Genomic DNA, 485146 nt, shown 5'->3' with positions numbered 1-485146 from the left:
CCAGGAGATTCTCAGCGCAGGGATCCCAAATCCAAAGGACATGCTGGCTCCCAGCTGTTCTTCGTTGGTGATGGTGGTTTCCTCTCTTTCCCACCTCTGGGATAGCTTGCCTCAAGCCCAACGAGATGGCAAAACTGACCAATCTCTTTGGTGGGCCACAATTACCATATCTGCACAGTCCCGCCCAATCACATGGGTGGGAGTTACAAGACCATGACAAAAGTGATCCATCACACCGTAGTACTTTCATTTCCTTTTCTAATACTGTATCATCTCGCTTTCCTTTTTTTCTTCACCATTTTGCCAGCAGTTTATTAGTTTTTTCGAAGAACCAACTTTTGGCTTTGTTAGTCCTCTCTGTCCTTCTCTTTTATGTTCTGCTTTTTGAGTTTATTCTGTCATTTTTCTCTTCGTAAATTGAATATTTAACTTATTAATGCAGTAGGTTTTTTTTGTTTGTTTTTCCTATTCTTACGTAAGCATCTAAGGCTCTAAATAGTTTAACTGTCTCTTTTGCTGCATCTCACAGTTGTTGACGTGTGTATGCACACATGTATATACACTTTTCAGTGCTAATATTTTTACATTTATGATTTCTTTGATCTATGTATTAATTTGAAATGTGTTTTTCAACGTACATTTTTATAAATGTATTTCTTTAAAAATAACTTCCATTAATATCACCACTGATATGGCAATTTTACATTATATGCACCCTGATAAGCTGCACTGAAGATACAACGTCACTTATGTGGTACTTCTGCCCAAAATGCATAACCTGAATATAACGAAGTCTTAGAAAAACCTAATCAAGAGGTTTTCTACAAAATAACCTGCCCATACGTGTCAAAACTTTCAGATTAAAGGAGACTAAAGATCTGTATTAACTAACTGCAACACAGATTCTGGATGAGATCCTGGTTGAGGGGGGAAAAAGTTAAACTTTTGCTATAAAGGCTATATTTTGAGACAATAGCTGATGTTTGAATAAAGTCTGTAGATTCCAAAAAAAAAAAAAACCAAACCCAGTGCCGTCGAGTTGATTCCGACTCATAGTGGTCTGTAGATTAGGTAATAGTATTATAACCATGTTCATTTCCTGATTCTGATCTTTGTGCTGTGGTTACTTAAGAGAAAGTCTTTTGTTTTCTTAGGAACTCTACACTGGGATATTTGGGCGTAATGAGGCATTACATATGCAACTTAATCTCAAAAGGTGCAGAAAAAAATTTTTTGTATAGAGAAAATGATAAAGCAACTGTGGTAAAATCTTAATATTTGGAGAATGCAGATGTGCGGTATATGGGAATTCTTTGTACTGTTCATGCAAATTTTCTCTGAATAGGAAATTTCAGATTGTTGTTGTTGTTAGGGCCCATCAAGTCTGTTCCAACTCATAGCGACGCTATGCACAACAGAATGAAACACTGCCCAGTCCTGCGCCACTCTCACAATTGTTACTATGCTTGAGCCCATTGTTGTAGCCACTGTGTCAAGCCATCTCGTTGAGGGTCTTCGTCTTTTTCGCTGACCCTCTACCAAGCATGTTGTCCTTCTCCTGACAACATGGCCAAAGTATGTGAGACGCAGTCTCGCCATCTTTGCTTCCAAGCAGCATTCTGGGTGTACTTCTTCTAACACAGATTTGTTTGTTCTCTTGGCAGTCCATGGTATATTCAATATTCTTCACCAACACCACAATTCAAAGGCGTCAATTCTTTGGTCTTCTTTATTCATTGTCCAGCTTTTGTATGCGTATGAGGCAATTGAAAACACCATGGCTTGGGTCAGGCGCACCTTAGTCCTCAAGGTGATGTCTCTACTTTTTAAAAAAAAACTAAAGAGATCTTTTGTAGCTGATTTGCCCAATGCAATGTGTCTTTTGATTTCCTGACTGCTGCTTCCAGGGGTGTTGATTGTAGATCCAAGCAAAAATGAAATCCTTGTCAACCTCAATCTTTTCTCCGTTTATCATGGTGTTGCTTGTTGGTCCAGTTGTGCGGATTTTTATTTTCTTTGTGTTGAGCTGTAATCCATACCGAAGGCTATGGTCTTTGGTCTTCATCAGTAAGTGCTTCAAGTCCTCTACACTTTCAGCAAGGAAGGCTGTGCATCTGCATAACGCAGGCTGTTAATGAGTCTTCCTCCAATCCTGATGCCCCGTTCTTCATATAGTTTAGCTTCTTGGATTATTTGCTCAGCATACAGATTCAGTAATTATCGTGAAAGGATACAACCCTGACACATGCCTTTTCTGACTTTAAACCATGCAGTATCCCCTTGTTCTGTTCGGATGACTGCCTATTGATCCATGTACATATTCCTCATGAGCACTATTAAGTGTTCCAGAATGATCCACGCTGTTGAATGCATTAGCATACTCAATAAAAGACCGGTAAACATCTTTCTTTTATTGTCTGCTTTCAGCCAGGATCCATCTGACATCAGCAATGATATCCCTGGCTCCAGATCTCTTTTAAATTCAGCTTGAATTGCTGGCAGTTCCCTCCTGATATACTGCTGCAGCTGCTTTTGAATGATCTTCAGCAAAATTTTGCTTGCATTTGATATTAACGATATTGTTCGATAATTTCTGCATTCGGTTGGATCGCCTTTCTTGGAAATAAGTGTAAATATGGATCTCTTCCAGTCGGTTGGTGAGGTAGCTGTCTTCCAAATTTCTTGGCATAGATGAGCGAGCACTTCCAGCGCTGCGTCCCTTTGTTGAAACACCTCAAATAGTATTGCATCAGTTCTCAGAACTTTGTTTTTCGCCAGTGATTTCAGTGCAACTTGGACTTTTTCTTTCAGTCTCATCGGTTCCTGATCACATGTTACCTCCTGAAATGGTTGAACATCTACCAGTTCTTTTTGGTATAGTGACTGTGTGTTCCTTCTATCGTCTTTTGATGCTTCCTGCATCATTTAATATTGTCCTATAGAATCCTTCAGTATTGCAACTCGAGGCTTGAATTTTTTCTTCAGTTCTTTCAGCTTGAGAAATGCTGAGCGTGTTCTTCTCATTTGGTTTTCTAGCTCCAGGTCTTTGCACATGTCATCATAATACTTTGTCTTTTTGAGCTGCCCCTTGAAATCTTCTGTTCAGCTCTTTTACTTCATCATTTGTTCCACTCGCTTTAGCTACTGTACATTTAAGAGCAGGTTTCAGAGTCTCTTCTGACGTCAATTTAGGTCTTTTCTTTCTCTCCTGTCTTTTTAATGACCTCTTGCTTTCTTCATGTGTGGTGTCCTTGATGTCATTCCACAATTTGTTTCTTCTCATTTTCAGTTATACCACATCGGCAAATAAAGGTCCTCAAAGCTTGACTCCATCCTCATCATTAAGGTAGACTATGAGGAGGCAGCTCTTCCCCAGTCATATTTTGAGTGGTTTCCAACCTGAGGGGCTCATCTTCTGGCACTATACCAGATAGCGTTCCACTGCTATTCATAAGGTGTTCATCGGCTAATTCTTTTCAGAAGTAGACTGCTGGGTCCTTCTTCCTAGTCTGTCTTAGTCTAGAAGCTCAGCTGGAATCTGTCCACCATGTGTGACCCTGCTGGTATTTGAATACTGGCAGCATAACTTCCAGCATCACAGCAACACACAAGCCCCCATAGTATGACAGACTGACAGATGCGTGGGGAAAATTTTCAGAATAAAAAGTTAAAAATATCTTTTGATATTGATTTCTAATTAATTGCTCTGTGGTAAACAAACAGTATGATACAGGTTGGGCAAATTATAACCTTTCTCTGCCTCAGTTTTGTCATTTGAAATAGGGGAATAATAATTGCACCTATCAAATAGATTGTTATGAGCATAAATTAATATATATTTAAAGTGCTCAGAACCCAGCCTGGCACAAAGTAAAATATATATATATGTACACACATTATACTTATATATATGCACATATGTACACAACTGGGAATTCCAGAATGCTTAATTGTGCTCATGAGGAACCTGTACGTAGATCAAGAGGCAGTTGTTCAGATAGAACAAGGAGATACTGCATGGTTTAAAATCAGGAAAGGTGTGTGTCAGGGTTGTATCCTTTCACCATACTTATTCAATCTGTATGCTGAGCAAATAATCTGAGAAGCTGGACTGTATGAAGAAGAACGGGGCATCAGGATTGGAGGAAGACTCATTAACAACCTGCGTTATACAGATGACACAGCTTTGCTTGCTGAAAGTGAAGAGAACTTGAAGCACTTACTGATGAAAATCAAAGACCATAGCCTTCAGTATGGATTACACCTCGACATAAAACAAAAATCTTCACAACTGGACCAATAAGCAACACCATGATAAATGGGGAAAAGATTGAAGTTGTGAAGGATTTCATTTTATTTCGATTCACAATCAACACTCATGGAAGCAACAGTCAGGAAATCAAAAGACACATTGCATTGGGCAAATCTGTGAAAGGCCTCTTTAAAGTGTTGAAAAGCAAAGATGTCACCTCAAAGGCTAAGGTGCACCTGACCCAAGCCATGGTGTTTTCAATCGCCTCATATGCATGCAAAAGCTGGACAATGATTTAGGAAGACAGAAGAATTGTGGTGTTGGCGAAGAATGTTGAAAATACCATGGATTGCCAAAAGGATGAACAAATCTGTGTTGGAAGAAGTACAACCAGAATGCTTGTTAGAAGCAAGGATGGTGAGACTGCTTCGTATATACTTTGGACGTGTTGTCAGGAAGGATCAGTCTCTGGAGAAGGACATCATGCTTCGTAAAGTACAGGGTCATCGGAAAAAAGGAACACTCTCAACGAGATGGATTGACACAGTAGCTGCAACAATGGGCTCAAGCCTAACAACGATTGTGAGCATGGCACAGGACCGGTCAGTGTTTTGTTCTGGGGTACACAGGGTCGCTATGAGTTGGAACCAACTCAATGACACCTAACAACAACATACCTGGAGCGCTGTTGGAGCAGTGTTTAAGAGCTCAAGCTGCTGACCCAAAGGTCAGCAGTTCAGATCCACCAGCCACTCCTTGAAAGCCCTATGGGGCAGTTCTACTGTGTCCGATAGGGTCACTATGAGTCAGAATCGACTCGACAGCAATGGGTTGGGTTTATATATGTATGTTATAATAGGCTGAATAATAGCTTTGAAAGATACCAGCCCCTAATCCCTGGAACGTATAAATGTTACTTTATATGGAAAAAAGTGTCTTCGTGTGGTGATTAAACTAAGGATCTTGAGATGGATAGATTATGCTGAATTATTGTGTTCTTGTTAGGTGCTGTCAAGTCACTTCCGATTCATAGCGACCCTGTGTACAACAGAACAAAACACTGCCCAGTCCTGTGCCATCCTCACAATCCTTGCTGTGTTTGAGCCCATTGTTGCAGCTGTGTCAAACATTGTCCCCATCTGAAAAAAGAAACATGGTTGGAAGTTTTTTCTCAGCACCTACTCCAAAAAAGTTGGCTGATAGCCACCTGCTTTCTGTTTTTGGCGTGAGGACTCAGTAGCTGTAAAATGGAATCTGCTAAGCCATCTAGATAAAGCATAAGAACAATTTATAACCAGGGTCTGCTGGATCACACTGTTCCCAACCCTGTGATTTCAACTTACATGAAATTCTCTTTTGAAGACATTGAGAGAAACCATCTACCAGGTCAGGCAATGGCTCCATCTATCACTTTAGAAAGTCCTGTCTTTCCTAATTGGGCTTTCATCCTGCCATGTATTTGCAGAGAAATAGCATGGTGGAATGTGGCATTATGCTTCAGTTTTCTCCTTTGTAAGATGGGTCTAATAGTAATAGTACCTACTTCATAAGGTTGTTCTAAAAATTAGATAACTGTGTACATGTTACACTGGTGATAACTGGTGGCACAGTGGCTAAAAGCTCAGTTGCTAACCAAAAGGTCGGAAGTTCGAATCCGCCATCAGCTCATTGGAAACCCTGTAGAGCAGTTATACTCTGTCCTATAAGGTTGCTATGAATCAGAATCAAATGGGTTTTTTGGTGCATATCAAGTGATTAAAGCAGCACTTGGCACACAAGAAGCTCTCAAGAAATGTTAACCAATATTATTTGCTATTATGTAAATGTTGCTTACTGTTTTTAAGGGGGTAATGTGACTATCAGAATACCTTTGAGCCATCTGAATGCTCCATACTTTAAAACCTTGACATAAATCCCTACTCTACATAAATCCTTGGCTGATGACCATACCCTCTAGTGATCTCTCCTGTCCCTGGATTTTTGTCTGCTCTCCTCAATTTAATGTGTGGTTAGACTGTTCTTTAACTGTACCTCACATAGTTTATATGGTCCACCTGAAGGAGATTTAGGTTCAGTCTCCCTGGCCTGTACTACTTTTTATTTCCTGCAGCACCGACAGTCATGGTGGGCATTGAACAGGAGCTCCTCTCTGGAGTCTGGCAGACCCTCCTCTCCTCATCACCACGTTTAAGGTTGGTTGAGACATAAAAGCATTCATGCAAACAGGCTGCAGAGTTGGCAGGCTCCCTTCCCACCCTCCTTCCCTCAAGCTGGGAATTGCTAAGGCTTTGGCAGTGAGACACGGGTTGGGAATGTCTCTATGCCATACCTTCACTGAGAGCGATTAGCACGATGTGCCATTATTTTCCTTGGATTGGACGTTCTCGGGGATACAGCAGCAGGTACTCTACAAGCTACACATGATTGAAACAGGGAAGGTTTGGCAAAAGTCTCCTGTGAAAACCGGCCACTGGAAATAGGCTGCAGTGTGTGGCTCACTCAGAATCACTTCTAAGAGGCTCCAGCACTTCATCAGTTTTGCGGGTCTCCGGGATGAGATAACTGTTGGCTGTAAAACTGATCACCTGCAGGATGCAGGCAGCTGGAAACGCTAGAGAGAACTCTTGCTGGTTTTTGCAAAACGAAAACAAGGCTTTGTTAAAAATGCAACTTACATTTGCAGAGAAGTGGCATGTAGCTACTTCAGACCTACTAACCCAGAAACTTGATGGGGTGGGGCCTGGAATCTGCATCGTTTACAAGCACCCCTAGTGATTCTGACACAGCTGGTTTCCAAACACACGCTGACAAATACTGTTTTCAGAGTAGAGGCAAGACAACCAAACCAGCAAAACCTACTGGGACTCTTGGAGGATTGTCTCAGGTGAGGGGAAACAAGAGGGAGTAGCACCAGTGAGCAGGGTCAGGAATAGTAAGGACCCAAATCAGAGGCAAACCGATTACTTCCAGTTTAAGGCCAACCCTGGGGCCAGCCACTCATTTAGCCATTGCTCCCAATCCCTGATATTATCACCATCACACTGTCACAGTTAAGATTCAGACAGAAGATAGAAACTACATAGTAATTTGGGCAGGAAAAAATAATGGATTATTAATGATAATAAAGGGCTGCCTACAAGGGGAAAAGCTACTGCCACCACCTACCTGTCAGTTCATCTTACTGTGGTGGCTTGGGTTTGCTATGATACTGGAAGCTATGCCACTGACATTTCAAATACCAGCAGGATCACCCAGGGTAGACAGGTTACAGTGGAGCTTCCAGATAAGACGGACTAGGAAAAAAGGCCTGGTGATCTACTTCAGAAAACTAGCCAATGAAAACCCAATAGATTACAACAGAATATTGTCCAATACAGCAAGCTACCTAGGTTGGAAGGCGCTCAAAATACACAGTGGCCACAACAATGGACTCGAGCATACCAACAATCATGAAGATGGCACAGGCCCGAGCAATGTTTCGTTCTGTTGTACATGGGGTCTCCATGAGTTGGAGCCTGTAGATGGCAACTAACAACAAGGAGGAGGAAAGGAGAACTTAATGTGGAAGAATTCCCACCTGCCAGGGTTGAGATCCAGACCTCGCTGGAGACGATGTGGCCAGGCTCACAGGATGGTAGAGAAGTTTGCTGAGGTGCTGTGGCAAGAGAGCTCACTGGGACGTCTGGAAAGTTGCCCATAGGAGGGGCCAAATGCTTCTGGCCACCGAGCACTGCAGAGCCAGCTGAGAGGAGCACACTGAAACCAGAAAGAAGAGGGGCTCTTCTTCCTCCAGTGTCCCTTCAGCAGCCTCAACTGATGAAGCTTAACCTTATGCCAGCTGTCTTGGAGAAATATTCCAGTATCACAAGCAGAGCATTGAAGGGAAGATTTGGAGCTGAGAGGCAATGAATGGATTGATAGCTGGTACAGCCCACTCCTTTAACTGCTGAGTTTCCATATGCACTCTTCCACATATATTTGGAACTTCTGCAGAACACCACAATAAGCAACAAGATATAGCTATCCTTCATGTAAGTGGAGTTGTCATCCTTTCCCCGAAATGAAGTTCCAACTCATGACCGTTAATTATGCCTCAAATTCAATCACAATCCCACTGAATAGTCTGTTACCTAAAAACTAAATTGTAAGGGTTATCTCCAACAATGTATATACAAAGTGATACCGGAAAGAAGGGGAGAGAAGAAAATGGTTAGCATACATAAATAAACATATACATTTAACAAGAGACCACACAAAGCTCATACAGTCTTTGTTTCTGTTATTAGTTATGAGATCATAATTGATATCTATGGCTTCTTCCTCCACTTGTTAGGTGCAGTCCAGTCGGTTCCGACTCATAGTGACCCCATGTACAACTGAACGTAACACTGCCTGGTCCTGCACCATCCTCCTAATTGTTAAGCTTAAGCCCATTGTTGTATCCACAGTGTCAATCCATCTTGTTGAGGGTCTTCCTCTTTTTCGCTGACCCTCTGCTTTACCAAGCATGAAGTCCTTCTCCAGGGACTGGTCCCTCCTGATAACACAACCAAAGTAAGTGAGATGCAGTCTCACCATCTTTGCTTCTAAGGAGCATTCTTGTTATACTTCTTCCAAGACAGATTTGTTCATTCTTTTGGCAGTCCACCGTTTATTCAATATTCTTCCCCAACACTACAGTTCAAAGGTATCAGTCCTACTTCAGTCTTCCTTATGCATCCTCCAGCTCTCCCATGCATAGGAGGCAATTGAAAACACCATGGCTTAGGTTAGGGCGTCTTAGTCTTCAAGGTGACATCTTTGCTTTTTAACACTTTAAAGAGGTCTCTTCTAGCAGATTTGCACAATGCAACGCGTCGTTTGATTTCTTGACTGCTGCTTCCATGGGTGTTGATTGTGAATTCAAGTAAAATGAAATCACTGACAACTTCGAACTTTTCTCCATTTATCATAATGTTGCTTATTGGTCCAGTTGTGAGGATTTTGTTTTCTTTATGTTGAGGTGTAATCCATACTGAAAGACTGTGGTCTTTGATCTTCATCAGTAAGTGCTTTAAGTCCACTTTCAGCAAGCAAGGTTCTGCCATCTGCATATCACAGGTTGTTAATGAGTCTCCAAACCGGATGCCCCTTTCTTCTTCATATAGTCCAGTTTCTTGGATTATTTGCTGAGCATACTGATTGAATAAGTATGGTGAAAGGATACAACCCTGACATTTTTCTGACTTTAAACCATGCAGTATCCCCTTGTTTTGTTCGAACGACTGCCTCTTGATCTATGTACAGGTTCCTCATGAGCACAATGAGTGTTCTGGAATTCCCATTCTTCACAGTGTTATCCATAATTTGTTAGGATCCACACAGTCGAATGCCTTTGCACAGTCAGTAAAACACAGATAAACATCTTTTTGGTATTCTGTGCTTTCAGCCAGGATCCATCTGACATCAGCAATGATATCCCTGGTTCCACTTCCTCTTCTGTATCTGACTTGAATTTCTGGCAGCTCTCTCTCAATGTACTGCTGCAGCCATTTTAAAATAATCTTCAGCAAAATATTACTTGTGTACCATATTAATGATATTGTTTGATAATTTCCACATTCTGTTGGATCACCTTTCTTTGGAATAGGCATAAATATGAATCTCTTCCAGTCGGTTGGCCAGGTAGCTGTCTTCCAAATTTCTTGGCATAGATGAGTGAGCACGTCCTGCGCTGTACCCATTTTTTGAAACATCTTAGCTGGTATTCCGTCAATTCCTGCAGCCTTGTATTTTAACAATGCAGTGCAGCCTGGATATCTTCCTTCACTACTATCAGTTCCTGATCATATGCTATCTCCTAAAATGGTTGAATGTTGACTGATTCTTTTTGGTACAGTGACTCTGTGTATTCCTTCCATCTTCTTTTGATGCTTCCTGTGTTGTTTAATAAGTTCCCTGTAAAATCCTTCAATATTACAACTCGAAGCTTGAATTTTGTCTTCAGTTCTTTCAGCTTGAGAAATGCCAAGTGTGTTCTTCCCTTTTGGTTTTCTAATTCCAGGTCTTTGCACATTTCATTATAATACTTTGTCTTCTCAAGCCACCCTTTGAAATCTTCTGTTCAGCTCTTTACTTCATCATTTCTTCTATTTGCTTGAGCTACTCGACTTTCAAGAGCAAGTTTCAGAGTCTCTTCTGACATCCATTTTGGTCTTTTCTTTCTTTCTTGTCTTTTTAATGACCTTTTGCTTTCTTCATGTATGATGTCCTTGATGTCACTCCACAACTTGTCTGGTCTTCGGTCATTACTGTTCAACGCATCAAATCTATTCTTGAGATGGTCTCTAAATTCAGGTGGGCTGTACTCAAAGTTATGCTTTGGCTCTCGTGGACTTGTTCCAGTTTTCTTCAGCTTCAACTTGAACTTGCATATGAGCACTTGATGGTTTGTTCTGTATTTGGCCCCTGGCCTTGTTCTGACTGATGATATTGAGCTTTTCCATCTGGTGAAGTCCACGTGTATAGTCGCTGTTTGTTGTTGAAAAAAGGTCTTTGTGATGAAGGAGTCGTTGGTCTTACAAAATTCTATGATGCAATGTCTGGCATCGTTTTTATCACCAAGGCCATATTTTCCAAGCACTGATCCTTCTTCATTTCCAACTTTCACATTCCAATCACCAGTAATAATCAATGCATCCTGATTTCATGTTCAATCAATTTCAGACTGCGGAAGGTGGTAAAAATCTTCAATTTCTTCATCTCTGGCTTTAGTGGTTGGTGCATAAATTTGAATAATAGTTGTATTACCTGGTCTTCCTTGTAGGCGTATGGATATTATTCTATCACTGACAGTGTTGTACTTCAGGATAGATCTTGAAATGTTCTTTTTGACAATGAATGCAAGCAATGCTGTTCCTCTTCAAGTTGTCATTCCCAGCACAGTAGATCATATGATTGTTCGATTCAAAATGGCCAATACCAGTCCATTTCACCTCACTAATGCCTAGGATATCTATCTTCAAGAGCTCCATTTCAAGAGTGGCGTCTGGGGTCTTAAATGCTAGTAAGCGGCCATCTACGATGCATCAATTGGTCTCAACCCACCTGGATCAAAGGAGAATGAAGAACACCAAGGACACAAGGTAATCACAAGCCCAAGAGACAGAAAGGGCCACATAAACCAGAGACTACATCAGCCTGAGACCAGAAGAGCTAGATGGTGCCTGGCTACAACTGATGACTGCCCTGACAGGGAACACAACAGAGAATGCCTGAGGGAGCAGGGCAGCAGTGGGATGCAGACCCCAAATTCTCCTAAAAACACCAGACTTAATGGTCTGACTGAGACTAGAAGGGCCCTGGTGGTCATGGCCCCCAGAACTTCTGTTGGCCCAGGACCGGAACCATTCCCAAAGCCAACTCTTCAGACAGGGATTGGACTGGACAATGGATTGGAGAGGGATGCTGGTGAGGAGTGAGCTTCTTGGATCAGGTGGACACTTGAGACTATGTTGGCATCTCCTCCCTGGAGGTGAGATGAGAGGGTAGAGGGGGTTAGAAGCTGACAAAATGGACACGAAAAGAGAGTGGAGGGAGGGAGCGGGCTGTCTCATTAGGGGGAGAGTAATTGGGAGTATGTAGCAAGGTGTACATAAGTTTTTGTGTGAGAGACTGACTTGATTTGTAGACTTTCACTTAAAGCACAATAAAAAATTTTTTAAAAAGCTCCATTTAATTTTTGACGATTTCCAATTTTCCTAGATTTATACTTCATACATTCCATGTTTCAGTTATTAATGGGTGTTTGCAGCTGTTTTTTTCTTATTTTGAGTTGTGCCACATCAGCAGATGAAGGCCCCAAAAGCTTGACTCCATCTACGTCATTAAGGTTGACTCCACTTTGAGGAGGCAGCTCTTTTTCACTCATATTTTGAGTGTCTTCCAACCTGAAGGGTTCATTTTCTGGCACTATACCAGACAATGTTCCACTGCTATTCATAAGTTTTTCACCGGCTAATTCTTTTCAGAAGTAGACTACTATGTCCTTCCTAGTCTGTCTTAGTCTGGAAGCTCAGCTGAAACCTGTCTGCCATGGGTGACCCGACTGGTATTTGAATAATACCAGTGGCATAGGTTCTAGCGTCACAGCAACGTGAAAGCCCCCACAATACAACAAACTGACAGACATATGGTGTCTTCTTCCACGTAATATTTCCCTTGCCCTTAGCCTGAACCTCAGCTGGTTTGTGTCCTTTCCTGGTGGAGTGACCCAAATCTTCATTTCTGAAGGCTCCAGTCATTAATTGTTCTGCCCCCCCGCCTTTTTTTTTCAGTTGCTGTAGTTTTCCGTTAATCTTTGTGAATGGGCATGAATACTAAGAGGCACTCCAGAAAAATGCCCTGAGTTCTAGACATAATCCTTCTTGCCCATGTATGTAGCAACAACCCAATATCCCCTTACTAATCAGGATTAGTTACAGTAACCAATAGAGTAACACTTTTTTTTCCTCTGCCTTTTGCTTCAGTGACATAAGGACCCCAAAAATGGCCAGGTGGCAGTCTCATATTCCAATTCAATGGAACCATTTTTTTGTCCCCTGGTGGAAAGATTCCGAAATTGAGGATTAAGGCCTGCAAACCAGCAGAGTTCAAAGTTGCTGGGATGGGAAGCAAGTGGGTTATTAATTATACTCATGGCAGGAGTCACTCTCATTTCCAGCCCTTGATTCCCAGACTCATGTAGTCTAGCTAAGGGGGAGAGATCACCATATAAAGGTCTCTGGTTCAAGGTATATATTGTATTCCAGTAATACGGAACCTCTATTTTTTCAGGGTATTGTCTCCCAGTGGGGGCCATAACTAAGTCTTCAGTAAGCATTCCAACCTTTCAATTAGCCTGTTTCCAGTTGATGGAGAGTTAATTCCATGAGCATGAGTCCACTAATGCACTTTCACTGTGAAATGAGTTTCTTGGTAAGAAGCAACCCTACGGGGAAATACCATGGTAGGGGATAATACATTTGTAAGTCCATAGACGGTGGTACTGACTGAAGCAGTATGGGCAAGAAAGGTAGATAAATCCATATGCAGAATATTTTCCAGTGAGGACGAATCTCTGATCTCTTCATGATGGAAGATGTTCCATGTAATCAGTCTGCCATCAAGTGGTTCGATGGTCCCCTGGGGAATGCTGATCTTGGGTGTTTGCGGATTAGGCATTCAGCAGTAGCGTTAGCCATATCAGCTTTGGTAAGGGAAATTCCATGTTGTTGATCCCAGGCATAGCCTTCTTCTCTGGCACCATGGCTACTTTGTCATGCTGTGGAAAGATGACTGGCATTGACAAAGGGCATCATTTTGTTTACTTGATTATTAAAAGCCTATCTTCACAATCTGTGTCTATCCACTTCACTCTTCCCCAAACTTCCTTGTTACAAGTCTTCCAATCCTGTTCCTCTCCAGTGCTTGACTGTACAGCCAGCCAATTAGTTACTCCTTCTAAATCAGTATACATCTGTACTTCTGGCCATCTCACATTGAAGACAAAGTGGACAATTAAATGTACTCCTAGAGAATCTATCCACTGGGAATATTCTCCTTCACAACTGTCCATCAAGGTCACCCCTGAAGGGGGCTGTAGTGCTGCAGTTATCCACTTTGGGGTGGTATTTGCATATTATGCAGACTCACGTGTAAAAAAGGCCATCCGTAAACCAGTTACTTGGTCAACTGGAATACCTCAAGAGGCTATGGGCAGGTTGAGGTAGAACATATGATACAATAGAGTTATGTTGAAGGAGTCTGATCCACCTGCTCATGGACTGGCCTGAGATCAATTTATTATATACCATTTCCATTTGATGATAGATTGCTGCTGCATATACCCAATGTTATGGTTAGGTGGGACAGAGAACACCTAGTTCATGATGAGCAGCTTAAGCCACTTGGTCACCTAATGTCCCATCATTAGTTCTTCAGTCCTAACCAAGGCTCCGTAGCAAGCCAGAACCTACTATCAAAAGGAGAATAGTTATCTGGCATACATACCTATCCTTCATTCCCTCTCCTCTGGTCTCCATAACTACTCCCCTGACAAAAACACAAGTACTACAAATAGAAATGAGGAAACTCATATACCAAGACCCATCAAAAGCATCTTTCTTCAAAAGCAAATTTAAGAAGGCAGGAAGGGGCAGGAAAACTAGGTGAAGGGAAACGGGGAGTCCCAGATGGAAATGGGGAGAGTGCTGACACATTGCGGCGACAGCAACCAATGTCACAGAACAATCTGTACAACGGGAAACTAATTTACTCTGTAAATTTCCACCTAAACCACAATAAAAAAAAATTTTTTTTTAAAGAAACATCTTTCTAATACTATCATTCACTTGTATCTAGGGGACAAACCAACCCAATTTGCTCAAGACTGTCCTGGTTTTGGCACTTAGAAGTCCCATATCCTGGGAAATCCCTCAGTCCCAGACAAACTGGGACAATTCATTACCCTATCCGTGCCCCCAGAGGTTTTTAAACTTCCTGCTTTTCATAATAACCTTAGGCACTTAGTTAAAATGCAGGTGATTCTGTTTAAAAAAGAAAAAAAGTCAGGAACTTTGGAGGCAAGTGGACCATGGATTGATTTTTGAGAAACATTCTACTTGAGGCTGAAGAGGTGTTAATCACTACTTTTAGGGATTCCTTAACCCAGGCTTCTTTGTTCTGTTCCAAAACCGTAATCATTGCAAAGAAAGAAATGACATCTTTTGGAAAATGCAGCCAAGGTTCCTGAACCAGAAGCGGACACTGACAAATTCCTAGTTGATGAAAAAAAGATACAAATTATAGTCTGGACTTAGACCACTTTCCTTTCTGTTCTAGGTTAAGTCATTTTTCTTTCAGTGTCACAGAGTATAACAAAGAAAAATAGATGCTGTGAAAATTGTATTTGATACTAGCAACAATATAGGTACATTGATGTGGTACACTGAGCTTCCTGCAGGTAAGCACTACACAATACAAGACTTATTTTAAAGATTTTCACAGTGACGATGCTTTGGTGGATCTCAGAAAAGTTAACTTGCAAAAAAATAGCTACTTCAGTGCTATGTTCACTGATCAACAAAATATTTTTCACACAGTAAGGTACATACATGTTTCACATGGTCACTTTAAAGATGTTTCTCAAGAACTCACAGAAGGGGTGAAGAGAAGATACTCAACATTTATTGTGTGCTGAATTCTTTACATATATTATCTCATTTAATCCTCCCAATGGGTAGGAGTTATGCCCATTTTATGAAAAAGACTTGCCTAGATTAAGTACCTTGTAAATGGTGGTGTCTGGACTGAAACTCAGGTCTGTTCATTCAAACAAGTATTTTAGTGCTTACTATACACACCCTGAGCTTAGGCACTAGGGAGCCAAGACGAAAAAGACTTGGTCCCACGATGTTTTAAGTGTTTTGGTTGAGGTATGTATAGGCTGCGGTGGGAACACAAAGGAGGCGCATTTTTTTTTTTAAATAGCTTTCATAATAAATTTCTCCCCAACCCACTCGCCCTCACCCCAGCCCCGCTGGGACCCAGTCGCTCTTTGTGCGTAGACCAGAAATGCCGGGGCTTGGACGTCTCCAGGGACCTCGGCCTAGGAAACACGTCTTCTTTGCCACATCCAGACCACTCACCCCGTTCCACCACACCCTCAGCCCTGTCCTCCCCTCCAGCCCAGGCCCTCCGGCAGCTCGGCCCTCCGGGCGCGGGAATGCGAGGCTGCCCGGACGCCAGGCGTAGACACCGGAAGCGGCGGCGGGGCCCGTGACGTCGGGAGGAAATGCCGGATACCGGGGCCTGTGGTTGGTAGTTGCGGCCTCGGTGCCTCACGTCTAAGGTCCCCCAGGCCGCAGGCGGAGGATTGGGCGCGGAGCAGCGGGAGCCGCTCCAGGACTGAGTGGGTTTAGGCCTGCGTCCCTGGTTCCACCAGCAGGTGCGGTCTCCCTGCTTCCCGCTGGGCGCCCAGGGGTGGGCTATAGGGACCGCCCCTGAGGTCCCTTTTCAGGCGGTCCCTGGGCCCTCATCCTGGGCCTTTTAGGAGGGCAAAAAGATCTAAATTAGAGAAAGGCGCTACACCTTACTGAGGACGAGGCTTTTTAACCTGCATTGCTTGCTTAATCTGTACTTAACCCGGGGGCAGGGGGCATCTCCCATGTTTACAGAGGAAGAAACCAAGGCTCGGGAAGTTGAAACCATTTGCTTCGGGTTCTGCAGCTGAGAAGTGACATCTGGATTCAGGCAAGTCCTGGCTGGAGCCGGAGTCCTTGTTCTTCTCCGACTTTATCTGGTTAAAGAACATTAGGGTGGAGGGTGGGGTTAATTACAAATTCAGGGTGAGGTGGTGCTCTGGAATCTGTATTTTCAAATACCCTGGCAGATAATTATTTGGGGGCCACATACCACTTCCCTGTGAATGGAGCAAGGAGATGAGCAGGTCATGGCCCTTTTAGGGGATTATAACAAATGGTAGTGATAAGCTTTTAAGGTCTTGAGAGAAAATGTCAAACGGGGCTTCCTCCAAAAATCTTGTGTGAGTAGAGAGTTGGTATTTAATTCTGCAATTTATTCTTGGGCTGATGACAGCACCCCCTCATGTCCACATTTATTAAATGAGAAGAATTACATACTTACAGCCCGGGGGGGGCGGAATTTGTTAAACATACCGATTCTTGGGTCCAGCTCAGCTTTACAGAGTCTGAAGGTTTGGATATGAGACTTGGGGATCTGTAGGCTAAATAAGCTATAAAGTGAGCTTGTTATGCTTGAGAACTTGAGGTGTAAAGCTTTCTGAGATAGACCCATAAAGAAATGGATCATAGATTTAGGATGTGTGGTTAAGCCGCCTTGGTTTTTTTCTTTCTTTTTTTTTTTTTTTTGCTGTGCATGCTCCTGTACTTGCTGTGGGCTGAGTTTTCATTAGCAAAAGTGTCAGATTATTATTACTGTCCTTATGAGGTGGACTTTTCAATAGCTGAAGACTGGAATCTAATAAAATTTGAATGTTAATTACCTGCTATTGATTTCCTGAGTGACTGGGTAAGTCATTTAACCCGGTAGTCCCCATACATGTGTGCATATCACCATTTTCTTGTAAGGACAGATGCCTATATCCTATCATAAATCACTTTTTCTGGATATGGGATGTTGGTGTGTTTAACAAGCTGCCAGGGAAGTTTGATGCAGCCAGCTGATAAAATATGGGATATGAATATGGAAATGCACTTGAAAAGTGGGCCTTAGCATATTTTTCAGTGTCCTTGTAGGTGAAAATGGGAGTGTTTCAGTGTCCTTAGTTCTGCTCTTGGGAACTAATAAAAGTAATGTGGTTTATGATATGTCTTGGCTTTAGAATTTCTTAACATGTGCATTGGAAATCCTGGTGGCGTAGTGGTTAAGAGTTCAGTTGCTAACCAAAAGGTTGGAGTTCGAATCCACCAGGTGCTTCTTGAAAACCCTATGGGGTAGTTCTGCTCGGTCCGATAGGGTTACTATGAGTCGGAATTGACTTGACAGCAATGAATTTTAAAATGTACATTCTTGTGAAAGAAGGGGAGATTGTATGATAAGATTGCAAAAAATAAACATTAAAGCCAACAGACCCAAGTGACTTTGTAAGCACCTTGATTGAGATATTGTGATGACAGAAGTTGATTTTAGATAGAAGCCCTTATTAGTATTGAGCCATCTCTTCTCTCTGAAAGGGTTACAATTACCTGTTGGTGGTCCAAGCTCAAGGACTTGGTGACACAGTAGTTAAGCGCTCGGCTGCTAACTGAAAAACTGGCAGTTCAAACCTCTCAGCCACTCTGTGGGAGAGACGGCCTGACAATCTGTTCCCATAAAGAATTAAAGAAACCAAAGTCATCGAGTTGATTCTGACTCATAGCAACCTTACAAAACCCTATGAGACAGTTCTACTCTGTCATATAGGGTTGCTGTGAGTTGAAATGATTGATGGCAGAACAGTCCAAATTCACAACTCTAACTAAAAACACCTTTTTTTCTTTTTTAACAGCATTGTGTGGTTTTGAGAATCAGGAATGAAACCTTGTGAAAGCTAAAAGCAGGAGCATTTTTTGGTCAACATGGAGGACAAAAGACGGCGAGCCAGAGTGCAGGGAGCCTGGGCTGGCCCTTCTAAGATTCAGACCAGTGCTCAGCCTGGTAAGAACCTATGGGTATCTCTTGTGTGTATGTGTTTGTGCAGATGGACAACCACCATCCTCTTCTTATTTATATCCTTTTGCTTTATAATTGACTCCCATTTCAGTCGATGTTAAGGAATTTTTTATAACATGGCTGGTATTTTGGTTTTGTTGATGATAAGCTAAGGGTGGATCTTTGGTGTTTCTCATTTTTAACTACTACCTCAAATCTTTCAGTGTGCGTGTTAAGGTCTTCTGTTGACATTATCAGATAATGTCTTGATATCATAGGGGTTATTCCAGGTGAATTGTATTGGCCCTTGCTCAATAGAAGGTGATACAAGCAGACTTTGCCCTGGTTTAAAGCTGTTCTCTTTCTTCTTTCAGCTACCACTGCTAAGAGCCATCTCCACCAGAAGCCTAGTCAGACCTGGAAGAACTCGGAGCATCATCTGTCTGACAGAGAGTTCGTGTTCAGAGAACCCCAGCAGGTAAATTCTTGTTTCTCCTTCAGCAGTAACAAAGCTTTATTTGTAAAGCTATATTTACACAGTAGACACTCAAATAGTGACTGAATAAACTCACTAATAAATAGGAGAGTGAAAGGACTTTTATAATAGCGAAATGTGAAGTATCAGTTCCTTAGTATCCCTGAGGATTCTTCATAGTCTGCCCCCAATCTGTAGTCATCATATTATTCCTGTTTTCTCGAGCTTGCATTGGCTATCCAGGTTCTAACAGCCTTTATTTAGTCATGCTGTGTTCAGTGCTGGGGCGGCAGACATCTCTGGAATTGGGTTGAAATTTCAGTTACTATAGCAAAATACCTGATATTTATCTTGTTTTTTTCCTACAGGGTAAGATGTAAGAAACAATGAAGACTTACCTTTTTTTCTTTTTAAATATTTCTATTGTGGTAAAATATATGTAACAGCATTTATCATTTTAACCATTTTTAAGTGTACATTTTAGTGACGTTAATTTCATTCACTGTATTGTACAGTCATCACCACTATTTCCGAAAGTTTTTCATCACCTCAAACAGGAACTCAATACTCCTTAAACAGTAATTCCCCATACCCACCTCCTTCCAGGCCCCGGTAACCATAAATAATGCATCTATGCATTTGTCTATTCTAGGTATTTCTTATAAGTAGCATCATATAATATTTGTCCTTTTGTGTCTGACTGACTTCACTCAGCATAATGTTTTCAAGATTCATCCATGTCATAGCATATATCAGAATTAAAATTTTATTTTTATGGCTGAATAGTAATCCATTGTATGGATATACCACATTTTGTTGATCCATTCATCTGTTGATAGGTACTTGGATTGTTTTCCACCGTTTGGCTATTACAAGTAATGCTGCCAGGAACATTGGTGTACAAGTATCTGTTTGAGTCTCTGCTTTCAAGTCTTTTGGGTATATACCTAAGAGTGGAATTGCTGGGCCACAATGGTAGTTCAGTGTTCAACTTTGTGAGAAATTGCCAAACCGTTTTCCAAAGTGGCTGCACCATTCTACATTCCCATCAGCAATGGATGAGGGCTCCAGTTTTTCCACATCGCCAATTCTTGTTATTTTCTGATAATAGACACCCTAGTGGGTATGAAGTGGTATCTCATTGTGGTTTTCATTTGCATTTCCCTAATGACTATTGACATTAAGCATCTTTTCATGTGCTTATTGGCTATTTATGTATCTTTGGAGAAATATCTATTTAAGCCCATTGTCCAGTTTTTAATTGAGTTGTTTATCTTTTTGTTATTGAGTTATAGGAGTCCTTTATATATCCCGGTTATTAAAACCTTATCAGATATATGGTTATCAAATATTTTCATCTATCCTGTAGGTTGTCTCTTCACTTTCTTGATAAAGTCCTTTGAAACACAAAAGTTTTTAATTTTGATGAAGTTCCGTTTATCTATATTTTCTTTTGTTGCTTATGCTTTTGATGTCGAATCTGAGCATCCATTGTTAAAAAGATCTTGAAGCTTTACCCCTATGTTTTGTTTTAAGGGCTTTATGGTTTTAGCTTTATACTTAGGTCATTGATCCATTTTGAGTTAATTTTTGTATATGGTGTGAGATATGGGCCAAGCTTCACATTTTTGTTTGTGGAGATTTAGTTGTCCTGGCACTTTATGTTGAAGAGACTATTCTTTCCCCGTTGAATGGACTTGGCGTCTTTGTCAAAAGTCAGTGGCTGTAAATGTATGTGTTTATTTTTAGATTTTTAATTCTATTCCATTGGTCTCCATGTAGACCTTATTCCACCACCGTACTGTTTTTATTACTGTAACTTTATGGTACATTTTGACTCTTCAGGTCACCTTGCAATTCCACATAAATTTGAGGATTGGATTTTTCATTTTGGCGAAAAAGGCTGTTGGAGCTTTGGGTAGAGGTTGCACTGAGAAACTGTAGGTGATTCTGGAGACCACTAACGTCTTAACCACATTAAGTTTCCTAATTCATAAGCACAGGCTGTATTTCTACTTACCTAGGTCTTCTTTAATTTCCTTCAGCCTTGTTTTATAATTTTCAGTGTTTAAGTCTTTCACCTCTCTGGTTAAATGTATTCCTAGATGTTTTATTCTTTTAGATACTATTGCAAGTGGAATTGTTTCATAATTTCCTTTTCAGCTTCTTCACTGCTGGTATGTAGAAACAACTGATTTTTGTGTGTTGATCTGTTACCCCGAAACTTTGCTGAATTCATTTATTAGCTCTAGTAGCTTTCTTGTGGTTTCTTTGGGATTTTCTAAGTATAAGATCATGTCATCTGTGACTAGAAATAATTTTACTTCTTCTTTTCCAACTTAGATGTCTTTTATTTGTTTTTCTTGCCTAATTGCTCTGGCTAGGCCTTCCAGAATGATGTTGAATAGCAGTGCTAAAAGCGGGCATCCTTGTCTTGTTCCTGATCGTTAGGGGAAAGTTTTCAGTTTTTCTCCATTGAGTATGATGTCAGCTCTGAGTTTTTTTCATAAATGCCCTTTATCATGTAGCAGCTTCCCTTTGATTCCTAGTTTGCTGAGTGTTCTTGTCATGAAATTGTGTTGGATTTTGTCAAATGCCTTTCTGTATCAGTCAAGATGATCATGTGGTTCTTTTCCTTCATTCCATTAATGTGGCATATTACGTTGATTGATTTTCTTATTTTGAACCACACTTGCATTCTTGTGATAAGTTGCACTTGGTCAAGGCGTATAATCCTTTTAATATGCTGTGAGTTCAGTTTGCAAGTATTTTCTTGAGGATTTTTGGCTCTATGTTCATAAGGGATATTGGCCTGTAGTTTTCTTGGGGTATTTTTATCCACCTTTGGTATCAGGGTAATGCTGACCTCACAGAATGGGTTAGGAAGTGTTCCCTCCTCTTCTATTTTTTGGAAGAATTTGAGAAGAATTTGTGCTAATTCTTCTTTAAATATTTGGTAGAATTTACCAGTGAAGCCATCTGGTCCTGGATTTTTCTGTGTTGGAAGGTTTTTGATTACTGATTCAGTCTTTTCACTTGTTATAGGTATGTTGAGATTTTATATTTTTTTTCCTAAGTCACTTTGAGTAGTTTGTGTTTTTAATAATGTGGGGAAAAAAGCTAAAAACCTGACATCTTGCTGTGGTAATGATTGTATAAATAATCATTGAAACCACTTGTTTCCTAGTGTATCTTTTTTTGTTTTTTAATCTCCTATAAAGCTGCTGGCTGTTAGGAAAGTGGGTTAATTCTAATTATATCATCTTTTACTACCCACTAGCAAGTATAAAGTAGTTACAAGAAGAGCAGAAATAGGGGTTTCTGGTAGGGTAGTGAGAGCTTGAAATAAAAAAGCTAGTTTGAAGCCTGATTTACTTAGACTGGAAATGGGAGGACATGGTAATCCTGTCCTGCAAGTAAGTCTCCCTGGACATTAGCTATCATTCCAGAAGTAAGACCTGTCTGTTTCCTTACAGGTAGTGCGCAGAGCCCCAGAGCCACGAGTGATCGAGTAAGTAATATGCTGCCTTCCTGTGACTATTGCCCATGGTGAAATGGAGATCTCAGAATCTTTCCCTGATCCTGGTTTTTCCATCTGGAAGCGATTACAGCTCAATAAATGTCTTAGTTTTAGGCTGGGATGTTCCTATCTCAGATGCCTTTAAACTTGGTTTCTTGTGGAGCCTTTCTGAATTTGCTGATGATGTGGAAAATCCAAGAAGATCTCTGGACATTAAACTTCATCTCTGGTGTAGGTTTCCTGGCCCTGTTTCACTTGTATCTGCACACGGTAAGCTAAAACATCTCCTAGGTAAAGACGGGAGGATTTTTCCCGAGACATTACATTGAAGTATGGCTCTTTGAGAAGCCTTTAAGTACCATTTTACTAGCAACGCTTATGAAAGCTGCTAGAAATCTAGATGACTGATAGTCCGTTTATTAAAACCACATAATAGTTGCAGAGCAACTTAAATGATAGTAAACATTTCTCTTATATTGATCTGAATCTAAGATGTTCTTATCCAAAAATAGTGAGAGACACTTTGACTCCTCTTTTCCTACTTTTCAGTTTCCATCTATGTAGAAAAATTGTCAGTAGAAAGCATTCTTTTATCAGATTGGCATTATGTATACATTATTGTCTGTGAGCAATATGTTACGATGTTTGGCTGTTTGCGGATAGGCTTGTATGTCTTTGAAAAATTCTGAATCTAACACAACGTTCTTTCAGAGAGGATTTCTAATGTTGGCCCTGCCACTAGTTAGCTATGTAGCTTGTCCTTAAGTAGGTTGTTGCCACCTGTTTGGACTTGAGTTTCCTTGCCTATAAAATCAGGGATTGGAACTATGTAAGGATGGAACGCCCAGTCTAGCTCTAATAGTCTTTAATTGTTTTACAAATACCAGTGTGGTGTTGCCTCCATGGGTGATTAAGAGAATAAATGAAATGTAAAACCTTTTAGAAGGTACGGATGGGATACTCAGACTGGAAAAATGGGCAGTTGCGAGTTTGTAAGTCAGAGAAAAATGACCCATTTTTACTTGACCCTAGTGTTTTTTAATTCTAATTATCTAAAATTTTAAAGTTAACTATGCTAGTTTTTTTTTTTTTTTTTTTCTAATAGCTGGGAATGTACTCCACATTTGAAATGAGCCAGTTTCTAAATGTGGCCCAGGATATATCGAAACTTTGTATTCATACTCTGGAAAATTTTATAAGCAACTCATTTAGAAATGTGGTAAATATACATGACAATAATTACCCGTTCATTTTGGCTCAAAGGGACTCACACATCTACCTGAGAGCCTGGCTCAGCATCATGAACTACAAGCTCACACAACAGAGGGCAACATGAAATCTATCCCTTTACACTGTTCTCTATAACATATCCCTCAGAAGGATTTGCCACACTTGTCTTGTTAGACAAACATGTCCCATCCACTTCATTCTTCTCACCATGGACCTCACCACACTGCACCTCTACAACCGTAGATGTGATTCAGGTTCAGTAAGCTTCTATTGCTCATCTGTTACGTGCCGTTGAGTCGGTTCTGGCTCATGGTGACCCTGCATACAACAGAACAAAACACAGCGTGGTCCAGCACCGTTCTCACAATCATTGCTGGGCTTGAGCCCATTGTTGCAGCCAGTGTGTCAATACATCTCATTGAAGGGTCTTCTTTTTTGCTGACCCTCTACTCTATCAAGCATAATGTCCTTCACCAAGGACTAGTCCCTCCTGATCACATGTCCAGAGTATGAGACAAAGTCTCACCATGCTTACTTCTAAGGAGCATTCTGGCTGTACTTCTTCAAAGACAGATTTGTTTGGTCTTCTGGCAGTCCATGGTGTATTCAATATTGTTTGACAAGATCACAATTGAAAGGTGTCAGTTCTTCTTCGGTCTTCCACATTCATTGTGTAGCTTTCACATGCACATGAGGCAATTGAAAATACCGTTGCTTGCGTCAGGCGCATCTTAGTCCTTAAAGTTACATCTTTGCTTTTTAATGCTTTAAGGAGGTCTTTTGCAGCACATTTGCCCAGTGCAATGCGTCATTTGATTTCTTGACTGCTGCTTCCATTGGTGTTGATTGTGGATCCAAGTAAAATGAAATCCTTGACAATTTCAGGCTTTTCTCTCTTTATCATGATGTTGCTTATTGGTCCAGTTGTGAGGATTTTTGTTTTCTTTATGTTAAGGTGTAATCCATACTGAAGGCTGTAGTCTTTGTTTTTCATCAGTAAGTGCTTCAAGTCCTCTTCACTTTCAGCAAGCAAGGTTGGGTCGTGTGAGTAAGGCTGGTCGTTAATGAGCCTTCCTCCAATCTTGATGCCTCGTTCTTCTTCACATAGTCCAGCTTCTCGGATTATTTGCTCAGCATACAGATTGAATAAGTATGCGAAAGGATATGACCCTGACATGTTTCATGATTTTAAACCACACAGTATCCCCTTATTCTGTTGGAACAACTGCCCTTTGGTGTATGTACAGGTTCCACATGAGCACATTTAGTGTTTTGGAATTCCCATTCTTTGAAGCGTTATCTGTAATTTGTTATGATCCGCACAATGGAATGCCTTTGCATAGCCAATAAAACGCAGGTAAACATTGTTTTGGTATTCTCTGCTTTCTGCCAAGATCTGTCTGATATCAGCAATGATATCCCTTGTCCCATATCCCCTTCTGAATACAGGTTGAATTTCTGGCAGTTCCCTGTTGATGTACTGCTGCAGCTGTTTTCGAATGACCTTCAGCAAAATTTTACTTGCGTTTGATATTAATGATATTGTTCAATAATTTCCACATTTGATTGGATCACCTTTCTTTGGAATTGGCGTAAATGTGGATCTCTTCCAGTCGGTTGGCCGGGTAGCTGTCTTCCAAATGTCTTGGCATAGGTGAGTGAGCACCTCCAGTGCTGCATCCTTTGTTGAAACATCTCAGGTGGTATTCCATCAGTTCCTGGAGGCTTGTTTTTTGCTAATACCTTCAGTGCAGCTTAGACTTCTTCCTTTGCTACCACTGGTTCTTGATCATATGCTGTCTCCTGAAATGGCTGAACGTCGACCAATTCTTTTTGGTACCGGGACTCTGTGCTAGGTACTGGGAAACAGAACAACAGTCCTGTCCTTGTCTCTAAGGTACCCACAGCCTAGTAAATTAAGTAGACATGTGAACAGATAAATTTCAATCCTGTACCTTATAAAACAGTAGACTCATATTAAGGTCTAGTGGTAGCACAGAGGACAAGTTGAGCAACATCATTTAAGTACACTAAAGGTCAAGGAAGATTTAGAGAATGTGATGCTAAGCTGAGATTTTGAAGGATGAATGAATTTTCCATTGGACCAGAGGTGGCAGTGGGTTGGAATGGGAGCACTGGGTAGCAGGGAGGCATTCCAGTGTGTAGGCAAGCTTGGGGTTAGAAACGTGGTACATGCAGGAGACTGTAAGCGGTTTATAGTTGCTGGAGGACAGTGAGTTGGTGGAAACTGACAGGAGATAGAGCTCAATCACAAGGGCCTTGAAGGCTGTGCTAAAAGGTTGATGTGGAGCCATGGAAGGATTTTAGTCAGAGGAGGAACCTCATTAGACATTATCTTTGACAGCAGCAGAAGCTCAGGGCCCTGGTATTTATTGCTATTTGTTAGCTTTATCCCTTATTCTGAAGTCTCCGCCTGGGTGCTCTATTTGGCACTCCTTTGTGTGATAGGTTCCTGAATCATATCAGCCTAAATCTTGGATGACATATAAAGGGAGAGAATCAGAATTTATTTTATGTCACTGTTCATCTCCATGGCCTGATGCTGTCAGGGTTCTGTTTCCAGTGCCATTAATGAGGTACCATCGTTGTACCCTTTATCTCAGTGACAGAAATGCTCATTCTGCTCCCTCATAGTTAAGTAATTTTGTTGAGCCAGAATTTCGGAAGCTCAAAAGGACAGCCCTTCTACTGGGTGGAGCGTATTGTTTTGCCTGATACACATCTCTTTCCTTTGTTTCCGTAGCAGAGCGGGTGTGTATGAGATCAGCCTGTCACCCACAGGTGTGTCTAGGTAAGTGAATCCTCAGTAGAAAATGGCTGGACTTTTTCCATTAACTTAAGGTCTCTTAAAGTATTTTACTCCCTCACTTGAAATAGGTAACTTCTGCCCCTTAAATTCTTGGGGAGCAGGAATTTGGTAATGACTCCTTTTTATATAGCACTTCTAGCTTCAGAACATTTTCATGGTCTCTCTGTCAAGTATAGTAACTCTTACGTCCCTGGTTTTTCAGATGAATAATTGAGGACTAAGGAGATTAAGTATTTTTTTCCAAGGCCAAATAGTAGCTTAATATTAGAGTTGAGTCTAACCTCAATTTCTACACTGTGGGACTTTCTGCTCCATTAGGGTGGATTTCAAGAAAATGAAGGAATAGACTCTTTGAGGTGTATTAGGTGTTAGTCATTGTTTTAAAAACATTTTGAAAGCATTTCCTTAATGTTTGCATATGCTAATTGTCACTATAAAATACTGAGACATTTAAAATTAATGTATCAGAACTTACATATCTAAATGAATTAGCCTACTTCTAATTCTGCTAGACTTGGAAGGCTGTGTCATCAGTCCAGTGGTGCTTCCATTGTTCATAATCCTTCTTGGAACCTCCCCTTTAAAGCAAGTTTAACAGTCACACAAGAAAATCACTTCCATTATTTTGTTCACATCTCATTGTTCATCAGCTATGAGCTTCAGATGGCTTTTTCAGAAAATCGGATGCACCTTCAAAGAGCGAAGATTAGCTACCATCAAGGCTATTCAAGAGAATGTTCCATGGGCTTTCAGAACACTTCTTTTTTTTTTAGTCGTTAAGCATTTTTTAATTTTTTAGTAGCTTTATTGAGGTATAATTGACATAGAATAAACTGCACATATTTGAAGTGTACAATATAAGCTTGAGCATAGGTATACACCCATGAATCTATTACCACAACTAAGATATCAAATGTATCCCAAAAAGCCTATTGTCATCAAGTTGATTTCAACCCATAGTGACCCCACGTGACTACTCCATAGTCAGCTAAGATACCAGTATTGGTCTCTTCCCATCCCAGCAACGGAGAGTGCAGAAAACCAAAGACCCAAGGGAGCAGTTAGTCCAAAGGACTAACAGACCACATGAACCACAGCCTACATGACCCCAAGAGCAGAAGAACTGGATGGTGCCCAGTTACTACCACTGGCTTGCTCTGACTGGGATCACAGCAGAGGGTCCCAGACAGAGCAGGAGAAAAATATAGAACAAAAAATCAAATTCGTAAAGAAGACCAGACTCACTGGTCTGACAGAGACTGGAGGAACCCCCGAGACCATGGCTCTAAGACATGCTTCTGACCTGGAAGTGAAGCCATTCCCAGAGACAGACCTGTAAAATAAATAATGATAAATAATAACACCCAAGAGGAATGTGTTCCTTGGAACAATCGATTATATGAGATCAAAAGGCCAACATTTGCCCAAAAGCAGACATGAGAAGGCAGGAAGGAGTAGAACATTCAGACAAAAGGAAATGGGGAACCCAGGGTGGAAATGGGGAGAGTGCTGACACACTGAGGGGAACGCCTCCAATGTCGTGGAATACGGAACATTTCTTAAGGAGATCCAAAAATATTTTTAGCTGATTTGGCGTTGTTGCAATAAGCATATTTTAAGTGACAGAAAGATTCCTCATTTAGATACGTTTATTTTGATATAGTTGTATAATGATCTCCAGCTTTCCCTAGAATTGGCCTAGTCTTAGAAGACTGCCAGTTGTTAAAATAAGACGGGGTCAGGTATTTTACTAGTTATTTCATTTGCTTCTCACAGTGACCTGATGGGGTGGATACTATCTTCATGTTACTGATGAGAAAACTGAGGCTCAGAGAGGTTAAGTAACTTGCTCAAGGCTCCACAGCTAAGCAGTGCCGGAGCAGTATTTAAACCATGATCTGTTTGATTAGCTTAAAAAAAAAAAAAGAAAGAAAGCCTTCATGCATCCTTTCATCCTCTACTGCTCTCGTATTTGTCTTAACTGAGGAATTTATTTTATGTAAGGAACATCATGACTTGGGCAGTAGATACTAGGCTCTGCTTTGCTTGCCATGGGAAATGTGGCAAAATGATTTCATCTCTCCATTAAAGGAAGCATCCAGATGAATTTATTCCTCTAACAATTAGAGTCTAACCTATCTTTTCCGTGTTCTTTAGTTAATGATGGTTCTTTCTGCATCAAGGGTGTGTTTGTATCCTGGCTTTGTTGACTTCAAGGAAGCAGACTGGATATTGGAACAGCTTTGTCAGGATGTTCCCTGGAAACAGAGGACTGGCATCAGAGAGGGTAAGTGCGTTTCTGAGATTGTAGTTGTTGCTGCCTGGCCTCTGTCACCAAAGTGTTTTCTAATGCTGTTGCCTCTTCTCACCACCACCGGTCTTAAACAGAGGTCTAAAACTTAACTGAGACCCTAAGGATGAGTAGGAATTAGCCAAAGGGAAGAAGGAAGAAACAGCAAGTGGAGGCCCAGAGATCAGAGAGAACATGGAAGGGGGAGGGGGGTGGAAGTTGGTTTGGCAGAACTGTGATTGACATTTATCTCCCTTTGTCTTTGTTCACTGCCTTTATTAGTTCAAGTGGTGCCAGTGTTCCTCTTTCTTCGTACAAACTTCTGCAGCTTTCTTGTTTCTCGTCCTGTTTGGCACACTTCCTTTTGCTATCCTTCTTACCTACGTTTTATTCTCATTTCTCTTTCATCAGAACAGTCTAGTCTCCTTTGGTTTCAGCATCTGCACTCTCCTGAGCTTGTGAGGAAGACACCCCTTACCTATTGCCGTCGAGTTTATTCCAACTCATGGCAACCCTATGGGACAGAGTAGAACCGCCCCATAGGGCTTCTGTGGAGCGGCTGGTGGATTCAAACTGCTGACCTTTTGGTTAGCAGTTGAACTCCTAACCACTATGCCACCAGCTCTCCAAGGTTGACACACCATAGCTTATTAACTGACTTGGCACCTATTCTGTGGGTATCCACAAGCATCAGTACCTGTTATACCAAAGATGGTCACTGGGGGGCATCTGTACCCTAACATAGAATTTTCTTTCTGGCCCAACGAGGGAATTTAAATTTTCTATAAAAAGAGGCAAAGTATACACAGGCTTCATTTTTGTGACTCAGATATGAGAATACGAGACAGCTTTTTCAGGGCGGCCTTCTTCCAAGTGTTTCCACAGGAGGACTTTCGGTGACAGACTTGGCTTCGATTATTGGCTCTGTCATTCAAAATAATTACTAATTTTAAGCAAATTCCAGTTAAGTAACTCTCTGGTCCTTGGTTTTCTTCTCTGTGTAATGGAACTAATAATAAGATCAACATAAGATTGTTGTGATAATTAAATGAATAATGCATGGTAAGTTCTTAATAGAATACCTGTTGTATGGCAAGCCTTCAGTGCATGTTAGCTGCTGCTTTATAATTCTTATTGCTGTTGTGGTTGATGTCAGTTGTGGGAAAAATAACAGACCTGTGGATAGCTCCCTCTCTACATATATTTGGATATCAACTTCTGACTAAAATCAACCACATGCTATAGTTGGACAGAGTACCTTTTTCTTCATTTGAAATCATAAGGGCTTGTATAACAATGGACACATGGATGAGCAGTTTGTCTTGTTTCTAGATACGGACGTTGGTGACACAAATTCCTGCCTATAAGGGTTAGATGCCCAAATATCCTGCATTTTGAAACCTTCCTTAGTCTGAGCCCTGCTGTGCCTCAGTGTGACTCCTTCACTCTTGTTTATGTCATCACTGACGTAAACAAACCACACACATTCTCATCTCAGTCTTAGGCAGTGTGCTTCCTGCCAAAGTGCCTTCTCTTCCTTTTGGCTCTTCCTTGTTTTACTCCTCAAACCCCAAGTTTTCTTTCAAGTTGGAACCTTGGGTCCGAGTCCACCCTTACTCTTCCTTTGTGTTTCCGAGAGCTTCTTGCATGTTGCAAGGCACAAAGTTGGGAGTCAGTAGGTACACCTTAAATAGCACTAAATCGTTTCAAAGGCCCTGTATTTTCTTTCTTAGATATAACTTATCAGCAACCAAGACTTACAGCATGGTATGGAGAACTTCCTTACACTTATTCAAGAGTCACTATGGAACCAAATCCTCACGTATGTTGGAATATTCTTGTTGGTATGGTTTTATAGACTATATACTATAAACGTAGAGTATTATAAGGAAGCTACCTTGCAGAGATGCATGACGGCTCCTAGTTCAAACAGTCCTCTGGAGTTACACATTGAGCCTTTGTAGTTTTTACCCTTTATGTGCTTTTGCTGTATAGATGAACTCGGAGGATGTAAAAAAACAGTATCTAGAGTTAACTGGAACCAGAGTCCAGGATTTTGGGAGAAAGCAACATTTCTTTTCCTAATCTTCCCCTTCCCCAAGCTTATCTGGCCGTAACCCTCCTGTGTGCTCCCTGGTATACATTTGCTGTGGGGCCAAGGTGCTGTGTCGTCTGGTGAGGTCAGACTGTCTCTTTCCCTTTCCTCCTCAAGCCCTTTTGCTGTTTGTGAAAAGACCTGTTTTTTTGTTTGTTTGTTTGTTTTTTACTTTGTGTTCATTCTTTGGCTGCAGCTCTCAGACTTTCAACTTACTGTTGCTTTGGCCTGTTTCTACTGCTTCTTTTGTTTTTAAAATGTTCCATGACACTAGATGGATATTCTAGTATGTAAATTGACAAGATATTCTAGTATATAAATTAAGCTTGTCCAGAGGATGGAGTCAGGGGCCAAGAAATAGCTCACTGTTTAGCCCCTGGAATCTTGCCTTTAGCAAAGAATGTTAAGCTTTATTGAAAGAGACATTGAAGAAAATGGTTTTGCTTATGGCATTGGGATAAACAGAAATGTAACATATTTTAGAGCTTCCAGTGACTTGTAATCACAAACTACCACTTTACTAAGATGTCCACAGATAAAACGTTGGCTAGGGCTACAATGGCTTTCTTATGTAAGGAGACATCTGGCGGCTGTGGTTTCTAGGCTGCATTTCGAATGTGACCCAGGGAAGTATTGTGACCCTTTATATCTGAGGTTGATTTGGAAATAGACAGAACTGAATTAGGCCAGTCCGATGTAGACTGCTACCCATGTTTTTGTCAAAATTAATTTACCTTCATGTCAACAGTCATAGTAGAGAAGTTGAGGATTAAATGGCCTCTGGAGAGGTTCTTTCTCATTCATCCTTGTTAATCTTTTCGAACAGGGTTTTCCAACCTTGGGACAATTGACATTTTAGGCCGAATAATTCTTTGTTATGGATTGCTGTCCTGTGCATTGTGGGGTATTGAGCAGTATCCCTGACCTTTACCCACTAGATGCCAGTAGTGCCCCCCACTCAAACGTGACAACAAAAAATGTCTCCAGATATTGGCAAACATCCACTGGGGGGCAAAATCATGCCTAGTTGAGAACCACTATTTTAGAATAAACACAAGGCACACAGGATCTGCTGAGTGAAACAGCCTCTTAATGGGGGCATTTTGACATCTCGTCAAAAGAATTTAGTGACAATCTTTTTTATGATGTAAGTAATAAGTGTTTATTTTTGAAAGTTTAGAAACTGCAGATAAGCACAAAGTTGTTGTTATGTGCCTTCTCGAGTCGATTCTGACTCGTAGCAACCCTATATGACAGTGTAGAACTGCCCCATTGGGTTTCCTAGGCTGTAATCTTTATGGGGGCAGATTGCTGGGTCTTCGCTCCCGTGGAGCCCTTGGTGGGTTCAAATGCCAGCCTTTCAGGTAGCAGCCAATACTTTACCGTTGCACCACCAGGGCTTCATAAGAAGAATATTAAAATATGTGATAATTGCGCCACTTGATGTTTTTGTTCCAAAACTTTATTTTAGGCAAATATACATAGAGAATTTTTTTCCATAAAATAAAATAATTATGTATAATGTGTTTCACATATGAGACTTCGTCTTATGTACTGTGGACATATTATCAGGAGGGACTAGTCCCTAGAGAAGGATTATCATGCTTGGTAAAGTAGAGGGTCAGTGAAAAAGAGGAAGACTCTTAATGAGATGGATTGACACAGTGGCTGCAATAGTGGGCTCAAAAATAGCAATAATTATGAGGATGGTGCAGGACGGACAGTATTGTGTTCTGTTGTACACAGGGTCACTATGAGTCGGGGTCAACTCCACAGCACATAACAGCAACAGCATGTTTCATTTACCGTATTTTTACGTAAATAATGCATGCTTTCTACGTTTGTTTGCCAGCTGCACCTTCCCCCCCACGAGGTATTTTTGTAAGCATGTTATGCTAATTTTTTTTTTTTTTTAACAGCAGCATGTAGAAAAAAATTGGCACGAGTGCTTTTGAAAATATCGTGCGAGGAGGAGGGCATGGTTGGCAAACAAAATGTAGAAGGCACACGTTATTTGCATAAAAATACAGTAACAGTATATCATTAACATGTTTTAGTATCATTAAATATTCTCCTACAATATAATATTTAATGGTTGTATAATCCAAACCAAAACCAAACCCAGTGCCGTCGAGTCAATTCTGACTCATAGTGACCGTATAGTATCCCATAATCTACGTATACCATAATTTATTCAAACAAGTCCCTTTTGTTGGCTATTAAGGGTCTCAAATTAGAATTCTTTAATTTGGATTTGGTTGGTTCATAACTTTGTATGTATTGCTTATAGATGTAAAGTATTTGTATACCACCTTGAGAAAAATCAAAAGTGATGCCCCTCTCGGCATTTTTTAAAGGGAGATTTACTAATGTATGTATATGTGTGTTGAGGGCACTTGTTTAATTTTAAAATTGAAGTATTACCTCAAAGTTAATCATAGGTTTTTAAACTCCCTTAGTCTTTGTTCAGATTAAGTCTTTCCTGAACCCTATGTATAAAAAATATAGGCTGGGAGCCCCACCAACTTGACCCCTTTCCCCTACTGTAGTCGCAGAGACACCTCTGTGATAACCCAGGACTCTACCAAACACTGTTTGAAATCCACTGAATAGGTCCTTTGACTTCTGTGATTCATATTTTCTCATACTTTTTTTCCTTAAGTGTCTTTTAAGGATAGAATGTCTTCACTGAACAGCGAGATGACACTGAATTTTAATTTAGGCATTCAGTTCTGAGGGATCTGCATAGAGTATTGGGTTGGAGAGTCTAAATTTAGTTCCACAGTTCATTATTCCCTTTTTTCTCCTTTTCTGCTTCACCACCAGAAATAACCAAGGAAAAAAATACATACCCACTTAGAAACATAATGCAAATGTCATGTTATCACAGTGCTCGGTACCTAAGCAAGTCAGGGGATTGCTAATTAGTTTCTCAGCACATTGCAGAAAAGCTGTTTTCTTCCTTTACATTCTTGTTTTCCTTATTGACTGTGTAATTCTAGTGTCTGATCTTTGTCTCCATGGAGTTAAGTTTAAAGCCATAAAATAAATAGGAATGCAGCTGCCTAACATTATTATTAGAATTTCTCTTTGGAATTTATTCTCTTAAACATAGGAAAAGTACCTGTATGATTTTTGAGTTTTGAGCTGAACTGGCTGCCATTTTCATGGCCCAGTTTTGCTTGAAAGAATAGACAAGCTGTGGTTATTTAGACTTGAGCATTCAGCATTTTCTGATAAATGAAGTGAGTTTCAAGCAAAACAGTGGACAGAATTTGCTACTAATGATAAAATTTTGAGTTTTCAAGCAAAAATGAGAGCATTGGAAAGCCTGTATCCTCTGTTTTGGGTCTTACTTAGACTTTTCTGGTGAGATTAGTGATAATATTAATGAATGTGATTTTTTTGTTATTTTACGTTGAAATGTGTCAACATTTAGAAGATCTATGTAACTAGTGAACCAGTGTTTTCCAGATGACCAGTGCTCAGTGTTACAAAATCATGCAAGGTGAAAAGATCATTCAAAATGCAAGCTAGGCCAGTGGATTTAAACATCACAGAATATGAAGAGCTTATTGATAGGATTTCAGATTCCACATTGCAGCTAACCATTAAGAAACTAGCATTTTGAGTTTTGGTATAGTATCAAAGTAGAATATCTACAATTATTTGAAAATGCTGTAAAATACTCTTTGTTTTTCCAACTACATATGTATATGAAGCCAATTGATATTCTTCACCTAGAACAATATATTGTAACAGATTGAGTGCAGAAAGAGATAAGAAAATCAGTTCTCTTCTGTTAAGGCAGACATTAAGAGATGTGTAAACCAGGGCCACTCTTCTTACCAAATGTTTGTATTGGGAAATATAGTTATTTCTCATTAAAAGAATATGTTAACATGCAGTGAGTTTATTATTGTTTTTTAAATGAGTTAATTCAATAGTTTAATTTTTTTTTCTGTTTTAATATTAAATATGCCAAGTATCAATAGCTATAGCACCTATATAAACAAAAGTTCTTTGGGGTCCTCTATAACTTTTAATAGTATAAAGGTTAAGAACCATTGTCCTAAAGGAGGCTCTTTACTGTAAAGCACTTGAGATTTCTGGGAGGAAAGACACAATTCTAGCAAGAACCTATTCAAGCTGTACACCCTAAGGTCAAGAGTCATAGCTTCCTGTAGTATACGTGACAAGACAGTAATTTTCTGCAGGTTGCAAATATAAACTCCATTAAGTGAACTCATTGCCCAATAGGAAAGGTAGTGAAATCAGTTTAGATATTCTATAGCTCACAGCTTATATGCTTATTAATAAGGGCATGTCATGATTACCGTTCTGTAGAAAAAGAATTTTTTTCACTTAAAGTTCTGTTTTTTGGAAGTTAACCATTCTGGAAATATTAAATATCTTTTTTACAAAGCAATTCTGCCATTCGTGATAAACTAGGAATAGAATGCACAGGGGACCACCCAGAAGGAAAGTTGTTGCGCTCTTCACGCTTAAGTCTGTATCTGCTATCCATCTGGTGGCATGTCACCTGTGGTAGCACACCAGATTTGGTGCTCCACTTACTGCCTTAAGGACTTACCAAGGTGCCTGTCCTGAATATGCTGACATTTGCTTCTCTGCCAGGGTCATGTATTTCACAAGGACAGGATGAGATGGGTGGATAGGCTCTGCTCCTCATGGCATTTCTGTACCAAATTTAGTACCTTTATAAAATTGCAGAGGTCACCTTGCTTCAAAAAAGAAATAATGGGAGGGGATTAAACTACTGTTCTTGCCTTCTGTTTATTGCATTCCAAGTGTTTTGCTTACTCCATGTCCCCTTTATAACTCAACTGATTTTGCTCTTTATTTCTCTTTTTCCATGTGGTTGTCACTTTGTGTGACTCTCTGCCCCATTTCTTGGCCCGTTGGTTGCAGTGGCATCCTGTGCTGAGCGTACTGAAGAACCGCATCGAAGAAAACACTGGCCACACCTTCAACTCCTTACTCTGCAATCTTTATCGAAATGAGAAGGACAGTGTGGACTGGCACAGCGATGATGAACCCTCATTAGGGAGGTGCCCCATCATTGCTTCGCTCAGCTTTGGTGCCACACGCACTTTTGAGATGAGGAAGAAGCCCCCACCAGTGAGTATTCTCCTGTTTTATGCTCTTCCTGCCTCCTGTGATTCTGCATAAAAGGTAGAGTTCCTAAAAGTTCCTATTTTAAGATTTAGAAGACAGTAGTGTGTGTTTTGTTGATGAAACATTTTCAGTTAGTTGCTTACGCCATGGCTGACTTTTGACACCCAAGGTGTCCATTCATTCATTTATTCATCCAACAGGAATTGCCACCTTTGCGTCAGGTGCTGGGGGCTCATTGCCAAGTAGTGCAGGTGCATTGATGGAAAGGATAGACAGTCCCTGTCTTCATGGAGATGTAGTCTAGCAGGGCAGATAGGTATTACTAACCACTCAAACAATTGCAGTTGTGAAAAAAATGCTGTAAGGAGGGCTTCTAAAGGAATGACCCAAGCTGGTGGAAGCAAGAAGGGAAAGGAAGGAGGCTTAAGGAACATGCCCCCGCAGAAGCCTTTATTTTAAGTAAGTGTTCTTCATGGTAATGTTGCTATTTTTCTATCAGGGAGCATCACATGCGTCCTCATTGCCTTCTCGGCAATGAAATATTAAGCTTTAACACTTTTGTAGAGAGGAACTCAAGCCAGGTTGTCAGAGGGAATGGTCTGTCCACATGTAGGTGGAAAATCAGTGACTAAACTGACTATATAATAACTTCAGTTTTTCACCCCAGTTCTTACTAGATTATGATATAGGAAGAATATTAGGGCTATTAATTTTTTTTAATCAAAAAGGGACTAAGATGTGTAATCAGCGTCAGTGGATTGTGTATGTAGAAAATGTTGAATTGGCGAATGTTTTGTCTTTCGTTTTTAGTGTTTATTCTTTTTGTAATTTTTTTTTGTTGTTGCTGTATTCTAGGTGAAAGTTTACTGAGCAGATTAGTTTCTCATTAAACGACACAGATTGTTTTGTGACATTGGTTGCCAACCCTGCAATGTATCAACGCTCTCCCTTCTCTAACCCGGGTTCCTTGTTTCCATTCATCCAGTTTTACTGTCCCTTCCTGCCTTCTTGTCTTTGCTTTTGGGCTGGTGTGCCCATTCGTCTCATATACATGATTGAACTATGAATCACATCCCTCACATCCCTATAGACCTGTCTGATCTTTGGCTGAAGGGTGAACCTCGGGAGTAACTTCAGTACTGAATTAAAAGGGTGTCTGGGGGCCGTAGTCTTGGTGTTTCTCCAGTCTCTGTCAGACCTGCAAATCTGGTCTTTATGAATTGGTGGCTATTTTGTTGTGTATTTTTATGCCACAATTTTTTTTTTTTTTTTTTAATGCGGGGAAAAAAGGACTAAGGTAGAAAGGTAGTAGGAACTCCAAGAAAAAAACAGATCTCCCCCAGATTATCTTGTTTCCAGGGTTTGTGTCTTTTCCTAACAAGATTCCCCGTCTTTCAGCTTGTAATGTTAAACCAGACCCAGTTGCTGTGGAAGGTCTACAGGCTGTTTATTGACTATGACCTAATCCAGACCACGTACTTATTAGTCAGTCAGTGCTCTTGTCTGTTCTTCATCAGATAACCTCTCTGAGAACAAAATTAATGCTGGGCTGATTTCTTGACATGCTTCCTGGGTTTCCAAACACGGTATTTTGAAGCATATTGAGTTATTTTGCAAATATGCCATTAAGTACCTTTTGTTGGTACAGTTTCTCTTGATTGGATTTTCTTTGCCTTTGTTTAGATAGAAACTTGGGGCATGTTAGGGGATTGTTAGTTGCCAGTAACTTGTTGAGTGAACTTACTCACTGAACCCTTTAAATAGCCATTGCAGTTTTCATTGGCTGTCAGCTCTCTCTGTATCAAGGAGTACTACTTGAGACTCAAACTATCCAACCTTTATCGTATTCGTTTTAGGTATGATTTATGTTTCTGTACACAGGCTTCCACTCAGTTAAATCCGGAGGTCACACCATGCGAAGAATTCATCCAGCCTTCAGGAAAACTCCTGTTATATGAAAACCAGAGAAGCATCATATATTTCTCCTTTAAGTTCAGACCTTCTCCTCAAGCCAGACATATAAAATATTGACTCTGTTCCAGGCATAGCCCTAGAAGCTGGGGCTGTAGCCATGAATGAGTAAGTTGAAGTCATCTTTCTCCACCTGGAGTTTATGACCCAGCACATGTAGTGCTGTGCCTTCCCCATGGAGCTATTCATCCCTTCTTCCAGTTGCAAACAAGCCATAGTATATCCAGTATCATCTCTGGTGTAATCTTGGTCCTCAGGTCTTTGTAGTTATTTTCTTTGTTGCTGAGTATTCAAGTATTCAGTAGCAATTTCTTTATACACAGGCATTCACCACTACCTCCCTGTTTTAAAATTTTTGGCTTATTTATGGATTTGGAGCTTAAGAACTCCAGAAGCGTGCTTCTCTGGATAATTAGTTTTACTGTATAGTTGCCAACCATTAAGCGTTAGCGATATTCTGGTGCCCAGAAATGCCCCATTTCTTGTCCTCTCCAGGCAGCCGAAGCTCTTCATTTTCTATATAAAAACATTATTCAGTTGATTCTTGTTATAGTAGTTATATTATGTAAAGTTCCTGTGAATGTTGAATTAGTGAATACCAAACCAGCCCTGTGCATCAGATGAGTCAAATTTTTCACCACTCGGCACATGCCCCTGAATGCTTGTGAAAGCATTGCAAGTATTGATTTTGGGGTTACAAATAAATTTTAGGGGGTAGGCAAGTTTGCAAATACAGAGTCCACAGATAATGAGGATTGACTCTACATGGTAATCAAGAGCTATTTCTTGGTAATGTACTTCATCTCTGTGATAGGTTGATGTGTGGACTGAGAGCATAACCAGCACATACACATTGTTTCTGAGGGAAATTGTATGGAACAAAATCTGTGTTTAAGAGGGAGACTGCCTCTTCTGAAGTTTTATCTTTTCCTTGGGGCTTCTTGGAGTCTGTTTTGATGAACACAAGTGAAAGCACAGGCCGTGAAATGCTAATTTCAAAATGTGGTAAAATCCCTTTAATTATCTGGCAGTTGCAAGAGAATCTTCACTGTAACTATGGTAGCTGATTTGATGAAAATACACAGCTAATGAGTAAGAAAATTTGAGCTCTTAAAACAAAGTCGGCTGTGGAAACGGACTTTGGAAGAAATATATGTCAGTACCTCAAGCTATTGACTCTAGTACTTTAGGGTTGCCTGCTCAGTCTTAACTGTGATTGAGTTTGATGCAATTTTTTGCGTGTCTCTCCAATTCTGGCTTTTGTTTAAGATGAAGCAATTGACTATTAATATATTTGAAATTAAAATCATGCATTAGTGACTATAGCTTTAAAATGACCTTTTTAAAAGATCCTATGTATTTTATTCTTTAGTAAATAGCACCCAAGTTTAAACTTTTGGCAAGACTCCTCCAGGTGTCGCTAACAGATTCCAGAAATCTAGGGCTTCACAAATTGAGCCAAACTAGAAGTGTGAAAGCCTTTCTTTGAGTTGACAGCCTTGGAAATAGTATTAGCATACATCATCTTTGTCTCGTTAAAAGGATCCCTTTCTGAAGGATTGAAAAGAAATGGTTATTGCAAATTTGTGTCTGCTCTTCTTTCTAACTAAGGTGATAGCTCTGAGAACATGACTCACAATTTGTACAACCCAAGGTAAAAGCATAAATTAGAAAGTCTAAAATTAGGTTACTATTCTATGTAAGGTTTGTAGGAGCCTTGACTTGCTAAAACTCTTGTGGACCTATTTCAGTAGACCACTACACATTATAGAATGTCAACAAGACATTTGGGGAGCCCTAGAGTTTGAAAAAGAAGAGGTTACAGGAGGGAATCTTTTTCAAACTCCAATTCGTGATAACCTGTCAGATGAGAACCTAACACCTGTTTAACCTGAGTCGTCGTTTCTCATCTGGAACTGACATAGAGGAGTCATGAGATTTCCCACACTTCATTCAAGTGTGCAGCTTTGAGACAGAAACACTTCTGTTTTGGGCCACTTTCAAAGAGAAATAGTCTTGATTTTTTAAAAATTCAAACTCCTCCTCCACCCCTGCAAGCAGCTGTTGGTTTTGCAGTCTGGCACCTTGAGCAGATCTCCGTAGCAGCTGATCTTCTGAAAGCTGCCCCGGTTCCACACTTTGTGTTCCTAACAATTTCTCACTGTGCAGTGATGGAAAGGAGATCTTTGTCTCTGAGCACCGGTGCCCCCTCTGATTCACACAGTTGGCTCACTCAGCTTCATGCATGCATCATCCCTGGAATTAAATAATCCACTCCTCCAAGGGCCGATTCTTTTGTCACTATCCTCTAGTCCAACTTTGCCAATTCTTGCTCACTCGTTTTGATTTTGGAGCGAATTACTATTTCCTTTAATCATCATTGCAGAGCTCTTGGTGGCACAGTGGTTTAAGAGCTCGGCTGACAACTAAAAGGCCAGCAGTTTGAATCTACCGGCCAGTCCTTGGAAACCCTATGGGGCAGTTCTGCTGTGTCCTCTAGGGTGGCTACAAGTCAGAATCGACTTGACAGCACTGGGTTTTTAATCAAAGTATTTGGGGCACAGTATACTTGCCTGATCTTACTCTTCCATTCAGCCTGATCCCTTCTTTTGTTTCACTCAAATTAAAGACTGACTGAACAGCACCATGTATGTCTTCTGGACCTTGTCAGGGTAAACTCTCTTAAGACCAAAGTAAAGCTTACCAAGTGTACTTCGTTAGATGTTTTTTTAGAGACTAAGAACCTTTTTTATCCTATCAGGTTGGGTTCATTAAAGCTTTTTACACTCGTTGTCCCAAACCCAGTTGTACTTTTCAAGCTGCATCGTGTCCCCGTTGTAAAGATTAGTCTGGTTCTTTTCCTAGCTAGCTTTAATTCTATACTGAAGAGCAAGCTGGAAAAGGAACTACAAAAGCCTTTTGGCAGGCTGCTATTTCTCTGTCGGTTACCATGGAAACAATGATGGCTGAGTGGGGAGGGGGGTTATTAGATAATAGCAGGAAGTTTGTGATGCACTGGAAATTTAGATGCCAAAAGCCTTGTTTTTCTAGCCAAAAAACACTCCTGGATACACTGTGTCCTTTATCAACAGAATGCTGCAAATGTGAGGGGCTTCTCTTCACCTCAGCGTGACTGAGCTGAGACAAGCTGGGCATTTGTCTACCCACTCCCCTCTCTAGCATCCTCTCAAAGATACAAATCTTGTTCATATCACTGGAAGAGACGGTTATAAAACCAAGTCAAATTGTAGAGACTGTGAGAGCTGCTTTTGAACTGGACTTCACCGTGCGTCCCTTGCTAATTGTTTTTCACTCACTACTGGGCAGGATAGAACATAAAAATCAGTCTGATCTCAGACTGATAAATACTGCTGTTTTTTCCAGGACTTTCAGAAAAATTGGGATATTGGAAGCCAGAATAATGTGGCACTGAAGAGCTTAAATGAGGAGACTGGGTAAAACTAGAACGGTGTGGCATTTCACGGCCTAGTGACTGAGCCTCGCCCTGAGCCAGTGGCCCCATTGCTGCTCTTCCTAGCGTCCGGGCCCCTGAATAATCCACCTTCTAATTACAGCATCTGTTCTGAGAAATTCTAAGAAATATTGAAAAGAAATTGTTTATAACTGTGGTCTGTTTTAAAAACACCCTTATGAAATTTAGAAAATCAGGTTTTATTTCCCATTTCTGTCCCTGGTGTTGGTAAAAAGGCACTCATCTGCCTCATGTATATGTCCTCCTTTTTTGTAAATGGGGATCATAATTGGTGGCTGTTTCAGGGGAATAATAGAAATTTTCTCATGAAACACACCATGAAAGTTGTTGCCGGGATCAGTGAATTTTTAAGCTGTTACAGATGGTAGGTGCCATGGTGACTTTCAGATATAGAAACTGGAAGAGGAAATGAATAGCAGTGAAGCTAAACTCCAAGGTTTCCACGGCCTGTGAAATAGCATTCATTGAGGGAGTGCAGGGGAGCCTTGGAAACCCTGGTGGCGTAGTGGTTAAGTGCTATGGCTGCTAATCAAAGGGTCAGCAGTTCGAATCCACCAGGCGCTCCTTGGAAACTCTACGGGCAGTTCTTCTCTGTCCTATAGGGTCGCTATGAGTGGGAATCAACTTGATGGCACTGGGTTTTGGTTTTTAGGGGAGCCTTGGGGAGGGTAAGATGACCTATGGATCAGAAGTGGTGATTGAGTTTTGGAGCTTCTAGCTCTAGGTTCATTTAATGGTTTGGAGAGTACGAGTGAGTGAATAAATGAGAGAGAGAGAGAGAGAGAGAGTGTGTGTGTGTGTGTGTGTGTGTGTATTTAAGTTGATAAAGATAGGTAGTCCTGATAGGACTTGAATTATCTTTAGACTCTGATCTTTTGGAAGTTGCAATCATCATTTGCTTCCTTCAGGCACTGACTAGGCTAGAATCCATGCCCTGACTGAATAATTTTTGCAAAGAGCTTCCCTCCCAATCTTGTGTTGTCAGTAACAGTACTTATAAACTTAGGGGAGTGACCTTTTCCAACGTAATTTGTTTTTCTGCATGTGCCATGATTAGGTAAGGGGTCTGCTTGCAGACCAGAATTTTTTTAAACCTCGTCCCTATGGTAGAGTTTTTTTCTCTTCTTTGCCATACCCTTAAGAACTGCTCCTGAGCCTTCTGGCAATTGTCTCATCTCCCTCAAGTCACCTTTTCATGGAGGATGACTGCCCAGCTGAAGTGGAAAATTGCTTAGTGTGCTCTAGGGAGGAGAAGGAGGCCCCTCACTGGAGCAGAGTGAGTGAGTGTGTGAGGGGAGTAGCAAGTGATGGGGTGGAAGAGTGGGCAAGGGCCAGGTCGCGCGGAGACACATGAGCCTCAGGAAGGAGTGGATTTTATTTAAGCACATTAAGAAGTCTTTGAAGTGAGTTAAGCAGAAGAGTGACATAATCTGATTGAAAATTTAAAAAGGTCACAATTGCTACTGTGTGGAGCATGGACCAGAGAGGTGCAAGCGTAGAAGCTAGAGGACCAATTAGGAGATTGTTATACCTTATGTATACTGTGGACCAAAGTGGGAAAGGAGAGGAGCAGGCAGATTCAAATGACATGGGTTCAAAGCAGTAGGGACTTTTAAAGGAGGCATGGGTCTGAAAGTGTTAACGAAGAGCAAGGATATCTACTGCATCACCTGGCTCAAGCTCCACCAGATGTTGGAGACATAATTACCTTCCACATGAGAGGGTTTGGGGGAACTTGGAATCTTGTAGGGATAGTCCAGTCTCGGCTAGGAGAAGAAAGCAGAGTGAACCTTCAGAACACATTGAGGTTGAAGACATAGGGGAGTTTGCTTACCACTGAATGGCAGTTGCAGACAGCACAGTGGAAGGGTACAGGATGCACAGAGTGTTGGGGATTGTGCCTGATAAGGTTATGTGCAGGAACACTTAGGGAGTGAGTACTCTGGTATTAACACATGACTGGAGATGCTCACGCTTCTGGTGGCCACTCGGGTCGGCTGTGATGTTAGGCATGGTGGAATTTGTTCTGTGTGCTCGTAGAAGAAGAAGGACATTTGTTTCTGGTGCTACAGTCTTGGGTGAAAGCTCTTTCAGGAGAGCAGTTACTTTAAGCCATATTTTTTGGTAATATCATATTACCAAGAATTGAATCTTCATGTATTTAACTCCTCTGATTTCAAATGTGCATTTAGAGTAGCTGGGATGGCTGCTATGGTAAATGTGAAGTACAGTTTGCCCCTGCTTATATTCAGTAACTTCTCACCCCCATTCTACCTCTCGTATACATACCTCTTAGTATATTGACAACAAATTGTCAGCAGGTACTTCATTCTGAATTTCGTATGCCTTTCAGTGTGTCCAGTCCAGACGGAAAAGCAGGAGCCCACTTACAGGCTTGGGCTGCGGTACTATATTTTAGATTCCTGCAGAGAGAGAACCTCCCAAGCCCTATTCTCTAAGTTAGCATGGCCTTGGTGAGATCCTGCATTATAGAGCTATTAAGAAGGTCACTGGACATGCCTGCGTAGGATGATTGATTGCCCATATCAGTCCTTTGTGCTTAGTTTTCTCATTCCCCTCACCAGAAGCTTCCGTGTCAAGTGAATGCGAAAAATCAGGAAAGAGTTTTATAAAAACTCAAAGATTACATGTGGCAAGTGAGGTTAAAACTGTTCTGAACAGATAACCTCAGTGATATCAAATCTATGCTTTTCCAGCTAGCCTCTTACTTTAGCAGATTGTATTTCAGAAACAGCAGCTTTTGTTTTTAAAGTAATGTATTTCAAATCAATGTTGAGGATGCCATCATTTAAAGTGTGGTTTGAGTCTGCAGAATAACTATAGAGACGATTCTGTGGTCCCAGCTTTATTCTCTCTAATTTCCATAACATATTTTGTTTTTGTCAGATTTTTAAAAAATATATTGCCACTATGAACAAAAAGTCCACTGTGTCCTTGCATCAGGGCTATAGGAACAACACTGCAGTCCAAATATAGCTACAGGCTTGGCTGACCCATGAAGCCATTTAGAATGCAGCCAGTTCTCAAGGGCAAGGCAATACCCCAATTTGATTGGGAAAAAAGGCTGAGAAGAAATGACAAAAAAGAAATGTGATTGGCCTAGTCATAAGTTGGGGGCTGCAGGGAATCAAAGGGACAGTTGGCCTTAGGAGGTAAAAGGCTAATAGGACTAGGTAGTGTTTAGTGTTCAGTCTGGAAATAAGAGGCCTTGACCATATTTGTCAAGAAGTTCCACCATGAATCCAATTCTCGGACCAGAGAGCTAGGGAAATGTCTATTATACTAATTATCATCTTGAAAAACCTCTTTGCCTGACCCTGCAGATCTTCTAACTAAATCTTGTTTGTTTCATTACTTTCGAAGCACAGATTCTTTGCTCACAACTTATCATTCTTGAAACACCTGCTCTGTAGCTTCCATCCCTACCACTCTGCTAAAATTACACTGATGCCTTCATTGACTTAAAGAGCAAATCCACGGGCCTTTTCTCAGTCATCATTCTCCTCTATCTTTCTGGTTTGTTGATCACCAGTATCCATCGCCTCTGTTTTGAAAACCCACCCATCTATTAGCTGCCTTTTCTTTCTCCTGTTGGCTTCTCATGCTTCTCTTATTGCTACTTCCCTGTCTCCTTTGAAGTTTTTCTTTATATTCAGCACTTTAAAGAGGAGTGGTCAAGATTGCCATTGATGCTGTTATTTTTGTCTACATTATTCCCTAAGAGATTATAAGATGGCAGTAGATTTTAAGTGCCACGTAGGCAAGGTCCATTTTGGTCTTCTTTATCATTCCACCCACTGGGGCTGTTGATCATTACGGCCCCAGTATTTAGCATAGCATGTGTATGTGTATTTTTTTGATTGAATAAATAAATGAGTAGAATCTCGTTAGTTCTTATGGATTCAGCCATTACTTCTTTGGTGTGGTGACTTCTGAGTTTTATCTCCAGCTTTGACTTTTATCTGAAGTTACAGTCATCTCTTCCTACATCCTCGTGAGGCTTTTCCACTTAAAATAGCTCATGTGACCTTCAAACTGAATATGTAAAATCAGATTTACTATTGTTCTCTCGTTGTAATTCTACCTGCTTACAAATCCATTAATGGTTAATGACATCACCATTCTCTTGGTCAGGTTAACAGCATAAGTTATTTTTGGTTCTTTACCGTTCTGTCATTTCTTACATGTAACCAGTTCCCAAACCTTAATTCTTTCTGAAAATGTCTAAAGAACCCATCCCTCGTATAATATTGTTTTCATCCCAGTCTCTTCACCACGTATCTAAAATACTAGAATAATGTTTTTCCAGACTGACAACCTTGATGCCAGTCTTTACCCCTTCCATTCTAATCTATACCAGGTTCCAGATTTTTTTTCTTAAAGAACAGTTTCTCTCTCTGTCTGTCTTTCTCTTTCCCCTTCTCCCTCCCACCCCCCACAAGTATTAATTGATCACCTCTGTGTGTCAGATATTATGCTTAGCTCTGGGGATAAGCAGTGAACATGGCACATATGTTCTCTGCCCTCATAGAGGTCACAGGAGCTAGACAATAGTCACATAAGCAAAGAGAAATAATTATAGCTCATGGTTAGAGCTCTGTGAGTTTGTATTTTATTCTGAGTACAGTGAGGATAAATGGGAAGTAGAGGGTTTGGGCATGACCTGGTTTACATTTTTTAAAAGATCACTTTGGCTGCTGTGTAGAGAATTGTTTGGGGAGAGGCAGGAGTAGAAGGAGATTCAGTGAAAGGTGGTAGCAATAGTCTTGGTGGGAGACTGGTGACTTGGATTCAGACGGTGACAGTGGGGATGAAGAGAAGTGAATGGATTTGAGGCATGCTTTAGAGGTTCAACCAGTGGAATTTGCCAGTATTTAAATGTGGTTAAGAATAAAGACTGTCTTCCAGGTTTCTTGAACTGTTGATAGGTGGAGGTGTTATTTACCCAGAGGGAGGAGGAGCAGGGATTTTTATATTTGATTTTGTTGTCGTTTAAAGAGGGTTTGTAGGAGGAATCAAGAGTTCTATCTTCTGCATACTAAGGTTGGGATGTCTGAGACTTCCAAATGTAAAATAAACCATTGGCTTTTTAAGTCTAGGACTCAGACGACAGGCTTGGGCTGGAGATGCCATCTGGAAATTGTCAGAATAACAACAGTAAAACTAAGTGCTTTACATTTAATCCTCCAGTAATCTGTGAGGTTGGTACCATAATTATCCCTGTTGTACAGATAAGGTGGCTGAGGCACAGAGTTATATCAGTTGTCCAAGGTGGCTCAGATAACTGTTTGTTGAATTGAAACGAATAGTACACAAAATATGTAAAGCTATGGACCTGCGCATTATCCCTCAGGGTGAGAGAATAGAGAAAGGGGAGCAGAGGGCTAGGATTGAGCTCACTGCTTTCATCACTTTGTTTTCTAACTCTAAAGTCTTTATTTGCTCCTGTTGGAACAAAGGATAAAATGTAAACGCCTCAGCCCAGATTGTCAGATCTTTACGTAACCTGTGCTCAACCTCTTTTGGCCTCTCACTGTTCCCTGTGTGATTGCTCCTTTCCAGTTAAATTGTCTCTTGGCTCTCCCCTAGGCATGCTGGCCACTTCTGTGGTAACTGTAAATCCTCTCCAGGCTTCTAGGCTCTCCTCTAGCAGCAAAGCTGAGGATGTTTCTAATGCAGAGACCGATAATCATAATAGTTACTGTGTGTCAAGTGCCTCCTGTGAGTTTGGGAATGAGAAATAGGCAGCAGGCCTCTACTTTATTTTGTTTGTCCTTTGGCTCATTTTGTTTTGTTTTTATAAACACCATCTTAGTAAAGAGATGGGAGTTTTCCAAGGTAACTTCTGAAGGATCAGAGCTGACTCGGAAAGTCAGTCTAGGTGGACTGGAAAACGGTTGAATCTTGCCACATATTCTTCCCAGCAAAAAATGCCTCATTGTTACTTGAGGTCATCCATTTGGAAGCACGTTTTGCTTCGCATAGCGTTTTTTGGCTGAGTTTGGGCTGAGATGAAAAACATGATCCTTGAAGATGAAGGAATACAGGGTTTAGAGCCAGCCAGATCTGAACCCTGCTCCCTGCTAGCCTTTTGGCCTTAGACAAATACTTTCCCTTCAGCTCCCTTTGCTTATGATAAAATAGATATTATCACTTTCCTTAAGGAGACCCTGGGTGGTACAGACAGTTAAGCACTGGACTACTAGCTGAAAGGTTGGTAGTTCAAACCCACCCAGAGGCACCTGGGAAGATAGGCCTAGCGATCTGTTTCTGAAAGGTCACAGCCTTGAAAATTCTATGGAGCAGCTCCACTCTGTACACATGGGGTCTCCATGAATTGGAATCACCTAGATGGCAACTAGTAGCAACTTCACTGCCCTTACAGAGTTGTAGTGAAGATTAGCAATAATGTGTATATAGCACCTAGCAAGGTGTCTGGCAGCTGAATGCACACCATAGTTGATCCTGTCCAAAAACTGTATCAGGAATGCCTTGGTGTAAGCACCTGGAAATTGTTATTTGAAAAAAAGCATGGGAGAAAAAAACAACAACAGCAGCTCAAGGTATATTGAAGAGTTAAATCTACAAGAATGTAAACTTTTTTTTTTTTTTTTAATTATAAGGAAAGAAATGCAGTTGTATATATTTAGCTTTTTTCAGAGTGGGAAAAGACTTTCAAAGCATGAAAACCGTGAAAGAGAGCCAAAGAAAGTTCAGTAGAGTTGACTCTAAAAGGTTTTCGAGGGACTTCCGGCCAACATGGTATCACAGACAGAAGGACCATCCATCCCCCCACAGCAAAAACCTGAAAAACTAAGTAAAACAGAGACAAACGTTATTCCTGGAACCCAGAGTGTCAAATGAAAAGATAAAGAACCCAGTCAAACATCGAATGGAATAAGAAACTGACACAGGACAGAGAGTGAGGAGAGATACGTGTGGAGGGACCTTATCAGCTAATGCAGCGTGGATTCACCATCTTGGACTCCTGTTGGGGATCGGCGGACAGGGAGCATGGGCAAGCAGCTTCATGGAGCTCCCAGCAGGAGACAGAGCACCCCGTAACCACTGATACATGCTTTCCTACCCCCCACCTTCTCCCTACTGCTCTACCTCCAAGTTTCCTGGCTGGCTACAGTGGCTTGGCTGGCCAGAAAGTGCAGTGTCTGTGCCGCTTGGATTCACCTCACCCGCATTGCGAATCAGCGGACAGGGAGTGCGGGAAAGCAGTTTCATGAAGTTCCCAGCAGGAGACAGAGCACCTGCTGGACCTACCCTGCTGCACCATAGCTGAGTGACCGGGCCCACCCATTGGACAAGGAGATGAAAAGTAGTGCAACTACAGATGAGCAAACAATAAAGAATGCATAGCCCGCCTGTCAGACATAACCAAATAAAACAAAAAACCAGAATGAAACAAATCTACAATCAAGAAATGAAGAAAATAACTACTGAATGTCCTGAAGACAGCAGACCGTATCAAAACATATTAAAAAAGGACAGAATGGTTCCAGTAGGTCTCCAAAATAAAACACCAGATGCCATTCCAGTGGAAGAACAGGCACTAGAACTACCTGACAGGGAAGTCACATCTCTAATATTCAGAGCTATCCAAGAGTTGAAGCAAAAAGCAGACAAAAATGAGGAAAAAATAGATGAATTTATGGAAAAGGCAGGCAAATTCATGGAAAATACAAAAAAATTGAAGAATTCAGGAAAATAATACAGGAACAAAATGCCAAAATCACAATTAGAAATCATACAAAAACAACAATTGGAAATCCAAAAGATAAACAGCAATATTTCAGAAATGGATACTGTCATAGAAGGGCTGAGGAGCAGGTTTGAAATGATGAAAGACAGGATCAGCGAAGTTGAAGGTAAACACTTGGATACAATTCTCTTTGAGGAAAAATCGGAAAAAAGAATGAAGAAAAATGAAGAAACCCTAAGAATTATGTGGGATACAATCAAAAGCAAAAATTTGTGAGTGATTGGCGCTCCAGAACAGGGAGAAAAAACAGAAGACACAGGATTATTGAATAATTGCTGACAGAAGACTTCCCTAATATCATGAACGATGAAAAACTGTCCACCCAAGAAGCTCAATGAACGCCATAGAGGATAGACCCCAAAAGAAAAACACCAAGGCATATCATAACCATGCTCGCTAAAACCAAAGACAAAGAAGAAACCCTGCGAGCAGCTCGAGAAAAACAAAAAGTCACATACAGAGCAGAAACAATAAGTCTAAGCTCTGATTTTTTGGCACAAACCATGCAGGCAAGAAGGCACTAGGATGACATATAAAACCTTGAAAGAAAAAAATTGCTAACCACGAATAATATATGCTGCCAAAACTTTCATTCAAGTATAATGGTGAAGTTAGGACATTTACAGATAAACAGAAAGTAAGGGAATGTGTAAAAACCAAACCAAATTTACAACAATTATTGAAGGGAGCCCGTCGGCCTGAGAACAAACAACATCAGACCACAGCCTGAATCTAGGACGTGAGATCGTACCAGCCAGATACCAACATAGGAAATCAGCTCTCAAGGACTATCCAAAACCAAGAGAATTACAACAGGGAACCAAAGAGGTTAATCTGTAAATGACAACAATGTCAGAACAATAAAAGAGGGAATAAACGGTGTAGGTATCAAACTTCCTAATGGAGAGGAAGGCAAGGAGATACCCAATAATAATAGACTGGTTCAAATCTAGGAAGACAAGGGTAAATATCAAGGTAATGGCAAAGAAAGCTAACAAACCTACTTATCAAATTTAGAAGAAAAAGCATAAAGTCTCAATAAAAACAAAATCTACAAAAAACAAAAGGAAAATAAATCCACAAACAAAAGGAAGTCAGTACAGGAGAGTAAGAGGAACAAAAAAAATGTTAGCACCACAAAAAAAGAAAAAAAAAGCACTGCAAAATGACAGCAATAAACTCACATCTATCAATAATTGCACTGAATGTAAATGGCCTAAACACACCCAAAAAGAGATGCAGAGTGACAGAATGGATTAAAAAAACAGGATCCATCAATATGCTGTCTACAAGAGAGACACCTTAGAAACAAAGATGTAAATTTATTAAAAATCGAAGGATGGAAAAAAATATATCAAGCAAACAACTACCAAAAAAAAAAAAGGCAGGAGCAGCAATACTAATCTCAGATAAAATAGATTTTAAAACAAAATCCACCATAAAAGACAAAGAGACATATATAGAAACACTCCACCCAACAGCTGCAAAGTACACATTCTTTTGCAACGCACATGGAGCATTCTCCAGAATAGACCACATCTTAGGCCACAGAGCAAGCCTCAACAAAATCTAAAACATTGAGATAACACAAAGTATCTTCTCTGACCACAATGCCCTCAAAGAAATTAACAACAGGATGAGTAAGGAAAAAAACCAATTACATGGAAACTGAATAACACCCTGCTTAAAAAACACTGGATAATAGAAGAAATCAAAGATGGAATCAAAAAAATTTCCTAGAATCAAACGAGAATGAAAACACATCATACTAAAACCTTGGGACACAGCAAAGGCAGTCTTTAGAGGTCAATTCATAGCAACAGATGCACACATCAAAAAAGAAGAAAGGGATAAAATCAAAACATTAGCTACACAACTTGAACACATAGAAAGAGAACAGCAAAAGAAGCCCACAGCCACCAGAAGAATGGAAATAATAAAGATCAGAGCTGAAATAAATGAAATAGAGAATAGAAAAACAATAGAAAGAATCAACAAAACCAAAAGTTGGTTCTTTGAAAGGATCAACAAAATTGACGAACCATTGGCCAAATTGACAAAAGAAAAACAGGAGAGGATGCAAATGACCCAAATAAGGAATGAAATGGGGGATGTTACAACAGATCCAACTGAAATAAAAAGGATCATAACAGTATTATGAAAAACTACAACAAATTTGAAAACCTAGAGGAAATGGATAAATTTCTAGAGACACACTGCCTACCCAAACTAACACAAAATGGTGTTGAAAATCTGAACAGACCCATAACAAGAGAAGAGATTGAAAAAGTAATTAAAAAAAAAAAAAACCTCCCAACAAAAAAAGCCCTGGCCCAGATGGCTTTACTGGAGAATTCTACCAACCATTCAGAGAAGATCTTACACCAGTACTACTCAAACTATTTCAGAACATAGAAAAGGAAGTGATACTTCCAAATTCATTCTATGAAGCCAGCATAACCCCGATACCAAAACCAGGCAAAGACACCACAAAAAAAGAAAATTACAGATCAATAGCTCTAATGAATATAGATGCAAAAATTCTCTACAAAATTCTAGCCAATAGACTTCAGCATCGTATCAAAAAAATAATATACCACGACCAAGTAGAATTCATACTAGGTATACAAGGATGGTTCAACATTAGAAAATCAATCAACATAATCCACCACATAGAAAAAATGAAAGAAATGAATCACATGATCATCTCAGTTGATGCAGAAAAGGCATTTGAAAAGTCCAACACCCATTCCTGGTACAGAAGGAAAATTTCTCAACATAATAAAGGGGATCTGTGCAAAACCAATGGCTAACATCATTCTTAATGGAGAGAGGCTGAAAACATTCCCCTTGAGAACAGGAACAAGACAAGGATGCGCTTTATCACCACTCCTATTTGACATTGTGTTGGGAAGTCCTAGCTAGAGCAATAAGGCAAGAAACAGAAATAACAGGCATCCAAATTGGTAATGAAGAAATTAAACTGTCCCTATTTGCAGATGATATGATACTATACATAGAAAATCCAAAAGACTATGAGAAAACTATTGGCACTAATAGAAAGATTCAGCAGTGTACCCAGATACAAGATAAACATACAAAAATCGGTTGAATTCCTATACACCAGTAAAGAGAGCGATGAAAAGGAAATCAGGAAAACAATTCCATTTATAAGAGCCCCTAAAAAAATAAAATACTTGGGAATAAATGTAACCAGGAATGTAAAAGACCTATACAAAGAAAACTACAAAACATTACTGCAGGAAATCAAAAGAGACCGAAATAAATGGAAAAACATACCATGCTCATAGATAGGTAGACTCAACATTGTGAAAATGATAATTCTACCCAAAGCGATTTACAAATACAGTGCAATACCCATCCAAATATCAACAGCATTCTTTAAAGAGATGGAAAAGTTTATCATTAACGTTATGGAAAGGAGGGATGCCCGGGATAAGTACAGCACTATTAAAAAAGAAAAAGAAAGTAGGAGGACTTGCACTACCTGATCTCAGAACCTCCTATACAGCTACGGTAGTCAAAACAGCCTGGTACTGGTACAACGATAGATACATTGACCGGTGGAACAGAATTGAGAATCCAGATGTAAATCCATCCACCTTTGGTCACCTGATCTTCGACAAGGGCCCAAAGTCCATCAAATGGGGGAAAAGACAGTCTTTTCAATAAATGTTGCTGGCAAAACTGGATGTCTATCTGCAAAAAAATGAAACGGGACCCATACCTCACACTATATACAAAAACTAACTCAAAATGGATGAAAGACCCAAATATAAAGCCAAAAACCATGAAGTTCATAGAATTAAAAATAGAATCAATGCTAGAGGTCCTAATACATGGCATTAACAGGATACAGACCTCAACCAACAACACAGAAGCTTCGGAGGATAAACTAGATAACTGGGATCTTCTCAAAATTAAACACTTATGCTCATCAAAAGACTTCACCAAAAGAGTAAAAAAAGAATCTATAGACTGGGAGGCAGCTCTTCTCCAGTCACATTTTGAGTGCCTTGCAACCTGGGGGGCTCATATTCCAGTACTATATCAGACAGTGTTCCAGTGCTATTCATAAGGGTTTCACTGGCTAATGCTTTTCAGAAGTAGACTGCCGGATCCTTCTTCCTAGTCTGTCTTAGTCTGGAAGCTCAGCTGAAACCTGTCCACCATTGGTGACCCTGCTGATATCTGAATACCAGTGGCATAGCTTCCAACATCACAGCAACACGCAAGCCCCCATGGTACGACAAACTGACAGATACATGGGGGCTTGCGTTGCAAACAATGCATTATGTTGGGTAAATCTTCTGCAAAGGACCTCTTTAAAGTGTTGAAAAGCAAAGATGTCAACTTGAAGACTAAGGTGCGCCTAACCCAAGACACGGTATTTTCAGTTGCATCATATGCATGTGAAAGCTGGACAACAAATAAGGACGACTGAAGAATTGACGCCTTTGAATTGTGGTATTGGCGGAGAATCTTAAATATACATGGACTGCCAAAACAAACAAATCTGTCTTGGAAGAAGTATAACCAGAATGCTCCTTAGAAGCAAGCGTGGCGAGACTCTGTCTTACATAATTTGGACATGTTGTGAGGAGGGACCAGTCCCTGGAGAAGGACATCATGCTTGGCAAAGTACAGAGTCAGCAGAAAAGAGGAAGACTTTCAATGAGGTAGATTGACACAGTGGCTGCAACAATGAGCTCAAGCATAACAACAATTGTAGGGATGACATAGGACCAGGCTGTGCTTCATTCTGTTGTGCATAGGGTCTCTATGAGTCAGAACCGACTCGATGGCACCTAACAACAACATAGACTGGGAAAAAAATTTTGGCTATTACAAATCCGATAAAGGTTTAATCTCTGAAATCTACAAGAAAATCTAACACCTTTACAACAAAAAGACAATCCAATTAAAAAATGGGCAAAGGAAATGAACAGACACGTCACCAAAGAAGATATTCAAGTAGCCAACAGACACATGAGGAAATGCACACGATCTCTAGCCATTAGAGAAATGCAAAGCAAAACCACAATGAGATACCATTTCACTTCAGCATTACTGGCATGAATCAAAAAAATGGGAAGTAACAAATGTTGGAGAGGCTGTGGGGAGATCGGAACTCTTATGCACTGCTGGTGGAAATGCAAAATGATACAACCATCTAGGAAAACGATAGGACCCTTCCTTAGAAAGCTAGAAGTAGAAATACAGTATGATCGAGCAATCCCACCTCCTGAATAGAGCCGTCACATGAATAGACATACACACCTCCACGTTCATTGCACCATTGTTCGCAATGGCCAAAAGATGGAAACAACCTAGATGCCCATCAACAGATGAATGGATAAACGAACTGTGGCATATACACGTAACGAGTATTACCCAACAATAAAGAACAACAGTGAATCTGTGGAGCATCTCATAACATGGATGAATCTGGAGGGCGTTATACTGAGTGAAATAAGTCAATTACAAAAGGACAAATATTATATGAGACCACTACTGTAAAAACTTATGAAAAGGTTTACATATAAAAAGAAATAATCGTTGATGGTTATGAGGGAGGGGAGGGGTAGGGATGGAAAAACACTTAGTAGACAATAGGTAAGTGGTAAATTTGGTGAAGGGTAAGACCTTACATGTTACTGGGGAAGCCAGCACAACCTGTACCAGGCAAGGTCATGGTAGCTCCATAGACACATCCAAACTCCCTGTAGGGACCAAATTGCTGGGCTGAGGGCTGTGGGGGCCATGGTCTCAGGGAACATCTAGATCAATTGGTATATCATGGTTTATAAGAATATGTTCTACATTCTACTTTGGTGAGTAGCGTCTGGGGTCTTAAAAGCCTGTGAGTGGCCATCTAGGGTACTCCACTGTTTCCACTGCTTTGGGAGCAAGGAAGAATGAAGAAAACTGAAGATTCAAGGGAAAGATTAGTTAAAGGAGCAATGAACCACATCTACCATGGCCTCCACCAGAATGAGTCTAGTACAATTAGATGGTACCCAGCTGCTACCACTGACTGCTCTGACACGGATCACAATGGAGGGTCCCGGACAGAGCTGGAGAAAAATGTAGAACAAAATTCTAACTCAAAAAGAAAGACCAGACTTGCTGGCCTGACAGAGACCAGAGAAACCCTGAGAGTATGGCCCCAGGACACCCTTTCAGCTCAGCAATGAGGTCACCCCTGAGGTTTACCCTTCAGCCAAAGATTGAACAGGCCCATGGAACAAAACAAGACTAAAGGGGCACACCAGCCCTGGGGCAGGGACTGGAAGGCAGGAGGGAACAGGAAAGCTGGTAATAGAGAACCCAGAGTTGAAAAGGGAAAGTGTTCACATTTTGTGGGGTTGTTAACCAGTGTCAGAGAACAATGTGTGTACTGTTTGATGAGGAACTAGTTTGTTCTGTAAACCTTCATCTTAAGTACAATAAAAAAAATAATAATAAAATAAATTTTTTAGCTACTCTGTTAAATATAAAAACAATAAAAAGCAAATGAGAAAAATATTTGCAACAAGTATGATAGGCAAAATGTAAAACCTTATTATATATGATTACAGATCAGTAAGAAAAGCATTAACACACCGTAGAATAGTGGATGAAGGACGTGAACAGAGAATTCACAACAGAAGAAATGCAAACAGCAAATGGGCATGTGAAAAAATGCCTAACTGGGATGGTCATCGAAGAACTCTAAGTTAAAATAATGAGTTGCCATTCCATCCCTCAGTTTTTCTTCATTGTGTCAGTTGATACTATTCAGGACTAATGATGTGACCAGGAGATTGGTACTGTCATATTTTCCTGATAGAAATATAAATTGCTGTAGCCTTCTTATCTTAGAAATATATTCTGAAATGTTACCCAAGATCTACTTGCAGTAGTTTTTTTTTTTTTTTTAAATAATAGTGGTAAATTGGTAAAATCTCAGTCTCCAACAATGTGTTCCTGGCTGCTGTATCTTTGGCACTAGCACAATGCCTGACACATAGGGGTGGTAGGAAAATATTTGTGAGTTTAAAGAAGAGTATGTTCATACAAAGGAGTATTATATAAACATATTTTTGAACTATTGTATCCTTAAAGATGTAGAAAAATGCTCACAATATAATGTTAAAAATTCAAAATACATGATTGTATATATAGATGTTCCCTGCGTGTGTGTATGTGTGTGTGTTTTGTATGAACTTTGGATGGAACGATTAAAGGTGACTGTTTAAAATATTTTCTTGGTCCTTTTCCACAGTCATTCAGCACGCTGTGTGTCATGGCGCTGAGTATATTTCTAAAGAGCAAGATAACATAGTCCTTGCCCAGTGGAGTTTATAAGAATAAGAGGGCAGACACTGAGCAAGTAATTACAAATACATCATTTACTTTATTAACCTTATATTGCTTTTATACCGTAGAAAGAAAAACTATGGCGATGATGATTTTAAAGTTTGTAATTTCTCAGGTACTTTTTTAGAAAGAGGTAGTTACGTGAAAAAATCCAAACAGAGCTCATACAATGTGTGTTCTCTTTCCAAAGAAAAGAAAAGTGCTTAGGTTTTCTGTTTGTTGGATGGTTAGTAAAGATATAACAATAAATAAACAGACTCCCCCTCCCCCCACCACCCAATAGCATTTTTCTAAAGGAAACTGGATAGGGCAGCATCTTGGTAAGCTGGAAATGAAAATTGTGGAACTCTGGGAAGACCCAGCATTCCTTGCAAAAGCATAGTTAAGCCTTCAAGTGAACTGGCTGTAGTTGGGGAGAAAATGAGACTGCTGATCAGCATTAATATAAAAATAAATACTTTTTGCTTCCTCTGTCTACTGGTTAAGTTTCAGGTGTATAGAAAACCAAGACCATCAACAGTAAAACCCACCTCCTGGATTGAATGTGACCCTAACAGGTTCTTTTAGCTGGAATCAGAGATGTAAAATTTTATCCTGAACCTTTTTTTTTTTAATGTGTTTTGTTTTGAAGGAAGTCCTGAGTAAATCGAAGGGAGTACAGAGACGTGTTTTGGTAACTTAACCATGCTTAATGGAATGCTGTCCTCTAAACAGCTGGACCCAGGCTTCCACTATTGCTTATCCATTTATCAACTTGAGACTCTATGCACAGTCCTGTGAGATCCTCTGGCCTTTTATCTGCTTCCTATGTGGAAAAAGTCCCCTTGCATCTTGGTCGAGTTAAAGGGTGGCACTGTGGTCTGTTGACTCTCTGGCCTCGTAAGAAGAAGGAAGCATTTGTGAGTTCTGCTGCCGTGGTAGGGGATCCTTTGCCCTCTTTGTAACCCATCCCCATCTGCAAATTAGGAATGCAGTCTCTCAGCCAAGGGTGTTGGAAGGAATAAAAAGGAGTGACATCACCTCTCACAGTGGTAAACTGTGTATCTCCGTCTCCTCCGGGGACTCATTAGAGTGACTTTCCTCCAGTGAAGACTCACGCTCTTCCGCTTCTTGGTATGGCTAATGGTTGACATTGGGTGTAGTGTATCCAAAATCAACGTGAGGCTTTCTCTCATTTGAGAAATTCAGATCTTAGGAACATTAAGTGAAATGTGGTTCTGTTGAACATCACTTTCTATCAGTGCTGATACTTCCCTCTTGTATTTGAAATTCTCTGTGATTTGCTAGGCTATTCCTGCTTCGTTCTTCCAGGAGTTACAGTGCCCAGCTCTTCTCTTCAGTTGGCTTTAGCACCCCTTCCAACGATGTACTTAGTGTTCTGAAAGCTGTTCCTGTCAGAATCGTCCTCGTGACTTGGTGAAGTGTCTCCCTTCTCTATTTTACTCTCCTGTCCTAGTGGATGTGAGTTGTAGATAAAGGCCCCACTGCCCCCGATTATGTATACAGAGGGCAGCAGAAGTTCTGCTTCTAGCTCTGTGGAACTTTGATCTGACAACTGACTTTCCAGTCTAAATCAAGTAGCCTTGGGCCCCTCTAATCTCATGGGTAACACACTTCCTTCTGATACCTTTTCTCTGATAGGGGCACATATCTCCTCTGTCTGACATGTTTCTTTCAGGGAGCAACCTTCAGCTTTCCTGAGATGGAGCTGGGCCACCGGAGGGCAGGATCCCCTTCCCTCCGTTCTCTGGTCGGCTGAAGCGTCAGAGGCAGATGTTAGGGTTACTAATGACCACTGAAGAGAAAAGGTGACAGATACAATTAACATCCATCACTGAAACCAAAAGTTATTTCAAACATTACTCCTATCTTCTGCCTGTAAATGTTATAACTATGCTTAATAAAGTCTCTGTCAAGGATTGGGGCCTGGAACTTAGACTGTTTATATAAGCTCATTATTGTTTTGGTTTTGATCTTCCCCGTGGGAAATCATTTGTAAACAGTTCAGTTTTCAGAAGCATTTCTACAGTAATAAACATAAACACAACATTACACTGGAAATCACTCCTGCGGTAACCCACAGTAACCCCTTGCATCAGAAGTGGAGCAGATGAACGGACGGGCTCGTGAGTTCGGCCCAGAATGGAGGTGAAGAAATCAGGAAAGCCTGGGTCTGTCCTGGTCTCAACCCTTGACGTGCTGTGTATTGCTGGGAGCAAGGAAGTTGCTTAATGCACCCCCTTGTCAGCTGTGAAAGAGGAGTAACACCACCTGTTGGTTGCTTCACAGGCCACTATGTAGCTTCAGGACAGTATTGGACATAAACTGACTTTGAGCTCTCTGGAAAAAAATCCTAAATTTTCAGGAGTTGTACTCCATCCTTAAAGGCTTCAACAGCCCGGCTCAGTTTGGCAACACTGATCTAATCAAACCAGAACTCCCTCCTTTTGGAAAAATCTCACTGTTGTGTGTTCTAGAAAGAGACAGGAATGTATCTCCAAAACACCAGAGTAACCACGGCAAGAGCTGTGACGAGTTTTACCTTAGTTACTGATCAGTAAATTTTAGCACAAGTTGTGGAAAGGTGAAGCAGAACTCATTCAAGCCATGTGATGTTTAAAAGCCCATTTTCCCACACTGAAGATGTCAAAAGGCACAGCCCAGAATAAGGACGATGGAAAGAGTTCTTGTATAAATGACATTTAATTTCTTCATAGGCCAGGATGAGCTTTTCTGCATTTTGGATGCTGGTAATAATAACGCCTATATCATACTTAATGTATGCCAGTCTCTGAGTAATTTACATGTATCACTTATACATATTGTATCAGTATATGTCATAGCAACATATAACCTCAATTGGTTGCCTCACAGTAATGCTATGTGGCAGGTACTTTCATCATCCTCGTTTAACAGATGCATAAATTGAGGTACAGAGAGGTGAAATAACTTGCCCAAGATCAGATGGCTGCAAAGTGACAGGGCCAGCATGTATGAACTCCCACAGTCTGGCTGAGGAGTAGAGGTTTCCATTCCTTTGACCACTGTCAGGTTCTGTTGCATCTGGATCACACAAGCAAAAAATTCAATGTGATAAATGCTGTTTTCTAGGAAGAGAATGGAGACTACACGTATGTGGAAAGAGTGAAGATACCCTTGGATCATGGGACCTTGTTACTCATGGAAGGAGCTACCCAAGCTGACTGGCAGGTCAGAATGTGCAAGTAATGGGGACTCTGTCATGCAGAGGCCATTTCCCAACTGACTTAGGATTATAGTAAAAATGCGAAAAGCAAGGCATTTTTATCATGAGCAAGAGGCAATAAGGTCACTTCATTTCCAGGAGTTTCGATACTACTGACAACCAAAATAGACCTCTACAACAGTGCTGTCTACTAGAACTTTGTGCAAGGATGCAGATGTTCTGTGTGTGCTGTCTAGTACGGTAAGTCCCGTGCAGTAGCCACTAGCCACCTGTGATTATTGACCTCTTGAAATGTGGCTAGTGTGCTGAGGAGCTGAATTTTAAATTTTACTTAATTTTCATTAGTTTAAACATTTAAATAGCCTCAAGTGGTTAGTGGCTGTCATGCTGGACTTAAACCTGTTGCCGTCGAGTCGATTCCAACTTATAGCTACCCTATAGGGCAGGATAGAACTGCCCCAGAGAGTTTCCAAGGAGCGCCTGGTGGATTGGAACCGCTGACCTTTTGGCCGGCAGCCATAGCTCTTAACCACTGTGCCACCAGGGTTTCCATATTGGACTTAGGCCAGGCCATTTTTAAGGTGCGCGTGTTAAAGTAAGAACAGTTAGCATGAGAGTGGAATCTCATGACTCCACTTTGGTCTCAGTCATTTATGTGTTTTTCATTTTTTTAATGAGATATGGGAAAATGGCAGGAGCCTGAGATGAAGAGCAGCGATTAGGAAAGATGAACCTATCTGGCGTATTGCAGCGGAGGTGGGGATGCCAGTCGGTTTCAGAGGAGGAGACCTTGCTCCACAAGACAGAAGAGAGTATCATCGGTCATTTTAGGAGAGATAAAACCAAAATATATCTGTCCCCATAAATGACATTTTAAATTGCTTTGAACTAAAATGGTGTGTGTATTTGTGTCAGAGTTATTTCTATGTTTCCATTTAGCATCGAGTTCCCAAAGAGTACCACTGTAGAGAACCGAGAGTAAACCTGACATTTCGGACGGTTTATCCGGACCCTAGAGGGGCGTGCTGGTAATGTGAGATCCTTGAGAAAGAAGCTACCCTGAGAGCAGACAAACCGTGAAGGAACTTCAAGGGAGAGGCTGAGCCAGCTGGTCTCGTGATCTGCTTGGAAGATGGCTGTTTGGAAGATGAGGGCGGGATTTGTTTCCCAGCTCGGAGCCCTGTTAAGTGAGAGCCAGCAGTTCACGTTGGTAATATGTTTACTGTGGGAATGGTATCCCTAATCACATCTCGGAAATGGCCTAGTATCTTCCAGCAAATTAAAACCAGCTGTGCTGGTGCTCACGGTGGTTTTGTCCATACGCAGTTTCTCTCCTGCCCTCCCCCCTTCGTTTGGTGGACTGTGTCTCTGGGGAAACCTGCACGTGTTTGTTCCTTGTGACTCCAGTGAAGCAGAGATGTAAATACACGTCAGCGACTGGAGCCTTCCGTAGTCACACAGCTGCCGAAAGCCAAACAGAGGTGTTTTCATGGAGCTTTGTTGAAGTCTGCCTTGACTCTTTAGCACCTGGACTTGTGTGCTATTGTAATGGAAAGCTGCATATTCAGGGAACACTCTGTGTTTAACCAGGACCCCTTGCCTGTCAGTCTTCCCGAGACACATTCAAACAGGTCACAGGCCTCCCAATAAAGAATGAAGGCAGTATCCTCCAGTCCAGCATCTTCAAGCAGTCATCTGGATGACTTGTAATACAAGAGAACACTGTTCCCATAAAGGGAGGAATAATTGAGTGATGTCATGGGAAGAAACAGGCTGAAATTGAGGCTGAAGAGCAGTAAATGGCCTGCTAGTGACAGCTGTTCCACATAGATTAGTTTCCCCTAGATAATTACTTGAGTCATTTGAACCCCAGCCAGATAGGAGCGGGAGCAGTCCTGCAGGGAATAGACTCGGTTACCTAATAGTTCTCTTCCACCTTAGATTTCAGTAGCCCTGTGACTAAGGCTCTCTTCTGACTCAGTGTTCTGTATACAAGTTCCTGAGATACAAGGGTTAGTCCATGATGTCACCGAGGCTCCCAAAACAGAACAAGAGTGGGTGCCCCTTATTGCATCATAAAAGCACGTGTCTTCTTGACCTCTTGACTTAGGAGCAGTGTGTCAGATTAATTCCCAAACAAGATACGGAAAACCTAAGAGAAAGAAAATGAGTTTAGGTGAATGAAAATAGGGCAAGAGACTTAGAGTTCACCTAGCTTCTTTGGAGAAAATTTACAGAGCCATCTTGCTTTTTGTCCTGTTTCCTTTCCCCACTGTAAAATTGATGATCCCCATGACCATGGTAAAGTGCCAAAGGTGGGGAAAGCTCTTACTCAGAACTGAGATGTAGCGCTGTGCCTGGCCGGCCTCTCTTTTCTGCCAGGCTTTCTGGCTTCTTGCATTGTAGTCATTGTTAACATAGTAGTACGTGCATAGCTGCTTTCTGGAAGTACTGAATGCTTTATAAAATCTAGGCATCCTCCTAAGCCTTCCTATGAAGGAAGTACAAATCACCATAAAAATAAACTAAAACCTATATTTAATTCCTAGCTGTTCTCCCATTAAAACAAACAAAACCTGTCCAGGATGGTGCAGCCAGGGTTGGCTATGAGTTTGATGCATGACGCAGGAAATTTGTCTTCTATTCCTGTAAGTGAAAGAGCTGGCAAGCGGCTCCAAGCCTTACAGCATCTCTGCTGATGCCTCAGCTGCAGATTTGAGCGCTATGCCCATCACTGCTGCGTCCGTCAGGGAGACTGGGTCTTACTCTAACGCAGACAGGTCGGGCCAGCACCAGAGAGCCTCAGTCTGAGAGCAGCAAATCTGAGGTTTTGTTTCTTGCTGTCACCACAGACACCATATGCCAGAACTGCCATTTTTCCCACCACTAAGCTAATGTTTCTTCTGAAATGTCAAGTAAGTACTTGGCATAGAGTGAAAGCAACAGGCAGGGTTTTAGGAATGGACAGGAATCCCAGACCATGGCAAAGCAGGAGCCATGTGCAGCGACCCTGTTGCTATGTTTTACTGGTAGCAGACCTTACTAGGAATTGGAGGTGAAGGCACTGCTAACATTACTTGAAAAACAGAGGAAGCAATATAATAGTGGTAATGTGAGGAAGAAGAATAGGTTTGGTTTTTTTAGCTGCCCTCTTTTAGAGCTTCAACAACTTGCCAGGTACTGTCCAAGGTGCTTTTTTAATACATAATCCCTAATAGGGTCGCTATGAGTCCGAATCGACTTGATGGCAGTGGGTTTGGTGGTTTTTTTTTTTTTTTTTAATCGTCACCACGGCCCTGCAAGAGAGAGCTACTCTTCCCATTCTAGGAAACTGAGTCTCGGAGAGGTTCAGTAATGTAGCAGGACTTGTAAGCAGCAGAGACAGAATTCAGACAGCTCTACTCCTTACATCTGTGTGCTTCTCCCTCTACCATGTGGAGTTTAGGCTGGGTAGTCAGCAGGCATCCCTGGGGTCCTGAGGTTCAGGGTGTGCTCCTGCAGGGCTGGCACCCAGTTTACCCTGACACCCTGCTGCCACAAATGACTACCAGGATGCCTCATTTGCTGCCTGGCTTTCCTGTAGTCGGGGCAGGTGTCTGCTCTTTCCTTCACCATTAGCAGCTCCAAGTTGGAACTGTGCTACTGGCTAGGCTAGTAATTGACCATGTACCCAGGGAAGCTCATTTTTTGGGACAGAATCAAATTTCTGGTGAGTTAAGACAAATTCTCAGCCAACCTTCCTGAGGCAAATGACTGAGAACAGTGTGTCCTGACCACATCCAAGCAGACACACCTGGAAACGTTCAGAGGTACATGCATGGGTTTTTCCCTCATGGGCTCTTCCTCTCCTGTTTTTATCTATAAGTACATTTGGGGACTCTGGATGACACCCAGATTCAGCGCCAGGCTTCTTCATGGTATTTACCAACGCCAGGACTCCACCCGCAGGCTCTGATCAGCAGAGCCCAAAGCAACAGACAAGGCCACATATTAACAGTGTCTTGACAGCATGCAGCTTGCCTCAAAGCATGGGTCCAGAACAGTATGACACTTAGCATCAGTGTAATTTCTGTGTAGATTGTATCCCCAGCATTGAAATCAGGGTCCACATTGATACATCCTTGACTAAACCGCTTATTCACGTGACATTGACGATTCTTCCTGAGCTTGGGTCACAGCTAAGAAACCTGCTGTTTCACTGGGGCACTTGCTGGGTGCCGCCCTAGCGTGCCAGCAGGTCTGTCTGGACCTGGCTCAGTCGCCGGCACCATCTCCTGGATTGTACCGTGGCGACCCCGAAAGAGTTAACCAGGCACTGCACCAAACAGGACGCTCCAATTGGTGGTTTTCGGAGACTGCCCTGAGGAATGAGGGTCCCTGCCCCGCTGGAAATATTTCTTCCTTGAGTTCTGGCAGCTTTTACTTGGCTGCAGAATATCTAGGACCACTTTGCCTTTTCTGGTCATAAACACTTGTAGTGCTGAATCTGAAGCCTTGATTATTTTTCTTAACAGTGCCTTTGAAAAAGCCGAATGTTTCCATGGTGACGCATTCTGTTTGTTTAAATCTTCATTTATACGTGGTTCCACCCACATGCTTCTCTTCAAAGGGGCCTAGCCTACAACCGCCCCTTCTCTTCCTTCCCATTCTTCTCTTTGGAAGGAACCCCCGTATGAGACCCCTGTCAAAGTTGTGCTGCTGGAATTCGTTTGTAGATAGAGTTCTGTGTCTGGGGGAAAGGACTTTGATGCTTGTTTGTTAGTTTGTGGAACACAGACTAACGATAGCTTTAAAAGCTAGTTTGGTGCTGTGCCACGGTATAAAAGCCTCCCCCAGCGTTGAACAGAACCCATGCATGGGCTGGGCTGTGTCTTAGTGTGAAAGCTGAAGGGGCCTGCCAGAGCAGTGTAGGAAAACAGGATAAAGGAGCTGCTGCCTTTGTCGCCAGAAAGGTGCTTTTCTCCAGTGAGCCTACAGAGAGGTATGTGGCACCGATGCCACGTTGCAGTTATCTCTGTGCTATTACGGCCCTCATTGTAAGGGTGATGCCATGCACCCCTCTGCTCTAGGAACAGTCCCTGTTGTCATGTGACCTGTAGAAGTGTGGACATGTCTTCATTGCTCAGGCAGGGCCCTGGCCTCTGACTCTACTGACTAACTCTGGACACAGATTCTCCGTTTCTTGAAAGGGAAGAAAAGGTGAAAAGTTGAGAAGCAGCTTAGAGAGTATTTACTCTGCTGGGGCTGTCACAGCTATAATCTCATATATATTCCTAAAAACAACCCTGAAACTTTTTTTTTTTGTTTTAAAAATGAGGAAATGAGGTACCCAGGGGATTTAACAGACACAGGTCTTGTCTCCCAGGGTGGGCTGGAAGAGCCCTGAGTGGTTAACCTTGCTGGTGGGCATTTAGTGTAGTCTCTAGAACCTCTTCCCCTTCCCCTGCAGCCAGTGTCCCCCGGGGGCTGGAGCAAGGCTACGCTTTCCTGGCCCCTTCACAAGGTAGCATCACGCAGACTCCTGTCCTTGCTTGGGAGCCTGGGCAGAAGCTCTCCAGTGGCCAGGAAGCAGGAAGAAGTGGTGGGCCGAGTGAGGGGCTCCCAAGGGCCGCATGATCAAGTTGCAATTAGCCGCCCACTGCAGGAAGGGCGTGGGCGAGTGCTGTGACAAGCGCCTGTAAGGCGGCAGTGCCTGTGATTATCCAGATGCCCCCAAAGAACAGCTCACGGGATCCACACAGCCGCCAGGGCTAGATCTGGCCAAAACGTCCTGCAGCAGTTAATAGCTGAGACCCAAGGGCTGCCTTGTCCTCCAAGAGCCTGCGGCAGACAGGCGTCCCCTAGCTTTGCATGCTGCTGACTGACTGTGAGCTGCTGGCTGACTGTGAGCCGGCTTCTCTGGGCCTGTAAGGACACCAGCCTCTGCTACCCGCTCTTGTTACCTTTACTTGGAGAGTGGGGATGGGACCAGCTAGGTAGGAAGTGATTCTACACCCTTGAAGTGTGATTCAAACAATGTGGGGTAGGTGGATGAAGGATGCTATGGGAGGCTCCACAAACCTAGGACCAGGGGTATTCAGCTGCTGGGACCACCGAGGCAGGACTCAGGAGTCAGGGCAAGTAGAAGAGGCCAACAGAAGTCCCTTACTTCATGCCCTTGTTGGTTAGAGAAAACTTTCCTAGAATGTTTCCTTTGAAAATGTATAAAGGTTAGCCGCTGATTTCTGCCCAGCAACCTCTCTCTCCGACCATTAGCCTCACTCCTCTATTCACCTGGCCTTAGAGGGGAGGGGGACAGCTAGCCTAGAGGTGAGAAACAAGGACTCTGCCCCCTCCATCTGCTGTAGATGTGTGGCTGCCATTGTCTCTTGGGCTTGTGTTGCCCTTTGTGTCCCCAAAGCCCTGTGAGGGTGTCAGAGACTATTGAACAGATGAGGAAACAGGCCAAGAGGGGGTTATGTACTCATTCAAGGGCCACCCAGGGAATGAGAGGCAAAGGGAGCATCAAGACCCTCATTAAGGGCCTAGACCAGTGTTCTTCCTGCCACGAGGTTCTAGAACCTGCTGACAAGGCCACATTGCCTGCTAGAACAGCCCTCAAGGAGCAGTATTGATGGTGTGTGCTGGCCACGGTTGGGTGGCTCAATATGTGGCAAGGATCCCAGCCACAGCTTGTGGCACACTGTCCTGCTGAAAAGAGCTCTGCACCAACCGATAAGGGGGGTTAGCTGGATAATTTCAGCCCAGAGTGGCCCGGGTTCACCTTTCCAGAGGGGGGATGTGCCCCCTCTTGTCGTCACAGTCCTGTCTGCCGGAGGGAATTTGTTGTTTTTGTTGTTAGCTTTTGTCGAATCTGTTCTAACTCATAGCGGCTCTATGTACAACAGAATGAAATACTGCCCAGTCCTGCGCCATCCTCACAATTGTCGTTATGCTTGAGCCCATGGTTGCAGCCACGGTGTTAATCCATCTCCATGAGGGTCTTCCTCCTTTTTGCTGACCCTCTACTTTACCAAGCTTGATGTCCTTCTCCAGGGACATCATGACAATGTGTCCAAAGTATGTGAGACAAAGTCTCGCCATCCTTACTTCTAATGAGCATTCTGGCTGTGCTCCTTCCAAGACAGATTTCTTTGTTCTTCTCTCAGTCCATGGTATATTCAAGGAAGCAGCTATGAGCTCCTCCCTCCTAGCCTCACATCTGCTAGGATTACTGCCGCAGCCCTTGTGAGGAGAAAGAGCCTCAGCTTGGGATCACAGCTCTGACCTTCCTAGCTGAGTCATCTCGGACCAGTCAGTCTCTGAGCCTCAGTTTCCTCAGCCGTGAAAAGGACACAGAACCAGCCACCTCTCAAGGGTCTTGTGAGGGTTGAGATCATACACGTGATGTGCCTAACAGTAATGTGCTTAGTCCTGTAATCTTCTTAAGTGGGACATTTCACATGCTCAGTTGCTGGGTGGACGATCCCCCTCAGCTGACTGGTGGTCTTGGGCCCTGCCCTCCCTTTGGCAGGCTCTCCAGGTGCCTGAGTCTCTGTTGCAGTCAGCAGGGGGAGGTCCAGAGGCTTTCGGGAGGATGGTGAAAATGAAAATGGCGCATGAGTGAGGCTGATCCCATTAAGATCCCGCTGCACTTAAGCCTCTCCTGGGAAGTTCTTTAGACCAAGCTGAAGAGAGCTCCCAGATGCCGAAGTGGCCTCACACTGATGCTTAGCTCGCTCTCGGCTGCCCTGCCACATGCTCCCCAGGTAATTGATTCCCTAATGCCTGGTCCCTGGCCTGATTCCATGGCCTTGTCCCCCTCAGGCCAGTTCTTGACGTGTCCCAGATGAGCGAGCAGGTCACCAACCAGGCCACACCACGCCCGGCCGGTCTTCATTGTTTTCTTGTCCTCGCAGGCCATTTTTCAACTCTGTGCAGAACTCCTTGGCCTGGAAGATTAAACAAGATTACCAGGCTGGAATTCTGTTCAAGACCGACCAGGGCTTTTATGTTCAAAAATTGTGTGCCACAGGCAATGGGGCCACGCAAAAGGAAGGCACAGTCCTTTCCATTACCGAGAGAAGTAAACCGGGGTGGCTTTTATTTTCTTTTTGAAAATTAGGCTTGTTTTTTCTTTTTTTCTTGCCACAAAAGGAGTATGTGTTCTTTGCAAGAAATTAAAAAGAAAGACAAACAAAAAGAAAAAAAAAATCGTTTGTAGTTTCACAACCCTGAGATGACAACTGTTTACACTTTTCTGTGTATTTGTATGCTTTTTCAAAAAACAAATAAGATCGTACTGAGCTTACGGTATTACAGCCCTTTTTCACTTACTGTGTACATTGGTGCCTGGCATTAATTATTGTTCCTTAACATTATTTTGAGTGGCTACATAGTATTCCACTATCTAAGTGTATCTTTATTTAACCAGTTGCTTAAACCCCTATGCCTTCGAATTGATTCTAAGTCAGCAACCCTGTAGGACAGACTAGAACTGCCCCCGTAGGGTTTCCTAGGCTGTAATCTTTACAGAAAGGAGCCCTGCTGGTGAAGTGGTTAAAGCACTTGGCTGCTAACTAAAAAACTAGGCAGTTTGAACCCACCAGTGGCTCCATGAGAGAAAGATGTGGCAGTCTGCTTCTGTAAAGATTACAGCCTTGGAAACCCTATGGGGCCGTTCTGTCCTGTCCTACAGGGCCACTATGAGTCAGATTTGACTCCTTGGCAACATGTTTGGTTTCTGGAATCGTTACAGGAGAAGACTGCCAGGTCTTTTTCTGCGAAGCCACTAGTGGGTTCTAACCTTTGGGTGAGCAGCCGAACGCTTAACCACTGTGCCACCAGGGCACCTTATCAGTCCCCTGGCATTGGGTATTTAGATTGTGGTTGAGATCGATGATGTTTTTGCTATTAGTGTGCTTGATTTGGGGAATTATAAGACTAGATGGTGGGAGGCAGGGTGCTGTTGGAGTGAAGAACCCAGGCTTGGGCCTCATTCAGACCTCCAAACAATCAAAAGAGCAGCTGACACTTTCAGAGAGCCTGAATTATGTGCCAGGCACTGTGTTTAGTGCTTTACATATATTAACTCATGATTCGTCAACCCTCACAACAGCCCATGAAACAGGTACTATTTTTATCCCCCTTTTTACAATTGAAGAAATGGAGGCTCAGTGTCTCCTCTTATTGGCAGCATAGCTGTGTGCAGCCTTCAGTGTTAAGTCCTAGTGCACATCTATGATTGCCCCTTAGAGTGGGGTCACTGGCCCTGAGGAAGGCTACACGTATTTTTAAGGCTTTGAGTACATAATGTAAATGGCTTTCCAGAAAGATCACACCAATTTACCCTCCTCCCAATGGTGCTGGAGCATATCTGAGAATCTCATGCCGTGCTTTACTTGCCAACTGTGTGCCAGGTCCTACCTCCGTGCTTTATAGAGGTTCTCTCCTGAAGGGCACAGGGTACGCAAGCACTTAAGACATCTTAGCATTGTTGTTGTTGTTATATCTTTTATCATCTAGTGAGAAAACCAGACACCCACTTGAAGTACGTCAATGATGAGGTGAAAGTGACAAATGATACTGAAGAATGACAGTGACATAGGGGTCCTGACAACAAGTGCTGCAGTAGTGAGAGGAACGTGCAACGTGGTGTGGGCGTGGTGGTCAGGGAAGGTGATGGTGGAGGAGGCACTCGGAGAATGGATAGGAAGACCCTGTGAATGATAGCCTGTGAGCGGTGAGGAACCTGGGTGGCCTGACTCAAGGGCTTGTGGTGGGGAGTGACAAGTAGGAGTGATGATGAGAGGAAGACAGGCCCACATCAGCCCCAGGAGCCTCGTTAGGCAGAGGGCCTGGCAGTGGGAGCCACTGAGGGCTAGGAGAGCGACTACCAGGCTGAGCAGGATGGAGTGAGGGGACAGGACTGGAGGTGGGAAGACCTGTTGGGAGACCCTTAAAAGAGGCCTCGTGTAAGTGGCCTAGTAGGTGCCTGTGGGAGTGGCAGGGAGAGAAGATATTGGGCTTTCAGGTACCAGTAATGCCGCTTTGTCCCATGAGTACTGAAGCAAGAAAAAAGCAGACACAGAACTCAGAGATCTAAGGTCAAAATATAAACATTATTACTGATAGAGCTAGATTGGAATGTCCATGACCACAGTCAGACTTCTTGATACTCCTCCGTCAAGTCTAGACCTTGGGGCATCCTGTTCAAGGAACAGTCTACACAGTAGGGCTGGCTTGTCCCTGACCCCCTGCCAGGAGAACATTGGCTCCCCCACTGAGCCTGCAAGTGAGGAGGGGAAGTGGGCCTCCGAACTTCACAGAAGTTGAAGTTGAAAGGTGGCCCTCCCATGTGGGGGCCTTGGGAGGTAAGCAGCAGGCACACTGTCTAGGTGCAGGCAGATCTGAAAGTGGGCAGGAAAGGGCCTGATTCCACTTGCCCCCATTTCAGCTTCATCTCCCAAGCTCCCTTCTCAGGTTAAGTTACTCCTCCTTTCTTGGGAAATAGAGAGTAAGGGGCATCAGGAGAAGCGTGGATGTTGCCTTCCCAATAGTCTTCCTGGGAGTGGAATTCTTTCCTCATCACAACATAAGGATAGAATCCTTCCCCCTCCCAGCCCTGCCATCCACCACCACCTTCCCCCAGCCCAATCCAAGATGTTTTGTAGGAAAGGCCATCGGCAATCATGGTGGCAGGGGAGTGCAGTGGCATAAATTTGGTCTCAACCCTACCTGGTTCTAGTCCCAGCTCCTCCACTTACTGTGGCAAGGCCTTTGGCAGATTTCTCATCCTGAGTTTCTCCATCTGTAAACCAGGGATAAGAAAACCCATCCCACAGGGTTGTTGCTGGGATTGAGTGAGACCATGTTTATCTGTCTCGGTACTGGCAGCTAGCAGCTGCCCACCGACCTGGAGTGTTGGGTGACAGTGGCCGCAGGGGGGCCTGGGCTAACAGGGCTTTGGATGGGTCTCGCTGCAAAGGAAGGACTGCTGTGTAGATTAGAAGGAAAACAGGCCTTGGGGGAGGGAGGCACCAGTTAGGTAGAGAGAGACTGGGGAGGCATCTGCACAGGGGCAGTTGTGGAGGGGGATGAAAGGGAGTGTGGAAAGGAACCTGCACCTGGGATATTCCCTTAGGGAAGGATGGAGGAGGAAAAGGAGACAGAAGGAACAACCCGAGAGGAAGGGGCATCTGAGAACATTCTGTCACAAGAGCCAAAAGCAATGACTGACTCCCACCTCCATCCCCAAGATGAAGCCGGGGTTTTTCTCTCTCTAGCCTGTGAACAACAAAGGACAAGAGCCCAGAAGGTTGTTAGCGTCCAAGGTTAAGAAGGTCATTAAGACTGCATCGGCCTGTGACCAGAAGAGCTATATGGTGCACAGCTACAACCGCTGACTTCACTGACAGGGAGTGCAACGGAGAGTCCCTGAGGGAGCAGGAGAGCAGTGGGATGCAAACCCCAAATTCTTGTAAAGAGATCAGACTTAATGATCTGACTGAGACTAGAAGGACCCCAGATGTCATGGTCCCCAGACCTTCTGATAGCCCAAGACAGGAACCATTCATTCTCAGAGCCAACTCTTCAGACAGGGATTGGACTGGACCATGGGATAGAAAGTGATACTGGTGAGGAATGAACGTCTTGGATCACATAGACACATGAGACTATGTTGACATCTCCTGTCTGGAGAGGAGATGAGAGGGCAGAGGGGGTCAGAAGCTGGCCGAATGGACAGGAAAATAGAGAGTGGAGGGAAGGAATGTGCTGTATCATTAGGGGGAGAGCAACTAGGAGTATATAGCAAGGTGTATATAAATTTTTATATGAGAGACTGACTTGATTTGTAAACTTTCACTTAAAGCACAATAAAATCTGAAAAAAAAAAAAAAAGATTAAGAAACCAGTCATCTGAAAAGTACTGGGTGAGCAGTGTCCAGTCATCAGGAGACTGGGCCCTCGTCCCGTTTCTGGCTGCTGTGTAGCCCTGGGTAAAGCCTTTTCCTTCCCTTAGCCTCAGTTTCCCTGTCTGTAAAATGCAGAATTGAACTACCTTAATGTTGTTTTAGCTTTTTGACATACACATTTAATGAAAACTAAAGCTTCATGAAACAAAACTTAATTGCATGTGTTTACTCTGATGTTTTCTGTTCCATTTATGTATCATTTAAAAATGCTGGTGACAGCCCCTAAACCGATGATATGCTGACTAATGGGTCCTGAGCCACGGTCTCAAAACACTGAACCCGCTTATCTGGAAGGTTCCTCCCTGCCCTGGCGGGCTGCGGTTCTGTCCCATTTCCTCCAGCCTCACCATCCCATCAGCTGAGCCTTTGTGGCTTTCTTCTTTGTATTCTTCAAGCAGATACTGGAGACTCTTGATTGACAGTGTGGCCATGATCCATCTCAGTCTTCTGGCCGCCTGGCTGGATGCTTCCTCCTCAGTCTCATGAGCTATGGCATTCTCTTGCCATGGCACAGGAAGGAGTGGGCTTGGATGTAATTCATACTCCCCTCCCTACCCCACTCCTGATTCTACTGCTCAGGCCAGAGGACACCAGTCCTCTCTCTGGAAAAGGTATGGGGAAATAGAGCCTGGCTGCCAGTAATTCCAGGCCCTTCCCCAGGCTCAGCAGCTTCATCTTCACTTTTGTCCCTAAATCCAAGCGCCACCATCCTGGTAGATGCCGGTGAGTGAGAAGAGCTGACAGACTTGGATTCAAATCTCACCTCCACCTCTGCCTGGCTGTGTGGCCTTGGGAAAGTTCCCTAACATCTCTGAGCCTGTTTCCTCAACTAAAACTTGGAAATAATAATAGCCATATTGGAGGGTAAACTTAAGGATGAGATGATGCATACAAGGTGCTTTGCTTTGGGGCCTGGCATGAGGGGGGTGCTCAGGAAAAACTCATAACTGCCCTCTCCATTCCCATGTTTCTCTTTGAGAGAACACTCCAGCAGGAGAAATGACAGCTGTTGCCACCTTGAAAAAGGAAGGGGGAAATGCCTTCAACAGCCAGGGGCAGGCCAGGCAACATCAGAGAGAGGCTGCCTTAAGTCGAGTGCCCTGGAAGTCACCCTTACTCACCCCCACCCCAACATACCAAAAATGCAGAGACTGGGACACAGCTGGAACCTCTGTCCATGGTGCAGCCTGAGGCAGCGTCCGAGGAGGAACATAGGGTTCTAGGGAGAACAACCTTGCTGGGTCCCAAAAAGTGGGCCAGTAACTACTCACATGAGGGCACTGATGGTTCAGTGGTAGAATTCTCATCTCCCATGCAGGAGACGCAGGTTCGATTCCCGGCCAATGCATCTCATACACAGCCACCACCCATCTGTCACTGGAGGCTTGCGTGTTGCTATGATGCCAAACAGGTTTCAGCAGAGCGTCCAGAATAAGGTGGACTAGGAAGAAAGGCCTGACAATCTACTTCCAAAAATCAGCCAGTGAAAACCCTGTGGATCACAACTGTTCGATCTGAAACTGGTCATGGGGATGGTGCAGGACCAGGCAGCCTTTTGTTCCCCTGTGCATGGCACCACCACGAGTCGGGCGGACCCCGCAGCAGCCAACAACAGCAACAGCTGTTTACAAGGCTGGTGCCGTGTCCTGTCCCAGGGCTGGACTCAGCATGTTACATGAAAGGGTTTTCAAGCCTAACGCCTTGGAATCCATTGAAAGCCTCTCTCCTATGGGACCTCAACTTATGTTCTTGTGAGTCACATGGTTGGATCCTCATAACCACCACCTGTGAGAAGGATGGGGCAGATGTGAGGCCTTCACAATCACAGGGAAGTGAGAAGAACTGCGTAGCAAACACCAGAGCCAGGATGTCCAAGCAGGCGCTCTTGAGACTCTATTTACTGCTTCTCTTGCTGCTACCCATTGCCAAGGCTGCGTGAAGATTGGCTTTGCAGATGGTCTGCAGAGCTCACAGCACTTGGTTTTTGCCCCCCACCTCCCATGATGGTACATTCTTGAAAAGTGGATTTGAGCCAAACTGGAGACGCAGGATGAGGGTGCCTCCACTGACTAGAGGCTGCTGGTTCAGGGCAGCGGCTCTGCCAGAACTTGGAAGACAGTTCCTCCGTGGGCTCCTGACTTGATAGCCACACCCTTGTGCGCATCCACTCTTGACAGCTGCAGAAACTGGGGCTCAGAGCTGGAGTGACTTACCCAAAGTCACACAGCTCTGACAGCGAAGCTGGGAGGTCTTTAGCAAGGCTTTCGCGTGCTGGGAGATGGTACCACCCAGTTAGACCTCTGACCCTCTTGCCTCTGTGCTCCTGGCCAGCTTCCATTGTGCTCCACTCTGTTGTGTCAATAACCAGAAGACTGTCTTTCCAAAGCAAAAGCTTGTAGGTTCACCTTGGAAAATAAAGTCATTGAGGCGAGCTTTATGGAGCACGTGGTATTGTCTCATGGTTGAACAGAGGCAGTGAAACTTCTCAGGACATAAGGGGCAAGCCCTGGATCTATGCTTGACAGCTGGAGGATGTCTCTTGGCCTCCATTTCCCTGTCCATAAATGAGGGGCTAGAGGCAGATGGGAGCCCTGGTGGTACAGTGGTTAAGAGCTTGGCTGCTAACCAAAAGGTCAGCAGTTTGAATCCACCAGCCACTCCTTGGAAATCCTGTGGGGCAGTTCTACTCTGTCCCGTAGGGTCACTATGAGTCAGAATCGACTCAATGGCAACAGGTTTGGTTTGGTTTTGGTAGGGCCAGATGGACCCATTCCAGAGCACCTGTACTCCCAGGAGGCAGCGAGGCTCAGTGTAAAGTCCTGGACTAAGTTTCATCCCGACTGTGGCCCTACCTGGCTGCTTGCTGTGTCACCTTGATCTGGTTCCCACCCCTCCAGAACCTCTCTGTCTTCATCGGCAAAGATACAGCTGCTTTGCTGAGGTCACAGAACGGAAACTGCTTTGCAAAAGTTGCAGGGCCATGGACTGTGAAGGGTTTTCTATTCAGTCATGTAGTGATTCTTAGACTTGTGGTCCCAGGGGAGGGATATGTGGCCTCCGAGCAAGGATGCGGGAAGGACCAAGCCAGGGACCCTGGGCGGCGGCCCCATGCTGGGAAGCAGGTCCTTGGAGGGAAACAAGTTCTGGTTACTCCCATCAGCACGGCCAGGCCCCCGGGGAGGTTCTCCTGGGCTCCAGTTCCCCGAGTCCCCAAGAATCTCCCTGCCCCCCACTCTAGCCTGGCATTCCCTGGGACTTATCCTGGGAGCCAGGGTGCCAGGGTGCCGCCCCCACGAGACCAGCCCTGCCGTCCAGCTCCTGCCTGCCTGCCAGCAGCTGGTGTCCCATTGCACTGTGTACAGTAAGCCCTAGATTAGACGGTGAGGTCATCGCGGCGAAAATGGGGCCGTGGGGGTGGGGCACCAGGGGCTGAAGGTCTGACTTGGGGTCCCACTGGGGGTCTCCCTGGGTCCTCTCCCTTCCTCCCTCTCTGTGTCTCTCAGACTCTCCTCCTCTCAGTCTCCCTTCCTCCGGGTGCACACACTGACACCCCCTCTCAGAGCGTGCTGGGGATTGTCATGGCAACCCTCCAGCAAAATTATCAAAACACTTTTATCCTCGCAATCGTACCAGACAAAGTGCTAATTCTGAGTGAGGCAGAGCAGTTGGTAGGCTGCTGAAGTCACAGGCTTTGTGCAAACGGCCCAGTGGGGGGCGGGGTGGGATGGGGGTGAGGGGCAGCTGCAGGAGGTGAGGGCGGGGCTGGGAGGCAGGACCCTCCAGAAGAGGCCCTGTAGTGAGCCTGCCAGAGATGCTGTGTTTGTTGTTGTCTCCCCCACCCCCCCATTTATGCCCCATTCCATTTGCATTCCACCCACATAACCTATGTGCACAACACACACACACACACACACACACACACACCACACACGTACACACACCTTAAGCGGCTCAGCTGGGGACACCCAAAGTGCAGATTGACCCAAACAGCATCCTCTGGAGTAATCATCACCTCAATCAGTGCTTGGAGCCCTGAGGCCCACCTGGTGAGACTTCAGGGTGAAGGTGGAAGACAGTCAGCTGACCCAGGCATCGAACTGGCAACAGGTCTATGCCAGGCCTACAAAACAGCCTGACAGGAAGGGGCCTGACCCTTTTGCTTCCCCCACCCCTACCACCCCAGGGAGAAGCAGAGAGAACTGTGAGCAAAACTGCCTCCAACCTGCTTCTTCAGTCTTGCTGTGTGACCTCAGTGCCTCCTTGCCCTCTCTGTGTCCCAGGGTTCTCTCTGCATCCCTGCTCCCTTCTGACCCAGTCCCAGGGTACCACAGGCTCCCTTGGAAACAAAGCCCTAGTGATAGCTGAAGAACTGGTAGTTGCTTTTTTTAAAACCCCAGCTCTCCCAAAAAGCCAAAGTGTGGGAGGGGATGGTGGAGGAGGTGGTGGCACAAGCCCCTCCCTGGTCTGCTGCCATCTTCTTGCCCCATCTGCTCCCCCAGTGGCCCCCTACCTGGAGGCGAGCCTCCCCCACAGCCCCAGCTGGGCTGCTTGCTGCTTTCTGGCCCAAGAGGAAAGATCCACTTCCTGTGAATGGGTTCCCTGGCCCTGGCATCCTCCTGAGGATTCTAGAATGTTAGAGCCAGAGGTACCCCCAGGGAATCAGTCTAGCTTCCTCACTTCACAGATGGTGAAATCAGGGCTCGGAGATGAGCACCAACTGGCTCAAGGCTGTGGAGTGCATGGGTGATGAGGCCGATACTGCAGCCGGGCATGCTGACTTCTAGCCTGGGCCTCTTCTCATCTCTCCAGAGAGGCAGCAAGATATGGAGTTGCAAGCAAGGAAGGAGCACTGATTTTGGAGTTGGGCAGACCTGGCTTTGAGTCTCAGCTTTAGTACTTAGGACTTAGAGCAATCTGGTAAGCTACAAAACACCCTGCATCCTCATCCAGCAAATGGGGGTGATACTGGGATTCCCCTCAAAGGGTGACATGAGGATGATTTTGATGAGATGATATGTGCCAAGCATACTTGGCACAGCGTTGAGCAGATAATAGTTCTGATGTCTCTCCGCCTTTGTTTCCTAGTGCTGCCATAACAAAATACCACAAAGTGGGTGGCTTTAAAGAACAGAAACTTAATGTATCACAGTTCTGGAGGCTGGAAGCCCAAATTTAGGGTGTTGGCAGGACCATGCTCTCTGCTTATCCTAGGGGAAGATCCTTGTCTACTCCAGCCGCCAGTAGCCCTGGGCATTTCTTGGTGTTCCTTGGCTTAGGGTGTATCTTCACATGGCTTCTGTTTTTCCCGTTACGTGACTCTTTTTGTGTTCTTTTTTATAAGACACCACTCAGAGGGATTAGGACTAGGGCCCACCCTGCTCTAGAATGACTTACCTGATAATATCTTCAAAGAAAGACTCTGTTTCCCCACACAAGGTCACATTAACAGGAACAGGACCAGGACTTCAACATACCTCTTTTGGGTATGGTTTGGGTATGTCAGTCCACAATACCCTTCTCTCCAATCTCAGGGCTACAACCCTGATGAGCAGAGAGGGGCTGCTCTGCACTTCCTTTACAGGCCAACCCCTGCTCCAGGCGAGTCAACTTTGTGCTTCCTGGAAAATCCAGAATTGACCCTTCCACTCTAGCCTCTGCAAACTCAGCAAGACTCAGAGCGCTTGCCCCTGGGCAACAGGGACCAGGATCCAAGGCCAGGTAGCCCCCAGTGCCCAGTCCTTCCCCGGTCTGCCCACCACTCCTAGGTACAGGCAGTTCTCACTGGATAGCTTTCCCTACCCTCCTTTCAGCCTTTGGAGGAGAGATGGATGTGGGAGGGGTGGTCTGTTGAAAGAGGAATTGCTATCTTTGAGACCCCCTAGAACCGCTGTGGGCACCAGGAGTAGCACCTCGACGTGGTCCACCTCTGTTGCCTGGAATCCCACCGCCGGAGACATTCCTTAGAGCTCCACATTGCTGTGTCTGCTTCCTCTTATAAATTGTGACTTAGACAGGGAGGCTAAGCCACCAAAACCCCAAAGTGCCCTCTGCAGGAGAGGGTTTTTGGCACGTTTTGCTGACATCTTATCAGCCAAGTTGGAGAGCTGAGTAGGTTCGGGCGTGAGATAATGAAGCCGAAAGGAACTTTTATTTCATGCTTAAGGCCTGCTAGGCACTATGCTAGGTGCTTTCCATACATTAATCATTGGCCCCAGGGACATCACCCATGTTTTCTAGGTGCACGACCTGAATTTCAGAGAGTGTGGCCTCTCCAGGGTCACAGAATAAGTGTGAGTCCTTGGTGGAGCTGGGTCTCCAGGATTTCATAATCTAGGTCTGTGTTCTTCTGACCCGACAGTAGCCCTTGGCTGGGCTCCTGGGGAAGTTGGGGAGGGAGTCCTGGCTGGGAAGGGTCATTGGCAAGACCAGGGAATCTAGACAGCACATGTTGGAGCTCATATCTCGTCCTTGAGAGATTTCAATCTGTCCACCCTTCCTTCTCAGACGCAGCGTTGTGAGCAGGGCCCGTGGCCAGACTTCCAGGTGGAAGCGTGAAGGGGATGATCTCACGGCTAATTGGGGACCCTGGTTGTGAAGGGCTCACCTCCTTTCCTACTTTCATCTCCCCTGGCCAGGGTGGCAGGAGCATCCAATCCAGGGAAGTTGAGAGGGGTGACTTAGGGTGCCTCAGCCCGTGGCCTGGGAATCTGAAGCTGGAGAAGCTGTGTATGTTGGAAAGGAAGCCCTGATAGAGGTAGGCTGCTTCTGGTGCAGCCCCTTCCTTGGCCTGCCAGGAGCCATGGGAGCAGAGAAGTAGGATGTCTGTTCATTCAGTGGGAACCCATGAGCCCCCACCATGTGCCAGCTCTGTCCTAAGTCCTGGGGTAAGGCAGTAGACATGCCTGACAGTCCAGTGAGGAAGGCAGACAATACAGAAGTACAGACAAACAAGAAAACCTTTCAGATAGTTATATTGCAAAGTAAAAGGGATAGAGTGACTGGGGGGTAACTTTAAATAGAGAGAAGACCTCTCTGAAGAGGTAACATTTGAGCTCAGACCTCTACAGTTCAGAAACACAAATAGCTTGTCCTAGGCCACGCAGCAAGTCCATGGTAGAGCCAGGCTGGGATCTATCTCTAGACACCCATTCCAGCAGTCTCCCTCCTTCTAGAAACATTCTTCTCTTGGATTCTGACACGTTTCCCTGGTTTCTCTCCTACTCTGTCGTCCACTGCTTCTCAGACTCCTTGACTGGCTCATCCTCTTCCCAGTGTGGCTGTTCCCAGCGCTTCTCTGTCTGGAGGGTGGGCTTTTCCCAGTCTCCTGGCATTGAGCACCACCTGTATACACCCTAATGACTCCAGAACTTTCACCCCGTTCCCTTGCCTCTCCCCTGAGTAGCAGTGGCCTGCTTGGCATTGCCTCTTGGATGTCCAATAGCTCTATTAGTTAGGATAATGTTAGGTTGATATAATAAGGAGATCCCAAATTAGAGTGGTTAAAAAATACCCAGTTGATCGCTTTCTCGTATAATAGTTCCAAGGAAGGTATTTCGGGCTGGCAGATAGTTCAGTTCTATATGATCATTTAAGGACTCAAACTACACCTACTTCTCACTTATCAACTGTCTTGTTATCCAACATTTTGCATTTATGAGAATAGCAATAAATCTGACTATTTTGCACATTAAGAATGTACATATGGCAGTAACAAACACTGAGGCACGAGGCGAGAGTAACGCTGGCTGTGATGGTTAAGGTTGCATGTCAGCTTAACTGGGCCATGATTCTCAGTGGGTTGGCAGTTATGTAATGATGTAATTTGGCAGTTATGTAATGATGTCATTCTCCATTTTGTGATCTGATATGGTCATCCTCCATTTTTGCATAACACCTATTTTTGCACAATGACCTGGTTTTTGGAACCTAACCATGAAGATGAAGAGTGGGTGTAATAATGGCTCTGCCATCTTTAATAGGGAGCATCTTAGGTCTCAGGTTATCATTCTTCCAGCCAGTGTGAGGAGAAAACATAAAAGTCTTAACTAAGTGAGGCAGAAACCACACATATCCCTTCTGCTCACATTCCACTAATGAGAGTTTAGACACATGGCTGTACCTAGCTGCAAGAGAAGCTGGAAAATGTGACCCAGCTGGGTAGACAGCAGTTTCCACCACAGTCCACTGTCTAAAACAGTGAAGGCTTCCCTGCCCTGGAAGTGAATGTAGTCTGCTTAGACCCTGTACCTGCTGTTTGGGGGTGACCCTTTTGTCCTGTGTGCTCTCTGGTCCTTGGCTTTGCCCTTCCTTTTTCATCATTGTCCACTCAAGAGGCTGTTTGAGAGTTTGTTTGGAGGCCAAGGTGGGAGTGGACAACCATGAGACTTTAACCTTGCAATTTCTTTGATAATTAGATTTTCTTCAGAAATTTAGGTTTTAGATCAATCTGCTTCAAGTCAGTTCCATGTGCCAAAAACCATATCCAAAGTTACTTTCTTCATAAAATTCTGAAGTCTGTCTTCTTGCCCAACCCATCCTTTTCTCCCTTATTTCAAATGAAAGTTGCCTTAAGGACCATCTGAAATAATAGGCTTGCATGGAAAGGCAACACTCTTAATTAATACTTGTTGCATGTGTGAACCCTTTGTTTGGCTTAATGTTTGGCCTAATAGGCTTTGAGAAAGGCTCTGAGTCACAACAATCTGATCTTCTGCTGTTTTGACAAAACCAGTTGGCTTTTCCAACTCCGAAGACACCAGTTTTCTGGACACTCTATTTCTGTCTATCTCTGCTTGTAAACTGGTTGGCCAATCTCTTTCCTGTAATACCTTGCTAAAAGCAGCATCAAGCAGCCAACTCATGAAAACATTTTTGGCTCTTCCCAACCACTTTTTCTACAATGATAGATTTAGTAGGCATGCGGTTCGTCTTCCAAGTTATCACAGGTGATGTTTTTAACAAATGTTTTGTTACAGCAGAACAAGGATCACCAGCTTTCCATCCTCTAATATCTGTTTCCATTTGGCTTATCTCGTATTGGCTAAGTCAATGCCACATTATTTCTAGCCTTGAGACATTGGTGGTTCAGTGGTAGAATTCTTGCTTTCTACACAGGGGAGCTGGGTTCAATTCCTGGCCAGTGCACCTCATGTAGAGCCACCACCCATCTGTCATTGGAGGTTTGTGTGTTACTGTGATGCTGAACAGGTTTCAGCATAGCTTTCAGACTAAGATGGACTAGGAAGAAAGGTCTGGCAATCTACTTCTGAAAATTAGCCAATGAAAACTCTGTATATCAGAGCGGTCTGATCCACAACCGATCATGGGGATGGGGCAGGACCGGCCGGTGGTTTGTTCCATTGTGCGTGGGGTCGCCGTGAGTCGAGTTGGCTCCATGGCAGCTAACAACAACAGGACAATCAAGGCCTTATGTGACTCTCCCTACTGCTCATCCCCTTCATCCCCTCCGCTTTAGTCAGTCACACAGGCTTTCTTGCTACTCCAAGCTTGTTCCTGCCTTAGAGCCTTTGCCCTCTGCCTGCAATACTCTTCTCTCACTTTGTCATGTGGTTGCCTCCTTCTCTGTCCAACACAAAGCAAGCACTAGCTACTTCATTCCAGTGGGTAAGAGTGAGGGCTCTGGAGCCAAGCTGTCCGGGTTTGAATCTCAGCTCAGCCACTTACTAGCTGCGTAACCTTGGGGCAAGTTGCGGCACTTCTCTGTGCCTTGGTTTTCCGATAATAATCAAAGTGCTTTTTTCCCAAGGTTCTTGAAAGCAGTAAATAAAATGGCTAACACTTATGCTAAATGAGTTAATACATTAAAAAGTACTCAGAGCATGACACACAATAAGCATTTAATAGTGTTATTATGGAGGCCGTCCCTGAGCGGTACAAACAGTTATGTGCTCACCTGTTAACCGAAAGGTTGGAGGTTTGAGTCCACCCAGAGGCACCTCAGAAGAAAGGCCTGGCAATCTACTAAAAAAGCTTTTGAAACACAGTTCTCCTCTGACACACATGGGGTCGCAATGAGTCAGAATTTACTCGATGGCAGCTGATTAGTGTTATTATTATGCATCAGGTGTCAGTGTAAATAGCAGCCGCTCTGATCGCCACTCTGAATATCTCTCCTCCTTTGTTTTCATCACAGCACACGCTCTTGTTTAGCTGTTTGTTGCCTCTTTTCCCCCCACCAGAACATAACTCTTATGAGGGAGGGACTGTCTTTTTTGTTCACTTCCATGCCTTCCTCCATACTGTATACAGTAGGTTCTTAATAAATCTTTGTTGGATGAATATGGAAGGAATGAATGCCAAATCCTAATTCCCTCCTTTGCCAGCATCCTGTGAGCCTTGTCGGGTGCCTGCCAGGTGCACTGCTCTGGCTGTGCCCGCAGCTCAGGCCCCAAGGTCGGGGACTAGCTCATAGTTTCCCCAAACAGGCCAGCAGTCCTGGGTGGGCACTAGTGGGTTTTGGCTCATTTGTCTCAGCCCAGAGCAGGGATTATGAGACATGGAAACCCTGGTAGCATAGTGGCTAAGAGTTCAGCTGCTAACAAAAGGCCAGCAGTTCAAATCCACGAGGTGATCCTTGGAAACCCTATGGGGTAGTTCTGCTCTGTCCTATATGGTCACTATGAGTTGGAATCAACTTGATGGCAATGGGTTTGGTTTTGGTTTACCAGATATAGACTCCAGCGTCTGCCCCACCTGGTTTCCTCAGTTACTAGTGGGAAAGTGACTTATCCTCTCTCTCTTCTTCCTCAGTTTTCTCAGTGTAAAACTGGGAAGTGTCAGTTATCACACAGGGGTGTTATGAGGGTGAAGTAGGATGATACATGTAAAACAGAGTTCACTGGCCGGCTTGGAGTAAAGCTCTGCAGGTGTTTACCGGAGATGCTGCAGGTACGCAGCTATTATTATTGTTGTCGTTCGTGTCATATCCAAGGGTCATTCTTTTCTGAGCATGTACCTGTACCCGAGGGACTTGGAGGTGGGTGAGGAGACCAACACAGAGAAGAACCGGAATGGAATAATCCACAGTGTGTGTGTGCGTGTGTGTGTCTGTGTCTGTGTCTGTGTGTGTGTGTCTGTGTTGGAGGAGGGCAGTGGCAAGGATCCAGAAAAATTCGCCCCTTCCCGCGAGCTTAGCTCTGGGATCCCAGCGCGCTAGCTCTCTCTGCTGCAGGGAGAGCTGGGAGCTGCATCGCGCCATGTGCCCCAGCGCGGAGCTAGCGGTGGAATAACTAGCGCCTTGACTGTGTGCATCTGAGGTTAGGGCCGGCGGGGAAGAAGACCCGAGTCCCCGCGGCGACCCGTGTTGCTACCGACTGGACTGGTCCCAGAGAGTAAGTGACAGCCCGAGGACCCTGGTCCAGGGCCGCACCTCTCCCCACCGCGCGCTCCCGGGGTCTGGGATTCTCCCGGAACCCCCCGCGGGCGGGGCCTGCTTTCGGGAGCCGGGTTGGGGGCGGGGGAAGGGTGAGCGGGCGGTGCCTGGGAAGGGGCCGTTACTTTCCCTGAGTGGCGGGGCGACGTCCGGCGGAAGGGCGCGGGGCGCGCACGCTTTAAATGGCATTCGCTGTCATCCGAGCTTGCAGCCGTGTGGGCAGGAGCGGGCTATATAAGCGGCTGGCCGGGCCGCCGCGGGGCAGACGGCGACAGCAGCGGCGGCGTGCGCATCGGAGCGCGGCGGAGCAGTGCCCCGGAGCCCTTTGCCCCCCGACGGGCCCACCGCCCGCCCGCCCTCCCAAGGAGCGCCGGCCCGGGCCCGCGAGGGCCGCCGCCACCCCGCAGCAGATTTGGATCCCCCGCCCGGCGAGCCCCAGGCTGCTGCCTCCCGGGGGGCCCCGGCGCAGCGGCCGCCCCCGGAGAGCCTCGGTGCCCCACCGCCACCCGGCCCTGCAGACGCCGGCAGCACCATGGCGGCCGCCAAGTCCAGCGAGCTGATGGGCATCTGCTCCAGCTACCAGGCTGTGATGCCGCACTTTGTGTGCCTGGCCGACGAGTTCCCGCAGCCCGTGCGGCCCGCTAAGCTGTCCAAGGGCAAGGGCAGACTGCGGCGGCCGCGCCAGTCCCGCTTCAAGACGCAGCCGGTGACCTTCGACGAGATCCAGGAGGTGGAGGAGGAGGGAGTGTCCCCCATGGAGGAGGAGAAGGCCAAGAAGTCGTTCCTGCAGAGCCTGGAGTGCCTGCGCCGCAGTACGCAGAGCCTTTCGCTGCAGAGGGACCAGCTCAGCAGCTGCAAACTGAGAAACAGCCTGGACTCCAGCGACTCCGACTCGGCCCTGTGAGGGGAGCCGTCCAGAGCGAGCGGGGACCAGGCGCCTCCGCGGCCGGCCAGGGACCAGCGTGCGACTCGGAAAGGGGTCCGCTTCCCGCTCCCCGGGGACCCCAGGACTGCCGCCCCCGGCGCGCTGGGACGCCCGCCCGGCTGCGAACTGGTTGATGCGTCCAAAGTCGGCTCGCCCTGGCCGGGAGCGCGCGCTGGGGCACAGGGGAGGGGGCCGCTTTTTTTGCCCTTGTAAATGTTTATTTTTTAACTCTTCCGAGTACGAACTGTGCTGTGAGTGTGTGCGCGGAGGCGCCCGCGTCCAGTCGGCCCCTTGTCCGATGGTTTGCAACTCCGACTCTGCACACCTCTCCACCGTGCTCCCAGCGCACACCGGTCCACACTCACGCAAACACACTCTCTCTCGCTGAACACTTTTATAATTGTTAGGCGCGGCCAGTGGGACTTGGGACGCAGCCCAGCTGCTGCTGCGGCTGGAGGATTGATATTTATTTTTGCATTGCGATGGCTGACGGCGTTTATTTAACGATCTTTTTACCTGGATATGTCTGTGAGGCTCCTGAACGGAGACAAATAAAGCCAATATATTTGCACAGTGCATTTCTCCAGGCTCTTGACTTCTTGAACCTTTAGGGCCCAGGCTCGCAAGGCTGAGGGAGGTGGGAGAAGACCTGGCGGGGATGGGAGGCAGGAGACCTGGAGTGGAGGCAACTTCACAAGCTTCAGTCACCGGGTTGAGGTCACGCCCCAGTGCGCGGGTTCAGTACTCCCATCCCTCCCCACATGAATCCACACCCGGTCCAGAGCGCTGCCGCTTCCCTGGTCTATTTCTTATCTCAGGCATATCCGGGATGGAGCCGAGCCGCTGGGGCGCTGTGCGGGTGGAGAGCGCCCTCCACAGGACAGCTTATCTCTCAGAGAGGCTGGCATCAGGGCCATCGCCCCCGCACGCACCACAGAAAACCCCACCGACTCCGCGCCCGGTCCGGACAGCTGGTGGGTGGAGAGATGTGCGAGCCAGCAGTGGGAGCCCTGGGGGGGGGGAGGGGTTATTTGGGCGGCCGGTCCTGAGGGAGGGACAGGAGTGAGGTGCCGATGGTGCGCGCCCCGCGCTCTCGGAGCTGACTCAGCGCAATGCCCAGTGAATCTGAGCTGCGGAAGAAGAGTGGTTATAGATTCTCTGGGCCTTTGGTCCCTGCCTCCAGCCCTTGTGTGCCCTTCCTCAAGGCTCTATAAGGAGGGTGGTGCATATCTTTGGTCAGAGCCAAAGGACGATTGGGTACCACCAAACCCTCACTCCCCTGCCTTGTTAATGGATGGGAAAACCGGCCCAGCAAAAGAAGGATCACGTGAAGAGTACTGGCTGCTCAGCCAGTTCTTTGGACTCCCGGTCTAGTGCTCCTCGCACGGCACCAAATCTTTTCTAATGCTCTCCAGCAGCTACGCCGCAGTCCTGTTTACGCCCCAAATCCTCCGGGGTAACACTGAAGCAGTGTCATCTGGCAGCAGGTGGCGGTCAGGGTAATAAGCAACATTTAGTTGGGCAGAGTGGGTTTGGGACCCTCCCAGCCCACACGTCCAGGATTATTTCAGCTGACAGACCATGGCCAGACTTTCGATTGAGAGTAGCTGAGGGAGACATGGAGGAGAGCGCAGGATTTGCCGACTCCTTTTTTCCCTCTCTAGGTTGCCCTGTCTCTGTGGTTGGGTGCTCTCTGGTGGTGGGGCCTGGTGTGTGGAGGAGTGAGGTTCTCTGCAGTAAATACCACCCTCTGGGTTCAGCCTTGCTGGGGATTTGAACTGCGTCTTTCTCTCCTGACGCCCACCTCTTGCAACCCTGGGAGCTGCAAAAAGAGAGAGCAACACAGAGAGAGAGGGAGAGACAGAGAGAGAGAGAGAGAGACAGGGAATGAAACAAAGAAACAAAAATAGAACCACCCAGCCTGATAGGATGCCCTTCCCCCTCTCCAGGCAAGGCTGCCAGCCCCACAGCCTTGGGGGCTGGGGGACTTTGGCCCATTCTCAGGCCTTGGGAATGCCCTGGAGATTGCAGTCCCCAGGGTCAGCTGGGTCCCACTGGGTGGGGGTGGGGCTCATGACAAGAGGCCCTTAACTGCAAAGACCTCAACTTGTGAGGCAACCACAAGTTGACACTTCGATTTGAGCCTGTCTAGCTGCCATCATGAAGCTGGCAGCTCTTTGGGGTGGGAGTAGGGTGGCTGAAGCTCAGAACTCCCGCACCCCAACTCCATCCTTTTCCCTCTCCAAAGAGGTCCTGGAGGACCCTACATCCTGAGCCCTCTGACATCTTGTCTTAACCATTTCAGTAGCAGCTCCTGTTTATGCTCTTCAAAACCCTGATGCCCTCAGCCTTCCTGGAGGTCGTCCAGACCCTTCAGACCTGAGATCCTGACTCAGGCTATCTCACCTCCGTTACCTTCTTCCCCTTGGAGGGCCACCTGCTCCTGCCCTACCTGAGAGCTTTCTTGGGTTACCCTGGCCAACGGGCTAGACAATAAGACAGAGCACATCTGGCCACTCCCAGTCCCTGCTCAGCTGCTGCCTTGGAAATGTTCGCTGGGCTAAACTGAATAAAGGGCCATGAAGGAGATCGATGCCTGCCTTGCCCACTTCCTGCTTTGCTTTTAAATTGTTATTATAATTTTTTTCTACCCAAGATACGTTTGTTCAGTATAATAAAAAACAAATCACTTCTGTTCCCAGCACCCAGACATAAATTTGTAACGATTTGAGGTTATCCATGTTGTTGCTTTTAGCTGCTGTCCAGTCAGCCTGGACTCACGGCAGCCCGGGAACAGGGGACCGAAACACTGTCCAGTCCTGTGCCATCCGCGTGATCAGTTGCAGATGGGACCGTTGTGATCCATACGGCTTTCAGTGGCTAATTTTCAGCAGTAGGTCACTAGACCTTTCCTCCTAGTCCTAGCAGCTCTGCCGAAACCTGTTCAGCAGCATAACGACTTGCAAACCTCCACTGACAGATGGGTGGTGGCTGTGCACGAGGTGCTAGGCATAGAACTCAGGTCTTCCTCATGGAAGGCAAGAATTCTACCACTGAGCCACCACTGCTCCCAAAACCAGGTGTCATCGAGTCAATTCCACCTCCTCTACAAGATGGGTTTATGCTCTATTTACTATTTTTCAGCCTACTTTTTTACTTAATTGGATTTTTCTGTAATATCAGTATGCTGAGTCTATATCACAGTTGTTATAAAACTCTATTGAATGAGTATTCCATGTTTAAGTAAGTAATTCCCACTCTTGGGTATAAAGGTGTCTTCTATCCGTCCCAGTTTCTCAGTTTTGCCTGTAGCTGGCAGGTCTAGGGCTGGATGAAGAAAGAAGTTTGGAAGAGGCAGTGACACAGAGAGGGGCCTGGGCGAGGGAGGGGAAGCTGGGATGCTATAGTGTTAGAGGGGGTCCAGTGGGCCTGGGGTGCTGTGGCCCCTGGGCTACAATGAGGGTGCCCTTTGGTTCTGAACATTTCTGCCGTGGGCAGAAGAAGAGAGGGGAGACTTGAAAGGAGACTCCACCAAGGTCCCAAGAGAACTGCTGGGGCCCAGCTCCTGCCTGTGGCTCAGAAGGCAGCAGCATACAAGGGGATGTGCTGGGCAGGGCTGGGAGGCCAAGCCGTGGACAAAGAGGGAAGAGAGCTGAGGGGAGAGGGGCGTGCAGTGAGGGAGCAAGAGTGGTGGGAGAAATGAGACAAAGGAGGTAATGGAAAGAGACGGAGAGATACAGACAGCTAAGTCAGGAGCCAGGGTCAGAGAAGTCAAGAGACCAAGAAAAGTAAGACCCACCATGGGAGGACAGAGGGAGATACTGAAAGACCAAGGAGATGAAAGAACTAGAGAGGTAGGAGGGAAGGAAATAGAGACAAAGGAGCCCACAGGGGTATGAGGGGAGGAAGGAGAGACAGAAAGAAGTGCAAGTGCTCTGGGGGATGGGGAGGGGAGGTTGAGAGAGAGAAAATAGCATTGAGATCTGTGCCTCAAGGAACTGAGCACGGGCATGTGCCTGGGATGGGTGGAAGCCTGCCCAGCCGTCTGGACTTACAGTCCTGCCAAGGAGACACCTCCTTCCTTCCCTTCCCTGCTGGGGCCTCAGTCTGGAAGACGAGTTTTCAAACAACTGGAGCCCAGACGGGGCAGAGGTAACAAGGGGCCATCCCAGCCCTGGCCAGCAGCCTCTCCTAAATATTTCTCTCTCGCTCTGGGGGAGATATTTATCAGAGTGTTTTTTGGATGGATTTAAAAGTCAGCGCAGCCTTTCCAGCCCACTGTGGGCCAAATCTGAACTCGCTTGGGGTGGGGTTGGGAAGGAAGGGCTGTCTGTGATCCCTGGGGAGCTGGGTCAGCTGTGGACTTGAAATGCTCCCTCAGGGTAGCCTCCATGCCCCTCTGGCCTCTGGCAAAATGGGGAAGGGACAAAGACCACCATTTAGTACTATCTCCTGCGGGCACTCTAATTGTATCCTGAAAGCTTTTCGCAGGCATTTAACATAAGCGGAGGCTGAGCATGAGAGGGGTGACTTTTTTTGCTCAATGCCACAGGACTGGTCAGTGGTGAGTTCAGTTGCATTTTGCTTTTTTATGCCAAAGCCTGAGCTTTTTCTGCAATATGAAGCCCAAGTTCCTGCTGTCACACCCCCCCCCCCCCCATAGTGGCCATGAGAATGGACCTTGTAGACTGAGAGTCGTGGATTTGCTCTGGCTTTGAAATCCACAGCTGCCTTTGGCTGAGGCTGTACCACCCTCTGGCAGTGCCCCACCAATGTCTGCACGTGGCCGGTTGGGATACTAAGGCAGAACTGACCCTGGGAGAAGAGGGGCTTCTTTGCTGGCAGACTTTGGCTCAAGGACTTCCCAGTGACGCTGCATGACAGTCTAAGGACAACCTTCTGTCTGTCTCCCCTTCACTCATGGTCAGACTTGCCTCCCAGCCTTCCCTGGCTCCCTCCATATTTCATTTCACACAGGCATTTCTCCTGATGAAATCCTTGCACATTTAATTCCATCTTGACATCTGCTTCTTGGAGAAACCCTTCCACCTCCCAGCAGGTTCTTGGTGCTGCCTTCTGTCTCCCTTGGGCTCCCGCTTGGCACAGGGGAGGATGGTGGGCATCATTTCAGAGGGTCTGTAAAGAAATGGCATTGTTTGCCAAGCGTATATGTGTCATCATGACTTACTGGCCATTGTTTCTGGATGGGAATGTGCCGTGGCCCCTGTGTATGGGGCAGGTGGGAGGGAATCCCACATGGAGCCCTTCTCAGCCTATGCACAAAGCCAGTTGTAACACATAATGATCCCGTGCCCATTCAGGTCCCAGGCGTATAGTTGTGTGCCATCAAGTCAATCCCAACTCCTAGCGACCCTATAGGACAGAACAGAACTGCCCCATAGAGTTTCTATGGCTGCATTCTTTACCGAAGCAGTCTGCCACATCTTTCTCCTGCGGAGCAGCTGATGAGTTCCAACTATCGTTAGCAGTCAAGCACTTAACCACTATGCCACCAGGCCTATGGCAGAGACTGCTAATTGCCCACCATCATTGATTTCCCTCCTTCCTCCCATGACACACAGCCAAACTTTATGTCCCAGACTCTATTGAAGTTAAGTATATCCATGTGGTTAAGTTTTTTTGCCAATGGAATGTGTGGGGAAGAAAAAGTGAGCTGCTCCCAGGCCTTGACCTTAAGATTGAGGGCGTGACTCCCTACCCCACACTCTTTCCCCTCCCACAAGCGGGAGTATGGAAGTGCCTACTTCCCAGCTGTGATCAAGCCAAGAAAGCCAATGGCAGAGAAACAAGATCAAGGCCCTGAAAGACCTCATGGAACAGAACAGCCTGCCAATCTAAAACATTCATCATGAAGTGTTCCATGTGATAGAAACATGCTTCTATCTTCTTTGAGCCACTGAATTACTACTGGGTCTCTTAATTATAGCAGCCTTCCCTTACTCGAAATACTACAGAGATTGGTATTGTTGTATCAGTGGGCTGTTGTCCGTACAAAACCCTAAAATACGTGGCATTGGCTTAGTTGTTTTGCCGCATGCACGGAGGGTACAGATATTGCAGGCTGGAAATCTGGAGACCCTTGTTATGCTTTGACAAAGCGTTTGGAAAAACCGTTTTCATGACAGTTTGGGAGGCTGATCATGTGCTAACCTAGTCCACAACTCTAAGAGAAGTGGTTGGAAAGAGCTAGAATGTTAGTGTACTTTGGTTGCTCTTTGCGGCTTTTGGCAAATTGTTCTAAGAAAGATGAGACAGAAGGAAATAGAGTATCCTGAAATGCGGGACTGCACAGAGGTGAAAGCCACCTGCTTTGTAACCTACATGGAGATCAGACTGTTGCTCAAAGGCCACCCACACAGCCCAGCGAAGGATCCATCCCTGGAGCAAGGTTAAATTAAGGGTGTTGTCTTCCCACTCAAGCCCATTGTTTGAGAATCACCCCAAGGTAGCCAGAATTAAAATGAGAGTGAGGGCTGGACCAGGGCAGGAAGCAAAGTAATAAAACATGCTTCATAACTCTGTGCAGAAAACATCTTTGGGCGTGGTTATTGGCACTGAAACAGGCTGGGTGGAAGCACATAGACCGGAAGTCTTTTAAGCATTTGAGGGAATTTTACTGCCAAAGAAACTAGGAACTGACCGGGAATTTTGATTGTTTGAGCCCCAAAGCAATCCCCAAGGAGGCCAGACCTTTCAGTGACCACTTTAGATAGGGCTATGGAGGATGATAGAAGAACTTTCCAGAACTGAGCTGGCCAGATTAGCCAACCAAGGAACATTATTCTTTGCTAGGATAGGGGCCCCCCACCATTCATGCCAGCAGGATTTGCCTGTTGCTGTGGACTCGTGATTTCCAAGTGTATCCATTCTTTCCTTTTCCAAATGGGAGTCTTTATTGTGGCATTCCTCTCCCTGTCTACCACTGTATTTGGGGGTGGGGGGGGGGAGTAGTGGTGGAAACAGATGTCTTGTAGTTTACATGTCACTGGACCATGAGGAACCACATCTGTTCTGGAGGGGACTTCCTTTCTCCCAGAGATCCTGCACTTTAATCTGGATGTAATAACTAAATGGAATTTGGATTGACTTCCTTGCCAAGGGAGCTAGTGTGTTCTGTTGTGGGAAGAAGGGTACATGGTTATCTGGTACCCAGTCAGGCAGACCATAGTGGAAACTGCTAATGGTCCACCAGGATCCACTTTCTACATTTTCCTTGGGGCACTCTAGACTGAAATTCTCAGCCTCCTTTGCAGTGAGTGTGGTCATGGACCTCAGTTCTCCTCAATGGAATGGGCAGGCAGATGATGCATGCCTCGCTGGATCTAGGCCTTGACACTGTGGGCTTGCCTCCCTTGTTCTCTGTTCTTCCCGAAAGACAGAACATGGATGTACTTGTGGCCTGCCTTTGATCAAGCAGAGGAGGACACTGCCTAGGGGACCTCGTGAAATTGAGCAGCCTGTGGATGTCATATATGGACTGTCTTAGTTTCCTAGGGCTACTGTCGTGGATTGAATTGTGTTGCCCCAAAATATGTGTCAACTTGGCTAGGCCATGGTTCCCAGTAACCACTAAATACCACAAATTGGTGGTTTTAAAGAATAAAAATTTACTTTCTCACAGTTCTGGAAACTTAAAGTTCCAGTCAGGCTCTTGGGCATGTCAGTTCCTTCTGTGAACCACTGTCCTATTTTCTGGTGTCTGCTGACAGTCCTTGGTGTTCCTTTGCTTGTTCCTTTTTGTCATCTGATGTGATTTTGGTAGGTGTTGTAAATCCTACCTCTATGATGTTAATGAGGCAGACTCAATCTACCAGATTGATTTGTATCTTAAATCAATCTCTTTTGAGATATAAAATAAGAGAAGTAAGCAGAGAGACAAGGGGGCTTCCTACCACCAAAAATGAAGAGCCAGGAGGGGCCTGGGGTCCCTGTGCTGAGAAGCTGAGAAGCTCCTAGACCAGGGGAAGATTGCTGACAAGGACATTCCCCCAGAGCCAACACAGAGAGAGAGCCTTCCCCTGGAGCTGGCAACTTGAATTCAGACTGCTAGCCTCCTAAAGAGAATAAATTTCTCTTTCTTAAAGCCATCCACTTGTATTTCTGTTGTAGCAGCACATGATGATAACTAAGACAGCTACCATAACAGAAATACCACAAATAGGTGGTTTTAAAGAATAAAAGTTTATTTTCTCACAGTTCTGGAAGCTTGAAGTCCAAATCAGGCTCTTGACCATGTGGATTCCTTCTGTGGGCCACTCTCCTATTTTCTGGTGTCTGCTCGCAGTCCTTGGTGTTCCTTTGCTTGTAGACAACTCTCATATTTTGTCAGACTTCCCCTGTGTGTATGTCTCTGTGTCTGTTTTGGTGTTTTTATAACTCAAAAGTGATTAGGTTTAGGATCCACCCTACACTGGTATGACCTTGACTGATTGATTGATTGTATTACATTAGATTAATTACGGAAAGTGATTATATTACATTGCATTCTATGTCAGGTAATTACATTACGTCACAGATGGTAATCTGTTCTACCCAAAGCCAAGTGATCTAATCATGTGTAACTACTCCATGACAGCAACTGGAATAGTGTTTGGCCAAATAATTGGGAGCCAAGATGGCACATAAAATTAACCACCACATGGACTCCAAATGAACCTTTAACTGAGAGAGGAATAAACTTGTCTTCCTTAAACCACTACATTCTTTTTTTTTTTCTTTTTATTGTACTTTAGGTTAAGATTTATAGAGCAAGCTAGTTTCTCATTAAACAATACACATATTGTTTTGTGACATTGGTTGCCAACCCCACAACAAGTCAACACTTTCCTCTTCTCTACCATGGGTTCCCTGTTACCAGCTTTCCTGTCCCCTCCCTGCCTTCTCATCCTTGCCCCTGGGCTGGTGTGCCCATTTAGTTTCGTTTTGTTATATGGGCGTGTCTAATCTTTGGCTGAAGAGTGAACCTTGGGAGTGACTTATTACTGAGTTACAAGGGTGTCTGGGGGCCATAGTCTTGGGGTTCCTCCAGTCTCTATCAGAAGAGTAAGCCTGGTCTTTTTTGTGTGAATTTAAATTTTGTTCTACATTTTTCTCCTGCTCTGTCTGGGGCCCTCTATTGTGATCCCTGCCAGAGCAGTCGGCGTTGGTAGCTGGGCACCATCTAGTTGTACTGAACTCAGTCTGGTGGAGGCTGTGGTAGTTGTGGTCCATTAGCTCTTTGGACTAATCTTTCCCTAGTGTCTTTGGTTGTCTTCATTCTCCCTTGCTACAGACAGGGTGAAACCAGTTGTGATAGTTAAGATTGTATGTCAACTTGGCTGGGCCATGATTCTCAGTGTTTATATGTGATCACTCCCATGATGGAATCTGCTGAGTAGCCAGTCAGTTGAAGGGGAATTTCCTTGGGGATGTGGCCTGCATCCAAAAATAAGCAGATGTTCTGGCTTTCTGCTTGCTCTGGATCCTGCGGCTGCCTCTTGTTCATCTGACATCCGGTTCTTGGAACTTGATCTATCAGCTTATCTGCTGATCTTGGGATTTGTCAATCTTCACAGCCTGTGAGTGGGAGCTATACCCTCCAATCTGCTGATCTTGGGTTCACCAGCCCCTGCAGCTATGTGAATTGAGAGAAGCCTCTATCCTGATTCACAGACCTGGGACATTCCAGCCTCTGCAATCACATGAACCGTTTCCTTGATAAATCTCTCTCTCTGTATATATGCTTTACTGGTTTTGCTTTTCTAGAGAACCCAGCCTAAGACACCAGTGGAGTATCTTAGATGGCCACTCACAAGCTTTGAAGACTCAGACACCATTCGCCAAAGGATAATGTGGAACATTTTCTTTATAAACTATGTTATGCCAGTTGAGCTAGATGTTCCCAGAGACCATGGTCCCCACAGCCCTCAGCCCAGTAATTTGGTCCCTCAGGGAGTTTGGATGTGTCCATGGAGCTTCCATGACTTTGCCTTGGACAGGTTGTGCTGGCTTCTCCAGTGTTGTGTACTATCTTACCCTTCACCAAAGTTACCACTTATGTATTGTCTATTTAGTGTTTTTTCCCTCCCACCTCTCCCCTCCCTTGTAACCATCAAAGATTGCTTCTTTTTGTGTGTAAACCTTTTCATGAGTTTTTAACGGTAGTGGTCTCAAACAATATTTGCCCTTTTATGATTGGCTTATTTCGCTGAGCATAATGCCCTCCAGATTCATCCATGTCATAAGATGCTTCGCAGATTTATCATTGTTCTTCATCGTTGCGTAGTACTCCATTGTGTGTATGTACCATAGTTTGTTTATCCGTTCATCCATTGATGGGCATCTAGGTTGTTTCCATCTTTTTGCTATTGTGAACAATGCTGCAATGAACATGGGTGTGCATATGTCTATTTGCACACTCTCATTTCTCTATGGTATATTCCTAGGGGTGGGATTGCTGGATCATATGTAAACCACTACATTTTTGCTGGGTCTCTTTGTTACAACACTTAGTATCTTAACTAATGCAAAGCCCTTCCCACAATCTGTATCAAATCAGGAGGCTGTTCTCTAGAAATCTGGCCCAGAGCAGGTTTTCCCCAGACAGGAATATGACCTATTCTCCTGACTGGGATGGGGATATCAGACTTCCATTCCAGATGTGCTCCAGTGGTTGGGGTTAAGAGAAAGTGAAAGTGACATAGTAGGAGTCCTTGACTAGAATTGGGGCAACCCAGACCCAGACCAGACTCTGCTGTTCCTTGCTTTGCAGCCTTGGGCAGATTATTTTTCCTAAGAACCTATCCAGCCTTAAGTTCCCAGGGTTATAAAAGATGTGAGGTATTTTAGGGCCTTAAAATTTTGGCTGAGGGGATGTACAGGCAGGCAGGTGCTTAGAGACCATGGATTCAACCCCTCATGTACAGATAGGGAGATGGAAGTATAGAGAGACAAGGCAGCCTCTCCAACCCACTCCTCTTCCCCAGCCTTGGGGAGAGTCCCAGAAAGTCTGGGCTGGGCTGTTCTGTGTTGAATAATTCATGCCAAACCCAAAATAACAGTCTGAGTGCCATCCCCTGGCAGGCTTGGGACCCTGGCCAATGTGCCACTGCCCCACAGCCCTGCTCCTGCCCCTGCCAGTTCGGGGCCATCTGGCTGGCCTTGAGGTAACCTCTGACCTTGCCTCTGATGTTCTGGGGAGAATTCTGATAGAATTGGTCCTCTGCCCCATTATCCAGAATGTGTGAAACATTCCAGGAGAGGCCAGACCCCATGAGCTTGCTACTCATAGCTCCGTGCTTCATAAAATGCATCTTATTGATTAGCTTCAGCAGCCATGGAGCACAAACCCTATAGAGGGTAGCTGGACCCACTGAACCTTCTTGGGACAATTGCATGAGTAGCCTGTGTGAGCCCATGACCTGGAGAGCCCTGCTCTAAGTACTATGGCAGTGGGCATGGTCTCTGTCAATGAAGAAGTGTGGTGAGGCACACACACACACACACACACACACACTGAGGGCCACATTTGTAAAACAGTTCAGGATGAGAACAAGCTCTCAACTCAAGAGTTAGGAGGGTTTAAGTCCTGGCTCTGAGTCTAGGTCACATAAGCTGCATTTGGCTGCAAAAACTCAGCAGAGGATGGCAGTGGCTCAAATAACAAAGACACATAATCACTGCACATAAAAAAGACTTCTGAAGGCAGGGAGGGATGACTGGCTGAGGAATGCTATCAAAAACCCAGATTCTTACCATCTTCCTTTCTGTCATTCTTGGCAATGTCTTTCTTCCCTTGTGGTCACAAGATGACTGCCACAGCACCAGCATCATCAGCTTCCCAGAGTGAAGGGAGGGTCTGGGGAACATGGAGCCTTCACCTTGGGGCTCATATTAATCAGGGAGGAAAATTCTTCATAGAAGTCCTCCACCAAATCTCCCTTATAGCTAACTGGTCAGAACTGAATCCATGCCTGCCCTTAGGCCGATCACTGTGAAAATCCCAATGTTACAGAAATGGAAAAGTTGATCCTAAAATCGATAGGGAATTGCAAGGGACCCTGGATAGCCAAAACAGTCTTGAAAAAGGACAAAGTCAGAGAACTCATACTTCCTGATTTCAAAACTTACTACAAAGCTACAGTAGTCACAACTGTGTGGTACCAGCATAAGAGTAAGCATACAGATCAATGACATAGAATAGAGAATCCAGAAATAAGCCCGTACATCTATGGTCAATTGATTTGCAACAAGGGTGCCAAGGCCATTCAATGGGGGAAAGAATAGCCTCTTCAACAACAAATGATACTAGAACAAATGGATATCCACATGCAAAAGAATGAAGCTGAACCCTTGCCTCACACTGTATACAAAAATTAATTACAAAAATTAACTCAAAATGGCTCAAAGACCTAAATATGAGAGCTAAAACCATAAAACTCTTAGAGGAAAACATAGGAGTAAATCTTCATGACCCTAGATTTGATAATGGTTTCTTAGCTATGACACCAAACGAACAACCAACAAAGGAAAAAATAAACTGAACTCCATAAAAATGAAAAACATTTGTTCATCAAAGAATGCTATCAAGAATGTGGAAAGATAACCCAAAGAATGGGAAAAAATATTTGCAAATCATATATCTGATAAAGATAGAAAGGCATTTAGAATATATAAAAAACTTGCACAGTGCAACAACAAGAAGACAAACAACCCAGCTACAAAATGGACAAAGAACTTGAATAGACATTTCTCTAAAGAATATAATAGATGACCAACAAGCCCATAAAAAAATGCTCAACATCACTAGTCATTGAAAACAGTTTAGGTAAGTGTAAATCAAAACCATAATGAGATACCACTTCACACCCACGAAGATGGCTATGATAAAAAAATGGGGCCATGAAAATGTTCTGGAACTCTATAGTGGTGATAGTTGCACAGCATTATAATAAATACACTAAATATCCCGAACGGGAAATTTTATGTTATGTGTATTTTACCACAATAAAAGAAAACACATTAATTAAGCTATTTTCAATGTTAATATGATAATTATATTTGGTCTGAGATCTGTGGTTATTTTTCCTGTCTGTAATTATATAGCCTACTTTTGTGTGTATCTGTGTGTGTGTGTGTGTGCATGTGTGCGTGCATGTGAAATTCTTATATTTAGGAAAGGATTCTATTTTTTCTTGTGTTTACTTTCATAGTATAATATTATATAAAACACTTAGTTCCCTATTTGTTTAGAAACTATCAGCGTCCTAGAATGAGCAATGAAAAAATTGGAACATTTGCCCAGGCCCCATCCCTTTCCTCAACCCAACATTATTTAATAAAATTATCAATTATCTCTATACATGTTTGTTGTTGTTGTTGTTGTTGTTGTTAGACACCTTCAAGTCAATTCTGACCCCTGTGTGCAGAGTAGAACTGCTCCATAGGATTTATATTATTAAGTAAATATATTTTTATATTTGATTTCTCAGCTGTTGTTTTTAATATCTAGATATTAAGCAGAGCAATCAGGGAATATACTCTATTCCTACCTTCTCCTCCCATCTTTTCTTAGGTATGTCAGTTTGTCATACCGTGGGGGCTTGCGTGTTGCTGTGAAGCTGGACGCTATGCCACTGGTACTCAGACAGCAGCAGGGTCACCCATGGAGGACAGGTTTCAGCTGAGCTTCCTGACTAAGACAGACTAGGAAGAAGGACCCGGCACTCTACTTCTGAAAAGCATTAGCCAGTGAAACCTTATGAATAGCAGTGGAACATTGTCTGATGTAGTGCTGGAAGATCACCCCCTCAGGTTGGAAGGCACTCAAAAGATGACTGGGGAAGAGCTGCCTCCTCAAAGTAGAGTCGACCTTAATGACGTGGATGGAGTAAAGCTTTTGGGACCTTCATTTGCTGATGTGGCACGACTCAAAATGAGAAGAAACAGCTGCAAACATCCATTAAGAATTGGAACCTGGAATGTATGAAGTATGAATCTAGGAAAATTGGAAATCGTCAAAAATGAAATGGAACGCATAAACATCAATATCCCAGGCATTAGTGAGTTGAAATGTACTGGTATTGGCCATTTTGAATCGGACAATCATATAGTCTACTATGCTGGGAATGACAACTCAAAGAGGAATGGCGTTGCATTCATCATCAAAAAGAATGTTTCAAGATCTATCCTGAAGTATAACACTGTCAGTGATAGGATAATATCCATACGCCTGCAAGGAAGACCAGTTAATACAACTATTATTCAAATTTACACACCAACCACTAGGGCCAAAGATAAAAGAAATAGAAGATTTTTATCAGCTGCTGCAGTCTGAAATTGATCGAACATGCAATCAAGATGTATTGATAATTACTGGCGATTGGAATGCAAAAGTTAGAAAAAAAGAAGAATCAGTAGTTGGAAAATATGGCCTTAGTGATAGAAATAATGCCAGAGATCGAATGATAGAATTTTGCAAGATCAACGACTTCTTCATTGCAAATACCTTCTTTCACCAACATAAACAGCAACTATACACATGGACCTTGCCAGATGGAATGCACAAAAATCAAATTGACTACATCTGTGGAAAGAGACGATGGAAAAGCTCAATATCATCAGCCAGAACAAGGCCAGGGGCTGACTGTGGAACAGACCATTAATTGCTCATATGCAAGTTCAAGCTGAAACTGAAGAAAATCAGAGCAAGTCCACGAGAACCAAAATATGATCCTGAGTATCTGAAGAACGGATTTGACACATAGAACACTAGTGACCGAAGACCAGACGAGTGGTGGAATGACATCAAAGACATCATCCGTGAAGAAAGCAAGAGGTCCCTGAAAAGACAGGAAAGAAAGAAAAGACCAAGATGGATGTCAGAGGAGACTCTGAATCTTGCTCTGGAACACCGAGCAGCTAAAGCAAAAGGAAGAATTGATGAAGTAAAAGAACTGAACAGAAGGTTTCGAAGGGCCTCTCAAGAAGACAAAGTAAAGTATTATACTGACATGTGCAAAGAGTTGGAGATGGAAAACCAAAAGGGAAGAACATGCTCGGCATTTCTCAAGCTGAAAGAACTGAAGAAAAATTCAAGCCCTGAGTTGCAATAGTGAAGGATTCCATGGGGAGAATATTAAATGATGCAGGAAGCATCAAAAGAAGATAGAAGGAATACACAGGGTCATTATACCAAAAAGAATTAGTCGATGTTCAACCATTTCAAGAGGTGGCATATGATCAGGAACCAATGGTACTGAAGGAAGAAGTCCAAGCTGCTCTGAAGGCATTGGCGAAAAACAAGGCTCCAGGAATTGATGGAATATCGATTGAGATGTTTCAACAAACAGATGTAGCGCTGGAGGCGCTCACTCATCTATGCCAAGAAATATGGGAGACAGCTTCCTGGCTGACTGACTGGAAGAGATCCATATTTATGCCTATTCCCAAGAAAGATGATCCAACTGAATGTGGAAATTATAGAACAATATCATTAATATCACACGCAAGCAAAATTTTGCTGAAGATCATTCAAAAACGGCTGCAGCAGTATATCGACAGGGAACTGCCAGAAATTCAGGCCGGTTTCAGAAGAGGACATGGAACCAGGGATATCATTGCTGATGTCAGATGGATCCTGGCTGAAAGCAGAGAATACCAGAAGGATGTTTACCTGTGTTTTATTGACAACGCAAAGGCATTTGACTGTGTGGATCATAACAAATTATGGATAACGTTGCGAAGAATGGGAATTCCAGAACACTTAATTGTGCTCATGAGGAACCTTTACATAGATCAAAGGCAGTTGTTCGGACAGAACAAGAGGATACTGATTGGTTTAAAGTCAGGAAAGGTGTGCGTCAGGGTTGTATCCTTTCACCATACCTATTCAATCTGTATGCTGAGCACATAATCCGAGAAGCTGGACTATATGAAGAAGAACGGGGCATCAGGATTGGAGGAAGACTCATTAATAACCTGCGTTATGAAGACGACACAACCTTGCTTGCTGAAAGTGAAGAGGACTTGAAGCACTTACTGATGAAGACCAAAGACCACAGCCTTCAGTTTGGATTGCACCTCAACATAAAGAAAACAAAAATCCTCACAACTGGACCAATGAGCAGCATCATGATAAACGGAGAAAAGATTGAAGTTGTCAAGGATTTTATTTTACTTGGATCCACAATCAACACCCATGGAAACAGCAGTCAGGAAATCAAAAGATGCATTGCATTGGGTAAATCTGCTGCAAAGGACCTCTTTAAAGTTTTGAAGAGCTAAGATGTCACCTTGAAGACTAAGGTGCGCCTGACCCAAGCCATGATATTTTCAATCACATCATATGCATGTGAAAGCTGGACAATGAATAAGGAAGACCGAAGAAGAGTTGACGCCTTCGAATTGTGGTGTTGGCGAAGAATATTGAATATACCATGGACTGCCAAAAGAACGAACAAATATGCCACAGAAGAAGTACAACCAGAATGCTCCTTAGAAGCAAGAAAGGCGAGACTGTGTCTTACATACGCTGGACATGTTGTGAGGAGGGATCAGTCCCTGGAGAAGGACATCATGCTTGGCAGAGTACAGGGTCAGCGGAAAAGAGGAAGACCCTCAACGAGGTGGATTGACACAGTGCCTGCAACAATGAGCTCAAGCATAACAACGATTGTAAGGATGGCTTAGGATGGGGCAGTGTTTAGTTCTGTTGTGCATAGGGTCGCTATGAGTTGGAACTGACTCGACGGCACCTAACAACAACAACAGCACGTCATTTCTGCATTGTCAAGGCATATAAAAATTTACATTCAGATGTCCACATTTCTTTTTTTTCTTGTGATTTGCATGAGCTGGTGTTATGGATTAAATTGTGTCCCCTCAAAATATGTGTTGTAAATCCTAATCTCTATGCCTGTGTTTATAATCAAATTTGGGAGTGAGTTATCACTGTTATGTTAATGAGACAGGATTACTGTAGGGTGTATTGTGAGTCAGTCTCTTTTGAGATATAAAAGGGATTAAACAAGCAAGCAGAGCATAGATGGGGGAAGACTGATGCCAAGCCACACAGAGATCTCCAAGGAACTAGGAAACAAGCTGAAGAGACAAGGACCTTCCCCCAGAACCAACAGAGAGAGAAAGGCTTCCACTAGAGCTGGCACCCTGAATTCGGACTTCTAGCCTCCTAAACTATGAGAGAATAAATTTCGGTTTGTTAAAGCCACCCACTTGTGGTATTTCTGTTATAGCAGCACTAGACAACTTAGACAAAACAACAACAATGGCCATGATTCCATCCCTTTGAGCTGTAGCAGACATAACTGATTTGAGGGCTCGAAGGAACTGCCCCCACCGCCCCCTATGATCCCATCTGCTGCACATGCTGGACATGGCTGCTGGGAAAATCGATGTGGAGATTCTCAGAGATCCACCATAAAATGGTTCAAACGAGAGAATGGAGTTGACTGTATTTATATACCCAATTGGGGGTGGAGTTTGGTGCAAATGACCTTTAAGGTTCATACCAATCTTACCATTCCATGATTCTATGGTTATTGTAGTCAAGTCCATCATACCTGCTGAAGAAAACACCTTGGGGGGTGTGTTAAGAGCAGACAGGATTTCACATCAGACAAACCTGGGCTCAAAGGCCTTATCCAGCCATTTCCAACTGTGTGATTGCAACTTCAGTGAATTGTGAGAAATAGATGAGATTGCGTGGGTAAAGCTCATAGCACGATCCCTACCTCACACTGGATGAACAAGAGATGTTAACCCTCTTTGCCCTGCCGTGGCCAGATTCTCTCTGAGATAATGGTGGGAGAATTTTGTAGGAGGGAACGAACTGTATGCACAAATTAAAGAAAAAGTGGCCTAAACAATGAGTAATAAATACTTTTATCATTCAACTCCAAAGTAAGGTGGTTGGTTGCTTTGGATGCGAAATCATCAAGAACCTAGGTTCTTCTCATCTTTCTGTTGTGCCATCCTTAGCTTTCTTCATGGTCACAACATGGCAGCCTCAGCTCCAGTATTCCATGAGGAGGGCCATGTCCTACAAAATAAGAAAGACTGCTCTCTTCCTTATGTATCTTTTTCATAGCCGAGAACATTCCCCTTAAGCACTGTCCCCAGCAAATGTCCCCTAAAGCCATCATTTGTCCATGCTTAATCACTGGCATGGGGAATGGGACCATCATATTTTATCCGTCAGAATCCTGGGCAGTCCTGGGTCTGGGATAAGTCCCACCTCACTTCTGGAACACATGACTCCTCCAAGATGGTGGTGAGAGAGGTTTGTAAGAATGCAGAAAGGTATATTCTACAAGGAAAAAGACCCCATGAAAGAATTGCTCTGTGGTGTTTTATGTTGGCTATTTTCTGTGGTGTTTTGCTTAAAACAACGCTGGCAAGCATCATGGTAGACTGGAAAACACCTATAGATGCCAGATCAGATATAACCAACACTCGCTTAAATGGACAGCTGAGCTCACAAAGAAGTAAGAAAAATAGTCAGGAGCCAAAAAGGAAGCTAACACGAGAAACTGAGTGCTGGAGCTACAACTATCTTGGCCTTAGAAGGTGGGTAGTGGATACAGAGAAAGCCACATAAAGCTAGGATCCTGAAGGATTATGCTCAAAAGGGAGGACTGGAAAAATGTGCCCAACATCTATAACAACAACCAGAAACACCTGCCTGTATTGTCCAAAGAGAAGAAAAAGAGTCTCTGCTGGAATCTTTAACATCCTGCACCTCAAGGATTTGGGATTTGAGTTTATACTGCCAGCATGATCCAGGAGAGGCCCTAGTCGTGCAGTGGTTAAAGAGCTCGGCTACTAACCAGAAGGTCGGCAGCTGGAATCCAACAGCCTCCTTGGAAACTCTATGGGGCAGTTCTAGTCTGTCCTGTAGGGTTTCTATGAGTGGGAATTGACTGGATGGCCACAGGTTTGGTTTGTTTGGTTTATGATTCAGGAAGCTCCAGCCAGGAAAATATATAGGGTGGTCCCAGGTAAAGTCCTGTGTAAGCTCCCCAGCAGGAAGCCCTGTACAGGCAGAGACTTTGTTCACTTTGTCACTGCTATAGTCCCAGCACCTCAAAGAGTACCTGACACACGACAGAGGCTCAACAAATATTTGTTGAATAAAAGAGTGAATAAATGAATGGATAAAACAAAAAGAAAAGGAGGCACCAGAAAAACTTATTCTTTTTTCTGCCTCCAGAAGTGGTTGGTCAGGAGGTGATGTCTGGAGATTCTGCAGCCATTTGAGACCTGAGGAAAAAAGGTCAACATACTAGGGAGGGCAAAGTAGAAAGATGAGTAGGACTTGGGTTCCAAGTACCTCATTTCCCTAGATGGCACAGTGATTGAAGTAAACACAATTAGCCTTCTGTGGGAAAAGGGAAATGGATGCTGGGGAAGAAAGGGCATCTATCCTTCTAATACCCCATAAGCGTCTGCTACCAGCACCATGTAGCCTGGAGCTGTCTGGGAGCCAGTTTACCACCACCTGAATGGAACATGTCTGAGAGATAAAGACAGCTAGCTGCTGTCGAGTCAACTCCAACTCATGGTGACCTATGTACAATAGAATGGAACATTGCCTGGACCTGTGTCATCCTTATGATCACTGGCATGTTCAGTTCGTCGTTCTGGCTACCGTGCCAGTCCATGTCACTGAGCATCTCCCTTGCCCTCATCTGCCCTCTGCTTCACCAAAAACACTGGCCTTTTCCAGCAGTTGATCCCCCTGATGACAAGAGAGCCAGACAGTGTCCTGTAGTGATCCATAAACTTTTCATTGGCTAATTTTTGGATGTAGCTCACCAGGCCTTTCTTCCTAGTCTGTCTTAGTCTGGAAGCGCCACTGAATCATGTCCACCATGGGCGACCCTGCTCATATTTGAAATACTGCTGGCATAGCTTCTAGCAGCACAGCAACGTGAAAGCCACACAGTACAACAAACTGACAGATGGGTGGTAGTATCTGAAAATACAGCTGCATGAAGGAAACCAGAAAGGGAGAGCACACAATCTGATGACATCACTGAAACTTCTGGATACAGCCATGCCTGAAAACACCTCTCCTTGCCCTTTACAGGTATATTAATCTAATAAATCACCCTTCCTCACTTTTTTTTTTTTAACTTGAGCTATTTCTACTTGTTTTTGTCGTTTGTAACCAAAAGACTCCCAGTTAATATACTAGCTTAGGAATTCTCATTGGTTGAAAAAAAGGAACATATTATTACCCCAGGAAACACATTTTTCCTTGTAATTTTTTTGTTGACAATGGAGAAATCTTGCAAGGATTCACAGAGTTCTGGTGCTCGATCACTTTAAATGCACGTGTAACGTGTACAGACACTTTAGGGTATAGACCTAGAAGGTCAGGAAGAGTCATACAAACCTAGCCTTGCACCTCAGGCTGATTGGGGGAAGGATTTGTTCACCCATCATTTATACTCTGTCTTAGCTTAGGTTCCCTGAGGGAAGGGCTTAGTGCAGGTAGGTATTTTTTAATTTTATTGTCCTTTAGGTGAAAGTTTACAGCACAAATTAGTTTCTCGTTCAAAAACTTATACACATATTGTTTTGTGACATAGGTTGCCATCCCTGCAATGTGTTAGCACTGTCTCTCCCTTTCCTTTTACACCCCAGGCTCCCCATGTCCATTTGTCCAGTTTTCCTGTCCCTTCCTGCATTCTCATCTTTGCTCTTGGGCAGGTGTTGCCCATTTGGTCTCACATACTTGATTGAACTGAGAAGCACGTTCCTCATATGTGCTATTGTGTTTTCTTAAATAGGCCTGTATAATCTTTGGTTGAAAAGTGGGCTTCAGGAGTGGCTCCATTTCTGAGTTAGCAGGGTGTCCAACAGCCATAGTCTCGGGGTTTCCTCCAGTCTCTGTCAGATCAGTAAGTCTGGTCTTTTTTTGTGAATTTAAATTTTGTTTTACATTTTTCTCCCCCTCTATTTGGGACCCCCTATTGTGATCCCTTTTAGAACGATTGGTAGTGGTAGCTGGGCACCATCTAGTTCTTCTGGGCTTGGGCTAGTGAAGGCTGTGGTTCATGTGGCCTCTTAGTCCTTTGGACTAATATTTCCCTTGTCTCTTTGGTTTTCTTCATTCTCCTTTTCTCCAGACGAGATAGGACCAATAGATGTATTTTAGATGACTGCTTGCAAGCTTTTAAGACCCCAGACACTACTCACCAAAGTAGGATGTAGAACATTTCCTTTAGGAACCATGTTATGGCAATTGACCTAGATGTCCCCCAAGACCACGGTCCCCAGCCCACAGCCCCTCAAGGTGTTTGGAAGTGTCTAGGAAACTTCTATGATTTTACTACCCTGTGTTCTGTTCACCTTGTCCTGGACCTAGGCTGCCCAGGTTGCTGTGTGCTCTGGGCTCCTAAGTCCTAGATCTGGGGAGGACAGCCTGAACACACAGAATTAAATCCATTCTACTTGGAGTTTGGAAATTATAACTCCTTCTGTTTTTTAGATGTATTCTGTCTTGTATGTGCTGTTCCTTTGGCTGGTTTCCTTGGCAATAAAGAATGAGGTATGAAGGAGCTATCAAAAAGCAGGTACAAGTTGTTTATTTCCTTTTCACACTCCTAGGGGGCTGAGAGCTGTGGTTATGAGCAGTCACGACTCCTTCATTCTGCAAATTACTGACAACAGAGGCTTCTGGTTTCTCCCAAAACAAAAAACCAAACCCGTCGCATGGATTCCGACTCAAAGTGACCCTATAGGACAGAGTAGAACTGCCCCACAGAGTTTCTGAGGAGCATCTGGTGGATTTGAACTGCTGACCTTTTGGTTAGCAGCCGTAGCTCTTAACCACTATGCCACCACGGTTTCCCTACTTCTCCCAGTTGTGCTAATGGGAGAGAGGGAGAGATTGCCAAGTCAAACACAGCAATGGGGAAAAATAGATGTCAAACCACACGAAGATTGCCCAGGAACAAAAGCTCAAAAGAGACAAGGACCTTCCTCCAGAGCTGACAGAGAGAGAAAGCCTTCCCCTAGAGCTGGCATCCTGAAATCTAACTTCAAGCTTCCTGAACTGTGAGAAACTATATTTCTGTTTGTTAAAGCCACCCACTTGTGGTATTTATGTCATGGAAGCACCAGATAACTCAGACAGCTGGGTATTTTTTATTTTTTTGCATTTATTTATTTATATATACACACACACATTTTTTCAGTTTTGCCGTTGAGAATATACACAGCAAAACATACACCAATTCAACTGTTTCTACATGTACAATTCAGTGACATTGATTACATTCTTTGAGTTGTGTATCCATTCTTACCCTCCTTTTCAGAGTTGTTCCTCCTCTATTGACATAAACTCACTGCCCTCTGAGGTTCCTGTGTGTAAGCAGTCTTTTGAGTTGTTGTCACCTTGTTCCTGTATATATAGTTCTTAAGAGTGTAATGCTCAAGGCAGACTTTTTTTTCTAGTTAAACTAGATTATTGTTTAGTTTTAAGAAGGCTTCAGGGAATGTTTTTGGTTTAAGGTTTAAAGACTGTCTCAGGGAAATAGTTTCAAGGGTTCATCCAGCCTCCATGGCTCCAAAAAGTCCATGAGAATTTTAAATTCTGTTCTTCATATTTCCCCTTTTATTCACATTTCTTTCCTTTTTTTTATCCCCCCTTTGTTCTTCTGTAGACTCTTTGATCAAGATGTTCAGTAACGGAAGCCGGGCACCATCCAGTTCTTCTGGTCTCACGGCTAAGGAGGCAGTTGTTCACAGAGGCCATTGCAATTATCCACACATTCCATATCCTCCTCCTATTGCTGACTGTCCTTCTTTCTGTTGCTCCAGGTGAATACAGACTAACTGCCATGCCTTGGGTGACGCTTGCAAGCTTTTAAGACCTCAGGCACTATGCAACGTACCAGAAGGTAGAACAGAAATACTAAACACATTATTAGGCCAGTTAACTGGGGTGTCCCATGAAACCATGACCTTAAACCTTTAGCCAAAGAACAAAATACCATGAGCTTTTTGGCTGTACATAAGCAGCCTTAGCTGCTACTTTTTTTTTTCTCTTTGTTGTAAATATATCTATCACGTAACTTTTTCAATTAAACTTTTTACAGGTGTACAACTTATTGACGGCTATTACAATAATGGGCTGTGCAACCCTACTCTTGTTCAATGCATTTTCTCCATCACCATCAACCCCCCGCTTTTTTCCCTCCATTCCTGGTAATCACTAATAAACTTCGGTCTCTATATATTTGCCTTTTCTTGTCTTTTTATATAAGTAAATTCATACAATATTTATCCTTTTGTGATTGACTTACTTCAATCAGCATAGTATCTTTAAGCTCCACCCATATTGTAGTATGTATCAAGACTTCATTTCTCCTACTGGCTCAGTAGTATTCCATTGTATGTATGTACCACATTTTGTTGATGGGCATTTAGATTATTTCTACCTTTTGGCTATTGTGAATAGTGCTGCAGTCAACATTGTTGTACAAGTCTCTGTTTAAGTCTCCGATTTCAAGTCTTTTGGGTATATACCCAGGAGTGGAATTGCAAATCATATGGCAGTTCTATTTTTAGTTTTTTGAGGAACTGCCACACTGTTTTCCACAACAGCTATACATACCATTTTGCATTCCCACCAGCAATGGATAAGGGTTCAGTTTCTTCATATCCTTGCCAACATTTGTATTATTATTATTATTTTTTTTAATCTTAGATATTCTAAACCAAACCCATTGCTGTTGAGGAGATTCCAGCTCATAGCAACCCTACAGGAGAGAGTAGAACTGCCCCATAGAGTTTCCAAGGCTGTAAATCTTTACAGAAGCAGATTGCCACATCTTTGTTCCATGTAGGGGCTGGTGCGTTCAAACTGCTGACCTAGTGGGAATGAAATAGTATCTCATTGTGGTTTTGATTTACATCTCTTTGATGACTAATGATGTTGAGCATCTTTTCATGTGTGTGGTGGCCATTTGAATGTCCTCTGGTGAAATGTCTATTCAAGTCCTTTGTCCATTTTATAATTGGGTTATTTATATTTTTGTTCACATTTCTTTCTTTTTTTTTTTTTTTTTATACATTTAATGCTTACTGCCAGTCCTCATAGTAACTTTGTTTCTCTGAAATTTGTTCTGTGGTATTTTTCTCAAGGAGGGTTTGTGGGAGCAATGTTCATGGTCATATTCTTTCACCATACTTATTCAATCTGTGTGCTGAGCAAATGGTCTGAGAAGCAGGACTATATGAAGAAGAAAGGGGCATCAGGATTGGAAGAAAGCTCATGAACAACCTGCGATACGCAGATGACACGATTTTGCTTGCTGAAAGTGAAGAGGACCTGAAGCCCTTACTGATGATGATCAAAGACTACAGCCTTCAGTATGGGTTACACCTCAATATACAGAAAACAAAAATTCTCACAACTGGACCAATAAGCAACATCATGATAAATGGAGAAAAGATTGAAGTTGTCAAGGATTTCATTTTACTTGGATCCACAATCAATGTCCATGGAAGCAGCAGTCAAGAAATCAAACAATGTACTGCATTGGGCAAATCCGCTGCAAAAGACCTCTTTAAAGTGTTTAAAAGCAAAGATATCACCTTGAGGACTAAGGTGCGCCTGACCCAAGCCATGGTATTTTCAGTTGCCTCATATGCATGTGAAAGCTGGACAATGAATAAGGAAAACTGAAGAATTGAATCCTTTGAATTATGGTGTTGGTGAAGAATAGTGAATATACTGTGGACTGCCAGAAGAATGAACAGATCTATCTTAGAAGTATAACCAGAATGCTCCTTAGCCATCAACAGATGAATAGATAAACAAATTATGGTGCATAAACACAATGGAATCTATGTGACGATAAAGAACAGTGATGAATTTGTGAAACATCTCACAACATGGATGAATCTGGAGGGCATTACACTGAGTGAAATAAATCACTCACAAAAGGACAAATACTGTATGAGACCACTATTATAAAAACCCAAGAAAAGGTTTATACCAGGAAAAAAAAAAAACTTTGATGGTTATGAGGGAGGGGAGAGGTGGGGAGAGGAAATCACTAACTAGATAGTAGACAGGTGTTAAATTTGATGAAGGAAAAGACAACACAAATTATAGGGGAAGTTAGCACAGCTTGACTAAGGCAAAGCCATCATAGCTTCCTAGACACATCCGGATACCTTGACGGGCTGAGTTACTGGGGCTGAGGGCTGGGAACCATGGTCTTGGGGGACATCTAGGTCAATTGGCATAACATAGTTCATAAAGAAAATATTCTACATCCTATTTTGGAGAGCAGTATCTAGGGTGTTTAAAGCTTGTGAGTGGCCATCCAAAATATATCTATTGGTCCTATCATGTTCAGAGCAAAGGAGAATGAAGAAAACCAAAGACACAGGGAAATATTAGTCCAAAGGACTAATGGATCACATGAACCACAGCCTCCACTAGCCTGAGCCCAGAAGAACTAGATGCTGCCTGGGTACCACCACCAATCGCTCTGACAGGGGTCACAATAGACAGTTCTGGACAGACTGGGAGAAAAATGTAGAACAAAATTTAAATTCACAAAAAAAGACTAGACTTACTGGTCTGACAGAGACTGGAGGAAGCCCTGAGACTATGGCCCTAGACACTCTGCTAACTCAGAACTAAAGCAACTCTCAAAGTCCACCTTTTAGCTGAAAATTAGGCAGGCCTATAAAACAAACAAGAACACGTGTGAGGAACGTGCTTCTTAGTTCAATTTAGTATATGAGATGAAATGGTCAACACCCGCCCAAAAGCAAAGACAATAACACAGGAAGGGACAGGAAAACTGGAAGAATGGACATGGGCAGCTGGGGTATAAATGGAAAGCAAGAGAATGCTGATATATTGCAGGGATTGCAACCAATGTTACAAGACAATATATGTATAGATTTTTGAATGAGGAGCTAATTTGTGCTGTGAACCTTCACCTTTAGCACAATAAAATTAGTAACGAAACAAAAGAGAATCCTCCTTAGAAGTGAGAATGGTGAGACTTCATCTCACGTACGTTGGACATGTTATCAGGAGGGACTAGTCCCTGGAGAAGGACATTGTGTTTGGTAGAGTAGAGAGTCAGCAAAAAATAGGAAGACCCTCAACAAGATGAATTGACCCAGTGGCTGTAACAATGAGCTCTAACACAGCAATGAGTGTGAGGATGGCACAGGACCGGACAGTGTTTCCTTCTGTTATAAATTGGAACCAACTGGACGGCACATGGCAACAACAACAATAAAGGAATATTTAGCAACATCTGGAGATGTTTTTGGTTGCCACAATTTGGGGTGGGGGTGCCTGGTGCCACTAGCATCTAGTGGGTAGAGGCCAGGTATGCTCCTAAACACCCTACAATGCATGGGCAGCCCCTACAGCAAAGAATTATCTGGCCCAAATGTCAGTTGTACCAACGCTGAGAAACCCTGCCTTAGAATGAGCACTCAGCTGCAGGTAAAGTAGCTGGTGTTTTTTTGAGACTGGCCACTCCTGGACTGGCTTAGTACTCAGCACTCCTTGAGCCACCCCAAAAACAATTTCTGTTGCACTTCGCCTTCATGGCTTTTGTGCGAAAGCTTAGTTGTTTTCATCAACCTTTGTGTGTTTTTGAGTCTGTGGTTTATGTAATGGTTTGTGTTATTTTTTCTGTTTTCCTTTTCGCTTTTTTAACATCCAGGAAAAGAAGAGAAAATTTGCTGCCTCCTGCTTCCGCATTTATACCAAAATCTCTGGAGGAACACTTTAATCTAAAACTTCAGCTTGAGAAGTTTTAACTTAACCAGGGAATGTGAATTCAGGCTTCAAAACCACTGACAGCCCATTTGGGGTTATGAATTTTCAGGGAAATTGCTTTCACCCTCAACTCAGTGCTAAGACTTCTTTGCAATGTTTAGTGGGGGTGGTGCGTGGTAGGCTTTTTCTCATAGGTTATCCCTAACCTAATGGCAGAGCCCACTGGGGATTCAGCTTTGTGCTGGGGTGGAGAGTCTCCATGTGGTCTCCCACCATGGGTGGGCTCCGGGAATTGACTCCTGGTTCCACATTTCTGTCAGCTCATGAGAACCAAAGCTCAGGTTCACCTGTTTGGCAAATGCCCTCAAGGTGAAATGGCCCACAGATTCCGCTTAGTTTTTGGCTTTTGAGTGTGCCATGCTTTCTTGCTAGATGGTTGATTTTTTTTTAAGCTCTTATTTTAATCAACTTTTTTAGTGGCTTTCATCATGAGGGTTAATTAGCATATCTGTTCCACTATACTGCCTGAAACAGAACCTCGGTTCTTACCTCTAAACCTCTGTTTCCTCATTGTCTTAGTCATCTAGTGCGCTATAACAGAAATAGCACAAGTGGCTGGCTTTGACATGGAGAAGTTTATTCTCTCACAGTCCAGTAGGCTAAAAAAACCCCATCGCAAGAATCAAGTCGATTCTGACTCATAGCAACCCTATAAGACAGAGTAGAACTGCCCCATAGAGTTTCCAAGGAGTGCCTGGTGGATTCGAACTGCCAACCTCTTGGTTAGCAGCCATAGCATTTAACCACTATGCCACCAGGGTTTCCTCCAGTAGGCTAGAAGTCCGAATTCAGGGCGCCAGCTCCAGGGGAAGGCTTTCTTCCTCTGTCAGCTCTGGAGGAAGGTCCTTGTCATCGGTCTTCCCTTGGTCTGGGAGCATTTCGGCAGAGGAACCTCAGGTCCAAAGATCGCAGTCTGCTCCGGGCGCTGCTGTCTTAGTGTTATGAGGTTCTCAACTCTCTGCTTATTTCCCTCTCCTTTTATCTCTTGAGAGATAAAAGGTAGTACAGGCCATACCCCAGGGAAACTCCCTTATATTGCATCAGGGATGTGACCTGGTAAGGGTGTTACAATTCCACCCTAATCCTCTTTAACATAAAATTACAATCCCAAAACGGAGGACAACCACAGAACACTGGGAATCATGGCATCACCAAGTTAATACACACATTTTTGGGGGGACATAATTCAATCCGTGACACTCATCTCTAGCATGGAAATAGGGGGCAGTGATGATTCGGTGGCAGAATTCTTGCTTTTCATGTGGGAGACCTGAGTTCAGTTCCCAGACAATGCACCTCAGGTACAGCCGCCCCCTGTCCCTCGGTGGAGGCGTATGTGTTGCTATGATGGTGAGCAGGTTTCAGTGGCGCTTTCAGACTAAGACACACTAGGAAGAAAGGCCTGGTCTACTTTTTTAAAAATCAGCCCACGAAAACCCTATGGATCACAACGGCCTGATCTGCAACCATCATGTGGATGGATGGTACAGGACACGGCAGCGTTTCTTTTCATTATACATGGGGTGGCCATGCATCAGGGGCTGACTCAAAGGCAGTTAACAACAGCGACAACATGGGAATAATAACAGGTGTTATCTCAAAATTTTTCTTGAGGATTAATGAGAATATGTCAGTCACCCAGAACAGAGCTGGGCACACAGTAGGTGCCTAGTGCGTGTGAGTTTCTCCCTTTCCCTTCTGTCCAGTCTCTTCCCTCCCTCCTTCCTCCTTCCCTGTGCCCTGTGCCCTACATGCCTGGTCCCCATGACTCAGCCCAGCAAGCCCTGCTGACTCGACACATCCTGCCAGGACCCCACCTCCTGCCCACGCCTCCGCTTCCCTGGCGCCAGTCCTCAGGGCTCAGGCCCTCAGCTTTACAGAGCTTTCCCTGCTTCCCCTGTTGTTTCCTCCCTCACTGGAAAATGGCCAGAAATAATGTTTCTCACTGTCAGCACCCGTCCCCAGTCAGCCGGAAACAACTCTGGCTACAGAGAGGCATGGCCACCTGGGTGGCTTTGCCTATTCTCCCATCCAGCGTCAACAATTGGACCTCTGTTTCTTTCTCTCTCTCTCCACCCTGCCTCCCCACAACAGGCATGGGGGAAGGAGTGAAGTTTTTTCTAATTTTTGGTAACTTTTCATTTTAAAATAATCTCAGACCTTAAAAGAAGGTGAAAAAAAAAATTAGTACAAAGAACTTCTGTGTATTCTTAGCTCAAAACCAGAAAGCAAAAGCCATTGCTGTCAAGTGGATTCCAGCTCATATCAACCCTATAGGACAGCGTAGAACTGCCCCAGAGGGTTTCCAAGGAGCACCTGGTGGAATTTGAACTGCCAACCTTAGCCCAGATTTCCAAAATGTTCACATTTTACCTCATTTGCTTTATCTTCTCTCTCCCTCTCAATATCTATCTATCATCTATCTATCTATCTGTCTGTCTGTGTATCTATCTATCATCTATCTATGTCTACACATACACATACATATGCATGTATATACACACATACACATATATGTATTTATACACACATATTTTACACACGCACACACAATCGTTATTATTTTCTGGACCATTCGAGAGAGAGTTGTAAAGCTCATTTACTCCTTAGTATCCCTCGGTGTGTTTTACTGAAAACAAGAACATTCTCTTCATGTCCACAGTACAGTTATCAAATTTGGGAAATTAATAAGAATACAATACTATGGCCTAACCTATAGACTTCATATTTTGTTAGTTATCCCGATAACGCCCTATATAAATAAAGCAAGGAAAAAAAAATTTTTTTTTTTTTCTGGCCCAGGGTCAGATGCTGCGTTTACTTTTCAGAGCTCTTTAATCTGGAACAGGTCCTCACTCAGCCTTCATCTTTCATGGTCTTAGGATCTTTGAAGAGTTCAAACCAGCTGCTTTGTAGGAATTCCTTAAATTTGAGTTTGTCTCCTCTGTCTTCATAATTAGATTCTGGTTATGCATATTCACAGGAATACCACAGAAGTGACTTTGTGTCCTCCTCATTGCATCTGATCCGGAGGCATGAGAAGTGAGTTGGTCCCGTCCCTAGTGATATTAACTATGTCACTTGGTCAAGGTGGTGCCTGCCAGGTTTTTTTCATATAAACTCATGACTTCCCATTGTAACTACTAAGCATTTTGTGGGGAGACACTCTGAGAGTAGGTAAATATCCCATTCCTCTTCAGCTTTTACCCTGGGCTTTGGAAATCCATTGATGAGTCTTGTCCAAATCTAGTATTTGGCAAATGATGATTAAAAAAGAAAAAAAAAAAAAAACTCTGTCATTTCCTCTGCATTTATTGGTTGGCATTCTAACATAGTGGAAAGATTTTCCTCCCTCCTTGTTTATTTGTGATTCATTTATTTATATCGGTATGGATTCATGAATTTCTGTTTTATTCAACATGTTATAATTGTTACTATATTTATACTTAGACTCAAATTGTCCCAGACTTGGCCAATGGGTGCCCAGTAGCATTTTAAATGTTTTTCCTGAATCTAAGAGCAGGGCCTATGTTTGTTTTATTCACTTCCAACCCTAAGTCTTACCACAGTTCCTAGCATATTTTTTAATGAGTAAATGAATGAATGAAGTGACAGTAATACTAATAACTATCATGGGTTTTTGCAGGAAGTAAATGATTTGTTCGAACAGAACAAAGGGATACTGCACAGATTAAAATCAGAAAAGATGTGTGTCAGGTTTGTATCCTTTCACCATGCTTATCAACCTGTAATATGAGCAAATAATCCAAGACGCTGGACTATATGAAGAAGAATGTGGCATCAGGATTGGAGGAAGACTCATTAACAACCAGCAATATGCAGAAGACACAACTTTGCTTGCTGAAAGTGAAGAGGACTTGAGGCATTTACTAATGAAGACCAAAGATTACAGCCTTCAGTGTGGATTACACCTCTACATAAAGAAAACAAACATCCTCAGACTGGACCAATAAGCAACATTGCAATCAGTGAAGAAAAGATTGAGGTTGTCAAGGATTTCATTTTACTTGGATCCACAATCAAAGACCATGGAAGCACCAGTGAGGCAATCAAATGATCTATTATTGCATTGGGCAAATGTACTGCAAAAGACTTCTTTAAAGTGTTAAAAAGTGAAGATGTCACTTTAAGGACTAAGGTGCACCTGACTCCAGCCATGGTGTTTTCAGTGGCCTCATGTGCATGCGAAAGCTGGACAATGAATAAGGAAGACCGAGGAAGAATTGATGCCTTTGAATTATGGTATTGGCAAAGAATATTGAATATACTACGGACTGCCAAAAGAATGAACAAATTTGTCTTGGAAGAAATACAGCCAGAATGAATGCTCCTTGGAAGTGAGGGTGGTGAGACTTTGTTTGAGATACTTTGGACATGCTATCAGGAGGGACCAGTCCCTGGAGAAGGACATCATGCTTGGTAAAGTAGAGGGTCAGTGAAAAAGAGGAAGACCCTCAAGGGATGGAATGACACAGTGGCTACAACAATGGGCTTGAGCACAGCAAGGATTGTGAGGATGGCACAGGACCGGGCAGCGTTTCGTTCTGTTGTACTTAGGATTGTACTTAGGGATCGGAACTGACTCAACAGCACCTAACAACACTAACAACATCATAGGGTTTTTGCAGGAAATAAATAATCTATCGCATATAAAGTACTTAGAGCACCAGTAATATTGATAGCTAATATTTATTGCTCACTGTTATGGGTTGAATTGTGTCCCTCAAAAAGATATGTTGAAGTCCCTAAACCCCTGGTACCTGTGACCTTATTTGGAAATAAGGTCTTTGCAGATGTACTTAGTTAACATGAGGCCATATTGGAGTAGAGTGGCCCCTAATGTAGTACAACTAAAGTCTTATGAGAAGAGACACGGAGTTAGATGGTTAGGTTCACATGCCAACTTGACTAGGTTATGATTCCCAATGGTTTAGTGAAACACTAGTCTAATTGCCGTCATGGAGTAGTCAACAACAAACCAAACCCAGGAGTTGAGGGAAGACCAATGTGATTTTTAATTAAACTATTAAGAATGGGGGGATGAGATTATGATTGGAAAAAAAAAAAAAAAACTCAAACTCATTGCCGTTGAGTCAATTCTGACTCATAGCGACCCCATAGGACAGAGTAGAACTGCCCCATAGGGCTTCCCAGGAGCAGTTGGTGGATTAGAACTACCAGCGTTTAGATTAGCAGCTGAATGCTTAACCACTGCGTCACCAGGGCCTCGATACTATGATGAAGCATTGTGAACGTTGAAAGTATTGTTACATATAGGAAGTTTCTTTTCCAGCATATACATCAAAACAAGCAAACAAGAGAACATCTGCATTAACGACAACAGCAAAAGCTCCACGATGTATATGCATATGGGATTCATAAATGGAAGACTCACACATTTAAGGACCACTCGGAATCTTTTGTACACAGAGCATATTATACAACAACCACTTAGCTGCTTGGGATAAATAGTGTTGGGCTGTCTCACAAAACCTGTGCCCCACTTGTATATTTGGGACTGGATGTGTCTCATTCTAGGTGATAATTATGCAGTCTTTTCTCTACAACGCTGGGTCTCAAAGTCGAGCGTACATCAGCATCACTTAGCTTAGATGGGCTTATAAAAAACGAGGAACATTCCTGAGTCCTATCTTGTTAGGTGCCTTCGAGTCAGTTCCGACTCATAGTGACCTTATACATAGCAGCACGAAAAGTGGCCTGGTCCTACACCATCTTCAAAATCGTTGCTATATTTGAGCAGCCACTATTTCAATCCATCTCGTTGTGGGTCGTCCTCTTTTTTGCTGACTGCCTAATTTACCAAGCATAATGTCCTTTTCCAAGGACTGGTCCCTCCTGCTAACATGTCCAAAGTAGTGAGAACATGTTATCATCCTCCTTTCTGAGGAGCATTCTGGCTGCACTTCTTCTAAGACAGACTTGTTCATTCTTCTGGCAGTCCATGGTATATTCAGTTATCCTTCACCAACACCATAGTTCAAATGCATCAGTTCTTCTCTACTATTAGAGGTTGTGATTTAGCAGTATTGGAAGGGACCCAATAATCTGCATTTAAAAGCTCCATCTGTGGTTCTAATGCAGGTGGTCCTTGGATCACACTCAGAGAAACCCTGCTGCTGCTGTTCTCCTCTTTGCCCTGAGTTGCTGCTTGGTTTATAATTGACCTTTTGCTTTTAATTGACTTTCACCTTCTACTTGGCTCTACTGGTGAACCTGACACAGAAACTCCTTTCCTGGGCCTCTTGGTGACAGCAAATCACCTCTGCCTCAGACTGCTGGTTTAAGTGCTGACTCTATTATTACAGGTGGGGCCAGACTTTCTTGGGAAGTGTGAGAGTATCTTCCCAGAAGGGTCTCCTCTGGTCACCTGAGGACTGGGCAGCCAAGTAGCTGTCAGTCCTGATATCAGCATGAATCACCAGCAACACTTCAATCACATACATTTCAAAACCAATTGTTAGGAATACAAATAACTCCATTTTCCTGAAAACTCATTACTACTCAGAGTCTCTCTGCATGGGTTTCTAGAAGGGCGCAGGCACTTCCATGGGCCTGGGAATCTGAACACTGGGGTGAAGGGCCGTGAGGCACACAGGTGCATTAAGGTGGGATGAGCACTTGCTCAGGTCCTAGCTCTAGCTCTAGCTCTGCTCCTTCCTTGATTGGTGAGGGATTTTGGGAACAAGTCCCTTTCCTTCTCTGAACCATTAGCTGTCCCCTCATTCTTTATTGCTGAGGACTCTGTCTTACAGGACTCTTGGGAAAGGCTGATGAAAGAATGGAAGAGAAGGTAAAGGGGCTGTAATCATTCACATTCACACATTCAGCAAATATTTTTTGAGTGCCAACTATGTGTCAGGAAGACCCAGGAGATACAATGACAACAAAATCAGACATAGTGTCTGTTTTCTTTTTGTTTGTTTTATTTATTTTTTCAACAGTTTATTGCTGTTTAGGTGAAAGTTTACAGAGCAAATTAGTTTCCTATTCAACAATTTATATATAGCTTTTTTTATGACATTGGTTACAAACCCCCGAATGTGTCAGCACTCTCCTCCTTCCTCCCTGGGTTCCCGTGTCCATTTGCCCAACTTTTCTTCTCCTACTCCTTCTGAACTTTGCTTTTGGGCAAATGCTACTCTTTAGGTCTTGTATAGTTGATTGGTCTGAGGTGTACATTCCACTGGTATTATTGTTCATTTTATTGGCCTGTCCACTGTATGGCTATAATGGGATCTCTGGGAGTGATTTCAGCTTCAACTTTGAAGGGTGTCTAAAGGTCATACTCTCAGGGGTTCCACTAGTCTCTATCAGACCAGTAAGTCTGGTCTTATTTATGAGTTTGAATTTTGTTCTACATTTCTCTCCCACTTTGTCCTTGACCTACTATTGTTGTCCCACTCAAAGCAGTCGGTAGTGATAGCCAGGCACCATCTAGTTCTTCTTATCCCAAGGTGGTAGAGGCGGTGGTCCGTTAGCCCTTTGAACTAATTGTTTCCTCGAGTCTTTGATTTTCTTCACTCTTCATTACTTCGGACAGGACGAGACCAATTGCTGTATCTTAGATGGTGGCTAGCAAGCTTTTAAAACCCTATTCACTACTCACCAAGAACATTGTCTATATGGATCATGATATGCCAGTTGACCTAGATGTCTCCTGAGACTATGATCCCTAGACTTCAAGCCTAGTATCTCAGTCCTGGGAGGTGTATGGTTATGGCTGAGAAGTTTTCATGACTGTGTCCCCTATGTGCACTATTGCATACATGAGTATATTTGCAACATGTACACATATATATGTATGTGGGTGTACTTCCCTACACTCTCCCAAGTCTGTTCAGCTTACATGTCTACCTATGTATCCACTCATACTTCATTGTTTGTTATTACTGTTGTTGCAAGATTGTATATGTAATAGTATTTACCGTTGTTGCCTTTTACTCTTGCATACCTTTCAGTATCTTCCTTTACCTTGATTATGTTGTGCTGACTTACCCCATATTGTGTATTATCTCTACCTTCACCACAGTTAGTACATGTCTACTGTGTAGTTAGTTTTCCCTCCCCCCACTCCCATCCCTGGAAACCACCAAAGAATGTTTCTGTGTGAAGGCCTTTTCTTGACTTTTTGTAATAGTGGTCTCATACAATATTTATCCTTTTGTGATTGACCTATTTCACTCAACATAATGTTCTTCAGGTTCAACCATGTTGTGAGATGTTTTGGAGATTTGTCATTATTCTTTAACCATCTGTAGTATTTCATTGTGCATATGTACCACAGTTTGTTTATCCATTCATCTGTTTATGGGCACTTAGGCACTTGTCCATCTTTTTGCTATTGTGAATAATGCTGCAAAGAATATGGGTGTGCATATGTTTATTCTTGTTATGGCTTTATTTCTCTAGGATATATACCTAGGAGTGGGATTGCTGGATCATATGGCATTTCTATTCCGAGCTTTTTGAGGAAGTGCTATATCAGTTTCCATAGTGGTTATACCATCTTACATTCCCACCAGCAGTGTATGAGAGTTTTAATCTCCCCACAGCCTCTCCAGCATTTGTTGTTTTCTGGCTTTTTTGATCAGTGCCATTATTACCAGTATGAGATGGTATCTCATTGTAGTTTTGATTTGCATCTCTCTAATGGCTAATGACTTTTGAGCATCTCTTCATGAATTTGTTGGCTGCCTAGATATCTTCTTTGGTGAAGTGTCTGTTTGTGTCCTTCGCCCGGTTTTATGCTATCTGTTTTCATGGAGTTCATAGTCTATCAGGGTAGACAGACATGAATTGCCAGATTATATAAATAACTGTGAAATTAAAGCAGTGATACGTGCTAAGAAGAAGAGGGCCATCAAAATCATGGCCCACAGGTTTGGTGTAAGGATTAAATAGTATAAAAGGGAACACTGGTGAGGGCTGTGACCCCCGGGCTACTGACAGAGTGAAGTGCTGCCTGGGTGGGGGAGGATGAATGATAGCAGGATTGGTAGAAGGCAGTGTAAAAGTTGGAAGGGTGAGGTCAGAAGAGGGCAACTCAGGTCAGTGGGATGACGTCCAGGGAGCCGGGAGGAAGGCTGGGCCTAATCAGGGCTCTGAACCCTCACACCTTGCACACTGCCATCTGTGTGACCGTCCTCATGGTATTCTCACTGTCTTCATGCCATTCCATCTCAATATATCAAAACCCTTACCATGCTATACTTATCTCTTTATCTGTCTCACTGTCATGATGGAAATAAGGAAGCAATATGATAGGCTCTTGACAGACCTGGTTTCAAATACTGGATCCACTGCTTATTGCCTGTATGACCTTGGGCAAGATACTTCATCTCTCTCAGCCTCTTGTGTGAAATAAGGAAATAATAGAACTTACCTTACAGGATTGGTGTGAGGGTGAAATGATATCATGCATGTAAAGGTTTTAGAACAGTACCTGGCACATAGAAAGTGGGCGTTAGTTTCTTAGGGCTGCTAGTGACATACAGACTAACATATCCCACTGAGATGAATGCTACCCATGTGGAAAAACATAACAATAAATTGTTACCTCATACCACACATAGTTATAAATTCCAGACACATAGAAAAAGCAAAACTTGAAAATTTCTGAAAGAAGAAAACATAGGAAGAATATCTATATGACTATATTGAAATAAATAAAAAAAAAAAAACCCTCTATATGGCAAAAGACTACAAGTCAGAATCAACTTGATGGCAATGGGTTGTTTTTTTTTTTAATAATTTTTATTGTGCTTTAAGTGAAAGTTTACAAATCAAGGCAGTCTCTCACACATAAACTTATATACACCTTACTAGATACTCTCATTTACTCTCTCCCTAATAAGTCAGCCTGCTCCCTCCTTCCAGTCTCTCCTTTCGTGACCTTTTTGCCAGTTTCTAACCCTCTCTACACTCCCATCTCCCCTCTAGACAGGAGATGCCAACACAGACTCAAGTGTCCACCTGATACAAGTAGCTCACTCCTCATCAGCATCTCTCTCCAACCCATTGTCCAGTCCAATCCATGTCTGATGAGTTGTCTATGGGAATGGTTCCTGTCCTGGGCCAACAGAAGGTTTGGGGACCATGACTGCTGGGATTCTTCTAGTCTCAGTCAGGCCATTAAGTCTGGTCTTTTTATGAGAGTTTGGGGTCTGCATCCCACTGTTCTCCTGCTCCCTCAGGGGTTCTCTGTTGTGCTTCCTGTCAGGGCAGTCATCGATTGTGGCCGGGCACCAACTAATTCTTCTGGTCTCAGGATGATGTAAGTCTCTGGTTCATGTGGCCCTTTCTGTCTCTTGGGCTCATAATTATCTTGTGACCTTGGTGTTCTTCATTCTCCTTTGATCCAGGTGGGTTGAGACCAATTGATGCATCTTAGATGGCAGCTTGTTAGCATTTGAGACCCCAGACACCACACTTCAAAGTGGGATGCAGAATGTTTTCTTAATAGAATTTATTTTGCCAATTGACTTAGATGTCCCCTGAAGCCATAGTCCCCAAACCCCTGCCCCTTGCTCTGCTGACCTTCGGAAAAAAAAAAAAATTTTTTTTTTGAAGCATTCAGTTTATTCAGGAAACTTCTTTGCTTTTGGTCCAGTCCAGTTGAGCTGACCTTCCCTGTATTGAGTATTGTCCTTCCCTTCACTTAAAGTAGTTCTTATCTACAATCTAATCAGTAAATAACCCTCTCCTACCCTCCCTCCCTCCCCCCCCCATAACCACAAAAGAATGTGTTCTTCTCAGTTTAAACTATTTCTCAAGATCTTATAATAGTGGTCTTATACAATATTTGTCCTTTTGCATCTGACTAATTTCACTCAGCATACTGCCTTCCAGGTTCCTCCATGTTATGAAATGTTTCACAGATTCATCACTGCTCTTTATCCATGTGTATGTAGTATTCTATTGTGTGAATATACCATAATTTATCCATTCATCCGTTGATGGACACCTTGGTTGCTTCCAGCTTTTTGCTATTGTAAACAATGCTGCAATAAACATGGGTGTGCATATATCTGTTTGTGTAAAGGCTCTTATTTCTCTAGGATATATTCTGAGGAGTGGGATTTCTGGTTTGTATGGTAGTTCTATTTCTAACTTCTTAAGGAAATGCCAGATAGATTTCCAAAGTGATTGTACCATTTTACACTCCCACCAGCAGTGAATAAGAGTTCCAATCTCTCCACAGCCTCTCCAACATTTATTATTTTGTGTTTTTTGGATTAATACCAGCCTTGTTGGAGTGAGATGGAACCTCATCGTAGTTTTAATTTGCATTTCTCTAATGGCTAATGATCGAGAGCATTTTCTCATGTATCTGTTAGCTGCCTGAATATCTTCTTTAGTGAAGTGCGCGTTCATATCCTTTGCCCAATTTTTAATTGGGTTGTTTGTCTTTTTGTGGTTGCACTTTAACAGAATCATATAGATTTTAGAGATCAGGCGCTGGTCGGAGATGTCATAGCTGAAAATTTTTTCCCAATCTGTAGGCGGTCTTTTTACTCTTTTGGTGAAGTCTTTAGATGAGCATAGGTGTTTGATTTTTAGGAGCTCCCAGTTATCTGGTTTCTCTTCATCATTTTTAGTAATTTTTTTTGTATTCTGTTTTTGCCTTGTATTAGGGCTCCTAACGTTGTCCCTATTTTTCTTCCATGATCTTTGTCGTTTTAGTCTTTATGTTTAGGTCTTTGATCCAGTTGGAGTTAGTTTTTGTGCATGGTGTGAGGTATGGGTCCTGTTTCATTTTTTTGCAGGTGGATATCCAGTTATGCCAGCACCATTTGTTAAAAAGACTATCTTTTCCCCAATTAACTGACACTGGGCCTTTGTCAAATATCAGCTGCTCATAATTGGATGGATTTATATCTGGGTTCTCAATTCTGTTCCATTGGTCTATGTGCCTGTTGTTGTACCAGTACCAGGCTGTTTTGACTACTGTGGCTGTAAAATATGTTCTAACATCAGGTAGAATGAGGCCTCCCAATTTCTTCTACTTTTTCAGTAGTGCTTTACTTCTCCGGGGCTTCTTTCCCTTCCATACGAAGTTGGTGATTTGTTTCTCCATCACATTAAAAAATGTCGTTGGAATTTGGATCGGAAGTGCATTGTGTGTATAGATGGCTTTTGGTAGAATAGACATTTTTACTATGTTCAGTCTTCCTATCCATGAGCAAGGTATGTTTTTGCACTTATGTAGGTCCCTTTTAGTTTCTTGCACTAGCGCTTTGTAGTTTTCTTTGTATAGGCCTTTTACATCTTTGGCAAGATTTATTCCTAAGTATTTTATCTTCTTGGGGGCTACTGTGAATGGTATTGATTTGGTGATTTCCTCTTTGATGTTCTTTTTGTTGATGTAGAGGAATCCAAGTGATTTTTGTATGTTTATCTTGTAACCTGAAACTCTGCCAAACTCGTCTATTACTTTCAGTAGTTTTCCGGAGGATTCTTTAGGATTTTCTGTGTATAAGATCATGTCATCTGCAAATAGAGATAATCTGACTTCTTCCTTGCCAATCCAGATGCCGTGTTTTTCTTTGTCTAGCCTAATTGCTCTGGCTAGGACCTCTAGCACAATGTTGAATAAGAGCGGTAATAAAGGGCACCCTTGTCTGGTTCCCGTTCTCAAGGGAAATGCTTTCAGGCTCTCTCCATTTAGAATGATGTTGGCTGTTGGCTTTGTACAGATGCCCTTTATTATGCTGAGCAATTTTCCTTCTATTCCTATTTTGCTGAGAGTTTTTTATCATGAATGGGTGTTGGACTTTGTCAAATGCCTTTTCTGCATCAATTGATAAGATCATGTGGTTTTTGTCTTTTATTTATATGGTGGATTACATTAATGGTTGTTCTAATATTGAACCAGCCTTGCATACCTGGTATAAATCCCACTTGGTCGTGGTGGATTATTTTTTTGATATGTTGTTGAATTCTATTGGCTAGAATTTTGTTGAGGATTTTTGCATCTATGTTCATGAGGGATATAGGTCTGTAATTTCCTTTTTTTGTGGTGTCTTTACCTGGTTTTGGTATCAGGGATACGCTGGCTTCATAGAATGAGTTAGGTAGTATTCCATCATTTTCTATGCTTTGAAATACCTTTAGTAGTAGTGGTGTTAACTCCTCTCTGAAAGTTTGGTAGAACTCTGCAGTGAAGCTGTCCGGGCCAGGGCTTTTTTTGTTGGGAATTTTTTGATTACCTTTTCAATCTCTTTTTTTGTTATGGGTCTATTTATTTGTTCTACTTCTGATTGTGTTAGTTTAGGTAGGTAGCGTTTTTCTAGGAATTCATCCATTTCTTCTAGGTTTGCAAATTTGTTAGAGTACAATTTTTCGTAATAATCTGGTATGATTCTTTTGATTTCAGTTGCGTCTGTTGTGATATGGCCCATCTCATTTCTTATTCGGGTTATTTGTTTTGGTTTGGTTTTGATGACAAAAGGCACCACATATCCAGTAAAAAGATGCAACACAGATGGGGAGGAAAAATTTGGAGCTCATAAAAATGACCTGTTACACCCAGAGTATATAAAGGCTATCTACCAATTGAGAAAGATGTGGCAGTCTGCTTCTGAAAAGATTTACAGACTTGGAAATGCTATGGGGCAGTTCTACTCTGTTCTGTGGGGTTACTATGAGTCAGAATTAACTCAACGACAATGGGTTTGGTTTGAGTTTTTTTAACCTACCAAGTGATAAGAAAAAAAACAATTCAATAGAAAAATGGCCAAAGTACTTGAACTGACAATTCACAGAAGTTAGCAAATAAAAATATAGGACAAAAAAATGCTAACTTTTTGTATAAGTATGTTCTGTGTTTCTGGTTTATGTATGTCCTGAGCTTCCTGCATTTTATCTGGCAACCTTACTGAAAAGATGCTCAAGTTCACTAGTCATCAGGACGTGCAAATTTCAGCAACAATGAAATCTCACTTCCATCAATTTAACAAAAACTGATAAAGTTTGATAATATTTGCTTGTGAATATGTAAATGGGTACAACCACATTAGAGAGAATTTGGCAATACCTACCAAAGTTGGGAATATTAATTACACTATGGCTCAGCAATTTTATTTCTGGGTGTCTATCAGGGAATGGAGCACTGATGACATGGTGGTTAAGAGCCTGGCTGCTACTCAAAAGGTCAGCTGCTCAAATCCACCAGCCACTATTTGGAAACTCTATGGTGTAGTTCTGCCCTGTCTTATAGGGTCATTATGAGTCAGAATTGACTCAGTGGAAACGGGTTTTATCAGAGAAACTCTCATCAGTGTGTAACAAATACATAAATGGGTTTTAATTGCACACTGTGAAAGAAAAAAGAGTGAAGATAATCCTATTGTCCCTGAGTGGATCAAGCCTTTGTAGCTTAATCATATAAGATAATCATATAATTCTAAGCATTTACAAAAAGCTAAATAGTAGTTAAAAATGAATGAACCAGAGTTGTATATTTCAGCATGGATAAATTGCAAATACATTATATTGAGTGATTAAAGCAAATTGCTAATGGATGCATACAGTAAACTCAGATACTCAAAATTTAGAATATACTGTTCATTAACATGTATCCTGGACATAAAAGACCAACACATACATGAGTGGATGTCTTGCTGGTTACCTTGGATGAAGGTGGGAAAAGTGAAAAGATAGATGAGTTTTCAGTTGTATTTGCAAGGTTTTCTTCCATAAAAGACAGAATAAAGAAAAAAAGCAGCAAATAAAACGAAATGTTAAATCTATTTAATTCAGGTGATAGGAATAGAAGTGGCTGTTTTAGCATTTTCTATATATTTGGAATGATTCAACATTAACAGTAGGAAATAATTTTTTTAAAGGAAGTAAGTGATTGAGCAGGACCCAACAATGCCCAGGTGCCCTTCAGGTTGCAGGTGCTACTCGATGTCATCTTTGACTCAGGCTAGCAATCTGTGGTTTCTCTTGGGTCACCCCAAAGTGACTTGTCCCCTCCTAGGTGCCTAGGAACCTCCTGAGAGCCCTTTCAGGGGGGACAGGTGTCATAGCTCCAGTGAGCCGTTCTCCAACCAGTGGCGGCTGTCAGGTAGGCCAAGTGCATATCTGGATGGGAAGGTGACATGAATTTTAAGGGAAGCTTTGAGATGCCTTTGGAGATGTATCAATCGTGCTTGAGCTAAAGATGATGGATAGTGTTGGGAAGTCCCTTGCTGACTCCTAACTTGTCTCAGCAGACTTTGGCAAAGGCCAGAGGCTGTCACCCCAAAAGGCTGTTCTGACCTGTCCTAACCTAAGCCAGGCCTCAGTGTGTTAAGCCTGAGCTGGATCCTTCACCTTCCCTCTCCTTTTAGCATCACTTTTTGGTTCTAGAGCTACTGTGGCCAAGCCTCCACCCTGGCCCATGCCCTGATGTTCCATCTGGGCATGCTTTGCTTGCAGGAGGAAAAAGGAGTCCCAGGAGACGGCACAAGAGTGGGGCTGGAGAAAGAGGTAGGCCTTACTGCAGAAAAAACTCAAAGCAGCTGTAGCCAAGCCCCTCAAGGTATCTCTCTCTGCTACCAGTTGCCGTCAAGTCTTTTCCAGCTCATCGGTGGCAGCCCCACGTGTGTTACAGAACGATGCTCCATAGGCTTTTCAGTGGCTGATTTTTTGGAAGTACGTCTCCAGCCTTTCTTCCAAGGTAACTCTGGGTGGACTCGAACTGCCAGTCTTTCAGTTAGCAGCTGAATATGTTAACCATTTGAACCACCCAGGGACTCATTATGTATTAAAAAAAAAAAAAATTTTTTTTTTTTTTTTACATGTGCATTATTTGTTATAACACACACACATTCATAATCCCTTATCTGAAAACCTTGGGGCACCTGTGTTTTGTAATTCAGAATTTTTTTTAATTTTAGAAGGTAATTTGTGCATATACCACATATTGCATAATACTCCCTGTAAGCAGCACTCCATAATAAGACACATAAACATTTATGCAGCAAAACATGTGACTATTCATAGTAAGATTTAAAAACAAAACAAAAGACAACCCATGTTCTCATATCAGCTCAGGTTGAGATTTGCTGCCAAATGAGTTTGGTACAAATTTACATAAAATACTGTCACTTTTTTATTCTATTTAACTATCACTTTTTGAATTTTTTGAAAAAGGGATTGTGAATCTGTTACTATTCAATATTGTACACACCAAACTGTGGCTATTTTACTTTATGGGTTATTTAACATATTTTCCAGGACAATTTTGCTTGTACTCAATTTCTGCCTTACAAGCTGTCTTCAGAATCTCCTACAAAAGGTGGTCACCACTGCATACTCAGTATGAATATGGTGCCACTCTCTCCACTCTTGATCCTTCAGTCCACCCTCCCAGCAATGTGTTACAGCAGCAGTAGAAACAAATTCACTGGGCATCCTGCCTAAGGAACCCACCTGGATTGTTTGGAGACATCTCTCTCTGAATGGGAGCCTCTGGGTGATGCAAACAGTTAACGTGCTTGGCTGCTAACTGCAGCTGGAGATTCAAGTCTATTCAGAGGTACCTTGGGAGATAAACCTGGTGATCTACTCCTGGAAAATCGACCGTTGAACACCTGTAAAGCACAGTTGTACTCTTTGACACTTGTGGGGTGGCCATGACTTGGAACTGACTCGACAGCAACTGGATTTTTTTCTCTCTGAATGTAACACTAGTTTCTGGTTGTGGAGCCAGACTGACCTGAGTGTGATCCTGATCTCATCACTCACCACCTGTGTGACCTTGGACAAGTCACTTCATCTCTCTGAGCCTGTAAAATAGGGATAATAGTGGTCCCTACTTCTTAGGGCCATTGTGGATGTCAAATGACATCACGTTTGCACAACACGTAGGTTATGCTCCATAAGTAATTGGCAAACAATACAGGGCATGCGTGTTCTCGGGTGGGAAGATGCTTTCTTTTATCTTGCTTCTAGGGAGGTCCTTCTGACCAGCAGAAGCTGATCAGAAGCCTGTCCTGGCCTGCCATTGTGCTGCATGGTTTTGTGAGGCACTCCTAAAACGTGGTTAGAAAACATAATAAATCTTAACATATAAGTTCATGCAGATCACGGTGTGAGTAATAGAGGCTCTTCTGGGATCCTGGCAGGTGGAGGCAGCAAAGGGCCCATCAGCTCCCTTTTGAAGCCTCCCAACTGCCAAGGTCCCATTCTGCCCATGCCTAGAGGTGGATTCTGTTTCCACCTAGGCAGGGAGGCACCATGCCTCCCCATCACCCCATCATTTTGGAGTGGGGAGACTTGTTTTTCTCTCCCTGCTTGAGAGACAGTGCTCATTGGATTGATGAAACACCCCAGCCACTTGATGCCTCAAAAGCCCCACATGAACAGAATGAAATTTCCTGATAGAGAAGGTGGGATTTTTACCAATTAAAGGAAGACCTGCTTCTCTCCTGGCTCTGTATCCCTCAAGTTCACCAGCATAAACTGATCTGGTAAGGGGGTTTCATCCCTCTAACTACTCCACCTCAACCTCAACCCTGAGTGGGAAAGACTTTGATCTGGGGTGTAATTGGGGAAGCCTTCTTCCTTTTATTGTTTCTTAATTGTTATTCTTCCTATTACTTCTGGGTACTGCATGTTTCCAGTCGTTTCCCATTAAACCTGGGTAAAGGTCCGGGGGGAGCCCGCAGGGACAGGTTTTGACTGGTTTACGTATGTCTGGTCAAAGTAAAATTACTCATAGCTTCTGTTTCAAAGAAAACCTAATCAAGACCTAAGCTTGATGTGACGTAGTGCCATAGGCATGGGAGTTGGGGGCAAGGTCTGGTTGTCTGTGTGGTCCTGGCCTTTTACTACAAGAAAAAAAGCTGCAGAAACTCAGGGAGGCTTTAGACCCAGCTAATGTGTCCTCAGCTGGATCTACGTATTGGTCAAAAGTGGTAAATTTCAGAACATTTTCACTTTGTCGCCTGACAGGTAAGTCTCCGCCATGGCAAGTTGACATCCCAACTTGATGTCATCTCTTTTAAAACACATGTGCTTTTTTTCTAATTATGAAAGAAATATTTGCTCGTTGTAGAATATGAGAAATACGAAAACATAGAAAGAACAACAACAAAAAAACCAACAACATATCACTCCTGTTAATATTTTGTTGTTTTTCTCCTTCTGGTATTTTTTCTTGATGTAAATATTTGTACATACCTCAGTTCTTGGGGCGTGTACTATTTTGTGAGCTTTCTTCACTTAAAATTATACCGTTATTGGGGCACTCATTGGTGTCTGTGGCCCACAGATGCCTCAAGTGATAAAGAAATGCATAGCCTGTCCCATGTGGTCCTGGGAGTTGGTGGTGTTGCTTGCCTGGAATCTACCCTTGGTGGTGCCCTGCTGGCTCAAGAGAAATGTGTTGGGACGTGGGGGTTGGTGTGCATTTTTCTGGTTGTATTCCTGTTTTAAAAAATTCAAGCATTACAGAAATGTGTAACATAGATGTAAAAATTCCCTCTAATCCTAAGCCTCAGAAATAAATCACCACCACTACTTGCTATATGCCATTTCCAGATTTATCTATGCAAAATATTTTACATGTATTATTTAATGTAAAAGTATTATTTCATCAGAAATAGAATCTTGCTGTTTATGTGGTTAGACAACTTCCTTTTTTCCACTTAATAATAAATCTCTGTCATCTTTCCTCAGCACTATATATATATTTGGAGCCCTGGTGGTGCAGTGGTTAAGAGATATTGCTGCTAACCAAAAGGTCAGCAGTTCGAATCCACCAACCAGTCCTTGGAAACCCTATGGTGCAGTTCTACTTTGTCTTACAGGATCACTGTGAGTCAGAACCAACTTGATGGTATGGGTAAATATATATATTTATCACCTTTTTTTTTTTTTAATTCTGCTTTAAGTGAAAGTTTACAAATCAGGTCAGTCTCTGATACAAAAACTTGCACACACATTGCTGTGTAACCCTACTTGCTCTCCACCTAATGAGACAGCACACTCCTCCTCTCCGCCCTCTATGCCTCTTGTCCATTCAACAGCTCCTGTACCCCTCTGGCTTCTCATCTCACCTCCAGACAGGAGCTGCCCACATAGTCTCATGTGTCTACCTGAGCCAAGAAGCTCACTCCTTGTCACTATCATTTTCTGTCTACTAGTCCAATCCAACCCCTGTCTGAAGAGCTGGCATTGGGAATGATTCCAGTCTTGGGCTAACAGAGGGTCTGGGGACCATGACCTCCAGGGTCCCTCCAGTCTCATTCGGACCGTCAAGTCTGGTCTTTTTAGTAAAATTTGAGATGTGCATACCACTCTTCTCCTGCTCCATCAGGGATTCACTGTTGTGTTCCCCTTCAGGGCAGTCATCAGTGATATAGCTGGGCACCATCTAGTATTTCTGGTCTCAGTCTGATCTAGTCTCTGGTGTATGTGGCCCTTTCTGTCTCTTGGGGTCATCTTTACCTTATGTCTTTGGTGTTCTTCATTCTTCTTTGCTCCAGGTGAGTTGAGACCAATTGATGCATCTTAGAAGACCGCTTGCTAGTGTTTAAGACCCCAGACACCACCCACCAAAGTGGGATGCAGAATGTTTTCTTAGTACATTTTGTTATGCCACTTGACCTAGATGTCCCCTGAAACCATGGTCCCCAGACCCCCATCCCTGCTACTCTGGCCTTTGAAGCATTTGGTTGTATTCATGAAACTTCTTTACTTTTGGTTTAGTCCAGTTGTGCTGACTTCTCCTGTATTGTGTGTTCTCTTTCCCTTCACCTAAAATAGTTCTTGTCTACTATCTAGTTTTACTATCTAGTTAGTGAATGCCTCTCTCCCTCCCTCCCCACCCTTGTAGCCATCAAAGAATATTTTCTTCTGTGTTTAAACTTTTTCTTGAGTTCTTATAATAGTGGTCTCATACAATATTTGTCGTTTTGGTACTGACTAATTTCATTCAGCATAATGCCTCTCAGATTCCTCCTTGTTATAAGTTGTTTCACGGATTCATCGTTGCTCTTAATCATTGCATAGTATTCCCTTGTGTGAATATACCCAAAATTTATTTATCCATTCATCCATTGATGGGCACCTTGGTTGCTTTCATCTTTTTGCTACTGTAAACAATGATGCAGTGAACATGGGTGTGCATATATCTGTTTGTGTGAAGGCCCTTATTTCTCTAGGATATATTCCAAGGACTGGGATTGCTGGATTGTAGTTCTATTTCTAGCTTTTTAAGGAAGTGCCAAATCAATTTCCAGAGTGCTTGTCCCATTTTACATTCCCACCAGCAGTGTATAAGTGTTACAGTCTCTCCACAACCTCTCCAGCATTTATTATTTTGTGTTTTCTGGATTAATGCCAGCCTTGTTGGGATGAGATGGTATCTCATTGTAGTTTCAATTGCATTTCTCTAATGGCTAATGATCTGAGTATTTCCTCCTGTATCTGTTAGCCGCCTGAATGTCTTCTTTGGTGAAATGCCTATTCCTTTCCTTTGCCCATTTTTTAATTTGGTTATTTTTCTTTTGTTGTTGAGTTTTTGCAGCATCAGGTAGATTTTAGAGATCAGAGGCTGATCAGAATGGTCGTAGCCAAAAAATTTTTCCCAGTCTGTAGGTAATCTTTTTACTTTTTTGGTGAAGTCTTTGGATGAGCATAAGTTTTTGATTTTTAGGAGCTCCCAGTTATCTACTTTCTCTTCTGGTGTTTGCGCATTGTTAATGATGTTTAGTATACTGTTTATGCCATGTATTAGGGCTCCTAGCATTGTCCTTATTTTTTCTTCCATGATCTTTATCGTTTTAGATTTTATACTTAGGTCTTTGATCCATTTTGAGTTAGTGCGTGAGGTATAGGTCTTGTTTCATTTTTTTGCAGATGGATATCCAGTTATGCCAGCACCATTTGTTAAAAAGACTGTCTTTTCCCCATTTAACTGACTTTGGGTCTTTGTCAAATATCAGCTGCTCATAGGTGGATGGATTTATGTCTGTATTCTCAATTCTGTTCCATTGGTCTATGTATCTGTTGTAGGACCAGTACGAAGCTGTTTTGACTACTATGGCAGTATAATACGTTCTAAAATTAGGTAATGTGAGGCCTCCCACTTTGTTCTTCTTTTTCAGTAATGCCTTATTTGTCCGGGGCCTCTTTCCCTTCCATATGAAGTTGGTGATTTGTTCCTCCATCTCGTTAAAAAATGTCATTGGTATTTCGATCAGGATTGCATTGTATCTATAGATTGGTTTGGCTAGAATAGACATTTTTACAATGTTAAGTCTTCCTATCCATGAGCAAGGTATGTTTTTCCACTTAATGAAGGTTTCTTTTGGTTTCTTGCAGTATGTCTTATGGTTTTTGTATAGGTCTTTTACATCTCTGGCTAGATTTATTCCTAAGTATTTTATCTTCTTGGGGGCTACTGTGAATGGTATTGATTTGGTGATTTCCTCTTTGTTGGTGTAGAGGAATCCAACTGATTTTTGTATGTTTATCTTGTATCCTGACACTCTACTGAACTATTAGTTTCAGCAGTTTTCTTGATGATTCTTTAGGATTTTCTGTGTATAAGATCATGTCATCTGGAAATAGAGATACTTTTACTTCTTCTTTGTCAATTTGAATGCCACTTATTTCTTTATCTAGCCTAATTGCTCTGTCTAGGACCTCCAGCACAATGTTGAATAAAGTGGTGATAATGGTCGCCCTTGTGTGGTTCCCATTCTCAAGGGGAATGCTTTCAGACTCTCTTCATTTAGGATGATGTTGGCTGTTGGCTTTGTATAAATGCCCTTTATTATGTTGAGGAATTTTCCTTCTATTCCTATTTTGCTGAGAGTTTTTACCATGAATGGGTGTTGACTTGGTCAAATGCCTTTTCTGCATCAATTGGTAAGATCATGTGGCTCTTGCCTTTTGTTTTATTTATATGATGGATTATATTGATTGTTTTTCTTAATGTTGAACCATCCCTGCATAAACTGGTATGAATCCCACTTGGTCATGGTGAATTATTTTTTTGATATGTTTTGAATTCTATTGGCTAGAATTTTGTTGAGGATTTTTGCATCTAAGTTCATGAGGGATATAGGTCTGTAATTTTCTTTTTTTTGTGGTGTCTTTACCTGGTTTTGGTACCTGGTTTTGGTATAAGGGAAATGCTGGCTTTATAGAATGAGTTTTGGAGTATTCCATCTTTTCCTATGCTCTGAAATACCTTTAATAGTAGTGGGGTTAACTCTTCTCTGAAGGTTTGGTAGAATTCTCCAGTGAAGCCATCAGAGCCAGAGGTTTTTTTTATTGGGAGTTTTTTAAATTACCTTTTCAATCTCTTCTTTTGTTATGGGTTTATTTAGTTGTTCTACCTCTGCTTGTGTTAGTTTAGGTAGGTAGTGTGTTTCCAGAAATTCATCCATTTCTTCTAGGTTTTCAAATTTGTTAGAGTACAATTTTTCATAGTAATCTGATATGACCCTTTTAATTTCCATTGGGTCTGTGGTGAAATCGCTCATCTCATTTCTTATTTGGGTTATTTGCTTCGTCTCCTGTTTTTCTTTTGTCAGTCTGGCCAGTGGTTTATCAATTTTGCTAATGTTTTCAAAGAATCAGCTTTTAGTCTTCTTAACTCTTTCAATTGTTTTTCCGTTCTCTATTTCATTTAATTCTGCCCTAATTTTTATTATTTGCTTTCTTCTGGTGCCTGAGGGTTTCTTTTGTTTGCTCTCTTTCTATTTGTTTAAGTTCTAGGGATAATTCTTTGATTTCGGCACTTTCTTCTTTTTGGATGTGTGCATTTATTGCTATAAATTGACCTCTGAGGACTGCTTTAGCTGTTTCCCAAAGGTTCCGATAGGAAGGGTTTTCATTCTCATTTGATTCTATGAATTTCTTTATTCTGTCTTTAATTTCTTCTATAACCCAGTCATCTTTGAGCAAGGTGTTGTTCAGTTTCCATGTGTTTGCTTTCTTTTCCCTGCTTTTTCTGTTATTGATTTCTACTTTTATGGCTTTATGGTCAGAGAAGAAGCTTTGTAATATTTCAATGTTTTGGATTCTGTTAAGCCTTGCTTTATGACCTAATATGTGGTCTATTCTAGAGAATGTTCCATGAGCATTGGAAAAGAAAGCATACTTGTCTGCTGTTGGGTGGAGTGTTCTGTATATGTCTATGAGGTCAATTTGGTTCATTGTGGCACTTAGCTCTTCTGGTTCTTTATTGAACTTCTTTCTGGATGTTTTGTCCTTCACCGAAAGTGGTGTGTTGAAGTCTCCTACTATTTATTGTGGAGCTGTCTATCTCGTTTTTCAATGCTGTTAGAATTTGTTTTATGTACCTTGAAGCCCTGTTGTTGGGTGCATAAATATTTAATATGGTTATATCCTCCTGGTATGTCCCTTTAATCATTATATAGTGTCCTTCCTTATCCTTTGCGGTGGATTTAACTCAAAGTCTATTTTGTCAGAAATTAATATTGCCACTCCTGCTGTTTTTGATTGTTGTTTGCTTGATTTATTTTTTCCCATCCTTTGAGTTTTAGTTTGTTTGTGTCTTTAAGTCTAAGGTGTATCTCTCGTAGGCAGCATATAGAAGGATCATGTGTTTTTATCCATTATGCCACTGTTTGTCTCTTTATTGGTGCATTTATATTCAGCATAATTATGGATAGGTATGAGTTTAGTGCTGTCATTTTGATGTATTTTTGTGTGTGTGTTGTTGACAGTTTCTTTTTTCCATTTAATTTTTTGTGCTGAGTAGTTTTTCTTTATATACTGCCTTTTCCTGTTTTTCTTTGTTGTTGATTTTGTTTTTGCTGAATCTATGTTTTTCTTGTATTTTATTTTGATGTGTAGAGTTGTTAGTTTCCTCTGTGGTTATCTCATTATTTACCCCTGTTTTTCTAAGTTTAAACCAAACTTTTATCTCTCTATATTGCCTTGACTTCCTTTGCATATGAAAGATCTATGACTACCTTTTTTAGTCCTTCTTTATTGATTTAATTTTTTCATCTTTTACATAATGATATTGCCGTTTCCCTGTTTTGAGTGTTTTTTTTAATCCTGACTTATTTTTGTGATTTCCCTGTCTGGGTTGATATCTGGTCGCTCTGTCCTGTGTTCTAGTCTTAGGTTATCTGATATTATTGATTTTCTAACCAGAGAACTCCCTTTAGTATTTCTTGTAGTTTTGGTTTGGTTTTTGCAAATTCCCTAAACTTCTATTTATCTGGAAATATCCTAATTTCGCCTTCATATTTGAGAGACAGCTTAGCTGGATATATGATTCTTGGCTGGCAATTTTTTTCATTCAAGGCTTTATATATGTCATCCCATTGCCTTCTTGCCTGCATGGTTTCTGCTGAGTAGTCTGAGCTTATTCTTATTGACTCTCCTTTGTAGGTGACTTTTCATTTATCCCTAGCCACTCTTAAAATTCTCTCTTTATCTTTGTTTTTGGCAAGTTCGATTATTATATGTCTTAGTGACTTTCTTTTGGGATCTATCTTGTGTGGGGTTCCATGAACATCTTGGATAGATATCTTCTCATCTTTCACAATATCAGGGAAGTTTTCTGCCAACAAATCTTGAACAATTCTCTCTGTGTTTTCTGTTTTCCCTCCCTGTTCTGGTACTCAAATCACTCATAGGTTATTTATCTTGACAGAGTCCCACATGATTCTTAGGGTTTCTTCATTTTTTTTAATTCTTTTATCTGAATTTTCTTCAAATATATTGGTGCCAAGTGTTTTATCTTCTGTCTTCCTAATTTTGACTTACATTTCCTCAATCCTGCTCCTCTGACTTTCTGTCGAGTTGTCTAATTCTGAAATTTTATTGTTAATTTTCTGAATTTCTGATTGCTGTCTCTCTGTGGATTTTTGCAGCCTATTAAAATTTTCATTATGCTCTTGAATAACCTTCTTAACTTCCTCAGCTGCTTCATCTGTGTATTCCTTGGCTTGTTCTATGTTTTGCCTGATCTCCTTTCTGATCTCTTTAAAATTCTGTACATTAATCTTTTGTATTCTATGTCTGGTAATTCCAGGAATATCTCTTTGTCCAGAAGACTCCTTGATTCTTTGTTTTGGGAGCTTGGTCTGCTTCTTTATGTGATTTGATATTGACTGTTGTCTCCAAGCCGTCTATAAGTTATTGTATTAATTTATTCTATGTCTGCTTACTGTGTCCTACCTTCTTGCTTTGTTTTGTTTTGATATACCCCAATAGGCTGCTTGAGTGGGCTAGCTTGATTATTAGTGCCTTTGAAGCTCTAATGTCCTATCACCAGGTGGCTAGAGCTGTTACCAGGTATATGAGCCTAGGAGTCCATTCACTTTTCTTGTATGGATTCAGTTCTGGTGTCCAGGTAGTTGGTCACCAAGTGTGTGGTACAGGCTCTCACCTATGGTCTTAGATGAGCAATGGCAATTGGTGTATGCACAGGTGTCTGATTGTGCCAAGGGGTCACACTCTGAGCAAGGCAGGGGGCTGACAACCATCCCCCGAGTGTCTGTGAGGAACACGTGTCCCTGTTCCCTAGAGTGCACAGGTAGGTGAGCTCTACAGCCGGACCATGGGCATCCAGTGCTTTTAGCTGTAAGGACTGGGAGGCATCATTTATCCTTGGACCCCTGTTGCAGGTGGCTAGGTGGCACGGGTAGAGCCACCGGTCCTTAGGCACCTGATGTGGGTAGGCGAGGACCCTGCTTAATAGGCAGAGCAATGTCAAAGGTCAAAAACCCACCTCTCCACCACACAGCTAAAACAGTTATAGTCAGAATTCAGGCATATACACCCTTGCACTGTGCCAACTAGCGCCTAGCTGCTGAAATGGGCCCACACAGGTCCATGCAGGGGTGACAGGCATTCAAAGTCCATGGACTGCTTGCGCCTGGACAGGAACTGCTTGTGCCCTGAGTTCTCAGCTTAAGGGAGCCAGCAGATTATTTTTTCCCCATTTGTTCCTTCTCCAAGGCTGGGAGAATGGCTCAGGGTGCACAGTAGGACTTATCTCAGGCCTAGGGAAATCGACTGCCACTGAAGCTAACTCAGGGACTGGGGCAGAGGGAGGAGGGATCAGATAAATGGGAGAGAGTTCTTTCAAAAGGAGTGCTTTTAGATCTGTGTGGTAAATTAGACACGAGCACTTAACTTTTGATGATTCCAGAGAGTGAGTGGCAGTCTGCTCACTGTTCTTCTCTGATTCTGGAGGCATGAGTAGACTCTGCTACTTGCTGTCTGTGGCCGAGAAAATCACATCCAGAATGCTACCGCCAGCCCCACCAAAGTCACGCCAAGGGATCGGGGCTTAAGGGCACTGGTTCCTGCTGAGTCAGGTCCAGCAACTCCTCACTGCTTCTGAACTGTCTCTCCCTCCCCTCACTGCTCAGTCCAATTTCTTAACTTTGCCTTTGTTGTTGAAGGCTTCTAGCTCGTCATATGTATAATTGATTACTTGGTTTTTTTTCGGCCTTTATTGTAAGAGGGACCACTGGGATCATCTGACTTCTCCGCCATCTTGGCCTCGCCCTCTTATTTTTTAAATGACTGCCTAGAATTCTACTGCTTATATCTACTTAATTTATTTATTTAATCCACTGTTGTTGTTGTTAGGTGCCACTGAGTCAGTTCCGACTCATAGCGACCCTGTGTAGAACTGAATAAAATAGTACCAGGTCCTGCGCCATTCTTATGATTGTTATTATGCTTGAACCCATTGTTGCAGCCACTGCATCAGTCTATCTCATTGAGGGTCTTACTCTTTTTCACTGACCCTCTACTTTACCAAGCAGGGTGTCTTTCTCCAGGGACTGATCCCTCCTGATAACATGTCCAAAGTATATGAGATGTCATCTAGCCATCCTTGCTTCTAAGGAGCATTCTGGTTGCACTTCTTCCTAGATAGATTTGTTCATTCTTTTGGCAGTCCACAGTACAGTCAATATTCTTCCCCAACACCATAATTGAAAGGTGTCAATTCTTCTTTGGCCTTCCTTATTCATTGTCCAGCTTTTGCATACATATGAGGTGGTTGAAAACACCATGGCTTGGGTCAGGCTCACCTTGGTCTTCAATTTGACATCTTTGCTTTTAACACTTTAAAAAGGTCTTTTACAGCAGATTTGTCCAATGCAATGTGTCTTTTGATTTCTTGACTGCTGCTTCCATGGGTGTTGATTGTGGATCTAAGTAAAATGAAATCCTTGACAACTTCAATCTTTTCTCCATTTATCATGATGTTGCTTATTGGTCCAGTTGTGAGGATTTTTGTTTTCTTTATGTAGAGGTGTAATCCATACTGAAGGCTGTAGTCTTTGATCTTCACTAGTAAGTGCTTCAAGTCCTCTTCACTTTCAGCAAGCAAGGTTGTATCGGCTGCATAACCCAGGTTGTTAATGGGCTTCCTCCAATCCTGATGCCCCGTTCTTCATACAGTCCAGCTTCCTGGATTATTTGCTCAACATACAGACTGAATAAGTATGTTGAAAGGATATGACCCTGACACACACTTTTCTTGACTTTAAACCACACAGTATCCCCTTGTTCTGTTCAAACAACTGCTTCGTGATCTATGTACAGGTTCCTCATGAACACAATTAAGTATTCTGGAATTCCCATTCTTCATAATGTTATTCATAATTTGTTATGATCTACACAGTCGATTGCCTTTGCATAGTCAATAAAACACAGGTAAACATCTTTCTGGTATTTCCTGCTTTCAGCCAGGATTCATCTGACATCAGCAATGATATCCCCGGTTCCATGTCCTCTTCTGAATCTGGCTTGAATTTCTGGTAGTTCCCTGTCGATATACCCCTGCAGCCGCTTTTGAATGATCTTCAGCAAAATTTTATTTGCATGCCATATTAATGATATTTCTATAATTTCCACATTCTGTTGGATCACCTTTCTCTTAAATAGGCATGAATATGGATCTCTTCCAGTCCGTTGGGCAGATAGCTGTCTTCCAGATTTGTTGCCATAGACGAGTGAGCACTTCAAGTGCTACATCTGTTTGCTGAAATGAATTCCCTGTTAATTGTCATTTGGGTTGTTTTACATTTTTCTCTATACAGCATTGTATAATAATGAATATACTTGCCCCTGAATCGTTTTTGCATGAGTGTGGGATTTCTGTAGGATAAATTCTTACAAGTGGGTTGTGAATGTTAGATTTGAGTACGAACTTTCAAATTGCTCTGCAGAAAGATTGGAGCAACTTACATTTTCATCAGCTGCCTATCTTGCTGCCCTTTATCATCACAGAATATTCTCAGTACTATAGAAATGATCAAATTATTATAGTTTACTGAGCATCTCTTTAATTATTAATAAGGTTAGGTTGAACATCTTTTATATGGTTATTGGGCACTTCCATTTATTCTTCTGTGAGTTACCTATTTATGTCCTTTGCTGCTATTCTGGAAAATAGTTTTTATTTTTCTTAATGAGTTTTAAGAGTTTTTTGTATATTAAGGATAATAGTTTTTTGCTTGTTGTAAATATTGTCTCCCAAGTTGTTGTTTGTCATTTGACTCTCCAGTTTATATTCATATATTAATCAAAGCTAGTAGTTTTTAAGTGTTAATAGAGTACCAAATACTGTGAAAATTGCTTTACATTAATTATCTCATTCAATCCTTACAACAAGCCATTGAAGTAGATACTTTTATCCCCACTTAGCAGCTGAAGAAATTGAGGCTCAGAGGTGTAAGTCACTTATTCAAGGTCACCTCAGTGGTAGAGAGTGAAGGTAGGATTTGAGCTTAGGCGCTGCTATATGGCTTTCCTTACAAAGCATTATAGATGTGTTGTTTAAGCGCCCCCAGAAGTAAACCTTGAGACAAGGATTTGAGTGCAGTTGATTTAGGACGTAATCCCAGGAAGCAGTAAGGATGGAGAAATGAGATAGGGCAGGAAGGAAATCAACACAGGTTGCATTAATGAGCAGGTAGGCAGCCAGGCTCAATCTGGCTGGGGACTGCCGGGAGACTGGGTAGCAAACTCCTCCAAGTAGTCCCACGTGAGGGTCAACGAGCAAGGGTATTTATCCATCAATCCCGTGTATCATCGGTGTATGCTCCTAGAGGGCATTAACTCCCTGGCACTTCTGACTTGCCCCAAGAACTAGACAAGCTCTCTGCTTGAGGCTGGAGGAGCCCCCCAGGCAGAGTACTGAAGATCCTTACAGAACGAAGCTGCAAGTCGGGGTATATGGGCTATGGGTGGGCTGTGACCACGCTCTGCTACAGTAGCCAAGCTTGTCTTTTTTAATTTTTCTCTAAGTAGGGACAGTTTTGATCAATGCTTATCATTAAATAAAAACTTGTCCTAACCCCTAGGAACCTGTTTCTTCATTTGTCCAATTGATAAGAAAATTTGCATTGTAGAGGTGCTATGAGAAGGCAAGATAACTTATGACCTTCCCAGCCCTGTTTCTGGCACACGATAGAGGTCCAATACATGTAGTAGAGATTATAATGTATTTATTCCAACAACAACTCAATTATTTCATTATCTTCCTATGTTAAAAGAAAACACCACCTTATGTTAATTCTCTGTATAGCTATGCCATTAAAATCTCTCCCCCATCTCTCTGCCCCTACCAGTCCCATATGACATTATCCACCTTATTTATTGTTGTCAGCAGCTCTCGAGTCGGTGACCCATGCACAATGGACCAAAATGCTACCCAGTCCTGCACCATCTCCATGATCGGTTGTGGATTGGCCCATTGTGATCCATATGGTTTTCACTGGCTGATTTTTGGAAGTAGATTGCCAGGCCTTTCTTCCTAGCCTGTCCTAGTCTGAAAGCTATTCAGCATCATAGCAACACTCAAGCTTCCACCGGCAGACAGTTGGTAGCTGCCCATGAGGTGAATGGTCCAGGAACTGAATCTGGGTCTTCCTCAGTGAAGGCAAGAATTCTACCAAGGAAACGCCAATACCTCACTTAATTTATTAGACTTGACTCAGATTGCCTTTTACTTGTTACTTAAAATGTTACTTGCTTGCCTTGGGAGAGGAAGCCCAGATGTGTGGGTTGCAGGCTCAGACCACAAACCAGAGGTTTTGGTGTCCAGAAGCAAGGAGGGCAGGCTATCCACTGCCACCTCCACCTATACTTGACAATGACCTAGCAAGGCTCTTTATTCAGGATGGAGGGACAGGACACTGTAGCCAGGAAGCAGCAAGTCAAGTTACTTGCATCCAAAGGACATTTCTCCATGGATTTTGCCAAGATACTCATTTCAAAGAAGGTGCTGGCTCCTTCAGGCGGCCCTTCCCGTCTGTTACATGCCTCTCCTCGCAGAGCGGGGTTGCACAATTAGTTTTCCAAGCAGAGGTCATGTTCTGTTCCTTTCCTGTCACAGCCTGGGCCAACAGAGGGAAGCTGCTCCAGGCCTGGGGCCGTGGGATCTGGATGCCAAGAGCAGGTGGCGTTTGTCTACTGGACAGGGCAGAGACTGCTGCGAAATGACCGGGTGCTCCCGTGGGGCCTCCTGGCTCAGTGCGCCTGGCTTGAGGCCACCAGAGAGGTGGCCTTGGGCAGGGGTGGAGGAGGGGCCCTTGAATCAAAAGGAGACTCAGAGAACAGCTGGACTGGAGGAACCTGTCAGATTTCTTCCAACTCCCAATTTGTCAGATGGTGAAACTGAGGCCCAGAGAGAAGAGAGTTGGTCAAAACTGCACAGTGAGTTTTTTCCAGCTTCCTCCACATAGAGTTCTCTGGGAGTTGTTGTCAGATATAGGGTAAGCCTGGAACACGGAACAGTCTGGAACGTGGAGCGGTGCCGAGGAGGCTGGCTTTCCTATGGGGTCCTGTTCACGGGTGGGGAAGGGCCATGTGCAGAGAGGGTATTCATCTCACCTGGCCCCTGTGCACCCAGTCTGGGGTTTTCCCCAGCCCTGCATTCGACTATGGGGAGATATCTCCATGCCTGCCATGCCACCATTAACACGCCTTCTTGTTTGGGTGTCTCTCTCTTGTTTTATTTTAAATGCAATGTCCCTGGGGAGCAGAACACTCCCAGCCTCTCAGCAAGTTCTTGTGAAAGCAGGGTGACAGGTGACAGGAGACTTGGGTTCTGGTCCAGCTGGGCCAACAGCACCCTAAGCCACCTCTCCCCATCTTGGAGCCTCCTTTCCTATTGGTAGCAGTGCTCTGCAGCTCTGCTCACCTCCCAGGGTGGTTTCAAGGATCGTTCGAGATAATGGAAGGCAAAGTGGTTTGAGAACTGAAGTGCAGCTCCAGTGTAAGAGGTGGTTGTAGTTAATGATTTATGCCTGGGGGCTGTGCTTCCTGGCAGGAAGTGGGCAGGCAGGCAGGCAGGCAAGGAGGGAAGGAGGCCGAAGTGAGAGATGGGAAGCCAGAGGCAAAGGGCTGAGTTTCCCAGGGGGCCAGCCTGGACCGTATTCTTAGGCAGGGACTGTTGCTGGACCCTTATTTCCAGCTCGGTCTGTACATCCAATGGCCTCTGCCCCTTCAGGCATTCATTTAATATTTATTGCTAGGTACTGAGAACTGGGTTATGAGCAAAAATAGCCTCAGTCCCTGCCCTCGGGCGCAGTCTGGTGGAGGAGGCACAAGGAAAACAGGAAAATAGAATACACGACCATTGACATTGCTATTAATAGCCAGCTACGTCCTTAACCTTTCCCCTTGACTATCTAAAAGCATCTTAAACTTAACTTGTTCAAAGCTGAACGTCTGATTTCACCCTCCCCAGTCTTATTAAATGGCACCCATTGAGTTACTAAAGCGAGAGACTTGGGGGCCATCCTTGTCCTTCTACGTCTCTCACTGTCACCCTGTGCAAACCCTGTCATTTCTACCACTTAAAGCTCTCTTAGAATTGCACACTTCTTTCATCATCTCCGCCATCACCGTCATCACTCAAGCTATCATTGTCTCTATCTTGACCATTGCCACAGCCTCCCCGTTGCTCTCTCCCATCCCACCCTCATCCACACTTTGTGGTTGTTAATTGCCATCAAGTTGGCTCCAACTCACAGTGATCTTATGTAGAACAGAACCAAACGTTGCCCGCTCCTGCACCATCTTCATGATTGTTGGTATGTTTGAGTCCATTGTTGCAGCCATTGTGGAAATCCATCTCGTCGAGGGTTTCCCTTGTTTTCATTGGCTGTCTGCTTTACCAAAAATGATGTCCTTTTCTAGTGATCAGCCTTTCGTGATGACAGCATTCTGTTGTGAGCCACAAGGTGGTCATTGGCGAATTTTCAAAAAGCAGGTCACCAGGTCTTTCTTCTTAGTCCATCTTAGGATGGAAACTCCACCAAAATCTTTCCACCATGGGTGACCCTGCAGGTAGCATAGCTTCCAGCATCACACTAGCAACATGCTAGCCACCACAGTATGACAAACTGACAGATGGGCGGTGGATCAACCCTTTACCCAGAGCAAAATGTGATCTTAAAACATTAACTGGATCTCCTCAGCCTTCTTGCTTATAACCTTTTCTTGCTCCTCAAGGCTCCACACCTTGGCCACCAAACTCTGTGACCTGGCCTTGACAAGCCTCGCTGACTTCTCCTGGTGGCCTCCTTCTGCTCCCTCACAGTGCTCCAGCCACCCACCATGGCCTTTCTTTGGTGACAATGCTGAGCCCCTGCTTACCCCAGGGCCTTTGCACGTGCTATTTCTTCTGCTTGGAAAACCCTTTCCCTAGATGCCACCTCCTCAGAGAGGCAGTGTGGATCCCCCACCCAGCCCCTCACTCCACTAAGTACATCTCAACCCTGGTTCCATCACATGGTTGCTGCAATTGGTAATCACACAGCCCTTTGTCTGCCTGTTGATTTTTGTCTCCACCACAAGGGCAGCAGCCTTGTCTATCTAGTTCACAGGGTGAAGTCTGCTCAGCACATTTTATGCCCCCAGGAAACTGTAGAACTAAATGAAGGAATGCATTCCCTTCCCAGCCCCTGCTTGCCATCCTGAAGAGGTGAAGGCACCAGTTCCTTAGAAAGAACCAGCGACGGCATGATTCTGGGGCTCTGGAAAGTAGTTCTAGCAATGCCCCCGCCCCAAAGACTGCACGGTGTAGGCGCAGCAGGACTGAGACCCTGACCCCTCTCCCTCGTGCCCTGGCTCTGCCCTCTAGACTCTTCTTGAACAGGAGCTGGCTAACCCTATGACTCCTGCTGTCTGTGCTGTAAGGGCATGTGCAGCAGGACTTTGTTTCATTCAACAGATACTACTTAGTGAACTTTCTGAGAACCTGGAGCCAGAAGACCTGTTGTAGATGTGACCTTTGCCTCTAACCCATGGTGTAGCTTTGATCAGGTCTTTTGGCATTCTGGGCCTCGGTTTGTTCCTGTGTAAATGGGCAGTAGGAGCTGGACTAGATGGAGAAAGTGCTTTGGTACGTGGCCTAGGTGGGGCCATGCTGTCGTGGGAAGGAGCTGCAAGAAACTCGACACAGGTGAAGTGAAACCTGAGTCACGGCCTCTACTGTGCAGGTTGTGGTATGTTGCCCACTGGGCTGTGGTCTGTGCCCAGCCCTGTTGGTGTCTGGGAACGGAGGGAACCAGGACAGGAAGTGAAACCTGGGTAAGCAGCCCACTGTACCGCCTCTCCCCGACCCACTCCCAGGCTCTCTCTACCTCCCTCTGAGCTGAGCTTCCTCACAGGCCTCGAAGGTCATCCAGGTCGGGCGCAGTAACCGGGCCAGTCTTTGGGAGGAGGCTAGTACAGAGCCCAGCTGACTTCCCAAAATAGGCCCCCATCTCTTCCCCAGTCAACAGACTCAAGATCTCCCAGCATTCTGGAGTTTAAGGCCAAGGCAGGGCAGAGGTCCTAGCAGAGGAGGTCTGAGGCTGGGATAATGGTGGGAACAATAATGTGAATTTGGCAAGCAGAGGAGACTTTTCCTTTCAGACGCTTCAAGCGGATGCTTCTTCCCCCACCTCCTACAGGGAATTTCCTTGGGCCAAGGACCCGCAGACCCTGACAGAATCTGTGTGGAAACTGGTTTCTGTCCCAGGGGTCAGATCTGGATTCCCACCCTTTTCCAACCAAACAAAACAGGATAGATGAATCCTCCTGATGCCCTAGCCTCAGACAAGAGTTTCCTATAGTGTGGAAGCAAGTCCTATGGTCTCCCTCTTCTCAATAGAAAGTTGTGGCTCTCCCTCATCTTTTATAAGGAGAGTAGTTTATGAAACTCAATTATACTAAGGTGTGAACAACTTTCTGTAACTCCCTTTTCATGGGCCTTTGTCTGCTCTAGCACTGGGACTGTGAACTCCTAAAACACAAGGACTCTGTTTTATTCCTCTTTGTAACACCAGTGCCCAGCCCAGGGCCTGGTATAAGTTTAGTGTTGTGTGAATAATAATTTAAATATAGCAATAACAATAATAAATAATAACAGCTAACATTACTGACTGTTTTCTAAATGCCACACACTTTGGTAAATACATATATTACCTCATCTACCCGAGGTGGTAAATATTATGCTTATTCCCATTTTTCAGATTAGAAAACTGAGGCTTAGGTATGTTAAATAACAACTAAAACCTAGTAGCGGCAGCTGGACTCCAAAGTGCACGCACTTACCCAATAGGCTAGATAAACTCAAACTAAGATCAATGAGAAGCTCCCTAAAGCTTCTCTTTTATAACACTTAACCCCAAAGAACGGCTCTCTAATGATGGAATTTGAGGCATGTTCATGGGTGTCCGTGATTGGCTGGGGGTGGTAGCTCCTTCCAGGAAGTTCCCAAAACATAACTCATGGTAACTATGGAGAGGACGAGAAAGAGGTTGATCATTGCTCTTCTCCTTACCTTCTCTCCTGCTCCCACCTGGCTGCTGAAAAGTACAGAAGCCCTGGGGTGTCCAGCTTCATGGTGGACCCCCAAAAAAGGCTGAGGGGAGCCAGGCCTGCGCTGGAAGATGGGGAGCCACACTTTGGGCTTGCCCTAACCCCTTTCTTGAGGAGTACCCTGTTTCCCTTCTCATGGCCTGGGATTTTCCTTCCAAGCACTCAGCATGGGGCATTCAGTCATGTCTTTGCTTGTTTCCTGTCTGTCTCCCCCACCAGACTGTGCATACACTCCATGAGTGAACACAGGGCCTGGTACAGGGTAGGTACTCAGGAAATGGTAGCTGTTATTTTGGAAGCTAGGCCTGGACCCAGCGGCTCCTTCCATTTCCAGCCCTCAATGGGGCCCTGGAGGCTGGAGATGGCCTTTGCCCAGACCCCTCATGAAAGGGAAGTCAGTTTGGCAAACCTCTGAGCTGCCCTGTCTATAGAGGCTGGCCACTGGGCCCTAAGGCACAAACTCCTCACCCCATTTCCATTAGCCTGGGTTCAGGCATCCACTGTGTCCAGCTTTTGGGCCACCTCTTCCAGGAAGCCCTCCTAGGTTAGCCCACCCTGCCTGGTTGTTCCTGGGGCTCCATTTCTGTAGGCCCTGCAGTCCACCCATGCCCCTTGGCTCTCTTGCTCTGGCTGCTGGAAAGGGAGAGGCTGGAGACAGGCTCGGGCCTCCATGTGGAGGCCAGTTTGAGATCACAAACCCTTCCTTTCCTCTTCCTCTCTCTCCTCTTTTTCTCCCACAGATGCCCTGAGCTTTATCTTCCATTCTCCCTGTCTTTTGCTTCCTTTTTCCCTGTTCTTACCTCTTTCCTCCTCTTTTTCCCTTCATCTTTCCTGCTCCCCCTTTATTTCCTTCCCCTACTCCCTCCTTGTTCCATGAAGGATTTGAGGCCACGGACCCCTCGCAGCAGCCCTACGGATCACTGGATTTCTATACTGCCCAAGCTCTGCTAACAAGGATGCAAGGGGCAACACCCGCCTTAAGGCGCTTCTCCTGGGGTGAGTGCCCTGTTGGGGGCAGTCTTGGGAGTAGAGCCCAGCCCTCAGCCCCAGCACCCCACCCACCTCCCCTGGTGGACCCCACGCTGGAACGAAGGTTCTCTGGTGGAGATGAAGCCATCCACCCTAGGTATGAAGGCAGCATGGAGACAGGAAGAACGCTGGGTTAGGAGTCATGAGACTGAATTTCCATGCATGCCAGGTCCCTTCTTTGTGCCCAGACCCAACAGGCCCCAACACGGATTTGTCAAGTGACTGAATGAGAGACACAGACAGGAGTCTTGGCTGACTGACTCACCCCGAGTGCCCCCTTCACCTCACTGAGCCCCAAGACACTCTTGGGTAAAATGGGGAGGAATATCCCCACCCTGCCCACCTTTCAGGTCAGCGGAAAAGAGGAAGACCCTCAACGAGATGGATTGACACAGTGGCTGCAACAACGGGCTCAAGCATAACAACCATCGTGGGAACAGCACAGGGCAGAGCAGTGTTCTGTTCTATTGCACGTAGGACTGCTATAAGTAGGAACTGACTCGATGGCACCTAACAACAATAACAATGACAGCCCACCTCTCAAGGCTGCTGTGAGGCGCAGTTGTGAAACACTCTCAGGTTGTAAAGCTCTGTGCCAGCCAGCACCTGGGTGACAGTGGGAGCAAGGCAGGAGCAGTCTGAACAGCTGGCCCTGCTTTGGGGGTGGAAGATGGCCCTGTGGAGTCTGTAGTTTGTGTTGGGGTCTCCTCCTGCCTCCTGGGCAGTGCCTTAATGGGGCCTGCCTGGAGTGCCCAAACTGTATTCCCGTACCCCTTCTCATTCCCCAAACTTCCTAGATGGTGGCCCTCATAGGCAGCCACAGTGTAGGTGTGATGATCCCAAAGGACTGGTCCTCCCTGGGCGATAAATGCTGAATCCCGACTTTGCTTTCTTAAGGGGGAGCTGGTCTAAGGTTAGATTTAGCCCACAGGCAGGAGATGGATGGCAGTTCCAGAGGTGTGCAGGCTGTGAGCCGTGCTCTCAGGCCTCAGGGAGCAAGACTGGACTCAGGCGGACTCTCCTTGCCCTTACCAGCTGTGTGGCCTTGGACAAGCCTCAGTTTCCTCACCTGTCAAAGGAGCAATGCTTGCCTTGCAAGGTTGTCCTATGGGTCTAAAGGTGTGGACAGCAGGTGCCCCACGGTGGGAGGTGCTTCGTACATGGTGGGCGGCCTGCCCCGGCTGAGGGCTCCACAGCTGATGGTGGGAGACCATCCACACTCGGCTCGCCCCTCCCGCACCCTCTTCCTGCCCAGGCTCAGCCAGATGGTGGGAGCTGGGAAATGCAGCTGAGCTGCACACTCCCAGTCTATTTTGAGACGCCTCCTGTTTCCTTTCCTGCCTGGGGCCATGTGGTGGCTGCGGGTCTCTGCTCACAGGATGGGCTCAGAGAGCTGGACCTCATCTTTCCTCTGCCCCTCACTCGCTCCCAGCCCTTCCCTTCCTCATGGCCTGGGCCCTGTGAGCCCTCGTTTCCTGGCTCCCAGCCCAAGAAGCACAGCTCGCACCCTGCGGGGATGGGGATCAGGCCCCCAAAGGGCCTTTGGGGTGAGGGACTGGTCACTCATGTGCAATATGGAGAAAGTGGGGAGCCGGAGCTGGCCCCTCGTTGCCCTGGCCCAGCCCCCTGTTAGCCCCTCTGTCCACTGTAGGCCCCACTGCTGCAGAAGTCGCTGTTTGCATCCTCACCACCCAGCTGCTGCTGCGACTGCTTTCCACACACAGCTTCCTTCAGAAACACCTTGGGCTCTGCAGAGAGATGGGCCACCCAGGACGCTGGCTGGGCCAGGAGGTCAGGCAGTCCCCTGGCTTGGGGCCTGGCTTGTCTGAATTCCAGGCGGGCAGAGGAGTCCAAAGAGGAGCTCCTGGGTGGTGCAAATGGTTAGGCACTCGACTACTAGCAGAAAGGTTGGTGGTTCGAACTCCCCAAGAGGTGCCTCGGAACAGGCTTAGCGACCTGCTTCTGAAAAGCCACAGCCTTGAGAACCCTATGGAGCAGTTCTACTCTGCATGTGTGGGGTTGCTGTGACTCAGAATCGACTCAACAGCGGCTGACAACAACAGGGGAAGCAGAGGCCTTCATTCTAGAAACCTGGGGCCACCTTGCCCCCCTCCCTCCCATACTCCCACTGGGCAGAGCTCTGACCCCAGTGTGCTTGGGTTTGAGTCCCACGTCTATCACTTACTATCTCTGTGACCTTTCAGCTCTCTGTGCCTCAATTTACTCATCTCTAAAATGGATATAATGAGAGTAACCACCTTGTGGGGTTGTGAGAGAAAAATACCGAGTTAATACCGATAGAGCGCTTAGGGCAGTGTTTGGAACATAGTATTTGTTCAATAAATGTTAGCTATTATTATCTAAGGAAGACCAAAGAAGAATCGATGGCTTTGAATTATGGTGTTGGCAAAGAATATTGAATATACCACGGACTTACAGAAGAAGTACAGCCAGAATTGTCCTCAGAAGCAAAGATGGCAAGATCGTCTCATGTACTTTGGACACCCTATCAGGAGCGACCAGTCCCTGGAGAGGGACGTCATGCTTGGTAAAGTGGAGGGTCAGCAAAAAAGAGGAAGAACCTCAATGAGATGGACTGACATGGTGGCTGCAACGATGGGCTCAAACATAGCAACGACTGTGAGGATGGCACAGGACCGAGCAGTGTTTCATTGCTTCTGTTGCCTCTATTGATGTCCTCGTCCACCATCTCCTGGAGTGCGGCCAAACCTCCATTGGCCTCACCACCTCTGTTCTACACCCCAATGAAGCCAGAGGCATCTTTCTAAATAAAAAGTCTGATCAATGTAGCAGGGTCTTGGAATCAGATAGATTCATTGATTCACTCAACAAATATTTATTGAGGGCCCACTATATGCCGGGCACTGCACTCAGAGCTAGGATACAGCAGTGAACAAAACAAAGCCTGATGCTTACATTCTAGCAGGCCCAACCCCCAGCCCTACTATTGGCTGGCCTTGGGCAAGTGTCTAACACCTCAGAGCCTCAATGTTGTCCTCTGCAAAATGGGTGATAGAGAATCTGCCCATGGGCTTGCTTCGAGGATTAAGTGAGATACTACATGTAGAATATGAAATATTTTCCAAATGATAGCTCTAGAATGAGGATGGTGCCATTCCATTCCCCATTAGCCTCTGTGGTTCATGCTGTATGTACGCAGGCATGGCATTTAAGGCTCTCCACAATCTGGTCCCTATATGCTTCCCACTTCGTGATGCAAGGGTCATCCCAGGTATCTCAGTACGCCCCAGACAATTCAGTTGGTTGTCTCTGATTAGAACTTCCTGCCCACTCCCCTCCTTTTCCTGAGAACTCCCTTTTCATCTTTTCAAGGCAGCCCAGCTTCCATGTCACTGCTGGAAGGAGGACAGTGTCTTCGGTACCTAGTGCTGCTGTAACAGAAATACCACAAGTGGGTGGCTTTAAAAAATAGAATTTATTTTCTCACAGCTGGGGATGCTGGCTGTAGGGGGGGTCCTTCCTTGTCGGTAGCCCCTTGAGGTCCTTACAGCTGTCTTTCCTCTGTGTGTGTCTCTGTGTCTATTCTGGTCTTTATATAACAAAGAAGTGATTAGGTTTAGGATCCACTCTGCACCGATATTACCTCACTAACATAACAAAAGAAAAATCCTATTTCCAAACAGAGTCATATTTACAGGTACCCAAACCAAAAAACCAAATCTGTTGCCATCCAGTCGATTCTGAGTCATAGCGACCCTATAGGACAGAGTAGAACTGCCCCATATGGTTTCCAAGGAGTTCCTAGTGGATTCGAACTGCTGATCTTTTGGTTAGCAGCTGTAGCTCTTAATCACTGCACCACCAGGGTTTCCTTTACAGGTACAGGGATTAGGATTTCAACACATTTTGGGGGATGGGCACAATTCAATCCATAACAGGGAAAATATGAATGAATTTTGGTGAACACTGACCATCTCTGCCAATACCTGATGTCATAATCTGATGATTTAAATTTTCTAGTTCCTATGGTGTGTGTGGATAAGGACAGTCAGTAGTGGTTCAGTGGTAAAACTCTCACCTTCCTGTGGGAGACCCAGCTTCAATTCCCAGCCAATGTACCTCATGCATGGCCACCACCTATCCGTCAGTAGAGACTTGTGTGTTGCTGTGACGCTGAGCAGATTTCAGTGGAGCCTCCAGACTAAGACAGACTAGGAAGAAAGGCCTGGAGACCTACTTCCAAAACATCAGCTGTTGAAAACCCTATGGATCCTATCCCGTTGTGCGTGGCGCTGCTACGAGTCAGAGCATACATTGGCAGCTAACAACAACATGTGTGTGAAGACCATCCCCCACCCGCCCACACCCACCTCCCCCACCGCCCCACCCCCGCCACAATGAAGGAAGCTGGGCTGCTAGCTCAGTTGGCCCCAGTCGCCAGACCACACTGGGCTGAAACAACCTGACCAAGTCATAGGTTACAGATCTCCTGGTGTGCTGGGCAGACGGAGGTGAGAGGCTGACCACTGGTGGGGCTGGGGGGCGCGGAGTAGCTTAGTGCAGCCCGAGGAGAAGGGGCTGGGGCCAGCACTCCTCTCGAGGGTCTGAGGGCTTGCTCAGGGTTCTGGGAGAGGATTTTGCAGCCGCAGGAGCCCAGACCCAGGCAGGCTGCAGCTCCTCTCTCTTTGCTAGGAGTGAACGGCCCCTCAGATACTCATTGCCGCTTAGAGGAGAAGCCACTGTGACCCGACACCAACCAAATGAGCTGCAAGCAGGACTGTTGGGTAAGTATTTCTTGCATTTTGAAGTTGACTTAATTTTTCAGGAACACCTCTACTGTATAGATCAGTTTCCCTTGTTCTGTGCAGAACTTTACCAGGAGTAGTTCACTGCTACAGAAAACACTCCTATCATTGCCACTACCAACAGCTCTGATTGGGATTACAATAGAGGGTCCAGGACAGAACGGGAGAAAAGTACAGAATGAAAGATCAAATTCACAAAAAAAAACAGAGTTACTGACTCATAGTGACTCTATAGGAGTAAAACTGCCCTATAGGTCACCTAGGGAGCAGCTGGTGGGTTAAACCACCTTTGATTAGCAGCCAAACTGTTAACCACTGTGCCACCAGAGACTGAAGGAACCCCGAAGACTATGGCCCCAGACCCCCTTCTAACTCAGAACTGAAGCCACTCCTGAAGTTCACCTTTTAGCCAAAGATTAGGCAGGCCTATAAGACAAACAACACCACACAGGGAACATGCTTCTTAGTTCAGTCAAGTATACAAGATTGAACGGGCAACCAAAACCCAAACCAAATCCACTGCCATCGAGCCGATTCCGACTCTTAGTGACCCTATAGGACAGAGTAGAACTGCCCCACAGGGTTTCCAAGGAGTGCCTGGTGGGTGTGAGCTGCCAGCCTTTTTGTTAGTGGCTGAACTCTTAACCACTGTGCTAGCAGGGCTCCAGATGCAGCATGGAGAATGAGCGCATCAATCCCGCTACCTCTCACATGCTAAGCAAGCCTTCTACCATTTGAGCTAATTCCCCACCTCGGTACATAGTTGCCATTATTATTATTCAAACATTTATTAAGCACTTGTTTTGTGCCAAGCCTTGTCCTGGGCACGGGTTTCCCAAAGATGTAGAAGACACGGTTCTCAAGGAGCTCAGTGTCTTGTCAGGGACCCAGGAACATAGAGAGACACTTACAGTACCCAGCGCTGTGGAAACCAGGAACAATTCTACCAGCAGAAAATTTGGCAAATAAGACCCATTATTTGTATGCAAAATGAAATTACAACCAAGAGTTCTGCTTGCATTCAGGAGCCCACAGGCTGCCCAGCTCTGGGTAGTGGCTTGTTTCCAAGTTTTCCCACAGCCATTTGCCGCCTGTTTCTGTTCAGTCTTTTCACTAGCTGCAACAGCAACAGGCGTCCAAGGTTAAAAAAAAAAAAGTGGAGGGTGAAAAAGATTAGAATGACTAAAATTGGGAGATGTTATAAGATTCTGGGGTAAAGCCATGTGTGGAAAAGAGTGGGATTCAGGAACGTCCTCTGACACTGGCAGAGTCTCTCTGTAGACCTCTCTAGGCCTCAGTTTCTTCATCTGTTAAATGGAGACTCATTCATACATTCGTGGATTCATTCAAGCAAAACATGAGCTCCTGCCCATCTGCCTTCTGAGCTGAATTATAAATATAAACTGTAATTAGGCAGGAAGAGTTACAGAAGAGAAGATTTGGCCTCTGCTTTTTAAATTTTATTTTTTTTGGAATCATGGCTGGGGTAGGAGGGGTGGGAGTGGAGGTGAAGGCGTGTGAATGTGTGTGTGTGAGAGTGTGTGTGAGTGTGTGTGTGAGTGTGAGAGTATGTGTGTGTGAGTGTGTGTGTAAGAAGGAGGGAAAGCCCTGCTCTCTCACAGGCTCCTTCCTACCCCAAAGGGTTGAGAAGAGCTGGGAGGCCCTGCGCCCCTTTCTCCCAGCTCCTCCTCACCCTCCTGCACCCTGGTGACAGGCCCCATCAGAGCCAGAACAGCTCATTCCCATGTTAATGGCTCAGGGAGGGGGCCTTGGTGACAGCTGATCAGGGAGATGGAAAGGGGTTTTCAATTATAGCCTTTGTTTTGTCATATTCTTTCCTATCCAGGCAAGCAGGTGGGGGAAGCATTTGTCCCTGCTCCTTTGTCTCTGCTCCTGGGCCAAGGTGACCTGGGCCCTGCTCCCTCCTGTGTCCTGTGGCCCTGGACCACCTAAGGAGGGCGGGGGCAGAAAGGGGCAGGGTTTGGGACTGAGTCCCCCCTACTGCTCTGGGCTTTGAGCCTTGCCTTGAAGGATTCACCCCCATCAGATGGCTCTCCACTCCCACCCCAAGTTGACTTGCTTGGTTGGTCTGGGTAGAATGAATCAGGACACCCAGATACGACCCACTCTTTGGAAGAGGTTGCAGCCCCTAGACAGCTTCCAGGCAAAGGTCACACACATGAGGATCTCTCTGTGGGGTCAGCAAACATCTTTCCTCTGGCTTCTGTTTCCAACGAGCCACGGCAGGGGAGGGCCAACACTGTCCCTGGGGGCCACCTCCTGGTTTTCCTACTTTCCCAAGAGACTAGGTGTTGGGAACTGCCAGTTTTCCAGGAGACTTAGTCAGCTGGTCACTCCTCAAAGGCCACCACTCCCTTACCCAGGGTGGGAGGGGCACACCCAGGCCCAAGTTGGCACCTGGAAAAGGACAGTTTAGGAATTTGCATTCCATAGGTCTGAATGCTGCGTGACCTCAGGCAACTTATTTAACCTCTCTGTGCTTCAGAGTCCTCATCTATAAAATGGGGATAGTCTACCTAGTTGAGATTTTTGTGGTAGAGATTAGATGAGATAATATGCTAAAGCACTTGGCAAGATGCCTGGTGGAGAAGCTGCTGCATAAAAGGGAGTGGCTGTTTGAACCCACCTACAGGCACCTCAGAAGACAGGCCTGGCAATCTGCTTCCAAATGGTCACAGTCTTGAAAACCCTATGGAGCAGTTCTACTCAGCACACATGGGGTTGTTATGAGTCCAAAGGCAAATAACAACAACAACGGCTACTGCCTGGCTCAGGGATGGAGGGGTTTGGGTGGGGCACCATGGTAGGAGACAGGAAGGAGGGACTGTGACCCAGCAGGGATGTAGCGAGGCATCCTATGCATTGGAGATGTTTTATTGCTTAAGGTAGGTGGGGATACACGGGTGAGACATTTTGGCTCATCTGAAATATTTCATAAGAAACATTTTTAAAATGTGCAGATGTTATTCTTTTTTGCAGAAAGTAATTAAATCACTAGAAACCTGTTTTTTGTTTTTTGGTTTTGTGGGTGGGGGGAGGGCGGGGGGGTGGGTGTGTGCTTTAGGTGAAAGTTTACAGAGCGAGTTAGTTTCTAATTCAACAATTTATACACATATTCTTTTGTGACATTGGTTGCAATCCCCACAATGTGTCAACCTTCTCCACCCTGGGTTCTCTGTTCCATTCATCCAGTTTTCCCGTCCCTTTCCGCCTTCTCGCCTTTGCTTTTGGGCAGGTGTTGCCCGTTTGGTCTCGTATGCTTGAATGAACTAAGAAGCACGTTACTCACGTGTATTATAGTTTGTTTTATAGGCCTGTCTAATCTTTGGCTGCAACAATGGACTGAAGGATAACAATGATCATGAGGACGGCACAGGACCGGGCAGCGTTTTGCTCTGTTGTGTGTGTCAGAACCGACTGGACAGCACCTAACAACAGCAATCTTTGGCTGAAGGGTAAACTTCAGGAGTGACTTCAGTTCTGAGTTAGCAGGATATCCAGGGGCCATAGTTTTAGGGGCTCCTCCAGTCTCTGTCAGAACAGTAAGCCTGGTCTTTGTGTGTGTGTGTGTGTGTGTGTGTGTGAATTTGAATTTTGTTCTACGTTTTTGTCCTGCTCTGTCTGGGACCTTCTATTGTGATCCCTGTCAGAGCTATTGGTGGTGGTAGCCAGGCACCATCTAGTTGTTCTGGGCTCAGGCTAGTGGAGGCTGTGGTACTTGTGGTCCATTAGTCCTTTGGATTAATATTTCCCTTGTGTCTTTGGTTTTCTTCATTCTCTTTTGAGCCAGACGAAATGGAACCAGTAGATGTATCTTAGATGGCCGCTCACAAGCTTTTAAGACTCCAGCACTTTTCACCAAGGTCAGATGTAGAACATTTTCTTTATGAGCTTTGTTATGCCAGTTGATCTAGATATCCCTGAGACCATGGTCCCCAGCCCTCAGCCCCAGTAACTTGGCCCCTCAAGGTGTTCGGATGTTTCTATGAAGCTTCTATGACTTTGCCTTGGTCAGGTTGTACTGGCTTCCCCTCTATTGTGTACTGTCTTTCCCTTCACCACAGTTGACACTTATTTACTACCTAGTTAGTGATTTCTCCTTCCCACCCATCCCCCACTAGACGTCTGTTTTAAAAGAGAGTGAGAGAGAAAGAGAAAAATTAAAACCAAGCCCTATGATCCACGTTTAAGCGGAGAAGGGGCCTGGAGTGCACCTCCCTCTGTGACAGTGTGGCTTTTCCAGCAATTGCCAGGTTCTCTCTGCTGACTTTTCACCTGCCTTTCCTGTTCTCGGTGGAGGGGCAGCCCAGGGTATTTCCTGGAGCTCTGCTTTCAGGGTCAGGGTAACCTGACAGCCGCCTTCCCAGTCAGGGCACCCCGACTGGGGCCCAGGGGCTGTGGGTCTGCGTTCTGCCAGGGGCCACCTGCTCCCAGGAGATGGGGGTGCCTCGCCCTGGAGGAACCCCAGCCCAGGCACTAGTCCTCTGGAGCTCTGAACTGCAAACAGGCAGCTGTGTTTTGGTGGCAGGAGGGAGGGAAGGTGGGGACTCCTAGGAGGGGCTGCTGCCCAGAGAGCAGAGATGGAGCCTTCCCTGGGAGGGTCTGGAGTCCTAGAACCAGACATCCCAGATGCCTGAGCAGCAGCTGCCTGGTTATCTGCAGACGCCAGTTCTGATTGGTCCTGAGGACCAGGTGGGGCTGAGCCTACAGGTGGGCAGAGGAAACTGAGGCCAAAGTGCTCCCAGGAATGAGCCAGCAGAGGAGGAAAGGGAAGGCATCCCAGGCAGAAAGAGTCAGTACACAGAGGCTCAGAGATGAGAGAAATCTAGTTCAGAACTTCAGTCAGGAGTAGAGTCGGGGGAGCTAAAGGGGTGTAAGAGCGCCAGTTTTCCCTCTCTCACCCCACCCCTACCTCTCGCGTTTGATTGTCCCATTAAGTACCCCCTCGCTCTATTGGCTGATGGGCTTTCAAAACCCTTTAGCTTCCTAATCATCCAGCTAAATCACACACCCCCTTGGAGTCCCCCAAACCACCCTTGGACCCCAGGATCACAGGTGGGAAAAGTAGTTTCAGTGACCTCAGCCTGGGGTCCACTCCTACTTCCCGTGTTCCTCAATTTGAACTCACATGGAGCCCCCACCCCCACCCAGGGCTGCTCCGGGGCCAAGCTGAGCCAAACTAAGGTCCTACCCTCTCCATCAAAGCTCTCCTGCAGCTCACAAGGACGTGTTCAGGGCTGTTTTCTCATTTCATTCTCAGCCTGTGACGTAGGCATGATCTCCCATTTTATGTGTCAGGAAAATGAGGCTGGGAGTTGAGGGGGCCTGCCCAGCGTCACAGAGCAGGGAGATGACCCCAGGGCTTTCCCCTCCCCTCTGCCCACCTCAAGGAGCTCTGACCAGACCAGACCCAGTGCCGTCGAGTCGATTGGTATAATAATTAAGCACTCTGAAAGATTGGCTGTTCAAATCCACCCAGTGGCTCTGCGGGAGAAAGACCTGGTGATCTGCTGCCATAAAGATGACAGCCGAGAAAACCCTATGGGGCGGTTCTACCGTGTCCTGTGGGGCGGCTCTGAATGAAAATCGGCTGGACAACAGCAACTGACACCCCAACCTCAGAGATGCATTAACACCTCGCTGCTCAAGCACGGACCCAGACCAGCAGCAGCCGCTGGGAGCTTATTAAAAACGAAGAATTCAGGTCCCTCCCTCCATCCGTTGTTCTCCCTTCAGCAGCACAAATACTAAAATTGGAACCATACAGAGAAGATTGGCATGGCCCCTGCGCAAGAATGACACGCAAATTCGTGACGCGTTCCACATTTTGGAGCCCTGGTGGCGCAGTGGTTAAGAGCTCGGCTGCGAACCAAAAGGTCAGCGGTTTGAATTCACCATCCGCTCCCTGGAAATCCTATGGGGCAGTTGTACTGTGTCCTATAGGGTCGCTTTGAGTCTGAATTGACTCGATGGCAATAGGTTTTTGGTTTTTTTCTCTGTCTCCAAGGAACTAGAGTACATTTTAGCAAGAACCGGGGATAATTTTACAAGCCCTTTACAGTGGAAAAGGAGCCCTGGTGGCACAGTGGTTAAAGCGCTTAGCTGCTAACGGAAAGGTCGGTGATTTCAGCCCACCAGCCGCTCCGAGGGAGGAAGATGCGGCAGTCTGCTTCCGTGAAGATCTCACCGGTGGAAGCTCTGTGGAGCAGTTCTACTCTGTCCTATAGGGTCTCTATGAGTCGGAATGGACGGCAGTGGGTTTTTTGGTTTCAGTTACAGTGGGAGAAGCCCTGCTTTAGAGAAATCCTTTTCTGTTAGGCCATGCGACTCCTGGCAGGGAGAGAGAGACATCTGCCTCCAAAGGGAGGCTCCTTAATAGAGGACGGTGAGGCATTTGTAGGAGGTCTGCTTTATGGAGGCATACTATGGTGATGAGGCTGGCCTGGTCTTCAAAGACGCTTCCCTGCCCACCCGCCGCTTCCCCAGGTGCCAGTCGGCCCTTGCTTTTGGGTTCCCAGCAAGCCCACCCCACCCCTTCATTGTACGTGACAGCTGTAGAGGGGGTGGGGGGAGCTGTCTCAGTGACTGCCTCCCCAAGAGCCCCAATCTTCCCTTGCCCCCAGGCCCCCCTCCTCACCACCCCGAGCGTTTGATTGTCCCATTCAGCACCCCCTCCCCCGATTGGCTGATGGGCTTTCAAACCCCTTTAGCTGCCTAATTGCTACTGATGGTGGGCTGCACGTGCATGCGGGCTTCAGTGAATAAGTGATTCCGTAATTACTGCTGGCACGCAGCCTGCTTAGGGCGGGGGAGGGGAGGACTCAGAGGACAAAGGAGTACCATTGTGGGGAGGCGGGGCACTGAGGGCACTGCTGAGTTTTGTTCTGCTCCTGGACCTGGGGGCTCTGGGTGGCAGTTCCCCTGCAGCAAGGCAGGGCTCACGGAGGGGCCGCAGCTGAGAGCGGGCTGGTAATGCAGTCACAGTTTGTGTGTGCTGACTGTTCTAAGGGCCAGCGCTGTGCTCTGCTGTGCTTGGCAAACTCGATTCATAGGGTGACCAACTCGCCCTGCCTTCCCCTGAACATTCCTGGTTTTAGCATTGAAAGTCCTACATCCCCAGAAATCACCTTTGTCCCAGGCAAACTGGGATCGCTGGTCACACTATATCTAATTTGCTCCAAAGAGACAGTGGACTCCTTAGTGTCATTTCACAGATGGAGAAATTGAGGTTCAGAGGAGCTGAGTATTTTGCCCAGGGTCAAACAGCTGCTAAGTGGCAGAAGCTGAATTTAGACCCAGGTCTATCCGACCCAGGAGTCCCTGGGTGGTGCAAATGGTTAGCTCTCGGCTTCTACGGTTATCGTCTTCAGTGTAGGAAAGAATTCAAACACTGAGATAAATAGTGTCAAGCGAGCAGAGGTTTATTAGCAAGCAGAGGATTAGTAGTAAAAGCACATTTGGCTAGGAAGTGTCAAGAGGGCTACTCAAATTTAGAGAGAATCTGAGAGCCTCGATAGTCTAGTCTCTAGTCGTTTTCTTAAGGTTTTATGCCCTTTTTGTCTCTTTATCTGTCTGTATTAACATTTGAAAGCCAGGACAAGACCCCGCTATGAAGACTATTTCCTTGGCTTAAGGTTTAATTACCAAGTTAGGGCCTTTATCAAGTTAAGGACTTTATCAAATCAAAGACCCCTATAAAGATCATTTCCTTGGCTTAAAGTTTAACTATGTAGGGACCATCTTATTGAGGAACGCCACCACCCCCTGCCTCTTCCTCTTCCAGAGTGCAAGCTCTTCCCCTTCCCCTTACAGTTGCAGATTCAAGTTCACCCAGAGGTGCCTTGGAAGGAAGGCCTGTTGCTCTTCGGAAAAATCGCCATTGAAAACCCTATGGAACACAGTTCTTTTCTGACACCAGTGGGGTCATCATGAGTCAGAATCAACCTGAGGGCAACTGGTTGGGTTCTATCCGACTCCAAAGATCCAAAGACCTGCCCAAATCCCTAAAGGCAGGGGGAGGCCTGGTCTGATGGTCCGAGATCTCTGAGCTCTATCTTTCCTCTAAACTCCGGCCTAGGCCCAAGGCTCCCACCCTGCCCCATCCCCACTGCCCACCCAATTTCCAGCCTTTTTCTGTACAGACTTCTCTCCTGGACCCCAGAACTGAGCTATCTTTACAAGAAGAGGACGGTACAGGCCTTCCTCTACCACCCAGGGCCTGGCTAGACCCTTAGGGGCAGGCTGCTCAGTGGAGGGGGCAGAGCTCTAACCTTGGAGTCTGGATGGTTTAGGCCTAGACCTGCCACCAAAATGCGGTACCTGAGGCCCAGGCTCCCTTGTAGGGTGCAGAGCTTGGCCTGGCTGCAGGCTGAGGCCCCTTCCAGCTCTGGGTGCCAGCTGGATAAGCTCGGCCTAGTGGGAAAGCCAGCATGTCTGGCTGTGCGACCCTGCATGATGGTGTGACCGGAGCGTTCAGAATTACCTAATTTCCAGAAGCCACACGGCAGAGGGGGCTAATGATGTTCCCACCTCCTTAAGGTCTTGAAGAGACAAACTGTGTCAAGCTCTTAGTATGATGCCTAGTAGGAAGTAATGGCTAGTTGTTTCCAGTGTAGTTTTTGCTGCTGTTGAGCCTGTTCTGACCCGTGGCGACCCCACGTGTGCAGAGTGGAATGGCTCCATAGCGTTGTCAAGGCTCTGACTTTCCAGAAGCAGATTATCAGGTCTGTCTCCTGAGGCTCCTCTTGGTGGGTTCAGATCACCAAGCTTTTGGCCAGTAGTCAAACACTTAACTGTGTGTGCCCCCAGTGAACCCACTGTGGTTGCTATCACTGTTATTATTTTGGGGGATCTCCTCGTCTCTGCACTGGGGACTCTGAGCTTAACTCCCCAGGCTGCAGTGAGGGTCCTGGCAGGCCTGGCTGAAGTCTGAACCAGTGAGAGCTGAGGGGAGAGACAAACACTCCCCCTGGGGCTGAAAATAGAGAGAAGCTGACTCAAAAGCCAGGCTTGGCAGGAACATTTTGCCCATACAAGGTCAGAGTCTATGCCACCTGGCAAGTCCCTCAGGCAGGGAGCCACAGGGCACACTCAGCCTCAGGCGTGCTCTGGCTTTTGCCAGATCTTTCTGGGGCCATCCCTGGAATGTCGCAGCCTCCTTCTCTGGATTGATGACTCTCTGGGGGCTGAGTTTTATTTGAAATCTGTTTGCTAGAGTAGCAGCCCCTGGCTCCAGGCCTGCTAGAGCTTGGGCAGGAAAGAGGCCCCAAGAGGCGAGATTTCCCAGATGCCCCTCGTGGACATGGAATCTGGAGCTGCTGCTAGTGGGGAGTGTCTGGGCAAAGGCTGGGGGCTTCCAGGTCCCCTCTAGAAATAAGACTGCCAGATAGCTGTGTAGTGATGGGCCATCCAGGTCCCCTTTTCTGTCTCAGAACAATGCTGGCCCCTTAAACCAAGTCCCTATTGCCTCACAGACACAAGGCCTTGGGTTTAGTCCAAGAAAAATGTACTAAATGTACAGCTAAATGCAGTGGGAAAGGCGGCACTTGAATTTTGCCCCTGCCATGCTGTGTGACCTTGGGCTAGTTGCTCAAACTCTGTGAGCCTCAGGATCAAACTCTTCTGGAAAATGGGGATAATAGTGCCTGCCTTGCTGTTTGTTGTGGGAATTAAATGGAACAATGGAAGGATGGAATTACCAAGCCCAGGGCAGGTACACAGTAGGTGTTTTGTTCATGTTCATTTTTCTTCCTGTCTTAAGCTGAGTTTTCTAGAGAAGCAAAGCCAGTAGAGCATCTACGTACACATACGCAGAGAGAGAAATTTATATCAAGGAAATAGCTCATGAGGTTGTAGAGGCTGAGAAGTCCCAAGTCCATAAGTTAGCCTGGAGGCTTCTCCCAACTCACTTAGCTGCAGGGGCTGGGGAACCCAAGGTCCAAGCTGTGAGGGCTGACGAATCCCAATATCAGCAGGCAAGCTGCCGGCTCAAGTCCAAAGAACCAGAAGTCAGACAAACAGGAGCCAGCTGCAGGATCCAGAGTGAGCAAAAGCCCAGGAGCCTTGCCAGAAAGTCCACCTGTATTGGATGCAGGCCACACCCCCAAGGATAGTCCCTTCAACTGGTTGGCTACTCACAGTAGATCCCATCATGGAGGTGATCACATTATGTCAGATCTCATTATGGAGGTGATTACATCATTACACTACTGCCAAACTGCATCATAACTGCAAACCACTGAGAACCACGACACAGCCAAGTTGACACAGCCTTGACGATCACACTTCCTTTGGTCACAAGAGGGTGTGGGTGGGAATTTGGATGGTGCAGTGGGATCCCTCTTGACTCCTGGAAATAGCACACAGAGTGTAGCTCTCCCTCAGGGAGAGGCAGGCACTTGTTGAGTACAAGAAGAGAGTTCTTGTGTTAGGCAGTGTCAACCCAGCACTAGTGTGCACGAGGCATTGGTCTGGCCTGCTGGCGAGATATGGTGGCCACATGCCCTGATTCTCCAGCCCAATTTCCAGGCTTCTTTCTTGTGTCCCCATCAGCCTGATGTGCCAGTACTTCAGTGCCCAAAGAGTACCTCCTAGACGCTTCTCATACCTCAGGGCAAGTCGCTCCCTGAAGCTGCTTCTTGCTCCAGTCTATGAGCAGGTAGTCAGTGACCACTCAGGTGGTGGTGAGGAGAACCCTGACCACAGTGGGAGAGAGACACCTCCTCTCTGGGGTGCGACCAGATTATAGAAAGCTAAGAGAGGTGACACACCAGCTGTGGGCATGGTGGCCTAGTGGCCAGGTGTTGGGACTTCAGGGCTCTGTTCATGCTCTCGTCACTGGGCAGCTTGCCTCTCAGGGATCTCCTGGGGCAGTTGGGGAGGTCAGAAGAACAGTGTCAGGAGAACTGATCAGCACCATAGAGGCATCCCGATTCTAAGGTTGGGGTGAGCAGGACCCATTTTCCCTATCTGTGAAAGGGGAGTTGTAGAGAGACAGTGAGCACAGTGGTTGAGGAGGACTCAGGGCCAGCCATGCTGTTTGAAGTCTAGTCCTCCTACAGGTGAGCCATGTCAACCCAGACAAGTTACCGAGTCTCTCTGGGCCTCAGTCTCCTCATCTGTAGAGTGGTAACACTGATAGCACCTGGCTATAGCGCCTGCTGCTTTGAATGGTCCTGGGCACCTTGTAACATGTGCTGAATGCCACCAGGTGCCAGGGTTGCTCTAAGCATGTTACCGTATAGGTGAATGTAATCCTCCTGATGACGCTTGACAACCCTCAGAAGTAGGTATTAGTAGTAGTCCCTTTTTACAGATGAGAAAACTGAGGTCCAAGGCCATATAATTAGTATCAGAGCCAAGATTTAAAGCTAAAGAGTATGACTCCAGAGTCCGCAATAAATGTGAGCGAGCGTTTGTATTACCGTTGTTGTCGTGATTGTTACTAGAATTAAACACAATGCCTAGTGTTCCATAAATGAGAGCTACAGTTACTATTAAACAGGGCAAGAGTGATTGTGGCATCAGTGTCCCCAGGCCCTTACTTCTCCTAGCTGCTAAAGAGTGCTCAGTTTCTTCCCTTCCAGACCCCATAAGAAGAAAAACAACCAGTTGCTACTGAATGGATTCCAACTCATGGGAAGCCCACGTGTGTCAGAGTAGAACTGGGCTTCGCAGGGATTTCAATGGCTGCTTTTTTGGAAATAGATCACGAGGCCTTTCTTCTAAGGTGCCTGTGAGTATACTTGAACCTTCAACCTTTTGGTTAGCAGCTGAGTGCGTTAACTGTTTGCACCACCCAGGAATTCCACTCACATAGGAGGGTTCTGCAGTTGCCTGGAAAGTTCCTTGGGCCTAGGCTAGGGCTTGGAGGAGGGGGACTCGGAGAATTGGGAGAGGGATGCCAAAGCATATAGGGTGTGAAACAAAGTTGGGGATGAGAAAAAACTGCACATAAGAAGTCCTGCTTGCAGCTTATGAATTGGTTCCTCTTAAACAGCCTTTAAGCAATGCATTAAAAATTTTCTTTTGAATTCATTGCTAACTGTTGGATACCACCTAGAGACTGAGCCTTGCAGGTCCTGATGTCAGCAGGGCTGCCTTCGATGTTGAGTGTAAGTGTGCTCCCCGCCCTCGGGGGAAGCTTTGAATCCCTGGGGAAATCGGGAGAGGCCTGACTTTTGTTGTCTCAAAACCACACTTGAGTCTTGACAGACTTCACATATGCCTCCCCCGTTTCTGATGAGACTAAACACTTCCCCCTCCCTTATCCTCTGGCCTTCTGAGGGCTAGAGAGGACCACGTCCTCTGCCAGGGAGCATACACATGGAGGGGTCTCAGTTGCATCCCGGTGGGTTCTGAGGCAAAACCCCTCTCCAAGCACCCCTTCTGGACAGTGTGGGCTGGAGGCCAGGGCTTAAGTGGACCATGGAAAACTCAGCAATATCTGAGCCAAGGACCCTAACAACCCTTGTTCTTAATACCCTGGTTCAGTCAAACAGGGACCGTTGGAGACTAGAACCACTGGGCTAGTGTAGGGTGTACCAGGGGAGGCAGACAACAATTGACCCAGTAGGGCCACCATACATGTATCCTTGATGGACAGCCAAGATGTCTTGTAGGCTTGATGCAATAAAATGGGCCAAATGATGGGATAGTGCTTTTAAAATAAACCTATATATATTTCCATCAATTTCAAAACACGCCACTGACATTTTCATTTAGCTCTTTGGGGGATAAAAAGTCCAGAGTAGCAGGGGTGGGGGCCTGTGGACCATGGTTTCAGGGGCGATCTAGGTCAATTGGCATAACAAAATGTATTAAGAAAACGTTCTGCATCCCACTTTGGTGAGTGGCGTCTGAGGTCTTAAACGCTTTAAAATGTGTCTTTAAAATGTGTCTATCAGTTGGAGGAGCCCCTGAGTGGTGCAGTCAAGCACTTAACTACTAGCCGGAAGGCTGGTGGTTCAGATCCATCTAGTGGCACCTCAGTAGATAGTCCTGGTGATCCACTTCTAAAAGGTCACAGCTTTGAAAACCCTCTGGAGCAGTTTTACGCTGCACCCGTGGGGTATCCCTGAGTTGGAATGGACTTTATGGCAGCTAACGACAACATATCCGTTGGAGGTCCCATACAGGAATCCAGACGGTTAAACTGTGAACAAATCGTGCATCTTGGAATCAGGGGACTCTGGGGCTTCTCACAGACAAAGCATCCTTGTTACTCTGAATGGACAAATCCCTCTGTACTTCCCGGTCATAAAGGTCTTCTCTGTTATTGTGACGCTAAATGTGAGACCAAGGACAGTGGTGGTTCAGTGGTAGAATTCTCGCCTTCCACGCAGAAGACGTGGGTTCGATTCCTGGCCAATGTACCTCATGTGCAGCCAACACCTGTCTGTCAGTTGAGGCTTGTGTGTTACTATGATGCTGAGCAGGTTTCAGCAGCACTTCTAGACTAACAGAGACTAGGAAGAAAGGCCTGGCAATCTACTTTTGAAAACCAGCCAATGAAAATTCTGTGGATCACAACGGTCACATCTGCAGTTGATCATAGGGATGGAGCAGGACCAGGCAGCATTTTGTTCCATTGTGTATGGGGTCACTATGAGTCAGGGGCCAACTCAGCAGCAGCTAAAAACAACAAATCAGATCAGTGTTGCCTGCTCCAAGTAACAGTTCGGTGATGGAAGAGCTAGATTAAAAGGAATTATCTATAAAGAAGATACCAAAACATTCTCTCATTCATGCATTCAACAATATGTACTGAACACTTACTGTGTGCAGACACCGTTCTAGGTGCTGGAGATACAGTGGTGAACAACCCTGAAATAAAATGAACGCATGTCCCAAGTTAACTAGGGTTTTCACTGGCTGCTTGTTACATGATGGGCAAAAAAAAAAAAAAAAATTTATTAAAATTTTTATTGTGCTTTAAGTGAAAGTTTACAAATCAAGTTAGTCTCTCATAGAAAAACTTACACACACCCTGCTACATACTCCTAGCTGCTCTCCGCCTTATGTGAGAGCACACTCCTCCTCTCCACCCTGTATTCCCTGTGTCCATTCTACCAGCTCCTGTCCCCCTCTGCCTTCTCATCTCGCCTCCAGACAGGAGTTGCCCACATAGTCTCCTGTGTCTACTTGAGCCAAGAAGCTCACTCCTCACAAGTATCGTTTTCTGTCTTATAGTCCAGTCCAATCCCTGTCTGAAGAGTTGGCTTCGGGAATGGTTCCAGTCTCGGGCTGACAGAGGGCCCGGGGTCCCTCCAGTCTCAGTCAGACCATTAAGCCTGGTCTTTTTACGATATTTGAGGTCTGCATCCCACTGTTCCCTGCTCCATCAGGGATTCTCTGTTGTGTTCCCTGTCAGGACAGTCATTGGTGGTAGCCGGGCACCATCTAGTTCTTCTGGTCTCAGGCTGATGTAGTCTCTGGTTTATATAGCCCTTTCTGTCTCTTGGGCTCATATTTACCTTGTGTCTTTGATGTTCTTCATTCTTCTTTGCTCCATGTGGGTGGAGACCAATTGATGCCTCTTAGATGGCCACTTGCTAGCGTTTAAGACCTCAGACGCCACTCACCAAAGTGGGATGCAGAACGTTTTCTTAATACATTTTGTTATGCCAATTGACCTAGATCACCCCTGAAACCATGGTCCACAGGCCCCTACCCCTGCTACTCTAGACTTCGAAGCATTCGTTTGTATTTAGGAAGTTTCCTTGCTTTTGGTTTAGTCCAGTTGTGCTGACCTCCCCTGTATTGTGTGTTGTCTTTCCCTTTACCTAAAATAGTTCTTGTCTACTATCTAATTAGTGAGTACCCATCTCCCTCCCTCCCCACCCTTGTAACCATCAAAGAATTTTTTATTCTGAGTTTAAAATTTTTCTTGAGTCTTATAATAGTGGTCTCATGCAACATTTGTCCTTTTAGTACTGACTAATTTTTAATTTCACTCAGCATAATGCCTTTCAGATTTCTCCATGTTATGCAATGTTTCATGGATTTATCATTGCTCTTAATCATTGCGTTGTATTCCATTATGTGAATATACCGTAATTTACTTATCCATTCATCCATCGATGGGCATCTTGGTTGCTTGCATTCTGAACGATTATAAACAGTGCTGCAGTAAACATGGGTGTGCATGTATCTGTTCATGTAAAGGCTCTTATTTCTCTAGAATATATTCCAAAGAGTGGGATTGCTGGACTGTATAGTAGTTCTATTTCTTTGTTTTTGTTTTTTAAGTTTTTATTGTGCTATAAGTGAAAGTTTACAAATCAAGTCAGTCTCTCACACAAAAACTTATATACACCTTGCTACATACTCCCAGTTGCTCTCCCCCTAATGAGACAGCCCGCTGCCTCCCTCCACTTTCTCTTTTCATGTCCATTCCGCCAGCTTCTAACCCCCTCTACCCTCTCATCTCCCCTCCAGACAGGAGATGCCAGCATAGTCTCAAGTGTCCACCTGATCCAAGAAGCTCACTCCTCACCAGCATCCATCTCCATCCCATTGTCCAGCCGGTTCCATGTCTGAAGAGTGGCTTTGGGAATGGTTCCTGTCCTGGGCCAACAGAAGGTCTGGGGGCCATGACCACCGGGGTCCTTCTACTTTCAGTCAGACCATTAAGTCTGGTCTTTTTACGAGAATTTGGGGTCTGCATCCCACTGCTCTCCTGCTACTTCAGGGGTTCTCTGTTGTGTTCTCTGTCAGAGCAGTCATCGGTTGTAGCCAGGCACCATCTAGTTCTTCTGGTCTCAGGCTGATGTAGTCTCTGGTTTATGTGGCCCTTTCTGTCTCTTGGGCTCGTAATTACCTTGTGTCCTTGGTGTTCTTCATTCTCCTTTGATCCATGTGGGTTGAGACCAATTGATGCATCTTAGATGGCTACTTGCTAACATTTAAGACCCCAGACACCACTCCCCCAAGTGAGATGCAGGATGTTTTCTTAATAGATTTTATGATGCCAATTGACTTAGATGTCCCCTGAAACCATGGTACCCAAACCCCCACCCCTCCTACGCTGGCCTTCGAAGCATTCAGTTTATTCAGGAAACTTCTCTGCTTTTGGTTTAGTCCAGTTGTGCTGACCTCGCCTGTATTGTGTGTTCTTTCCCTTCATCTAAAGTAGTTCTTATCTACTATTGAAGTCATGAATACCCCTCTTCCACCCTCCCTCCCTCCCCCCTCTCGTAACCTCAAAGAATACTTTCTTCTCTGTTTAAACTATTTCTCGAGTTCTTATAATAGCGGTCTTATACAATATTTGTCCTTTTGCAACTAATTTCACTCAGCATAATGCCTTCCAGATTCCTCCATGTTATAAAACGTTTCACAGATACATCACCGGTCTTTATCGATGCATAGCATTCCATTGTGTGAATATACCATAATTTATTTATCCATTCATCTGTCGATGGGCACCTTGGTTGTTTCCATCTTTTTGCTATTGTAAACAGTGCTACAATGAACATGAGTGTGCATATATCTGCTCGTGTAAAGGCTCTTATTTCTCTAGGATATATTGCAAGGACTGGAATTGCTGGATCATATGGTAGTTCTATTTCTAGCTTTTTAAGGAAGCGCCAAATTGAATTCCAAAGTAGTTGTACCATTTTATATTCCCACCAGCAGTGTATAAGTGTTCTAGTCTCTCTACAACCTCTCCAACATTTATTATTTTGTGTGTTTTGGATTAATATCAGCCTTGTTGGGGTGAGGCGGTATCTCATTGTAGTTTTGATTTGCATTTCTCTAATGGCTAATGATCGTGAGCATTTCCTCATCTATCTATTAGCTGCCTGAATGTCTTCTTTGGTGAAGTGTCTGTTCATATCCTTTGCCCATTTTTAACTGGGTTATTTGTCTTTTTGTTGTTGAGTTTTTGCTGTATCATGTAGATTTTAGAGATCAGATGTTGATCGGATTTGTCATAGCCAAAAGCTTTTCCCAGTCTGTAGGCAGTCTTTCTACTCTTTTAGTGAAAGTCTTTGGATAAGCATAAGTGTTTGATTTTAAGAGTGCCCAGTTATCTAGTTTCTCTTCTGGTGTTTGTGCATTGTTAGTAATGTTTTGTATACTGTTTATGCCATGTATTAGGGCTCCTAGCATTGTCCCTATTTTTTCCTCTATGATCTTTATCATTTTAGGTTTTATATTTAGGTCTTTGATCCATTTTGAGTTCGTTTTTGTGCATGGTGTGAGATATGGGTCTTGTTTCATTTTTTTGTGGATGGATATCCAGTTATGCCAGGACCATTTGTTAAATAGACTGTTTTTTCGCCATTTAACTGACTTTGGGTCTTTGCCAAATATCAACTGCTCGTAGGATTTACGTCTGGATTCTCAATTCTGTTCCACTGGTTTATATATGTGTTGTTGTACCAGTAACAGGCAGTTTTGACTACTGTGGTGATATAATAGGTTCTAAAATCAGGTAGTGTGAGGCCTCCCACTTTGTTCTTCTTTTTCAGGAATCCTTTACTTATCCAGGGCCTCTTTCCCTTCCTTATGAAGTTGGTGATTTGTTCCTCTATCTCATTAAAAAAAGTCATTGGTATTTGGGTCAGGATTGCATTGTATCTATAGATCGCTTTGGCTAGAATACATTTTACAATGTTGAGTCTTCCTATTCATGAGCAAGGTATGTTTTTCCACTTATGTAGGCCTCTTTTGGTTTCTTATAGTAGTGTCTTGTAGTTTTCTTTGTAAGGTCTTTTGCATCTCTGGTTAGATTTATTCCTAAGTATTTTATCTTCTTGGGGGCTACCATAAATGGTATTGATTTGGTGATTTCCTCTTTGATGTTCTCATTATTGGTGTAGAAGAATCCAAAAGGTTTTTGTATGTTTATCTTGTGTCCTGATACTCTGCTGAACTCTTCTATTAGTCAAGTAGTTCTCTTGAGTATTCTTCAGGGTTTTCTGTGTATAAGATCATGTCATCTGCAAATAAAGATATTTTTACTTCTTCCTTACCAATTTGGATGCCCTTTATTTATTTTTCTAGCATAATTGCTCTGGCTAGGACCTCCAGCACAATGTTGAATAAAGTGGTGATAAAGGGCATCTAGTTGCTGATCTCAAGGGGAATGCTTTCAGACTCTCTCTCTTTAGAATGATGTTGGCTGTTGGCTTTGTATAAATGCCCTTTATTATGTTGAGGAACTTTCCTTCTATTCCTAGTTTGCTGAGAGTTTTTATCATGAATGGGTGTTGGACTTTGTCAAGTACCTTTTCTGCATCAGTTGATAAGATCATGTAGTTCTTGTCTTTTGTTTTATTTATATGATGGATTACATTGATTGTTTTTCTAATGTTGAACCATCCTTGTATACTTGGTATGAATCCCACTTGATCATGGTGAATTATTTTTTTGATACGTTTTGAATTCTATTGGCTAGAATTTTGTTGAGGATTTTTGCGTCTAAGTTCATGAAGGATGTAGGTCTGTAATTTTCTTTTTTTTTTTTTGTGGTGTCTTTACCTGGTTTTGGTATTGCATATGGTGATGGGCAAAATTTAAATCAACTCCTTTCATTCCTAAATGGATGATGCAGGAGGAAAAAGTCCTTGTTCTCTCTTGAGTTTACCCTGCTGAATGTTTCCAATATGATAACGTGTAATTCAATGGCAGGTTACATCCCCTAGCCCTGAAAGCAGCCTGCTAAGAGTGCTCCAAAATCATCAATCCCAGGCAGTCAAAACTCTGAAATGCAATCAGACATGACATGATAGTTAATCTTATATGTCTACTTGGCTAGACTATGATGCCCCATTGTTTGGCTAAACACTAGGCTACATGTTGCTATGAAGGAAGGTATTTTGTAAATGTGATTACATTTACAATCGGTTGACTTTCAAGTGAAGGAGATTACTTTCAATAATGTGGATGTGCCTCATCCAATCAGTTGAAGGCCTTAAGAGCAAAAACTAAGGTTTCCCGAGAAGAAAGAATTTTGCCTCAAGACTATCACACAGAAATCCTGCCCAAGTTTCCAGCCTGCCTGCCTGCCCTACAGACTTTGGACTTGTCAGCCCCCACAATTGTGTGAGCTACTTCCTTAAAATCAATCTCCCTCTCCCTCCTCCTCTCCCTTCCGCTCTCTCTCCCCCTCTTCCCCTCTCCCTCCCCCTCTTCCCCCCTCCCCTCTCCCCCACCTCTCTCTTCCTCCTCTCCCTTCCCCTCTTCCTCCTCTCCCTTCCCCTCTTCCCCCTCTCCCTTCCCCTCTTCCCCCTCTCCCTTCCCCTCTTCCCCCTCTCCCTCCCCCTCTTCCCCCTCTCCCTCCCCCAATCCCTTCTCCTCTCCCTTCCCCTCTCTCCCTCCTCCCCCTCCCTCTCCCTCCCCTCCCTCCCCCATTCCCTTTCCTCTCCCCTCTCCCTCTCCCTCCCCCACTCTTCCCCTCTCCCTTCCCCTTTCCACCCCCTCTCCCTCTCTCTCCTTCTCCTTCCCCCTTCCCTGCCCCATCCCTCCCCTTCTCTCTTCCCCTCTTCCTCCTCCTCTCCCTTCCCCTCTCCACTCCTCTCCGCCTCTGTCTTCCCCTCTCCCTCTCCTTCCCCCTTTCTCTTCCCTTCTCCCTCCCCCACTCCCTTCCCCATCCTTTCCCCTCTCTATTCCTCTCTCCCTCTCCCTCCCTTTTCCCTTCTCCTTCTCCTTCCCCCTCTCTCCTCTCCTTCCCCCTCCCCCTCCCTCCCACTCTCCCCCCTTCTCCCTACTCCCTCCCTTCCCCTCTCCACCCCTCTTTCCCTCTCCCCCCCTTGCTCCCCCTCTCTTCCCTTCTCCCTTCCCTACTCCCTTCACCTCTCCACTCCTCTCTCCCTCCCTCTTCCCCTCTCCCTCCTTCTTCCCCTCTCCCTCTCCTTCCCCCTCTCCCTTCCCTTCTCCCTTCCCCTCCTTTCCCCTCTCCACCCCTCTCTCCCTCTTCCTCCCCCTCGCCACCCCTTTCTCCCTCTCCCTCCCCCTCTCCCTTCTCCTCTCCCTCTCCCACTCCCTGCCTCCCTCATTCCTTCTTGCTCTCTCTCTCATATGTATATATGTATATATATATATATATATATATATATCCCAATCAGTTAGTGTTGAGTCAGTTCCAACTCATGAGGAACCCATGTGTGTCAGAGTAGAACTGTGCTCCATAGGGTTTTCAATGGCTGTGACCTTTCAAAAGTGGATCACCAGGCCTTTCTCTGAGGTACCTTTGGGTAGATTTGAACCACCAACCTTTCGGTTAGTAACTATGTGCTTAACAATTTGTGCCACCCAGGGACTCATACACACACACACACACACACACATGCACACACACACATCCTATTGGTTGTTTTTCTCTGGAGATCCCTGACTGATATACAGATATGGTGCTCACAAGTAGAAGCAACCAATTTATTTTCTTATCTAAACTCAAAGCCCTTTCCTGTGCCTCACGAGAAGATGTCTGTTCTAGAAAATGTCAAAAGAAAATTGAAAAATGGAACAGCGAACAGCAAGTACAGACAACTGAGTAAGGTTTCACCGGATGGAGAAGTTTGCACTGTGTTTTAACAAGAAGTTGTAAACATATCCATGTAAGTTACCTCTATCCTTAGTTGTGAGAGTGACTCAAGTTAGGCAAATTGCATGACGGAAAAGCTGAGAAATAAAAGTCCAAATAAGTTAAAATAGTGTGTTGCCTGCAGGGCCTATAACTTGGGGCTCTTCCAATGTTTCCACTCTTTGGAAGAGGCCCCACTCACCAGGAGCCAGAAACCCAGGAGTCTCCTACACCCCCATATCCTTTCCCACCACTGTTTTACCTCCTAAGTAGCTCTCAACTCTGCTCATGTCTCCTCCATATCCCCTGCTATCTGCAGTCCATGCTATCTCCTCCTCTCACCTGGAAGCTGCTCAGCTGGCACTTCCCCCATGACCTCCACCTCCCACCCCCCAGTTAGGCCAGACCTGCCACTGCAGGCTCTGGCACTTCTCCTTCTTAGCACTTACCACAGTCGTATCTATGGATTTATTGGTGAGCTTGTTTAAATAATGGCTGCCTCCTCCACTTCATTATAACGTCCTTTAGAGCAGGGACTGCATCTGTTTTCGCTCATCGTTCTGTTCCTGGCACTTAGCACAAATCCAGGAAGAAGGGGTTTGCAACATATTTTGATCAAGACTTTGTAAACATAGCCATATAAGTTAGCCCTTTCCTTATGCTTACTCTCCATCTACCCTTACCCTTATCTATGGTAAGTGCTCAATAAATATTTGTTGAAAGAGTGGATAAATGAACGAGTGAGTTTTAAACATGAAAAAGAGATAGTTTCCACACATATGAAATCGGTTTTTCTCCCTCCCCCATCAAACAGATGCTAAAGAAATATTTCAAGGCCTTCTGTTTGAAAGAACATATTGGCCTGCTCAGAGCTCACACATAGGTGGTGGATACCCTTAGGAACCCTGGGCCTGGGTATTTGTTTAGGAGAGTGTGTGTCTCTGTGTGTGTGTAGTTGTAGGGTTATAAGGGGCTATTCTCTGGGGAGGGTAAAAAAGAGGATGAAAGTGAGGCTTCTATCTGATTACCTATCAAAATACAAATACATCCAGCCTAGAGCTCTGGAGCCTCATACTGAGTAAATATCTGATAAATATTTGTGCCATGAGTACAAATGTGAGGGAACCATTCCCCTGGTGCTGACACTGTGAGTGGATGCAGGAGAAAAGATAAGGGCCTCCCGTATAACCATTTCTTTCTCTGTCCTGGAAAGATCTCCTGGATAGTCCTGTGGGATCCCTCAGGGAGGGAATGGCCCAGCAAGTGGCCTGCTCCGGTCAATGGGCTGCCGTTTGACTCTCTTTACACCCACCAACAAGACCTGGTCCTAGCTAAGAAACAGGCTCTCTTAAGTATCCTTTCTTGGGAGTATAAACAGCATCAGTTTTTTGCAGGACAAAACTGTAAACACATATACCTTTGATGGTGGCAAAGTCCCTTCTAGGAGCCTTTTCCATGGATGTACTTGAACTTGTGTGCAAAGATGAGTATATGAAGATGTTCATTGCAGCATTATTTATGCCAGTGAAAAATTAAAACAACAAATGTCTAATGATAGGGAAATGGTTTAATGAGTTGTGGTTCATCTATTGAATAATATTATAAAGATGCAAGGTGGTCCACCAGCCTGAGACCAGAAGAACTAGATGGTGCCTGGCTACCGCCAATGATCGCCCTGACAGGGAACACAACAGAGAGCCCCAGATGGAGTGGGAGAAAGGTGTGAAACACAACTCAAATTCATGTAAAAAGACCAGACTTAATGGTCTAACAGAGACTGGAGGAACCCCTGAAATTATGGCCCCTGGATGCTCTGTTAACCCAAATTTGAAACCATTCCAAAGGGGAAAAAAAAAAAATGCAAGATGGGCTTTCTCTGTCCCACGCTTTCTCAGTTTTCCTTCTGACCCACAAGAGTGCCTTCTCAGTGCCCTTTGCTGGATTCACCTCCTCTCCCTGGCCCTGGATGTTGGAGGCCCTGGCCCAGTCTTAGGCCCTCTGTTCTCATAAGTTTATACTCACCAGTTAGTGATTTCATCCAGGGTCATAGCTTTACATACTATCTTGCAGCTCATTGACTTCAAATTACCTCTAGCCTCTACTGAGCTCCAAGCTATTAACTCCAACAGCCTTCTCAGTGTCTTCACTTAGATGTCTAATGTTGTTGTTGTTAGGTGCTGTCGAGTTGATTTCGAGTCATAGCAACCCCATGTGACAGAGAACTACCCTATTACAGGAACAATTCACCAGGTCTTTTTCCTGCAGAGTCACTGGGTGGGTTCAAACCACCAACCTTTCAGTTAGCAGCCAAGTGCTTAACCACTGTGCCACCAGGACTTCTTTAGATGTCTAATGTTATTGTTGTGTGCTGTCCAGTCAATTTCAACTCATAGCAAACATATAGGACAGACTAGAACTGCCTCATGGGTTTCCAAGCCTACAATCTTCATAGAAGCAGACTGGCTGGTGGGTTTGAACTGCCGACCTTTCAGTTAGCAGCTGAGTGCTTAATACTGTGCCATACAGGGCTCCTTCTAGATGTCTAATAAAACCAAGCCACACCCATTGCCAATGAGTTGATTCTGACTCCTAGCGACCCTGTAGGACAGAATAGAACTGCCCCCATAGGGTTTCCAAGGCTCCTAGTGACCATATAGGATGGAACAGAACTGCCCCATAGGGTTTCCAAGGCTTTTTTAATCTTTACAGAAGCAGACCGCCACATCTGTCTCCTGCAGAGCGGCTAGTGGGTTTGAACTACCTCAGACTGAACACAGTCAAAGCAGAATGCTCATTTTCTCAGCCACCCCCGACCCTGAAATTTGTTTCTATTCCACAAACTACCCACTTGCTAAAATCAGCAATTTAAGAGATATCTTTGACCCCTCTCATTGCCTCACTGCAAGCCTTGCTGCTTTTTACTGCTCTCATGCATCTCGTATCTGTCGAACTCGTCTGGGTCACTCAGCTCCAGCCATGCAGCCACCTAGTTGCTCCCGGTGTTGGAAAGGACTATGCAAGGGGTGACTACCAGAGGTGGGGATTGTTGGGGGCAATCTTCGAGGCTGGGGATCACAGGGCAGCCCCTGGCAGTGCTTTATTCTGAGATCCAGGACTCAATCTTTGGATGGCCCCGGGGGCAGGACTTGCCTGGCTGAGTCCTGCAGCACAGTGGGAGGCACCAAGGACAGACACCTGGGAGGGAGGTGGACACCTGTGAGGATGTGGGCCTTGTCCTCCAGAGCACTTCCCCAGCTTGGGCCGCTGCTCCAACAGCAAGGAACCACAGGCAGGTCATGTCTTCTGGGCCCCAGCATTCTCTCACCCAGGACCAATGGCAACTTGAGACTTGACTATCTTCCCCCTTCCCTCCTCTCACGGCTGTGGTGATACAAATGCAGGGGCTCCCAGGAGCCAGTGGGCACTGTCAGTGTCACAATCACAGGCACCAGCAAACTGTTCGGGGCAAATGATCTCACCAAGCTCGCTGTGATTCACATTGAGACTTACTGTGTTCCAGGTCTCTGCTAGGCACAGTTCATGCATTGTGTCGGTGTTTCCCCCCAACACACAGTTTGGTGTTAGTAATAACATTAGCCCCATTTTACAGATGAGAAACTGAGGCTGGGAGGGTAAGTATGTTGCCCAAACCCGCTCAGAACTTAGGGCTCCAGAGCTTCTGCTCTTGTCTCCAATGCTGTTCCCACTGCCCTCCAGTGGAAGCAGGGCCCTCTAACTGGGAGGACATGACCCTGAGACCTGGAAGTCACCTCTCTTCCTTGCTTTAGAGGCAGAGAACAGCTTCTTTAGAGGCAGAGAACAGAGTTGAGAACAGCTTCACTCCCTGCACACAGGACACAGCCCAGACCCAAAGCCTCCTGAGAGCCAGGCCAGTAGTCTTTCTCTTCTTCCTGGAAGCCCACTCCTTATACCAGCTCATGCAAAAATACTTGGGCAACAAGCATGGGGCTGGGTTCCTTTTCAAGGTTGGAGCTAATTCCCAGCAGAGTGGCATGCTAGAAAGAGCCTAGGCTATGGCATCAGTCAGATCTTCATTCAAATCCCACTCCTCTAGCCTTGGGCAAATACTTAACCTCTTTGACCCTCAGTTTCCACATTTGCAAAATGGGGACAATCATACTAATTTTCAAGTTAGTTATGAGGATTAAGTGAAACGTAAGAAGTAAAAATGCCCAGCATATAATAAGATCCAAATCATATTAATTCATTGTTTTCTTTAGTCTTTCTTGATCACATTGCAGAAGTGATATGATTGCCTCCAGTGAAAATTTTCTTCTTTGGTTGAATATGGATATACTTGAACTTGTGTGCAGAGATGAGTGTATAAAGATGTTCACTGCAGTGTTATAAGTGGCTCTCAACAAAGCCTGCTGGGTTTTTCCCTTTGTGGTCCTTACATCCCCAAATATTTCTTCCAGTTAATGAAGACCTTCACAGTGCTGAAAGGGCTTTCTCTCCTGTGCCTTGAGAAAGCCAGACCTGAAGCCCACAGGACAATGGGGCCTTGATACAGCTAGCTTAATTTCAGCCACCTGCCACTCTGGTGGGCTGGGTCGGGGCAATTCCTGCAGTATTTCTGGAGTGGAAAAACCCCAGGTTACTGGGCAGTGGCTGCTGCAGTAGTGCTGGCTGGCTTAGTCACTGAGACAGGCCTGGGAGGTGGTTGGATTTCAGCAACTGAGGTCCCTTGGGGAGTAGCTGCTACCATCTTAGGTGAGCTGGGCAGGGGTGGCTGGGGAGGCACAGGAAGGATGAGAGAGTAGACATTCGAGAAACACTCAGCTAGGCCACAGCAGGATTCGAGAGGGCTCCACATCCTTTCTAAGCTGCTGTGACCTGAGGTTTTTTGGGGGGGAAATTTAGGCCCCTGTAGCTTGGTCACTCCAAAATGGTTGGTTTGATAGAAGCAGAATAGGTCTGTATCCGTTCAGGCAGGAACTGGAGCAGAGGTGTATCTCAGGTATGGCAGGTACGGCACGTGAAAGGCGAGTGCCATTGACCAGTTTCCATTAACCCAGTATGGCCCTACATCCTTCTTCAAGCAAGGTGTTTCTGCTGACTCATTGCTATTAAAAAAAAAAAAAAAAATTAACATCTATTAATCTTGAAATTGGGGAAGGGGAGCACAATTTAGAGATTGCTCCTGGGCACTCGAATTGAGGGGGGTACCATTTAGAGATTGCCCCTGGGTGCTCGTTACCCTTGCTACACCCTTGCTCAGGGGTGCAATTTCATTGCTTGCCATAGATGCTATTCCCCTTAGATCCGCCTCTGCCAGGGCAAAGGGTGAGTGGCCCTCAGGAACTGAAGGGTGTTTGGACCAGGCCTGGAAGGGCCTTTCTAATGCCCAAAATACAGGCTCCACGATTTGGGACTGTCCTGGAGATCAAGTAGACAAGTGTGGAGCAATGGGCAATGGGCAAACCTGCTCCTGTGTTTCTCGGGGAGAAGCAGGGCCAGGAGCCAATACCCAGCGTGGTGAGTGGACAGAGCCCTGGACAGGGAGTCAGAGCCCTGAATGACCTTGGGACACTGGATAACTCACTTCCCTCTCTGAACCTCAGTTTCCCCACTTGTTAAATATGGAGGGCATGCCCTTTTAGAGACCCCTCCAGCTCTGAAAATCTCTGATTAACTTCTGGGAGTTTTGTCTTGTCCCTTGGTAATCTGGAGACCTGCCAATCAGCAAATATTTATTGAGCCCTTGGCATCCTATTGGATGAGATGGGAGAAACAAGTAATTTCAAGGTCAGCCTCTGCTCCCCTGGAACTCATTGAGGACACTCAGAGATAGACAGGCACACACACAGAAGTAGCTACCCAATGTCCAATGGAAGGTGTTCATACATAGGGGATCAGAGGAAGGGAGAACAGGTCTGGTCCAAGAAGTCTTCCTGGAGGAGATGGAATTTAAGCCAGGCCTTACAAGATTGACAGAATTCACTAGGTTAAGAGAGGGATCACGGTGTCCCAGGCGAGGCTTGGTCAAACAGTATGGCTGTGCAGGGTGTGAACTGCACACCTCCAGGGGGCACTACTCACATCATGGGCCATGTGACTAGCACTCCATGGAGCTACTCGGTGTACAGCCTGCATGGTCCAATGTGAGCACCTGGGAAAAGTGCTGGGATCAATTAATGATGTCTGCCAGGCTGCAGGAGTGGGGAGAAGTAGCCCCTGTACTGCCCATCTGCGCCTGGCCTTGAGGCTACTATTCTTCTGGCCTTGGGGCATCAGCTCTGCTCCCTCTCTGAACAAGGCTTCTCATGGTCATGAAAAGAGAGCAGAAACCAGGTTCAGCCTCTGCTCCATTGTGGGATCCTGGGCAAGTGACTTAACCTCTCCAGACCTTGGTTTCCTCCCTGAAAGGGGACATCATAGACATTCCATCTCCACTGGCTTGTAAAGGAGATGGAGCAGATCATGTGAGTAAGTGCCCAGCCCCTGGGCTTGGTAAATGATGCATGTTGTGATGACTGACCTTGGGAGACAGGGAGCGGGGTACGATGAGGGATCCAATCGCTTAGGATAGAGACGGACAGAGTCTCAACTGGGACCCATGGGGCAGGGACCGACAGGCAAGGGGATGACTTGTGTGCAGCATGAGTCGCTTCGAAGCAACTCCATTGTCTGACTTCATTCCAGACATTCAAATCAGGCACCTCGTGTCTGTTTTTGTACTTAGGTGTTTTTTGTTAGATATACTAAAGGGGCTCCTCCTGGTCTTTCCTTCTGGGTGGTGATGGTGGCCTGCCCCTCTCCTTCTGGTCTATCAAAGCCTGTTGTTGTTGTTCCTTACCATCGAGTCGGCTCCCACTCAGGGCAACCCCATATGCAACAGACTGAAACGTTGCCCTGTCCTGTGCCATCTTCACAATCGTTGGTATATTCAAGTCCATCGTTGCAACCACCATATATTTTGAGTGTATTCCAGCCTAGGGGGCTCATCTTCCAGCACCATATAGAACAATATTCCGCTATGATCCATAGGGTTTTCACTGGCTAATTTTTGGAAGTAGGTCACCAGGCTTTTCTTCCTTGTCTGCCTTAGTCTGGAAGCTCTGCCGAAACCTGTCCACCATGAGTGACCCTGCTGGTATTTGAAATACTGGTAGCATAGCTTCCAGCATCATAGCAACACGCAAGCCACCACATTAAAACAAATTGACAGAGAGGTGGTGAATCAAAGCGTTTTCTCCTTCCTAAGTAAATCTGAGAACATGAGCAATATTTTCTCCTGGCTCTGTGAATTTGGGAAATTCCTGACCTGACCATTTCTTCCCTCACCTTCACCAGGAAGTCCCACCTTCCCTCCTCCCACGCAGGCCCTCCTCCCCATGTCAGACCCCACCCTGATCTTCACTGACCTGTTTCTCATGGACACAGGCTTCTGGGAGCCAAGCCCCCTCCCCTCCCTCCCTCCTTCCTTCCTCCTCCAAGCCCCAGAAGGGCCCGCCTGCTGCTTGCCTATTTTTATCCCATAAGCTTTCTCAAGGAGAAAGCAGCTTGAGTGCAGGAGCCAAGGCACTGGGCTGTGTCCCTGTGGAAAACCTCCCCTCATGGGGAAAGAATCTGGGGGATTTTTTTTTTTGGGTCCTGGCTTGGAGCCTTCAATTTTGTGTGTCCCTTGCTAATTTATCAGGTTTTAGTTGTTGCTATGTTGTTTTTTATAGGAATGAAAGTAACACAAGATTCTGAATCAGGCCTGAACAAGGACTTTGTGCACTTGTGATCAGCCTTATCTTGTTTGTGCTGACGTTGTTGTTAGGTGCCATCAAGTCGGTTCCAACTCGTAGCAACCCTAGGTACAACAGAATGAAACACTGCTCGGTCCTGCGCCATCCTCACAATCGTTGCCATGTTTGAGCAATTGTTGCAGCCGCTTGTCTGTCCATCTCGTTGAGGGTCTTCCCCTTTTTTTGCTGATGCTCTACTTTACCAAGCCTAATGCCTTTCTTAGAAACCCCGGTAGCATAGTGGTTAAGTGCTATGGCTGCTAACCAAAGGCTTGGCGATTGGAATCCACCAGGCACTCCTTGGAAACCCTGTGGGGTTTGGTTTTTTGTTTGTTTGCTTGTTTAATGTCTTTCTTCAGGGACTGGTCCCTCCTGATAACATGTCCAAAGTACATGAGATGCAGTCTCGCCATGCTCCCTTCTAAGGAGCATTCTGGCTGTACTTCATGTCAATAGCAGGATGGAAACAACGTGGTGTAATGGAAAACTGGCTGGCCCGGAGGCAGGGTGGGAGGTGGAAGGTAGAGCTCCTATGTATTGTACTCATACAAGTAAAACACTTGATTTTCTGTGTTTAAAAAGCCCCTAGGAAGACGGGTCAATTGGCATCCCCGTATTATACATAGAGAAACTGAAACTCAGAGGGGGTAAGTAACTTTCCCAAGCTCTTCCAGGAAAATGTGAAAGAGCAGGAGTTTAAACCCAGGATTTGGAAAGCAACTTACTGTTCAGCTTCCCTTTGCCTGGGTTTAAGTCTCAGTCCTGCCACATGGTAGCTCTGTGACTCAAGGCAAGTTGCTTCACCTCTTTGAGCCTGTAAAATAGTTACTGTGATACTTGCTATGGACTCCTGGTAGCACAGTGGTTAAGCACTCAGCTGCTAACCAAAAGGTCAGTAATTCAAACCCACCAGCCACTCCCTGGGAGAAAGATGTGGCGGTCTGCTTCTGTAAAGATTTACAGCCTTGGAAGCTATATGGGGCAGGTCTACTTTGTTCTATAGGGTTGCAATGAGTCGGCATCAGCAGTAGGGTTTCCTTGGGTATAATCTTTATGGAAGCAGATGGCCAGGTCTTTCTTCTGGGAAGCCACTAGGTGGGTTCAAACCGCTAACCTTTCAGTTAGCAGCCAAGCACTTAACTGCACCACCAGGGCTCCTGGACCTTATGTTAGCTTAAGTAATTACATCTGCAAAGACCCTGTTTCCAGTAAAGTTACATTCACTGGTAAGGGGTTAGAACTTTAACATACCTTTTTCAGGAAAACAATTCAACTTGCCTTATGGACGTTTGGAGGATTCACTGAGATAATGTGTGTGAAGGCCTTGGAGCAAAGAAAACAAATGTTAGCATGTTATTGCCCTACTCCCCAGCCCTTCAGTGGAGCCTCCTGATCACGTCAGTTCCTCAAGAGCCAGGTGTCTAGCTGTTTTCTCCCAGGCGTCTGTGGAGGTTCCTGCACCTTGTTTTTCTTGTCCCTGGAGTTTTCCTTTTTTGTGGCCGTAGAACGTCTGAGGTCTGGATGGGAGTGATGTTTAAAGATGCATATTTTTCCTGAGAAGAAAATTGTCTCAGGAAAATAGTGGAAAACATCAGACAGGTTTCTCAGGTTTGAATCTCAGCTTTCCCACTGGATTGGTTTGAGTCCCTGAGAAGCTGACACCAAGATGGGGTTAGAAGCGGAAGATATTTTCTGAGACAACACCTCTGAAGGATAGAAGGGCAGGAGCCAGAGAAGGTGGGAGAGCCTTCAGACTGTGTAACACTGTGGAGGAGAGGAAGGAAGGAGGACTGGGCTAGGAAGAGTCTTGCACTGCACTGTGGTTCCAAGAAAGTCTCCACCAGGCCAATGGTGAGTCCTTGAGCCAAAGCAGCCTGCTGGAGGAGTCCCAAGTCTCATAGAAATAGGCCGGTGCTGGTACTTCGTCTTACTTACTTTGGTCATGTCATCAGGAAAGCCCAATCACTAGAAAGACATCCTGTTTGGTAAAGCAGAGGGTCAGCAAAAACAAGGGAAACCCTCCATGAGATGGATTGACGTAGTGGATGCAATGGGCTCAGGCATACCAAATATTGTGAGGATGGCACAGGACCAGGCAATGTTTTGTTTTGTTATGCGCAGGGGCACCATGAGTCAGAGCCCCCTCACAACTAAGAACGACAACAAGCACCTCCTCCATGCTCAGTCATTGGCTGGAAGCAACCTGTAGGAAGCACGGCCGCAGCGAGGATGCCGTGGTGGATCCAGGGTGGTAGTAACTGGGCTGTCAGTCACTCAAGCTCCCCCAGCCGGAGGTCTGAGCAGTGGCTTTCATGTTCACTTACAGCCTGGGCGACCTTGGGAAGCTCACACAAGCTCTCTGAACCGCAGGTTCAGCATCCGTAAAATATGGATGACAATAATAGTATCTGGGTCTTAGGGTTTGTTTCAGTTTTCTATTGCCGTGTTACAAGCAACATGGTAAAACAATAATGATGTATTATTTCTCCTGATTCTGTGGGTTAATTGGGCTTAGAGGAGTGGTTCTTCTGCTACGCATGGTTAGTCATGTGGCCGCAATCAGATGGGCATTTGGCTGGGGCTGGAAGGAGAAAGGTGGCTTCTCCTCCTCCAGGGTATCCCTTCATATTGCCTCCAATCCCTTCATGGTAGAGCTTGAGCATCTTTACAGCATGGTGGCTGGCTTCTAATGGCAAACGTTTCAAGGGGACAAGTCCCCATGAACAAGTACTTATCAAGACCCTGCTTGTATCATGCTTGCTAATGTTCCATTGGCCAAAGCAAGTCATGTGGCCAAGCCCAGAGTCAACATTTGAGGGGACTACACAAGGGTATTGAAATCCAGGTGACATTATTCATCTAGACCACCAATGTTACAGGCTACCACAGGGTTGTAGTGGGGTATGAAATGATAAGTACTGCTTAGTGCCTCAATAAATGGGCTCAATGAACAGTGGTTAAAACAAAAATCAAGCCCACTGCCATCAAGTCAATTCCAACTCATAGCAACCCTATAGGACAGAGTAGAACTGCCCCGTAGGATTTCCAAGGAGCCTCTGGTGAATTCAAATTGCCGACCTTTTGGTTAGCAGCCAAACTCTTAACCACTACGCCACCAGGGTTTCCAAACAGTGGCTAGGCATGATAAAATTGCTCTTTGAAAGACTCTGGGGTGAAAGGAGTTCTCTCTGGCTCTAAGGAGAATTTAGCAGAGTGGGCTGCTAGAAGGAATACATGGGCCTTGTCTCTGCCCAAGAATTCCTAGGAAGATGGGAAGTGGTGGAGACCAACTTCACAAGAGACTGAGTTTAGGGGAAAATCCAGGTCAACAGAAGCCCAGTAAGTCAGAACAGGCCTCTCAGGGGACATGGAGAAGACCTTCTTCTAAGACGTTCCCTGCTCGGAAGGAACTGGGAAAAAGTTTCCTGTGGAAACTGTCAACTCATCATCTTCTAGAGGCTTCCCCAAAGGAGACGCACAGTGGACGCTTCTCCTCAGAGCTCAGGCCTCCTGGGTGAGAGTAAGAGGGGTCAGCAAAACTCCCTCTGAACACTGCTTGTAACAACTTCGTCCTCGGGAGACTGGCAAGTGCACAGTATGGTTCAACAACCAAAAAGTCATTGAAAGAATGAAATTTTAAATGATCAGGTGGAGGAATGGCTTGGTGGAGGGCTGGACAAAATTTGGAAGAAGGAGGCTTCAATTTATTTCATGTGATCCTCTCAACTGCTCTCCTCCATCCCCTTTCACAGATGAGAAACTGATGCCCAGAGGCACTTAGTAACTCACCCATAGCCACACAGTTTGTATGTGACTGATTGGGACTTAAACCTGTGACTTGTTAGCTGCTGTCCAGTTGTCATGGGTTGGATTGTGTCCCCAAAAAATATGTATATCAATTTGGATAGGCCATGATTCCCAGTGTTGTCTGACTATCCACCATTTTGTCATCTGATGTGGTTTTCCCCTGTGTTGGAAACCCTATCACTGCGATGTTAATGAGATGGGATTAGTGGCCATTATGTTGATGAGATCTACAAGATTACATTGTGTTTCAAGCCAATCTCTTTTGAAATATAAAAGAGAGAAGCGAGCAGAGAGACAGGGGTACTTCCTACCAGTAAAGAAAGCAGCCAGGAGCAGAGCCTGTCCTTTGGACCTGGGGTTCCTGTGCGAAGAATCTCCTAGACCAAGGGAAGATTGATGACAAGGACCTTCCCCCAGAGCTGACAGAGAGAGAAAGCCTTCCTCTAGAGCTGGTGGAAATTTGGTCCTCTAGCCTACTAGACTATGAGAGAATAAAATTCTCTTTCTTAAAGCCAACCACCGGTGGTATATCTGTTATAGCAGCACTAGATAACTAAGACACCAATCGACTCCCAACTCATGGCGACCCGCAACTCATGGTGACCCTGTGCATAAGAAACGAAATGCCGCCTGGTCCTGTGCCATTCCCGTGATCAGTTGTATATCAGACTGTTGTGATCCATCAGATTTTCACTGGCTGATTTTCGGAAGTAGATCGTCAAGCTTTTCTTCCTAGTTTGTTTCAGCCTGGAAGGCCTGCTGAAAGCTGTTCGGTGTCACAGCAGTACACAAGTCTTCACCAACAGACAGGCGGTGGCCGTGCACGGGATGCGCTGGCCCGGAATCCAACCTGCATCTCCTGAGTGAATATTAGGAATTCTACCACTGAACCACCAATGACCCTTCCTTAACCCTACACCGTTGGCAACAACTCCCTATCATACCTCCACACCTTCCCACACCCTATGTTCCTTTCTCTGAACATCTCAGGGAGCCTCAGCAAACAGGCCAAGACAACGAGCAGATGAGTTCAGACAATCAGATGGTTTCCTGAGGAAACCAGGCCACCCAGTCACCCCACTGCTGCTGTCTCCTGCTTCCTCTCCCTCAGGACCCCCAAGGCCAAGGTCACTCAGTTTCCCTCCCAGGACCAGGGCTTTTGAAGGGGGCCCCTCGGTTTTGAAGTATGGGTGACAGGAGTAGATAGTGTCAATGGAAAATGAAACAAAATCCTTTTCTTTGTGCCCAAACAGTGTACCAAGGCCTGGGCAGGAGGAGAAAAGGGTGGCTGGAACAAACTCGTCTTTGACAGCTGAGGCAGGAAGACCTTGGGGAAAAGCAAACAGAAAGAGCCCAGAAAAGACTGATTTAACTGAGCCGCACGCAGCTCTGGCAAGGAGAACAGCTTATTCATATCTGAAGAGGTATTGAATGCTGGCAGCATACAAAGTGCTGGAAGGGAGGGAGACAGTGCCATCAAAATAAATCCAGGCAAAGTAATGAGATGGAGGAGCCAGGGAAAAGAGCACTGGCAGGAGAGATGGGAGCGGTGGGGAGGACACGCGTGGGAGGGAAGAAGGGAGCAGTGAATCGCCACGGCTTTAGGCTGTAGTTGTGCTCTCGGTGGCAGACCCCTTTTGTTTGCCTTGGAATAATGATTCTTGATCTTTGGGGGGACCAACAAAAGCTATGGTGCTTATCATCCCCCTAACACCAAAGGTCCTGGAGATCTACTGAAAACCAGCCAGTGAAAACCCTATGGGTCACAACAGTCCAATCCACAACTGATCATGGGGATGGACCGGGACTGGGCAGTGCTTCCTTCCATTGTGCATGGGGTCACCATGAGTCAGGGGCCAACTGACAGGCAGCTGACAACAACAAACACCAAAAGTATATGCAGATAAAATTTAGGGTAGGGTGAGAGACCCTGAGACCCATCCACAGCTCCTCTAGGACAGTGGGTCTTCATGAGTGGTACCCATCTGCATCGCTCACCCCAGATACTCTGGGCCAGTGAGGCAGGAGTGAGACTCAGGGTTTGCTTTTGGAAAAAGTTTCTCAGGTGACTCTGATGCAGCCCTGGTTGAGAATACTATCCTGGGCTCCAGGAGCCCCAGATGAAGCTCTACGGCTTTCAAAGGGCAAAGGTGTTTTACTCCAGCAATGAGAACAAGTGAATCCAAGCCTGGGAATGTACCTCACACAGCCCTGGGTATTCTGGCTAATTTGGTGCCCTGCCTCTACCAAAAAAAAAAAGAAAAAAAAAAGGGTTGATACCGACTTACGGCAACCCCATGCGTGTCAGAGTAGACCTGTGCTCCACAGGGTCTCTAATAGCTGATTTTTTCAGAAGTAGATCTCCAGGCTTTCTTCCGAGGCACTTGTAAGTGGACTCGAACCTCCAACCTTTCTGGTTAGCAGCCGAGTGTCTAGAACAGTGTCTGGCACATGGTAGCTGCTCAGTAAATGTTTGTTGAATGAATGAATAATGCTAATTTGATCCTCTCGGTTTTTCAAAAGGACACAGATGTCACTGCGAATTTGATTAAAAATTCTCTGTAAACAGTTTTTTTTGGATCTCTTTTCCCATGTAAATAGTAAGCAAGTAACTAAAAAATAACTGTTCAGTGCCTACCCTATGCTCAGTCTCCTTAGGCTAAGGAGAGGCACAAGCAAAGTAAAGTTCAATCCCTCTCTTCAAGGTCTTTACAATCTAGATGGGTATGAGTGCTAAGGCCAGAGAACACCTCACTGGGCAAACGCTCTGAACCACAGAGGATGGTGGAAGCTCTGAGGGGGTGGAGCAGTCAGGGAGGCTTCCTGGAGGAGAGGCCACCTTCAGTGCTCTTTGAAGAACAGAACTTGCAGCATAGACAGCTGGAGGTAGACTGTTCCCCAGAGGACAGCCAGGTAGCCAGCACGGGGGTAACTAACTGGTCCTTGGGCCTCCTGGAGGAAGGTGTGTTGGGTGGCCCAGAGCTTCAAGGATCCCAATATAGTGGCATTCCTTCTCCTCAGGCTCCCCACCCCAGGTCATCTCATATTATCTAGAAGCCAGGCCAGACTTAGTGGGATTGTAGGGGTACTGTCGCTGTGGCCCAGGAATCTGGGAGGAAAGCATGCTGGGCCTGAATTCAGACACACCTGGAGCCAAGTCAGTGTGAGCAGGATGAGCTTGGGCAAGGTTGAGGAAACTCGATGGGCCTCAGTTTTGCATCTGTAAAATGGGACCCAGGACACATTCCTCCCTGAGAGGCCCAGTGCATGGAACCCAGGACCCATGTCAGCAAAGACAGCCCTGCGATTATAGATTCCCAGCTTCTAGCCACAAGTGTGGACAGGTGGGGCATCACAGATAGGGCCCTGTATTCCTCTCCTGGCCTCAATTTCATTGCTGTCTTTCTCCGAAATGGATCAGGGGACTGTTTGCAATCTCTTCCTGCCTGCTCTTACCTCTGTGCCTCCCATGCTCTTCTCTAAAAAGTGAATTTGTGTATGACTCAAATGGCTACTTAAAAGTCTCTTCTTGTTGTTGTATGCTGTTGAGTCAATTCTGACTCATAGTGACACTGTGGACAGAGTAGAACTGGCCCATTGGGTTTCCTAGGCTGGTGCAATGGTTAAGTGCTCAGAGCTTGGCTCCTATCCCAAAGGTTGGTGGTTCAAACCCAGTCCAATGACTCCATGGGAGAAAGATGTCGCAATCTGCTCCTGTAAAGATTAAACCAAACCCAACCAAACCCGTTGCTGTTGAGTTAATTCTGACTCATAGTGACCCTGTAAGAGAGAGTTCCCAAGGCTATAATTTTTATGGAAGCAGACTACCACATCTATCTCCCACAGAGCAGCTGGCGGGTTCAAACGAAATCCTATGGAGCAGTTCTGCTCTGTCGCATGGGGTCACTATGAGTTGGAACCAACTCAATGGCGCCTGAACAACAACAAAAATCTTTATGGGAGAACATCACCAGATCTTGTCTCCCACGGAGCCTCTGGTGGGTTCGAGCTGCCAACATTTTAGTTGGCAGCTGAGTGCTTAACCATTGTGCCACCAGGGCTCCTACTTAAAATTCCACGGAGCTGAAATCAAGGAGCAAAGGTGATACAAGCTGGGGAGATGGTAGGAGCTGAGGGCAGCTGGGTCAGTTTCCTTGGGGGAGGATGGGGAAGTCTTCCCCTTCCCCACCTCCCACTGCCTACCTTCACCTTTTCCCCTACTATGAGAGAGAATCTAAAGGCCTTCGAGATCAGACAAGCCAGATGCTGAGCTTAGAATCTTGCTTTACTCTGATGCAGAGGTGCCCAAAAGAAGGGCTGAGGGAGGACAGCAACATCATTAGCCAGACCTGAGTTCTAAGCCTATCACTGATGCTTTCTAACTGTGTGACCTTGGCCAAGGCACTCAACCGTTCTGAGCCTGGGGTAATAAGAAGTTCTATCTGGTGGCGTAGTGGTTAAGTACTACAGCTGCTAACCAAAGGGTTGGCAGTTTGAATCCGCCGGGCTCTCCTTGGAAACTCTATGGGGCAGCTCTACTCTGACCTACAGGGTCGCTATGAGTCGGAATCGACTTGACGGCACTGGGGTATCTGTAAAACAGAGACCCTACGAGCCACCAGGGGTTGCAGTGAGTCAGAACAGGACTACAGTTGCTGCCCCTAGTTTGGAGCCCAGCATACTGGAGTCTCCTAGTCACTGTGTCTAAGCCTTTCCCGCAGTCACCCACGAAGAGGATGGGATAGCTTTAAGAAGGGTGACTGCAATCGATTCTTGGCCTTTTGGCTAAGATCAAGTGAAGAAAGGTGACCGGGCTTTTGCTAGGCCTTTCCTTCATTCCTGTCACTCCCTGCTTCTCAGCAGACTTGGCTGCCCTGAGTTTACAGCTTCAGGAAGGAAGCTAAGGGTTTAGTGCCCCCTCTAGGCAAATCCATGTAATAGCCGCTGTGGCTGGAAAGGGGCCTACGGTTAGTTAGGAGAGAGGTTCCCGGCTTCATCCGGTTGTGGAAAACGCGGGAGGTTGTGGAAAATGAGGTTTTTCCTTGGGCAAATCTTCATTCCACTGTCAACATTCACCAGGTGCCTCCAGTTGATCGATTCCTTTATACCTGTCTTCATTCACTCATTTGTTCAGTTACGGATGAATATTCAGCCAATGTTAAGCAAGAGCTACTCTGTGCCTTGGAGCTATGGCAGCACCTGAGAAGCCCATGATCCAAAGGGTTCCCAAACCCGTGGATAAATGCATTACGGTATTCATTCATTCAATCACTCACAAACATTGGTAAGCTCCTCTCAGGTCCGGGAAAGCAGCCCCAATGGCACAATAGTTAAGAGCTCAGCTGCTAAGTGAAAGGTCGGTGGTTAAACCCACCAGAGGCTCTACAGGAGGAAAGACCTGGCATTCTGCTCCCGTAAAGATCATAGCCTTGGAAACCCTATGGGGCAGTTCTACCCTGTCCTATAGGGTTGTTATGAGCCAACAGTACACAACAAGGGCCAGGCACCACTCTATGCATCTTGAAACATCAGTGAGCAAAACAACTCAAGACCCCTCTTTTCATGGAGTTTACACTGGGGTGGAGGAGTAACTGAAAGTAAATAATACACATAATAAGTAGATAAAATTATATGGTAAGTTAGAGGGAAAAAAAAAAAAAAACCAAACCCAGTGCTGTCGAGTCAATTCCAACTCATAGTGACCCTATAGGACAGAGTAGAACTGCCCCATAGAGTTTCCAAGGAGCGCCTGGCAGATTCGAACTGCTGACCTCTTTGGTTAGCACCCGTAGCACTTAACCACTATGCCACCAGGGTTTCCGGAGGGAGAAAAGTGCTGTAAAAAAATGAAATGGTACACTAGAGAATTAAATGGGTGTTCATAGTAGACCTCAGGGAGAAAGTGAGATTTGAGCAAAGACTTGAAGGAGGTGAAGGAGTGAGCCAAGCTCAGTATCTGGGGATACTGAGCCAAGTGTCTGGGGAAGAGCAGTCCAGGCATTGGACCCAAGCTAGAGCTAAGACCCTGAAGCACTGCGGGCCTGACATACATTGTACTGGGAGCGTGGACACAGTGCACAGACACGTAGGACAAGAGTCCTTAAATCTTCCTGAGGAGTCAGGGGAGGAAGGCTCCTCAGAAGAGGTGATGTATGAGCTTAGACTTGAGGGTAAGCAGGAGTTTGCGGAGCGGGTAAAGCTATGAAAGGGCTTTGCCAGCAGAGGGAACAGCGTGTGCAAATAGCTGGAGGAATGACAGCATGGTGTGCTAGGAGAGTTACAGGAGGTTTTGAGGTTGCTGGAGGATCTGGGAGGAGCCGTGGTAGGGCAGTGGTTAAGCACTCGGCTGCCAACCAGAAGGTCAGCAGTTTAAACCCACTAGCTGCTCTTCAGGAGAAAGATGTGGTAGTCCACTTCTATAAAGATTACAACCTTGGAAACCCTGTGGGGCAGTTCTACTCTGTGCTATAGGGTCACTATGAGTTGGAATTGACTGGACAGCAGTGAGTTTGGTTGGAGGGTGATCATTAGGTTTGTGTGTCGCCTTGGCTTGGCCATGATTCTCAGTGGTTTGGTAGTTATGATGTAGTTTGGCAGTCATATGATGATGTGATCCATGATGAGATTTGATATAATGTGATCACCTCCATGATGGGATCTGCTGTGATTAGCCAGTCAGTTGAACCAGAGTTTCCTTGGGCATGTGGCCTGCTTCAAATATAAGTGGACATTCTGGTAAGGCTCATGGGCTTTTGGTTGAGCTGGATCCTGCAGGTGGCTCCTGCTCATCTGGCCTCTGGTTCTTGGGACTTGAGCTAGCAGCTTACCTGTGGTCCTACCTGATGATCTTGGGATTTGTTTGGTCATCTTGCCTGTGACCAAGAGTTCTGCTGATCTTGGGTTTGCCAGCCCTTGCAGCCACATGAATCAGGAGAAGCTTCCAGCCTACCCAGGATTCTAACCTCTACAACCATGTGAGCCATTTCCTTGATATAAATCTCTCTGTATAGATACTTATATAGAGAGATTTTGGGTTTTTTATGTAGATACTTACACACTTTACTGGTTTTCCTTCTCTTCACTGGTTTTCTTCTTAGGCTGTCTTTCCAGCCTAAGACAGAGGGTATAGTGAAAGGGGAGAGGTGTGCAAAGAATAAGATTAGGTAGGCTGTGATAGATTATTCTAAAGGTGTTATATGCTATATTAAAGAGTTGGGATTCAGAGGTTGCAAATTGGTGGCTGGATAGCAAAAAATCAGCTGTTAAAAACATTTTGCTTGGGGGCTTTTGGCCAACATGGCACTATAAACGGAAGCACCATGCCATCCCTCCACAGCAAAGACCTGAAAAACTAAGTAAAACGGAGACAAACGTCAATCCTTGAACCCTAAGCGTCAAATGCAGAGGTAGAGAACTCAGCCAAGCACCAAATGGAATAAGAAACTGACAGAGAAAAGAGATCAGTGAGAGATACATGTGGAGGTCCCCTGTCAGCTAACGCAGCATGGATTCACCATCTTGGACCTGTGATCTTGAAAATCAGTAGACAGGGAGTATGGAAAAGTAGCTTCACGGAGCTCCCAGCAGAAGACGGAACACCCAGTAACCAGCAATGTAAGTTTTCCCACTCCCCATCCTTCTCCCCTCGCTTGGCCTCGCACTCTTCATAGCTGGCTGTGGTCACTTGGCCAGCCAAGAACTGCGGGCTCCATGCTGCTTGGCTTCATCTCTCCCACACTGGAGATCAGTGGACAGGGAGTACAGGAAAGCAGCTTACGGAAGCTCCCAGCAGGAGACAGAGCACCCGGTAACCAGAGATATATTTTTTTCCACCCTCCATCCTTCTCCCCACTGCTGCTTAGCCTCCTCTGCTTCCTGCATATAGGAAGAATATTCAACGTCCCTGCATGGTACAAATAGTTAAGACACTTGACTGCTAACTGAAAGGTTGGGGGTTTGAGTCCACCCAGAATGTCTTGGAAGAAAGGCCTGGCAATTTACTTAACAAAACATCAGCCGTTGAAAACCCTATGGGGCACAGTTCTACTCTGACACACGCAGGGCCACCACAAGTCGCAACTGACTCGATGACAACTGGTTAGGAGGAGCATTCAATCAGTAGTTAGTAATTCCCCTCTCCAGCCTTCTCCTTTGTTTTAAGCCAGCCTTTGCACATTTGTTGATATCATGTCCCTAAAGAGTTGAGTTTTCTAGTCCTGTAAGATGAAGGGGAGCCACTGAAGGATCTTGAGCAAAGGAAGGATATGATCAGACTTTTCCATTGGAAAGTTTATGCTGGGGCTCCTTGAATTCAGGACATTTTCCTTTATTTTGATACATAATAAGTACCCAGCGAATTGTTTTGTTTCACTTTGTTTTAATTAATGGGAAATGAAAACATAAATGACAGGAGAGATTGGCTGTCAGTGCAGGCCAGGATGAGGGACTTGTTGCTATGTGTTAGGTCACAAATTGTTGAGTGCTAGGCTGCTTACCAAAAGGTTAGTGGTTCGAACCTACCCAGTGGCTCCCAAGGAGAAAGACCTGGTGATCTGCTTCCGTAAAGATTACCTATTGCTGTCAAGTCGATTCTGACTCATAGCGACCCTGTAGGTCAGAGTAGCACTGCCCCAAAGGATTTCCAAGGCTGTAATCTTTACAGAAGCTGACTGCCACATTTCTCCTGCCAAGTGGCTGATGGGTTCAAACAGTAAAGATTACTGCCCAGAAAACCCTATGGGGAAGTTCTACTCTGTCCAGTAGGGTCACTGTGAGTCAGCATCGATTGCGTGGCACGCGACAACCACCACCCTCTGAGGTAAAATGCCTGCCCACAACCTAATGCTTTCCCTGTAGTCCAGAATCACCCAGCATGCTTGTTTTAAAATGTGGATACCTGGGCCCCACTACAGACCTACTGAGCCTTGGTCCCTAAGGATGGTGCCCACACACCTGTTTTTAAACAGGCACTCAACAGAAGTCTGAGAACAGTTGCAAGGTGGGGTAGGCCAGATCACAGGCTGCTTTTGGCCTGTCTTCTGTTTGTTGACCCTCAGGGAAGAGTGACGATAGCTGCTCAGGGCAAAATTGAGAAACCCACAGTTATCGGCATCACTTTAGCATGTTGTATAACAACCCAGCGGCACCTGAACCCAAGGTTGGCCACATCTCCAGGAGACCAAAGAAAGACTCCAGAACCAGTGATCATGACATATGGTTTATTTGGAAGCCTACTTACAGGACTGTGACCCAGGGTGACAGCTGGACCAGTTTAGCACTCTGCATCCACCTAGCAAGGGACACAATGTTATATACTGTTCCAGCTGGGACCAAAGCTCACTCTTTTTCTCCCAAGTCCTTGGGCAGCCAGCATTCCCCGGGACTTCATGTCCAGGCCAGATGTTTTTCTTCTTGTTGCTAAGGTGTTCTTTGGCCTTGGCCACCAGCCCAGTCACGTCACTCCTGGCCTTGTACCTTAGCCCAAGTCTATCCGAAGTTCATCCCAGCATGCTTTGGGGAAGAGCAAAGCTGACTCCATTAGGAGGGGATGCATAAAGCTGAATAGCATTACCCTACAAGCATGTATCATCCCATTTCATCCTCACATCACCCCCTGTGAGGTAGATGTCTTTACCTCCCCCTTCAACTGGGAGAAGCTAAAAACCACAAAGGCTAGGTAAACTTGTCAAGGACACACAGCCAGCGTGGGCTGGGAGAATGGAGACCCAGGCCTCCTGGCTATCAGTCCAGGTGTTGTTGTTTGCCAGCGAGTCCATTCCAACTAATAGTGACCCTATAGGACAGTGTAGAGCTGCTCTATAGGGTTTTCTAGGCCGTAATCTCTACAGAAGGAAGTCTCCAGGTCTTTTCTCCCATGAAGCAACTGACAATTGTGCCACCAGGGCTCCTATAAGTCCAGTGGTCCTTGTCAAATCGTCTTGCCTGTCCTAAGGCTCTCAAACCACGTCAGTCTGGTCTCAAATTGTGGCTTCCCCAGAAACAGGGAAACGTCAGCATGTTTGGGCTTTAATTGAGATTCCCTCCAGTAGTTCTCAAACTTTGGCAAGTATTAGAATTATCTGGTTGATCCTGATAAAACTGCACAGGCCCAGGCAAATGCACCTGGGTGTCTTGCTACTCTCCAGATGATTCCAATACCTGGAGTTGTGAACCACAACTCCAATGTGTATGTAACCCTCCCAAAGCTTTCAATCTCTCTGCATTTTGAATGATGTAGACTGTTGGCTTTGTATAAATGCCTTTTATTATGTTGAGGAATTTCCCTTCTATTCCTATTTTGCTGAGAGTTTTTATCAGGAATGGGTGTTGGACTTTGTCAAATGCCTTTTCTGCGTTGGTCGATAAGATCATGTGGTTCTTTTGTCTTATTTATGCGGTAGATTGGTTATCTAATGTTGTACCGTCCCTGCATACTTGGCATGAATCTCACTTGGTCATGATTTTTTTGATATGTCATTGAATTTTATTGGCTAGAATTTTGTTGAGAATTTTTGCATCTCTGTTCATGGGGGACATTCACTGGTCTGTAGACTTGTTCTTTGTGATGTCTTTGCCTGGCTTTGATATCAGAATTATGCTGGCTTCATAGAATGAGTTCTAGAGTAATCCTTCCTTTTCTGTGTTCTGAAATGCTTGAGTAGAATTGGTGTTTAGCTCTTCTCTGAAAGTTTGGTAGAATTCTCCAGTGAAGCCGTCTAGACTGGGGCTTTTTTTTGTTGTTGGTTTTTTTTTTTTTTTTTTAATTGCTTCTTCGATCTCTTGTTATAGGTCTGTTTAGTTTTTCTACCTCAGTTTGTGTCACTAACTTCCTATTTCTAATGCTTCTAATTTCTTTCCTTGCCTAATGTCAGTGGCTGAGATCTCTGGTACCATGTTACATATCTAGTGACAATGGCAACCTTGTCTTCATGAGAATCTCTTTAGAGTTTCCCCATTGAATAGGAGACCTGTTATTTTGGTTGAGGGATGCTCTACTCTTTTGTCTAAATTAAGAATGGGTGTCTAATTTTGTCAAATGTCTTTTTAGCATCTATAGGTAAAACAAAGTGATATTTTTTCTTCTGGGATATATTAATGAAAAGTTAATGTAAATCATTTAGTATAAAACCATTCTTGCATTCTTAGAGCAGCCCTACTGAGCCATATATTATTTTATTATGCTTTTGGATTGTTTACCAAATGCTGTCCGGCTTTTATGCGTTCATGTTCTAATCATAGACTGGTCCATAGCTTTTCATATAAAAAACAAAAACAAAACCGTTACTGTCAAGTCAATTTTGATATAATGTTATATTTGATTATAAAATGTTGATTTTCTTTTTTTCCAGAACTGTAAGCACCACTGGACATTATAACCCTGGTGGTGTAGTAGTTAAGTGCTACGGCTGTTAACCAAGAGGTCGGCAACTGGAATCCACCAGGTGCTCCTTGGAAACTCTATGCGGCAGTTCTATTCTGTCCTGTAGGGTCACTATGAGTTGGAATCGACTCAATGGCGACAGGTTTTGTTTTTTTTTTTAATGTGTTCTTTTAAAAGTTTGGTTGGATTCCCTTGTGAGACCTTCTGGGTTAGGTGCTTTTTTTTTTTATAGAGTTAGCTTTCTGACAATGTTATTTCTTATATTGAAACTGATTTGTCTGGATTTCTCTTTTGGGGTTCCAAAAAACCAAACCCATTGCCATTGAGTCAATTCTGACCCATAACCACCCTATAGGACAGAGCAGAACTGCCCCACAGTGTGTCCAAGCAGCAGCTGGTGGATTCTAACTGCAGACATTTTGGTTAGCTGCTGTAGCTCTTAACCACAGCACCACCAGGGCTCCCTTTTGGGGTTAGGACTAAAGAATTATGTTTTCTCTAAATCACGTATTTCATCCAGTTTTAAGTGTTTATATAGAATTATTCAGAAGTGTTCAGTCATCTTGTTTCTCTGTATCTGCATTCTTATTTATCTTGATTAAACTAGTTTGTGGTCTATCTTTTTTTATAGAACTGGCTTTTCATCTCTTCTACTGTAAATAATTATCCAAATATCCTTCTGTAAATGTGGGACCTGCCCCCATCTCTGTCCTTCAGCTAGCACTGGAAATAAATTTATTTAGCTATTTATATCCTTCCAGAGCCTTATATTAGCTACTTTTTAAAAACCTATTTAAATACAATTTACACACCTTAAGTGCACAGTTTTAGCTTTGACAAATGGCAATAGCCATATAACCAGTTCCCCTATCAAGATATATATAGGACATTTCATCTCCTGAGAAAGTTTCCTTGTACTGCTTTGCGAACGCTTCCCCACCTCCTACCACAGGCAACTACTGTCCTGATTTTATCACTACAGATTAAATGTCCTTATTTTATAGGTAGAAGTATACAGTATGTACTTTGTTTTATTTATTTTGCTCAGCTGGCCTCAGTTTTTAAAAGCCAGCCTACTTGCTCTGATTAGTGTTGTCCTCTGCAGTAAATCCAGCCTCTCTATGGGGAGGAATTGATAACGCCTATTTAAATAAAAAATAAAAAATAAAATTTTTTTTTTTATTTAAATGTTAAAAAAAAAAAACACTTTTTTTTTTATTTAAATGTTGATCCTGTGGTATATAAAGGATTCTGGGTTGGGATTTATTTTCTTTCAGTGCATCGAAAATAACATTTCTCTCTCTTCTGGTTTCCACTGTTGCTGAAGTCAGCTTTTGGTCTATTACTTTAAAGGTAACTCTTTTTGATGGCTGCTTTTAAGAATTTTTTTTTTTTTAACTTCACCATGGTATATACAGGTGTGGATTTCTTTCTTTATCCTAATTTTTATTTTTTGTACTTCTTGAATCCTTACTTTGGTGTCTGAGAATTATTGAGCACTGGTAAGACATTCAAATTTCTTCTGCTCCATTTTTCTCTTTTTTGGGGACTCCAGATGAGAGAAAGAGAGAGAGAATGTGTGTGTGTGTGTGTGTGTGTGTGTGTGTGTGTATACACATGTCTCATATCTTCTGTGTCTTGTCTTCATACCTCAGTTTAGAAAGTTTTTCAGCTTCTTCTTCCAGTTCATTAATTTTCTCTAGCTGTGTCTACTCTGGTGTTAAACCCTTCCATTGAGTCTTAGATTTTGGTCATTGTATTTTAACTTCTAAAATGTCTTGTTTTCTTTAAAAATTATTTTAATAACTTCCAATTTTCAAGCTTGGGTTTTATCTCCTTGAAGAGAAAAACAATCATTTTACAATCTAATTCCAACAGCTGAAGCTCTGTTGGTCTTCTTTTGTCTATGCTGGTTTTTGTCAAACTGTTTCTTCATGTGCCTAGACTTTGTGTGGTATACTCTCTATTTGAAAAAATGATTTAAAAAAAAAAAAAACCTAAGTCTAAGAACTGCCTCCAGAGAGTATTTGTTTACTTCTGCCAGGGACTTGGGGTTACCAACACATACACATCTTAATCCAGCTTCAGACCTTGAGATTTTCTGGGCCATTATGTGACATGAAGCCAGACTTCAGTCCATGCAAGGACTGTTCTTCTGCTGGTTCGCTCTTCCCCCTAGGGGTTCTGGGTTCAAGTGGGAGGTCCTAGGTTTAAATCCTGACCCTACTATGGAATCCTAGAAGCTACTTGTTTTCATTGAGCTCAGTCTTTCACTTCTAATTGAAGTAAGTATTTTTGTATCTTACATATGGGGAAACTGATGCCTAGATAGGGAGAGTAATTCTTTCAACATCCTACAGCCACGGAGTAACAATTTTGGAATAAACCTAGACGTCTCAAGGCAACTTCTATCTAAGCTTTCAATTTTTTACTTTGTATTTAGGGATCTATAACTCCAAACATCCCTTCCCCTACCATGTACATAAAGAAAACCCTACAATTCCTATGCACGTTTACCATATTGAGAATGGAGAATTTGAATTAGGTTAGAGTGAGCACAGAAGAAGCAGGCGTATGGCAAGGGGAGGAAAGGCCAGAAGGGGAAGGCAGAGCTAGAAGGTCTTGTAGGGTGAATTTAATGACATTAAAAGTATCCTGTAACCTGGTATAAGCAGTACAGCCATGGCAGGCATCCCAAATGTGAACAGGAGGCTATCTTTTTCCTAGTTCCCTTTCCATGTTGATTTTCCATCCCCAGCTTCTGATTAAGGTCTGTCTCTCACGCTGTGCAGGGGTCTGTCAGAACCAGCTAGGCTGGTCCTGAGTGTGGCTGGGGAGGTAAGTTAGAGGCTGAGAAATATTGAAACCAAGAATATAGCCAGGAAGACCCGAGAAGAGGGTTGGATGCTAAATACTAGACAACTTAGGGCTGAGGTTTAGGGGCATTATTCCTTTGTGGGATAGTGTTGTTTCCAATAGACTTTCCCCACAGAAAAGATAGGTCTCAGTTGAGATCCAACCTCTAGACTTCCTCCTGGCCTTGCCTCATATTTACTTTATTATCAGAAAACACACTTTACCAGGAAAGCACATTTCTTTCAGTTACTTACCTTGGCTCCCATATTCTGTTCCATAAATCTGCTTGGAGAGGTTCTTCTAACTCCTTTAGCCTCCATTTTCCAATGGTCTGCTGGGTCACAGTGCCCTCCCAGCTCTCCTATTCTAACCTAATCTCTGTTTTCTGTGTACCTGGAGTCCCTGGGCTGAGGGCTGGATGGGTGGAGGAGACTAGTGTGATTATGGCAACAGCAAGGACTTGCAGGACAAGAAGACCAAGAAAGCCCCTAAGTCACTCTGAATTGGAGTAACAGCTTAAATTCTGGGACTACGGGATGGTCTGGCTGGCACTATAGAGCTGGCATGTCTTTGATTTTGCTATTAAGGTAATGCAGGGCAAATACATTCAGTATACGAGAGCCCAGACCTGGGAGAAAGCAAAAGCCCCCTGGTAATAATAGCTTCTTGCCCATCATAGGGAGGTTACCACCACCATCTTGGCCCTCCCAGAAGCATTCTTCAGGAGCAACCAGGATGATGGGTACTGCATTTTGGGAGGCAAAAACCAAAAGAAGCCCACCTGACCCCTGAATTGACTCCCTGGACAGTACCTGGACAGACAGTGTGTGAACTGCCTTCCTCCAGGATCAAAAGCCTTATTGAAATGAATGTCTTAACTTCTAGGGAACGGACTTTGTGCTAGAGCTAGGCTTTTTTTTTTTTTTTTTTTAAGTTTTATTGAGCTTCAAGTGAACATTTACAAATCAAGTCAGACTGTCACATATAAGTTTATATACACCTTACTCCGTGTTCCCACTTGCTCTCCCACTAATGAGTCAGCCCTTCCAGTCTCTTCTTTCGTCACAATTTTGCCAGCTTCCAACTCTCTCTATCCTCCCATCCCCCCTCCAGACAGGAGATGCCAACACAGTCTCAAGTGTCCACCTGATATAATTAGCTCACTCTTCATCAGCATCTCTCTCCTACCCACTGTCCAGTCCGTTTCATGTCTGATGAGTTGTCTTCGGGAATGGTTCCTGTCCTGGGCCAACAGAAGGTTTGGGGACCATGACCACCGGGATTCCTCTAGTCTCAGTCAGACCATTAAGTATGGTCTTTTTGTGTGAATTTGGGGTCTGCATCCCACTGATCTCCTGCTCCCTCAGGGGTTCTCTGTTGTGTAGAGCTAGGCTTTTGCTTATGGAAAAAATGGTTAGGCCAGGTATAAGGGCTCGTATTTGTTCAATTTCTTTCTGAACTTTGTGTTCCTAACACTGGTAACTGAAGTTCTTTGTGTCACTGTTGATGAAAATTTGGCATCCTAAGTCAATACTTCGTACAACTTGGCAACATTCTTATGGTTGTGCCTCTCTTACTCACTCACATTAGTTACCTATGGGCCAGGCACTGTGCTGAGGATATTGTGGTGAACATTGACCTGGGCAAATACTAAACAGAACAATATGAAGTGTTGTGAAAGAGAAGTAGAGGCTGCTATGGGGAACATCACAAGCAGACTGTCTTATGCTGGGTTCTCTAGAGAAGCAAAACCAGTGAAGTGTATAGATGTATATATATAGAGAAATTTATATCAAGGAAATGGCTCAGGCAGTTGTAGAGGCTGTAATGTCCTGAGTCCGTGGATCAGGAAAGAGGCTTCTCCTGATTCACGTAGCCACAGGGGCTGGGGAAACCAAGATCGGCAGGCTGAAGAGCAGGGCTGTTGTTCACAGGCTGTGAAGATTGATGAATTCCAAGATTGGCAGGCAAGACAGCAGGTGAGCTGAAGTCCCAAGAACCTGAGGTCGGATGAACAGGAGTCAGCTGTAGGATCCAGAAAGAACAAAAGCCCCCAAGCCCTGCCTGAACAACTGTGCACACTCGATGCAGGCCACATGCCCAAGGAAATTCCCCTTCAACTGGTTAGCTACTCATAGCAGATCCCATCATGGGGGTGATCACAGTACTCCCCATCATGGGGGTGATCATATATCAGATCTCAACAGGGAAGTGATCACAACATTATACAACTTCCAAAACTCTGAGACTCGTGGCCCAGCAAAGTTGATACACAACCTGAACCATCATACAGACTGGGCATGATTTAGAGAGGTCTGCTAGGGTGTTCCGTACTTTAGATACTGGTGCCACAAACCTGTAAAAGAAGTAACAAGATTTTATGTATGAGGTTACTTAGGGGAAGAAAAACTACTCAGAATACTAGCCTTTGGTGGAAGGGCATAAATCTAGATTTTTTAAAAAAAGGGTCTTGGTATCTAGGGATATAAGGATTGTCTTATAAAGGATTAGAGACAGCTATTAACTTCAAGTTTTCTTATGAATTCTTGCTTTCTGATTTTTTAATTGTCAACTTTTTTTTCATTGTGGAAAAAATATGTATAACAAAACATTTGTCAGTTCAACAATTTTTACATGTATATGGTGCAATGTGTTGTCATTTCTTTGAGGTCTTTAAGAAGGTATTTCTTGGTTTTACCTAGTGCTTTGACTTCTTTTCAGAAGGAAGCACAATCTGAATAGTTTCTCCAGGTATAATCTCTGAACCAGTGACGTCAGCATCACCTGGGAACTTAGAAGAACTTGCAGTTCAGGCCCCAATCTAGACCAACTGAATCAAACCCTGGGGGCGGGGCCAACCACCTGTGTTCTAATAAGCCCTCCAATTGATGCTGATACACATTAAGGTTGGAGGACCATCTATCTAGCCCACAGTTACCAGTGATGAGGCAGCTATAACAGTGAGCAGGCTGATGGCATTTATAGGAAGCTGTGAGATAGGAGGATGGAGGGACTAAGGTATCTAAACGTCAGGCTTTGGATATCTGGTATGGCCAACTTGAGAAAGATAGGGAAGAAATGCCAATGTTCTAGAAGAGGGGATGGCAAACATTTTCTGTAAAAAGCAGGATAGCAAATGTTTTAGAATTTGTGGGCCATATGATCTCTGTCACAACTACTCAACTTTGCTATTATAGTGTGAAAACAGCTGGAGACAATACAAAAATGAATGGATATGGCTGTGTTCCAAAAAAACTTTATTTGCAAAAACATATGGCAGCCTGGATTTGGCCTTTGGGTAGTAGTTTGCTGACCTCTGTCCTAACAAGTAATTGAAACAATTTTTAAAGCAGCAGAACCCCCTTCTTCGGACCCTATACAGCAGGATCTGCTCTGGATGAAGTACAGGGTGGGGAACCCTCAGCCTTATCTGTTCAGTTTCCTCTACTTTTTCTCAAAGTGGGCCCTAAGGCTCTTCCTTAGAGCACATTTTCATGCCATCTAAGTACATTGTTCCAATGTCTGGGCTTAGGATCACTTAAGCATTGTCCTCGAATGAGTAGGTAACTCTTCCTGAACCAATCTAGGCCCATAGCCAAGGCGTAGAGGTTGAAGGAGCCAGCGATCAGCCTGAGGTCAGGCCAGGAACCTTGGATCTTGAAGGTCAGGAAGAATGTCCTTTGCCCCAAGTGCATGGTCTCTTTCCTTCTCTGCAGGTACCAGCCAGCCTACTGAGGCCTATACAAACACCCAGAGTTGCCAGACAGACATCCTCCTCATGCCCCGTGGACAGATGAGGGGCCGAGGCCTCAGAGCCCAGAGCTTCTACCGCCAGCTGTTAGAGATGGTGCTGCAGTTACAGCAGACCATGGAGGAGTGCTTCCTGCAGCTGATGACCAGCTACAGGAGCAGGACCTGGTGCTGGAGGAGCAGAGGCTGAACCTGGAGCAGAGCTACAATCAGGCCATTCGGGGGCAGGAAGCCCTCCTGGTCCATTTAATGAGTCAGCTGGCTGACATCCTACAGTCTAGGTCCTGGAGTGGCCTGGGGCTCCAATTGCCTCCATATTCCATGGACACTAGGGGTAATGCTGGAGGTGGGCAGGGAGCCCAGTCACCCAGGCAGCCTGACCAGCTGTTTCCACTGTTGAGCGAGTCCAAAACTGCATTTGTCATCCATGATCTCTCCAATCATGGGGAAAATATCTCTGACTTATTCCGCTCCAGTTTACAATACTACAATGCCTACCAAGGAGACAAATACCATGAAAACAACAATACCTTGGTGAGACTAGGGGAACAAGTATGAAGGGACTAATCACTTACATTTACTGAGCATCTCTGTGCTGAGTACTGTGTACTCTCATTTAATCTTCATAGCCCATGAGGCAGGTATTGGTGTCTTATAGATAAGGGATCAAACCAAACCCATTGCTATCGAGCTGATTCCGAATCATAGCAACCCTATAGGACAGAGTAGAACTGCCCCATAGGGTTTCCAAGAAACAGCTAGTGGATTTGAACTGCTGGCCTTTTGGTTAACAGACAAGGTCTTAACCACTGTGCCACCAGGGCTCCATAAAAAAGAGAAGGGGCACAAAAATAAGGGGATGTGCCCAAGAAAGTTGTTGATCTGGGGTCTGATTCAGGGATGCTTTCCCTAAATCCCAGCTTTTAACCACTAGAAGTCAGGCACTGGTTCATCATGGTGAGTGAACCTGCCCTCCAGGAGCTTAGCCCAGTGATAGATGTAGTCAGCTACTGGGGAAGCAGACCTCAGTGTCACCAAGAGCATTAAGGGATACCCACTTCAGGTGATCTGGAAATGTCTGTTTGCCTTTAAGGCTGAATCAGCCGACCATAATGGGGGAGGGTCATCCAGGAGGGAGGAACACCGTGCATAAAAGTTTAAGGTGGGAATGGCTTGGAGTGATTGGGAAAGGGGGGTCATGTGGCTAGAGTAGGGACAATGAGCACTGTGGTGAAAGGTGGGCAGGGTAGGTCATGGTGCAGTGTTAGGATATCATTCTAAGGGTGATAAGAAGTCAATGAAAGGCTTTTTACCAAAGGACATTCATAGCAGCTCTGCAGCCAGAAGAGGGTGAAGGACTCTGGGCGGGTCGCACTAGCCACACCACCCCCTCTGACCTGTATGAGTGATATGTGGTTGAAGGCCATCTGCTTTTCTGGGGGATGAGTCAGGTATCTCCACTGGGCTCTGAGGGACTATACCTCCTCCAATGACTTAAAGGGCTCTTCCATAGAAAGAGGAATAGCAGAGATGGGTACGAGGTGGGGCCTGTGGTGGTTAAGGGTCCAGGCTCTGGGGTCAGGCAGGTGGACTTCTATCAGTCACCTGAAATCACACGCAGAGGCGGATGACCCAAGGTAAGCATGGGCTTACTTGTGCTTATTTACTAATCTGTAGTAAACGATTTCACATGTTTTTCACTGGGAAATCGTAAATTTGAAAAGAGGCTTTGATTCTGTAGGAAAATGCCATACCTAGAAGAAGACTCTTTGATGTGAAAAAATGTGAAATGGTGAACTACAGATGATCTGGTAAGCACCCTGCTTGCCTTGCCTGTTGGATAATATACCCCTGGTCACACGGCTAGTGGGTTACTCACACTTCCTGAGCTTCACCATCTTTAAAGCAGGGACTGTAATACAGCCTTCTTCTCAGGAGTTATGAGAGCCAAAGCAACTCACATGAAGCAATTAATCTACTCTCTGGCACATAATAGAACTCAGTGTCTAGAAGCTGGTATACAAATAGCTACTGTTACCAATTACCTACTGGCTCTAACGGGAGAAATTTGCAAGCTGTAAGATGTTGGGTTTATGGAAAATTTCCTACCACTTAAGGTTGTGAAACATAGATGAAACTGCTTTGTGGGGCAGTGAGAGATCCAGCTGGACTAATCCAAGATGGATATTAGTTTATTGGCAATTTTAAAGGGTCCATATAGAACACAACAAGAAGACTGATCTCATATTCCTCCCATCTCCAGGGCTTCATTAACCTTAGTACCAGTGAGAATAAGCTCTGCATTGACCTGATGACTAAAAGGATAAGCCGTGTTCTGGGTTTTGCAGGGACTCCCCCAGGCCCAGTCCCTCTAGAATGTTCCTGAGCGTGTGGTAGATACAAGAGTGGGGCTTAGGAGTTTGAATAGTTTCTAGAACAGCACATCTAACTTCCTGGCCTTGCTGACTGTATCCAGAGGTATTCTCTGGATAAGTATATGGTGGGTAGGCAGCCCAGGGAACCTCTGGTCCAAGTGTAAAGATTGAGAAGGTTGTAAAATTAAACACTGCCTGGTGAGTTATCTGCGTAACCTATGATGAGAAGGTGGAAGCCTCCATTCGCTAAGGAACGTACAGCCTGCATACCAATTCCCCTTCTAGGAAGTCACGTATGTGCAGGGCAAACATCATGTGCATACTAGGAGTAGGATGAGGCCTCATGGCCTTCCCCAGTTGGGTTGCCCTTAAATCTCTTTGCCAACAGCTGAGTCGGAGTGACATGAACTGCACTGAGGATGCCCTGCTGCAATACCCTGATTGGAGAGGGCAACCATTGTAAGTAACCTTCAGATCCATCTACCTGGTCCACAGGTACCTCTCTTCATCCAGGGAAAGATTCAAGACACCAGTCTTGGTTGGTTGCCCCCCTATTTCTTTGGGTAACTCTAGGAAATACCTAGACCAAAAGATCAGGAAGCAGCCTGGCATAGTAGGAATAGCACTGTCTTATAATTCAAAAGGCCTTACTTCTTACCCCACCTTACATGCTTACTGTTTGTGTGACCTGGGGAATTGATAGCCTTAGTTGGTAGCCTTGTAAAAAGAGTCTAAACTAGGTAGCAAAGATTCTTTCTAGTCTAGGCACTCTACCCTTTGAAAAGGACTAAAGGTTAGACTCTGAATGAGGAAGGGTCACCAGGCCTGGAAACCACAGGGTCTTTCTGGGTCTGTCAACAGCCTATGGGAAGAAGTGGCCCGGTTCCTGACCTACTACTGCAAGGCACCTGCTCCCCTTGATCCAGAAAATGTAAGTCTGTTTTCTGGCCTTGCTGTCACTCTGGTGCAGGGGTGTATTTTAAGGGGATCTTCTGAGTTTTCCAGTGGGAAAGGGAGAACCAGTGAAGAGTCTCGGCTTGGGCAGAGTGAAGGTCAATGGGTCCCAACTGAGGAGGATCCTTCTCCCTGTCCCCCACTGGAGGAAACAGGGTGGCAGCCCCCTTTTTTACGTGGGTCCTGCATTTTGACTTCATTTCTGCCTTTTGTGTGTCTTTCAGGTGGTTGTTCTAAATGGCTGCTGCTCTGTCTTCTGTGCACTGGCCATGGTTCTGTGTGATGCAGGGGTAAGTCAATGGGCTCTGCTTTCACTCTCAGTGAAACACCAGGCTATAGGCAGAAGCACATGGGCACTGGGCTTTGAGGAAAAAGACCATCTTGATCAAGGATGTTCCCCCAAAGTGCTGGAATTTCTCCTATACTAACCAGTATATCTTCTTATTATTTCTGTGGGAGTAAGGAGTTTGGATCCCTATTTAATATAGAGGGGGGACATATGATAATCCTCAAGGTAGTATGCCCCAGGAATGAGAGTGGAAATCAACCCATTATGCTAGGTTGACATTTGCTCTCCGATACTGACAGCCCTGGCAAATTGGCTTAGATTGTATGGATTTCCTACTTTCTATGGAAAAAAAATACTGTTTTTCCTGGAACAAATAAGGCTGTGAGATCTGTTCAACCTTACTCTAATCAATGCCCAGACAAGAGTTTCTGATCTTAATGAGCTCTGGCTGCATGGAAGGAAGTGACCAAGATGGCTTGTTTCACTCAAAGGTATGGGTCATTGGGTAGCTCAACAATAAGGCCAGATGAATAGGAAGAAAACATATGAGATCAACAGGTACAAAGAACCTGAGCCATGTGAAAAAGAGAGAGAGAAGAACCCTCCCTGTGCATGGACCTTGGCTCCTAGGGTTTGGCCCACAGCTGACAAGACTCTCCAAGCAACCAGTGCTCTACTTGCTAGCAGGCCTGGCTTGATTCATGTCCTGATTCTGAGCCATTCAGAGTGATATTCTTCCCGTTTTTCCTTCTCTAGTGTACTCCCAAAGAGGAGACTTGATTCCCCTCTCCCCAAGTACTGTTTATAAGAATGAATAAACTTTATAGGTTCTGAGCCCAAGAGCACTAATCTCCAGGTTAGAAGAATTGCCAAACTGACCTTTTATGTTGGTAGCTTTGCTGCTAGTCGGGGGTGGGGAGGCAGTAGGGGATGGCAGTGGGGAAGTGCTGACACATCCTGACTGACAGACTGTGGACTGAAAACTTTATTGTCTTGTGCTTTCAGAGGTCTTTCTGATCCCCACCCCCTTCTATAGTGGTCTCGCCTTGACCTCCCGTCTGTATACAAAAATTGAGCTGTTTTTCATCCACCTGGACAGTGAGGTCAGAATGGGGCCCCTTCCCCTGCTCAGCCTATCTAGGCAAGGGACTTTTCTAGGGGCAGTGGGAATACGTAGGGGGTTTTGCAATCTTACCATATGAGTGATGGTGGGGAAGAGTGGAGAAATCAGCATGAAGGCATGTCATTGGACTAGCAACCTGGGTATGAAGGCAGAGGATTGTTCCGGATTTAAGGGAATGAGGAATCAAGGGCTCAGAAGCTTTTCAGGTGGACAATTCTCAGGCACTGTTTTCCAGCTCACTGGTGAGAACACCCGACCTTTCCAGCTCACTGTGGACAAATTGGAACAAGGCCTGCATGAAGCTAGGCTTAAGGTAAGGAGGGAACTGTGTTTTCAAGATAGCCACTGAGGGCTCTGAAAGGGGTTGAGTACAGAGACTCTGGTACAACTTGCTCATTCAGACCTTGTGGGCTGTCTCTATTAAGAAGAGACAGGGAATGATCCCAGGGGAGTTTCCCCTAGGATCCCTGTCCCCTGTCAATACCAGTTCCCAGAGCTTCTTCTGCTTCCCCTCTGCAGCTCCTGCTTCAAGATCCTTCCCTAGGCCTTAATTTAATGTCCTATATTGGGTGTCCTGACTTGTAAAGGACCCTTGGCTGAATTTGTGATAGATGTAAAAGATTTCTGTTCACTCAGTTATGTTTGGGTTCTTTTTAGAGGAAAAAGGTCAGAGGCCTCGTGCTAATCAACCCTCAGAATCCCCTGGGTGACGTCTACTCCCGAGATTCACTGATGGAATACCTGGAATTTGCCAAGAGGTATGTGGGTTCCACCCCTTGTGACTAGATGATGTTGTTGTTGTTGGTTAGGTGCTGTCCAGTTGGTTCCGACTCATCGTGACCCTGTGCGCAACAGAACGAAACACTGCCCAGTCCTGTGCCATCCTAACAATCATTATTATGTTTGAACCCATTCTTACAGCCACTGTGTCAATCCGTCTTGTTGAGGGTCTTCCTCATTTTTGTTGGCACTCTAGTTTGCCAAGCATAATGTCCTTCTCCAGGGACTGGTCCCTCCTGGTAACATATCCAAAGTATGTGAGACAAATCTCACCATTCTTGCTTGTAAGGAGCATTCTGGCTATACTTTTCCAAGACAGATTTGTTCGTTCTTCTGGTAGTCCGTGGTATATTCAATATTCTTTGCCAATACCATAATTTAAAGGCATCAATTCTTCTTCGGTCTTCCTTATTATCCAGCTTTCACATGCATATGAAGTGATTGAAAATACCATGGCTCAGGTCAGGTGCACCTTAGTCCTTAACACTTTAAAAAGAGGTCTTTTGCAGCAGATTTGCCCAGTGCAATATATTGGCTGATTTCTTGACTGCTGCTTCCATGGACGCTGACTGCGGATCCAAGTTAAATGAAACCCTTGTGACTAGATGAAGTCCCTAGAAATGGCTTCTATCACACATAGTCAAGAAGTCAGTGCCTAGTTCACCCTTAGCCAAATCTAGACAGGCCCATAAAACAAAATGAGACTAAGTGGGCACACCAGCTCAGGTGCAAAAATGAGAATGTAGGAGGGGACAGGAAAGCCGGTAACAGGAAACGTAAGGTCGAGAAGGGAGAGTGTTGATATGTCGTGGGGTTGGCAACCAATGTCACAAAACAATATTGTATTAATTGTTTAATGAGAAACTAATTTGCTTTGTTAAACCTTCATCTAAAGTATAATAAAAAGTCAGAACCTAGAGCCTAATTACTACATACCACACTTTACAAAGTTCTATGCAACTAATTGAAATCAAAATGAAGGAAAATGCACCCACATGCTTACCACTTCAACCAAACATTCTTTGACATTTCCTTTCTAGGCTTTGCCCATGTACAGATATATACGAAACTACCATAATATGGTTTTGTTGCTATTCCACTTGTTGTAGCATAAGTACTTTCTCCCAGCATTCATTTCCTAAACTAGTCGGCCTAAGGTGCTGAGGAAGGCAGACTCAGACCTCACAGGGTGAAAGCGTGTTCTATAGAACTTTCAAGGAGCCCTGGTGGTGTGATGGTTAAGCAGCTCAACTGCTAACCAAAAGGTTGGCAGTTTGAACCCATCCACCAGCTCGGTGGGAGAAAAGACCTGCTCCTGTAAAGATTATAGCCTAGGAAACACTATGGGGAAGTTCTCCTCTTGTCACATCAAGGTCGCTATAAGTCACAATCACTTGACAGCATACAACAACAACATAGAATATTCGTGTCCCATTCCTAAGAAGGTGTTAACATAGCCCTATTAGTTAAGGCAGATAATCTCTCATTTTCTAGAAAAGACAGACTTATTCAAACTCCATAACTAAGCCAGGCCAATTTATGGCCAAGCATGGGGGCAGGGAAAAGAATGCTGGAGATGGTGGGCTGGAATTCTACAGAACTGAGTTCAAATGCCAGCTCCAGCACCTGCTAATTAAGGGAATTAATTTTACATCTCAGGGCCTCAGTTTCTTCATTTGTGAAGCGGAGATGACAGCACTGCTCCAGAGGGTTGCTGGGGAGAATAAATGAGATGATACACATAAGCACATAGCCCAGTGCTATCACTCGGTTAATACCCCAGGTGGGGGCTCCTGACTCTATCGGACCACAACTCTCTAAGACACCCAGCCCCTTCCCATTGCTCTCTGATTGGTATCTGAAGGGTTAGATTAGATGTTTTCATGTGTCTTACTTGGGTCCTATCCTTCCCGGTACCCACAAGCTAGGTCTAAGGGTCCCTTCTACTATTTAAGCCCCTTCTACCTTACCAGCCCTGGGCACATGGTGCCACTGAGTAGTTTCTATTAAGCCGGTACAGCCTGATGTCCTTTCTCTAGCACAGTAATGTGTTAATTAAAAGATTAATGAACTTGTATTTTCGAGCTATTATGGTAAAGTTATCTAAAAGAGGGGTGTCAGGTGTTTTTCAGGGCGCAATTTCAGTGCTTGCCATAGCCACCATTTTCCATAGATAGCTGCTGGCTGTACTGGGTTAATAGAAACTTCTTAATGGCGCCATGCACCCAGGGCCAGTGCAATACCTGCCAAACCTGCCATACCCTAGTTATGCCTCTATACCTTACTGTGTACATTACAACGGTTGGATGGGCTGCTGGGGTGGTAGGAATATCTGATCCATACCTAAAAAAGACCATAAAAGAAAGTAAATTATGATTAGAGAGAGAACCATATTGTTTTCCTTCTTTTGCTCCGACTGCAGGCATAAGCTACATGTGATTCTAGACGAGATTTACATGCTGTCTGTATTTGATAAATCCATCACGTTCCACAGTGTCCTGAGAATGGAAAGGTGAGTTGGCCTCAGCTGGAGTTGGGAATGAAAATCATGAGGTTCCTGTTTTGTATGGTGTGTTGTTTACCTGCCAAAAACTTCATTGGCTATGTGTTAGGTACTGAGTTAAGTAGCAAGCAGCATGTGAAAATGAACAAAGCATAATTTTTCCTCTCAAGTGTCTTATAGTCTAAAAGTCATGTTGTATACAAGATAACTTGAAAGCAGGGTAGAAAGTGTGCTGTCAAAAGTCAAGATAAAGCCCTATGGAAGGCCAGGGTAGGAAGTTCTTGGTAAATACAGCACAGGACAGAACTTTCCTAAGGGTAGTATTTGGCCCTTGGATAGGATTCCAGCAAGAAAATCAAGGGAAGTGCATGACTGCTAGAAGGAATAGCTGCATTAAAGGTGAGTCTGTAAGAAATAGGCGAGGACATTCTAGGAATGGTGCGTGGCCATATATGACTAGCCAAATGCCAAGAAGGTGGTTTGGGACCAGCTGTAGAAGGGCCATGAGCCAGGCTGAGGGTCCTAGACTTCATTCAGTGGTCACTTGGGAGCTGTTCCATCTAGTTCCCCAGAGACACCTTGTGTTGACTTTCTGGCTTAACTAGGGCAGTGTTGGGCCCTGTTGGCCTACCTGTCTGGGAGTGACCTCAAGTCCTCTTTCTCCATTCCCTTCATATATGTCAAGTCTTTATCCTTCAACTATTTCTCCATAACCTTGATTGTACTATCTCTTCTCCAGTTTGCCTGATCCCAACAGGACCCATGTGATCTGGGGTACCAGTAAGGTGAGCCCTAGCTGTCAATCCTTGGGTGGGGGAGGAAAGAGAGCCAGGAATAAAAGGTAGACAAACCAGGTGTTCACTCCCCTACTACTCTTCATCTAGGATTTTGGCATCTCTGGCTTCCGCTTTGGTACTTTATACACCCACAGCAAGGAAGTAGCTGCTGCTGTGAGCTCCTTTGGCTGCCTCCATGGCATCTCTGGCACCACCCAGCATAAGCTGTGTCGGCTGCTCCAGGACAGAGGTACTGAGCTCCATCCCAGGCCAGCATCTTGGCTGGACCCCTTGGCCGCACGGAATTCCTGGGTCTGCTTCTGTTATCCCCTCAATACACCAAGATCCTGTTCACTGTCTCGGGCTTAGCCTTACAGGACATGAAGTATGAAGGAGGGTAGGATGCGGCTCAGATAGTGCAGTGGGAAGATGCAAGTGCTGGTCTAAAACACAGCGTAGGCTTGAACTTCTGGATGTCTTGTAGCTCAAAGTCTGCCTGGAAAGGGGATAGTCAATTGCACTGTAAGATCTGAAGGTGGGAAGTTGAGATATCAGTCTATGTAAATGTCTCTTCTCTAAGGAAGAGATTACAAAGAAACTCCCTGTACCCTCTAATACGGCTTAACCTCATCTTCCAAGGGGAGCTGCCATCTGGGGGAGTTGATGTGGCTAGATTTATGGCACTTGGATTCACATTCCTCCCTGGATCTCAAGTGAATGCTGGACTTAGAGGGAACTTCCCCCTTGAATGCTGTGGTCCAAATGTAGATAAGACCCCTTTTCTTTAATTCTCTGTAATAGAGCAGATACCAGGTTGGAGGGCTTACATAAAAAGCTAGGGTATAATGAAACAAACTAATGTAATAAAATAAGATCGCTTAAACGGTTTACTTTCAGGTTTGAGTGGGGAAGGAGGTAGATAGGAGAAATTTAATTTGATGCTTTCCTACATGGCACCAGACCCTTTGATATTTGGAAGAAATCAGCTTCCCAGCACCTAGAACATTGGTTCTCAACCTTGGCAGCACATGGGAATTACCTGGGGAGCTTAAATACTGATGCATGAGCCCCATCCAAAAGATGTAGATAATCTTGAGGGTACAGTTTAGGCATCAAACTCCAGATGGTTCTAACACCAAGGACAATTGAGCCTGTCTAGGTTCCTCAAAGGCCATAGTGTGAGGCTCAAAGGCAGGAGATATGGGGACCTGCTACTTCCCCAGTTGATACCAGAAGCATCAACCCCTTTTAGGAGATACTCCTCCATTCTACCTCTTCCTTGCCTCAGGGGTGTAAATGCAAACAGAGAATTTCTATTAAAAACTATCGAGAAACCCAATGTCTGTACCTAAGCCATAGATGAGAGGTGAATGTGTTGGTATGGATACCAAAAACACATAGGTATGTTGATAAAAAAAAAAAAAGGGATGCCATCAATTCAAATATGATAGTCTTGGATAGAAGAGTTGGCATGAAGACCAGGTAGGGAGCATTTGGTAAGGAACCTTTTGGTAGATCTCTGACACAAGAACTATGATGGCTCTCTTCCTCCATTCATACAGATTGGATTGATAAAATGTACCTGCCCACTAATCACTCCCGGCTCCAGGAGGCTCACAAGTATATCGCAGACAAACTGAAGGCCTTGAAGATCCCCTTTCTCAATCACGGCTCTGGCCTCTATATCTGGATCAACCTGAAAAAGGTGAGGTCTCTGAATGAGAACTGGCATTCTGGGGCAGAATTGCAAATGGACCTTGGGCTAAGGTCTGTCCTCTGCCCTCCCTAGTACCTGGACCCATGTACATTTGAGAACGAGCTAGTCCTCCACCACCGCTTCCTGGATAACAAGGTGGTATTGTCCTGTGGCAAGTCCTACATGTGTAAGGAGCCAGGCTGGTTCCGCCTTGTCTTTGCAGATAAGCCCCGCCGGATGAAACTGGGTGAGTGATGTTGACCTTCCAATCCTGGCTCCTTCAAAGATGCCCCACCAACTTCTCCATAACCCAATCCCAGAATGATAAGATGTGGTGAAACCCATGTGAAATTTTTCATGATAGATTTGTAAGTAAACACAATTAAGCCAGTACTACCATGCTTAAGTGCTACAGCTGCTAACCAAAGGGTGGGCAGTTCAAATCCGCCAGGCACTCCTTGGAAACTCTATGGGGCAGTCTTACTCTGTCCTTAAGGTTTGCCATGAGTCGGAGTTGATTCGACAGCACTGGGTTTTTTTTTTTTTACCATGCTTACTGGTTAATCTGCCCCTACTGAATCTTCCTTCTTTTTCTTTTAGCAGCCCATATCTTGTCCTTCTATTCTACCTCTTTCCATCTTCATCTCTTTAATTAGATCGCTTTGTAAACAGGAACTGATAGGTGCTTGAGATACACACCTGCTCATTCATTATACCTTCGGGTATCTGTTCTGTGCCTGACATTGAGCAAGGCATTGAGACTATCCACTAAGAAATGGTACTATGCCCTTGTAGATGTGCAGTCTAGTAGGGAGAATGAATGAGGAGATGATAGAAGTTCCTTTTGTATATTATGCTATGGAGTTCAGATACTCCTCTGAAGATTTCAGAGACCATCACATCCATTTTAATAAGTATGTATCACCTCATACTTCATGCTAGGCGCTATTCTACCTGCTGGGGATGCAGCAATGAATGAGACAAGGCGGACTTTGGTGCTGTAGCAATATCTTACTGGCTAGTGTGGAGAACAGATTGAGTGAAGAGACAACATTGTCATCGAGTCAATTCCAACTCATAGTGACCCTATAGGACAGAGTAGAACTCCCCATAGGCTTTCCAGGGCTGTAAATCTTTATGGGAGCAGACTGCCACCTCTTTTCTCCCACAGAGCTGCTGGTGGATTCGAACTACCAGCCCTTTAGTTAGCAGCTGGATGCTTAATCACTGCACCACCAGGGCTCCTTTTGAAAAGACACTAGAGGCATTGAACACTTGGTGAGGCCAAGGCTACAAGCCAGGGTACAGGATTTGGTGTGAGACTTGAGGTGTCTGGCAGGCTGCTGTGACAGTACCATTGGGGATGCGGCAGGTGGACTTAAAATCCATCCCAAAGAAGGGAGGGCTAAAGTTCAGCAGAGGTAGAATCACTGCCAAGACCTGGGTATGTCTGGAGCCCATCTGCCAATCTACTAAGTATTTCTCTCTGTCTCCATTTGGACCCTCTAGCCATGCATTGGTTCTGTGAAGCGCTACAAGAACAGAAGAAGGAGTTGGTAGCAGGGCTCCCAGAGGATATGCACAGGAGTAGGCTGTCTGCCTCCCATCCAGCCACATGCTCGGCTGGTCCAGAGGGCTGAGACATGGAACTGCTACTGTGACTGGGCAAACAGTGGGCTGCTCCAGAAATGGTCTCATCTGGCCCAGTCACTGACCTCTTTGAACGGAGTCAAACATCTGTCACTTTTGGAAGCTTTGCATCTTTTTAGTCTTTGCTAACCATTGTGTGCGGGGCAAAATGGATGTTTTTACTGAGGTTGGGAAGGCCTAGGGGACACCTGGAGTGGGATAAAGGAGTCCCCTGGATCCTTATTTAGATTTTTTTTTTTTAATTCAATGTCTAATAAATTCCATGTTGTTGTTGTTAGGTGCCATTGAGTCAGTTCCAACTCATAGCGACCCTATGCACAACAGAACGAAACACTGCCTGGTCCTGAGCCATCCTTACACTCGTTGTTATGCTTGAGCTCATTTTTGCAGCCACCGTGTCAGTCCACCTTGTTGAGGGTCTTCCTCTTTTCCGCTGACCCTGTATTCTGCCAAGCATGATGTCCTTCTCCAGGGACTGATCCCTCCTGACAACATGTCCAAAGTATGTAAGACACAGTCTCGCCATCCTTGCTTCTAAGGAGCATTCGGCTGTACTTCTTCTAAGACAGGTTCGGGTATAGGGTCGCTATGAGTCGGGATCAACTTGACAGCACTGGGTCTATGAGTCAGAATCGACTTGATGGCACTGGGTTTGATCTCTTGAATACTGGTATTCAATAAAGCCTTCTTACTACTTACCTCTTCCTGTCTCAGTATTGGCTTTGCAGCAGGTGGCTGGAACCCACTTTTGCAGTAAAAATAGCAGAGTAGGACTGCCCCATACAGTTTCCAAAGAGCAACTGGTGGGTGCAAACTGCTGACCTTTTCGTTAGTAGCCAAGCTTCTTAACCACTACAGCACCAGGGCTCCCAACAAAGATAAAGCAAAGACAAAAAGTGGAACGGTCAAAAGACCACATCTTCTCAGCCATACCCATATTGAGGGATCCTGAATATTTCCCGACATAGGGAAAGACGACTTTTTCTGCTGAAGGCGCCTCAGAGATACTTAGCTTTGCACGTGGGCCCCCGGACCTGGGTTTTCTACTTCATTGCTGAGGTCCTAGAATATGTAGAGTCCATGGCAGACATTCAAAAACTATTTTCTTGAATAAAAAGAGGGGAAATCACAAACCCTGATGAAAAGCTTTCATAGAGGAACGATACTTTAAGGGTGCTCTCTCCTTAATCTGGTAAAGCTTTTCCATGGGCCGCACCCAGGCAGTTTGCAGAAAAGCTTCCTTGGCTCCAACCGACTCCGGAAAACGGGGAGACTCACGTGCCAGGCATCCCGGGACCCCCGGCCTGGAAGGCCGGGGGCGATCAGGCTACGGAGCGCGGAGGTGGGAGCAGGCGACCCGCCCCTTCGGGAGGTCTCGGCCTCTGGGTCCCTTCCGCTTCTCCGGCTCCTCCTCCTGGCCCAGGGGGCGGGTGGGCTGGGGGCGGGACTGGGGAGTCGCGGGCCCCAGTGCTGTGGTCACATCTGCGTTCCACAGCGCGCAGGCTACACGGAAGTGCCTGGGTGGGAAGGAGCGAGCCGCGCACTTACAGTCAGGGGACTTGGCCTGGGCGCTGACGGCCTCAGGGATCCCAGAGTCGCTGTGTTCCTGGGCGAAGCTCGGTCGCTGTCCTCGCCCGGGCTTAGAGCGTTTCCAGGTGAGGAAACCGACACAGTTACCAGCAAATTGCGGATTCGTGCCGCCTGCCGCCAAGCCAGTACTGAGGCAGGAGGAGGTAAGCAGTGTTAAAAAAAAAAAAAATTTTTTTTTTTTCCAAGCAGTAGGAGGGCTTTATTGAACACCAGTATTCAAGAGACAGAGAGGGTTAAATTGCTCTCAAATTCTTTCTAAACCTGGAGGACTAATTGGAGAGTTTTTATAGGGGAAGAGTCAGAGTTTAGAGGTTTTCGGGAATGCTGGTTTTTCTGTGAGGTAGACACGATGATTAAGTGGTCAATAATTGAAGTCCTGCCAAGCCTCTTCATGCCATCCTGGTTTCTGTAACAGGATGGATCTAGACTTTGTTCGGCCTACTCGGTTTTGTGTTATTTCTTCCCTGGGAGAGGAACACAGTTGAATCAGCAATTAAAAATAGATGACCTAATTTTTCTTTAAATAAACTCTCCTGAGACAGATTCCAGAGCAAGTAATTACGTTTCAAAGACTAGCTTATACAGTTATATTGAAACATTAGAAAATATATTCTCTCTACTTCAATACTAAAACGCTAAAGAAAATATGTTTTCTCTACTTCATTAGCACACATCTCTGGAGGGCCTGCATCCAATCTGCTGCCAACTCTTCAGAGTAAGTGTGACCCCCGACTTTGCAGAGCAGGAAGCCAACCGGGCCTCCCTTTGTGCAGACTCCAGGATTCTTTGCAGAAGTCTCCACCGTTTTTTGTCTCAAGCTGCTGACACCAACTCAGCTTCCTCCTTCAGGAAGCCTGGAATCATCTCTCCCCAGGCAGCCTCCACCCTGCAGGGTGTGCTTTTGTGGATGGGTGGGTGGGTGGGTGCGGGTTTATACGTCGTATCTGCTCCCGCTTGTGGACTTTGGAGGCCTGGTAGTGCACGGATGTCTGGCTGTGGACATCCCAGCCGCCACCTTTCCCGCTGGCCACGGGAGTCGGCCTTCTCCAGGTAAGGTGCAGAGCTGGGAGCCCCGCGGCCCCCAAGCCCAGCCTGTGCCCTCCTGCCCGTGCCCTGGCCTGCTCAATGGTGCAGGCAGGCCTCTCTGCCCCTTCCTCAGACCTAGGCTGTCGGGAAGGACAAGGTGAGTGCTCAGGAAAGCAAGCCCAGCCAACTTGAGGATGACCCCAGAGAAGACTTCTTGGAGCAGAATTTAACTGAGGAGACCCCCAGGGTTTCTGTGCCCTGGCTGTCCACCCATCTTTTGGTGTGTGGGGGGTAAATTGGCGAGGAATTATAATACAATAACTCATATTTTATTGAACTTTCACCACGAGCCAGGATTTCTTCTAAGTAAGTGGTTTATCTATTTTAACTCATATATATATAAAATTGTACTTTAGATAAAGGTTTACAGAACAAACTAACTTCTCATTATGCAGTTAGTACACATTGTTTTACGACAGTGGTTAACAACCCCACGACATGTCAACATTGTCCCTTCTCCAGCTTAGGTTCCCTATTACCAGCTTTCCTGTCCCCTCCTGTCTTCTAGTCCTTGCCCCAGGGCTGGTGTGCCCCTTTAGTCCCGTTTTGTTTTATGGGCCTGTCTAATCTTCAGCTGAAGGGTGAACCTCAGGAGTGACTTCATTACTGAGCTAGAAGGCTGTCCGGGGGCCATATTCTCTGGGTTTCTTCAGTCTCTGTCGGCCCAATAAGCCTGGTCTTTTTTTGTGAGTTAGAATTTTGTTCTGTATTTTTCTCCAGCTCTGTCTGGAGGGATCTATTGTGATTCCTGTCAGAGCAGTCGGTGGTGGTAGCCGGGCACCATCTACTTGTACTGGACTCAGTCTGGTGGAGGCTGGGGTAGTTGTGGTCCATTAGTTCTTTGGACTAATCTTTCCCTTATATCTTTAGTTTTCTTCTTTCTCCCTTGCTCCGGAGGGGGTGAAACCAGTGGAGTATCTTAGATGGCTGCTTATGGTCTCTTAAGACCCCAAATGCTACTCACCAAAGTAGAATGTAGAACGTTTTCCTTATAAACTATGTTATGCCAGTTGAGCTAGATGGTCCCCGAGACCATGGTCCCCACATCCCTCAGCCCAGCTATTCAGTCACTCAGGGTAACTCACATATTTGTGTCTTCACAACTCTCGTATGAGGTAGGGTTATCTCCGCCCTCTGCCCCCTCCAAGCAGCTGAGGAAAACAGGCTTACAATAGAGAAGGAGCTCGCATCTGCTCAGAATGAGACCCCCCCTCTCTTTTGTCTGGCCTTCGCTCTCCCTCCCTCCATCCAGAGTGAAGGGGGGGGCCCTGGAGCTCTCCCTGGGGTGCCTGCACTTGCAGACACCCACCACCCCCTCCTTCTCCTCAGTCCTTATCCACCATTTGCTCCAGCCCACCAGATAATCTCATCCTGCCCTTTATGTACACCAGTCCCCACAAGACCCCCAGAACTCCCAGGCCAAGATCTGCTGTAACTCAGAACATTTTAACCTGACCTATAGAAATCGAGGCTGCAAGAATGGAAAATGAACGTTGGTGACCCCTTAGATTACAGAATGAAAAACTTTCACAATAGTTAAGCAAGCTAAAGCAGCCATAAGTTAAAGTCATACAAAAGTAGCAAGCTCAGCCCCTGGCACATAATAGGTCCTTAGCTGATTTTACTTGTTGAAATGATTGTCTGCACACATGTTACAAATAGTAAGGGGCACAGGTGTTAAGTACATAAACGTAAAAAGGGGGGCAGCTACGGAAGGGGGAGTCTATGAGGCTTCCAACTCTTTGCTAATGCTTGGTGCTGTAGAAAGTCCTTGAGGAGGCCTGTTCATTGAGCGCCTTTGTCTTTTTTGCAGATGTCCACCCTCCCTCAGAAGGAATCCAGGGCATCTACTGCCTGTCCAGGCCCAGCCTCCACACAGGACCTGGGAAGTAGCTGTGACAATGGTCCAGAAAGAGAATGCTCCAGAAAACCAGACCAGAAGCTCTATGCAGTGGGCGATGCCAGTGCCATATTCTCCTCTGGCAGCTCCTACCTGTCCTCTCGAGGCAGTATCATTAAGTGGTTCTGGGACTCAGCCCAGGAGGGCTACAGGACCTACCACATGGATAAGTATGATGAGGACAAGAATCCCAGTGTGAGTGAAGCCTCCCTTCCCCTGGGCCCCAGGAGAGGAGCATAGGGTGGGGTACCTTACCTTGGCCAATAGGACAGCCCCCAGCTTATTCTTGTCAGGTTACCATTATGGCCCTCTGGTCCCTGACCTCCCTACCTTGGCCAATAGGAAAGCCCCCAGCTTGCTCTTGCCAGGTTGGCATTATCCAAGAGGGCCTCTGACTTAGTTCAAAGAGTTGATTGGCTGGGTCAGAAAATGGCCCATTTATAATAAAGGGGGCCCCACGTGTTTCAGGGCAGAATTGTGCTCTATAGGATTTTCATGGCTGTGACCTTTTGGACTCAGAACACCAGGACTGCCTCCAAGGTGCCTCTGGGTGGGTTTCAACAGCCAACCTTTCAGTTAGTAGCCCTGCTCTTAACCATCTGTGCCACCTAGGGACTCCCTAGAATACTTAAGATTAAATGAGATCAAATATGTAAGGTTATTAGCACAGTGCTTGGCATATAATATATTCAGTAAATGGTAGCCGCTGTTATTATTCACATTATCTGTGCAGATTATTATAAGTTATTACTAGTAACAGTAATAATACCTGTAGAGGTCAGATAGAGATCACAAATAATCCTTTTGCAATCTTTATTTGTTGAGCATCTATCAGGGGCTGGGTGCTGTTCTAGGTGCCGGGGTTACAGTGGTGAACAAAAAGTTCCCGTCCTCATGGGGTTTGTATTCTAGTGGGAGAGACAGACAGGGAACAGAAAAAAGTTTTTAATATGTGGTAACAAGTGCTGTAGAGAAAAATAAAGCAGGATAAAGACGACAGAGAATGATGCGATGGGCTGGGGATGTTGCCATTGTATGTAAGATGTTTACACAGGCTACTTTAATAAGGTGACATTTGAGAAGAGACCTGAAAAAAGTGAGTGAGTATATTATCTAACTATTGCTGTGTAACAAATTACTCCAAATTTTAGCAGCTTAAAACAACAAACATTTCACGTTTTCTGGGGTTCAGCAATCCAAGTGGGTGCCTCAGGCTTAAGATCTTTCGAGAAGTTGTAGTCAAGTTAGGGCTATGGTCTCATCTGAAAACTTCACTTGATGGGTGGGCAGAGGCCTCAGTCCCACACCACATGGACCTCTCCACACAACTGTTTCATGACATGGCAGCTGAATTCTCCCAGGGTAAGCAATCGAAGAAAGAGAGAGTATGAGTAACCTAGATGGAAGCTACAGCCTTAAAAGTTTCTGAAGTGACATCCCATCATGTCTACCGTATTTTATTTGTTAAAAGGGAGGCAATGAGGCCAGTTCACACTCATTGGGAGAGGATTACACAAGGGGTGAATACCAGGAAGTGGGGATCATTGGGAGCCATCTTAGAGGCTCCCACAGGAGTGAGCCATGCGGCTATCTGGGAAAAGAGGATTCCTGGCAGAGGGATCAGCAAGTGCAAAGGCTCCAGGATGGAGCCATGATTGCTGAGTTCAAGGCCAGCGAGGGGGCCGGTGTAGCTGGAGTGAGGCGAGCAAGGGAGACTGGCAAGAGATGTGGTCAGAAGGGTAATGGGAAAGAGGCAGTAATGTACCCTGTAGGGTCTTACAGGCCATGGTGAGCCTTCTGATTTTAGATGAAGGTGGGAAGCGTTCAGAGGAGGAGCAACAGGGTCTGATTTAGGTTTTAAAAAGTTGACTTGGGCTGCTGGACTGGGCAAGAGAGGAAGTAGGAAAGCTATTGCTATAATGTAGACACGAAATTACGGTGGCTTGCATCAGGGTCTTAGTGAAGAATGAGAAATGGTTGGATTCTGAGTATATTTTGAAGGTAGGGCCAACAGGGATGGCAGATGTATTGGTTGTGGGTGGTGAAACCCACCAGTTTGCTCCCCAGGTGGCGTGAAGGAGCACTACCTTATATTTATCATGAGTCTTAGCTTATTTAAGCTATATTTTTCATCCTTCTTCCTTCACACCCTCCAGTAACTCAGGAGTTGGCTGTGCGTGAGGCCAGCACTGAGTCTCTCTGGGGACTCTGTAAGGAATGACTTGGGCTATTTACCTTGCAGCCTTCCTCACCTGTGAGAATAAATGACTATGGGGTAAGGATCAAGGTGTGTGATGTTACATGGGGCTCCTGGGGGAGCATTTACACGGACACAGGGATCTCATCTTGATCTACATTCACCCTTGTTTCTGTTCCTGCCAGAACGCCAGTTTACCTTGTACAGTCTGTCACCCTGTAGACACGTATCAGTCCTACTAAACGACTTGAGAGATACAGTGATGTCTCGAGCATTCACTGGACCTTCAGGGGGCTTACCATCTGGTAGGGGAGCTAAAGCATGTACATCGGTCCCTGTGACCTGGGGCAGGAACTGACCAGCACTCTAAGGAGGCTGGTAGGGACAGATAAGTGCTTTGGGGTCCCAAAGAAGAAAAGATTTCTCCTGAGCGGGGTTTTGGGGAAGGCTTTCTGGAGGAGATGGTATTTGAACAGAACTTTAGAAATGGAAAGATAGGGTCAAGTTGCCGAGTGGAGGGCACAACTTGAACAAAGATGGGAATTGTGGTTGCAAGGGCAGGGTATCAGAGAGCTCCTCCACTTTGCTGCCTGGGTGGGTTCCTTGGACCTATCAGTGGCACCAGTCCACCATGCTCACGCTGTCTCTGTGCCTCTTGTCTCCAGGGCATCATTAACTTGGGTACCAGTGAGAATAAACTCTGCTTTGACCTGCTGTCCAGGCGGGTAAGTTGTGGTGCGCCTCAGGTAGCATCACCAACTCCAAGAGGCAGTCTTCCCTTGGAATTCCCCAGAATCCTTCCGCCGCAAGAGCCTATGGCTTGCCTCAGTCGGCCTGGCCTGAGAGTCAAGAGACCCAGGTTCCAGATCTGCCTTGGGGCAACATTCTTTGTGATCTTGGGCAAGTCAGTTCCCCACTCTGTTTCTTCATCTCTCTGTGCTCTTTCCTCTTCAGTCCCTCAAGCTGTCTGCATCCCTGCTCTCAGGGGGGAAACACACAGTGGTGTGCTGCTCAGTGTTTAACAACTGGCTCTCGAGGGGGAAAAAAAGCCTGGATGTGAAGCTTTTGCCAATTTCTGTAGTGTAAATACCCCCACCATGGCGCCAATTTCAAACCACTGATGTGACATTACTGCACATGTAGCTAGGAAGACAGGCACAGTAGCCACCATTATGTAGAATTCCCACCACACGGACATAATAGATGTCAGTACCCTCAAGGGCATAGATAATGGTAAAACCCACTAACGTAATTAGGAGGCAATGATTTTCGAGTACTTACTACTTTTGGTGGCGTAGTGGTTAAGAGCTACAGCTGCTAACCAAAAGGTTGGCAGTTCAGATCCACCACGCACTCCCTGGAGACTTTATGGGGCAGCTCTGCTCTGTCCTTTGGGGTCGCTATGAGTCGGTAATCGACTCGTCGGCAGTGAGTTTGGTTTTTTGTTTTATAATTTACTTAATTGTAAGTTTATATGGTTTAATTTTTTTTTTTAATGGCTGCTTTTAACACAGCTTGCAAAGTTCCTGAAAATTTAATTATCAGCTTTCATGAGCTGGTGTGAGCCAGCTTTAGCAGACTACTGGAAATACCTGATAATTGTGCCTCCCAAGACCTTGTTGTCAGAGTCTGGGTTTGTAGAGGGAGCCATCCTTAACCAAAAAGGACACATTGCCAAAGGTGGAAATTCAAGCACCGACAGGAAGGGACTGTGGAGAATGGGTTTTTAATGCCTCTTCTACCGAAAGTCCTGTGTGGTGCAAACGATTAAACGCTCAACTACTACCCCAAAGGTTGGAGGCTCGAGTTCTCCCAAAGGCACGTTGGAAGAAAGGCCTGACAACCTACTTCCAAAAAATCAGCCGTTGAAAACCTTGTGGATCACAGTTCTACGCTGGCACATATGGGGTCACTGTGAATTGGAACCGACCTGACAGCAGCTGGTTTGAAGAGGGCAGTGGTGGCTCAGTGGTAGAATTCTTGCCTTGGTGCGGGAGACCTGGGTTTGAGTCCTGGCCTATACAGTTCATACAGCCACCACCTGTCTGTCATTGGAGGCTTATGTGTTGCTATGATGCTGAATAGGTTTCAGCAGAGCTTCCAGACTAAGACTAGGAAGAAAGACCTGGTATCTCCTTCTGAAAGTCAGCCAGTGAAAACCCCATATCAAAACCATCCGATGCTGCTGTGCATGGGGTTGCCACGAGTTGGGGCTGACTCCAACGGCTGCTAATGACAACATTCTACCTAAAGCCAGCTCTTCCCTCGAAGGCAGCACAGTGCTGTCCAATAGAAATAAAATGTGAGCCACATATATCATTTTAAATTTGCTGTTAAGAAAGAAAGTAAACAAAACTTGTAAAATTACTTTCAATAATACCTTTAATTTAGCCCAGCAGATCTAAAATATTGCTATTTAAAGTAATCAATATGTTGTTGTTGTTAGGTGCCGACGAGTCGGTTCTGACTCATAGCGACCCTATGCACAACAGAACGAAACACTGCCCGGTCCTGCGCCGTCCTTACAATCGTTGTTATGCTTGAGCTCCTTGTTGCAGCCACTGTGTCAATCCACCTCGTTGAGGGTCTTCCTCTTTTCCTCTGACCCTGTACTCTGCCAAGCATGATGTCCTTCTCCAGAGACTGATCCCTCCTGACAACATGTCCAAACTATGTAAGACTCAGTCTCATCATCCTTGCCTCTAAGGAGCATTCTGGCCGCACTTCTTCCAAGACAGATTTGTTTGTTCTTCTGGCAGTCCATGGTATATTCAATATTCTTCACCAACACCACAATTCAAAGGCATCAGCTCTTCTTCGGTCTTCCTTATTCATTGTCCAGCTTTCACATGCATATGATGTGGTTGAAAATACTATGGCTTGGATCAGGCACACCTTAGTCTTCAGGGTGACATACAAAATATTAATAAGCTATTTTATATACTTTTTCATACCAAGTCTTCAAAATTTAATATGTCCCAATTCAGACTACCCCCACGTGTCTGTCAGTTTGTCGTACTGTGGGGGCTTATGTGTTGCTGTGATGCTGGAAGCTATGCCACCAGTATTCAGATACCAGCAGGGTCACCCATGGAGGACAGGTTTCAGCTGAGCTTCCAGACTAAGACAGACTAGGAAGAAGGACCCGGCAGTCTACTTCTGAAAAGCATTGGCCAGTGAAAGCCTTATGAATAGCAGCGGAACATTGTCTGATATAGTGCTGGAAGATGAGCCCCCCCGGGTTGGAAGGCACTCAAAACATGACTGGGGAAGAGCTGCCTCCTCAAAGTAGAGTCGACCTTAATGACGTGGATGGAGTAAAGCTTTCAGGACCTTCATCTGCTGATGTGGCACGATTCAAAATGAGAAGAAACAGCTGCAAACATCCATTAATAATCAGAACCTGGAACATATGAAGTATGAATCTAGGAAAATTGGAAATCGTCAAAAATGAAATGGAACACATAAACATCGATATCCTAGGCATTAGTGAGCTGAAATGGACTGGTATTGGCCATTTTGAATTGGACAATCATATTGTCTACTATGCTGGGAATGACAACTCGAAGAGGATGAATGGTATTGCATTCATCGTCAAAAAGAACGTTTCAAGATCTATCCTGAAGTACAATGCAGTCAGTGGCAAGATAATATCCATACGCCTACAAGGAAGACCAGTTAATACGACTATTATTCAAATTTACGCACCAACCACTAGGGCGAAAGATGAAGAAATAGAAGATTTTTATCAGCTGCTGCAGTCTGAAATTGATCAAACATGCAATCAAGATGCATTGATAATTACTGGCAATTGGAACGCGAAAGTTGGAAACCAAGAAGGATCAGTAGTTGGAAAATATGGCCTTGGTGATAGAAACAATGCTGGAGATCGAATGATAGAATTTTGCAAGACCAACGACTTTGTTGCAAATACCTTCTTTCACCAACATGAACGGTGACTATACACATGGACCTTGCCAGATGGAATGCACAGAAATCAAATTGACTACATCTGTGGAAAGAGACGATGGAAAAGCTCAATATCATCAGTCAGAACAAGGCCAGGGGCTGACTGTGGAACAGACCGTCAATTGCTCATATGCAAGTTCAAGCTGAAACTGAAGAAAATCAGAGCAAGTCCACGAGAGCCAAAATATGACCTTGAGTATATCCCACCTGAATTTAGAGACCATCTCAAGAATAGATTTGACGTACTGAACACTACTGACTGGAGACCAGACGAGTTGTAGAATGACATCAAGGACATCATCCATGAAGAAAGCAAGAGGTCACTGAAAAGACAGGAAAGAAAGAAAAGACGAAGGTGGATGTCAGAGGAGACTCTGAAACTTGCTCTTGAGCGTTGAGCAGCTAAAGCAAAAGGAAGAATTCATGAAGTAAAAGAACTGAACAGAAGATTTCAAAGGGCCTCTCGAGAAGACAAAATAAAGTATTATAATGACACGTGCAAAGAGCTGGAGATGGAAAACCAAAACGGAAGAACATGCTCGGCGTTTCTCAAGCTGAAAGAACTGAAGAAAAAATTCAAGCCTCGAGTTGCCATAGTGAAGGATTCCACGGGGAAAACATTAAATGATGCAGGAAGCATCAAAAAAAGATGGAAGGAATACACAGAGTCATTATACCAAAAAGAATTAGTCCATATCCAACCATTTCAAGAGGTAGCATATGATCAGGAACCGATGGTACTGAAGGAAGAAGTCCAAGCTGCTCTGAAGGCATTGGCGAAAAACAAGGCTCCAGGAATTGATGGAATATCAATTGAGATGTTTCAACAAACAGATGCAGCGCTGGAGGTGCTCACTTGTCTATGCCAAGAAATATGGAAGACAGCTTCCTGGCCAACTGATTGGAAGAGATCCATATTTATGCCTATTCCCAAGAAAGGTGATCCAACCGAATGTGGAGATTATAGAACAATATCATTAATATCACACGCAAGCAAAATTCTGCTGAAGATCATTCAAAAATGGCTGCAGCAGTATATCGACAGGAAGCTGCCAGAAATTCAGGCCGGTTTCAGAAGAGGACGTGGAACCAGGGATATCATTGCTGATGTCAGATGGATCCTGGCTGAAAGCAGAGAATACCAGAAGGATGTTTACCTGTGTTTTATTGATTATGCAAAGGCATTCGACTGTGTGGATCATAACAAACTATGGATAACAATGTGAAGAGTGGGAATTCCAGAACACTTAATTGTGCTCATGAGGAACCTTTACATAGATCAAGAGGCAGTTGTTTGGACAGAACAAGGGGATACTGATTGGTTTAAAGTCAGGAAAGGTGTGCGTCAGGGTTGTATTCTTTCACCATACCTATTTAATCTGTATGCTGAGCAAATAATCTGAGAAGCTGGACTATATGAGGAAGAACGGGGCATCAAGATTGGAGGAAGACTCATTAACAACCTGCGTTATGCAGATGACACAACCTTGCTTGCTGAAAGTGAAGAGGACTTGAAGCACTTGCTAATGAAGATCAAAGACCACAGCCTTCAGTATGGATTACACCTCAACATAAAGAAAACAAAAATCCTCAGAACTGGACCAATGAGCAACACCATGATAAACGGAGAAAAGGTTGAAGTTGTCAAGGATTTCATTTTACTTGGATCCACAATCAACAGCCATGGAAGCAGCCAGCAGTCAAGAAATCAAAAGACGCATTGCACTGGGCAAATCTGCTGCAAAGGACCTCTTCAAAGTGTTGAAGAGCAAAGTCGTCACCCTGAAGACTAAGGTGCGCCTGACCCAAGCCATGATATTTTCAATCACATCGTATGCATGTGAAAGCTGGACAATGAATAAGGAAGACTGAAGAAGAATTGACGCCTTTGAATTGTGGTGTTGGCGAAGAGTATTGAATATACCATGGACTGCCAAAAGAACGAACAAATCTGTCTTAGAAGAAGTACAACCAGAATGCTCCTTAGAAGCAAGGATGGTGAGACTGCATCTTACATACTTTGGGCATATTGTCAGGAGGGATCAGTCCCTGGAGAAGGACATCATGCTTGGCAGAGTACAGGGTCAGAGGAAAAGAGGAAGACCCTCAATGAGGTAGATTGACACAGTGGCTTCAACGATGAGCTCAAGCATAACAACGATTGTAAGGATGGCGCAGGACCGGGCAGTGTTGCGTTCTGTTGTGCATAGGGTCACTATGAGTTGGAACCAACTCCACAGCACCTAACAAGAACAACAACAATTCAGACTAGCGACATTTCAGACACTCAACAGCCACGTATGGCTAGCGGCTACCACATTGGACAGTGCAGCTCTGAAGGATGAGGGGAGAGAGAGAGAGCTGGAACCAGTTATAAGTGGTTGATGACCTTTCTTTATTTTGGGTTTCACTGCCCAAGGCCTTTCCTTGACATTGCCCCTGTGGTGCCCTTGGCCCAGCACCTGGTCAGAGAAGGGTTGTTCTAGAAACCCGCACATTTTCCAAAGTATAACGTTGAGCGGAGCCTGCAGGAGGACAGTGCCCTGAGTCCCTAGAGAAGTTGGAGCCAGGACTGTGGTGATGGCGCTCAATTCCAGGGCCTCTACCATTACCCTGCAGTAGCACAGTCTCCCATCACTACCTCTGCGAATCTGCCCCTCTGATTTTTTTAAGGTGGGAGTGTTGTATAAAAGAGCATTGGATTAGAGTAAAAAAATTGGGTATTTGTCTCCGCTCTGCCACTTGCTAGCTCTATGACCTTGACTGACTCGCTTCAGAGCCTCAGTTTCCTCATCTGTAAAATGGGTTGAGAATGCTGTACCTGTGCTGCCCCTCTCATAGTTTCTCAGACAAGCAGACTGTGCTCTTGGCTGGGTGGGACTGTAGGGGGTGCCAGTGTTACCAGATGTAAGGCTGTTGGCCTTGGTGGAAAGTGCTGTATGGATGTCACTGGCGGTGCAACGCTCATGCCCTGCTCTCTTCTCTCTGTCCCCAGCTGAGTCAGAGTGACATGCTGCAGATAGAGCCGTCCTTGCTGCAGTATGCTGACTGGAGGGGGCACCAGTTGTAAGTAGTGATACAGGCCAGTGACTCTCAAACAGGGGGCGTTTGGCAATGTCTAGAGACATTTTTGGTTGTCACAACTGGGAAGGTGGGTACTGCTAACATTTAGTGGGTAGAGTCAAGAGATACTGCTCAACCCCCTACAATGCACAGGACAACCCTCCACAACAAAGAATTATCCAGACCAAAATGGCCTAGTGCCGGGGTAAGAAAGCCTGGTCCTGGACACCTGGGGCTCGTGGGGTCTCCTGGAACATCTGCAGTGAACTAGCGCCTCCTGCCAGCCCACCCAGCTCAGGTGTCCCTAGCTTGGTTTCCTTGACTGTGGGTGTGAGGCATGGGGAGGGCCTTCAGGCGAGGAGTCTTTGTCCTGTTTTATCTGTAGCTTTAGGAGCTTTAGGGGATCCAGAATCAGGTTTAGGCTTTTCCCAATGATTTTTTAAGATGGGAGGTGGGAAATAATGCTAACAGTTTCTGTTTATTGAGCACTTACTATAGGCCAGACATTGTTCTAGGGACTTAGTGGTGGAGCAGGACTTGATCTCAAGACTGACTCCAAAGTACATGTTGTTAATAGTAATTAGGAGAGAAGGCCCTGGAGTCAGACTACTGGGTTTGAATGTGGACTCTGCCACTTAGCAGCAAGTGACTTCATCCCTTTGAACCTCGGTTTCTTCATCTGTAAAATGGGAATAATAATAAATTGTAGTTGCATCACAGGGTTATTATGAAGGTTAAATGAGTAAAATTCTCTATAAACAACACCTGCGTAAGGACTGCTTAATAAATATTAGCAATAATAACTATAATATTATCATTGTAATAACGTTTTATTATTGTTTTATTTATCATTATTAGCTAGGGCTACGGATAGAGAATCACTTTCGATATTCTTAAAGTCTCCTAATTTGTTGGGGTTGGGTGTCCTAGAGCTACTGAGGATGCAGGTTTCAGTGCACGTGGGTGAAGAAGGGTCGGGAGGTGGCTGCTGAGGAATGAAGGCACCCCCTGACCACACCCTCCTCATAGAACTGGGGGAAGGTGATAGAAGCTCCTTGAAGAGTCAACAAAGGAGCTTTGGGATGGACTAAGTGTCGAGGGGCCCTTGGCAAGCACTGACTGTCTGTCTGCTTCTCTCTAGCCTCCGGGAGGAATTGGCCAAGTTCCTATCTTTTTACTGCAAGAGCCCGGCACCCCTCAAACCAGAGAACGTGAGTACCCCCCTCCTCTGCTCTTCCCTGCTCTGACACCCCACCTCCCCGACTTTTGGCTGGCCTAGGATGAGGTGGGGTTGGGTGCTGCCTTTCACTTAGTTTTGTTTTGTTTCAAGGCAGGATTGAGAATACCTCTTTCCTCCTTCTTCCTAATCCAAGGCATTTAGAGTCTAGATAAATTTCTGCCTCACTTTGTCCCCCTTTGCCCCCACATGTCCAGGCGAGACTCACAGAGTGACCAGCTCCCCTCTCATTGTCCAGTAGCTCTACAGCAAGGTCCATACTCAGGAGCTTGGCTGGCAGTCAGGAGGGGCCTTTGGGTACCTGGCGGACACCGAGGAGGGACTACCTGACCTCCCCTTGTGTCATCCTTGGACAGAGATTGTGGGTCCTTGCTCCCTCCTGGGACAGGTTCATCTTTGTCCCCTGGATGTTTTGCCCTCAGGTGGTTGTTCTGAATGGCTCCACCTCCCTCTTCTCTGCCCTGGCCACAGTCCTGTGTGAGGCAGGGGGTAAGTAGACTCTGGGGCCTGCACTCTGTCTGGAGCGTACCCACTGCCTGGCCCTGAGGGCTGATTCAGAATCCTTTTGGCTATAATACAACACCAGAGTAATCGGGGTACGAAGAAGTGGCTCAACAGGACACCAGGGGTCGGCAGTTCCAGGGAGGTTAATGTGATGGCAAGTTCTGGACTGTCACTCCGTGATTATCTTGGCTTACCTTCATGGTCACATGTGGCTGTCACATCCTCACATGACAGCATTGTCGCACAGCAGGAAGAAAGGAATGAGGTTGTGCCTTGTCTGTTTCTTTTTTGTCAGGGGTGGGATAGAGTCTCTCAGAAGAGTCCCAGCAGAACTCCTCTTACGTCTTTCTGGTCAGAACTGACTCATAAGCCCATTCCCAAAGCAGTCCCTGGCAAGGGGGTTCAGGAGAACCATGGTTGGCTAAACCAAGCTTGGTTCATGCCCTCCAGTTGGAGGAGGCCCCCTTCCTTGGAAATATTGTTGGTCATATGTGAAGGATATGATGTCCTCTTAGCCAGGAAGAACATTGGACTGGCTGCTGAGTAGGAAGCCAGCAAGTCTGCCTCAAGAGCCCTGGTAGTCTTAACAACCGATAATGGTCAGGGGTTATTGGTTGCAAGGAACAAAGGTCCACTCACGCTAGCCCAACTAATAATGATAATATTAGTAATTCTGATTGACCACATACTGCATTCCAGGTACTGCTCTAAGGCTTTATGTATAGCATGTCACTGAATCCTCACAACACCTCTGTGAGGTGGGTTCTGTGGTTATCCCCATTTCACAGATCAGGAGGTTACGTAACTTGTCGAAGTCACACAGTGAGCAGGTAGTAACCAGAATTTGAACCCTAAAAGGAAGACTCATTGTAAGGATATAATAGGTGATTTCATACCCATTTAAGAGTAGGATCAAGGTCACACTCTCAGTCTCTCATGGGGTGTACAGTCTCACACTCCCCCCACTCTTTTTTGCCCTTTCTCTGGACCATCCTCAGCTCTCATCTGGCTCAGAGTAGCTGCCCCAGCACCAGCTCCACAAGGCCCCTCCATTCAAATGAGCATTGTCATCCCACAGAGTCTCTATGCTTCTTAGATCAAAGTCTTGGGAGAGAAGAGAGGATGGGTTTCTAGCCAGCCAGTGGATTGGCTCCACTGGGTCATGTGTCCATCTCTGGCCTGATTCCTGTGGCTGCCCCTTCCACACCTGTGGACTGGGCTAAAGGGAGATTAGGGAGGGAGGGCAGCTTGACCTATGCATCCTCTTCAGAACTGGAGGAACGTCTTATCTCCATGTTAGAGTAGATCTTGGAGGTCACTTCATCCAATCCTCCTGTCCAAAGCTAGATTTCCTTGTATGACTGTCTTAGTCAGTTAGTGCCGCTATAACAGAAATACCGCAAGTGGATGGCTTTAACAAAGAGAAAATTATTCTCTCATTGTCTACTAGGCTATAAGTCCAAATTCAGGGCATCAGCTCCAGGGGAAGGCTTTCTGTCTCTGTCAGCTCTGGAGGAAGGTCCTTGTCGTCAGTCTTCCCTTGGTCTAGGAGCATCGCAGTGCAGGAAACTCATGTCCAAAGGATGCGCTCTGCTCCTGGCACTGCTTCCTTGGTGGTCTGAGGTCCCCTACTCTCTGCTTGCTTCCCTTTCCTTTTTATCTTTTGAGAGATAAAAGGTGCTGTAGGCCACACCCCAGGGAAACTCCCTTTACCTTGGGTCAGGGATGTGGCCAGAGCAAGGGTGTTACATCCCACCCTAATCCTCCTAAACATAAAATTACAATGATAAAATGGAGAACAGCCACAGAATACTGGGAATCATGGTCTAATCAATTTAATATACACATTTTGGAGGGGACATAATTCAATCCATGACAGTGACCAATCCCCAAATAGTCACAGCATTTCATGTGAATACTCCCAGGGATGGGGAATTCAGCCCTCCTGAAGCAGTACCTTCTCTCTTTGGGCAGTTCTGTGTCATCAGGTTTTTCTATTTGTGGAGCTCAGATTATCACTTCACAGCTTTTACTCACTGGTCCCAGTTCTGTCCTTGGAGCCATGCAGCATGTTGAGGGCTTCAAAAGAATGCTTTAAGCCTCACTTTCCTCACTCATCTGTGAAATAAAGATAATAGTACCTATTTCACAGAGTAATTGTGACGATCAGATGAGATACAATGCAAATACATGTTTAGCACAGTTCTCAACTTGTAGTAACCCAGCCAGCCAACCCACTGCCGTGGAGTCGATTCTGACTCATAGTGACCCAAAGGACAGAGTAGAACTGCCCCATAGAGTTTCCAAGGAGTGCCTGGTGGATTCGAACTGCCAACCTCTTGGTTAGCAGCCGTAGCATTTAACTACTATGCCACCAGGGTTTCCAGTACAATAAATGCTAGCTATTCATTGTTAAAAAAGAAACTGATCTCAGTGGATCCTAGCTTTAGGAAGAGTTTTGGGAGCTGGGGGAGACCTGCTGTTGAGGGAGAGAGCATGCCCCAAATGCTCCCCAAGGATATTGGAAACTAGGAGAAGCCTCAGGGCCAGTGGACGGGAATCTTGGGGTGTCGTGGCTGGAAGATGACAGGCCCTGGCCTATTCCTGCCCCCAGAGGCTTTCCTGATCCCTACCCCTTACTATGGAGCCATCACAGAGCACGTCTATGTCTATGGCAAAGTCCGACTGGTCTATGTCTATCTGGACAGTAAGGTAAGAGTTCCTGGGATTCCAGGTGGGACCTGGGCCTTTCTGTAGGCCGAGTGTCCTGCACTTGACTTTGAGGTTGGATGTGGGAGAAGTCTATGCTGAGGGCTCTGGGGTTGCAGGTGAAAGGGGAGTGGAGCCTTCTGTTGTCTGCTAGTTCAGTTCCCAGAAGATTCCCAAGATCCAGGCTTTGAGATCCCTGGGGTCCATGTAGAAACCAAGGGACAGCCCCAGGAGCCTATACCCAAATAGTTGGGAGGGGGTGGAGGTGGATTATACCTCAGATGGAAGTCCTGGGACCCCAATCAGAGGAGCCTTCGGACCTCTGCCAGAAGCCTGAGAGTGATAAGCGTGGCCTGACTTGACCAGGCAGGAGAGAATGGCGCTGTGAGGGAGTGACCCCACCTCTGTTTTTCCAGAGATTGTTGTAAGGGGGCTGGGATGGGAGAGGTGGAGAGAGGCCTGAGAGTTCAGGCTTATTGGATCAGTTAATTGGGCTGGTGGCTCTGGGGTCTTTTTCCAGGTCACCGGGCCAGACACACGCCCCTTCCAGCTCACAGTGGAGAAACTGGAAATAGCCCTGCAAGGAGCTCATTCTGAGGTCTGGGGGCAAAGCCAAGGCCAAGGCTGGGAGTGGGTGGGTCTGAGCAGGGTGTGTAACCTTCCTCCTGTGACTAATCTCCTCCTGGGAGTCAGGCTGGTAGCCCGTGGTGGGGGCGGGGGAGCGGGCTGGTAGCATGGGACCATTTTAGAGGTCAGGAAGGACCCTCCCCATGGAGGGTCTTCCCAAGAGAGAAGGGCCCTTAAACCTCAAACCACCCCCTTACTCTCCTTGCCTCCCCCCCACCCCACCCCCACACTCTGCCTGATTCTAACTGAGAAGGTCAAGCATGGAGCTCGGGAGTCTGTGTTTCCATGGGACCCCCAGGTGATATTTGAGGAGGTGGTCTATGGACCTCACTTTGAGGGGCTCTGTGGCCTTCTGAAGAGTCCCTGGGTGGTGTGAACAGTTAATATGCTTGGCTGCTAAGTGAAAGGTTGGTGGTTCAAGTCTACCCAGGGGTACTTCAGAAGAAAGACCTGGCAATCTACTTCTGAAACTTCAGCCATTGAAAACCCTATGGAGCACAGTTCTCCTCTGACACATGGTGTTAGCATGAGTTGGTGTCAACTCGACGGCAAGTGGTTTGGTTTTTGGTGGTGCAGTGGTTAAGAGCTACGGCTGCTAACCAAAAGGTCGGCAGTTTGAATCCACCAGGCGCTCCTTGGAAACCCTCTGGGGCAGTTCTACTCTGTCCTATAGGGTCACTATGAGTCAGAATCAACTTGATGGCAATGGGTTTTAAAGAAAGGCGGAGACCAGTACTCCAGTGGTTCCTTTTTAGTCCACTTTCCAAAAATCCTTCTACTTAATTTGCTTCCTTGGTCATTAAAACTGTACGCATTCACAGGAGGAAATTTGGAAAGTACAAACACCCCTCCTATAATCCCATAACCAGAGATAACCTCTACTGGGATTTGAGCCTGTTCCTTCCCCCCGCACCCCCTCCCCCCACCCCCGCCGGCTTTGTTCTGTGTGTTTGTCTCCTTTTCATAGTTGACACGAGGCTGCAAGTGTAATTCTGGGTCCTACTTGTTGGCCTCTTGTTGTGTCATGAAAGTACACGGCCCCTTTCCCTGGGAGCCCATCCAGCTACCTGCCTCACCTTGTGGAACTCTGTGGCCCTGGCCTTCAGGAGAAGCTAAGGGTTTCCTGCCCCACTAATGGTTTCAGGGTGTGAAGGTCAAAGGCCTCATCCTTATCAACCCCCAGAACCCTCTGGGTGACATCTACTCACCAGGAGAGCTTCAAGAGTACCTGGAATTTGCCAAGAGGTGAGGCACCCACCCCACATCCCCACATATGTCTGGGCAGATCAGGGTTCTGATGTGGGCTTTCGTGGCAGGTCCTTAGGCCACCTTTCCCCTACTGCAGGCAACCACCAGCTTTGGCCCCCCCGGAAGGAGCCCTGGTAGCACAGTGGTTAAGAGCTCAGGCTGCTAACCAAAAGGTAGGCAGTTCGAATCTACCAGCTGCTCCCTGGAAACTCTATGGGGCAGTTCTACTCTGTTCTGTAGGGTCACTAGAAGTCCGAATTGACTTGACAGCAATGGGTTTTTTTTTTTTTTTTTGGTTTGGCAGTACAGTGAGGAGGTGGGCCTTTATGGATGCTGATTCGTGAGAGAATCTAGACGGTTATTCTGTTTCTTTTTGTAGCAATAAAAAAAAAAATTTTTTTTTTTTTTAATTTTTTTTTTTTTTTTTTTTAAATAGCTCTCATTTATTGTACACTCTGCAGGGGCTAGGCATCACACTAAGCATGCTACATGCTATATCTCATTTAATACTTACAGGAACCCTATTGGTATAAAAAACAAACCTGTTGCCGTCCAGTCAATTCTGATTCATAGTGACCCTACAGGTCAGAGTAGAACTGCCTCATAGGGTTTCCAAGGAGCAGCTGATGGATTCATGTTGCCGACCTTTTGGTTAGCAGCCGAGCTCTTAACCACTGTGCCACCAGGGCTCCCCTATTGGTGTAAAACCAAACCAAACCCATTGCCGTCGAGTCAATTCCGACTCATAGCGACCCTAAAGGACAAAGTAGAACTGCCCGATAGAGTTCCCAAGGAGCACCTGGCGGATTTGAACTGCCGAGCTCTTGGGTAGCAGCTGTAGCACTTAACCACTATGCCACCATGGTTTCCCCCTATTGCTATAGATACTTTATTATCCCCATTTTACAGGTGAGAAAACAGGGGCTTAGAGTGGTCAAGTGAACACATGCACCTGCGCCTGGCCACATGGCTAGTGAAAGGTAGAGCCGGACTTGAATCAGCAGGGTCTGGAGCCCGTGTACTTAACTGTGCCCCTCGTGGAGGTACCCAATGGCTCCACCTCTCCCCTCCAGCTCTTTAAAAGCTCCACTGTCATCTACTTTGTATATATGTGAGAAAATAGATGAAAGATGGGTGTTCCTGGAAAAGCCAAGTTTGGCAACCTGGGCTAGACCTCTGGATTTCTGACCTGCTGCCTCCCCACGTGGGAGCGCATCATGCTGTCTGAAGCAAGCCCTCTCCTCCCCACCACCTGCCCCCAGGCACAAGCTGCACGTGGTTATGGACGAGGTCTACATGCTGTCTGTGTTTGAGGAGTCGGCTGCCTACAGCAGTGTCCTGGGCCTAGAAAGGTGAGGCCTCTGCAGCCCCTTCTCTCCCACTGTGCCCTGCCCCTCTGTGGCCTGCCCTAGGGCAATTCTTCTTCCACTGGGCTGATCCTGCTGCTGGTCCTCAGATCCCCTAGTGAGAAGGTGGGAGGGTTGGACTAGATCAATGATTTTCAAAATTCACCTTAGTGTCCTAGTGCTGTATAACAGAAATACCATAAGTGGGTGGATTTAAAGAACAGAGATTTATCTTCTCATAGTTCTGGAGGCTAAAAGTCCAAATCGGGGTCTCGACCATGGCCATTCCTTCTGTGAATCTCTCTCCTAGTTCTGGTGTCTTCTGGTAATCCTTGCAGTTCCCTTGCTTGTAGACGAGCCTCACGTGGCATCTGTCTTCCCCCGTGTGCGTCTCTCTGTCTGTTCTGGTCTTTTTATAACTCAGAAGTGATTAAGTTTAGGATCCACCCTACACTGATGTGACCTCAACTGTTCGATTACATTAGATTGCATTGTGGAATACGTTATACCACATCCTATCATATTCATTGCATTACAGAAGGTAATCTGCTCTAGACTAGTGTTTGGCCAAGCCACTGGGAATGATAGCCTAGTCAAGTTAGCACATAAAATTAACCATCATAAAATTGTTCTGTGGAGTTTCTGAGAGCTCCAAGGAGGGGCCTTAGGATTCCTTGGGAGGCGGTTGGATGGGTGGGAAGCTGGTCTCCTTTGCTGTTTCTTTCACCCCCAGAGAAGCTCCAGTTTCTTTCATTCATTTATTCATTGTGTGCCAAGCCCTTCTAGCTACTTAAGCATTGGATTTAGTTTGGGCAATAGAATTTGTGGCCAAACACATTTGGAAACACTTGGACCAGCCCATCTCTGAAGTCCCTTAAAAATCTGATGTACAGGGATTTTAACAGTTTCTGAAGTTTGTTCAGAACTTTCAACACTGCAGAGTACTTTCCTTTGGTTCTCTCGTCTAATCCTCAGAAAACTCTGCAAAGTAGAAAGAGCATATAACATTACTTTCATTTGTTTGTGGCTTAGGAAAGCAAGACAGAGAAAATAGTGACTAGTCCATGTCCTCGGTTAGTCATTTAAAAAGTTATTTATGAGCATCTGTTGTGCACCAAGCACTGTGTTAGGTGTTGGGGGTACAAAAATGAACAAGAAAGGTATAGGCCTTTCCTATGTGGCACTCTTATTTCTAGCCAGAATAAAACTTTTAGTAGCTAAATACACAGTTAGTCATTCGTTTAGGGCCATGATAAGTGCTTAAAAGAAGTCTGAGCATATATTTTATGAGACCACTGTTACAAGAACTCAAGAAAAGGTTTAAACACAGAAGAAAACATTCTTTGATGGTTATGAGGATGGGGAGGGAGGGAGAGGGGAATTCATTAACTAGGTAGTAGACAAGAATTAGGTGAAGGGAAGGACAACACAATACAGGGGAAGTCAGTACACTGGACTAAACCAAAAGCTAAGAAGTTCCCAGATTACACCCAAACACATCAAGGGACAGTGTAGCAGGGGCAGGGATCTGGGGACCATGGTTTCAGGGGACATATAGGTCAATTGGCATAACAAAGTTTATTGAGAAAATGTTCTGCTTCCCACTTTGGTGAGTGGCGTCTGGGGTCTTAAAACCTAGCGAGCGGCCATCTAAGATGCATCAGTTGGTCCCAACCCACCTGGAACAAAGGAGAATGAACACCAAAGACACAAAATATTAGTCCAAAAGACAAAAGGGGCCACGTAAACCAGAGACTCCATCAGCTTGAGACCAGAAGAACTAGATGGTGCCTGGCTACGACCAATGACTGCCCTGACAGGGAACACAGCAGAGAGTCCCTGATGGAGCAGGAGAAAAGTGGGGTGTAGAATTCAAATTCTAGTAAAAGACCAGACTTAATGGTCTGACTGATACTGGAGGGAGCCCAGAGGACATGGTCCCCAGACTCTCTGTTAACCCAGAACTAAAACCATTCCCGAAGCCAACTCTTCAAAGATCAGACTGGACTATAAGGCATAAAATGACACTCTTGAAGAGTATGTTTTTTAGTTCAAGTAGATACTAAATGGGCAGCTCCTGTCCGCAGGTAAGATGAGAAGGCAGAAAGGGATAGGAGCTGGTTGAGTGGACATGGGAAGTCTGGAATGGAAAGGAGGAATGTGGGGTCTCATTATAGGGAGAGCAACTAGGGTCACATAACAACATGTGTATAAATTTTTGTATAAGAAACTAACTTGACCTGTAAACTTTCACCTAAAGCACACACACAAAAAATAACAATAAAAATGGTGAGCTCAGGAGGTGACACTTGATCTGGCTCAGAGGCAGGCAAACTGTAAAGGGCCAGATGGTAAATATTTTATTCTTTGTAGGCCATTGTAGCACAAAGGGAGCCATAGACGATTTGTAAATGAATGAGTGTGGTTGTGTTCCAATAAAACTTTATTTACAAAAACAAGCAGTGGGCTGTATTTGGCCTGCAGGCTATAGTTTGCTGACCCCCATTCTAAAGGATACATAAGAATTGGCGATTCAGATCATTCATCATCTCATTTGTTCAGCTAACATGTAATGAGCTGTCTGTGTTCATGCACTGTGCTCCCTGCAGGCTGCCGGACCCCCAGAGGACCCACGTGATGTGGAGCACCAGCAAGGTGAGTTCCTGGCTGGCCACAGGGGGTGTCAGGGAGGTAGGAGGGCACAGAGGTGGGTGGAACTGGCTTCCTCCGGGGAGGACTGGCCACTCCCTAGAGTGCCTTCCTCTTGCAGGACTTCGGGATGTCTGGGGTCCGCTTTGGCACGCTGTACACAGAAAACCAGGATGTGGCCGTTGCTGTGGCTACCCTCTGCTGCTACCACGGCCTCAGTGGCTTGGTCCAGTACCAGCTGGCACAGCTGCTCCGGGACCATGGTGACTGCCTGGGTCTGGTGACCTGAAATGGGAGCGGGGGTTGTAGTCAGTCTGGCCAGGGTGCGGGATTGGCCAAAAATCGGGGCTGCTTCTTCCATGAGAAGAATTCAGGGTGGTATCTGAGAGTGCAGGCTCTTGGCCCAGACTGGGCTCATATCCTCCTTGGTCCCTGCCTGGCTGTGTGGCACATTACTTCACCTCCTCGAATCTTGGTTTCCTCATCTGTAAAACAGGGACCATAGTGTTGCTTGTCTTGTAGAGTTATTGTGATTTGTAATATAATTAGGATAGACCTGGCATAATAGGCACTTGGTCAACGTGAACTCATTATAAGCTGTGAGCACATGAAGGCTGGGAGCAGGAGCTACTGAGGAAAAACTATATCTCTCTCCATACTTAACTATTCTGTTCTTAGGTTCAGGCAGTGAGTTTAGATAGCCAAGATTGCTTATAATTGCTACTACTTACTGAGTTCATCTAGGTGTCTCTAATATATCTCATCTCACACTCCCCAAATCCTAGGAGGCAGGTATTCCTGATTTCCCTACTATTTTACATATGAGGAAAATGTTGTTGCTGTTAGTCACGTTTGAGTCGGCTCCAACTCTCGGCCCTCTTATGTATAACAGAATGAAATGTTGCCCAGTCCTGTGCCATCTTCGTGATCACTGGTGTGTCACTGGTGTGGCTGTTGTGTCAATTCATCTGGTTGAGGGTTTCCCTCACTTTTGCTGACCCTCTCCCAACCAGGGTGTCCTTTTCTCGCAATTGGTCTTTTGTGACAACATGTCCAAAGTAAGCGAGGAGGTGGAACTCTCATACATTCTGCTGGGAATGTAAAATGCTACAACCACTTTGGGAAGCAATTTGGAAGATTCATATAAAGTTAAACACACCCTTACCAAATGACTGAGTAATTCCATTTCTAGAGAAATAAAAACTTATGGTCACACAAGAACCTGTGCCCGAATTATAGCCACTCTCTTTGGAATCAACCCAGATGTCCTTTAATAGGTGACTGGATAAACAAACTGTGGTACACCCACAAAGTGGAATACTTCTCTGCAATAAAATCCATGACAACATAAATTGATCACACAGGTGTTGTGCTGAGTGAAAGAAGCCAGTCTCAAAAGGCTTTACAGTCCCATTTCTATGACATTCAGGAAAAGGAAAAACCATAGTGACAGAGGACAGATCAGTGGTTATTCGGAGTTAGGGGGAGGGGACAACGCGGGGGATAAAGGAACTGTTCAGTATCCCGATAGTGGTGGTGGTTACGCAAATCTACACATGCGTTTTGGAAACCCTGGTGGTGTAGTGGTTAAGACCTCCTGCTGCTAACCAAAAGGTCAGCGGTTCCGATCCACCAGGCGCTCCTTGGAAACCCTGTGGAGGCAGTTCTGTTCTGTCTTGTAGGGTAGCTATGAGTTGGAATTGACTCGATGGCAGTAGGTTTGTTTTTTTTTTTTTGAGACACATGTTAAAATTTATAGATCTATATACCCAAAAAAAGGGTAGTAGTGGTTCAGTGGTGAAATTCTTGCCTTCCATGCAGTAGACCTGGGTTCCATTCCCGGCCAACGCACCTCAAGCACAGCTACCACTCGTCTGTCAGTGGAGGCCTGTGTGTTGCTGTGATGCTGAAATGTTTCAGCGGAGCTTCCAAACCAAAACAGACCAGGAAGAATGGCCTGGCGATCTGCTTCCAAAAAATCAGCCAATGAATCAGCCAGTGAAAACCCTATGGCCCACAGCAGTCCAATGCCATTGTGCATGGGGTCGCCATGAGTTGGGCTGAGTAGACAGCAGCCAACATTAACAATACACACACACAAAAGGCAATGAGATTAGAGAGAAAAAGTTGTCCAAGGCCACACACCTTGTCAATGACTGGTGGCATCTGAACCTCAGCTGATGTGACTTTCAAGCTGGTGTGACTTTCAAGCATGTGACTTTCTGCATCCTGGGGGACTTTGGCCTTCTGAATGGAACACAGGACCGAGAGCTGTCAAGACCAAGTCTCTGAATTTAAGGTGCTTTGCACCAAAAGGAGTCTTGGTGGCACAGTGGTTAAGAGCTCAGGCTGCTAACCAAAAGGTTGGCAGTTTGAATCCACCAGCCACTCCTTGAAAACTCTATGGGGCAGTTCTGCTCTGTCCTATAGGGTCACTATGAGTCTGAATCAATGGCAATGGGTTTTTTGGTTTTCACCAAATACTAAGCTTTTCCCTCCATCAACCAGTTATACAAAAAAAAGGAAAAAACAAATCTGTTGCTGTCTAGTTGATTCCAACTCATAATAACCCTGTAGGACCAAGGAGCCCTGGTGGCACATGGTTAAAGTGAGTGATGCTCCCACCAGTGGCTCTGTGGGAGAACAATGTGGCAGTCTGTTTTTGTAGAGATTTACAGCCTTGGAAACCCCATGGGGTCGCTATGAGTTGGCACTGACTCCATGGCAGTGGGTTTTGGAATCTTTACAGGAGCAGGTTGCCACATCTTTCTCCCATGGAGTGGCTGGTGGGTTCGAGCCACCGGCTTTTCAGTTAGTAGCCAAGCTCTTAATCACTGCATTAACAAGACTCTTTTAACCAGCTTTAGGAGGGGCTCAGTCTTGGAAGCTTGTGGCCTTTTTTTTTTTCAAATTTTAGGCCAACGCGTTGGAGGATTGATGGGAGATTTATCTTTTGGTTTCCCTTTTACCCAATCAGACTGGATCAACCAAGTGTACCTGCCGGAAAACCATGCCCGGCTCAAGGCTGCCCACACGTATGTCTCCAAGGAGCTCAGGGCCCTGAGGATCCCCTTCCTGAATCGTGGGGCAGGCTTCTTCATCTGGGCTGACCTGAGAAAGGTAATGCAGGTGAAGGTGGAGACTGAGAGGCAATTCTAAGCCTTCATCCAACAGGTGGGGGGCGGGGGGGCGGTGCAGAGCCTGCTGCAGTCTCAGCTGCATCCCGAGCGCCTTCCATCCTCCCAGTACCTGTCCAAGGGCACCTTTGAGGAGGAAATGCTGCTCTGGCGCCGCTTTTTGGACAACAAGGTGCTGCTGTCCTCCGGCAAGGCCTTTGAGTGTATAGAGCCTGGCTGGTTTCGCTTCATCTTCGCAGACAACGCCCACCAGCTTCGCCTGGGTGAGCTGTCCACCTTCCCAGCCCAGCTTCTCACTGCGCCCTTCATCCTGCCCTCCTTCTTCTGGCCCAGCAGACCCACCCATTCGGCCATCAGTGCTGACCGGGCCTTCATGTCCCCTTTCCAGGAATGCAGAGGGTCCGGCAGGTGCTCGAGGGCAAATCCCAGGTGGCAGAAGACCCCCCTTCCTCTCAGACCCAGGAGCCCAGCAGCCAGCCCCGGTGAACTGGTTGTGGACTTGTGGCCGGAGGGCCTGGCCGCCACTACTGGCCTAGGCATCCAAGGCTGTGGGAGGCTGATTGTGGAAGAGCCATTTGACAGGAGGATGCCTGACTTAGCCTGACTCCTGAAGAGGAAGAGCTGTTTCTGGCCTCTTTCTGTGGCTGTGTGAGACTCCTTAAGCTGTGTTTGAACCCCCCCCCCATTAAACCCTACAGGGGGGACCTAGAAGCCTCTGTTGTGAGTAATCTGCAGAACAGAGGAGTCGTGACTGCTCCTAACTAACCACAGCCCTCGGCCCCCTGAGGATGTGAAAGGGAAATAAACAACCTGTACCTGCTTTTTGATAGCTCCTTCATCCCTCATTCTTTATTGCCAAGGAAACCAGCTGAAGGAAGAGCACATACAAGAGAGAATATGCCTAAAAAATAAAAAGGAGTGATAATTTTTAGGCTCCAAGGGGAATGGATTTAATTCTGTGTGTTCAGACTGTCCTCCCCGGACCTAGGACACAGGGCCCCAGAGCACACAGGAACCTGTGTGGCCTCGGTCCAGGATGAAGCGAACAGAACCCAGGTGGGAGTCAGGAGCCCCTCCATCTTCCCCCTGTTCCTGGAAAGAAGCCATCTTCACTGGTGTCCCCAAAGCAGAGTGACCTCACAAAGACTTGAGGGGAGAGTCTGGGCCAGGAACCCTGATCTGAGGCTGCTGAGTGGCCAAGCTGCCCAAAGCTGGCCTTCTCACCCTAAGACTACAAAGGAAGGGCCGCCGACCCCATCTCCAAGGGTGCTTTGGCTCAGAGCCCAAATGAAAGCTCTGTGACACAAACTTAGAGCTGTGTGTGAGGACTCTTCTTAGGTACTAACACTCCTGCTTGGAAAACTCTTTCTCTCCTTGTTCCACCTTTAAAGATAATGTCAGTGAAATCAGTGTTTCTGTACTGTAGATCTTGCCATTTTGGCTTAGGATTGGTTCCTTCCTGCTTTCATTCATTCATTCATACTCTCTCCCTCTCTTTTACTGGACACCATCTACACACCAGACAGTATGCTGGGTAATTCACATGCATGATTTCTAACTCCACAGTAATCCTGGGGGGCTGCCATTATTATCCCTGCTTTGCAAACGAGGAAACTGAGTCTCAGAGAGATTGGACGATATTCTAAAGGTCATATAAATAAAAAGGAGCAGATTCAAAGTGTGCTTGGTTTGATTCAAAGTCCTGTGCTCTTTCTACTTTGGCAAACCAAGTCCAAGTAGGACTCTCGGACTTTGTAGTCCTGAGAGCCAGACTTTATGTTGTCATCTTCATCATTCTTTTTTTTACATCATTGGCTAAGTAGCAATCCTTTCTACTCCCATATCTAGGAAGGGACAGTATCAGGATTCGTTTTACTGAAATGCCTTCAGCTTTTATGCAGGGTCAGTATAAGCTTTTATAGGGGGTTCTGGGTGGTACAAATGGTTAAGTGTTTGACTGATAACCAAAAGGTTGGCAGTTTGAACCTACCCAGAGACGCCTCAGAAGAAAGGCCTGGCAATCTGCTTCCAGAAGTTCATAGCCTTGAAAACCCCGCGGAGCGCAGTTCTACTCTACAACACGTGGGGTTGCCGTGAGTGGGAATTGACTCCACAGGAACTGTTTGTTTTTGGTATAAGGAATGGCCACGCTAAGAGCCCTCTGCAACCCCTACAAAAGCTGCTATTGCAGACACTGCCATTACTGCGGAGGGTCCTGGGTGAACGATCCCATGTGACAAGTTCCTTTTAGAATTATCAGAACAGCGACTCCTCATTTTTCTCAGGGGGAATCCAAGTTGACTACCCAGCACAGGCTGATTGGTCCAGGAATGTGGGCCTGAACTGTGCTCATGACGATTGGAGTAGCAGAGGGGAGTCCTCCAGCCCCAGCTGGTTTGTGCCCTGCTGAATGGGTGTCCTTCCCGTGCCTTCCTTCACGTGTTGGACATATCTTTTAACATTCACCTTATTGCTTTGTCCGTAACTGCAGCTCCCCAGCCATGTGCATGTGTAACCTGACAGTCTTTCAGCTGCACCACATATCTCTTACTTTCTCTTAGGGCTTCTCTCTCACCATCCCATGGAACTCGTAGGGCACAAATGCAAACCAGAACTATGATGGAGTTCAAACTTTTGGGGCAATCCTTGAGCAATGGCAAACAAGAGCCAGTGGATAAATATTTCTTCTGTACAGGTGGACAATTCTGTGGTACGTTCTACATGGCTCTTCAAAGTATTATCAACGGAATTGAGCCCCAGGTGCCCAGAGCAGTAACCAGTTCTGTAACGCATCCTTGGATTGGCTTTCTCTTTTAGTTTACTCATTCCAGTCTTCACGTTCTTTAAGATCGCTTCCAAAATACTTACCTGCACTAAGCCCTTTTCTCATGGAACCTGAGCTAAAACAGAGTATAAATGATGGGTGGGCAAATCTATCATTTATTCTCTGAGCTGGGACTCCTTCCTCTAGCCACCTTAAGGTGTCCAGAAACGTACAGCGGTGCCCTGACTCTCCTGTCCAACAGGGGGCGCCGGCCCTGATGTCCCCGCATGCGCAGTGCGCTGTGTGCCGGACGCCGCAGAGGCTGGTCGCCCAAGTCCTGCTTCCCGCCCGGTGGCACAGACCCGGTGCTGGCCCGGCGGCCGCTGACTGCACAGTCGGATTCGGGCGGCCGTGGCGCCACCCCCTCCCCGCCCCCGCCCGTGAGCCTATGACCTATGTCGAGGTTCGAACGATTCTTGCTGACCTGCTGGGTCCGTACCCTACAGTGATTGTACACGTTGTGCACCAGGACTTTGAATCCTTGCAAGATTTCTCTATTGTTGACAAAAAAAAAAGTACAAGGAAAAATGTGTTTCCTGGAGTAATTGTATGTTCCTTTATTTTCAATCAATGAGAATTCCTAAGCTATAGATTAGTTGGGAGTCTTGGTTAAATATGACAAAAACCAGTAGAAACAGATCAAATTTAAAAAAGGGGGGGGGTGGCAGGCAGGCTGATTTATTAGATTGACGTAACTGGAAAGGGCAAGGACAGGTGTTTCAGGCATGGCTGTATCCAGGAGTTTCAGTGATGTCATCAGATTGTATGCTCTCCCTTTCTGGTTTCCTTTACGTGGCTGTATTTTCAGACACCACCACCCATCTGTCAGTTTGTTGTACTGTGTGGCATTCATGTTGCTGTGATGCTGGAAGCTATGCCAGCAGTATTTCAAATATGAGCAGGGTCGCCCATCGTGGACAGGTTTCAGCAGAAATTCCAGACTAAGACACACTAGGAAAAAAGATCAGGTGACCTACTTTTGAAAATTAGCCACTAAAAATCTTATGGATCACAACAGAACATTGTCTGACCCGCTTGCTTTGGACAGGTCATCAGGAGGGATCAAATGCTGGAGAAGGACAGTGTTTGGTGACGCAGAGGGTGGAAGAGGGTAAGGGAAACTCTCAGTGAGATGGATTGGCACAGTAGCCGGAATGATGAACGTGCCAGTGATCATAAGGATGACAGGTCTGGGCAATGTTTTGTTCTGTTGTACATAGGTCACCATGAGTTGGAGTTGACTCGATGGCAGCTATCTATATCTGTATTTTCAGGCATGTTGCATTCAGGCGGTGGCAAGCTGGCTCCCAGACAGCTCCAGGCTACATGGTGCTGGTAGCAGACACTGTGGGGTATTAGAAGGATAGATGCCCTTTCTTCCCCAGCATCCATTTCCCTTTTCCCACAGAAGGCTAATCGTGTTTATCTTAATCACCTGCCTGTCTTGAAATATGAGGTACTTGGAACCCAAGTTTTACTTATCTATCCACTTTGGCCTCCCTATTGTGTTGATCTTTTTTCCTCAGGCCTCAAATGGCTGCAAAAGCTCCAGACATCACCTCCTCACAAACCACTTCAGGAGGCAGAAAAAAGAATGTTTCTCTGGTGCTTCCTTTTTATTTCATTCATTCATTTACTCACTCTGTTATTCAACAAATATTTGTTCAGCCTCTGCCATGTGTCAGGTGCTCTTGGAAGTGCTGGGGCTACAGCAATGACAAAGTGAACAAAGTCTCTACCTGCACAGGGCTCTGGGAAACTCATACAGAACTTGACCCGGGACCACATCATGTATTTCCTGGCTGGAGCTCCCTGGATCATGCTGGAATATAAATTCACATCCTAAATCCTTGAGGTGCTGGATGTTAAAGATTTTCAGCTGAGACTGCTTTCTTTTTCTTCTCTTTGGACAACATGGACAGCTGTTTCTGGTTGTTATAGCTGTTGGGCACATTTTTCCCGTCCTCCCTTTTGAGTGTAATCCTTCAGGATCCTAGCTTTATGTGGGTGTCTCTGCATCCACTACCCACCTTGTATGGCCAAGATAGTTGTGGCTCCAGCACTCAGTTTTCTCACGTTAGCTTCCTTTTTGGCTCCTGACTATTTCTCTCTTGCTTCTTTTGTGAGCTCAGCTATCCTTTTGAGAGAGTGTTGATTATATTTGATCTGGCACCGATAGATGTTTTCCAGCCTACCATGATGCTGGCCAGTGTTGTTTTAAACAAAACACCACAGAAAATAGTCAACATAAAACACCACAGAGCAGTTCTTTCATGGGGTCTTTTTCCTTGTAGAATATACCTTTCTGCATTCTTACAAACCTCTCTCACTGCCATGTTGGGGGACTCAGGTGTTCCAGAAGTGAGGTGGGGCCCTACCCCAGGCCCAGGACTGTCCAGGATTCTGACAGGTAAAATATGATGGTCCCATTCCCCATGCCAGTGATTGTTTAAGCATGGACATGTGATGGCTTTAGGGGACAGCTGCTGGGGACAGTGCTTAAGGGGAATGTTCTTGGCTATGAAAAAGATACATAAGGAAGGGAGCAGTCTTTCTTATTTTGCAGGACATGGCCCTTCCTCATGGAATGCCTAGAGCTGTGGCTGCCATGTTGTGACCATGAGGAAAGCTAAGGATGGCACAACAGAGAGATGAGAAGAACTTAGGTTCTTGATGATTTCGCATCCAAAGCAACCAACCACCTTACTTTGGAGTTGAATAATAAAATTATTTATTACTCATTGCTTAAACCAGTTTTTTCTTTAATTTGCGCATACACTTTGTTCCCTCCTACAGAATCCTCCCGCCATCATCTCAGAGGGAACCTGACCGTGGCAGGGCAGCGAAGGTCAACATCTCTTGTGCATCCAGTGTGAGGCAGGCATTGTGCTATGTGCTTTACCCACATAATCTCATCTGTTTCTCACAATTCACTGAAGTTGCAATCACACAGTTGGAAATGGCTGAATAAGGCCTTTGAACCCAGGTTTGTCTGATGGAAATCCCCTGTCTACTCTTAACACACCCCCCAAGGTGTGTTCTCAGGCAGGTATGATGGACTAGAGTGAGATATCCACAGAATTATAGAATGGTAGGATCGGAAGGGATCTTAAAGGTAATTTGTATCAAAATCCACCCACCAATTGGGTATCTACCCACCCACCAATTGGGTATATAAATACATTCAACTCCATTCTCTTGTTTGAACTATTTTATGGCAGATCTCTGAGAATCTCTGTATCTATTTTTGGAGCAGCCGTGTCCAGCATGTGCAGCAGATGGGATCACGGGGGGCGGGGGCAGTTCTCTTTGAGCCTTCAGATCAGTTAAATCAGTTATGCCTGCTACAGCCCAAAGGGATGGAATCGTGGCCCTTGTGGTGGTGGTTGTAGTATCTTAGTTATCTAGTGCTGCTGTAACAGAAATACCATGAGTGGATGGCTTTAACAAATTTGTTTTCTCATGGTTTAGGAAACCAGAAGTCCGAATTCAGGGTGCCATCTCTAGGGGAAAGCTTTCTCTGTTGGTTCTCAGGGAAGGCCCTTGTCTCTTCAGCTTGGTTCCTTCCTCCTTGTTCCTTGGAGATCTCTGTGTGGCTTGTCATTAATCTTCCGCCATCTCTGCTCTGCTTTCTTGTTTAATCTCTTTCGTATCTCAAAAGAGATTGATTCAAGATAGACTTTACACTAATCCTGCCTCATTAACATAACAGAGACAGCCCATTCCCAAATGGGATTATAACCACGGGCATAGAAGTTAGGATTTACAACACATGGTTTGGGGGGGACACATTCAGTCCATAACATGCTGATATTTGCTGTTGAGTCAGTTCCGACTCATAACAACCCTACGTACAGCAGTCAGTCCATCTCATTGAGGGTCTTCCTCTTTTTGCTGATCCTCTACCAAGTATGATGTCCTTCTTCGGAGACTGGTCCCTCCTAGTAACATGTCCAAAATAAGTGAGACAAAGTTTTGTCTTCCTCGCTTCTAAGGAGCATTCTTCCATTTGGTAAAAATTTCTTTCCCCAGTCTTCCTTCACAATCCCAGGAAGGGCTCTGCAATTCTCTTTCCATGCTTCACTCGTAGGAAGAATGGGATCTGCTCCTAGCCATCTGTGTAGACTTGGACAAGTCACTTACCTTCTCCAAGCTCCTATTTGCTCCCCTGTAATAAAGAGAAGCACCTTTGCAGCACTGTTATGAAAAAAAAGGATAATATATGTGACAGTTGGTATATAGCAAGTGCTCAATGAATGGTAGATATTGTTATTATTTTCTGTGCACCAACAGGGGTTACCTTGCTATTCTTCAGACTTTTGAAAATAATTGCAATTATAATAATAAATATGATAAAATGGCATTTAGCTCATTTAATCCTCACAATAACCCAATGAAATTTGTACTAATATTGTTCCATTTTTACAGAGGAGGCAACTAAGGCCCAGGGTCACAAAGCTAAAAGCTAGCAAGTGGTAAATCTGGAATTCAACCTCATACTAGGAATTTCTCCCACTAGCAATTTTAAACTCATTCCTTGAAAGCTGTTCCTTTTCTAACTCCCACTTTCACTTTTCCTTACTCACTGGTAGGGGAGTATCTGTGGAATCTTCACCTTGCCCTGTACCTTCAATGGAGCTATGATGGTGCAGTGGTTAAGAGCTCAGGTTGCTAACCAGAAAGTCAGCAGTTCGAATTCATCAGCTGCTCCTTGGAAACCCTATGGGGCAGTTCTACTCTGTCCTATTTTTTTTTGGTTTGGCACTGTTATGTATTGAGTTGTGTCCCCCCACCAAATATCTGTCAACTTGCCTAGGCCATGATTCCCAGTATTGTGTGATTATCTGCCATTTTTTCATCTGATGTGATTTTCCTGTGTTGGAAATCCTACCTCTATGATGTTAATGAGGTGGGATTATCAGCACTTATGTTAATGAGGCAGGACTCTACAAGATTAGGTTGTGTCTTAAGTCAATCTCTTTTGAGATATAAAAGAGAGACGTGAACAGAGAAACGTAGGAACCTCATACTGCCAAGAAAGCAGCACTGGGAGCAGAGCGCATCCTTTGGTCCCAGGATTCCTGTGTGGAGAAGCTCCTAGACCAAGGGAATATTGAAAACAAGGACCTTCCTCCAGAGCCCACAAAGTGAGAAAGCCTTCCCCTGGAGCTGATGCCCTGAATTCAGACTTTTAGCCTCCTGGACTGTGAGAGAATAAATTTCTCTTTGTTAAAGCCATCCACTTGTGGTATTTCTGTTACAGCAGCACTAGATGACTAAGACAGGTACCTTCAAAGTGAGTAAAGCAACATCTTTCCACAGCTCTTCCTCTTTCAATCACCGATCACTAGGACACTTTCCTACCATCCTCAACACCTTTAGGTCCTGGCTTATAGTTTTGTTTCCCACTCTTCTCTGCAGTCATCCCCAGCTACTTTAGCATCCCTGTAGCTTCTAACATCGTAGCTACTAAGCTTTCTCACCTCCAATTACCTGCATGATTTCAACCCCTACAGGCTCCCCCGTTTTAGCCACACTGGATTTGAAAATATATGCTCTTTCCCCTTGCTTCTCCTTCTTTTCTACCTATGTGCCTTTGCTCATATTTTTGTCTCTGCCTGGAATGCCCCTTTTGCCTCTCTATTTGTCCAAATCCTAAATATCCGTCAGGGCCAGCAGAGGTATCAACTATCCCATGAAGTTTTTCTACATCTTTGCAGCTGCATGTGGTCTCTTCATCTTTTGGATTCTGCAGCATTTTGCGTATGTTCTTCTATGCCAGCTTTCCAGCTCTGCTTTGGCTGACTTTGCTTGTGTATTTGTCTTACTTATAGTGAGGTCCTCCTAGCGTCCGGGTACCCTTCATTCATTCAGCAAATACTTATGGAGCCCTTACTATGTGCCAGGCACTTTACAAGTCTAGGGTTATAAAAAGTGAATACGATAGGCAGGGTTGCTCAAAGGCAGTGCTTACCCCAGTTCCTTAACACAAAAGGTCCTCATTTATTGAAGGAATGATTAATTAAAAACATGTATATATTTTTAATGCAGAGAAGGACAAAGAAGAAAACAAAAAGGGCCACAGTCTACCAGCCTAGATAACCCTTGGGATAACAAGAATTTAGCTATAAAGCCACTGGTGATTGACAGTTCTCTCCACTCATCCAGCTTTCAAATGGGATGTGTTTGGGGGGGAAACGGTGAATGTGGAAGACATAGAAACCCTCTCTTGGATGTGGGGAAGCACAATGTTAGTGTCCCATCCTCAGAATGTTCTCACCCCAGTCTCCTTGTATCTCAAAGCAGGCATTAACTGACAAAGTATTTCCTGGAATCTGTGTTGCTGCTGAATGCCGCTGGGGGGCTCCAAGCTCAGAATCATCCCCATGAAAATTTAAGCTATAAGTAGCAAATTCCACCAGATGGCGCTAAACTATAGCTGAAGCCGGAAAGGATTTGGATCTAGCAACCAGACTCAGAACTCAGCGGCTCAGTGGGGTTGTTTCATTCAGTGGGGTATCAATGCCATCGCTCCTCATTTTATAGGATTAATTTTTTTTAGACTCCACTTACTGCTGTATGACGGGGGTTCTACTGTGCATGTGTAAGTCTAGATCATGTCAATACTACAGAAAGGAACAAAATGAAAAATGAAAGCCTCTTTCCCCCAATTCTGCCTCCACTATTACTCCCCCCAAACTGTTAACTGCTTCTTGCATTGCCTCCAGGAAAAAATGTCGTGCAGATACCTGAATATAAGCATCTCCTTTCTCAAGGTCTCTGGGTGGCACAAGCGATTTGTGCATGGTTACTAACTGGAGGGTTGGAACCCATCCAGTGGCGCCACTGTGAGTCGGAATCAACTCGACAGCCATGGATTTGGTTTTCAATATATTTTCTGTCTCGTGTTTTGTATATATATTTTAAATAAATAGGATCATACTTTGCCCAGTGTTTTGTACTGTGCTTTCATACTAACAAATCTTGGACATATTTCCATACATATGAGAAAGAAAGAAAACCAAACCCAGTGCCATCCAGTCGATTCCGACTCGTAGCGACGCTATAGGACAGAGTAGAACTGCCCCATAGAGTTTCCAAGGAGCACCTGGCGGATTCGAACCGCCGACCCTTTGGTTAGCAGCCGTAGCACTTAACCACCACACCACCAGGATTTCCTCCATACATATATGCATTATCATATTCTTCCATTCTGGACATGTTCCATAGTTTCTTAACCACTCCCCTGTTTACGGACATCTTGTTGTTTCTGTTTTTTTGCTATTGGAAACAATGCCGGAATGAATATCTTTGATCAACATTGCTGAGCATATCCATAGGATAGTACTGTCAAAAGGAGCCAAATGGTCAATATGCTTGACTGCTAACTGAAAGGTTGGGGTTTGAACACGCCCGGTAGATCAGCGGGAGAAAGACCTGGTGATCTGCTCTTGTAAAGATTACAGCCTAGGAAACTCTATGGGGCAGTTGGACCCTGTCATATGGTGTCGCTGTGGGTCAAATTCACTCAAGAGCACCTACAAAAACAATACTGTCAAATTGACCTGAGAACGTTGCAAGTTCGCTAGCACTGATTCGAGTAAAACGTTTACACTTCCGTGAGTTTTATAAGCGAAGCATGGTGTCTCGTTGTTTCGATTTGCATTTTCTTTAATTATGAATGAGGTGGACTACGGTTGCGTGTGCTTTTCTCCGCGGAACCTGAGCTTCGCGCGCCTATTTGGGGAGAAACCCTACAGCCGTGCCCTTACTCCTCCTGTCCAGCAGGGGGCGCGGGCCCCGACGCTCCCGCATGCGCAGTGCGCTCGGTGTCAGGCGCCGCCGAGGCCGGTCGCCCGAACCTCGCTCCCAGCTCCCTGGCGTAGACCCGGCGCTGGCCGTGGCGGGCGCTGACGCTGCGATCGGTCTCGGCGGCCGTGGCCCGCGCCCCGCGGCATGAGCCTGTGACCGAGCGCGGGGCCGAGCGGGAGGCAGCCGTGGCCGAGGTAAGCGCGGCGCGGAAGGGCCGCGGCCGGCCCGGGAATCGCTGGGGTGCCGGCTCGGGCCTCCGCGGGCCGCGGCTGCCGGGGAGCGCAGGCCGCGCGCCCTGTTCGTGCCCGGAGGAGCCCTTGCAGGCCCGGGGGGTGCGAGAGGCGACGCCCCCCTTCCCTCCCGCCAGGGGCCGCCCGCAGTGGTTTTCCGCTTTGGGAGCGCTTTGGTTTGCTTATACCCGCCCTTTCCTTGCCTTTCTCTTCTGGCCCGTCCCCACTTCTCAAGCGCTTGGTTTCCACCTGCTTCCCTTGCCCACTCCCGCCCCCAGAAGGCGCCTTTCCTTTCTCCCGGACCCGGCAGCTTCCATTCCCCGCAGGACCCACCCGCCGCCGTGATCTCTCCCTTACTGCAGCCACTTCCTTTCCGCCGTGATCTCTCCCTTACTGCAGCCACTTCCTTTCCGCAGGCTACTGGGGTCTGTTTCCTCCCACGGGGATTTCTTGCGGCTGTGCCATGGCGAGGGGCATCCTATGCAGAGCCAGAATGCGTGGGCAGGACTTGGTACCTTGTGCCCAAACTCAGGAAGAGGACTAGGGAAAGTGGCAAAGGGCATCTTGGCGCTTGGCATGGGCTTGAAGCTCAGAGGCATTTGGAGTTTTAGTGACGGTGGGAACCATGTCCATGTGTACAGTTTTGAGACTCAGAGAATTGTTTGGTTTAACTCTTACTGTGAAATGCTAACCTGGAATGGTCCTTGGCTTATTTGTCAAAGATGTGTCTTGAAAGAAATATGTTCAATTCTTCTCAGTCGAAAGCTGTAAGTACTTAAACTGAAAGTTTACTTTGTGCATGCTGTCAGGGGAACCAGGCCCTGGAGAAGGGCATCATGCCTGATAAAGTAGAGGATCAGCGAAAAAGAAGACCCTCCAGGAGACACAGTAGCTGCAACAATGGGCTCAAACATACCTACTGTTGTAAGGATGGTATAGGACCATGCAAAGGTTTTGTTTGGTTGTACATAGGGTCAGAATCGACTCCACTGACATCTAACAACAAGTAGACTTGGCTTGTAAATTTCAGGGCTCAAAGGCTACTCACAGTAATAAAATATATGATTCACTTACCATCGTTCCTTACTTCCTCTGACTTCAGCCTCCTGATTGCATGTGTTGGTATGGATGGGTAAATTTGTGTCTGTCCAGCTATGCTGGCTTTGCTAATTGAGGAATGAAAAGGGATATCTAAGACAGGGCTTTTAAAAGTAATCATGGGAGTCTGCATCCATGGTGGTTAAGAGCTCAGGCTCTGGAGCCAGACTGCCATTGTCGGAATCTCAGCTTTGGCATTGTCTAGTTTTTAGTTGTGTAACACTGCGCAAGTTACTTAGCTTTTCTGTGTCTCTTTCCCCGTCTATGAAGTGAGGGGGATAGTTTTGTCACATAGCACTGTTATGAAGAGTTAATTAGTTCACACACATACAGTGCTTAAAACAGAACCTGGCATGTAGTCAGTGCTCAGTAAAGTTTAGTTACTATTTGTTTAACTATAGTGATTATATTTTATTATAGGAGCCCTGGTGGCACAGTGGTTAAGAGCTATAGCTGCTAATGAAACAGTTGGCAGTTTAAATCTACCAACCGCTCCTTGGAAACCCTATGGGGCAGTTGTACTCTGTCTAATAGGGTCACTATGAGTCAGAATCAACTTGACGACAACAGGAAAACTATAACTTTAATTACAAAGAATTCTATTAGTTGAAGCAGTAAATCGTGGATTTTCCTACTTTTGGTGGTATTTGGTGCTTTGTTTTCGGGAACCAGTGGGCTAGGTTCCAGTGTAGCAGTGGCCCCAGGAATTCAGCTGTGACAACTTCTCTAAAAAGGTTAAGATGAGATTGTGACTTGAAACGTTGGGTTAAGTGGGTTGAATGTAGCCTGAAGCACCCAGGAAGGATTACTCAGGCACATTTTGGGAATAAATAAATTCCAGGAACAGAAAATGCATCTCATTCTGACAATAATCGGGGTTAAAAGATTTTTCCAGTGACTCAGTGCTTGACAGCAAGCCCATGTTTTGCAGGGACAGGTTTGATGTGTTTCAGGGAGGATGAAAATTATAGGGCTTTGTCGTGAAATTCTTGTTTTGATCCAGGTTATGGTATTATGTGGAACAAAGATGCATTAGTAGTGGACAGTTTCTTTCAGCCTGTCCTCTTCGGGGAAGCTCAGCGTCAGGGACTTCTAACATCTTGGCAGTAGCTAGCGTTCATTTTGACTTGTTTCCTTGGCTGAGAGTTTTTCTGTGCTTCAGCTTATGAAAAGCTGTGATCTGGGAGGACTGGCCCTGTGTTACAGAGGTGAGGTGGGAGTGTCGAGGATTAGGAGCACTGTCAGTTCAGTCATGGTTGGAAGTAAAAGGGGCAAGACTTAGCACAGGTTTTGTAAAGGCAGGGGTGGTAACATCATGGTGTTCTTTGGATGTGTCTGTGGTGGTGAGTGGTGGGAGGGGAAGGTATTTGGGGGTGGATATAGGAAAATTCAAGAGTCTATGGAAGTACCTAGCCATTTTCACCCCTTTAAAACCCTTTCCAATAGGAAAGAAATTATCAGAGGTCATCATCATATAATAACTCAAAACTCAGACCCTGAACAGTTTGTGCACTGGTGGAACCGGGAAGGATAGAGACATTCATTCGTTTAGCATACATTTAGGTTTATATGAAATGTGTTCTAGACATAGTATTAGGTGTTGGGACTACTAAGCAGAGGTTAAAAACAAGAAAGTAACAACGAGCAGAGGAGGCAGACTTGAAAATACTTACCTAATACAGTGTGGCGTTATAGTAGAAGTACTTACAAGATGACGTGGATGATCATAGAGAAGATTCTTTATCTCTAAAGCACCACTTAGGAAGGGGCTGCTTTTTCCATTTCTCAGACTTTTCCATTTAAGGCTTCCCACCCTCATTTCTTTGGTAGGACTGTTTGTTGTCCCTCAACTGCTTGACATCTCTCTCAGCTTTACTCCTCAAGGCTTTCCTTGTGGGAGCTCACTTAGCCTGTATAGACGTAACTCAGAAGCATGGTGGAGTTTACATCTTTGGGGGCGTTCTTCAACAAGTGGGAGATGGGCCTCGGTGAAAAATACCATAGCTTCCTTCAAAGGAACAGTTCTGAGGTGTGTTCTACATAGTTCTTCAGGGGGACCATAATGGGACCGAGCCCCAGCTGCCCAGTTCAGTGTGGTAACCAGCTCCGTAATGCACCCTCATGGCTTTCCTTCCTTCTGTGTCTCCTCTCCTTACTCCCTCACTCTGGCTTTCACCCTCTTACCCTCTTTAACTTTCTAAACAAGCTATCTGTACCCAAGTCCTTTTCTCTTAGTTTTGTGAATAGATGAATTCATCAAACTAGGTAGGGTTTTCTTTGTATGTAACCTCCTTGGGTTGAGCATCTGGAATCGGTGAGTTGATGTCTTTCATCATTTTTGGGAAAAACTTAACAAGACAACTGAATTATTCTGTTTCAGCATTCGGTCTTTTCCTGTCTCTTCCAGTATCACGTGTCATGTAGCCTCTGGAAATGAGAGTGGAAAGAAAGCAATTAACATCATTATTATGATGAAAATAGCTCAGACTCTTTGAAAGGGTCTTGGGGACCCCATGGGGTCCTCAGACAATACTTTTTGAGAACCATCCTTCAAGGTTTTGGTAGCAAGGATATGTTAACTTCCAAAAATGAGCTGGAGGGTACTCCCATTTTCTAAACTCTGGAATAATTTATGTAAAAGTAGAATTATTGTTCCTTGAATGTTTGGTAGAACTTGACAGTAAAATCTTCTGGGGCTGCAATTTTCTTTATGGGATTTTTTTTTTTTTTAAAGCATAAAGAAAGTTTTATTCAGCATATATTCAAAACGGCAAAAGTGGGAAGCAGATAAGCATGCTGCCAGAGCCATGTCTGCCCGAGTCCAAGGAAATATTACAGAATAAGCAAGAATGGGAAAAAGGACAAGCACGCTACCACAACCACATATGCCCAAGTTCAGGGAATATTACAGAATAGGCAAGAATGGGAACACAGACAAGCATGTTGCCACAGTCACGTCTGCCCGAGTCCAAAGAATATTACAGAGTCATCAGTATATATTAACAGTACAAAATGGACAAAACCATTGAAAGCTTCATCCTTTCACAGACTGGCTAGAAACTGTGATCCTACATTTTGAGTTGCCTTTCTTAACTGTCATTGGTACAGGTTGCAGTAATGACAGTCAGGAGAGTCCTCACTGGTCCAACAAATTTTCTGTTCACTGAATGCTAATAGAAAAAGGTAAGAGTGGAAAGTCTTGTGTTCTGGCTTATGTGAAATGTTTCCTGAAAGATATTTTCCAAGATTACCCCATATAGTATCTTTCTATCTCAGGGCCCAGTTGATGGATCCTTGTGAGTCCACGTGAGCCCAGCTCCAGCTGAGTCACATTCTCTATGCTCAAGGACAGGGAATAATAACTCCAATATTATTTCCTAAATCATTCCCTCCTTTTGATCAGAGTTTGGAAATAATACATTGATGACCAATACCTGGACTTAGTCAATCTCCTGGATGGCAACCATGGCACGTTCTTTAAACTCATGGTGCTGATTTTCCACCAGATGCCATCTGATTCTTCACCAGGATCTTCAAGGCAATGTTCTCCATCATTTGCATTGCCAGGAGTGAACAGACTCAGTGTGCATCAACCTTTTAGTCCGAGGTCGTCTTTTGCCTTTTATGCAGTCTATTACTATCCCTTGTACTAGTGATCTAGCTCACGTACTTATTCCTGATGGTAACCAACCAAATAAATCTGGTGTTTGTAACGGTGTTATAGTGTGTGACCAAGTAGCTTGGTGTCCAATTCTGTGTATATCCTGTAATACTTCTCCTGTTTTATTTATCCAAATGCAACAAGAGGTATTTGCTACAGCGCAGATTACACTTTCTTGAGATAATGAAAATCTAAGGCTATTCTGTTACCTCATATCAGCTTGGTTTATGAGGTCAGAGATCACTGTTGTGTTTCTATCCCATTAGCAACTTTGTCTGTTATTTGTCCCATAGTAATTGATAGATTTCTTAAAGATTTCTCCAATTCAACTATACCGTATGTAGGAATTAAAGCTACCAACCACACCCTGAGTGTTGGACCAGTGGGGTTTCTTCTGACTTTTGTTTTACAACGGGGAAAAATTTAACATTACCTTTCCAATATTTACTAGCATCATTGCTATGAATATCTAAAGGTAATCCTAAGGTTCTGAAAGTGCACTGCCCATGCATTCATCAGGACTCTAGACAAGAGATTACCCATGTAAATTCACTATCAGTTGGAAAGGGTTCATCTAAATAAGTTTAGTTGGATCTACCACACAAAAATATATATCCGTAGAGTGCACAAAGTTTGTCTAGAGAAAACAGACGATGTAGGGAAATGAAAATGTGATAAACAAGTTTTCATTAAAGAATACATGATGAGCAAGATAGTAAAGGACAGACTTCTCCTGTTGGAGGTCTCCAGTTAATCTGTCTAAAACATACTAAGTGTTCTTCCCAAGAACAGTCATGGGTCACTTTCTTAGAAGCAGGAGTGGAACCTAATACAAAATGGAGTCTGATCAGGCCATGAGGTCGATCTCCTCTGAGAACCTGGTTTCTTTAAGATACATAATTTTATATATAGCAAGAGGGTGAGAGTTTGATTGTAAACATTTGACGGGTATTTCATACAACAATGTCTTGAAGACTGGTTAAACTATTTACTGATTTACCTTAAACATAGCTCTCAGTCTGATCTTTGAAGTTAGTTTACTAAAACAGACTGAATTCTTCAAAAAAAAAAGCACAGCACCCAGAGCAAAACAGGCTTACTAGTTTATCTGGATTGTATGACTCCAAGTGGCTTCAGGAACCAGTTTTTTCCTCAAAGCTTGAGGTTCAAAAGGACACTCAAAGGTGATGGCCTGTATGGGTTGCCTATAGGAAGATTTTTAAATTTTTGACTCAGTTTCCTTAGTGATTATAGAACTATTTAGATTTGCTATTTCTCCTTGAGACTATTTTGAAAAGTTCTATTTTGGGGAGAATTTTTCTGTTTCATCAATTTTTTTGAATGTATTGGCATAACTTCATCGATATCTTTCTAGTATATACAGCATTTAGAGTTATGTTCCACTTCTCATTCCATAAGGATCTTGGGTGGTACAAGCATTTTGTGATTGGCTGCTAACCTAAAGGTTGACAGTTTGAACCCCCCCAGCTGCTCTGTGGAAGAAAGGCCTGAACTGCTTTCATAAAGATTATAGCCTACAAAACCTTATGGAGAGAGATGGCCCAACATGGCAGCTTAGTCAGACACACCATTCTGTCCCTCTACAGCAAAGACTTGAGAAACCAGGTGAAACAGATGCAGATGACAACCCTGGAACCCTGAGCATCAAATGGAAGGATAGAGAATTAGGTTGAACACAGATTGGAAGAAGAAACTGAATGAAAACAGTGAACGAGGAGAGAGATGGAGTGGAGGTGCTCTGCCAGCTGGCCTGGCACAGCGTGGCCACCTTGACATGAAGTCAGCAGCCATCCTGGGTGAGGAGCACAGAAAGGCAACTTAACAGAGTTTGCAATAGGAGACAGAGAAACTGTAGACATACCTGTAGTGAAGCAAGGTGAGCAGGACATAAACCAGACCTAGGGAGGGAAAGTACAGGAAGGAGGCTGAGAGCTCCAGGGATTCTGGTGTCCACAGAGCAGGGAGGGAGTCAGGATCCAGAGACAGGACCCTGACCATTAGGGTGGGTAATGTACATGAAGTAATCGATCCACAGAGTGTCAGCAGGAGGTTCCCCCCGACCCCAACCAGACTCTGGGCAGCCCCCCATCTCCTTGCACTTGATGGGGCCAGGTCCCAATTGCAGGCTGCAGCCAATGGGAGGTGCCCAGGCACCCATGATCAGAGACCAGAGGAGCACTCTCCTCCTCCCCCCGCCCTCCTGGTGATTAACAGCACAAACCCCTCCTGCTACCCCATGCACCTGGGAATGGTGGTATGTGCCCCTCTTTTCCCCCACCCAGCCCCGTCTGCCACTGCGCCCCTGCTGCCCTGCCTATTTCAGTGAGTGGCAGAGAGCTCCCATACCCCTGGTCATCCACCACACCCCCCAGTCTGCTGTCCTACCATCTAGTGAGTACCAGTGAGCACCACCACGCCCCTGGTCACCCACCATACCTCCCCACCTGCTACCCTGCCCAAAGGATAAGTGGCAGTGAGCACGTCCATGCCACGAGTCACCCATCACAGCCTCCCATCTGCTGCCCTGCCCACCTGGTGAGGAGCAGCACTCTTGTGACCCCCATTGCCTGACATATCCCCCCACCTACCAGGCAGGCAACAGTGAGTGTGCCCGAGCTGCTAGTCTCCAACCATACGCACCCCACCTGCCGTCCCATCCACCTGACAAGTGCCATCGCCTGCTCCTGTTCCATTGGACTGGTGACGGGGTGGCATTGTGCTCATCCAGCCCACACTCATCTGCCTCACATGCCTGGTGAACAGCAATATGCACTCGCCCTGCCTGCTGCTGCCTCACCAACTGATGACAGATGGTGAGCACCCCCATGCTGCCAGACAAGTGATCAGTGGAGCTTGCTCACTGCACTTACCCTTATATGTCAAAACAAAACAAAAAATCAGGACAAAACAAGCATACAATCAATCAGTAACTAAAATAACACCTTAATGCCTTTAAGACTGCAGGCAATAACAAGTCATATGAAAAAACAGGATAAAATGGTGCACCTAAGTGAGCAAGATAAAGTGAAAGAAAACCTTCCAGAAGAAGAAACAATAATAGAACTACCTGAGGAGGAATTCAAAAGACTTAGATTTAGGATCCTCAAAGAGATCGAGGAAAACACAGAAAAAACACTAGAAGAATTTAGAAAAACAATACAAGAACAAAACGACAGACTCAATAGAAGCCATACAAAAGCAACAACTAGAAATTCAGAAGATTAACAATAAATATCCGAAATAGATAACTCAGTGGAAGGACACAGAAATAGAATTGAATCAATAGAAGAAAGAATCAGCAAAATAGAGGGAAAATCCCTTGATACTAATTTGTTTGAGGAACAATCAGAAAAAGAATGAAGAAAGCCTAAGAGTTATGTGGAAAACCATCAAGAGGAATAATTTATGCATAATAGAATTCCAGAAAAGGAGAAAAAAAAAAAAAAGTACAGAGAGAATTTTTGCAGATATATTGGCTGAGCACTTCGCAAATATCGTGAGAGACAAGAAGTTTTTCCGCCTGATATGGATTGAATTGTGCCCCCCAAGATGTGTTTCAGCTTAGCTAGGGCATGATTCTCAGTATTGTGTGATCGTACACCATTTTGTCATCTGATGTGATTTCCCTATGTGTTGTAAAACCTACCTCTATGATGTTAATGATGATGTTAATGAGGTGGGATTAGCAGCAGTTATATTAATGAGGCGGAACTTCATCTACAAGATTAGGTTGTGTCTTAAGTCAGTCTCTTTTGAGACATAAAAGAGAGAGGTGAGCAGAGGACAAGGGGACCCCATACCACCAGGAAAGCAGCACTGGGAGCAGAGCATGTCCTTTGGACCTGGGACCCCTGTGCTGAGAAGCTCCTTGACCAGGGAAGATTGATGACAAGGACCTTCCCCCAGAGCTGACAGAGAGAGAAAGCCTCACCCTGGAGCTGGGACCCTGAGTTCAGACTTCTAGCCTCCTAGGCTATGAGAGAATAAATATCTCTTTGTTAAAGCCATCCACTGTGGTACTTCTGTTACAGCAGCACTATATAACTTAAGACACCATCCAAGAAGCTCAACAAACCCCCACCAAAAACCCTCCCCCCACCAAAAAAAACACCAAGACATAATCTTTCTAAAATCAAAGACAGAGAATACTGAAAGCAGCTTATGAAAAATGAAATATCACTTACAGTAAGACTAAGTGCTGATTTTTTATCAGAAAGCATGCAGGCAAGAAGGCAATGGGATGACGTATATAAAATCCTGAAGGAAAAGAATTGCAGAATGTATCAGCCATGTAGTGCTGCTATAACAAATACCATGAGTGGAAAGCTTCAACAAATGGAAATTTATTATCTCACAGTCTATTAAAGCTAGAAGTCCAAATTCAGGGTATCAGCTCCTGGAGAAGGCTTTTTCTGTCAGCTCTGGAGGAAGGTCCTTGTCATCAATCTTCCCCAGACTAGGAGCTTCTCCGTGCAGGAACGCCCAATCCAAAGGATGCATTCTGCTCCCAGCACTGCTTTCTTGGTGGTATGAGGTCTCCAACTCTCTGCTTGTTTCCCTTTTCTTTTATCTCTTGTAAGATAAAAGATGGTGGAGGCCACACCCCAGGGAAACTCCCTTTACATTGGATCAGGGATGTGACCTGAGCAAGGGTGTTACATCCCACCCTAACCCTTTTAACCACAGGCAGAGATTATGAGTTATAACACATAGGAAAATCACAAAATGGTGGACAATCACGTAATACTGGGAATCATGGCCTAACCAAGTTGACACATATTTTGGGGGGACACCATTCAGTCCATGACACCAAAGAAGAACCATATATCCACCAAATTGTCTTTCAAAAACAATGGTGAAACTAAGACAAGCCCAGATGAGCAGAAACGAAGGGAATTTGTAAAAACCAGGCCAACCTTACAAGAAATATTAAAGGGAGTCCTTCGAATAGAGAACCAGCGACATCAGACAGCAACCTGAGATAAGGACTCATGACAACAACACCCAGATATCAACCCAGATAAAAACTTCACAGAAGCAAAACAAAGCTAAAAAACTGACTATAGGAAGCCAGGGGAGTTAAGCTGTAAATGACAACTTCAAAACAAAAAGGGGCAATAAAAGATGTAGTTATAGAACGTATATATGGGGAAAAAGTCAAGGTGATTTCAAGATATAACAGACTGTTTTAGAGGATTAAGGTAAACGTAGTCCTCAAAACATTTAACAATGCAGAAAGCATCAAAATAAGATGGAAGGAATACACAGAGTCACTGTACCAAAAAGAATTGGTTGACATTCAAGCATTTCAGGAGGTAGCATATGATCGAGAACTGGTGGCATTGAAGGAGGAAGTCCAAGCTGCACTGAAATCATGGGTGAAAAACAAGGCTCCAGGAGTCGACAAAACACCAACTGAGATGTTTCAACAAATGTATGCGATGCTGGAAGTGCTCACTCGTCTATGCCAAGAAATTTGGAAGACAACTACCTGGCCAACTGACTGGGAGAGATCCATGTTTGTACCCCTTCTGAAGAAAGGTGATCCAACAGAATGCAGAAGTTATTGAACAATAACATTAATATCACACACAAGTAACATTTTGTGGAGATAATTAAGAAAAATGGTTGAGGCAGTACATCGACAGGGAACTGCCAGAAATTCAAGCCAGATTCAGAAGAGGACATGGGATGAGGGATATCATTGCTGATGTCAGATGGATCATGGCTGAAAGCAGAGGAATACCAGAAAGATGTTTACCTGTGTTTTATTGACTAGGCAAAGGCATTTGTCTGTATGAATCAACAAATTATGGATAACATTGCAAAGAATGGGAGTGCCAGAACATTTAATTGTGCTCATGTGGAACCTGTACATAGACCAAGAGGAAGTCATTCGAACAGAGCAAGGGAATACTGCACGGTTTAAAATCAGGAAAGGTATATGTCAGGGTTGTATCCTTTCACCATACTTATTCAAGCTATAATATGCTGAGGAAATAATCCCAGAAACTGAACTATGTGAAGAAGAATGGGGCATCTGGATTGGAGGAAGGCTCATTAGCGACCAGTGATATGCAGATGACACAACCTTCCTTGCTGAAAGGAAAAAAGACTTGAAGCACTTGCTGATGAAGATCAAAGACTGCAGTCTTCAGTAAGGATTAGACCTCAGCATAAAACACAAATCCTCACAAATAGACCAGTAAGCAACATCTTGATAAATGGAGAAAAGATTGACATTGTCAGGGATTTTAATTTTACTTGGAACCACAATCAACACTAATGTAACCAGCAGTCAGGAAATTAAACAACATGTTGCATTGTGCAGATCAGCTGCAAAAGACCTCTTTGAAGTGTTAAGAAAAACCAAAGATGTCACCTTGAAGACTAAGGTGCACCTGATCCAAGGCATGGTGTTTTCAATCGTCTCATATGCATGTGAAACCTGGACAATGAATAAGGAGGACCAAAGAAGAATTGATGCTGTTAAATTATGGTGTTGGTGAAGAATATTGAATATACCATGAGCTGCCACAAGAACGAACAAATCTTGGAGGAAGTGCAGTTAGAATGTTCCTTAGAAGTGAGGATAGTGAAACTTTTTCTCAGTTACTTTGTATATGTTATCAGGAGGGACCAGTCCCTGGAGAAGGACATCATGTTTGATGAAGTAGAGGGTCAGTAAAGAGAAGACCCTCGATGAGATGGATCAACACAGTGGCTGCAACAGTGGGCTCAAATATAGCAACAATTGTGAGGATGGTGCAGAGCCCAGGCAGTGTTTCATTCTGTTGTACATAGGGTCACTATGAGTTGGAACTAACTCAATGGCACCTAACAACAACAACAACAACAGGATAGACTTTAAAATAACCAGAAAGAAAAGTAATAAACATACTCATCAAAACAAAAAAGGAAGCAAACAGACTCAGTAAACACAAAAACAAAGATTGATACAAAAAGAAAATCCATGTACAGAAAAGGAAACCCTGGTGGCGTAGTGGTTAAGTGCTACAGCTGCTAACCAAGAGGTTGGCAGTTCAAATCCGCCAGGCGCTCCTTGGGAACTGTATTGGGCAGTTCTACTCTGTCCTGTAGGGTCTCTATGAGTTGGAATCGACTTGATGGCAGTGGGTTTGGTTTTGGTGTACAGAAAGAACTCAGGACAGAAAAGAGGAACAAAGAAACCATTAACACCACCAAAAAAAAAAAAAAGTGTAACAAAATGACAGCAATGAATCCATACCTGTCATTAATCACAATGAATGTAAATGAACTAAATACAGTCAAGAGGTAGAGAGTAGAAGAATGGATTAAAAAAAAAAAAAGATCTGTGAGTATGTTGCCTGCAAGAGACACACCTTAGACACAAAGTCATAAGTTAAAAATCAAACGATGGAAAAAATATATCAAGCAAACAGTACCCAAAGACAACAGGAGTAGCAATAATAATTTTGGATAAAATAAGCTTTAAGTAAAAATGCATTATAAGAGACACCAAACCAAAAATTTATTGCCGTCAATTCTGACTCATAGCCACCCTGTAGGACAGAGTAGAACTTCCCCATAGGGTTTCCAAGGAGCAGCTGGTAGATTTGAATTGCTGGCCTTTTGGTTAACACCCCTAGCTCTTAACCATTGTACCACCAGGGCTCCACTATAAGCAACAAAGAAGGGCATTATATAACGATCAAAGGGTCAATCCACCAAGAAGATGTAACAATAATAAGTATTTACCCAATTACAAACTTCCAAAATACGTAAAACAAACTCTTGACAGAATTGAAAAGAGAAATAATTCTACAATAATATTAGGAGACTCTAATATGCCACTTTCAACGATGGACAGAACTAGAAACTTAATAAAGATACAGAAAATCTAAGTAACGTGTTCAACCAGCTTGACCTTATAGGCCTATACAGAACCACCCAGTAGCAGTATAGTGCACATTCTTCCATGCACATGGGTCATTTTCCAGAAGAGAGCATATTCTTGGCCACAGATCAAGCCTTAATAAATTAAAAAACATCAACATAATACAAATCATCTCCTCTGACAATAAAGCTGTAAAAGTGGAAATCAGTAATAGAAAGAGCAAGGAAGAAAAATACATGAAAACTGAGTAACACTTTACTTAAAAACTACTGGGTTATAGAAGAAATTAAAAATGAAATTAAAAAGTTCTTAGAATCAAATGAGAATGAAGACACAACATATCAAAACTTCTGAGACACAGCAAAAACAGTGCTCAGAGGAAAATTTATAGTAATAAATGTGCACATCAAAAAGAAGATCCAAAAATCAATAATTTTAACTGACAGTTTGAACAAATAGAAAAGGAATAGTAAAAGAAGCCTGCAGTCACAAGAAAAAAGGAAACAACAAAGACCAGAGCAGAAATAAATGAAATAGAAAAACAGTAGAAACAATCAACAAAACCAGAAATTGGTTCTTTGAGAGGATCGATAAAATTGACAAACCACTGGATAAATTGACAGAGGAAAAAAATGAGAAGATGCAAATAACCAAAATAAAAATCAAACAGGCAATATTACAATAGAACTAACCGCAATAAGGAGAATTATTACAAAATATTATGAAAAATCATACTCTTAAAAAATTTGAGAACCTAGAAGAAATTTAGAAGAAATGGACAAATTTCTAGAAACACATTATCTACCTAAACTAACACAAACAGAGGGAAAACCTAAATAGACCCATAACAAAATAAGAAATTGAAGGTATCATTTTAAAAAACTCACAACAAAAGAAAGCCTGGCCCAGATGGCTTCACTGGAGAGTCCTACCAAACATTCAGAGAAGAGTTGATACCTATTCTACTCAAACAGTCCAGAATGCAGAAAAAGAAGGGATACTCCCTAATTCATTCTATGAAGCCAGCATAACCCTGATACCAAAGCCAGGCAAAGATACAACAAAGTAAGAAAATTACAGACCAGTATCCCTCATGAACATAGATGCAGAAATACTCAACAAAATTGTAGCCAACAGAATACAACAGCATATCAAAAAAATAATACATCATGATCAGGTGGGATTCATACCAGGAATACAAGAGTGGTTCAACATTAGAAAATCAATGTAATTTGCCACATAAATAACAAAGGAAAAAGATCAACACAATCATCTCGGTGCAGAAAGGGCATTTGATAAAATCCAAACACCCTTTCCTGATAAAAACTCTCAGCAAAATAGGAATAGAAGGGAAATTCTTCGACATAATTAAGGGCACATATACGAAACAAACAGCCAACATTATTCTCAGTGGAGAGAGATTGAAAGCATTTCCCTTGAGATCGGGAATGAGCCAAGGATGCTCCTTATCACCACTCTTATTCAATATTGTACTGGAAGTCCTAGCCAGTGTAACAAGACAAGAAAGGGAAATAAAGGGCATCCAGATTGGTAAGAAACAAGTAAAACCATTTCTGTTCACAGATGACATGATGCTGTACATGGAAAATCACAGAGATTTCACAAGAAAAATTACTGGAACTAATAGCAGGGTTCAGCAAAGTGACAGAGTACAAAATCAACATACAAAAATCAGTTGAGTTCCTCTACACTAACAAGGAGAACTCTGTAAAGGAAATCAAGAAAACAATACCATTTACAATAGCCCCCAAAAGGATAAAATACCTAGGAATACATCTAACCAGGATGTAATAGACTTATACAAGGAAAACTAAAAACACTACTGCAAGAAACCAAAAGAGACCTACATAAATGGAAAAACATAACACGCTAGTGGATTGGAAGATTTAACGTTGTGAAGATGTTAATACTACCCAAAGAGATCTATAGATACGCTGTATTTTTACGCAAATAACATCCACCTTCTACATTTGTTTGCCAACTGCTTCCTCCTCCCAGGAGGTACTTTTGTAAATGTGCTATGCTAAGTTTTTTTCTTGTTATAGCAACCTGTAGAAAAAAATTGGCATAGCGGCACTCAAGAATATACTTCCAGCGGGGAAGGAGCAGTTGGCAAACAAACACAGAAATTGTACATTATTTGCACAAAAATACAGTAATACAAACCTGATCCAAATCCCAACAATGTTCTTTAACGAAATGGAAAAACAAATATCTAGCTTTATACGGAAAGGAAAGAGGCCCTGAATAGCTAAAGCATTATTGAAGAAAAAGAACAAAGTCAGAGGCCTCACACTTTCTGATCTCAGAACTTAGTATATAGCTGTTGTAGTCAAAACAGGCTGGTACTGGTACAAAGACGGACACATAGACCAATGGAACAGAACTGAGAACCCAGTAGTAAATCCATTCAGCTGTGAACAGCTGATCTTTGACAAAGGGTTGATACCGATTCAATGGGGAAGAGGTAATCTCTTTAATAAACAGTGCTGGCAAAACCGGATATCCATTTGCAGAGAAATGAAACAATCCATACCTCACACCGTACACAAAAACTAACTCAAAATGGGTCAAAGACCTAAATGTTAAACCTAAAACTATAAAGTTCCTGGAAGATACCATAGTGACAAAACTAGGAGTCCTAATTGTTGGCATAATATACTATCAAACGTAACTAAAAATGCACAAACAACAATAGATAAACTAGATAACTGGGACCTCCTAAAAATTAAATACTTATGCTCATCAAAAGACTTTACCAAAAGAGTAAAAAGATAACCTACAGACTGGGAAAAAAATTTTGGCAATGACGTATCTGACAAGGGTCTAATCTCTAAAATATATAGAAAACTTCAACACCGTAACAACAAAAAGACAATCCAATCAAAAAATGGGCAAAGGACATGAACAGACACTTCACCAAAGATGGCATTCAGGCATCTAACAAACATATGAAGAGATGTTCTTGATCATTAGTTGTCATGGATTGAATTGTGTCCCCCCCAAAATGTGTGTATCAATTTGACTGGGCCATGATTCACAGTATTGTGTGGTTGTCCCCCGTTTTCTGATAATTTTATGTTAAAGAGGATAGGGTGGGATTGTAACACCCTTACTAAGGTCACATCCCTGATCCAATGTAAAGGGAGTTTCCCTAGGGACAATGTGCCCAAGGTAAATGAAGACACTGAGAGACACAAGAATAAAGGACAACCACAATAAATGTAAAAGCTGTAGATATACAATTCTGCAACAACTCTAATAACAACCAAAAATTTGTGAGTGGTTATATAGGTAGATATGTATGCTATAAAGGTGTGAGAGGGTAGACGGGAGTACATACTCATGTATGTATAGGTATAGTTGTGGCCATTTGTATATATGTATTTGTATGTGCATCATATATACTCATATATATAATAGAGCACATAGAGGGCACAGTTACGGCAACTTCTTAGACATAGCCAGATACCTCGTGGGACTGAGTTACTGGGCTCGAAGGCTAAGAACCATAGTCTCAGGGGACGTCTGGATCAGTTGGCAGAGCATAGTTCATAAAGATAATGTTCTGTATCCTAGTTTGTTGAGTAGCATCTGGGGTCTTAAAAGCTTGCAAGTGCCCATTTAATGTGCAACAATTGGTCTCTTCCCATCTGGAGCAGAAGAGAGTGAAGGAAACCAAACACTCAAGGAAGCAATTTGTCCATGGGACTAGTGGCTCACATGAACCAGAGCCTCCTCTAGCCAGAGACCAGAAGAACTAGATGGTACCCAGCTTCTACTATCGCCACTCTGATCAGGAACACTACAAGGTCCTGGTGAAAATGGGAGAAAAATGTAGAACAAAACTCAAAATTCATAACAAAGACCAGACTTACTACTAGACTGATAGAAACTGGAGGACCCCCAAGACTATCAGCATAAGGATACTCTTTTAACCTGGAACTGAAGCCACTCCTGGAGGTCGCCTTTCAGCCCTGTAATCGATTGGCCTATAAAATAAACAACACCTGTGAGGAATGTTCTTAGACCAACTATACGAGACCAAATGGGCAATGTTAGCCCCGAAGCAAAAATGAGATGGCAAGCAGGGGCAGGGAAACTGGAGGGATGGAAACAGGGAAGGTAGGGTAGAAATGGGGAGTGTGCTGACACATTGACGGGATAGCAACCAATGTCATAGAACAGTGTGGGTATGAACTGTTCAATGGGAAACTAATTTGCTATGTACACTTTCACCCCAAAGACAGTAAACTTCAAAAACAAACAAACAAAAAAGCCCTATAGAGCAGTTTTACTCTGTAATGCATGGAGTTAGTGTGAGTCAGGATTGACTTGGCAATTTTTTTTCTTCTTTTTCTATATTTGTCCCCTTTTTAAAAAAAAAAACGAAACAACTTTTAGCATTGTTGTTCCTTTCTATTTTGTTTTTAATTAATTAGCTTCTGTGCTTTTATTTATTACTTACTACCTTCTATTACCTTTGGGATTACATTGCAGACAGTTTTTTTTTTTTTTTTTTAATAGTTAATCTGCAGCTCGTTAAAACTTGTGAAGCTCTTGGTGTGGACACATTTTTTTCCCCCTTAACCCCAGTTTTATTAGATATGAAAATAGTATTTTTCAAATTGTGTGTCTGATCAATCTAGTATGGTATGACCAGCATTTAATTTAAAAAAACAATAAATAGAATAGAAAAATATAGCATTAATCACATGTTCTATGACTAGTACCATTACTAAAATTAAGCATTATTTATGAAAATTTTATCCCATATATACATACACACGAATATTTGTATGTATATCTGATTTTGTCTTTTTGAGCCACCCTTTGAAATTTTCTGTTCCGTTCTTTTACTTCATCATTTCTTCCTTTCGATTTAGCTGCTCGACATTCAAGGGCAAGTTTCACAGTCTTTTCTGGCATCCATCTTGGTCTTTTCTTTCTTTCCTTGTCTTTTCAGTGACCTCTTGCTGTCTTCACGTATGATGTCCGTGATGTCATTCCACAACTCGTCTGGTCTTCAGTCATTAGTGTTCAACCTGTCAAATCTGTTCTTGAGATGGTCTCTAAATTCAGGTGGGATATACTCAAGGTTGTATTTTGGCTTTTGTGGCCTTGCTCTGATTTTCTTCAGTTTCAGCCTGAACTTGCATATGAGCAATTGATGGTCTGTTCCACAGGCAGCCCCTGGCCTTGTTCTGACTGATGATATTGAGCTTATCCATCATCTTTTTCCACAGATAGAGTCGATTTAATTCCCATGTATTTCATCTGGTGAGGTCCATGTGTACAGTCGCCATTTATATTTTGTAAAAAAGGTATTTGCAATGAAGTCGTTGGTCTTGCAAAATTCTATCATTTGATTTCCAGCAGTTTCTCTCACCAAGGCCGTATTTTCTAACTAACAATCGTTTTACTTTGTTTCCAACTTTTGCATTCCAATCACCAGTAATTACCAATGCATCCTGACTGCATGTTCGATCAATTTCAGACTGTAGCAGCTGAGAAAAATCTTCCATTTCTTCATCTTTGGCCCTAGTGGTTGGTGAATAAATTTGAATAATAGTCGTATTAACTGGTCTTCCTTGTAGGCCTATGAATATTATCCTATCACTGACAGCGTTGTACTTCAGGATAGACCTTGAAATGCACTTTTTGACGATGAACGCAACACCATCCTTCTTCAAGTTGTCATTCCCGGCATAGTAGACTATATGATTGTCTGATTCAAAATGGCCGATACCAGTCCATTTCAGCTCACCAGTGCCTAAGATATCAATGTTTATGCATTCCGTTTCCTTTCTGACAATTTCCAATTTTCCTAGATTCATACTTCGTACATTCCAGGTTCTGATTATTATTGGATGTTTGCAGCTGTTTCTTCTCATTTTGAGTCGTGCCACAGCAGCAGACGAAGGTCCCAAAAGCTTTACTCCATCCATTTCATTAAGGTTGACTCTACTTTGAGGAGGCAGCTCTTCCCCAGTAGTCTTTTGAGTGCCTTCCAACCTGGGGGGCTCATCTTCCAGCACTATATCAGGCAGTGTTCCACTGGTATTCATAAGGTTTTCACTGGCTAATTCTTTTCAGAAGTAGACTGCCAGGTCCTTCTTCCTAACCTGCCTTAGTCTGGAAGCTCAGCTGAAACCTGTCCTCCATGGGTGACCCTGCTGGTATCTGAATACTGGTGGCATAGGTTTCAGCATCACAGCAACACGTAAGCCTCCACAGTATGACAAACTGACAGACATGTGGGGATATTATAATGACATGTGCAAAGAGCTGGAGGTAGAAAATCAAAAGGGAAGAACACGCTTGGCGTTTCTCAAGCTGAAAGAACTGAAGAAAAAATTCAAGCCTCGAGTTGCAATAGTGAAGGATTCTATGGGGAAAATATTAAACGATGCAGGAAGCATCAAAAGAAGATGGAAGAAATACGCAGAGTCATTATACCAAAAGAATTAGTAGACGTTTAACCATTTCAAGAGGTAGCATATGATCAGGAACCAATGATACTGAAGGAAGAAGTCCAAGCTGCACTGATGGCATTGGCAAAAAACAAGGCTTCAGGAATTGATGGAATATCAACTGAGATGTTTCAACAAATGGATGCAGCGCTGAAAGTACTCACTTGTCTGTACCAAGAAATACAGAAGACAGCTTCCTGGCCAACTGACTGGAAGAGATCCATATTTACGCCTATTCCCAAGAAAAGTGATCAAACCGAATGTGGGGATTATAGAACAATATCATTAATATCACACGCAAGCAAAATTCTGCTGAAGATCATTCAAAAACGGCTGCAGCAGTATATCAACAGGGAACTGCCAGAAAGTCAGGCCAGTTTCAGAAGAGGACGTGGAACCAGGGATATCATTGCTGATGTCAGATGGATCCTGGCTGAAAGCAGAGAATACCAGAAGGATGTTTACCTGTGTTTTATTGATTATGCAAAGGCATTCGACTGTGTGGATCATAACAAATATATGGACAACATTGCGAAGAATGGGAATTCCAGAACACTTCATTGTGCTCTTGAGAAACCTGTACATAGATCAAGAGGCAGTTGTTCGGACAGAACAAGGGGATACTGGGTAGTTTAAAGTCAGGAAAGGTGTGCGTCCGGGTTGTATCCTTTCACCATACCTATTAAATCTGTATGCTGAGCAAATAATATGAGAAGCTGGACTATATGAAGAAGAACGGGGCATCAGGATTGGAGGAAGACTCATTAACAACCTGTGTTATGCAGATGACACAACCTTGCTTGCTGAAAGTGAAAAAGGCTTGAAGCACTTACTAATGAAGGTCAAAGACCACAGCCTTCAGTATGGATTACACCTCAACATAAAGAAAATAAAAATCCTCACAACTGGACCAATAAGCAACCTTATGATAAATGGAGAAAAGATTAGAGTTAAGAGTTGAAATGCAAAGATGTCACCTTGAAAGACTAAGGTACACCTGACCCAAGCCATGGTATTTTCAATCACGTCATATGCATGTGAAAGCTGGACAATGAATAAGGAAGACCAAAGAAGAACTGATGCCTTTGAATTGTGGTATTGGCAAAGAGTATTGACTATACCACGGACTACCAAGAGAACAAACAAATCTGTCTTGGAAGAAGTACAACCAGAATGCTCCTAAGAAGCAAGGATGGTGAGACTGCGTCTTACATACTTTGGACATGTTGTCAGGAGGGATCAGTCTGTGGAGAAGAATATCATGCTTGGTGAAGTACAGGTTCAGTGAAGAAGAGGAAGACCCTCAATGAGGTGGATTGACACAGTGGCTGCAACAACGGGCCCAAGCATACCAGTGATTGGAGGATGGCACAGGACCAGGCAGTGTTTCGTTCTATTGTGCATAGGGTGGCTATGAGTTGGAGCCGACTCGACAGCACCTAACAAGAACAACATATCTGATTTGAGCCACTATGAAATGTATTATTTTGGGTCGCAGTAAAAAAAAGTTTGAAAGCCACTGTGTTAAATGGTAGTTTGTCTAATGATTAGTAAAGCTTTCAAGCCTGAATGCAGAAAATAAACACCTGAGGATTTTGCTAAAATTCTGTGATACTGTTTTTCAGACCTACTGAAGAAAAACCACCAGTGGTAGGACCAAGGAATATGTGATTTAACAAGCTTCCTGTGTGATTCTAACTCTTTGGGTGTTTGGGAACCACTGATTGGGAATATAAATAGACGTGCGAGCTTGTTGGGAAGTTCTAACATGGGACAGTGGAGAGGGCAGCTACTTGCGTGCATTTGTCCCAAGACCTATCTTCAAGCTCCAGGACAGACAGAATGGCAAAGAAGCTGTAAGGTGGGCCTGGAGGTGATAGGAGGTGGAGGCAGGCTGGGGACCTGTTGATTGTTAGAATGACAGAAAAAGTCAAATAGCTCTCCTGCCGAAATTTCTGTCATAGACTCAATTAGCATATGTTGAAGGGCTGATGTGTATACCCCAGAGAGGATCATCTTTAAGGTTAAGATGTATGAACTTTCATTCATTAGTGTGTAACAAGGAAGTTCCTTGGTATGTTCCGAACTCAGAGAAAGACAAGTTCAAACCATTTGTGACTGTTCAGCACATTTTAGGCCAGAAAACTGAGAATGATTGCAACATTCCAGGCTTGGCAATGCCCAGCTGGCTAGGCAGGCAACGGTTTCACAGTGTGGGCCGTGACTGGGGAGAGCTCCGTTTAGCTCTCCAAGTGAAAATGATGATCAAACGCTAAGATGGTCTATGAACTTTTCAGTGACTTCTCTTTACTTTGATAGCTTTTCTGAAAGATAAATGAGTAGAGTGAGACCATTTTGTATATCAGAACTTTGACATGTGGAATGCCAAGGTAGCTTGTTGCAGTAACATGGTGAGTCCGTGGCAGATGCTGCAGTTACACTCAAGGCTCTGCCCTCCTCCCTTGGTGTCTTGGCATCCAGTGGGCTAGGGTTGTTTGATAAGGATCTTACGTTGTGGTCTACAGGGAGCTCTGCATTTTCAGCTGAGGACTAAAGATCTTCTTTATGTTCCAGTAAGTGACGTTTATCGGATGTTTCATTTACCTGTTCGGTGTAATATACCACTCCCAAAGTGGCTTTAAACAGCAGTGACAGCCACCGCTACCATCACCGTTTATTTGCTAATGATTCTGCAATTTGTACAGAGCTTGGTGGGGATGGCTCATCCCTGCTCCACCTGGTTTCCACTGGGGTCTCTTATGAGGTTGCATTCTAATAGGAGTTCAGCTTCCTTTACAGCATGGCAGCTGGATTCCAAGGGGGCAAAAGCAAAAAGCAAAAGCTATGGGATTTCTTAAGGCCTGGCTTCAAAAGTCCCAGAATGTCACTTCTGCCACATTCTCTTGGTCAAAGCAAGTCACAAGACTACCCCAGATTCCAGTTAAAGGGAAATAGACTCCACCTTTGAATGAGAGAAGTGGCGTGCACATTCATGGATGGGAAGAATTGGTGGTGTCCATCTTTGAAAACGGGTCTACCACACTGGCCCTTCTTTTCTCCCCTTCCTCCCTTCTCCATTCCTTCCCTCCATCTAAATATATCAACTATCACTCTCACTATAAAATAACAATATGCAGCTTATTTAAAGAATACAGATTGTTGTTGTGTGCCATCAAGTTAATTCTGACTCTGGAGACCCTATAGGACAGAGTAGAACTGCCCCATAGGGTTTCCAAGGAGCGGCTGGTAGACTCAAACTGCTGACCTTTCGATTAGCAGCCTGAGCTCTTACCCACTGTGCCACCAGGCTCCAAATTTAAAGATTAGTCATCTCTAATAACCCTTTGCATTTTATTAAATGTTTTCTGGTGGCATTTTTACATTTTGTATTTTGTTTAGTTTTGTTTGCTTCTCTCATTAGACTAAACGTCCCTCTTAGGTGGGGCCTTTGCTTTCATCTTTGTTTCCTGCACAACTCATGGCAGGTGCTCACTACAAGTTTGAATGACTGAATGAGTTAAATGAATGAAAACAGATTTTAGAATAACCAACCATTGGTTTGTTCAGATGAAGCACCAGTTTATGTCAGGCAAGTATCTAAGAAAAAAAAAAAAAACTGTCTTTAGCTAGCCCACTTTAAATTTTTCTTCCTTGGTCAGTGCCTGTCCTCCTGCCCAGGCTCCCCATGTTTACCATCTTATACTTTGAGTGAGTATGTATTTACTATATATGAAGGAGCCCTGGTGGCACAGTGATTAAGCACTTGGCTGCCAACCAAAAGGCCAGTGATTTGAACCCACCAGCCACTCTGTGGGAGAAAGGTGTTGCAGGCTGCTTCCGTAAAGATTACAGCCTTGGAAACTCTATGGGGCAGTTCCACTCTGTCCTACTGGGTTGCTGTGAACCTGAATAGACTTGATGGCAGCGAGTTTGGTTTTTGTTATATGTTAATGCCTATATTAAAAATTATATTTAGTAATATCTATATTAAATACATTACATAATATACATATGTATTCATATATACAAATGTGTATTTGTATATAAGAAGGGACAGAGATCAGATTTTTAGGGAAAACATCTGTTTTTATTATTTTATCAATCCACTTAAGGGAAAGATACAGGTATATGAAAAGTTGAGCAGTCCTTTCAATGTCATTTGCCACTCTAAGTCCTTGATTTTTCTCTTTTCTGTACCTGGTAACCAGGAGCGTGAGGAAGAGGCTGTCTGTGTCATTATGTGTGCGTCGGTCAAGTACAACATCCGGGGTCCTGCCCTCATCCCAAGAATGAAGACCAAGCACCGAATCTATTACATCACCCTCTTCTCCATTGTCCTCCTGGGCCTCATCGCCACTGGCATGTTTCAGTTCTGGCCCCATTCCATCGAGTCCTCAAACGACTGGAGCATAGAGAAGCGCAGTGTCCGCGACGTGCCAGTGGTCAGGCTGCCGGCCGACAGCCCCATCCCGGAGCGGGGGGACCTCAGTTGCAGAATGCATACATGCTTTGATGTCTATCGCTGCGGCTTCAACCCCAAGAACAAAATCAAGGTGTACATCTACTCTCTGAAAAAGTACGTGGATGACTTTGGTGTGCCAGTCAGCAACACCATATCCCGGGAGTATAATGAACTGCTCACGGCCATCTCAGACAGTGACTACTACACTGACGACATCAACCGGGCCTGCCTGTTTGTGCCATCCATCGACGTGCTGAACCAGAACACACTGCGCGTCAAGGAGACTGCACAAGCCTTGGCCCAGCTCTCTAGGTATCTAGTGCTTTTACAGACCAGAGCCCAAGGGGTATTTGAATAGTCCTTCAGGGAGCTAAGGGGAAGGTGATGGGTAGGGACTGTTCCTCCATTTGAGCTGGGTTCCAGCTGCTGTCTCTTTTCTCACAGGAGGGGATGTGGTTGAGGGATTGACTTGTAGCATGAGATGTCTGAGGTAAGCATCTGGTCCCTGTACCAGTGAAAAGCTGTGTACCATCTCCGGTACCACTGCTGTGCGTTCCCTGCTCTGCAGGGTTAAAAAAAAACTAAGGATCTTTTTACCATGCTTCTCCTTTTTAATTTAAGTAGTCTTCCCTCCCCTTTATTACTTACCTGGTACGTGTTCAGTATAGAAAGCCTGGAAAATACAAGTAAGGAAAAAGCATATAAGATTCATTCCATATTTCCTTCCTCAAGGAGATAACCATTATAAATATTTTGATGTTACCTTTCCATCATTTTTGTATAAATACATATACATACTTTTTTCCTTTTTTTAAGAATGAGTTCATACGGGACGTATTCTTTGGCTTTTTTTTTTTTTCCTTAATATATCATGAATATACTTCCAAATAGTTTATATTCTTTTACTATATAATTTTAATGGTTGTATAGTATTTCATTTCATAGATGTCTGCTGAAGTATTTAGTCAGTTTTACTTTTATCTTCTATTTAAATTTTGTTTCTGTAACCAAATGTTGAACATTTAGATAATTTTCAGGTTTTTCTTACTGTAAACAGTTCTGTAGTGGACCAACTTGAAGTACACATCCACCCATTTTTCCTTTTTGGGGATCCAGACTAGTGCCTGATGTCCTGTTGGGATTTCCAGAAATTTCCTTACCTGAGAAATGGCCCTCTTTTGGCTTGGGGATGCATGCTACTTGTCGTCCATTAACTGACTCTTGTTTTTGTTTTTTCATAGTTGACATGCGAATTCTCCTGTATTTAATTTCTTAATAGGTGGGATCGAGGTACAAATCACCTGCTGTTCAACATGTTGCCTGGGGGGCCCCCAGATTATAACACGGCCCTGGATGTCCCCAGAGACAGGTAGGCATGTTCGGGGTTGTCCCTTTGACAGGTTTCTGAGGATTAAGTAAATGCAAGACCCTTTTGTTCATGTGAAATCATATTCCTAAGCCTACTGGGAGTTAACTTATAATCAGAATTGTTTAATAAAAAGGGAAATTGTCCTAGGCATTTCCCTCATTAAGACGTGGAAGTATTGAGGCCCCCTTAAATCTGTTGTGGAAAACCACCCTTCTTTCCTGAGTTGTTCCTCCCCCATTAACACAAACTCACAGCTCCCTAAGGTTCCTTTAAGAAAACTACCTTTTTCTTAGCCTGAGTTATGTTCTCCTGAGTGCAGCACCCTCACCCCATAAGGCCTGGTTCATGATTGGCTTGTGCCAGCCCCCTCTGGTTTTGGGACATCTGTAGAAAGTGAAGTCAAGGCTTAATGAGGGTATAATGGATTGAATTGTGTCCCCCCAGAATGTGTGTCAACTTGGTTAGGCCATGTGTAGTTGTCCTCCATTTTGTGATTTTCCTGTGTGTTATAAATCATAATCTCTGCCTGTTGTTAAAAGGATTACTCAGGTCACTTCCCTGATCCAAAAGGGAGTTTCCCTGGGGCGTGGCCTGCACCACCTTTTATCTCTCAAGAGATGAGAGGGAAGGGAAGTAAGCAGAGAGTGGGACCTCATACCACCAAGAAAGCAGCACCAGGAGCAGAGCGCATCCTTTAGGCCTGGTGTCCCTGAGCCTAAGAAGCTCCTTGACCGTGGGAAGATTGAGGACAAGGACCTTCTTCCAGAGCTGACAGAGAGAGAAAGCTTCCCCTAAAGCCGACACCCTGAATTTGGACTTGTAACCTACTAGACTGTGAGAGAATAAATTTCTCTTTGTCAAAGCCATTGACTTATGGTATTTCTGTTATGGCAGCACTAGATAAGGCTGAGGGGATGGATGTGTAAAAGTGAAACCTCAAGGCTATCGTGTAGGTGGAAATGAGGGCACTCCAGTGATCATTTTCTCTGTTGTTTCAGTCAGGAGAGTCTTCCCCTCTCTTTCTCACCCTGTCTTCCTCCCCTTACTACCTAACAGGCTATATGGTGTGGAGAGGCCATGGTTGCAAGATTGCAACTTTGAGCTTACTCACTATATTTAGTTACCCTTTTGTCCATTGACTGTACCAGTTTGGCCAGGGATGAGGTGCTGCTTCAGTACCTCTCTCAGGGCTTGCCTCAAGGTCTAGAAGAAAGCAGAAAGTTTGGGTCCAATACTCAGAGTATAAAAAAACCTAAGCCCATTTCCATCAAGTCGATTCTGACTCATAGTGACCCAGTAGGACAGAGTAGAACTGCCCCATAGGGTTTCTAAGGCTGTAATCTTTACGGAAGCAGACTGTCCCGTCTTTCTCCCGCAGAGCTGCTGATGGACTCGAACAGCCGACCTTTCGGTTAGTAGCCAAGCACTTAATCGCTGTGCCACCAGAGCTCCTTACTCAGAGTATAGGATTGTTATAAGAGTTTATGTATGAATTAATTTATACCAGTCTTACTACTTGATGTTTAACTCTAGAAATTTTCTTTTTTTAATGTTTAACTCTAGAAATTATTTTTACTGAAAAAGGTAAGAGCCCAGTCTGAGATCAACTGTGTTCTCAAGTTGTTAAGGGCTAACATTGCCATTATGAAAATATAAACTTGGTATGAATTTTCCTTAGAAGATTAAATCCAAACCTTCTTTGTTTGAAGTAATAATCTAGAATCAGTTTTGAGTTTCTATCTGGAAGTACAGTTCCCACTAGAGGAGACATCCGCCCTAGGGCCCCATCCTTCAACTTTGGTGCAGAAACTGGCTTGGACGATAGAGGGCAGCCAGGCCACACAACCTCTATAGAAACCAGCTAAACACAAAGCGAGCCCTCGTTTGGCTCTCAGCCCCGGTGAAGATGTGTTCTTGAGTGGGCTACTGTTTTATGGACTTGATTGTTCTGGGAATGTGAAATACTTCAGAGAACAGAGAAGGAAACGAAAAAGAGGTATTAAGAAAGCAATGGCTTCACCTCCTGTTGTGAATTTATTTTCAAAAGGGCTTCTTTCTGTTTGGGACATTTCATTTTTTGCTGACATTTTGGTATATGTATCTGCATGGGAGATGGATTTTATTTTTATTAAGTGCACATGTGAAATGGGATTTCATTTCTCTGCAGGAAAGTGTCAGGTAGGCAGGAGAACGTTTCAGTTCTTGCGGGGTGCTTAGGTGTTAGGGATCAGGAGGATTCAAGCACTGTTCCTCCGCGTGTGTGTGTGTTTTTTTAAGTGATTATAGGCAATCCCATAGCAAGTCAGGAATCACCATGCATGCTCCTTTATCTTTCCAAGTGGGAAGTTTCATTTTGAAACCTAAGCGGCCTTCTGATTCCGACAAGGAATAGAAGATTTGTGTGTTAACTTTTCTGATCCTTTGTCTTGCTCCTGGATTCAGAGGAGGCAAGCACCCTGAGCGTGGAATAGTTTTAGCAGGAGCTGTGTATCCAATTGGTGGGCAGTTAGAAAACAGGTGGCTTAGATTAGGCCATTTCTAAGATCTTCTGAAGTCCAAAGCTGTAGGTGTGGTCACTTGAGAATTATTTTACTCAGGGAAGTGCAAGGGCCTGGAGTGAAAGAAATGCCTGCTCAGTGAATAAATCTTCTCTGCTGCTTCAACCTGCTTTTGTATTTCTTTCAGTTTCTAAACTTCATATACATAACACGCACGCATTTGCTTTGCACAGATTTGAACAGCACTCAAGTGCTTAAAGGGTAAAATGGTAAAAGCTGCCTTCACCCCCATCTCTGTTTTTGCTCCCTTATTTACAGGTAATCATTGTTAAAACACTGTGTGTTTTTCTGTTCTTTTTTCTGTGGACTCGTACGTAGGCACACAAATACATACCCATATTAGTTTAACTTAAGCAGGAGCATGTTATGCCTGTCCACTACCTTACTTAGAAACCCTGCTGACGTAGTGGTTAAGAGCTACGGCTGCTAACCAAAAGGTCGGCAGTTGGAATCCACCAGGCGCTCCTTGGAAACTCCATGGGACAGTTCTACTCTGTCCTGTAGGGTCTCTGTGGGTCGGAACAGACTCGACGGCAGCGGGTTTGGTTGCCTTACTTTACCGATCTTAGTGTACTCAGATATGTTCTGTAACAGGATCACCACTGTCTTAGTCGTCTAGTGCTGCTGTAACGGAATTACCATAAGTGGATGGTTCTGACAGAGAGAAATGTATTCTTTCACAGTCTAGTAGGATACAAGTCCAAATTCAGGGTGTCAGGTCCAGGGGAAGGCTTCCTCTCTCTGTCGGCTCTGGAGGGAGGTCCTAGTGAGTCACCAGTCTTCCCTGGGCCTGGGAACATCTCAGCACATGAACCTCAGGAACCTCTGGTCCAAAGGATGCGCTCTGCTCCAAAGGCGCGGCTTTCTTGGTGGTAGGAGGTCCCCACTCTCCGCTAGCTTCCGCTTTCCTTTTATCTTTTGAAAGATAAAAGGTGGTACAGGCCACACCCCAGGGAAACTCCCTTTACAGTGGGTCAGGGAGGTGACCTGAACAAGAGTGCTATATCCCACCCTAATCCTCTTTAACCACAGGCAGAGATTATAACACATAGGAAAATCACAAAATGAAGGACAACCACACATGGCCTAACCAAGTTAATACACACATTTTGGGGGGGACATAATTCAATCCATGACAACTACCTTGGATTTTTATCATCTTTTCTTTGCTTGTATTTCTACTTCTGTGTAGACATGTATTTATTTACTTAAACTTTTTATAGAAAATTTCAAACCTGCTCAGAAGAAGGTAGAATAGTACAATGAACCCTTGTACCCATTGCCCAGCTTCAGTTATCATTGAGTCAAGGCCGGTCTTGTCCCATCTCTACCCCTCCCCACTAGATTATTTTAAAGCAAATCCCAGAGGGTAGGTCATTACATCTGTAAATATTTCAGCATGAATCCCTAAATGACAGGGCCTTAAAAAAATACTGTTACCGTGCTTAAAAATAGCAAACAGTGATTCTTTAATACCACCAGATATCCCACCGTTGTTCAAATTTCCCTGTCTCAGAAATATTTTTCTACAGTTTTGTTTGGCTTAGTAGACACATAAGGCCCATATGGGGAGTACGTTTACATATAGCTTCAGTTTGTGCACAATTTTTAATCAATAGAATTGGTCAGCTTTCCCCACCCCACGCCCCCTTTCGAAACCTGAAGCCTTGTATTTGAAGAATGTGCACGGATGATTACAGGCATAGTTTAGAAGAAAGCAAAGGATAAAACTGCAGTAACTGTGGCGAGGCACCGCAAACACTCAGCTCAGAGGAGGAGACCTGTGAGAAAATCTGTGGGAAGACCTGGGCGGAGGGAAGGTGGAGGACAATGAGGTTGTGGGGAGCAAGGGTCAAAGGCGCAGGAAATGTCCCAGGGTCAGGAAGTCCTTGGAAGTGCTAAAATGCTAGAGAACACTTTGCGTGACATAAGAGTTGGCTTGACGTGAGCCTGACCGTTACTAATACTTTTTTTAGCCACAAGTTTTCTATTCAGTCTTTCGCAACTTTGGAACTGATCATAATGGGAAAACAGAATGTGCTTCTCAGAAACTCACTTTTCAGTCAATGTAAAACATGTGTTCTGTAAAGCAAGGGCTACTTAGGGTATTTTCTCCATTATCGTGTTGTGGAAACCTTGGCAGAAGAAGATACAGTGACCTGCTCCAAGTTGAAGCCTTGTCAGTAGCAGGGCTGGAAATGAGACCATTTTGACTGATTCCAGCCATGGCTCCTCTCTAGATCACAAAGGGAGATCATACCTGTGTGATTTGAGACATAAGGCCTACCTCACATTGCACGTGTTTCTGCTACCAGTGCATAATCCTTCCCACCCCTCCCCCAACCCACCAGGACAGAATAATCGTTTGGGGCTCCAGAACAGAATAACAGTAAAAGCTGTATGGTATACACCTGCCCCTTCTCCCCTTATATGTGCAGCCCTCTCCTCTGGGGCTGGGGTGTAAGAGCTGAATCTCTGACTCCCCTGCCTTACCTGGACTACCTGGTGCCTGAATATTGGCTCCATGTCTGCTGCCCTGCACATCAGTCATGAGGCCCTCGCAGAGTTTGCTTGCCATCATGGTCATGGAACCTGCCCAAATTCATGTTGGCTGGATTCAGTGCTCAGTGCTAGTCAGGGAAAATGAGACCGTACGTTGGTACTAAGGCTAGTCATTAGGTTTTACAGAGTCGACTGGCAGCTAGAGAGACTCTTAGCCCGCACATTACCTCCCTCACCAGCTCTTGGTTTTATAAAGCTTAACGAAACAGATTGGGATCTCCCGGGGTGGTTTGAAAACCTTTGAACTTAAGCTGGCAATGTTAGAAGGGAATGTAGGTTGTCATCAGGGCAGGGAGGGGATTGGTAACAATCAATATTGCAGAAAATGTGGTTTCTGGGTTCAGACATTTTGGCTCAGATTGTGCAGTGCATGGAACTGGCAAAACTTGGCCCTGGCAAGTGATCACAGTGGTCTCGCGGTCTCGGGAGAGAAGAACAGTTGGTGTGATATACACCTGCTTCCTTTCACTGATGAAGTGTCATAGTACTGCTCCCTGGATCCAGTTAAAGCAATGTGGTCTCTGTTTTCTAATTAAGGAGAATAAAAGCTAGTGCGTGCAAACGGCAAGAGAAGCACTAAAGGTCCAATTTTGCATTCTGCTTCCTGTATAGGGAATTGGGTTAATAAGACTGAGTAGCTGGAATGGGCAGTGAGAGCTGGTAGAGGCAACACGATGCCCTTGTAGCTCTGGGACCACAGTGGGTAGAACTGCTTGGGGCAGGCACTGGAGAGATGGTGAGGAGTACAAAACAGAAACATGATGCTTAGTGCATACCTCGGCTTTCTAGGCCCGTTTTCTCTTGCGATTCCTGTCCTTGTAAATGTGTTGAAGAATAAAGGATACCTTTTGAGAGAGGTAAATGCGATCCGGAGAGAATAGCAGAGGGGCTGTTCATAGGATGTCTCCTGGGCTCTGAGGTATTTTAAGAAATGAAGGCCAATTTGTGAACCCAGGGGGACGTGGATGGCTCAGGGATAGAATGCACCTGATGCCTGGATAATTTGGATATAAAGCATTTACCACAGTGTCGTCTATAAAGTAAGTGACTCAGACAACATTAGCCATTGTTGTTAATATTATTATTAAGACTCAATTACCCCTTACCATATCAAATATATGAAATGGGATTTTCTTATCAAAGAATGAGAAAACCCTGGTGGCGCAGTGGTTAAGAGCTACAGCTGCCAACCAAAAGGCCAGCAGTTCGAATCCACCAGGTGCTCCTTGGAAACCCTATGGGACAGTTCTTTTCTGTCCTGTAGGGTCGCTATGAGTCAGAATTGACTTGACAGCAACAGTTTTTTTTTTTTTATTTATTCAAAGAATGAAGACCTTTCTTTGACAAAACCCTTTGCTTTCAGGGCTCTGTTGGCTGGTGGTGGCTTTTCTACATGGACGTACCGTCAAGGCTATGATGTCAGCATTCCTGTCTATAGTCCGCTGTCAGCTGAAGTGGATCTTCCAGAGAAAGGACCAGGGTAAGGTGCATTTCATACAGCTAGGTGCTCCCTTGGCAGACCTTGTGAGCTGCTGCTGAGGTTCGGTGTGGAGGGGATCACAGCAATCAAAACAATGATTACAGGCCGGCGTGCTTGAGCCTAACATTTTCCTCACCCCATCCGCAATTCTGTTTAACCTACAATTTTCCCTGTCTCAGTAAATTTACAATGCTGTCTTACCACATTCTCCAGGTTAGAAATTGGGGTGGTACTCTTAACTCTTCTTCTCTTCTTTACTTCTTATATCAAAATAAGAAGTACAATTGTTTTTATATCCTAGATATTTCTTAGATCTGTCTCCTTCTCTCTGACTCCTCTGCCCCTCACCCTTCTCTTGCCACCTTGTCTGTTTGAGCCACTAGGAAGCTCCCCTGTATATAAAGCATACTGTGACATCAGTTATTTTCATCTGGAGCTGATGCACAATTCACACTTTTTCTCCAACATTTTATTACGAAAATTTCCAGACAGCAAAGTTGAAAGAATTTTACAGTGAACACCTGTGTATACCCATCCACAGTTCACTTGCTTTACGTGGTTTTCATTTTAAGTCTTCTTCTCTTTTCGTTAACCCGCTAAACAGCTAAACACAAACTTGGATGTTGAATTTTTTTTAGCAGTTTTCGTTGTTGTTAGGTGCTGTCGAGTCAGTTCCAACTCATAGCGATCCTGCGTACAACAGAACGAAACACTGCTCGGTCCTTTGCTACCCTCGCAATCTTTGCTATGCTTGAGCCCATTGTTGCAGCCACTGTGTCAGTCCAACTTGTTGAGAGTCTTCCTCTCTTTCGCTAACCCTCTACTTTACCTAGCATGATGACCTTCTCCAGGAGTGGTCCCTCCTGATTACATGTCCAAACCACATGAATGCTTTAGCAGTATTCATCATTAAATATAAGAAAAATATGCCTATACTATTTTTTTGGATTATCATCAAAATGAAAACGCAAAAATGAAAAATTCTTATAGAGAAGTTGTACACGGTGGAGAAACTGATATAGTTCAGGGCTTTGTTTCGAGACTGGATTTTCATAACTTGAGGAAGGGTGGTCTCTAAGAGCTTCATTGGTACCCTGTGGGATGGTATGAGTTTCTGTCATGTGCCCAAGATCTTAATTTGTCATATTTACATAGCGCTAGGTGTGAATAGGAAACCCTGGTGGTGTAGTGGTTAAGTGCTATGGCTGCTAACCAAAGGGTCGGCAGTTCGAATCCACCAGGCACTCCTTGGAAACTCAGTGGCGCAGTTCTGCTCTGTCCTATGGGGTTGCTGTGAGTTGAAATCGACTTGATGGCAGTGGGTTTTTTTTTTTTCCCGCTGTTTTAGTCACATAGGCAGCCTCTGCCTGGCAGGTACTCAAATTCCAGATTCCCAGAAAGAAAGCAGGTGTTCAGCATAGACCGTATTGTTTTTACAACAGTGTGGGCACAGTGAGCCACTCTTATCAGTTCTGGGAATGGTGGCAGCCCTCCCCAAACCCAAGTTTCCAGACACCAGCCAAGTGCCAACCTTGTGAGCAGGCCTTTCTAAGTATAGCGGTCAGGCCTGCTATGTTAATCTTTTCTGCACAGGGTGCTACTGGCATCTAGTAGGTAGAGGCTAGGTATGCTCCTAACCTTCTGCAATACACAGGACAGCTCCACAAAAAGAATCATTGGGTCCAAAATGCCAGTAGTGCCATGGTCAAGATACCCTGGGTGAGGCCTGTTTGGTGAGTGAGCGTGTGAAGATCGGCTCTGTCGGGTCAGCCGAGCTGCTTCTGGGCCCCTGTCTTCCTAAGTGCACCTTTCTGAAGACGACTTGAACTAAAGTTTCTCTTTATTATCTATATCCTAGGTATCTTGTATAGATTTTGTTGTTGTTAGTTGCCGTCAAGTCAAGTCCAACTCAGGGCGACCCCACATGTGTAGAGTGGAACTGTTCTGCACGGGATTTTCCTGGCTGTGACCCTTCAGAAGGCAGTCACCAGATCTTCTGAGGTGTCTCTGGCTGGGTTTGAACTGCCAACCTTTTGGTTACTAGTCCAGTGCGTAGCCATTTGTGCCACCCAGGGAATCCTTATATTGGTTTAGGATTCTTAATTCCTCTTTAAATTTAGTCCAAAGAAGAAAACATACTGAAAAGAAAAGATTTTGTGAAAATAAAACCAAGGAGAGCAAACCACTCTAAAGAGTAAAAAATTATTTTCAGAAATTTACACTGTTATACTGGTGGTATTTTCTTAGTAACTTCCAGAAGTTCAAACCAGATTCAGAAGAGGGCTTGGAATGAGGAATATCATTGCTGATGTCAGATGGATCTTGGCTGAATGCAGAGAATACCAGAAAGATATTTACCTGTGTTTTATTGACTATGCAAAGGCATTTGACTATGTGGATCATAATAAATTATGGATAACATTGTGAAGAATGGGAATTCCAGAACACTTGTTTTCATGTGAACCTGTGCATAGACCAAGAGGCAGTCGTTCAAACAGAGCAAGGGGATACCACGTAGTTTAAAATCAGGAAAGGCGAGCAGCAGGGTTGTATCCTTTCACCATACCTATTCAATCTGTATGCTGAGGAAATATTCTGAGAAGCTGGACTACAGAGAGAAGAACTTGCCACGAGGATTGGTGGGGGCTCATTAACAACCTGCAATAAATGCAGATGACACAACCTTGCTTGCTGAACGTGAAGAGGACTTGAAGTCCTTACTGATGAAGATCAAAGACCACAGCCTTCAGTACGGATTATACCTCAACATACAGAAAACAAAAATCCTCATTTCAGGGTGGACCAATAAGCGACATCATGATAAATGGAGAAAAGATTGATGTCCAAGATTTCATTTTACTTGAATCCATGATCGGTGCCCATGGAAGCAGCAGTCAGGAAATCAAACAACGTATTGCATTAGGCAAATCTGCTGCAAAAGACCTCTTTGAAGTGTTAAAAGGCAGAGATGTCACTTTGAGGACTAAGGTGCTCCTGACCCAAGATGTGATATATTCAGTCACCTCATACGCATGCGAAAGCTGGACAATGAATAAGGAAGACCAAAGAAGAATTGATGCATTTGAATTATGGTACTGGTGAAGAATATTGAATGTTCCATAGACTGACAGAAGAACAAACAGGTCTATCTTGGAAGAAATACAGCCAGAGTGCTCTTTGGAAGCGATGGTGAGACGTCGTCTCATGTACTTTGGACATCTTATCAGGAGGGAACAGTCCCTGAAGAAAGGACATCATGCTTGGTAAAGTAGAGCGTCAGTGAAAAAGAGGAGGACTCTCACAAGATGGATTGACACAGTGACTGCAGCAATGGGCCCAAGCGTAACAACGATTGTGAGGATGGCGCAGGACCGGGCAGTGTTTTCATTCTGTTGTACATAGGATTGCTATGAGTTGGAACGGACTCAACAGTACCTTACAACAACAATTTTTATATATAAATAGACTGAAATTAAGATCGTAACCAGATCATTTAAGGTCACTGTTAGTTTCTAAAGTTCTGTGGTTCAGTAGCTACATAGAGTATCCAGTGTATCTTCGGGGCTACAGAAGAAAGTTAAAGGCTACAGTGGGCATGGTCCTCCCTCTGCTGGCCAGCTGACAGATTTCTACATCTGGGCTTGGGATGCACTCTGTTTCCCCACCAGTTTGCAGTTTGGCCCCGGAGTTGTGGTGTTTGTTTAAGAAAAGACAAGGCACTAAATAAATAAGTACATAAAAGTAACCGAAGCAGACTCATCAACCCTTCCAGGGATAGGGAGAAGGCAGAGTAGGCGGACATATGGCAGTATTTTAAATTTGTTGCTCTTTGTGAGAGTCACTTTTTAAGGGAACACCCACGTCTCTTGATGGCTACACAGAGTTGCCAGAGCATTGTTTTGATTTTGATTTTCAATCTCTTTCAGTTTTGTTTCATTGGGAAGCTAAGGATTGTTGCTGTTGGTAGCTTCTCCTCACTGCTGTGCTGGCTTCAGCTGGAATTCTCACCATTTTCCCTCTAAAAGGAACTAAATCGGGAGACTACACCTGTTAACTATTCAGGGAGACTTCAGGTTCTCGGCATGATTTTACTTAAACTTAGACATCAGCACTGCTAGGAGGGAACAAGAAAGTCATAGCTAGTGATTTTAGCCTCTAAAAGAAAAACAAATCTACCTAAAATTTTTATTTACTTCCAACTCAAACGGGCATACTCCTCCTGCTGTCTGCCAGGTCAGGGAGAGCCAGGATGCAAGCAGGGGGCACATTTTCAAACTTGTTTACATCTGCACATTTTACATTGAAAAAAATGGAGACATGATGGAGTGGGGATCCTGTGCTCATGCTGACTGACTGACTGAAATAGAGCTTGGTGTCTTAATGGTGAAATCTAACTCAGAGTCTTTGCGTACTCAAGTTTCTTCACGTACACACACATTGACATCTGTGTTTATTTCTGTACCTACATAGATGTCTCTCTTTATATATATTTGTGTATATTGAGGGAGCCCTGGTGGCACAGTGGTTAGGTGCTTGGCTGCTAACTGAAAGGCTGGAGGTTCATACCCACCACTTACTCTGCAGGGGGAAAGATATGGCAGTCTGCTTCTGGAAAGATTACAGCCTTGGAAACCATATGGGGCAGTTCTCCTCTGTCCTACAGGGTCGTTTCATTATGAATCAGAATTGCCTCCATGGTAATGGGGAAAAAATGTATATTGAGAACTGTGGATTCATATTGATATCACCAGATTCATCCTACCCCACAGGAGCTTTCTGGTTTTCTCTCTTTCCATATCTGTAGCTCCCTTCTCTGACAGTGAGAAATCTGGTTCCCATTATCCTCAGTGTTTTTATGTATTTGATCCGTCCTCTTGTATGTAAAAGGAGCCCTGGTGGTGTATTGGTTAAGCACTCAACTGTTAACCGAAAGGTTGGCAGTTTGAACCCACCAGCCATTCCTCAGAAGAAAGATGTGGCATCCTGCTTCTGGAAAGATTTTTGGCCCTGGAAACCCTATGAGGCTGTTCTACTGTGTCCTACGGGGTTGCTGTGAGTTGGAGTCGACTCAATGGCAGTGGGGTTTCCTTATGTATAACCAGTCTTCTGTTGGCACCACGGCCCTCATCACTGCCCAGATGCCCTCCTTACCCCACTCAGATTCTGACACCCCCCACGTCATGCTGAGGCTACTGTCTCATCTCCTTCCCCCGGGTGCCCCAGTGCAGATAATGTCCTTATTCTCCTTGGATTCCAGCACCCCACACTGATGGCATCACCCTCCCACAATAACTGGACACCCTTTCAGCCTGCCAGTCTCTAACACTCTGTTCTGGGCTGCCTGAATGCCTTGCTAACCTCACTTGGCCTCTAACATCCCATGCTGCATGGCCACAGCTAGCCCCCACCCCCCAACGCAGAAGCTCTCCTCACCCGTCTAAGGCTGTAATACCTTGAGTCTGTTCAACCCCTACCCCCTCCCCTGCCATCAAGCAGAAACCCTCCTCATCCAGCTAGGGCTTTGACTTTCTGTGCTGGGCTACCTGCTCCCCCACTGTTGCCACGTGGAAGCTCTCCACTCCCCTCTAGGGCTGCAGTACTCTGTGCCCTCCTGCCTGGACATTCTCTTCACCCCCTTGCACAGCAACATGTCTATTCTGATTCTGGACAATACAGAGCAGCAGCCTTGTGCTAGCAGCTCTACTTAAACAGAAAGACTCCAGAAACGTCACACAAGCTCCAGTGCTCTGTGAGATCAACCCAGACTTGGTTCATAGAACCGGGGTCTTAAGAATTAGAAAGACATTTGGAGGCCGTTTAGCCCTAACTTGGTGTATGACTTTTCACTTTAAGTCTTTTTTTTTTTTTTTTTTAATTGTGCTTTAGGTGAAAGTTTACAGCTCAAGTTAGTTTCTCATACAAAAATGTATACATTGTTAATGTGACCCTAGTTGCTATCCCTATACTGTGACAGCACACTCCACCTTCCCCCCACCCTGGATTTCCCGTGAACCATTCAACCTCACTATAACGCCTTAATGAAAAATTTTTCGACTTGTAGTGAAAAGCACAACACCTCAAGGACAGTTGTTTCATTTTGAATAGCTGTAATTGTTAAAGTGGTTTTCCTACTTGTCTTGTGGGCTTAACTATACATCTTTCTCGTGTTTAAAACAGACAAGTTTTGATTACAGAAGGACCCCAGATGGAGATGGTATTCACTTTGAAATGAGCTGAGGGTGCTCCCTGTATGTGCTGTGTTCATTGCTGAGTCACCCCTCTGGGAGTTAGGGAATGAATGCTTTTACAAAAGAAAATTTATTGAGGCAGACAGCTGGAAGTAGAATAAAAAAACTGAAAACCCAGTGCACAAGAGTCTGTTTCAGTACCTAGAAGAAGTACTTTTTGGCTATAGATATTCAGCATATACTTTGATAAAGTCGAATTTGGGAGGAAATCACCCCAGGATAAAGGAATCAGCTAGTCCAAAGCATCTCCCTGATGGGTTGCTATTCCATGTCTTTCTTATCTCCCCTTTCCTTTGCCCTGGTCTCTTTGTTGTTGTTGTTAGGTGCCGTCGAGTCGGTTCCAACTCATAGCGACCCTGTGCACAACAGAACAAAACACTGCCCGGTCCTGTGCCATCCTTACAACTGTTGTTATGCTTGAGCTCATTGTTGCAGCCACTGTGTCAATCCACCTCGTTGAGGGTCTTCCTCTTTTCCGCTGACCCTGTACTCTGCCAGGCATGATGTCCTTCTCCAGGGACTGATCCCTCATGACAACATGTCCAAAGTATGTAAGACTCAGTCTCGCCATCCTTGCTTCTAAGAAGCATTCTGGCTGTACTTTTTCTAAGACAGATTTGTTCGTTCTTTTGGCAGTTCATGGTACATTCAATATTCTTCGCCAACACCACAGTTCAAAGGCATCAACTCTTCTTCAGTCTTCCTTATTCGTTGTCCAGCTTTCAGATGCGTATGATGCGATTGAAAATACCATGGCTTGGGTCAGGCACACCTTAGTCTTCAGGGTGACATCTTTGCTCTTCAGCACCTTGAAGAGGTCCTTTGCAGCAGATTTGCCCAATGCAATGCGTCTTTTGATTTCTTGACTGCTGGCTGCTTCCATGGCTGTTGATTGTGGATCCAAGTAAAATGAAATCCTTGACAACTTCATTCTTTTCTCCGTTTATCATGGTGTTGCTCATTGGTCCAGTTGTGAGGATTTTTGTTTTCTTTATGTTGAGGTGTAATCCATACTGAAGGCTGTGCTCTTTGATCTTCATTAGCGAGTGCTTCAAGTCCTCTTCACTTTCAGCAAGCAAGGTTGTGTCATCTGCATAACGCAGGTTGTTAATGAGTCTTCCTCCAATCTTGATACCCCATTCTTCTTCATATAGTGCAGCTTCTTGTATTATTTGTTCAGCATACAGATAAATTTGTATGGTGAAAGAATACAACCCTGACGCACACCTTTCCTGACTTTAAACCAATCAGTATCCCCTTGTTCTGTCCAAACAACTGCCTCTTGATCTATGTAAAGGTTCCTCATGAGCACAATTAAGTGTTCCAGAATTCCTGTTCTTCGCGGTGTTATCCATAGTTTGCTACGATCCACACAGTCAAATGCCTTTGCACAATCAATAAAACACAGGTAAACAGCCTTCTTGTATTCTCTGCTTTCAGCCAGGATCCATCTGACATCAGCAATGATATCCCTGGTTCCACGTCCTCTTCTGAAACCGGTCTGAATTTCTGGCAGTTCCCTGTCGATATACTGCTGCAGCCGTTTTTGAATGATCTTCAGCAGAATTTTGCTTGCGTATGATATTAATGATATTGTTCTATAATTTCCACATTCGGTTTGATCACCTTTCTTGGGAATAGGCATAAATATGGATCTCTTCCAATCAGTTGGCCAGGAAGCTGTCTTTGATATTTCTTGGCATAGATGAATGAGCACCTCCAGCTCTGCATCTGTTTGTTGAAACATCTCAATTGATATTCCATCAATTCCTGGAGCCTTGTTTTTCGCCAATGCCTTCAGAGCAGCTTGGAATTCTTCCTTCAGTACCATCGGTTCCTGATCATATGCCAGCTCTGGAAATGGTTGAATATCGACCAATTCTTTTTGGTATAATGACTCTGTGTATTCCTTCCATCTTCTTTTGATGCTTCCTGCGTCGTTTAATATTTTCCCCATGGAATCCTTCACTATTGCAACTCGAGGCTTGAATTTTTTCTTCAGTTCTTTCAGCTTGAGAAACACTGAGTGTTTTCTTCCCTTTTGGTTTTCCATCTCCAGCTCTTTGCACACGTCGTTATAATACTTTATTTTGTCTTCTCGAGAGGCCCTTTGAAATCATCTGTTCAGTTTTTTTACTTCATCAATTCTTCCTTTTGCTTTAGCTGCTCAACGCTCAAGAGCAAGTTTCTGAGTCTCCTCTGACATCTACCTTGGTCTTTTCTTTCTTTCCTGTCTTTACAGTGACCTCTTGCTTTCTTCATGGATGATGTCCTTGATGTCATTCTACAAGTCGTCTGGTCTTCGGTCACTAGTGTTCAATGCATCAAATCTCTTCTTGAGATGGTCTCTAAATTCAGGCGGGGTATACTCAAGGTCATATTTTGGCTTTCGTGGACTTATTCTGATTTTCTTCAGTTTCAGCTTGAACTTGCATATGAGCAATTGATGGTCTGTTCCACAGTCAGCCCCTGGCCTTGTTCTGACTGATGATATTGAGCTTTTCCATCATCTCTTTCCACAGATGTAGTCAATTTGATTTCTGTGTGTTCCATCTGGCAAGGTCCATGTGTATAGTTGCCGTTTATGTTGGTGAAAGAAGGTATTTGCAATGAAGAAGTCGTTGGTCTTGCAAAATTCTATCGTTCTATCTCCGGCATTGTTTCTATCACCAAGGCCATATTTTCCAACTACTGATCCTTCTTCTTTGTTTCCAACTTTTGCATTCCAATCACCAGTAATTATCAATGCACCTTGATTGCATGTTTGATCAATTTCAGACTGCAGCAGCTAATAAAAATCTTCTATTTCTTCATCTTTGGCCGTAGTGGTTGGTGCGTAAATTTGAATAGTAGTTGTATTAACTGGTCTTCCCTGTAGGCATACAGATATTATCCTGTCACTGACAGCGTTGTACTTCAGGATAGATCTTGAAATGTTCTTTTTGACGATGAATGCAACACCATTTCTCTTCGAGTTTGTCATTCCCAGCATAGTAGACTATATGATTGTCCGATTCAAAATGGCCAATACCAGTCCATTTCAGCTCACTAATGCCTAGGATATCGATGTTTATGCATTCCATTTCGTTTTTGACGGTTTCCAATTTTCCTAGATTCATACTTTGTACATTTCAGGTTCCGATTATTAACGGATGTTTGCAGCTGTTTCTTCTCATTTTGAATCATGGCACATCAGCAAATGAAGGTCCCGAAAGCTTTACTCCATCCATGTCATTAAGGTCGACTCTACTTTGAGGAGGCAGCTCTTCCCCAGTCATCTTTTGAGTGCCTTCCAACCTGGGGGGCTCAGCTTCCAGCACTATATCAGACAGTGTTCTGCTGCTATTCATAAGGTTTTCACTGGTTAACGCTTTTCGGAAGTAGACTGCCGGGTCCTCCTTCCTAGTTTGTCGTAGTCTGGAAGCTCAGCTGAAACCTGTCCTCCATGGGTGACCCTGCTGGTATCTGAATACTGGTGGCATAGCTTCCAGCATCACAGCAACACACAAGCCCCCACAGTACGACAAACCGATAGACATATGGGGGCCTTGGTCTCTACATCTGTTCAAATAGAATTTTCTTCAGTTAGGAGATGACCTGTATTTGTGCTGTCAGTTAACCAGCAGCTACGCATGCCTGTTGAACAGTTAAATGTAGTTTGTATGGCTGAGAAACAGAATTCCTACTTTTATTTAATTGTAATTAAAATTTAAATAGCCACATGTGGCTTATGGCTACCCTATTGCACTTTGAAGTTCTAGCGGATCTGCTGGTCTCTTTCCTAACCGTCGTGTGGGAAATACCCTTTTGCTCTTAGTTCAGCTGAATAAAGAAATTGTCAAAAGAAACGGCTCTCAGGATTTAAGAGCAGTCTGGCTGTGGTATGTGTCACCTGTTCTCTGGAGTGGTTTTAGCTGATCCTGGCAGGCTAGCATGTGCTCACCTTCTTCACCCATTACTTTACTTACATGCTTTGGACCTGATGCTTGCTGAAAGAAGTTGACTTTCTCAGTTAGAGAATGGTTATTCTTTGGGCCTCTGTGTGAGTTAGGCGCTCCTCAGCTAGAACCTCCAAACAAGTCTAAGAAACTAAGGAAAAATAAGACAATTTCCCTTCCCGCCTCTTCCTACCTCCCAAAGCAAAAAAAAAAAAAAGGTGGGTTCCCCTCGTTTAGCTTGTCTGATTCATAACCCCAGTCCTTTCTGGCTTGTGCCAGTTTGAGGCCGACTTAAGTGAGCCCCGCTTCTAGATCTGATGGGTGTTTCATTACTCCTGCAACTGGCTTTATATTGTTCTCCTCTTTGATGGTGATCTCTAGTGGTGCTTCAGCCTATGTAGCCTTTATGCTATGTAACCTTCTGGGGATCTTGCCTTTCAGGAGGGAATTAGTTACCATCTGATCTCCCCCAGATCTCTCCCTTGATCCATGCTGTCTTTACTAACTTTGCGTTCACATTTTTGTCTCTTACGGGGCTCAGAATGGCACTGGACCCCTTCACTCCATTTTCTTTTGAGCATCTTTGCTATCCAGGTGTTCCAGGTGTCGAGCCTTGTTCCATCCTTTGGTGAAGAGAGTTTTTGCACTTGTTCTCAACTATCACTTTGTTCTTCCTAATGTCCATGTGATCTTGATGCTGGTGGCTCTCTGAAGCTTCTTGATAGCATAGGGATGCCATTTTATGGTCAGAACTAGTAGTAGTCTTTCACCTCTTCCAGTTTTACAGCTGGGGCTTCCTAGTAAGTTCTCCCATTTCCTTATTGAAGACCACAGCTGGCTCTCAGGTCCTTTTCATATTAGATAATCTTGATATACTTGGGCTCACTGAATGGTTATACCCGCCTCTACTGAAGTTAGCCATGCCGATATTGTCTCTACTCAATTTCCAGATATTTTCAGAAGAGGGGAATTTCTCCAAAGATCCTCTATTTATATTAAAACTAATAATATTTTTCAGAGTGTAAAAATAATATACCTTTTGTGGAAGTTTTGGAAAATAGGAAAAACATAAAATAACCAGATGTAACTAATTATGACATTTTGATTTCCTTTCAAATAATGAAAATGTGTGTATTTTTTTTTTCTCTAAATTTGGCATATTCTAATTGTTCCCTCACAGCATTAAAAACTTTTGTCAAATAAAGTCTTTAATGATTGCATAATATTTTAGTATGTGAATGAATTATTCCTTACTTTCTTGCAATATATAAAATTTTAGATAGTATTGCTAGAGTATAACTTCCCACAAAACAAAGGGATGGGAAGACTGCTGAGAAAACGCTTATTGCCCTAACTTTAATATCAGTTTGTCTTAACTTGACTAACAGGCCAGCTGCGATTTTTCAAGTTACTTTTTATCTTTTTTCAGTCCACGGCAATACTTCCTCCTGTCATCTCAGATGGCGCTCCATCCCGAGTACAGAGAGGACTTGGACGCCCTCCAGGCCAAACATGGAGACTCAGTGTTAGTTCTAGATAAATGCACCAATCTCTCAGAGGGTGTCCTTTCAGTCCGCAAGCGCTGCTACAAGCACCAAGTCTTTGATTACCCCCAGGTGCTGCAGGTGAGTGCACTCCAAAGGGCTATCTGACCCTAACGTGCAGTAATTGTTTTCCACAAGCAACTAGGAGAATTACCCAAGCAGGGAAGAAAATGTATTACAGGCAGCCCCCGACTTAACAACGGGGTTATGTTATGATGACTCCGTTGTAAGTCAGTTCTGACGTAATTTGAATACCTCAGTTTTTTTTTTTTCTTTTTTTAGTTTTCATTATTATTGCCTTTTTTTTTTTTTTTTTTTTTATCAGTATCTTTATAAAGCTGATCTTCATTTGTCTTTGGGGGTTGGAAACATTACATATAGACTTACAGATGTATTTTAACCTTGTATGCAGTACATATTACTAAAAATAAGATGTACCAAAAAAAAGATGGTTATAAGTGAGGTTCATCATAACTCAAATATGTCATAAATTAGGGACTACCTGTAGTGGTCTTTACTGGTAGAATTTAGGGTGCTCGGATGTCCAGAATATTACGTGCTTACAAATCTGCTTGGTCTTTGTCTTAGCCATCTAGTGCTGCTATAACAGAAATACCACAAGCGGATGGCTTTAACCAAGAGAAATTTATTTTCTTACAGTCTAGTAGGCTGGAAGTCCAAATTCAGGGCGTCAGTTCCAGGGGAGGGCTTTCTCTCTCCATTGGCTCTGGAGGAAGGTCCTTCTTATCAATCTTCGCTGGACTAGGAGCTTCCCCACACAGGGGCTCTGGGTCCAAAGATGCATGCTGCTCCTGGTGCTTCTTTCTTGGTAGTATGAGGTCCCCAACTCTCTGCTTGGCTTCCCTTTTATCTCTTGTAAGATAAAAGATGGCGCAGGCCACACCCCAGGGCATCCCCCTTTACATTGGGTCAGGGGTGTGACCGGAGCCAGGGTCTTACATCCCACCCTAATCCTCTTTAACCACAGACAGAGATTATGATTTATAACACATAGGAAAATCACAAAATGGAGGATAACCACACAATACTGGGAATCACGGCCTAACCACGTTGACACATATTTTTGGGGAACACAGTTCAATCCATGACAGTCTTTGAGGGTTCAGACTCCTTTCAAATATTCATTATACTTCAAAAATGCAAATCAGATAGATTTACAAAGAAGCCATATAGACAAAGCAGGCAATGTCTTTTGCTTTACCCACGCGTTCACAAGCCAGTCCAGGGGAATTTCCTCCTTTAAGGTGGCACCACGTAGCCCCGGAGCATGCTAGCGCACAGTGCCACACGACAGCGTTCCCTGGGAGTGAAGGCTTGTCTTTTGTTTTTTGTCACCCCTAACTAGCTACCAGTAGCATGTCCTTCCCTTCCACCCTGGGAATGACAGTACCTCATAACCACAGGCAAAGCAGCAGCATGTCTTCCTTTGGGGGTATTTTAAGAGCAGGGTATTTGGCATTCCAAGGGCTGGAAAGTGAAATACTGAGTTTTTGTTCGCTTAGATATTTAAAAACTCAGACAGGTTGGTTCAAGGAGTAATAGCAAGGAGCTGGTTGGTGTAAAATTTTTTTTTTTTGGATCTCCAAAGAAAGCTGGCCCATGCTGAGATTGTTAAAATATTTTCTCTGAAAATGTGCTGCATCTCCCTCTGGAATGTCTGACTGATAACAGTGATGATGTGAGCAGGGGATTTATAGTAACCTTTGTCTAGACAGGAAAAATGGTTATCAACACATGTGTCCACATCTGGATGCCGACTGCGGGTCAGGCGTAGTTCCACCTGTGCCACGAGGCGTGCCAACTGAGGTGTTGCCTCGATGCCTGCTGCTTCCTCACTCTTCCCAGAGGAGTTTGGAGTACTGAGTTCCCTCTTATATTTTTCTGAGCTTTTCCTTTTCTCTACCTTTAAAGATTAAATGGTCTTATTTTTTAAACCTCCCCACCAACACGTACCTCTTTTTTTTTTCTCCTGAAGAGGTAAAACTGGAAGCAACTGAGTGGTAGAGAATTAGGGCCATTTCTTATTTTGGGAGCCCCAGTGGCACAGTGATTAACAACTTGGCTTCTAACCAAAAGGTCGGCAGTTTGAATCCACCAGCTCCTCCTTGGAAAACCTATGGGGCAGTTCTGCTCTGTCCTATAAGGTTGCAATGAGTCAGGATCTACTAGATAGCAACAGGTTTGGGTTTTTTTTTTTAGTTGCAATTCTTTTTTTCTCCTGTGTGTCTTTCTTCCCCAATACCCTCACAATGAGTGGGTTTGAAGGAGTGGACTAGGAAGAAATTTTCTGAGACTTTGCTTTTTGTTCACTATTGTTTCTGAATGGAACATATCCATCCTAATGTCTTTTCAAAGGCATTGTATCTGTGTAATGAATATCTTCTTTGTGCAAAGCGCATTGCTAGATCCTATGGGGAAATAGAAAGATGAAGAGAGATATGATACTTTCCCTTTAGGGAGTCCTCAAGAGCGTGTGATATGCCCAGGAAAAAGAATTCTGTTACAAGGAAGGCTGAGGTGAGGAATACAAGGGTTGGTTAGACACTGTGCCATGGTGTGTGTACATAGTACATACAGCTAAAAGACATCCGTCTTTGGGAAGTCAGATTGTTGACTGTTCAGAGGAAGACTTTTGACGTTGGTTCTCGATAGTTCCAGAATGCTAACAGTGGTGACACTGAAGTAACACTGAGGAGTAGAACTATAAAACCTTGCAACCAGTTAAACTTTTCAGATTTTACTAGTGTGGGCTGCTAACTTCTAGCATTTTTGTGTCAAGGTGCCTCAGTATTTTCACTGGATATGTCACTGTTTGTGTGTGAAAGAAAGAGCCCACGTGTGGTCAGAACTGTAAAAGGTAAATTCAGATTAGCTACTTTGTGCCTGGGAGTCCCTGGGTAGTACCAACGGTTAATATGCTTGGCTGCTAACCAAAAGGTTGGGGGTTCAAGTCCACCCAGAGGTGCCTCACAAGAAAGGCCTGGTGATCTACTTCTGAAAAATCAGTCACTGAAAATCCTGTGGAGCACAGTTCTACTCCTACACACACAGGGTCGCCACGAGTCAGAAATGACTCAACTGCAGTGAACTTGGTTTTTGGTTTACCTTGTACCTGAGTGTGGACCATGTACCAGTATTGGCTTCAACTCTTGGGGAACTTCATGGCCTGCAGGGATCGAAGGAAGTGGATCAGCAAAAATAGTCTGTCATTTCCTGCCTTTGTTTGTGTTCCTGCAGGAGGCCACTTTCTGTGTGGTCCTTCGTGGAGCTCGGCTAGGTCAGGCAGTACTGAGTGACGTACTACAGGCTGGCTGTGTCCCAGTGGTCATCGCGGATTCCTATATTCTCCCTTTCTCTGAAGTTCTTGACTGGAAGAGGTGGGTATTACCTTCTAGCAAACTTCCGACCAGTGGTTCTGCGTGCATTAGAATTAAAAAAAAAAAAAACCCTAAGTAATCACAATAGAGGGTCCCGAACAGAGCTGGAGAAAAATGTAGAACAAAATTCTAACTCAAAAAGAAAGACCAGACTAGCTGGCCTGACAGAGACTGGAGAAACCCTTAGAGCATGGCCCCTGGACACCCATATAGCTCAGTAATGCAGCCACTCCTGAGGTTCACCCTTCAGCCAAAGATTGGTCAGGCCCATGAAACAAAACGAGACTAAAGGGGCACACCAGCCCAGGGGCAAGGACAAGAAGGCAGGAGGGGTCAGGAAAGCTGGTAATAGGGAACCCAAGGTTGAGAAGGTAGAGTGTTAACATGTCGTGGGGTTGTTAACCAGTGTCACAAAACACTATGTGTACTGTTTAATGAGAAACTAGGTTGTTCTGTAAAACCTTCATCTAAAAAAAGTATAAAAAAAAAAAAAAAAAGCTCCCTGGGTAATTGTAATGCATATCTAGGCTTGAGAACTTCTACTTCAGACTTTTTGGTTGTTTTCCTGTATTTTCCATTAGAAAGGTTAGTATATTGGCCTAGAGCAGGGGTTGGTTAACTAAGGCCCAAATTTGACAAGCTGCCTGTTTTTGTAAATAAAGTTTTATTGAAACAGCCATACCCATTCATTTCCGCATTGTCTGTGGCTGTTTTTGTGCTACAAGAGCAGAGTTGAGTGATCGTGACAGCAGTTGTATGGTGCACAAAGCCTCAAATATTTATTATCTTGCCCTTTACAGAAAATATCTTTTGACCCCTGGCTTAGAACAATGGTTCTCAACTATGACTGCAGATTAGAGTCACCTGGAGAGCTTGAAAAAAAAATTTCTGGACCCGATCCACAGGGATTTTAAATTTTTAAAGTTCCCCTAATTGTGATTTGTAGCCACAGTTGCAAGCCCTACTCTAGAGTGTCCATTGAATCTGCATAATGTACCAGCTAGAGATGAAGTGCCCCCACATGGATGAAAGCTTAAAAACCTGCCCAGTGGTAGGTTCTGCTTGGCTATGGCCAGCAATACTGTAGTTAACGGGATATTCCTCTTTTCTCATGTTGTTTTGTTTCGAGGTTAAAAATTATTGAAAATTAGTTCTTTTTGTATATACCTCACAGGCTTTGTCCTTGCCTCAAATGCTTAATTGCTTTCTCCTCTTCCAACTTTTTAGATCATTTCTCTCCAAGTCTGATTACCAGAGGTAGTTTAATAATTTAAGTAGCATTCATTCATTCATGCATTTGTCTCACATATATTAGAACGTCTACAATCTCTGATCTTGAGGAGGTCAGAATCTAGCGGGGAAGATAAACCAACTATTATAATATTGTGTGAGGGCTTTATAGAGGCAGTGACCCTGAGCTGATTTGGAAAGGATAGTCCTATAGAATCTAGACCTGCTAGGGTATTTGTAACTTATGGACAAGTGGTGGAAAGAGCTCTGGATCTGGGGCTGGAAGGCCTGCATTCAGATAACCATCTCTATCTCCGATTAGCTTTGTGATCTTGTCAAATCATTTAATCTCTTTTTGAGCCTCAGCTTTCCCATCTGTGTAGTAGAAATCATGTATTTATTTAACAAGAATTTACTAAGTGCTGCGTGCTAAGGAGTCCTGGTGGCGCACTGGTTAAGCTCTTGGCTGCTAACTGAAAGGTCGACAGTTTAAACCCACCAGCTGCTCAGAGGAGAAAGATGAGGCAGCTTGCTCTTGCAAAGATTACCGCCTTGGAAGCCCTGTGGGGCAGTTCTGCTCTGTCCTGTAGGGTAGCTATGAGTTGTAACTGACTCAACGGCAGTGGGTTTGCTTTTTGTGTTTAACTGTGTTAGGCAGTATACCAAGTGCTCGGGAAGAGCTTGTGAATGGAACCAGGTGTGGTTTCCATCCTAGTGGACTAGCCTAGTAAGAGGGAGATTCAGATTTTAATAAATTAATTTATGAAAATATAAACTCTGCTGAGTGCAATGAAGGAAAAGCTACTACTAAGTCCCCTGTTCCTTTTACCCACCATATCTAATCTGTTAGCAAATCCTGCGGTCTGTGTAGCTGCTGACCATTAGAATGTTGCTCTACAACAGTCACTTCTCTCATCACTTTCATCAGTTGCTCCCTAGTCAGGATCTCCTGCCTGGATTTCACAATGATCTCCAGCTGTTCTCCCTGCTCCCCTGCTTTCCTGTAGCTTGTTCAGCACTTTATTCAGGCAGGGCGACCCTGTTGGAACATAATCAGCTAATTGCCATGTGTTTTCCCAAAGCCTTCTGAAGGCTTCCCATCCCATCCCAGAGTAAAAGCCCAAGTCCTTACAGTGGCCTACAAGGCCCTACATGCTCTGCTGTGACCCTCCTTTCCCCATTCCCCCTTATCTTCTGTGATTCTCCATCTTGTTTACTCTGCTCCCCCCATGCTGGCCTCTTTGCCGTGCTTGGAACATGCCAACATGCTGTTTCCTTGGGGCTTTTCACTTCTTAGTCCTTCTGCTTGGATTGCTCTTCCCCCAGGTATTCTTAGGGCTTGCTCTCTCCCTCCCCTTCCTTCTCTGATTTGTTCACTGTTGCATTATCAGGACCCAGCACACGATAAGTGCTGCATAAATATGTACTGAATAATGATTGGATTTCAGTGGATAGCTAAAGGATAAGAGTAATTGTTAATTCAAAAAGGGCAGTGAAGAGTGAGGAAGAGTATACCAGGCAGCTGGAATTTCACGTGCAAAGGCCCTGTGGTAGGGCAGAGCATGGTGTGTTCAAGTGACAGAATGGATACCATCATGGCTAGAACACTCAGATGGAGCAAGGGAGGATGAAAGATGACTGGAGTAGAGAGCCGAAAGCAAGACGATGGAACTGGTGGTGAGTATAGAAACTCCTTCGAAAAGTTTAGCCATGAGAAAGCGAGAGAAAAGACATGCAAGGCTAAAGGAGGTTTGGGTATTATTTCTGCTTTTGAGAATTAAACAAGGCAATGTATGCAGATGTGCTTTGTGTAAAGGACTATACATTTATGAATTGTTTTGCTATTGTCTGTCTCCAGAGCATCTGTGGTCGTACCAGAAGAAAAGATGTCAGACATGTATAGTATTTTGCAGAGCATCCCCCAAAGGCAGATTGAAGAAATGCAGAGACAGGTAAGAGGCTAAGTCTAAGCAGCCCTGATGGGGAGGTGGCATGGGAGTGGTGCTGAAATGGTGATCTGGACCTCCTGGATGGAGAGGGATGGCAGCTGACTGTGTGAGTGGACCTTTGATCTCCTCCAGTGTATCAGCCTAAAAGCTAGGAAAGGAGTCTTAGATGATTCTATTTCTCATCTACATGTCCATTTGTGACAGTATAAGTAAGGGTTGTTATAATATGTATCAGAGATAACTCTTCTGAGATAAGCCTGCTATAATTGTAAGGTCATACCCTAGTAGTGTCTTTGGAAGGTTTGTAATCACAACAAGTGACAGTATTAAGAGCTAAGGCAGCCATGGAAGTTAGAGATTTCAGGGCGATGCTTTTGTGTAATATTGACCATTTAGAATGCTGCTGGAGAAGCTGCCTAGCTGCCTAGTGTAGATGGTCTTCATCACAGTGGGTCTCTTCTCTCCTCTTAAGCTTGCCACTTTCCTGCCTCCCTTTCCATGTCTCCCTTTTGCTTTCCGATACCTCTTTCCATGGGCTGCTCTCTGACTCTCTGGAGTACCCACTGGGTGCCCATTTAGTCTTGCTTCCCTATTTTTCCCCCGAAAGAAATTTAATTGGGCTTGTTTCTGTTTCTATTCTTTTTTTCTTTTTTAAGGGATTTTTTTCCAATTTTTTTTTTTAAAACAAAATTATCTATGCAGGATACATCTATAAAAAATTGAATTGGCAAAGGTTGTGTGATATATATTTACAACACTCCCGCCCCCCCCCCAAAAAAAAAGTAGCTGCTGAGGCTGCTTATGTACAACCAAACACCTTACAGGATTTGGTTCCTTGGTTTGGAGGTTTAGGGTCATGGATTCATGGGACATCCCTGTTAATTGCCTAATATAATGTTTAGTGCTTCTGTTCTACTTCCTAGTTCATTGTGTAGTGCTTAGGGTCTTAAAAGCTTGCAAGCAGCCATTCAAGGCTCAGCAATTGGTCTGTATTCACCTGGAGCAACAGAGGAAGAAGGAGAGTCAGGAATAGGAGGAGGATATGGAATGTGTAGCTAGTTGCCTCCATGAACAATTGCCCACTTTGCCATGAGACCAGAAGAACTGGATGGTGCCCGGCAACCATTATTGAACATTTTGATTAAAGATTCCATAGAAGAATCCTGATCAAAAGGGGGGAAATGCAGAACAGAATTTTGAATTCTCATGGACTCTAGATTTTCTGGAGCCATGGAGGGTGAATAAACCCCTGAAACTATTGCCCTGAGATAATCTTTAAACCTTAAACCAAAAATATCCCCTGAAGTCATCTCAAAACCAAGCAATAGTTTAGCTTAACTAGTAAAAAAAAGTCTGCCTCAAGCATTATGCTCTTTTAAGAACTGTCTCTACAGGGTCAAATTGACAACAGCGCTTGAAAGATTAGATAGGAACCTTAAGGTGCAGTGAGTTATGTCAATGAGGGAGGAACAACCCAGAAAAGGAGGGCGAGAATGGTTACAAAACTTAAAGAATATAGTCGATGTTACTGAATCGTACAAGTAGAAACTGTTGAATTGATATATATTTTGCTATGTATATTCTCAACAACAACAACAAAATAAATTTAGGAAAAAAAAATTATGCAGGAGATGAGTAGGAGAAGCGGGTGGGGAAGAGTCTCAACATTAAGTATGTAAATGTTCCGTTAACCAGTAACCAGTTGCCATCGAGTGGACTCCCACTCATGGCGACCCCATGTGTCAGAGTAGAACTGTGCCCTGTAGGGTTTTGAATGACACCTCTGGGTGGACTCAAACCTCCAACTCTTTGGTTAACAGCCAAGACATTAATTGTTTGTACCACCCAGGGACTCCAAAAGTCCTAGTAATTCTTCCTTTCTCCCACCCCCTGCCCCAGTTTTCAATTTGGCACCCCCATCCGCAGGCAGGGAGCCTGTACGTAATCTTTTCCAGAGAGTGGACCTAAGGTTCCTGAGGCAGTCACCTGGCTGTGCGGAATGGGGAGTGGATCTAGAGTTCTAACTGCTCTTAAATACATTTTCAATGAGTTGTCCTGCTTTTAGCTGTATCTTTACCCCCACTCCACCACACCGAGCTTTTGGGGTTCTGCAGTGTAACTGAGGTCTTTTTCTGCCGAGTTAGGATGCAACTCTCTTGAACCTGTAGTCAGTGACCACTTCCCTGGCTGCTTTCCAGCCTCCACATTTTATTGCTGTTATCTCTTCTCTCGTTCTTTTTATCTTAGGATGTTCATGCCTTCATCCAAAAACAATCCCCCTTAAATGCAGAACTGAATTTCAAATTCTCACGGACTCCAGACTTTCTGGAGCCATGGAGGCTGGATGAACCCCTGAAACTATTGCCCTGAGGTAATCTTTAAATCTTAACCCAAAAGTATCCCTTGAAGTCTTCTTAAAACTAACTGGAGGTTTTTCTTGAGTACCAAAAAAATATCTGCCTTGAACATTATTCTCTTTTAAGAACTATCTGTATGGGATTGAATGGATAATAGCAACTTGAAAGATTAGATGGGAACCTTAGGAGTGAGTTTATGTTAACAGGGCAGGAACAACGTAGAAAAGGAGGCTGAGAATGGTTGCACAACTTGAAGAATGTAATCAATGTCACTAAGTTATACATGTTGAAACTCTTGAATTGGTGTATGTTTTGCCATGTATATTCTCAACAACAAAATAAATAAAATTTAAAAAATAAATCCCTCTTAATTATCATTTGAGGGTTTCAGGAGGGAGTGAAACTTAATGAATATGCCCAGTCCACCCTCTTTATTATGGTACTGAGTTTCTTCAACTGAAGAGGTGACCATATCACACAATGATTAAGTCTATAGGCTCTGAGCTCAGACTGCATGGATTGAATTCCACCTCTGCTGATAACTAACTCTGTGCCTTGGGAAAGTATCTACTTTCTCTAGACCTCAGTAACCTCACCTGTAAAAACATTTTGACATTCCAGTTTGAGACTGAAGGTTGATTTTAACCTCTAGGTAGGTTTTTCATAGTATAGGCGTGTTTGTTTGAAGTTTCTGGGCTTCGCAATTGCTAGTTAACTGCTGACCTCATCTGAGTTCAGAAAATCATCTAGAGAGCTCTAGATTTTTGCTATAAACCTGTGGTTTTTAAAACTCACAAAGAAGAAAGTGCTTCTTGAAGAGTCATGGTGTTTGTGTTCTTTGTGTGACATTTTATGACATCTTGATATATTCACATAACCAAATATAGAATTGTATGTTAAACCAGATAACCATCTTATACTAGACTCTAGAAAGATTAAGAAAAAGAAACAGGGAAACTAAAAATGAGCAAATTCTGCCCAATTACCTTCCCTACCCCACCACCCTTAAGTTGGGAAAAGAGAATCATTTGGTTTAGAAGCAGAGCAGCTAAGGCTAGCTCACAGAATCCCGTTGTTCCACAGTACCCAGGGTACTTTTATGTGATTTGGCTTTAAAGGACACAGGCTTGGCGTCAAAAGGCTTGGTGTTGAGCCCTGACTCTGTCACTATTAGTTGTATGACCATAACAAGTCCCTGGGCTCTCATTTTCTCATTTATGAAATGAAGGGGTTGGCTAAATCATCTCTCATGTTCCGTTCAGATGTTAAAAAAACTCTATGAAGCCCTTGTCCCAGCTAGAACGTTGTTCTCTTTGACGACATTCAAAATTAAGTGGTCATCTTTTCTCCCCTTGAATACCTGTAGTCACAAGGGCTAATTACATCTCCTGGTGGTGGATACCCCCCCCCACCCCACATCATGCCAACTTACAAAATAAAGGCAGTCTGATCAGGGTCCATAGTGTCTCTGTCTGTTGGAGACGATACAAGTGTTAGAACGTCAGTCAGAACAACTACAGATGATGTCAGACCTAAAACCACGTGTGCGTCTAAAGACAGCTGGCATGGGTCTACAAGGAAGTCTTCATGAGGAGCAGTAAGAACCCAGTGTCGCCGACGTTCCAAATCTCCTGTCCTTCATCCCCCAAAGTTTATGCATTGCAGTACAATAGCTGCTTCTTTCAGCGACCAGCTAAAGCCCAAAGCCAGACTGACTCCCCTGATGGCAACAGTGGGCTGGGAATTTCAGCCCCTAAAGAGTTCAGTGAGGAGAGTGTGCTACTTCTCCTCCTGATGCTAATCACCCAAGGGCAGTCATTGGGCCTTTGAGAACTTCGGTTCCAGGGCTCCCATCACAGAGTGAAAAGGAAGACCCCTCTGATGCTACCCAAGTCTCCCAAGCAAGTCTCAAGGCCAATGATCTCTCTTTCAGTCCGTTTCCAAGTTAAACCAGGGCAAGCCGTGTGCATGCGTAGGCAAGGAGTGCCAGTGTAAGAGATGGTATGATATGGAAGTGTACTCCTTTTCAGGCTTGCAGAATGTCCCGCCCCTGGCCCCAGAATGAAGATCCATGCTTGAGGAGTATTCCCAATCACTCCACACCAGAACCCTGTCTGGCTCTCCCCGCTCCAGTTCTGAGCAAGCTCGAGTCTATGTGGATGATGTGACCATTGAGAACCTGTCAGGCTACATGGAATATTACTTATATGTTCCCAAGAAAATGTCTCACATGGCAGAAATGATGTACACTTGATAGCAAGAAGCTAATTAATATGCTTTAAACCAATGAGGGGTTGTCAGAGAGATTTAGTTAATGGCAGACCTTGCGGCCACTTTGTGTGAGAAGACATCTCCTTCTGCTCACTGTGCTTGCAGTAAAAACATGTCTTGTTATCTCAAAAAATAAAATAAAGTAAAGGCACTCTTGATACTTTCCTGCCTCCCTTCCTAAATCCCTCTTCTACTTTCTGATGCCCCCTTTCCTAGTCCTTTCCAGCTGTCTAAAGCACTCCACCCCGGTGCCCCACTTAGTCCTGCTCCCCTTTCTCCAAGTAGTCTCTTTCCTTCCCCCAAATCCAAATCTCTAGGCTAGACTGATGTCCAGGAGATGTGAGATTATCTGGCTGGAAGAATTCCCAGTTACATAGAAAGGATGACTAGGTTCACATACTAGATGCCAGTACCACCCTCCCCCCTTCAAGTTGTGACAACTAAAAAAGTCTCTAGACATTAGGAAATGTCTCATGGGGGTCAGATTCAGCCTTGTTGGGTGCCACTGCCCCATTGATAGCTAAGGTCTCGTCTCGGATTCTGAAAAGCTCTACACCTTAGTGAATTCTCTTTAGGGAGGTCAACTGGGGTCTTTTTGTAATACAGGCATAAATTTTTAGGGAGAAGCCTACTGCTGAGTAACTCTTGGGCTGCATTAGTAGTTGACACCTTAATGCTCCTAGTTGATAACGTCAGAAAATGAACTGAGATTGAGGAACCGAAAATCCAATTCTTATCCTGAGTAACTCTGAACTGGCTGAAAGGAGCTGCGTGCACAGCTGTAGCCAGCAGAGGTCTCCGTCCACTTTTAAGTGACTCATTTTCCTTCTAAGTATCTAAATCTTTCCAAGAAATCCTAAATGCCGTGAGTCACTCTAGTACTTCACACTGACATCGCTCCCATAGCTGCTCTGGAGACCAGACCTTCAGATGAGGAAGAAATAGGGCTTAGCAAGAATTTTGTTCTTTCTAGATGGGATAGAGATAAGGTTTCTGAATTGACCCAGAAATATGGATGAGGAAGGTATCGTAGCAACATTTTGCAGCTGCGAGTTCGGGATCAGAAAGGCTCTAATCTGATTGATGTATTGTTGTTAGTTGCCGTCGAGTTGATTTCAACTTATGGTGACCCTGTGTGTGTGTGCAGGGTAGAACTGCCCCATAGAGTATTCAAGGCTGTGACCTTTCAGCACCTCTGGGTGGGTTCAAACCACCAACCTTTTGGCTCTTGGTCTAGTTTTAAGCATTTGTGCCACCCAGGACCTCTCAAATTGATGTATACTGTGGTAAAAACAGAACTCCATGTTTAAAGACCTTATCATAACTTGGAAGTTAGGATGCACCAAGGGAGAAAGACATTCTGCTTGACAGGAAAAAGAAATTAAATTCCCCTCTTTACCTTAGATGTGAAGCAGCCATAAAGCTTAATACAGGGCTAGAGCCTAGAGTAAGAAAGAGCTGTAGTTAAGCTAGGAATTTTGACAAGAAGTATCATCTGTATCTCTGGTATCTGCCCCTGAAGGCCACCAAAGAGCAGGGCAGGCACACATGACATTCACTGGGCATGCTAGGGATGGGTCATAGGGTTTTTTGTGGGTAGATTAAAAAAGACCTTAAATTAGTAGTGGATAATAGTTATTATAGTAGTAAAGCCATCTTATCAGCCTGTCTTTTATTGTCCTATGAGCTAAATGAATTAGTTAATTAATTTATTGAAGCCCTAATTAAGGGTTTCTTTAGGGGGAGGTCCTGGGGATAATAAGAAATCTGTGAAGCCCACCCACAAAGGGCTAACAATCTTCCAGAGGATATATGGGTATAAGCACAAAGAAAGTTGAGAAGATGGTGCCAGTTTTCCACAGTACATTGGGGTCTGAAAAGGAAGAGAGAAAGTATGGGCTTACGTTGTCAGGGATGGGTTTATTAGAGAGGTAACACTTGGGGTAGCCCTTAAAGATAGGGAATTCCATCAGCCGTCTTTCTTCCGTTGAAAGGCAAGAAGCATGCAACTACATATTTTTCTGCAGTCAAATGGAACACTCATATGCCTCGCCTCCCTTGAATCACAAAGCAAAAGAAAGCAATCGAAGGCCTAGGAAAGCTGGATAGACACTAGACTGTCCAGTTAGAAATGTTTGTGTGCATAAGGAGGAAGGCGTAAATGGATCCCCAGTTTATCTGTTGAGTGGAGTTCCCAAACATTCTTTTATTGGTCAGTGGCTCCACCAGCAGTGACCTCTAACCTCAGCCACACTAGGAGGTGGAAGTCAGGAGCCTGCCTTGCCTTTGAACTCTTCTTTGTACTCAATCCACTAGGAGCCTTTGAGGTGGCAGAAACATTCAGCATCTTCTGTTCTCTTTAACCTTTAACGCTTGGGGTAAAGTTAAAATATCAGTTTCTTTTCAGTCTATTACACTGACCCATCTCAATTTGCCTTCATATTTTCCTGCTAAGCATACCAAAGGTTTATGCTGCAGAAGAATACTTGAGGATATAATGGGCCAATTAGGAAAAATACAAAACCCTTCTGTGTAAGAAAATAAAACCTCAGGCATTTGGTGCCTTCAACTACGAGGCCCACAGTCAGGCATAGCTGTGGTGAAGAAGAGAGCAGAAGAGACCCCAGAACAGCAAAATGTGTGTGCTTACACTGAACTTCATCAACTTTCCTTAGAGGGAAGCTTCTACAAGGGGCTGTCATTATGTCTCATTCGCACATAATTTTAACAAATTCATATATCTTCTTGCCATAGCCATACTACTTTAGAAGCCACAGATTTGAAGGGGGAAGAGGTTGCTACAAGTAGGGGTCTCTGAGGTAGGTCATCCGCCAGTCTGAATAGAGAAGATGGAAAAGCCATTTTTAAAAAGGGACTCTAAAATAGTAGCAACCTTGGGACCTTGGCTATGAGGGCAGACCATTTTGCAGGCTCCACTATATCCTGGGTGCATGACTGTTTGATGGTAGAATCCAGTGCCACATTTCCATGATTCACGGAGCTACATGCTTTTCTGTTTTTTCATATTTTGGCATATCAAGTCCTATCATCAACTTGAACATTGAGTGTCATTTCCATTTCTCTCCCGGAAGCTGTTATGGATGGGACATCTTAAAATTGAGGAACTACAGTTAATTACTATGCATGGTGATGCCCCTGAATCTCTAAGCTAAGGCTAAATCATGTTTAGCATATGTGTTTTTAAACTATTAGAATCTTACGTGATACATTTTATAAAGCTCTGTCTAAAATGTTTAAGTTTGTATTTTAGTAAGTGTTGTGATTCGCTTAAAGGTGTAAACCCTCAGATATCTAGAAACCTCAGCATCCCTGAGTGATGTGTTATCTGAGTTCCCTGTGCTGGTGGCTTACTGGTTATATTCAGTGACAGTTATATAGCAGCCTGTGTCCATTTCTCCCGCACGCCCCCACCCCCAACGCACATCCCATCAGTTTACAAAGCAGGCTCTTTCAACAGTGAGATAGGCAATTAGAAGAAGAATCTGAATTTTTTTATGTGAGGAAACTGAGGATAAGGAGAGGTGAAGTCATCCTCCCAAGACCACACAATGCGTGAGGGACAGACGGGGGGCCCGTACTCTTGTGCCGCCCACAGCTTTGTTCAGACCACAGAGCTGTGTGTCCTGGATCGAGGCTAAAACTCAGATGAACGTCCCAGCAATTCAAGCTTAACTGCTTATTGAATAGTCTTGTCGAAAAAGTGGTTGCTTGAGACATTTAGGACTGGCCACATCTGTGGAAATATATCAGGAACGTGGAAAAGGTTTGACTTCTAGTTTCCAAGATCGGTATTGCAATGTCTGTCATTCTTATCTCCCCCTGACCCCGACCCATGTAATTGAAAAAAAATTTTATATACATAATCTGGACTCTCAAGGCTTTTTAAAAAATGTCAAATATTCCCTCCCACCTTTCCGCCCCCCGTTCTTGGGTCCCAGCGTCCCACCCGTTCTTGGGTCCCAGCATCCCACTCCAAGCTGTGTTTCCCAGTCTCTGCTTTCGTACTTGCCCCCAAAAGGCTACTGGATCATTTAGCCTTAAACAAAACAGATTGGCCTGATCCTTGGAGTTCTTCCTGTGAAATGGACAGCCATGGTTCCAATTCAGCACAAGACTCTTTGGCCAACGAGAAAGCCTTGGTGATGGGTGTAATCCCTCTGCGGATAATGTAAATTGCTTTTTTTTGTTGTGAGTAGCACTGTACACTCTGTGTTTGGGTATAAATCCACATTGTAAAGGAGCTTGGTTAGTGTCTGCTGTTGGAAGCAGGATGAAATAAGAAGGATTTCTTTAATTGGAACTCTTAAGGAAGAGCATTTTTATGTATTTAACTTTTTTTTCCCCCAACTTTAGCATTAGGAACTTTGTTGGAAAAAGACTTTTGCCAAGTATCTGATGGGAAGCCAAGAAAAGCATTTTAATAGAACTGTCTCAGATTTATAGTACACTAGGGTCTGTAAATAAATTTCCCTGTCTTTAAGATTTGGGCTGATTTGCAGCTATTTTGTGTAGCTTCTGAGATTTAAGCCCTCATCATCCAGATGGAGAGGCCATAAAGTGACTTTCCCTGGCAGCGTTGGCATACCTTGTCCTGGGCAAACATAACCCATTACTATTGCCGTTGAATCCATTCTGACTCATAGTGACCCCACGTGTTACAGAGTAGAACTGCTCCATAGGGTTTTCTTAGCTGTAATCTTTATGGAAACAATTTGTCAGGCCTATCTTTCATGGAGCTGCTGGCATACTTGGTCTTGGGCAAACATAACTATGTGGGACTTAGTCTGTATATAGGAGCCCTGGTGGTACAGTGGTTAAGCACTTGGCTACTATCAAAAGATCAGCAGTTCGAACCCACCAACCGCTCCGCAAGAGAAAGATGTGACAGTCGGCTTCTGTGAAGTTTTACAGCCTTGAGAGCTCCGTAGGGCAGTTCTACTCTGTCCTGTGGGGTCGCTCTGAGTCAGAATTGACTCGACAGCAGTGGATTTGGTTTTTTGGTTTAGCCTGTAGATGGTTACTTACTGTGACAGTAGTTTTAATTTTTTTTTTTTTTTACTTTTCCTGGAAGAGCCCACCTAAGCATTCTCTAAATTTAGGAGAGAAGTGTTGTTGTTTGGTGCCATAGAGGCCATTTCAACTCATAGCCACCCTATGTGACATAGTAGAACTGCCCCATAGGGTTTTCTAGGCCATGATCTTTTTTTTTTTTTTTAGTTGTACTTTAGTTAAAGGTTTATAGAACAAAGTAGCTTCTTATTAAACACTTAACACATATTGTTTTATGACATTGGTTGACAACCATACGACATGTCAACGCTCTCCGTTCTCAACCTTAGGTTCCCTATTACCAGCTTTCCTGTCCCCTCCTGCCTTCTAGTCCTTGCACCTGGGCTGGCGTGCCCTTTTAGTGTCGTTTTGTTTTATCGGCCTGTCTAATCTTTGGCTGAAGGGGGAACCTCAGGAGTTTCTTCATTACTAAGCTAAAACGGTATCTGGGGTCCATACTCTTGGGGTTTCTCCAGTCTCTTGTCAGGCCGATAAGTCTGGTCTTTTTTTGTGTTAGAATTCTGTCCTACATTTTTCTCCTGCTCTGTGCTGGACCCTCTATTGTGATCCCTGTCAGAGCAGTCAGTTGCAGTAGCCAGGCACTATCTCGTTGTACTGGACTCAGTCTGGTGGAGGCTTCAAGAGTTGTGGTCCGTTAGTCCTTTGGACTAATCTTTCCCTTGTATCTTTAGTTTTTTTCATTCTCCCTTGCTCCCAAAGTGGGGAGACCAGTGGAGTATCTTAGATGGCCGCTCACAGGCTTTTAAGACCCCAGACGCTACTCACCAAAGTAGAATGTAGAGCATTTTCTTTATAAATTATGTTATGCCAATTGAGCTACATGTTCCCTGAGACCATGGTCCCCACAGTCCTCATAGGCTATAATCTTTATGCGAGCAGATCGCCAGGTCTTTTTCCCATGGAGCCGCTAAAAACAAAAACCACTAACCTTTTGGTAGCATTTGAGCACTTAACCATTGTACCACCATGGCTTCTTGGGAGAGAACTAGGGTCCTTAATTTTATAATGCAAGCCAATCAAATAACTATATATCTAACTTTGTTCCTGGGTAACTTTGTTCCTAGCTATTGTAGAGGCATCAAAACCAAACCCTTTGTGGTTCAGTCGATTCCAACTCATAGTGACTCTATAGTACAGAATAGAACTTAGTGAGGGAAAAAAATAAATAAAGCAGCCAGATCCTGTCTTTAAGAAAGGCCCTCAGGTTGCTGGAGAGAGTACTTTTGGTAACGTTCTCATTAAAAGGCCAGCTATGCTGAGCAGGCAGTTGTGCTATGGGGAGTCAGGAATGAACTGGGTCAGTGTGGATCAGGAACTGGAAGGAATCATCATGACTGAGGAGTCTTGGGTGGGAAGAGAGGATGAGCTGGAGGGCCCTGACCTCCAAGGGGCAGTTCAATAGGTAAGATGGAGCCGACCGAGAGGGACTTTGAATACCAGTAGCAGAGAACTTTGAAGAGAATTGTAAGGAAGGAAAGGAGGTAACAATTGGAGAGTAAAGAAAAGATGTGTGGTTAAAGGGAAAAGCGGTATCATTTGAGATTTAGGAAAAAAAAATTAAAGAGCTGGAAGGAACCTTAGAAATTATGCAGCCCATTCCTCACGTTTGCTACGGTAAGTATGCCGTCTCGAGAGTTCAAGTGATCTTGAGAAAGAATTGCTAGGACCGGAGCTGAGCCTAGCTGGAACTCCCAGTCTGGAGATTTTTTTTGGGGGGTGCCATGTAGTGCAGTATTTTCCAAACGAGGGTTATGATTCATTAGTGGATCATGAAGTCAATTCTGTGGGTCATGGCTGGCATTTTATTTTTTTAAATGAAGTATAATGGAAAGGAAAATATTAGAGAGTATTTTGTGAAATCTTTATTTCAGTTGTATGTGCATATGTATACTGAATTATAGTATAAAATGTATCTGTGTTTCTTGCTGCGGGTCCCAGTCCAAAAAGTTCGAAAAATGTTGGTAATGGAAAGAACACAGGCTTTTAAGTTAGAGAACCTGAATTCGAATCCCAGTTCTGCCGTTTACGTACCAGCCTTGTAACTGTGTGGGCAAGTTTTACGTCAGTTTTCCAAGCTTCGATTTTTCTCAGCTAAAAACTGAGGCTAATAATACAATACCAAAAAATAGTTGTATTGCTTAAGTAGGGTAAATTACTTAAAGGATCTGCAGTCTGGTCAGCTTGTTCCATGCTGGCTGTCCTTTGGGAGAGCTCATCCAGGGTCTGCATTTGATTATTGAAGAAGCTTCCTCGTATTAAGCGTGGTCTTAAGGAACCACAGCGAGTTACCAACACGGATGTATTTTGCATTTGCTTCCGGGCTGGCAAACTTGAAACAAAATTTATTCCTGTGAATAAGGTATACTTTCTACATCTTGGCAGGGAATGAGGTTCTCCTCTCTGCCTTTCTGTTCAGATCACAATGACTGGAAAACCAAACCCATTGCCATTTAGTCGATTCGGACTGGTAGCGACCCTATAGGACAAAGTAGAACTGCCCCATGGGGTTTCCAAGGCTGTAAATCTTTTCCGAAACAGACTGCCACATCTTTCTCCTATGGTGCAGCTGGTGGGTTTGAACCACTGACCTTTTGATTAGCAGCCGAGAGCACTTTAACCACTGTGCCACTAGGGCTCCTTAGCTGGTAAAAAAAAAGAAAAATGTAGGAAGGTAAAAATCAGTGATTCTCTCGCTGGCCTTTTTTTTTTTAAAACTCAGTGGCATATTTGAATTAAGTATTGTTACTCCTTTTCCCTTTTCCAGTGGGAAAAATATTTTATGCTGAGGCGTTTTTTCCCCTTCTAAACTGTTCTCTGCCAAATCATGATTTTATTCTTTTTTTTTTAACCAAAAAGTTGAAGAAAATAAACTTACAGCAAAAGTTAAAATCAGAATTGACATTTGCGCGGTAGAAAGTTGAAGCACAAGGGTCTACTGGATGGGAACTGAAAGAAATTTTGTGTGAGAATTTAAGAGGACTGGCCAGAAGTCTTTGAAATAGCTATTACTCATATCCTCCTGAATGGAGACTGAATTCTCATGTAGTATATAGTACAGTTTTCCTAGCATTCCGTACTTTCTCCCAGTTCTTTGCTATGTCTGCCTCCCTTCCCCCATTCCTTTCTAGCTAGCTGTAGCCCATACTTGAAATCCCTCTGAAGAGCAGAGATGAGCCTCAGCCCCCAGATAATTTGGGCCAGGGGCTAAAACACTCCCATAAATCTGCAGCTCATTTTAGTGCCACGTTAAAACAGTGTGAGCGGCCGGTTTCCGTGGCCCCTGCCCTCTTTCTTTATGGGCTTCTTTGGCTCTTCTTTATAAAGAGGCCCTGTGGAGTCATTTTAAAGTTCTTATCAGTTTGCTGACAGCTATATGGGCCTCTCTGCTGAGTCCAGGAGCTCAGGCAGGCGTGTGAAACTTCTGATATTAAAATTGAAGAGAAAAACCAGACAGAGGGGATTGGGTGGCACAGAAGTGATTCAGGGGTAAAAAACTGGCAAGATAATTAACCTTTGCAGGTCCGGAACCTTGACATGGACAGGATAAATTTTCCTCCTGTCAGTGGGGGCAGGTCAGTGAGGGCAGGAGAGGGTTTTCCAAGGGCTTTTATTTTTGTTCCATGATTAGAAATGCCATTCCACTGGCGGTTGTCTTTCAAGCTTCAGGCAAGTGAGTCGGGCGACCCTGGAGGATTGGGGTGGCCGAGTTTACGATGGATTTTGTTCCCAAAGCCAGTCTGACTGGCTAGACCTCTGCTTGCATGTCTTTGCCGACTCCAGCCTGGTGTCTCTACATCCATAGCGTCACAATGATCAAATTTAGAAGGACTTTCATCAGTCTGCCCTGCTGCCCCTTTTAGACCAGATTGCTCACCCTCCAGTAATCCTTCCAGAGTGTGCCTTGGAAATACCAGGCCCTCTATAAATGTCAGCCTGGGACAGTTGGCCCTTTTTACCCCCTCAGTTACAGAGAAATGGATTGGAAGCTGCTCCTCTGTCTCCCCTACCACTCTTCCTTTCTTTCTTTGCTGAAAAACTCTTGCAGCAGACAGCCGAAGGGAAGGAAAAACCATTACCTGGATCAAGGCCAGTGGCTTGATGGGAACTTCAAAATCTTTGGCATCTCCCAACCAGAATGCTTTTCCAGGCATTTTAAAAAAGAGCATCTTTACCCTCTTCTCCTTTCAACTTTCCAGCTTTGACTTCCAAAGGGAGTGTGGTGTGTAAAGTATGCCCTCAGAATATACTTTATGCTGGCCTGCTCTCCTTCTAACGAAAGCTTTTAGGAGGAGGTTACTAGTGATAAACACAAATGCAGTGGATATATTTTCTGACTGCACTGAGCCCCTTTTTTGGCACAAATGCATTAGTTTCCCTTTTTCAAGTAGTTTTGGACATGAGCACTTTTGCAAGTGTGTTTAATTTGGAAAGGTCTTGATTTAACATAGCTGTTTAGCTTGAGGAAACCCTGGTGGCGTAGTGGTTAAGTGCTATGGCTGCTAACCAAGAGGTCGGCAGATCAAATCCGCCAGGCACTCCTTGGAAACTCTATGGGGCAGTTCTACTCTGTCCCATAGGGTCGCTATGAGTTGGAATCGATTCGACAGCAGTGGGTTTGGTTTGGTTTTATTTAGCTTGAGATTGAGGCAATAGGAAGGACTTTTTGCAGTCGGTCAAATGTATCTAGCTGTTGGTCTAGGATTGATGATTTTCATTGAGCAAACAATAAGAAAATATGGGTTCATTTTATTACTTGTGTAGCTCCTGTGGGGAGAGTAATTAGGTAGAGAAACCAGATGATCGGTAAAACAAACAAAATGCCCCAAACTCCAAAGTGGTAAATTTTTTTTTTTTTTTAATACTTTCCTGGGGATTAAATTGATATTCTGGAATTGTTGTTGTTAGGTGCCGTCGAGTCGGTTCCAACTCATAGTGACCCTGCCTGGTCCTGAGCCATTCTTAACAATCGTTTTTATGCTAGAACTCATTGTTGCAACCACTGTGTCAATCCACCTCATTGAGGGTCTTCCTCTTTTCTGCTGACCCTGTACTCTGCCAAGCATGATGTCCTTCTCCAGGGACTGATCCTGGAATTAGTGAAGTTTAATTTAGGGCAATGAACTGGGTATTGTTGCTTTATAGTATAATTTTTAACAATTAAATTTAGATAAATTAAAAGCTCTCAATAAATATATTATTATCAACATTGTTCATAACAAAGCCTTTTCCAGGGGTCAGGATGGGTGGAATGATCCCAACTCCCTTCATGGGCATGAAGTGGAGAGCTGTCTCTAAAGCTAACCATGGGATAATCCCTTGTAAAGAGTCCCCAATATGGAGCATTGCTTCAGGAAATGGCCTTTCTAATAAAGGTGTTAAATATTAATTTGCAGTCTATATAAGAATTTATTTATTTATTTATTGGTTTATAAGAATTGTCTAGCTCTTTGGGGCTGATTTCCCACAGAGTTCGGACTATATGCCAAGCCCTTCTGAGAAATAATTGCCCATTATAGGAGATGCAGCACAGGCTTTTCAAATTTGTGATATACCTACTTAGGAAACTTTCTGGAATTGGTTTACAAAACGATAACTTGTAAGTTATTAAGCGTTGATATGGTTAGTAAAGAATTCACTAAACTGGTTCATAAATTAAGCTGTATTTATTTATACATGTTGAATGTCAGTGCCATAATATGCTATAAAACATCGGCAAAGGTAGAAGCAGAGGACTGTGTCCTCATTTATATAGAAATATTCTCTCTCCCTCGGCATTTGCAGAGGTTGAGAGAATTTGAGGTTGCAAGATTATTTTGGCTTGGCGTGCAGTTAATCTTATCACTCCACGCTATTGTTTTTGGGAACACAAGACAATATTGAGATGTATTTCTTTCATTTATCCTCACTTAACGGCCTTTAATACTGAATCAGACCAGAATTGGTACAGAAGTAGCACCATGTAAGCCATTTCTGGCAATTATGTCTCTCCTGGTAGGTAATTTACAGGCTAATTTATTGTATTTAAATGTGTGCTTACTGTCCATTTGAATAAGGACTTCAGTAGTGGAGAGCTGTTTATTGGTTATCTTTCAGATTCTAGTACTTTGTATTGTAAGAAGCAAATGGTTTCTTTTCAAGTGTTTGAAGCCCATGTATGTATTGAAATGTTAAGTTCAAGGTTAATTGAGCCAGGTCTGGATGATCTTATATAATCAGATATTTGCCATTTTAATTGTAAAATTCAGTAACATTAATTTTATTCCTCTTGTTGTGCAACCGTCGCCACTATCCATTTTCAAATGTTTTTCATCATCCTAAACAGAAACTTAATATGTCTTGAGCAACAATCCCCATTTCTTCATGGGAGCGGATGGCCAAGTCTTTCCTCCTGAGGAGGCTCTGGGTGGGTGCCAAGTGGTATTTCATTGTCATTTTGATTTGGATTTCCCTAATGTTAAGCATCTTTTCATCTGCCTATTGACCGTTTTAATATCTACTTTGGAGAAATGTCTATTCAGGTCCTTTGCCCATTTTTTAATTGAGTTGTTTGTCTTTTATTGTTGAGCTAGCTTTGATAGGAGTTCTTTTATATTTAGGATATTAAGCCCTTATCAGATAAATGATTACCAAATATTTTGTCCTATTCTGTAGGTAGTTTTCTTCACTTTCTTTATAAAATCCTTTGCAAAAAAATTTTTTTAAGTTTGATGATGTCCAATTTTCTTTTGTCGCTCATGCTTTTGGTGTCATACCTAAGAATCCCATGTTGAAAACTAGGTCTGGAAACTTCACCCCTATGTTTTGTTCTAAGTTTTATGGTTTTAGTTCTTATATTTAGGTAACTGAATGATTTTGAGTCAATTTTCATATATGGTGTGAGGTATTCATCTAATCTGTTCTTTTGCATATGGAGATCCAGTTGTCTCAGCATCATTTGTTGAAGAGACTGTTCTTTCCCCATTGAGTGGATTTAATACCCTTTTCAAAAATCAGCTGGCCATAGATGTTGCTGTTGTTAGGTGCTGTTGAGTCGGTTCTGACTCATAGCGACTGTAGGTACAACAGAATGAAACATTTTAAAGTTCTTATCAGTTTGCTAACAGCTGTCTGGGCTGTGTTTGAGCCCATTGTTGCAGCCACTGTGTCAATCCATCTTATTGAGGGTCTTCCTCTTTTTTCATGACCCTCTACTTTACCAAGCATGATGTCGTTCTCTAGGGACTGATTGCTCCTGATAACGTGTCCAAAGTGCATGAGATGTAGCCTTGCCATCGCTTCCAAGAAGCACTCTGGCTCTACTTCTTCCAAGACAGTTTTGTTCCTTCTTCTAGCAGTCCATGGTATATTCAATATTCTTCACCAACACCATAATTCAAAGACATCAATTCTTCTTTGGTTTTCCTTATTCATTGTCCAGGTTTCACATCCGTATGAGACTATTGAAAATATCATGGTTTGAGTCAGGCATACTTTAGTCTTCGAAGTGTCACCTTTGCTTTTTATTTCTGGACTCTCCTTCTGTTTCATTGGTTTGTATGCTTTCTTATACCAGTATCAGACTATTTACTGCTTTATAGTACATTTTGAAATCAGGAAGTGTGAGTCCTTCTACTTTGTTCTTTTTCAAGATTGCTTTGGCCCTTTGGGGCCCCTTACCATTCCAAACGAGTTTGAGGATTGACTTTTCCATTTCTGTAAGAAAGGCTGTTGAGATTTTGATAGGAATTGCATTAAACCTGTATATCACTTTGTTTTTTGATCACTTTTGGTAGTATTGACATCTTCACAGTATTGTCTTCCAGCCTATGAACACAAGACATCTTTCCATTTATTTAGGTCTTCTTAAATTTCTTTCAGCAATATTTTACAGTTTTCAGTGTACAAGTCTTTCACCTCCGTGGTTAAATTTATTCCTAGATATTTCATTCTTTTAGCTACTGTTGTAAATGGACTTTTTTTCATATTTCTTTTTCAAATTTTTCATTACTGGCATACAGAAATACAACTGGTTTTCGCATGTCGATATTGTACCCTGTGACTTTACTGAATTCATTTATTAGCTCTACTAGCTTTTTTGTGGATTGTCTGGGATTTTTGTGTCATCTGCGAAAAAGATACTTTTTCTTATTCCTTTCCAATTTGGTTACCTTTTTTTCCCCCTGCCTAATTGCTCCGGCTAGAACTTCTAATACAGTGAATAGCAATGGTGAAACAGTCCCACTCAAATTTTTATATGGTCTCTGGGGTGGTAGTGGGGGACATGGATCTCTCTTGAAAGTTACCACCATAATGAACCACAGTTACTCTTACTCATAGATGTATGTCATTCATTCTTCAGGGGAGCAGGGGCAGGGAAAAAAATTGAAAACCACCGATGCAGCAAGTGTAGCTACTGCCAGTGTCTCCCTCTTTTTACACTCTCAGTTTGGGGAGTGTACATTGGGGTTTCCATTTGGAATCAACAGGAGAGCTTGTCTTAATAACCCTTAATCAGAAGATAGGGCTTTTCAACAGCAAGCGGCTTATGGAGAACTCATGTGTCTCTGGCCAGGGGGAACACTGACAAATGGCATTGGATCAACACTATTCTCAATTTCTCTTCTTCTGGGAATGGGTAGTAACAGTGGAAGGGGCTACTGTGGGACCTGACTGCTGAGTTAGTAATTATAGCAAAAAGAAGAACCTGCCAAAAAACATCTCCTTGGCATTGTTTGGAATTGTTGTGACAGTGGGATATAGAAAAGAGCAGAGAACAGCACCTCGACATGGCATGACATAATGATAGCTTTAGGGTTGAAGTAAGTCTCTTAAGCAGCTGTCCTCTCAGTCCCTTCACATGTAGTGTTTGTGTGTGTGTTTTAATTAAAAGGAGCAGGTCTTTCAAGTATGCCTGGTTGCTGTGAGGCTTATTTTATATATGCCTTCTCTAAGCAAACAAACTTATGCTTTCTTTCTCCTGGTTTTAGCATAGCAAACCCCAGGCAGATTCTTTTACAACTAGTTGGCCTACCTTGTGCTCTTATTTATTTATTTTTGATAATAGGTTGTGATTAATGGTTTCCAATCCATCTTTCAACTGTTCCATGGAACCAGCCGTAAGAGAGAATTGGTCAGCAGCTAATCACTAAAGAAGTTCCCTGATCTAGCCTAAAGGACAGTGGAATTCAGGGAGGTAGATAACTCAGAAAACTGGGCATGGCAAAAATGAACCTCTAGTCTACTTTGCTGAGAAGGCTTGACCAAACACAGTTTTATTGGTCAGTGGCTCCTGCTTTAGTAACCTTTCACCCCTGTGGCTCTTGGAGGTGTAAGCCACTGGCCGGCCTTGCCTTTGAACTCCTCATGGCTCCTGCCACCTCAAAGGCTCCCAGCCAGAGCCTTGTGTTTTGCTTGGGACCTCACCTCACAGCAGGGTTTCGGCAGTTGGGAAAACTGATCCACCCTTAGAACACTGACATATTTGAAGGTGATACCCCTGAGACTTGAAACCTATGGCTTTCTATTTCAGGAGCTGTCTGTCATATGTCAAGAAACATGACTCAGGCTTCCCGCTTTTCCTCCTCTATCCCTTCATGTTTCCCATAGGAAAGGAGGTCATAACATGTGAGCATTCTCTAAGACTATTCACAAAGTCTTCTTTTACCATCAAGCTCTTTAGCTCTTTTTCTTCTAACTTTGTCCAAGTAGCATTTATTTTGAAAGCTTTTTTTTTTTTAAATTAGGCAAAAGCATGAAAATCACAAACCATCTTTGGTGCCTGGGAAGATAATGGTGAAAGTGGCATAGGAAGGGCGGCCAGCATAGGGGTTACGTGTTCAATCCTAATGCTTCCGGATCAAACATTGCTGTAGTTGTAAGAGAGCCTGGCTACACTTTTCACTTCTGGAAAAACTGGATCTTGCAAGAAGAAATAGAAAATAGCATGGATTACCCTCCTGTTCTGCTTGGGTTTCTGCCTGAGGAACATAAGTGAAAGCCTTGGCAAACTTAGAGGTACATCCAGGGACCTATGGATATTAGATGACTTCAATATAAATTCTTTAGCAAGAAATCACACTTCCTCATCCTAAGAATATTGAGTAGAAAATACCTCTTCTTTCCTGATGCCTTTAACTTAGAAAAAGAATGTGTGAGCTCCATTGAGATCCTATGTTTTCTAGAATTCAAATAGAATATTACTAATGATGATATTATCTTTAGCAGAAAGGACAATCTGGCAAGATCTTTTCCTGCCTTAGAGCAAAGGTTGACATTTTAGCAGGTACTCAAGTATTGGAAACCCTGATGGCGTAGTGTTTAAGAGCTATGGCTGCTAACCAAAAGGTCGGCAGTTCAAATTCACCAGGCACTCCTTGGAAACCCTATGGGGTAGTTCTGCTCTGTCCTGTAGGGCCGCTATGAGTCGGAATCGACTCTACGGCAACGGGTTTACCCAAATATCAGAAGACCCAGGACTGATTTTACCACTGTCTTGTCCTACAGTCGTGAGTCTTTTCATGAGTATGGTCAGGAACTGACATCTCTCAGTTTTGCAAAGTGAAGGGAAGAATTAACATTTATATTAACTGCTGTGTCTGGTACTGTATTAGGAGCTTCCTCACGGAAACATGAGGTAGCTATTATCATTCTCATTTTTATAAGGGAGGAAAGTGAACCTCAGAGACTGTAAGAATGGCGTGGTGGGGCCTCTGACCTCCTCTAACTTCACAAGAGGGAAGGAGAATCAAGATAAACAGCCCATGGCTGATCCCTGTGAGGTGGAGGTCAGACATGCCTCCACCTTCCAATCTTTTTTTATGAAACCTGACACAAACTGTCCCTCCCATGGCACTCTACTTCTCTGCTGGGTTCGATAATTTGTTGCAGGGGCCACACAGAACTCACAGACAATACTCAGGATTATGGGGTTTATTAGGGAAGTAACAGATTAAAATTCAGAATCAGGAACACTCAGGATAACAGTTCTCTGATCAGGACAGCCTCTTCTCAGCTGTGCCCACAGTTTCACTTTCCACTCTCTCTGGCCCCTTGGCCTCTTCCCTGCTTGGGCAGGTGTTAAAAAACTCTCTTAGCTCCGCCAATAAGTGCTTGGAGGCACCCCATTCTCCCAGCAAGCCTCCTGCCAGAAGGGGCTCAGCTCTCTTGCTCTGTGGGCTGGAAGCCCACCGCATTGTCTCCTGCCAGTCTTCTGGTTCTGCTGCCTCTGCTGCTGCTTCTTGACATCTCTCGCTGTTCGTAGTGTTATAGCTCTCTCTCTCTGTCTCCTGAATCTAGGCGGTTCTCAGTGCAGGGATCTTGGGTTCAAAGGATGTGCTCCACTCCTGGCTCTTTCTTGGTGGTGGTAAGATCCTCCTTCTGCTGTGGGACTGGCTCTCTTTTAAGCCTAGCAGAATGGCAAAACTGACCAGTCACCTTTTAGGGTTCCCTGTGCCAACTTGCATGGTCCCATCCCCACAAGAATGTCATGCACCTTTTTTGCATTATTAGCAAGCTATCCAATCCCCTTGGTGGGCCACAAGCATCTTATTTGCATAGTCCCACCTAGTCATTTGGTGGGAATTACAAGACCATGGTGAGAAAGACCATGTAAAAGCTATCCATTGCACTGCAGAAACTAAGTAGATGGCCAGAGGTTACAAAGCTCAAGTGGCAGACTTGGGATTGGGAAGAATATGTGGCATGTGATTAAAAAGTGTGAAGGCGATTTATAAAGCTTTATTTCCCTTTTTTAAAAGCACCTTTTGAACTATTATCATCTAAAGTATTTGCTAAATGCCTGCTTTGAGTAAGGTGCTGTACATGATTCAAAGTTGTACAAGCTATGGCCTTGTCCTCAAGTATCCAACAGTTGTGAACGGGGTGGTAATATAATATCTACTAATATCTCTATACTAGTGGTGCAGTGGTTAAAGCACTTGGCTGCTAACCAAAAGGTCAGTGGTTCGAACCCACCAGCTACTCCACGGGAGAAAGATGTGGCAGTCTGCTTCCATAAAGATTTACGACCTGGAAATCCTATGGGGCAGTTCTACTCTATCCTATAGGATTGCTATGAGTTGGAATCTACTCAATAGTGGTGGGTTTGGTTTTTGGTTTTAATGTCTCTACAAGAAGCCCTTGTGGCACAATGGTTAGGCTTTTGGCTACTAACTGAAGGATGGGCGGTTTAAACCCACCAGCTGCTCTGGGAGAAAAGACCTGGCAATCTGCTCCTGTAAGGATTAAGAAAACCCTATGGGACAGTTATACTGTGTCCTATAGGGTCGCTGTGGTGCACAACAGCAGCAGCAGCAAACATCTCTATAAGGTACAAGAGCTAGAGACCCTAGTTATTATTTAGTGACTTCATTGAGATAGAAAGGGTTTTACTTTTTATTGTGGAGGTCACTTCTGAGGTAAATGGAGTTTTTTGTTTTTTTTCTAACCACATTCTCGGCTTCTTACCACGTATAACCAGTTGCTGTTAAGTGAATTCTGACTCATGGCCACCCCGTGTGTGTCAGAGTAGAACTGTCCTACACAGGGTTTCAGTGGCTGAGTTTTTGGAAGTGGATCACTAGGCCTTTCTACCCTCCCTCCTCTGCCCCAGCACATACACACGTACGTACATGACCTAGCCCTTGGAATCAGGTCGATTATGTCTATTCATTTAGTAGTGAATTATACTAAAGACAAAATCTTTTGAACAATTAAGAAAAAAAAATTTTTAAGTGACAGAAACCTGGTCTTCTTGGCCAAGATAAGATCATGGCTTCACCCACCTCATGCTGTGTTTTTCAGAGTGATGGATTCTTCTTGTTTAATAGCCAGGGCATAAGTTATTTAAAAAACTAAGGCGACACAGAAACTTCCTCATCACCTGAGGCCAGAAGTGTTGGAAGCAAAATTAACTGTCAGAATTAAATTGACTTCTCCAGGGGCATTTGTCCTTTACACTGAAATAAGCATGTCTTTTGGAATACTCTCTGTTGAAGATGGTTTATAGCTTACTTCTCCTTGCCTTCATTGTCTCTTTTCTCCTCATTTACTAATTCAGCTCTAACATTCTGGCTTAGACACAGCAAGCAGTTTGGAATCCCATTCATCCCTCACCTCTCTTTGTCACGTGTTTTAGTTCTTTCTCTGTGGCCTTTCTCTGATGATAGCTCAGGTTTTAAACTCCATAGAAATCAACCATGGAATCTGATGCTATGTGAGTTGTAAAGAACTTGTAAATATGCGTTGGCCCTTGAAGCAACACACCTTGTCTAATTAAAAACTCTCATAAACTTAAGTGAGTGCATTACTTTGCTATCAGAAAGTACTGCCTTAGACTTCACCATTCAGAGCTTCCTTATTTATGTTTTTGTGATTATTAAGGAATATTCCCTGTAGTCATCTTCTCTGGTAACAAGTGGAACTAACGTCATGTTAATTCTTTAATCACCCCCATAAATATCAACACCTAGACTAGAGATAAACAGAAGGAAAGCTTTGCTTCAGAATGGATGACTTGTGCATATGTGTATATATATATATACCCTGGGGAGTTCTCCAGCCAGCTCTGTTTGAGAATAGAAAAGACATGGCGATCAGCTCCTGGTCCGTGTATTTGCTTGTTTTTCTAACCTTTGAGTGACTCATGGTGTTGGGTATAAGAATAAGATCTAGAACTCTTAGAGATTAATCTATACAAAGGAGAAACTGTTGTATATTTAACTTTTCATACAGAGATGGAGCTGCTGCTGATGTTGAGAGTCCCTTAGAAATCTTTGGAGCATGCTTAGGGAGACACAGCCCGAGAGAACATGTAAAAACCTTCTTCATCTCAGGGCCAGGAAAATAGGCTTAGATGGGGGGAAGTTAAGAGACCATCAACAAAAATGCTGGGAGTGGAGGAAGTTAGATTTAAAAGAGCAAGTGCTCTGAAGCCAGCCAAGTTTGTGAGCCGGTTCTCAGTCCTGAGAAGGATGAGAAAGAGGAAAAGAGGGCCCATTGATTATGGCACAGAGTGGTTGTGCTTACTAATATTAAGATGAATTTTTTTTTTCACTATTTATGTGCCTACTGGGTAGAGGCTATTTTAAAAAAGGCAAAATAACAATAATGCTGACAGCATAAAGCCCACTGTGAATTCTAAATTCTGATATATTTTTAGATGGATGGAAAAGTGGGATAAGTTAAGAATAAAATTGAGATCATATCCTAGGAGAGATTAATTTGTAGCAAGAATTATTGGGCTCTATATGAGATCCTAGGAGAAGAACAAAAATTTGTTTATTAAGGTGTGATACATTGAATCCTGCACTGGGTGGTGACTGCATCTAAAAAGGCTCTCAGCTGTTCCCCTGGAGCACCACAGCTTAAAATAGAGTCCTTACTTGTCCTGCTCTGTTGCTGTTGCTGGGAAAAATTAATTGTAGCACTGAGAATGGCTTCGTATCTTCTTAAAAAAAAACAACTTACTGCCGTCAAGTGGATTCTGACTCACAGCAACCTTATAGGACAGAGTAGAACTGCCCCATGGGGCTTCCAAGGAGTGGCTGGTGGATTCGAACTGCTGACCTTTTGTTTAGCCGCCATAGCACTTAACCACTGTGCCACCAGGACCCCAAAGCCTGTTGTCGTTGAGTCGATTCCAACTCATAGTGACCCTATATGTATCCTCTCAATCTCTTCCCATTTTCCAAGGTACATGGGCCTTACCGTAGAGGAACTGCAGGATCGCAGGGTAAAGAAGCTGTGGGAACCCACAGAAACCCACCATCCTACCAAAAAACCAAACCTATCGCCATTGAGTTAACTCCAACTTACAGCGACCCTATAGGACAGAGAAGAACTGCCCCATAGGGTTTCTAAGGAGCTGCTGATGGATTCAAACCACTGACCTTTTGGTTAGCAGCCAAGTGTTTATGGGACAATTGTAGGGACATATATAGGTTCCTAGGATGGCCCGTTCACATAATTGAGAAATGAAGGTGATAGGCCTGTGAAAACCGAGCTGGATGATGGGAAAATGCCTTCAGAGGTATAAGAGACTTTGAGGTGGAGGATTATGTGGAGAGGGCAAATAAAATTGCTTCATGAATAAGGGAATGATTAAAAGCAGTCTTATATTTTATGTAATAAGGTATTTTTTAATGTAACTAAATTAACAAAATAAATATTTTCAGTAAAAGAAAATGATGTGTGGACAAATCCCTAGTATATTAACCTTTTTTTTTTTTTTTTGCTTCAGAAATTTCTTTTTTCTTTTAAAAGGACATAAATTATATTTATTGCTTATGGACTTCTTATATAAGAATATATCAAATGTTTGTGAACTTCTCCTCTGAAAAACTGGTAACATGGGCATGATTCATGTTTATGAAATCTTCAGTCCATGAAAAGTACCTCCGAGGGTTTTTGTGTTTGTTTTTCTCCTCCCTACTTTTAAGTAAGTGGACATGTAACTCTTAACGTTTATAAAAATGGAGTAAGCGAAAGAATGATCAAAAAAGTCTTGCTTGCAGTAATTTTCAACTAGAAATAAGGGTACTTGTGTTATAATTTGACCTCACCGTTGAGTTTTCCAACTATCAAATAGAGATTATTAGCCTGTTACCTCCAAACTGTTGTGAGCTTATCCATGAAGGACATCAGGCTTCTTGCTCCTGTGCTGTCGCCTTTATAGCCAGTAGTGACGAAAAGAGCCAGTGTAACGCTGAGGAGCCCATTGGACAGCAGGCTTTGGAAGGTTAGGAATGCTTGTAGGTTCTATTTCGTAAAATCAAGCACATGAAGAGATAATGAGCCTTTGGTACATGTGTTTGGAAATGGCTTAGAGTTCCCCTGAAAGGTTGCAGATTCATCTTCAAACACAACTTTGAAAAACAAATCCACGAGGTGTGGAAATATTTTCTAGCCTTTCACCTGAAATAAATGGTTCTGTCAATCTTAGTGTGCTAAGTGAAAATTTCCTATAGCTCAGATCTCTTTAACCTCCTCCTTTGCTCAGAGGGAGAAAGTACTTTTGCATTTTTAACAGTGCAGCTATTTCTTAAACTTCTTGAGGGAGAAGCTGAATGCTTTCTTTATCCTGCCTTGGTTCTCTGAGTTTCTTGGGTCTGTGTTTTGTTGTCCCTCGTTAGTTTTGGAAAATTCTTGGTCAGTGTATCTCCTACTTTATACTTGTTTATGTTTCTCCCTCTCTTCCAAGATTCCAATTGCAGGTATGTGGGGACATTTGATACTGTCCTATAGTTCTTGGATACTCTGTTCTTTCCCCTACCCCCAACTCTTTTTTTTTCTCTTTGCATTTCAGTTTGGATAATTTCTATTGTTTTAGCTTTAAGTCCACTAATTCTTTGCTGTGCTGCGTCTAGTGTGTTGATAAGCCTGTGGAAGGAATTCTTCACCTATGATATTATGCTTTTTATTTCTAGCATTTTCACTTGGATCTCTTTTATAGTTTTCATCTCTGCTGAAAATCCCCATATGCTCATACAAGTTTCTACCTTTTTCACTAGATTCTTCAACATACTGGATATATAGCCTTAATATACCATACTGAAGCACTTTGATCTGTGTGGGTCATCTTTGTCTCTGGTTCTGTTAATAGCCTTATCTCTTGACATTGGGATGTTTTCCCTTTTTTTGTTGTTCTTGTTTGTTTGTCTCCAGTAAATTTAGATTGAATGATGGCCATTGTGTGTTTAAAAAACAGAAGAGATTGAGGTAAATCATATTCATGCCCAGAAATGGGCATGCCTCTTCTCTGGCAGGATGTTAATGTGGGAGGTTGGCTGAATCTAGTCAGTAATTGGGATGAGCAGTTTAAGGCGTTTGCTTTGAATGAGAGAAGAAGACTCCAAGGAGTGAGCAGGGACTATGCCCCTGAGAGGGACTCCCTCTGATCTCCTCCCCTGCCCCAATCTTTCTGGAGAGCATCCAGGAAAAAAGAGCTTGCAAGTGAGTGAGGACTTCCCTTGTGCCTGAGGCTTCCAAACTGACTTGCTAGCCCACCCTCGGTTTTCAGAATTAGTTAAAATTTATTTGTTTTCATCATATCTGCTTTTATGGCAGCCACCTCTTCTTCCTGTGCTTTCCCACAAGTGAAATAATTTGTATGTGCCATCCCTCCTTAAAGGGGCTTGTCACCCTTTGAAATTTGGCTCACCTGATTGCCATGCGACCTCAGTTCTCTGCTGAGCCCAGGAAAAGTTCTGATGTCTGCAGATTACCTGGTATCTCTTTCCCATTGTTATGGTGGGTTCCATGTTCTCTTGTGGCTTTCTGCTTCTTAAGCAGAAGTGGATCCTTTAATGTTGTGAGCAGCCAGTGGGTTGAGGAGGGGAAATAGTGTAGTGTTTGAGGAATGGTCCACATTTACATGTCGTTGTCAGGTGTTTGGATAGCATTATCCAATTGGAAGTCGGGACAAAAGCATAGCTGGCTGATTTATTGTTTTGTGACATGCCTTAGAAAAATCCCGTAGTAGACCATACTGAAGCCCTTTGACCTGGGTCACATTCAGGAGTTTCTGATTAAAGGGGTTTCTAAAGGTGGCTTATTCATTAAAGGGCATTGGAGAGCCAGCGTTGTAGTTTTGAATGCAGATGCTCTTGGACTACTTTAGGTAGTTCGGGCTGTTATATAATCCTCGTTGCACTGCTAGACAGGTACTTAAGAGGTTTGTAAAAGCTCTGTGGGATGCCACTGGTACCTGTGCCACCTGAAGCCTGTGAGGGAGTTTTGTTAGATGAATTCATTCTTTCAACACACGTTTGGCTGCCTGGTCTTTGCCAGGCTCTGTGCTAGATGCTGGGAGCACAGTGATGAGCAAAAGCAGACTGTTCCACTCTCAAGGAGTTTCCAGAGCAGGCTTGTCCTCTTCCTCAGAAGCTTAGAGATTGAGCTAGAAGGGGCATGTTATTGATTGCTGTACTTCTCAGTGTAAAGTTTTCTCATATTTCCACTTCAATGTATTTTTATTATTTCCAACTCTATTCTTTGGCCAGTTGGTTGTCTTCCCCGTCTCCAGGAATTGGGAGGAATGGAGTAAAGCGTTGGGATTCTCTTTCATCATCTCGCCTCCTCCCTTCCCCCATTCCCCATCCCAAACAGGGCTACCAAGGGTTGAATGTCTTCTGACATAAGTGACAAAGACCCTAAGGGTTGGATGTCAGCGTTGGGGAGGGAGCTAACGTTTGCTGATTGCCTATTCTGCATTAGCACTGAGAAGCTTTATAAAACTCATCTGATTGAATCTCCCCAAACCCGTGAGATAGGTAGTATGATCTACATGTTACAGATTCAGAAAATACAGAGGTTAAATAATTTAAAAGTGCACAAGACTACTTAGCTTTTTAGCCATTGAGCTTTGCACTGTACCGCACTGCCTGCCCTTAAACACTTGTTAGTGCTAGTCCTCTTGGCTTTGCTTTACTGAAAATCAAAGAAATTAATCACATCTAATTGATGTATAAACTGAACAGCAATTTCAATTTGAAGTGCTTACTTGCTAATGATAGTTTGCCAAGCACACAATTTATTAAGCTGGCCTAGTCCTTGCCCTCTAGGAGCTTTATAATATTTGAAAGCTGCATAGGAACTTTGTAGTTCTTATGCTTTGAAACATGTTTTATAAAATTACGGTGGCATCTGTTTAACCAAGAAAGGTTAAATGCTTTGTTTGAGGTTATATTGGTAGGACCAATTCGTTTGTGACTCAACTCTTCAGCTGTGTAGCTTCCACAATTTAGAGTGACTAGGGGATTTGCGTAGTGGCTGAAGAGTCTCTCAGTCAGACTTTGCAGATAAAGATAAATGTGGCCATGTTTCAGAAAAGAAAAACAAAAAACCATAATAAAGCCACTTGCATTTGCTCTCTCAGTGGGAACAGTGGTGCTTTTGTCCATTGCTGGTATAGCCGGAATCCCATTCCTCTCAGCCGACAAGTTGCTGACACTGTGTCCTAGAAGGGCTGTAAATCATGCCTTCTGAACACTGCGAGGTGTTAGAGTGGTCCTGTAGAAACAATTAAGCCTGCGAAGTTCACTTAAACCCAGGCTGAGAAACTTGAGCTATGATTATTGGCAAAGCTTGCTTCCTTTCTGAGTAAATTGCAATTTGGGGGGACAAAGTTAGATGATTTGAGACATCTTAAATTAGAAGTTGCGTTCAACAGTTGTGCCTCTGACTGGTATTCTAGGTGGATTTGTTACCAATTATTATGTATTATAAACCCCAAAGCTGCTATCTCCACTGCAATTAAATGTGAGCATAAAGCTTTGGGATAATTGAGTTTGAGGATAGTTTAATTTGAGTCTGCCTTACAATAAAAGAACATATAAAGAAGAGGAGGTAGATACTCAGTATGTGTGTAGGTACTTCTTTGCGAATTTTTACATGTTTCAGTTTCTTGAAAGATGACCATGTCCTAAAATTTATCATGTGCTTGTATTGTTAACACTCTAGAATAGGCTGGAAAAAGGTCTGAATTTAGATTTAGGAATCATGGGTTAGAGTTGTGACTCTCTGTGAGGTGTGACATCACCTTGCAGAAAGCCATTTGGCCTTGGTTCCTGAGAGCCATACCAATACCTGAGGCTAATGAGTAGGGAGGGGACTGAGCAGCCCAAGAGGGACCACCTGGGGACCTGAGGCTAAGCCTCACCGTGCATAATGTAATCTGTCACGGCTACTATGTGGTGAGGCCAATAAAGGTTTTGTAAGATGGAGGCTCAGGGAGCTTCCTGGTTGGTAAGAATGAACATCTGCTCTGAGGAAGGTGGTGCGTCCCCTTGGAACATGGAAGTGCCTCCCAGACCTCACTCTATATGTTTCTTCATTTATATCCCCCCACCCCCTTTATTTTATTTTATTTTATTTGGTCTTAGATGGCTGGGGATGAGAGAAAAGAGCTGTGTGGGCAGCTGGGGTATGAACTGAACAGGGAAGGGAAGCTGAGATTTCCATAGGACGTAGCTGACATGTGGCATGGGATTTGTTATCCTCCACAAAATTTGGCATCGTAAGTGGCTGATCCTAGTCTCCCTGGGCTCGTTTGCACAATTTGCATAGTCGATAGGAGTCACTAGAATTGGCCCTGACTTTACAATAGCCAAGAGAAATGAGTGCATATATCCACCAAGAGTCATATACATTGATGTTCATAGTAGCGATAGTCCTAATTGTTAAAAACTGGTAATATCACAAATGTCTATCCAGATAGAATGTATGGATATTGTAGTATATTCATATACCGTGTTTTTACACAAATAATGCACACCTTCTACATTTGTTTGCCAACCATGCCCTCCCCCTGTGAGGTATTTTCATCAGTGCCACAATGCCAGTTTTTTTACATGTTGTTGTAAAAGAAATTAGCACAGCATGTTACAAAAATGCCTCATGGGGGAGGGTACAGTTAGCAAACAAACATAGAAGGTGTGTGTTATTTGCATAAAGATACGGTAATGGGATGTACACAGCCATATAAGAGAACAAACTGCTGCTGCACACAACAATGTGGATAAGTCTTACATACATAGTGCTGAGCAAAAGAAATCAGACACAAAAGAGTAAATACTGTCTGATTCCACTTGGGTGAAATTCAAGAGTAAACATGTTAGAAGTCAGAATAATGGTAGTTACTCTTAGAAGGGTGAGATACTGACTGGGAAATGGCATGAGGGAGTCTTTGGGGTGCTGGAATGTTCTATGTCTTTATCTGGGTAGCAGTTGTAAGAGTATTACATATATAAAAGCTCACTGATCTGCACACTTTACCATGTCTACAGCTCTAAAAAGCAAACAAAAAGACTATAAACTTACTTGTAGATAATCTAGTCATATTTTCATTATCACATTGTTTCTCTTGTATCTAAATTGAATCCAGTGTGCATTTTTCCTACTCCCATTCCACTTTAACTGCTCTGACAGGTGCACAGTATGCTGGAGCTGGCATGAACAGCAGGGGAGCATTTGCTGAAGGCGTCCCCCTCTTTGGGAGAGTCAATTGTGATAGAACATCAAGTTCTTCCGCTCCCTCTCAGTTGCTCATTTAATGGTCTTGTTCTCTTTATAGGCACGGTGGTTCTGGGAAGCATACTTCCAGTCAATTAAAGCCATTGCCCTGGCCACCCTGCAGATTATCAACGACCGGATCTATCCGTACGCTGCCATCTCCTACGAAGAGTGGAATGACCCTCCTACTGTGGTAAGTGAATTCCAGTGCTAGCCATGGGAGGCATGGTCTAGCTGTCAGCCTGGGACAGAGGAGCATGCCCTACAGTTGTAGAGGTTTTTAAATTATTGCTTTCTAAGACGAGAGTGTACTTTTTATACTTGGGGCCTGATGAGGCCAGCTTAGTTTTCAAGTGATGATAAAAGTAAGAAATACAGAAGCACTAGCTTTTAGTTTGTTTTAAATGTGCTTAGGATGACGGTCTGTTTATTTATTGCAGAGATAAATGGGAAAGCATGGGTCTTGTTGGAAATCAAAGACTTCCTGATGATTTTTGCAGCGGTAGTACTTAGAACTCTTGAACAAGTTCTATAAGCAACTTAATCATAATAGCTTATATTTTGAGTGCTCACTCTCTGCCAGGAAACCCTGGTGGCGTAGTGGTTAAGTGCTGTGGCTGCTAGCCAAAGGGTCGGCAGTTCGAATCCGCCAGATGCTCCTTGGAAACTCTATGGGGCAGTTCTACTCTGTCCTATAGGGTCGCTATGAGTCAGAATCGACTCGACCGCACTGGGTTTGGTTTTTTTTTTTTTTTGGTTACTCTCTGCCAAGGGCTGTGCTATGTCCTTCACGTACATTATGTCTATTAACAGTTCTAATACCTTGTGAGGCAAATAATAAGCAAAAGTGATCTCGAGCCACCATGGATTGCTGTAGTCATTTACTCAAGACTGTGGCTGTGGCCCATGAGTATTTCTAGCAGAGAGATGAGGTGACCAGAAGCTGCTTCTTATTTGCTTAAAGACATCACAAGTCACTGTAGAGACTGTGCAAGGGACTTCCAGCTATGCCTTCTTTCTCCCTGGAAATTTCTGAAGCTCTAGGCTGGCAGTGATTGCTTCCTAGCTGCTCTTGAATGCACGTGCATGTCCCAGCTCACAGCCCCCCAGTCTTTAATGTAAGCGTTTTCTCCATTCTTCATTCTAATCGTCTCTGTATTCTGGCCAGTCCTCCTTTTCAACCAACTGTTCTGTCTCTGATGGGTGCACCGTTCCGCCACCTGCTCTTCCACAGTCTTCTTGAAGTCATGCAGTGAATCTCCTGCTCTCCTTCCCTCTGTTCCTTCTTTCCTTCCCACCTTTATTGAGTGCTTGCTATGGCCAAGTGCCCTGCTGGGTGCTGGGAATACAGAAAAAGGAGACGGTTCCTGCCTTCCAGGGAGCTCACGTCTAATTTGGAAAGCCACCAAGTAAAGCAACAGTCGTATGAGAGCTTCTGTAACAGTGTGGTGTGCAGAATGCCATGGGAGTAGAGGGGAAGGGCATCTTTCCTCACCGGGAGTGGTCAGAACACTTCCTGGAAAAGAGGGTACCTGAGAGGAAGTAAACGTATGCTTATGGTAAAAACGAACAAAACAACAACAGCAGCATAACACCTTTCTTTTCTGCTCAAGGTCAAGTTTCTTTTCCTTCATCTCCTTCCTTGAATCAATTGCCCAAAGATAACCTTCCAAAATGTTTCTATTCACATGAAAGCATAAATATAATTTTAAAACACTAATGGGATCGTATTATTTATACTTATTGCTCTGTACTTGCCTTTTTAAATTTGACATTACATCTTGGACAGAGTTCCCTTTCATTATCACTCTTCTTTAGTTTTTAGGATAGCTGTATAATATTCCATTGCATGAACATACTTTATATAACAGATTGTTATTAATTATCATTTTATTTTTTTAAGTGAAAGTTTACAGAGCAAAATAGTTTCTCATTCAAAAATTTATATACAAATTTTTTCGTGACATTGGTCGCAATCCCTGAAATGTGTCAGCACTCTCCCCCTTTCTACTCTGAGTTCTCTGTGTCCATTCATCCAGGTTTCCTGTCCCTTCCTGCCTTCTCTCTTTGCTTTTGGGTGGGTGTTGCCCATTTGATCTCATACACTTGATTGAACTAAGAATCCCTTTCCTCATGTGTGTAACAGCTTATTATTGAGACGTTCAGATTGCCTTTTTTTTTTCTATTGTAAAGCTGTACTACAAGGGATATCTTTCATTTATGTTTGTACATAAATGTGTGAGAATTAAGTCATAATTGTAGATTTGCTTAATTAAAGGAAACACATTTCACATATTGATAGATGTTAACAAATAGCCTTTTCAAAATATTATATCTCACAAATAACATTTTCTATGTTCTGGTTCTCCATGGTCTCAGTAACCCTGAGTATCTTTGTAGTAATCTTTGCTCATCTATTAGGTAAGAAATGGTCTTTCATGTGTGTATTTTTTAATTCAGTGTTGTTATCTTTGTCAGGCTCCCCCAAAAAACCCTGTTTGTATTTTGATTGGGATCACATTGAATGTTTAGATTGTTTTAGGCATTTATTTGTTCATCAGATATTTATTGAATGCCTACTGTGTTCCAGGCAGTGTAGCCAGAATATGTCAGTGAACAAGGCAGAAAAAGGTCTATGCCCTTGGGGAGTTCCATTGCACTGGGTCTTGCTATCTGGAAGTAACCGTAGAGTTTTAAAGTTTTCTTTACATAGGTCCTGATACATTTAATTTTAAGAGATTTTGTCTTCCTGTGCTCTGATAAAGGAATACTTCTTGAATTATAGTTTCTAACTGGCTACACATGGGGCCGCCATGAGTCAATATCAACTTGACAGCAACTAACAATGACAATAACCATTTATATAGACACATTATTGGTCTTTATTATATTGGTTTTGTAACCACTGTCTTACTGAATTTTTTAGTTGTTTCACATGTTTCTTAAGTTGATTCTCATGTGTTTTCCAGATGGACAATTGTATCTACAGGTGCTAATTTTACTTCTTTTTTCCAATATTTGTACTTTTTATTGTTTTTCTTTTGTTTAATTACATTGCCTAGTACTTCCGGATCTGTTAAGTGATTATCTGAACCTTAGAAAAGAAGGGTAGGTACTAACTAATCAGAGAAAGGGGGCAGTTAGGTTCCACCCAGGAGAAACACTAAATTCAAAGGTGCAGAGGGACAAGAAAGTGTGGTGATTTGAGGAACTTCAAGGAGTTCAGGGTGGCAGGAGTGAAGGAGGCTTGTGAGGAAGAGGCAGAAAATGAACTCTGACCAGGGCCTGGATCACAAAATATCTTGTACCTTACATAAGGGGTTAGAGTTTTATCTGCAGGTAATACGAAATCAAAAGGAGCCCTGGTGACGCAATGGTTAAGTGCTTGGCTGCAAACCAAAAGGTCATCGGTTCAAACCCACTAGCCAGTCCACAGGAGACAGACCTGGTGATCTGCTCACGTAAGGATTACAGCCTAGGAAACCCTAAAGGGCAGTTCTACTCTGTCTTACAGCGTTGCTATGAGCCGGAATCAATTAGTAGGCACGTAACAACACCAACTCTAGGAAGTCACCAAATCATCTTAAGCAGAGAATTAATGTGGTGGAATTTGCATTTTGGATCATTCAGACATTAGTGTGGAGAATGAGTTGGTGGGAGAAGACTGAAGGCAGGAGATTATTTCAGGAATCCAGGTGAGAATTAGTAGAGGATGAATTGGAGCACTGTCTGGGAAGAAAATTGACCATTCTAGCTGAGGAGTGAGGGAGAAGCTTCGGAAGACTCTGAGGTATATGTTATAGTTTATTCATGCAGGAAATTTGAGGGCACAAGGGTCAGGGGTGAAAATGGTATTGGAGTCCAAACTCAGTCTGACTGCAGGGCCTTCCTCAGTCTGTCTCCAGTCTACCTTTCCAGCATTATTTCCTTCCTTTCCCTTTCAGAAAGCTCGTGGTTTCCTGCAACACAGCTTCTTCCTTCCTATGTGTGCTCCATGCTCTTCTTCCTCTGTGTCTTTGGCCGTAGGCCCTTTCACTGGGATGCCTTTGTGCACCATCATCTCCGAATGTTCACATTTTATCCAGTCTTCAGTGGCCTGCTCAGATACCCCTTCCTTCATGAGGTTTGTCCCAGCCCCTAAGCAGAAAGTGATTTTTTCTTCCTCCTAATGCTCATAGCATATTATTTGTGTTTCTTTCCTATCACTTAACATGTAGAGAAGTATGATTTTCTGTGAAGTTTTAAGCACCTCAACGGCATTTCTGATTTATCTTGGTATTCCTCTTAATACCTAGGACAATTTGATTTAGGCAGGAAACCCTTTATATATAAGGGAAGAAAGGAAGGAGGAAGGCAGGAAGACTGGGATCCTAGAACTAGAGCCATCAAAGACCCACTCACATGCTGATGTGTCTGTCAGATGGGCTGGACGGGCTCTTCATCTTACCAGCCCCTTCCATTTGTGTAGAGCTGTCCAGCTTTCACATCATTTCACATCTGATGTTTTATTTGACCTTTGCTCTATTGGGAACATGGGAGAAGTGCTGGATTCCATCTCTTCTATAAAAGCAGGCATAATGAGAACCCCAGTGCCTAATGACTTGTCTAAGGTCACATAATTGATAAGTTGTATAAACAGGCAACAACCCGGATCTTCTAAAGTCGGATTATCTTAAATTGCCTTTGGGGTTATAAGGGAGCCATTGAGCCTCTTGTGGAGTGAAACATTACCACTGTTCTAAGCAAATGGTACAAGTTTGAAATGAAGAGTACCACGTCTGTTCCTCTGCAGGAGAATTCATGCAGGTGGGTGGTCATGATCCAGCCAGAAACTGTGCCCGTGGTAGACTTTACTCTGTACTTTTATCTAAAGCTCTAAGAGAAGTTTAATAAGACTAAGTGTTCAGACATTTGGTTCTCTGGCTTTCTCATGAGAGAAAATAGAGCAGGAAATTTTGCAGTTTTGAAGTAGATGTGTTTTAGTTTAGGACAAAATGGCCAAGTTGCTGAACTCTATTAGCTTAAGAAAGAACATAGAAGCATAAAGCTAGATAGACAGTTGGAAAATATATCCTGTATTTTTTTTTTCTTTAATCCTTTCTTAAATAATCCTTTTTGGAATAATTTGGTGTTTATCACATCTTTAAGAGCACAGGTGCTGAGAACCCCGATTTAATGCAGTAAATTATACATTTCTGCTGCCTTCTGTGAAAGCAACGGACAGGAGGCCTGAGTAGCAATGATTTATTAATAGTTAAGTTTCCCCCTCCCTTTGAGAAATATTTGTTTTGGGTAGATGAGACTGCTATGAGCCCAACCTGCGGGGGAGTCTCCCTTCTAGATTCCATCAGATTTACAGTATCAGACACCCCGAGGTGGGAGTAAGTGTGGATAAATCAAGGGGTAGTCTGTTTTGTTCTAAGATATGCTGTCAGGACGTCCAGCCATACACTGGGCCTCACAGCCTGGAGAGGAAGAGGTGAGAGTAGAATGTCCTATTTTGGCCATAAGCAGCTGCCACAGTATAATGTAGACGAGGCCTACAAGTGTGGCTTAGGAAGACAGAGGGGGTGGTCTTGCACAAATCAAATGTTCATGTCACCAGAGACTGCTATTTTTATATGTAACCAAGTATTACATTATTAGCATTGTGCCACACCCTTGGAATTTAAAGAAGTTTGACAGCCATTCTTCTTTTTTTTTTTTAATTGTCCTTTAAGTGAAAATTTACAATTCAAGTCAGTTTCTCATGCAAAAACTTATACACACATTGTTATGCAACCCTAGCTGCTCTTCCCCTAATGAGACAGCACACTCCTACTCTCCACCCTCTGTTCCCCGTGTCTATTCAACCAGCTCCTGTCCCCCTCTGCCTTCTCATCTCACCTCCAGACAGGAGCTGCCCACATAGTCTCTTGTGTCTACTTGAGCTAAGAAGCACACTCCTCACCAGTATCATTTTATGTCTTATAGTACAGTCTAATCTTTGTCTGAAGAGTTGGCTTCGGGAATGGTTTTAGTTTTGGGCTAACAGTGTGGGGACCATGACCTCTGGGGTCCCTCCAGTCTCAGTCAGACCATTAAGTCTGGTCTTTTTAGGAGAATTTGAGATCTGCATCCCACTGTTCTCATGCTCCGTCAGGGATTCACTTTTGCGTTCCCTTTCAGGGCAGTTATCGGTGGTAGCCAGGCACCATCTAGTACTTCCCGTCTCAGGCTGATGTAGTCTCTGGTTTGTGTGGCGTTTTCTGTCTCTTGGGGTCATCTTTACCATTGTCTTTGATGTTCTTCATTTTTCTTTTCTCCAGGTGAGTTGAGGCCAATCCATGCATCTTAGATGGCCACTTGGTAGCTTTAAAGACCCCAGATGCCACTCACCAAAGTGGGATGCAGAACATTTTCTTAATATACTTTGTTATGCCAATTGACCTAGATATCCCCTAAAGCCATGATCTCCAGGCCCCCATCCCTGCTACTCTGTCCCTCAAAGTGTTTGGTTGTATTCAGGAAACTTCTTAGCTTTTGGTTTAGTCCACTTTTGCTGACTTTCCCTATATTGTGTGTTTGACAGCCATTCTTGATCATAAATGTGAAGTAGCAGATCTATATGGATTGCAAAGATTGGCCCTTCGTTTTAAATCTTCTCTTTGGAAGGAATTTCTTACCAAGTTAAGGTTCCTTTTGAGGAGACAAGTCTATGTTTTTGTCATTAATTTTCTTAGCTCCTCATGTTGAGATTGCTTGTATTTTACTGCCTTTCCAGTCTCTCCTTGTTTTTATTTCTCTCCCGTATTTGCAGGTATCAGCAAGCCTTTGTCATCTCCCCATATCCTCCTCTCTTGTATCACTTCTAATGTTAGTGTCATTTCTGGCCTCCCCTATTGGCAGACCTACATCCCTACACCTGGGTGGAGCTTGTGTAGCTGGGGGCACCCTTTCCTGCCTTACCTCTTGCTCTCTGCCAGATGTGAGAATATGCAGAAGGACAGATACTGAGGCTTATGGGTGGAAAGGGGACACTTTCTTCAAGTGAGCATTAGACATGATTTGGGGATGGACCGGCCCAATAACGGATTGTTTAGATTCCTGAGATGTGCCATCCAAACCATTTCCTCTCACTGGTAATTTTCAAAACCTAAATGTAATGTTGTCCTTAAAATCATGTTGTAGAGTGGAATATTTTCCTATTATTTTTCTACAATGTGATTGAAAGATTATAGGCAATTGTATCAATATGTTGTGAATTTATTAGCCCAGTCTCTTTGAATAAACGCTTAGCTTTTGCAAATATGCTATTGTAGATAACACTAATGAAGATACTCCAGGTTTGTTTTTCTTTTCATCATTGACCGTATCAGACGTAGAGCAGTGACGGAAAGTAGTAGGGATCCCCGTGGCCATTGATGAGAAAAAATGGGAAGTGGCTTAATCCAGTGGATTATACTACCTAGCATAAGAATGAAGTTGAAAAACAAGAGTTTGTTCCTATGAAATCCAGTCAGAGTGACAGCTTGGCTATCATCAAAGCCTCAGTCAAGGATTATGTACTTACCTGGACTTCATGTAACTCAATAATTTTGAGCATTTTAATCTTTGCCCTCCTACTAAGTGAAAAGTGATCATTCACAGGTGTATTTTTTCAGTCAAACATTGATATCTTTGTCAGTTTCCCTCAAATAATCCTGTTTGTATTTCTCTTGGGACCACATTGAATTTTTAGATTGTTTAGGGCATTTTCATCAGGTATTTACTGAGTGCCTACTATATTCCAGACAGTGTACAGAGATTAGGTCAGACTATATCTGTGTCAGCTGCCTGAGAACTTCAGGGCTGCCTGTACATAGATGTCCAGATGGTGGCCCTCGCTCACAAAGGTTGTGGTTTGCAAGCAGCTGAAAATATCACTCAGCTGTAAACACTAACAAGCAGTAAATCACTCTGCAGGCTGAGGAAGCGCCAGCTCAGATGCGTGAAGGAGCACTCCAGTTGAAAAGGTACCACGTTAACTGTCTGTTTTACTCAACTCAGCGCCCTTTAACTTTCAGGTTGTGGAATGTTTCTCTGGAATTTGAAAACCTACCCTGCCCCCCAGGAGGCCGTCTTTGCTTATTCTCCCCTTCTCCCTCCTACCGCCTAAAAAAAAACCTAGATATGGCTAAAATATGTATGGAATTCAAGATTTTTAGCTTGAATTTTAAGTAACTTTAAGCTTTTTGAAGGAGCCTGAGTGGTACTAGTGGTTTGTGATTGACTGCTAACTTAAAGGTTGACAGTTTGAATCCACCCAGCGACTCCAAAGAAGAAAGGCCTGGCAAACTACTTCCATAAAAATCGCAACCAAAAAAACACTATAGGGCAGTTCTACTCTGCAGTATGTGGGGTCGCCATGAGTTGGGGCCCAACTTGAGGCAACTAACAACAACAAGGTTTTTGAAGTCTATTGTTTTTATAGGTAAGGGACACAAATTGCATAAGTGATCCAGTATGTTGTTGTTGAGTCGGTTCCAACTTCTAGTGAGCCTGTGTACAACAGGATGATACACTACCTGGTCTCGCACCATCCTCACAGTCGTTGTTATGCTTGAGCCCATTGTTGTAGCCACTGTGTCAATCCATCTTGTTGAGGGTCTTCTTTTTCACTGACCCTCTACTTTACCAAGCATGATGTCCTTCTCCAGGGACTGATCCCTCCTTTTAACATGTCCAAAGTATGTGAGATGTAGTCTCGCCATCCTTGCTTCAAAAGAGCATTCTGGTTGTACTTCTTCTAATACAGATTTGTTCGTTCTTTTGGCAGTCCATGGTATATTCAATATTCTCTGCCAACACAACAATTCAAAGGTGTCAGTTCTTCTTCAGCCTTCCTTATTCGTTATCCAGCTTTCGAATGCATAGGAGGCGATTAAAAACACTGTGGCTTGGGTCAGGCACACCTTAGTCCTCAAGGTGACACCTTTGCTTTTCAACACTTTAAAGAGGTCTCTTGCCGCAGATTTGCCCAATGCAACACATCTTTTGATTTCCTGACTGCTGCTTCCATGGGTGTTGATTATAGATGCAAGTAAAATGAAATCCTTGACATCTGCAGTCTTGTCTCCATTTATCATGATGTTCCTTATTGGTCCAGTTGTGAGGATTTTTATAGTATATTATCCCAAATTCTAAATCTTCCCTTGAGTAGCCTTTCCATTTGGGTTATTGAGTATCTGTAGTCACTTCTACAGAGACTTCCTATAGGAAGTCTCAGGTCATCAGCAGCCAGGGAATAAAACTGAGCTGCATCTGTAGATGGAAAGGTACAGGAATGTGGAGATCCATAAATCTTGAAGTGGAACCCATCCCCAAACAAAGAATTTGACTGATTCCGAAGGAAAAGGCTAGGGCATAGTAATCCAGATCCAGATGATGAGAATATGTAAGGAATTTAAAAAAAGACAGATTCAGGGATGTTGCTAAGATGATTGGGTCAACCAAATCCTTAGTATGAATATCCTAGACCATAGTCAAGGAGGACTAATATGGTTTTTCTGAACCATTTGAGAAGTTGGAGGCATGATGTACCTTCACTTTAAGTACTTCCCCTGCAGAATCACGGTAAAATTATCAAAATCATCAGGAAAGAAACACTGATACAGTATTAGTATAATCTGCAGACCTTTTTTAGATTTTGCCAATTATCCTAATAATGTCCATTTTAGCACAAGAAAATCTCAGTTCATGCATTCAGTTGTCATGTTTTTAGTATACTTTAGAACGATTTCTGTCTTGCATGCTATTGACTTTTTTTAAGAGAACAGGTCAGTTATTTTATAAGATGTCCCTTGATTTGATTTTGTCTGATGCTTTCACATGATTAGATTCAAATTAGTTTGGACAAATTCACTTTTGGGTAGGAATGTCACAAAAGGGGTGTGTTCTCAGTGTATGTTATTGATGTCCCGTTACATGATGTCCTTACTTACATGATGTTCCATGATAACTTTGATCACTGGTATCTGCTGGCTTTCTGTACTATAAAGTTACTATTTTTCTTCTTAATATGCATCTTGTGGGAAATACTTTGAGACTATGTAAATATCCTGTTACTCCTCAAACTTTCATCCATTAGCTTTAGTATCCATTGATTATTCTTGCCTGATTCACTTGTTATGATGGTTGCCAAATGGTGATTTTCTAATTTCCATTCATTGTCTGCTTTTTTTAAAAAAATTTATTGTAGTAAAGTACATACAGCATAAAATTTGCCATTTTAACCATTTTAGAGTATACATTTCTCTTACCTACTTTCGAGAGTAATTTTTTTTCTTTAACCTGAAGATTTATATCTTTAATAAGCTCGGGAAAATTCTCAGTCATTTTCTGTTTGACTGTTGCCTATCTCTCAATCTTACTAATCTCTCCTTCTGGAATCCTATTAGGCATATGTTAGACCTCTTTAATTCTGCCCTTAATGTCTCTCAGTTTGTTCTTTCCTCACGTTTTCTACATTTTTCTCTCTGTGCTTCAGGCTAGATAATTTTCTCACATCTCTCTACCTGTTTTCCTTAGCAGTGACTCATGTTTTTTTTTTTTTTTACCCATCCATTGTCATGTAAATTTCAGTGATTATTTCTAAAAGTTCTATTTGATTATTTTTCAAAGCTGCCTGGTCTTTTTTTTACATAGTGCCTTATTTTTTTTTTTTCCTGTTTTTAAATTCCTTCTTTTATGTCATTGATCATTTCAGACAATTATTTTATATTCTCTGAATCCATTTATTTGAATTTATTCTTATAAGTCTAATCTTGCTATTTGTCTACTGTCTGTTGCTTTTGTTTTATTGCTTCCTCATATGTTTTATAATATTGGAATGGGAGTTCATCTTCAATGAGATTTTCTGTGGAAATCTTTGAAAACTAAGATAAGGGGATGATACTCCTCCAGAGAGTTTGATTTTTTTTTTTTGGCTTCCCTCAGGCATTCCAGAGGTATCACAGAGATAGGTAAATACAAACCACCTTTTACATTAATTTCTCAGTTGGGGGTTTCCATACTACACAGGTAGAGATCATTAAAGCCCCCAACCTGCATGACTGTTGGCTTCTATTGACAGTTGCCAAGGGAGGTTCTCTCCAACTCCCTGCCTCCAATCCAAGCTTAGGCTGAGAATGACAAATGTTTATTGTTGCCTCCATGTACTAGTGGGTGAACTTTTCTGGTCCACCTTGTAACTGATTGTTGCAGGCCTTCAAGGATTCTGGCTTTAGGTACAGGTCTCACTTCCAGCTCCCTCGCTTCCTGGTCCCTAAACCATGTCTTGTCTTCCGCAATAAGCATTAAAACCAAAACCCCTACATTACTAAGTCCAACAGCAACCCCAAGGTACCTTATTGCCAGTCGGCTCCGGTGCTTTCAGCTCTGACTTGCAGTTTTCTCTTCATTTTTGGCCCCACGATCTTCCCTTTTTCTCTGACTTCAGCTGTACATTTAAAAGAATTTTTGTTATATTTTATCCTACATTTTTAGGTGTTTTCTAGTGAAAGGTTTTTGGAAATGAAGGCTCCATCTGTTTACCTTCCAAAACTTTGTTGAATTCTCAAGTGCATTGTTGTCTGTTTGGCTGTTATTTTTGCTCTTGCTCTGTATGTTCCCAATTTTCTACAATAGACATGAATTACTTGTGAGATAATAGTTTTGAAATATAAGTTACATAGGATTAGAGAAAGTTTGGGAAATAAAGGATCATCCTCACAGCCTCTCCTACCCCCAAACATTAACCCAGCACATAGATACTTACAGGTGTGTTCATGGGGTGTGGAAGCAGAGATAAAACTTGATAGACAAAACATACATGTTAGTGAAATTCGAGAGAAATTAAGAAGTAAGAAATGACAGCCATAGTAGAGATTGTTCTTTTCTCTTTGTATCAACTTTAAAGTAGTGGTGTTATGTCCCTAGGGGCCATGGTGGCACAGTAGTTAAGAGCTTGGCTGCTAACCAAAAGGTCAGCAGTTTAAATCCATCAGGCATTCCTTGGAAACTTGTTCTACTCTGACCTACAGTGTCACTGTGAGTTGGAAACAGGTTTGGTTTTGGTACGGGTTACACTCCTGTCAGCTCAAATCTATAAAGAACTTTGGTTTTCTTGGTCATATTGTCTCGGTGTTTTGAGCTTGGATGTGGCAAGCTGTAATTTAATCATCCCTAAGAGTTTCTATCTACCAAGCTGGTGGAGTCTTCCTCTGTACCATAGCTGACCTCTATAATACAGCCAGTGGGCTGCCAGCAGACATTTTTATGCCCAGGTCAGAGAACGAGCCTTTCTTTCAAACTACCAGAGCATTTCAAGCATGGCATAGACAGATGAAATTGTAAATTTGTTCTACCTCTCATGAGAAGGAGTAGTTGAAGCCACTGTTAACATTCTTGGAAACTGTCTTTGGATTGTTGATTAGCCTTGTTTTTTGGGTCTTCTTTGGTTGAGGCAAGTAAGTTACTAGTTTGGTCATTGAGGCATGTTTTCAATACATTTGGGAAGTAACAGATCCACGGATGATGATTGTGTGTTGGAAGACCATTTTGTAAGAGTAATCCAGATCTTTTACACGATCAAACAGCCGTACTGTTATTTTAAATATATCAAGTTATAAACCAGTAAAATCGATGAGGTACTGTCTTTGCCTCTATTGTATTCTCCCATTCAGTTGATTATACAGTATCTTAAGCCATCTTGCTGTAGATATATTTAGTAAAATTTATTATTTGTAGGCTGATATAACTCATGAATTATTAAAAATATCAGCATGTGGAACCCGCTCTTTCCTCATTCCAAGTTCTTTTAATATAGCCTATATTTTGAACCATTTAACTGGCTCCTGTCCATCCCACTGATGGAGACCGCAGCCAGGCGAGGGTTCTTATAAACAACTGGCTTCCTTTCCAAGTGAGAGGAGGATGAAATGTCAACTTTTTCCTCTGCTACCTGAAAAGCAATCAGTGGCAACCCTTCCTGCTCTTCTTTGTAATTGTTTGGCATCAGAGAAGAAGGGTGGGCGTGTAGCCAAAGCTGAATTTCAATGCTATATATATAAAGTAAGTAGCTAAAACTCAGTTAAGGACTGGAATTTTCAGAGAGGAATTCAGATGGGTTTGACCTGTGAACCTTCCGTAAGCTACCTCACAGCCCAGAAATTCCTGAACTGCAAACTTTAATCCTTTCTTTCCTGGTGATGCTCTGAGTGACTTGAAATTATTTACCAAATCTCTCTTTGCCTCAATTTGTTCATCTGTAGGGTTGAGTTTAGATAAAATACTAATATTCTTCAGAAGAGTAGTGTAACAATTAGTAACTGATTACCAAAGAACATCATCAAGGCCATTGAAAAGGACATTTTGGAATCAAATTTGAGTTAGCTTGACCTTTTGCAGGTTTCTGATCTCTTTGAAATTTATTCTCATCTATAAAATGGGAATAATATTTACCTCACAGGATTATAATGATTATTTAACAAAATAATATAGGTGAAAGCATTTCATAAGTGGTGTAGTGCTATAAAAAGTAAAGTGGTGTTAGTGATAAGGCTGCTAGTATAATGCTTTATCACATGTAACCATAAAGTTTAAAATTGGAGCAGACTGGAGGGGAAAAAATAGCCCTGGTGGCACAGTGGTTAAGTGCTTGGCTGCTAACCAAAAGGTTGGCAGTTCAAACACACCAGTCCCATCTAAGGGAGAAAGATGTGGCAGCCTGCTTCCATGAAGATTACAGCCTTGGAAACCCCACGGGGCAATTCTGCTTTGTCCTGTAGGATCGCTATAAGTTGGAATCGACTTGAGAGCAATGGATTTGGTTTTTTGAGTTTGGATGGGAAAGTTAAAATTTACTGAAGGTAGTTCTTTGTACTCAAATAGACTCTATTATGCATTTTCTGTTGTTTAATCTTTATAACTTTAAGAGTAACATTCTGTCAGCTCCATTCTTAAAGACAAAGAAAGTCAGACTTGTCTATTTCAAGACTCACCTTCTTATTAACCCATTTTATAAATGAGGAAATGGAGATCTAAAGCAGTATGCAGAATTGCTTAATGCAGAGAGTCTAGGTCCATCGTTCAATCTGTTGTAATATACTGCCATATCTTCATAATAATTGTCTTTATCTTGCAAACAAACTTGGCTCCAAAGTTAAGTAGGAAACACAAAGGCACATAATTAGGTTGACAGGGGAAATATAGAAAGACTCCTGGCTTTAGGGTGGCTTATATACACTGAACTGACCTTACCAACTGAAAGCTGAATGAAAAGCAATAAAGCAATTTTAACCTATCACTAAACTGGTGTGACAGTAAGATATTTGCTGCCCCCTCAAGCAAAATGAAACTAGCTATCCTGGGAGGTGAGTGAGAGCCAAAGCCAGCTTCTGTTGTGGAGATTTTTCAGAACCTGGTGACCTGGAGCTTCTACCTGGTGAGTGTGTTCGGTAGAGGATACAAGGACAGAGTTTAAAGCCTGTGGCCTGTCCAAGTTGGGGACTCTAACAAAGACTTCCCGAATGAAATCAAGACCCTAAAGAACTATATCATCAGTGAAAAGGGGAAGAAGTAAACCTACTTGTCTTGACTCTGCTGCTGTGAATGTAATTATATGCTAACCCTCACATTGTTGGTGGTCCAAATAAATCTTAAGAGGGTAATTTAATTGAAAAGGGGCCCTGAGTTGTTAGGGTGCCAAATGACCAGCAGAAGCTGAAACAAACTCATTTTCAATCCAGGTCTCAAGGAATTCTTGCAAGGAAAATGAGTAGCTCACAGTCAAAAATCACAAAACTGCAAAGAACTAAGGCCATAACATGAGTGAGAACCAGCAAAAACAGACTTGCAAGGATTTCAGATATTGGTATTACTAGATTCAGAGAAATTGTTGAGAATACAGTCCAGAGCTACAAAGAAATGGATAATATGAAGGAATAGTTAAATGATGTCTAGAACAGAGGGACAAGGTTTAACATATGTCTAATTAAGAGTTCCAGAGAAGAATAGAAAGAGGCCCTTTCGAAACGATAATAGCTGAGGATTTTCTAGAATTGTTGAGTGGTACCAGGCCTCAGATCCAGGAGGGCCAGTGAACCACATCAAGATAATTAAGAATAAATTCACAGCTAGATAATCTTAGTAAAACTGCAGTATACCAAAGAAAAAGGACAAAATCTTAAAAACAGGAGGAAAAGACAGAGCACTCTTAGGTTTATAGTGGAAATATTTGACCTGCTATTTGTGACCTAGAGTTTGTGTCTCATGGTTCAGTTTCTTCAGAAGTCGATAGTTACAGTACCTGTTATGTCAGCGCACCCGAATGGGGTTAGATGCATTCCAGCTACACCAATACGGAAAACTTATTTATGAACAAAATACTGTAAAGAGGTTGCAGGGATTCTAAGTTGATAATTCAGTATCTCAGGTTAGTCTGAAACACTAAGGGTATTTCTAGCCTTTGAGTTTCTTCATCTTTCATGTATCTTTTTAAAGTGCACCAGTGAGATTTGACCTTCGGGGTTATTCTTGTCTTGTAGAACTATCACTTATTATTTGTGAGTGAAATGAATTAAAGACATGGCATAGTAAGTGGGTTTTTTTTTTTTTTTTTTTTATAGTAAGTGGACTTCAGACTGTCCCAAAGTCTTTTCTCTCTTGGTCTCAGAGACCCTGTTTGAAAGCATCTTTAGGTTTCTATAATTTTCCTGTTTCCCAAATCAGCACATGCCTGGCAGAGGGCTTTGCTGTGGCCAATTGGGCCTGTAGAGGTTTAATGGTTAAGGAAACATGGGCCATATTACTGATTGCCCCTTTCAAATCTCCCAGTAACCATTAACATAAATATCATCTCACCATTTTGGACAAGGGACACCGCCCTTATGCACGTTAGTAATATGATACTAATGCTTAACCCGTTCATTGCTTCGTTGGCTTCTAAGGCCTCGGCCTATATCCATTGATAAGGGAGTCTTTTTGAACCTAGAGGAGAAACAAAAGGGTTAATTCCTTTTGGTTTTGCCCTTTGACCATTTCAGGATGAGAGGCATGATGAAATACTTTTCAAAGTCTTCAGTGGAAACACATCATGCATAATTGAAGCAAAAAAGAATAAATCAAAGCTTTTTTTCCCCTTTTAGTCTGGTAATTCATAATTGAAACCATATTGAGGTAAGGGTTGATAACTTCAAAACAACCCAGAAAACTGCCCTTTCTATCAAGGTAGGGAGTAGGTAAAGCTGCTCAATTACTGGGGGCTCAAAAGCTTCTGTATAACAGGCCTGTCCTCTCCTCTCTTCCTTTCTTCTCTGAGTTCTCAATTTTCTGCTCAGGCTAAGTACCTTCATTTAAATCAAATACGAGCTGACTCAAATATCTGTTTGATTCTCTTATTTTCATATGAAATTATACAAAACCAAACCAAATCTGTTGCCTTCAAGTCAATTCTGACTCTTAGTGAGCCTCTAGGGCAGAGTAGAACTGCCCCATAGGGTTTCCAAGGCTGTAATCTTTATGGAAGCAGACGGTCACATCTTTCACCCGAGGAGCTGGTGGTTTCAAGCCACCGACTTTTCGATTAGCAGCCAAGTGCTTAACCACTGTGCCACCAGGCTCCTTAAAGTTATACATAGTGACATTAAAAAAGCATCTCTGATATGGTGAGTAATGGGAATTAAATTTTTGAATCATCCTATATTGCAGCTTGATTTCTCCTGTGCTGAAATTTGGTTTGGTTGAGGTTGAAAGAGTTCTTTAGTTGGTAATGAAATGTGGTTTTCCGAGCTCTTGATTTTTACAATTCCCAACTTCCTCTAGTAAGTACATTTGAGACTGGCCCACCAAGGCCATTCGCTCTCCACCTTTCTCTGTTTTCTGTATAGTAACCTTGGCTAGAATGGTTTTGGTTAGCCTCATATAGGGCTACCTTGACCTTTCAACTAAAAGACAATAAAACAGGATTGCAGGAAGAGCCCAGACAACTTCCTTTGTGTAAGATTGCCAAAGGCACCACTAGTGGCTTGAGTTTGAAACTCTTTCTTGAAGGAGAAAACCCCTTTGGAACTGGTGGTTGACTTTACGCTTCTTCTCCCAAGGCCTTTCTTTCAGGGCATCCTGAAACCTGAACCCATAGCTCCCTCTTGCTAATCTCTCTGCACACTCCTAGCGCAGACACCAGAGCTTTCCAGAATAAGCGACTTGAAAGAACTTTTCAAAAACTGGCATTGTGCCCTGACAGTTACCGGGGCTATTATGGATTACTTTTATGTGATTGCAGTTTTACAATCTAGGATTTCTTACTGAAGCTTCTATAATGAATATTTGTTGTAAGAGTGAAAAGTGAAGGGTGAGAGGCTGGGTGAGATGAACGAGGCATTTCGGCCAAATGCCAGTACTTTGTCAGAATGATACACACTTCTTTTGGTATCTTCTCCCATCTGTGCGTGAACAGTTTCATTGAGCGTATTAGAAAATTGCATTGATAGCCGGCATTCCCAAGGTGCAGCTACAATGGATAGGCTTTGCAGTTTTTTAAGGTCTCTGTTGCTGGGTGCCTGGTTCCATGTCTTACTCTGCCATAATGGAGATTTAATCAGGCAACAGGGTTAATTGCCAGCATTGTTTGCCTTTTCCCTGGCAGAAGTCAGAGTCTTGAGTAAATTATGGAGGTTTAAATTGACTTGATTTCCTGCAGAAAGTGGGGTCAAGAGGTCCCAGACTGTAGACACTCTCTTCGGTCAGCCAGCAGGAGGTCAGTTCTTAAAGGTATTTCAGAGGTGACTAAATGCCGTTTTTTGAAATATCTCTCCCCAGTAAGTTTTTTTTCTCTGGGGGTTAGTTTGTTGACCTTATCCCGGTGGAGTAGAGTGCCTGTGTGAAGGCATACACCCCAATTAAAGCTGCCTTTCTCCACGTTGTCACTGTGCTCCAAAGGCAAGTCCTATTACATTTGAGGAGGGAAAAAGCAATTGACACAGAAGCCTGGTTGCAGATTAGCATTTCCTACTTCTCACCTTTTGGAATAGAACATAAAGGTAGCCATCTTACTTTATCAATACAACAATATTCAGGAATTTTTTTTTAAAGTTTCAAAAGAAACAAAAAAGCTAATCATGTCACTTAAAAAAAATTTTTGATCTTACAAGACTTTTCATGGTGTGGCTTTAGCCTGCTTGTCTCTCATCTTCTCTCAAGGCTTTCTCTTCCCAGCACGGGGGAGCCTCATTGAATCTGTCACTGTCTCTAAGCTTATCTTTGCTCACGTTGCTCAGTTTGCCCTTCAGCTTCTTTGCCAGAACCCTCCTGCTTATCCTTGAAGGGTGACGTCTCATCTGCCCCGTGTAGGTAGACCTCTACACTTCCACAAGGCTTTAAGACCTTGCTTTAGTACCTGTTATTTTGCATTACAATTTATCTTTGTGCCTTGCTGTCTTACCTACCAGATTATGAGCATTTTGAGGGGAAGAAATTTGTGTTAATCTTTGCATCTTCAGCACTATTTGAGGATTGTAGCATGTGCTCAGGAAATGTTGACTGAATGAATGAGTACCAGAAATGATACTAGTAGGAATGATCGCCGAATCACTACTACCAGGGTTGTTTTAGCAGGCAAGAAGAGTACAAACTGGGAAGGGCTGGAAGTTTTTTGCATTTGTTTTTAACTACCATTTGTGGAGTTCTGCGTCAGGCCCTCTGTTCAGTATTTATGTACGTAATCTCATCTAATCATCATCGTTCTGGGAGAGAAGTACTATTTTGGTTCCAATTTTGCAGATGAGGAAGCTCGTTCTTACGGAAGTAACCATACGTGTCACAAAACTATCAACTAGAGCCCAGAATCAAACCCTCTGTTAAATATCCCCATAAAATCCTACACATCTTTGGAACGCTTAGCACAGTAAGATTCTTGGTAAATACTTTTGGAATGAATTAACTAAGTTGGAAATCATTTCAGGGCCCAATAATATCTGTGGTGTGATGGATCGTTTTTATATGAACTTTCTCGCCATGGTCTTGTAACTCCTACACAAGTGAATGAATGAAAAGAAAGAAAGAAAAAAAAAAAAAGGTAAATGTGGCCCACCAAGGGGATTGGTCAGTTTTGCCATTCTGCTAGGCTTAAAATGAGCCATCTCAGAGGCAGGAAGAGAGGATCTCACCATCACCAAGAAAGAAGAGCCAGGAGTGGAGCGTGTCTTTTGTACCTGGGATCCCTGCACTGAGAAGTTCCTGGAACCAGGAGACTGAAAGAGAGAGAGTTGTAACACAGAAGATGGCAAGAAGTGGCAGAAAAACAGAAGCAGGAGATGGCACAGGGGGTTTCATGCCCACAGAGCGAGAAAGCTGAGCGCCTTTGGGCAGGAGGCTTGCTGGCAGATCAGGATGCCTACAGGCACTTGGTGGGGCTAGGTTTGCTGACTCAGGAGCTAGAGCTGAGCGCTTTCTGGCCGAGGCCTCCTGACAGAGTGAGGTGCCTGTGGGCACTTATCGGCAAAGCTACAAGACCTTTGTAACACTCGCCCAAGCAGGGCAGAGGCCAGGCCAAGGGGCCAAGGGCTAGGGAGAGACCTGCGTGCAGGCATGGCTGTGACAAGAGGCTGTCCTGATCAAAGAACTGTATCCTGAGTCCTTCCTGATCCTGAATTGTAACCTATTACTTCCCTAATAAACCCCAAAATTGTGAGTATTGTCTGTGAGTTCTTTGTGGCCATTGCAATGAATTATTGAACTCAGCAGAGAGGTCAAGAGTGCCATAAGAGGGACAGCTGGTGTCGGAATTGGACGAGATGGTGGAGAAAGGAGGCATGTCTGACCTCTGCCTTATAGGAATCGGCCTTGGACTATTGATCTTGATTCTCCTTCCCTCTTGTGAAATTAGAGGCGGTCAGACATCTCTACCACGCCCTTTTTACAGTATCACTGTTTTCTGTGGACATCAAATATTCAAATCCATAATTAAAGAAGGTAAGAAGAACATGTTCTGGATCATTTGGGTTTAACTTATTCATTTTTTAACAAGCTTTTATTGAGTACCACTAGGCACTGTGGTAGGTACTGGGTGTTGTAACACTGTTATGGCTCCTGCTTTCATGGAACTTTCAGGAGAGTTAAAATATAAAAAATAAGAAGGAAAAGAAAAAATTGTGGGAATAAAAACAGTATATTTGGAGAGAAAGAAGGAAAAGAATCTAAGTAGACCAGGACCCTTTAAGCATGATCAGGTAAACAGAGAAAGAGGGATTTAATTTTAAATTCTTGGTGCTGAGAGAGACCTCAAGGTTGCTTAGGTTATCCCCACCCCAATTTTGATAAATGCAGAAAGTAAAGCCCAGAGAGATTACTTACTCAAGGTCAACTGTTTGCTGCCATTTATTGAGTGCTTGTATGTCAGGAACTTTGCATATATTACCTCATTTACATCTCTTAACAACCCTAGAAAGGTAGTGGTATTATGATTTTACATGTAAGACACCTGAGGTGCAAGAGAGGTTAAGCACTCTGCCCATGTCACACAGCTGGGAAGTGAAAGAACCTGGATTCAGATTAAGGGCTTGTGATTCCCAAGCTGACTCCAACCATGCCGCCTCACTTTGGAAGTCATCTGCGTCAACCCTGGTGCTGCATCCTAAAGTCAAGAATCTCACCTGTATCATAGTAAATATGTGTTCACGAGCTTCTGAGTTGCTTCCTTTGTCTCCAGAATTAATATTCATCTGAATGTCTGTATTTTCTGGGAGAGTGCTGGCAAGACCTCAGTCCTTGTTATGCTTTTGTACAGACTCCACTTAAAATACCACTGCAGAGTCAGATTCCTGCCTGATTGCCTTCTCTGCTGCTCCGGTTTTCAAACCCTATTTGAGATGCAAATGGTAGTGTGAAAAAATTGAACACCAAGGAAAGCTGCTGTCCACTTCCCGCCCAGCCATTTCTTCCTCTCCTCTCCCCCTTCTTGAGCCATCCAATTCCCAGATGGACTTGGCATGCGGGATGAGACCAAATCTGCTGTCTTGCCAGAGACTCTGGTTCCATCTCCCTGGCAGCGCCTTGAAACAAGAGCTGTGATGCTTTTCAGGGGGTGCCTCAGTTTAAATTCCAAGGGATTTGTTTCCTGAAACCAAGCTTTGCATCTCTCAGGGAATTTTCCTCTCCTTTTAATGTAGTAGAGACATTTAAGTGTGTTGGCATTCCCGCTTCTCCCAAAGAACAGACCTCGTTTTGTTGGAGTGTTAATAGTTTTTCCTTCTGCTTTAGTGGTGTATTTACCTTTTTTTTAATTTATGTGCCCACTTTGTGTCAGTATTCTATATTTGCTGTGTTTTCATTCCATGTAGCCTCTGAAAGCATAGTGTTTGGGGTGGGCTTTTGATTACTGAGCCCAGATGTGGCAATCAAGGATAAAGAATTTCAATAGTTTTGTCTTAGAGAAGAGCTAGAGGGAGGGGCGGATTGACCAGTAAGCAAGGTACACACATGATCCATCCCTGGCTAGAAATAGTGAACTCTGTAGTTCCTCGCAGTTCCACTTTTCGAAGTCTCTGAAATGGTGATGCTTACTCCGGACTGGGTCCGAGTATGTTTATGGAGGGCGCAGGGAAGGGTCACGAACCCCCATCTGGCACTCAGGAGTCAGATAATATGGGCTATATCCTAGTTCCGTCACTCATAGGTTATATAACCTTCAACATCACTCACTATTTCTAATTCTACAGTTTCATATCTGTAAAATGGGAATAAGAATCATATCCATCTTGGGGATTGTTGTGAGTGAGGTTCAAACGAGATAACACATGTAAAGCATTTAGCGCAGTGCCTTGCACTTAGCAGAGCCCTGGTGGTGCAGTGGTTAAGCATTTGGCTGCTAACCAAAAAGTTGGCAGTTCAGATCTACCAGCTGCTCCTTGGAGACCTTGTGGGGCAGTTCTACTCTGACCTGTAGAGTTGTTATGAGTAAGAATCGACTCTACGGCAATGGGTTTTTTTTTGTTTTTTATTTTTGCACTTAGTAAGTGCACAGTAAATCTTGACTATTTTAACATCACACATTAAATTATTTTACACACTTCTTCTAAAAATGGTTTTTGTTCCTTTTGCGTTTAAAGCGGTGTTTTTCAAATGGCCATTGGAGAGTATTGCGTCGGGAGGAGAAGGTGAATGGGTGGGAGGCGGTGGTGACAGGTAGAACATGAACCTTGGGGATTAATTGCGACTTGAGCACAGAGCTACTTACTGGCTTGTCTCCATAAACGTCAGGAGGATGTGAAGAACAAGATTTGGGGTAGAAAACTCAGAGGGGCTCCTAGAAATGTAATCAGATGCTAGGGTACAAATACTCAAATCCAGGCCCTTCCTAAGACTACAGCTTAATGTCAAAGGGTGATGTCATAGAAACAGGAGGTCAGCATTGAGAGGATAACCTTTCCTATTATGTCTCTTGGTTGTGAAATCAAATTATGGCACATCGTGGACATTTTGGCTTTAATATCCTGATTACATTAGGACTCCAAGAATCCCATTTGGTCTCCTTGAGTTCCCATCCCATGTGTATTCCATGTGTTTGTGTACATTTCCTATCCCACACTGTTACATCTGGCAAACAGCTGTTATATAAGTGGTGATGGGTGTCCATCAGTGATTTGGATGAGATTCATGTGGGACCTTGCGAATCCCAGGGCATGAAAGACTGTAGGAAAGTGTAAGGTAGACGGAATAACAGGCAGGACGTTTCATATTCAGGCACCTTCTAAAAAGCTCATTCTCCTTTTTGTCAAATAATACATGTAATTGGTTTTAAAAGTTATGTAATATTAGAATCCTTTCTCTATTCTACCCACTCTGAGTTCTGCTCCCCAGGAAAAACCATTTTGAGCTCTTTTTACTATTTCTTCTTGTATTTACACCTCTATTTCTTAATAATGTGCTAATACTGCTATTTCTTGATTTTTATATGTTGAGCATGATCTATTGACCTCCTAATGTGGAAGGTAAGGATTTAGAAGTTTTACTCCCTGACCTCCAGCCCCACTTCTCCTATCTCTTCCTCCCATTTTAATTTATAACAGCGTTGGTTAGATCTGTATTTGTTTTGTACGTTAGTATCTCTACATAAACATTGTTCATAGTGCAAATAATGTACAGATACGTCTCTTGAAACTTTTTGTTTTCCTATGAGTTTTTATGAGTTATCATCTCATTTTGTTTGTTTGTTTTGTTTTCTATGTTCCTGTCATAACACTTCCCCAGACTCTCAAACAGGACCATAAAATATCTTCCTGTATTGTCAAGCTCAACTATTAATTTTTCAGATTTTTTTTTTGAGACATTCCTTCTGGAACCTTCCATCTTCTTGCTTCAATTTAGATCGGTTGTCTAGGCCTACTGCATCTGTTGTCCTGGGTCTTTCTTTTCACCATATCCTAAGAATTTTCTTTTTCTGTCCTGTGTTCATCCCTTTTTTTCCTCATCCCAAATCCAACTTTGTTGGTTGATCCCCTCATTTTGATAGTATGCATCCTTCAGAAGGTTCCTGGAAAAAGGATCCATAAAAGTTAACTTCTGGGAACTTCACTTGTCTGAAAATGCCTTTCCTTTACCCTCACACTTGATTAATAATTTGGCAGAGTATAAAATTCTAGTTGGAGTTTTTTTCCTCAGAATTTCAAAGGCTATGATTTCATTTGTAATAGATTAACAAATCTATTGCCTTCTAAATTTCCTCTTTATAAAATGGATATAACGTTTCAATAATTTTTCCTAGTATCAGTACAATAATATTTTTGCTTTTATTATTTTTTTAATTACTGTATTAAAATTATCTAATATTTTAATGGTAGCAAAGAGATTTAATGTGCTTCATTATTTTATTCTTTTTTATTGTGTTTAAAATATATGTAACATAAAATTTGTCATCTTAGCCACTTTTAAGTATACAATCTAGTGGCATTAACTACAGTCACAATGTTGGACTACCATCACCACTACTTCCAAAATTTTCATCACACCAAGTAGAAACTCTACCCATGATGCAGTAACTCCTCGTTTTCCCCTCCTCTTAGCCTGATATCCTCTAATTTATTTTCTGTCTCTATGAATTTACCTTTTCTAGATATTTCATATAAATTGAATCATCATACAATATTTGGCCTTTTGTACCTGACTTATTTCACTTAGGAGCCCTGGTGGCACCATGGTTAAATGCTACGCCTCTTAACCAAAAAGTCAGCAGTTCAGATCTACTACCCGCTCCTTGGAAAGCCTATGGGCCAGTTCTACTCTGTCCTATAGGGTCGCTATGAGTTGGAATAGACTTGATGGCAGCAGGTTTGGAGTTTTTTGGTATTTCTCTTAGTATAATGTTTTCCAGGTTCATCCCTGTCATAGCATGTTCCTTTTTATGGCTGAATAATATTCTGTTGTATGGAAAGACCACATTTTCTTTATCCATTCATTTGTTGATGGATACTTAGATACTTGTTTCCAGGTTTTAGCTATTATGAATAGTACTGCTATGAACATTGGTGCACAGATACCTGTTTGAGTCCTTCTTTTCAATTCCTTGGGGTAGTTACCTAGCCGTGGAATTGCTGGGCTATATGATAATTCTATGTTTAACTTTTTGAGGAACTGCTTCATTACTTTGTAAACTAATTTGAAAAAAGATTCAAACTACAGACAAGTTGCAAGAATTGTTCAATGAACTCACCTTCCAAGATCTACACATTGCGAGAATTTCCTCCTTATTCTCAGTGTTCAGAAATGATGTGCTTCAGTATGGCAGCGTTTTTCATTTCATTCTTTTTGTTTATTTTTTAATTCACTGCACTGGCTACTGATTGGGCCCTTTCAATCTGAAAATTCGTGTCCCTTATATCACTTGTTCTGAGAACTTCTTTTATTTCTTTGCTGGTTCCCTTTCTTCCATATTCTATGCTTTCTTTTTCTGGAAGCTCCAATTAGGTGGATGTTGGACTGCCTGGCTTTTTTCATCTTTTCTGTGTGTTTTTCATCTGTCTTTCTGTTCATCAGACTAGAACATTTTATGATCTTTATCTTCCAGTCCTGCCCCCTTTTTTAAAAACTTTAAGCTATCATGTTTTTAATGTCCAGGAGTTTTTTTTCTGCTCTTTGATCATTTTAAATAAAACATAACAATTTGTTCTTATTTCATAAATGAAAAATCCTATCTCTCTAATGATATAATTTGTTGTTGATGTTGTTTTCATTTTCTTCTGCCTCTTCTGTTTTGTCTGTTTCTTCTGAGGTCCTTTTTTTCTAGTTATTCACTTTGGTCTCTCTTGTCCATGCTGAAGATGCTCTTGAAATGTCCGTGACTCTGGGATCTGTTCATGGTTAGAAGGAGGCCCTAAAGAGCTGATTGGAAGTTCTTTGTGTGAGGGCAGAGCTTCGTGCCCTGAGGGCTTCACTTTCCAGTGCTGGGCAGCAGGCTCACCACATGGCTGCCAGCGTTTTGGGAACTGAAAGGGGAATAAGGCTGCAGGGCTCATCCTTCAGAGTATAGATTTTAATCTGCATTTTCCTCTCAACCGTGCCAGTGTTTCCATGTCTGGAGCTTCAATTTCTTCTAAGAGTAAACCTCCCTCTGCCAGAGAGAGGCCAGAAGAGTAGTTGCCTGGCTAAGGGGGTGGGTAAAGGGAGGGCTTGTGGTTCTGAATCTCTAACTGCTCCTTCTACATATTTTAACCAGACCTCCTCTTTTCAATCCTACCTCTTACCTCCAAGGTAGCTGGTGAGTTTAATTCCTGAGCTTTTGTGGGGTTCAGCCGTTTGAACTTGTTTACTTTTATTGGCTTCCCCCTTTGTAGCTACTTAACTTTTAGCTCTCTTCTAATCTGTAATCACTTCTCTAGCCCCTTTCAGTCTTTCAGAAATGTGTTAGTATCCCTCATCAGCTATTGTCTTTTCTCCCATATCTTTGTCAATTGTAGACTTACATTCTTGTATATTTATCAGCTGTCATTATAGTGGGTTTCAGGACACAATGGAGATAAATGCGTATGTTTAGTCTTGTCATGTTTAAACATTAAAAAAAAATTAAAATTAACAAAACTGTCCTTTTCCAGTGGTATTAGGGCCAAACTGAATTAAAGGGTTTCCATATAAACTTTGAAAAGGGGAAGATTTTGAACAGTTGCTTAACTCTTGGATTGGGCATGGTAAAAGCCACCTAATCTTTCACGTTTGGGTTTAGTAATGATGTTGGGAAAGGGATCTGCCCCATTATTACTGTGTCCTTCTCTCATCCAAATTAATTTGCTTTCTTGCAGAAATGGAGCAGCGTGAGTAACCCACTCTTCCTGCCACTGATCCCTCCGCAGTCTCAAGGTTTCACTGCCATTGTCCTTACCTATGACAGAGTAGAGAGCCTCTTCCGGGTCATCACTGAAGTTTCCAAGGTGCCCAGTCTTTCCAAGCTGCTAGTTGTCTGGAATAATCAGAATAAAAACCCTCCAGAAGGTAAGAAGAGTGAGGACATACGGTGTGTTTAGGAGAGGCTTGGCGTGGGCTTTAGTGCAGCTCTCAACAGACTGAATTGGGGTGGCCAAATTCTTTGTATCCTTCGTTTTAAATGAATTTTCCTGGTTTTTCAGGACAATGCCATTTGAGACAGCATGACCCCAATTTTCTCAGTTATTTCATTCATGTGCTAGGGTGGCCCATTTAACTCCAAGCCCACGGCATGCTCTGTAGCCTCAAGTGTTTGGGGGCTTAGGAATCACAGGATCAAAGGCCTCCAGCTTTGGGAAAACAGATCTCAGCTTCCCTCAGCCATCTCAGCTGATTTGTTTACATGAAAACTCAGTTTAAAAGGCATTAGTTTCCTTCTTTCTTATCTCTGCTCTGATACTGTGCTCTCCTTCAAAAAAAGAGATGGCCTCACCTCTGATTGGGAGAGTCAACAGAGCATGCCCTCTCCAGGCCTCCAGTTAGTTCCTCAATGTGAGCACTCACCAGGCCCTCCCACTGGTCCATCCTAATCACTGTTCCTTACCTTGGCCACCCCTGTAATCTACTGACTGGCAGCTCACGTTGAGGACTATTTGATTAATTGGATTTGTTTTTAATTCGGGGTGCACAGAGTATGTTCCACCTGCATTTAGCTTCTCATTCAGCCTGTCTATTACTGATCCTAATCCCAGGGACTTCAAAGCTTCTGCCATTTATAGCCTATTAAAGCCAGGAAGTTTCTGATGGATTAGAGCAAGGAATGGGTTTGAAGTTTGTAATGTGCACCACTGTCACTGATAAGGTCTAGTTTATTGCCCGACAGTAGTATCTGCACTTTTTATGGCTATTCCCTTTTAATTGGTCATGCTGAACCCGGGAAACTACCAGTAGTAGATCCATAGTCTAAGCTAGAAGAAGACCATATTTTTGGCTGTGTTAAGCAGATCAGAATTGCCTCAGGGAAATTCTGCAGTGCTTTCCGAGATATTTAAAAAATTTTCTTCATGGCATTTTTGCTATCTGAGAGAATCATATACTTTCTTTTTCAAATTAAGGGGCCACACTTTGAGTAAACAAAAAAAACAAAAAGCTACTTTAAATGAAGCTCCTGTGTTAGTCCCTGAAAGTACAACTGCTTTTTTTGCTTTAATTAACTCTCCTTTTATGCCAAGTTTTCTCTGTACACTATAAAAATGCCAGTTTTCTAGGTTTTTGTTTTGTTTGTTCAATTTAAATAAAGGAGAAGGAAAGAGGTAGAAGAAAAGAGGAAGGAATTGCACCATCTAAGAAGAAGGAAGGGAGGAAGAGAGTGACAGGAAGGAAGGAAAAAGTAGAGACAGAAAAAAGACATTGTGTGTGGAGGGAAATCAGAGAGGGCCTCTGACAATTGACTTGGATTCCTCAATGCGGCAGGCCATCTTTCCCCAGAGTGAAGAGAATTGTTTAGTACTATGTTGCTAATTAGTCTCTTCATTTATAAATGATGGGTCATGTTTTAAGAAGGAAAGGGGTGCGCCCCTCATGGTTTCTGGAACGGCTGATCACGTCATGCTGCATCCACACACGTGCGTCTGCTTCTGTGCACCAAGGCCAAGCCTTGCAGAGAGAGCCTCTCAGCCCCCTCCTGCCATCCCGCCCAGATAGACAGTATCCCACATTCTGGTGCTAAATGCAAAAGAGGCTTCTCTTTGTAAACCTTGTTTAGCCACGTTGGGCTAAAGGTGAATTATTTATTGAGAATTTCAGTCACTTTTTTGGGCGAGTATCATCACAAACTATAAGAAAGGAGGAATCTTTGTGCTCCTTCTCGGTCTGTGCCCCTCCATTGGCCTAACTAAGCGGTAGCACGAACCTGGATTTTACATGGAACTGGGTGTTGAGTTTTAATTTTCGGTAGACCCTACTAGAATGTAGTGGTTAATTTTATGACCAAGGGTTTAGTTTATTTCTGAAATATTTTGGCTCTAGGGAGGAAAGCGAGCCCTCAACTGATGAGGCTCTAATTTTGACACGTTTAGAGACTAGACCAGCTTTTTTCTAACTGTGGTTTTTAGGCCAGGGCTCTGGCGCTGGCATTGTGGTTGTTCGGGGAGAACATGAACCATGTTTAATCTTCTGTGGGTGTTTGTGCAGTTGGTAAATGGGGCTGTCAGCTCTGGTCCTCATGCCAGCAGATGCATCTGATTTTTCATGTACAACGTTAGTAACATATATTAAAAAGAAGCAAGTCCAAAGCTTTGAAATATTAGAGGCGAAAGTGATGTTTTTCACTTTCTCTGCATTTACTAAAATAAATATTGTGGTTAACGTGTCTGCTGCTGGGAGTACTAGTGCAGGCAGCAATGTGCCCCCTCTCTCCCCGTCCCCCCCCCCCCCGCCTTTTTCACTCTCCAACCCAACCAAATACTTTTTTCTTTTGGTTGCATTTTAAGTCTTAATTGCTGGGTTTGGAGTTTAAGTCTAGGCAATAGAAATTTCCAGTGAGCTTTCATCACGTTGGTTTTGAGTTCTGTCAGAAGAAAAGGCAGGTCACTGCATTTTCCCCTCCCCAACTCTTCAGTTCCCAAACTTGATGGATATAGGGGCTATTTGGGTTGGACCCTGGCCTCAGTGCTGAGGGAAGCTATTACATTGTACATTTCAGATAGGTTTAAATCAGCCTTCTGTTTTAACTGATTTCGGTTTTAAATTTCATGTGACCTCAGGAGTCCAGAGCTTCATAAACTTTAGTTGCCTAGGAGATGAGTGCATCAGATGGTCAACCCTGAAGAGGCAGCAGAGAAGTAGAGGCCGCAGCTGCCTCCATTTTGAGCTGAGGTTTAGGACTTTGGGGAATCATGGAGACCAGCTATACACCAAGCACCTTGGGCACTTCTGCAGTGGGCCCCGGGTTTGTGCAGAGATACTCTGGTATTTATTTTGTGGATCCGTGGTAGTGTTTATGACAGTGATTGGTAGGATGGGCTTAGGATCACCATCAGTCAACTTGCACATTCTGTAGTACATTTGCCAAGTTGGAGAAAAATTCTTCTTGCTTACATCTCTCTTGGCATCCAGTGTGGGGAAAACAGTTAATCAATACATTATTTTTTTAAAAATCCTTGACACAAGGAGTTCTTTTTCTCTTTTAAGCTGGACTAAAGCTCATACTGTGAAGTTATCAGGTCACCTAGCCCAGCTGTTTGTTTTTCATAAATTTATCAATGTGTTTGAAAAATCATATTTTTCAGGTTACTTTGTGTGAATGGAAGGTGACGTTTCTATTTTACCAGCTACACACTCACAGGATAAGACCCAAGATACAAGGGTTTGTTGTTCCATTTAGAATTTAAACCATTCATGGGTAGTTTTTTGGAATTTTTTGATGATGTCATGTTTTTTCACTAATTGAATGGATGCTGAATCACTGTTTGCTGGTAGTTTTTTATTGTTTGAAAAAATGGAACGCCACTTGCCAGCGGAACATATCAGTCCCATGTCCGTGAAGCATACCACACACAGTGGATATATCGGTCCCATGGCACATCACACTTCCTGGTTACACTTGAGCCATAAAATATCTTACCTTTCCAAAAATATGCAAAAATACACATGAAATACTAAATAAACATTGCATTTACTGCACGTAATGATTATCCGTTTGATTTAAAGTGAGCCATATCAGTACCCACCATGTGTCTGTCAGTTTGTCATCCTGCAGTGCCTTGCGTGTTGCTGTGATGCTAGAAGCTATGCCACTGATATTTCAAATACCAGGAGGGTCACCCTTGGTGGACAGGTTTCAGCTGATCTTCCAGACTAAGACAGACTAGGAAGAAGGACCTGGCGGTCTACTTCTGAAGAAAATTTAGGCAGTGAAAACCTTCTGAATAGCAGCAGAGCATTGTCTGATATGGTGCCAGAAGATGAGCCCCTCAGGTTGGAAGGCACTCAAAATACAACTAGGGAAGAGCTGCCTCCTCAAAGTAGAGTCGACCTTAATGATGTGGATGGAGTCAAACTTTCAGGACCTTCATTTGCTCAAAAGAGAAGAAACAACTGCAGATATCCGTTAATAATCGGAATGTGGAATGTTTAAAGTATGAATCTAGGAAAATTGGAAATTGTCAGAAATGAAATGGAGCTCATAAACATTGATATCCTAGGCATTAGCGAGCTAAAGTGAACTGCTATTAGCCATTTTGAATTGGACAATCATATGGCCTACTATGCCAGAAATGACAAATTGAAGAGGAATGGCATTTGCATTCATTGTCAAAAAGAACACTTCAAGATCTATCCTGAAGCACAACGCTGTCAGTGATAGGATAATATCCATACACCTACAAGGAAGACCAGTTAATATGACTATTATTCAAATTTACACACCAACCACTAAGGCCAAAGATGAAGAAATCGAAGATTTCTACCAACTTCTGCAGTCTGAAATTGATCAAACATGCAATCAAGATGCATGATAATTACTGGCGATTGGAATGTGAAAGTTGGAAACAAAGAAGAAGGGTTGGTAGTTGGAAAATATGGCCATGGTGATAGAAACGAGGCTGGACATTGCATGACAAAATCAACGGCGACTATACACTTGAACCTTACCAGACAGAGTACACAGGAATCAAATTGACTACGTCTGTGGAAAGAGATGATGAAAAACTCAGTATCATCAGTCAGAACAAGGCCAGGGGCTGACTGTGGAACAGACCGTCAATTGCTCATATGCAAGTTCAAGCTGAAACTGAAGAAAATCAGAGCAAGTCCACGAGAGCCAAAATATGACCTTGAGTATATCCCACCTGAATTTAGAGACCATCTCAAGAATAGATTTGACGTATTGAACACTACTGACTGGAGACCAGACGAGTTGTAGAATGACATCAAGGACATCATCTATGAAGAAAGCAAGAGGTCACTGAAAAGACAGGAAAGAAAGAAAAGACAAAGGTGGATGTCAGAGGAGACTCTGAAACTTGCTCTTGAGCGTTGAGCAGCTAAAGCAAAAGGAAGAATTCATGAAGTAAAAGAACTGAACAGAAGATTTCAAAGGGCCTCTCGAGAAGACAAAATAAAGTATTATAATGACACGTGCAAAGAGCTGGAGATGGAAAACCAAAAGGGAAGAACATGCTCGGCGTTTCTCAAGCTGAAAGAACTGAAGAAAAAATTCAAGCCTCGAGTTGCCATAGTGAAGGATTCCACGGGGAAAACATTAAATGATGCAGGAAGCATCAAAAAAAGATGGAAGGAATACACAGAGTCATTATACCAAAAAGAATTAGTCCATATCCAACCATTTCAAGAGGTAGCATATGATCAGGAACCGATGGTACTGAAGGAAGAAGTCCAAGCTGCTCTGAAGGCATTGGCGAAAAACAAGGCTCCAGGAATTGATGGAATATCAATTGAGATGTTTCAACAAACAGATGCAGCGCTGGAGGTGCTCACTTGCCTATGCCAAGAAATATGGAAGACAGCTTCCTGGCCAACTGATTGAAAGAGATCCATATTTATGCCTATTCCCAAGAAAGGTGATCCAACTGAATGTGGAAATTATAGAACAATATCATTTATATCACACGCAAGCAAAATTTTGCTGAAGATCATTGAAAAGCGGTTGTAGCAGCACATCGACAGGAAACCGCCAGAAATTCAAGCCAGGTTCAAAAGAGGACATGGAACAAGAGATACCGTTGCTGACGTCAGATGGATCTTGGCTGAAAGCAGGGAATACCAGAAAGATGCTTACCTGTGTTTTATCGACTTTGTGAAGGCATTTGACTGTGTGGATCATAACAGATTATGGATAATATTGAAAATAATGGGTAATCCAGAACACTTAGTTGTGCTCATTAAACCCAGAGGCAGTCGTTCCAACAGAACAAGGGGATACTGCATGGTTTTAAGTCAAGAAAGGTGTGTGTTAGGGTTGCATCCTTTCACCATGCTCAGCCTGTGTGCTGAACAAATAATCTGAGAAGTTGGACTATATGAAGAAGAATGGCGCATCAGGATTGGAGGAGGACTCATTAGCAACCTGCGTTATGCAGATGACACAACCTTGTTTGCTGAAAGTGAAGAGGACTTGAAGCACTTATTGATGAATATCAAAGACCACGGTCTTCAGTATGGATTACACCTCAACATAAAGAAAACAAAAACCCTCACAACTGGACCAATAAGCAACATTGCGATAAACAGAAAATACTGAAGTTGTAAAGGATTTCATTTTACTTGGGTCCACAATCATCACCCATGGAGCAGCAGTCAAGAAATCCAATGATGCATTGCTCCGGGCAAATCTGCTGCAAAAGACTTTTTTAAAGTGTTCAAAAGCAAATATATTACTTTAAGGACCAAGGTGCACCTGACATAAGTCATGGTATTTTTCATTTGCCTCATATACATACAAAAAATGGACAGTGAATAAGGAAGACCAAAGAAGAATTGATACCTTTGAATTATAGTGTTAGTGAATTATGGCCCAGGAAGTACATCATAAACTGTTTTCACAAAAAAAAAAAAAAATTCATTTACTTGAATATTTCCGAATTCTGGGTCACCATACCTTCCCCATAACACAAAGGAAATACCAGGGACTGCCCGAAGAATGAAGAAATCTGTCTTAGAAGAAGTACAGCCAGAATGCTCTTTAGAAGCAAAGATGGTGAGACTTGGTCTCACAGATTTGGACATGTTATCAGGAGGGACCAGTCCCTGGAGAAGGAAATCATGCTTGGTAAAACAGAGGGTCAGTGAAAAAGAGGAAGACCCTCAACAAAATGGATTGACACAGTGCCTGCAACGATGGGCTCAAGCATAATAATGATTGTGAGGATGGCACAGGATCAGCCAGTGTTTCATTCTGTTCTATATAGGATCACTGTGAGCTGGGACCTACTCGACGGCACCTAACAACATATCAGTAACCATGTTTTGTGAATCACACCACACATGGGACATATTGGTCCCATGGGCCAGGAAGTGCATCACAAAATATTTTCACCCCAATAATATTTCATTTACTTGAATATTTCCGAATGCTGGGTAACCATACCTTCCCAGTAACACAAAGGAAATAGTAAACATACTTGCAAGCCTTATCTCGCTGTACAGAAGCCAAAAGACACAAAATTTTCACACAATCACTGCTCCGGGAAGCATCCCCTCATACGAATGATTCTCAACACTCAAATGTGGGTTGGACCAACTTCCGTGTTTTTTAGGCAGATGTATCAATATCCTCCACGATGCCAGAATGTACTAAGGTGCCTCAAAAGCCTGCCAATAAACCTCCAGGAGCAGAAAATGTAACATGGGTATATATACCGATGGTCCATGAGAGAGTTAAAGGAGTAAGGAAGAAGTGTCCCCATTTTGTCTAGGCTAGAGAATCAGGGCCTGGAGATTTCTAGCTATGGTACTGTTTCTTTCTGCATCCCTGTGGGTCAGGTCATCTCCATATCTTTCTGCACAGACCTCTTTGAGTTTTCAATAGAGAAGTGAAGTTCAGTGGACTTTACAAGAATCCATTTGTGAAGATGAGCATAATGGTACAATATTCTCATAACCCTTTATTGTATACCTCCTACATCCTAGGGCTAGGAACTGTGCCAAGTGCTTTGCACACATATCCCTAGTCCTTATGACAACCCTGCAAGGAAAGCTGTTATTGGCACCCCCCCTCCCCATTTTACTTATGAGAAAAGTGAAACTCAGGTTAGTTGAGTTATTTGCCTAAATCACAAAGCTTCAAATGGCAGAGCCAGAAATAAACCCAGGTCTCCCTGGAGCTACAGCTCATGCCCTTTGCGCTAAGCCATACTGTCTCTCTTTAGATTACCATTTGATAGTAGGAAAACCATCATACATTGTCAGTTCTCTGACTTGGGATTATGTAGAAGACCTAGGTCTCTGTCAGAGACTCAGAACCAGAAAAGTAAATCTCTTCCTTTGAAAATACTAATGAAAAGGAAAAAAAAAACTTTCCTTTCTCACATATATTCTTCCTCCCTACCTTGTGCTCCCTGTTCACTCTGCTGCTCCAGTCCTTTCTTTTTTCCAGAGATTTCCAGAATCAAATTGTTATACTAGGATCATCTGCTTTAAGGGCACAGTGTGATTATATTGCTTATCCTTTGATTGCCGCCCTCTCATCCCTGACCTCCACAGACGGGAGGCTGAAGCCTGAGGGAATGGTAGCTGTCCTCCAAGGAGGTCTGTTTCATTTGGAAAGGTGAAAACTAGAAACTGGGAATTCCGTCGAGGGTCTTGTCTTACAGTACTGATGGTCCCCAGACGGCTGACCGCTGAAATAGAAACTCATTTTGCGAAAGCTGACTTTTCGCTGCCTAAACCTAACTCAGAACAGGGAAAGAGAGTCACATTTCTAAATAAAAAGCCATGATTTGGTCTACATTTCCTCTTGCATTCCGTATCATCCTCTTTTGGACTTCATCACTCCCCAAAACTTCCCTCATCAGAGACCTCGTAAGGACAAGTTAGTTCTTTAGGGACATTGCCTCAAGTAATTCTTTTAGATGTATATAGTCGTAGAACATGGAAAGGGGCCTGTGGGTTGAACATGTACACACTCGCCAAGTGGAAGTCCAGATTCCAGCCTGGGTAGAGGAATGTTTATACTCAACCAAAGGAGCTAACCTGTTTTCTGTTCATATTGGAAAAAGAGGAGCTGTTTGTTGCCTTGTAGAAGTAACATGGCAACAGTTCCACGTTCTTTTGTTTCGTTAGTCTGTCAGACTTTCTCAATTCTGGAGGAATCCTGGCACGAATTCTGCTTATCTAAAAGTGGAAGGTCCAAGCTGGAGGCATACCACTGGGTGGTTGTAGTGGTGTGCCAGATCTTTTTTTATTTTTTTTTTCCCATAAGTCCAATTCATTATTTTGTTTTTAATTGTGCTTTAGGTAAAAGTTTCTAGCTGTAGTTAATTTCTCATACAAAAATTTATATGCATATTGTTTTGTGATATTACTTGCAGTCCCTACCATGTGATGGCAAACTCCCCCTTTCCACCCTGGGTTCCCTGTGTCCATTCGACCAGTTCCTGTCCTTTCCTGCCTTCTCATCCTGCTTTTGGACAGATCTAAAATGTACCATTTTGCCACCACTACAAAAGGTTCAAGGAGCCTTGATGGCCCAGTGGTTAAAACGCTTGGCTGCTAACTGAAAGGTCTTCAGTTCAAACCTGCCAGCTGCTCCGTGGGAGAAAGATGTGGCAATCTACTTCCGTAAAGATTTACAGACTTGGAAACCCTAGGGAGCGGTTCTTTTCTGTCCTGTAGGGTCGCTATGAGTCAGAATCTACTTGACAGCAGTGAGTTTGATTTTTGGTTTGACATAAGATTCAAATAATTCTTTGGTTCTGTAAATAGAGACTAACGTTCAAGGAAAGCAAAGCTAACATTTATTGGATATCTACCATGTGCCAGGCACTGGGCTGCTAGATGCATTCATAGTCATTCTCACAGTCAACCTTGTGATGCTGGTGCTACTAGTCCATCTTTGTAGATGAGGAAACAGTTTCAAAGTGATTGACTTGTTCAAGATCACATGGCTAGTAAGTGGTAGACTTGGGATTTAAAGCTGTTTCCAAAGACTACCCCGTGAAATCCCAGAACCTTAGAGGCATCTTGTTCAGTCTTTCATCTGATATGAAGTAGAAATCTGACCTAAGTTAGAATATTTCAAATAAAAGGGCACATTGTATTGCTGAAGGTATTTCATTCCATCTTAAGACAGTTTAGACCATCATAAAGTTCTTACCTATTTTGAGTCTAAATCAGTTTCCCTGTAACTTCTACCCAGCCACTGGTCATGGTTCTAATTCTAAAGGCCATAGAGAACAATACAATACTTTTTTAATCTGATGACTTTTCTGGTATTCCTAGTGTGTTAGTCAGGGTCCAGTTAGGAGACAGAAACCACACAGTAATTTGAACAGGAAAAGTTTATATATAAAGAGCTATTAACTAGTAACAGGAGATTGGCTATTAAGGAATAAAGCGAACTCTGAAGATTACAGGAAACAAAATTGGGAGAGTTCCTTCTCCCCCTTAGGGCTGAGATTCAGACCTTGTTGGAGATGGTGTCACTGTAGTCCGGAGGGTAAAGTTTACTGAGATGCCATAGGCCAAGGCTGGCAAGCAGGAAACCACCTGCCCTCTGGGATACCCAGAAAACTCAACAGGAAGCTTCCCAGGGTTAGTGTTGAACTTGCTGGAAAACTGGATAGGGCTTCCATGCCTCTCACTGGGAAGCCACCCATGGAGGGAACCTCAGCTGAGTTACTGATAGAGGCACCTGCAGGACTTGCCAAGAAGCTGCCCCTGAGTGTGCCGCTGCAACTCTCTGGCGGTAAGTGCCACCAGCTACCCACACGCTGCCCAAGTACTGAAGGAGCAAGAAATAAAAAAAGGTGCACCAGAACCTAGAAGAAAAGTGCCTTCCTCCTGCAGTGCCCCTCCAACACTCTCTACTGACAAACCTTAACATTATGCCGGGTGGCAAAGGAGAAAGGGTTACAGGATCCAGTTCTAATATTACAAAGAGGGCAATGAAGGGTAGATTTGAAGCTAAGAGGTAATAAATTGATACCTGGCATACTCAGTTTCTTTAAAAAAGAAATTGCATCCTGTAAATCCTAGATTCAAGTATCTGTACTATCCTCATTATTCCTTCCAAACTGTCTTCCAGTTTGTTGGTACTTCTTCTAATACCCAGATGTGAACACAAAGTCTAGCACTGTGGCTCTCACAGTGTGGTCCAGGCATCCTGACACCCTTCTAGGAGGGTCACAAGGTCAAATTTATTTACGTAATATTTAAAAAAAAAAAAAAAAAACCCAAACCCATTTCTATCCAGTCAATTTTGACTCATAGCGACCGTATAGGACGGAGTAGAACAGCCCTATAGGGTTTCTAAGGAGTGGCTGGTGGATTCAAACTGCTGACCTCTTGGTTAGCAGCCATAGCTCTTGACCACTGCACTACCAGGGCTCCAACATAATAATAATATTACTACATGTTATTTGCCTTTTTCCCTCTTTTATTTTCTCACAAGTATACAGTGGAGTCTTCTAGAGGCTACATGACGGGATGATGTTATTACTCTAATGGCTAATGGAATGTATGCTTGTGTTTTAAATAATTTTCTCAGTTTTAATTTCTAATGCAGCAATATTGATATATACAATACACGTGAACAAAATTTCTTTGGGATTCTCAATAATTTAAGAGTATAAACGGAGCCTGAGACCAAAAAGTTTGAGAGCCGCTGGCCTAATGGGTAGGGCTATTACCTCCTTCATTCTAGAGTGAAGGGAAATGGTTTTATAAGGATTTGGGGACAATGTATTTATAACAGGGATTTTATTTATCTGGAAGAGGGACTGGGAAACAAGCACTAATAAGATGACTGCTAGAGAGAGTTATTGACCTTTCACTGTTTTGTTCTTGATAAAGAGAAACATGGAATTTTCAAGTTGCAATGGATGGTAAGGTTCTATTTGGTCTTTGATGCTGAACAGACTTGGGTTCAAACACTAACCTTATTATTTGCTAATGTGACATTGTTGTTGTTGTTAGGTGCCATCAAGTTAGTTCTGAATGATAGTGAACCTGTGTACAACAGAATGATACACTGCCCAGTCCTGCACCATCCTTGTTGTTATGTTTGAGCCCACTGTTGCAGCCATTGTGTCAATCCACGTCATTGAGGGTCTTCCTCTTTTTCACTGACCCTCCACTTTACCAAGCATGATGCCCTTCTCCAGGGACTGGTCCCTCCTGATAACATGCCCCAAGTATGTGAGACAAAGTCTCATCGTCCTCGATTCTAAAAAGCATTTTAGCTGTACTTATTTTAGCTGTACTTCTTCCAAGACAGATTTGTTCATTCTTTTGACAGTCCACCGTATATTCAGTATTCTTCTCCAACACCACAACTCAAAGGCTTCAAGTCTTCTTCAATCTTACTTACTCATTGTAGCTTTCGCATGCATATGAGGCAAGTGAAAAAACACCATGACTTGGGGTCATGGTGAATTGGAATTGACTCCAGGGTAAGGAATGATGAGTGTGGCATACTACTTTGTAAATAATTTCTGCCACATAGGATTATCAGTAGGTTTGGAAGACATTGCATCTGTGAAGTATCTGCAGTATACAAGTTGCTTAATGAAGATCCCCTTCTCTCCCTCTGCTTGTTCTTAGCCTGAGAAGAACTTGCTTAAGATCTCATAGATAATACAGAGCTCAGGTCTCCAATCTCCCAGTCATGTGCCCATTCATTTGTTGATTATGTAATTCTGAGCCAGGAGGAGCGAAACTGCAGTTAAGTCTTGTTATTGATTAAAAGGCAGTGACCTATAGGATCATTTCTTTGATCTTCAGTTCAGCCTTTTACTAAACATGCTTCTTTGGGAGTTGGCCACTTGTTTAGGCTCTGTGCCACAGGCTTTTTGAAGACTATGAGTATGTTCCTAAACTACAGGGCCTCTCACTTGCACAGGCCTTTTCCAAGACTCTGGGAGGAGCCCTAGCGATGTGTTACATGAACATATTGTAAAATATGCGGAAGCAAGACATTTGTCTGCAGTCAGTTAAAACAGCCTCTTTTCGTTCCGACTTTCCCCTCTGTCATACCTCCTCTTGAGTATGGTGACTTTGGACTGGTCACAGGCATTTTGGGGCTTCAAGACCTACACATCTGGAATCTTCCCATAATGACATATATACACATACATATACATATAGCAGTATAGTAGCTGGCTTTCCTGTTCTCATTCAACAAACGCTGTGAGAAGAACAAACTACCCCCTTTGAGGTCCCCGAGGTCTGTGGAGATGAGCACTGTACCAAAGAAGTATTCATTTCATGCTGTGCTAACTACAATATTTTAAAATAAAGAACCTGCAGTTGCATTGCTTCAGTCATTTCAGAGTAGAATGGGAAAAATGTAAGGCAAGTCACGGGTTGGTATTTCTTTAATATACTAGAAAATGCCACGTAATTGGAGCTGGAAATCTGATATTTACTCTGTAAATTGGTCACGATGAGAAGTAAACCCAGGGAATCAGGGAGGAGGAGCTGGCGAGGGGATAAAGGGCTAAGAAAGCTAGACTTACTCAGTGAAACTTACTTTTGTGAGGGGGAGATTTAAACAGCATTGATAGCGGCTTGTGATTACATCATGGCGGTGGACACCCCAGGGGAGACATCTTGAGCACCAAAAAAAAAAAATAAATAAGCCCATTGCTATTTAGTTGATTCTGACTCTCGGCAACCCCATGTGTCACAGAGTAGAACTGAGTTCCATAGGGTTTTCTTGGCTGTAATCTTTATGGAAGTAGATTGCCAGGCCTTTCTTCTATGGTGCTGCTGGGTGGGTTCAGACAGCCAACCTTTTAGTTAGCCACCAAGCACAAACTGTTTGTGCCACCCAGAGACCAACCAGACCCATTGCCATTGAGTTGATTATGACTCATAGTGACCCTCTAGGATAGAGTAGAATGGCCCCGTAGGGTTTCCAAGGAGCGGCTGGTGGATTTGAACTGCCGACCTTTTGGTTAGCAGCCTGAGCTCTTAACCACTGCACCACCAGAGCTCCATGCCCAGGGACCACTGGATTGTATTTTCTAGGAGAGCTGCAGGCAAATTTTGAGCTGGAGTGTACCTGCCTGAAAGTATTTTGCAGAGGTGGTAGAATTTTGATATTAAAACGACAGTCCTAAGATTGAGGTAGTCCCCACTCTGTTCCTCTTACTGCTACCAATACCTTGGTCATTTTGCTTCTCTCCCTCTCAATTATGAATTGAAGCCAATTCGTTCATTCTAGTTAAGATGGTATTGAGAACTAGTCTTACAAGGATTGAGAAAGGAGAGAAAAATAGTAGAATACAAACTGTTTTAAAATGCACACGTAAGAATCTCCACCGGCCCAGTGTGTACCTTTGGATTTGATGAGAGCCATGGATCTAAACTGATTCTTTTTTTCTCATTTGTGATGTGATGCTCTCGCCACTTCAATCTCCTTACCCTAGTTAGAAGAGTAATAAATACCTCTTTTTTCTTTTCCAGAATCTCTCTGGCCCAAAATTCGGGTTCCATTAAAAGTTGTGAAGACTGCTGAAAACAAGTTGAGTAACCGTTTCTTCCCTTACGATGAGATCGAGACAGAGGCTGTTCTGGCCATTGATGATGATATCATTATGCTGACCTCCGATGAGCTGCAGTTTGGTTACGAGGTAAGGAAGCTTTAAACAGCATGTTTCTGTATGTAACGTGTATGGCCAATTATTGCTTGTCTTTTCTGAAAAACAAAGTGTTATATTCTCTACGTCGTAATCTCTAACCTCTTCTCATAGAGTCCAAAAGCTGTGCATAAGAGTGTGAGTTGTGAAGCCCTTCTTCAAAATTTTGAGGAAACTCTATTCCAGAATGACAACTCTGCTCTCCGCTAATTTTGGGAACTCCCAAGGAGAGTCCCAGGGGACATTTTCAAAAAGAGCATCTATTGTGTTTAGCAAGCACTTAATTGATGTCTCCTTGGATAGCACTTCCCCTGACTCAAGTCACCGGGCACCACAACAATAAAAACATCAATAAGCGAAGAAGCTGGCGACACAGAGAAACAGAAAGCAGATCCTGTTGATGGCTCTCTCTCTGAGTTTTAAGTGGAGAGGCTGGCTGCCTGTCTTTAGGGAGAAACATTCTATATCACCGTTCATTCAGTGTGGCTGATGGATTAGGCTGGGTTCAGGGGTTAAGTATGGAGACCAGTAAAGGTCTCCCCAGGGGAAAGTGCCAGAGCCGAGGCCTGGTGAAAAGCAATCAGAATTGATGAGCCCTGTCAGGGAGGATGTACGTGAGATGCATGATGGCGACAGGCAGAGGCCCGCGGCTGCAGGGCTGGGAGAGTGGTATCAGACCCAAGCAAAACAGAGTGGATAAATCAATTAGCTACAGCTGGGCACAGGGGAAAGTGGTGAAATTTATCCCCTACAATCACCTTGCCTCTGGGAGAGAGGTAACTGTCTTCTTTAGTTGATTCAGGATTTGTAGAAGGTGGAGTTCTTAAGAAATCATGAAATTTTCTTAAATGAAGGCATAGGTGGTACGTACATTTATTATAGAAATGTATTTTCCAGCCCTTAAATTATAGGTGGATTTTAAGGAAAAGAAATAGGAATCACCACCCACCACCACCACCAAAATAAAAAGCCCAGGTTTCCCATTTAAAGGTAAAAGAAATTGTTACGAAACAGGCTGATGTATGAAACTGATGGATATAGCTGCGGGCTGGTGAAAGGCATGAGAGTAGCTAATAAAACATTCGTTCGTTTTTGTGATTTTAGTTCCTTCATAGAAGGTGATTTTTATGTCATCACATCCAGGGTGTTGAACAATTTTCTAGAACACTACCGTTCTTTTTTTTCTTTCTTTCTTTCTTTTTTTTATTGTAATAAATATATAGGTAACAAAACATTTGCCATTTCAATGGTCTTCATATGTACAGGTCAGTGACATTAAATGTGTTCATCATGTTGCTCACCCGTCACCTTTCCCAGGTTTTTCCATCCGCCTCCCATTTTTATTTTTTTAGAGGAAATTGCCTACTTATTTCTCTAGCCAAGGCATTGAAAAAAAAAAAACAAAAAACTCTGGCAGTGTTTTCTCTCTTCGTTGCCTAAAAGCTTCAAACTACCAGTGTGTTTATATTTGTGACAGAAAGGAGGTGGGAAAAGGGAAAGCTCAGAATGATATAGCAAGGATAGACTAGCTCTACTACCTCTTCGGTATTTTCAATTGGTCTAAAGGAAGTCTAATAAAAAGAGAAATGGACTAACTGTTTTTCTGGGATCTCTTTCAACCCTGAGTGATAATTTCAAGCAACAAAAGAATTGTTAATGAGAGGAAGCACCTAACATACTATAACATAAGTAACGTAACATGCTGCCCACCACAGTGTGTTATGTGGTGTGTTATTAGGGCCTGAGTTTGAACCTTCACCCAAATCTTCACCTCTTTCCTCTGATTACCTATGTTTGATTCCACATCACCCGTAAAGAAGTAACTGCATATCAAAGGAGTGGGAGCATAAAATGCCTCACCTCCACTCATCAAAGCCTTCTCCAGATGTTATGGAGGGAACAACCTTCATAGCTACCTCATGTACAACTCAGTGTGTTCTTATCAACGTCCTGGGTATTTACATACATTACTTGTGATCTTTCCCTAAGCCTACAAGGCAGGTACTGTTTTTCTCATTCTATACTGAGACTTAGCAGGATTAGGCCAGAAGTCACACAGCTAATAAGTAGAAGACTTGGGACTTAAATGCAAGTTTGTCTGACACTATGCTATCTTCTCTGAGGATTTTTATCCTGAGTGACACTTGTCAGAGACCACTGGTCCCCAAAAGTAGTACTTAGAGCCATCGGCATATTGTTTGTCCGTCATGAAATTATTTTGATGCTAAGGACAACAAATAAATTTCTCAGGCATCGCTATTGTTGGTACTTCAGGGTAACTTTCTGAAGTTATTTCTTGCATAGTAATTAATATTATGGGCTTCAAAGTAGGATCTCTCTGGACTCAAATTTCTGCTCTGTCACTGTATGATCATGAAGAATTTACTTAATCTCCCTGGGTCTTGGTTTAGACTTATGTAAAATAAGAATAACAGTATCTACTTCATGAGGTTACGATACGCATTTGATTAAAATTGCATCGTGCCTACCACATGGACAGTTTTGAGTAAATGCACTTTCAATGTGGTAGACGGTGTGTTATGTTACATACACTGTGGTAGCTGCTGCTACCGCTATAGTCACTACTGTTGTTACAACTGTTATCATTATTCCATTGATGGGCCTATGATTCATGAGAAAGGTGGTTTGTTGTTTACATTATTCAGAGGGGACACTTCTCTCTTGGAAAAGGTACCCAGTTTAGTGTTTAGTCAGAAGATAGAAGATGACGGTGCTTCTGAATCTTGCTTTTGATGCCAGAGCCTAGGATTATTTTTCACGGGGGAATCGGGAGCAGGCTTGACTGATTAAGTGAACAAATACATCAGTTAACAAACATTTGCCTTTTAGGGTAGTTATGTTCAAATGGAGAATTACCTCTTTGTGACACTTATCACAACCTGTCTATTCCATTAGGCTTTAGGATTATATCTATTTTGTTAATTCCTACTCTTCCTTTAGCACTTAGCTCCAACATCACTGTCTCAAGAAGCTCTCAGAGAGCCTCCAGGATAGATTACATACCTCTTTGTACCTCTTTGGAATCAAATAGTTAATTGTGAAGTGTGTTGTTTAATGTCTGCCTTTTCTTCTAAAATGTAAGCACCATAAGGGCAGGGACCATGGCTGTTTTGTTCATTGTTATATTCTCCATGCCTAACCCAGTTCATTGTATTCAGTAAATATTTGATGACTGAATGAATCTCTACCATCAGCACAGATATGAAAGATATGAAACTGACATTACTCTGAGCTGCCTTCCACTTTAATGCGGTGCACAGTCTGGTTGCTGTGGACCTTGATATCCTGCCCTGGATATTATCTGATAAGGATCCAGTGCTGCCGTGCTTTCAGCCAAGGATTCGAGATCACCCCTGCAGCTTTAAACATCATTTTACAAGAAAAACGTAGTGTGCGTTTCTCCTCTTCAGCCTTGTACATGCGATATAGGCACAATTTCAGCCAGAAAACCTATGAAAGGAAATGTGCTTGAGAAGTAGTAACTCTTAAGTGGCACCCTTGCTTGAGAATTCCCAAAGTGTCCTATATTCATGGTCCATTTCCTTTCAGCCAACTTTAAAAAAAAATTGGGGGGGGGGAGGGGTCTTTGTTTTGTTTTCTTTCAGGTTGTATTGAGGCAAACTGAGAGACTTGCTGAGGGCCTGACTCAGCAGGTTAGTGACAAAGGAATTTGGTGTCTCAAGTCCAGTTTCCACTATAAATGTTAGATCAGATGGTTGGCTTTTCATTGATGACCATCTGCTGATCTTACATGTTGACAAGCATGGAATCTTATGGCTCTGTTTGGCTGAAAGTTTTCTGTGAATACAGAACACTGTATCCAACAACTGCAGAATACATATCTTTTCAAATTCACGTGGTACGTTCACTAAGACAGACCATATATTCTGGGCCATAAAAAGTCTCAGTAAACTTAAGAGGAAGAGTGTGTTCTCTGACCATGGTAAAATTAAATTGGCAATCAGTAGCACTAAGCTACCCAGGAAAACTCTATATAATGAAAATTAAGCAACAGACTGAGAAATATTCAAAGACTATGCATTCTTGACGGGGAAATGTCACCCCCATTTGGGGTAAAAATTGGTTCTTGGGGGAAGAAAGTATTTTAGTTATTTGAATGGTTTGTGACCATCCAAAGCTCTATCTACCCAACAAAATCTTATTCCTCAGTACCTATTATGCTCATAGGGTTTTCTTGGATACCAAATTAGCATTAATATTGAATTCATGGAAGATACACAAAATGCATGTAAGATCAGTGCTTCAAAACTATGGTGAGTAGCTGGCTGTGACTGGAGGACTTTCTCTTGATCTTTTGCTGGAAGTCACGTGGCGAGAGGTGCCTGCGTGTGCCCACTGACTGCCATTGGCTGCCTCGTGGATGTATTTTATGTTTGATCCTCAGTGCTTCTGTATGTGAGTTGAGCTTTGAGAATTAAACAAAAATAGTGTATATTTTATTATTTAATTCTACAAAAGTTACTTAGCCCACCATTATGTCAAGTTCTGGAAAGAAACAGTGTTGACCAGTTGAATATGTAGTTCAAAACCTTCCCACAAAGAAAACTCCTGTCCCAGTCTGCCTTCACTGGCAAATTCTGCCAAACATTTAAGAAAGAAATAATTACCAATTCTACAACATGCTGTTCCAGAAAAATCCAAGAGAAGGAAACACTTCCCACCTCATTCTGTGAAGCCAGCATTTCCCTAATATCCAAATCAAAGAAACTGCAAGAATTTCAGATCATTGTTTCCCATGAACACAGATGCAAAGTCATTAACAAAATATTAAGAAATCAAAACCAGCAATATATAAAAGGATAATATATCATGGCCAAGTGAATTGTATCCCAGGAATGCAAAAGTGCTTTAAGATTCAAAAATCAACCTGTGTAATTCACTGTATTAACAGACAAAACAGTAAATAGAAAACAAAAAAACCAGCCATCTCATTAGATGTAGAAAAGATCTGATAAAATTCAATATCCATTCATGATTAAAAAAAAAACAAAACTTTCAGCAAACTATGAAAGAAGCTTTCCCATTTTGTTAAAGGAAACCTATTAAAAAAAAAAACAACTTTCCACTAATATCACACGTAATGATGAAAGACAGGCTTTTTCCCCTACCATCCTGAACAAGGCAAAGATGTATGCACACATACTTCTATTCAGCATTATACTAGAGGTCCTAGCTCTTGTAATAAGGCAAGCAAATGAAATAAAAACCATATAGGTTGGAAAGAAAAAAGTAAAAGTGTCTGTATTATGATCATCTGTCATGATCATCTCTGTCTGCCTGGTCCAAGATGGGAGCCATTAGCCACATGTAGCTATTTAAATTTCATTTTAAATTCCAATTCATTAAAATGAAATTAAGGTAAAAACTCAGTGCCTCTGTTGCAATAGCCACATTTTAGGTACTCAGTGTGGGTTACCTTATTGGGCATATTTTATATGTGTATATATATATACTTCATATGTAGAACTTTTCTGGATGGTGCTGGTTTGTGTGGAAAATTCAAATCTAGACAGATGTTACTAGACTACATTAATTTAACAAGGTTGGAAGATACAATATCAATATGCAGAAATCAATTTACTGATGTATACCAGAAATTAAAAAAATTTTTTAAAACTATGCCATTTACAGTAGCATCAGAAATATGAAATACTTAGGAATAAATATGACAAAAAAAGTGAAAGACCTATTCATTACAAACTACAAATGTTGACAAAAATGAACCAAAACCCAAAAATGAAAGAAGAGCTGATTAAATGGAAAAAGATATGCTATATTCAAGGGTCGGAAGACTCGTTATTGTTAAGATATCAGTTCTCCCCAAATTGGTCTGTAGATTGAATGCAGTTCCAATCAAAATCCCACCAGGCTTCTTTTATCATCATTATTATTATTATTGAAAAGCTGATTCTGAATTTCATATGAAAACACAAAGAACTTAGACTAGCCAAAACAGGTTTGAAAAAGATGAACAAAACTGGAGGACTGACGCTACCTGAACCCAAGGCTTCCTATAAAGCAACATTAACCAAGACAGTGTGGAATTGGCATCAATATAGACAAATGATCAGTGGAATATAATAGAGAGTCCAGAAATAGACTCATACATATATGACAGCTAATTTTTTACAAAGGTTCAAGGCCAATTCATACAGAAAGGGTATTTTTTTCAGCATATGATGCTTAAATATTTGAATATCTGTGTGTAAACAAATGAACTTCTGGTTCATACCTCTTACCAGATACAAAAATAACTCAAAATGGGTCATAGACCTAAATGTAAAACCTAAGAGTACAAACCTTCTACAAAATTGATAAACCCCTAGTTAGACTATAACCAAACCAACCAAACCCAGTGCCGTAGAGTCAATTCCAACTCATAGCGACCCTATAGGATAGAGTAGAATTGCCTCATAGAGTTTCCAAGGAGCGCCTGGCAGATTCGAACTGCTGACCCTTTGGTTAGCAGCTGTAGCACTTAACCACTATGCCACCGAGGTTTCCTAGTTAAACTATATGGCCTGCTAAAAGATCTATTTTGGTCAGTATTCTGTGTGCCCTGAAAAGAGTGTATATTCTCCAGTTGTGGATTTAATATGCTTTCTAGGTCAATTAGGTAAGGCTGGTTACTTCAGCACTTTTAATTTTAACACAGTCAAACTAAGCCCCTGCCCATTTGGCTTGTTCTTCTCTGAGACAAACATCCCCGTGTCTTCTATTTTTTCTATGTTGTTCAGTGCCATCAAGTTGGTTCCAACTCATAGCGACCCTGTGTACAGCAGAACAAAACACTAGTCGGCCTTGTGCCATCCTCACAATCATTGTTATGCTTGAGCCCCTAGTTGTAGCCACTGTGTCTGTCCATCTCAGTGAGGCTTTTCCTCTCTTTCACTGACCCTCTGCTTTACCCACCATGATGTTCTTCTCCAGAGACTGATCCCTCCTGATAACATGTCCAAAATACGTGAGATGAAGTCTTGCCATCCTAGCTTCTCAGGAACTTTCTGGCTGTACTTCTTCCAAGACAGATTTCTTCATTCTTCTGGCAGTCCGTGGTATATTCAACATTCTTCTCCATCACCGTAACTGAAAGGCATCAGTAGTTCTTCGGTCTTCCTTATTTATTGCCCAGCTTTCGCACGCGCAGTTGAAAATACCAGGGTTTGGGTCAGGCACACCTTAGTCCTTAAAGTGACATCTTCGCTTTTTAACACCTTGAAGAGATCTTTTGCAGCATTTTTTTTTTTTTCTATAGCGTTTCTTATTTCCATGGTAGTTACATTCATTATCCTGGTTTAAATTAAAAATAGTTTGAACACAATGTTTAATATGTGGGAGTCAAAGAGAAACCATGGAACAGACCTTTCTTACTGTGGTTCCAAAGAATTTTTAGAGAAATCTGTAGAGACAGGGGAGTCTCTCCTTTTAGGAATTTTTCAGAAAAGGGAAGCCAGCAGTCCTTCTGCTTCTAGAGAGGCTTTACTAGTTTTGCCTGGAGCCAGATGAATAGGCCAAATGACCCTGAGATCCCTTCGGGTATAATGATTCTAAGGGATCAGAAGTACAGTCAAATCCATAGGTGTGACAGCGTGTGAAAACGTGTCAAACTTCTCTGCATAAAGAGGGTCAGATGCCTTCACTTTCCTGTAAAACACGGAAATACCGCATGTGTGAGGATCCAAGGATATTTGGAAACAATTACCAACAGAATATTGAAGTTGAAAGAATACGCATTTATTTTTATGGAGAGCGACCAGAGCAGAGTGAACCAGGGCTTATTTCGTTCATAGTCCCACTGACCCCTCTTCTAAGGCGTATCACGTAGACTTGGGCACCAGAGTTCCAGCATATTCTCCATAAATAATGAGGGCATTTGAAGGCAGTGCTTTTGTTAAGCCGTCGAAAGAATTGATTTACGGAGACCATTTTAAAGCAACAGGCTCTATGACTTGTTTAAGGGACAGACTTAAAGGCCAGCCCACAGGTAGCATACTTCCCAAAGCCATGAGGAGGAGATATGGGTATAATGTAAGGGATAAGAGATATAAGATAAATAATGGAGAAAAAAACAACTTGGAATGTTAGCTTGAAAATCCATGGTGAATTCTAGAATCTCATTCCAGGGGGAAGTTATTAGAGCCACAAAAGTGCCTTCTCCAGTCTTTTCAACGCATAGTACAATAAAACCAAAACCAAACCCATTGCTGTCAAGTCGATTCCAACTCATAGCAACCCTATAGGGCAGAGTGGAACTGCCCCACAAGGTTTCCAAGGAGCGGCTGGTGGATTTGAACTGCTGACCTTTCAGTTAGCAGCAGAGCACTTAATACTGTGCCACCAGGGCTCCTTCTAGATGTCTAATAAAACCAAACCAAACCCTTTGCCGACAAGTCGATCCCGACTCATAGCAACCCTAGGGGCAGAGTAGAACTGCCTCACAGGGTTTCCAAGGCTGTAAATCTTTATCGAAGCAGACTGCCACATCTTTCTCCCACAGGATGGCTGCTGGGTCAGAACCACAGATCTTTCAGTTAGTGGTCAAGTGCTTTAACCACTGTGCCACCAGGGCTCCTTATAGTACAATAACCAAAAAAATCAAACTCAAGGCCATGGAGCCATGGAGTCCATTCCAACTAATAGCAACCCTATAGGACCGGGTAAAATTGCCCCCATGGGATTTCCAAGGCTGAAATCTACGGAAGCAGACTGCCACATCTTTCTCCTGTGAACGGCTGGTGGGTTTGAACTGCTATACTTTTGGTTAGCAGCTGAGCACTTTAACCACTGAACCACCGGGGCTCCTTACAGTACAATAGCCAAGGTTAAGGCTGTATATGGGGGGTACAGGCACAGGCCGCTTGCTGTAGATGTAACCTACCTCTACACCTCTGCCTGAAAGGATCAGAATCTCTGCGTGCCTGTAACCCATTCATAGCACCCCAGCCAGGAAGCTCTGTTTTAAAGAAACACAGTGTCAGAAGGTGGAGGGACCTTAGAGATCATTACGTCACTCCATACTTTATTGCTGAGCAAACTGAGATGCAAAGAGGTTAAGTTACGTCTTTAAGATGTTAAATGTCCATTGAATATAACCCTTAAAGATATACTAGCAAGACCCGTTAGCAAAGGCCTTTTTTCTTCTCGTGTCTGTGACTTGAGCGTACAGACATTTGGATTACTGAATATCATTATTTATTTAATTGGAAAAAAAAGCACAGGGGTCATTGGCTGTTTAAATGGGCCATATTCCCTGTTGGAAGGTAAGGGGCTTTGGGAAATGTAACATTCCCCCTCCAGCCCTGAAATCAGGAGTTCAAGGATGATCTTGCCTGGCCCTGCGTGTTTCTGACTTGTTTGACAAGCCCTAGTGAGCTACCAGATGTGGAAATTCTTTTCAGCCCGGGATAATTTATTTATCTGTTTATGTATTTTACCAGGAAAGTATCTATTGAGTTCTTGATACTCATTTGCAGGGAACTCCTGGGGGAACAGTAGCCGTGTATAATGTTACTTGAATGTTTGATTTTTTTTTTCCCCCCCAAGTCTGTCTGCTTTTATTTCAGACCTAAAGATTCAGGAAATAAAATGCAACTTGTTCCTCTTCCCCTCCCCCGGCTTTAAGAGACGGTTTAAAACATGTGGCAGAAAATGAGCCACGCAGACTTGGCTGACCATATGAACCGGTGAATTTATTTTTCCCTTCATACTTTGATCCTCATTTCCAACCATAAAAATTATTAGTAGCACTTAAGTGTTGAACATTTTCACCTGAGGGATGTGAGACACTCTTGGCTCATATTGGTTATGAAGTCAAGATTTCATGTGGGGATGGAAATTCACTAAGGGCAACTGTGTGTTGTTAGCCACACAAAATGCTGCTGTTCTTCCTTTCACTGCCTGGGTATCCTGGAGGGGACCGAGGGTGGGCAAACTTCTTGGGCACTAGTAGATTGTGAGAATTCATTTGCTTTATTTTGTTCACAACTCCCCGAGGTAATGGCAAGCATATACTTTCAAAGACTCATGGGAGAATGACTTTAAGTATGTCTGATTCTTAGAAGATAGCAAAATAGCATGGAATGCCCCATGTTTTTCATGGGGACATAAGACCATCTTTGAGTGGATTTTCCTGTGGAGAAGCACCAAGAGGAAAGGCACCAGAGTGAGAACGAGCTTGGTTGATATGACTGGAGTGGAAATTTTGTTTTGGTTAACAGCGGACACTGGGCTGACTAGGCAATGCAGGATCAGTTGATGAACAGTGGAAAGTTTCAGAATGATGGGCAGTAAAGAGGTGCTGTAGGTTCGTAGAGAGGTGGATGGTAAAAGCAGTCAGATCACAAAGGTGAATTGGACATGACAGACTTGAGACAGGGAAAGCCAGTTAGATGGTGGTGGTGGAAAATCTCAAGACTTGGTGTTTGAATGGCTTGAAGAGCCAAAAAGAAGTCTTGCCCATAGCTCAGATTTAATTTGTGATGAGCAGGCTTGACTAATTAGGGAAGTTCCAGAGAGAGACTCTATAATAAAGCTACATTTTAAACAGATTTAGTAAAATTTATAGCTATCTGTATATGCACCCAAGGAGAGGTGATATAATCTGAGATTCTAAAGAAACGATCCCACTTTTTATCTCAGCAGAATAACTAAAAGATGGAAACAAGCAATCATAGAATTACACTTCCTAATAACCACCTTTAAAAGCTAGCAGAGAACTAGGAGGCTTTCTGCCCTTCTGTTACTTCCATTCCTGAGACTTCTACAGTGAAGATGTCTGTCACAGGTACTGGGTCCAGGAAACAGGTCAACGTAAAACAAGTCTTTAACTGAGTCTAAAGATTGCTTCCCACAGATGTGTAGTTATGATCCTTCTGATGGGAAATAAACTGCTTTCCTAGAGTCCTAAGTCTGGAAATGTGCCCACATTTGTTGGGAATCTAGGCAGGGTCTCTACAGAAGGGTTTTTCTTTCTATGGTACACAGACCACCTCTCTCCTTCTAACGTGGACTCCAGCACAGATTTACCATCTGAGTTCATCTAGGGCCCTGTTCATCTAGACTTGGTTCTTATGTAGCCGAGACTAGTAAAGAGGAACTATCCCTAAAAGAGGACCCTGAAGTACAAAGAGCATACCTGTAGTATAGGGTAATCTAATTGCTGCAAGTGTTTCAGCCTTCAGAGAGAACCAGCACCTTTGATTTCCATTCCTTGGCCTCTTGGGTAGCTCAGATCCTTGTGTCCTCACAGTGTCTGACACAATGGGTGACTGGAAAGATTGGGAATTCAAATATTTCCCTCTCTTATCTGGATGGTGGGCTGAAGCAGGAGTGCACCATGGATTGAGTCCAGGAGTCAGTCCACATGGCTGCTGGTGTGCGGCCGGCACTGGGAGTCACATTCCGCTTCCCCGAGGCTCGAGGCTCGGAGGAGCTGGGCCACAGCTGTTGTGGAGCAGCGTTGCTGCTGGATCTGACACTAAACCTTTACAATGTAGCTAGAACCATTTTGCCAAAGCTGAGCTTTTGAAAACTATAATTTTCTGAGGCCTTGTGGTGTGCCCTCTTCATTAAGTAACTAAAGAAGTTGATGGCTGTAAGCGCTCTTTAAGCCTTCTGCATTATATCTGAGTGAGTGACAGTTTCCTTCTGAGGTACCTCTCCTGGGCCAGGCCATAAAAACAGTACATTATTAAAAAGAGCATCTGTCTGTCTTTACCTCCACTTTTCATTTTCTTAAGCACCTGGAGAGTTGATATTATAGAGACTGTCATCTTCAGAGAGAGGATGGGCCCAACAGCTCCTTTCTGTGAGGGCGCCAACCGCTGAGGCGTCGTCAGAGCTTCCCTCAGTGGAGGAGCCAGCGAGAGAATTCACACGGGAAGGACTATGGTCAGAGGTGAGTCATTCTTTCTTAGAGAATGGCCTCCCAGGGGTATTTTGCACATTGTGCAGGCCCCTGTCTTCAGCTTGGAGGAGAACTGAGTAGCCTGTTAGATGGTGCTATCTCCAGCTTGCATTGATTTACACCCCCAAGACTCACGGGACCAGGAGAGAAAATAGTTCACGAGTGCTGCCGCTGCTGCAACAAGTACAGCTGAAAGGAGATCCCAAGCAGCAGGCAGGAGCCCGTGGAGGTGCTGAGAGAAGCTCAGCCAAGTTTGACCTCTCGAAGCTCTTCTAAAGCGCCCAGTCCCCATTGGAGAATAAGTCAAACAAATATTAAGGAAAGGAAATCGAATATGTGTACTGAACATTGAAATAACATCTAATCATTTAAAACAAGCACCCAGTTGGGAATTACAACCAAGTGGCACTTTTTTCTTCCCCACTGAGCAAATTAAAACAGCAAGTTCAGGATTTGTTTACACGGCCATTAATGAAACATCAAAAGTGGGTCTAGCGGCAGCCTGTCCCCAAGAGGAGGGAGCACGCTTCCTGCTGGCATGTCTTCCCATCCAAGTATATCTCCTCCTCAAGGACTTCAATCCCAAATGAGTCAGGTTAGTTGGTTTCAGTGTGTTTTCCATACGAGCTTATTGTGTGACAGGCAGTCCTCCTGGTGAGGGAAGAGCGCCCCTGACCTTTCAGGACCCAGCTGTGTGTGTCCCCCACCCTCCCCTCACCTCTTCGTCTCACCGGTCAGCCTTGGCACCATCCAGGCCATCTGGCTTTGTGTCTCTGTGCCTCAAGAACGAAGGCTCATAGTTTGGAATAGTTATTTTAAAGAGGTGTTCTTACATGGTTTAAAGAATGTGTAGCTCCTTCCCCCATCCCCTTTCAAAAGGAGATATTGGCAATGATATTCCAACCCTGAGAGGACCCATATGTTTCAGGGTTATTGTTCCGAAAGCTGCCTCTTGTCTCCTTGGGATTGATTACAGGGTAACGCTGGCTGCTTCAAGAATTCAGAGCTTCAGAATTTGGCTTATGAATTGGGATAGTGGGAATTTGTCTTGGATGGATTGCTTATCTGCCTTGATTTTGATAGAGATGCTTAAAGGAGGTGTGTGGGCAGGACTTGGAGGAGGGCCAGGGGAAATGAAAGCCATAGCAGCATCCAGGCCCTCAACTCCCCCAGCTCCCTCTGAGGGCAGCGCCTGTAGCTTTCAGAGGAAAATTCTGTGTTGTGGTTCCCAAATGCAAAGCCGCACCTTTCATTGCCAGTTGTAAAACTGCCTGCAAAATCGTAAGTTTGAGATGGTGGTGGTTGATTACTGTTGCATTAGGCATAGTGATTCCACATTCGGGGAGAATTGAAAGAAAGAAAACTTAAAGGATCAGAGTAGTCCCCTGACCTTGGAAATACCACGACTGGGAAAAAGAGTCTCAGGAAAGCAAGGTGAACTAGTCAGAGTGATATTTACAGTTCACCTCTTAGATCATATTTATTTCTCGGTGCTCAAAAATTGGTGCCTAGGGATTGAATTAATCGTGATTGCAATATATTTGCTACTCTCTGTGGGCTGGTTTAGATCAAGCGTTGGCAACCTTTAAAAGTAATATTTCAAGGTTCCCAACTAGCCTTTCGGTCGGGCTGAAGATTTGAGGGGTGGGGCTGAGGTACTGATTACAGGCTGACACTCTGCTCTTAGAGAGGGAAGGAAAGGGCTAACTTCTCATAACCAGGCCCACTAGTTACATCCACGCCAGAGATCTGGGGCCTGATTGAAAAACTGCCTTTTAGAATGGGTTCATTCAGGCAGATATTGTGTCCATCTTGTTTACTTCTCTCTAAAAAAAGAAAAAAACAAACCCATTGCTGTCAAGTCGATTCTGACTCATAGAAACACTACAGGACAGAGTAGAACTGCTCCATTGGGTTTCCAAGGAGCACCCGGTGGATTTAAACTTCTCACCTTTTGGTTAGCACCTGAGCTCTTAACCACTGCACCACAAGGGTCCCTGCTTCCATATATCCAGTGCATAATAGATGCTCCATAAATATATATTGACTGAGTGAATTTAATGTGTTTGGACATTGGATTTTCTTGTATATAATTTCTGTGGATAAAATTATAAGTTGTGCAAAATAAAATGATTTCATATTCTATATTCAGTGAAAAAACCTTGGCCTTTTACTTGCTGGCTTCCTCAACAGGTAGCAAAGATTAACTTTGTACTAATTGCTGCCTCGATTGATATTTTTAAGATAGCCATATATGGAACATCCCTGGATTTAAAAAAAAAAAAATGTTGTTGAGGAGATCCTCTGTTAACGATGTTTTATAAACATCTAGGAGAAAACTGAGTCCAGAATTATGAAATAGTTTTTCTTCTCTAATGATTTGATATACTTCTTTCTATTTGTAAATGAAGAATGTCTAGCGTATCGTATTTTGTTTTCTTTGCTCATGCTGCCAGAAGGTACAGTTGAGTTGGTGTTCGATTACAGTAGCTTGCCTTGGGTCTCTGTTCTCTGATACAGCTAGTCTGCTTTCTCTTCTCTTCTCCCCGACCCCCTTTGCTTGTTACTTACCAGTTTAGCATAGTGAACTCTGGAGCCAGATTGCCTGGGTTTAAGTCTCTGCTCTGCCACTTACGAGCTGTGTTACTTCAGGCATGTTCCTTGACTCCTCTGTGCCCCAGTTTTCTCATCTGTAACATGGGGCCAGTAGGACTTAGTGTGGAGTATTGTTGTGGGGATTAAGCGGTTTACTACATTTGCAGTCCCTGAAAGAACCCCTGGCCCCTAGGAAGATCTTAACAAATGTTAGTTGTTATTATTATTATCTTAGCGGTTTGGACTTTATTAATAGTGTTTCCCCTTGTTGTAAATCACCTCAAATCATTTTTGGAAATAAATGGGATATAAATGAATAAGTAATGAAAAGAACCCCTCTGCTTGCTCCTCCACCAAGGAATTATAGGGTTTGAACCATATATTGGGCACTGTAATGAATTAACTTGTTAAATAATTATTTTGGAACCTCATTTATGCTTTGGAGTCAGTGCCATTTCCTACTTTTCCACAGTAAGAAGAAAACAAAAGGTTTGGGCCGGTTTTGCTGTGGTGACGAAAGTCACCAGGGCAATTATGTGAAGTAAGGAGAGTTTATTTCCTCCTTGCTGGACAGAGCTAATATCTTTGGTCCCCAGTCATTTAAATCAACTTCAGCTTCACCAAAATCAACTTGAAGTTTCGAAGGCTCAATAATGGTTATTTATAAGAAAACAAAGTCCCTGTTTCCATTTGTTGTGCAAATTTTAAAAAGAATAGCCATTCGGCATATGCTCACTGTTCTTCTTTTAACTTCATTAAACAGTCCTCTGAGACCAGACTTAGAAGCAGCATGACCCACAGTGGAGTTGAGGTTATGGAAATAAAAATGATTTCATGTTTAATGGGTCTTAAGGAGCATAAAATTAGAAAACCAATGACCTGATCCTGACCTAGCGCTTCCTCCTCCCATACTCTCGAACTCACGTCTCTCCCTCTCTTCTCTTCTTTATTATCTCCCAAGAGATTCATTGTCTCATGAAAAATGGTAGTTGAGTTTAATCTTTCCTTCAGCTGCTTTTTGCCTGCATGTCCTTCTCTGCCACAGAGCCTCACAGATTATAAGGCTCCAGTAGGCCCTCAGTTGTCATATGCAGAATCTCACTAGTTTGCTACATAGCTGACTGGAGTTCCTTCTTTTAGACCATGTGGCTTTCTCTGCTAAATGGAAACCACATTCATGAAGAGCATACAGCTTTTAAGAGATGAGTACTGATGGGAGCAAAAGGTTTTGTCATTTTCCCCACCCCATCCTCCACCCATTCTGTCCTCAACCTAGTTATTCAGCGTACACATGTGACTCTTACCATATCAGCACTAGCACCGAAGAGCTGAAGCACTAATACTGAATGTGATTTTAGACAGCAGAGTCTGCCTTCTTTGTTTTACAAGTAAGGGACTGAGCTTGGGAAGATGACATGCTTTGTAGAATCAGAAGAGTGGGAAGCCACATGGCATCATGAGCAGAGAACTAGACTGGAAATTAAGACCCAGGTTGGACTTGAGCGAGCAGTGTAACGTTGGGGAAGCCACTTTCTCCCTGGGCCTCAGCTTTCTCATCTGGAGGGAACTGGACCAAGTGATCTCTAAGGCTGCAGTTCTCCAAGATGGCTTGGACCGGGGTCAGCAGCTCAGACTGCCTAAGTGTGAGTCTTCTCCTTACCATTCACAGAAGACACACGGGCCTGCCGTTTAAGATACAAGAATGTCAAGTGTTTCAAAGCCACCTTCTTCAGTAAGCTCTTCTTAGTAGTGTTAACCGTTGAAAGATTTAATAGCACACGTATTTCTCTATCAACTGTGGCCAACCCACAGTCTGTCTCTGCCTTCATCATTGCTCCTGGCCTAAAGAAAGAACTCGAAAGGTATGGAGATCATGTCCCCCAGCACCAAGGCACTAACCTCCAACCAGAGGCAAATGGGAATGCTGCCAAAACCCCAGAAGCTTTGCCATGTTACCGGTTTTCCTGCTCAGCTTATTTTAAGCAGAACCCTGCTCTTGGTTGGAAAGGTCCTTTAGGCCAACTGAAGTGATCTAACAGGTAAACCTTAATGTATAACACAGCCTGTACATGTATTTGTCAAAACCAATCAGTATTCGGAAACTCCGCGTGACAGCTGGGCTCCCCTGATGGGCTCCCCTGATGTAGATGTCTCGCATCAGCATTTAATTGTTTCCCAAGCACAGGCAAAGGCTCTTTGGCTTTTTGCAAAGCACCCCCTTGACAACAACTGCCAACCACCAGTGTAATTAAAAGCACGAGCTGAAAATGAAGCCAATCTTTCCCTCCATTCCACTTCATTTCAGGAAATTCCAAATACAAAAGGTGAGCTTTGTTCCCAGAGGGCTGAGAGTGAATCCTATAACCGGCTTCGCTGTGGAAACCAGCCTGGACTTGGAGGGCAGCCAGCTGCAGGGGCCAGCTCTCCCTTTCCCATCTGGGCAGCATGCAGGGCAAAGCCTGAGAAGAAGGGCCACTGATTCAAAGATGTTTGCATGTTGGGTTGCTTTCAGACCTGCCCTGGCTGATCCAGGCATGTGACCACAGGGTTTGGGCTGGTTCATAGAGGCCTGTCCCACTCTGATGGTTAGGGATTGACAGAACCCAAGGGGTTATGTGCAAAGAAAGAAAGGAAACCTTAGATCCATATTCCCCCCACTTCCCACAGCACTTCCTAGTCCATCTCTTTCCTCACGAGTCCTGATAACACATAGCATCCCTCCCACCCAGTAGTAATATCACTGTGGAACTATGTCTTTGAAAGTGTGGTGACTGCAGCAGCCATTTCAGGGAGTTGCTTTTCTCCTAGTGTTGACCCGTGATTTGATAATTGTATACCCCAGATGGGCACCACCTGTTATTACACCTTCCCCCTTCTCCCCCAAGTCTGTTTCCTGAATCTGACTGTGGTTAGCACACACCCTGAGTTTAAAATGTACTCTTCTAAGCTGGCTTAGAATATAGTGCATTATCCTCTTTTCAGGAGCATTTATTAGGTACCCATATGTGTATGGTATTTTAAACAAAGTTAAATAATGCAGGCCATGCTATATATTTAGAAATTTACAACTTGCTACAGCTCATAGTTGATGAGTTAGTTTCCTTGGAAGCAGGTCAGTGAAGAAGAAGAAATAAGATTTTAGCCGTAAAAAAGATGTTGTTGTGTGCCATTGAGTTGTTTTTGACTTACAGCGACCCATAGCAGCCCCATAAGGGTTTTCTTGGCTGTAATCTTCACGGAAGCAGATTGCCAGGTCTTTCTCCTGTGAAATGGCTCGGTGGGTTCGAACCACCAGCCTCTCAGTTAGCAGCTGAGTGCTTAACCATTTGAGTTGCCAGAGGTCACTTAATCCAACCTTTCATTTTTCAGGTGGCAAAATGAAAGCAGGACAACTTGAGTAGTCAGCTGCACGACTCATGAGGGCAGAGCTAGCCCTAGACCTGCTTTAACCATGTCCCATCTGGTGCCCTTTCTGTGACTGAGGCAAGAGTCAGTCTAGGCTGCCACCTGCGGGCTTTTAAACAAAGGTGGATCTGATCCTATAGTAATGGGAAGCCACAAAGACTTCACGATGTTTAAAAAAACAAAAGAATAGACAAACTTTGAAAATGGCCAAGTGAGCAGAGTTGAGAGTCCAGAGAGGAGGAATTTCTGTAATTCAGGTAAAGTTAGAATGGAAAGAAACGGGTCGAGGATGGCATTATATTGTTACAATCTCTGTTCGAAAGCGGAAGCTCTAGTGATATAGAATAGGCCCCAAACGTAAGGCGAATCCAAATTATTGCTGAGCCCCTAAGCAAGACATAGAGTTTGTTGTAACACAGGCTTCTGTCTTACAAAGATGTGTGCAATTAAAGTTAGATGAGCACACTATATATGGAGGGCTTCAGTAGTGTAGACAATCTAATAACGGCTTTGTAACTTGAACATAGCTATAAAAAAAACTCCGTTGCTGTCGAGTCTGTTCTGATTCATAGCTACCCTATAGGACAGAGTAGAACCGCCCCACAGGGTTTCCAAGGCTCTAATCTTTACAGAAGCAGACTGCCACATCTTTCTCCCTCAGAGCAGCTGGTGGGTTGAACCACCGACCTTCCAGTTAGCAGCTGAGCACTTAACCACTATGCCACCAGGGCTCCTGAACATAGCTATAAAAAAGCAAAACAAAACAAAACCTGTTGTCATTAAGTTGCTTCTGACTCATAGTGACCCTATAGGACAGAGTAAGTAGAACTGCCGCATGGGGTTTCCAGGGAGCAGCTGGTGGATTCGAACTGCCAGCCTTTTCGTTAACAGCCAAGGTCTTAACCACTGTGCCACCAGGGCTTGAACATAGTTATAGAAGCACTATTATGAGAACTACAGGGATATAATGTGAAGTTTCAAGTGCCCCCACTGCAATATATAAAGGCATCTGTTAGTAATGACAAAAAGCTGACCCCAGAGCATTTTCCCTGAGGTAAAAGGGGGAAAGTTGAGTTAGCATGGGGGTGGGTATTTGTGAGAAAAGGGGATGGAGTTGGAGTTCTCGCTCTTTCAGCTGGGAAAATGCTTTACTATGTACATAATAGTCTTCTTACTACACTGGGGCTCGATTAGGGTGAGCCCATCCCATTCCTTTCCCCTCCGTTTTGATCCTGTAGTCAGCTGCAGAGTTATAGATGAAGTGACAAGGATGGTATCTTGATTGTATCCAGCTGCCTGGAGTAAGTCAAGGGCAGAGAGGCCCCGCATGCGTAGCAACACTTACGAAAGACTCCAAAGGAATCTGAAATTCAGGACACCTCTGATGCTTTTACAACAGTGTGGTTTTGCACCGTGTGACCTAGTGTCACCAAATTAAGACCCTCTGGAGAGAAGTCAGACCTATAGTGGCGCAGTGGTTGAGCTCGGCTGCTAACCGGAAGGTCGGTAGTTCAAATCCACCAGCCGCTCCTTGCCCTAAGGGGCAGTTCTCCTCTGTCCTGTAGCGGCACTGTGAGTCAGAATCAACTCAACGGCAGCGGGTTTGGGTTTTGATTGGATAGCTAACTGTAAGAGGACTGAAATCTTCACAGCGTTTGACCCAAAAACTGAGCCACTGTTATTATTATCATTCCTGCAAATGATGGGGGGCTTGGAAAGAGAGAGTCCCCTGGGCAAGTGATTTGAACTTCTTCTGCATGGATTAGAGAGCAGTTTTGACTCAAAGGAAACGGGGGGAAACGCAACTTCCAGCTTTGCCAGGTGTGCCCACTGAATGGGTACCCCTTGCTCCAACCCGCTTTCCTCCAGCTTTCCCATCCCTGGTTTTTAGTTACGTGTGCCCTTCAGAAGTCTCTTTAATTCGGCTGAGGTGAATCTGTGATGATGGCATCGGTGTGACTTGAACGGGCAGGTGCTTGGCACTGAGAAGAGGAAATTGGCCGTGCGTGTAGCAGTCTGCCCAGGCCCACAAATCAAGCCAGAGGCATGGCTCACGTGCTATGCTGGTGCTCTGGGCTCTGTGAAATTGTAATAGTGTTGTATTCTTTTAATCTGCTGAAATACAAGGCCAGAGTAGAGAGAAGGCAGCAGCAGCATTACACATCTGAGGAACTGTTTGACATGGATTCATTTGTCTGCAGCTATTTTTTTTTTTTTTTATAATGGTGCCTGTGGCCGATTAGCGCTATTGGTTACACTATGTGGTGTTAATGAGGCCAAGGTTCTGGGTTTGAGCCCCATTAGGTGAGCTGGTTTCACACACAGGAAAGCTCTTTTCCTAAGTCCATACCATGCCCCCAGTCTAACTCAGGCATCCCATAAAAGCACATAGATGAACACAAGGAGGACTGGGCAGGACAGTGGAATGAGTCGGCAAATATCCCTTCACCCGCTTTGGGAAAAGCAATTAAAAACCTGTGCTTTAGGGATGGTGGATTATTTCTGTGATCTCCACACAGAAAGGGCATCACGTTATTAATGGTTATTAACTTGGATCAGTACAGTTGCAGGCTTCCTTCTTGAACCAAAGAGCATACTGGCTCTGGCTGTGAAGAAAGAGAAAGGCCCCTTGGTCCCCTACTTCCCTTCTCAGCTTTTTACCTCCTGGGATTCTGTCCATTCATGCAGTCACCAAATGTGTATTGAGTGCTGTCGTGCGCCAGGCAATGTTGTTTGTGCTCAGGATGCCACAGTAAATAAGATAAAGTCTCTGTCCTCATGCCATTAAATTTGACTGGAGGAAAGTAGGTAATAAATAAGTAGACAATAAATAACTGACATAATTTCTAAAAGTGAAAGTTTGGCAAAGAAGAACATGGGGTGAGGGGATACGATGAAGACTGACAGTTGGGGGGCAGTGTTTAGCTTGGATAGGAAGGTCTAAAGAGGCCTCTGAAAGTAGGCAACATTTAAGCAGAGACCTGACTCACCAGAAGGAACCAGCCTTTTGAAGAGCTGGAGAAGAACATTCCAGTCAGAAGAAATAGCAAGTACAAAGGGCCTGAGGCCTAGTCAGGGTGAGGGAACAGAAAAGCAGCATGAGAGAATATGGTAAGAGAGGAGGTTGGAGAGTGGGTAGGTCCTTTAGGACACGGTAAGGAATTTGGGCATTTTCGTCAGTGCAGGGGGAAGCCTTTTTTTTTATCTTGGGGGTGGGGTGGGGTATTTTTTAAAGTTTTTTTTTTTGTTTTGTTTTTTGGGTTGCTAGCCCTCTGGCTCTGCTCTTGAGAAGGGCACTGAGGCATCTTCCCTGGACTCGACACTTGGGTGTTGGGGGAGCTGATGGTTGCTGTACCATCAGCTGCCGCAACTTATTTATGTTGTTGTTAGGTGCCATCGAGTCGGTTCCAACTCAGCGGCCATGTACAACAGAACAAAACACTGCCTGGTCCTGCGCCGTCCTCGCAGTAGTTGGTATGCTTGAGCCTATTGTAGCCACTGATCAGTGTTCTGCTGGTTTTCACTGGCCAGTGTTTTCAGAAGGAGACCACCAAGTCTTTCTTCCTAGTCTGTCTCAGTCTGGAAGCTCTGCTGAAACCTGCCTACCATGGTTGACCCTTTTGGTATTTGAAATATTGGTGGCATAGCTTCCAGCAACACATAAGCCACCACAGTACGACAGACAGACAGATGAGTGGTAGACTTATTTATATGTAGATGAATATATAATGAAAATTATAATATTAAAAATAAATACAAGAGGGCAGAGCCCACTGAAAGGATGTTGGCTCAGGTTGATTTGCCCTGAGCCAGTGTCCTTTTAGGAACAGTCCTTTTAGGGATGCTTTGTAAATAATGATCTGGAAGGGCAAGGTGGAAGCAAAGAGACAAGTTGGAAGCCTAGTAGAGTAATCTAAGTGAGAGATGATTGTGTTCTGACCTGGGGGAGTGGCGGTAGAGAGGGTGTGAGGCAGTCAGAAGTAGAGCGAGCAGGACTTGGTAATGGATTAGATGTGGGGAGAGAGGGAAAGGAAGGAATAAAGGCTGACTCCTAGCTTTTGGGTTTGAGCAATGGGGTTGATGATTTACTGAAATGGAGAAGATAGACAGGGTGACTTGTCCTGGGAGATGGAATCAAGAGTTATGTTTTGAACATGTTAAGTTTGAGATGCCTGTTGTTTATTCAGGTGGAGACATTAAGTAAGTAGTTGGTTATCTAAGGAAGGTTCAGGTCTAAAGATATAAATTTAGAGAGAGAAAGCGTTTGAAGAAGAGAAGAGGTCCCAGGACTGAGCCCTCAGAAACTCCAGCAGTCTGGTAAATAATGAGAAGCCAGCAAAGAGACTTAGAAGAGGCAACAGGAGCCACTGGTAAATTGTCAGTGCTTGTTGGTAGTATGGACCTCCTCCATTAACGGTTACATTAAATTAACACATGAGGTCGCCATGAGTCAGAAGAGACTGACAGCAACGGTTGTTTGTTTTCATTATATAGGAATACATGGGGAAAGGTATTATTGGTACCCTACCCCCAATATACCAAATCCTGTTTAATCCAACAAAAGTGTATTTAAGAACCTCTCCACATATGGAAATCACATTTTTGCGTTTCATATGTTACAGGTTGTAAATCAGACAAATCTTTATTTTAGGATTCCAGCAGATCCTAAAAATGGGTATGTGCTCAGGAAAAATAGATGATTTCTTTAGAAACAATAGACTTGGGAAATTTTCATAATCACCAAAATCTAGTGTAAATTAGGGCAGTTGAGTTACAGGGCTCCATTTATTATTCATTTGTGAGTTCACTAAATATGAAACCTATTTCACTAATCATGTGTTAAGAGATTACCTACCTTGGCCCAGTTCACTAAGCTATTACTCTGCCTTACTTGAAATTTCCAAGGCAGCACAGGAAGTTTTAGAGAAAATCGGAATCAACATCTGTCTTAGGCTGGGTTCTCTAGAGAAACAAAACCAGTAAAGCATACAAATATATACAGAGAGAGAGATTTATATCAAGGAAATGGCTCACACGGTTGTAGAGGCTGTAACATCCCAAGCCTATGGGTCAGGATAGAGGCTTCTCTTGATTCACATAGCCACAGGGGCTAGTGAACCCAAGATTGGCAGGTCAGAAAGCAAAGGGCTGTTGCTCACACGCTGTGAAGATTGACGAATCCCAGGATCGGCTGGCAAGACTACAGGTATGCTGCTAGCTCAAGCTCCAAGAACCAGAGGTCAGATGAACAGGAGCCAGCTGCAGGATCCAGAATGAGCAAAAGTCCCCGAGCCCTGCTAGAATACCTGACCATACTTCATGCAGGCCACATACCCAAGGAAACTCCCCCTCAACTGACTGACCACTCACAACAGATCCTATCACGGGGGGTGATCACACATCAAATCCCAACAGGGACGTGACCACAATATCATATGACCCAAAACACTGAGAATCATGGCCCAGCCAACTTGACACACGATCTTAACCATCACAACATCTGTCAGTATTGGCAGAATAGTAGGACCTGATTAATTGAACATCTTCAGAAGCCCTCCTTCACTCTGACCTTAGTTTGTGAAGATTTGAACCTAGGGAGTCTGTTGATGCCTGTCTTTGTAACTCAGCTCTGTAATGATTGCTGTCTGGGCTAGGAAGTGATTGTTGATCTGTTTTTGTTCTTAGGTCTGGCGGGAATTCCCAGATCGGTTGGTGGGTTACCCAGGCCGTCTCCATCTCTGGGACCATGAGATGAGTAAGTGGAAGTATGAGTCTGAGTGGACAAATGAAGTGTCCATGGTGCTCACAGGGGCAGCTTTTTACCACAAGGTAAGGGCGAAGGCTTAGGTCAGATGGGCCTGAGTTGACAAAACTGAGAGTATGATACTTATTTTATTTGGCCCAATTTAATTTTCCATACCTGCTAATGAATTCAGGAAAAATATTCTACTCAGAGGGCTTAGAAAGGCCGTGTTGTGTGATATTTCTTAAAAAAAAAAAAAGTTACTGTTTTCTAATTATTGAAGTAATACAGGCTCAGAGTAGGAAATATGGAAAATTCAGGAAAATAAAGTGAAGAAGAAAAGTCACTTGTAATCCTATCACCTAGAGATAAGCATTATTATTGCTTAGATGCTTTTTCTTTCTCCAGTTGTGAATGTTCTCGTTAGCCTGCTTTTTTCATGTATTATATTGTGAACAATCCTCATGAAATGAGAAAAAAATCCTCATAGTCCTTATGAAGAGTCAACATTTCTTCATAAATAATTTCTTTTTAACATAATTACTAATGCACCATTATACGAATGTGCCATAATTTATGAATAACCGTTCCTCTATTATTGGATATTTAGGTGGTTTCTGATTTTTTTGTTATTTTAAATAATGCTGTGATTGATAACTATTTTCATAACTGTATTTATAACTCTTATGAGCGATTCCTAGAAGCAGAATTAACTATATCAAAGGGTATGAACATTTTGGGGGGTTTAATATATATTTGACAGTTGTTTTCAATATCATTTATGCCAGTTTACACTCCCATCAACAAAATGTAAAACTGACTATCTTACTTTACCCTCCTTTGCATGAAATTTGTGGGGGAAAAAAATTCAAACTTAGCTATTTTGATAAGTGGAAATGATATCTTACTATTTTAACTTTAATTTGATCACTAACCCCGTTGCTGTCAAGTCTTCTCTGACTCATGGCGATCTCATGAGTGTCAGAGTGGACTTGTGCTCTATAGCGTTTTCAGTGACTAATTTTTTGGAAGTAGATCCCCAGGCTTTTCTTCTGAGGCACTTCTGGGTAGACTTGAACCTCCAACCTTTTGGTGGTGAAGTTGAAATTCCTTTTATGTATTTATTAGTCTTTGCACTTGCTCCCTTCTGAGAAATGCGAGCTCATACTTTTGACTCTTTTTCTATTAGGGAGTGATTGGAAGATATGCCTTTGATTTTAGGCTATTCAGTTTGATGATAAGAGTGCTGCCTGGGAGTATGTGGTTTAATTAAATAGTACCAACTTTTCAGTAGTGGCATAAGGAACTGATGTCAGGAGAAAGATCTGTTCAATTTAGAACAGTTCTTTAATTTAGCTCTGTTCATATTGAGCGCCTGTTGTGAGCTTAGCACTGCTGCCCTCATATTTTTCAGGGCCTAGATTCCGAAGTGAGTTTTTATTCCTGGCAAATAAAAAAACTAAAGTTTATAATTCTTGAGATTTGTGATAGTAGGCTATGTATGTGTTTCTTTGGTGTCCATGAGTTTCTGTGTATTTCATACATGTAGATTATGGTCATTTCAGAATTGCCTCAGTTTTGTTCTACTTTAAAAAGCACATACCTTTGTAATGTTGCCCCAATATTATTTTCTCTCTCTTTCTATTTGCAATCCGTGGAGAGAAGATAGGACACAGGGACGAAATACTGTGACTTGGGAAGGATTCAGTAGAAGACAATACGTTGTGTGTCTGTGAACAACATTTATTAAATGCGTGATGCCTTAGTCAATCCAGAGGCACTGCATCCTACCAGAGCTTCATATCATGCCTCTCCTCTGCTAACAGGAGCAGAGAATGACCATATTAACGATGCCTGGCCGCTGGACCTAAAGCCTTCTCATACTTTGTTTGCCCTTTCGGTTGATACAACCTCGTGATTAATCTTATGAGAGAGAGCTTATCTCTATGCCATGACTAGGTTGCCCATTGCGTATCAGCCAAAGGGAACTGCTATTTAAATTTTTTTCTTTTTGTCTCCCCTAACAGTATTTTAACTACCTATATACCTACAAAATGCCTGGGGATATCAAGAATTGGGTGGATGCTCATATGAACTGTGAAGACATTGCAATGAATTTCCTGGTGGCGAATGTCACAGGGAAAGCTGTCATCAAGGTAGGAGATGTCCTTGCTTTGTGATCTTGAGCCTCTGTTTCTCTAAACCTGAGAAGTTGTCATAACTATAAATGAAGTATTGGACTAGATAAACTTTAAGCTCTCTTTTAGCTTTAAGACAGGGCTTCAAACTGGTTCTTGCTAGTTCAGTTGCAGCTGGGAATCGACATCAAAACAGACTCGAATTTTTTAAATTTGGGTGAAGTGGAACCATACCAGTAACAGGAAAAATTATAGGTCGAAACCCTGAGAGAAACTTAATCTCCCTCTTAGAAAACAAGGGCAGCATACACGTTACATAACAACTAAATCTCTCGCCGGTCAGATTTTTGCAGTCAGAAACAGTGGTGCCCTGCTCAAAGATGGCCGCCAGCAGCGCCACTTGGAATGTGTGTCACTCCCCTCAGTCCTGGCAATAATCCAGTCTCACACATCAGGCTCTTGAAAAGGCTCACGACACCTCTTCCGAGTCACTGGTTCCAGGGCTTCAACCCATAATTTTTCCCGTTCTGGTTATGGGTCCAGATCATCCAAATTTTAAGAAATTTGGGTCTGTTTTGGTTTCGCTTTGTTGGCCATGACTGAACCAGTTCGAAGCCCTGCTTTAAGAGTCTGTGATGGACTGTCTCGCAGTGTAAAATCGAAGCTAGGTTCTGCTAGTTTCTTTAGTGACAGTTTTTAACCTTCAGTATCACAGATAAAGGCTGTGATAGACAATCCATAAATGGTGTTTTAGAAGAAAATTTAATTTATTCTCAGAGCTAATTTGGCATCTGTTTTTGTTAGCTGAAGGACTCAGTTTATACCTTTCTTAAGGTAGCCATTTTTTTTATAGATGTTGAGAAGATTGTACATCTCGTACAATCAGGTAACTATAGTTGTCCTAGACATTGTTTTTAAATATCGATTACCAGTTTTTAAAAGTACCTTTCCCATAACATATTAAAACCTGAGAGTACATAAGTACATAAGGATGGTCTTTGTATCCATAATGTACATCTGTTTATTCTTGACACACAGACTTTGCTTAAATCAGATCCCTAGCTATGTAGAGAAAGCACGCTTGTATGAGTGAAACATCTTGACCTGTTCTTCCTTCTGGATTAGAATTCCCTGTGTGAAAGTGGGCAAAGCTCCTAGGCCAGATTCCCAGGGGAGCTTATACTGGAAGCATAGTATGGCATTCCCCAATGATTCCTTCTGCCATTAACTGGAAGAGAAGTCAGATTAAGCCAGAGTGACTGAGAGGAAAAATTGCTATCTGCAGTCTCTGAACCTGACCTCCCCAGGCACTCTCTTTTTGACATGCTTCAATATATTTTTATCTGTGGCTGCTTCCTCTGAATGGTAACTCTAAGGGTCTATATGCTATTCTTGGAGCCCTGGTGCTCAGTGGTTAAGCATTTGGCTGCTAACCAAAAGATCAGCAGTTTGAATCTACCAGCCACTCCTTGGAAATCCTTTGGACAGTTCTACTTTGTCTTAGCCTTGCCGTAGTTATCTAGCTTTTTTTCCCCCTCGTATCCCTTTACTGTTTATTTATCTTCACTAGGTTAGAAGAGCAGCCCTCTCCAGGTTTGCTAGAAAAATGGTTAGTTTAAGTTTTGGAAGGGGGTGGGGAAGTAAGGGCAAAGGATTCAGAGGGTAAGGGACCACTGGATGTTTTCCCTGATTCAAGGGAACTTGAAAAATAACCTGGCATCTTCAAGAGCACGGTGTTCTCATAGCATTTGCCATTAGCTAGAAGGAGGAGAAAGAACGCCTGTTGGAACTAAGGTTACGGTGAAAGTTATGGGAAGCTGTATTTCATCGCCCTTATGGCTGCAAGAACAAATGGTGTTTATACAAGGACCTTGGCAGTGAGAAAACAGTCATTAAAGAGGAATTAAGGCGCTTGTCATCACCACTTCTTTCCAGTTACAGCAGGCAAAAGCCCTCCAAGCCCTTTTTATTGGGCCCTTGTGAGTCCTGCCGTTGGCTGAGCCAGACAGAATTGAATGGAGGAATGGTGAGGTGTGTATGTGTGCGCACGCGCCTGTGTGCATGTAGAGAGGGCAGGCATCTCAGCTTACAGCACAGAATCATGTAGAGTAGCATCCCTGGCACGATTTTCTTGTCCTTGGCACTGACAGCAGGAATGTTTTTGTGCTCCTCCGGCAGGTAACCCCACGGAAGAAATTCAAATGTCCTGAGTGCACAGCCATTGACGGACTTTCGCTAGACCAGACACACATGGTGGAGAGGTGAGTGCGCCTCTAACCAACAGGCAGCCCAAGCCTCTGATCCCTATTTCCTGCCTTGGGCCTGTTTATGGGACTTGGGTGGAGATGTAAGGACAGCAGCTGGTAGCCATAGTCACCTTTTTTTGCACTGTGGGAATTGGGTTAGTTCAAGCCTAGGTCACCCAAAGAATTAATTTGAAATGCTACTCACTTAATTTGTAATGGCTGGAAGGGTCTTAAAATATAGGTGGATTTAAGCTCCAGAAGTCAGATTCTCCATATGGACTAAGCAGTTAACATCTAAGATCATTTGAGTAGGAGGTAGTTAATTCTAAGGAAATACTGGATTGGTTTTAAGGCTACTATGTCCGCGTTATAGTGAAAGCTTGATTGGAAATAATTAAACCAAACCCACCAGAGACAAATTACCTTTGCTGGCACTACTAAAACACCTGCCAAGAACAGAATTAAAAACAAAGCTCTTTACGTTTCAGATGGAGAAGAACAGGGCAGCTCTGAAATGTTCACTTTTTTTCTAGTCATTCATTTCTTCAACAAGTATATCTTTGTATGGAATGTAATATTAGGCCTTGCAGGAAGTATAAAAGGAATGGGAGGCATATGCCTTCTGTTAAGACCGTTATAATCTTGTACTAGACCTTGGTTCTCACTTGTTCCCCAAAGCTTTGAAGCACCTGTATCAAATCTACTTCTTGAAAAGGCAGCTTCTTACACAAGACAGCAAGCTATCTGTCCCAATAACACTATTGTCAAGGGACCAAGTGTACTCAGAGAGTGTTATAATGGCCTTACAGAATGAGATACATAGTGCACGTTTCCCCAGGTTACATATGCATCTGCTTGCAGCATCCATTTCTGAAATCTATCAGCCATATTAAAATCCTTCAGGCCTGGAGGGTTTTTTGTACAGACAGTTGGTCAGTTGGTCTGGATTCTTGTATAAGGCTTTATACCTTCTTGCTCTCTAAATAATCTATTTTTCTCTTTCATATATAAATATCTTACTCCAAGGATATGACTTTCATTAACTGTTTATGTGAAATCATATAATTTTGGAAATAATCTGTGCTCAGTATCATAACTATTACATAGTTCAGGTGGTAGTATTAACTGCAGTAGCTCATTTTGAGGAGACCCCACTTGTAGTCCTGTTGGAGTACATGGAACTGTTATTTAAACCTACCATTCACTATGTTTGGGGAGAATTCATAATATTAAGCTAAGTGGTTATTGATTACTAGTTGCCATTGAGCTGATTTTGAGTCATGACAACCCTATATGTGTCAGAGTAGAACTGTGCTCCGTAGGTTTTTTAATGGCTGAGTATTTGGAAGTAGATCACTAGGCCTTTCTTCTGAGGCATCCCTGGGTGGACTTGAACCTTCATCCTTTTGGTTAGCAGCCAAGTCCGTTAACTGTTTATACCACTCAGAAACTCTGGCTATTATTTAGGCTAAGTTAAATGGTGGAGTTATATTGTCCAGGAAAGGAAGAGTGGGGAGAAAAGTTGACTTGATAGCAACCTTAAAATTCATGCCGAAGCTAAACAACTCATCTCTAGCACCACTGAGATTGTAACAAATGTAAAGAACCTTAAAATGCAGTGAGAGATTTAAGTTAGATATTGTTAAACACTAAAAAAATTAACTTAAGGGAAGTGTGGAGGCTTCCTCTTTGGAGACCTTTGAAATAGAATAGGCAACTGCCTAGATGTTTTTAGGTGTGAATCAGATTATTGGCCCCATTTTACAGATGCAGAAACTGAGGTTCAAAGAGGCTATGTGTCCTCAGAAAGTTAAACATAGTATTACCATGTTGTTAGTTGCCGTCAAGTCAGTTCTGACTCACGGCAATCCCTTGTGTGTAGAGTAGAGCTCCACAGTGTTTTCGAGGCTGTGACCTTCTGGGAGCAGATCACCAGCTCTTCCAAGGTACCTCTGGGTGGGTTCAAATCATCAACCTCTTGAGTAATAGTGGAGCACTTAACCATTTGTGCCAGCCAGAGGCTGTATATGTATACATACGTGTGTGTGTGTATGTATATAGACTTTATATATAACTGAAGGAGCCCTGGTGACTGAGTGGTTAAGTGCTTGGCTGCTGACCAAAAGGTCAGTGGTTCGAACCCACCAGCCACTCCGTGGGAGAATGATGTCTGCTTCAATAAAGATGTACAACCTTGGAAATTCTGTGGGGCAGTTCTACTCTGTCCTGTAGAATCGCTGTGAGTCCGAATCGACTCAGTGGTAATGGGTTTTATATATAACTGTAGTCCAAAACTATGTATGATAAGTACCATGAGGGCAGCTCAAAGTGTTGTCATTTATCAGAGAAAAGTAATTTCTTGCTAGCTTGATTATTAGGAAAATTTTTTGTAAAAGAAGTAACACTTGAAGTGAGCCTTCAAAGTCCACTAGAATCCCAACTGGTGGAATTCTGGACAAGAAGAGATTATAAGCAGGGGGAGCTGGGTAGTCAAAGATGCCTAGACATGGTGTATTTGGCAAGTACCAGGTGGCGCAATGGTTTAGCACTCGGCTACTAACCAAAAGGTTGGTGGTTCCAACCCACCCACGGCTCTGTGGGAAAAAAGACCTGGCAGTCTGTTCCCATAAAGATTACAGTCTTCGAAACTCTATGGGGCAGTTCTACTCTGTCCTGTAGGGTCTCTGTGAGTCAGAATTGACTTGGCAGTACCCAACAATAACAAGTCCAGTTTGGCGAGAGCATAGAGTTCTGGCTTGTTAGTGCCAGACTGCAAAGGGCCTTGAATCCTCAATTAAAGAGCTTGAACTTTTTTCTTCATGCTATGGTTAACCATAGATGGTTTTTGAATAGAGGAGTAGCTCAAAGTAATGGTTTGAGATTAATTTGGCAGTGTATAGGATGAAATGAAGGGTGAAGAGACTAAAGAAAGAAGTCCAGTTAGAAGGCTGTTGAACTAAGTTGAACGTGGAAAGGAAGGGATGAATTAAATTGCAAGAAATTTTTTATCTCAGAGGAAGATGTGCTTGAACTTGGTTTCTGACAGGATAGATATGGGAGGTTATGGAAAAGGAGTCAACAGGGATAACTTAGATTTTAAGTCAAGAGGAATGGTAGGCAGTACCTTTAACAGTAGAAATAACACAGTTAGAAAGAGACACTAATTGCGGAAGGGGTTGAGGTGGATGGTTGTACCTTTACCAGTATAATTAATGAAAACAGGAGATGTCAACCATGGGTGAAGTTGGAGAACAATAGGTAGGTGGTATGGGGGTCTTGCCCTCTGAAATATATGCAGATAGATTGAGCAGGCAGTTAGAAATGTGGAACTAGAGCTTTAGAAAGAAGTTTAAAACAAAGATAGATATTTGGAAGTTAACTGCCCAAGACAGTGATTGAGTGAAGAAGAGCCAAGGCAGAATCTTGAGAAATTCTGACATTTAAGAGACATTTGAAAGAAGAACTAAAAACAGAGAAACGGCCACTGTTGGGGCCAGGGGAGAACCAGGAACTGCAGTGCTCAGAAGCAAGGGAAAAGCAAGGACCATGCAGACTGGGAAAAGACCTTTGGATCAAATGGCCATTGGTAACTTTGAAAAATATAATTTCGTAAAGTGCTGGACCCAAAGGGTTATAGAGTGAGAGTCAGTGATAAGGAAGTAGGGTTAATGAATGTAGACTGTCCCTTTGAGAAATTTGAGAGTAGAAGGAAAGAAATCTTGAAATAGATTTGGAACAAGAGCAAAACTGTTTGGATTAAAGACTGAATTGCTGAATTATTAAATAAAGAGCTTAGATTGGGAGGGAGGGAGACATGATTTAAGCCATCTTGGGTAAATGAAAAAGGTCCCTTGGTGGCACAAATGGCTTGCACTCAACGACTAACCTAAAGGCTGTCAGTTCAAACCCACCCAGCAGTACCACAGAAGAAAGGCCTGCTTCCGTAAAGATTAGAACCAAGAAAGCCCTACGGAGTAAGCAGTTCTGCGCCATCCATAACACATGGGGTTGCCGTTAGTGGACTTGATGGTAGTGGCTTTGGTTTTTGGGTTTGAGTTAGACTGAGAGATGTAGATATAATTATAGAATTATTTATGTTTTGTTTTTTAATAGTTTCCTTTGCAGAAGGCACCTTTTGCACAAGACAGTGAAAATTAACCAGTTTATAAGTCTATGGTGTTGCATTGGGTTTTGTGGTTCAAAAGGCTTATTTATTCGTATATTTGGGCATCTGGGGCCTGAAATTTCAGTTATATAGGACAGTAGCTTTTACTGCCCAGCATCCATTTCCAGGATCTGCTGTTAGGTCTTTCAGGACCAGAAGAATTTGTAGCTGTTGATTTTGACCAGTGGCTTCAGCAAGGTCAGGGCAATATGACAGACGTAAGTTCTGATTGAAGAAGAAGAACCTCGGATTGTGATTCAGGCCAGTCTTTGTTCAAGTTATGAGTTTGTCACTTATTAGCTGTCTGACTTAAGGAAATTTACTTACCTTACCTGAACTTCAATTTTTTCATCTAAAATAGGGATGGATACCAATATCTATAAAATTACAGTGTCCCTTTATAGGTTCAGCAAATATTTACTGAGCATCTTTGTGCTGAGCACTGTGCTGTCTGCTTGGGATGAATGAAGTAATAATACATGAAAGCCCTGGTATTGTTAGTTTCCTTCTCAGTTTCCCTAGCATTAGTCCTAAAGGCCCCTGGTTACTTTAGGTAATGGTATGTATTTGAAAGGAAAGCAGACCTTTCCATCACTTCAAAAATAGTTGAGTCTTTGGACTTTGGCAGTTCTTAGTGTGTTCATACTTGATTGGAAAACCAATACTGACAAGGTAGCTGGATGCCTGACAGAACAACTCAGGACAGCTACCAGCAACCAGCCAAACTCATTATCTTCCCTGACCTGTTCCCCAGCCCAGATCCCCTGGTGAAAAGAAAGTAGGAAACACTGCCATTATCTGGCAGGAGAGTTAAGGACCTTTACCATTCAGAGTGGGCCAACCTCTTCTCCAGTTCAGGCTGTGAGGAGAAAAAAGAGGTACTCACTAGACCTGGGTTAGCCTGGGGCAGCTGTCAACAAGTCAAGCTGGCCTGAGCTCCAGTGGCTTCTTGCTGGCCTGAGCTCTAGTGGCTTCTTGCTGGCCTGAGCTCTAGTGGCTTCTTGCCTGTGGCCCATGCCCTGTTGGCAGATCTAGTTACAGAGGAGACATTGTTCTCAGTGTTCTCCACAGGGCCACAGAGCCACTCTCCTCTGCCAAGAGCTACGCTTCTTCTTTAATACATACTCGCTAGTGTCTGTGTTGGGTATGGCTGGGCTTTGCTGGCCAGAGTCTACTTGCATAATCACTGGAAACTAGGAGAATCTGTACATGTTTACAGGCAGAACAACTGTCAAAAGTAAAACTTTGGAGAGATTTGACTTTGCTTGGCACTGCTTTGACCCCCTAATTTGAGGTGGTAATGGGGCTGTTATTCAATATTTGCTAAAACTTCTCAGTCTTTTCTCAGTCTTCCCTCAACTTGGAACCTATGCTACCATCTCTTGAGTCTCAAAAGACTGCCAGCAGGAGGGAACCTCAATTACAGGCAAGCTTTGGTAGAGTCAGAGTCGACATGATGGCCATGGGTTATGGTAGAGTGTGATGAAAAGAACAAAGGCTTTATTGCCAGTGCAAGCCTAGGTTTGAAACCCAGCTCTACTACTAATGCTGGGTCCTTGGGCAAGTGACCTAACCTTTCTGAGCCTTAATTTCTTTATCCATAAAATGAGGCTATAATAAACCCAACTGTTCAGGAGGACTTTGAAGAATCAATGAGGTCATATGTAAACTGTTGGCACTTAATAGATGCTCAACTGTTATTTTCCAGCCCCTCCTCTTGGGCCCTAGAATTATGTTAATAAATAAATTTGTATCATGTCATAATTAAGACCTTAGCTTCAGGGGCCAGAATGCCTGGGTTTGACTCTCCTCTTACTAGTTGTTTGGCCTTTGGACAAGGTACTTAACCTGTCTGTGCCTCAGTCTCCCAGTGCAAAATGAGAATAATAGTAGGACCTACGCCATTAGGTTGTTATGAGGGTTCAGTGAACTAATAATGCATATAAAGCACTTTTAATGCAGCCTGTAACAGGTAATAAATACTCATTGTTGATTGGTGGTGGCGGTGATGGTGACGATGATGTTATTAGCTAGAAGAGCTCAAAATGAAGTGCTAACAATTTTTTTTTTAGAAATACAATGACCAGGTGAAAGGAGTTGATAGTGACCATCATCAAATAAAAACTTGGTGATTAAAATAATTTGAAACAGGGCTTACAGTCTCGCTGAGGAGAGAAGAGACTTCTGGTCCATGTCTTGAAATTCAGTTCTTTCTTGATAAATGGTTCTGCCAGATTAGTTTGTTCTTATTGTAACCCCCTCAGGAGTCATGGGCCTGACTGAGGAGAGAGTATTGACCTTTCTGAATCCATCCTTGAGGTCCCCTTGACTTCATAAGTGGTTTTTACAGGCTTACTTTTTCCTTCTGGTCTGATGCTGAAGCGTCTTCATTAACCAACTGTCACACTCAGTTGGCCCAGTTGACCAGAACCATTTACCACAAAGTACCTGACCTGCTCACCTCTGAGGAGGCTGCTGTCAGGGCTTTTGAGGGAGTTGGGGGGAGGTAAGGAAACTGGCCTCTCCCCTCCTCCAGCAGCGCCACAGTTGTTGGTTATTGCTGCTGGTTCTAACAAGGGAATGGCTAAAATTGTGAAAACACTCCTGTGATGTAACTTCAGCTTTCATAGAAAGTTGACTGATAGTTCCCAGAGAATGCCATTTCATTTTAGGCCCTCAATAAATGTTGCGCGAATGAATGAAGTGTTTATTGTTTGACATTTTGGTTCACCACCTCATCATCTTCTTTGGTCTTCTCTTGCCTCCTGTCTGCCTTTTAAACTTCAGTGAGCTGAAGCTCAGATCTCAGTGGCTTTGTTCTCTCTTCGCTTTCTCTTTAGCTGATAGAGATGGGGTTAAGAAATGTTGGCAGTTAATCCACCTTGGTTTAAGGCCTGCTTATACTGAGCTGGAAGAATGACTGGAATTTGAGGGGGAGGGAAAAAGATACTCTGACCTAGCAGACCCATGGCCTCCCAACAGCATCCCCTGTTCACTTTCTGCCACTGAATTTAGAGTCAGAGCACCCCAGATTACTTCATGTATCCACACCGTCCCAGCCTTTTTAGAACCTAGGAGCAAGCTGGGGGTACTTTGTTTCTTTTGCTGATGTTGAACATTATGTATTTTTGCTCTCATCCCTCAGCCTCTTGAACATTTTTTTTTCTTCCCACCCCCACCTCAAACTCCTTTCCCGCCTCCCCAAACCCCACAGGTCTGAGTGCATCAACAAGTTTGCTTCAGTCTTTGGGACAATGCCTCTCAAGGTGGTAGAACACCGAGCTGACCCCGTCCTGTACAAAGACGACTTCCCTGAGAAACTGAAGAGCTTCCCCAACATCGGCAGTTTATGAAACATGCCGCTGGTGGAGGTCTGAAGGTTAAGCTTGGACACAGGAAGAGGACAAGGCCTCCTCAGCTCTCTGATATCAGGGCAGGGAATTTTAGGGTGGGAGGTTGACGTACTAGATCTTTCTCAAGAACAGGAACCTGGAAGGAATATCCAGGCCTCCTGAGCTGTGCACCTTCCATCCTTGTGTTCCATGTGATCTTCAGTGAGTTCTTTTTGAAAGCGCCAAATGGAAGGCTTTGTTTGTGGTATGAATTTCAATCCAGCTCAGGCTCCCTTTGTTTTCACTCTCAGTATAACAGTCTGAAAGGAAACTTCACTGACAGTAAGACTGCTAGAGAAGAAGATGCTGTCGGGCAATTTTAGATTTGGGAAATTATGTCAGAGGTACCTCACCTTTAGTTATTTCACATCAGTGAGTTCTTTGGAAGAAAAGCTAAGCCTAGAATGTGGTACAAAATCCAGACATGGTATTGGGATTCGATATATGCCTTGGGACTTAATACATGCCTTGGGACTTGGAACACAGTACTGACTGTTGAGTTGGAATCCTATAAGTTCCATGAACTATTCTTCTTTGACTTGGCTTTTTGATATGATTAAATGTATTTTTTATTCCTTTTTCTACTATGTCTTAAGCACTGATTATTGTTTGTCCAAAGAATCATCTTTCTTCAATTGTATATTTAACCTCATGTTCTGGCCTTGAGACGGTCTACTGCTCATGCTAGGAAAGACATATAGCCAGAAGGACTGCCTGGTGCTATGTGTATCAACCACAGGAAGGTCCCCAAATTATAAACATTCTAGGAGTGGATGACTCTAAAGCCCTCCAGAGGAATCCGTTTGCTTCCTGACTTAATCCATTCTATGTGTTATAGTTATTCTCAGGGAAAAACAAAGGGCCTCAAGTAGCCATACACTGAGTCACTCTAGCTAGGACCATGTTGTAAAAGTTGAGGGAGTCATGACCCCCACCCCAAGAGGATGCCACAATTTCCCTCGTTGCTTTTGGTATAAACTTAACATTAGCTACGGAGGTTCTGGCTAATGTTAAATGCTGCCATAACAACTGCATGGCAAAAGTTGTCAGTATATTTAAATTGTTAAATTTCGCCATTTAGTAATACTGCACACGTGTGAATTATACCTCTTTAAGCCCAGTTGATGAACAAATCTACCCTGGCAAATGTTAAATGGTATGGATTCAAAACAGATTTATCTGGCTCTAGTATTAAGATTAGCCACAGTTTGGGCTTTAGCCATAACATATGTCCCCGAAATACAAAAATACATAACCCTTTGCTTCAAATGTGGATGTAATTACTGAAACCTAGTTGTATGTCAGTCGAAGTCTCTAAAACACCACCATTGTTCTGCTGAGTGACATGAAGGTGAGCAGTTACTATGCTGGAGGTTTTAAACTTGCCTCAGACAAAAGTCACCTCAAATATGTTCCCACAGACATTAAGAGGTTAGAGAAAAAAATTCAGAAGCAGAAAAACTGAAAGTGGAAGGCATTAGAGTTTCCCCTTTCTTATTAAGGAGCAATAGAACCATTGGCTGTTAGAGCTGGAAGAGATGAGCGGTCATTCGTCCCTTTCATTCCTTCCACAGATGCAGATACTGAAGCTGTCTGTGATTGGTTCAACGTATGACAGCTCCACACATGGGCGCTTAATAAATACTTTTGATTTGGATAACGATATACTAGTCAGTAGGGAATGTGGGACGGCATTTTGGCCTCATCTTCGTAATACTGGGGATGGTGTGATAGAAACCAAGAGAAAGAGATTTCTGTTGTTAACCAGATACCAGTAGCTGACAAAAACAGTGAGTAGCTCTAACCTTTCTAAGGGTTCTCTAGCTTGTCTTCCAAGATTTGGGGCAGGTATGCATGTGTGTGTATGGTGGTGGGGGGTGGCTGCTAACATTTGAAGCCCTGCCAGAAGCCAAGGACTGTGCCAACACTGCTTGTATGTTATATGACCTCAGTATTGTACCCTCAGCCTAGTAGGTCAGTCTGTCAGCCTCTTTACTTTCTCCCTCTTTCTCTGTTCTTTTTTTTTTTTTCTTTTAACCATATTAGCTCTTTGATTTTGGAAGGGGAACTCTTTAATCTGAGGTCACTGGGAGCCCCCAGGAGCCATGTTGATGTGACTTTATCACCTTCTTTGGAGCCATTGGACTTCTAAGGGCATTAAAACTTCATCTTAAAGTACCTCACTATCCCCAGAAATATTGGAGGCTAGACCTCACAAAATAGCATAAAATAATTTATAATTATAGAGTGAGTATTATACCCTAGGCACTTAAACCTCAAAACAGCGTCCTACCCTCTGGACGGATAGGTGGTGCAGGCCACAGGTAGAATGCAGGACAGGAATGTAGCATGTGATCATGATTTGTGGATTCACAGGGCCTAGGGACTCTGTCCTCTTATTCCTACATCTCTGAGCTGCAAAACCAGCAAGCAAAAGCCTGGCCTCCGAGGCCCCACCCATCGCTTAGATTGGGATCACCTGCCCCTGGGATGCCACAGAGCCTGGATTCAGAAGCAGAACAATAATGCTAATTAAAATGTCCCATTTTGGCCTACAGCAGACAACAGCTGGTTTTAGACTAAGAAACGCTTTTAAAGAAATCATGTCCTACTGGCCTGTAAAGAAGACGAACCTGACTGGCCCTGGCCCAAATGTGTACATGAAGCCCCTGCCTTCACTCCCAGGGATCCAGCTGGGAGGGGTTCACCTGGAATGTCAAGGTTGGAAATACTTTTTTGCCTGTTAACATTAATAGTTGTTAGCATTTTTATCTCATGTATTTTACCAAGCCTCACCCATATTTAGGCAAAAGCCTCCTTTTCTGGGAAAATACCAGCTTTTACCTTGAGAATCCCTGGTTCTTCCCTGTTGATGATGCTATACTATCTCTTCTTACTCAGTGTCACCAAGTTCAAAACTGCAGACTACTCTGGTCTCTCTGCCAAAGCCTTACATTCTTCCAACTGTGCTTCTAAGGCGTGGTTTTCCAGGCTGGTTTCTCTGCTGCCTTTGGAGAAAAGTAACCATTTACTGGCCTATGCTAGAAAAAGCACGCTGGCTCTTCACCCTCGTTAGCTGAAAGAGCTGCTAATAACCATTTGATCCCAGCTTCTTTCTGGGATGATTGTCTCTGACACCCCCACACCAACAAGAAGACCCAGAGTATCCTCACTCCTCGAAGATAGCAGGTTTCTAGCTACAAGTTCTAAAGATACGATTGCTGGGTTAAAATCTAAGAACCGTTGATGGTTTTCAGCCTAGGTAAAATCAAGAAGTAGATGAAGCAGAGACTGGGCTTGGGAAGCAGTTGGACTCTGGCGAGGCCTTTCCAGGCATATCTCTCTGCAGTCAGAAGATCCTATGAGGACCTAGCAGAGAGGGGAAGGGCTTTGGGTGTTGGAGGTTTCTCATCAGCCACCCATCCTGACCCTGCTGGGTTTCCTTTGCTTTGGGGACAGTAGCTTCTTTTTGGGCAGGCTGCTTTTTCCATTTCTCTTGGCCCAGGTAGTCTTCTGTTAGAGCAGGAGCAGCCACAGCAGCTCTGGCGTAGAGAGACGGGGACAGGGAATGCTAAATTGGCCCCAAGCCTCTTCTAGCCACTTCCTTAGGAGCAGTTCTGGCAGGAGGCTAACCATATTGGCAGACTTTCATCCAGGAAGACTTTGGAAGCAACTTAAGCTTTCCATCGCAGGGCCTGGAGGCATATGAAACCTGTGGGGCCTGTCCTTACCCACCTCACCCAGAGCTCCATTCTGAGCCCTGGGACTCCTATGCTAGACCAGGGCCTGATGTTCACCCATTTTTTTGTACTTCTGGGTAAAATGAGGGCCAGCTTTTGGCCCCACTGTACTCACCACAAATAGTCTAACAACCTCTGACCTGAACCTCTCCTGGCAGAGGAATGCCAGCCAATAGAACTCCACCCTAAAGGTAAGGTCGTTTCCCTCTCCTTAGGGTGGGAGCTGTTGAGTTCATCTGAAGACTGGGTAAGAACATTCTAAACTCAACCTACAACCTCTCTTCTACCTCCATTAAATGCACTCAGGGATCCCCAACCTCAGGCTTTGTGGTATCCAGCTTCCTGGAGAAGGTATATGGGTCTATACTGGCAACTTTGTGCTGTGGCTTTTTTTATTTCAGGCTCACCCTTCCTCCCAACAGTGGGAAGATGACTGGGGAGAGTTTGGCCCCCTCTCTCAGCTTTCCAGGCCTCTATCCTCTTCAAGAAATAGTTGAGTCAGCAGCATTTATGTCTGGCATTTTTCCTCAAATCTACAACCTTTTCCTTTCTTCTGCTCTCAACTGGTTGGGCCCCTGGTTGTACCTTTTCCCATTCCCCGTGAAGGTCAGGCAGCTGACAGGCAGAAAACAAGGTAAGGGAAGGATGCCTGTGTGGCTCTCCAAAGGTGCCAGCAGCCATATCTTCTAGAGGTTTCCTTAGCAAAGCACCATCTTGTCTACAACCTCTCAGGAGTTCCACATGTAGCAGAAGCTGCAGACAGAGCAAGGCCTGGAGTCCATATGTCTTAGAGCAAAGCCACCAGTCAGTCCATGCCACTGTATAGAGCCTTCCTTCAGAATACATCTATTTGGGCTTTTTTTTTTTTACAGTTGCAAATATCATTAGCTTTTGTTTTTTTATTACATCAAATACCCAATAATAAACTCAAGGAACTACTGGTTTTCTGGTAATCACAGCTGAGGAACAACCAACTAGTTACTGATCCAGCTGAGCTGAGAACATTTTTTCAGTCTTTCACTTATTCCAAATGTCTATTCATCCATCAAAATGCACTCTTTACCAGGCACTGTGCTAGGTCCAGGAGATAGAGACACTGCCCTGTTCTCAAGGAGCTCAAGTTCAGTGGTGGTTCTTGACCTCTGTAAGATGGTATAAACTGATCAGTGGCTTAGGGCTCTAACCCAAACAAAAACCCAGTGCCTAAGCACATAGTTTTACTCCCACCTATGCACCCCTGACATGATGAGTAGCCTTGAGGGAGGCCACTCCCATGCCTTAGCTCCCTCAACTAGAAATTGTAGCTAGCAAGAGCACTTAGACCTGGGTTGGTGAGATGGAGTGATGGATCAGATATATTCCCCTTCTCTTAACCAGGCTTTTACCAGCTTGTACCTAGTGATGCTGGCAGCCAGCCCTCTTCCGGTCCCTATCTCTGCTCACCTTGTTACCAGAGAGCCTGGGGGTCTGGATCCTATCTGGCCCCGTCAGGGTGGATTACCGAATGAGCAGTTCTTTTGCCCCAGTCTTTTTCCTGTGCTATAAATAAGCCCCATGTTTATTTTCTTATGTTATTGAAATGAGCACTTGGGATTTGGGCCCCTGACGAGTCCAGAGAGCGTCCATCCAGTGCCTGGTAAGGGCCCTGCCTGGCTGGCTGCTGTCTGAAGCTATTTGGAGTCTTCCCCCTGTGTTTTGGATGTGGCTTAATTTCAGTGGAAAGGGCTGTATGAAGTTCTGTATCTGCTGATTTTCAGGTTTCAGCTTTCTGCCAGCCTCACTGCCTGCTTAGAAGTAAAGTCGTGTTTCTCATTAAGGGGATAACAGCCACAATTGAGGTAATTAACAAAAATTGTGCATTGGTGGCAGCAGCTCCTATAGGATTTCCAATAGTCTCTCTATAGTAGATCTTGAGGGGCTTACCTTCATCTCCTCCCTTATGCTTAGTCCGGGCCAAATCTTTGTCCTTGTTTTCTGGATATAGTTCCAGTAATTCCTGCCCCTAATGTCACAAGTTTGGTTCTTGACAACTTGGCTAAATAAGGACCTCATTAATTCCATCTTTTCCAGTGCATGGAGAATGCAAGGATTATTGCTTCCTCCTCTCACAGCACCTTCCCTTGAGCTGTATCCTGGCACTTCTTTGGAAGTTATAAGGATTAGTATCAGTTAATAATAAGAATGATGGTCTTTATAGTCCTCATGGCTACACCATCTCAATGGAGAAGGTGACCTGGGACAATGCTAGACTAGAAAGAGAAATATCTGGCAGCCCAGTGCAGTGTGTTATGTTTTGTGGAAGTCCAGGAACTAAAAACGTTATGTCATCATACTCACCAGTGCTGCGCATACCCACAGACACTGCTGACTTCCTGAGGAGTGATTCCTGGCTCCTTTAGGCTTTAATAAGTCACCAAAATATCCCGTGAGACTCCAAGCAGGACACAACACAATTGGTCAGAATTTGGGCTGAAGGTCATTATCTACTTTTTAGGATGGACTAGCCTGGCAAGTCTACAGATAAATCTTTTTGTGTACACAGCCTGAACCTGAACTCTACTCATGAAGAGAGTTGCAACTAACAACTAGATTTAATTCAGTTTCAGGGGCGGGACCAGGAGAAGGTACATTTTCCCTCACATGGTTTTGACTCCTAAAGGTTTGCTTTTTTTTTTTTTTTTTCTTTGAAAAGTAAAAAGATCTGATGTGATCAAATCCATTGAATCAACAAATATTTACTTAGCCAGGCACTGTTCTTGGTGAGGATGTTACAATGAACAAAACAAGTAAATGAATATAATTTCAAATGGCAATAAATACTATGAAGAAAATAAAATAAGGGGTAATAGATAATGACTTGGGCATGAGGAGGTATTTTAAATAGGTTGGTCAGAAGGTGACATTTAAGCACAGTTCTAAATGTTGAGAAGGAATTGAACCATGAGGAGACCAGGCAGAGGGAAGAGCTAGCCTAAAGGCCCTCAGGCAGGAACATCAGCCTGTTTTAAGAACAGCAAGGACACCCTGTGTGACTACAGTATATTGAAGGTGGGTGAGCACGGTAGAAGATGCCAGGGCCACATCATGTTAGGACTGTGTAGGCGAAAGGATTCTGGATTTTTGTTGTGAGTGTGATGGGAAGCCACTAGAGGGATTTTAGTAAGAGAGTGAGGTTATCTGAATGGCATTTTTTAAAAGATCACTTCAGCTGCTGTGTGGAGAATGGGCTGTAGACAGCAAGAGTAAAAGAAAGGAAATCAGTTAGAGGGCTATTTTATGGAGCCCAGGAGAGAGATGGTAGTGGTTTGTATTAGGATAGTGGCAGCAGAGATGGTAAGAAGTTATATTGGGAACTTATATATTCCATCACCAGTATTGGATTTACTCATAATGGAGGAGATTAAAAAAACAGAGGATTTACAGTTGATACTTAGACTTTTGTCCTGAGTAATTTAGTGATATGTGAAATCTGAAATATGAAAGACCAGGTAGGGATGGGGGTGAGGGCAAGGAAATGCTGAGAGGGAAAATCAGGTGCTCTTGGTTTTGCAATGTCTGTTGGATATCTAAGGGGTGATGTCATTTAACATTTAAATAGGTACCTAGAATTCAAGAAAAAAGTTAGGACCGAAAATATCAATAGATGGGATTTAAAGCTATAAGACTAGACTAGATTACCCAGAAAGTCAGGGTAGGCAGAGAAGAGAAAAGGACTGGGGCCTGAGTACTAGGCCCACTGTAACAGGTAGGGGAGAGAAGGAAGAACCAGCAGAGGAGACAGAAGGAGTGGCCAATGAGTTAGGAAGAAACCAGGGAATGTCTGTAAGACTGATAAACTAAAGCTGCATATTGTTAACCCTAGAGCAGCCACAAAAAAAAAAAATTCTAAAGAACATAATTAATCCAATACTGGATATGGACTACTAAAAACAAAAGTACCCAATCAAAAGAAAACAGGAAAAGGAGAAAGAGTAAACAAGGAACAGATGAGACAGATAGAAACAAATACCAAGAGAGTAAACTTATACCCAGATATATCAATAATTACATTACATGTAAATGATCTAAACATTCCAATTAAAAGGCAGAGATTATCAGACCAAATTGAAAAGCAAGAGTAATTAATTATATACCATCAGGATACGCTCACTATGAGCTACAGATATGTTGAAACTAAATGGGTGGAAAAGATTTATACTATGCAAATACCTATCATAAGAAAATGGGAGTGAGTATATTAATAAAAGACAAACTCAAAATAATATTGCCAGGCATAAAAAAGAACATTTCATAATGATAAAGTGGCCAATTCATTAAGAAATAGCAGGGTAATTTTAAATGTATATGTACGAAATAACTGTGCTTCAAAATATATAAAGCAAAAACTAACAGAACTAAAAGAGAAATAGAAGATTTACAATTATATTTGGATGTTTCATACTCCTCTCAGTAATAGAACAAGTTGACAGAAAATCTGTAAGGATATAGATAATCTGAATAATACTATAATCTTCCATCTTGGCTTAATTGACAGTTATAGAACACTTCACCTACCCATAGCTGAATATCCGTTCTTCTCGAGTGTGTCTACAACATCCACCACAAATGTGCTGCACCATAAAATAAGCCTTAATAAATCCAGAAGAATTGAAAACATTAGAAGTATGTTCTCTGGGCATAATGGAATTAGAGATCAATAACATATATCTGGGAAAAATCCCTAAATTGTTAGAATGCATGAATTAATAAAGAAAAGGAAATCAGGAAATATTTTGAGCTGAATGGAAATGAAAACAACATCAAAATTTATGACATGGAGCTACAGTAGTAGAGGGAAATCTGTAGCTTAAAGTGTTTAAATTAGAAAAGAATCAAGCTTTAAAATTATCTAACTTCTAAAAAAATAGAAAAAGAATAAATCAAAACCCAAAATAAGTATAAAGAAAGAAAAAATAGAGTGGAAATCAAGAAAATAGAAAATGGACAAAAAGAAAAATCAAAGCTAGTTCTTTGAAAAGATCAATAACTTTAAAAGACTAGTGAAGGAAAAAAGGAATATTGAGGCTTCCCAGCACTTCCTAGTATGGTTTCACACTTTGTGAAACAGTACCCTAGTCTTTGGCATCCTGCCATTAGCCACTTGGATCAAGTCAACCACATTGGCCCTTTCCAGCCACCAGAGTTCGTGATTCCTCCTGTCTGTACAGCTCTTCACTATTTTCAAGTATTTTTAACTCATTTGGACTTAATAACTACTTTGTGAGATAAGCAGGAAATGGTTGATTATCCCCATTTTACAGATACAGAAATTGAAAATCCTTTAGTGGCTTGCCTAGAGTAACAGAGCTAGTAAGTTGCAAAGTTGGTGCTTAAATCCAGGCTTCCTATCTCTCACTTCACCACATGGCCTCTTGGCTGGTGCTTTTATGTGTCTTCATCTGAACAGAGCCTTCTATCCAAACCTACCTTGGAGAGGAGATACAGGCTGCCTTTATGTGTTTCCTTCTTCCTCAAGCTCTGATCTCCTCCCTTGACCTCACAACACATGCACACACACTCACTCTCATTCGTTTTCATTATCTCCCTCCATAGGTTAGTTTGACCCTAATGTCACAGCAACAGGAGGCCCCTCCTTTTCCCACAGAGCCTAGACATTACAGAGGTACACCGTGGGTAGAGAACAGAGAAGGGATGGGAGAAAGGCTGTGATGAAACCAAAAGAAATCCCAGGAGGCTTTGCAAGAACACACCGAATCCTCTGTACAGGCCAGCCAGGAACCACGCCCTGGCCAGGTCTCATGCAGGCACCTCAGTTGGGTTTGCTCCCAGCTAGTTAAGGCAACACCTCACCATATGGTGTGCACATGGTCATAAACTGAAGCTCCTTACGGAAGCTTGGTTTGTGCTGTGCTAAAAAGAAGAATCTGTTTGGAATCACAGAATTCCTGGGAAAATTTCAATGCTCACATTTTATTGTCTGAAGCTGGCATGCATCTTCCCACTCATGAGCACACAGACAGTTTTTCAGTAGCCCTATTTTGGGAAACGAGCTGTTTGTGGAGGGGCTCTTGCTCTTTAGCTGCTGAGCTTGCAAGTTGGGACCTGTGCAAGAAGTACCACCACCACCCTACCCCCTACTGGCCAAGTCAAGAGCTGCTTCTATAGGGACCATGCAGTTCATGCCATCCTGAGGTTGGCAATATTTCTTGTAGCAAGACCTGGGACAATGGGATTGGTGATAAGCTGAAGGCAAGGGCAGTCTGCTCCGGTTGGCACCAAGGTGGGAAAGAAGCTATCTGTAGACCCCTTGAGGCAGGTGTTGAGAGTGGGGAGGGCTTAGGAGCATGAGGATTATCCAGGGATGACTCTGGGAGAAAGCAGGGTTTGAGCCAAAGGCCAAGTAGAGAAGCCTCCAGGTGAGCGCACTCGCCAGGCCCTATCACGCCACGTCAGGAAGCTGGAGCTGTGCTTGACCCAACCCTAGGAACACTAAACAGAGGTCAGCCTTCCTGCCCTACCCAGGCTCGCCTCAGGCTGATCTCCAGTGACCTGATCCAGTTTCCGGCTCTCTCTGAAATGAACCCTTGAGTTTCTCTGGTCCTCCTCTTCCCACCCTGAACCAAAGCAGAGCATCTCATTCCCACCTTCGCATTCTTTTGCATAGTCACTCAACATAGTTATTTCCTAAGGCATCAAATATGAACAGGGCCCCCAGCCAGTGTCTGCTCTTAGAGGCATATGGAGAGATTAGGGAGATAAACAGATAACTTAGACGATACTATATGCTGAAATCGCATTATAAACAGAAAGGATAACAATTGACCTAGGTTGGAGGTTGAAGTGGGCACAGGGAGTTAAGAGCTTCGAAGAGGATATTATCATTTGGAGGAAACCTTAAAGTATGGAGTTTACCAGGTAGCGGGGAGCAGAGGTGGGGGCAAAGGCATTCTAAGCAGAACAGGTGACAAGTCCAGGAATGAGGACAAGTGGAAGATCCAGATGGCTTGGGGAACAATGAGCTGTCCTGGGAGGCCAGATAGGGGAAAGTAGAGCCACAGTTAATAGCCGGAGGAAGCCCTGCTGGCCTTGTCCTCCCCAGAGACTGCAGAGGCAGAGGTCCCGGGCATGGGCTACCTAAGTCATCATGACCCCTAAGCCACCCATCAGGCCAGTCTTTCCCTTCAGCAATAGCACTCACCTGGGCTCTGGGATATCAAGGTTGCTCAGCTTCCTCAGGAAAAAACATAAAAACATTTGGTGGAGACAGCACCTGTGGCTCTCTGTGTGATTTTCCACCAAGTAGTTTCCTTCTGTCTGCTTCAGTTCATGCCTTGGGACGTGGCAGTGATTTGGTGTGGGAAGTCCAAGTGCTAACATGACCCTGAGCCCTAAGAGATGGCAGATGTCATTTTTTAAACATGTTCCAAGCCCAGGCCAACTAAAACTCAGTTGGGTCTATGTTGAATGTGAACTTACACCCCACTGAGGGAGAGTACCAGATCTGAGACGTGGCTCCAACAAAGCAATATTTTAAAAGAGGTGATAAAAAGGAGTTTCCTATCAGGCAGAAACTGCTCGAGTTCCAGGGACTGCCAATAGAACAAATACAAATCAATCTTAGAAGAAACACAACCAGAATGTTCCTTAGAAGCAAGGATGGTGAGACTTCAACTGGCTTACTTTGGACATGTCATCAGGAAAGACCAATCACTTAAAAAGGACATCATGGTTGGTAAAGTTGAGGGTCAGCAAAAATGAAGGAAACCCTCAGTGAGATGAACTGACACGATAGCTGCAACAACGGACTTAACCATGCCAGCGATCATGGAGGTGGCACAGGACCAGGCAAAGTTTTGTTGTTATACATGAGGTCGCCATGAGTCGGCACCAACTCAGTAGCAACTAACAGCAACAATCAGAGCTGGTAGCCGAGGTGTTTTTCTCAGGAATAACGACCATCCTTTACGTCACAACACCACATCAGTTTACAAGGCACAAGCACATCTGTTATCCATTTAATCCTTCCCAGAAGTTGGCAAAATAGGCAGAACCAAAACCAAAACCCATTGCCGTCAAGTCAATTCCGACTCATAGCGACCCTATAGGGCAGAGCAGAACTGCCCCATAGGGTTTCCAAGCAGCGGCTGGTGGATTCAAACTGTCGACCTTTTGGTTTGCAGCCAAGTTCTTAACCACTGCGCCACTAGGGCTCCAAAGTAGGCACGGACAGGGCTTATTCCCAGAGTGGTCCAGTGGAGGCTAACTGCCTCTTTCTGAGTTACTTTGTGCTGGAAAGCAAGGACACACCTATTCTATAGCACAATCTTGGCCCTTCCCTGCTTTGTGGTTGGTTTTAAAGCTTTGTTTTTAAAATCATCCGGCAGGACCTCCTGAAAAGGACCTTCCCTCAGCCATTAAGGAGCAGAGCTAGGACTGGGACCCGCCTCTCTGAGGCCTGTCCCGTGTTCTTTGTGCCAAACAGCCAGGCCTCCCTGCCCTGGCCCTTGCTGCCCTGACCCCCCTCCTGTCTCAGAACAGCTCCTGGAGACAGGGAAGGTACTCCATGATGTCCGTCTGGGCCCAGCACCTCCCTAGATGCAGGAAGGAAGGGGCTGTTGCTTTGATCCTTTTGGCTGCCTGTGAAAGGGGGGCTCTGGTCCCCTCCCCCAGTCCTGCTCTCCTCTAGCCGACCGGCTGTGCAGACAGATCCTCTGGGACACAGGGGGAGGGCGCCGCAGACCCTCTCGGGCCACGCACCCCTCTTTGAGCAGGAGCATCGGCCGGCCACCTGTTGTTAATCTAGCCCTGGTAATCCATTCTGTACTGTGTCAGCAGTTCAAAAGGGCACTGTTCGTATTTTTTGCCGACTTCAATTAACGTGAGATTTCAGAGGCTCCTCTGATCACATTTCATCTGTCACAAGGCAGGAACAAAACAGACAGATTCCAGTTGAGAGGAGGAAGGAGAAGGAGTTTATTGCAAACAACAACAGCCAAACAGTTTGGGCTGTGCCCAGCAAAGGGCATTCTGGGAGTGTCCAGCCAATTCTGTGCCCCACTTTGCCCCATGCCTGGACCCCCAAGTCCCCTTCTCTTCAATAGTCTTCCCCTCCCCCCAAAAGATGTAAGTGCAATAACTTACTTTAAAAGGCAAAAATGTTTCTTTTAATATTTGCTATAACGTACTTGTAGTTACATGATGGTATAGGCAGTAAAACTTTATGGAACCGACCTCATTTTTTTTTTTTTTTTACATTTTTCTGAATTTTTAATGTATTTTTTTAATATATATATATATTTAATATTCCACCCCAGGCCATTAAGCTAAAGGAAAAGTTGCGTTTATACAGGGTTAAAATATCTTACAAGGAGAACAGTGAGTCTTGGTTGAGGTTCACGTTCCTTCTAGTACTCAGCTCTCTCCTCCGACCACTGCACACCCAAACGGATTATTCAACATTGAAAACTGTCCTTCAAAATCAGTAGTATAAAGTCCTAGCTCTATATATGTAAGTGAAGAGGGGAGAGAGGGCTAGATTTGGGAACGTTTTGTTCGACAATGTCCATACTGTTCAATGGTAATACCTCTCCTCCCTACAGCATCTTTAATGAAGAAGGGTTGATGTGACTTTGGGAAGGGAAGTTTTGGCCTTCTCCTCACTTTTTATTTTATGGCCATGGATTATTATTATCCTGGGGGCCAGTTTGCCAACCATCCTCCCCCAGCTAGGCTGTCGGCCTTTGCACCTGGCAGTCAAGGCCATCAAACCAACCAGGAGCCCCAGAATGTCTTAAAGTCCTAGAAGATGATGGCCTCTCCCTGCGATATAGCCCAGAGTATAAATGCATTTGTGGTTGTTTTCATGGCAACGTTCCTCTTGTCTACCCAGCCAGAATGCGGGGAGAGGAGGAACTGGAGCTGGGCCCCGTGTGGTCTCAGCAATGTGTGCTGGGGACCTATCTCATGTGGTGCCCCCACCCCCTTGCAGTGTCTTTGAACTAACCTGGCCACCTTGCTTTCCAAAGCTGGAGGCACCATAGTGAGAGCTGAGGATCAAGTATAGTTATAAAAATTTAAGGAAAGTTATACAAGCCCATGTCCTCCAAGCACCACACAAGACTTGGAGACAAGCCTCTCTGTGTGCCCCCAGAGCCCTCTACTCCCTTGCCCTGGAAGTAGTGATGGCATCTGAAGGGTGGTAGCAGCACCTTACTGTTAAGCCTTGGCATACTGAGACTCCTTCCCTGCAGAGAGTAGGGGCTCTCAGTGTTGGGGAGGCTGCCCGTTGATCTGCCAGCTACTCATCGCTTCATGCTTGCATTGTTCTCTCTCTTGAGATCTTAGGCAAATTGCCAAAGGAAAACCTCACTTCTTTTAGCTTATTTGCTTAGCAGTGAACTACATAGCAGGTAGATTCTGCTCACCACCTGCCTTCATGAGACTGAGCTCCTGAGGAAGCCAGATGGCCATGGGAGAGATAGATGCCCAGGACTGCTTGGCCCACACAGGAGCTGCTGCAGTGGGCGCTTCCTGCCCTAGAATGCAGAAAGCCTGGGCCAGGCCCCTGGCTGAGGGGGCACAAGGGCGCACCAAGGTTCTCTTCCCAGAGAGAAGGCTGTGGAGAGGAGGGCACTCAATCAGAGAACCGAGTAGGTGAGCAGAGGCAAGTGAATCACAGGGAGCTCAGTGTGGCGCCAGCTGCCCTAGAGGCCAACCAAGGCGGCAGCCATCAGGGCTGGGACGGCATGTCCGGCTCTAACTTTGCCTTGGGTTAAACACAGCCCAGAGCAGTCACTTGTCCACTTGGGGCTGGGGTCTTCTCATCTCTGTTGTGAAGGGACTGGACTAGCTAGAGGGTTCCTAAACTCCCTTTCAGCTCAATGATTCTGGGAGTCTTAGATTGGTAAGCAGGCCCTAAAGACTGGGATAGGAGGGAGAAGCGGCACAGTCCTGGGGGTAGCAACCTTTGAGGAGATGAACAAGGATGTGTTACACCAGCACATTTAATTATAACCACTCTGGGCAGTGAAGGCCGCAGAGCCTTTTCTACTGGAGGCTTTTTCTTCTCAAGCTTTTGGGTTGAAATTTGCCTGACGTAGGTCTACCCCAGCCAGAAAGCAGGCACATAAGAGGAACTGAGTGCCAGGGATCCCTTCCAGATGAATCCACTTAAAACCCTCTCTCTCCCTTCCCTCTTCCTGGGGGAGGGGGATCTATCTTGGTTCTCTTTCTCTTTGTACTGATTCTCTTCTGGGTGAGAACATACCTATGGAGAACGTTCCTCCCTTGTCCTTCCCCAGTCTCTTGTACATTTAAGAAGGAAACTGGGGGACCGTCCCAGCCTCAAGTTCTTTCTTCCTTTCTCTTTCTATATTTTGGGGAGCCTGAATTATTTCAGTGAACTTCAGAACTGGAAAAGGCTTCTTGAGAGTCATTCCAAGAAACTCAAATAGATGAAACACTTAAAACCAAGCCTTCAAGAACATTTAATTCCATGTCCAAGACCCCTTTAACCGCTATAAGATCAATTTTAGAGCTACAGTTCACAAAGAGGCCTGGCTCTTATTAAGAAAGGCCAATGCCAGATCCTTCCCCAGTCTTGATTCTGGAGCAGTTACTTGCCATGGGAGGCAGCTAGCCTCCAGATGAGAACTCCAGGCAGAGGCAGATGCCTGGATTCCCTCTGAAGCCTTGGGCAGCTCAGGGCAGAGGGGCTCACTTCTCCCCACCGTGGTTTCATTCAGCCCAACCCAAGGGACTATTCTGGACCAGGACCCTGAGCCTCGTGGATCTAGTCCTCCACGCTGATGGAACTCAAGGAAAAAGGAAGAAAAGGCAAGTATTTCTCCCCCGGGAGCTACCTGGAGGGACCTCCCAGAGGTCTGAAAGGCCTGACTTGGAGGACAGTCATTGTGTGCTACAAGCTTAAGTGAGGGCTGGGACTTGGCGCCAAAACCCAAGCTGCAAGTCCCAAATCAGGCATATATCTGAGGGGGAGCCACCCCCAGAAGGAGGCCCCTTCTCTCAGGCAGGGAAACCTGGCCTCAGGAGGGCATGCTGCCAGCCACATCTGGAAAAGAGCAACTGATCCAAGAAGCCAGCCCATGAACCCTTCCAAAGGCCATTATAGGCTTGAAATTCCTAGGCCCTAAGGAAAGAAACTTAAGGGTAGGCTCTCTAAGAACATGCAAAAGGCTGTAAAAACACTCTCCCCATGCCTGGAGGAACACAGACCCACACCCACTGTGGGAGGCTCTGGGAAGGTATGATGCTGGGCCAGAGAGGGCTGAAGAGGGAAGGGAGTCGTTCTGAGGCCGTGTAAGTAAGGCTGCCCTTCCATGAGACACGGGCAGTGTCCTCTAGCAAATCCTGCGCTACTCTGGCCCCTCTGCCTCTATGACCTCAAGCGCTAGCTTATGTGCTCCGAGTTGTAAGGCCTTCCATTCCAGGATACTGTCTAAAGCCCAAGTGAGTGACCAGGGTAGGGCTGGGGAAGGGACAAGCATCCCACCTTCCTCCTGGAGGGGTCCTGGCAGGGCTCCAGCACTGACTGGATGGAGAACAAAGCTGCCCAGACCTCCTGCCCAAGGAGCCCGTTACGCTGCCCCCTGCTGGACAGCAGGGGAGAGCTGAAGTGTGCATGCCCCGCCCCACCGCACCCCGCCCTGCAGCCACGCCTTCCTGTGTCCTAGACGCTTCTTTTTCCAGCGTCGTGCGTGGACCTGGGTGCCGGCTGAAGGCGTGCGGGGACCCGTCTTCTCAGCTTCCTTCATGGTCTGGCTCCTCCCTTGGCCAGTGTGCACCCAGAACCAGAGTCTCCAGGGTTCGAGGGAGCTGGGACGTGTCCTCCCTGGGGACGGTCGGTCCTTCTACACGCCGGATGGCTGCAGGTTCTTCAACACCAACTCCTCTCTGAGTGTATTCAGCACAGCACAGCCAGGGTGAAGCAGCACTGCCGCCACTGGGGGTGAAGGCGGGGAGCTGCCTTGGCTCCAGGATGTCTGATTCCGTGTGCTTTTAGGAAGAGAGGAGGCGATAGGGCAGGAGCAGATTCTGGAGACCAGCCTGTTCTTCAGACACACCTTCATTGGCCTGGTGACCAGGGACCACACAGAAAAGGGAAGATGGGCATGACCGGATGTTGGTGTTGCTGGGTCAGGACGGGAATCTAACTGGCTCAACGGCCAAACTGGGCAGGGCAAAGAGGAGTGGAGAGGAAGGGTGTTCAGCTTATAGTGGATGCAAGGCTGCAAACTGTGGCCACCTGAATCCGCTGCCTTCGGCCAGGAGCAGGGCTCTCGGGCCTCATCGCCAGGGAGGTGCAGGGGCCTGCGGCCCCCTTCCTGCCAGCAGTCCATGGGGCCTCAGACTTGGGGCGGCTGAAAGTGCTGAGGGTCAGGCCCCTGGACCAGGCCAGGTTCCTAAGAGGAAAGTCGAGTGGGAGGCTGGGGGCCTGGAAAGCATGGGCGTGGCCAGTGCCCCGAGGTGGGGGAGGGCACAGGGATCGGGCAGGAGGGGCCCTGTCATGTGGCCCAGGAGATGGCCGCGCTGTGCTCCTTGGCCTTCATGCGAAGGGCCGCGATGCTCGAGGTCTTGCGGTCCGGCTCGCCGTTGAGCTCGTACCCGTTGAGGCCCGGGCTCAGGCCAGCGGCTCCAAACAGGCTGCCCACGTGTGTCTGGCCCACATGACTGCCGGCCCCAGAGACACTCAGGAAGTCGGTGACGCCACCGGCCCCAGAGCCAGGGGGGTGAGCGTGAGGGGACATGCAGGCAGGCACCGGGTCACAGGGGACCACACAGGCTGGCACGGGTGAGGCGGCCCCATTGTTGCCGATCCAGGACGGGTTCTGAATCTGGGGAGAGTGGAGGGAGAGATGTCACAGGCTGGCTGGAAGGGGTAACCCTCCAGTACCCATGGGGCTCTCCCCTTCCACCAAATGATCGTTTCTCTCTCAAGAGTCCAACACTGTAATGACCCCACTCTTTAGCATTTACATGGGAGGCTCTTAAAACCTTTATGGACACCAGATACCCCTAGGAGGGTATGGATGTTATGCTTTGGGTGCCTCTGTTCCCAGGGCCAGGTGGTCAGCTGATAGGAAGTCAATTTTAAGGACTGAACTTCAAACTTCATCGAGGGCCCAGTAAAAGCGTTGCCCCAGGACATAGCTAATCAGCTGAGCATACCCCGGCAGCTGGGCAAGGTCCTGACTCCCTAATTTCAGACACAGCTGCAGACTTTGTCCCTGGTCTGTGGACTCCTGAAAGAGCAGGGACTGTGTCTTAGTCACCTCTGGCTCCTCCGCCAGGCCCAGTGCATAGTAGCTGTCTGGCAAATGGGAGCTGACCTGAACAACGACCTTTGGCATTGGGACTGTGGAGCTCTGGGTTTGCTGGTTGTGGTTGTGGCAGGGGTTGGGGGTGAGGCGTAGGGTTCTCCCAGGAGCCAAAGTCAGTGGCTGACGTTCCAGGGGCTGAGCCCTGGAGCATTCAGAGCTCCCTCATGATAAAGGCAGTCCCGGAGTGTGGCAAATGGTTAAGCACTCAACTACTAGCTGAAAAGTTGGCAGTTCAAACCCACCCAGAGTCATCTCAGAAGATGGGCCTAGCGCTCTGCTTCTGAAAGACCACAACCTTGAAAACCCTATGGAGCAGTATTTCTCTGGCACACATGGGGTCACCCTGAGTCAAAATCAATTTGATGGCAAGTTACAGAACGACTTCATGATGGAAGGGGCTGCCTTGGGGTAGCAAGTGCCCAGAACTGGGTGGATGGAGGCCCAAGGTAGATGGCCACATACAAAGGATGGGGAGGTATGGGGGAACTCAGATGTCCAGTGGGGAGTTCAACAGCATATCTTCCATCTGTGCAACTGAAATTCCTTTCCCCTCCCCAACTTGGGCCTCCAGGCTTCCCTTTTCCTCCCTCTCTATGCATTGATGTGGGGCTGGCCTTGGGTGTGGAGCAGGGTGAGCAGGCTGAGCTCTGAGGAGACCCATCATGCACCTCTCAGACAGCAAAGGGGTTCTTGCACCTGCTGGCCTGCCCTGCCCTCCCCCTGGGTGCACTGAGACAAAGCATTTAGAAACAGAGTAGGGAGGAGACTGCACCCTCAGGTCCCAGGGGCATCCTAATGGCCACAGAAGCCGTTTGCAGGTTGCCCGTGGCGTTCCTCTTCACTGATTTAGGGAGTGGGGGCAGTTGGTCTTCCCTCTCCCCCCACACCGGAAGAGGCCTGGGGCCATGATACGAGGGGCTACAGGTGAGGGGGATGAGGGTGGCTCCCTGTTTTGTTTTTTCCCTCCAGCTTGTGAGTGCAGGCAGCAGAGACCAAGGCGGAGAAGCACCAGAGCCAGAGATGGGGGCGGGGGGTAGATGAGATGAAAGCCTGCAGCAGGAGCCAGTCCAGATGGTGCATGTACCAGACACCCCACATTCCTCAGCCTCACCTCCAGGCCTGACCCCCAGCCCTTTCCACATGAATCCTGGGAGGGGGAGGTGCAGAGCTGGTCTGGTGGGCGCCCAGGAACCATTGGTTAGCATAGCAGTGCGGCAGGGAGGCGTAAAGGAGTCTTAGGGATGTCTGTGCAGCTGGCTGGCTGTGGGATGGGCTGGGTTTGAGGCTGTGGCAGGGTGAGGCTGAGCAGGGAGGGGACGGCCACCTCTCCCTGACAGGTTGAGGGGTGTCAGGAGTGGACTTGTCCAAAAGTATATCTCTCCCAGCACTCTGGGTGCCTGACATTAGTAACGATACTCCTCATTCCTCTGCATCTCACTGGGGACTCAAATGCCACCAGAGCGGGGGACTGCTTGTTAAACATGTCAGAAGGTGCTCTGAGAGGCCAGGAGGAGATGGGACATGGAAGCCAGGGAGAGCTGAGAGCCTGCAAAGCAGACTTTTCAAAACAATATAATCCACAAAGCACTATATTGCATTACCTAATTTAGACCTTCCACCCCCCATCTGTCGGCTTCTACTGTGGTGGCTTGTGTGTTGCTATGATGCTAGAAGCAACGCCACTGATGTTTTCCATGCCTGCAGGGTCACCCATGGTGGATAAGTTTCAGTGGAGCTTTCAGACTAAGAGAGACTAGAAAGAAAGGCCTGGAGACCTACTTCTGAAAATTAGCCAATGAAAACCCTATAGATCACAACAGAATATACCCTCTCCTCACTTACAGACATGGTTAGGTTCCAAAGACCAGGTAGTTAAGGGAAATCAGCATTATGTGAAAATGGAGGATAACCTCATCAGATCACAAGATGGAGGATGACTACATTATAACTGCCAAATTATATCATTACATAACTGCCAGACTACTGAGAATCATAGCGCAGCCAAGTTGACACATAACTTTAATCATCATACCAGCGTTACTCTCGTCTTGCACCTTGACTTCCATTGCTGCCAGACATACGTTGTTAACGTACAAATTAGTCGGATAGATTTTTTTTACTATTGTCATAAATGTGAAATGTCAGATAAAGTGGTAATTGACAAGTGAGGAGAGGTTGGATTGTCTGATTGGACCCAAACATGCCACAATCATAAGGATGACACAGGACCAGGCAACATTTCATACTCTTTACATAGGGTCACCATGAGTTAGAGTTGAGTCGATGGCAGCTAATAACAACAAATTTAGACCTTACAATACCTTCCAAAAGAGTTGGGCAGATACTTTTTAGTTTACTAATTAAGAAATTGAGGCTCAGACAGCTTGTGACTTGCCTGAAGTGAGAAAGACCTGGAGCTAGGATGACAGCCTAAGTCTTGGGACTCATAATTCCATGTTCATTCCAACTTTGCTACCAGATTTCAGGACTCCCTTTCCTAGGAAACATTCTCTGAGTGATTCCTGATGGCCAAGAGGTCCCTGGCCTTCAGCTGGCATCTGTTCTGATGCCCATAGTAAAACTAGCAGAGTTGCAGAGGAAAAAGCTACTCTGGCTGCCTTTCCGAGGATGGTGGAAAAGGAGCCCCAACTTTCCCTAAAGTCCAGTCAAGCCTGGGTCAAACATTATGCTGAAGAGGAGTAGCCCTGGGCTTCCACATTCTGGCATAAACTGAGGCACGCATTGAGAACAGGACAAAAGGGCAACCTGGAGCCAAGGGTCTAGGCCCTTACCATGGTCCCCATTCTCCATGCGAGGGGCTGGGGACCAGAGGAGGCAGCTCAGGGCAGGTACTCACCTGGGCGTAGTTCTCAGCTCGGGTGAGGAGGGGCAGCTCATAGGCAGTGGAGAAGTGGGTTCGAACCTGCTGCATCTGCCCAAAACGCTCCCTCTTCCTCCACTTGGCCCGCCGGTTCTGGAACCAGACCTACAGGACAAAGCAGATGTGGTGGGGTCAGGTCCGACCAGGAGGCCTCACCCTCAAGGCGGCACAAACTTGTCGTTGAGCCACCCCCGAGCTTCAGTGTGTGTGTTGGTGCTGTGGGGGGAAGAAAAGTGTTAGACTCGGTCTGGTCCTCAAGAGCTTCCAGTCTGAAATCCTCAATGGTGAGAGTCGGGGAGTAGGCTCACCATCAATCATGGACGTGACCTTGGGCCAGTAACTTCAGTTGTCTGAGCTTCAGAATCTAGAGCAGGCAAGTCCTACCCACAGGACAAGTCACTGGCCATCTTCTTAGTTGTCATCTAACCAATCCCAACAATGGTGTGGCCTTATCTGCTGGGCCACAGACTCCTGTGGAGAATTTGACAAAAGCTATGAATGCCCCACCAGAAAATCACTCTCCTAGACAGTCACACAGAGTTTTCCAGAAATTTCATGGCTCTCTAGGGACTATCAGCCCAGATGCAGAATTCCTACCTTCCCGAATTTTCCTGCAGTCTCCCAACTCAGAACCTCCACATGTTAAGGTAGGTGAGGCTCTGTGGGATAACAGAGGTTCAATTTAAGAGTGGAGGCTGTGGCAGTCCAGGAAGGCTTCATGGAGGAGAAGACTGGAGCTGGGCCTTGCATGGTTGGCAGGAAGGAGGAAAGTCAAGGCCTGAGTTTAGAAACAGCAAGATACATTCAGGAGACTTGAGGAGGCCACGCTGCTCAGTTTTGGGGACATGGTGGGAGATTAAGAAGCATGGACGCTGGGGTCAGATGGTGGAGGGCCTCAAATGCCAAGTGAAGCGGTTTGCTCTGTCACTGAGCATGGGTGGCTGGGACGATGACTTCTAGGGCCTCCACCAAAAAAGCCAAACCCATTGCCATCAAGTCACTCCCAAATCATGGCAACCCCATATGCTACAGAGTAGAACTGCTCCACAGAGTTTTCTTGGCTGTAATCTTTATGGAAGCAGATTTTCAGGCCTTTCTTCCAAAGTGCCACTGGGTGGGTCCTAACTGCCAACCTTTAGGTTAGTAAAACTTGTTGCCGATTCTGACTCTTAGCAACCTGATAATATAGAGTAGAACTGCCCCGTAAGGTTTCCAAGGAGTGGCTGGTGGATGCGAACTGCCGACCTTTTGGTTAGCAGCTGAACTCTTAACCACTGTGCCACCAGGGCACAAGCTGAGCCACCCAGGGACCTTCTGGGCCCTCTAGTGGAGGGGATGTCTCTGAGACAGGTGTGTGGGCCAGCCAACTTGGTGGTGGGAGTGTCGGGGCCTTTGCTTTTGCCCAAGCATTTCAGGCAGGCTGAGAACTTTCCCAGGGGTGGTGGGCAAGAGCTGGCCGTGGAGCCTGCTAGCCCCTCCCATGACTTGGGGTCTGGGCAAGTGGTGATGGGGGTCTGGGAGGGTGGAAAAGGTAAAGTGAGGAGGGACCAGCTTCCAGGCCCAAGATGGCTTTAAACCAAAACCAAACCTGTTGCCCTCTAGTCAATTTCGATGCATAGCAGCCCTACAGGACTGAGTAGAACTGCCCCATAGGGTTTCCAAGGAGTGGCTGGTGGATTTGAACTGGCGATCTTTTGGTTAGCAGCTGAGCTCTTAACCGCTGCACAACAGGGCTCCAGGGAATAGCTTTAGGCTGAGTCAAAGGCAGACCCTGGCGCTCCCCAGAGGGCAGTTTCTGTCAGCCTTGTGTGGACCTCCTAGCTGACCCTGCAGACTCAGGTAAGAGCGAGCACGCCCCAAACAGCGCCCCAGCAGCAGCCTTACGGACGGGGAGCAGGGAGCAGTGACAAGGCCTTGGCAGAGCCACCAGGTGTCTTATCAGGCACTCAGCAAGGCTGAGACACTGAGAAGGCTGACTTCTGGCAGTCCCAGCTCTCCATCCATTATGATCCAAGCTGCTGCTAAGGCAGCTACAGAGCCGTCGTCTCTCAAAACTGCTGTTGCTGGAACCAGCATGAGAAGGACCTGGCCCCAGGGAATGGATGAGCCTCTCCCCAGAAAAACACAGAGGCTGACCAGCCAGATTGGGCTTTTAGTGGAGCTGGGGGTCAAAAGTGTTCATGGGAACATTGGCTTTACCAATGGCCTCAGTTTCTATATCCATAAAATGGGGCCATTTTCTGCACTGGCTGGCTTATAGGGGTGGATGTGAGCAACAGGTGAGATAGCTGGGAAATGATGTCAGGATGTTTTTAGAGTACTGCACACTGTTTAAAGAGCTCTGGCGGTGCAATGGTTAAGCACTCAGCTGCTAACCAAAAGGTCAGCAGTTCGAACCCATCAAGTCGCTCTGTGGGAGGAAAGACCTGGCAATCTGCTTCCGTAAAGAGTAGACCTTAAGGAGCCCTATGGGACAGTTCTACTCTGTCCTATAAAGTTGCTATGAGTTGGAATCAATCTGACATCACACAACAACAACAGCACTCTTCATTTATAGTTCCTGACCCTTCTCACTGTGTTTTGCTGGAGATGTCAAAAATGATGGGGTACGTGTGTCCCGTGTTAGTGTGGGGCTGCCTGCTATTGTGTTCCCCACTCCTGCTCTAACTCAGGCTTTCCCCTCCCTAATCCCAAGTATCCATACACACACATGTGTGCGATGGGCCTGAGCCATTTCTTTCCAGAGTCACCCCATCTCCCTACCCTGCCCTGTTGTACGAGAAGCAGTCTTCCTGTGTGCCCCCTGGAAATCAGCCCTCTCCCAGGCTTGGGGTCCCAGCCCCTGCCCCAGAGCCTCCTGGACCCCCTTTCCTCAGGGGCTCCTGGGGTCCAGGCCCAGGCCCAGGCCGCCCACTGGGAGCCAAGGGTGGATCAGGTCTCCTCCTGTGCTGCTGAAACGGGATCCCCCTTTATCAGTGGCCTGGAATGGGGGGCTGGGGGCAGGATGAGAGAATGAATCAGAGGAGCTTGTTTTCATTTCATGTTTAATTTCCTGCAGGCTTAGCTCAGCCTTTCCGCTCCTTCCTCAGCCTCCCAGGGCTTTCTGGGGGAAGGGGGATGCTGGGGGAGGGGGAAGGGCAAAGTCCGCTAGAGGCATCAAGATATATGGCTTCTTTCTTTCTTTGGGGGTGGGGAGAAGGCAAGAAAAAGTTTCTGTTGCTACCACTGCTGGGGCTTCCCTTGAGCCTCGGTGGGTTCCTGGTCCCAGTTGTAGGAATGTAGGCTGGGAGGGGCCACTGCAGCCACCACAACAGAGGGTCCAGACCCCAGTGGGCAGAGAGGGACACAGAGGAGAGAAGGAGGTGGCCAGTTGTCTGGCGAAAAGGGTCTAGAATGGAGGGGCAGAGCAGTCCAGTCGGGGGGATGGAATGTGAGGGGGGCTGGGGCTGTGTGAGGGAGGAGGAGGCTGTGGGGAAGAAGGGAGACCCGGGGTTATCCAGGGAAGATGGATGAACAGGCGGGGGAGAGGTGAGCGAAGATAACACTGTCTTTGGGAAGGGAGTGAAAGAAGGTCAGACTCAGGGATTTATTTGAGGGCTAAAGATGGAGGGTGGAAGGAGGCAGCAGCCTGAGGGGGAGAGGCCAAGGGAAGCAAGCTGCCCACCTCCTCCACCTCTTCACAAGTTCCTTTGTCCCTGGGCCTCACCGTTGCATAAAGCCATAGCTTCAGAGTCTGGCTTTTCTGTCCAGATTCAAGGCTTGAGCTAAGTTAGCCTCTGTGGTCTTCAGTATCCTCACCGATAAATTGGGTGGTGGCGGGAGTATCCCTGAGCCCTTAAGTGCTCCTGTTCACAGTGCGGTGCGAAGACTTGGAACGTCCTGTCCAGCCCTGCTGGGGACTTCCATTTTGAACCCCTGAAGCCCATCAGTGCTCTGAGGGCTCCCCTACAGATGCAGCCCTAGTCCCCACAGCCCACTCCTGTACTTCAGGGCTCCACAGCCCCGGCCTGGGCCACTGTGCAGTCCCTAGGAGGAAGGAGGAGCTCCCCCATTCTGAACGTGGCGCCCAGGACCACCCCGCTCCCAGCCCACCCTGGCCTGGACGCACTCAGCACAGGCCTCTCTGAGGACCAGGCTATGCAAGGAATCAACTGTCTTGGTGGAGGCCTCGCTAACCACAGCCCATCTGGGGCCAGGGCGGGGTGGCCCAGGGCGGGGAGGCCTCTGTCTTATTGTCTTCAGACACCAGCTGGGAAGATTGGAATCCCAGACAGCAGAGAGAGGCCCCTGCAGACCCCTGGAGCCGGGCCAGACGCCAGGGTTCTTCCCAGGAAAAGTCCATCTCAGGGCCCCCACCTTCTCTGTCCCCATCACCATTCTATGCCAGGCACCTGGCTTCCCACCAGCAGAGTGGGGCCCCTGAATATGCTCAGCAGAGGCAGGCAGGAGGTTCCATCACAAGCCCCCACCGCCAGGGCACTGCCAGGCCTGGAGCTCAACCCAGAGGTCTGACGCACACGAAGATCCCACCCACCCTGCTGTCTTTAGACAAAGAAAAGTCTGAACAATTTGGCATGTGTCCTGGTACTGCAAACTGCAGTCAAATAAGCACTGGGCTGGGACTCAGAAGTCCTGGCTTCTAGTTTCAGAGCTGCTCCTGAATCACCGTTAACCTCAGGCTGATCACTGCCCCACCTCCTGGGTCTCCTCTTCCTTGACTATCAGCTGAGAAGACCAGCACTAGCATTCTTTAACTACGATCCTCCCATTCGGTGATGAGATATGCAAAAGGTCAGGGTTTCCTCTTCTGCCTTGGCTGCCAGGAAGCTCAAGGTTGAAGTTTGTGCCCAGTGGTAACTATTATCCTTTGCCTAAATTGTTGACATAATTGCCTCCCCATTTCATGACACAGTTCTTATTCTTAGATTAAAATAAAAAAACCTTTAATTGTAAGCCGTCTCAACTTCTTTCTGGAAGTAAGCATATATGTGTGCATGTATGTGTGTGTGTACACAGGTGCGCATGCAGAGAAGACACTCCATTTTAAATGTAAGGCAGTGACTGAAAAATGCTGCACTTTTCCATGTTTTGTCCTGGGAGAGCCATCCTTCTTTCAGTACTAAGTGAATTCTTCTCCTCCTGGGCACTCCCATCCATTTATTAGGAAGCATGCATGCAACACCCACATGACACACGTGTGCACAGATTCACATGTGCGTACTCATATACACACGTATGCATACACACAAGTACAAGTGCACACATGTACCCACATGTGTACATACACATGTACATATATTCATGCCTATGCACATGTATACTGAACGGAACTGCATTTATCCCACACACCAACACAGAACCTACAGGAACGTCCCGTAGCCAGTCACCTCCTTCCTCCATCTACTCTCATGTCTCATCCCAAATCCATTGGCTGGTGCTGCAGCTGGATCCTGGGGTTCCTGTCCAAACTCTGAGGCACGTGAGGTCACATTTATCCAGTTGTTGTTAGGTGCTGTCGAGTCAATTTCGACTCATAAAGCCACCCCGTGTGACAAAGCAGAATTGCCCCATAGGGTTTTCTTGGCCGTAACCTTTACAGGAGCAGATTGCCAGGTCTTTCTCCCATGGAGCCACCAGATGGGTTTAAACCACCAGCCTTACGGTTAGCAACTGAAAGCTTGTCCATTGCATCCCTCCTCAAATGAGGCAGCAGGTGTGAAGAGGCTTCTGCATCCCAGTGAAACCTCAGCTGCCCTGCCCGCCTTCCTCAAACAGAAGTTCACCAGGCACCAGAGAGGAATAAAGCGGGCAGGCTGCCCTCAGGGAACTTACCGTTAGTGGGGTTCAGAGACACTGCTGATAGGGGAGGTTTGGGATGGTGACACATTTCCTGTTAACTGCCAGTCCTTTTTGACATTAGCCATTCTGCATGAAAAGCTTTCTGGACCTTTTAATGGCTCTCCCATATTAAACAGAACATCGTTGAGGCCGATGGGCCTTTTATGGATGCCATGGAACCGCCCCACTGAAGTCTCTGCAGTGAACTAAAGCAACTGTGCCCTCGGGGCCTGCTGAGTAGCATGGGGCTCTGTCCTTACACTGAGTGGCCCCAGACTGCTGAGATGAGCTGCTTAAAAAAAAAAAAAAAAATTCCTCTTTGCTATCAGTCTGTTGATTCCCCTGGCTCACTGGAAGTGGAAAAACTGGCATATGATGCCACTGTAAATGCCATTTCTAACGTGCTTTGGTTTTGAGGCTGAAGTCCATCTCCTGTGAATACTGTCCTTGAGATTTAGAGCATAGATTTGGTAACCTATATTTTGGCTACTCAGAGGTCTTTGCTTCCTTTCTGATTCTTTCTTTGCTGTGACTTCTTTTCAGGAGAGAAAACACACCTCCCTGGACAAAGAAGGTCAATCCACAAATAGTTATGGATCGCCCTTGTTGTTGGAGACGGCCTTCTCTAACTGGGGGGATACAGTGATGAACAGAGTCCCTGCCCTGAAGGAACTCACACAGTAGGAGAAGACAAGCACAGAATGATAACTTAAGCCAACCATAAATTTTATAAAGAAGATGAAAAAGGACGGTGTGGCAGAAGGTGACCTGGTTTGGTTGTGTTGTGAGGTGTTGGTTTGGATTGAGTAGGGTTGAGTTGTGTTGTATTAGGTTGAGGTGAATGAGTTTGGATTGGGTTGGGTTTTTTGGTGGTTGGATGGTGGTAGGAGGCTACTGTTTTAGTGATGGTGGTCAGGAAGACCTCTCAGAGGAGGTGTGTTGAATTGAGACCTGAAAGATGGAGGAGAAGGCAACCATCCTGGGTAGAGGGAACAGCTGGATTGTTCTGTTACTGCCCATTTGTTGCCATAGATGTCTTTATGTTGGTCCTGTTTCCTCTGTGATATGGGCCTTCTAGTGCAGAAACCAAGCATCCTTCTCTTTCTCAAAAGGGCCTGGACTCTCACACCACTTAGAGCCCCGGAAACAGAGTTAACAGGCTTCCTGCCCCTCCACTAGGGACCCTCCTTCTTCGCCCCCTCTCACAGTACAGTAAAGGGGATCAAAGTGTAGCTGCTCTGCTTTAAGCAGAGGTGTGAAAAGCAGCTCACAGGATCTCATTGGCCTGAGGTGAGGAAAGCCTGGTGTGATCATGAACAGTCAGGAGGCCCCAGCTGCAGCCCTGAGCCTAAGCCCTTCTCCACCACCCCACTCCCAGGTGGCCCCTACTGACCTGCACTCGGGCCTCGGTGAGGTCCGTCCTCATGGCCAGCTGCTCCCGAGCATACACATCCGGGTAGTGGGTCTTCTGGAAGACCTTCTCCAGCTCCTCCAGCTGGTAGCTGGTGAAGGTGGTACGGTTCCGTCGCTTCTTGCCCTTGTTGCTCTCTGAGTCAGCCTTCTCCAGGGGGCTGGGGAGGTCGGCACTGGCCCGGTCCTGGGGGCCCTTCACCCCAGCCTCCTTCACACTGAGGTAGCTGTTGTCCATCCCCACGGTGTCAGAGTCAGGCGGTAACTCTGGCTCACCCAGGGAGCTCTCTTTGGCTGAGGGGGGAGGAAACAAGGTCAGAAACCAATGGCTGGACCAAGCAAGGGAGGAGGGAGAGGCCAGGAGATCTGTCCCCACCTATCCCCTCCCAGAGGTGTATTGGACGTGAGGTCAGGAGTCTCAGTTCTATACCTGGCTTGCCATTAACATGCTGTGTGACCTTGGGCGAGTCCCTTCCCCTCTCTGAGCCTCTGCGCCATCATCTTAGAATGGGCCTTCCAGTACCAATGAAATGTGAATCTAGGTCAGCCCAGTGTGACCACTATGACCTTTAGCCTACACCCCACTGACCCTGGGCTCTTCCCTCTAGAGGGAACGCTCCCACCTTTGCCAGAACTTCTCCTTTGGCCAGAGAGGATGCTGACCCAGTGATTCTGACTCTCTGGGTGGAAGTGAAAACTCATTTCTCACCCATGCCTGGCCCACCTGGGCTGGGGGAAGGAGCACGTAGGAGAGGCCGGCACTGAGGCAGACAAGAACACCCTTCTTTTCCTGGCCTGGTCCTGTTTGGGGTCCAGCAAGAGCTGTGGAGCCTGTGGAGCTCAAGAATCCAATGCTGAGCGAGACTCATCCTCTTGCCCACTACCCCACCTCACCTATTGTCCATCAGGTTGATCTTTCTTCTTTGGAGTGGGGAGGTTGAGACTATGACTTGAGGCAGGGGTCACATTTCCCTTTACAAGCAGCGTCTTCCCCTTCCAGGCTAGGACTTTGTCTCCTAGGGAAGTGTCCAGGCACTGTCCTCCCCGGGATGCCGACATCTGGGCCTTGATAGACATGCATGAGCACAGCATGTGGCCTGAGCCCCCAGACACCACCATCTGGCAGGATGGAGCTCTGTACAAACTCAGAGCAGAAAAAGACTAATCCACCCCTGCAGGTTAAGATGAGGAGGGGGCAGAGGAGGAGCTCGTTCAAGTTCAGGTAGCCCAGTTAGCTCCCAGGCAAACAGACCAGGGTAGAGAGGTGTGCAGCATGCGCTCTGGAGCCAGATGGGGTATAAATCCCACATCTACAACGCTCCAGCTGTGTGCTTTGGACAGTGCACTTCACCTCTTTGTGCCTCAGTTCCCCTTCTAGAAAACGGGGATGAAGATACTCCTAGGACCTTCTTTATGGGGTAGTTGTGAGAATTAAAGGAGCTAACATATTTTTTTTTTTTTTTAACATATGTAAAGAGGATATTGGTGGTTCAGTGGTAGAATTCTCGCCTTCCATACTGGAGACCTGGGTTCGATTCCCAGGCAATGGACCTCATGCCCAGCCACCACCCATCTGTCAGTGGAGGCTTGCATGATACTATGATGCTGAACAGGATGCAGAGAGCTTCCAGTCTAAGATGGACTAGGAAGAAAAGGCTGGCAATCAATCTACTCCTGAAAATCAGCCAATGAAAAAAACCCTATGGGTCACAACGGTCTACCCACAACCGATCCTGGGTATGGCACAGGATTGTGCGTGGGGTCGCCATGAGTCAGGGCTAACCCGAAAGCAGCTAACAACAGAGACACATGCAAGGCACTTAGCACAGTGCTGACCATTGTAGGTTTTTGCTATTATTGTTATTCTCAGTTCTGGTCTGGACTTGCAAGGCCACAGGTCCTTTAGCATAAGGCAGTCCGACTCTGAAGCAGCCCCCAGCAGCCAGCTCCCAGCACATAGGGGCATCTGTGAGAGCTGTGGGGAGGGCCCTGGCTCTGGAGTCTTGGCTTTGAGCCCCACTTCTGAACTACACTCCCTTGACTGTGACTTCGGCAAGAAGGAACCTTGTTGGCTGGGGTAACATACGTGGTTAATAAGCGTGTGGGGAGCATTTTACATGACTTGCACAAGCTCTGATCATCACAACCACCATGTGTGGTAAGTGTGAACATGAACCTGTCTGAGCCTCAGTTTCCTCTTCTGTAAAATAGGCCCACCCAGGTGACTGGCATTAAGCAGCAGGACCATGCCTGGAGCCCAGGTCTCCTGACGCCACCCAGATTCTGAGGGCTGAGGTTCAAGTTCACTCTCATCCCTAGTTTTCCCTGTACACTGGGGGCTCCCTTATTCCTGGGGAAGCTGAGAGGGACATGTTACCCATAATTCTCATCTCCCTCTCCAAGGCTCTGAGGGGAGGATATGGAGACCAGTGCTCAGTACAGGCCTGGAAGCAGCTAAGCCTTTCCTGGGGGCACTGGCAGTGCGGGGGCGGGGGGGACCCCTAGGGAGTGGGGCCAGCCCCCAGGCACCCACGTGCACCCCTGTGTTAGCCAGGCACATGCAGACAGCCAGAGCTTCAGTGACGGCATTATGCAAACTACAGCTGGCAGCCGAGCCAAGAGCTTTCAGCAAAGATATTTATCTTCCTGGCAGACAAATAAGTTTTATGTTTTGGGGTTTTCTTAAGGAAAGAAATCCCACCCAGCGTCACCAAAAATAAACATCTCTGTTATGCAACTTCCTGGAGGCCAGACTCGGGGGAGGCAGCCCCTGCCCCCTCCTGCACTAGCTCTGCTCCCCAGGCCCCATTCTCTAACCCCATAGACCCTCGGCTGCATCCCCTTACAGTGTTGTTGGGATCAGCCTGGGATTGGGACCATCCCGCACAGCAATGGGGCTGGGTGAGGGGAGCTCCCTGTTATAGAAACCAAAGGTTGGTAGGGACCAGCCCAAACTTGAGGCTTACCCGTAGGGAAACCGAGGCCAAGGAGCGGCAGAAACATACCTAATTAGAGACAGAGTGGCCTCTCAGCTCCTGGGCCTGTCCTCTGTTCCCTCTTCCTTGGTCTTGGTCTTTTTATCCCCGGGAGAAAGGCAGGGGCAAAAGGGAGCCAGGGGCCTGTTATCGAGGGGTCCTGGACTGCTCATCTGAGGACAGACGGAGGCCCCCCTGAGTACAAGGGAGCAAAGATGCACCCAGAGAGATGCCTCTCTGTGTTGAGTTTGTTTTCAACTTAGTCTGCGGGGAGGCGGCAGACGTCAAGTCTTTCAAGGTGTTTGATAAGAATCCAGGTTTCATCCCCTCCAGCACCTGGTGAGACCCAGTGAAGTGGGGGAGGAATGGGGAGGGAGTGCTGTGTGGTACAAAGCCCACCAGACAAAGAGTCAGGAGTGTGCTCTCAACTGCAGCTTGGCCATGTTCTGCCCATGACTCCAGACCACTCATCGCTGTTCTCGGTGGGTGCTGTAGAGTTGGTTTCAACTTATAGCTACCCCATGTGACAGAGTAGAACTGCCCCATAGGGTTTCTAGGCTGTCATCTTTCCGGGAGCAGATCACCAGGTCTTTCTCCCATGGAGTTGCTGGGTGGGTTCAAACGGCTAGCCTTTCGGTTAGCAGTGAGCGCTTAACCATTGCACCACTGGGGCTCCATAGACCACTAATTTCACCTTTGTGAGTCTCATCTGTAAAGTGGAACTGGAATGCCCTGGCCGAAGTGTGGAGAGCAGGCAGGAGGCTGGTCATTGCCTCAGCCCAATAGAGTATCCACCTGCCTTGTCCTTCCTTAGGATCTAGAGTGGGGAGGAGGAGAGATAAGGATGGGGCGTGTCTGAGAATGGTCAGACCAGGCAGATGTCAGCTAAGGGGATGTCTTAGGGCCTGAAGGACTCTGGGAAACTGATGCTTCTGGTTCTTTGTGAAAGATGGAAGAAAATCTTCTCATCTCAAATTCGATTATTAGTCATTGTTATAGATTGAATTGTGTCCCTCCACACATATGTGTTGTAAATTCTGACCCCTCTACCCATGGATGTAATTCCATTTAGGAACAGTGTTTTCTCTTTTATGTTAATGAGGCTGTTGCAGTGTAGAACGTGCCTTAAGCCAATCACTTTTGAGATATCAAAAGAGCTGATTAGGCACAGAAGCAAGGAAGCACAATTGGAGGGATGGGGGTTAGATACCAGGCCACATGAAGATCTCCAAGGAACTGAGGAACAGAAGCTGAAAAACGGACAAAGACCTTCCCCCAGATCCAACAGGCAGAGAAAGCTTTCCCCTAAAGCCAGTCCTTTAAATTCAGACTTTAATCCTTCTAACCGTGAGAAAATTAATTTCCGTTCCCTAAAGCCAGCCCTTTGTCATATTTCTGTTACACTAGATGTTGCACTAGATGACCAAGACTGTCATCTTGCTTTAAATCCTGAGGCTGGATCCCTAACTTAGACAGCAAAGGAAAACTTCCCACTCAACTGGTCAGATTAAACAAAGGCCTCACAGGTGCTCAGTCCTAAGATCGCAGACTCCAGACTCATCTATTCCAACCTCCTCCTACCCTGCAGTATCACCACCAAGTGCTGTCATCTAGTCTTTGGTGGCAGGAAGCACACTGTCCCCAGGACAGCTGGGCCATTTGCTCCTAGACGAAGCCCAAGACGCGGCCCAGGTCTGTCTCCTGTAGCTGTGGCTCATGGTCCTGGTTCTAAGCCCAAGATTGCCCCATGGATGTTTGAGGGCAGGTGGCACACATCTCTGAGTCATCCATCCTCCCAACTAAAGAGCCCAGTCCCCACTGCTGTCCTTGGGTGGCCCTGAGTTTATCAAACCTGTTTGAGATAGGCAGGTACTGGCCATGGGATGGGTGATGGTGCTCGCTACTCAGGGCCCTGGCAAAGCCAGCAGCTTGTTCTCCAGCTCAATGACCCTGAGGGGCTGGTGGCTGGGAACTCATGGTTGCCTAAGGCCTGAGTGCTGGCTGGACCCAAGCTTACTCCTCAGTGCCCTCTTCAACAAGACAGCGCTGGAAACAGAGCCCCATAACTCAGGCCAGATGACTCCTGGCTAAAGGAAACCACAGTGGCAATGGTGGTTCAGTGGTAGAATCCTCATCTTTGCTGTGGGAGAGCCCGGTTCAATTTCCAGCCAACGTACCTCATGTGCAACCCCCAGCCATCTGTCAGTAGTGGTTTGTGTGTTATGATGCTGAACAGAGCCCTATGGATCACAACGGTCAGATCTGCAGGGATGGCACAGGACCAGGCAGCGTTTTGTTCCACTGTGCGTGGGATACCATGAGTTGGGGGACCAACTTGACAGCAGCTAACAACAATGGAGCCCTGGTGGCGCAGTGGTTCAGAGCTTGGCTGCTAACCAAAAGGTTGGAAGTTCAAATCCGCCAGCAGCTCCTTGGAAACCCTATGGGACAGTTATACTCTGTCCTGTAGGGTCACTATGTGTCAGAATCGACTCGACGGCAGCTGGTCTGGTTTTTTTTGTTTAACAACAAAAAAGGAAACCACTAGCCTCTTCGTTTCCTCCCCTACCTCTAGCCACCTGCCCAGAATGTTCTCACTCCTTCTTTCCAACTGACCTCCAAAACCCAAAAACCAGTTCCTCCTGGACCCCTCTCCTCTCTGTTCAGACTGTGTTTGCTGACTAGTATATAATCAACCCTCAAAGTCCAGCTCCTCCTATAGAACATCAGGTCCCCAAGGGTTGGGACTTCATGTCATTTGGACCTTCGCAGCCCAGGGTTAGCACAGGCTGGGAGAGCCATCACTTACCTGCGGTAAATGGTTGCCAAAGAATAAACGCACAATTTCCAGCAAACAAATGTTACTGAGCTCTCACTCTGTCCTGCTAATGCAGTGCACCTACTGTGTACCTGCACCCTATACAGTGCCTAGAGAAAATGTTTGTTGAACAAATGAATGAACCAATTCATCCAGCTAGACAAGGAGGATAGAGGTGAGTGAGACACCAAAGGAGAGGCATACAATAAATAACGCCACCCGTACAGTGTTGGCAGTGCAAGCAGCAAGGTAGACGAGATCACTGGGGAAGAAGGGTAGGAGAAAGGCCAGGGCAGAACCCTGGGGCTATGTCCATGCAGGGAGCAGAAGGGAAAGAAGGTAGGGCAGGAGGAGAAGCAAAGCAACAGGATTCATGGAGAAGATTCTAGAATTTAAACCAATGTTCAGGAAACCCAGTATCTGCCCGAGTCCTGAAACCTGCTCTATACCCACCACACTGCCACACTGGGTAGAGAAAAGGCCACTGGGACACTCAGCTTTCCAGGCCTAATGGGGCCTAACGGCACTTCTTGGGGGGCCCAATGGCACTCAGGCCTGGGGTGCCTTAGCAGCAACACAGCCCAGCCTGGGTCCAGTCCACCTGCCTGGGGATCTGCCTTCTCTCCCACCCTCCCTGGGCAGTTCTTGTGTGGACTCAGGACTGGGTCTACGCTGAGGCCCCCATGGTGGGTAAGGGAGCCCTGGGAAGGGTTTTTCTCAGGACTAACTCTGTGGGCCCCAAGACAATGTAATCCTAATCTGCAGTCTCCCAGAGAAACATCTGGATCCGGGAGTAAATCTCAGCCTACTCGGGGAATCAAGTAACGTGTATACATAAGACACCAAGAGCAATGTCGGGCCCACAGAAGGTACTAAGTGAGGGCCCTACGGTATCCCCTGCCCACCAAACAATCCCAGGTGAATATTATTTCCATCAACCACTTCTGATGAAGTTGAAGGTTATATTCTGAATTAGGAGCCATGGAAGTTCATTCCACTACTTGGAGCTGCCTGTTCCATTGCTGGCCAGCCCTCACTGTTACATATCAGCTTGAGAAACGAGAGAAATGGAAAACCTGTCTCCATTCTCTTACCCTCTACCCTTTTGAACTGGTTCAGCCCAATGGAGTCACTCTAACTTCCTCTAACCTCTTTTGCATATGAAAGCCCTTGAGAGATTTCCAAGGGTGACTATGATTTTTTTTTTACTATTATTTTAAAATAATTTTTTTTAAATTGTGGTAAATATGTATGTAAAAAATACTTGCCATTTCAACATTTTTCACACGTACAATTCAGTGGCACAATTATGTTTATCATGGTGTTCAACGATCGCCATTATCCATTTCCAAATTTTTCCATCACCCTGAACAGAAGCTCAGTGTCCCCTAAATACGAGTCCCCCTCCCTTCCACCACCACTGGTAACCACCAATAAACTCTGGTCTCTATACACTTCGTTGTTCTAGATAGTTCATACAAATGGGATCCTACGATGTTTGTCCTTTTGTGGCTGACTTACTTCACTCAGCATGTTTTCAAGGTTCATCCATGTTGTAGCATGATCGAGACAATTTCTCTTTATGGCTGAGTAATATCTCATTATATGTATGTACCACCATGTGTTTATCCATTCATCTGTTGATGGACACTTAAGCTGTGTCCACCTTTTGGGTAGTGTGCATAGTGCTCCGATGAACATGGGCATACAAGTATAAAAAGAATTGATTTCTAAATACCATCTGAACAGAAAGTATAGGAAGCGCCTTTGTGTGTATTCACGCAATGTGCACGGAGGTGCGTGTGAGGGTGTGTGGCATATATGTGCAGTGCCTGAGAACAGGTTTGTGGAGTGTACATGCTTGTGTGGTCAAGTGCGGACACACAATGGGGGTGTGTGAGCCTGCAGTGTTGGTGTGTAGTGTGTAGTGTGTGGATGTGGGAATTGTGAGTATGAAGCTGCAGAATGGTAGGCTGGGGTGGACACGGCTGGCGTGTGTATGTTGCACACAGGCCTGTGCATGTGGAGGGTATGTTGAAGGGGGCTGAGTAATTGTATCCTCCATGGTTTTAATTACATCTATTTTTCCTGCAAACATCTGCTTTGTGGGGGACATGCCGCTCCCTCTGTTCCCCAGTGAGCCGGCCTCACACACCCTGTGGCGGGGTGCACAGCACCAGTGTAATCTCCTTAAACAAAACAGGCCAGCGTGAGGCCCTTTTATGCTATTTAAAGGGCGCTGGCTAAACCCACTGCTGTCCAAACAGTTGCGTGGGGGTGGGGGCGGAGGTTAAAGGTGAGCCATTGATCGAGGTCCCGCCCCATCTCAGCTGCCACTGGGCCCTGTCCAGAGCTCAGCTTGAATGTCCCTATTTCACCTCCAAGCCCAATAAAGAATGCAGAAGGGGCAGCAGTAACTGGGGTGGCATTTTAACAAACATGCACGAAGCGTATCTGTGAGCACTGGGGTAAACAGGCGGTGTCCCTGCCCTCAAGGAGCTGACCATCTACTGAGGAGTGCAGGGCACTTCTCAGGCCAGTCACACAGGAGGTGAATTGGCACCCCCATTTGCCAACACACACCGACCACAGCTTTCAAAAATGTTCTCAAAACAAAGGAAGTCTGAGAAACTCATAGACCAGAGGAGGCTAAGGAGACATGATGACTAAATGTAAGGTGGTGCCCTAGATGGGCTCCTGGAACAAAAAAAGGATGTTAGGGGAAAACTAGTGAAGTCTGAATAAAGTTTGGAGTTAGTAGTAATGTGAAAAAGATATTGGCACCCCATTTGCCATGAGAGCAGAAGAACTAGATGGTGCCTGGCTACCATCACTGAATGTTTTGATCAAAGATTCTATAGAGGAGTCCTGATCAAGAGGGGAAAAATGCAGAACAGAATTTCAAATTCTCACGGAATCCAGACTTTCTGAAGCCATAGAGGCTGGGAGACCCCCTGAAACTATTGCCCTGAGATAATTTTTAAACCTTAAACCAAAAATATCCCCTGAAGTCTTCTTAAAACCAAACAATAGTTTAGCTTAACTAGAAAATAATGTCGGCCTTGAGCATTGTGCTCTTTTAAGATCTATCTATATGGGATCAAGGAAACCCTGGTGGCATAGTGGTTAAAAGCTAGGCTGCTAACCAAAAGGTCGGCAGTTTGGATCCACCTGGTGCTCCTGGAAACCGTATGGGGCAGTTCTACTCTGTTCTATAGGGTCGCTATGAGTCGAAATGGACTCGGAGGTAACGGGTTTATATGGAATCAAATTGACAACAACAACTGGAAAGATCAGATAGGAAACTTAGGGGGCAGTGAGTTTATGTTAATGGGGGAGAAACAACTTGGAAAAGGAGGATAAGGATGGTTGCACTACTCAAAGATGTAATCAATGTCATTGAATTGTACGAGTAGAAACTGTTGAATTGGTGTATGTTCTGCTGTGTGTTCTCAACAACAATAACAAAAATAAAACAAATCATATTTAAAAAAGATATTGGACAGATCCTTCACCAAAGAAGCTATACAGGTGGCAAATAGGCTTTCATGAAAAGATGCTCACCATCGTCATGCATTATGGAAATGCAAATTAAAGCCACAATGAAATACCACTCCACACATCAGACACCGGAAATTTAAAAACTCGACAGTAGCAAGGGATGGTGAGATGTGGAGCAACTGAAGTTCTCGGATGTTGCTGGTGGGAAAACAATTTGGCAGCTTCTAATATATCTAACCCTGCACTGACTTTATGACCAAGAAATCCCACTGCTAGGAATCACCCTGGAAAAAGTGAGTACTTATGCTGGGGAGGGCGGAATCTTTCTAGCAGCTTTGTTTACAATCACCCCAATCCTTCAACAGGTGAATGAATAAACAAACAATGGTACACCCATTCAGTGGAACACGATTCAGCAATAAAAACAACCAAACAAACAAAAACAAAAAACTATTGGTAGAAGCAGCGACATGGATGAATCCGAAAGGGTTTATGTTCAGTAAAAGAAACCAATCTCAAAATTTACATATTGTCTGACTCTATTTATTGTATGATATTCTAGAAAAGGCAAAACTATAAGGATGGATAACAGATCACTGGTTACCAGGGGTGGTGGTTGTTAGCTGCCATCCAGTCACTCCTGACAATGGAGCAAAACATTCCCCTGTACCATCCCCATGATCAGACCATTGTGATCCACAGGGTTTTCACTGACTGCTTTTGGAAGTAGATTGCCAGGTCTTTCGTCCTAGTGTCTCTCAGCCTGGAAGCTCTGCTGAAACCTGTACAGAGTCACAGTAACATGCTAGCAGCCTCCATTGGCAGACACATGGTAGCTGCACATGAGACGTATTGGCCAGGAATCGAACTGAGGTCTCGCCCATAGAAGGTGAGAATTCTACCACTGAACCACCAATGTCCCCTTGCCAGGGGTTAGGGGTAGAGATTACATAAATCTATACATGAATGTGTCAAAACTCATAAAACTATACACCAAAGAAATTAATTTTACAGCCTATTATTTTAAAACTAAAAGAGAGGCAAACTATAGATAAAAAAAGCAAAATTACATTTACATATATTTAAACCAAAAACCCAAATAAATACAGAAAAAAGTTTGTATCGCTTCACCCAGAAATCCCACTCCTAGGAATTTATCTTAAAGAAATAATTATGGATGGACACAAAGAATTAACTGGAGAGAAATTTCCTCCTGGCTTTGTTTATTATATAGAAAAACTGAAAATGGCCAAAATGTACAGCAATAGGGAATTGGTTAAATAAAGAATGATACTTCCAGTCTTTCTAACCTCCATATCATTCCTGATATTCTTTACACACTGTTTCCTTCTTGACATACAACTAACACTCATTGTTACGTACTCTTTTCCTTTGGTTATTTCTCTACCTCCCTCCCTTCCATAAAGCAGGAAATGTACCTGGACACATTTGCTTTGTTTACCCACTGTGTCTAATGCCCAGTAGAGTGGCTGGCACACAGTAGGTGCTCAATAAACACTTGCTGACCAAATTAATGAAATTGATGTTGTAGAAGAATAGCGTTTAATTCATGGAAAGAGGTCTGTGTTATGTTGTTAAGTAAATCTCATTTTGAAAAGAAAAAATGAGGCAGGGGGAGTATCTGTTCTGAGAAAAGTCTGGAAGGTTGTACGTCGACACGTTCAAGGAGTTACCAGTGGTGGGAACATGGGTTAATTTTTGTTCCTTCTTTTTGCTGGTCTGAATTTTCTATTTGTTCTACAATGAGCAGGCGCTGCTTTTATCATTTCGAAAGGTTATTTGGAAGTAGCAATTAGAGCCCCTAATGACGTCTGCTACGGCAGGGCGCTGGGCTCTGAGCGATGGGGTTACGGGAGGGGACATGAGCCCCACTTGGAACACTTCAGAGAAAGGCCTCTATTGCCGTGGGAATGGGCTGCTGTCCTCACAAACTGAACCCTCCATGACGTGGAGGCCTTTTGGAAGCTGGTGACTCCCAGAGTGTGGGCATGAGTCCAGACCTCTCTCTCAGCTCCAGAGACCCATATTTTCAGCACTCACACCCCTGTCAACATCTCCACTGGAAACCCCACTACTCCTTTAAACTCAACTTTCAAAATAGAGGGCCTCACTCCCCACAGCCTCCAAATCTGGCCCACTCACCCATCACCCCAAGCAGAAATGTGGGAGCCATCCTTGACTGCCCCCCTTAGCACCCACTGAGTCCAGTCCCTCCTCTCCTTGAAACAGGCCCTAAAGCCTCCTCCCCTTCCTCTTCCTCCCTCCCTCCTGCATCTTCTCTAGCCTAAATTACTGCAACAGTCTCCTAGTAGGTTTCTCTGCTTTCAGGCTCACTACCCTCAAGGTGCCCTGGTGGTGCACTGGTTAAGTGCTCGGCTGCTAACTGAAAGACTGACCGTTCGAACCCACCAAGTGGCTCTGCAGGAGAGAGACCTGGTGATGTGCTCCGGTGAAGATTACAGCCTTGGAAACCCTATAGGTCGGTCCTACTCTGTCACAAGGGGTCATGATAGATTGGAATCAACTCAATAGCACCTAACAACAACAACCCTAAAATACACAGACAGAATGTCTAAGAAACACAGATGTGATCATAGCACAACTCTCTCTAAAAGCTTTCACTTGCTTTCCTGAGCGCTTGTTAGAATTGCCAGATCAAATACATGATGCTCAGTGAAATGTGGATTTCCGATAAATAACAAATAATTTTTTAGTATAAGTATATCCCAAATATACCACTGGCTGCCAGAAGAACAGATCTGTCTTAGAAGAAGGACAGCCGGAGTGCTCCTTAGAAGCAAGGGTGACAAGACTTCATCTAATGTACTTTGGACATGTTATCAGGAGAGATCAGTCCCTGGAGAAGGACATCATGCTTGGTAGAGGGTTAGCAAAAAAGAGGAAGACCCTCAGCAAGATGGATTGACACAGTGACTGCAACGATGGGCTCAAGCCTAACAATGATTGTGAGGATGGTGCAGGACCAGGAATTGTTTCGTTCTGTTGTGCACAGGGTTGCTGTGAGTTGGGAGTGACTCAACAGCATCTAACAACAACAACAGCATGTCACAAATACTTCATGGGACATATTTACACTAAAAATTATTCAATGTTTATTTGAAATTCATACTAAATTGGGTGTCCTGCTTCCCCCCTTCCCCCGCCCCCAAACCTGGCAACACTAAAAATCAAGCGTCCAACAGCATTCAGGGTCCTGAAGGTAGGACTGGCCCTGTCTGACCCTCTGGTCTCACATCCTCCCAGGCCCCACGTGAAGCCCCACCTGCTTACTCTCTCCCTGTGCAGTGCGCACGTCGTTTCAGGCTCCCACCTTTCTGCTCGTGCCCTTCCTTCTACCTGGTATGCCCTTCTGTCCCTTGGGCGTCTGGCTAAGTCCTACCATCATCTGTACATCTTTTTTGTGTGTGTGTGTGTATGTGTGACTCTTTCTAATTGCAACTAGTTATCTATGTTCTGTATGGGATTAAAAAAGCATTAGGACAAGCCCAAAGAAGAATCATAACACATGCAATGCACACACACAAAATATACCCCAAAAGGGGAACCTATTTTTTGTTAAATGCATTTTAGCCTAAGCCTATATCACATGCATCTTCTTATGCTGTTCTGTAGTTTTATAACGCATCTTTTTTTTTTAATTTATTGTGCTTTAAGTGAAATTTTACAATTCAAGTCAGTTTCCCATGCAAAAACTTATACACACGTTTTTATGTGACCCTAGTTGCTTTCCCTACAATGCGACAGCACATTCCTTCCCTCCACCCTGTATTTCCTGTGTCCATTCAACCAGCTCCTGTCCGCCTCTGCTTTCTCATCTCCAGCAGGAGCTGCCCACATAGTCTCATGTGTCTACTTGAGCTAAGAAGCTCACTCCTGACCAGTATCATTTTACGTTTTATAGTCCAGTCTAATCTTTGTTAGAAGAGTTGGCTTCGGGAATGGCTTTAGTTTTGGGCTAACAGAGAGTCCAGGGATCATGACTTCTGAGGTCCCTCCAGTCTTAGTCAAACCATTAAGTCTGGCCTTTTACCAGAATTTGAGGTCTGCATCCCACTGCTCTCCTGCTCCATCAGGGATTCTCTGTTGTGTTCCCTCTCAGGGCAGTCATTGGTGGTAGCCTGGCACCATCTAGTTCTTCCGGTCTCAGGCTGATGGAGTCTCTGGTTTATGTGGCCCTTTCTGTCTCTTAGGCTCTTATTTTTGTATAATACATCCTTTTTAATAACTGCATAAAATTCCACCATATGGACAAACTCTATTTTATTTCATCAGTCCTCTACTGTTGGGAAGGCATCCTGGTGGCACAACAGTTAAGTGTTTGGCTGCTAACCGAAAGGTTGGCAGTTCGAACCCACCCAGTAGCTCTGTGGGAGAAAGACCTGGCTATCTGCTTCTGTAAAGATGACAGCCTAGGAAACGGCTACGTGGCAGTTCAACTCTGTCACATGGGGCCGCTGTGAGTCGGAATCAACTCGACAACACCTAACAACAATTACTGTTGGGCACACGTTTCTAATTGTTTGAAATTATTACAGCTCAGTGATGGACATCCTTGTAGTTAAATCTCTCAGTACGTTCATGGTGATTGCCTTAGAAGAAGCTCCAAGAACTAGAAACGCTGTGTTAAATCATAGACACGTTTTAAGACTTCTTATAAGTATACGGCCAAACTGTCTTCCAGAAATGTGCCGATTTCCTCAGCTATCAGCAGTGTGTCCTTCCTCTCTAGGGACAACACCAGTCATTGTCACCTCTTCTTTAATTGTTGCCATTGTGACAGATGAAAGCGAGATCTTATTTTAATTTACATTTTTATTTCTAGTGAAGTCAAATCTTTTCATTTTTGTATTTCTTCTTTTGTGAAATTCCTCTCCTTGGGTTCCAAGGCTCAGCACAATGGTCATCCCTGCCTCCCTGACCCCCAGGCTGGGCTTACTTCCAGGAAACACTTAACTACCTTGCTATCTTGCATCGTGCAAACAGTTAATGCACTAGGCTGCTCACCGAAAATTGGAGGGTCAAGCCCACCCAGAGGCACCCAGGAAGAAAGGCCTGGTAATCTACATCTGAAACATCAACCGTTGGAAACCCCGTGGAGCCTACTTCTACTCTGACACACCTGGGGTCACCACGAGTCAGAGTTGGCTCCATGATAATTGTTTTGTTGTTGTTTAAGGTGCTGGTTTATGATCCTGTCCCCTCAATAACCTGTGAGTAATTTAGAGCAGGGTCCCTCTGATACACTGCTGGGTCCCCGAGTCAGGCAGGACCTAGGCTTGGTGTGGTGTGAGTGGGAGTTCAGGGTGCATTTATGGAATTCGTGTAAACGGCTGTGTGTACCTGGGGGGTAGGAAGAAACTCCCCCGGGCTCCCCTACCTTTGGTACCAAGGGCACCGCTTTTCCTGCCCTGCTGAGGGTTGCAATTAGGACGCCTGCCGGAAACGGCCGCAGGCCTGGGCTCCAGACCCAGGAGGGCCTTGGTGGCTTGGTGCACACTGCTTGCGCTGCTGCAACACGGGGGTGGGAAGATGGTCTTCAAGGGATAAATGGGGCTCCAGGAAACCAGCTCAGAGCAGGGTACAGAGGACCGAAAGTGGCCCTGCTGCTACTATGGCCCTGGACAAACCCCTTGGCTTCTCTGTGATCTCAGTCCAACAGGGATTGCCCGATCCTTGCCAGGGAGAGGTGTGAGAAGGGATTTTGGAAGGGGCACAGCTCTGTGAGAAAGCAGCCCTGGTGGCACAGGGGTTAAGGGCTCGCCTGATAACTGAAAGGCTGGCAGTTTGAACTTACCAGCTGCTCCTTGGAAGAAAGATGTAGCAGTCTGCTTCCGTCAAAATTTACAGCCTTGGAAACTCTACAGGGCATCTGTCCTATATGGTCACTATGAGTCGGAATCAACTCAGTGGCAATGGGTACAGCCCTGTGGGAAGCCAAGACTGAGAAGAAGTCACCAGGCCCTGGGACATGTTGTTTACCCAAGGGCTGATTCCCTGGTCCTTATATTCTAGGACCCAACTCTGAGCAGGCTAACATCAAAGCTGCAGTTGCTCCCATAGGCCACCAGGAGGCACTGCAGTTCCAATAAAGTTTTTCTGGACCATAGGTGGTACCCTCTCCCCCATCCCCGTACCCCCCACCCCCCAGTCCCCAGTGTGGTTTCTAGAAGTTTGGTTCAAGATTCAGGCCTTCCCTTGGATGATCTGCCAAACAAGCAGTTATTCAGCCCTACTATGTGTCTGCCACTGTCCTAGAACCTCAAGGGAGACAGACATGGACAAGGCGGGACCCTGCCCTCCTTGCTCTCTCTTTCCTTCCTGGTTCTCCTCACTTCCTGACTCATTTCAATCCCCTCACAGTTGTCACGTGGTGGCCTTTATTATCATCCTCATTTTACAGGTGGGAAACAGGTTCAGAGAAAATGGGTCCAACTAATGCCACCAGCAGCTGAGTGGCCTGCCTGGGACCTTGGCTCTTTTTATTCCTCAATGTTGCCTCCCTTCATGCAGACCCCTGAGGATCCCTTGATCTTCCAGCTAGACTGAGGGCCACCGAGGGCAGGGGCTCAGGCTGGGGGCAGCAGGCGCTCAGGAAACATTCGAATAACTGGAAACGTCTGAGCCATGCCAGCCCTCCCCACTACACCCTGCGTTCTGCCCAGTTGCCTTTCCACATAGCTGGTATCTTTGCTACCAGCTTGCTGTGAGTTCTTCCCAAGGGAGGCATCAGAAGAGGCTGGGGCTACAGCCTCCTCTTCCACCCCCCGCCCCCATCCTCAGACAGCAGTTCTCTTGGTTCTTCCCATGTGGAGTGGAGGGGTCTTTCTCCTGGTCCCAAGTGGGCTTCTCAGAGCCGGAGAGAAAAAGGAATTAACACTGAGCTCTCATTAAAACCCAAGAACTACGCTTGGTAATTTGCATAGCACTAGGACATCCATGGAGCCCTGGTGGCACAGTGGTTAAGCACTCAGCTTCTAACTGGAAGCTCAGCTGTTCTAACCCACCCAGCTGCTCCATGGGAGAAAAGACCTGCCAATCTGCTCCCATAAAGATTACAGCCTAGGAAACCCTATGGGGCACTTCTACTCTGTCATATAGAGTCCATACAAGTCAGAATTGACATCTATGGTGCCACCACTACTATGGTACGTTTTTTTTTTGGCATGAAAATATATATAACAAAACATACACCATCTCAACAATTTCTACATGTACAATTCAGTAACATTGATTACATTCTTTGAGTCATGCAACCGTTCTCACTATCCTTTTCCAAATCATTCAGTTAGTGACTCTTTACAACAACATGTAAAATACCCCTATTTTACAGCCTGAGAAACTGAGGGACGAGGAGGTAAATGATTTGTCTAAGAATACAGAAGTGGTAAGAGGCAGAGATAAGACTGAAGCCCAATTCCACCATACGGAGTCCAGTATAACTAGATGATGCCTGGCTACCACCACTGACTGCTCTGACACAATAGACGGTCCCGGACAGAGCTGGAAAAAAATGTAAAACAAAATTCTAGCTCAGAAAGAGAGGCCAGACTTGCTGGCCTGAGAGAGACTGGAGAAACCCTGAGAATATGGCCCCCAGACATCCTTTCAGCTCAGTAATGAGGTCACTCCTGAGGTTCACCCTTCAGCCAAAGATTGAACAGGCCCATGGAACAAAACAAGACTAAAGGGGCACACCAGCCCTGGGGCAGGGACTGGAAGGCAGGAGGGAACAGGAAAGCTGGTAATAGGGAACTCGGGGTTGAGAAGGGAGAGTGTTGACATGTTGTGGGGTTGTTAACCAACGTCATACAACAATGTGTGTACTAACTGTTTGATGAGAACCTAGTTTGTTCTGTAAACCTTCATCTAAACTCAATTTAAAAAAAAAAAAAAGATTTGAACCACAAGCCTGGGCACTTCTACTGGACTCCCTGGGGAAGATGGCCAGTGTGGGATTTGGGCGAGGAGGCGGAAGACAGGGTCCAGGAGGAAAGGCGGATGGTTGGGAGTCACAGGAGAATGGCCCCTCTCAGTTGCCTCTAAGCCGACCCCACCACAGCCCACCTTCAGTGCTGGCCCTGATAAAACTGGCCTACAGAAGACAAACTTCACTGAACACCTGGAGCCTCAAACATGCGCCAATGCCTTGTTTTTAGGATCTACATACTGAAGCATGCCGGAATAAAGGAGTTTAATGCCTGCAACTTACTCTAAATGGTTCTGAAAGAAATAGTAAAATAAAAAAAAAAAATTTTATGTATATGCACATTTATCTATATATATGTGTATATATAAACACATACATACATAACCTGTTGCCTTCGAGTCGATTGGTCCCTGGGATATGGAGAGAGAGAATAATAGAGCAAATATGGTAAAACATTGACATTTAAACCATCTGGTAAAGATCATCTGGGAATTCTTTGTACTCATAACTTTTCTATAAGTCAGAAATTATGTCAAAATAAAAAGTTTTTTATTTTTATTTTTTGAGTGAACTAGTGGGAAGAAAGGGTCCCTGGGTGGTGCGAATGATTTGTGCCGGGCTGCTAATCTAAAAGTTGGTGGTTGGAAGCCACTCAGCGGCAGCTCAGTGGCAGAAAGGCCTAGCAATCTGCTTCGGTAACGATCACAGCCAAGAAAACCCTATGGAATGACTGTATTCAGTAACACGTGGGATCACCATGAGCCAGAATTGACTAGACAACAACAGGTTTGGTTTGGTTTTGGTTTAATGGGAAGAAACCACCATATCCAAGATTCCTTCTTGGGAAGCTAGCATTTGCAACAATTTGAAAAGAGACTGACCCAAAGTTTTGTTAGCACTCCCTTCCAGCTCCCCACCACCATCCCACCATCCATAAAAAAAAAAAATAGCCTCTACAAATTGACTTGCAGACTATAATCAAAATTACAAGGCGAAAGTCAGCTTCTGGGGACAAACCTCGCTTTCCAAGACCTTTGGCAGCCCCACCTCCTCAGAAGCAACCGGTGACCAATTAGAGCACATGGTTCTTTAAACAGCTCTTCTAAGGCCCGTCAAAAACCAAAAACCAAACCCACTGCCGTTGAGTCATTTCCGACTCATAGCGACCCTATAGGACAGAGTAGAACTGCCCCGTAGAGTTTCCAAGGAGTGCCTGGTGGATTTGAACTGCTGACCTCTTGGTTAGCGGCTGTAGTACTTAACCACTATGACACCAGGCCTTCTTCTAAGGCCTGTAGGAGGTGGCATTTTGTTAGCTGGGGTCAAGAGACTGTTGGAACTTAAAAGTTTTAAAAAGTCCTTTATTTTTTGAGTCTGTTACAGTTACGATTTCAACTTTCCTATAATTTGTCCAAAAGAGTGAGGTTTCCTTGTATCCGAAAAAGTAGTTAGAAAGAAATTCCACTAGCTGATTTCCCTTAGGGCCTTTATTCTGGCCTTCAGCCCCCACAGCCAACTCCGTTCAGGCCTGGGTCCTCTCTATCCCTCACCTTTATGCTCAGGTTCTTCTGTCTTGTCCTCTCCCCATACACTGTATCTTGATTTGCATCCTTTCATTCGTCCATTCACTCTCTCATTCCTCCCATACATAGCACCGAGAGCCTCCGGAGAGTCTCCCTGTAGGAGCAGAGTCACAGCCTCGTAGAGGGGACAGACAACTAACAAGTATGGTCAAGTGTTAGGGGCCCTGATGGACGAGGGCAAGATCACTGCATCGAGGGCACAGCGGGGCCCATAGGAATGAGTGGTCAGTTCTGGTTAACAAAGTCAAGGAAGGCTTTGGCGATGACATGACTCTTGAACGGAGTATTGAAGGCCAAGGAGGTCTTGGCCTTGACCAAGCGTGTTACATTTTATGGTAAAACAAGACTCCCACCCAAAGTGTGCGGGTCCTAAATTACCAAATAGACCAGAGATCTCCAACCAAGGCTGATAACAACAATAACAACAACGTAACCCTTGTATTTGTATAGCACTGACCCCTCTGCTGTCTCATTTGAGTCTCATAACATACCCACAAGGTCAGTATTGTTACCTCCATTTTACAGATGGAGAAGCTGAGGTCCAAAGAAATAACTTGCCTGAGACTACATAGCTAGGAGGGGCCAAGCTGGGATTTGAACCAGATGGTCCAGCTCCAAGGCCAGAGTCTTGCCTATGGCCTGTCAAGGCTGTGATTCATTGGCTTTCTTACACAGACAAGCCCTCGGAGGGAGGGCGGGCAGGCTTCTTCTTGTCATGTAGGGACACGACTGGTTCCATCTCAGAGAACAAATCTAAATAAGCTTTAGGTTCACCATGCAACATTACCTGCTGTTGCTTTTGGGGGTGGGTGGGGGTCTTGATCTCAGCTGGGACTCTTTAAGATGACAAAGTTTCTCACCTCCCTACCTTCCCATCCAGGTCTCATCCCCAGGCCACCCCTGTCTCATAGCTTATCTGGCTGGGAAAGATTCTGACACCTCATGGCCAGCCAGGGGAGGAGAGCTGGCCCAGGCTGGCTCTACAGCCAGAGAAGCAGAAAGAGCCTCCCACACTCTCCTCTTGTCCCAAAAATAAGTCCCTAGAGTTCAGGGACCACACTGGGCCACCCCCTACCTTACAGGCAGGATAATGAGTCCCCAAGACAGCTGCGACCAGCCCCAGATCACACAGCCCGTTAGTGGAAGGGCTGGGGCTTGAACCCAGGTCTCCTGACTTCCAGCCCTGTGGTTTGTCTGCCCATTGACCCTGTCTGCCTCCATTTTGACATCTCATGCTTTGCCCCTCTGAGCCTCCGCTTCCCTAACCCCCTCCATGGGGACACTGTCATGTCATTTGCAGTCTCAAGACAGGCAAGATGGAGGAGTTTAAATCCTGCACAAAGCTAAATGAAACAATGAGACGTCTTTGGAGTAGGACAGGCTTGGGTTTTACTCCTGATTCTGCCACTTACTTGCTGCATTCATTCAACATTCATTCAACATTTCTGGAGCACCAACTATGTGTTGGGCAAAGTTCTGGGTGATGGAAATATAAATCTCAATCCAACATTGCCCCTACCTTCTAGGCGGCAGTGGTGCTCCCGTGGTAGAATTCTAGCCTTTCATGCGGGAGACCTGGGTTCGATCCCCAGCCAATGCCCCTCACGCGCAGCCACTACCCATATGTCTGCAGAGGCTTGTGTTTTGCTATGATGCTGAACAGGTTTCAGGAGAGCTTTCAGACTAAGACAGGCTAGGAAGAAAGGTCTGCTGACCTACTGCTGAAAAAATCAGCCCATGAAAACCCTGTGGAACACAACGGTCCTGTCTCATTGTACACGGGGTTGCCATGAGTTGGGGACCGACTCAAGAGCAGCTAACAAGAACCACCGACCTTCAAAAGCCCGCTTTCATGAGGGAGGCAGTGATTACAGTGCAGGGTGGTGGATGACGGAACCAGGGCATCTAGCCCAGCCTTGGTGAGGAATTGTTAGTTACCACTGGGTCAACTCCGATTCATGGTGACCTTACGTATAATAAAATGAAACACTGCCTGGTTCTGTGTCATCTTCATAATCTTTGATATGTTTGAGCCCGTGGTTGTGGCTATTGTGTTAATCCATCTCACTGACGGTTTCCCTCATTTTTACTGACCCTCTACCAAACATGACATCCTCTTCCAGTGATTGGCCTTTGCTAACGACGTGTCCAAAGTAAGCAAGATGAAATTTCACCATCCTCGTTTGTAAAGCACATTCTGGTTTTATTTATTCTAAGACTGATTTGGCAGGGAGGAGGGTATCAAATTTCCAGGAGCAACTCCAGATCTCTGTACAGGAGGGGCTTTGAGGCCATGATCCGGTTGAAGGATTCCACTGATCACTGTGTTTTGTTGTGTTAATTACCAGCAAGTCGGTTCCAACTCATGGTATCCCGTGTACTCAGAGTAGAACTGCTCCATTGGTTTTCAAACCTGTGACCTTTCAAAAGCAGATCCCCAGGCCTGTCTTCCAAGGCACCTCTGGGTGGGTTTGAATCACCAGCCCTTCGGCTAGTAAGTCATAACCATTTGTGTTTAGCTAGCACTTTATATAAAACAAGAAAATATCCATTTTCCCATTAAAGAAATAGAGGGGTGGGGTTAAAGGAGGTTACTAAGGAGGCGTCCAAGCCACCCCATGGCCTTTCCACTGAAAGATATCCTTGGGAAAGTGACCCGGACTCTATGTGCCTCAGTTTCCTCAGCTGTAGAATGAGGCTGACAATACCCGCAGCACAGAATGGTTGTGAGGTTTGAATGAAGAAGAGGGTATGAACACACGCTCCCGCCTGATACACAGCACACTCTCTCCATGGGAACGCTCTACGATATATTGACACAGTTATCTTAATTTGGGGACAAGTTAAGGCTTTGCAAGGGCAAAGGCAAAGCCACCCAAAACGTAAATGCCCCATCCCACCCTCCTTTCCTTCCCGGGTGCATTCTCTTCAGTTCAAGTTTTCCCAGATCCGGCTGCCCAGGGAGATGTTTACTAATCTCTGTCCAAAGCGGCTCCCAGGGCACTGAGTGTCTGTTAGGGTGATGGAAAAATCTGGAAATGGATAGCTGTGGTGGTTGCACAACGTGATGAACGTAATCCACGTCACTGAACTGTACACGTAAAAAATGTTGAAAAAACACGTGCTTTGTTATATATATTTTTATCACAATAAAAAATTGATTTCTTTAAAAAGTATTTCCCAGGGTGCCCTTCAAATCAGGACCCATTTCACAGAAGAAAACTGCAAATGGGGTGGAAACGTCTGAAACCATTGCGCAATACCCGAAGCTAGATGTAAGGTTCAGACCCCTGGTGGCACAGTGGTTAAGAGCTGGGCTGCTAACCAAAAGGTCGGCAGCTTGAATCCCCCAGGCGTTCCTTGGAAACCCTATGGGGCAGTTCTACTCTGTCCTCTAGGGTCGGAATCGACTTGATGACAATGGGTAGTGCAAGTCAAGGTAAATTTATTTGTGACTTTTTAAGAAAACTCTAATTTTATCCTAAAGAAAGACTCTTATATTTTAATCTAAGTTAGATTGCAACTTGAAGGTATAACCATGGAATAAGAATTGTAATTTTAATCACTGCATTGAGAGCAGTGTGGCTCCCAAAACCACCTGACGAAGTTCAGGTCTGCTGTGAACTACTTATAAAAACCTCACTCCCACTTCCACTCTTGGCAACATCTGGAAGACTTTCTCGCAGAGCCACACCAGTGTTGAGCTGCTCACAAAGAATTTGCTTGGCATGAGCACCCGGCCGCCCTCCATCCATCATACCACCTGAAAGGTGTCTGGGTGTGGGGAGAGGGGCCATTCCAGAAATGTGCTCTGGCTGCTGCTGCTGTTGCTGCACTTACACAGAAACCAACCTTAGTGAAAGGAGCCCTGGTGGCACGACGGTTAAGCGCTCGGATGCTAACCAAAAGGTCGGCGGTTCGAACCCACCCAGCCGCTCCATAGGAGAAAAGACTTGGCCGTCTCCTCCTGTAAAGACTACAGCCTAGAAACCCTTGGGGGCAGTTCTACTTGACAACAAGAACTTCAGTGATCCAGGGCCATGCCAGGGCCCTTTGTGCCTAAGGAACCCCAGGTCAGCTGCCCAGTCTAGCATCACCTCCTTCCTGAGGATTTTTGCACACACCCCTCTAAGCTCCCAGCCCTTTTTTCCAGGTGCCGTCAGGTCAACTCTGACTCATGGTGACCCCACGTGTGCCAGAGCAGAACTGTGCTCCATAGGATTTTCAATGACTGATTTTTCTGAAGTAGATCACCAGGCCTTTCTTCCAAGGCACTGCTGGATGGACATGAACTTCCAACATTTCAGTTAGCAGCCCAGCTTGTTAACCATTTGCACCACCCAGGGACTCCCTGAGCTCTGGAATGGCCTCTAGTAATTAAATCACAAAGCACTGTAAGACCATATTCATGGTCGCCTCCACCATGAGGTGGTACCTCCAACAAGGGCAGGGAAAGTATCTCACAAAGCTCAATTACTCCACCACCCCACCCAGTGTCTGGGACCCAACAACGCTCTGTGGAATCGAATTAATCTTGTTTAAGTAACTGAATTTCTCAGTGTGCAGAAGTACCACATCAGCCTGGAAAGAATTGGCCTCTTTCACCAAAATCAAGTGTTGCCTTTCTCCAAATTCGTTCGTTCTAAAGAATTGATTACAAAATGAAAAGGCAAAAAGACTTTTATCCCCTTGGAGAAGAAAGGAAAAGTAAGGGCTGAATTAATTGGCCAGGATTCTATTTAAAGTTTCCGGAGGTTGATAAGGATGGAAAAGATGGTTCCGCCTTTGCTTTTAAAGGTTTCATATTTAACGCTGTAAAACCGCTAAAAAGTCAAAATTTCTAAAAGATACTTATGCCTAAGGTTGTGGTTAGGGTTTCCATCTAAATGGCTAGGATTTGGAGTAGAAGTGTTCCGAGCATTTTGCCCGTCACATAAAATAAGACTAAGTAACTCAGCTTGCCTCCAACGTTCACGATTAACATTGTTGGTTGAAAATGGTCCTTTCATTACTTCCGCTCATTCAGACTGAAAAAACTTCAAATACATCCCTGCTTTCAAATGCACAGAGTGCACCTTCTACCAAGAACACCTTAATCCATTGCGATGTGTGCAGCCTCTTGCTAGGTTTGGGGTGCAGCAGCCTGGGGAGACATGGGCTGCAGGGTCTGAGGGGCCCTGAGGAGGCTTTCTCCCCTCCTTGATACCCCCGCCCCTTTGCTAGGCAGACAGCCAGCCTCCACCCCTGTCATCACTCATTTATATTTTACATGGCAACCAAACAGTATAGATTCAGCAACAATCTGTTCATTTTCCAATGTTATGCATTTAAGTCAACAGTAACTGCCAAAGTTTCTGAGCTGCCTGACATAAGATTCCAGCAAAATCCTATCGGTAATAACAGCTGAAATTTACTGAGCACTTTGTCTGTTCTAGGAACCATTCTAAGCTCTTTGCTTATACCCAAAAAAAACCAACCAAAATAAAAAACCAAACCCATTGCCATCCAGTAGATTCCAACTCATAGCGACCGTATAGAACAGAGTAGAACTGCCCAATAGAGTTTCCAGTGAGCACCTGGTGGATTAGAACTGCTGACCTTTTGGTTAGCACCCATAGCACTTAACCGCTACGCCACCAGGGTTTCCTCTTTGCTTATATTACCTCATTTTATCCTGAAACTATTCCTAAAAGATAGATATTATTCTTAAACCCGCTTTACAGAAAAGGGAACTGAGACAGAGAGGTTAGTTAAGTTGCCTGTGTTCACTCAGCTGTTCTGGCTGCAAACCCAGGAAATCTGCTCCCAGGTCCTGGTCTGTACCAGCCTCCCCAAATCAAAGGCATCTGAGGCTTCAGGCAGTTTTTTGCAGCCAACTGCAAGACAAACACAGTTTCTATGAGATTCCAAGGACAGTGGAAATTGTGTCTGTTTCTTACTTCATGGCACCTGGTTGGGAAGCCAGGCTCAAATGCGCTTCTGTTTAAATGGAGCAGGGAAGGTCAGCAAGCGTGGGCTGGGAGCCTGCTTTGCACTGGCCCAGCTGGTAATTCCAAAGCAAGGAAGCACTATCCTTGCAAAAGAGGACTTTGGGGTTCTGGCCACTTCTCTGGAGGTGACAGCTGTTTCTCTGCTGCCTCTTTCCCCACTCTGGCTTCCAGCTGGGGGTGCAGCCTCCAAATTAGCTCCCAAAACCCCACCCTTGGCCATGCTGCTCACCAATAGGATGGCTGGGGCAGGGGACAGGGAGCAGCAGGTGCCTTGTAAGGGCATCAAACAGAAAATCTTCAAGATATGCTCAACGCAGACACTGCAGAGCAGGTGGGGGTGGGCAGGGGCTTCCCTCCTGGGGCTCCTCCCAGCTCCACTGGAAGAGGATCCTGGGATTAGGTGAAATGAAGGGACTGGTCCCAGATTCGGGCCTCTCAGGAGCAGGCGTGGACCCAAAAGTATGTAAGAATTTCCCCAAAGGCCAGGTCCTCACAGGATGGTCAGCCAAAGGACCTAGGGACCTAGCCAGGGACCAGGATTGTGGCTCTGACTGCCACCCCTTCTCATCAGCCCTGATTCTTGGAAAACAAATATGTCCCTGAGCTGAGTCTCTCTGGCTGGTCAGTCAACGGCCTGGAGGCGAGGGGATGGACAAGATGACCCATGAGGGTCCCAGTGGATTCTAGGCTTCGCATAAGCAGGCCATGCCGGGCAGCACAGTGAGCCCTCCACTGTTGCTCCCCCAAAGTCCGAACCCTCAGCAGAAATTGAACGGCTCTCCCAGCTGTGCCCCTGAGGGCCCAGGATCTGTCTCCTCAGGTTCGCTGTACCCTGCACTCCTCACTTGCTCCTCTACACGCAAACTGTGTACTTTCCTGATGTAAAGCTTTTGTTCATGCTGTTTCCTGAGTCTAGAATCTCATTTTCAGCTTCTTCAGCTGGTGTGTTCCTATTCAACCTCTAAGGTCCAGCTCACATATCCCCATTCAGGAGGGCCCAGTCCTTGTGTCACTTCCCCTGGGAACTCCCCCCACATGTAAACCAAAACCTCTTGCCGTTGAGTTGACTGTGACTCATGGCTCACCCCATATGTGTCAGAGTAGAACCACGCACCATACGGTTTTCAGTGGCCAATTTTTCAGAAGGAAATCACCAAGACTTTCTTCCAAGATGCCTCTGGGTGGATTCAAACCTCCAATCATTCTGTTAGCAGCTGAGCACATTAACCTTTGTACCACCCAGGGACTCCTTCCCCCACACGTAGCACATTCGAACAAGGCTGTCAGCTCCCTGAGGGCAGCAGTCAGCTCATTCTCTGCCAAGCACCCAGCATCTGCCTGGCACAGGTATGCAACTCGCAGGACTCGTTGGCTGGGTGGAGGAGCCTTTGGCCAAGCACTTCTCACAGCTTTGCTTATATCCATTTCCCTCTCTAAAGAGGCAGGAGGGCACCCCACCCAGGCAGAGTCTCCTCCACATCTGTGTTCACAGTAACTCCACAGAGTCTGGCCCCCCGAGCACGGACTATGCCCCAATCTCAGCTCTAAGTGCTTCATGTACGCACATGAGGAGAGGTCAAGGAACTTGGCCAGGATCAAATGAAATTGTCAACAGTAACTCTAAAGCACAGATGAGGAGTTTAGGGGGTAGTGGGTCTAAGACAATGGTGGTGAAACTATATGGGTAGAGATAGTGAGAATAGTGACACAACATCGAGTGGAACCAGGGAGTGATTACCCAACAAGCAAGGTAAGAATGTGCTTAGACCATTAACGAAACAGGAACACCAGTTGCCCAAAGCAAAGACCCATAGATGCCAAGCAGACAGGACGCAAGGAAAAACAGGCACCACAGCAGAAGGGAACTGGCAGGGCACTAAATGAAATTGATACCATTTAATAAATTTTCTATATGATAACAATTATATTTTCCTTTTCATTTAGGACGGATCAGGCGTAACCCCACGTTCAGTTCTCTCTCATCACCATAAAAGAACCTGCCAGTGGCTCTACAATCACATGACTTGTGACGTATCTGGTCCTCTGCAATGCTAACCTAAAAGTGTCTTCAGATTGAGCATACCCTTATAATTGTGTCATGCTCTTTGTGATCACCTTTACCCCCGTCGGGTATCAGCAGTAGATCAATGAACTGTGAAGATGCAGCACCAAGGGATGGAAAGTGTGCAAGTTTTAAAATAATATTTCAAGTCAAAAACACTCGTGGAGATCTGCGAAGGGCCCGCCAACAAACATCGTGTGACAAACTGATAAAATTATTTCCAATTCCTCTGGAGGAATGGAGCCCTGGTGGCACAGTGATTAAGTGTTGGGCTGCTAAAAGGTCAGCAGTTCAAATCCACCAGCCACTCCTTGGAAACTCTATGGGGCAGTTCTATTCTGTCTTATAGGGTTTCTATGAGTCAGAATCCATTCGATGGCAATGAGTTTGCCTCGTATTACTTCTTTTTACTATCTCAGACCTGAAGAACAAAATTACGTGTTCCAAATCAGTTTTTTTACTTATTAAATTTCCAAATATAATTTTTTTATGTTGATGTCCAAATTCAAATGTAAATTTTATTTTATAACTTTTACTTGTTTTATAAATTTTATTTATTTTTAATTATTCACATTTATTTGCTATGGGAGAACCAAATTTAAAAAGTGACATAATTTTATACCTAAGTAAAATGAAATGGTAACAAATAAGTGTAACGCAAAAACGAAAGCTCACAGAAGGTAAAAAGAAACGGATGTGAATTCCTAAAGACAATTCCAAAATTAACTTCCTTTTTTAAATATAATGAATTGGAAGAGGCTTCTTCCATCGAACGCTTGAGTTTAAGGGGTGCAAATCATTGTACTAGTATACCACTAGTGCTGAAATTACTAATAGCAATACGAATATAACAGAATTTGTTCTAAATGCTGCATCCATTCCTTGCTGTAGTAAAAAAAAATTGATAGTGGTGTAGAAACTATTTTTGAATCTGAAATTGTCGAACCTGCAGACCCTCAAAACAACAGAAATACAGACCCTGCTTTGTAGAATAAGTTTTCTTCTAATGATGTAATCTATTTGCTTGAAAGAGGGCCAAGTGATTGTTAGCGTCACAGTGGGCCATTTGAAAATTCATGTCAAAAAGTTCTGGATTATAAACAAACAAGGTTCTGTAGCTAGAATATGTTTCTAGGGTACAAAGCTAATGGTGAAAATTATAAGAAGGAGTGGCTACTGTATGCTCCATTTGTTGGCTCTGTATATTGTTTTCTTTACAAACTATTCAGTCCTAAATCATTTAATTCTTGATTTGCCACGGATGGAGTTAGTGATTGGTACAACTCAAATATGATTAATAAACATGAAAACAGTTCAATTCACAGAGATTGTAATGTTGTCATATTTAAACTGAAGACATGGTTTTGGCTTAACTCATACACTGGAAACACATGAAGAATATCAGTACTGGCAAGCCATTTTGCAATGCATTGTTATTGTCATTATAATAGTCACTGAATGTGGACTATCTTTTTGAGGAAGAAATGAAGTGGTTGGGTCCCCACAAAATGGAAATTTGGGGAGTTTACTTGAACTTGTTGCTCAGTTTGATTCATTTTTAGCAGGTCACAGCTCAAAATATGGTAACACAGGAAAAGGCAACCCATCGTATATGTCTAAAACAACGCATGAAGAATTGATAAACTTAACAAATGATAAAGTTTTACCAAATATTTTTAGTGAAATAAGTACAGCTTGATATTTCAGTTTGTCTGTAGATTCCAGTCCTGACCATTATCATATAGGTCAGCTATTATTTTAAGATACATATCTCCAACAGGTGGAAAATCTGTTGAGTGATTTGTCACATTTACCAGCCTAAAAAGTCATACTGGTGAAGAAATTGCAAATCAAGTACCTTGCTATTTATGTGAAATTTGCAAAATTGATATTTCTAAGTGCAGAGGCCAGTCCTATGACAATGCTGCTGATATGTCAGGGCATTAAAAAGACATGCAACAGAAAATTTGAGAATGTAATGAATATGCCACTTTCATGCCATGTGCTGCACATTCACGTAATCTTGTAGGATGTAGTGAAGTAGACTGTTGTCCAGAAGCAGTTGATTTTTTTTCTACTGTTCAGTTACTGTACAGATTTTTTGCTCGCTCTACTCACTGATGGACAGTTCTTAAAACATAGTTAGGCAACAATGGAGTATGAAAATATCTTTCTAATATACATTGGGAAGCACATGCTGTAGCAACAAGTGTAACCCTGGAATCATACTCAGATTCTAGGTGCCTTAGAAAATATTGCTGTAAACCATACACATAAAGGAGACACCAAAAGGGAAGGTGAAAACATCGTCAACAAAATGAAAAGACCAGAGTATGTACTTATGCTGGTTATGTGGAATAATATACTGCAGCATTTTCATGGGACAAGTAAAGCTCTCCAAGATTGAAAAGTAAATTTAAAGACATGCACAGATTTCTACCTGTTATTAACAGCGTATTTACATAATTTAACAGAAGATTTTGAAAAATTTGAAAACACAACAAAACAAATATTTCCAAATACTGATTATCAAGGAGGTCACTGTCACAGAAGCATTAGAAAGAAACAAGTAAATGAGGAAAGTCCTGCAGAAGTTTCATTGAGTGATAGAGATCAATTTTTTGTAACCACATGCTACCCCGTCGCTGACAAATTTGAATCTTGCGTGAAAAGAAAGGTCAAAGTGTATGAAATGCTTTCAAATAGGTTTTCCTTTTTAAACAATGTAGATATACCTGACAAAGGATGCATGAATGTATCCAAGAAATTAGTGCAGGCTTATCCCGATGACTGAAATACGAACCTTTAGGGAGAAGTGCAACAATTTCATTCTTACACGAGAACTAAGTTATCAGATTCAGGAAAGATAAATTTTACTTATGTAGGCCTGTATGATTCCATAACAGAAGAAAAAAATATAATCATATTTCCCAATACTGAAATTCCTTTAAGCATGTTCCTAACTTTAATGATCACAAACTGCACTGTCCTAAAGAGACTCTGAAACCCTCAGCACACAAGATGATTCAAGAAAGACTCGATTCATTATCCTTATGATGTATGGAAGTAGATATTGTTCGGCAGCATAACTGTGATGAAATGATTGAAGGATTTGTAAAAGCAAAGAATAGAAGTGCTTTTAATTATAATGTTAGAGATGAAAGATCTATCCAAAAATAAAACAAGATAATTTGTTGTAATCTTTGCTTTTCGATGATTAGATTTTATTTATGACATCTTTCATTTGTTCTTTTATAATTACAGCATTTATTCTGAAACAAGCATCAAAATCGAAGTATGAGACATTTGAGTAAGGCAAAATTGGTTAAAGTCAATTTTTCATTGTGGGAGATCAACAGAATTTTACATTGATTGTTGAAACGCTAAGTTCACTGACTCATTGTCTTTATTGTAGAATATGTGAAATATTCTTTGTGTAGAAAACGTGGTGTATAGTAAAAACCTCAGTACCTCGCATTCACTAAAAATTTTGTAGCCCAGTTCATCTCATTCTGCCAAAATGGCATATGCCACTTTTGTGTTCAATCACTAATACTATAGTCGCATTTAAGAAGAAGTTACACCATGGGTACTAAGACATACGCGCGCGCACACACACACACGCATATATAGAACTCATATACCCAGTTCGAATGCATGAGTAAGCAGAGGAGGGGGCATCACAGATGATCAGTGTTTAGGACCCTCACATGCCTTATTCTTGTCCTGTGTGTAACCCGTGTTATTGAATTATACATGTAGAAATTGATGAACGAGTGTATGTTCTGCTGTGCATATTTTCACTTAAGTTAAAAGAAGAAACTTGATCATGGTGAAGCTCCACAGTGCGGGGGTTGGCATTCACACTCTGGCACCCTGGAGCTGCAGTGCCAGTGTATACCCCTCAGCGTGTGGGAGGAACAAGTGCAAGACCAGGTCCTAGTCTCTTGTGTTTTTGGGGAGCTGTTTCACCTCTCTGAGCCTTGGTGTGGCTCTGTTAAATGGAGATGCGATTCCTTCTGTGGGGGGCTGCAGTGAGACACAAGGATCACAGGTGTTCAGTGCCTGCAGACAGTGGGTGCTGGGGGTCAGGTGGAAGAACTCCGGTGTTGCTGGGGGAGAGTCCAGACCTCAGGGCCTTGTGGCAGTCAGGCCCAGCTGGAACCCCAGGTGAAGTGGTAGCTGTGAGGTCAGGTCAACATCCTGGCCAGGGCAGAGGGCTCCATCCCTTGGGGCCAGAGAGGATCTCAGAATCCCTGGGGTGGACAAGGTTGGACTTAGGGAGTGCAAGAAAGAACTCCAGCAGCTCTAGGCAGCAGGGAGGACTGAGGACTTAGAGAGGGCAGTGAGCCTGCAGGTGGAGGGACCTGGAGCTCCTTCAGGGAATGAGTAGGCCTCAGAAAAAGAGCCAGGGGCTGGAGCAGTGGGTGCACTTGACTAGAGTCAGCCCTGGAAGATACAGCTGCCGGACCCCAGGCCTGTGGTCTCCAGTGTGAAGCCCGGGGGAGCGATGCGGAGAAGCAGTGCCAGAGTCTGAGTCTGAGAAGACCCAAGGCTCATGTAAAGTGGGGCTCCCCAAGGCCTCCCTGCTTCCCCAGCCCACAGGGATTCCCACAAGAAAGAAATTATTTTCCATGAGGGTTCAAGAGAACTAGAAGTCAGGTTCCCAGACCATGAAGTCCCATCCCAGGCCTCGGTTCAAAGGTAGGTGGATGGAAGAGAAGATGGAAGGATGGAAAAATCTGTAGAGGTCCTAGCACATTCATGCCCTGTTCTTCCCATTCATTCATTTGCTCATCAAAAACATTTATTGAGCACCTACTATCTACACCAAGGCCTGCTGTAGACTCTGGGGAAACAGCTTGAAACAAAACAAACACCTCTTGCGTTCTCTGTCTTCCCTGGGAGGAAAATGTTATTTTTCCCTGGTTTGGTCTCACGAATGTTTCTCCGCTGCACCCTGCCCTGACCAGAACTCTAGTGTGTTCCTGGGGCCTCTGGAAACTCAAGGAGCAATCCCTCACACCAGTTGTAAGGCACCAGCATCAGACCTGGCACCCTCTTCTTGCCACCATCCTGCAGGTCAAGTAAAAAGGTGAAGATGCCATGCCCAAGGTCAGGGTTGGGACTAGAACTCTGACTTGCCAGGCATCAAAGCCCAAACTTGATTCATGACTCTTCACTGCACCCCCAGATGTGGACTCCCCACTGGGGAGACTGCAGGCAGGTGACTGGATGGGAAGGGCTGTTACGGAGTCATGTTCATAACACCCAGACTTTCATTACCAGGCCTTCTGGGATAGGGCTACAGTGACCTCAAGTCTAGTTAGGATCATCCTAAAAAAGAATAGCTTTTAGGTTCTTGAAGCTCTTGGCCATCGAGAACTTGCCTTCTCCTTCCTAGCTGTCTCACCTTGGGCAAGGTACGTAGCCCAGGGAGTCCCAGTTTTCATCCATGATATAGGGATGATAATAGCATCGTCTCATAGGGTTGTGATAGGGACTTGACGAACTAGCACAATGCCTGGGGCTCAGGGAGGGCTCAGTCAGTGTAAGTGATCACATGGTGCTATGAACAACAGGTGGCTGCCTGCAACTCTAATCCCCCCTTGACTCACACCCCAGCAGCTACACTTCACTATTGTCCCGGTTCTGCAGATGGGGAAACTGAGGCAACAAGTCAGACAAGGCGTATCCAGACTCTTAACGTTTGGCAGGTTGAACCCACCTTCTGCCACCCAAGACACTTCTTGGTACAATGGATTGGGTATAGTGGTGGGGTCCAGAGCACCCCCCCACCAAGGATCCTGGAGGTGCCTCCATCCCAGCTCCTTTCTCACTGGGTGCAGGCCTGGCATGTCACAGGACCCCAGGGCCTCAGAAATCCCACTCAGGGATTTTATGGATGGGGAGACCGAGGCCCTGAAAGGAGTCCTGTGCAGCAGAGCTGTGTGCATGTCTGCCTTCGCTGCTGGACGGTGAGCTCTCTCCTTGAAGGCAGGTGTTATCGAGATGTCCCAGCTCAGTGCTGAGATGTAGACCAGATATGAACCCGTATGGCTGAATGGGGGGCCTCAGATAGAGCCAGGTAGACCCCTGGACATCGGGGAGGCTCATACATCCAGGAGGGTGCCAAGGTCTCCATCTCCACTCTGAAACCTGGTCAGAACCCCACCACCACCACCATTTGCAATACTCTAGATTGCTGGATGGCATAAATGATTGATACTCTTGGTTGCTAACTGAATGGCTGGAGATTCAAGTCCACCCAGAGGTACCTCAGAGGAAAGGCCTGGTGACCTGCTTCTGAAAAATCAGCCATCGAAAACCCTAGGGGGCACAGTTCTACTCTGACACCCATGGGGCCATCATGGGTCAGAACTGACTTTATGGCAACAAGTGGTAGTACTCTCAAAGGGCATAACATGAGGGAGCAGGGGCAGGGACGAGAATTTCCTCAGGCAGAGAAGATGGCAGTTCAGGGAGTACCCGCGGGCACTCTTGCTCTCCAGCCTCACACCTCTGCCCCTCACAGATAGGAGAGGCCCAAATAGCCCATTTTACAAATGAAGGAAATGAGTGCAAACCAGAGAGGCGAGTGGGCCCTTCCAAGTGCACACGGTGGTTTCCGCGGAGAAGCCAAGACATGAGCCCAGATCTCCTGATCTCCAGAGAGCATCCAGGAAGGAAAGGAGAAAGTCGAGGAGGGAAGAAGCAACCGCATTTCCAGACCCCACAGGAGGGCCCAGCTTTTGAGGGGAACTCCTACCTTACCTCGGCCTCCCTAAGCCCTCTCCTTACTCTGAGGTTCCGCCCACCTGGCAGTCCAGGGAAGAGGGCACAAGCCCCACGGGCAGCCCTTCCTGCCTCACAGCTAACCCAGCCTCGCCTGCACTGCCTGAGTCGGGATGTCCCCCATGCCAGCACAGCCCCCAGTGGTCTGGAATTGCACAGTTACTTGTTGTCTCCCCTCTGGACCCATGGCAGGGACTGCGACCAGTGCTTCTCAGAATCCCCCACAAGGCCTGGCACACCATCAGGCAAAGTTTGGTGAGCAATGAGGAGATGGAATCAGGCATCCCAGTCCCCTCCTCTGTGAAATAGGACATTTGAGGACATCTGGGCTAGCAGATGTCTGCTGCCTCTTCCAACACTGGATAAACCCCCACCTTGATGCCATGAGCCATTATGTGTGTGGGGAGTGTACCTGGGTTCCTGGGGGTGACCTAAGTCCCAGGGCCTAGAGGATGACTCTGGCCCATGGCCATCCACCATGGGGGGGTCAGGGGTGGTAACGCAGTCATCTGGGGTCTGCGCTGGGTAGAGAGCAGGAGCCCCGTCCAGCTGATGGATGCAGCATGTCCACTGTGGTCGGGTTGATTCAGACTCATAGCAACCCTGTAGGACGAGCAGAACTACCCCACAGTGTTCCTAAGGCTGGAATCTTTAAGAAGCAGGTCACCACATCTTTCTCCTCCAAGTAGCTGGGGGGTTCAAACCACAGACCTTTCAGTTAGCAGCCAAGCACCTTAACCAGTGCACCACCAGGGCTCCTTTGCTTGTGGCACAAGAGCCTACACCTCCCTCAAAAACTCCACAGGTGCTTGCCTGCCCCTCCACTCCAATCCCCACTAGCACATGGTGGGGTCAGTTTGCCATCCGTCCTACCTGATGCACAGAAAGAGTGTGCTCCTTACTGGAGGGGTCCCAGCAAAGACACAGAGTGGATGAGCAGGGATCAGATTTTCCTCAACCCTTCCTGCTTCCCTTCTCAACCACCAGCAGCACCCCCCGCCCCAGCAGTGGAAGGAGGAGATCTAGGTAGTGGGTTCTCACACTCCAGCTAACCCTATGGTAGGGCCCCATTTCTTCTTGAGCCTCAGGTTGCTCATTCATCAAATTGGGTCCCTAACTTGTAGAAAAGGAGTTCTTGGGTGGCACAAACGGTTAAGCGCTGTACTAGTAGTCAAAAGGTTGGCAGTTCGAACCCACCGAGAGGCACCTCAGAAGACAAGCCAACAATCTGCTTCCAAAAGATCACAGCCTTGAAAATCCTTTGGACCAGTTGTACTCTGCACACTGTGCGGGGTTGTTGTGAGTCGGCCTGACTCCACCGCAACTAATAACAACGACGTGCGGGAGATGGTGCCATGATGGCTTCTCTTTCACAATGAACCAAGGCACAGGACAGAGGGTACCCTTAAGAGATGGTGGGTGGGCTGGGTGGACCATGTCTACCGGCCCCAAGAGGACAGGCTCCGCGGACCCCGCCCGAGACTGGCCACAAGGAGCCTCTAACTGGATTACTCAGCCTCCCCAGGGAGCCTCGACCAGCGTCAGGAAGTCCACAAGTCCTGACACACGACCCCTGAGTTTCTCCAAAGCGCTCGTTATGCTGCACTCACTCGAGGGGAGCCTGGAGTTGCGCACAGCTACTCGTCCTCGAACGCATGCGGCTCTCATACGCGGGGTACACAGACGCAACCGCTAGGGAGCGCGCACGCCTCTCACACAGGGGTGCACACAAATTAGTGTACATGGCCATGCCCTGCAACACACTGGGACAGCAGACACGCAGGGCAGCCGAAGATGGGCGGAGAGCACGTCCAGAGGCGTGCACACCCGCTGCGTGCACACCCGCCGCGTTCACGCTGTGCACACGCTCACACAAACCTCCAGGTCTGCAATCACACAAACCAAGGTACTGGGATATGCTCACGGCTGTGCTTAACCACGCTCGAGGAAACACTCCGAACGAAGCACCAATTCTTCTCATTCTTCCAGCCAGTAAACATTTAAGCCCAACTGTATACGCCTGGAAGGATGTAAACTACAGGTCATCAGATAGCCGCTCGGTTTGTTCTCTTAGGAAAAGGTCCAGCACGTAGTAGGTACTCAATAAATGAGAAGATAGGGAAGACGAGCAAAGACAGGGCACAGAAGTGGCCCGAGGGGCCAGGAACCCCATAGTCTTGGCTTGAATCTGGCCAGGTGTGGACAAGGACACTCCAGTGGTTCACCCTTTCTCCACTTTTACTCCCTAGTCTTTAGCCCAGAATCTGCATTCAACTGCCACGCCTCCCTCCCCGCCAAGCTGCAGAGGCAATGACAGGAGGGCGGGGGGAGGGGAGGCTGGGCACTGTGCCCCTTCTGTACACCTCAGGGAACACTCAGAATCCGTTTCCGCTTCCGGGGAAGCCTTTGCAGTCCATCTTACTCCAGATTTCTCCCGGATAAAACGGGATGTTTGTGGGGGTGGCGGAGGCAGGGAAGGGGGTGGCGGCGGGTCCAGACTGGTACCGGCACAGAGACCCTAGAGGAGACTTTGAAGTTGTCCAAACGCCCGCATCTCACAGAGCTAAATGTCAGACCCTGAGAGAGGAAGGGACGTCCCCAAGACCAGAGCGTGAAGGCCCGCTACGACCTACACCGGGACAGTGCGCTCTGACCCCACGTGCGCCAAGCGGGACCTTAGCTTCCCGACCTAAACTGTCCGCAGTTTCCCCTTTCCCTTCCCAGGCGCTGCGGCCCGCACGGTCCTCCGGGAGCTCGGAGAACCAGCTCCTCCACCCCGACCTAGCCGCGGTGTCCCACGGTGTACGTGGGACCGATGCCTACATTTCGCCACCCCTGTTTTGAATTGAGAATCTGCTTTGAGAGAATCCGCTTTAAGAATCCACCGGCTCCAGCTCTTTCTCAAACCCTCAGCAGCGCCCAGCCGTCCCAAGTACGAGCGCTGCGGTCGCCCGGAACAACTGGTACTTGGCTGGCGGCGGCGGCGCCTCTTCCCCTTGTCAGTACCTCCCAGTCACTACTGCCTCTTCAAAGAGTACCGAGGGGCACCGCGGAGGCCCTTCCGCTGCCGATGGTGCCCAAATCCGAAGACGCCCACAGCCCTGCACCGCCACCACGTCAGTCACTCGCTCCTCTGGCGCTTCTCCTGAGTCTTATCTCCTCTCCCACTACCTCCTCCGTGGTGCTGGCGGGTGCAAGGTGGGCTGGTGGGTGCTGGTGAGAAGGCTTTTTGCTGTGGACGGGGCGGGGGAGGGTTCCGGTGGGCGGGTCTGGTGTTACTGAGGCCCCTGAGGCACCTTCCTGGACACTTTGGAAACTTCCGTCCAAGCCATTGAGTTTTTCCTCCCCCTTGCTGGGAAGACGCCTTCCCGGCAGCAAGGCAGTTGCTGTCTCCGCGATGCGTGGCAGCCTTGTACTGGGTGGAGGTGAGATGTCGCCCATTTGCACACTGTAGCTGACACAAGGAAGAGCAGGGCTGCACCTCTGGAGGGGCAGCTACCGGGGTCCACTGGTAACTCCAATCTCCGTGGAGCATCCGCCAATACGGGCTACGGCTGGGAGGGCTTGTTGGACGGAGAGGGTGCCCCTCCCATCCCTCAAAAGGCACTGTTTGAAAGATGGCCTTCTTCTTACTTATATCGTGGGGCTGCGGCTGGCCCGGAGGATGATATGTGGCTCCCACGGCCCCTGGGCAAAACTGGACCGTTGACTCGGAATTTGTTGGGCAGTATCACCACGTAGCCAGATCCTTGCAGCCTGGGTTGCCTAACGTGACAACCTGCCTTGTTACCTCAGTAGAGGGTATGGGGGAGCAAAGCCTTAGAGCAATGCCTGGGGAACCTCGAAGCTGCGGGCTCACTTGGCCAGGTGGCTCCCGGCAGGCGGCCTCTGGCCGCAGCAAAACGCTCTCAGGACCCCACTATCAGTGTCCCGGCCTAGGCCTGGGTCCTTTGGCTTCCTGAGCGGAGATTCGTTGGGGCTGAGGATGCCAGGCTCCGGATGCCAGCCGCTCTCTCCGATCAGGCGTTCTCTCTTCTCTCGGTGCACTCCCTCCCCAGCTCCCGTTTCCTGGCAGCGAGAGGCGCGGGGTTCCTGCTCGGCCTCCCATTCTCCTTGACTGCTGATCTGTGTGGGCTACTGACAGCTATCCCTGCCTCTCTCCGCCTACTGCCTCCGGGATCCCTGTTCAGGGGTCCAAGAAGTTGCCCGAACCTCAGACAATTGCGCAGGGTGCCCACCTCCCCTTACCCCTAGCAGCTGCGATGAATTTCCGTTTCAAGTGTCTATTTGCCACCAAAACCAAGCCGTGCGCATTGCTGCGGGAAGACAGAAAGGGGCTGAGGCCGGGCTACGTCCCTGGATAAAAGTACGCCCCAGCTGTTCTCCAAAATGAAAGTCCTCCGGGACCTTGGAGCGTTTTGATGTTTGATGTTTTATCTTGTTCTCCTGCCGCTGCCCCGCATCGCAGTGCATACGAACCAGGGTTTCCGTGACTCTAGGATGGCCCGGTCGCCGCGAGGTTTCCAACGCAGCTTGTTGTAACCTCGCACTAGAGACAGGACGGCGGCGCAAAGGCCACCCTGCTCAAATAACATTGCTGACAGATAACAAAGCAGGGTCCCGGCGCTCCGAAGTCTTCTGAAATGTTCTTAGAACAACTTAAATAAAAAGTTTTTCCCCAAAACATGTCGTGCACAAGGATGCTGTAAATATTCTGTACCTTGATGGGAGAGCTAGCCAGGTTCACCGCTGTACACACACGAAACAATTCCTTGAGCTTTCCACTTGAGAGCTGCTTATTTTACTGTACGTAAATCGTAATAAAGAAAGAAAATAATTGTGCAAATGGGTTGATTTAAAATAATATTAGAACTTTAATCCAGGCCTTCTGTTTCTTCATTTAAGAATTTATGCATTTAGGCCGGACTGTTCTGGCTTGCAGAGCCATCCTACCGCAGGCTGCAGGCTATGGAAACTTACAAAGTAAAAAATTAAAAGCGCCTTCTTCTCCAGCAAAACTGACCAGGGAATCGCCACTGCCACAGAGTCCCCGCTCCTGGGCTCGAGTTTTTTTTTTTTTTTTTTTTCTTTCCTCGATCATTCCACAATCACCCACCGGCTCTTTCTGCTTCTGCAAGCGTCTCCATCCCTCGCTGTCTTTGTGGGTCTCTCGCATACAAAAACACGCCCTGGTTCTTGGACTAAATTCGAATAAGACCCGGGTGGAGTTTACACATTTTGGGGTGTGTGGACTGTTTTGGTGCACTGCGTTTAATTCGAAAAATCAGGAGCAGCCCCTCGGCGGCGCCCCAAGAGTCTCCGACCTCTGAGAGTCCTCGGAGTCCCTGGTGGCGCCGAGAGCGCAGCCATCGGGGAGCGGAGAGCAATCTGCTCACAACGAAAACCTGCGTGCCCCGAACCGAAAGCGAAAGAGGAGGTAGCGGGGCTGCTCTCCGCAGGGCCCCGCGTCCCCGAGGCTTGGACAAGGCCTGGCGCGCCGGCGGCGGCTTGGGAAGCCCGGCCACGGGTTTGGGGGCGAGGCGCCGGGGGCCTCGTCCCGGCAGCGAGAAGTCTAGTTGCACCATTGAGAAACCTCAAATCTCCGAACTACCGTGTCTACTGGGACCTCCGGGTCTTGTTCTGGGCTCCGCCAGACGGGCAGGGACTTTGGGAGGCCAAAGTGCGGACCCGGAGCCAGGCGGGGCCGCTATTGCAGCTGGGGAGGACCCAGCGGGGCGATTTCGTAAAAACGCGAAGGTCTCTGTTCTCTGAGAGGGCTGCGGGTCACCTTGTTCATCGCCCTCACGGTACGGATGGGGAAGCGGAGGCCCCGGGAGGGGTCGGGATGCCTGCAGCCAAGTGAGGATTTCTCACCTAACCTTCGGACAACTCGGAGCAGATATCGCCAGCCGAGACTACAGGCGGCTTCCCGGCCGGCGCTCCCTCGGCAAGGCCCTGGCTTGGCCCCCAGGCCCGCACGGAGGCTTGCTCAGACCAGAGCAGCGTCGCCCCGAGGCTGAGGTCGGGGAGGAGGCCTTGGAGTCTTGCCTCCAGCTTGGCTCAGTATGCAGATCAGGGACCAGCTTCCAGCCCCGGACCCCCAGAGCCAGGAAAGAGGTTCCCAGGTCTGAGTTGCCTGAGGTCCCGACCCAGAGCAGCTCGAGGCTGAGGCCGACCGCAGAGGCCGGCTCTGCCTTCCTTTCCCCAGCTCCTGCGAATATCCCAGGCTTTTTCATTGAACTGCCTTTCCTCCTTTTGAGCTGTCAATGTGTGCTTCAGTTTCCTGCCTGCAGGCTATCTAGAGTGAACTCCAGCGGGCTTCCTCCCAGACGGCAGAGCCTCAACTCTTGGTGCTTCAGTTTCCCTATTTTGAACGTAAAGGTGCCTAATTCCTTTTCTATAAGGACCAGAAATCACCTCCTGGACAGGGCACGCCGGTGGAGAGAAGGGAAAGAACGAATAGTGCAGGTTGTTGGTGGTGGTAGCTTTGCCCTGAGTAGCTTCCATCTTGGGCATCAGGGCAACGGGGTCCTGTCTGCAAGTGGAGGCTGCCTTTTCACCCAACCTGCAGCTTGTGTCTCTGCCCAGACCAGCGGCAGAGGTCTGGCCTGCCTTGCTTTTGGAACTGGGGCTCACAGGTTCCAAACAGTGTAGAGGCTGGGGACAGAAATGTGGGGGAGGGAGGCTCTTGCCCCCTGGATGGGGCCACGTTTACTCCTACAAAGGACCCAGTGAGGCCTTTCTAGTAAGCATCAGCCCTGATGCAGCAAACGGGCAGTTCCAGGTCAAGTGGCCGCCTTTCCCTTCAGGCCCAATGGCTATAGCTTAGGAGGCTCATGTGAGGGAAAGAATGTCTAGGTTGGAGTAAGGAGGCCCAGCAGGGCACAGAGGGGGTGCTCCGATGGGGTCTGCCCTCTCCCCTTTCCCTCTGGACCTGAAGGCAACTGGCATCTTCTAAGCAAGAGGTCGGAAGCCGTTAGGGCTCTCTGTTTGCTTAATACCTTGGCCTCCTCAGAAATGGTAAATTTCCTAAAATATAGAAATCCAGTGCTGTGGGAGGAAAAACACATGTCCCCTAGCTTTGTAAAATGAACCTCCATGGACCCCCCAGTCTGTGATCTGCTCCCACCCAATAGTCCCAAAAGCCAGGGACAAGGAGGGTCCTGGATGATGCCAGGAGCAGGGAGCCTGAGCCCCTGGGTCTGGGAAGGTCGTGCCTGTGGATAGTGAGCCCCCATCTACCTGAATGTGGAAGAGGCACCTGTGTGGAGCTGTGTGTGCCTCTGGATCTCAGTGTCTGAACCCATTCTGGCAGGAGGGTGGCCAGGAAGGGCAGAAGAACTGAGCAATAGGCCACCCATGGGACCTTACCAGATCTCTCAGTTCTGTCCTGTGGGTTTGGGAGTGGGTGGCTCTGTGCAAGGCCACATGTGTGTGTGTACTTTGTGTGTGACTATGTTGGCTCATTAGGTAGATGTGGTGTGTGTGTGTGAGTGTATTGGAATGCAAGTATAGACAAGCATATGACTGTGTGTATTTTTGTGGGTGTCAACAACCGCTATGAATTAGCTTGAGCCTGCAGGGTGATGCAGTTTGAGATTGAGAAAGTATTTGCAGTGGGTTGTTTTCCTATGGCTATTCCACCCACAAGGCCTCACTTCTGTCCCCAGGCCTAGGGCCTGTCCATCTAGCCTGGATCACCACAGCCAGCCTTTGCCCCCTTAGGACTGGCTCATTTCATCAGGGCTCCAAGGCCAAGACGAAGGCCTGGATGGGAGAGCTCAGGCTACTGGCTGAGAAGGCTTTCCCCTCCCTTCCAGCTCAGGGATCTCCACAGAACCTTAATTCTATGGATGAAGAGAAGCTGGAGCTCCCGAGGTGACCCAGCCTCAGACTGCTCTGGAGAGGCTCTCTCTGCTGAAACGTCGTGGTGCTCTGGGGGCCCAGGCCTGTGTCCTACGGCCGCGTTCAAGGGGGCTTGGAGGTCATTTAGGCCACCTCTCTCGGCTTTACTTCAGGCTCAAAGAAGGACCCAAACTCTTTCCTCTTCCCACGGTCCCCCCCGTCCCCCCCCAACCTCGGACCCCGCGGCTTCCTGCCGCCCCGCCGATTTCTGAACTATTGTTCCAAAGCCGGTTCTCTCCAAAGTTCGCTGAGAGAGAGGCGCCGGGAAACCCTGCAGGGACCTTCTCCCCGCGGCAAGCTGCGCTCCGGGGTCTGGGACTCGGATCTCCTTAGTCCCAGGCGACTCCTGACCGGCACTCGTGTCCCGTCGCTGTGCCGCGGCCTCTCGACCGCGTTTGGGCGACTGCTCTCAAGGCTCGGCACCTGCGACGCTCCCACCTGTGGCGCTGCCAGAGGAGCCTCCCGGCTGACAGGGAGCAAGACCTCCGCACCCCGGAGCCCAGCGCCCGAGCGCCGCGCCGCTTGCCAGCCACACTTCTCGAGGCGGTGCGCAGCATCGGTTCCAAATTGGGCCCCGCCGGCAGCGCAAAGTGAGTGGTTAGCGAAACCGGCAACAAGATCGAGTTTAAAAGCCAAACTCTCCGTGCCCCAAGCCAGGAGATAAGAAGGGGCATAACAGATCCCTGGACCCACTCAAGCCGGCGATCCCATTTCTCTAGCCGAGTCCTCCACCGCTCAGCCCCGTGCCTCCCCAGCCGGTCAACTCCTGCCTCTCGCAAGCGAAGGGGGTACTGGGGGCTGCCTCGGGCCCGGAGTCCCTAGCCCCGTGGGACCCCCGCGTGCACTTACCGTAGCAGGGGACCTGCAAGGCCGCGTTGTGACCGCCGCTGCCTTCCTGGAGCTTGAGGCTGCCGTCCGGGGGCGTCTTGCAGGCACCTCGCTGCAAGTAGAGATGCTGCTGCTGCGCGGGCGGCTGCGGCTGCGGCTGCTGCGGGGGCGGCTGCGGGGCCGGCGGCTGCGGCTGGGGCGGGAACTTGTTAAAGGAACCCCGCGCCCCGGAGCCACTGTCCAAGGGGGGCGCCAGGTCCTGCTGCCCTGCGCCGTAACGCGCCCGGCTCTTAGCGTCCCCGAAGCCCTGCCCTTTGGCAGCGGCCGACAGAAAACTTGTGCCGAACTTGTCGCCGCCGGAGAATGCCCTAAAAGGCGAGGAGCCCTCCCGGCTCTGGGACACCGGGCTGTAGTAGGCGTCCATGGTAGCGGCCGGCGACTCGCAGTAAGAGACGCAAGTCTCAGCATTCATGCCTGGCGTGCGCGGACCGCGGGCGGGGGCGCGAGCGAGAGCGCGAGGACGCCACCGCGCGCCTTGGCCGGGAGTTTGGCGAGGCGAGGAGGCAGTGGCTGTGCGCTCCGCGGGCCTGCTCGCTCGCTCGCTCCCTCCTCCCTCTCCACGCCCGCCTCTCCCTCTCCCTCTCTGTCTCTCTATCCCACCCCCCCTTTTTCTCCTCCCTCCGCACAGCTGGCCCAGGGAAAGAACGGAGGGCTGTAAAAAGATTCAGATGTTTCGGAAAGTTGACCAGATCTCCCAAACCCACTTAAGGTTTTGCAGCAAAAAAAGAGTCTTTTTCCCCTCTCCCCTGACTCCCTCGTTCCTTCTCCCCCTCCTCCTGTCTCCCTACTCGCCTTGCTCCCGCCCCTGCCCCTGCCCCTGCCCCTCCTTTCCTCTCTCTTAAAGAGATGCTACTAACTTGCTGCCTGGGGATTCAATGCCCAGGCGCCCGAGGACCTTTCCGATCCTAGGCGGAGCCGGGGAGGTGCTAGGACCCCCAGGGCTCCCGAGGCTCGGTTGGGAATTGGCTGGTCCGAGCTTTGGCCTGGCGGAGGGGGAGACTGAGGGCATGCAAAACTTTAGTGACAGGTTAAAACAAAATAACTGGTTTTGACATTCAGAGTCAGATGGGCCGCTGGCCTTGGGGTGCAAGCCAGTCGCTGGGACGCTTCCGCACTAACTTGGCAGCTCTGGTGTTGGGTCTCAACCTTCCTACTGGTGCCTTTTCCTCTGTTTTCAATCCTCCCCACCATTCCCGGTCCCTCATGAATTAACATGGCCGTAGTCACCGTGGGCTTGGTCACTTTCACGTCTTATTAATTACTTCTCCCCCTCCAAGGGCATTTGGCAGGGATGCAGAGGGGCCTGTGTTCACTCAATACTGGAGAAGCCCTGAGCTGGGCCCGGCTACTGAAGCTTTAGAGCATTGCCTGCTCCCCTTCCTCCAGAGGCAGAGCCGCGCACGCCCCACGTCTGCGCCCAGCGGAGGGGACATTCTGGCTGGCCGGGTTGAGAGTGAAGAGTTCAGAGACCCGCTAGCCTCGCCCGATCATAGCGCTGTTCACCCGCTCACTGCGGCGCAGTTCTTTCCCACTCTTGCCTCACTGTCCCCAGCTGTAAAGTGAACGACTTGGATTTAGTGGACTGTGATTTCCCCCACTGGGGCGCGCCTCGGGGCCCTCGGACTGCCACCACAAGGGAAGAGAACCTTTGTAGCGTTTCGAGCGCCTTCCACACGGCTAATTATCCATTGCATCTAGCAACAACGTCCGATTTTCCGATGAGCAAGCCGAGGCTCAGAGAGGCGCAGTCAGCTGGCCGAGGTCACACAGCTGGGAAGTAGCAGCTCCGGGCGCGGAGCCCACGTACAGGCTACTCCCTCCATGGACTGGGAACTGGGACGCCGACCGCGCAGACTGCAAAGAAAAGAGGAAACAGGTCTCGGGCTGCGGAATGGCTCCGATTGGAGGAGATCAGCTAGAGAAACCCTAAACCACAGGGAAAATCCAAGGATCAAGGACGTACCTCACGGCGGGGCTGGGAGCGAGATGAGAGGTGAAGGGGGAAAATAAAACGAGAGAGGGCCTAAGCGCCCTGAATCTAGGAATGTAAGTCAACCTTGCGCACCTAAGGTCGCCCAAAGGAAAAAAAAATATCTGGGGGCTGTGCTTCTACCCCCAACCTTATCCCAGCTAATCCTCGCCCCCATTCCATCCCTTGGTATCTCTGGCCCTTGCTGCACTGCAGACCGCGCACTCCCACATCTGGTTTCCATCGCCGCTTACCTTGAAGTGCTCGTTAATAAAGATATTCCGTAAACAGCGGCCTGGGGCCCCCGCAGCCCCGAGCCCCTCCCCCGCCACCAGTGGGGACCTGCGAGTCTCAAGCCACAGACCTAAACCACGTGAGCTGAGCGCATATTGTGCCAAAGCCATCCACAGGTCTTAGCATTCCTCCTGGCCACCCCCAACGGTCTGGTGATGTACATATTATTATCATACCCACTTTGCAGATGGGTAGACCGAGATTCAAAGAAATAAACTAATTTTCTAATGTGAAACAGCAAAAAGGGGTGAGACTGCCATCTTTCCAAATGCTCCTGTCCAGATGAAGCTTTTTTCAGTTCCTAGAACCTCCGAGTTCTCTGGCCTGTGCACCATTGCATAGGTGATTCTCTCTGCTTGGAATTCCAAAGCCCACCACTGTGATTTTGCCTGGCTAACAATTTGGGCTTCAGCTTAGAGTCCCTTCCTCCAGGAAGCTTTCCCAACTCTCCAAGTCAAGGTCGACACTCCCATTTGCTGCATCTCTGCCTCAGATTTCGTGGTTGTCTGGTTATGCTCCGCTGCCCAGTTTCCTACTTCTTGGCCCCACTACTCAGAGGCTCCCAGAGGGCAGCCACCCCGGAGCCTGTCACTCTGCAAATATTTGCAGAATAAAATATTAAGGCCAAGGTTGGCAGATTCTAACCCTTCTGTTCCTCTCACTGCCCTGTGTGGCACTAAGTTCCAACGGATTTTGGTTATCTGGAGCCAAGGCCAACTAATCTCCCCCCTTCCGCCTTTTCAAGAATCAAGAGAAAAATTAAGAGAGCACCGGCTCCTCCTGGGCCTGTGCTCTCTGGAACCAGGGGGCAGGCTTGTCTCATTCACCCCAGGGCCTAGGACATCATAAGCGCTCATAAAATGTGTGTTGAATGAACACATGAAAACGCGGTGTGGTTTTCCAGGGGTTTGGAGGCTCATTTTTGCGAAGGAGTGGAGCTCTGAACTAGCAGGCTGCTCCGGTCTGAGGCGCCTGGAAGCTGCCTGCAGGCGCCCAGATGGTGACAGCACCCCTTCCCCACTCCTGGGAGGGGGAGAGGAGGAGAAGCTTGAGACACCGGGGAGGGATTAGGGAGGGACGAACCACGTCAGGGGCAGGTACAACTGCGGATACTGTTGTATTCCGGGTAGCCCCAGCTCCGCCGCCAACTCAATGCAGAGAACCTCGGCATGCCAGCAAGCTTTGCACGTCTCCTCTCCTCCGTCTCCACTTCCTTCTGTTATTACCTGTTTAATTATAATCTTATTATTCAATCTTTTCCTGGCCACCCGGGGTTCAAACCCTGAGCACCAGGGGCGCAGAATTTGATCCCCGCAGCCTGCACCCCCTCCTTGCGTCCTGAGACGCTGCGTCCTTGGAACTGACTCCCGTTGGAATGCGCGGGAGGGCCTTCCCCCCTTCTACGGTATAGACCGAGTGAAGAAGTATGAGCGCGTGCCTAAGTGGAAGAGAGTGCGGCGGGTTTGCCTGTGTTCGCTGGAGAACATTCTGGGTGTGTCGTTCGAAGGTGCGAAGGAAACTCTCACATGATTCCTTCTGAACTCACCTTTCTGGAAAAAGCAGAAATAAATGTAACTGGTTATTTCTCTGTGCGTTGGCGCATTCGTTCCTCCGTTGGTCCATCCATTCATCCCTCCAGTCATAGCTGAAAGCTGAACTGCTCCCACCCAGTTCCTCCGCGAGGGTGCAGGATGCCCTTTTAGCAGTCTAGAGACGCCCAGGGCGCTGAAGCTGAGCTCTAGCCCCGGGCTCTGCTCTCCAGGTGCGTTCTCTCTCCCGCAGCTAAAGATTCTCCAGGCTTACTGTTTGCCTCGCGTACAGCCGCCGCCCTTGACCCCCCCCCCAAAAAACCCCAACCCGTTGAGGTCTAGTCGATTCCGTTCATAGCGACCCTATACCAGACGGTGCTAATGCACACCTGTGAGCCCTCTGCTAACCAGGAATAGGGCCCGCGGGCGGGACATCACGCCTTCTGCTTCAGGGCCTGCGCCCCAACCTCCTGGCTGGCGCCTCCCTGGCTGCCCCACGCACTCCCAGCGGGGCGCAGCTTCCCTCTTCCGGGTCTCTGCACCCAGCCGGCGAGGGTGAGTCGGTGGGGGGAGGGGATACAGAGAGCACTCTTTCTTCCAGGCCGCATGCTCAGGGTCACCTCCTCGGGAGAGGTCTTCCTTCCCACCCTAACTAGGCTCTGCCACATCCACGGGTTTAGTTTCTCCGTAGCATCTCTGCGATCTGACACTATCTCCCACATCTGTTGATTTACTTGATTTATTGGCTTTCTTCCTACTAGACCGCGAGTCGATGGCCACTGTCTCCCCCGTGCCTTGCCTAGTAGTCACTGCGCAGTAAATCTCTGTTGACTGGAAGATTGAACGAATGAATTAGTCACTGAGTCAATGAACGATGAATGGACAGAGGGTAATTGCATAGTCCCTGTGCATCAGGGCTGGAGCTGTTGAGGCAGCGCCCACGGGTCGGAGATTGAGTTGGCTCCAGAGGCCCCAAGGGGGGGGTGAGGTACACAGAAGGACAGGTTTCGAGCCACCCACTTGGGTCTGAGGCCCTCCTCCCACTCCCGCCAGGCGGGGCAAACAGCAGAGCACAGGGGGCAGCGGGAGCACGCTAGCCCTGGAGCCTGGAGGACCGACTTGCCTTGACCTCGCCTGACCGCCCCCGCCTCAAGCCTCAACTTCTGCATAGGTAAAATGGGGACCATATCCTCCTTAGAGAGTCGTGTATAGCCACTTGGCTTATTGTTGCCACTCTGTAAATAGCAGGAGGCTATGAAGACTGCTCAGACGCTTGGGTCCGCTGGAATGATACTTCAGGCACCCGTAGAGGGGGTGGGGGAGGAAGAGGTAAGAGAGGAAGCCCGGTCGGGGAATTTATAGATCTGGCACAGGAGTCCCCGCCCCGCCCCCCCCCCCCCGCCATTGCTCTGCACACCTCTACAAAAACCTCGCACTCTGGAAATAACATAATAATAGAAATCATGTACCGAGCAGCTGTTTACTTGCCAGCCATTGCACAATGAAATTTTTGTGCTCAACTTCACTCATAGCCACCGCATGTGACAGAGTCCAAGTACTGCATACAGTTTGCTGGGCTATAGGCTATACATAGGCGTTACAGAAGCAGATTGCCAGGTCTTTCTCCTGCAGGCCTTTCTCCCGCGATACC

General features: G+C 44.7%; 6 protein-coding genes, 1 non-coding gene and 1 pseudogene across 14 annotated transcripts; 7 read left to right on the top strand and 1 right to left on the bottom strand.

Moving 5' to 3' along the window:
* Window positions 1-16085: 16085 nt before the first annotated feature.
* On the top strand, window positions 16086-201841 carry ALKBH3 (alkB homolog 3, alpha-ketoglutarate dependent dioxygenase). Of its 8 annotated transcripts, none has more exons than XM_010592116.3 (11): window positions 16088-16217; window positions 16425-16522; window positions 18300-18448; window positions 18817-18920; window positions 22394-22428; window positions 26432-26479; window positions 28681-28784; window positions 30521-30609; window positions 35815-36024; window positions 59775-59873; window positions 60808-75217. In XM_010592116.3, exons 3-11 carry the CDS (start codon window positions 18370-18372, stop codon window positions 60898-60900), a joined length of 861 nt encoding a protein of 286 aa, XP_010590418.2. In that variant the 5' UTR covers window positions 16088-16217; window positions 16425-16522; window positions 18300-18369; the 3' UTR covers window positions 60901-75217. The 8 variants fall into 8 exon arrangements, 6 of the variants coding, with proteins under 6 accessions (XP_023406465.2, XP_010590419.2, XP_064144328.1 ...); XR_775775.3 differs by adding an exon at window positions 60007-60108 and having other exon boundaries at window positions 16089-16522; window positions 60808-75218; XR_002786305.2 differs by lacking the exon at window positions 60808-75217 and adding exons at window positions 60007-60108; window positions 60547-60795 and having other exon boundaries at window positions 16089-16522.
* On the top strand, window positions 83426-84717 carry C7H11orf96 (chromosome 7 C11orf96 homolog). The gene has a single exon (XM_010592114.2). It carries the CDS (start codon window positions 83747-83749, stop codon window positions 84116-84118), a length of 372 nt encoding a protein of 123 aa, XP_010590416.1. The 5' UTR covers window positions 83426-83746; the 3' UTR covers window positions 84119-84717.
* On the top strand, window positions 157420-157526 carry LOC111751244 (U6 spliceosomal RNA). The gene has a single exon (XR_002786336.1). It is a non-coding gene; the product is annotated as a U6 spliceosomal RNA (small nuclear RNA).
* Window positions 201842-202363: 522 nt separating the features above from the next.
* Window positions 202364-214982, top strand: ACCSL (1-aminocyclopropane-1-carboxylate synthase homolog (inactive) like). Its single transcript, XM_064288259.1, has 12 exons — window positions 202364-204613; window positions 205016-205085; window positions 205333-205402; window positions 206403-206500; window positions 206756-206833; window positions 207178-207278; window positions 209723-209812; window positions 210543-210588; window positions 210688-210829; window positions 212142-212284; window positions 212369-212522; window positions 213785-214982. Exons 1-12 carry the CDS (start codon window positions 204498-204500, stop codon window positions 213913-213915), a joined length of 1239 nt encoding a protein of 412 aa, XP_064144329.1. The 5' UTR covers window positions 202364-204497; the 3' UTR covers window positions 213916-214982.
* A 450-nt stretch (window positions 214983-215432) lies between these two features.
* On the top strand, window positions 215433-242868 carry ACCS (1-aminocyclopropane-1-carboxylate synthase homolog (inactive)). Its single transcript, XM_010592113.3, has 16 exons — window positions 215433-215658; window positions 216183-216230; window positions 218415-218696; window positions 221364-221423; window positions 227663-227733; window positions 228872-228941; window positions 229390-229456; window positions 232086-232183; window positions 232701-232778; window positions 233952-234052; window positions 235318-235407; window positions 238011-238056; window positions 238172-238313; window positions 241028-241170; window positions 241297-241450; window positions 241576-242868. The coding sequence occupies exons 3-16, from the start codon at window positions 218415-218417 to the stop codon at window positions 241671-241673; spliced, it is 1500 nt and encodes a 499-aa protein (XP_010590415.1). The 5' UTR covers window positions 215433-215658; window positions 216183-216230; the 3' UTR covers window positions 241674-242868.
* Window positions 242869-251894: 9026 nt separating this feature from the next.
* Window positions 251895-409596, top strand: EXT2 (exostosin glycosyltransferase 2). The gene is made up of 14 exons (XM_010592111.3): window positions 251895-252017; window positions 275415-275980; window positions 276948-277037; window positions 283521-283637; window positions 295253-295448; window positions 298626-298765; window positions 301854-301947; window positions 332713-332844; window positions 358937-359126; window positions 373206-373372; window positions 397011-397154; window positions 399096-399224; window positions 401385-401467; window positions 408832-409596. The coding sequence occupies exons 2-14, from the start codon at window positions 275445-275447 to the stop codon at window positions 408968-408970; spliced, it is 2157 nt and encodes a 718-aa protein (XP_010590413.1). The 5' UTR covers window positions 251895-252017; window positions 275415-275444; the 3' UTR covers window positions 408971-409596.
* Window positions 305752-325884, top strand: LOC104846089 (oxidative stress-responsive serine-rich protein 1-like; annotated as a pseudogene).
* A 16676-nt stretch (window positions 409597-426272) lies between the features above and the next one.
* Window positions 426273-480115, bottom strand: ALX4 (ALX homeobox 4). The gene is made up of 4 exons (XM_003412267.4): window positions 479665-480115; window positions 437201-437511; window positions 429946-430074; window positions 426273-426602 (listed from the first exon to the last, which is right to left on the bottom strand). Exons 1-4 carry the CDS (start codon window positions 480113-480115, stop codon window positions 426273-426275), a joined length of 1221 nt encoding a protein of 406 aa, XP_003412315.1.
* Window positions 480116-485146: the final 5031 nt, after the last annotated feature.

Source organism: Loxodonta africana, chromosome 7, assembly GCF_030014295.1.
Source record: "Loxodonta africana isolate mLoxAfr1 chromosome 7, mLoxAfr1.hap2, whole genome shotgun sequence".
NCBI classification, from domain to species: Eukaryota; Metazoa; Chordata; class Mammalia; order Proboscidea; family Elephantidae; genus Loxodonta; species Loxodonta africana.
The sequence above is the reverse complement of the archived record's forward strand: the minus strand, read 5'-3'. Positions and strand labels throughout refer to the sequence as shown.

What these genes read in the sequence shown, in the direction of transcription:
- ALKBH3 (XM_010592117.3), top strand. Translation starts at nt 18,370, where the DNA reads ATGGAGGACAAAAGACGGCGAGCCAGAGTGCAGGGAGCCTGGGCTGGC. An exon ending in CTATGGAACCAAATCCTCAC is followed by an intron (nt 30,610 to 35,814) that starts GTATGTTGGAAT and finishes CGTTGGTTGCAG; the next exon opens with TGGCATCCTGTGCTGAGCGT. An exon ending in CTACCCAAGCTGACTGGCAG is followed by an intron (nt 59,874 to 60,807) that starts GTCAGAATGTGC and finishes GTTTCCATTTAG; the next exon opens with CATCGAGTTCCCAAAGAGTA.
- C7H11orf96 (XM_010592114.2), top strand. Translation starts at nt 83,747, where the DNA reads ATGGCGGCCGCCAAGTCCAGCGAGCTGATGGGCATCTGCTCCAGCTAC.
- ACCSL (XM_064288259.1), top strand. Translation starts at nt 204,498, where the DNA reads ATGGCCTTCCCCAGTTGGGTTGCCCTTAAATCTCTTTGCCAACAGCTG. An exon ending in TGATCTGGGGTACCAGTAAG is followed by an intron (nt 210,589 to 210,687) that starts GTGAGCCCTAGC and finishes CTCTTCATCTAG; the next exon opens with GATTTTGGCATCTCTGGCTT. An exon ending in TCGGCTGCTCCAGGACAGAG is followed by an intron (nt 210,830 to 212,141) that starts GTACTGAGCTCC and finishes CCATTCATACAG; the next exon opens with ATTGGATTGATAAAATGTAC.
- ACCS (XM_010592113.3), top strand. Translation starts at nt 218,415, where the DNA reads ATGTCCACCCTCCCTCAGAAGGAATCCAGGGCATCTACTGCCTGTCCA. An exon ending in AGTGTCCTGGGCCTAGAAAG is followed by an intron (nt 235,408 to 238,010) that starts GTGAGGCCTCTG and finishes TGCTCCCTGCAG; the next exon opens with GCTGCCGGACCCCCAGAGGA. An exon ending in ACAGCTGCTCCGGGACCATG is followed by an intron (nt 238,314 to 241,027) that starts GTGACTGCCTGG and finishes TTACCCAATCAG; the next exon opens with ACTGGATCAACCAAGTGTAC.
- EXT2 (XM_010592111.3), top strand. Translation starts at nt 275,445, where the DNA reads ATGTGTGCGTCGGTCAAGTACAACATCCGGGGTCCTGCCCTCATCCCA. An exon ending in TTGAAGAAATGCAGAGACAG is followed by an intron (nt 301,948 to 332,712) that starts GTAAGAGGCTAA and finishes TTCTCTTTATAG; the next exon opens with GCACGGTGGTTCTGGGAAGC. An exon ending in GGAATGACCCTCCTACTGTG is followed by an intron (nt 332,845 to 358,936) that starts GTAAGTGAATTC and finishes GCTTTCTTGCAG; the next exon opens with AAATGGAGCAGCGTGAGTAA.
- ALX4 (XM_003412267.4), bottom strand. Translation starts at nt 480,115, where the DNA reads ATGAATGCTGAGACTTGCGTCTCTTACTGCGAGTCGCCGGCCGCTACC. An exon ending in CTTGCAGGTCCCCTGCTACG is followed by an intron (nt 437,512 to 479,664) that starts GTAAGTGCACGC and finishes CTCCCCCCTCAG; the next exon opens with CCAAAGAGAGCTCCCTGGGT. An exon ending in GAGCTGAGAACTACGCCCAG is followed by an intron (nt 426,603 to 429,945) that starts GTGAGTACCTGC and finishes CACTCTCCCCAG; the next exon opens with ATTCAGAACCCGTCCTGGAT.